The sequence below is a fragment of the Delphinapterus leucas genome, chromosome 17 (genome assembly GCF_059928025.1).
Source record: "Delphinapterus leucas isolate spDelLeu-1000000601 "Yukka" chromosome 17, BTC_Dleu_Yukka2, whole genome shotgun sequence".
Lineage (NCBI taxonomy): Eukaryota > Metazoa > Chordata > Mammalia > Artiodactyla > Monodontidae > Delphinapterus > Delphinapterus leucas.
Genome location: NC_143145.1, coordinates 78,508,376 through 79,030,214, shown reverse-complemented (window position 1 = coordinate 79,030,214; position 521,839 = coordinate 78,508,376). Strand labels below are relative to the sequence as shown.

General features: G+C 40.9%; 2 protein-coding genes and 1 pseudogene across 7 annotated transcripts; 2 read left to right on the top strand and 1 right to left on the bottom strand.

Annotated features, from left to right (window-relative positions):
* Nucleotides 1-140,208: 140,208 nt before the first annotated feature.
* On the bottom strand, nucleotides 140,209-406,968 carry CA8 (carbonic anhydrase 8 (inactive)). Its single transcript, XM_089899127.1, has 15 exons — nucleotides 406,579-406,968; nucleotides 405,516-405,605; nucleotides 370,746-370,819; nucleotides 358,309-358,396; nucleotides 309,516-309,595; nucleotides 282,601-305,975; nucleotides 281,217-281,408; nucleotides 269,074-269,198; nucleotides 232,804-232,899; nucleotides 226,837-226,899; nucleotides 224,783-224,831; nucleotides 223,052-223,164; nucleotides 214,110-214,279; nucleotides 145,753-196,591; nucleotides 140,209-145,595 (listed from the first exon to the last, which is right to left on the bottom strand). Exons 6-13 carry the CDS (start codon nucleotides 282,785-282,787, stop codon nucleotides 214,145-214,147), a joined length of 960 nt encoding a protein of 319 aa, XP_089755253.1. The 5' UTR covers nucleotides 282,788-305,975; nucleotides 309,516-309,595; nucleotides 358,309-358,396; nucleotides 370,746-370,819; nucleotides 405,516-405,605; nucleotides 406,579-406,968; the 3' UTR covers nucleotides 140,209-145,595; nucleotides 145,753-196,591; nucleotides 214,110-214,144.
* On the top strand, nucleotides 257,275-264,921 carry LOC111185622 (ubiquitin-conjugating enzyme E2 variant 2 pseudogene; annotated as a pseudogene).
* RAB2A (RAB2A, member RAS oncogene family) lies at nucleotides 406,427-482,568 on the top strand. Of its 6 annotated transcripts, XM_089899125.1 has the most exons (9): nucleotides 407,108-407,276; nucleotides 435,271-435,342; nucleotides 442,057-442,124; nucleotides 450,993-451,075; nucleotides 451,511-451,603; nucleotides 455,937-456,048; nucleotides 463,174-463,242; nucleotides 477,786-477,854; nucleotides 479,956-482,568. In XM_089899125.1, the coding sequence occupies exons 1-9, from the start codon at nucleotides 407,231-407,233 to the stop codon at nucleotides 480,049-480,051; spliced, it is 708 nt and encodes a 235-aa protein (XP_089755251.1). In that variant the 5' UTR covers nucleotides 407,108-407,230; the 3' UTR covers nucleotides 480,052-482,568. The 6 variants fall into 6 exon arrangements, 4 of the variants coding, with proteins under 4 accessions (XP_089755250.1, XP_089755252.1, XP_089755251.1 ...); XM_089899126.1 differs by lacking the exon at nucleotides 435,271-435,342 and having other exon boundaries at nucleotides 407,107-407,276; XM_022595345.3 differs by lacking the exon at nucleotides 463,174-463,242 and having other exon boundaries at nucleotides 407,113-407,276.
* The last annotated feature ends 39,271 nt before the right edge of the window (nucleotides 482,569-521,839 follow it).

Sequence of the window (521,839 nt, the reverse complement as noted above, 5' to 3'; positions counted from 1 at the left end):
CCCTACCAGCTCCTTGGGTCAGTGACTCCCCCATTTCTTCCCTTTGGTCTAAGGAAGACAGAAGCTGACATTAGGCTTGGATTTCATTCTACTTATACCCCATGTGTTTGTGATCTTTATGCAAAAGCCACTCATTTAGAGAAAAAGGAACCTTCTCCTAGTTCCATTTCTAGAACTAGAAACGCAGTAGTTAACCTGCACAGCCCGAGAGATAAGGCATACAAAACGACTTGCACAGTAACCCAAAGTTATTATGTTTCTATTTTTACATATTGTTTGTTCCATTATTTATTACTAATTACTATGTTTTTGCACTATTACCAATAAGTTAACCTCTTCACAGCTCCCATAACTTGCTTATTTGGTAAGTTTTATCTGCAATTTCATTTACATCACTCCAAGATCTACCAGAAATCTCTTGAAGCTTCAGAAATATATGATAGCCTAAGGGTGTGTGAAGATGGGCCTTTTTATAAGGGACAGATGCCCCAGCTCTTTTGAAGGATCCTATTCATTTTGAGTGCTGCATCGGGCTCCAGTAGCAGAAAAAAAAAAAAAAAAAAAAAGGGTTAAAGTCAATTTTTTTTTCCTACTAAGCCAATTTTTCTTCATATGTTCAGCAGTGCAGCAAAAGTTAATTCATTCTAAAGCACATGGTTTTCCAGAAACATTGTCAATATTATAATGTTCCTTTGCAGCTCTGGCCCAGCCAGTTTATTAGATGAAGGGAAAATACAGATGGGCTGACAAGCAGGGCTGTACTTTGTTGTAGTGGAAAAAACTATCAAAGAGCTCCTCTGAATCATTTTCTTTATTCCAACGTATAGGCTTCTGCTAAAGTTCACAAGTTAGTGCTTTTATTATTTTATTTTACTTTTCTTGCCCACCCACTTTCTATTAGCTGAGCTGTTTATAGATCTTTTAAATGGGATAGAGCATTTTTTTTCCCCTTAAGACAGGCAAAAAGAAAACCTACCAATTACTCCTCTTATGACTTCGGTAAAATCTCTTTAAAAGAAAGAAAACGAGTTCAATATGATTTCTTTAGAGAATGCCCTCCCACTAATATAGTTACATGCAAGGCAGAGAAAGTGTCTGCTGTTTCCTACAGTAGGAAATGAAAGAGCCTGATCGTTCTCAAATGATTGATGGGAAAATACTACAAGGGCATATATTGTAGTCTATGATGTCTGCATTCAAACCAGCTCAGCCAGTTATCTCCATAGGTAAAGGACAGCTTACCTACTTACTGGGTGTTGGGAACAGTGGTTGGATGGCCACCATCTTTGTTCCCTCCAGCTGGAGCGGGGCGGGGCAGGGGGAGATATCCCACAGGAACTTTGGCAGAGGAGGGGACTCAAAATCAGCATACCCACAGAAACTTCCAGAAACTTCCAGGTGATCAGGATAATTATTCTTTAGTAACGATACCTTCAGCAATGAAGGTCCCTGCCTTTACTCTGTAAGCATTAAATAATATAACAGTGACTCCAACTTTAAATACTTTATTTACCTATTTTATTTTGTATTGCATTTTGAGCTGTAGCCAAGCCCTTTTCTAGCTGAGATCCCAGAGGAGTAGCAACTTGGTGCCCTTCCTATCTCAAAATTAGGTCAGATATCAGAGCCTTTCATGGGAAACTCCTCCTTTTCTTTCTTCTTTAAGGGCCAAGCAGACTAGAAGTCATGAGATATCCTTTTATCCCTCTATAAAAATGTTTACATTCTTCAATTTGCTGTAAAAAGAAAGAAGATAAGGTAGTTGGTTTGTATAAAGTGGCTGAATATATTGGATAGAATAAAATAATTATGTAATTCTCAATAACCTATTCAATGTTGATAGATATTTATTACAGGCTGCAAGGAGTTGGATTATAGAATCTGTGTGCTTGATCCTTTCCACACTCATGGCACAGTGGAAAACCATGAGCCATTCAGTGCCTGCTGTGTTGAGTGCCACAGAGGATACAGAGGTACTTCATCCATGTGCCTTGCTTTCAGTGTGCTTATGATCTAGAATAGACAAAGAGAAAAAAATCTAAACAGCTCTCATTAACTAGAATCAACTATGTGCTATTTATTACGTCTCATGTTTTTGCAGGTGAGAAAATGACTTTATAATTTGCCTGAACTTGAATCCTTGCTTCAAGATTCAAAGTTGGTTCTAGTTCTGAAGAGAATTTGCTGAACAAATGAATGATATAAGGTAGAATTAAATATGTACCAGAACACACATGCAAAGGAAATGTGTTGGCCCATTATCAATATGATGTATATTTAGAATTATTTTCCCCAGACAATCTTATAATAATGGCAATGGATGTGTGCGGGACATCTGGAAAATCTCCCTGGGCCCCGGTTTGTACTTATAATAAGTGCAAGAGAAGATTGTTGGCTGGGTGAGAGGCACAGTTCTGGGCTATGGAACAGTGATTCTCAGAGTGAATTCATCATGTACATAGATTGAATCTTGATTTTGTCTTTACTCGCATGAAACGATCACAGTGCAGATGGCATGCTTTGTTTGTTCTTGTTGTTACCAATTACCATGCTTTCTTAATACCAAGAGTAGAAGCCAAGAAGCAATAAGAGTGTTTCTGGTTGATTCAAGAAATGGGGCTACCTCACGAAAAAGGAAAAGCCAAGTGGCCCCAGATAAATAAAATATATATAATTTTTGCTTTCTTTACAGCAAATTAAAAAACAGATGTGCTATTTGTTGTTGTTTGCTTTGTTTTATTTTGTTTCTTTTTTTTTTTTTTTTTTAAAGAAATGCTTTGGTTTTGACTTAGTCAAGTACTGGTGAGAGGCATGATGTAGTACCACGTGCACAGGCTTTGGAGTAGGAGAGGCCCTGGTTGAAATTCCAGCTCTGCCACTGACTATTTATGTGGCCTTGTTAAGATACTAAATCTCTGAGCTTTTCTCCTAATATTTAAATGGATCTTTTAACATTACCTTATAAGATTTAAAAAATATGAACTGATATAGTAAAAATAAATTGCTTCCTATGTAGTAAGAAAGTCTCCTTTCTTCCTACTACATAAAGGCCCAGAACTGCCCCTTTGACTCAAGACAGAGAATACTAGGTTTTTAAACAGAGGAAGACAGTTTTAGATTCTTGACAAAGGCTGAAAGAGATGAAAGAAAAAAACAGCAAGCAAATGTAAAGGAGAAGTGCAGGGAAATATAAGAAGTGAAAACGAAAAAGAGAAGAAAAAAAAGAAGTTACTTCTAAGTTCCAGCGAAACCTGACTCAATTCTGGGATGTTTACAATAATGATGACTAAGCCTTTTAATATATGCCGCTGTGGAGCCAAGTTTCACATACAGCAATGTTTAATTTAGAAAGTGGGGAAATGCTACAATCTGGATAGGCATACACCAAGTTATCTCAGACAAATTTATTTCCACATATGAAATTGGAATAAATCTATTTTAATGAAGGCTTCAATTGTCCTTTTCTAGATTAAACCATATGTAATTTAAAGAAATTAGATGTACTTCATTTTAAAACATCTTAAAAATCTCTGTCAGGCAACTCCCTAAGGTACCACACACTTTCTGAGCACCCCACAAGTAAAGTGTGATCCAAATTAGTCCTCAAGCTGTTCAAATAAGGAGCCGGGGCTGAAAGCAATAGAGTTTGAGGCGGAGATGGATGCATTTTAAAAGTTACTTAAATTTTAGTGATAAACCTGACAAAACGGATTAAAAAGTGAAATGTGAATGAGTAAATTTAGATTAACCAGTGAACTCCTCTAATCCTGAGGTCAGGTCAAGGTGGTCGGGAAGATAAATATTTCTCCTTCAAATCTGGAGGTTGCTATAATCAACCTTCCTGAAAGTGAGCCTCAAGAAAAGGGTATTATTCTTGCACATAATACCATTTGAATCCAGGATGTGCTACTTGATTGAATTAACTTCTAACTGGCCCCATAACCATTGCCATCTCCCTTCTTCCCCCTCTAGGTTCTGCCTTAATTCTGTAATCAGAATATTCAAATGATAGTATTCTCAATTTGCAATTATTTTTCCCAAAGCTCTGACATCTAGGAAATAGTTGCCTCTACCTCCATTTAACTAAATTAAGAGAAATTGTTATGGTGGAGTGATTCTTCTGACTTGGGCGTCAAGACATTTAGCTCTCGCTGTACTGCCAGCCTTCAGAGGTAAGTCACTTAACCTCATTGGCCCTCATCTCAGAGTGAAGGGACTGACAAGCCCACCTCCAAGGTCCTCTCCTGCTCAATCATCCTATGATTCTATAATGTATTTGCTAAGTGCTTCACCTAATCACGCAATTACCCCGTGGTCCTCCTGAACTGGAAGTGGATGATCACTTGTCAGGAGCATTGGAGAGGTTATTTGTGAATTAGTTGGAGGTCGGATCATAACCTCCGAAGTCACTTCTGACTCTCATTCTGTTCTGGCACCTGGTCGGCTGACCCCTAGCCCAATGCACTATCCAGAAGAAGGACATTACCACTTCTTGGAAGCAGCCAATTTCTAGTTCATTAACAGAGAGATTGCAAGCATTAAAAGCAGGCTGTGTGAGTGAATGATAAATATAAACCATTACCAACTTGCCCTCATACTAAAATAATTGCAAACGGAATTCTCTTCATCTCATTGTAAAATAATTCTTGCCATGAGAAATAAAGAAAACAGAGGCATCATTTTGGTGCCCCCAAGTGGGGAACTATGATGGCTGCAGTTAAATTACACCTTTCTAAGGCAGTTAGGGGCATCCTGCAGCCACTTGGATGGATATATTGGCCCTCTTGTACTGTCCATGCCTATATCTGCTCTACAAGGCCTTCTAGAGGTTTTCAGTCTCAGCTTAGACAGCCTATAGCTATCTACAAAGATAGAGGTCATTTCGAATATCCCCAGGTGTCTGTGGTCTTTTCAGCGATTCCAAATGACTTGGAATTCCAAAAGTTACAAGTTGATCTGGGGCGTCCCCCAAACATCTATCTGAGCCAAGTGTATTAAGAGTGCTGGAGCTGTTTAGCCCTCCTTGCGCTCAGGATAATAGGCAAATAGAGTGTTTTCTCTTGGAATAGTTAAGTCTCAATCCATTTCCTGGTTTCCACAGTTTGCATTCTAGAGGTAGAGATTCTCAACTAAAGCTATATAAGAAAACCATGGGTTCATTTTGCTAGAAGATTTATTAGCATCTGAGAATGCTGGCTGTACAGCTCTCAGGTGCAGAGCCTCCAGGGCCATTTTGTCACAATAGCCAATGACCACAGACAGTTAACACTTTGAGATAGCTCCTCTGAGTAACAGGGTTTTCTTTAAGAATAAAGCATGCTTTTCCACTCCTTTTTCCAGTGATATTCTCAGTACTTCTGACCTTCATTTGAACCATGGCTCCAGCAATTACTATCTGTGTAACTTACATTGGATAAGTTTTTTAACTTCAATATTTCCAAATCTCATAGCTTCTGCAAAGCTTGGATATTACAACACAACTCATAAGATTTTTACAAGGACTAAATGAGATGATGCAAATACTGCATACGGCACAAAGTAAAACACACAGTGAACCTAGAAATATCTATTAGCATTTGGAATTTAAACCAACGAGATGTCATGAGCACTTACTACATGAAAGGCAATTTATTAGGTAAACAGTCCCTCTAGCCTTGGAGATTACTACACATAGTAGTAGCATGTGTAAGCAGGCTTCTTATGTGCCAGGTATATAGAAGCCCTTAAAGTTTAATTAAAGATGTAACACAGAAAATGGAAACTGATACTACAAGAGGCACTTAATAGTTCACATAAAAATACAGGCAATATCCCAAGATACTGTGTGCTTAAATGCAGGATGAACAGCTCAGATGATCATTATCATAGAACTTCAGAAGACACTGCTCTGGATTAAAATCTTCTGAGAAAGCTTTACAGAAAATGATGGATTTAAATTGAGAAGAGAGAGAGGAGGTAAGGATATTAAAGGAAGTTCTAAGTTGGGGTAATATATGAGCATTCCGCAGCATGAAAAGCTGGGAGATTTGTTTGAAGAACAATGAGTTTGCTGAAGCAAAATAGTGGGAACTATAAATAAGTAGAGATGTTATTAAAAGCAAGTATGAGCCACCAGCCATGAGCCAAAAATTCAGGCTTTGATTTCTTAGGCTAATAAATATGATCTTTATCTTGTAGGCAAGGGATTAACCTAGTTGGCACATACCACTTACCTCTCTACGTCCCTTCTTCAGAGCTATCTCTCAACAGTCATCATGCTCTTTCCTACCGAGTCTTCATGAGACCTCAAAAATCCTTCTTAATACTTTAGGTAGCAATCACTGTCCTATGGGTGGGCTCAAAAGATAAAATCAGCTTGCCACTCCTGTACTTGTCTAGACAACAAAAATGGGAACATATTTCAAGGCAGGTGAAGAATCAATTGGATAAGATACTGGTTGTGGAGATGATGAATATTTAAAGACTTGCTGTACTGGAGGTGAGATTATAGGATGTTCTCATTTAGTTCAAATATTCATTTTGAGTGTCCGCTTGTGCTAAGTAATATGGTAGGGGCTGGGACCTCATAGGAAGTAAGGTGATTGCAGTAAACAGACTTATTGAAGGTTTGAGTGGAGGCCCATGATGACATAAACAAAAGCAGGAACCCAGGGGAAAACTAAGCTGGAAGAAAGATAAATTTAATCTACGTTAGATGTAAATGAGTTTTTCTTGGGAGACTCTACAAAGCGAAAATCAAATGGAGAAGATTTAATTATGAAGAAATATGCACTTACAGGGCAGTAAAAATGATAGCAATCCCATGAATAGGATAGAAAATTGCTGATCAGAGAGCTAGAAAAGAACAAGATCAGCCTGGAATTCTGGGGTGAAGAATAGGAGAGTTTCAGAAAGAAAGTTGTTGTAAACAGCGAACACAGTTTCTTGAATTGGATTTGACAGTTAGGAAAGTAGTGGGACATGAAGAAAATTTTAACGGAGGAAAAAGTGTATTTAGCTTACAGGGGCGTGAAGAAAGAATAAGCACTAAAGAATTAGAGGGAATGGATATGGCAGCACATCAAAAGATTTGATAATAAAGGACACAAGGAATGAGATGTTAGCCAAAGGGAGCGTCAAAAGATAGAGGATGGGGCTTCCCTGGTGGCTCAGTGGTTGAGGGTCCGCCTGCCGATGCAGGGGACGCGGGTTCGTGCCCCGGTCCGGGAAGATCCCACATGCCGCGGAGCATCTGGGTCCGTGAGCCATGGCCGCTGAGCCTGCACATCCGGAGCCTGTGCTCCGAAACGGGAGAGGCCACAACAGTGAGAGACCCGCGTACCGCAAAAAAACAAAAACAAAGATAGAAGATGCCTAAATATGTTGAAAAGAGAAGAAGCCGGTGTGGAGAAGAAGAGATTGAAGATGCTGGGGAGAGAATAACTGATAGATGGGGCCAAGCCCTGATGAGTGGGGTGAGAAGGCAAGTTCAAGAACCCATGTGGAAGTTTGGCAAGAACAAGAGGAATATTGCTTGGTTCAAGGTGGGTAGCAAGGGTGTGGAGATGGAAACAGTCAAAACAGTAACTAGAAATAGCCAAAGAGAAGGAAATACTGAAAGATTTATACCTAATATTCTTAGTAAAATTTAAAATGTCATCATTTGAAGGGAGAAAAGAATGGAGTAGAATGCAATTGAGCATATTGATTCAGGTGGAGAATGTGTGGGCAAGATGTTATAGAAAGTTCTTCTTATTTATTCCCCAAATACTTTCCGTGTACTTATCATGTATCAGACAGAATATTAGGTGCTGGGAATACAACAATAAATCGAGCTGATATTGTCTCTGCCCTCAAATATCTGATGTTCCAGAGAGGGAGATAGATTTTTAAAAATGAATAAAATTACAAATAAAATAATTGAAAGTTATGATAGGTACTACAGAGAGGAGCATGGACCGGATCATAAAGTTTTTTTGTATGCCATGGCACAAAGTGTAGCTGTTATTCCAAGTGTGCTAGAAAGCCATTTAGGGGTTTAAGCATAAAAAATGATTTTTAAAAAGTCTTTTTTTTTTTCCAGCATGCAGAATGAAATGGAAAGACGCAATAGTGAAAGCAGAGAGAGTTGGTAGGAAGCTGTAGGTAAAAGAAATAGCTCAAGCATGCAGTTCAACATGAAAGGAGAAGTTCAGAGGGTAGGTCTGAAGAGAAGACATGAATTAGGGAGGGATACACATGAAGATGCTTTTTAGAATAAGTGGATATAATTGAGACCACAAAGACAGAGTATGGAGGAAGAAGAGAAGGGCCCAAGACCTCTCAGCATGTGGTTGGAACATTGGTGGTAGAGACCAATGGTCGAGCAGGTGGGGTCTGAATCTAGATGAGATTCTGAGTAGACAGAATCCAAATATCACTGTTCCTGATTTTATGATGAAGACATTCAGTGGTGAAACTACAAAGGAGGTGGAACATTCTTAAAAGTGCTTAAGGAATAACTGAAGTCGGAGTTAGCAGGCTGGCCACGGTAGCAACTGCTACCCTGCAGAACTGGTGAGCCTACAGTGAAACATTTATCCTACCTGGGTCTTATGAAGTATAAATTCTGAGTTGTTCTGGTGCAGAGGAATATCACTGTTTATTTACCACTCATTGAATGAGCATTTACTGTGTGTCGCTACTTGATTAGATCCTAGGAATAGAGAGATTCGGAAAAGTCTCTCCCTTGGGTGAGCTCACTATCTAATGGGGCAGGCAAGGCAGACAGGAGTCCTGGGAGTCTTTTCTTTCAGCTACATGTGAATGAATATCAACACTGTGATGGGACCACCTAATTTGGCTTTGTATAAAATGAATAACAAGAATAATAGAATGAAAGATGACAAAAGGCTAAGCAAAGGTAGAGGCCCTTGAAAATTTACTGTGAAAACAGAGCAGGTCTTTTAACAAAGGACTAATAAAAGCAAAACTCTAACATTTCCGTATCCCATGGTTACAAATTTTTATTTAAGATTTTACTCCTATATAATGGCTTTACTCCAACTATATATAGGCTTCATTCTAGCTATTATATCCAATCCCAATACCCCAAGGTGTTTTTTTCACACTATAAAGCATCTTCCTGCATTATTAGAGTAAATTAGTTAGCAAAAGAATGAGATATTAATCCTGTAGAGATCACAGCATCTTGATTACAAGAAGCCAATAAAATGGAATTCTTGCCTTTAATAGCTGAATGTCACAAGAGGGAAAATAGAGAGCTTTACACTTCCTCTGTAATGGAGAGATTTTGGAGAGGGGGTTCTCAAAATTATATTTCTCAAAGTGTTCCTTGTGTTTATTTCTCAAGACGACTGAAGTGGCGTGGTCACCAGAGGTTGTACTATCTGGGGATGAAAACTGTACAGCCAGCCCTGAAGAAAAGACGAGTCTCTCCCTCAGCATAACATGCTTAACATTTACATGAATTTTTTTTTCAGGCTTTAGATGAAGATAAACTTCCTTTTCTTTCTTTCAGTTTGCAGAGGCAACCAGGGAGAGAGAAGTAAGCCATTTGTCCAATGCCACAAACTAATGAGGATTGGAGAACAGAGATACGGTCATTGCGTTCCCCATCCATTGCTGGAACCTGGGTCTTGCTGCTTCCAGCTCACTTCAAGAGTCCTAATCAAAGACAAATTTGCTATATATTTAGCAAATAAATATGTGGTTGGAACACAGGATTTTCTGCTCTGTCTTCAAGAACATCGTAATTAAAATGGCTACACCTCTGCGCCAGGTTGAGTTCTAGGGGTTTAAATATATTATTTCATTAACCCCTCACAACAATCCTCTGAGGTACATACTAATATTATCTCTACTTTAGGAATCTGGCAATTGAGACAGAGTTTCGCTATAGGTCACACAGCTAGTCAGCAGTGGAGCCAGGATTTGAACCCAAAAAGTCTGGCAAGGAGGGCCAATGTTCTTCCCTACTTCCCCCACTGCCTCCCTGTGGACCATGTACAGTAAATGTGTGCCAGTACACTACATTCATCTCTCTAAGCTCAAACAAAAATAAACAAGCGGCAGGAGATAACATGGTTATGATTATGGCACACGATCATGCCGCATCATAAATGCAAGAGGACCATGAGATGCTTTTCAGAATCAGCAAACACTGGGCCAGATTACACATCTCTGGATGAAGGAGGTCTGGTGATACAGAGAGAGCATTTTTTCTGACTAACAGTGCTGGCTCTGGAGTCAGACCACCGGGGTCCAGATCCAGGCTCCACCACTTCCTGCCTAAACTTGGGCAGGTTATTTACCCTCTCTGTGCTTCGGTTTCTCCACCAATAAAAGAGGAGATTAATGACAACTACAGCACCTACTTTATTGCTGTCTTGTAAGAATTCAATTACATAATTCATTTCAAAAAACTGCAAAGGTGTCAGGCACACACAAAAGCATTAAAGGTATGTTAGCTATTATAACTGCTATTAACAGGAGTAGGAAGAAAAGTAGTAGTAAATATAATAAGTTTTTTAAAAGTTCTGATTAGGGTTGCCTGGTGGCGCAATGGTTGAGAGTCCGCCTGCCGATGCAGGGGACACGGGTTCGTGCCCTGGTCCGGGAGGATCCCACATGCCGCGGAGCGGCTGGGCCTGTGAGCCATGGCCGCTGAGCCTGCGCATCCAGAGCCTGTGCTCTGCAACGGGAGAGGCCACAACAGTGAGAGGCCCACGTACCGCAAAAAAAACCCAAAACAACAAAAAAAAAGAAAAAAAGAAAACAGGTACAAACTGAAACTGCCCTGGCAAACTGAGAGGCAGAGTTATCTACTCTAACACAAGCTAATGACAAGGAAAGAAATCCTTGCTTTACCCATGAGGAAACTAGAGCATTAACATGAAGACTCATTCTGAAGTTGTGGGCAGCATCAGGATGACAGTCAGTTTCCATGAGTGTGAGAACTTCTGAGATGCGTGTCCTAGCATGGTAACCGAGTTCAGTCTGTCAATATCAAGTGTAAGATCTTTGGCAATTTACTTACACCTTCTGGGTAATGTGCTTTCACTGGTATAAGGAATAGGCAGGAATATCCAATCTGCAAAATCAGCCACAGCTCTGATACTGTAAGATTTTTCTTGCCAAGATAATCAGAGACATCAAACCATTTTTTCTACCCTCTACATAGGTTAACTTTTTCCCTCAACTCTCTCCTGTCTTTGTTTAACCAATATTGGCTTTTCCACTCTAATGAAACACATGCATTCCTGAAGGGGAAAAAAACTTAGGTTCTGCAAAATTACACACTAAAAATAATATGTTTTTGAGGGCAGGGGAAATAAGGCCATAGGCAGTTGCGGAAAGCTAGGTAATCTGATAACCAAAGCATTAACTAAAACAAAATAATGCTAATTAAATTCTAATTCAGAAAAAAGACACATTGAATTCCCAATTTAAAATAATAGCAGTAGCTATAAGACTTTACCTTTAATTAAAAGTAATGGTAGACTGATTGAAAGGGGTGTGCAGACTGGTTGAGGCTTTTGGTTTGGACACAAGGGCAAAAAGCTCCCTGGATTCCAGGAACCATGCGCTATGCACTTGCTGAGTTCCCCTGTGCTCTGTACTTGGAAATCAGCTGGTATGATTTGGTGACACAAATCATTAAAATGCTCGGAAAATCTGCTTATGAACCAACACAATTTCTGCATTATAGTAACATGATCCTCCTATTTACTAACCGAGGATGAGCTGATTTGCATTAGAGAAACATGCATCGGAGTAGAAAAATTTATCTATACAGTCCCATTTATCTTTGCATATTACTGTTGAATTCAGTCATTCCTTCATTTGTTCATTCCACGTGTCCTGTCAACCTGCAACGTGCAAGGCACAATGCTAGGACTCCTGGGAAGCAAACACACATAAATCTAAATGATATTAAACGGTTATTTGTTCCAAAGTTCGATCGCCGTTTTTCGTAATGAATTCTCAGGTTGGAATATGTAACAACCCGAAAGACTGTGATCATTTTGAGTTGGACACAAGAGCAGTTATCTGGACCCTTACTGCCACATGTGAGATATTCTGAAGTGGGCTGAGGTACCTTTTCTCCGTTTCTTGTTAAGGTCTTTCCCTCAGAAACTGATTTGTTTTGTGCTGCTTTCCATTCACATCACGATCCAATCAAACCACAGAATATAGGAAAGATCAAAGTAGTGCAGTCTAGCCATCTACAGTAATTCGTAGAATATATGAGGCATTAAAATTTTCATTCTTCATTCTTGTGAGAAGGACTATAAAGGTAACCGAAAATGATGCAGAATATGAATTCATTCCTGAGACAATGATTGTAGCAAGAATAGGAAAATGCATAAACCAACAGACCTTTTTTTGCCTCAGTTTTAAACCCTTTTTGAAAAACAGTTCTTGCCTGTGTCATTCACACTTTTACTTTTATCCTTGATCGCTTCAGCTCTTCTCCTATCTAAGTGGTACATGAAAAAAAAAGCCCAGAAAAGTTTTCAAGTATTGGCTTCCTGCATTTTCATCCAAAGCAATTTTACAAGCACTCCCATAAACACAAGGAAAATTGTCCAAGGTGATGCCTAACAGATACGGAAACAATTGATTGAAAAATGAAAACTTCAGTCAAAGAGCAACGGGTAAGAGTCACCACCTCATGAATTTTACTCTCCTTGGTATTTTTTTCTGTTATTAACCATGTTTTTCTGGAATACGTTTTTTAATTCCTTATTTTTTTGTTTAATAAAGTAAGTCTGAAACTAATGGTTTACAGAATTTTAACCAGAAGACTATGGAAGACAAACGTTACAGAAAGAAACAAATATGCAAAATTGTGTATCTGAGCCAGTGATCCAAGTGATGAGATCAAGAAATTCAGATACAAAGTGTTTAAATTTCTTTTTTTCTTTCTGGTAACATACTCTCTTTCCACAGAGCAGGAAACTCAGGGAGGAAAATGTTTTTGGCCAATTCATACCATTAATCAAATGTGTAATAAAAGTAAATGATGTTCTAAAAAAAAGACAGTTTGTGAGTTTTTATTTTTAATCAAAAAGGTTTAAAATGAAGGGATGGCTAATATTCTACATGAGATTCTCTAGGCCACCTGTAGTGTCATGAGCCTCCCCCCAAGGTTGTCTGTCCCACACAGGGGAGACGTTGACGGTCAAAGGAGAGGGACGGATGCAGGGACCTTGGACCTTGGACAACAGCAGTACCAGGGTGCCCCGAGACCCCTGTGGGCCCCAAATTACTATCAGAAAGTTGAGGAACTTAGTTTTGGGGCTGCCCCTCCTTCTTTTAGTGGTTTCTCGCTGTGATGGCAACTTCCCGTGTGATTTCAAAGCATCCCAGGGCTCTCTGTAGATGTCACAGAACTTGACAGTGAGAATGATGGCGTGAGAAGGGCATGGATTCATGTCACATGGATCTGTGTTCATATTCCAACCTCACCACTGACCTACTGTGTGAATTTAGACACATTACTTTGTCTCTCCAAGCCACAGTTTCTTCATCCATAAAATGAGAATAATAAATCTTACTGCACGGAGCTTCTTGAGAATGGCATCGGATAAGATATGTAGAGCACAGGCACAGATATGTTCCTGGCTCAGACTCTGAAATGACTTGGGGTTCAAACCCTGGCTCCAACATTTAACTACTGTGAGACCTGGCCAGTGGTCACTCTGCTTCTCAGGGCCCCATCTGGCAAGATAATAAAACAACTTTTCTCATGGGGTTTAGTTATGAGTGTTCATTATTTGCGTGTTTGTTGGTTTGCAAAGGGCTTAGAAGAGTGCCTGGCATATGATGAAAATTTGGTCTATTTTGTCCAATATCCTATAGATCTGACACTCAGTTGCTGTGCACAATGGCAGATTCTAAGGTAAAACAGTCCTCACCAATAAACAGGCTTCACATTAGTAACAAAAGAAAAAAAGTTTCCCCCAGGGCAGAGGTTTGGGATAGATATGGGGGGAAAGCATGGACACCAAGTTTTGAAGCACCGGTGTGTCAACTGTTGGAGAAGTTGACAGAAGCAAAGTAGGAGGGGCAAAATCAAGTGTGGTCCCTGGAGATGAACTTTGGGTTGGTGAAATTCAATGGAGGAGCTGAAAGAAAAGAGGGAAATTTCGGAGAAATTGGATACAAAAAAGAAAGGAAATCAAATAAGTCACCCAAGATCAGGCACTCAGTGAGACTTCAATATAGTTCACAATTTCCAGAAAAATCCCTCTGGCACTCAATAACAAGAGTACTGTGCTAAGAGACAGGAATTCAAAACAGGGGCATTCTAAGGGGCTGGGGCCACAGAGAGGTGTGCCCCAGCAAGGAAAAGCACATTATTACTGACGTTGTACATGACATACATGGTGGTAATAAAAATCTGACCAGCTTTCAGTCACTATTATTATTGCTTGCAGTGTCTCTCCAGACAATTCCCCTAGTATCCAGCACAGGCTGCATTCACCCTTCCCTGGGTCCTCCGCTGACATAGGTGAGATACACGGGTCTGCAAGGAACATGCAGTGTAACAAGAAACCATTCAGGTGAAATATTCATAAATATTAAATGAGAGCCACACCTATTAATTATTAAAATAAATTCCAGTTGTTATAGACATTTAAATGTACAAAATAAAATTACTTTAAAATCAAAAACTCCTGGAAACTGTCATATAGAGTGAAGTCAGAAAGAGAAAGACAAATATCGTATGATATCCCTTATATGTGGAATCTAGAAAAATGGTACAGATTATTTACAAAGCAGAAATAGAGTCACAGATGTAGAAAACAAACTTATGGTTACCAAGGGGGCAGGGGGGCAGGGGATGAATTGGGAGATTGGGAATGACCTATATACACTACTATATATAAAATAGATAACTACTAAGAACCTACTGTATAGCACAGGGAACTCTACTCAGTACTTTGTAATGACCTAAATAGGAAAAGAATTTTAAAAAGAGTGGATATAGGTATATGTATAACTGATTCACTTTGCTGTACAGCAGAAACTAACACAACATTGCAAAGCAACTATACTCCAATAAAAATTAATTTAAAAATAAAAATAAATAATAAATAAAATCAAAAACCAAAACCAAAAATCAAGGCTACAGGTAAATTTTTATCTTACTTGAATGTTAGGCAGCTCTCTCCAAGAACAAATAGTAAGATTGCCAGATTTAGAATATATAAATACATAACACCAGTTAAATCTGAACTGCCAATAAAGAAGGGGGAATTTTTTAAGTATAATTTTATCCCAAAAGTTGCATGGATATACTTAAATTAAAAATTATTTTGGCTAACGGCCACTTTCCACCAGACCACTCCTGCCAAATATGCAAGTGGTACCTGCAAGTGAAAAGAGCAAATGAAAACAAAATGTAACTTTTCTAAATTATCAAAAACATAAAACAAATTTCAAGTGACCATGCTGGAGGTTTTCATTTTTTTGTTATGCTGTATTGAAATTATGTTACAAAACAGTTATTTAATATTGATTTCAAAACATGCATCAAAAAATTGGGGGCAATTAATTTAAAAAACAGTCATTTATTTTTGTGGTGTTTGCATTTCTAAGCTTTTTGAAAAGTGTAACTTGATTGTAATTTTTCTCATTTTCAATAATCACCAATTTTCATATTTCATGGTTTCACGATTTTATGTTTCTAAGAGATAACCCCAAATTGTATGAACTCTAAGCCTCAGAAAACCTAGATCTAACTCTGGAAACAGTAATACACAAAATAGACTTAAAAAAAAACTTACTGCATGAAGCTTAAATTGCAGTATGGGAAACAGCCAACAAATAAATCTCATAAGTAAAGTAAGTAGTATATCAGATGGTGATAAGTGCTGTAGAAGAAAGACAATGAGAAAGAGGAATGAGCAGTGCTGGAGCGGGGTCAAGGTTCAATTCTCAACAGAGGAGTCTCAGTGAAGCCCTCAGAAGAAGAGAAAACTTGAGCAAAGACCTGAAGAAGGTGAGGGAGTGAGCCCAGTGGGTATCTGGGGGAAAAGTGCTGGCCTTGTAAGGCCAGCCTTGTGGGCTATTGTTTGTTTGTTTTTTTACATCTTTTTGGAGTATAATTGCTTTACAATGGTGTGTTAGTTTCTGCTTTATAACAAAGTGAATCAGTTATACATATACATATGTTCCCATACCTCTTCCCTCGAAAGTGACATAGGAGATAATTGGAGGATTTTCAACAAAGAAGCCTGAGGAGCTGACATGGATTTGAAAGGACTACTCTAGCTGCCAGGTTATGCAGAGGCAAAGGCAGGAAGTCTAGCTCGTGAGGCAACTGACTCATTCAATAGATTCCAATGGTTTGCCAGAGTGGTGAGAAGAGGTCAGATCTGGGATCTATTTTTAAGGCAATGGCAGTAGATATGACAGGTGAGATAATATATATAACAGGAGAAGAAAAAGAGAATCAAGGATGATAGTGTGGTTCTTGATGTGAACAATGCGAAAGATGGAGTTGCCATTTACTATGATCAGAAAGACTTCAGGAGAAGCAAGTTTTGAGGAAAGATCAAAACCGCTCATTTCAAGATGTCAGCTGGACATCGAACTAAAGATAGCAAGTAAGAAAAAGCGATTAAAGCAAGCTTGGAATTCAGGGGGAAGGTCTAAGTTGGAGACATAAATCTGTAAGTCTTTGATACAGAAAGCTATGAAACTAGAAGAGCTCTCCAGGGGAGTAAATGTAGAGAGAAAGAAATGACCCAAGGACTGAGCATAAGCCCTGGAAGAGTCTGGGGAGAGGATGAGGGATCCGCAGAGAAGATAGAGAAGGAACTCCTGGTGAGACAGGAGAAACACCCGGAGGATATCGTCCTGGAAGCAAGGTAAAGAGAATGTTTCATGAAGGGAGGAGACATTAACTTAGGTAGATGATGCTGAGAATCAAATGAGATAAGGGTTGACTACTGAGCTTAGTTTGGAAAAATAGAAGCCATTGGTGGCCTTCACAGAAAGTAGTTTTGATGCAGTTGAGAGGGAGAAAACCTGATTTCATTGGTTTCAAAGGAGGGGGAGGGGAGGGATTGAACAGAACGAGTACAGACAACTTACGGGATTTTGCTGTAAAGAGGAGGAGAAATGGGGCTCTAAGTGGATGGAGAAGTGGGGTAAGTAAGATTCTTTCTAAATAAATGAAACAGCAAAATGTATTTTAGTGCAAATGATCCATTAGGGAGAGAGAAACTGGTGTTTAAAGAGAAGGAAGAAATTGTTTTTCATTAGATTAAAAACATAATTATTACTATGCTGCTGTCATTTATTGAGTCCTTACTCTAAGTGCTATGTCCTTTGGTCACAAAGAAATTATTTATTTCTGACATTAACTCTAGGAGTTACTTTATCACCACTGGATAAAGAAGTGTTTAGGACACTTTCGTAGGGTTACACAGATAATAAACAGAGTAAATATTTTAATTCAAGTTTACCTGATTCAAACACGGTGACTTCAAGTCTTCCTCTGCTTTGTACTCTTAGCAATTAAACAACAGCACATAGTAAATATGTAGTCAATTTAGTGAATGTATGACTGCATGAATGAATAAATGGAGAATATGTATATACAAACACATGTACTTACAGACATATATTTATACATACATTCACACATACACATGGGATTGCAGTGGACCTTTTGGGGGATAAGTGAGAAGCAGGGAGGTTGAGGAACTCTTTTACTAGATCAGAAATTCCTGTTATCTCCTTCTGAGGGTGCTGGCAGAAGGAAATTACCTGAAAGGAGAAGTGGAAGCCAGGCACCCACCTCTTCACAACTTCCTAAGTAAGCAATGTTTCTATCAGTTAAGACATAAGCCTCATGGCAAAGCCCTTGAGCTAGTGATACTATTTCTGAAAATCACAAGCAAGTAGACAGGGGCGATTCCTTGGTTGGGGGCACATTTGCTCCCCCTTCAGACCTGTAGGATAGGCAGTGGTTAACATAGCCTGTGTTACAAACAGGAAAAGTATTAACTACCACTTTAGTAACCAAAAAACTCAGCGAAATCTCCGTTGATTAGAATCTCATTTCTTCCTTCTGCACTCTATTTTTTTGAATAGTGTAATTTCTCTGGTATTTCATTTAAACTAATAAACAGAGATATATTATAATTTTCAAGATTCCCAGCAGGATATAAGATGGATTTAAATCTTAGTGAAAGCCTGATCTTCAGTTAGCTGCTCACGATATTCTGTAAACACAAATACTTGTAAGCCATCGGAATGTGTATAACATTCCAACACGTGTGAAATTCACCCTCAAAATAAACTAGCCCTTTGTGAAGAAACGCCATCTACTGTCTCTCTTCTTGCTTCAGAGAAGCATCATCTTTCATCAGTAATGAATCTTTTCTGGTAATCCACTCACATTTTACTGCTATGGAATGATGAACATATCAGTTTCTATACATTTTTAGATTATATATTTAGCTCTGAGCTGAACGAATTACACAGGCTTGGAGAGTCATTCCATTTTCTTTCCTCATTAAAATTTAGCTTCATTTATGCCATCTCTGATGTTAGCAATCGTATTTTCAATAGAATTTTGAATAGCATTATTTCAATTTCAGTGCACAAATAAGTGATAGAACCGTTCTTGGCTGCATTATAATCTCCTTAGCTTTAATTATTGTTCCTTAGAATACTATGTCTTCCTACTTTATGGGTTTTAAAATGTATTCCTATTTTCTATTCTAAAACAGTTCCTTCTAGTTGAAAAAGAAAAGAACACGTACATATATGCCACATTCTTTAGAAACTGTGCTTTATCATTTCAATGGTCATTGTACCTAACGCGTTAGGTTTTGGAGTACGATATTGTGCAATCATAAAAGAAAGAGAATTTCAGAAAACCACAGGGCTTAACATAAATCAGCAAGCAGGATGTATCGGGGATCAAACATTAGAAAGTGGAGGGATTCTAAAATAGAGATCTCATTTTGCTAAGCTTCGGGTAGTATAGAAATACTCAGTTCTATTTGGGACTGCTACATATAAAAGAGATACAAATCTCTTTTAGTGATGTTAGTGTCCTTTGAAAAAAGCATTTTGAGTTACTAAATGATGATTGTGATTTTGTAATGATTTTCTGCCAAGTCAGAGATGATAAATAGATTTAAAGTTTCATGCCAACTCTCATCATTTGGTAGAATCTGACTGGGAATTTATTGCACACATACAACACACACACACACACACACACACACACAAAATCCACATTATACAATCAAAGAAACTGAGAGTTAGTGGTCAAATAACTCACCCAAGATATCTGTTATTAAGTTGTAGAACCAGCATTTGAACCCATGTCTGTCTGTCTCCAAGGCACAAGTGCATGTTTATCCATTTGTCAATCGACAGACACTCAGATTGTTGACTATAGTGAATAATGGTGCAATGAACATGGGAGTACAGATATCTCTTCAAGACAGTGATTTTTTTTCCTTTGGATATATACTCAGAAATGAGATTGTTGGATCATATGGCCGTTCTATTTTCAATTTCTTGAAGAACCCCCACACTGTTCTCCATAGTGACTGTATCAGTTTACATTCCCACCAACAGTGCAAAAGGGTTGCCTTTTCTCCACATCCTCTCCAGCACTTACCTCTCTTTTATACATATGTGACATCTTAACAGAGATGGAGTGATAAATCCTGGTTTCCATTACCATTTCCCCTATAATTAATGATGTTGAGTGCATTTTCACGTACCCGTTAGCCATCTGTATGTCTTCTTTGGAAAAAATTTTCCATTCAGTTCTTCTGCCTTTTTTAAAAATTGTGTTATTTGGGGTTTTTTGTTTTGGTTTGTTTTTTTGCTATTGAGTCATATGAGTTCCTTATATATTTTGGATTTTAACCTCTTATCAGTTACATGCTTTGCAAATATTTTCTCCCATTCCATGGACTACCTTTTTATTTTGTTGACGGTTTCCTTTTGCTGTGCGGGTGTGGAAGCTTTTTAATTTGATGTAGCCCCACTTGTTTATTTTTGCTTTTGTTGTCTTTGCAACAAAAATCATTTCCAAGACCAATGTCAAACAGCTCACCCCCCTGTGTTTTCTTCTGGGAGTGTTACAGTTTCAGGTCTCATGTTGAAGTCTTTAATATGTTTTGAGTTAATCTCTGTGTATAGTGTAAGATAGGGGCCCAGTTTCATTCTTTTTTATGTGGCTGTCCAGTTTTCCCAGCACTATTTATTAAAGAGACTATCCTTTCCCCAATGTATATTCATGCTCCTTTGTCATAAATTAACTGGACATATATGCATATGTTTATTCCTGGGTTCTCTATTATGTTCCATTAATCTATGTGTCTGTTTTATGCCAGTACGACACTGTTTTGATTCTATATCTTTGTAATATAGTTTGAAATTAGAAGTTTGATGCCTTCAGCTTTGTTCTTCTTTCTCAAGGTTGCTTTGACTATTCAGGGTCTTTCATGATTCCATACAAATTTTAGGATTTTTTTTCTATTTCTGTGAAGGAAGTCATTGAAATTTTGATAGGAATTTCACTGAATTGATAGATTACTTTCGGTGGTATGGATATGCTAACAATATTAATTCTTCTGATCCATGAACACAAAATTTGTTTCCATTTATTTGTGGCTTCTTTGATTTCTTTCATCAGTGTCTTCTATTTTTCAGAGTACAGGTCTTTCACCTCCTTGTTTAAATTTATCTCTAGGTATTTTGTTCTCTCTCATGTAATTGTAAGTGGGATTTTTTTTTTTTAATTTTTTTTTTTTCGGTACGCGGGCCTCTCACTGCTGAGGCCTCTCCCGTTGCGGAGCACAGGCTCCAGACGCGCAGGCTCAGCGGCCATGTCTCACGGGCCCAGCCGCTCTGTGGCATGTGGGATCTTCCCGGGCCGGGGCACGAACCCACGTCCCCTGCATCGGAAGGCAGACTCTCAACCACTGCGCCACCAGGGAAGCCAGGAATTTTTTTTTAAACTTCTCTTTCTGATAGTTTGTTATTAGTGTATAGAGACGCTAATTTTTTGTTTATTGATTTGTACCCTGCAACTTGACTGAATTTATTAGTTCTAACAACTTTTGGTGGAGTCTTTAGAATTTTCTATATGTAATATCATGTCACCTGCAAATAGAGACAATTTTACTTCTTTCTTTCCAAATTGGATGCCATTTATTTCTTATTATTGTCTAACTGCTCTGGCTAGGACTTACAGGACTATGTTGAATAAAAGTGATGCGAGTGGACATACCTGTCTTGTTTCTGATTGCAGGGGAAAACCTTTCAGATTTTTCCCACTGAGTATTATGTTTACTGTGGGATAGTCATACATGGTCTTTATTATGTTATAAATATAACACTTTATGTTATATTTATGTTATGTTATAAATATAACTCTCTCCTTAGTAGATATTTTTTCATTCAAAATGACTGTGAGCTGTGTCAATGTGCACACACTAGTCTCTGCCATTGGCTTTGAAAAGTCATGTTCAGCTCATAGCAAAATTTGCTTTATTTTTGAATAAGCTTCATGTTGTTGTCGTTCTCTTCTGTTTACAAATCTTTAAATGAAGTGTAGCCAGAGACAGCATTTGGCAGCTAGACATATGTGTGGTATCTCAGTGTGGGTTTCCCCAGAAGCCCCTAAGACAAGAATTCAAAGAGAAGTGCTGTGTATGATTGGGGAAAAAACCCACTAAATCCTATCCTGTCCCAGAAATACAGGAGTTTCCCTCCCCTGCATAAAACAATCATTCTCTGTGTATGGTGCTCCTGGTTTTTCCTATATTAAACTGCATCAAAGATACATTTTCCTTGATCAATCATTTTCTATTCTCAAATTAAAATAACTTATATGTTTGAGGGTTCACATATGTGCCATGCAGAGTTAAATAGTTGACATAGATTGTTTAATTAATTTTCACAATAACTCTCTGAGGAAGTTCCTATTACCATCTCCATTTTCTCAATGGGGAAACTGAGACTTAGAGATTAAATAAACTGTGCAAGTGCCATTGACCAAATAATCTGCTCTTGAGCCCATACTTTTAACGAATGATCCAAACTGATTTGCTGAGTTGAGGTGGTATCCACTCTGACCCTCACCTCCTCATTCTCTGACACTCTGAAATGATGGCATTCAATAGCACTTTTGATCTCCTATATACCTAGGAGAGGGCTCTTGCTACCTCCCTCCCACTTCTATGCCTTTTTCCCTCACTGTTATCCAGCCACCAGCAAACAGAATCACTGCCAACATCTTCCTTCCCTGTTGTTCTGTGGGAATTGTGAGATCCAAACTGACAAACAAAAAGAGGCACCTTTTTTATATGGAGGTGGTATCAAAAGGAGGTGATGTGCAAACAATTGCATATGCATGGCAGAGACCCAAGTAAGGATTGGTGAGCCAGTGGACAGATGTTGAAAAGCAATTGTGGGAGAGCCCTAGTTTTGGAAGGTGTGTGGTACATCCCTACTTTGGGAGGAGGTGTGGTAGATCCCTATTTGGGAAAGAGGTATGGTACATCCCTACTTTGGGAAGAGGTGTGGTAAATCCCTACTTTCTTTCCAGTGAGCAAGATGCTCTGTTGTAAGTGTGGTTTTATACTTTATCTATTGCAATTCCACTTTATCCTATGGCATAAAGTTGACCTTATATTTAACATTGTGAATTGTCATGTCTTTATCCCATGTCTTCATTTCTTCATAAGCATGTTTATTGAGAAGCTGAGAGGGTTTATAACATGGAGGTAAAGCAAGTACCACTTGCAATGACCAGACCCGAACTTCAAGAAAACCTCTCACCTTTTCACATCTCCCTTCCTCTGTTTCACCTACACATCAGCCCCAACTGCAAGGTCCCTTCTCCCCTGAACCTTGAGAGAATTCCCTTTTCATTATCCTCATTCTGGAATTCAAAATATCTATTTATATCTAAAAGCAATTATTTTCAATCATCACTACAACAATTTTTCAATACTTAAAATCCAGGGCTTCCCTGGTGGCGCAGTGGTTGAGAGTCCGCCTGCCGATGCAGGGGACGCGGGTTCGTGCCCCGGTCCGGGAAGATCCCACATGCCGCGGAGCGGCTGGGCCCGTGAGCCATGGCCGCTGAGCCTGCGCATCCGGAGCCTGTGCTCCGCAACGGGAGAGGCCACAGCAGTGAGAGGCCCGCGTACCGAAGAAGAAAAAAAAAAAAAACACCTTAAAATCCAGTTTACTCATTTGGTAATGGAACTGGTTCAATCATCATTTTGAGGGATGGGAGTTATTTTTTTAATTTTTGATGAATTAATCATTTGTTTTTGTTTTCAAGTGAATAGTCTTAATTGAATATAAGCCACCCCAAAATCTCTGTGGTGGTGTAAATAAATAAGCTAATAATGTCAGGTTATTTGACCCAGTCTTAACTTCTAAATCTACTTGCAAAGCACTATAAGGTTTCAATGTTCCATTTGGTGCTTTGGCTAATATGACATTCAAAACAAAATATTTCAAACACTTATGTCATTTTCTGGTTCTGTGGTTTATTTTTTTCAATTAAGTTCTAAAAAGTCATTGTCAGTTGATTCTTACATATTCTTAAAGTCATACTCATGTATTATAAAATAGGTTACCAAAAATACATGGACTCTTATTTGACCATTTTGTAATTAGATATATTTTTAACAAATTTTTAAAATTTTATGAATGGCATTGCTATCTATTGGTATTTAATTCACACCCAACATCCTTTCTAACTTAAATTAAATCCTTATTGGAGACATTTATTTCAACTGTAACTGTTTTCTCTAATGAACTACCAATTCATTTCCCCACACAGCATGTTCTAATTTGGGCTCGTGGTAGTTTCTAGAAACATATGGGGACCAACTGTGGTTATGTTTGGGGATCTTCTGTACAAAAACATGATAATTGCTTTTATTTTGCTGATTACTCTCTAAGACAGTCTCAAAACTCTTCAACTTTTTCTTTATCCGCAAGGTTTTTAATTGCAAATTCCCTTCTGTTTTATCAGATGAACTTCCCATAATGAGCATATTGGATGGGCTGCTTCATCTGTCCAGAGGTTCTATGATCTTTAGAATAGATCCACCCCTTGCATAGAATTTACAAACTGTTTCCAGATATCAGACATCATCAGGCTTGTTATTTCCATGGTGCCATAAACACAAAAGCAGAAGAGACATAAAAGGTAAGAGGCCTTTTACAACATAAAAGAGAAAGCAAGATTGGCGTATCCTTTGCTTGTGGTTCTTTGGGTTGGGGTTGGGGGGTTTGGTAGCAGCAAAAGATACAATAATACAAGCATCTTCCTGATTGATTAAAGTAGTGAAGTGCATTCTTCGGTTCATAAATAATGCTCTATTACTTTTCTTCAAAGACAAGTAAACCTTGACAGAATGACCTTTTCCAAGGCAGGAGTTGTTTGGGTGCCATAAATTATACTGTAAAACGGGTGGAAGTGCTACTGAGAAGTGTGTGACAAAATGAGATTAAAGATTACTATACACAAAAGATTGTTGTTTTATTAATGGCTTCCTGTCAACGGGATGAAAAATCCTCAGCTTTCTACTGGATGTTGAGATCACGTCAAGCTGCAAATTAGGAGGGCACTTTCTAAAAAGTAACTAAAAGTGTCAAAATAACAATATTCTGATTAGGGTTTTTTCCTCCTGTATTATGCTTCCTCTTCAAACAAATTTAGTTATTGTCAAATACGCTTGTACTTTCCACAATCAATGGCTCACAAAGAGAAGGATGAAGCTGTCCGCTGGCTTTGGTGTCAGGTCTGCAGCTGAGGGGGGGTTGGCGGAAGACTGCTGAAGAGAAGCCCGGCCAGAGGTATCTCCATCAGTGTGCTGTGCATCGCCCAGAGGAGAAAGCATATGGTAATTCTCCAGCCATTCATTTATCTGGTGAACACTCAATCTGACAGAGCCATCCATGCCACTTGGAAGGAAAGAAAAATCATCGCCAAGTGACTTAAGCTGTAAGTGGCTCTGAATTTTTGTTGTTGTTGTTAACAATACACTTGTTTCCGATTTTACCAACTAGTAAAAAACAACCTGAAATGATAGAAACTAGACTAAGACCACTTAAAGTACAAGGAAGGATTTAAGTCTACATAAACTGAAAGAGATCATGGGAGTTCAAGGGCTTTTTATAAGCATCCACACATCCTGTACAAACACCATATAGAATTCCTTCTAATGTTATTACTGCACGTTTGCTGTTATTGTAATTATCCCTGCTCAGTTTCTCCTTAAAATCAAGACTCTGTGTTTAAAACATTTCTCCGTAGGCTCTTTGGAAATGTGACTGTAATCTTAAATAAATAAATAAATAAACCAATCAAAATGTAGAGACCATGGTGGCAAAAAGGAATGAAAAAGGGAAAAAGAAAAAAAAAATCACAAAGCAGCAGATAAATATTTTGAATGATACATTTCAATAGTAAAATTCATTCAGATCTTAGGGCCCTTTATTGTGTGGCACTAGCAGACATACAATTGAGTAGTAGAGAAACAGAAACAGAAGTCATCCTACAGAATTAAAGTTTGCAAAACTTTCCTTGGAGCTTGATCTAGCAATGGGTCACTCAAATAATAACTAGCCTTGTTAGATAGAGCATATGCTCTGCACGGGCATGTTGCTATAAATCACTCCTTGTCACAAAGAAGAATAGATACACTGGCTCCTACTGCTTTGTTATTCTTTATAACTAGACACAGGGTATCAGTGTTACCTTCATTATTGGAAGAAATGGATGCTTTAATACACCCACACCATCTTAAAGATAGGTGTCAGGAAGCCAAAAGACAAAACAATGAGATTAGTGTTACACGGAGCATCTACTTCTCAGACAAACGTAAAATTCTAGTTAGTGTACATGGAGCGGACGTGATGTTTGGGTAGATATTCTGCATATGCTTTCATTGCGTAAAGCAGAAAGCCATCTCCTAATCTTGCAGAGCACTTATCCACTCTTTCTCCAAAATGTACTCTGTTTACTTAGTTTAGCAACTATCTGAGAAGAGATGCAATTGACCTTAGCACAAATTAAACAATATATTAAGTCATACTAGTTTTGAGAATATACCTTAATATCCCCTTTTTCGGCAAAAAAATTAACTAAAGGATTCCTTGTGATAGGGAGCTTAGAAGTCCCAGTATGATCTTTTGCTGCACCTGTACCCTCCACATTCTCCTTGAGTTGCAGCAAGGCTGTGCTCAGCCTGGTCTCAGACAAGGCAGAAGTGAACAGCATATGTGAAGGATCTTCCGGAGCCAATACAGTCTTTAACAAGGCCTGTAATCTACGAGCCAGAGCAACAGCAGTGATTCCAAATGTAGACATCAAGCTTTTGGGCATCCCTAATCTTGGAAGCTAAAGACATATGTTGGATGTCAAAAATTGTTTTCTTTAGTAGTTAGTCAATTAACCTACCCATTTGTTTTTTTCCCATGGTCTCTTCCCCACCAGAATGTGGAGAAGCTATTTATTCATCGATATTTAATAAGCAGTTGCTGGGTGCCTTCTATCATGGGCCTCAGAGCCCCCATGATTCTTCTGGACCACAAGATTCAGTCCCCAAAGTCATCCTTCTGCTTCTGATAGAGGGAAGCTAATCCCTCCTGCAGCTCTAACCTTTTTCATAAGCAGAAAAATTTTTGTGCTTCCAAATTCTCAGCTTTTAAATCCTAAATTTGGAAAACTGGGACTAGGTTCCTAATCTCACAAAGAGGGTATGATCTAAAAGCACGAAAACTATGTTTTCAATATGATTCCGTATAGATGTTAATTCATATCTAACTCTTAGTATCTGCAATTGTGAGGCTGAATTCATTTGAGTTTCATGGAATAACATTCTAACAGCAATGCTACAGAATGCTTCTGATCTCTCTTGGAAAATGTAACAAGTTCCACAGAAACAGTTTATATCTGCTTAAACATTTATACACATCTATAAGCTTATACTCAGAACTACCTCAATTTTTGTCTTAGGGGGAAATCTCATAGAGTGCTAGTATAAATATTGAACACGTCTGAGCTAAATTCCGATTAAGAATGGCCCTTTCATCGTAATGTTCTCCAACATTCTTAGAACAACTAGGAGAGCAGAACAGCCATATTTTTTCACTTCTTGGTAAAGACTGAGTTTCCTCAAACAAAAGGCGCTCAAATGAGACATGCCATGTCTCTTTTCCAAGTTAGTGTTACTGCACTTGTTTCTAATACATACTTCTGATTTGACTGTATATCATACCGTAGTCACTGATAAAGCAAAGACATAGCCAATAAATAGCAACATAACCCCAACACGTGAGTGTCTCAAACACTGGAATAAGATTTCAGCCTTACATCATGACATGCAAAAAACAAAACCAAGTTCCAGATCAAGTAAAAGAAAACAACATGTGTTACAATTCTTAGATATAGTAGTAGAAAATATAGGATAATAGTTTTATTAGGGATATAAAAGTCTTTCTGAGTAAGACGTACAATTCAGTGGTCGTAGAGAATTATAATGGCAAATTTGACCACGTTGAAATTTTCAACTTTATAAAGCCAAACCACCATCAAGAAAGTTAAAAAAGGAGTCACAGACTGTAAGGACACATTTTAATGTACATAACATAAAAAAGTAATATTCTTTACATGTTAAAAAGCCACCTCAAATTAATGAAACCAGTTACCCAGTAGAAAAATAGTGAAAGGATATACACACCCAGTAAAACAGCTATACCACAGAATAAAATAGGGAATGAATATAGAAATGATGATCAACTCATCGATAAGCAAGAAAATGTAAATTAAAGGACACATTTCTACCCATCAAATTTGCAAATATGTAGAAGAATACTAACTAATTTGACTGGGGTTTAGGGAGACCATTTGGCAAACTGACTTACAGTTAATGGGAGGAAGTTGGCTTACGTCACTGGATGAATGGTGAACATATTCGCCAAGCCTTACAAAACCTCACAGGAGGCAGGCCAGGAAACCCTAGCTCAAAAAAACTCAGTGACTAAGCCAGAGTCATGTAAATCTTATTGGTGTAGCCTAGGCTTGTACTTGGTTCTCTGACTTCTGTTTTTCTAAACCTCTAAGCTCCTTCTTAAAATTTCCAGACCTCTAAGCATCTTCTTAGAATTTAATAAGCACTTATTTTTTTTCCTTTATTTGTACTAGCTGCTAAACATTGGGGATCATTTTTTAAGTAAAATATTGCCATTACACACGTTGCTTCAATTTTCTGAAAATTCTAGTAGTAATAGTGTGATGTTAAATATTAGTTTTTTTGTCTGGAAATAAAGGGGTTAGACTAAATGCTCTTATTAAATCACTTACATCTCTCAAATTCTATGATTCTATTATTTTATGGATATTTTCAAAGCACTTGTTCTGTGTGTCTTTCCCTGTGCTCCCTTTCTTGTTCGAGCCCAGTGGGCATCTCAGTTCCAACTTGTGAACTTTAGAGATGCCATTTCTAGAGTTTTCATTCTATTTTATTCTGTGTAGTGAAAATTCAGTTTACATCTTATATTCATAAAAGTCTTTATCTCTAGGACTGATTACTGAAATATATTTTTGTGGGGATCCAATTCATTACTATATAATACTATACTTTTATTATGTAGTGTTAAGTATATATTATACATTTAAAAAACAAAGAACCTGCTAAGGTAAGGAATTACTAATCCAAGGATGATGTGTTCACAATAAGATGCAAACGTTGTATAAGAGAAAAAATCCTCACTTGAAAATATTTGCACAAGATTATACATAAAAAGAACTGATGCTAGCTGTTGTGATTTAGAACATTGCACTGGGAGAGTCTTTGAACATTTACATTTTTTTATTTGATAATGAATTGGACAACTCTTTCATTCTTTTTAAACACTGGCCCTTTGGAGTTTATAATAAGCAAATCAGGCAAGTGCTGATAGACTTGTTAGGAAGCATCAGTGGTTGTTTTCTTTGCTATACAAATGGCCTCTTACACTCATCTTGCTGCCAGTCCAAACTGAAGACGTCCTTTCTGGCATATCCTACGATTGATTATGCAATAAACATTAATTTTTTATGATGCTTATCTCTTTCCGCACCTAATACTAGCTTACTAATACAAAAAAATGACAAGGTAAGTAAGTAGCCATGGTCCTTAAACATATACAGTCCATTATTTAAAGGAGCAGGAACAGCTTTGCCAAGACGAATATGTATGTGTTGATTAAGCAAAGTCTCTCTGAAAGGCCAAAGAAATGTAATTCAAGCTTGTAGCATTCCTCAAAAAATTAAAAATAGAACTACCATATGACCTAGCAATTTCACTTTGGATAAAATTTCTTATGTCTGAGGAAAACAAAAACACCAATTCAAGAAGATATGTACTCTGATGTTCACTGAAGCATTGTTTACAATAGCTAAGATATGGAAGCAACTTACGTGTCCATTGATAGATGAATGGATGAAGAAAATGTTGTATGTATACAATGCAATATTACTCAACCATAAAAAAAGAGTGAAATCTTGCCATTTGTAACAACATGGATGGACCTACAGGGTCTCAGGGGTACTGAGAACAACCCGGTGGTTGCCAGAGGGACAGGGATTGGAAGGTTGGGCAAAGTAGGTGAAGGGTATTGAGAGGTACAAAGTTCTAGTTATAAAATAAATAAGTCACAGGGATATAATGTGCAGCGTAAAGAAAATAGTCAATACATACAGATGGGAAAAAAGCACGTGAAAAGATGCTCAACATCACTAATTATCAAAGAAATGCAAATCAAAACTGCAATGAGGTATCACCTCACACTAGTCAGAATCAAAAAGTCTACAAACAATAAACAGTGGAGAGGGTGTGGAGAAAAGGGAACCCTCCTACACTGTTGGTGGAAATGTAAATTGGTACAACCATCATGGACAATAATACAGAGGTTCCTTAAAAAACTAAAAACAGAGGTACCATATGATGCAGCAATCCCACTCCCGGGCATATATCCAGAGAAAAACATGGTTCAAAAGTATATACGCACCCCAATGTTCATAGCAGCACTATTTACAATAGCCAAGACGTAAGCAACCTAAATGTCCATCGACAGATGAATGGATAAAGAAGATGTGGTACCTATATACAACGGAGTATTACTCAGCCATAAAAAAGAATTAAATAATGCCATTTTCAGCAACATGGATGGACCTAGAGATTGTCATACTAAGTAAAGTAAGTCAGACAGAGAAAGACAAATATCATATGATCTCACTTATACGTGGAATCTAAAAAAATGGTACAAATGAACTTATTTACAAAACAGAATTAGAGTCACAGATGTAGAAAATAAACTTATGGTTACCAAGCGGGAAGGTGGGGGAGGGATAAATTGGGAGATTGAGATTGACATATACACACTACTATATATAAACTAGATAACTAATAAGGACCTACTGTGTAGCACAGGGAACTCTACTCAATACTCTGTAATGACCTATATGGGAAAAGAACCTAAAAAAGAGTGGATATGTGCACATGTATAACTGATTCACTTTGCTGTACAGCAGAAACTAACACAACATTGTAAATCAACTATACTCCAGTAAAAAATTTTTTAAAAGAATGTGGTCAATAATATTGTAATAACTTTGTATGGTGACCGATGGCAACTAGACTCATCATAGTGATAATTTTGTAATGTATAAAAATATCAAATCACCATGTGGTACACCTTAAAACGTAATACTGTAAGTCAAATATACTTCAATTTTTTTAATTAATTTTTTAAAAACAAAGAAAATAAATTAAAAAATAAGCTGTCTCCTTCAGGTGATGCTAAATAAATTTGGTTGATTCAAACTACTGGTTAATTCACTAGGTGGAAGCCTATTAAGGCTATTCGTCAATTGTGGTGACTTTTACCCCTTTTAACTCTACTGATATGATTACATATAAATGGAACTGCACTTCTCTTTCTCAAAATGTTTCCTGGTCCTTAGATCTTTATTCCATTGGTTCTAACTTAACCCCCCTATAAATTCATTTTCATATCTGGAGCTTCTCTGACTTCCCCACATTTGTCTTGTCTTCTGCACTTCTTAATGTGACCTGCTACTGAAATGAGGTGTGGAGATGCATATATATATATACTATAGCTAGGATTTTATACATTTTATAAATGATTTTTATTTTTATTTTTCAGTGTCATTCTTGTATAAACATTCTTCCTATTCTTAGTAATAGGGGTTTGGGTCCATAAACTCTGTTATGTTTAGTGGTTAGGAAGTTTTGCCTTACATGATGGACCTCATCTTGGGCCAAATCAGTAGAAGTATTTTTTCCTAAGGAAGAAGAAAACATTTATTCTGATTATATTTGAAAGAGGATATATTATGCTTATATATTTCCCCTATAATTATACCTTTGATTATGTTGTCTAAAATTGACAACTTTGTTTTACAATTGGGACAACTGGGTTAATTAAAGTTAATTAAGATGAACTTTAAGAAGAATAAAAGCTAAAAAAGATAGTGGATATTTCATCTGATTCCAACTGGTAAAAATGTCTCTTTAATTAGCCTGTAGTAAAACATTTTTTACAAACAAGGAAGCCAAACTTTACATGGCAAGGGAGATTTTCATTCATTTTTATTGATGTCATCTCGTGGTAACATGGCCTAATTTCCAAGTTGCTTTAGCTAACTTTGGTATGCCAAATAGGAGGAGAAATTATAAATCAAATAGTCAGGAGACTCACAGGAAACCCAATTTCTGACTTCCACTGGGAAGGTCTAAGTTTAAGAATTAGAAGTGGAAGTTGAATGTGTAGTTCCCATGAGTCACCCTTTGAAGTTCCCAACATCCACAGTTCTATAAGGCCATTAAAAAAAAAAAAAAAAAAGACTAAAAGGAGGTCAAAGTATAGTCCTAGACATACCCAATTCTAAAGGAATCCTCCTTTAGAAAATTTTTGAAACATATTTTTCATTCCCTTGAACAATCAAATCATTCTTAGAGCTCTAAGGGGAAGAAAAAAAAAGTCTTTCAGCATTAGTAAGTAAACCTAATTACCTAGTTTTTTGTAACTAAGAACAAATTAAATGCATTGTCTAGTTTCTGACATGAAGCTATTTATGAACTATTTCTGAAAACTTATTTAAGGAGATAATTTGGTGTCTATACATTTTCCTCTAATGCATAATTATAAATATTTAATATTTGTCATAAAAATGATGATCCAACATGATGCTATAAAATGATTCACAGACCTTTCCTCTACAAGGAACTTCAAGAATGTGACCGTGAAAAGCCTACCACTGAGGGAAAGCAGATGGGAAGGTGGGCAGTCATGGTCAATAGTAAGAAATCACCACTGTTACCAAAAACCATTCACGTGGCTATATGCTCATAACACGTCTGCCTATATATTCCCTGATTCAATGAAATGTATGGAGCTCTTATTCACAGCTCTACCCAGGATGTGAAATAGAGATGTAAATAGATTAATGTGATGTACTAGGTGCAATCACAGAAGTTTACTTAACATGATAAGAAATAATAACAATTTCACCTGAAGACTTGAGTGAAGCATGTGAGAGAAGGTGATCTTTCGGCTGGAGATTGATGAACGCATGTATTTCCCCTGCACTTTTTATTGTAGAGGGTAAAGAGGCATTAGAGACTGGACTCTGCTTCAGAAAAACTCAAGAAGTTTTTAAAATCCCAGCCCTTTCCCAGGAAATCCAGATTCAACAGATCTCGAGTGAGATCCAAGAATCTGTATTTTTTTCAAAGATCCCCAGGGGATATGTGAAGTTCATGGGCTGCTAGTATAATAACCTGGGTAGAAGGTAGAAATAGTTGGGGGGAAAACGCTGTGAAATGTGTCAGGTGTGGTTTGTGAAGACCTTTTCTCTAAAAGATAATCTAAAGTAGTTTTTCTCAATCTTTAATGTACACGTAAATCACCAGGGGACGCTGGTAAAGGCAAACTCTGATTCAGTAAGAGACGAGACATGACAGTCTGCATTTCTAACAAGTTTCCAGACTATACTGATCCTGCTGGTCTGTGAGTCATACTTTGCTGCTCTAGTTTGATGAATTGAAAAGTAAAAAGGCACATATAAAAATTAAGGGTTTAACGGTAAAAAAGGTAGAGGGACCTCTCTTATGATTTCCAAGCTGATAGGTTGATGATACTGAGTGTTTAGAACTCTTAATAGTCTGTTCTTGGGATATCTTAGATAGTCAGGAGGGAAATAAGTTGCTTTTATTTACTCCACAAATTAAATGCCTATTAAATAGAGAGACAATATAGTGCAATGGTAAAAAAAAAACATAGATTCTGAAGCCAGGTTGGCTGAGTTCACATTTTGTCTCCATATTTTGCTAGCTATAATAGTGCAGGCAAAAAAATTAAAACTCTTGGTGCCACATTTTCCTTCTTTGTAAAATGAAGGTAAGAGAGAGTACCTCCCTCTCTGGAGTATGAACAAAATACTGAGTTAACATATGGAAGGCACACAGAACAGGTGCCGGCATGAGTCAAGTGATACAGCAATAGCTGCCCCTTTATTATTATTGTTTGTTTTTACAGATATCAATATGAGGTCATATTGAAAAACGAAAACCAAAATTTTCATCTTGCTGTTTCTCTCAAAACTCTTCCAGCTTTCTGGTAAACCTAACTTCCAAACTTTTTCCTTTTCCTTGCTGCATAACAAGCATCCCTTCCACTTATTCCTCATCTATCTGTCTAGACCCACCATATTGAAAAATATTATACCTTTACCAAGGTTACTTTCTTTCCTCCTACTTTTAGATCACCTGGTCCTCTGTAAACCTGTGCAAAATTCTCCCACTCCCAACATTGGGTTGTTCAGAACTGTTTTTATCAAGGTCAATGAACATTTCCTCTGAGCAAATTTTTTTTTTTTAATCACATCCTCCTCAAAATTCTGCAGCCATTTCAAAGCAGCAGAAAAGAGAACTTCAAATACAGATTATAGGATATTTACAAGTGCTATTAAAATCCTAAATAAAGTCAAAGTCTCTGTAATCTGGTGTTCAATGAAGAATCTAAATCAGGGAGTAAGTTTGCAGATTGGCAAAGAGAAGGTAGATAAGTATTTCAGATATATGAGATGGCGTTAACAAAGCCCAAAGGTAGAATGAGTCAGAGGACTATGAAATGAAGTAAGGAAACTAGTTTGAGAGAAGAAGAAAAGCACTTGAGACTGGGAAATCAGAAGAGATAAGACTGATAGTGGGACTTCCATGGTGGCGCAGTGGTTAAGAATCCACCTGCCAATGCAGGGGACACGGGTTAGAGCCCTGGTCCGGGAAGGTCCCACACGCTGCAGAGCAACTAAGCCCGTGCACCACAGCTACTGAGCCTGTGCTCTAGAGCCCACGAGCCACTACTACTGAGCCCACGTGCCACAACTACTGAAGCCCACGCGCTTAGACCCTGTGCTCCGCATCAAGAGAAGCCACCGCGATGAGAGGCCCACGCACCGCAACCAAGAGTAACCCCAGCTCGCCACAATTAGAGAAAGTCCCTGCGCAGCAACGAAGACCCAACGCAGCCAAAAATAAATAAATAAATTTATTTTTAAAAAGCTGATAGTATTACATAAATTTGGTGAGGCTGGAACTATGCTTCACAGAATCACCGTCTTCCATAGTTTCAAGTTAGAGTTGACCAAAAGAGAATTTGCATGATGTTAGGAAGGTGGATATGAGCCAGCAGCCACTACCCTCATTAAGGTCATTAAGGTCAGAGATAGTAAGAGTCAGAGAAGTGCGGCGACACCTTACTTTCCTCCACTCTGCATCCAGCTCTTCTCCCTACCTGTCAGCTCTGCTCACCAACTGCAGCTTCAGACCCACCACCTGACGCAGAGGCACAGCCTTCCATAACATCCTCCAGCAGGTCCCCTCACGGCTCCACTCCAGCAGCGATGCATCTCACTTCAGGAGGGCTGCTGAGGGACTTCTCTCATGCTCCAACTCACCTTTCAGACTTTCACTTCCCCAGCTTCTTGCACAATTGTTTAGGTCTTATTCTTAAAATGACTACCTCATCTAAAATATACACAATGGTCCTGCTTCCCTGATTGACACAGATTTTTAGGATTAAGTCTTGTTCTCATTGAAAGTAACTGAACATTAAAGATTCTCAAGCAGGAAGTGACATTGGAAATGGGGTCTTCAGGCAGGTGAATCTAACAGTGGTTTTCATCCTAATTTCATCCTGGATTGTGAGAGTTGGCAACTGAAAGCACGGGTAGGACCAGATGAGTACTGTGGTAATTCAAGGTAATTCAAGTGGGAAATAAGTTAAATCCCCAGAATGGAGACAGTAATAAAGAAATAGTCATCAACTCTTCAAAGTCACTGGCATTTGTGTTCCTCTTTTAAGAGACTTCATGGTGCAATACAGATCCTGGGCAAACAGCAGAAATCTATCGAAAGTTTACAGCATTGGAAAATGAATAATATCTATAAAAAATGAGTTGTACTCTTCATTTATTAATATATATTAAAATAAAGGAAATACTTTCTGATTTCCATTGAAATGTAAGTTCCATAAGGCCGTGGAAGTTGAGGATTTGCCTTTCCACTACTATATTTTCAGTGCCTAGAACAGGGTTCGGTACATATCAAGGTCTGAATGTATATTTATTGAATGCATAAATTAATGATTGATGCCGGTAGACATCATAAACCCTTATTTAAGTAGGTAAAATAGCATTTTCAGTAAGTTGGTTTCTTCATTTCCAAAATCAGAGTTTACAAAGAGCTACACAACCACATAAACATCTCCAAATACTTAATCTACCAATTAAACTTAACTTAGAATTTCAGAGTTCAGGATCCTATAGAAAACCACTGGATGGAAAGTTTATTTTTTCGTCTAAAGAAAATATATATGTTTAATATACTTCTGTCACAGGGTTCTTCATTGTTGTTCCTTTTTTTTCTAGGCAAAAATTGATATTGAGGGTTTTTTCCACCATTCAGGAAAATCATTTTTTGTCTATAAATATTAATAGGTTTAGTAATAAATTACACACTTGAATGGCATTTTATTACTTAAAACTAAAATATTAAAAACCTTATTTGAAATGCACAGAGAAATCATGTAATTTAAATCACCTTAGACTTGGAAATGGACTGCAAACCACTGCTTAGAAAGAAGTATAATTCTTAAAATATGTATTTTGGTAATGAGCCAATGTATTCCACAGACTCATCTAAAAAGAAAGTGGATAGGTCCTCTGGTCCATTATGTTTTTCCTCAGATAAGCAAACTCTTTTTATTTTCTTCCCCAGGCCATTCTTTAAAATTAATAACATAAGCACTGAAGTTAGAATTGATAAAGACCAATTTTTCTGACTATAGAAATAAGATTTTCTACTTTCTGAAAATGAATTTACCAACAATGTTATAAGCCAAGAGCATAATCTTCTCAAAAAAAAAAATCCTACAGATTGGCGACATGAAATATATACTCAAAAGTGTCTCCAAATCATGTATTTTCACTTGGAATATTTGGAATTAGTCATTTAAGCATTGACATTAATTTATTTCTTGACTGTATAGTAGATGAATTTCAAAGATTAATTCTATCGGATCATTTTAGAGACAGAAATAATAATTTTATTCAGGATTCAATCATTATCACTAGACCCTCAATCAACATTTATCAGAACCAGAGCATAAGATACTCTTCTTGCCCTAAGTTTTGTCTAGAATTCCTTAATTCTAATTAGTCACAAAAATACTAAACATGTGGTTTGTTTCAAGATGCTTACCGTAGTAGTAAGTTAGCCTACTTTTAGGTAAGATAAAATAGGTGTTAAATTTAGCTTTTAAATCTTGCTCAGTTCACTAATCAGAGTTATTTTCATGTCACTTCCTCATGAAGAACTTTCAGTGACTCCACACCGCACACAAAATAAAACCTGTTTTCCTTCACTTGATAGTTAAGCATGTCTCTAATCTCCTCGTCTTCTTTTTCAGCCTAATTCTCATTGTTCTTGAACTGTCCACTATAAACCAGTCATATCAGACCTTCTACTCTTTCTGAAGATGTCTGAAATCTACACCTCCAAGGTGCTGGTGCAACACAAAGGAAAATTCTCCTTTTCCACCAATAACTCCTCCCATTCTTGAAGGCTACACCAAACACTTGCCCTTAGTTTTATAAAATGTTCCCATCCTTCCCTTACTTGTCCACTCACTTCACAGTTTGAAGTTCTTTGCCACTTTATGTTAGAATTTCTTGTATATCCATCTGCCTTGCCTGCTAAGCTGTGTGGCTGTGATGAGGAAGGATCTTGTCTTATTCATATTTGCATTTATCGTATAAATAGATAAGTTTCCCGTTAAGAGTTGTGAGCTGAATTGAACAAAATTGAATTGAATTGAACTGAACTGAATTGATGAACTGAATAGAATGAAATCAAGCTGAATTGAAACTGGGAGCCAGGGTAGTGGTGGGGATGGGAATATGACATCAGACCAATTCATTCACAGATCAATTAGCAATTACATTTCTGGGCCCAACTGAGATCTGAGATCTCTATTAGTCACTACTGGAAATACATAAAAAGGAAAACACCTTCAAGAATCCTCTTAATAATGCCTCAAATTATCTCATTGGAGGAAGAAGAGAGCTAAATTTGACCATGCAATTTGGCCATTTAATCTTTAAAACAACCATTTAAAGGGAGCATTACTTAAAAATGAAAAAACTGAAGCCCAAAGTCACACAGCAGTTGTGTGCAAGATCACATCTCTCAAGCCCCACAGTGTGTGCTCTCACAACCACATGAAATTGTTATCCACACCTTTTAAAATGTCATTCCTATTTTTATAAATAAAAAGTACTTACTAGCTGCAGAATTGACCCATATTCTCAGAGGTAACTAACATTTTTCGTTTTCAACTTTTGTCTATGAGAATAAACAAACAACATATACATTTTTTCTAATGTTAGACCGCTCTGTATATGTCACATGGTACAATAATGTTTCACTTTATACACTCAACATTTTCCATATTATTCCAACACTCACCTATAAGTTTTTATGCTCTTACGTTCCAATTATATATTAAACATGATTAATACTATAAATTTTGTATTGTTAGACTTTTAGGTTGTTTTCTACCTTTTACCATTATGTGTAAAATTCTGGTAAACATCCTTGGGCCTAGATACTTTTGCGTATCTCTGATTGTTTATCTGGTGTTTAAATTTCAGCTTTAGTGGAAAAGGGAAAGAAAGGCACAGAGAAATTAAGCTGTATCTGATTTCACACTTCTGAAAAGTGGATTCCAGCTTTCAGTGCAAATCATCTAAAACAGGGTTTCTCAACCTCAAGCACTGTTAACATTTTGGACCAGATAATTCTCTGTTGCAGAGGACTTCCCTGTGTATTGTAAGATGCTTAGCAGTATCCCTGGCCTTTATCCCTAGATGTCAGTAGTAACCTCCATCCATGTACTCATGACGATCAAAAATGTCTTCAGATGTCAACAACTGTCCTGGAGGTGGATCATAAGACCTCTCCTCTACTGAAAATCACTGAGCTTATGTAAGAGTCAGTTCCATTATAGCCATCAACATTATACACACCTGACTTTGGAAGAGGAAGAAAAAAATCAACATATAAATATACCTCATTTTCAAAAACTGGTAGAGGTCCAGAAGAGTGCAACAAATATTTTGCATTATACAAAACTATCAAAATCCTCAACTTCAAGGAAATACAACAAGCATTCCTGAACAACCAAACGATATCCAAAAATGTACAGAAAACCAGTACCAGTTTTGTGCCAAGAATGACAAAGCTGAATGTATAAAAAACAGTCTTTTAATAGCCTGCAATATAAGACACTTCTCAGTAGCTTGTTGAAAAATGAAGATAAAACCTTGAATGGAGACAGATTGATATGTAAAGAAAAAGGAGTAGAGGTTAATGAATTATTTCTAAATCAATATAATGTAATAAAATTCTCTCTTCTGTGAAAATGTGAAATTTGCATTTATGCCCAGTGAAATATAGATGAACAGTGATGGTGCTTATTACTCCTGTCACAGAGAAAAAAATCAGGGCACATTATCTACTAGTTACGTTTCTTCAAAACGGATTGACCTTAATACATTTTTCCCTTCACTGATCTTACAGAGTTTACTGAATATAGCATGTCTTGATTAAAATTGCCCACATCTTAATTCAAGTCACCCCTTTCTGTAACTCATATATCTTCGATCATTTCTTTAAATTAACTGTTTAAGTAATGGGACTAATGCAATCCCTTAGTCATGAGATATTTAAAAACTCAAATAGGGAGTTTCCAAAATGAAATTTTCAAGAAAACTAAACAGAAGATATTAAAATAACATGTTTGTCCATCTGTAGGTTTAGCATATAAATTCTCTGAGGATAAGATAGAACTCTACAAAGACTCAGAGGTAAATTTTGCTGATGTTCAAAAGAGCTATGTGTTCGCAGTTTGAGACTATTCTGTCCTGCTTTCTCTAACTCAAACATTTTTAAGCTTCCATTATTTGATACACAGTCCTTAAATGGATATTTTTGTGGTTGTTAACCCAGTGTGGCTCTATGTTTTTGTTATTTGCCTACTTAGCAACTGACTGGCCTTAACGGTTGATCTGATTTGGGCATTAAGAAAAGTAAAAACACCTAATTATCCATTTGGCAGTCCACAGCTTATGAAGAAAACTGAGAGCTCTTATATTTTCATTTGGGTCAGATCTATTACTATTGTGGCCGAAACTGCACAACAGAAGTACGTGGGAATTTTTTTCATTACAAACCTACAAGGTCATATGAAGAGAAGAAACATGGGACCCAAGGAGGTGTCGAGTGCCACATGATGAGACCAGAGAGGCTCTCAACAAGATTAGTTCACTAGGACAGTGGGTTCTAAACACATCCTTTCTTTGCAAATGAAGACTTTTTGATTATTAAAAGTGAAACACATGTCTCAATTAAAATTTTTTGAGAAACACTCCATCAGAGCTATTCTTTGCAGCTTCATAATAATCTTGAGCTATAAAACCAGTATTTATGCTTTTAATTAATAATCTCTTGAGCCTGTGCTTCAAAATATTTTTTACAGGGTAAATTTATGTCCTGTGTATGTACACATAAAGTGGAATAGAAAAATAAAACTGTCTCCCTGTCATTGTCAGGGGTAATGGTGGACTCATTACTTGACTTGTATCCTCTCTAGGGCATCTTGAACAGCACATACAATCATATGACTTTCACCCCGTACTCACACTTATCCCCGACTCTCATCCCACGGTTAGACTACTTTCTGCTGTGGCTCTCTGAAGGGAAAGCGCGTGGTATACTGTTCAGAGAAAGAAAAAACAAATGTATTGAGACAGGGCTGAAATTGGAAATATTCTGCCTGGACGAACAAATAACTTGCTCTTGTTAGGTCTGTCTAATGTAATACAGCTAATTAAACATAATACACATACGCTTTTCTAGTAAATTACTTTTACCAAGTTTCTTTCAATACGTAGTAAAAAGAATGCTCACTAAGTTCACACACACACACACACACACACACACACTGCACACACAACTAACAGGACTTAAAACAGTATGCCAAATAGTCCCATCTTTAAAGCACACTGAGGTAGTCAGAACTGAGTTTGTAGAATATTTTTACAAATTTCTTTAATTCATTTTAAACATGGAGACTGTATGGGGAAATGCAAATTATAAAGTGATAAATGCTTATGTCAGTTATAAGAGAAATTCTGAAAGGAATAAGTAAGAATAAGCACAAATGTAGTTGTTTTTAGAACCTGCTGAGATTCAGCTCTTCAGCAACAGATCCAAGAAAAGTGTGAGACAGAATAAATGTCCTATTTTCTTTCTTGTGCCTGGAGATTACTTTAAGTTGAATAGGTGACTTCATCATTTTCTTGCACTTTTTGTAATTCTAGGACAATTGCCAATGACACGTCTTTCTCACTATTCTAAAGCATCAATTCAAAACTTGTTTACACAAAAATTTCCAGGAAAAATATTCAGCTGAAATATAGTTCCTCTCTCTCTCTCTCTCTCTGGTCAGTGCTACCCATCCCAAGGTATTAAGACTTTTTTTTCCTGCGGCAGTTAATACGAAATTGCCCACATCCATCATTTTTAATGCAAGTAATATTCATACCCATCAGAGAAATATATGAAAGACAAATACCCAGATTGCTTAAGATGGTCTCAAGGTCAATCTCAACGATCCACCAGAAACATTTACAGGCACTGGAAATTGCTTATAATTTGTCAGTAATCTTTTAGAGCACTCTTCGGTAAATAAGTGGCACCTCTCTATTTTGAAATGGCCAATACAAGTTTTGACAAAGAGATCAGGCTTGGGCTAGGCTGAATGAAAGAGAACATATTTGTGGCTGGGGAAGATCAGTGGTAGACAGCTCCCCCAGTGCTCTTTTCCAGTAGAGGGGTTGATACACCTCTTTGACTTCATACAAGACTACCTAGCATTAACCTTGCACTTACTTTTTTTTATGGAAGATTTTTTTTTATGGAAGACATAAACAGTGTGAGGTTTGTAAAATATTTCACCTCTGAATTTTTTAATGGGAGATTTATCAATTGGACAAAACTAGAAGGTGAATTGAAGAACCTTAGCAAATTTCTAAATTGGATATTAATTTTACAACAGATTTTGAAGATGTCAATATTTTTCTTACATGAGATGATGATCCCTAAGTACAGAAGTCTTGAGTAAAAACTAAAACGAAATTTGAAACCAGGACAAAATGTCATCCTCCTATGAGAAAGTAGTGAAAAACACTGACATAGCAGCATAGACACTGGAGGAAAAATAAGTACCGGGGTGGGAGGTCGTTAAAACAAAGAGGGAAGCTTTGTGGATTAAATCTCCAAAGAAGTCAATTAAAAGGAAAGAGCAAATATTAATGCTGTCATACAATTTTAAAATAGCATCAGATTAAAAAGAACCACTGGCTGCTTTCATGCTTATTTTTTCCATGAAGAAAAGTTATATCAGCTCTGGTGGGGCAGATCAGATGATTTTAGAAACCACATCCTCATTACTCAGAACCAGATTCCACCTTTCGGTATTTCAGTATTATGAGTTCTGTCCCCAATTTCTCCCTTTGAAACCACTGCATGTGTTCTCAGTGGTCCAGTGACTACTACTGATGCTAATCATGTCCCTCATTTTCATAATCATAGCGATGTTGAACACGAAGTAGGTCAGGCAAGAGAGGGGAAGGTTATAACTGGGGAGTGGGTCAATGTGTGCTAGAAATATGAAACACACACACAATGACCTTTCTATTTTAAAAAATGGCTACTAAATAAGAGTTAAAAATAATTGTCTGCTTCCCCTTTTCTGATTTTTTGATGATGCATGTTCACTATTGGTGAACACTGATCCCATTTTGATACCATGCCTAGAGTGCTTCTGCACTCACTCCTCTCCATGGTAGAATAATCAGGGCAAAGTCACTCCAGAGAAACAAGGATACTTCCCCTCTCCCTCCCCTGTTCCCTTCAAACAAAGTATAATCTCCAATTCCTTTTATATTCATAAGGAAGACCAAGTGAGTTGCAGCCCTTCTGTAGCTTCTTCACCTTGAGCTCAGAGGGTAACTTGTTAATTGAGGGTGTAATAAAGAGGCTCTCCTTTGTCTAATCTTCTTTCACCAATGTATTGGTTATCTGTTGCCACATAACAAACACCCCCCACCAATCGTCATTTGTAATTTTTCACACTTTCTGTAAGTCTGAGAGTCCAATGGGGCACAGTGAGACCAGCTCATCTCTGCTCCACGGTGTCTGGGATCTCAGCTAGAACTTGAAAACGTGGCTCCAATCAAGAGAACACTCATTCACTTGTGTGTCATACAGTTGATGCAGGAGGAGATTTTAGCCGGGCTGTTGACTGCAGCATCCACACATGGCTCTCCATGTGACCTGGGCTTTCTTGTAACATGATGGATGACTCCCAAAGGCATGTGTTCTGAGACAGAAAGAGAGACAGAGAGATACACAGAGAGAGAGACAGAGAGATAGAAAGACAAAAAGAGAGAGAGAGAGATGGGGAAGTGGGACGATGCTATATCCTTTTATTACCTATGCTCAGAAGACACACGGCATCACTTCCACTATCCTCTGTTGGACAGGACAGTCACGGGGGAGGGAACACAGACCCATCATCCATGTGGGAGGAGTGTCAGCCACTTTATAAGAAGAGCATATGGGACAGGATTGGAAGCACTTTGAAAAACACAAGCTATCACCACCAGTATTAGAATGCTGTTGTGTGTTTAACTTCAGTTGACTTCTGGAGGAAGGATGAATTATTAGGTTCTCTTAACCTACAAGTATTCTCAGCAGTTATTTTAGTTTCACAGTCGTGTATTTCCTCCATATACAAGGCAATATGCTAGGAAGTATTATAAGAATATTTTATACTAGGATTCAGACTCTGCCTTCACAGACTTAATAATTTAATGTCTTACATTTCCATAGTGCTCTATATTTTCAAGACTTATGCATATCGACTATCTTACTTTATCCCTTAAATATTCTTATAATTGGCTGTATCTATTTTGCATATGAGTAAACTGAAATTCAGAAGCATTCAGGGACTTACCCAGGGTCACACGCTTTCGTCGTGTAACGAATAATGGAAACAAGACTCACATTACAGAGGAAACTTCCTATTATTTCTTTACTGTGCAGTGAAGTCGTTTCTATTTTTCTTCTCTCCCACTAGACTGCAGAGATAGTCATCCAAAAAAAGTAACTTTATAACGTAAAAATACTAGTTCAAATACAACTATTATAATCTTGTGTTCAGTACTTCTTAATACACCCTCTACTCCCCACATTAAAAAAAAGAAAGAAAACTAACTGGGGTGACGAAGGGTAGAAACTGCCAAAGCAGAGGTGGCCGATAAGGAAAGACCATTCAGATGGCTGCTAGGGATTCCTCTGTCCTGGGTTATAAACTGTTATGAATCAGTCAAAGGTAGTGGATAGTTCACTCTGCTTAGTGCTTTGTAGATGCGCCCCAAAGGATATTCTACTGATGTAGATTTTAAGAATGCCTGAACCATGTAGCTAAAAGATAAAGACTCAACATGGCAATATAAATGAGAAGACATCTAATCTTTGTCTGGAGTTTGTATTACATTTCTGAGGTTGCCGCAATAAAACACAGCATACTGGGAGGCTTAAACAACAGAGATTTATTGTCCCACAGCTCTAGAGGCTAGACATCCAAGATCAAAGTGTCGGCAGGGTTGGTTCCATCCGAGGTCTCTCTCCCTGGCTTACGGATGGCCGGCCACCTTCTCACTATGTCTTCACTTTGTCTTCCCTCTGTGCATGTCTCTTTCTCATCACATAGTGTTCTTTTTATAAGGATACAAGTCATATCACATGAGAGCCCACCTTAATTGACCTCATTTTAACTAATTACATCTGCAGTGACCCTGCTGCCAAATAAATTCACATTTTGAGGCATTAGGTAAGGACTTCAATATCTGAATGTGTTGGATACATAATCCAACTCATAACAAAATTCCATCAACTCTACTGCATAAAAACAAATAGAAAAGCCTTACTAATAACATTTAAGACAGGTAGTCATTCTGTTGTACACTGATCAAGGTGAAGTAACATTCCACCACAGAGATCAGATGAAAACAAAATGAAAGTGGGGCCGTGGTAATCCATCCATGTACCTGGTTGGGTTGCATTATCGCAAAGACAAATAATATCTGCATTTTCATAGCCAGGCAGGAGCCAACACAGAAGCATTTTTCTATTACTTTTTAGCTCATCTACCACCACAATCTATTTACTCAGGTTGCCTCTATAACACCCTTTATGTCTGGGTCTTTCTGAATGTTTCCGATATATGGAAGGACAGGGTCTACTCAGAAACTAGTTTCATAATGGTCTTGCTGCCAAATATGCAGGCAGAACCCAGGGATTTATGAATAAATCAAGGCAAACTTTCAGATACCTTGCCAAATGAATTCAAAAAAATATTCTGAAAGCACTGAGAGAAAGGGAAATAAATTTTGATTCAAGACTAATGCCAAGACCGTGGACTTAATAACAATTCAGATTTGACTTTTAAAGTGCTTTTAGAGGAATGTAACTTTAAAATTGATCTAGAAGGTATCTATTTTAAGCACACTTATCATTTCATTGTTAAGTCTCTTCTTATTAAAAATATAGAACGATAAGCACCCTACTACATTATTCTTTTAGTTTTTGCAAAGGCATTCAAGGTGGAGAAGTAAGTGCCTAAACACATTAAATTTTAACAGCAACTTGGTAAATCTCATTTTAAAATGTTTCATTGTGAAAATTTAAAAACATATGAAAAGTAGAATAAGATAATGAATTATCATATATACTTATCACAAGATTCAATTATTATCAAGAATTTGCCACATTTACTTTGTCTAGTGTCTCTCTCTTTCCCCTCCCTCGCTTCCTTTTTTCCTTCCTCCTTTTCTCCTTCTTTCTCTCTGAATTATTAATTAGAGCCGAGCCATTATTTTACCCCTACGTACTCTGGAACAGATCTCTAAAAATTATAAACATTTTCTTACAATGTTCACTGCTGTTATCAAACCTAACAGAATTACCATAATTCCTTAATGCCATCTAATACCTGGTACCTGTTCAGATTTCCCACATTGTCTCCAAACATGTTTGTAGTTGTTTTGTTTGAACTGCAGTCTGAATAAGGTCCTCACATCATAATCCCCTGTTACTTTAAGAAGCTAAATTTGTGGTAATTTGATACACAGCAATAAAAAGTTAATACATTCTATGCCTATTTTTATATTATCTCTGAATATATTTACACGTACGAAAAAAGGATTACAGCAAGTTTAGGGTCAAGAGGTAATTATAATTGTGACAAGTAATATTAGACACAACTACTTGAAAAATGAAAGGGAGAAAAGTGAAATACACTGTGAAGCCCTTGGCACTTCTTCCTTGCTAACAAAGTCCTGATTTTATTCAACATGTATCTGTGTCCTTCAGGGAAGGAGGCAGAAGCCTCAGAGGGTGGATCCAACTTGGTCTGAGCCAGTCATGGTGATCTCATCGCCTTGGCAGTAATCGGTTTAAGTGAACATGGGGTGACGTTCTGAACAGCGAGACTTGAGAAGAAGTTACTGTGTAAAGTTCTCCTCACTGTTAAAAAGTCGCACACAGGAGGAAACATTCCTTCATGTTCCTCTAGATTACCTGGGCATCATGGCTGCAACTGACCAGTTATCCTGGGTTAATAAAGGAGCCAGCATAAGGAAACAATCCAAAATGCTGAACATGGCAGAAGCGAAAGATAGAAACTATGAAACTATGACCTTGATGATGTCACGGACCCCTTAATTAAAACAACATGAAGTCATTCTACCACAAGATCTTTTGTTTTGAGTGAATAAATAATAAATTAAGCCACTGAGCTGTATTTTTTGTTGTTTGCTGCCAAAGGCATTTTAATTTATACTTTTCTGCAGTATTATACACAGTGTATTGTGTGTAGAAAGAGCACATATTTAATTAGTGCTTATTATCAAGAAGTCCAAATAAATTGCCCAAACTCTCCTCACTGGACACATTTTGAGACCCATCCTAAACAGTATTTTACTAGAGTGAAGATACTCTAACATTGAACCATAATGTAGGCCAGACACTATACTTGGTCCTGTCACATACATTTTCTTATTTATTCCTAACAATAGCTTTTCAGTGTAGTCATAGGTAAGCCTGCAGCGTCTCCTGCAATTTATGGTTCACCACAAAAGGACTGCATGTCCTCAAACTCTCCTCTGAAGAGTCCCTCCTTCTCATGCATTCTGATTCTCCCCTGTAGACATTCTCCCCTTCAGCCTTCTCAAGTGATGCATGTACTGATAAAAGTAGACATGGAGCAGCTGTCCAGCCTGACTTCATTGATGCTCCCAGACCATTCTCCCTGCTTAAAGCCCCACAAGATTGTATCACCCACTATTTGTTGTTCCTGTTATGTACCAACACCCAGGTTCCTTCTCATTTCTCTTTTCATTTCTTCTTCACATTTCCATGACCCACTGACACTCCAAAATTACTCCTGTCTTAATTCTTGACCATCTCAATATGCACATAGATAATCCTTCCAATATTCTGGCTCTCAGTCTTTGAACTCTTCTCCTTCAATTTGACCTCCACCTTATCTCAGCGACTTCCTCGTAAGGACCTACCTCAGACCTTGCATCATCAATGCCTGCAACCTCTCCACAGCCTCAATTCCAAGAATCCCTTTCTCCGAGCTCCACCTCTTTCCAGCTCACTTCTTTTCGTACTCACATGCCAACAGTTTTTCTATCCCATTGGGACTTTCAACGCACTGTTCCCGTCACTATTCATTGTCTCTCAGCTCCATGATCTCCTTTGTTCCCTTTATACCTGGGTTAAATTCCATAGTCAATCATTTTCATCACCCCCTAACATAGACACCCAATTCCCTTGCCCATCAGAGTCTTTGTTGGACTTGTTTGACAAAACCACCAGCCTGGATAAAATAACCTATACCCCTAGCCACTGTATAATTAAAGAACATAACAAAAGGAAAGCACAACTGACTTCTTGGTACCATTCTGAATTAATAACCACAACCCCCAATCCTGCTTTTAATAATACCCAGCAACCAGGCTATAATTCCTTAGTACATTGACTCTCTCACTGTGGTAATTGACTCCTTCACACCTTTTTCTTGATCCTCAAACCTCCAGCATTTCCCGTCCCATCCTTGTGTAAAATGGATGACTTTTCTTCCTACCTGACTAAAAGAATTCAAGTAATAAGTAATTTCATTTCAAGTGAAAGGGAACTAGACAATTCCCCCATTAAGAACAAGCCATGAGATCTAGAAAAAAATACGCCTGAAAGTTTCTTGAAAGCAAGATAGAACTAATAGGGTAATGAAGTACTGTGGCATATGATCCAGGAGAAGAAGAAAACAGATAACTGAGCCTGCCACTTATCCCAAGGACATCTGCCGATTCAGGATGAGACATGTGAGGGGCTGAGAAACTCGATAGCACATTCAATATCTTTTCTAGTCTAAGGGGATGGTTCACCACAAAAAGACTGCATGTCCTCAAGCTCTTCTCTGAAGAGTTCCCAAATGTTGGGAAATGGGTCTAACCAAGAAGGAAGGACCCTGGTAAACGACACAAACTTTGGGTTGGGTCAATAAAAACCAGCTATGCCATAAGAACAAAGCAAACTCTGAAATACGTAAGGTTTAAATTGTCTCAATCCCTTAAAATTAGATTAGATAATTCAGATTGCTAGTGCTCCTAGATATCTACCAGAAGCAAGAATACACCCTTCCTGAAGGAAGATATTATCCTCAATAACTTTTAAAAAATATTTTTACATACAATGTCCAGAACTTAACCAAAACAGTGTTCATGAAAGAGACAATATCACACAAATGAAAAAGAAACACGAAAGAAAATAGATACGCAGAATACTCACAAAATAGTGTTATCAGGCTTGAGGCATTAAGTAACTATGCTTAATATACTTAATAAGAAAAAAGATAAGATTAAGAATTTCAAAAGAATACTGAAACTATAAAATAAAACAAGATAATTTTAGACCTGAAAAATATAATGATCAAAATTAAGAATCCAAAAGATAACTTTAGCGGCAGATTAAACAGACCCCAAAAGAACGGTATTGAACTACAAGTCAGGAAGAAGAAAATATCCTGAACAAAACAGGTAGGAAATATATGCATGGAAAATAGAAAAGAGACAGAGGGGGGAAAAAAAGAAAGAAGCTAATATATATGTAACTAAAGTCCCAGAAGGAAAGCAAAATAGGGCAGAAGTAATATTTGAAAAAATAATGGTTGAAAATTTTCCAAAATGGATGAACGTTATGAAGCACAGATTCAAGAAGCACTGTGAGCCACAAGCAGTATGATTTTTTTTTAAGTGTATCATTTTAAAATGTTGAAAACCAAAACAATAAAGCCTTACAACTACAGCAGGGGCAAAAAGAGATTAATCTGACAGGACCAGAATAGACTGAAGGAGATTTTTGAGCAGAAACAACAGAAGACATAAGAAAATAACTGCCAACACAGAACGCTGCTCGCAAAGAACACGTTCTTCAAGAGTGAAGGTGCAACAAAGATATTTTCTGACAAAGGAAAACTGAGAAAAGTTAGCTCCAGCACACTTCAGTAATGGAAATCCTAAAAAGTTTTTCAGACAGAGGGGAAATGAAATCAGGTGGGAGCTCAGAAATTCATGAAGGAATGACAAGCAATAAAAATGATGAACATGTGTAAAGATTTGAATGGATATTGCTTCTCAAACATAATAAAAGTATAGTGATATTTAACAAATATATGTGTGCTAAGAAAATGTATGTGCGTGTGTACAACATTAATCAGACAATATGGTACTGATGAAAAAGGAAACACATAGACTACTAAAATGGAATAAAGATCAAGAAACCTACGCAATCATATATAGATATTCATTTTAAGACTAATGTGGCACTTCAGAGATATGGACAAGGAATGGTCTTTTTAGTAAGTAGTGCTGAGAAAATTAGATTTTCTTATGAAAAAAAAAATTAATTTTGACCTGATCTCACAGCATACTTAATTCCAGGTCAATTATGAATCTAAATGTGAGAAACCATCAATACAACTTTTAGAAATAATATCTTTTTAATGAGGCATAGGAAATGTTTTCTTATAGTATGTAGAAAGCACAAAGCATAAGGGCAAAAATTAATAAATAGGACTATATTAAAATTAAGAACCTCAGCTCCTCAAAAGTACCATTAATAGAGTTAAGAGGCAAACACAGAATGTGAAAATACAGTTGCAATATATATAACCAGCTAAGGGGTCACATCCAAAATATATGAAGATCCCTTATTGATGGGGAATAGTCAGAAAAGTGGGCAAGAAACCTGAATGGATACTTTACCGAAAAAAATGTATCAAAGTGGACAATACACAGATGAACATGTGCACCACCTGAGTAGTTTCTAGGGAAATGTGAAATAAAAGCCACACTCACTAGGAACATCAAAATTTAACAGATAATAATTGCAAATGTTGGAAAGAATTTGGGACAAAGGGAGCATTCATACACTGCCAGTGGAAGTACAAATGATACAGCCAAATGAGCATGATTGGCATTATCTCCTAAAATTGAACATGTGTACCCATAGGTGTGTATTCAACAAAAAAGCCCCCCCACCACCACATGTATCATAGAGTTTATAGCAGGCTAAAAGCTCAAAACTAGAAACAGTCCAAATGCTCATCAAGGGTGGAATGGAAAATCAAATTATGTAATCTTACAATGAAATATTCTATGGAAGTAAAAATAATTGTACTACAATAATGTACGGCAAAGTAGATGAATTCGACAAACACAATGTTGACGCAAATGCAAAATATTGTATATTTGCTTTTAAAGTTCAAAACTAAACTGTAGCGTGATAATTCAGGATAACTGTTGCTTTGTTGGAGGGGAAGTGCATAAGGATTATGAAGGAACATGTGTGGGTGCGGGCACTGGGCTGCCTACGTTTTTTTTTTATTATTTGACCAAGATGATGGCCACATAGTCTTCAGTATGGTGATAACTCACTAAACTGTATATTGATACTTAGTATACTCTTCTGTGGTTGTTCTTAACAAAAAAAGTTTTTTAAGTGTAAAACAATTAGAAGGAGTTATCTGACATCCCACCACCACAGCAATCCACTTACCAGAAACTACACTTATATACTGTCTGCCCACCTAATGCTATTGATAAGGCCAGCCCCCAGCCTGTGCACTAGACTTCATCCCTGCTTCCTCAAAAACATCACTCTGAGTTTTCTCTCCTGTCTCTCCCACATCATTAATGTCTTCCTTTTTAATGCACCATTTCATCAACCGCATTCAAATAGAAGTTATTTATTCTATGATTAAAAGTACCTAGAGGGGCTTCCCTGGTGGTGCAGTGGTTGAGAATCTGCCTGCTAATGCAGGGGACATGGGTTCGCGTCCTGGTCTGGGAGGATCCCACATGCCGTGGAGCAACTAGGCCCGTGAGCCACACCTACTGAGCCTGTGCGTCTGGAGCCTGTGCTCCGCAACAAGAGAAGCCACCACAATAAGCCCACGCATCGCAACGAAGAGTAGCCCCCGCTCACCACAACTAGAGGAAGCCCGTGTGCAGCAACAAAGACCCAGCGCAGCCACACACACACAAAAAAAAGCCTAGAGATTGTGTTACTGAGTCAAGTAAGTCACATAAAGACAAGTATCATATGATATCACTTATATATGGAATCTAAAAAAATGGTACAAAAGAACCTATTTACAAAACAGAAATAGAGTCACAGATGTAGAAAACAGACTTATGATTTACCTAGGGGGAAAGAGGAGGTAAGGGATAAACTGGGAGATTGGGATTGACATATACACACTACTGTATATAAAATAGATAACTAATAAGGACCTACTGTATAGCACAGGGAACTCTACTGAATACTCTGTAATGACCTATATGGGAATAGAATCTAAAAAAAAGTGGATATATGTAAATGTATAACTAATTCACTTTGCTGTGCAGCAGAAACTAACACAACATTGTAAATCAACTATAGTCCAATAAAAATTAATTTTAAAATAAATTTTAAAAAATACAGTCAACACTATTTCCCCCACCAGCTAATACCCTATTTTTTCAACTACCCTTTGCAGTACAATTCCTGAGACAAGTTGTCTATACTTGTTGCCTCTAATTCCTCTCCCTCCATGCTCTTAAAATACTCTTTCAACCAGACTTTTCCCTCACCAGTCCACGAAAGCTATTCTCTTGTCAAGGTCAATAAAGACCTGCTTATTGACCTTCTAATGACCTTCCTCCTCATCTTGTTTGACCCATCTGCAGGACTGGATAGAACTGATTCCTCTCTCTTTGACATTCTTTCTTCTGTTGGCTTCCAGGGAGCCCCACTCTGGCTTTCTTTCCACATCACACTGGGCTTCCCTTTTTAGTTTCTTTTTCTGTGTCTTCCTCTTTTTCTAGGTCACTTATCGTTCAAACTGGGTCATAGTTCTCTAGTCTACGTACCCACACTCTCTTTATGACCTCCTCCAGTCTCATGGCTTCAAATACATTTATATGTTGACAGAAACTCTAAAATTTATATCTCCAGCCCAAATCTATCTTCTGAACTCCAGAGTCATCAATCCAACTACGTACTTATCATCTTCACTGGGATTTTGACATCTTCAATTCAATCTTTCCAAAGCTGAACTTCTGATTTTTCTCCCATATCCTGCTCCACTGAATCTTCCCTATCGCAGCGGCAATTCCATCCTTCTAGTTCCTCAGAACAAAAATCTTAAGAGTCATCCTTGGTTCCTCTCTTTCTCTGAAACTCCACATTTAATCCATCAGGAAATGCTATCAGGCTCACTTTTTAAAAAACTGTCTAGATCCTGATAAATTCTCCCTCTCTCCACATGTGTCATTTTATTCCAAGTAGCCATCACTTCCCACCTGGAGTACTGCAGTGGCCTCTTAGTTCTCCCTACCCCTACTGTATCTTCTTCAAACTACTCAAAAATGGCATCCAGAGTGATATTTTTAGGTTATTTGTCAGATGATGCCACGGATCTCTTCAAACACTTCCAATGGCTTATCATCTCGCTCAGAATAAAAGCCAAATTCCTAGGTCTTCATGATCTGCTTCCTGTTACTTCCGTCTTCAGCACCAAGATGCCCCCTTTTCCCCAACTCCTCCTCACCTGCAGTGGCTTCCTGCTGTCTTTCACACCTGCCACACACAGCAACATCCTGGGGCCACTGAACTTGCTCTTCTCTCCATCAGGAATGCACATTAACTGATCTGGGATTATTTCCCTCACCTGCTTCAGTCTTTGCCCATATTTAATCTTCTCAACAACACTTACTCTAAGCCTTCTATTTCAAATTGTAAACTGCTTCTTTTCCCCTCACACTTCTGATTCCCTTAACCTTATTTTATTCTTTATATAGCTTATTATCTTTACCATACCACATACTCCACATATTTATCATGTTTGCTAGATATTATATGCCTCCCTTACTGAAATGTAAAGTCACAGAGCAGCAATTCGTGTTTGTATTTTTTATCAGTGCATTCCAAGTGGCTGATACACGGTAGGTCGTCAATAAATACTTGTTAAGTAAATGAATAAATATGGAATCTTGAAGTTCCTTTTCACGCTTTGTGACTAAATCCAAGGTTGAGAAAAACCACTGGAAGATTATGAGCAACTGAATAGTTTTTCAAAGCAAAAAATGAGAAAAATAAAACATATTGATTTTTAAGAGATTGGAATGAATGAGGTATGAATATGTGCAGAGAAATAAAAAGATTCGTTAGTTGAGCATGGAGAAGAGACCTTTCTTATTTTCCCTAGAAAATATTGCTCCAGACTGTCAAGGGGATGAGGTAGAGAATATTAAGTTGAAAACTGGAGGGAAGAATATGGTAGAATACCACGTAATCATGGAGTATTAAATAAGTGAGAATAAAGAAATTAGAGAACTGGGACAGAGAAATTTCAATCATTCTTCACGTATGAAGAAAGGAAAGCCTCTGATCCAAGTGTAGTGTGCCAGCTTCATCCGTGACGTTCTCAGTGATTACGCCAACATGATGCATGGTTAGCACATTTGAAACATCATTTCTCTTAACGACAGAATGTTAGATTTTATCTAAAACTCTACATCTTAACTATTTCCCTACATGATCACTAACATTCACACATAGAGACAAGTCTATTTTTAAAAACTGGTTTCTCCCTTACACTAGATATTTGGAAATAAATGACAGGAAACAAACAAGCATCCTACAACCTCAGAAGTCTCAGATCTCAGGCAGGCTGAGGGCATCTCATAAACTGGACTTGCTTTAGGACAATCTTTAATCTACCGTATAATGAGAATTCCCCTGTGTCTGATTTTCTCAAAATCTTTATCTAAGCTCTCTGTCACCAAGGGTCTACTTTGATCAGAAAGAGAGTCGTATAGGTAATACTATTACTGGGAAAATCAAAGAGAGATCAGTGCCCTCTATGAAAACAATATAAGGTATAGGAAATGTTCTAATTCCTCCATGATATTTTTTGGAAAGAGAAGTGCCTTCTGCTATTACATTTAGAGAAAACCTAAGATGATTCCACTGGGGCGTTAAAGAACAGATTCAGATGGATTCATTCATTTATTTGATAACACTATGTATGTTAAATATACCCCTACTGTGTGCCAGGGACGAAGATAAAAACTCCTCAACAAATTAACACTCTATTTCTGAAAGAAATAAGTTTACCACTACTTTGAATGAAGTGTTGTAAGTATCAGGTTAAAGATTTTAAAAAAGAATAATCCATAGTCTGTGGGATAAAAACAGAGAGAAATCATCTAGCTCAGATTAGAGGAGCAATCAGATCCACCTGTCACAAATCCAAAGGAAATTGTAAAAGATGGAGAAAAGGGAGAACAGTCTCAAGGGGCGAAAGAACAAAAGTGCATTGCTGAGAGGATCACATACCAAGGACCTTTAATGGTAAATAGTCTGCACTTCAGCTTTTCTGGGGGTGTAGCTGGCATGTTGGAGTGGATGATAAATAAAGCTAGAAAGAAAGACATGGACCTAGTGATGAATGCCTTGTTTGCCAAGCTCAGCAGTTCAGACTTTCCTGAATGCTATGGAAACCCATGACCAGAATTTATTACTGGGAATGCCATGCTTTGGTTTGCATTTAACACCCCTCTGTAAGTTCTGTGAAAGATGACTTACAGAGAAAAAAGACTGAAGGAAGGAAGAACATTCATGAGGTCTTTACAGTAATTAAGGCAAGAAGAGATGTAAACTAAAACAGTAACAAGGAGGGATGGAGAAAAATGTCTTCCAAATAAAATACAGAAAGTAGACTCAAGAGGATCAAGTGAGTGACCAAGCGAAGGTAGGAAAGGATTGAAGGATGGAGGGGCTTAGACTGATTCCAGTTATCTGGTTTAGGTGACTAGATGTCATCACTGATAAAAATAAGGAAAAGGACAATTTTATAGAGGAAAGTATGAAGTCAGTTTTTAATGTTGATTTTGAGATGTATGTAGAACAACCAAATGGGAAAGATCAGTGGTTGTGCTTATGATTTTAACGTTAGAAAAGGAAATCTGGGAGGTGGATATAAATGTGGGAATCATCAGATTTAAGCAAGTTTACCAATGATGACTATATAGATAAGAAAAGCAAAAGGCCAAAGACTGGACTCTGGGAAAGACTAGTATCAATATCTCAGTGTTGGATCAAGAAGACAAGTCTTCAAAGGAGACTGAGAACAAGATGCTAGAGGATAAGAGAAACATGGAGGTCAAGGGAGGGGAAACCCAAAGAAGAGAATGGTCCACAGGGTCAGATATCACAGAGCAATCATGTAAGATAGACATAGGAGAAGATGTGCATTATTTCGCAATTGGAAAGTTAACGATGACTTTGCTTAGAACAGTTTCCGTTGAGTAGTGGGAAAAGAATGAGGTACATTGGTTGAGGGGTGAATATGTGATGGGTTAGAGATGAATGAGCATTATTGTAAGAAGTTTTCCCTCAAATGGAAGGAGAGAGATGGAGTAGGTAGGGGGACAAATGTAATTTTAAAAAGCAGTTTTGTAATGGCTTAAGAGATTTTAACATGGTGGGGGAAAACAGACAGAAAAGGTTCTGATGCCACATGTAGACAAAATAAGTGATGAGGCAAAACTCCAAAAAGGTACAGAGATGGATCTGGAGTACAGGAGGAGGTGGTAGCTTTGGAGATGAACAAACTGAACACTCAAACATATGCCTCTTATAGAATGGAGACTACTTAATAGTCATTGAAAGAGTAGATGGAATGAATAAATTCATGAAATACAATAGGCTTGATCATTTAGAGTCTCTATTTTCTCCCTTAAAATATAGGGATACAACTACTTACCTCATTAGGACAATGCAATAATTATTAAGTAAGATTTCAGATACAAATCAGTTAGCAGAGTATCTGGCTCCATGACAGGTTCTGATAATTGGTAGAACTTATTATTGTTATTGATGCCACCTATTAGCTTTCCATCCACTGGTGATAATTGTTGCCAAGAGCACCCTATTGCATTTTGCACCAAGCCCAAGACTATAACTCATGTACTTGAACAAAAGCAATAGCAGAAAGGGAATGGAGTAGTCAGGGTTTGCCCTAGTAAAAAGTAAAGAGTAGGTCAAATTGTGTTTTGGTTTTATCTTTCTTGCTCTGAAATTATCCCTCTTATTACTCTGGGGGCACAAAGAGAGTGAAAGACTCAGATCCTTATTGAAAACTTTCAGCCATTTCCATTTCACCTCCAACAGGGCTCTCCCTTGGCAGCCTTAAAAGTTCATTAATAGCTGGATAAGGGGTAGCCAAGAGCAAGGATGGCTTCCTTCCGGCGCCTTCACCCCACTGACCGAGGGCCCCCCGAGTCCTTCCAACCTGACAGCACAGATTCCAGCATCTCAGATTTACTCTTCTCTACTCTACCCTTTATGGACATGAAATTGTTCACTTTGAAAGAGACACATATGTTTCTCCATTTTGATGTAGACTTTCCCTCCTTCGGATTAAAGAAAAAACGTTCTCGCCTCCGTGTTCTTGCCAAATTTTGTGTATATTCTACATGTCAAATCTTATGTATATTCTACATATTTCATATATTACAATTAATTTCTCAGCTACGTAATACATGTTATAAGATGAAGAAATATTTAATGAAAAAAATGTATCCTTTTTAAAACACCAATTAAGTGGTGCTGTTATGATTAATCACTGAAATATAAAATTGTCTATTTGTAGCTTGTGTGTTTAATTTTCTGACTCACTGTTGTCACTGGTTTTGCAGTTTTAATTCTGATAAGATTTGGATATATGATAAAACTATTCAAGTCTCTTACTTTTGTAGTACCAATATAATGAGCTTATTTCTGACTCAAAAACCCCTTTTCCCACTCTTCCAACAATTCATCTGGCTATTGACATCAAGAGTCTCAGAAAATATAGCACTGTGATTCAGCTAAAAACAAAAGCTTATTATCTTAAGACTATCTTCTTCTTTCCTTCCTCCCTTCCTTACTTTGTTTCTTCTTTCCTTCCTACAAATAACACTTATCTGACTATTGACCAAGCCCTGACTATACTGGGCACCAAGGCAGATATGAAAAATGGTGAGATGCTGCCCATGCCTTTGGGAAGTTCACAGTTGAACAAGGGGACAGAAATGTTAAAAACCCAGGGAAAGTGCTAATGAGAAAGTGCATAATGGAAAGGAAAGTAGGGGAAAGGTGAGTGACTTCGTGAAAGACCAGGGAAGATTTCACAGAGGAGCTGTCATTTGAGTTTGGCCTTGAAAGATGGCTAGGATATAACCAGATAAAAAGGCAAGAGATTACATGAATATCCATAAAAGCATTATTCAAACTAGCCAAAATTTGGAAACAACCCAAATGTTCACTAGATAACAAATGTATAAATAAAATTGTACTATATACATAAAATGGAATGTTATTCAGACACAAAAAGGAATGAACTACATGATACAACACGGATGAACCACAGCAATCATATGCTAAGTTGAAGAAGCCAGTCACAAAAGACCACATATTATATGATTCCATTTATATGAAATGTCCAGAACAGGCAGATCTATAGAGACAAGAATAGATTAGTGGTCTTCTAGGACTGGTGACTGTTAGTGGGTATGAATTTCTTGACAGGGGGATGAAAATGTTCTCAAATTAGATCGTCGTGGTATTTGCACTTTATACTTTAAACAGGTAAATTATATGGTATATAAATTATATTTTAATAAAGCTGTTATTTTTTTAAAAAAAGAGATAAGAAACTGTATTTTAAACAAACGGAGAAGTCTATGCTCAAACCTGGTGGCATAAAAGTTCCAGGCAAAAAATTCCTCCTGGCTGAAAAATAAGATACATGGTGACAGGCTAGAAAAGGGTCAGTGGTACACTACTGGCCTCACCCTTGAGTTGATGAAATTTGTGGGCAAAATGGAGACACCACACATCATTAAGAAGAGTGTGTTATGAGTGTCTGTTTGGGAATAAAAATTCAGCAGCAACTTTAAGGAGGACCCAAGAGAGAAATGGGAGAGTTTGATTGTGTGCCTGATCGACTGTGACTGGAATAAAAGTGGGGATTAGCACAAAACACAAAACTCAGGCATCCGTACTAATAAGAACCTACTGTATAGCCCAGGGAACTCTATTCAATATTCTGTAATGGCATATATGGGAAAAGAATCTTTAAAAGAGTGGAGATATGTATATGTAAAACTGATTCACTTTGCTGTACACCTGAATCTAACACATCATTGTAAATCAAGTATACTCCCATAAAAAAAATTTTAATAAATAAAAATTTAAAAACTAAAACATACTTTTCCCAAGCCTCAAAAAAAAAAAAAAAAAAAGACCTCAGGCAGCTTTAAATTTGCACTTCTAGAAAAAGGTGCACATAAATCACAAGCCACATGTAGTATTACTATTTACATTTATTAGTAATACACAAATCTTCCCTTACGTATACATGACAAATGTTTGCAAATATAAACAGTGATATTTTTAACAAAGAAGTATAATCATAACCAAATGTACACATATTTATATAAGCTATAAATAAATGTGCACAAGTCATGTTACTCACATGATTGATGACAACAAACTGTAGCTGAAAATATTCTGATTAAAATTTTTCATTTCTATAAATAAAGTCGGATTGTTCTTAAGAACACCATATACTCGCAATCACTCAAGTTCTGGGGCCTGAAGGGTTCTCTGGCATTTCTACTGGTGTGGCAGGATATTAACAATGACCATACAGTAAAGAAATTATGGAAGACGCAACAAACGAACTTTCCTCATATAACAGAACTTCCCAAAATGTGGTTTGTGGACATCTTCATCCTTATCTGTGCATTTTTAAAATCCAGGTTTCTCGACTCCTACTGAGATACAGTGATTTAGGGATTCTGGATGTGAGGGCTAAGAATCTGCCCTTCAATAGGTAGCTCAGGTGGTTCTGATGCACTGTAAAATTTCAGCAACCCATGGAAGATAAAAGAGAGATACTCAAGATGGCAATTATTTAGAGAAGTTCATTTTTTTCTCATCCAAACTCATCTTGGGCCTATATCTACCCACCACTGGAATGTGAAATGCACCAGTGCGCAGATTTCAGCCTTCTGTGTTAACTGCTATATCCCCTGCACCTAGAATGTTATTTTGCAGCCAGTAGATACTTAATAAGTACTTATTGAACGAATAGCTTGATGAGGCTCTGTGTTTGTGTGCGTATATATATTGTGATATATATACATATACACTTATATGAAATATACACTTCTTATATGAAAAATAGACACATAAGAAATACACTTATATGAAAAATCATAGAAATTACTTTTATATACGTACAGGCTTTCTTTCCATTTACAGAAAATTTACACAAGGTTCTCATTTAATGTATTTTCTTATTTTGTTTGAAAGTGGGTACATTGCCTATAAACTAAATAGAATGAGGGAGCAAGTCCCTCTTTACTCTGCTGACATCAGTGTGCAGCTGTCATTCTGCAGCTTGACTGCATCTGTCCTTTCAGAATAATAAAAGCAAAGCCTGCTCACAAAGGAAGGGCAGCCCATTAGGGAAGAAACACTGTTTTCATAACCAAGAACAGCATTTCCTTTTGGAAGTGCAAGTGCAAATAAATGAGGTTGTAGTCGATTTGAGTTTGTAGCAATTACAATTTGAAGTCTCTAGAACCTTCTGAGTAGTTGGATGAAATTTCTGATGTTTAAAACCACAGGTCAAAGCTTCCATTGTGACCTCCAGCTGTCCCTCTGCTGTAATCTATTTTTCAGCGCAATTTTCTCCAGGTAGTTCAAACCCAACTCTAACATGCTTGAGAGACTGTTTATGCTCTTCAGATTCTATAAGGTCATTTCCGCAGTTGCTTCTTGCTTATATGGGCAAAGATTGACAAAAGTACCAATTATTGTCAGTTAATGAGGGCCTCATGCACGTGTTTAACGCAAAATATCTAATTTTGAATAAATCTATTTCCATAAAAAATAAAAAGTAAATGACTAAGAATATATTCCATAATTTCACATGGAAATGTGTATCTTACTTCAAAAGAGGATTTTCTTACTTATTTAACAGTGCTGCAAACACTAAATACTCTACACCTATGTATGCAATAGAGGTAGACTCTTAAAAAACAAAGCAACAAAAAAAAGAGTAAATAGCAGCATGTCTCAGTACATAAAATTCACACAATGTCACAAACCATTAGATGCTAAATTAATTATTTAAACTACACTAACTAAAAGGAGCTCTTTATTTCTTTCTACTCCAACCTGCGCCACCTCCTGTATTCTCTATCTCAAGTAACTGAATTCCCATTTCTTCTTTCTCCCCTATCCCACACATATGAACAGTCATTAGATCCAGTCTATTATATTATAGTCTCTGACTATTTCTTAAATCTGTCAATCTTTTTCCAACTCTTCAATATTTCTAGTTTAGACACTACTCCATCTTAGTTAAATTACCGTAAAAGCCTGGTCCCTGACAACCCTGCCTCTAATCTTGCCATGTTCCCATCCATTCTCTGTTCTGCAGTCCACTTTTTACCCTTCTCTTAGAAGACTCTGCATATCAGGACTGTCCATCCCATCCTTTCTGTCATCCTACTCTCTTTCGCAAACCTTGGCTCATCATTCCAGACCCAACAGAAAGGATATACCTAAATCACAAGTGTGAAAATGTCCCCACCCCATGACTGCTTAAAAACCTTCAAGAATTCCCTCCACCTTTAAGACAAGGTCTGAGGTTTTTTCCAAAGGTTGAAAGATCTTTTATGGTCAAGGTCACAGTTGCTTATACAAGGCTGAGTTCTCTTGACTGCTCTAGTTCAACTCTGTGTTCAGATCTGCTGGATGCAAAGTGTTCTCTTTCCTTCCTGAAGATCTTTGCGTATGCTGTCTCCTCTGCCTACACACTTAAAAACAATTTTCCCCACAAAGCCTTATCCTGAAATTTGGTTGGGTGTCTATGGCAGATTTCATTTTCCAAGGATGGCCACAATATCTTCCCTGCCATATGCTTTTCTACAATGCAGTCTTGACAATTTTCTCTATAAGAGTTGGAGTCTGTGTCCCCTGCCCTAGAATCCAGGTGGGCTTAGGACTCTCTTTTAACCAATAAAATGTGGCAGTGTGATGATGCACAACTTTTAAGGCCCGCCAGAAAAGGCAACACTACCTTGTTCATTGAAAGACTTGTGCTTGAAGCTTTGAGCCTCCAGGTAAGAAGTCCAGCCCCTCTGAGGTTTCCCTGCACTGAGCAAGTCAACCCACATAGAGCGGACACCCACATGTAACCTTTGAGTCCTCCCAGCCAGGAGCCCAGACATGTGAATGAATGAGCCTTCATATAATTCCAGCCCATAGCAATGGGTCATCTTCTTCCACATCTTCACATTTTCCCAGATGAGGCTCCTCATATCACATGTTGCCTTTCTGAATTCCTGATTCAGAGAATCCAGGAGCATAGTAAAACTGTTGCTGTTTCACACCACTACTTCTGCGGTGGTTTGTTAGGCAGCGATAGTAACTGAAGTGTCCCTGGTACTCTTTATGAAACTCTAATGTAGCGCATTTCACACTATACTGTCATTTCCTGGGTGAACAAACACTTGGCCCAGGACTGGAAACTCTAATATGCCCCTATATCTACCTGGCTTAGAAAAAATCCTCAATAATTTTTTTTTAATAAATAAACTTTCACCCTAGAAATATTGAAATCATCTTCAACTCTTTCCGTTCTTACATTTCCACATTCTATGTATTCCGCTTCCTACATGTCTTTCTAATCCATCCACTCTTCCCATCAGTCCTCAGTGGAGCTCATCATTTCTTGATAGGAATCTCGAAAGTCTTCTATCTGGTCTCAGTGCCATAATTCCTCTCAACAAAGTCCAAGAGAAAATAAAGCAGGACTCTGTCACGTTCCACTACCAATGAGACGAGAAAAAGGTCAATTTTCTTCCCTGACACAACAGACTCATCCCAGTCTTGCCCTGTTCTGCACCCCTGAGCTCATCTCCTGCCCTCCACCCCACACATACACTAAATGTATCACCACTACTCCCAATACCTACATCTCTGACTTTGTTCCTCCTACACAGAAGGTCCTCTTTCCTCTGCCTCAGGAATCCTTGAATCTGTCAATTCAAATAACTTCTCAACCTTCCCAGGCAGCTTTGGCCACTCACCATTTATATCCCCAATAGACCTCTGCTGAGCCCTTGAATTTTGTGATTTTTGTAATGTGTCTTAATTTATCAATTTTTGTATCTGAATCACTATATAATAGTAATTCTTCAAGTGAGGGAAATATAGCTTACTCATTCAACATCTACCAGTGTATGGGACATAATAAGTTCTCAGTTAATGTTTGCTAAATAAAATTTTGAATGTAGAAATTTTGTGGCTTAAGTATATAAACTGAAAGCTGATCGATATTTGGGGAGAAAAAGTGAGTGAGGAGACACATGGGAAATTCACTAGTGAGCATCTTATAAATACTGTATTCTCCAGAGTGGTGATTTCTTTATTTTCATTAAGATGATCAAATTTAGCTAACCATCTGCACTCATTAAAATGGTGTTTTGAAAATTCTACAGATATGTTGAGTTTTACATATTTCACATTTCTCTTTTCAGGAAAAATAAGAGATCTTATTCCTAAGCTTGAGCGCTTCTCATCATTAAGGAAGACAAAGCAAGCTATGGAGGAGTAAATGATGGGATGCCTTTCCCTGGCCCATCAAGTCTTTCTTCATAAACCATCAAGTCAGATTGTGGATTTTTCTAGTTTTAAAGGAGGAGTCTTGAAGGAATCAGGTTCAAATGGGAGCAGCAGGAAAGAGGAAGGTGAAAGGTGAGGGGCAGAGAAAAGGAGTGCTAGGTTTGGAGTAGTTTTGAGCTGTATTGATCAAGGCTCCCGTCTTAAAGAATCAGTCCAGAGTCAGTCTGTGGCCCTAAAAGACTGTTACTGGGGAGACAGGGGCACTTGCTGGACTCAAGCACCAACGCGATGACCTTCCTGGGATTCAAGGTCTCTCCTGCCAAATCTTTTGGGTCCCACATGAGTAGATTGCCCCACAGCATCCCAGGATACTAATTAGCTGCAGAGAACCACTAGGCCAGAGGTTTCCAGCTGTGCCACAAAGGACTTACGAGTGTACCTAATCCCCCCTCCTTGGCGGGGGGCTGGAGGAGGCTCAGGTCTGCTTTGCTGGCTGGCCTTCTTCAGTCCTGATGGGACTGATCACAGCCAGAGTGAGCAGCACAGGAGTCAGCGGCACGGCCCCCAACCTGCTCAGCCCAGCCAAGAGCTGGCCAGTCGAGGCCACTCACACATCAGCTTGAACAGTCTGCAGAGCACACTGATGCCCATGCTGGACTTAAAAGTCTTAAGGGCTCATGTATGATCATGTCATGGAGTTTCTCAGGATTATAACCTTCACAGTTACTAAGGGGAAATTACAACTTTGCTTTTCCCAAACTCCATAAGCCTTATAAAGCCATGCAGTCCCAACAACCAGCTCAACAGCCAGGCTCACCCCAGGTCTCTGGTAGGAGGCAAATACCAGAAATCACAAGGAAATAACAATAACAACACAACTAGTGTTTATTGCTATGTGTCAGGTGATGTATTAAGTTCTTAGCATTGTATTAACTCATCCAACTCCTAACAGTGCTTTCTGAGACAGGTAGTATTAATAACAGCATTTTTACAGATCAGAAACCTGAGGCACAGAGTCATTAAGTTCCTTGCCCAAGGTTACCCAATCAGTAAGAATTATGATTTACATCAAGGCAAACTTATGCTCTTAATGACATGCTCTATCGTATTGGAGTCCTTTAGTTAAATTTAAAATATGGCTCAGTGGAAAGAGCTTCATCTTTAGGTCTCAAAGCAGGTTTTACATCCACTGGGAGGACCATCATTATTACCCCATTTAAAATAGCCCGATCTATCTCCACGCCAGTCCCTCCCTGTCACATCTACCAGTGGGGCTCCATCATTGTAGACATCACTGTGTGAAAACATCTTATTTATTAGATGCCTCCCCCTCTCACTAAGGAACCACCTTTGCTTGGTTTAGCTCTGTAGCCAACAAGCTTAGAACAGAGAGAAGAACATATTTTGTTGAAAGGGAGATGGAAGGATGGGTGGATGAATGGATTGATGGCATTAGAAGACAACAACTTGAGCTTTTTGATCTTTCGTTGAGTACTTGATCTTTCTTCCATTACTTACTACTTTCACTTTGGAAAGAAATTTAAGCTCTGTGAGTACTTCACTGGGTGGTTTTGAGGCATAAAGGAGATACATAATTTAAAAAAAAAACCAACATGTCTCAAACTCTGTTTTTCTCAAGACCACTTAAGACAACAGAAGATGTAATGGGTAATTAAGAAAAATGAAATTCTCTATGGCTCTTCATTGCGCTATTTCCCTGAGACTCTGCCATTGACTGAATGTTTGTGTCTGCACCACTACCCACCCCTCAAATTCATATGTTGAAACCCAACTCAGACAGAAAGCCACTGCAGGGCTGTCCTGCCAAACCATAGGGGTGACACTGCCACCCCTGTGGGCCTAGAAGGCAAAACATTGAGCCAAAGAAGGTCATTCTCCAGCTTAAGATCTAATGGAATTTACCCCATTAGGTTTTGGACTTCTTAAAATCTGTTACACCTTTCTTTTTTCTATTTCTTCCTTTTGGAACGAGAATGCTGCCCTATGCCTGTCCCGCTATATTTTGGAAGCACAGGACATACTTGTTTTCACAGGTTCACAGCTAGAGATGAATTTGCCTCACATGAATTGTACTTCGAGTCCCATGTATATCTGATTTAGATGATATTTCAATGAGATTCTCGACATTAAGTTGATGCTGGACTGAGTTAAGAGTTCAGGGGATACTGAAATGGGATGAATGATTTTGCATAAGACAAGGACATGAATTGGAGGGACCGGGAGTGAAATGCTTTAGACTGAATATCTGTGCCCCCCACCAAGATTCGTACGTTGAAGCCTAATTCCCAATGTGGTGGTATTACGAAGTAGGGCTTTTGAGAAAGTGATTAAGTCATGAAGGTGGAGTCCTCATGAATGGGATTAGTGCCCTTATAAAAAAGACCCCAGAGAGCTCCCTCACCGCTTTGCCATCTGGGAATACAGCGAGAAAACTGCCATCCATGAACTAGAAAATAAGTTCTGCCCAGACACTGAACCTGCCAGTGCCTTCATCTTGGACTTCCCAGCCTCCAGAACCGTGAGAAATAAATGTGTGTTGCTGATAAGCCATCCAGTCTATGGTGTTCTGTGACAGAGCCCGAACTAATTAAGACAGACTTTCATTTGCTAAATGGGCACGATGAAACTGCAACACTGTAAAATGTTCCCCAAACTTTTTTGACATAAATTTTTCCCCTCAGATCACCCTGTGATATATTAGGTTTCCAGGAGAAATGTTTCGGAACACCCTGAATCTTAAAATTGTTAGGCATTTTTATTATTATTCTACAATTACATAAACGGATCATTAAGTTGGCATTACCTGAAGCAGAACCAATGAAGCAAAATTAGATCCCAAATCATATTAAACATTACAGCTGGCTTAGATTAATGAGTAAAGCTTTTCTCTAACCTGGATAAATTTTTTTTAATACCCTATTGTAGAATTCCATGATCACCAAGAAATTCACTGCAACCTTTTGATAACTAAACGATTCATCATGGTTAAGAAATGCTTGTGAGGAAGCTCCCACTTTTTTGTCACTTATATAGGAAAATAAATTAGCACTGTACACTATAATAATGTGTCCAATAAAGTTCTAACTCATAAAGAAATTCAGGGTTTAAGGAAGCTTAACTCGTTGCTATATCCTTATGGTGTTTCAAATGGGAAATAAAATTGACTGTTGAAGGGAGTGAATATCTTCTAAATTTTAAATATTTTGGAGCATCTGCTATGCACAAGGCTCTCTGCTAAATGCAGTAGCTTACTCCAGTGAATACCTGTTTGGCCCAGAGGCTGGTCCCTTTCTGTGCCTCCCTTCTAACTTGATGTTAGGGCAGTTACATAGTTCAATGGCGGCACCTGTTTCAATGGGTCCATTACTGCCACCAAATACACATGACCCAAGATCACAAAGCTTTGTGTGCTTTAACCTGTTCCCACACAGAACCCCTCTACTTAAGGAGAAAAATCAGGCTGCAGAGGAATACCAGAAAAAGATTGTAACATTCACATATTGATAATTTTGTAACAAGATACATATTTTACTGAGGAAATTCAATATGAGGCCAAGAGTCTTTGGATATTTGTTCACATCTAAATGAACATCTGGATTGTTTTTTCTCTTCACCCAAATATTGTGCCATTGTGTGGCCAAAGACTGTAGAAAAATCCTTGGGAATCTGGACTCTGAATATTTTGACTCAGATCCAGTAGACAATTAAATGAATGACAACTGCAAGAAATAAGGATGCAGTTCTTCATTGAAAGCTAGTTTTAATCAACAACTGACTAAAGATGATATTTCATGGGATCATGTGTTCTAATCTTCTGAGAGCTTAGTATCTATTTATACTCTTATATTTGTGATAATTGTCTCTAACTCTCAATAGGTTTCCTAATTAATATTTATATTCTCTCCTATGCCTTAGTACAGATTCAATTTTTCAGTCACCTTTACTGAGGTATAATTAACTTGTAATAAAATACTCATATTTTAAATGTACAGTTCAGTGAGTTTTGACAAGTGTACTCTTCCATACAGCCACCAACTCCATCAACATATAGGTTTCCATCACTCCAGAAAATTCATTTATGCTCCTTTCCAATTAATCTCCCCCTACCTCTTACCCCAGGCAACCACAGATCTGATTTTAATAACTATAGGTTAGTTTTGCCTATTTTAGTACTTCATATAAATGGAATCATCCTATAAATTTATTTTGCCCCATATGCCACCTCTGTGATTAGAATGAGAATTTTTCATGACATGGAAGCTGTTGAATATGGGCAAATTTGATCATTCTTTCCTTTGGATTTGTTTCTAAGAATCTAGTCCATTTGCTGCAAATGCCTTACTAAGAGAACATCAGAGCATCGTCCAACAAATTTGGCATGTTGCCAAAAGTTATATATAGGTTATAAATCACCTAGAGATTTTTCTCTCTCCCTTCCTCTCCAAAATTTGATCAAAATTTCCACTTCTCAACCAGAAGAGATACTTAACAGTAAGCATTTGCAATCTGTCTAAATATGTAAAGTGCTGTGTTTTTTATTATAATTTTAATAGGTTGTTTAGTCTGACTTACCCCGAAAAGCCCATGAAAACCCTCATACCATTCCCCTGTCTTTATAATAGTCCTTTATTTAAACTTGAAACTTTTCCCCTTTGACTCATCTTATCAGCCTATTTTTCTCACTTGTTTTTTTACCTTTTTCAGTTATACCAGTGGAAACTTAGTAAAGTGTTTCCCTTAAGACAGAGGATTCTTCTAAAACACACTCACCATCAATTCTGATACACATCTCGGCAATTTGCCTACACATACAAATAAGGAGCAAGTTGTGTTTGAAGAAGAAAAGGGAGGTGGGGCGACAGAAAGAAAAAGATGCTTATTGCAATGTGGATAGAATCTCCCAGGCCTGAACTGTTTTAGAACTAGGGGGAAAAAGACACAAACAGCAATGTAAACACGGCTGTCAACAGTACCATCCAAAATCGTTTCCATATGGCCAATGTGTGTCAACAAAGCAATCCCTGTTGAAGCAACACAACATAAAATTACAGAAGGATGCTGCCAACATCTCGCAGAATGCAATTGGCCTCCACAATTCAGGAAACAAAGAGACTCCCTGAGCACATGAAAGAAGGGATAAGAGCTCTGCCCCTTATGATCTGCCTGGGAGCTGGAAGAGGCAGGAACATGAAACTACTGGGTGGCAGTCTGAATTTCAGAGACTAGAAGAATGTCAGGAAAGGCAAATGACAATAGTCATTGTGGTAAAAATTGCCATATATTAGAATATATTAATCATATTCTAAGCATCAGATAGGCAGCAGTCCAGACACAGAAATATTCGTATAAAATTAGTGGTTCCACAAAGTCAGGCTCAGAAGAATGAATTAACTTTCCCATGATCGCCTGGCTGATAGATGGCTAAATTGCGATTCAACTTGCATCATCCCTTCTTTCAAACCAGTTACCACTTGTGAATGTTTATCATCCACCAAGCTCAGTACCAGGCACTTTATATACAAAACCATTTGCTGCTCACAATAGCAGCTTTATTATCATTATTTCACATGGGAGGAAATGGAAGCTTGAAGAGGTGAAGTAATGTTTGTGAAACTACTGACAAATGGCAGAATAAGGGTCCAAAACCAGGTCTATACGGCTACAATGCCTGAGTTCTTTCAGAAAAGTATGATGTCAGAAACAGAGTCACAGATGTAGAAAACAAACTTATGGTTACCAGTGGGTAAGGGGCGGGGGGGGGGAGGGATAAACTGGAAGATTGGGACTGACATATACACACTACTATATATAAAATAGATAACTAATAAAGACCTACTGTATAACACAGGGAACTCTACTCAATACTCTGTAATGGCCTATATGGGAAAAGAATCTAATTAAAAAATCTAAAAGAGTTAATATATGTATATGCATAACTGATTCACTTGGCGATACACGTGAAACTAACACAACATTGTAAATCAACTATACTCCAATAAAAAAAAAAATTTTTTTAACTATTATGTCTCCCACATGGCTTATAGCCAGCCCTCTTTTCCTGAAGAACTTGGGAATTTGTTAACACATAGAAAGGGGGTCCACTCTTAAAATGGAGGGTAAATGATTATTTTCCAATCTTCACTTGCATCATACTATGAATCTAGAGATGAATTTACTCTGCAAGTTTGTGACTACATGATTTATGCTCTACAAAGAAGGGAAAACGTTAGAGAGCCGTTGAGAAAGTTCTCTAACCTAGATGACAAATATCTGTTGCTATGTATAAAAAAGAGGGAAGTAGATAGATATAATAACAATATTTTTCTCAGGTTTTGTTCTTACACAACAGAAGATACTCTCCAATCATAAACATAGTTAAGAAGATAAAATTCTTCTTTTTCAAAATATAGGTGTTTGAATTCAGAGTCATCAACTGTGACATTCAAAGGAGAAATAGTGAACATGATTATCTATTTTTAAATACTGGAGTACAGATTATTTTGCTAATGTAAAATATTTATAAAAACAATCAGCAACAAGTACTTTATGAAATGCTGAACTGGATTCAGAAAATACTGTAATTACATGTAGAATTTCAAAGGCCCTTAACTAATACGAAAAGTAACTCGAGAAGTAAAATTTGAGCCTAATACTCTAAATCTAAGCCCCTTGATGACATTGCTTTCACCAAAATAAAATGTTAAACATACATACGCTTTCCTCAACAATATCCACTCTGAAGTGAGCTATGGAAAGACAGCAACTGAACGAGCTGAGAATTTGCAGTCGTGCTGCACTTCTCTGCACATGTTCAGAATCGCGGTCCTTAGCAGAGTCCATGTTCCCGTGTGATTTTCAGTAAGCCACCTTAGCTCAAGTTATCAGAAACAGATGACAAATGGCTAAAAATATTTCTAAATAATGCTAAACCAGCAACAGCCCAGCTGAAGACCAGCTGACTCATCAAGTTTGGTAAATCCTGCCGAGAAATGCTAAAATAGTCTAACCTTTGGATCAACCGTGTCGTAATGCTGCTTCATCAGAACTAAGGCTCTTGCTCCACATAGGAGGACAGAAGGACAACTCTCAGTCCTGGAGAAGCTGAAGGACGTAACATTCATGTGGAACAGACTGGCCTCCAGGCACTGGGGAGGATAGAATGGGATGGTTACTTTTCAGTTTCGAATCTTAATTTTTTTTTTTTTTTTAACTCAGAATCTCATGCACGTCTTCTGAAATTTTTGGCCCTGTTGTAAAAGCATGATCCCTGGAATGAGCTCATCCCGGTCACTCCACAAATTAGAGCTCGAAGAGAAGACTGGAACAGGGCCTTCTTTTATCATTTTATCATCACGTACTGAGAGATGGGAAGACAGAGCTGATCACAGACAGACAACAAAAAAGGACTGGAAGCTCTCAGACCAGACTCATTTTTGGACCAACTGAACAGGCAGAACAGGAGAACTGTGTCCAAAGAAGCAAAGTGAAGGGACAACTCCAGTGAAAATGGGGGAGGGAGGGAGGGAAAGGGAGAGAGGCAACTCCACCCCATAATAATTTTCCCCAGTTGACAAGCCAGATTCCACATGATACGCTAGCATTTTGCAGAACAAGGTCTCCACTTGCTGCTACTAATAATGATACCTGCAGTACAGAAGCACAGAATCCTCTACCTTATCAAACCACAAATCTGAAGCAGTCATAAAAAATGCTGAGCTAATAATATTTATTCTGGGTATTTCCAGAAGTACTCTCTTGTGAAGGCAGACACAACTTTACAAGAAACACTGCTTATACAAAAAGTTAAACCAGCCACAAAGACTTCATTTTTAAATACGTCTTTAATCTTATCTAAACCGATCTCTGGCCATTCTGAGATTTGCACATTATTAATTTAGTTTGGGTCAGGTCTAATGCTCTCTGAAAGATTTTCTTTCGGACCTTATGCAAAGAATATTATCAATACTCTTAATTAAGTCTTAATATTTTCTATATTATCAATACTAAATATTATCATCTTACATTCTCCCAATTTTTAAATGATTAAATAATTCCAGTTTTATGCATTGATTTTACTGTGGATACTGTTATTTTCTCTTTCAACAGTCAGACTTTACTTTGTCCCACATAGCTGTTGCCAAACTTAACTGTTTTTCCTATTCTGCAACTAAAATGTTCAATTTTTTGAAATAAGTACGATATTAGGTCCTGCGGATTCTCTCCATGTAAGACTAAATCTCCTTTTGAACAAAGTGTTCTCCTATAAAATAAAATAAAATCTCACCTAAAAGATTTGTTTTACATCCAGATCACTCTTGGGTTGTATTGAGGCTTGGGCAATGCTCTTCCTTTAGATGACAATCTCAGACTCATGTGAAACTAAAGATTCTTAAATTCAGAAATAGCAATTACTCTTGATTCTGTCTTATGTTGTAATGTACAATAAAGACCTCAAAGGCAGGAACTTTTAACATATTAGTCAATAGAAATATTCTTCTGTCTAGAACGAGAAATTGGGAAACAAAATTTCCCATTTATCCATTTGGACACCTCAAATTCAGCAGATACTGGAAAATAAACAGAAATTTACAAAACCATACGCTAGTATGCCTCAATATGCCATAATCAATAGCAGTATCTAAGAAATTGAAGAAACAAAATGCTTTCTTGTTTGATCTGCATGACACAGGGGTGGCAGCACGGCAAAGTGGACTATGCGGATGGGTCACGGTCTCTATGCTAAGAGGTCATGTCTGAAGCTTGGCTCTGCTGTTTGTTTGCTGTGTGACCTCAGGGAAGTTACTTAACCTCTCTGAGGATCAACTTCTTCATCTATAAACTGAGGGGTAGTTAGTCCCACTTTATGGGTTCATGGCGAGGGACACGGTAGGTATCAGGTAAATGTGCTTTCTCTTTCCTTCCACGAGAGCCTAATGTATTTACCGTGAGCTCAAATGCACTGAAAAGAACGATGGACTGAAAACCTCATGTGTTACCACCCTTCCTCCTCCTCCCCTCAGCTCCTGCCACCTTGCTGTTCTTTCCCGCAGCTTTAGGCTGGTTCTTCCTCTTCCATTTCCCCCAGACATCCCCAGACACAGCACCTCTTACAGGCCTTGGCTAAAATGGCACCATCTCAGACAGATCCACCCTCTGCGAAACTTAAGCCCCACCCTGATCCCCCCCACCACACACCCTTGATCACTATCTCTAACTCTGTGGTTTTTTCCATACCACTGACCACATTCTAAGTTACTTCTCTTTTCTTTCTTTCTCTCTTTCTTTTTTTCTTCCTACTCTTTATTGTCAGAACACAATAAGTTACACTAATATAAGTGCTGTAAGGGCAGAGGTACTTGTCTCTTTTGTTTGTTGATGAATCCCAGGGGCCTCGGATAGCACATTATAGGGGTTCAATAAACACTTTCTCTTATTTTGCATTTTATAAGATTGTATAAAGCGGTAAAAGACAAAGATAAAACTAGATCTCTCACATTAACTGCCCTATCTGTGAATATTTTTAAAGTTCACTTAAACTTTTTAAAGTTTCTGCAATACATTTAGATTCACCGAGAAGTTACAAAAAGAGTACAGAAAGCTCGCGCACACTCTTCACCCAGCTTCCCCTGATGATAACATCTTCCAAAACCATGGTAAATTTGTCAAAACTAAGAAAGTCACGTTCAATCCATGCTTTTTTAAACAAATGAATTGTTATAAAGCACCAACACATCTACGAAGTTTATGGTCATATATTCACATCATTAACTCAGAATAGACAGTGACAAGAACAGAATGTGCTATTTTTATTTCACTTCCTCTCTGTTTTCTTTCATATTTTGTCATCTTGGAAATCCTTTCCATGTGATTAACATGTGTATTTAAGGGCTTAGGTTGGTAGATCTGCAAACGACTTTCCCACCAGGAATATCTAGAAGACCTGTGAAAATCTCTGATAGGAAAGCCTTCAAAACTCTTGTAAAAATATCCTGTGATTGTCTACTAAATCACCAGCTGAAAAGAAAAGCTCTTTCATTTCTAAAATAGGATAAAGCCCACAGAGAAAAGTATAACATTATTCTTAGTGAGGAGCTTGTTTCGTCTCTAACATGTAAATATTTACGCAGTGCCCTAGGAAATGACTCTAGAATGCCAAGGTGTTGACAAATTGCTAAGGACTGTGCTAAACATCCTCATTAGCTTAGGCTTAGATAAAGTAACTCACAAAGCACCCCCCATGCTTAACAGTTTGTCGGCAGGGGATCTGTGTACACCAGCTATTACTTTTCCCAGTCCGTAGCAAAAGCAGCTGGGAAGAGGCAAATGCATGATGGCACTCGATCTATGACGACATTAAGCTTGATGGGGTAGCTGGGACTTCTGTAACTGCAAGACATTCGGCATTTGCCGGAGCTGAGACTTCTCTTCTGTGAACCTTTAAGAACGTTGCTAACCATGCTTGGTTCTGGTCCACCCTACCACTGTCCCTCTACTCAATTCTCCACCTTGTCTTGTTGTTCAGTTCACCTCTTTTCATTTGTTAATTCAACAAACATTTAGGCACCATCTGCCAAAGAGATTTATACATGTTACTTCATTTCCACCACGACCCTAGGACACATTACTATTTCATTTAATAAATGAAAACAGGGAAGTTCAAAGATCTTAAGGAACTTGCCCACATAAGTATCTGCCAGCTAGAGGCACAGTCAGTATTTAAACGCAGACCCGTGTGACTCCGAGCTCGCTATCCTTTCCTTCTACTATGTTCCGCTACATTCCAAGAAAAATAAAAATTGAAAGGAGTTTGTTTCTTTTCAAATTATTTCATGAAATCAAGTAAACTTAATAAATTGATGTTAATTGGACAAGAGTATCTTATAATTGAAATTAAGCCTGATTAATGGATTCTTGACATCGTGACTTTGTCATGACGCCACAAGATGTCAGGGCAGCAGGGGGAGAGCTAAAGAGAGACATTTGCCTTTTCCTCAGTGGAAGATGGAGAAAGGGGGACCTGAATTTGAATTTCTACCTTACAAAGAAGTTCTGTGTACCCGAGCTGAATAGGAAACCTCATTCCCATCCCCACCCTGGCTCTCCCATCTCAGAGCCTTTGCTCATGAGCTGCCTCTGTCCTTACATCCTCCCCATACCCTGGGCTTTGATTTGTGCTCCTCTGATCTCTCAGACTGTGTTCTTCCATGATGGCATCTACCATGATGCCTGCGTGCTCAGTAAATGTTTCATTGAAAGACCAAGCTTCCCAAGGTGGATGTCCTAAGAACTGGTCGCATAAACCACACATGGTCCACATTTGATAGAGCAGGGATGGTCAAGGCGAGGCTGGGGAGGAAGTGTTGGGACAGAAGGTAGCACCGATTGAAAAGAAAGAAGCATTTTCCTACTTTCTGGAATTATTTTTAAACGTAGGAATTATTTATCCTGAATTACAAATATCATAAAAGGAGGTCATGAAATGTATACTTGCTTTATCGAACTAGGGCATGGAAATTATTTCACTCCTCTGTGCCTGTTTTTTCATCTGTAAAATGAATAACAGGAAAAATAATCCTACCTGTAAGGACTGAATAAGATCATCCATTAACACATGTAGGACACTATCTGGTACACAGTAATCACTCAAAGGAAGTAGTTCTTATCATTGTTATTATTGCTATTTTCTAAATTTTTGCTACCTCTGGGCCTGTTTCTCACCTGTATGTAATGAGCACAACCGTTAATATTCTTTTTAGATATTAACTTCTAAGATTTTAAGCCTCTCAATATTCATATATTTCAAGTTAATCCAATATTATATAAAAATTTTAGGCCCCTAATGTTTTCTTTCACTATAGCGTATACATTTACGTGATAATTTCATGCGTATATTTGTATGTATGTGTGTGTGGTGTGTAATGGAAAAGCTTGAGCCAACTTAAAACTTATTTTTTGCAGCATTCTAAAGCAACAATTCCAACCTTTGGAATATAAAAATATTTTTGTTTGGTTTTAAACTTATCATGCAATAAGTTTGAGAGAAACTGAGGTAGTTTCAGAGAAATTTAAATGAGATGTGTTCTCGACGATCTTTATTGCCTTCCTGAGATATTTTGAAGTTCTAACTTATGATTCTTTAAATAACACTAAATGTAACCCAAAACCCAATAAGATAGGAAAAAGTAATTTTTGATATACCATCACTTTTCTCTTGCTCTTAAAATATTTTCAGCTTATCTATTTCCAAATAGTTCCTAAATAATAGTTTGCTTTGGATGACTGAATATAGGAATTTTGCTCACACAATACCTCCAAAGCATGACATTTTAAATCACATACTCCTTTACCTCATAATGTTTAAAGTGAACTTCATATCGTTACACAATTTAACATTTGGAGATGGAACAAGATATTTACATGGATTCCATCTATACCTCCACAACCAAAAAAATATGGCCAAGGTTTATTAAAACCATACACGCTTGGTTATCATGGCTGAATAGCAGTGGGGAGGAAAGGTCTTGAATATACATATTCAAGGTCATTTGCATGAAAATCAAGGCCCAGGGACTGAGCTTCCTTCCATATAGCTTTCAGAGATCTCTGTAAGGACACACTCTATAGGTTCCCTGCTGCAGTCAGTACCACTGTCTCCTGCTTCCACCCCCCTGACTACCTACCTTCTCAATCACCTCTACTGGCCCCTCCTCCTGCAGCTTTCCCAGAAACCTGTCAGTGACCCCTGGGGTCCAATCCTTATGCCTTGTCTAATTCGAAATATTCTCTGAGCCTTCAAAGCCATAGTCCAGGCTTCTACTGCCAGTTCTACAGTGGTGGACTCCAAAACGTCTCTTATCTACACATCTGTCATGAACTTCAGATCTGTACAGCCAAAGACCTACTAGACATCTCAGTTTAGGTAACCTACAGGTGAGCCAAGCTCCGCTGGTCTAAAACAAGCAGTGCCTTTCTTTTGAAGTTCCATATTGGTACTATGTGCCCCATCTTGCTAATGACACTGAATTCCTTGGTACTCAGTTTCCTTGTGTATAAAAATTAAAAAGCTGAATTTAGTATTCTGCAGTCCTATTAATCTGTGAGGTAGGAATCAAACAATGAAGCATCACAAGGAAACTCAGCAGATGGATGAGCTGACAAATGAAGTAGAAGGTGTCTTTTAAAAAGCAGCCAAATCTATGTCAGTTAAACAGTACTTACATGAATGACATAGATAAGCAGAAGGACTCTTGGAGGATAGAGAGGCAGAGATGGGTGAGGCCCACATTGAGGAGGACGCGGCAAGCAGGCTTCAGGGAGTTGAGACTCAGTGGAGCGGAGCCCGCACGTTGGGGACATTTACGAAATGAATATCAATTATGTGGAACGGGACTGGGTAGGGCCTTGAAAGCTCGACCTGGATAGAGTTAGGAGCTTGGATTTAATGTGACAGGCAACATTACAATGTGTCATGAGGATCAGTATGAGAATGGGTAAGAAAAGAGATGACACACTGGTGAGAGTACTGGCCTGGAAGCGGACCATGCAGGCTTGGATCCCAGGCCAGCCATTTACTGCAGGGAGGCCCTGTGTGCTGCAATGTTTTCTCGGTGAAATGGAGAGGACTGTGGAGGAGCGAAGCCCGGGGCGGTAATCACCAACTTCCGTTGTGGTTTCAGGAGTCTGTGGTGTGGCCTGAGCAAGTGGGCGATGTGACTGAGCAGCAGTCACATCTAAGAGGTGCTCTGAGGGAGACAATACCAAGCCGGAATGAAGGAAGAAGAAATGGGAAATGTAAATTCCATGTTAATAGCTGAGAAAGTTGAAGAATTACTGAACCTCAGAGAGAAACGGGGATAACTGGGAAGAGGGCTTTGCCTGATGATGACATGGTCCCCCAGTTCGTCACCCTGCTTTGCTAGGTCATTATATCATGGGTCATTTTATCATGCTTTGCCGAGTTATTTGGGAAAATGGAAGTCATTTGTCTAACCCTAAAATGAGGAACAATAATGATAGTTCCAACCAGAAAATGAGGGGAAAATGAATTATGTGCAAGTTTATTCACAATTTGGCATTTAGTATTTCGGTGACTCTGCATATGACATTAGACACATCATGTCAAAAACTCTGCACTTGATAAGTTCCAAACTCATACTTAAAGTTTTTTAGCTTTTAAAGTAAAAGGTAACACAATTTAAGGGCAAACTTCATCTGGCATCAAACTATACCTGGATAAAGGAGACCTAATTAGCACACAGGGATAGGGTGGGGTAGCTATTTAGCTTATATAATGCCTAGGTATTCAAGGGGGCATCCGAATTCACTTCATTGGAATATCTGATGTTCGGAGTTAAACACAACCATACAGATTTTTCTAGAACTGTGATTTGTCCATACGTACCCAAGCACAGAGTTCAGTACAAACAGAACTCATATAGAATCAGTGTTTAATGATACCAAAAATTTAACTTTCAGTCAGAAATTACTTTCTACACAGGCGGGGGCTGGGAGACGAGGCTCGGGCTTCGGAGGTCGGATCCCAGGGAGAGGACTGGGGTTGGCGGCGTGAACACAGCCTGCAGGGGGTTAGTGCACCACGGCCAGCCGGGAGGGAGTCCGGGGAAAAGTCTGGACCTGTCGAAGAGGCAAGAGACTTTTTCTTACCTCTTTGTTTCCTGGGGCGCGAGGAGAGGGGATTGAGAGCGCTGCTTAAAGGAGCTCCACAGACGGACACGAGCCGCGGCTAACATGGCGGCATGAGACGCTAAGGCTGCTGCTGCCGCCACCAAGAAGCCTGTGTGCGAGCACAGGTCACTACCCACACCCCGCTTCCGGGGAGCCTGTGCAGCCCGCCACTGCCAGGGTCCCGGGACCCAGGGACAACTTCCCCAGGAGAACGCACGGCGCGCCTCAGGCTGGTGCGACGTCACGCCCTCCGGGCCCCTCCCTCTTCCCGGCCTGAGTGAGCCAGAGCCGCCGAATCAGCGGCTCCTTTAACCCCGTCCTGTCTGAGCGAAGAACAGACGCCCTCAGGCAACCTACACGCAGAGACGGGGCCAAATCCAAAGCTGAGCCCCGGGAGCTGTGAGAAGAAAGAAGAGAAAGGGAAATCTCTTCCTGCAGTTTCAGAAGCAGCGGATTAAAGCTCCACAATCAACTTGATGTGCCCTGCATCTGTGGAATACATGAACAGACAAGGAATGATCCCAAATTGAGGAGGTGGACTTTGGGAGCAAGATAATTTTTTTCCCCTTTTCCTCTTTTTGTGAGTGTGTATGTGTATGCTTCTGTGTGAGATTTTGTCTGTATAGCTTTTCTTCCACCATTTGTCCTAGGGTTCTGTCTGTCCGGTACTTTTTGTTTGTTTGTTTTTACTTAAAAAATTTTTTTGTTCTTAATAATTATTTATTATTTTAATTATTTTATTTTACTTTCTTCTTTCTTTCTTTCTTTCCTTCTATTTTGTCTTCCTTTTATTCTGAGCCGTGTGAATGAAAGGCTCTTGGTGCCCCAGCCAGGCATCAGGGCTGTGCCTCTGAGGTGGGAGAGCCAAGCTCAGGATACTGGTACACCAGAGACCTCCCAGCTCCATGTAATATCAAATGGCAAAAGTCTCCCAGAGACCTCCATCTCAACACCAGCACCCAGCTTCACTCAACGACCAGCAAGCTACAGTGCTGGACATCCTATGCCAAACAACTAGCAAGACAGGAACACAACCCCACCCATTAGCAGAGAGGCTGCCTAAAATCATAATAAGGCCACAGACACCCCAAAACACACCACCAGACTTGGCCCTGCCCACCAGAAATACAAGATCCAGCCTCATCCACCAGAACACAGGCACTAGTCCCCTCCACCAGGAAGCCTACACAACCCACTGAACCAACTTGAGCCACTGGGGGACAGACACCAAAAGCAAGGGGAACTATGAACCTGCAGCCTGCAAAAAGGAGACCCCAAACACAGTAAGATAAGCAAAATGAGAAGACAGAAAAACACATAGCAGATGAAGGAGCAAGAAAAAAACCCACCAGACCTAACAAATGAAGAGGAACAAGGCAGTCTACCTGAAAAAGAATCCAGAATAATGATAGTAACGATGATCCAAAATCTTGGAAATAGAATGCAGAAAATACAAGAAATGTTTAACAAGGACCTAGAAGAACTAAAGAGCAAACAAACAATGATAAACAACACAATAAATGAAATTAAAAATTTCTCTAGAAGGGATCAATAGCAGAATAACTGAGGCAGAAGAACGGATAAGTGACCTGGAAGATAAAATAGTGGAAATAACTACTGCAGAGCAGAATAAAGAAAAAAGCATGAAAAGAACTGAGGACAGTCTCAGAGACCTCTGGAACATTAAATGCACCAACACTCGAATTATAGGGGTCCCAGAAGAAGAGAAAAAGAAAGGGAAAATATTTGAAGAGATTATAGTTGAAAACTTCCCTAATATGGGAAAGGGAATAGTTAATCAAGTCCAGGAAGCACAGAGAGTCCCATAGAGGATAAATCCAAGGAGAAACACACCAGGACACATATTAATCAAACTATCAAAAATTAAATACAAAGAGGGCTTCCCTGGTGGCGCAGTGGTTGAGAGTCCGCCTGCCGATGCAGGGGACACGGGTTCGTACCCCAGTCCAGGAAGATCCCACATGCCGTGGAGCAGCTGGGCCCGTGAGCCATGGCCGCTGAGCCTGCGCGTCCGGAGCCTGTGCTCCGCAACGGGAGAGGCCACAGCAGTGACAGGCCCGCATACCGCAATAAATAAATAAATAAATAAATACAAAGAAAAAATATTAAAAGCAGCAAGGGAAAAACAACAAATAACACACAAGGGAATCCCCATAAGGTTAACAGCTGACCTTTCAGCAGAAACTCTGCAAGCCAGAAGGGAGTGACAGGACATATTTAAAGTGATGAAGGAGAAAAACCTACAACCAAGATTACTCTACCCAGCAAGGATCTCATTCAGATTTGATAGAGAAATTAAAACCTTTACAAAAAAGCAAAAGCTAAGAGAATTCAGCACCACCAAACCAGCTTTACAACAAATGCTAAAGGAACTTCTCTAGGCAGGAAACACAAGAGAAGGGAAAGACCTACAATAACAAACCCAAAACAATTAAGAAAATGGGAATAGGAACATACATATCAATAATTACCTTAAATATAAATGGATTAAATGCTCCAACCAAAAGACACAGACTGGCTGAATGGATACAAAAACAAGACCTGTATATATGCTGTCTACAAGAGACCCACTTCACACCTAGGGACACATCCAGACTGAAAATGAAGGGATGGAAAAAGATATTCCATGCAAATGGAAATCAAAAGAAGGCTGGAGTAGCAATTCTCATTTCAGACGGAGTAGACTTTAAAATAAAGACTATTACAAGAGACAAAGAAGGACACTACATAATGATCAAGGGATCAATCCAAGAAGATATAACAATTGTAAATATTTATGCACCCAACGTAGGAGCACCTCAATACGTAAGGCAAATACTAACAGCCATAAAAGGGGAAATCAACAGTAACACAATCATAGTAGGGGACTTTAACACCCCACTTTCACCAATGGACATCATCCAAAGTGAAAATAAGTAAGGAAACACAAGCTTTAAATGATGCATTAAACAAGATGGACTTAACTGATATTTATAGGACATTCCATCCAAAAATAACAGAATACACATTGTTCTCAAGTGCTCATGGAACATTCTCCAGGACAGATCATATTTTGGGTCACAAACCAAGCCTTGGTAAATTTAAGAAAATTGAAATTGTTTCAAGTATCTTTTCCGACCACAACGCTATGAGACTAGATATCAATTACAGGAAAAAAATCTGTAAAAAATACAAACATCTGGAGGCTAAACAATACACTACTTAATAACCAAGAGATCACTGAAGAAATCAAAGAGGAAATCAAAAAATACCTAGAAACAATGACAGTGAAAACACGACAACCCAAAACCTATGGGATGCAGCAAAAGCAGTTCTTAGAGGGAAGTTTATAGCAATACAATCCTACCTTAAGAAACAAGAAACACCTCAAATAAACAACCTAACCTTACACCTAAAGCAATTAGAGAAAGAAGAGCAAAAAAACACCAAAGTTAGCACAAGGAAAGAAATCATAAAGATCAGATCAGAAATAAATGAAAAAGACATGAAAGAAATGATAGCAAAGATCAATAAAACTAAAAGCTGGTTCTTTGAGAAGATAAAGAAAATGGATAAGCCATTAGCCAAACTCATCAAGAAAAAAAGGGAGAAGAGTCAAATCAATAGAATTAGAAATGAAAAAGGAGAAGTAACAACTGACACTGCAGAAATACAAAAGATCATGAGAGATTACTACAAGCAACTCTATGCCAAAAAAATGGACAACCTGGAAGAAATGGAAAAATTCTTAGAAATGCACAACCTTCTGAGACTGAACCAGGAAGAAATAGAAAATATGAACAGACCAATCACAAGCACTGAAATTGAAACTGTGATTTAAAATATTCCAACAAACAAAAGCCCAGGACCAGATGGCTTCACAGGCAAATTCTATCAAACATTTAGAGAAGAGCTAATACCTATCCTTCTCAAGCTCTTCCAATATATAGCAGAGGGAGGAACACTCCCAAACTCATTCTATGAGGCCACCATCACCCTGATACCAAAACTAGACAAAGAAGTCACAAAGAAAGAAAACTACAGGCCAATATTACTGATGAACATAGATGCAAAAATCCTCAATAAAATACTCGCAAACAGAATCCAACAGCACATTAAAAGGATCATACACCATGATCAAGTGGGGTTTATCCCAGGAATGCAAGGATTCTTCATTATACACAAATCAATCAATGTGATACACCATATTAACAAACTGAAGGAGAAAAACCATATGATCATCTCAATTGATGCAGATAAAGGTTCTGACAAAATTCAACACCCATTTATTTTAAAAACCCTGCAGAAAGTAGGCATAGAGGGAACTTTCCTCAACATAATAAAGGCCATATATGACAAACCCACAGCCAACGTCACCCTCAATGGTGAAAAACTGAAACCATTTCCACTAAGATCAGGAACAAGACAAGGTTGCCCACTCTCACCACTCTTATTCAACATAGTTTTGGAAGTTTTAGCCACAGCAATCCGAGAAGAAAAGGAAATAAAAGGAATCGATATCAGAAAAGAAGTAAAGCTGTCACTGTTTGCAGATGACATGATACTATACATAGAGAATCCTGAAGATGCCACTAGAAAACTACTAGAGCTAATCAATGAATTTGGTAAAGTAGCAGGATACGAAATTAATGCACAGAAATCTCTAGCACTCCTATACACTAATGATGAAAAATCTGAAAGTGAAATTAAGAAAACACTCCCATTTACCACTGCAACAAAAAGAATAAAATATCTAGGAATAAACCTACCGAAGGAGACAAAAGACCTGTATGCAGAAAATTATAAGACACTGATGAAAGAAATTAAAGATGATACAAATAGATGGAGAGATATACCATGTTCTTGGATTGGAAGAATCAACATTGTGAAAATGAATCTACTACCCAAAGCAATCTACAGATTCAATGCAATCCCTATCAAACTACCACTGGCATTTTTCACAGAACTACAACAAAAAATTGCGCAATTTGTATGGAAACACAAAAGACCCCGCATAGCCAAAGCAATCTTGAGAACGAAAAACAGAGCTGGAGGAATCAGGCTCCCTGACTTCCGACTATACTACAAAGCTACAATAATCAAGACAGTATGGTACTATCACAAAAACAGAAATATAGATCAATGGAACAGGATAGAAAGCCCAGAGATAAACCCACGCACATATGGTCACCTTATCTTTGATAAAGCAGGCAAGAATATACAGTGGAGAAAAGACAGCCTCTTCAATAAGTGGTGCTGGGAAAACTGGACAGGTACATGTAAAAGTATGAGATTAGAACACTCCCTAACACCACACACAAAGAAAACCTCAAAATGGATTAAAGACCTAAATGTAAGGCCAGACACTATCAAACTCTTAGAGGAAGACATAGGCAGAACACTCTATGACATAAATCACAGCAAGATCCTTTTTGACCCACATCCTAGAGAAATGGAAATAAAAACAAAAATAAACAAATGGGACCTAATGAAACTTCAAAGCTTTTGCACAGCAAAGGAAACCATAAACAAGACCAAAAGACAACCCTCAGAATAGGAGAAAATGTTTGCAAATGAAGCAACTGACAAAGAATTAATCTCCAAAATTTACAAGCAGCTCATGCAGCTCAATATCAAAAAAACAAAAAACCCAATCCAAAAATGGGCAGAAGACCTAAATAGACATTTCTCCAAAGAAGATATACAGATTGCCAACAAACACATGAAAGGATGCTCAACATCACTAATCATTAGAGAAATGCAAATCAAAACTACAATGAGGTATCACCTCACACCAGTCAGAATGGCCATCATAAAAAAATCTAGAAACAATAAATGCTGGAGAGGGTGTGGAGAAAAGGGAACCCTCTTGCACTGCTGGTGGGAATGTAAATTGATACAGCCACTATGGAGAACAGTATGGAGGTTCCTTAAAAAACTACAAATAGAACTACCATATGACCCAGCAATCCCACTACTGGGCATATACCCTGAGAAAACCATAATTCAAAAAGAGTTGTGTACCAAAATGTTCATTGCAGCTGTATTTAAAATAGCCCGGAGATGGAAGCAACCTAAGTGTCCATCAACAGACGAATGGATAAAGAAGATGTGGCACACATATACAATGGAATATTACTCAGCCATAAAAAGAAATGAAATTGAGTTATTTGTAGTGAGGTGGATGGACCTAGAGTCTGTCATACACAGTGAAGTAAGTCAGAAAGAGAAAAACAAATACCATATGCTAACACATATATATGGAATCTAAGACAAAAAAGTGGTTATGAAGAGCCTAGGGGCAAGATGGGAATAAAGACACAGACCTTCTAGAGAATGGACTTGAGGATATGGGTAGGAGGAAGGGTAATCTGTGACAAAGTGAGAGAGTGGCATGGACATATATACACTACCAAACGTAAAATAGATAGCTAGTGGGAAGCAGCCGCATAGCACAGGGAGATCAGCTCGGTGCTTTGTGACCACCTAGAGGGGTGGGATAGGGAGGATGGGAGGGAGGGAGGGAGACGCAAGAGGGAAGAGATATGGGAACATATGTATATGTACAACTGATTCACTTTGTTATAAAGCAGAAAATAACACACCATTGTAAAGCAATTATACTCCAATAACGATGTTAAAAAAAAAGAAATTATACATAACAGAGATAAAGAAAGATAATTGAAAAATAATTCAGATATTTACTATTATTGTCAATACTGATGTAATAAAACCTATCTCTGTATTTTTCCATGCAACATCTTTTAGATGTTAAGTTGTATGCAATTTTAGCATTGTCAACCTCTCATTCGGTATCTTATTCTCTGTAGAGCACTGCCTTGGGATGAGAACCCATCAGTGAGCAAGGCAGATGTGGGCCTTCCCTCCAAGAGCTTACATACACTATCACCTGATGCTCAGACAACTTGAGGAGCGTCAAGGTATTTCTTAGTAAGATAGAAGTATACCCAACACTAGAATCCAAATCTCTCAATCCCATCTAATGTCCTGTCAAAGATACCATTGCCATTTACCAGCTAGTAGTCCATCAACCCCTGGCCAATGCCATCTGTACCCCGGTCCTCTCCATTCTAACTCCAAGCCCAGATACCCATTCTTTTCACATTTCCACCACCTAGTACATCTCACCGTGAAATGTGTCTCCACCACTGTAATAGCCTCTTAACTGTTTATCATCTAAACTACCCTCACTCATAGATAAATTTTCCTATATTGCAGCCTGAGGAATCTTTCCAAAAAGCATAGTCTTATTGTGTCACATACCCATCACTCATTTCCATGACTTAAACAATGCAGAGCCTACACATTGCTCCTAAAATAGAGACCAAACTTTTTCATGCACTCGACAAGGTCCTCTCTCTCTCCCAGGTTGCCTCACAGGATGGTTCCTCCCCCATCCACACTCCAGCCACGCTGGCCTTCCAGCAGTTTCTCCTCAGAGATGGGACACAGGCTTTAATCTCTTCCATTCCTTCCTTCAACTTTGTAACTAATTCTCCTTTGTTAGGTGACATCCAATCATTACTTCCTTAGGGAAGCCTTCCCTGATCTCCTAGACAAAGTCAAATTTCACAACATTCATTTATCACAGTTTTAATTTTATATATGTATGTGTGATTATTAATATCTGTGGCCCTTACAAGCTATAGTGTGTTTGAATGTGGATATGTCCCGGGTAGCCAGAATGTTGCCTGGCGTATAACAGGAATTCAATGATTTTAATCAAATTGAAAAGACAGTCTCAAGTTATCCTCACTATTATGTCCCATTGCCCAATACTTAGTACAAAATAGATAAATAGTTGTTAAGTAAGTAACTAAATTTGACAAATATTTGTTAAGTACATGTTGTGTGACACCCTTATAGGAACAAAAACAAAAACAAAAAACCATGTCTCCTGCCCATATACATTTATAGATACAGAAAATAACTCTAAAACATTTTATATGAAAATAAAAACATTGTAAAAAAATCTGTGTGGCATGAACCCATTATGTTTTAGAGGTCCCAATATCTCTGAGGTATGCCTGTACAAATTCTGTTTATTAGAGTTCTACAAAAATAAAGTGACACAGAAAAATAAAGGCAAATAATTATCTAAATAAACTCCAGGTCAAAAAAATAAAATTCAAGCAAAAAGCAATAAAAGGGAACAAGAAGAATATTTTATGTTGAGAAAAAGTCCACTGAGTCATGGACTTTGCTCTTCTGAGCAATCATGAATTTGACTACAATTTACAACATACCTCAAAAAAAATGAAACAAAAATTAAGAGAATCACAAGGGGAAATTGACACCATAGTAGTGAGAAATTTTTAGCTTAACTTTCAAACTGATACATCAAGGGGACAAAAATGACAGAGAAGATTTGAATAACAACTTCAACAAACAAACATACGCAGAAATAGATCAATGCCAAAGAACTGATATCACATACGCCATCATCTCTAACCATAAAGCAGTAAAACTGGGAATTAAATTCTAAAATACAGCTTCTCCTGCCCCCCAAATTGTATGAATACAAGAAAAAACCACTTCTAAATAATTTACTAGCTACAAAAAAAGTATAAATTTTAGAACACTAAAATAGTACATAGCGAAAATTGTGTAATATGGATGAAGAAATATTTAGAAGGAAGTTTATACTTTTAAATTCCAATATTAGAACATATTGATAATTGAAAATAAGTGAGCTAAGCATTCAACTCAAGAAGGGAGAAAATAATGAAGTAAATGCAACAGAAAAGAAAGAAGAAAGGAAAAGTAAAGGAAAAATTTTATTAAATGGAAAATACACGAACATACACAAATATGTACCCAAAACATTAGATAAGAGCAACATAACAGAAATCTAGATATGTGGAAAAAATAGAAGAGACAAACAGCTGGGAAGACTAATCATGACAAACAATAATATCAGGAATGGAATAAAGGATATAACCACAGACAGATTTAATATTTTCATTCAAAGTGGAATACAATGAATAAAGCATGTCAATAAATATGAAGACAGCTAAAATTGATAATTGTCTTGGAAATTTTAAAAATTCAAAAATTAGATCAAGAAAAAATTAAAACCTCAAATAGCTGGAAAAGGATTAAAGAAAAATGTGCCTCCAAGAAAGTCACCATTGGTTATTCTCACTTCCTCAAGGACTTCCTTCTACAGAAGAGTTAATCCTACTGTGTGGTTTGCTGTACTGGGGGCAGGAATGGTTGCTCTGTCCCTGATAGGAGGGTAACATACTGACTTCTTCAACATGCACCACGTGTCCACAATAAATCTGCAGGACCACAACCAGATTTTTGTTGCTGCTTCATTTTCACTGAAGAATGGAGAGAAGTCATGTTTGTTTTTTTTTTATAACTTACATGATGAAAATTATTTTTTAAATGATCCCCTGCTGAATAATAAAGGCAGAATCATTCTGGAAAGTATACTAGTTTCAAACTGATCTGTAAATATTGCGAACATAAACACATCTACTTGTAGGTATTAACTTTCTTACCTGTGGGCCAGATGCTACAAATAAAACAGTATGGACGGGCACCATGTCCATTCTGTCCCAACAAAGCACAGATCATTCTTCAATCAACAAGTCACTGTGCTTTCAAAATAGCTTTCTCCTTTCTCTTCTGAAAGAGAAAACTGGTAGCATTTCTTCCAGTTAATTCCCTCTTCTCCTCTTTTTAATTGGAAAGAGGATTTCAGGTAATTCATAACAAAAATGTGACCTCCGTAAAAGCAGAAACCTTGGGCAATTGTTAAACAGTGTGGGTTTTTTGAACAGTTAATACTATTTTCATCCTCATAAAATTCCAACTCTGTCAAACAAGGAAGGTGGCATAAGCCAAGAAATACATATCCTACCACTTCTACTTTTATGATTTTGGAAACCATTAAATAACTGAAAAAAAATGGAAATGCAGCCAAGTAGGAGAGAAAATGGGACTCTGTGTCTTTAATAAGCTAGGGAGAAAAATAAAACCCAATCATTCCAAATGTATTGCTTTCATCATCTGGTTTCATTCTATTAATGACCTTTAACATCTGCAAAAATATTGTGAAAAGCTAATTTTGTTTGTACTGAGGTGGTGCAGAACGGTTTCTGGCTGTCACTCTAGGATGTGCTATAAAATAAAATTGTCTTTCTGGGAATCTGACAAAAACCTACTGTACAGATCCAGTTTATTTACAACATCTAGGAATGAAAAGAAAACAGAATTTTACAACATGCCAACATGCAAAAAATGAATAGTACTTATACATTTTTGTGCGTGTGTTAGCAATACCACATACAGATATCTCCCAAGATTAAAGACTTTTTAATATTTTATGGCATTCAACAAAAATTCTACGCATCAAAACTATTTCTCAATAAATGTTAGTGCTGTGAAAATATGAGAAAGCGTTATTCAACATAGTATGTTTTGATTTACTGCTGGAGCTCTTTAGAAAGGTGGAATGGCCTCATTTCCTCATTTTGACAAGCCTTATGTTTCTATTAATTAAACAGAAATCTTGGAAAAGAGGTAGTGTCATCAGGGTTAATGTATTGAGTTTACATCCTTAGAGGCCAAGGTTAAATATATACCAAGTAGCCATCAAAAAGAATAAATCTACTCACGTTGGCCTTGTCCTTAAATTCACTCATTCTCAACTGCACAATCCAATTTTGTGAATGATTTGTGCACTCTGCATAAAGTGTCTAGGCCTGAGGAATGCAGGACTTTCATGGTTCAGGAGTTTGAGGAGCATCACAGGGCCAGCTCAGGGATCATAGAACATATCTCAAAGCTGGAAGAGGCCTTGCAGCCATCCAACCAAGGTTCCCCATCTGATAATTAAGTCCTCCTGACAATACACATGCCATGAGGCCAAATACTGACGCTTGAAAACTTCCAATAAAAGGGAATTCACTACCTTCTAAGTCAGCATGCTATTTTGAGAAAGGTTGGCTCTCAGAAAGTTTTCAAAATATTGAACTGAGACATTTCTTCTTGAAAGTCCCCCTTGGGACCACAGAGAATTCTCTTCTACATCATCATCCTTCATATATTTGAAAACAGGCAAAATTTGTCTAGTTGCATAACACGTGGCTTATGGTTTGACTTAAGCTTCACTCATTATCAGAGTTTCCAGTTGTTTATCCATAGATAGCAAGGATGAGGTTGGGCAGACAGATAGATGATAGACGGATAGACAGGTATACTTCTGCAGACATCTTGAAAAATGATCAACAAATTACAAAAGACTATCACACTTTCCTTGTCTGGACATCAAGATTTTGGTAACAAACAGTGTCACTCAGCAGACACATCACACTGTTTACCCATCCTGAGTTTACCAGCTTAGCCAAAATTGCTAAGCCTTTCACAACAGTTCCTCCTAAGCATCTCTCCCGAATTTGCAAAGATTTTTTTCAGGACCTAGCCCAAAACTTCACATCATGTGTTTGAAGTTTGATATTATTCCATTTGACCTATAATTTGATATGTTTCATCTTGGACAGACCTACAAGGAAAGATACTCAGCCCTTCTAGACAGTCATTCATCTAAATCATCCAGCACACTGTCAAAACCACCCAAAGGCTGGGTAAGGGAACCACACTTTCCCATTTGTACTTAAATAAGAGTTTTACCCCCTTGTCTTTAGCCAGTTGTACTTTGGCCTCCTAACTGTAGTCATAATGCAGGAAGTTTCAAACTTCCATTGAATGGTGCCAAATAAATGCCAAATGATGGGATAGAATTCTCTAAATGGGTGGGGAGAGGCAGTGATCTACAAGCGATCTTCGAGTCAGTTGACATGGTTTCAAGATGGATAAAGTTATATTTTAACCCTTCCTTTCTGGTTGACTATTCTCACCCCACTCATGTTATCAAATCCCAACTCTTTTGCAAGAGCAAAATGAATGGACTTCAGAGTGATGTATTTTCTTTTCATCTCCAAATATGTACAGTTTCATAATGGGCCATCTGTCATTTTGTGATTCCATGCAGGCAACAATGCCCTAAAGTTTTGTTGTCATGGCAACCACACCAAAGTCTCCAAAGCAAACTCTGAAGTCATTCCTCGTCTCAGACTATATGCAACATGGTGTGGGAGTACGGGCTAAAATTTCAGAAAATTTAAGTTCCTAGTATTTGTTACCTGTCTACAATTAATGTTTAATCTAGTATACCTCAAATTTTAATGAAATAGATTTATTTGAAAGAAGGAGAAGCAAAACTGTCTTCTGTAGCTGTGATCTATTTTGTTTTAGGTTACTTTTGTTGGAGAGAAGTTGTCTTGCTTTGAATTCTGGAGAGATATTCACATGTAGCAATCAAATCCTCCTTTTCACTTTGCTGAAGGCCAATTTTAGAGGAGGCAAGAAAAAAAATTCATCTCATTGTTCATATTCTTGTCTCCTATCTCATAGTATTCCAGTGCATCTGTGCCGTGTTATAGCAGGATAAAGGAACCAAGAGTGTATTCTGTGAAGAAGGAGAAAAAAAGCAGTTTTTAATCTTGACTTACTTTCTTTCTTTTCCTCAGCGACTATCTCTTACTTATCTTTAACTTCTTTCCTGACCCACAGGCATGGAAATGATTCATTTTCTTTCCCTTTTATTTGCAATCTTTAACAGCTTCCACAGAAGGCATGTCCACATGGCACTGAGTGATATTGTTTCGTAGGGAAGTAAGACACATCTTTTCACTCTCCTACTGCTTAATGTCTTTCAAGCACTATACAATTTTTCATTCTTTTATTTTTTTTAAATTAAGAAAGTGAGATTTAATCAGTTTCAGTTTCTTAATCAGGAAACGCCAGTCACCAGAGTAGGAGGAGGAAAGGAAACACATTGTGAGGACATTAGTCAGGGCCATTGCAAAAATCTGGACAAGGGGTAGAAGAAGAGGCAGTAGGAATGAAGAGGAAGATCTGACCCACAGAAAATATCTTAGGGTGTCCACTCGTTCAGTCAACAATATGGTAGGCACTGTCCAGTTTGCTATACGAGAAGGAAGGCAAAAATGGGTAGATATGATCCCCAATCTGTGGGTGTAGGAAATAGGCAGGAATAAAACTGATACAACTATTTGATAGGGTAATTTAGCAATATATATTTTTTGAAGTATAAATATTTTAATTTCATTTTTATTATACATATAATACACACTCATTATGCACAATATTGAAAAAGAAAGAAAACATATTTTTTTAATTCTCATTGTCTCACTACCCAAAGATAATCATTCTTAAATTTTCGCATACATTCTTCTAGCTTTTCCCAGCTATGTAACATGGCTGTTTACATATTTAAATATATATACACTTGTATATATACTATATATATTTATACATGAACAGCTATGAAAAAGTATGGAAGTGCCAATTAAAATCCTTTGTTCAAAAAAAAAGTATGTATTTACTTATAAGTTTACATATAAATATATATTATATATATTTATATAAATATTTTATATATGTAACCAAAAATATGGGATATATATATTTAAATATGGATTGTCTCCCTTAATATGATGGCATAAGCATTTTTTACATTAGCACAAGTAATGTATGATCGTCATTTTAAAGATTGTGTAATCATTCATAATGTGGTTATACTCTAATTTCAATAAAACAGATGCTAAACATTAAAGAAATGGTATCTACTAGCTTTTCCACTTTTGAATAATTTCTTTAAAATATATTCACCAAGTAGAATTAATATTTCTAGCATATAAAAAATTGTATCAGAAGCAATGGGTAACAATTTACATTTCACATCAGCTATTTATGAGACTTTCTGGCATTTTTTGTTTTGTGGTCCTGTGGCTGATGTGTGATTTACTGAGTATTAGAACCACAAACCCAACTAAATCCTTCTGGGGTCTTCTGGGGTCTGCACTTCCTCATACTCTTTGTCATCAGTCACGTATACCTTAATTTTGTTCCCTCCTAACACTTTTTTCAGTCAGCTCACTTAAAGAATAGAATAATCCTGGGCTTCTCTGGTGGCGCAGTGGTTGAGAGTCCACCTGCCAATGCAGGGGTAAGGGGTTCGTGCCCCAGTCCGGGAAGATCCCACATGCCGCGGAGCGGCTGGGCCCGTGAGCCATGGCCACTGAGCCTGCGCGTCTGGAGCCTGTGCTCCGCAACGGGAGAGGCCACAACAGTGAGAGGCCCGCATACCGCAAAAAAAAAAAAAAAAAAGAATAGAATAATCCTAGTATTTCATCTTCGAGGAGCTTCATAAACATCTTGTGAAAGTTCCTTCAACTGTGGTTGAATAGGGGTGGCTTTTCTGGTGAGAACTGATGGAGTTCTAATATGCTAGGTCCTGTATTATTTTAGACCACTTTAATCTTCATACTTTCAGTGTTCAGCACCCCATCCATTTCCCCTGATGGTCTGATATCACAATACAGGCTTCTTAATAAAGATGTACCCCAGCAGTGAACCTGTGCTTAATAAAATAGAAATGATGTTATGAGCTGAATGTGTTCCCTCCAAATCCATATGTTGAAACCCTAACTCCAGTGTGGCAGTTATCTGGATATAGGGTCTATAAGGAGGTAATTAAGGTTAACTAAGGTCATTAGGATGGGGCCCTAATCCAATAGGATTGGTGTCCTTATAAGAAGAGGAGGAGGCACCAAGAGTCCATGCACATGGAATAAAGGCGAGGTAAGGACACAGTAAGAAGACAGCCATCTGAAAACCAAGGAGAAATTCCTCACCAGATACCAGCCCTGCCAGGACCTTGATCTTGGATTTCCAGACTGAGAAAGTAAATTTCTATTTTTAGGCCATTGAATCTGTGGCATTCTGTTTGTTTGTCAGGTTGAGCAGACGAATACAGATGGGTAAGCCTCTGCCCTCAAGGAATTTACAGCCTAGGTGCGAGGAATTTTCTTCTGCAGGGCCTGGCAATCCCATCCTACCTTAAACTCATGCAACTAATTAAGGAAATCTTCAGATTCTGCTATGGTATAAAACATGTGCTGGAAAATCTAGTTTTTCTGAATACCATGTAGTATGCTTCCCGCCCCTGCCCAGCCGCAGCCATGTGAGTTCCATTCAATTCTCTAACATTTGCTGATATCGCAGTGTAGGAAGTGAGGTTCAGCACCAAGTTCCCTGGGTCTCAGAGACAATAGTAGCCCTCTCCTCTTTTTATGGCTGACTATATGCTTCACTTGTGCCATGAATGCTTCAACAGTCACTTCACTAAAATAGACCGAAAAATATTCTCAGCCCTGTAACATCACAGTCTGCAGCCTAAGACACAAAAACATCTGACATTTGCCTTCAGTATATTTTAGAGATTTTCTTGACACACCCATATTACTTTTATCAGCTGTTTTCCCAGGTCTTAGGCAAAAACCTTGGGGCTCTGGACTAAAGTTTCCTTTGAGAAAAGCCATACTTAAAATTACCTCTTCGACCAAGCTTTCCTCCTTGATTTCCACCACACGTAGGTATATTCCTTCCCTTGAACCTCCTAGAACACTCACGAAAAAAGATGCTTGAGGTACGGGCCTCACGTTCTTCTAAATAAGCCTGGTCATATTTGACCCTATAGCAGGCACATATGGGGTCCTGCTCCAGGACACCCACAGTATGAAGCATACACACACATAAGGAAATCTGTGCAGTACAGAAGTGCAATGCATACGTGGTAGTAATGATAGGAAATTTTTACAAAACATTTATCATGTATCCTGGCTCCAATGATCCACCTGCATTTGATCATGTAATACTCACAACTATCCTACACAAACAATGTAATTGCTCTGATCTACAAAAGGAAGAAAGGAAGCTAAGACATGTTACACAGCTTGTCCAAAGAGCAAAATCAGGATCCAAACTCACGTCTGCTGATCAGAAGCTATGCTCTTAAAGCTGCACACTGTGCTTGGCATGCATTAATGAGGATGTATTATGAGAAGAATGAGAAATCGGTATTTCTTAGGGTAATGGTCTGTTGAGGAGGTACAACTTAAAATGGCCCTTAAAGGAGGAGTCGAGTACTAAGGTATGGAGACTTAAGATTGGTATGTAGACTTAGAAAAGATTCAGATTAAAATCTTGAAGAAGAAGGGATTCCAAAGGATTTTCTAAGGGCTATTAAAGGAACTGAGAACTTCACGTTTTGTGAACAGGAAGCTGAGGCAATCATGTTATAATGGTATTCTTTCCTGAAGGGTGCTTCCCCAGAGGGTGAGAAACAACAGAGTTTGTAAGCTTACGCATTAGAAATTTCAAACTTTCATAATGACAAAATAGAGTGATGAAGTAACAAATTGTTTTCCCAAGAAAGATGACCGTGTTGTTTTCAAGGGTTTAAGGGTAATAAACATTCTCTAATCCTCCTGGACAGCTGGAAAAGCTCCTCATTGTGGGGTTATCCAAGCCCATGTTATAGCTCAGCAAGTGGCATCAAGTCTCCTTCTGCCATATAGACATGCTGTCTCTTCAAAGGTAGAGATGTAAAACGGGAAAGTCTGTTCTAAAAGGGTCTGTTTAAAGAATCATGCACCTGAACTCTTCAAATGATGTAAATGGTGTCTTTTGTGTGTATATATATAAGCATGTCTCTATGTTTCATGTTTGTATATATGTATTTACGTATATGTGTGTGCAATTGAAAAAATCATAAATTACTCTTTTTACTTTCTTTTACATTGACAGCATAGTTTAACAATGACAGAAGCCATGTAGGCGTTAGTCACTGGAAAAAGTATCTCTCTCCTTGGAAATCTATGACTGAGGTATGGAATGATGAGCAATACAAGACACCAGTTAACCCTTATACCTAGCTCTGCCTTCTAAAGGAGAAAAATAAAGGCTGCTGAACACATTCATCTTGCTGCCTCAATTACTTGAAGTGGATAATCAGCTTAACACTGTAAGGATGATGTTGAATATGTGTTGATTTTTCTTTGGTATTGATTGCTGTGCTTTGACATACTCTTCTCATTATTATGCACCAAGGCACCACCTGGTGCCATTGTCTATCTCAGCTACTCACACATCAAGTGATCATTCTTTTTGCGGGTTTTTTTCTTCATTGTATATAGTCACCAATATATATGCCTAGAACTTAAGACATGGCTTCTTGGCTTAAGTAACATAGTTCATATTTTAAAGTATCGTTTGATGAAAACTATACGGTTTGAGAGAGAAATCTTCTCTGAAATCCAATGGCAGATTTTTCTAGGGTGTATTTTTTTCACATTTCTCTCAAGAAAAGTGCTGTTTCACCATTTCAGTGACACTTCAGTCCCTTCACAGGTAAAAGTACAAATGTAAGTTGTAGGTGCATCATGGCTCACATTATTTGCATAAATCTATGTAAATAACCAAAATGTGTGTATATGTTTATCAAATAACAATTATAATATGAAGTATTATTGTCACAAAGAAGCATATGCTTAAATAAGGCCCTGTGTCTACGTATCCACCTGTCTACCTGTATCAGGCAGGCAATATGTGGCCCTAGGTAACTAGTAAAGCTTGTTCCCAGCACTTGGGGCACCTGAGGTCCAGGCATCCCTTTTGCAGCTCTAGCACCTGAATTTCTCATGGAGAGAGCTTCTACAGGCCTTGTAATTGTCCTGGTGAGCAGTGCCCATCAAGTCAAAATCCTGCCACAGCTCTGTCCCAATCAGTTCCCTACCTTCAATGTGTAAGTGCAGGAGCACATCAGCCTTCTGTGTTTCTATAGTTCACATTTTACAAAAGGATCAACTGTGTTGACTGCCCGTAGTCTATCAGTCTGAGAAAGTCCACAGTCCAACTTAGTATTTTTCGGACCATGAGCCAATAAGAGACAAGCCCCTAAGTGTCCTGAAAGCCCCTGAGTATCCTCAGCCCTTACTAAACACGAGGGTCCAAAGTTAATCTGTACCTCCTCACTTGCTGTCTAACGTGCTTGGGACTGAGCTTCTAAAGACCACCACGTGCTCAGACCTTCCATCTCTTCCCCAAGGTATACACGCTAATGTGAAGTACACAGGTCCATATCTCTCCTGACGCTTTGTAATTTGCTGTGTTGGCTTCCACCAGCAGCATCGCTTCAGTGCCCTGGCTTAGTACCCAGATGCCACCAGGCTTCCCTTCGGCAGCAACGCCCTTATTCAGCTGACTCATGGTGAGTCCCCGATGCCTCCAGCTCCTCAGCTTACGGCAGATACTGTCACGTGGAAATTAGTCTTTAGCAGTTCCTCGACTTGCTAAAGAATGTGGCAACTGCTTCTTCACAGAGAAACCAGAGCCTGCCCTCCCTGGAGATAGCAAACTTTACTTCAAGATTGAAAGAATGTCCAATTTAAAAACAGAAGCTGCAAGGATGAGTTACAGCTCAGAAATATCACTGTGCCTTCTGAACTAGAAGAAATACACTAGCTGTTAATGTGTTTATTCTAAATTGAAGCTATTTAGGAAGGAACTCTCACTGTTGGTGTATACTGAGTACAGCAATGGGCATTACCATGTGCTTTCTTCCAACGTGCAGTGGCCTGATGACTGCTCTAAAAGAATACGTTTTCCCTGCAAAGGAAGAAGCTAGTTTTAAAGAAAAATATTCACACTACACATCCCTTCCCCCAAAACACACATACACACTGTTGTTTCAATTCTCTTAGGAACTGGCCAGGACAATAAGGTTTTGAATTTTAAGTAGGCTAATGCTATTACTTCATTGCTTTATGTTTAAGACCAGTATAACCAATGAATTGACTAATTTTTATTTTCATATAAAAAAATTTGGGATGCCTTGGGTGTTTGTAGACATTTATCATTTTTCTTCTCTCAGATAACACAGAAATGGACGTTTTATTTTTTTAATTTTTATTTTATATTGGAGTATAGTTGAAGAAATGGGTTTTTTAGTATTCAGGCCTCTTATTTTCCTCTACATAACTTGTAGGCTTCCAGCCAGCCTATAGCTACTAGACCAGCAATACGGCAGGGTGAATTTTCATAAAAGGCCCCCATCTTGATCACCAGGACCATGAGACTTTCTGAACTGTTGGTGTTCATTTGGTTCTTGCAGTGGGGCAAGAGCTAGAAATTTGGGTTGCAAGGTGCATTGCAAGAAAAAACATGGGGGCTTCCCTGGCGGCACAGTGGTTGAGAGTCCACCCGCCGATGCAGGGGACGCGAGTTGGTGCACCGGTCCGGGAAGATCCCACATGCCTTGGTGCGGCTGGGCCCGTGAGCCATGGCCGCTAAGCCTGCGTGTCCGGAGGCTGTGCTCCGCAACGGGAGAGGCCACAACAGTGAGAGGCCCGCGTACCGCAAAAAAAAAAAAAAAAAGAAAAAGAAAAAACATGGAATAGAAGGTAGTGGAAAGGATGTTGCAATGGGCTTTCTCTCCTTTGCCTTCTCTCCATAAAGCATATCATCCTTCTCTTTTGCAGAAGTAGGTCTTTGGGTTTCCCTGTAGCTCTGACCTGGTTTCTGCCTGCCCCTTTTCCATCAAATTACCAAGGCACCAAGGCAGAGATTCACTGGGGTTTTGCCCATGGTGTGTGGTGTGTGTTATCACATCAGTGCAGTTAGCTGCAGAGCAGATGCCCAGGATACAAGGAGCCAGAGATTGAGATTTTGTTCTGCTAGAACCTACCATATATCAAGTCACCTATTATCTGGTTAATTTATACTATTCATGTTACTGAAACAAAACCGTCTTCAGGGTTTATCACTGACATCTCTCTAACCACTCTTGCTTCCGCCTTCAAATCAATGTCAACCTACAGAGTAAAAACGCACCCAACCCAAAGAAAAGGCTTCTTTCACTTGGCCTTGTAGCATTGATTTACTTCCCCTTTTTGCTCCCCGCCTCCACTTTTCCGCAGCTTCGTTTCCTGGTTATGTCTCTTATTCGTTGTGCGAACTTGGGCAAATCACTTAATCTCTCTGAGTTTCAGTTTTCAGCTGAGAAAAATGAAGGAAACAGTGCTGGCTTCACAGAGCTGTCATGGGAATCAAATAAGCTTTTTCTATGTGAAAGTACTTTAATGAAGGATATGGAATGTGTAAACACCCCGCACCTCTGGGGCTACTCCCTCAAATGTGTAGGCACCCTTTCTCCTGTTCTACATCAAGATAACCCCTAATGAGCCACATCTTTAGTAGAATTCATGGAACCTATATTTGTTCCCCAATAAATGAGCTGTCTGTCAGTTTGTACAATAGGGACCAAGTAGCTATTTTTCCTATGCTCATAATTTTTAAAACTTACTACTTATTTTTATAAAGCAAGCCTCTCTCTCAGAACCAAAATGAACATAACTCAAAAGCAGTTATTATGCTTTACATTTTGGTCCTGCAGTAAACAGAGATCTGGGCTCCATCTTAACTAGCATAAACCTTCACTTGGATTAGTAACAATGCAGTCAGAAGATGTAAAAAAAACAAAAATTAGAGACCAGGAATTGGATGAGGAATATTGTTATTGTGCTTTATAAAATGAAAGAATGCATTTTGGAGAGTAAAGAGTCAAATCCCTCCCCTGCCTGCGTTATCATGCCAGCCCATCGCTCCCTCTTGCTGCTATTAGCTTCTCATAATGTAAAACATTTCTTCATTTCCAGCAGGTAATACTTTCAGTGAAAAGGTAATTTTTGAAATCTATTACTTGCATTCTTAGAGAAGAGCACAATGTAGCATTTTGTTCTAATATGCCATAGAAATTGTTTGAGTAGGTACACCATGGAATCAAATACAAAATGTCAAAATGGTTTCCATTAACTATGCCCATTTGCACTGCTTCCGTTAATGGCTATGTTTTTGTTCTTTTCCTTCATCTTTGCATCTATAAGATGAAATGATTCAATTGATGTAACTGAAAAGTACACTGAAAAGGTAGAGAGCAAATTACAAAAGCATCAAACCACTATTCCACCCACATACTTTATTTTATAATGAAGTTTAATAATGATAGAAACTGTCACCAGATTTAAACATCAGTCATTTCAGCAATTGTAGTTAATGTGAATATCTTATACCGAGTAATGTTTTATAAAAACATGGCAAGGATTTTGTATTATATTGAACTGAAATGTCATAATGAAATCTTAACTAGATGCTATTATTGTAATATATATTATGTTAAGAGAAATTTACTTCAACTTGAAAAGATAAGTACTGTTTCCTTCAACATCCTAAGCTCAGATAAAATCATTTTACTTGAAAAAAGTAGTTTTTTCCTTTCTAGATTTAGCATGAGCACAAATAAACACCCACTATTTATTACAATAGATGTTGTGTCGATGTATCTTGGTGGTAAACACACAACGAAAATATAATGATTTATTTTTCTTTGATGAAGTATTAACACTAGGAAGAAATTTGTAGTTCTTATGCAGTATGTGTTTTCGAGCCCCCAAAGTATTTAAGTTGTGCCTATCATCTGTCTTGGCAAAGAAAAGGTCTTCCCAATGGCAAAACCCTAGACCCAAGTCTAAACAACCTCATTTACATGGGAGTAGAGCCCAGGGCAGTGAGAAGCCGGGGCCAGGTGGCCATGCCTGCCAAGTCATTAGCAGCAGCCTTACTGCGTTGCTTCCTGAAAGTATGGGTTCCTGCTGATGACGGCAAAACAAGCAAGGTAACATCAAATGAAATCAGCACCTGAAAACGCTCTCATTTTCCACTGCCCGCCCACTCTTCACCCCGCTCACAGCAGCCTCTGCCCACATTAAAAGGGTTTGGCAAATCTCTGAGAGGACTGAGGAACATTTCACAACCTCATACCCACAAGATGAGGGAAGAAGCATGAGTTAAATTTTCACCCGTGAGTATCACGTCCGCTCTTCCCTGGTCTAGTAGAAAGGATGAGATGAGAGGTAGCCGGCTTCCCATAACACGGTATCTTCCCAGAGTCCACGGCAGCTCAAGACTGACTAGGAGATAAGAGTCACCGGCCACGGGATCCTCGTACTCTGCACACACTTGGGTCAGTGTCACTGCTGTCACCTCACGAAACATTTTTCCTTATTAGTTTTGGTTCCCTGGAGTTCTCTGCGCTTACGTGTGCACTTTCATATTTTAACAGTTTCACAGGTGCTACTGGATGAGCTCATCAGATTCCATGAAACATCCAGAACAATTAGTCTTTACCACCAGATGTCAGTGCAGTACCATTCATGTATGGAAAGAGGAGGGGAAAAAAAAAAAAATGGGCTTAAGGGACTTTGGATCAGTACTACTCACTAAGACATCCCCTGAAATTAGATAGCATTTCCTTCAAATATTCAATACTGGTACACATACAATAAAGGGATCTATAGCTATGGCAAAAGAACCCTAGTTTGTTTATCTACTGCTGTGCAATAAACCAACTCAACAAAACTTACTGGCTTAAAAGGATAATGATTTATTTATCACAAGTCTGTGCATAAACTACACTCAAGATAAATTTGCGGGTTTATCTTCTGCTTCAAGGGATGGAACTGAGGTGTCTCACATAGTACTCTCAGCTGGGACCATGGCTGGGGCTGGAATTTTCAAGATGGCCTCTCGCCCTCCAGGGCCTCTTACCATTTGGCTTATCACTGTTTGAATCTAGCACAAGCTTCCCTACAGCATGGCTACTGGCTTCCAAAAGACAGATTTCCAAGTGGGCAAGACCCATTGTTCAAGTGTTTATCAGGGCTCTGCTTGTATCTCACTTGCTAATGTTCTATTGGCCAAAACAAGTCAAAGGGCCAAGCCACCCGTCAGCGTGAGCTGGATACATGCAAGCGTAACTACCAGGGGGCGGGTTCAGCAACGGGATGGTCTCACCATAGATCCGTAAAACATAACTACCAGGGGGCGGGTTCAGCAACGGGATGGTCTCACCACAGATCCCTAAAGGGATCCTCAGCTCAGCCAGCACAAAGAATCGGAAAACCCCCCAATTCTGAGTTGCATTAGAAATGTCATAAATCCATCTCTTTTTTTTTCGGTAAATCACAGATAAGACAAACGGTGTCGACAAGCTTTAAAAATGTCAGGAAGATAGACCATCTGGCTGCCCCCCACGGTGTTTTACTCCTTGATAGAAAGGCACAATTCCTGGCTCTGCCTTTAGGATTGCAGAGCCCCAAACTCAACTTTTAAGGACATCCATTATTGATCAAGCTAAAAGGGAACACTAGGGCTAAGTAAACATACAAAAGACAACATTGTCAACCAGATGTAATTTCAATAGTTTACAAAGTTTACCTGGCTTACGAATGGAGGCTATTTGCAAACCCAATCCCGGTAGATAAATTTCCCCCAGGAAAACAAATTATATAAAAGCAGAGACTGTTTTATGAACACAAATTTTGAACAAGGGAAGCTGGAAAGTCTCACAGGACATTTCCATTAAGGCTGATAAATTGTCTTTCTCTGCTCTAAAACATCTCTATTTTAAGAACTGACTCAGTTCCGCTGAATTACAGCAACATTGCCTCTTAATAAGACTAGAAAAACACTGATGTAACATTATTTTCACTAGCAAGGATTATGAACAGGATGAAAGTCAAAACTTTTTCTCAACATTCCATGTTACATGAAGCCAATAATTTTTTCATCCAAGATAATATTCATATTTATTATGCATGACCCAGAAAGCACTGTTGACACATAATTGATTTAGTAATGAGTGTACTTCCATTTTTAATCTGATAATCCCCCTAGCTAACAGGTTGCCATAGCCAAATGGTGCTTGTATAGTTTAGTTAACATCTGCCAATGATTGAACCTAAGGACGATATCCATCAACAGCTCCAAATTTGCTTCCCAGCATCAAGATTAAACTAAACCAGTAACACTGCACCCTCTAAGACAGTCTATTAAATTCATTTACATATAAAGTTTATACACTCTACAAGTGTAACTGATAAACACTGCCATTATTCCTGACCTTCCAGTGAATTAAAAACAAAATTGCAGAAGAGACATTTACTGAAACTCTTCTGTAAGAGTTCGTGTTTTCGTTTGGGCATTAATATGACATATACATAGTCTGAGAAGTGGAATATGTGAATTTTATAGATAGCATTTCTTTATATGAATCCAGTAGGTCAAACTCTCAAAATCCACTTTCATTAGAGGAATGCAATTTTTCTGTGATAATTGTTCTTCCTCCCATGGCAAAGTATTCTTCAATATATTAAGCCTGGGATTAATTAGAGAGGATGAGGATGGAGAAATATTCAGCCATATGTATTCAAATATATATATATAGGGCTTCTCTGGTGGCGCAGCGGTTGAGAGTCCGCCTGCCGATGCAGGGGACGTGGGTTCGTGCCCCGGTCCGGGAGGATCCCACGTGCCGCAGAGCGGCTGGGCCCGTGAGCCATGGCCGCTGAGCCTGAGCGTCCGGAGCCTGTGCTCCACAATGGGAGGGCCACAACAGTGAGAGGCCCGCGTACCGCAAAAAAAAAAAAAAATAAATATATATATATATATACATATATGTATGAATATAGAAATATTCAACCATATCATATGTAAAAGAGCTTTGTCTCTTTAAATATTAAATCTCTCATGTGTCAATATTAAAATGCCATTTCTCAAAGCATTGCTATACAAGGCTCTCACAAGAAATGTATTTATATGAGCATTTACCGAATATTTATGTTGACAGCAGTAAGTGGCTCTCCATTTGGACTCACACTGACTATTTTAGGCACCCAATTCTTGATCTCACAACTCACAACGAAACATCTCACAGTTGAATAGTCTGCCATCACCTCAAGCTCAACATGGGGGGTTGGAATTAATCAGCAATGTTCCTGATGTGCTCTGAGAAATGCCAGGGGCTTCTCAGAGCCAGCTAAGAAGCCGCAGAGTTAAGAAGGAACCAAGTAGAACTCAAGGCTCTGCCAACTCCTTTCAAGCAGAGAAATTCGGTTTATATAACGGTTTCTCCTTAAAACCTTATCAATTTTGACAGAGGGGAATAAATGTTGAGCACGTTGTAAGTGCTCGATTAACATTTATCCTTTCTTCCCTTTCCTCCTCACCCCATCCCAGGATCTGGTATAACTTGCCAAACTCTCCTATTTCTATCAACATTAATATTTTTTCCCTAGTCTTACAGTCTTGAGACCCTGAATTCCTGCTCGGCTCTTCTTCCTTTACTCCCAATAGCCAATCTTTACTATTTCCCATTGGTGATCTTTCATATGTCTCAAATACACCACTATTTCACCATTTCCTTTAATACCACGTTCTAATCTTCTTGCGCTGGGAGGCCTGCAACAGCCTGAGATCTGAACTGCCTGCCCTTCATCTCTTATTTCCATCTGGACAACGCTGCCAACTTCTGTGGCTCTCCTCCGGGATACTTTCAGACTAGTCTACCGCAAAGACTTGAAAGGCTGCCTATGTGCACTTTTTAATGTAAAGTAACTTTTTCAAAACTCTAAAGCCATGCTTACTTCAATGCTGTTGGGAAACTAACTTTTGTAGGGGACCTACTGGGAGCTAAAGAACCAGGGAAGTGACCAGAAGTTATGGCTGCTCTGTGTTCAAATGTTCAATGCATAGTTTAGTAGGGATTCCTTAAAGAATTTTCTAAGATATTTCCCTCAGGAGATCTTCCTTTAAAAAAGAAAGGAAAAGAGACAGAAGCCTTCATTTGTCAAATAAATTTGATAAGCCCACATAATATATTATGCTCTGAGTGTAAAAACAGGTATGAACATATTAAAGTCTCTCATAAGCACTCCAGTTAAGAAACCCACTTAGCTTTTTTTAACCTACTATTCCACAAAGTTATATGAAGACTAAATCTCTCCTTTTTTGTTTGTTTTTATCTTATTTTGAGCAACGTTATTAAAATCCTGCAGAATTTGTGTTCTAAGAAAGCTCAGTAAACACTGCCTCAGTAAGCATTATGGTGAATACAAATATTCAGTATGTTAAAGAGTAATTACTGTATTACTACCACTCATAACTGGTAGGTTAAGTCCAAAGTTCTTATCCCATAATTCAAGATCCTTGACTACTTACTGCTACCTTATGCCCTTTTTATACCGATGCCAGTGAAAGCCACCGGTTAAGTTCTGAAGTTCAAATCCTAGCTCTGCCACAAGAATGAGCCCCTGATCAAATTGCTCACTGTCTCTGCCTCAGTTTCCTCATTTGTAGAACATGAATAATAACAGTACCTACATTTCCTGGGTGAGTAGAATTCTGGACTCAAACACAGACCTACTGAATCTAATACTCTGGGGAAACTACCTGCATTTTAATCTCCCCCAATGAATCTCACGTAAGTGAAGTTAGAAACACTGATCTAGAAGGAATAAAGGATATTTAGTATATAAAAGAGGAACATCACTGCTACTTTCAAGTATTAGTTGGGGTAGTCTGCAAAGTAAGAGGATACCTGTTTTGTCTATGCCCAAAAGACAGAACTAAGATCTTGGTAAATGTAAGAAGAGGTAAATTTTAGTATAAAGAGGGACTTTCCAACAGTAATGGTCGTGCAAAATTGTGTAGGCTTCTCTGAGAAACAGACATCTGCTCCTTGCGCCTGGGGTTATTTAGTTGGAGACTTTGCCAGGATATTTTAGAAGGCATTCAAGTATCTCTTGGGGTTCTTAGACTATATGAATTCTAAGTTTACCCTCCAACCTTAGCTGCTCTTAATACATTTGTTCAAAGAAGAGCTTTCTTCAAAGATTTTGGTATTGGGAGTGTTCTCTGGAAGATAGCTTCAAATATTCTCAGCTCAGGACATTAAATCACGTGGGCTAAAAATGCTCTAGAAGCATATATAGATTCACAGATTCACGTCTTAAAAACACACACACACACACACACACACACACACACACACACACGGGAAGCTCCCTCCCAGGGGACAGAACCTATTAGGACACCGTGGGATATAATTTAGGAGCTTCTATGGGTGCCCATGTCCACCAGCAACCATTCCTTGAAGAGCTAAACCAAGCCCACAGAACTCTTGTAACTAATCCTTGAATCTTGAAGGAACCATTCTGCTTTTACTCACAGCTACTGCTGTGAGTCCCATAAAACATCACCTTGGTTATGAGACCAGAATCTAAATATAAAGACTGAAAACACAGCCTAAACAGGCGTAAAATCCAAATCGTTTCCATGCCACTGTAGCAAGTATCAAAAAAAAAAAAATAGCCGCACCCTTTTATAATATAGATTTGTGGAATGAAGAAAACTCTGCTATTATTAATGGTATCCTTTCAGAAAGGACACATTTATAAATGAATGGTTCTGTAATAATCCAATGGCACCTTCATTAATCTTCCCAATGTACTCTGTAACACATCTGATGAGAAATGTGTTTACTCCTTCAGGATTAAAAATAGAAAAATACAATAGGACAAGTTCATTGGCAGGTTCAGGTGGCCACTTAGTTTATAATAGAATCAGGAAATGAAAGTGCCCTGTGGTTCAGTAAAAAACTCCACTAGAACCCATTTTTAGCTAACACAAGCAAAGCATGTTAGTGAGTTTCCTCAGTTGTCAGCATTAAAAAAAAAAATTAACTGTATACCTCCTTTCAGTCGGCTAAATATTTATTCAAATCTTCAGCTTGTTATTTCTTCATTAACAAGGTTTCCCCTGCTGCTCAGCAGAATATGTGAGGAACTTTGCAAATGTCAGAAGCACTCAAGTTGAATCAACCAGGGGAAGTGATAAAAAGGTTCATAATCAAGTGGAACTACAATAGTGGCACATTTCAAGCTGGGAAATAATAGATCAATACACAAGGCTCTTTCCTATGGGATAATACTGCTATTTGTTCTCATTTTGTGATTTGTTTTTTCTCATCAAATCACAAGTACAATGCATTTCTCTGTTAACCTTCAATTTGTAAATGATCACTTGCCTTCTAATCCTCAGAACACCGCAACAGAGAAAAGAGGGTGTAATTTTGAAAGGAAAGCTGAGTCTTAGGAACAAAGGAGAGCAAAATAACATAAGCAAAGCATTTGAGGGAAAAAATAGTGCTTTAGGAGCTCCTGGTTAGTGTGTGACTATCTCCTTCGAACAGGTAAATCAAGCCTAACGATGCAGAGTTTGTGAAACATGGACAAATACAACAAAGGTCCTCAGAGAAAAAATAATTTTTGAGCTTCAGTTTAATCTGGCATTAGGAAAGTCTAACATGTTCCTTTGCTTGTCTTGAAAAAAATGTTTATTACCTTGAAGTTGCAGATGTTTTACATTTAATTTTGTGGTTTGGTAAGGATCTTGGTTTGTGAGAGCTCTCCTATTCTTGGTCTAATACAAAGTCTTATCAACTAATCTTTTTTACATAATTGCATGTTAGTTTCAGCACCATTGTCCAATAGTCTTGAAACTAGTTTCCTTACATTATTTCATATATATATTACAATCTAACAGCTCCCAATTATAAAATAACCTGGTTCATAAACATAAACCATAGATAATTCTATGAAGATTGCTATTTCTTCACAAAAGATATTGATGCGATATCAAAACATGTTTCCAAAATCACAAAGAAGAAAAAGTTTCAATGTGTAGGTAAATAAATGAACCCACAAAAATTTTACAGTGACGGTGCACATCTTCCTAGATTCCAAAAACTCTGAACATTTTCCTCTTTCCAAATATAAACAGACTTTTCTATACTAGAAAGCTGTCATTTGAAAAATAAGTATGGGACCTACCATGGAAAGGAATAAGAGGCTGGTCACCCAAGTGTTCTCCACTGCCAACTGATGATACTGATCATTACGTGAGAATTTCAACTTTTTATATGAAAGCTGAAACATGGAAATGCTCAGTGGTGAAGGGCCTGGAAAACCCAAAACTCACCACATCACTGTTTCAGCAGGACTTTCAAGTCTTTAAATCCAGGAAGAAGAAGAGAGAGGCAGCAGCAGGGCACAGGTGAAGGTTACCTTTTCATCCACAGCCCCTGTGGGTGTTACCTGCACCCAGACCTCGGGTGCTTGCCCTGCTCCTCTGGGAGAGGTTAGCTCTATCCCAAAGGGCAAACTTGGTAGAAGGTGGATATAAAATGAGGGCAAGTTTTGTTTGTTTTTGTTTGGAATTGAAGTATAGTTGACTTCCTCTATTATATTAGTTTCACATGTAAACATAGTAATTCAGTATTTTTGTAGTTTATATTCCATATAAAGTTCAAACGCTGCCATCCGAAGACCGTGTCTGCAGGGTAGGACACGCCAGCTCAAACGTCCCAGGCTAAGGTGACTGTTGAGAGGTTGTAATACAGATTGGTGAGGGGGGCGCCGGGAGGGGTGAAGGGGGAGGCTGGGTAAGGAGGGCGGGAATGGCTTATTTAATGAGAAGAAAAGGAAAAGGGTAATTCAAGCAGCAGAGTTTAGTTACTCCTCTATATCATAGGGATTGATTTTGCATATTAAATAAAATATTAACATCACTTATGAACAAAACAATTGCAAAGTCATCTTAGGACAAGGTCTGTGTATGAGGTTTTCAGGGTCTGTAGGTAAAATGAGACAATGCTTGGTTTAACCTCATTCTTTCCTTTACATTCAAACTCTCCTCAATTCCACAGGAAAGATCACCAGGTGTGCAGTTTTTGCCCAATGTTTCCTGAGGAGAGCAATGATGCTTTCCTGGACTCCAGCATCCAGAGAGATCTCCCTTCATGCGATGCTGTGAGAGGCTTTATAGAATAAGCTGGTTTGGGGATTCCCTGGTGGCGCAGTGGTTGAGATTCCACCTGCCGATGCAGGGGATATGGGTTTGTTCCCGGTCTGGGAAAATCCCCCATGCCGCGGAGCGGCTGGGCCTGTGAGCCATGGCCGCTGGGCCTGCACATCCGGAGCCTGTGCTCCGCAACAGGAGAGGCCACAGCAGTGAGAGGCCCGCGTACCGCAAAAAAAAAAAAAAAGAATATGCTGGTTTCCTTTGTCAAAGGAGCTCTCTTTCAAGCTGGCTGAGAGTTTATTTTTTACTTTATATGAAAATTCTACAGAGAGCCTGATGGAGTCCAGAAATCATTTGTAATACTCAACCGCAACATGGATTTTATTTTATGCCTCTTTCTAAATAAATCTTTTCTAAATATATTTTTGAGGACTGATGGCACATAAAAGAGAGCTATGAAGGAGAACCATGGGGTGTCCGTGATGGGAACGGCTGATCATCCCTGACAGCCTCCAACTCTGGAATGCGTGGAAAGGCAAACCACAAATGTTTCAGTGAGACTAGCATGAAGATAAATTTTATGCCACACTGCCCTTCTCCCTTTTTTCTCATCATTCCTCACCCCAAACTGGTACGTCTGCTAGAGAGGTGTTCTTGGAAGCTTGCTTATGTCATCTGAAGGCGTGTAAAGCTTTCTAATTGGAACGGGCTGTATTTATTTATAGCCTCCTTTGCATTGCGTTATGAAGTATTATTCTGTAGTAGGATGCTCTGGGGGGGAAGCGCCATGCCTTCCAGACACTGAATTTCAGGGAGGTCCTCAGCAAAACCCCGAAGCAAATGTGAATCTTATCCTTCCTTCAGATTTCTGTCTGTGACCTTGCACCCAGATTCCATGAATAGAACATTGTCCTCCCAGGGCAGAGGCTCAATAACTGGGCATTTTCTGGGTCCCTGAATTTGTACAATGAGATATCAACTCCAATCTGTGAGCACAATGCTCCAGTGACTGCCAGGAATGGCTGCAATATTGATGCCTTTCAATGACAATCACATCATTCACCCAGCAGTGCTCAATAAAATGATACTGTAGTTAACAAGTTTTATAACACAAAGTTACTTTAAAACATGGTACTAATCAGAGGGAAGCCTGTTTATGCATGTCACCACCACATTTAATTGTCAATAAATAAACAAAGATTTGCTTCACCTACCGTCATGTATATCAAGTAAGTCATTAATCTAAACTAATGAAGCTTAAGATATATGACAGACAGTTTTTATGGAGCGCCTTCCTAATGATATGTTTGCTTTTCATTTCAATGCCAAGAGCCCATTATCAAGAAAGCCGCACATTATGGTCCAAACGCACTGAAATCTGAAGCACGATTCTTTGTTCAGGGCTCGCAACAAGCAGCGCCTGCACATATGTAGTCATGTACTCTGCGGTGAAAAGCATTACTTAGAAACAAATAGAGGGAGCTGGGGAATCATCTGATGTTCCTACTCTCTTGTGGGTCCCCCACTCCCACCGCCCCCCCTTGGAGTTTCAAGCTCACCTGGAAAGAAAAAGGAAACTCAATCCAGCCTAATTCAAGCACACATCCATTTTGAAAAACGTGCGTGAATAGCTATCACAAACATAATGAGTCCTAATCAGTAAAGAACGCCCTGAATCTCCAAAGAGCACAAACCCAGGATGGCAGGCTGCAAACAGATAGCTACCAGATAATAGGAACACGCATCCTACAATTATTTCAGTGTTCACGATCATCCTAGAGCTTTGATGGTTTCCAAAGATGAAGTAATTATTTCTTATTCCACTTCTAGTTTAGAGGAGAATCTCGTGGATGAATTAACACCTATCAAACCATGACACATTCAAGATAGTTGACTCTTTGGGCTGGTGCCATCAAGAGACTGTTGCAGGTTCCAAGGACCCAATGAAAGTCTCTGTCATGTCACACTTTGCTTTACCTAAATCTGGAGAAATATGCTTTAAATGGGACCAGATTATACGAGGACACAATATATCTGTGTGCAGGACAGGACAAAGGACTATCATGCATGGCCGGGGGTCTTGACTGTCATATTCCTCAATGTACTTATAGCACCTTCCACAGTCCCTGGCCCATGGTGGGTACTTGGTGAATATTTATTTGCTAAGACTCTGAAAGCAATGGTGATATAAAGAACGAAAGGATTTTTTTTTAAAAACTTTCCTGGAAACACTTTTTTCTCCTCTCCCATCCCATTCTCTCTTCCTTTAATAAAAACAAAAAGGCCTCCACTGTCAAGAGCTTTCTCTTCTCTGTCTTCAGGGTCAGGCCTGAAGGGCCTTTATGAAGTCGTATGTCCCAGCCATCTTCAATTTTCTACTTGCTCAAACCAAAGCAAAATTCAATTCATTCCTTCAAGAGAAGCTCCCAGAGCACCATGAGCCCAATGGGCATGTGGGCCCTCGCGGAACTCAGAGACACACACGTGGAGAATGACGAGGCTTTGTCAGCAGCTTTTTAGAGCTGTGCAAACACAGATGCACAGAGGAGGGTGCTCCTGAGTGGAGGGTTCAGGGGAGGCTTCCCAGGACACAGGCCCCAAGAGCTGGGCTCTGGAGCCTTAGGCTTACTACTCTGAGCCTTGAGTTTTCTCAAGTAAGTGCATCTTCGCCTCTTTCTTTTTCAGGGGGGCAGGATGGGAATAAAGCACAGCCTCTGTACTGTGGCTCATGCTACTTTCAGGTTCCAAGGAGATCAGTACATGGACCTGGTGGGCACCTGCCGAGACCTTCTAAATACCGCTTTCACCACGAAGACTGCTTAGTCCCAGGACCAGACACGATCTCTCTCCTGAGAGTTCCCAACACACTGTGCGTTTTCCTAAGTCATGGCCCCAAGTTAGCTCCTGTCGAGCTTTTTGACTTCTTTGGCTGATCGCTAAATGTGTGTTTCCAGGGGACAGACTGTACATCTCACTATGCTCTGGAACAAAAACAGTAGCTGATGTTTATGAAGAGGTCCCAAGGTGACAGACCTTCTGCTCAGTGCTTGAGATGGTTTATATTACTTGATCGTCTTCATAAATCTACGAAGAGGCTTTCATCACTCTCTCATTTTTCAAATGGATCACTGAAGTTTTGCAGGGCTGAGAACTTGGCCCATGTTTGCTTGGCTGGTGGCAGCAGATTCTGAGCACAGAGCCATCCTCCTACCCACGGCTCAATTCCAGCGCTTTGTGGTGCCTGTTACATGTAGACACGACTGTCTTCATAGCAGCGTTCAAGTTCCTTGAAGTTACAAAATGCGTGATATTAATTCTAGCACTTAGCAGAGCAGTTCTAAAGCTGACCCCCAGATTTGTTCCACCTCTTTCTGAGTAACTCTAGGTGGGTCTCGGAATCTCTCTTATGCCTCAAGGATTTCCTTATCTGTTAAATAATAATAACTATTACTATTATTATTATTATACTAGTATTATATAATAGCATCTATCTAACATAGTGCGAGGATTAAATGAGTTGGTGCATGCAAAGTGCTTAGAACGTAAACTAATATGGCATAACAAAGATTAACTAGTTTTTGTCAACACTTATTCAATTCCCCAATTATTACTCAAGTTGCCTACATTTCCATGTGTCATATATGTATGTGTATGAAACTAGATAAATAAAGTGCTTTTTTTTTTTTTTTTTTTTTGCGGTATGCGGGCCTCTCACTGTTGTGGCCTCTCCCGTTGCGGAGCACAGGCTCCGGACGCGCAGGCTCAGCGGCCACGGCTCACGGGCCCAGCCGCTCCGCGGCATGTGGGATCTTCCCGGACCGGGGCACGAACCCGTGTCCCCTGCATCGGCACGCGGACTCTCAACCACTGCGCCACCAGGGAAGCCCTACAGATTTTTTTAAATGATGGAAGTGGTCCAGAAAAGAGGGAAAAATTGATGATGCAGAAGAGACAGGGGAGAATTACTGGAGCAAAATCCCTGAGTAGAGAAAAGGGCTAGGATCTTTTATACTAATGGGAGGATTGGCTTAAAATAAAACATGGCTATGTCATCCCTAGCATCAGTCAAGAAGTCTATTAGCTGGGTAAATGTGCTGCTGGGTTATCCATAAACAATATGTAATAAACTTGTGTTTAAAATTTTTTCATAAATGATATAAAATGAATCCTTTTGTCACTTTTTTTTGATCCTAACCTGAAGTTTGGGGAATTCGTGCACATTGACTCACTACAGACCAGGTTTGTTCAATTTATACTCACTGTACTGTACTACCGTGTGCTGTACCCGATGTGCAAATCTATGCACTGGTCCATGGCATAAACAGACGCCAATGTATTATATAACACCCTACTGACAGAACAATGCGCTATTATAATCAATGCAGCAATGTACATTTCCCCTTCTATAACACATAGGCAATAGTTCTCTCAAGTATATAAGTAAAATTACATTGCAAGGCTATACCATATATATGCACGGCTCAAACTCTATTAGATATTGACAAACTGCTACTAAAATGTAAACTGGAGCACCATTTTATACATCAAATAATTATAAATTATGTAAGTGTCCCGAAACAACAAAATTAAAGTTTTACACATTCATAGGATATAATATCATGTAACCATTATAAATGTTTTTAGATAACAGTTAATTAGGAGAAATGCTTATTTCATAACTTCCCATTTAAAAGGCAAAAAAAGGAAGGAACACCCTAATTTATACTATGAAAAGACTGATTTTTTAATGTGCCTCTGCATAGAAAAATGACTGAAAGGAAATACTGTCCATATTTTAACAGTGATTTTTTTCTGGATGATGAGATAATGTGTAGAAATTTTTTTTCTTATATTTACTTTTCTGGGTATTCTAAATTTTCTTCACAAACTTGTATTCCTTTGAGTAAAAACTAAAATATTTGCATTGTAACTAAAATAACTTGACCATAAACGTTGAATTATTTTTTTAAAAAATACAAACTAAGGTCTATGATAAGGAAAGCTTCTATAAAAGTTATTTTTGAAAAGTTTCATTCGTTTCATCACCCGCTTGCTTCCACTGCCTTAGAGCACCGACCACCGTACTAAGTGACTAGAACACAGCCTGTCAGCCTCACAATTTTAGAGTATTAGTATCATCCACATTTTACCTAAGAATAAAAAATGCAGTTTTCTCTTCCAGGATATAAACACCATCTACCTCAGGCCACACTTGTTCGACTGCTAAGTCTTTCTGTAGCAACTGATTGCCTACCACGTCCAAACATTCAGGTAACAAAAATCATGTCACCCTGGTAAACACTCCAGTGCTTCACTAGAAAATGGAAGCTGGTCAAAATACAGTTGATTCAAGTGGACTTTGTGAAATCCCTGGATGCTAATGCTGCCCCATCTGACCTTGTCAGGGCTCTTTTCTTCAGAATCGAAGTAATGGGATTTTTATTCTGTCCTCGAGAACAAAATAACACCTAAATATGAAATGATACCAGGGAATAGGTATATTTCAGCTGTTTGAATATCTCTATTCAGAAGTATTCTACCCTTCAGTTTCTTATGGAAATGTTGTATCAATTCTCCATCTACAAAAACAGAAAAAAATAGTACTACTGGTATCTCAATTCTATCTTTGATACATAGAATTTAAACTATTTTTAAAATCATCTTTACTTTGGCAATTTTCTCCCTTCACCTTTATTTCCCAACTTCCATGAGATAATCAAAAGAAACCTCCCTATTTGTATGGAAACATTTACATACAATCTTGAAGTAAACAAGAAGGTCACAAAATCTATTTCCATTAGTGCAAGAAACAAAGCAGGTCTTTCAACCTAGAAATGTCAGGCACCATTACTTTCTGTATGGTATGAAAATGCTACATCTATTGATGTCAAACATAGCAATATGTCTATCTACATATGAACACTGATGATCGTGGGATGCTTCAACAGACTCCTGGCAAGCCACAGATAGAAACTGTTTTCATAAATGGGCAGCATAAAAACCAGTGCAAGATGGACTTTTTGCAACAAAAGTCATCTAAACTGACTTTTAAAAATTTACCAGTAAGCTTGCATTTATCATTAGAATATTTTGCAAAGAACCTGTGGTAAGTGGATGATTACTTAGTTTCAGTAACGGCAAATTGCATCATTATGGGTTTCATTGCAGGTGTGTGTGTGTGCGTGTGTGTGTGTGTGTGTGTGTGCATGTGTGTGTGTGTTATAATATATATTTTATGTTTCTACATGACAACAGATATATGTAGCACAATAAAAGTGCCCAGATACAAGACTAAATCCTTGTTGGTTACCATAGCAGGAATTCTCTTTATAAAGGTAAAACTATATAGAATGAGTACTAGCAATATAAAAATATACACCGAAAAATTTAAAGGTCATATTTTCAGTTGTCTTCCATACAGCCTGTTGGTAATTTCAGCTTCCGCCTGAAACATCCATTACATATGCAGCATATTAGCTGCAGCTGAATGAAAGACAAACATAAATAAGGTATTTTAAAGCATCACTAATAAACACAAATAAACAATTTAAGTACTGAACTCAACCTGAGAGGTAAACTTATCTTTGGGTTTTCCAAGATTTCTAAATGAGTATGAACAATACTGTCCAGCATCTGTGCGATCAGAGATACAATGCAATCTTTTTTCAACCATCCAGATCCCAGGCCTTGGTCTTTCCGAATCTCAGCCAAAACAATAGTGCCAGCTCCAACTCCAAAGTTGGGTGTCTAGGAGAGCTAGATCAAGTTCAGGACTCTCACTCTGCTTTTTGTCTCTCCTGGCAATTCGGTATCTCCTATGGAGGCCTACCTCTTCCACACAGGACTTCCTACACTGCTCTTCCACGTGGCTTCCTAGAATTCCCGGCCTCCAAGAAGGATTACCACTCTTTTATTAGCTCTAATTTTTTTGAAAAATAGGGGATGACTGATTTGGGTCATATATGCCTGTTCCCAAACCAATGCCTATAGCTGTGGGATTAGGTACCACAGTTGTCCAAACCTGCCTACTCCTCACCCAGTCACTGTGGCTGGGAAGAAGAGGTTCTGTAAAAAGCTGGCAGCATCCACTAAATCTCATTGTAAAGAATTTGAGGAGGTGACTTTCCTAACGAGAGGGTGAGTGCTCTTATCAGGGGCTGGGAAGGGTGCTGGCACCTAACAACATATTTCACTAGACAAATACATCCCTGCCAACTTCAACTCGTTCAAAGACATGTTCTTACCCTATGCCGAATTACATTTCCTTCCGATTAGTCAGGCTTTTAAGAAGGTAAAAAGATTGGAAAATATCTAAAATTCACTGAACACAAATTAGCCTTGCCTAGGCAACTTTTATAGGACCAGTTTTCATGGAGTCCAATTTAAACTGAGTCAGATCATAATTATTTGGTCTAGAAAAATATAAATCTCATATCTGCCCTGACCCTCAATCTTATTTACTTCAATTTTCTTCTTTTTCAATCTATTTCAACAAATCTCGTTCTCACAGTTACTTTGAAAATGTAAAAATTATAGATGCATTAGATACTCTATATGATGTTTCAGAGACATTACTAATAAATGTGTCTATTTTGAAAAAAGTAAACTGTCTGTGATTTCAGGGATGTTTACTCCCATTTGTTGCAAACACATTCGATGAATATAATTGCCACCATGACCATAAGTCTTAATCATAAAATGATTGTTTATAGCTGTGAAATTCATCCTCTCAAACTGAATTGTAGTTTTTTCATTTTAAATATACTCTGCACTGAAAAATTTTGCAACACGGTCGTGACCAAAAAGTCAATAGGTCTTATTGTTTTTCAGGTGAGGAAGATGGTGAGATAAAAATAAGTGGAATCTAAAAAAAAAAAAAAAAGGGGGCTCTGATGACCCTAGGGTCAGGACAGGAATAAAGACGTAGAGAATGGACTTGAGGACACGGGGAGGGGGAAGGGTAAGCTGGGACGAAGTGAGAGAGTGGCATGGACATATATACAATACCAAATGTAAAATAGATAGCTAGTGGGAAGCAGCCGCATAGCACAGGGAGATCAGCTCAGTGCTTTGTGTCCACCTAGAGGGGTGGGATAGGGAGGGTGGGAGGGAGACACAAGAGGGAGGGGATATGGGGATATATGCATACACATAGCTGATTCACTGTGTAATACAGCAGAAACTAACACACCACTGTAAAGCAATTATACTCCAATAAAGATGTTAAAAAAAAAGGGAGAGAGAAAGAAATATAGTATTGATGGACACCTTGCTAAGTAAAAGACTAAATTTGGTTCCTGTTTAGAAGCTTAAACAGTCGTCAACCAGCAAGACTCAGAACTAGCAAGTATTGGTTAAACACCTTCCTAAAACAAATAAAAGGAAAAATAAGAAAGTCACATTTTATTTTGCAGCTGGTTTTCTTGTTTGCTCACTGCATCAAGGGAGTTTTTTAAATTATGGTTTTGAATAGCAAGTGCTCATTTGCACACAGCTCTAACCTTAATCTTCTGATTTTCTGATTTTCTCAGAGACGAGTCGAGCTAGCTGGGAACATCTGTGAACACAGGAGTGGAAACCTCACTTTCAACATCACAGGCCAGCTTTCCTCCCATTACAACCATATCTCGGGATCAAGGTCATGTGGGAAACCCAGCAGGTGTGACTCTTCCTCTCTGATCAACTCTTTGTTTTTCTATTTTTATGCTCTCTGAAACACTGTGTAACTAACTTTCCTAATGGTTCTAAAGCTACTAAGTAAATATATTTAATGAACTCCTATCCATGTTAATAGAGAGGAAATATGATGACTATCAGATTTGTTCCTAAGATGCGTACCAACGCTAACAGGTTATTGGCAAGAGTATCAGTCTGCAGCATTACAGATGCTAAGCCCGTTTTGACCACCCCTCCAGCCTCTTAAAGGAATGACAGCGACGGAGGAGCAGCAAGCTGCTGCCGGCATCCCTGAGAAGTCCAGAGTCATCTCTTACACTGTGTAAAGGCCATGAAACAGTGGGACCATGGTCCCAACCCTACATGCTCCTGCTGAAAGTGCAAGCAGATAAGATCAAACCAAATCTTGGGTCAACCAGCAAACATTTCTTGAATACCTGCCATGTGCCAGAACTGATCTAGGCATTTTCAAGGAAATTGTTGCAAAACCCTCCTACAGCCTTCCATCTCATTCAAAGTGAATGCCAAACTCCTCACAGGGACCTAGAAGGGCCCCCGGGATCTTTCCTCCACTTCACCCCACTCCAGCTACAATGATGTCCTTCCTGTTTGTCCCACATGCCTTGAGTGATTCCACCTTAGAACCCTGGCACACATGGTTCCCTCCCCTTGGAAAGCTCTTACCCCAGATATGTACATGGCTTGGCCCTGCCTTTCTTCCTTCTGGTCTTTGCCCAGCTATAACTTCAGTGACATCTTCCCTACCATATTTCTAAATTTGTAGCACCCTATGTATGTGCTATAAATTTAGAAATTCCTAATCCTTTTCTCCACTATATTTTCTTCCTTAGTTCTTGTCAATCTCTTACATTATATTGATATATATTCTACCCATTATTGTCTGTCTCTATCATTAGACAATAAGCTTTAGGCAACTAGAGAATTGGGGGGGTTTTGTTCACTGCCAAGCTCCCAAAAGAGTGCCTTGCAGATAACAGTCACTCAATAATTTTTTTTTTTTCTTCGATACGCGGGCCTCTCACCGCTGTGGCCTCTCCTGTTGGCGGAGCACAAGCTCCAGACGCACAGGCTCAGCGGCCATGGCTCACGGGCCCAGCTGCTCCACGGCATGTGGAATCTTCCCGGACCGGGGCACGAACCCGCGTCCCCTGCATCGGCAGGCAGACTCTCAACCACTGCACCACCAGGGAAGCCCAATAAATACTTTTGAATTAACCAAAAGGTTCCAGAATCTGTAAATGGAAGAGCCTCTTGTTATCTCCAGATTTCTAGTCTAGGACTCATTCCTCTCTGGCACGGCTACCCGGGAGGTATATACAACCCAAAGTCAAGGTGGGGTGGGGTGAAGACAAACGTTGGAAATGGACATAGGGAGGGGTATCCACATCCTAAGGAGTAGGTGGGCCCTGGGGGATACACATCATGTGACAAGATGGATGCATGCGGCTCCCGCACTTAGACTCAGCTCCTGTGCTTATTGGCAAGTGGCTGAAAAATGTTTAGGGTTGCTATCTTATAAATTAAAAATAATTTTAGGGCTCCCCTGGTGGCGCAGTGGTTGAGAGTCCGCCTGCCGATGCAGGGCACACGGGTTCGTGCCCCGGTCCGGGAAGATCCCACATGCCGTGGAGCGGCTGGGCCCGTGAGCCATGGCCGCTGAGCCTGCGTGTCTGGAGTCTGTGCTCCGCAAACGGAGAGGCCACAACGTGAGTGGCCCGTGTACCACAAAAAAAAAATAATAATAATTTTAAACTATAAATATGCCCTTCTCTGATTAGTAAATAACAACTTACAATCTAGGATTGCTCCCATGGAAAAGAAACTGCTTGCTTCTCATCTACCTTGTGTAGTAGGAACTCCACTATGGTATGAAATGAACGCTTGTTTGAGTGACATACTGGTTGCATTAGAATTCTTGTGTTTTCCTGGCACATTACTCTTCTTTGAGTTTCATACCAACCGAATAATTCCATTGGCAGGATGGGGGAGAGAGAACGCTGAAATGAATAAAATATTAATCTCACATAGGTGTCAGGTTTCTAAATTTAATATTGTTTTCTAGATCCTACACAACAGATTCACACAGACGCTACTCAGGTTTTTATCACACTCTTACTGTGTAGTTAATTTTCACAGAGAAGCGCTCCACCCGAACAGGTGGGCCAGACTTTTTTAGTAAAGCAAGGTTATTTGGTTTAACAGAACCAACTTGCTTTTTTCTGGCCCCTAAATAGTACTTCCCCCTGGTTTATATTTTTCAGGATTAATATGTCAAGACTCTTTTGCTTGAAAGTGGCAGAAACCCAATCAAACCAGCTTGAGCAAAAGAGGAATTTATTGGCAGACATGTAGCAATGAAAAGATCAAAGTATAGGGAGGGCTTAGGAACAACAGAAAGAGAAATGTATACCCTCCAAGGCTCTCCATCTCCTGTCTGTGCTGCTCTCCACCTGGATACACTGTTCTCTCTGGCCTGCTTCTTCCATGTATAGAAAATATAGCCCCCAGCTGCTTCTAGTCCCTGACATCTCACAGCCTTGTCACCATCTGGGTACTCTGTCTTTCCCCTGTTTATGTTTGCAAAACTTCCAGGGGAGGATCCTGATTGGTCTGGTTTGAAAGCCCACTCCTGGGTTTCCATCATCTGTGGCCATATTAGAGTCAGTAATGAAATGGCCTCACCATTCAGACTCCGCGACTGGGGCGTGTAAAGGAGTATTTCCTACAGGAAGGGGTAGTGCCGTTGCCTCAGACCTCAGAGGAAAGAGGAGGGGCAGGGAAGCTGGCTGGGTGACAAAACAATTCACGTCACCGCCACAGGCCTACCTTTCCAAGTCCCATCATGCACCATGTACTCTCTCTTGTTGAACCTTCCCTGCAAATTTCCTACAATACACTAAACTACGTTTCCATTAAAGTACCAGAAAAAGGTTTCATCAGAAGCTAGGGTACAGCCCAAAGCCATCCATAAATTGAGTTCCCTTGAAGATCCTCAACAGTGGTATTTAAATATGTCAATTTTACTTTGAGCTCTTTTAGTCCATTTTTGCCAACCCTTAGCACAAGTTAACTAGAATGTGGTATCAATACATATGACTGAGTCTAAACTTCTTACTGAAACAAGCTTTTACGTAACTATTCCACTGGAATGTTTATATCCATGTATTCACTCATGCTCTGTGCTTCTCCGTATACACTAAAACAGACGCAGCAGGTCTCCTGATGCCTCACCTTGCAAGATGCCAGTATCTTTGGGTCATGTATCCATTCCTCTGGTGTACCTGCGAGAGGCCGATAGTCACCACTGTTGAGGTTGATAATCATGACATCTTTGGAACATCCCAGGCTTCTAGAGATTGGCCACTGCCTTAGCATCATTTTCCTTTATGACTTAAGTGGACAATATTTGATCCAGGAAAATTGAGGAGACATGCGAAGTTGTATTTATCTTTCGCCAGAAAAAAGTCACAAAGTAAATTACATTCACATATACTTACTTACACACACACACACACACACACACCTACCTCTCTCTGTGCTTCACAGTAACTACATTAAGGAATTTCAGATCAGCTTAGAAGAAAATTACTCTTTCTAAACAGAAGCGTTAAGAACTTTATTTTCAGATTTTAAAAAAAAGTCTCTGAGCATGCCCAGCTTCTGATAAAGCATTCTATGCAATGACATGGTTCACCTTACCCCAGTATATATGAGAAAAATCAGACTCCAACAATAGCTACAGATTTATAGAAGGTGGTATAACTCACCAACTGAAAAACTGCACTTGCTGTGCTACAAATGACTACTCTTCAGAATACAGTAACTTTCCAAACAATAGCTACAGAACAAAGCAAGGAAAATTCCATCTGTTAATCAATACCCGAGGAATGCATTCCGTTTCCATCTTAACCACAGAAATTCCTCTCTTCAGAGGAGACAGCCACAGCCACAGTCATCGGTGAACCCAACATTATTCACCAGTATTCATTGTTTGTCTCTCATTAACCTCCAGATGTGACACATTTGATAGGAACAGTACAAAAGAAAAGTCTTACACAGTTCCCACACCATGGGCTTACAATAAAAAAGAAACAGTGAAGAGATACTCAGTGAGACACACACACACACACACACACACACACACACACACAAAGAGGTAAAAAATGGAAAAGGGAGACGAGAACTTCAAAAAGGAAATTTAAACCATGGAGGAAAGGGTCATTAAAATTTGAATTCCTATTTGGGGTTAAATTACCATCAAATATTAGAAAGCAGCTCAAATATTCAGGAAATATAATATTCCAGCGAATCAAAAAAAGGGAGGAAAAATAAAAGGAACTGTAAATCCCTTCAGGTCAGAGGCAATGGTTTACCCCTCTTTTTATTCTCCACAGTCCCTAACAGAGGGTAGGAACACAAAATACATACATCAGCACCTCCAAACTCCAATCAGAAATCTGTTTGACACTGAATGATTAGCATCACTAGATAGAATAAGTAAAATACCACTGAAAAGATGAGTCTGCTTTACATAGCACTATACTGCACAGTTTCAAAGATACCTCTTTTAAGTCCCACCACAACCCTGTAACTCACAATATATCTCCCAGAGAAGAAAACTGAAGAGAAGGAACTTTACTGAGATCACAATGAATAAGAAAACTTAGGAACGGAACCAAGGAGACCGTTCACTGTCTCTTTCAGAATTAATCAACAGATATCCATTTAGCATTTATAGCATAGAAATCAAAGAAATGTAATAAGTACTAACCACCTTCTAATGCTGAATCCTTGACAATACCATCAAACTGACCTGAGGATAAGGTAAGCAGAGATGTTTGCTCACCATAGTACAACAGGACACTACCGGGGCAAAGTGCAACCAGCATGTTGGAGGGGACAGGAAAATCAGGACATGTATGAGGTTTGGGGATCTAGTTTAAGACCGATATTTCAGTGTGAGGGCTTGGCGGGAATTATGTAAAGATCACAATATAATAGTTTAGTTTCGCTGGACAAAGCTAGGAGAGCACGTTGGTGCACACGCAGAAGAGTCTCGGGGGGTCAACAGTCATTTGATGCTATTTATTCAATAATTGAACAACGGGATGTTCACTTAAATGAAGTTTTCAGGAATAGATTCACAGACATAGAAAACAAACTTATGGTTACCAGAAGGAAAGGGGGTAGGGGATATATTAGGAGTTTGGGATTAACAGATACACACGACTATACATAAAATAGGTAACCAACAAGGACCTACTGTATAGCACAGGTAACTAAATTCAATATCTTTCAATAATCTATGATGGAAAAGAGTCTGAAAAAGAATAGAATACATATGTAAATATATGTATAACTGAATCACTTTGTCATACACCTGATATTAACACAACATTGTAAATCAACTATACTTCAATGAAATAAAAATAAATGGAGTTTTCCACAAAGTTCCTGATGTGAACAATGAAATTATTTTATCTCCCTGGACAAGAGTTTTCTAGAATAGTAAAGTCATGTTGACAAAAACAATAGAATAATAAAGTTAAGTTAGTGAGACAGGCAAATAGTACTATCATGTTAATATAGGTAGCAAGCTGTGTGAGTATGGATGGTTTTGATTCTTACCACCAAAGTAGTATTATACATATAGTGGAAAGAATTCTTTGGAGTCATCCAGGCTTAGGTTTGGAAAAAACTTTCCCCATACTGGCTTCCACTTAGCTGTGGACTAAGCCAAGTTATGTAACCTCTTTGAATACCACCACACCATGTAATCTTATTTTAAGATGCTTTGTAGAAAAATGCAATTCATCACAGCCTAGGAAAGGAAGAAAACAACAAAAACCAGGAGTATTTTGAGACAAAGATGGAATACAAAAGTAGATCTAATTGCATACTTTGGTGAAAAGCATGATAAAGGAAAACATCTTTATCAATAGCTAAAAATCTCCATAATACCCATACCTTTAATTTTTGTTCCCATTATCATTTTTAATGAAATGGGATGAAAAATAATCCTTTACCTATGATCAAAATGAAGGAGAGGGTAAGGCAATCCCTCACAATTTGTTGATAAACAATTTCTGCCCTGCTTAGCAAGATTAACATTTTAAATCAAACATTGGAATTAATTACAATCATAATAAGTACCACTTAAGTTCTATTAGTGTACTGATCTTCTAAACTGTTGAAATGTCAGCTAGCCCCAGGCATTAAAAAATATTCACTCACTCCATCCTTTAAAATGGTGATTGAGCTAATACAAAATTCCCTTATCCGTAAGTACGGATTTTCTTATTGCTCTAAATGTAGAAAATACACAGCAGATCAAATACAAATGCCATGATTACCAACTGAAACATGAGACACTTAGAAATATAAAATGACCAAGTGAATGAAAAGTGTGCAAGGAAATAAAGACATTTATTTTTTTATGTTAAAACATTTATGTTTTGAGTGACAAAAACAATGTAAAGGAAAATATAAGGAAGCTAGTTATTTGATCATTGAAATGGTATAACTTCACACACACACACACAAATTGAACACAAAAAAAATCCTGCCTTACTTTGGCAAAGGGAGAAAAAGCAATAAATAAAACAGTTTTGCACCGTGCGGCAGCTATCACCAAATCTGAATCAGAAAGCAATTGGGAATAGGAACTTTAGAAAATTAAGCTCTGTTACCTCTGAGAAAACTAAAAGGTTAGACACAGAGACTCACTGGATTGACTTTGGCAAAACTCACATACTTTGTCATGACAATAAAGTTATTAAAACTGAAGCTGAAATTGGAATTGAAATAGTGCAGACACCAAGAACCAGGAAAACATTACAGAAACTAAGGAGCCAAAATTTTCCCTAGAGGAGGTAGAATTGAAAGTCATTGCTGTAATGAAACATGAAGAGACTATATTTGGGGATATGTCAAAGAAATTTTTATTTAAAAAAAAAAGTCTTAAAGACTGTTTAGAAGAATAAAAATATCAATTTACTGGAAAGAGATATTCCCTGGATAACCAGAACATGTTTTTCAGGGCAATCAAGTGTTGATTAGGCTTAAAGCGTAAGAGGTGAACATGTAATTACCAATCTGAGTAAAGTGTTTTAAAAATTAAGTCAAACCAAATTTCAAGGGAACTGAGGGTGTTAATTCACTTCACATACTGTGTAAAAGAAAATACAATCATTTTCTCCCCCTGGAATTAGTTTCGTTCAGGGCCAGCTCTATGGTAGCACTGCTGCTGCCCATCCGTGTGATCTGGGCCAAAGAAAAACCGAAATCCACCTGGCAAACTATAGCCCTACTATCCGCCATCACTTTACTCTCTCCTTCTCTTTGGCTCACAATTATTCTCCTGAGGTTTACTGAATAAACTCAATCACTTTATGGTTTGGGGAGGACATCTGAGATCATCTTAGGCATGTAACTCCAGCCAAAGAGTTGACTGTGGAAACTGAGGAACGTTGAAAGTAAGACCAGTTATCTCAGTGTGTGCTTGTTCTCAGCTGCAGTGATTAAAAAGCTGAGCATTTTATGCCTTGGGACATGATGCTAACCCCCAATACTCTAGCAATCGCTCCTCTTGAAGATGACTGTCACGCTCTTTGCTCTCTTCTCAAATCCCCGACACAGAACATGCTTCAGAGCATTTCCAGATGTTTTAATTGGCTGTGGTCAAGTTCTCTCTAATGCAATGAAAAGTACTTTTCTACCCAGACTTTTCTATCCAGGCCAATTTATGGAAGGCAATTTGACTACCATCATTGTGTCATCAGACAATGGCAATGTGTTACCGTCCCTCTGGAGAAAGCAATTTGCAAAAACTCTGTCACTGTTACTTAGAAAGTAGAGTCTTCACAGTGGTTTTTACAAAGGTACCACTCTACTAGGCTTACCTAGAAATGGTGTGAAGGTCTAACTCATCACTGGCTAACAGCCGGAAACACAGTGGTAGTCAAATAGAGATCTCAGACATCGCTATAAACACACCCTGAAAACTCTGGTCACGTCTTAGGATATCATCATAATACATTTACTTCAGCATAAGAATCATGAGCATTGGTTGTAGTAAATTAAATCTGTAGCATCAAATTGTAAGGACTCCTATATCAGATAAATCTCTACATCCTTAAGAGCAAAGTAAGGATTATTTAAAATTGCCGTTTCTTTGGCAGATTTTCTAAATTAAACACAGGTGCAAGGATATAATATATATGTATACATTTATACAGATATATACATATATATACATATGAAATCAAAAATATGTCAAGAGAAACTCTTTTCTTGGCAATTGAACATTAAAAATTTATTCTGAAAATTATATCCGTAGAAAGTAAAATTGTGTCCGATGCAGACAGCATAAGTGAAATCTTGTGAACTGCTTTCTAAATTGTACACATAGAAAAATGAAGCAGACAGGCATGAGATTATTTCCTAGCAAGCTAAATGTACAAGCATCAGGAATAAATGAGGATAGGAATAGAAATATAGCACATAAATATATACAATAAAGCCGTACAAAAAAGTAGCTTTAGGTAAACCAAATTACATGGTAATAAAATTGAATTCTACTGTTAAGAAAAAGTTCTCTCCTAAATTGGCAGCAATAAATTCAAGGAGAAGCAGAAGAAACTCCAAGCGGAGTTACCTAATGTCAGATCTTTGACAAATGTAAGTGATTCAGTTAAAAATATTTAATATTCATTGACTAGCCCCAATTTTAGGTATTTGGGAAGACAAAATAGATACCATTTTAAAATGCAGGCTCCCAACCCTCAAGGCTTTATCCACATGGAAATACTTAAAAATCTCTGTATCAGGAGAGGGAATTGGCATTACTTTTTTTTGCAATACGCGGGCCTCTCACTGTTGTGGCCTCTCCCGTTGCAGAGCACAGGCTCCGGACGCGCAGGCTCAGCGGCTATGGCTCACGGGCCCAGCCTCTCTGCGGCATGTGGGATCTTCCCGGACCGGGGCACGAACCCGCATCCCCTGCATTGGCAGGCGGACTCTCAACCACTGCGCCACCAGGGAAGCCCGGCTTTACTTACTTTCACCTTTATTTCTAACTTATTCTCAAGCTATTCTTTTCTCCCATATTGAAAAGAAATTTCTAGGAAAAAACCTACTGATGATGTTAGCAGGTCAGCATTCCAAAGATATACCTCATCTTTAACACTTTTTATAATGCACAGTATACTGGAATATACTCAATACTCAAACCAGTATTTCTGACGATACCATTTGAGAAATTGTAGTACTAAGTCTCCAGGAGTTGGCCTGGTGTCATAGACATCACCATGTGAGTGTTATGACAGTAGTGTCAAATTTTTCAATGCACTTAACACTCCACAAAGCCGATCACATATCTTTTCCTTAGAAATGTAAGCAACTAATATGCACTAAGTTGCTTCTTTACCCTGAGATTAAGGAACCTTCTCTTTTTTAATTGCAAGTTTGGGGATTCTACTTATTCTTTGGTATTCTCTCCATCAGGTTGCAAGTCAGCGAAAAGTATAAAACTTAAAAGCAAGAACGGCCAAGTTGGCACTGTGAAAGCGAGAGCCACTCACTCTGCTGCTTGATAGAAGCAGGATGGATATTAATACAGAGCTGTCTACACAACTATTGCTGTGGAAGCAACCAATCCGAAGAAAAAAATAAACTCAGAGAAAACTTCCAATTGCTGTTCTCATTCATATCCACTAGGGTGAAGATCCATTAGGTAAATGGACCATTGTTTTTCTCTGTCTCCGGAAATAGCCTCCTGGGAGCCAGAAGAGAAAGAGAGACCCATGGAGCAGCTGATGAGCTGTACGGCTCACAGCAAGCACCACCTCAGCCCAGACGGTGAATTCTCAGGCTTCCTGGATGGGTTTCGCAGAGCGGGGAACCGAGAGCAACAAATGAGAGCAACTTTAGAGACTGAGAAGGACCCAGAGGCTGGAATACTGAGCCTCAGCCCATCACTAAAGGGATGCTGGACCAACAGCCAATTCAGATGGGAGGCAATTCATCCGACCAAGATGCAAACCAATGAGTAAACAACACGTTCCAGTCATTCTGCAATAGACTGATAAGCACCCATGAGAGAATTTACACCTTTATGAGAAGCAATGAAGGAACTCTTTCTGTAAGCAAACAGGAGATGCTGCAAGCCATACTACGACAGCAATAGCAAGAGAAAAACGACGTGTAACCAGATCAAATGCAATAATGTATGAAAGCATTTATTACAGAGTCACCTAGAACCTAGTATATAATTAGCAAATGTGGTTATCTGTTTCCACAGCAAGATGAAAAATAAAATTGAGAGTTGACATGAGCGGAAGGACAGTATTTCAACCCCTAGTCTTCTGCCATTACTGTTCTATCCATTTAAGTCTTGCTTTTAAAACAAAATCCTAGAAGAAATATATGATTTCCTCATGACTCTTTCACAGCTCCTTTGCATCAAATAAAAAACCCATTGCCAAGCATGATGAAGTCCTAGAAAATAAGCCAGTCCCAGACAGATCCTACCGAAGTTGACACAAACCAGGTGAGACTCTGGATTATGGTGGATGTAACATGATGATCATTCATTTGCTCACTCATTCATTTATTCAACGGCACACCTTTACTGCATACTCATGGCTGGCTAGTGGAATCTGAAAAGTAGGAACATGAGGCACATAATGAGATAATATATGTTAAAATCCTCTGAAACGTATAAAATGCCATAGAAATGACACAGTTGATGATGACGATGCAATCATAGCCTACGGGGAAAAGGCAACATAGTCTCTTTAAATAAAGGACAATCAGGTCTGTATTAAGTATAGAAAAGGGATCATTTATTCTCATAACTTATTTAGATTTTGAATAGCTAGTGAAGAGATTCTGTAGAAAGTCAACTTTTCAGATTCAAATCAGTCAACATAAGATGAGGAGAAATGCTTTGTTTGAGTGAGAAACAGGTAAAAAAAAAAACCACAGTTCTTGGTATAGAGAAGCATTAATTAGAATAATCTTATTTAGCAATTTTATAAATCACTCAGAAGATTTCAGAGTGAAGTCTTTCTGTTTGCAGACAACTCTCAACTTCCAGACAACTAAATAACAAGTCTGGCATGAATTAGATCTTGTGAGGCTGTAGCATGAAAATAGGCAAATAAGTTCAATTATTAGAAAGGAAAGGGGGTGTATAAGGAGAAAATCATGGAACAATAGTTTTGAGAGGATGAGTTCCAGTGAAAAAACAGAAAAGAACCTATAGTGACGTTATTGTCTTTGCCCATTTGTGCATGAACTTGGTCTTGGGTGTTCAGACTGTTCTTCCTTCAGTTGAGTTATGTACATCGTTGTTTTGACAGGTGTTGTCAAGATGTTTTAAAATGTTTCCAGTTAGCCATCAAAATGAAAGGTTATTGTGAACACAGAAAGATGTGAAAACAAAGGAAGACTTCTGGGTTGGATATTAGTGGAGCAAATACGTCCAGTCGGAGGATTGACTACAAATGCATGTTTTCTGTGAAAGCAACAAGAAGCATTTTGCAACACAAGAAAGGAAGATGCTCACAAATGGCTGATGCTGGGATAAGTTTTGTTACTGAGGAAGTGCAAAAAGCTGGCTGATCACTGTGACTAAGGGCAGCAAACATTACCCAATCCCTTCAAATACAAGAAAGAAGTTTTAATGTAAATATAGGCTGAGGAGGCCTAATTTTTGCATTCTCCAGAGTTATTAATAAGACACCCAGTCTTCTTTTAATTGCCAGCTCTTTTCCTCTTGGGAAAAAAATGATGTTTCTTATAATCAATAGAATATTAGATCTAGTAAAATGCAGTCGGTGAATATTTGGGGGACAGCATGTGAAAAGTGTTACAAATGTGCAGGGAGAAGGCCAAGGCAGGTGGGCAGAGGCTGCAGGGGGTGAACCAGCAGAGGTCGAAACACATATCCAGCCAGGCAGGGCCACGTGGGAGTTTGGTTGCTGTTCTAATCGCGATGGGAAGCCCTGAAATGTTTCCAGTGGAAATGGGGGTTAGGGTGGAGGTAGAGGGAACAGGCTTAACTTGTCCAAGCTCACTCTGGCTGCAGTGTGGAGAAATGGGCCCAGTGGGCCCAAGTAAATGGAGGACCGAAGTCAGTCACAGTGCCCCGAGCCAACGATGGGAGAGCTATGACTTGGGAGGTGAGCCAAGAAGTAGATCCTGTCAGGAGATACGTAAAAGTATTTTAATAAGTATGTGTAATCGAGTTTTCTAAACCTCTGTCTTGACCCAGTTGTGAGGTCCTGACCAGAGGCTGGTCGGTTCTCCTTCTTGAGCATCTGGGTACGTCCACATCTTCAACCTCCTCCCTTATCCGGCCCTCATACTCCAGGCCATGAGTACCCTGCCCTGATTACCCTCAGGCAGGTACAGAAGACCACAGGCAGCCCCCATGCTCCTGAGTCCGCTGAAATCATTCAAACTAGCCAGTCCCAAGCCTGCTGACCCAGCCTCGCCTATTTCTTGCTGTGGAAGCCACAGTAAAGACTCTTCCCCCAATTTTCCCCTCGCTCCCTGTGCTCCGTTCCCCCAGGGAACGCTGAGCATAACAAACTGTAACACTTTCTGGTGTCCTTTCTCTCCAGGTGCACCTGGACCTCACCATACCTCACTCACGGTAACATGGTTAAAACAGGACAGCCCTGTTAAATCCAAAAGGTAAACTGGAATTTAAGCAAGTCTCAGTTGGTCAAAATATTAGGTGATAGGGGAAAAGGAGAGTAGAAATCCAAACGTGGCTCAAGCACTTAGTGACTCAGAGACCAAACTCATGGAAAACTCATAAGGAGAGAACCAAAAACACAGTTACAGTGTCCTTTCCTACCAAATTTGCAGACAAGTAACGGAATTACATGATCTGATTCTTGCTTCATTTTATTTCTCCTGTCCATCAACTGGCAGAGATGCTAAAGAACAATGAACAATTACATGTTCAAAGAGCAAGCAGAGAGGCAAAGAGGAGGAATAAAAGGCCTGTTTAATCTTAACATTAGATAAGTAATATTTGAATAACTGTGCTTTCACTAGAATAATAGCATAGCTCCTGTCCATAACAGGCCCTTGATAAAAGTTTGCTTGAGTGAATAAAAGAACAGACAGGATTTTTAATTGCAAACAGTCATTAAATTAATATTAATTATAGGATGGAAAGTTCATATAAAATATATTACATTCAAGAAAGTAAGACACGTCCCTCTGACATGTGTTCGTTAAGATTCCTAGAGTTGTGTTCACAGTTTAACCCAACTGTCTTTATAGATCTGCATATCTACATATTCATATTTGAATAATTTTGCACATATTCAGTTTAGGATGTATTTATTCAGCCTGATCACACTGCAAAGTCTGAGGTATTCGATGAGTATAATAAACCCAACGACGGCCCATAGAGGATAAAGCCCGTATTTCTAAATCTGATTGCAATTCTGAGATATTCTGGTTAGTTCAAAAGAGTTACTTCTGTTGAAAGGGATCCAACTGAGGATTAAGATATAATGACATATGCACTCTTAACAGATAAAAGCAAGAAGAAAGACACGGGCACTAAATAAGAATGTCAGGATGAATTGCACACCATTCTTTAGGATAGAATTTGGTCTTACCTGTGGGGAATCAGCTCTAATGTACAAGGCAAAAGAGGTATAATTTAAGATTCTAAACTAGCGTTTCCGAACCTAAAAGAAAATAAAAGTCAAAAATGAAGATCCTCTTGCACTGAAAGGAACTCAAAAATGGCAAAATTACTCACATTTCTTTTCATAACTGGTACCTATAGGGTTTGGGCAGGAGGCACTCATGACCTAGCCACGTCTAATTATATTGTCTACTTTTAACTTCATCATGAAAGTTAAGATTACACGCTCCTGTTGGCTGATATTACAGGTGCCCATCTTTGGTTAGTTCAGTTGAATAGAACGTGCTGCTAATAAGGGCCATGTGGTGAAATCTATTCTTATTCTTTTTTTTTTTTTTTTGGCTTTTCTGCCCATTTTTTTTTAATTTTTATTTTATATTGGAGTCTAGTTAATTTACAATGTTGTGCTAGTTTCAGGTGTACAGCAAAGTGATTCAGTTATACACATACATATATCTATTCTTTTTCAGATTCTTTTCCCATGTAGGTTATTACAGTATATTGAGTAGAGTTCCCTGTGCTATACAAGTAGGTCCTTGTGGATTATCTATTTTATATATAGTACTGTGTATATGTTAATCCCAAACCCCAGAATCTATTCTTCTTAAGCCATTTAGCTTTGCTTTGTCCTTGTCACAGGCTATAGCCATCCCATGAAGTCATGTCTCTGGCCATAAGCTAGACTGGCTAAACAGTGTGGATAACAATTATCCCAACTAAATTATAAAGCAGCTTAGAGATTATTCCTACTGATAACAGTGGCATCGTCTAACATGTGAAAGACAGCGTAACATTGCCATCCATCCCCCAGCCCCCAAGGACACTTTTCAGAAGGTAAATCTGATCAGTCTCTGCTTTATCCCTCTGAGAGATTTCCCACTGCTCTTCAGATGATGAAGATGAGGCAACCACAGTCCTCAACCCACACATGCTTGCACATTCTGCTCCTTGGACTCATGTTCTGCAATTTCTTCCTGAGTCCATTTGAGCCGCATATGCTCCTTCCCTTCCCACCCCTAATGGTCCACCTCAGCCACACTGGTCTCTCCATGCTCTGTAAACACACAAAACCCCACTCCATCTTCCGACGCACCTACTTACAGGTCAAAGCATCGTGTGGCTAGAGGTTTAACGTTAGTTTCCTGGAGTAGCCTGTAACCCCATGAGAATAGGGACAAGGTCAATATCTGTCTCTGCTGCACGTCCAGGACTAAATATAATGGAACTCCAGTGATTTAATAGATATTTAATAAATATTTGTTGAATGACAGAACAACAACAGTTTCTTATGAATAAGCATCATTACTGAAGTCTTGTTCCTCTGTGAGGCATGTCTTCGTGGGTGGCCTTTCAGGGTACCACTTTCAACATGCAGCAAAGCCAGAAAGACTCTCCTATCAGAATGCTGTCCCGCTTTCTCCAGCCCAGCGTCTCAACACTCTCCTCTTACTGGTCTATATATTCATCATTCACTCCCCCGAAACACAAACTTTTTCTCACCATCTACCTGTAATTCCCTTCCCTCAGCTTCACTACCACTCCACTTTCTTCACCTGGATATTTTTTACTTATTCTTCAGGCTTCATATGAAATGTCCCCTCCTTCAGGGAAGCCTTCTTAAACAACTCATGGCCACGTTTAGCTGCTTCTGTACCTTGCTGTATGTACACTTGTTTTTATCACTCATCAAATATTGTGTACTTGAGTTTATTACCAAGCATAATTTTAGCTACTTGAGAGCTGGGAACATACCTTTTTTTTCCCCATAGCAGTGCGTGGTAACCTTTCAATAATATGTAAATAGCTCTTAATAAAATTTTTTTTAAACATATTGCAAGTTTGTTCTCATAGCCTATTAATACTAAAATATTAAATACTAAAATATTCCTGTAACACAGCATAAAATTTAAATCACTGAATAAAACTGGGTCTATTTTCTAGTGGTGTTTGGTTCTATGTGTGAAGAAATAACATAAAGACACTATATAGACATTAACACAAGCAATCACACCCAGTCAGGCTCACTGAGACCCAGCAGGTGTCAAGCTCGTCGGTCAGTGGCTGTCAATAATCAAAATTGTATTTCAGTTGGTAAAGATCTAAATGGTTTCTTTCATGTCTGCAAAAATCATAGCAGAAATCCAAGCATGCCACACAAACTGACACACGCCAATAGATAAAATACCCAAGTCAATTCTCAAATGATATCTTTTCGTTTTCCTTATTAAATATACATAGGAACGATCTGAAGAAACATTTGTCATAGTTTTACAATAAAACCTAAAGAGCAAAGCTCGTATTTCTGATTATTAGGCCAATTAAAAATGTCTGTGTACAACAAAAGTTAAGGTTATCGGCAAAAACGTTAGTCCACTCCAGAGAATGTTATTTATTTTTCCAAAATGCATGGATTTTAGATGGGTCTATGAGAAAGTTTTGCTACAACAGCTCAAGCGCATTACTAATAAAAACTGAATTATAGTTATCCTGGGAGATGTGTGGTGAGTGGCGTTTTCATCCTGAAGATCTCCTGGGTCATTCGGGTTAAAGCCTTTAGCATAAGAGGTTTCAACATTGACAGGACAAGGGAGTATGTTGTAGGGAGTACAAATGGCAGCTCAGGCCCCGCTAATGGAAAAGTCATCCTATTTCCCTTGCTTAAAATTGTTCCTGTCGGGCTTCCCTAGTGGCGCAGTGGTTGAGAGTCCGCCTGCCGATGCAGGGGACACGGGTTCGTGCCCCGGTCCGGGAGGATCCCACATGCCGCGGAGCGGCTGGGCCCGTGAGCCATGGCCGCTGAGCCTGCGCGTACGGGGCCTGTGCTCCGCAACGGGAAAGGCCACAACAGTCAGAGGCCCGCGTACCGCAAAAAAAAAAAATTGTTCCTGTCTTAGATGTTCCCATTATTTCTGTCCTTCCTGACACTTATTAAACTAGGAAGTAAGAAACTTCATTACAAGTCAACAAAATTATGAGCAATAATGTCTAAATAGTGTCTTGAATGTGATGGATGTTAACTAAATTTACTTCACATTATATAGATATATCAAATCATTATGTTGTACACCTCAAATTTACACAATATTATGTCAATTATCTCTCAATAAAATTAGAAAAAATAGAGGGCTCCCGGGAAGATGGCGGAAGAGTAAGACGCGGAGATCACCTTCCTCCCCACAGATACACCAGAAATACATCTACACGTGGAACAACTCCTACAGAACACCTACTGAACGCTGGCAGAAGACCTCAGACCTCCCAAAAGGCAAGAAACCCCCCACATACCTGGGTAGGGCAAAAGAAAAAATAAACAGAGACAAAAGGATAGGTACGGGACCTGCACCAGTGGCAGGGAGCTATGAAGGAGGAAAGGGTTCCACACACTAGAAGCTCCTGCGCGGGCGGAGACTGTGGGTGGCGGAGTGGGGGAGCTTCGGAGCCGCGGAGGAGAGCACAGTAACAGGGGTGCGGCGGGCAAAGCGGGGAGAGTCCCGCACAGAGGATCAGGGCCGACCGGCACTCACCAGGCCGAGAGGCTTGTCTGCTCACTTACCGGGGCGGACGGGGCTGGGAGCTGAGGCTCGGGCTTCAGTCGGAGCGCCGGGAGAGGACTGGCGTTGGCGGCGTGAACACAGCCTGCAGGGGGTTAGTGCACCACGGCTGGCCGGGAGGGAGTCCGGGGGAAAGTCTGGACCTGCCTAAGAGGCAAGAGACTTTTTCTTCCCTCTTTGTTTCCTGGTGCGCGAGGAGAGGGGATTAAGACCGCTGCTTAAAGGAGCTCCAGAGACGGGCGCGAGCCGCGGCTAAAAGCGCGGACCCCAGAGACGGGCGGGAGCCGCTAAGGCTGCTGCTGCCGCCACCAAGAAGCCTGTGTGAGAGCACAGGCCACTCTCCACACCCCTCTTCCGGGGAGCCTGTGCAGCCCGCCACTGCCAGAGTCCCGGTATCCAGGGACAACTCTCCCGGAAGAACGCACTGCGCGCCTCACGCTGGTGCAACGTCACGCCGGCCTCTGCCGCCGCAGGCCCGCCCCGCACTCCGGGCCCCGCCCACCCACCCCCACCCCCACCCCCACCCCCACCCCCGGCCTGAGTGAGCCACAGCCTCCGAATAAGCGCCTCCTTTAACCCCGTCCTGTATGAGCGAAGAACAGACGCCCTCAGGCAACCTACACGCAGAGGCGGGGCCAGATCCAAAGCTGAACGCCTGGGAGCTGTGAGAACAAAGAGAAAGGGAAATCTCTCCTATTAGCCTCAGAAGCAGCGGATTGAAGCTCCACAATCAACGTGATGTACCTTCATCTGTGGAATACATGAATAGACAACGAGTCATCCCAAATTAAGAAGGTGGGGGCTTCCCTGGTGGCGCAGTGGTTGAGAGTCCGCCTGCCGATGCAGGGGACACGGGTTCCTGCCCCGGTCCGGGAAGATCCCACATGCCGCGGAGCGGCTGGGCCCGTGAGCCATGGCCGCTGAGCCTGCACGTCCGGAACCTGTGCTCCGCAACGGGAGAGGCCACAGCAGTGAGAGGCCCGCATACTGCAAAAAAAAAAACAAAACAAAACAAGGTGGACTTTGAGAGCAAGATTTATGATTTTTTCCCTTTTTCCTCTTTTTGTGAGTGTGTATGTGTATGCTTCTGTGTGAGATTTTGTCTGTATAGCTTTTCTTCCACCATTTGTCCTAGGGTTCTATCCGTCCGTTTTTTTTTAATTTTTTTTCTTTTTCTCTTAATAATTATTTTTTATTTTAATAACTTTATTATAGTTTATCTTATTTTATTTTACTTTATCTTCTTTCTTTTTTTCCTTCCTTCCCTCCTTCCTTCCTTCCTTCCTGCCTCCCTCCCTCCCTCCTTTCTTTCTTTCTTTCTTCTACTTCTACTAATTCTTTCTTTCTACTTTTTCCCCCTTTTATTCTGAGCCGCGTGGATGAAAGGCTCTTGGTGTTGCAGCCAGGAGTCAGTGCTGTGCCTCTGAGGTGGGAGAGCCAACTTCAGGACAGTGGTCCACAAGAGACCTCCCAGCTCCACATAATATCAAACGGCGAAAATCTCCCAGAGATCTCCATCTTAACACCAGCACCCAGCTTCACTCAACGACCAGCAAGCTACAGTGCTAGACATCCTATGCCAAACAACTAGCAAGACAGGAACACAACCCCACCCATTAGCAGAGAGGCTGCCTAAAATCATAATAAGTCCACAGACACCCCAAAACACACCACCAGACTTGGCCCTGCCCACCAGAAATACAAGATCCAGCCTCATCCACCAGAACACAGGCACTAGTCCCCTCCACCAGGAAGCCTACACAACCCACTGAACCAACCTTAACCACTGGGGACAGACACCAAAAACAACAGGAACTACGAACCTGCAGCCTGCAAAAAGGAGACCCCAAACACAGTAAGGTAAGCAAAATGAGAAGACAGAAAAACACACAGCAGATGAAGGAGCAAGATAAAAACCCACCAGACCTAACAAATGAAGAGGAAATAGGCAGTCTACCTGAAAAAGAATTCAGAATAATGATAGTAAAGATGATCCAAAATCTTGGAAATAGAATAGACAAAGTGCAAGAAACATTTAACAAGGACCTAGAAGAACTAAAGAGGAAACAATGATGAACAACACAATAAATGAAATTAAAAATACTCTAGATGGGATCAATAGCAAAATAACTGAGACAGAAGAACGGATAAATGACCTGGAAGATAAAATAGTGGAAATAACTACTGCAGAGCAGAATAAAGAAAAAAGAATGAAAAGAACTGAGGACAGTCTCAGAGACCTCTGGGACAACATTAAATGACCAATTCGAATTATAGGGGTTCCAGAAGAAGAAGAGAAAAAGAAAGGGACTGAGAAAATATTTGAAGAGATTATAGTTGAAAACTTCCCTAATATGGGAAAGGAAATAGTTACTCAAGTCCAGGAAGCACAGAGAGTCCCATACATGATAAATCCAAGGAGAAATACGCCAAGACACATATTAATCAAACTGTCAAAAATTAAATACAAAGAAAACATATTAAAAGCAGCAAGGGAAAAACAACAAATAATACACAAGGGAATCCCCATAAGGTTAACAGCTGTTCTTTCAGCAGAAACTTTGAAAGCCAGAAGGGACTGGCAGGACATATTTAAAGTGATGAAGGAGGAAAACCTGCAACCAAGATTACTCTACCCAGCAAGGATCTCATTCAGATTTGATGGAGAAATTAAAACCTTTACAGACAAGCAAAAGCTGAGAGAGTTCAGCACCACCAAACCAGCTTTACAACAACTGCTAAAGGAACTTCTCTAGACAAGAAACACAAGAGAAGGAAAAGACCTACAATAACGAACCCAAAACAAGAAAATGGGAATAGGAACATACATATCGATAATTACCTTAAATGTAAATGGACTAAATGCTCCCACCAAAAGACACAGATTGGCTGAATGGATACAAAAACAAGTCCCATATATTTGCTGTCTACAAGAGACCCACTTCAGACCTAGAGACACATACAGACTGAAAGTAAGGGGATGGAAAAAGATATTTCATGCAAATGGAAACCAAAAGAAAGCTGGAGTAGCAATTCTCATATCAGACAAAATAGACTTTAAAAGAAAGACTATTAGAAGAGACAAAGAAGGACACTACATAATGATCAAGGGATCGCTCCAAGAAGATATAACAATTGTAAATATTTATGCACCCGACGTAGGAGCACCTCAATACATAAGGCAAATACTAACAGCCATAAAAGGGGAAATCAACAGTAACACATTCATAGTAGGGGGCTTTAACACCCCACTTTCACCAATGGACAGATCATCCAAAATGAAAATAAATAAGGAAACACAAGTTTTAAATGATACATTAAAAAAGATGGACTTAATTGATATTTATAGGACATTCCATCCAAAAACAACAGAATACACATTTTTCGCAAGTGCTCATGGAACATTCTCCAGGATAGATCATATCTTGGGTCACAAATCAAGCCTTGGTAAATTTAAGAAAATTGAACTTGTTTCAAGTGTCTTTTCCGACCACAACGCTATAAGACTAGATATCAATTACAGGAAAGTATCTGTAAAAAATACAAACACATGGAGGCTAAACAATACACTACTTAATAACGAAGTGATCACTGAAGAAATCAAAGAGGAAATAAAAAAACAACTAGAAACAAATGACAATGGAGACACGACGACCCAAAATCTATGGGATGCAGCAAAAGCAGTTCTAAGAGGGAAGTTTATAGCAATACAATCCTACCTTAAGAAACAAGAAACACCTCAAATAAACAACCTAATCTTGCACCTATAGCAATTAGAGAAAGAAAAACAAAAAAACCCATAAGTTAGCAGAAGAAAAGAAATCATAAAAATCAGATCAGAAATAAATGAAAAAGAAATGAAGGAAACGATAGCAAAGATCAATAAAACTAAAAGCTGGTTCTTTGAGAAGATAAACAAAATTGATAAACCATTAGCCAGACTCATCAAGAAAAAAAGGGAGAAGACTCAAATCAATAGAATTAGAAATGAAAAAGGAGAAGTAACAACTGACACTGCAGAAATACAAAAGATCATGAGAGATTACTACAAGCAACTCTATGCCAATAAAATGGACAACCTGGAAGAAATGGAAAAATTCTTAGAAATGCACAACCTGCCAAGACTGAATCAGGAAGAAATAGAAAAAATGAACAGACCAATCACAAGCACTGAAATTGAAATGGTGATTAAAAATCTTCCAAAAAACAAAAGCCCAGGACCAGATGGCTTCACAGGCAAATTCTATCAAACATTTAGAGAAGAGCTAATACCTATCCTTCTCAAGCTCTTCCAATATATAGCAGAGGGAGGAACACTCCCAAACTCATTCTATGAGGCCACCATCACCCTGATACCAAAACCAGACAAAGATGTCACAAAGAAAGAAAACTACAGGCCAATATTACTGATGAACATAGATGCAAAAATCCTCAATAAAATACTCGCAAACAGAATCCAACAGCACATTAAAAGGATCATACACCATGATCAAGTGGGGTTTATCCCAGGAATGCAAGGATTCTTCATTATACACAAATCAATCAATGTGATACACCATATTAACAAATTGAAGGAGAAAAACCATATGATCATCTCAATTGATGCAGAGAAAGCTTTTGACAAAATTCAACACCCATTTATGATAAAAAAAAAAAACCCTGCAGAAAGTAGGCATAGAGGGAGCTTTCCTCAACATAATAAAGGCCATATATGACAAACCCACAGCCAACATCGTCCTCAATGGTGTAAAACTGAAACCATTTCCACTAAGATCAGGAACAAGACAAGGTTGCCCACTCTCACCACTCTTATTCAACATAGTTTTGGAAGTTTTAGCCACAGCAATCAGAGAAGAAAAGGAAATAAAAGGAATCCAAATCGGAAAAGAAGAAGTAAAGCTGTCACTGTTTGCAGATGACATGATACTATACATAGAGAATCCTAAAGATGCTACCAGAAAACTAGTAGAGCTTATCAATGAATTTGGTAAAGTAGCAGAATACAAAATTAATGCACAGAAATCTCTTGCATTCCTATACACTAATGATGAAAAATCTGAAAGTAAAATCAAGAAAACACTCCCATTTACCACTGCAGCAAAAAGAATAAAATATCCAGGAATAAACCTACCTAAGGAGACAAAAGACCTGTATGCAGAAAATTATAAGACACTGATGAAAGAAATTAAAGATGATACAAATAGATGGAGAGATATACCATGTTCTTGGATTGGAAGAATCAACATTGTGAAAATGAATCTACTACCCAAAGCAATCTACAGATTCAATGCAATCCCTATCAAACTACCACTGGCATTTTTCACAGAACTACAACAAAAAATTGCGCAATTTGTATGGAAACACAAAAGACCCCGAATAGCCAAAGCAATCTTGAGAACGAAAAACAGAGCTGGAGGAATCAGGCTCCCTGACTTCCGACTATACTACAAAGCTATAGTAATCAAGACGATATGGTACTGGCACAAAAAACAGAAACATAGATCAATGGAGCAAGATAAAAAGCCCAGAGATAAATGCACGTGCCTATGGTCACCTTATCTTTGATAAAGGAGGCAGGAATATACAGTGGAGAAAGGACAGCCTCTTCAATAAGTGGTGCTGGGAAAACTGGACAGGTACATATAAAAGTATGAGATTAGATCACTCCCTAACACCATACACAAAAATAAGCTCAAAATGGATTAAAGACCTAAATGTAAGGCCAGAAACTATCAAACTCTTAGAGGAAAACATAGGCAGAACACTCTATGACATAAATCACAGCAAGATCCTTTTTGACCCACCTCCTAGAGAAATGGAAATAAAAGCAAAAATAAACAAATAGGACCTAGTGAAACTTCAAAGCTTTTGCACAGCAAAGGAAACCATAAACAAGACCAAAAGACAACCCTCAGAATGGGAGAAAATATTTGCAAATGAAGCAACTGACAAAGGATTAATCTCCAAAATTTATAAGCAGCTCATGCAGCTCAATAACAAAAAAACAAATAACCCAATCCAAAATTGGGCAGAAGACCTAAATAGACATTTCTCCAAAGAAGATATACAGACTGCCAACAAACACATGAAAGAATGCTCAACATCATTAATCATTAGAGAAATGCAAATCAAAACTACAATGAGATACCATCTCACACCAGTCAGAATGGCCATCATAAAAATATCTAGAAACAATAAATGCTGGAGAGGGTGTGGAGAAAAGGGAACCCTCTTGCACTGTTGGTGGGAATGTAAATTGATACAGCCACTGTGGAGAACAGTATGGAGGTTCCTTAAAAAACTACAAATAGAACTACCATATGACCCAGCAATCCCACTACTGGGCATATACCCTGAGAAAACCATAATTCAAAAAGAGTCATGTACCAAAATGTTCGTTGCAGCTGTATTTAAAATAGCCCGGAGATGGAAACAACCTAAGTGTCCATCATCGGATGAATGGATAAAGAAGATGTGGCACATATATACAATGGAATATTACTCAGCCATAAAAAGAAATGAAATTGAGCTATTTGTAATAAGGTGGATAGACCTAGAGTCTGTCATACAGAGTGAAGTAAGTCAGAAAGAGAAAGACAAATACCGTATGGTAACACATATATATGGAATTTAAGGGGAAAAAAATGTCATGAAGAACCTAGGGTTAAGACAGGTATAAAGACACAGACCTTCTAGAGAATGGACTTGAGGATATGGGGAGGGGGAAGGGTAAGCTGTGACAAAGCACGAGAGAGGCATGGACATATATACACTACCAAACGTAAGGTAGATAGCTAGTGGGAAGCAGCCACATAGCACAGAGAGATCAGCTCGGTGCTTTGTGACCGCCTGGAGGGGTGGGATAGGGAGGGTGGGAAGAAGGGAGACACAAGAGGGAAGAGATATGGGAAAATATGTATATGTATAACTGATTCGCTTTGTTATAAAGCAGAAACTAACACACCATTGTAAAGCAATTATACTCCAATAAAGATGTAAAAAAAAAAATTAGAAGAAATAAAGTACTGCAAATAGGAATAAAGGGGTTAAAAACTAATACATTTAAAGTAGAATATAATAAACGGATAGTTCTTTAAAATAATACAATATTTTTCAAATAGTGAAACCAAATTTAAAGTGCTTAAAGACATAGAAAACAAGCTTATGGTTACTAAAGGAGAAAGTTGGAGGGGGCTTGGGACTAGCGAGAAATTAGGAGTTTGGGACTGGCCGATGCAAGCAAATGAGTATAAAATAGATAAACAGGGCTTCCCTGGTGACGCAGTGGTTGAGAGTCCGCCTGCCGATGCAGGGGACACGGGTTCGTGTCCCGGTCCGGGAAGATCCCACATGCCGCGGAGCGGCTGGGCCGGTGAGCCATGGCCGCTGAGCCTGCGCATCCGGAGCCTGTGCTCCGCAACGGGAGAGGCCACAGCAGTGAGAGGCCCGCGTACCGAAAAAAAAAAAAAAAAGATAAACAACAAGGTCCTACTGTATAGCACAGGGACCTATATTCAATATCTTGTAATAAACTATAATGGAAAAGAATGTGAAAAAGAATATATATATGTATAACTGAATCAGTTTGCTGTATACCTGAAATTAACACAACATTGTAAATCAACTATACTTCAATTAAAATTTTTTAATTAAAAATTTAAAGTACTTATACATGTAAAAAAAAGATTAATAGATTTAAAAATAAGTAGCGTCAAATAAGAAAATAAATGGCAGACACGGTTAGCTGCCAGGACCAGCATCCCTTCTCCTTTTACCACTTAGACACAGAGCCCTAATTTTCACTGGGCACATTGTCCATCCAGAAGGTAAGACTATACTCACCAGTCCACCTGGCAGCCAGGTGCAACCAAGCAGTCATGTTCTGATCAAGATGTGTAAGCACCAGAGCTGGATAGGACTTCCGGAGGGCTGCTTGAAATATTTAAGCTGCTGGGAGAGCCCCTTTTCAATCTTCTCATCTTATTCCTTTTCCAGGCTGGAGCTGCAGCTGCCATCCTGGACCATGAGTTGACCAGGAATGTGGAAAACACACATTAGGACCTGCATCAGAAAGTCTGGACCCTGGTCATTGATAGCAATGGTTACCCTGCCAGCCTTCAAGTGCTGTCTGTGGACATCTTTTATGCAGAGGGAGAAGTTAAGTAAGCATCTATCTTCTTTCAGCCACAGTTATGTGAGATTTCCTGTTTTCTGTCCTTGAACATAAAATCCTAACTAAAACAGATAGAAAGCTCAGAGAAACTGTATGTAATCAGTAAAAATTAAAACTGAAAATGAGCAAAAGTCTAAAACTATTAAAACAATAGTATGTGCTAACATGATAAAGGTTAAAAGCCAGTAAGATGCAGAAAATAATAAAGACAGAGCAAACTATAATGTACGAAAATGGTTGAATGTGAAGTAAAATGCTAAACAAACAAGACAAAATTTAACAAAAGACAATAGTTTAAGACAAATGTGTTGAGTAAACAGGATTGAAGCCAACCTAGATATCCTACAAGTATCACATTTCTCCTGCCAAGATTCCTTTAAAAGGGTCTCTGTTAATTGAAGTTCCCATAATCTCAAAGCAAGGCTTATTACTTGTGACTGGTGACTAGGCATAGTTTTATTTTCCCTTCAGAGCAAAGTCACCCCACCATCTAAGAGGGTGTGATCATAAGTACAATTGCTCCAACCAAGAATATATGAGTATAAAAATCTCACATCTCTAACTACCAGCCACGGTGCAAGGATTAGGGAGGACATCCATGCACATATTGGAAATCAATTTCACATTTTCTTTCATGGATGATGACGTTAGTAGCTGTAATGTTTTAACATAATAAATAATACCTGTTAACTTAAGAAACTCAAAATCCAATTTATCCTTTATTTGGATGCAAAATAATACATTTCATAAAGAATAGCATAGTCTTTTTCTAGACCTAGTTTGTTGTGCAACTTGGGGTTTAAGAAAATTCAGCCTTTGGTGTGACTTTTCTTTCAACTTTGAAGTCTACAGACTCCAAGGTTTTAGACAAAATTGCCTTTTCATGGGGATAAGAAATTGATGGATTCTAAACCGAGCCTGAGCTGGCAGTGCTCAGAAAGGACTGGTGAATACATCTGAGGGTAGAGGGCTCACAGCCCAGACTGTCCAGCTCCCTTCCCCCAGGCCCATGGGATGTGATGGGCAACATTTTCCAAAGATTCAGGCTCTATTAAAATATGTGATTTTTCTTCTCTAAGTGCCTCAGAGATGGAATACAAAGAACAAATATACCACTAAATTCAGCTGATAAGCCTATTTCAAATCAAGATGACTATTTGTAGAAAAATACACAATAATTTCTGTATAATGACTCTCTTATTTAAGATTATCATAACGATTTTCCCAACAGTTCATTATTAAATGTGCACACCCATACCAAGAGTTGAAAAATGTAACAGTGTGTGAACGTAAGATTTCTTAACCACCTTCTAACCTCTTAATTCAACCTTTAACTTACACAATGTTAATGAAGCTGAAGGCTAATTATTTCTGAAGAGGGAAAATAAAGCCATAAAATAAATATACCAATGTTGGTTTAAGCTGCTTAAAGCCTTAACCTAGTGTCTTTAGCTCCCACTCTCTCTGGCTTTCTCCTCTGCATCTCTCTGCTGCCAGCTCCTCCCACCCTGCCTTATCCAGGCCCCCTGGCTGGTGACGCCCCCCGGGCTAGGGCCCATCTTTTCCCATAGACTCAAACCATAGTGGCATGAGCTAATGGTGCTTTTCATGTTGCAGAGGACGCAGCCAGGTGGCCTTCAGGTAGGACTGGAATAGGAAAGACAGGGTAAGGGGAATCCCACAGCACAAACAGGGGGCAGCAGGAAGTGACAGAGAATGACTAGAAACTATGTGAATCGGAAGTCAAAGTAGTATCATCCCCAAGATCAATGGGAAGATAAATGGAGCTGATCCAAATGAAATGCTCAATATCCGGCAACTGCATTTCCGCGTTTGAATCTAGATCGATGTGTGCATGTCGGGTGGTGCAGGTGCCCACGCGCGCCTAGCATGTTTAGGGAGTGATCTGTTCTAAATAACTAACTTTCCCAAATAACTCGACTTTTACCTCTTGTAGCAGCAAAATTTTTGTGTGTGAACCACATACAATTAGGCCTTTTTAAAAATGCATTACACTTTGTTGCCTTTTTAAACAAAGCGCCTTGAATACAAGCTCATCTTTTCTGAGGATGTGGGGTAATCGCTATTAATATGCCTGAGCCTGACCCTACCGTATGAATATCACTGTGCAGCCGTCGAGCCTGCAAACGTACAAGCTGCCCGGCTGCCCTGCCTCTTCTGTCTCCCTGGTCTCCCATCTCCTTGGCTCTGCTCTTACTTTGGCCTGACAGCTGCTCCCCTACTCCATAATTACGTACCTGAACCTACATCCCTGGTTCTGAAGGTGATTCTCTGTCTGATACAAAAAAACGAACAAGGTGATTTTGACAGATTTTCTCACTGTTGCTCAGCTTTTTGTCTTACCTCTGGGATCACTGCTGTGTTCAAGAGACTCAGAGCTGATGAAACTCCCACGGGCCCGGGTCAGTCTGTCCATAAACTGTGCTAGCTCTACTGTATGAGCCACCAAGAGTTTGGTGTTCATTTAGGCGAATAAAAGTAGCCTTTTGTCTCAAAATATTTTTTCCTGTGGCCTAAAAATTCCATCCTTATGGACCCTCATTTGGGTTAACACGTGATCTTGTATCAGGTTCTTAGTTCCAAGGACTGCCCACCATCTGAACATGACGTTCTATAAAGGAAAGAAGACAGGACAGTTGAATTCCGGTGGAAGGGCGAACTGGAAGAAAGGACAGACTAAGAGGGAGGATCTGATTGCAAGCCTTTAGGATCAAGGGTGAGGCTGGCAAGCACTGAGCCTCTGGGAGAAAGGTCAACAAGAGGGTAACAGGCAAGGAAGAATCCGTGAGGTTACCTCTCCCAGTCTCCACCCACGGGATGGGGTTAGTCCTGGTTGGGCGGGGCACACACAGGGAGGGGCTGGCAGAGGAAGCCAACCACACCTCACACAGAGGCTCTGAAATATACACAGAGAGACTCTGTCGTGAAAAACAGGTAAATGTGTCCAAAATGGGTTAAAAAAAAATGATGGGGCTGCTTAAGCCTATGCCTGTGTTACCCCAGATGCACCAGCGACAGGCACAATAAGAACTTAATCGCTGAAAACATCACTAGTAGTTCTCTTTAGAACAAATGATTGCTTCATTTCAACCATGGTTTCTTATTTTAAAAATCCAATTCACTCACGATATATAAACTCATATTTTTGGCCTTGTAAACAGTTCTCCTGGTACGTGTTGGGGGAGTTATCAGCAGCAAGAACCTACCTTCAATATTTTGATTAGTTCCGCTTGGCTTGTGCAAAATTGCAGACATTAAATACAGCAACGCCTTGACAGTGACTTAGCAATTATTCTGCCATCATGTTGGCCCCCCAGACCCGCAGATTTTACCAAGTAACTGTTTTAAAGAGATCATCATTGGATCTTACCAATTTTATTCCCAATAAATATTGTGAAGGCACTGCTATGAATATACCTCTTAAAACATTGCATGACTAGAATCCACAAGCAATGTAATTGTTCTTAGGCTCTCCGAGTAGAAATTTTCCCCCAAAGATCACACTAACTCAGGCAGACATGAAACAAAATCACTCTAGACTGAAAATTGGGGATTTATCAAAAATAAGCACAGATATGGGAATAAGCCTGTTAGAAGCAGAATAAAATCTGACATGCAAGTGGAATGAAGATAACATTAGAGATAGGAGAGAAAGCCTGTCCTCATAAAATTCTACATTGTTTCTTACCATTTCATAGTCTCTTAATGAAGAACATGCAGACTAATTGAGTGTTTCAGTTATCAATTGCTGAGTAACAAACCTCCCCAAAACTTAGCATCTTAAAACGATTAATGGTGACTGATCTAGATTCTGCAGGTGGCCTGTGTTTCTTCTGTTCCGTGTGATGCAGCCTGGCATTGGACATGGACCGGAAGGTCCAAGAAGTCTGGGGCCTCCTCCACACGGTGTCTGTCCCTCCACGGCCTCTTCAAGTGGCCTCTCTCTCCAGCAGGATAGCCTGAGCTTCCTTACAGCATGGCAGCTGGGGTCCCGAAGCACAGAAGCAGGAGTTTCTAGACCTTCAAAGGGCTGCGTCCAGAACGGCACAGCACCACTCCTGCCACAATATGGAACATCCAGGTTAGAATGCAGACTAATTCACAAGTCCCCCCAACATGCCTTACACAACTTCCTTGTAGCATCCTAGAAAGCAGACACATAGGAAGGAAGGATGTACAATAACACCGAAAGCCAAAGGCAAGCAATGAGCTTACCTCAGAGTGAGGAGAGGACTGCAGATGGTCAGTGGGGAGACGAAACATGCCATCAATGGTTGATGCACATTCTACCTCCTGAGTCAAAATAATGAGACGGGGAAATGAGAGATGACAATTCCCATCTCTGATACAGGGGCATGAAAGCTGCGTTAACCTAGAAACAATAAGTACAGGAACAAAAGAGAGAGAGAAATCTAGTGAAGTGGCATATTAAAATAAGAATTAAAGACTTCTCCTTTGTTTTCGACTTTCTCTGTGCCAAAGTTTTATGATGCACCAAGCACATGATATGTGGAAACAGATTATGGATAGTGGGATGAATACATATTACTCTGGATGGCACTCAAGGTCAGCAGGCTGGGTGAGGGGAGGCTGCTCTGGCCCATGGAAGACACTCCCCCTGAATGTGCAGGCACCGCAAAGCATCCCGGGAAGGCCTTCCAACCTGACGTGAGAGGAGCGGGGCTTGAGGCCGATCGTCTCGTTTTGAAGGACACATGAACTGAGGCTGAGGACTTGAGCTGCAGTAGAAGGGAGTAACATTAGAGACCCTAGTAAGGCAGAATCCACAGGACTCAGGGTGCCTGTAGGAGCAGGTGGGTTGCTGTAAGGGTTAATGATTATCACCCTCATCGTAACAACAAAGGCAGCTAACACTAAGTATTGTCTCTGTAGCCCCATTTCACAGATGAGGAAATAGAGGCACAGAGAGATTAAATAACAAAATGATGGTTAAAGGAGACTTCCCTGGCCGTCCAGTGGTTAAGACTCTACCCTTCCAATGCAGGGGGTGCGGGTTGGGGAACTAAAATCCCACATGCTGCAGGGCGCAGCCAAAAAAATTAAACAAAAAATTTTTAAACAAATAAAAATTGTTTAATAAAAAAAATGATGGTTACATAGTGTAAAAGGCAGAGCCAGATTTTGAACCCAGGTAGTCCAGAATCCGCTTTCTTAAGTACCTCATGACCTTGTACGTATGGTTTTGACCTGTGGCGTATGCTCCAGCCCCAGGAATTATGATGCCGGCTTCCATTCACGTCAGGTGTTGTCATGCCCCTGGTACTTTGGATGTGCTTTTCTTCTCCTAGAATGATCTCACCGCCAGCTCAGCCTCACCCATCCTTCAGGGCAGCTGCATGTTTTCCCCTCTCTTCTGCAACCTTCTGAGCTTTAAACAAAGGCTTCCTCCTCCCTCTACACACCTCTGTTGTGGCAGTTACCAAACTGTTTTGCAACTATGTAGGAGAATGGGGTTTTTGTTGTTCAGTGATAAAATATCTTAGCTTTTTGAAAAGTAAACAAGGGCTTCCCTGGTGGCGCAATGGTTAAGAATCTGACTGTCGAGTTTCCCTGGTGGCGCAGTGGTTGGGAGTCCACCTGCCGGTGCCGGGAACACGGGTTCGTGCCCCGGTCTGGGAAGATCCCACATGCCGCGGAGCTGCTGGGCCCGTGAGCCATGGCCGCTGAGGCTGCGCATCCGGAGCCTGTGCTCTGCAACGGGAGAGGCCACAGCAGTGAGAGGCCACAGCAGTGAGAGGCCCGCGTACGGCAAAAAAAAGAAAAGAATCTGCCTGCCAATGTAGGGGACACGGGTTCGAGCCCTCGTCCGGGAAGATCCCACATGCCGCGGAGCAACTAAGCCCACACACCACAACTACTGAGCCCAAAAGCCATAAGTACTGAGTCCATGTGTCACAACTACTGAAGCCCTTGCGCCTAGAGCCCATGCTCAGCAACAAGAGAAGCCACCGCAATGAGAAGCCCGCGCACCGCAACGAAGAGTAGCCCCCACTCGCCACAGCGAGAGAAAGCCTGCACATAGCAATGAAGACCCAACACAGCCAAACATAAAAATAAATTTTAAAAAATAATTTTTTTAAAAAAGTAAACTGAATAATATAAGTAACAACCCCCCATGAATCTACCACTTACAAATACAATTGCAGCATCCTGAGTACATCTCACGGGTCCCATTTCCTACCTTCCCCCACCAGCCCTTGAACCAATCACTACCCTGAATTTAACGTCTACCTTTATCACCAGCATCCTTATATTTTAGCTGCAAATGCATGTATAAAATAATCGGGCAATTTTACATGTTAGTAATGTCACATAACTGATGCACTGTAACTACACTTTTGCATCTTGCTCTTTTTTTACTCAACATTCCATTTCCACGTCAATCCGTTATCATCCATGGAGTTCCGCTTCATTCATTTTGTTTCATCGTCTCCCATTGCGTCACTGTGCACAATAAAATGCCTACCCTGCAATCTGCGTATTTGTCTGAGACATCACACAGATCTTTTTTAAGGTACACAATTCTAAATAAACGCGTTGGTCAAAAATATTTGATCAGATTCCCTTTTTAAAATTTTACTATTTTTTGGCATGGTCACTGAATTGAAGAGGATTCCACAAAGGATCAAGAGGCCCAGGAAAACTGGCATCTAAAAGCTGGTCGGAGTAAAAGCCCCTGTTTCTCTAACAGAGCCACGCTGCGCAAGGGTAAAGGCTACTTAGTGTCCCAGAGAACCTAATTCTCCCAACATGGTCCATCCATCAGCCTAATTCATATTCAGGATGCTGAAAAACGGCAGTTTTCAGTTTCTCAGGAATCTAAGCGTCTGCAAAGTGCTTTGTGCAATGAAATAAAACATATGTTTAATATCTGGCCGAGACTTAAACCGTCAAGAGCCAAGATTCAGAGCAAATATTTCCACATTAATTGAAAATTTTATTGTCAAATAATATTTCATGGTTTATTCATGCACAGAAGTGCTACTTATCTTCTACCATTCACTCCAGTGATTTCACGGAGAAGCCAGAGGCTATTCTCAAAATTGGGGTGACATTTAAAATCAGGGTGACACTGTTTTTCTCACATGCAAAAATAATGATTTTTTCCTTTATGCTGAGTATCTTCTCCACTGGGTGATTTTGCTGATAATAATATCTTTCCTGCCTAGCTCAGAGGATAGTTATAAGGATCCAAAAAGAGATAACACATGAGAATCTGCTACATAAACCGTAGAGGGCTTTATAAACATTGTAGCTTATTATCATTATCATTATTATTCATTCAAAGTAAGACTCAAGCACCAAGGACTCAAGGGGATGTGGAACCCAATTGAGGAAATTAATTCTGAAATGTACACATAGAGGAGAAAGAGACAGACAGCCCTCTGATGAAGGCGTTGTCCTGGGATAAGATTGCCTGCGCTCCATTCTGTCTCCACCCATTAATCTCGTGCAAGTTACTCAACTGATCTAAGACCCAGTATTTTTGATTTGTAGAATAGGGATAATGAGAGTATTTTATCAGATTTCTACATTAGTAAAATAGATAATTTATGTAAAGTGTCTACTCTATAGTAAATGCTCACTTGTTAGCTATTACTATTTCACTAGAACATAAGCAACACAGAGGCAGGGCTTTATCCCTTTCGTGCATTCATTCATTCATTGTTTAAACAGATGTTTATTACCAGACTCTGTTCTAGGCACTGTATACCGCAGTGAAGGAGACAAGGTCCTTGCTCACAAACAATAAACAAGTAATTGAGGTCATTTCAGGGAGTGGCAAGTACCACAAAGAAGTTGATACAGATGAATTATAAATACATAGAGCTACAGGAGTGCAAAAGGCTGGAAGCAGGGGCCATAGACAGGTGTCCAGAAGGTCATCCAGGAGGATCATGTTTGACTTAACCCCTTGTCAGCATTCAGGTGTTAGGTCACATGTGCCAGCCGTGCAAAGATCTGAGGGAAGAGAACCTCACACTGAGGAAATAACATTTGCAACATGTCTGGAACAAAAACTGGCTTGGCGTGTTCAGAAGACAGACGGTGCCCCAGTCTGTCTTCAGCCTGATGGATGAGAGGAGGAGTTGATGAGGAAAGGTGGAGAAAGAGAGCAACCCCATCACGTGGAGCTCGAAGGGCCAAGTGAGAAAACTGAATTGTGTCCCAGTTGCATTAGCCTTGATACCCCATAGCCCCTTGCCTGCATTTTTTGAATACTGTAAATAATATATTCACAAAGAATTTTTTAATAATTATACTAAAAGGCATTCTGGATACTTTAAAGACTTAAAGACTCTCAAGAGATGCCTCCTCTCAGGAAAAATCAGAAATTAGTTATGCGTTCCATTTTTAAAGTGGGATCTATCTAATTTAGCAGTGACTTTTTTTAACATATTTATTGGAGTATAATTGCTTTACAATGGTGTGTTAGTTTCTGCTTTACAACAAAGTGAATCAGCTATACATACACATATCTCCATATCTCCTCCCTCTTGTGTCTCCTTCCCTCCCACCCTCCCTATCCCACCCCTCTAGGTGGACACAAAGCACAGAGCTGATCTCCCTGTGCTATGCGCCTGCTTCCCACTAGCTAGCTATTTTACATTTGGTAGTGTATATATGTCAAGGCCACTCTCTCACTTCGTCCCAGCTTACCCTTCCCCCTCCCCGTGTCCTCAAGTCCATTCTCTACATCTGCGTCTTTATTCCGGTCTGCCCCTAGGTTCTTCAGAACGATTTTTTTTTTTTAAATCCCACATATATGTGTTAGCATACGGTATTTATTTCTCTTTCTGACTTACTTCACTCTGTATGACAGTCTCTAGGTCCATCCACCTCACTACAAATAACTCAATTTCGTTTCTTTTTATGGATGAGTAATATTCCATTGTATGTATGTGCCACATCTTCTTTATCTATTCATCTGTCGATGGACACTTAGGTTGCTTCCATGTCCTGGCTACTGTAAATAGACCTGCAGTGAACACTGTGGTACATGACTCCTTTTGAATTAGCAGTGACTTAATGCAATGTCTCTCCTTTGTTTTCTCATTCAATAAAGATGGCTGTTCTGACCATATGTAATTGGGCAAAGGTGAGACTTTGCTTTTTTTTTTAATAACCATTTCTTAATTGAAGTATAGTTAATTTACAATGTCGTGTTAGCTTCAGGTGTACAGCAAAGTGATTCAGTTATACATATATAGTTTTTCAGATTCCTTTCCATTATAGATTATTACAAGGCACTGAATATGGTTCCCTGTGCTATACAGTAGGTCCTTGTTGTTTATCTGTTTTATACGCAGTAGTGTGTATATGTTAATCCCAAACTCCTAATTTATCTCCCCCCACCCCCTCTATCCCCTCTGGTAACCATAAGTTTGTTTTCCATGAGACTCTGCTTTCAACCTGGAGCGAAGATGGTCATATTTGGGATTATGACACAGACGGTTTACGTCTACAATGTTGTAAACTTTTCGTGTTTTGCACTCACCAAAATGTGGTTGTTGAACCCTTAATATGTGGCTCGTGTGACTGAGGAAATAAATCTTTATCTTTGCTTCATGTTAATGAATTCTAATTTAAAGAGCCCTTGGCAGCAGTAGCCCTTAGCTGGCTACTATATTGAGTAGGGCAGGTTGTACTTTTCTCTGCCTTGGCCATTTGCCTTCTTGAAGTGGCTCATCAGCCCCCCACGCCTCGTGCCCACTGGTATGTCCTCCCTTCTCCCTCCTGCATGTGCTGTGGCCCATTGGCTGAGGTGCTCCAAACCTAGTCGCGTAGAGGCTTCCTGCGGGACCGCTGACCCTCATCATGCTCCCTGGTCCTGACTCTGCCCCAGCCCACAGCCCTCGCTCCGTCGTGGGGAGATGACGAGAAGGACCTCGTGTGACCACATGGACGCAGAAAGCATGCGCATCTCTGCTGTTCAACAGGTAATGCAAAATTGATGCTTCAAACAACTTAGTGAATCACCCATGCAGTACTTTTGTCAGGGGTAGAAGGCACATCTGTTTCAGATCAAAACAAGATGAGAGATGTTCCAGAATTAGCCACTATTTAGAATTAGTTACTCCAAAAGTCAAGGAATCCTTGCACTCTTTTCTATTAGTTAAATCTTCCAAATCTGTTATCTTCTCAATATTGATGATAGTGAAACTACTGGATAATCATTTTTTAAAGAAAGGAAACAGCTGTTTGAATTTAATTGCAAATAAAACATTTCACTTTTGAATACAGCACTCCATTGTATCTTCGGGGAGAGGCAGGAAGAGAATGCAGATTTTTTTTTTTTTTTTTTCGGTACGTGGGCCTCTCACTGTTGCGGCCTCTCCCGTTGCGGAGCACAGGCTCCGGACGCGCAGGCTCAGCGGCCATGGCTCACGGGCCCAGCCGCTCCGCGGCATGTGGGATCTTCGCGGACCGGGGCACGAACCCGTGTCCCCTGCATCGGCAGGCGGACCCTCAACCACTGCGCCACCAGGGAAGCCCAAGAATGCAGATTTTTTGATTTTCTACTCAAATTTGCCTCTATCCAGGGAGTGAGTCAGTCACAAAGATGATTACAAGGAACCTCATAGCAGATTATCAGAGCAGTACTTATGGCAATTCAAACTGGCTCGTTCATGTTTTATTTTGTGTTGCCAACATGATTTCCAGACTTAAACATCTTTTACAAATCTTATTTAGGTTCCTTAGACTTCAAAGAACACTTTAAAAAAAAACAGATTTTGATGAGTCAGGCGTAAATAAATCAGAAGCATGGAGATTAAATGTCTATGAGGAAAAAAACATCTAGAAGAAATGTGCTTGAGGAAAAATTCATTTGCGATCATCTTGAAACAAAACTATTTTTTTTAATGTCTGCTTTTCCAGAAATATAGATGAATGGAACAGGACAGAAAGCCCAGAGATAAACCCACACACCTATGGACAACTAATCTATGATAAAAGAGGCAAGGATATACAATGGAGAAAAGACAGTCTCTTCAATAAGTGGTGCTGGGAAAACTGGACAACTACATGTAAAAGAATGAAATTAGAACCCTCCCTAACACCATACACAAAAATAAACTCAAAATGGATTAGAGACCTAAATGTAAGACCGGACACTATAAAACTCTTAGAGGAAGACATAGGAAGAACACTCTTTGACATAAATCACAGCAAGATCTTTTTTGATCCACCTCCTAGAGTAATGGAAATAAAAACAAAAATAAACAAATGGGACCTAACGAAACTTAAAAGCTTTTGCACAGCAAAGAAAACTATAAACAAGATGAAAAGACAGCCCTCAGAATGGGAGAAAATATTTGTAAACGAATCAACGGACAAAGGATTAATCTGCAAAATATATAAACAGCTCATGCAGCTCTGTATTAAAAATCAAACAACCCAATCCAAAAATGGGCAGAAGATCTAAATAGACGTTTCTCCAAAGAAGACATACAGATGGGCAAGAGGCACATGAAAAAATTCTCAACATCACTAATTATTAGAGAAATGCAAATCAAAACTACAATCACCTCACACCAGTTAGAATGGGCATCATCAGAAAATCTACAAACAACAAATGCTGGAGAGGGTGTGGAGAAAAGGGAACCCTCCTGCACTGTTGGTGGGAATGTAAATTGATACAGCCACTATGGAGAACAGTATGGAGGGTCCTTAAAAAACTCAAAATAGAACTACCATATGACCCAGCAATCCCAGTGCTGGGCATATACCCAGAGAAAACCATAATTCAAAAAGACACATGCACCCCAATGTTCATTGCAGCTCTATTTACAATAGCAAGGTCATGGAAGCAACCTAGATGCCCATTGACAGATGAATGGATAAAGAAGATGTGGCACATATATACAATGGAATATTACTCAGCCATAAAAAGAAACGAAATTGAGTTATTTGTAGTGAGGTGGATGGACCTAAAGTCTGTCATACCTAGTGAAGTAAGTCAGAAAGAGAAAAACAAATACCATATGCTAACACATATATATGGAATCTAAAAAAAAATGGTTCTGAAGAACCTAGGGGCAGGACAGGAATAAAGACAGACGTAGAGAATGGACTTGAGGACACGGGGAGGGGGAAGGGTAAGCTGGGATGAAGTGAGAGAGTGGCATGGACATATATACACTACCAAATGTAAAATAGATAGCTAGTGGGAAGCAGCCGCATAGCACAGGGAGGTCAGCTCTGTGCTTTGTGTCCACCTAGAGGGGTGGGATAGGGAGGGTGGGAGGGAGACACAAGAGGGAGGAGATATGGGGATGTATGTATGTGCATAACTGATTCACTTCGTTGTAATGCAGAAACTAACACACCATTGTGAAGCAATTATACGCCAATAAAGATGTTTAAAAAAAAAGTTAAAAAAAAAAAAAAAAGCTTCTTTTGGGGACTTCCCTGGTGGTACAGTGGTTAGGACTCCACTTTCACTGCTGGGGCCTGGGTTCAATCCCTGATTGGGAAACTAAGATCCCACAGGCTGCATGGTGTGGCCAAATGATAAAATAATATAGAATAAAAGCTTCTTTTGGTACTCAAATAACAGATTCCATTGTTCCCCTATATCATACATAGTAACTTCAAGTCACCCTGTCATGGCAAAGTTCTTTTTGACATGTATAGAATCCCTAGTGACTGAGCCAATAACACAGGCTCCCAGGATTTCTGTGGCAGGTGGGATTACTTCATTCAACAACACTTAGCAGCCATTCTCATCCAGCTAATCCCAATACTGTAGCAGCATCTCACAAGATCTATGGTATTAACAGTTGAAGCTTCTTTTAATTAATCCTTTCCCTACCAGAGTAAGAGTGGATAGGGTTTCTCTGATGTAAGAGGATTGTGGAATCCTCTTCTCTATTCTAGAGTAAGATTTTTTTCAAATTCAGATATGTGGGGCCTAGGAGTATATGGCTTTGGATCCCCAGAGGGGCAAGGCTATCAGTGTGAAAATATTGATGTTGTCTCAAAAGCAAAGGTAATCACAGACACTGAAAGTACATGGCCATGCTCGATCGTGAAGTGGTCACCTACAAGATCCAGCGGATCCATACATTACTTTTGTGTTCTATTTTAAGTATCTTCATATTATAAACACAAAATAAGAAATGTTCTTAGAGGTGTATTGGACCTGAAAAAAAAAAAAAAACAACCCAGCAACTCTAGTTCACGAAATACCACCCTAGAAACTACACATTTAGTCAATTACAATTTAGAGAAACTCTGCCTTACTTTAGGTGTATTTCTAGAATGCAGACTCATCGCTGCTGTATCCTACTTAGTTATCATAGAGGATGTTAAATAAATAGCATCAAATATGCCCATGCACACTAATACATTAAGGAGGGAGTTAATGTCTAACTAGAGTCAGGAATAAACCCATTGTAGGTCTGTCCATTATTCACCAGCTTGCAACGCTACAGTAGTCGACACATCACTTTCTTTTTAGCACTGAAGATGGATGTGCTCACTATGATTTCTAACTTATGGATATGTCCATGATGTCCCTCTGTTAACCAGAGAACAGAAGACAATGTTAGTCTACTAGAAAATGCTTTGACCAAGAGCAGAGTTTGTTGGAAGTTCCAGGTCTGTGTGGTCCAATCTGATTCTCCACAATTGTCATCACTGAGATGAATGGATTGATGCCGAGGTCAACTAGAAAGCTGTTGAGGGAATAAATAGGCTCAGATGTTTGTGGAATCTTGCTTTTTTAAGCCAGTTCTTCAAGGGAGGTCAATGAGTCCATCCAATAAATATTTGCTGAGTATTATTTATTACATTTATATCCATAAAAGCTTACTAAGGGGCTTCCCTGGTGGCGCAGTGGTTGAGAGTCCGCCTGCCGATGCAGGGGACACGGGTTCGTGCCCCGGTCCAGGAAGATCCCACATGCCGCAGAGCGGCTGGGCCCGTGAGCCATGGCCGCTGAGCATGCGCGTCCGGAGCCTGTGCTCCGCAACGGGAGAGGCCACAACAATGACAGGCCTGCATACCGCAAAAAAAAAAAAAAAAAAAGCTTACTAAATAGTCATGAATGGATAGAATTTTTGGCTAATAGATGGACAAAATACCTTCAAAACACATTCTGCATGCATTCTCTTGGTAAATGTGTGATCTTTGGAACAGATAATTATGTAATTATAAAATTAATGGTTGATTAGATTTTTCCAGAGAAAAAAAATTAATTGTATCAAACACAATCTCCAGAAAGTTGTTCTTCAACAGGCATAATTTTCTTTTTGCTCAGTCCTGTGGTATAAACCTCATATTAAAATAGTTTAAAAGCAGGTAGCACCGTACTTTCTTTGGGGTAATTAATTCAGTAGCTTTATGCTATTGAATCATGTTGTTCCATAGTGACACAGATACTGTAAAACTATTAATATCCTACACTGTAGTGCTGTAGAAGCTACTTTATCTGGAAATATCTATTAACCAAGACTTGTGTACATGTACAGTACAATGGAAATTGATGTTTATAGTCATATCCTGAAGGCACCTGGAGATCTCAAAATGCCTTCTAAAAAACGTCACCTAAAGCATAAAGCAATTAAGCTTGATCAAGCAGCAAACATGTCTCTATTACTTTAGGCAGAGACAATAAAAAATGTGTTAAGGTACGGTTTCTGCTCACAAGGACCTTACAGCTGTAGAGAGAAGTATAACCCACCCAACAAATCTTTAATAAAGACAGTGTAGAATGTTAAAAAGGGAACTTTTGTCCTCATCCCAATGTCCTTATCTAGGCTTCTTGCCCTCAGATGAAGAGAAGTTGTTACTGGCCAAAATATGAGACCTTTCTTGGGCTTTGCTTCCCGGGGGGAGAAGCCAGCACCCATGATCTGATGCCACCTTTCATTCCTGCTTCCCAGAGGTCAGCAGATTTCCCAGATCCAATTATCCTAGATTCAGAAGAGAAGTTTCAAGCCTGAACCACGTTGTCCTGCACAGATACTACACAAGAGGACAATGTTGGAACAGATGGGGTGATTACCAGCTACTAACACATTAGTATTTTATTAAAAATTGCTATATAGGGACTTCCCTGGTGGAGCAGTGGTTAAGAATCCGCCTGCCAATGCAGGGGACACAGGTTTGACCCCTGGTCGAGAAGGTCCCACATGCCGAGGAGCAACTAAGCCTGGGCACCACAACTACTGAGCCCGCGTGCCTAGAGCCTGTGCTCCGCAACAAGAGAAGCCACTGCAATGAGAAGCCCACGCACCGCACACCTCAGTGAAGAGTAGCCCCGCTCGCCTCAACTAGAGAAAGCCCATGCGTAGCAATGAAGACCCAACGCAGCCAAAAAAATAAATTAAAAAAAAAAATTTGCTATATATTAATCTCTTTGCATGAAGCCACGAGGAAAGAGGGATGAGTAATTAGTTTTCCAAAATCCCCCTTTGAACTGTCAACATGATATTTGACCAGAAAGTAAAACTAAGTTTATATTTATTTGAGTTGTCATAAAGTTACTGCATGCATTTAACTTTTTCCCCAGCTTTCTTGAGATATAATTGACATATAAACTTGTGTGTTATATGTCAACACAACGTACAACGTGTTGATTTCATAGACTTACCTACTGCAGTACAATGACCACTGTAGCCTTAGCCAACATCTCCATTACATGACAAAAGTACCATTTCTTTTTATGGTTGGGACATTTAAGATCTATTCTCTTAGCAACAGTCAAGTACATATACAGTATTGTTAACTACGTTCACAGTGCTGTGCATTAGATACCCAGAATTTATTCATTTTCTAACTGGAAATTTGTACCCTTCAACCAACATCTCCCCCATGTGCATTGAAAGTTAACTTTAACTGTAGTTGGATATGTGATTTCCATACACTACTTTTGTAAAAGAAAATATTTATATTATGCGTATAAGAGGAACTTATGCATCTTAAGAGGAACCGCTAGAAAATGAAAAGAAGATGGCAAGACACAACAAGAATGAATTCATATAGGACTAAGGTTCTCAACTAATACTACCTCCCTCATTCTCTCTTGACTATAAGCACTAGAAGGGCAAACTGTGTCATTTCAGTACTTAACTCAGTGGCTGACAGTTGGCAGTGCTTAAAAATGTTTGTTGAGGGCTTCCCTGGTGGCGCAGTGGCTGAGAGTCCGCCTGCCGATACAGGGGACACGAGTTTGTGCCCCGGTCCGGGAAGATCCCACATGCCGCGGAGCAGCTGGGCCCATGAGCCATGGCCGCTGAGCCTGCGCGTCCAGAGCCTGCGCTCCGCAACGGGAGACGCCACAACAGTGAGAGGCCCGTGTACCGCAAAAAAAAAAAATGCTTGTTGAATGAATGAATGAATTTCTAACCAGGGTCTGGAGAAAATTAGGCAAGCTGCGACCCAAAATCCACTGTCTAAGTAATCTAAGAATCTTTCAGGACCTATTGATGACCTAAGAAGTAATCGCTGAGGTGTCTGGTCTGTGAAAGCATCTGTGTTGTCTCTTTTCATCAATAATTGGAAGATAACATTACTGGATTACAGGATGTTTCTGACTTAGAGTAGCTTTACTGGTATAAAGATGACCTTAATGCACATCCCTGACACCACCTCACTTTCAATATTTTTGAAGTGGACGTGTACAGGCATCTATTTTGGAGCATGTCCCTAAATTGGGGAAATATACACATCACCAAAACACACTAATTGAATTTTAGTCCATGCTTAGTATCGGCCTCTAATTCCACCTGCTATGCAAACCCAAAGTCCACATCTGCTCTTCTATAAAAGATGGAGAGTGGGTCTGTTTTGACAACTTCTAAATTGGGAGTTTATTCCACAATTATTTTGACAAATTTGCTTCAAGGAAAATTTGGAGCATTGGAAATGGGCCCAAAATGTAGGGTCACATGCTTGAGCACCCGGCCAAGTTTTGCCAACAGCAAAAATTTAATTGGCAGGCAATATTCAAATACAAGTATGTGACTATTGATGTTATTGTTGATGACTGAGGAGGAGAAAATGATACTCATCTCTTTTTCATTATACTTTCTCATTTTGACCTAAATTTAAACTTATCGAGGGACCTCCCTGGTGGTCCAGTGGGTCCACTCTGTGCTCCCAATGCAGGGGGCCTGGGTTCGATCCCTGGTCAGGGAACTAGATCCCACAGGCCGCAACTAAGACCCGGTGCAGCCAAATAAATTAAGTAATTAATTAAAATATTTTTTTAAGATACATATATATTAAAAAAGAATAATAAATAAACTTACAGAAAAGTTGCTGGTGTTTATTCTACACTTTACCACCTTAACTCTCCAACTGTTTACATTTGTTTTATCCATTTGCTTTATCATTTCCTCTCTCTCTCTCTCTCTCTCTCTCCCTCTCTCCCAGTAGTATTCATGGGTGTTGTATACATATATACGTGTGCATATTTTTTCTGAACCATTTGAATATGTTGTACACATCATGATGCTTTAAACTTAAATCTTCATTGTTTTTTCTAAGAACAAAGATATTTTCTTATATAACCACAACACAGTTATCAAGATCAAGATTATTAGAACTGATGTATCTAAAGGACAGTCCATGCTCAAACTTTAGCAACAGTTCCAATAATGGCCCCTACAGCTCTTTTTCCCTTGTCCATGACCATACATTGCATTTAATTGTCTCATTTCCTTTCATCTGAAATAGTTCCTGAGCCTTGCTCTTTATTGCCCTTGATATATTTGAAGTATACACGCAGTTGTTCTGTAAGATATCTCTCAGATTGGGTTTGCTATTTTTGAGATAGTGTTACAGGACCCCAGTTGCCTGCATAGACCTGTCCTGTCAAATACCCGTGTATCTGGGATACCCAACATTGGGACAATTGCTTTAAATTGAGACACTCTTTCCTGAACATTCCTAAGTCATTTATATTATCATAAGTCAATGTTTTAAAACCCGTTAGAACACCTCATGATTATATCAGTTACAAAACAGGCTACCTAGCTATAGCAGAGAGCCAAACATAGCTTAAACGGAACTTCATTTCCCTCTCATGTAATAGGCCAGGGAAGAGTGGTCCAGGACGGGTTGGGTGCCCCTGCCATGGTCAGCACACAGCTTCCATTTCTGGTGCAGAATAGCTGCTCCAGGCCTCCAACCAGTGGGAAAGGCCAGAGATGTGTGCACACACCCCTTTTTAGAGAGATGAACTGCATATATGGCAGCATCACTTCTGCTTATACCCCACTGTGCAGAAAGAACCTAGTCCCAAAGAACACACCAACCTGCAGGAGAGGCTGGGATACGGGTCTCTTTATGCCCTTTATGCAGTGAGAGGCCTGCGTACTGCAAAAAAAAAAAAAAAGAATCCACCTGCCAATGCAGAGGACATGGATTCAATCCCTGGTCCAGGAAGATCCCACATGCCGAGGAGCAACTAAACCTGTGCACCACAACTACGGAGCCTGCGCTCTGCAGCCCGCGAGCCACAACTACTGAGCCCGTGAAACCACAAGTACTGAAGCCCGCTCGCCTAGGGACGGTGCTCCGCAACAAGAGAAGCCACCGCAATGAGAAGCCCGTGCACCACAATGAAGAGTAGCCCCACTAGCCACAACTAGAGAAAGCCCACGCGCAGCAATGAAGACCCAACGCAGCCAAAAATTATTAATTAATTTTTAAAAATTGTGACTTCCTACCAAAATACACTTACAGTAATGTCTGTCCTTAATTCGAGACCCAAATCCTTTTTACCATAGCATTTTTATTGGAAACTTGACCTTCACGTAGAGTTCTAGTAAAATCCAGCAACTCATGTTTACAGTGAATTTTATGTAACTAGCATAATTTTAGAAAATAAATTGAAGAGGCATGTGAAGTGAAAGTCTTGATAAACATATTTGTTTCTGATAAGTAGTGACAAAGTACAGATACTTTCCCTTGATGGCTTTTAAAATATGTTTTTAGAGAACTGAGTTGTATAATAATAGTAAATATCAACATCATAGTCTAGATCATTACCAGACTCACACTGGGCAGAGGGGAAGTTTTTTTTGTTTTTTGGGTTTTTTTTTTATCTCTCTCTTCCATTTGACCCCTCCCTGCACTCCCGTCAAGCACTCTGTTGTTTGGCACTTGTTTTTCTGAAACCAGCACCTCCTAGGTGATCCCAGGCAAGCCTGTTTTATTGCCTTGGTTGCTCTCACTAGCCCCAATAAACCAAGGTTTACTGCTGTTAATATCACCTTTGATGAAGAGGTGTTAATACTCCTTTGATAAAAATCAGCCAATCCAGGATCATCATGGTGGTAACAATTAAATGATACAATCAGTGATTCTGGTGAGATGTGCTCTAGGAAGGAAACCAGAAGGGCCTCTCATGGGACTTTCTTTCCAATTAACTCAGGTAATTCTTCAAAGTTTCTGAAGATGAGAGTTTCTGCTTTCCTTCCAAACTCAATGGAGTTGGGCTCTGAATGTGGTCTTTTTCAGGTACAGCTATGGCTAACAAGAGACAGAAATAATGAAATAATAATAATTGGTATTTATTCAATGCCTAGTATGGGCCAGGCATTGGCTACTCACATTACATTTGTTAGTTTCTTTCATTTTCACAGTAATCCTGTGAGCTACTAGAGTCCCCCGTTGTCTGGACGACCCATGTTCACGTAATAAACAGATGGGCAGGAGGTAACTAGTGTGGCAGTGGAACCCCAGACACTAGATTGTTACACTGACCCCCAGCGTTTCCAGGAGGAAGGCATTTGTGAGTCCCTTGAAGTCCCAGGGGACTGCAGCCATGACCTCAACTTGTACACAAAGTCACCTGCCTGCTAGATTCCATGCCTAGGGTCCAGGTGCCAATTGTTTTTTCTATAAGAACTGTAGCTGTCACTAAGATTTATATCAATTATTTCATTATTTTACTATGAGAATCTTTAAAAAATAAATCAAACCTTATAATAATGAATATATTGCAGCTCTGTTCACTACAGCCAAGATGTGGGAATAACCTAAAGGTTCATCGATGGATGAATAGATAAAGAAAATGTGGTCTATAAATACAATGGAATACTCTTCAGCCTTAAAAAAGAAGGAAATCCTGCCATATGTGACAACATGGATGAACACTGAGGACATCACACTAAGAGAAATAAGCACAGAAGGACAAACACTGAATGATTCCAGGTATGTACGGTATCCAAAGTAGTTAAAATCATAGAAGCAGAGAGTAGGCTGGTGGGGAGCAGTGTCGGGGGGGTGGGATATGGGGAGTTGCTAATGAATGGGCATAAACTTTCAGTCTTTCAAGATGAATAAGTTCTAAAGATCTGTTGTGCAATACTGTGCCTACAGGTAACACTGTATAGTACGCTTAAAAATCTGTTAAGAGGGTAGATATCATGTTAAGTGTTCTTACATAAATAAATAAATGAATAAATAAAAAAACACCTTTTCTATTAAAAGCAGTGAATGGCCTTTAAAATATGTATTATATTAAAACCCATGCCCTGGGCTCCCCTGGTGGCGCAGTGGTTGAGAATCTGCCTGCCATTGCAGGGGACATGGGTTCACATCCTGGTCCAGGAAGATCCCACCTGCTGCGGAGCAACTAAGCCCGTGTGCCACAACTACTGAGCCTGTGCTCTAGAGCCCGCAAGCCACAACTACTGAGCCCGTGTGCTGCAACTATGAAGCCCGCGTGCCTAGAGCCCGTGCTCCGCAACAAGAGAAGCCACCACAATGAGAAGCCCGCACACTGCAACAAAGACTAGACCCTGTTCGCCACAACTAGAGAAAGCCCGTGCGCAGCAACGAAGACCCAACACAGCCAAAAATTAATTAATTAATTAATTAAAAAAAAAAAAACCCATGCCCTTAAATTTGAAAAACATTTGTTGTGATTTTCAGCGTGTGTACACATACACACACACACACACACGCACATACACAAATGCACACAATGATTTACCTCTAATAACATATTACACTTATCCATTTTAATATATATCACATATCCTCAAGTGTTCTTGCAGCGTGCAAAAAGGATATAATTTACATAATGAAGTAAACTGATGGAAAACAGGTTGCTTTTCAGCTTACTGTGTCTCCTTCTGAGCTGACATGAGATTCAACCTCCAAGTCATTTTTGACATTTGACATTTGATAGCAGACTTTGCTATGAGATACCAGTTTTTAAAGCTCTTATCCACAACAGGTGCTCTTGCTACTCTTTTTAGCATTTTGTAGCTTATTTTGGGGGTGACTGTAAAGGCATATTTCCCTGTCCTTCCCCTTACTTACCTAAAGAACACTACACTAAAATTCCCCTAAAAATATCTCCTTTATTCTCTTCCCTGTGTCTCTTCCTACCCTAATCTCACCACAAGAATTTGTTTTAAAAAATCTAATAACCAAAATGGCTGCTTGCCCAAAACTCAAAAAAGAATTGTAATGTAGGTAGCCTGGCTCTTTTCTCTATTAACCGTATGCAGTCAAGGACTAAATCTGACAGGTTTCTCAGGAGCTTCTTTGCTTGTCAGTATCATGGTAATGATTCAAGAACAGTTGGGCTAAACACCTCAGACTTTTCTAAACACAAAGCTGATACCATGTTCTTTTCCATTTATGAGCTGCTGTTGACACTGAGATTTTGCACATCCTCAGAGCCGTTATGCTGTCTCTGCTGGAAGGATGGGCTGTTTGAGTCAAGTTGCTCTGACAAAAAGTGTGCCTAGAACATCCTCTGGTGGTGATAGCAGGAATCGTCAGTTTCAACACAACTAAAGGTTCACTGTCCAGCCCCATTCCACATGATCTACTCACCCCTGGACACATACTTAATGATAGAGAAATCTGCTGCTTTCAGGATATTTCAACTACCCGGCTACTTATTTTAGTCTCTCTGCTGTCAAAGCTCTTAACACATGGTGGCCTCATCTCATCACTGGACTTGTTTTCCGCTTTTTTCTATCACAGGTATAAATCTGAAAGTGAAAAGCAAAGAGACTTTACAAGCCTGTTTTTAGAAAGGCAAAGTCTCATGTGCAAAGTTCCACAAAGATAAACAAAATATTACTCCACAAAGATGAACATTAAATATTATTCCACACTAAGAAAAAGTCAAACTCACAGAAACAGAGAGTAGAAGGGGGATTGCCAGGGCCTGAGTGGGGGAAATGGGGAGATATTGGTCAAAGGGTACAAACTTTCAGTTATAAGTTCTGTGACTCTAACGTACAGCAGGGTGACTATAGTTAATAATACTGTATTGTCTACTTGAAATTTGCTAAAAGAGTAGATCTTAAGGGTTCTCACCACACAGACACACACAGAAATGGTAACTATGATTAACTTCATGGTGGTAATCATTTCACAGTGTATACATATATCAAATCATCAGGTACATTTTAAATACAAACCATTTTGTTTGTCAGTTATACCTCTATGAAGCTGGGAAAAATAAATTAGTATAAATAAAAATGAAAAATTATTCCAGGACTTCCCTGGTGGTGCAGTGGTTAAGAATCCGCCTGCCAATGCAGGGGACACGGGTTCAGTCGCTGGCGGGCAAGAAGGCAATTCTTCACTGTTAGCAGCTAAAAAGTACGAAATTTACAAAGTAACAATTCCCTGTGTGATGACATCTCCAAAGGCAGGTGACCTATAAAAGGCTGCTACCATCTTGCCATTCACTAGTGAGTTGTATGGCTTGGATTGATGAAATCAGAAAAAACACAACTCCAGTATCTTTTCAGTCTTCTCCCCCCACCAGCCCCCATCCCCAAACCCAAAGAACAGGAAAAACATTTTGAGTTCATTGAGGGGATATAGGGTAGGAGATCTCATGATTTTCTAGCACATAAGAGATGAGAAATAGAAATCAACACCTACTCACCTGTTAGTACAAGGTTAGAATGAATTAAGCATCTTTAATATGTTTTCTGATCCTTTATCATTATTATTACCTAAATAATCATAAATACATATATAAGAGTCAGTATATATTTAATCCAACTTCCCTTATGCCCAAAGAACATTACCATGCGTGCCTGGAAATGTCCCTTAAGTCTGGAGGGAAACTGTTATATAAATGCAAAGCAAAGTGATGGAAAAGGTTTGCCTTGGAATTAAGCTAGGAGGAAAATGTTAGGAAATAATCAAGAGAACTGATTGTGTTACTTTCTGGTGGGCAGAAACTATGCCTGTTGTTTTCAGTGTCATTTATCATAATTTATCACTGGACCTAATAGTAATACAAATGTTCAGCAACTGTAATACTTTATCTCATCTGATTAGCTAATTGTTTTCCCAATTCAGATCGTCAAATATTCTTGGGCCCTCAATCAAATAGGTGCTATAAGGACGTAGAGATGACATCACGACTCCTGCCCTCAAGGAGGTTACACCCTAGTACTGCAGAGATACTGGGTAACTGCAAGGTGGAGTGTGACACAGTCTATCACCACAAAGGGTTAAAGGAGACAAGCTACATGGAATACGATATCCTCAGAAATGCAAAACATCTTGTCACAGATATTTTATTTGGTAGGAAGATCTTTCTACTTGAGAACTTCATGTATTCATTTTTATTCTCCCACACGTTATAAATAAAACAGTACCCTTCATGGCAGTGGACCTTGAACTTCAGTTTGCATAAGGATACCTAAAGAGATGGGAAACTTGCAGATGCCTCCCCAGTTCCTAAGTATCTGATTCAGCAGGTTTGCATTTTAATGTGTACTCAAGGTGATCTTGATATGCGTCCTTGGCCCCCACTTTGAGAAATATCATTTAGACGTTGATACTTTGGTCAGTGTCCTTCAGAGATTTTACTCTTTTAACGTTGCTGAAGTGAAATGACAAGGGTTCGGTCACGTTTTGTAAGACACTTTATAAAGACCCTGCCCTTCCCTCCAGGTGACACCCATGAACACTTTGGCACAACCGTGCTAACTTTGCCTACTCTGTACTTGAGGTTAATATGTGGCTGCATTTTATCAGGGCTAACGAAGAATTCTCAGATGGGTTAAACGATAGGGGAGCAAAATTCATACACCGTAAGGTCTAGATATCTTTTGCCCACAAACCAATATTTGGAAAGAAGTCGACATATTTCACATAATAAGATTTAGAAGAGACAGACATAGACATTTTCACTCCTTTGCAGAGCAAATTGTGTGTGCTACCTTATCATTATATCCCAAAAATGTTATCAGGTTTATATGACATTGATTTGTTCTTTAAAAACCCATGCTGCCTGTGTCTCAATTCATTTGATTGTAGAATTCTGAATAGACTATAAAAACAAATTTCTAGAGTTAATGACCTAAAAAATTGCCATTAATTGAAGTACAAGCACTTATTTCAATTAAAGAATGTCACAATATTTAGTTTACATCTCATAGCTACCACCGTAAATCTAATCAATGGCATAATTTATACTGAAGAGCAATTTGAATAATTTAATACACTGTATTTAACGTTGGTCATTAGATGTAATTGTAAATTTATACTATTATAAATGCAATATGTGCTGTACTAGTCTTTATTCTGTTTATTTCCTGTCATATTGTTTACTATTAAAAAACAAGTCAGAGGAAACCATCCCTTTTTTTTAACACCTTTATTGCAGTATAATTGCTTTACAATGGTGTGTTAGTTTCTGCTTTATAACAAAGTGAATCAGCTATACATATATGTGTATCCCCATATCTCCTCCCTCTTGTGTCTCCCTCCCACCCTCCCTATCCCACCCCTCTAGGTGGTCACAAAGCACCGAGATGATCTCCCTGTGCTATGCGGCTGCTTCCCACTAGCTATCTATTTTACATTTGGTAGTGTATATATGTCCATGCCACTCTCTCACTTCATCCCAGCTTACCCTTCCCCCTCCCCATGTCCTCAAGTCCTTTCTCTACATCTGCATCTTTATTCCTGTCCTGCCCCTAGGTTCTTCAGAACCTTTTATTTTTTTTTTTAGATTCCATATATATGTGTTAGCATACAGTATTTGTTTTTCTCTTTCTGACTTACTTCACTCTGTATGACAGACTTTAGGTCCATCCACCTCACTACAAATAACTCAATTTCATTTCTTTTTATGAAACCATCACTTTTAACCAAATAGCCTTAGAGAAAGTTTAACCAGTGCACTTTCACGGGCAAAATCCATCTGTCATAAATAAACTCATAAAAACAACAGACTTTATAAATATTTAACATGCAGTTACTCAGAATTATTCAATAAACTCAATTACCTATATTCTGGTTTCTCTTTTTGTGCCAATTAGTTCTTATTAAGGCAATATTCAATTTCTATAGAAAAAACAGTAAAAAGCAGAGGTCTGAATGCAATTCTATGATTTACCTAGTACTTCCTACTGCAAACATTCCCTTCTCCAGGAAATGAAGGTTGATATCAACAGGGATAAATCAGAAGAGCATGGACACTTGCATGACGTGGTGAGATGACACTTACCCTCTGTGATCTTCTTCCCCCAACCACAATCCCCGTCAAGCCAGGAAAACACATCAGACTGGGCTTCCCTGGTGGCGCAGTGGTTGGGAATCTGCCTGCTAATGCAGGGGACACGGGCTCAAGCCCTGGTCTGGGAGGATCCCACATGCCGCGGAGCAACTGGGCCCATGAGCCACAACTACTGAGTCTGCACATCTGGAGCCTGTGCTCCGCAACAAGAGAGGCCGCGATAGTGAGAGGCCCGCGCCCCGTGATGAAGAGTGGCCCCGGCTTGCCGCAACTAGAGAAAGCCCTCGCACAGAAACGAAGACGCAACACAGCAAAAATAAATAAATTAATTTAAAAAAGAAAGTAACCACTTTTCTAACTTCTGACATCATAAATTAATTTTTAAAAAAAAACACACACATCAGACAAACAAAATTCTATTTTGTAAAACTGAGGGACATTCTACAAAATACATGGCCAGTACGTCACAAAACTGTCAAGGTCATTAAAAAAAGGAAGTCTGAAAACATGTCACAATCCAGAGGAGGCTAAGGAGACTTGGCAACTAATGTAGCGTGGTATCCTGATTGGAATCGTGGAGCAGAGAAAGGGCCTTGGGGAAAATTAATAAAAAATTAAGTATGGACTTTAGTTAATAATAATGCATCAGTATTGGTTCATCAGTTGTGACAAATGTACTATAGTAACTTGAAGTGTTAACAATAGGGGAAACTGGGTGAGGGGTATACAGGAACACTTTGTACAGTCTTTGTAACTCTTCTGTCAGTTGCACACTAATTGAAAATAAAAAGATTAGTTAAAGTTGAAAAAACAATACCGTTAAAGGAAATGGGAGAAAATACTCGTACCATAGTAATAGAAAAACGATTAGTACCCAGAATGTGGTCTGCAAATTGATTAGAAAAAGGACCAAAAAACAGAAAAGTAAGGAAAGCAACAGAAGGTATTTCCCTAAAAACAAATAGCAAATACCCAATGAACATGAAATTATGCTAAGTGTAAGTAGTGATCAAGGAAACACAAATTAAAATGATCACTTTTCATCCATTATGTTGGGAAATGTACATTGACTAAATCTAGGTTAAAATCAGAGAAACTTCATGGCCATGTACCGCTGGCAGAGCTGTGAATTATTACAGCCCCTTTGGAAAAAAATTTGACAGTTTATGTTCAAATTATAAATGCTTAGACCCTTAAACCCAGAAATTCCAAAAGTCATTATTTATCCTAGACACACAGTGACCAGAAAATGAGTACAAGGATCATATTCGTAAATAGAGCAGTTGTTAAATAAGTTACACAATATGATAGTATGCTACATATATGATACATGATAGAGGCTAAAAAAATGAGGGAGACCAAGATTTTCTTGAGAGGGAAAAAAGCAAGCTACAGAAAAGTAAATTGATCATGACACTTGTAAAAACAAATAGGAAAGATGCTAACAAAACTATACGTTTTATGCATGAACCCCAAAGTATATAAATACATAGAAGGTAACGTGGAAGATGCATACTAAACTGATGGTAGTGGGCACATCTTGGGAGTAGGGAGATACAACATGTGTTGAGGATGCTTGTCCAAGAGAACTCTAGCCAGTGCTGTGCTGCTACAGATTTAGCAGTCACCTCTCCCATTGCAGTGTCTGCTTATTTCTGAGGAGTAAATACATCCACCATGGATAATTTCATGGCTTAAGAAACTAATATTTTAACAACCGTAACTTCCAAGCCTGTACAAGGCAGCTCCAACAAATGACTGACTCTAGCCCTACTCCTTTTTTTGACTTCCATAGTTAGAAATTATTTTTAAATAAAAATACTTAAATTAAAATACTCTATCTGTATTGTTCGGGGACAATCCAGAATCAGAAAGGTCCTGAATTGCATTAAAAAAAAAAACCTTGAAACGCCACCACACGCGCTTGACGTCATTTAAAATTTCTATGTCAGCAACAGCAGCTCTACAATTTTGGGGTGGTGTAGACACTTTCTCTGACGACAGTGAAAGTGAACTTGAGATAATTTTAAACAAATGGTTTATCTGCTTTGTCATCAATAGGGTTCATGATCCAGCTGAATGAATGGTGAGATAAAGACATCGTATTAGTTTTCTATTCCTGCTATGACAAATTAGCACAAATTCAGTGGCTTAATACAAGACAACTGTGTTATCTTACAGGTCTGTAATTCAAAAGTCTGAAATGGGTCTCACTGGGCTAAAATCAGGGTATCAGCAGGGCTGCACTCCTTTCTGGAGGCTCTAGGGGAGAATCCACTATCTTGCCCTTTCTTGCTTCTAGAAGCCACCCACCTTCCTTAGCTTGTAGCCCCCTTCATTCTCTTCAAAGCCAGCAAGAGGTTTTGAGTCCTTCACATATTGCATTCCGCTGACATCCTCTCCTACCTCTTCTTCCCGCACTGAAAGATCGTGGGATTACATTGGGTCCACCTGGATAATTCAGGATGCTCGCCCCATCTCAAGCACAGCTGATTAGCAACTGTAATTCCATCTGCCACCTTCATTCCCCTTTGCCATGTAACCTAACATATTCACTCACTCTGGGGTTTAGGACGTGGACATGTTTTGGGGAGGGGCGTTACTCTGCCTACCACAGAGTTAGGAAAAGAACCATCAGAAGAGAATGCCTCCAATGACCAGCAGGACCTGCTGCCTCCCGTCCCAGCCATCCTGTTAGTCCACAGACTTGCTGCTCCCTGCCAATTTGGGATGAAGGGTTACAGAGAAGATTGTGGGCTGATTGCTGACCATTTGTAAAGAGTGTGTTAGATTTTCTGGGAACGATGAAGCTGGTCCGAACTGCATGACACAAGGTTTCGACCAGTTGATTAAGAGTGATATCACCAGCTGCCAAGACTTTTCTTTCTGATGAATGCAAGTATAGCAACAGAACAAAACTCTCAGACTTCTCCCTGGAGCCATTTGGTGCTGACGCTTTTTGGCTACTTCTCTTGATAATGCAGAAAAGTCAATGGAAGCAATGACGTTGCTCTGGCTCCCACGAATGTTGGATTGAGTTAGCTGGCACTTCTGTTCTCACCTATAGCACACAATTCAACAGCAGTGTTCCCTTGTTAGCTCCAAGATCAAGTTGGCAAAGAGAAAAGGGTGGTAAACATGCTAGGGAAGTGAATGGATCATGGATGAATTTCTGCACCTATGCTATGGTGACTTAGACCAGGTTGGTCAGTGGAGTTCCTAAGCCAGTGAAGAGCTGAAGCCTGTATATCCCCTGTCTGCTAATCATTAACACGAGAGAGAAGGGATATTTTGTCCAGATGTAAGTACCAAAGGCATTATAACGATAGTAACAATGGACTTTACAAAGGCAAAAATTAAACAACAGAAGGTTTAACAGCACTACATGTGAAATCAATGTTGTATTTATGAAAGAACTCAGGGGAACAGGATGGAGTTGAAAGTTTCAAGATGCATTCAGTACCAGTATGATGAATGCACACTGGCTTGTACAGACGATAGATAGGATGCAGGGAAGTTGATCACGTAAGAAGAGAAAAGACTAATGTTATTCCTTCCAAGGAGAGAAGTAATTTGCTTCTTTAAAAATACTATTTTGTATTTTCAGCTAATTGATACAGACACCATAATATAATCCAGGCCTTTCGATGAGTATTTTGTAATGTCGAATTTAGTACCATAATTGTTTGGTTAAAGCACTCAAAGTGTTTAAGGTTGTTATTTGTTAAATCTGTCATGAGGCTCAGATCACAAAACCCAGGAGTTGGGTCTCATATGGTGCTGAGGCTTAGATGCCCAACCTGGCATCTGGTCTCCCGACCCAGGGCTGCAGGTCCAGCTCCATCTCAAACATTCAGTGAAACTTATGTAGTTAAAGAACTTAAGAAGTCTAATGAAATATAATCTTAGTCTAAGGTGGTTTAGATCGCTACCTTGTTCATTTCTTCTCCCCTCCTTTTTGTACCGCTCAGAACTTTGGTCGAGAGATCCTTGTTTTGAAATAACAAAAGTATTAAAATGATCTTAAGAGCAAACTTCACTGAAGATGAAAAAGTATTTGAATTTTTGAGAAAGATAATGAAAAATGATATCGTTATCCTGCTTCCCCACCCCCCATCAAAAAAGGCTAAAAAAACATTGAAGTGAGAAATTACCATTCTATTCAACAAATAAGAAACTACAAATCAAAGAAAAGCTAAATTAGTTTCTTCCCAGCATAGACCAAAATGCAGAGGTTTCTTATATGTGAACGAAGGAAAAATCCATTTCTGCATCTTGTCTCACTTTTGTTTCATTTTGTTTTGTCTCAATATGGAGTCTCCACGAGGAGTGGGTAATATGATGAAGAAAAGAGGTATGGGCAGAAAGGAAGGTAATAGATTCAAATAATGTTAGTTCCCTCATGTATACATAGTCTGCTCTTATATCTAAAGTCTGGGTATGATTTTGTCCCCTGTGGAAAAAGGAAAATATATCTGGTGGTCCAATTATAAATAGACCAATATTTTATTCTTGTGTTACAAAAGAAATAAATTTTAAGTAAACCAATATGTGTACTACCTATTTGAGTAATGTTGTATTTCTAATCCTAGAAGCATTTGTAAAAATAGTGTAATGCAAAGCCTCATTTTCCCCAAAGGAAAAATGTTATAATCAGAGGGATAGCTGTAAGATACTTATGGTTAGAAGTAATAAAGCTGAAGAAAGAGTTAAAATAAAATAAGGTAATAGTATGACAAGAAATGAGGGTGAGAAGGGAAAAGGAATTTTTATGACTCGCTGCAATTTGGTTTTATCTTTTTGTTGGAATGAATACTGATTTCAAGGAGATACAATTACTGGCAGCTCCTAGAAAAGAATGAATTCCATGCTTAATAATTAATAAACTTAAATTATATCAAGGTAACTTTTAAAACTAATTTCTTTTATCTACCGCATTCTGTAATATCAGGCAGGTAGCTATTGGATATAGTCTCCAGGGGACCATATCACTGTGATCAAAATCTCATAGATTCTGTAAGAAGCCATCAATATAATCAGGACAAATTACAGTGTAATACTGGTATGGCTGTTCTTGTGCAAAAGTAATGTGACCATTATTTGTATCTCATATTTTAAGGTAGTAGGAACAAAAAGATATCATGTATACAAATTTATTTTTAAAAAAACATTTTTTTTTTTTTTTTTTTTTGCCGTACGCGGGCCTCTCACTGTTGTGGCCTCTCCCGTTGCGGAGCACAGGCTCTGGACGTGCAGGCTCAGCGGCCATGGCTCATGGGCCCTGCCGCTCCGCGGCATGTGGGATCTTCCCGAACCGGGGCACGAACCCATGTCCCCTGCTTCGGCAGGTGGACTCTCAACCACTGCGCCACCAGGGAAGCCCAAAAACATGATTTTTAAATTTAGACAATATAAATACATTTATTAATCAATTAAAAGTCTAAAAGTCATGTGACTCAGACTGTTATATCTGGAATAATTTTTTTAATGTTCACAGTATACAACAAAAAGTTTAAAAGAGAAACAAGGACATCAATCAAATCAGTTCTAATGAAATAAGCAAAAATCAGGAATACAAATGCCTGGTCCAGAGTTAGCTATTAGATCAAGTTAGATTCCTCAAATTAAAGCATTTAATGACATGAATAGATAGATTACGGTAGAGATACACATACATTTTTAACAACACAATGGAATCTCATTCATTTGAAGCTCACAAATTTTGTAGATAGATACCACAAAATTTTACAATTTATAGATACCCTAAAGATATTCAAAAGAAGTTTATATCATCTGGGACCTCAGATTATTCTTAAAATTTCAGGTGTCCAAAAAGGTCAGAGATGACTAAACATCTAGAAAAAATAAGACCCTAGGAATAAGAATCAGCAGAAATAACAGAAAACTGAAATAGACCCGCAGGAACTCTAGAGAGTGGAATTACCAGACAACAGACTACAAAACAACTATATTGTTATAAGCCAAGCTTAAAATTATCAGCAGTAAAATGGAAACTATTACACAGTGACATAGATGATTTGGAGAAAAACCAAGTACAAAGTTCAAAACTAAAAAATACAGTAACTGAATGGAAGAGTTTATCAGATTACCCAGCTGAAGAGTTAATGAAACAGAAGATAGGTTAGAAGAAATTAGCTGAATGAAACCTGAAGTAACAAAAAGATTTAAAACATTTTTTTAAGTGTAGAAGATATAGCAGATACAGTAAGAAGAAGGTCTACCACAGTCCTAATTGGAGACCCAGACAGAAGAAACAAAAAGAATGAAGTAGAAGCAATATTTGAAGAGTGACTAAATATTCTCCAGAAATGATGAAGAAATGATAAATTTCCAGAAATGAAACAATCCACATATTTGTGAAACCTGACGAATACAAAGAGGCAAATGAAGAAGAAAAACACACAGGTACTTGTCATAGTGAAACTGCAAAAAATCTAAAACAATATACAATTTTAAAAGAAACCAGTGAATAAAGCGTGGGTGTCTTTAAATGACACATACAAAGAAACAAAGAATTACTCTCAGCTTTTGTTGGTCTGAAAACGTCTTTATTTTGCCTCCATTTTTGAAAAATATTTTGCTGGGTATAGAATTCTGGCAACGATTCTCAAGGGGAAGATGATCCCATCAGGGACACAACAGTGGTGTCACTAAAACGTCTACCTGCCATTTGGGGCTCCTTACACCATTGAACCAATAGCTTAGAAAGGTCTTAGTCTCCTGACTGGAGTAACTGTTCCCAATCACCAAAGGGAAATTGGATTGCTACTGTACAGAAGAGACAAGGAGGACTGCATACAGAGCCCAGGGCACCCTCAGGGATGCTTCTTGCCACTTCCATGCCCAATAGTAGAAGTAATTTAAAAACTACAACAAGCAGAATGATTGAGGACTCAGATCATTCAAGAAAGAATGTTTGGGTTGTTCCACCCAAAGAACCTAGAGCAGCTGAGACTGTGCCTAGCTCTGGTTTGGCAGTATCCTGCAGCACATGTGGCCAGGAGCACGTCATGGCTAGCAACTCCCCTTAGGACCCCCTCAGGTAGTTGCGTAGCAGTATCTTCAGTGAAACACCTCCCCCAAAACAGCTTTCCCCAGCACGCTAGGGTGTGGAATTTTAGCAAGTACCAGAGGGTATATTTACAGCAAGGTCCAGGCATGACACCATGGTGACTTCTCTGCCATCAGTGTGCCCTCGTCAATGGGCTCTGGATCTCAGCCCTGGAGGGTGTCATCCTTGAGGGCTCTTCCTCAGCCCTAGGGGTACTGACTGTGCATTATAGCTGCCACTCCTGTGTTCTTTAGAGTTCTCTTTACTTCTTACTAGCCAGCCTCTTATTATTCCAACCCCCTGCTACAGTTAATAAACCTTCATATTAAACTTTCCCTGTCCAAATGACTGTGTCATTTTTCTCTTCTAATTGGAACTTGACACACTGTGGTTTTGTTTTGGGTGTTTGTTTGTTTGTTTTTGTTTTCAGGGGTTGTGGATTTTCTTAGATCCTAAAATATTCTTTCTGTACCACCCATTCTTTCTCCTCTTATCTGAGAGTCTAATTAAATACATTAGACTGCTTGATATTGTAGCATAGGTCACAGAGATTGTGTTCATTTTTTTCAGTCTTTTTCTCTCTCTCACTTTGTTTTAGATCGTTTCTGTTGCTTTGTCAAGTTCACTGATCTTCTGCCATGTCTAATCTGATGTTCATCTCATTCAGTCTATTTCTGTGTGTATATATATTGTATTTTTCACCCCTCAAATTTTCTTTTGGTTCTTTATCATGTCTACCATTTCTTTCCTGATCTTTTTCATGTTTTCTTTACATCCTTGAGCAAATTTAAGATTTATAAATGTTGTCTTAAGATTCTTGTCTCCTAATTTCTTTAGCTCTATCATTTTTGGTTTTCATACTGTTGATTTTCCCTTGGGTATTTGTCGTCATTACCTGCTTATTTGCAAGCAGAGTGATTTCTTTATCATTTACTGATGACTGTGAGTTTTATGTCATTGAGTGTTGGATTTTGTTGCTTTTTTTCATGAGTATTTGGTTTCTCTGGCACTTTTACTTGCATATCATTTTGACCCCTTCAAGGCTTGCTGCTAAGCTTTATCAGGGTAATCCCAGAGCAGATGACTCCAGGGCTAATTTAGCCCCAAGACGATGGTGTGACTCCTTGGAGAATTTTGCCCATACGCCACGTCGTACCAGATTCCTTCATGCAGACTGGGGAGAATGTAAACTCTTAGTCCTGTGTGAGCTCTGGAAATCCCTTGGTGTACATACTGCTTTCTGGTGGCTCTTTTCTTGGCTTATGAAGATTCACGCACTGTACGTGCAGATCAGCATTTAGCCAAAGACTCAGAAGGAAATCTCTGCAGGTCTCCAGAGCTCTCTCTCTCTCCCTGGTGCTCTGCCCATGAAATGTGACCGCTTCAGCCTCCCCAGACTAGAATTTCTGTCTCCTCAAGTCAGCAAGCTGCCTGCTCCATGTGTGTCTTCTGTCCTATGCCATAGTGTGGAAACTGCCTCTAAGCAGTAAACTGGCCAACTGTAGGGCTCAGTCCATTGTTTTCCTTGTCTTGGGATCACAATCCAGTTTTCTAGGTTTTATGGGAGAAGAGCAGGTTCCAAAGTACTTAATTCTTCCCGGGCAGAAATGGAAGTCCTGCAGTAGCTAGTATTTTATACTTTCTTAGTAATGAATAGTGCTAATGCAGCCTACATCTAAACCTAGTTAAACAGTATACACCAACAGGTATTTATTTCCAGGATTATCATAATAATCACAAATTAATTTTCCATCTAGCAAAGCATCTCTAAAAGAGACATTAGAAGTACCCTGTTATTTGTATGAATGTATACTTTGTAATGATGACATCTGAATTTCTTTTGAACTATCCTATAAGGCTTTTCATTCATTCACCCAACCACTGTTTTTCTAAGTAGCACTAATTTTTACGTCTGAAACTCCCGTGAGCACATTTGCTACCTGTTGGAGGTCCGAAGGGAAAAAAGCCAGAAGAAAGGAAACTGATATTTGACAATGGTGAGATCTGAGGATTTCATACATGCATAATATACTAGCTCCCTTCACTGACACGGATAGAGGGACACTTCCCACAGTCACAAAGCTAATGAGAGGCCACTGTGATTCTGACTGCAAGTTCAAACTCCTTCCAAACCATTACACTGTCTACACTGAGTACCCCTGTTCACTGCAACGTTTGCAATGACATTGAGCGCTTACCCAGAAGTGAAGCATTAATTTTCTGGGACCACTGCTTCATTGTCTGAGCTATGATACCCACAATCAGACAACGGGGAAGCACTGAACTCAGCTGCCATGCATTCAAATACCATCTTGCCACTGGTAAGATCTATGTGGACTTCACCCAAGCCTGTTTCCTCTTCACAAAGCACATATAAACAGAGCAGTGAAATTTAAATATTCTTCATATGTAAAAACTACAATATCTTGTCTATTTGCATCTGAGAGTTTTGGTTTTTTTTTTGTACGCAGGCCTCTCACTGTTGTAGCCTCTCCCGTTGTGGAGCACAGGCTCCGGACGCGCAGGCTCAGCGGCCATGGCTTACGGGCCCAGCTGCTCCGCGGCATGTGGTATCCTCCCAGACCGGGGCACGAACCCGTGTCCCCTGCATCGGCAGGCGGACTCCATCTGAGAGTTTTTAATCCAATCAAATTCTAGGACAAAAACTGTTGGCACCTAAGGATTTCTTCCTCCTCCCTACCCTGTCACTTGACACTATTATCCCCTTTTGCTCCTTCAAATATTTGCTTAAAGACCTGGCTCCCATTATAAAATATTCTGTAATGAGAGCTGGCATATAAAGGAATGGATATGCATTGTATTGGGTAGGCTGCCTGTTGCCCTCACGTAGGGAGTACCAAGAAAATCTTATCTGCGATGATCTGGCTGGTCAAGGGTTCAAGATTAGCAATTTCTGTTTCAAATATGACAACACATTACTCGTCACTTCCTGAATCTGAGTCATTCATATCAGCCTGATAGCTGGCATTATAAAGAATAGGTCTTTCTCTGTGATTTTCTTCCAACAGATTTATTTGTGCTATTTCTGAAGCGAGTGTCACAGAAAAGCAATACATATGTACATCCTCTGAGCAACTACACTGGGTAAAACATTAATAGGATGGGAGGCTGGCTTATGAGTACATCTACGAGGAGAGGCAGGGGACATGTGGAAGGGTGGGGGTAATCAAGGGGAAAGATGGAGAAAGGAATTTTGAACACTTGGCAAAACAAAACACTACTACAGATGCTGAAAACTTGAAGAGAATTTTAGCATCACGACTCTACCATCAGAAGAATTCTAAGGTCTTAACACAGTATCATAGTCTTCCTACAGTACCAAATGTTTAAATGTTATATGTTAGGACAGTTCCCCCACTGATACAAAGATGGGCATTGATGACATCTTTGGATGGTAGCAATGACCACCGAATCGGGAACAAATAAACAAAATAAAGCCATAAAGTAAGATACTCTACATTGAGAGACGGTAAAAACAAAACGTTGGGTGAGAAAAAGCAAGATAAAAAAGATATTTATATAATAATAAATGAATGAATAAAAACATGCAAAAGCAATACTATGTAGTCAATATATATGCATTTAGATGAACTGGGAAGCTACTCACTAATTAATTATACTGATTGCCTCTGAAAAATGGGTAGCGGGGTAGGAAAAGTGATGGTGCTTAAAGGGGGTTTCTGCTTCGTGTTATGTTTTGCATTTTTGACAAACAGGCTGAGCTAATATGACAAATTTTCTTTATAGTTAATTCTTGGTGGTGAGAAAATACACTCAATTTTATTACCATTATTTTAACTTTCTCTAAATTTTAAACTTACAAATTTATTGTTAAAAATTGAAGAAAAGTAAAAAGATACTCAAAGTCTGAGAATTTAGCAATGATTTCGGTAGTTTAGCTTGGTGATGGAGAGAAGATACTGCGGTCATGAGTGGATGAGAGCTGAGGAAGTGTGACTTTATGTGATCTCTTTCTCAAGCTGTGGCCAGAGGGACTTCAGTGTGTTGTGTGCCCTGGAATCCATGGAGGTGAAGCTGGTGTACACCTAGATGTATACATAACAAAACTGGTATACTGAGACATGCACTGTGAACCCCTAAGGAGAGCCTTGGTTGACAGGATAAGAAGCCATTAAAAAATGTATTTTGGTAGCATGGGATGAAAAACGCTTGTACAATTTGTATACTTCGGCAAGGCTCTTTGAAAGCAACTCCAAGAGAAAAAGCAACAGGCAACTGTGGGGAGAGGGGGCTAGTTTTAAAGTGTTAACCCACGGTGGGTTTGAACACAGAGATTAGAGAACCTTAGCTGGAGAGAAAAAAGGGCGGGGAAGAAGGGGGATGAAGGATGGAACTGGATGGAGGTCAAAATACAACAAAACAAACAGGGACAAATATTTTTTAAATATTGATAACTTTTGAGAGATCTCCTTTTGAAGTTAAAAATAATCCAATATGTCATATCTGATATTATTTATGCAGTTATAATCCACTGATTGAAAAAACAAATAATTGCAAAAAGTCATTTTGAATTAGGTAACATTTCTAAATAAGGTTTATTTAGTAACTAATTCAAGATTATCTTTACATACTTGGAAAATAGGTAAGTGCAAATGCTAAGTGGCAGAGCCAGGGCTCACATTAATCCATTTGATTCCAAAGCTTGCACTCCTTTCGCTGGACACCCCACATTGCTTTTTGCACACTGCAATTTGTTCACAAGGCTAGAATGACTAAAACACAGTGAAAGCCTAGCTCAACACAAGCCCCAATGTGAAAATTTAAACTTTAAATGCATTTAAAACAGTTGATGCCTTATACGGGTCAAGCGTTATTTTTAATTATTCTAAGCAAGATCCCTCCTCATTGTATGGAAGCTGAGCAAATACTCCTAGTACTTGTGATAAGGCAGTGGGGTGAGCACCGCCAAATGAGCAAACTTCAGAGCTGTCTTACTGCCTCTGCATCACTGGTGCCTCGTTCATGGACCCTGAGACCATCTGCAATTCTGTCTTCCCATTTTGCCAATTTTCATGAAAAGAAAATTAGGGCAGATCTGGATCAGAAATACATGTAAGTAACTGAAGAAAGGAAAGGAATCAAATAACCTGGGGCTTAACCTCCTCATGCCCCAAGAGGAGGTTAGCAACATGAGAGCTGAGCGATAGAACTGGAATTCTTAGTCATATTTCCAGCACCCAAGTGCTGACCCGAATCCCATTTGGAGTACATTTCTGTGCACAGTCCTGCATCTATATTGAAATGAGGCATCGCAGGAGCAGAAGCTGATTCACCTCATCCCTACCGCTTTAACTCCAGCACCCAGAACAGTGCCTGACACACAGAGGCACTCACAGATATTTGCTGAACGAATGGATACTAGCGGTTGTGGAGGTTTTATTCCTTTCCCGTTAGTCAAAACATAATTTGCTTGGAATAATGATACCGTAGGGCAGAAGACAAAGAATCACTTATTTGTGGAATCTAAAAAAATGATATGAATGAACTTATTTGCAAAATAGAATAGACTCACAGACATAGAAAACAAACTTACGGTTACCAAAGGGAATAGCCGGGGCAGGGGGAAGGGATAAACTAGGAGATCGGGATTAATATATGCACACTACTATATATAAAATAGATAATCAACAAGCTGTATAGCACAGAGAACTCTGCTCAATATTCTATAATAATCTATATGGGAAAAGAATCTGAAAAAGAATGGAGATATATATATATGTATAGCTGAATCACTTTGCTGTACACCTGAAACTAACACAACATTGTAAATCAACTATATTTCCACCAAAAAATATTTTTTTAAAAAAAGGTTACTGGGGTCCTAACCTTCCAAGTCCTTCCCCGTGGTGAGTGCATCCTGCAGGTAATCTGTGTGTTTCCCTTTCACTCACATTATCTCATTCAGACATCACAACAAACCTTTTAGGAAAAAGCATTATTATTCCAGTTTTACCAATGAAGAACTAAAATCAGGACGTGTCAGGACTCGAACTGGTCTAAACAAAATGCAACAAAAAAAGGTAAAAGGAAAAAAAATATTGAAAAATTTTCCTCTACCCTTCCAGGTTCTTTTGGCTGATCTAATAATTAAATTGAACTGAAACAGATTAACAGGAGAAAACTAAATGTAATTTCCTATGTATGGGAGGCTCACATAGACACGAAAGGGTCAAAGGCAGTCAGGCTATTGAGGCTTATCTGCCATCCTGAGCTAAGGAGGAGGGGATGGGGGTCTGGAACTTCAAAGGGGAGGGAGACAATTCACAGGACAGTGGAAAGAGCACATGTTTGGTAAACAAATGTCTGCCGAGCCAGGCAGAGACAATGGGACACAGAGACACAGAATGGGACACACATGCCACATACACGCAATGGGACGCACATGCCACATACACGCAATGGGACGCACATGCCACATACACGCAATGGGACGCACATGCCATATACACGCAATGGGACGCAGGCCTGCCGGCCCCTCCCAGCTCACCACACCTCGCCCACACTCTTTGTAGTTATCTCTGGTGATAATTCTCTTAGACCAGGCCCTCTATCTAAATTCTTTTAGGCAGTTAAGGGGGAGTTAAAAGCTCTTTCTGAGTCTTTTGGGCCTTGATTGTCTTCAGCTCAGAATAATCCACATGTCAGAGTGGCACACCGTGGGGAGGCTCATTTGGAACCCCTTTAATTCCATGCAACTGAAATGTCCAGAACTGGATCCAGGTGAGTTTAGATGCAGTGGCTCAAAACACATTATCAGAGCTCTCCTGTGCGGACTCTTTACAGCTCCGTAGGCCTCCTCCTCTGTGGGTTAAAATCCATTCACAGATAAGCACTTATCTGGAAACAAAGTTAACACCATCCTTATAACTTGTGATCCTGGAGAGCAGCTCACTCACTCCCCTGTCCAGGAAGCTCTAGGAAAATTCTCAGATTGGCTCAGTTCGGGCCATGGGTCCACCCCAAGTTAATCACGGTGGCCATTAGGGTTGAGTGTTTCAGACTGTCCCATCTGAGTCACTTTACAGAGGAGGTAAGATCTTGGCAACCTCGTCAGGTAGAAAAGTAGTTCCTGAAAGAAAACTGCTGAGCAGACAAGATGCGACAGATTTCTACAAGCTCAGAAAAACTAAGTCCCGTACACAGAATTCCATAGCCCTACAAGGACAAGCAATGGAGTGCACAGCACGTACGTATTTACTAAGTAAACGTGAGTCTGTGTTCTAAGCGCCAAACCCATGCCCTTTCCACTAAATGGGCAGCCTCTTATTTTTTGAGCAAAATACTGAACTACTCCTAAATTCTCAAAGTGGATAGGATTCGCCATGTGGATTGACACAGAAAACTGAAACATAAAATGGTAATTCCTAGAACAGTGCTACACGATACTGCTCTATTGCTGAATGCTTTTTACTCCTCTTGGTTGTGAGGATTTGCTAATTGATCTTGCTAATACTTTGAAAATGAGGCATATTCAGTGCCTTCAGCCCTCCAATATCAGAGGTAGTTTAGCTTAAGAAGAATGATAGTATATGCTCCCTTAAGAGCTGAAAAACAGGACCCTTATGCTGCCACTATTTTTATCAGTGTCTTTCATCTATTGTGTTTTATCTCTTTTTCTCAGATTCTATCAATAAGAAGGCTTGATTTGCATTAATGGGGAAATGAGTAGCTGGTGTCTGTTAAATGTTTTTAAAAATCTGTTTGATCTTTTAAAAACCAAAATGATTTTTCTTTTCCCTTCAAAGTGAAAAAGAGAGTGAGAAACCTGAGAAGTATCAAACACAGAGGGAGACATTTGCATTTATGCTCCAACACTGAGGTATTTTTCTAGTGTCAACAAACGGAGAGCTTGATTTTAAATGTTGCCAGCTTCTGCCTAAGCTCTATTATTCCATTCTACTCCACGACAAAAAAAAAAAAAAGCAGTTACGGATACTCTTCTTTTACAATCTAGGATTCCTGGGGAAAGACTGAGGCATCCTTTCTGTCTTTGAGAGAAAATGTGTGACTTTCATTAATATTAACGAGAGTGCTTTGCACTGGAAGAACAGACTCCGTGTTTTAAATGCTTGAGCGATGATTCACACAAAGCTGGAAAAAGCCTTTTTGTCTTAGGCAGCTATGCCTACTGTTGCAGTACCAGGATTACGAATCACAGTAGGCTGTCCTTTTAAGACAGGTTATCTATCCATCCACAGTGATTTCAGAACGCTTGTGCAGAAAAAGATGTCATTGCAAGCAATGCCATGTGCCAGCCATGCTTCATCACTCCAGCACTATGGGAGAAGGCTTCCGGGCCCGGGCAACGCACTTGTTACCAGTGGAGAAAGAAAGACTAAATTAATTGAAAAACTACTTAGAGCTGACAGCTCTCCTCTTCTCTGGTAGGTTTCAAGTAAAGTAACTGTATTGCTTTTGTAGTTGCGAAGGCTGAAGAAAACCCACTGAAATATGTGGACACAACAAACAAATCCTGGTATTTTTTATCCTGTACTTACTACGTAAACAGAAAGACACTTTTTTTGTTACGTTCATGTCAGAATAAAGCAACTATACTCCAATAAAAAATAAATAAATATATATAGAGAGAGGAAATAATAAGAAAAAAGTATAACTTTATAAACCTTTAAGTAAAATAATTATGGAATAAAAGAGATAGTAATGGTTTTCTAAAGATCCAATAAATCATATAAACTGGTCTTTCCAAGAAATGTTTGTGAGTTGATAGAGATACGAAGAGAAGAAGAAATGACTGAAATTAATTTTGAAGACAAATCCCCATCGAAAGGAGGAAGAGTACCAGCTTACACCAAATGAAAAAGCACTCGTGTGGCATAAAGCAGATAGAATAAATCAGCTTCTAAAGGGATACCGATATTCAAAAGGAGGGCTATTTGAAGACAAACAAAAAAGAGGTTAGAAGATGGTGACATTGACAAGGTGAAGAATGGACCGGGCCAGAGCCCTGGGTGGGTTTACCAGTTCTCCCAGAGCTGCTCTGAATCTACTGAGCTGGAATCCTGCTCAGCCTGGGGACCTGCCCAATCAACCAGCTGGTACCCCCAACTCTCTATGCACTGGCAGAGGACCATCCGGCTCCTCAACTTTGCCTTGTAGATGCCCAGCTCCAAAGTCCTTGTAGATCTGTCTTATGCCTCATGGACCTGGAGAAAATGGAGACTGGCAGGGGTCCAGGATGCTGAGAAAGAGCTGAAAGCCCTGGGTGTGTCAGAGCTGACCCAGGCATCCTCTTAGAGAACACACAGAAAATAGAAACAAGGTCAGAAGCTGCTAGGACAACCACGTGTCCATTATTTTTTATCAAGAATCACCCATCCTGAGTGTCTGACCCCCAACAACTGTGTTGTCAGCAAGTTGGAAAGAAAAAGATGCTCTGCCTCTAGGAGAATATTAAAAACCAAGAAGGTTCTAGTTGTTTTCCAGGTTACAGCTATTTTTACCATGAAATCATGGATTTAGCAATGACAGCTGAGAAAAGATGGTGGAAAATACACACACACACACACACACACACACAGAGGTATATTTTACATCTTCGAAAAGATAAGAAAATTTGTATGTAGTTGTTACTGATGTTTGTTTGTGTCTGGTAATAAGTTCAGAATCTTTTGTCTCACTGGGAAATCTGTCAGGCGACAAGGGTGTAGGGGAGAAAGATAAGCTGTGGGAACCTGTCAAAGTCCTTACCTTCAAGGTGCTTCAATGCTACCTGCAAGGATCAGACATGAGCACAGTAGTTTTTTTAGGGACAATTTACAAGCAAGACATTTAAAAAGAGAGAGAGAGCTAGTTTATACTTCTTGGAGCTAGGGAGTCATGTAAAAAACTTGCAAATGACTCTCCCCAAATAGTAAACTGAGGGGCTGCAGCTCACTCACATCTGGACTCGTCTATTCGTTGGATGAAGAGGAGAAGAGCTTGTGATGTGGGAAAGGATGCAGCCTCAGACAGCAGCTCTCACGCCAGCAGGTAGAGCAGGTACCTGTCCTGCCTCATCTGCTTCTCCATGTTGCTTCTTGGCCCCGATCTCCCCCCCACCTGCCTACACCTCTGGGTGACAGGCTTGCCAACCCCCCATTTTACCTCACGTGGAGCTCATCTCCAGAAGACATCAATCTCGTGTTCAGAACTCTTCTGGGCCTCGTTGCTGCCTCTAGTTGAGGGATGTGGCTATGCATCACTGACCCTCCAACCTTCCCGGGATCTATTCCAGTGCCTGCTACGCAAGTGCTCCATAATTAACTTGCACGATGGACCCGTTATATCCTATAAATAAAGGTTTGATTTCATCATCTAGCTCTCAAAGTCCTCAGTCTGGTTCCTTCATCCTGCCTTTTATCATAACATCTCTCCACTCTCTTGTATATATTTTAATTCAGCTAAAATGCTTCATGCACCAACTCTGTCTAAGGCCTCCTCCTTCACTCTCCTCACACCCTTTCTCCTGCTAGTCTGCATACGTGGACCCCTTCTTCTCACCTGCTTCTCCAACTTTTAAGTCCTATGACACCTTCTCCATGAATACGCCCTGTTCACCTCAGGATATTCTTTTTTTCTTTTTTGAACATGTAATTTATGCCACTCACATGGCTTTTAGAAGATGCTCCGAATTATAATTAGGTGTGTTCTGGGCAAGGACTGAGTTTTCTTTGCACCAGCACAGTAACTGACACACATGGCTTTTAGAAGATGCTCTGAATTATAATTAGGTGTGTTCTGGGCAAGGACTGAGTTTTCTTTGCACCAGCACAGTAACTGACACACATGGCTTTTAGAAGATGCTCTGAATTATAATTAGGTGTGTTCTGGGCAAGGACTGAGTTTTCTTTGCACCAGCACAGTAACTGACACACAGGAAGAAATCAATAAGCACCTGCTGAATAAACAAACGACAGACTTGTATCGTGTCCCCCTCGCTGTCAAGGGAGAAATGTCAGACGTTAGCAACCATGTTTAATTTACAGCAATAGAAGAGGAAGAAAAGAAGCAGGTCAGAGGGAGGAGCTTAATTACTGCCCTTGACTTTGCCCAGTTTCCCGCACCATCCACAGCCATCCTCTGGCTGTACCCTTCCTACTGTCCAGCAGCCCCTGCATTTGTGGATGTGGATACCCACTCCCCAAAACAAAACACCTGCATCAGGACAGGCATTGTATTACAGACAACTACAGACTAGATGACAAGCATTAAGCAAAATCATCGTAATGGGCTTTTCTGACCCCAATAGCACATAAACCTCATTTTATTCTATTTTCTGCTTCAAAGTGAGCCAGGCCATCATCCCAGGAGGCATCTCAGTGAGTAACAACACTCCCCCCATCACTTAGAGACCTGTCAGTGGACTGCTTTCTAGAAGTTTGTACATCTCCAAAAAAAGACAATGCGTCAATTAGATGCATCTCTGAAAGCACTTTGCTTCAGGAATAGTTTTATAGTAATGGGTGGGGACATTTGTTAAATATTTCTGATGGACGGAAGTTGGAAGGCAATTAATAATATGTTGCTACATAAATTTCACTGGTCCTAAGTGGGCGTGAAAATAAATGGACTGTGTATATTGAAAAAACTTATCAATGGTGATACCATAAATCGAGGTTTTGTGATATAAATTTATAAAGGAACAAAATAAAGCAGTGATCCAATAGGGTGAGATTAATGAGGAATGTGGGGAATAGAATTAAAGGGACTACTATTAACTCACACTTATACACGGATCACCTCCCGCAAACCGACATCCCGTCTAAGAAGGGACTTGTCCAATGTGTAAGGAATGAGGGTTTTAGTCCCAGGGGTCCTCAAGCCTCCTGGTCACTTAATTTCCGTAGTCAGTGTGCTGCTGAGAAAAGCCCTGCCCATTGCCTACCTTTGCGATTCAATAATTCAGTAATTGCTGACTGTTTTAGAGTCTCGACTAAAAGCCAGTGAAGACAAAACTATTACGATTTTGATGTTCTAGAACTAGATCAAATTCCGCAGCTTATGACTCATATGAATCAAATGACCATCTATTTCATCTGCTTCAGTTTCTCTTGCTAGAGTGTTTTCAGGCAGAAACTTTGGAAAGTTCTGCTAGTGTCATCCGTTTGGTTGGTGGCTTAGGGGCAATTGAAAATCGACCTCTGTGCGGGTTTAAGAGGTCTTTGCACACAACCAGGATGAAGCGAAGTGTCCACGCATTGCATTTGTTTGCTTTGGGTGCTCTGTCATTATGACAAAGTCGGATTTATCAGTGGAGATGGGGAATTGAGGAGCTTACTTTCACTCACCCATCTGGCCCTCAGAGACGCCTCTTTAATGTGCGCAATAAACAGACCACAGGCAAGGTCCAAATGCCGACTCTCCATAGGAAGCAGAAGCAATGAGTGTCGGTAGTGAACACAGGAAGTCCTCCAGTCTCCAGCAATTCTACTTACCTTCACGGTGTTTTCAACTTTTTCTTATCTAAGTGGCTCTTGGAAACTAAATATTCCCTTTCTACTCAAGATAAGAAAAACTGGGAATTCTTAAACTAATCATAATCTAGCACACACAAAACTGGGAGTTAACTGATTAAAAAATAACGCCCCATGAAACTCAGATTTCACATTAGTGCATAAGAAGTCTGGTGTGTTATGAGGGAATGTGGAAGATTATTCCACTCAGATTCCAAGCAGAAAGTGACTTTTTCCAACCAGATTGGGGATAAGTGTGTTAGCAAACTGAGCTTGGGTCTGCTCACCCACCGCACAGCAACGCCAATCCACTGACACAAGGTCGCAGTGTAGGAAACTACAGCATTTATTGCAGGGCCCCAAGCAAGGAGAACAGGCAGCTCAGAACTCCCTGATGTCTTTCGGGGAAAGGTTTTTAAACGCAACATTTGGGATGAGGGTTGCAGCTCATGGACTTTCTTCTGATTGGTTGGTGGTGAGGTAACAGGGTGATGTTTCAGGAAACGTAATCCTTTACCTTCTGGTTCCAACTAGTCTGGGGTCTAAGTGCTTGTGGCCAGCATGTAGTCACGGCCCTCCAAGGGGGTGGGGTGGGGGGGAGAATCTTAGTTTCTGCAGGACAGCTCAAAGATATGCATCAGATTATCATGTATGCCCCTTGAGGAGGAACTAGGTCTCTGTTTTATCACTGAACTGTAATCTAAGCTATTATTACTTTTCTTGCTTAACTGCTTTTCCTTTGTTTCTGCATCCCCTCACTTTCCTAATTAGTAACTGCTTGAGCCTGCTCTTTGGAACTCGGAAGGCCTAGGAGACTAAAGCTTTTTTTCCTACAAACAAGAAACAGGGGTCACAGAGGGGCTTCTGTACATGGGAAGGCCCCCCCAGGGTCCTGCTCAGTTTCAAGCGTGACATCTACCATTACACAGTGGAGGACGCTGTTATCACCAGAGAGAAGGAAGCTGCTCTAGAGGACACGGACTCACCTGATGGGACAAAGGCCGAGTTGTGGCCTCAGGTGAGCCATCACCTCACAGAACATCACAGAGGAAAGGAAAGCTTCTGAAGGAATCTACCGAAGAAAACTCAGGACTTCAAGAGTGCACTTGGAGCAAGTACATAAGCAAAAAACTAAGAATTATCAGTGCTGAGGAAAAATAATAATAATGAGGAAGAAGGTATTTGGCTTGGAAGAGAACAATCTCAACACGAGGAAAAGATCCAGAGAGAAGCACACTCGCTCCCCTTTGCTTAAGGGCTGATAACGCTTCTTAGTTAGGAGGAGCTACAGATTTGTATCAAATCCACCAGATGTTCTTTATAGTGTGTGGTGCATAAATAATGGATATGACTTCCCTTACCAGCTTGGGTATCAGAAATGGCCATACAGCTCTTATTTTTTTCAATGGGGCTTGTTTCTCCACACGTCCTTATCAGTAGGAAGTCTAAGCCCCGTCCTGGGGGGTCCTCTCTCTCTGGAGCTGTCCAAGCAACCAGTGTTGTCTTTCAAAGGAAGCCAGTCCAGTGGTTCCGGCGTTATTGCTCCCATGGCCCCGAGGGGCACTCACGTTCAGCAGTGTTATCCAAAGCTGTGAGGGTCAACTGTGAGGCTGACAAGATTCCACAATGCTGGAACCAGTACGAACCCACAACCCTTAGGCTCAGCACTGGTCAGACAGCACCAGGTCAGCCTGCCCGTCCCCCTGTGGCGCATCGCTTTGCTGCCCTTCCCAAGCAGTGAACTCCCATGGGTCTCCCTCATTTTAAAACTCACTTAAGACCCTCAGCTCCCTCACTCCCAGAAGGACTCTAACTCCTTATGGAAATAGCTTCACCTCCACCCCAGAGCTCTCCTTTTCCAGAGGACCTTTGTCGAGGTCAAAATGTCCCTCTGTGCCCTTCCCCCAAGCAATGGGTGTCTAGTGGCCTACCTTCGCATCTCTCAGAGGGGGTCCCTCAGCCACTCTGAAGCCCTAGGAAGTTGCACCCTTGGGAGACTGTCTCTACCTAACTATTGAAGAGGCAGGCAGAGTTAACTTCTTCAATTATTCGTCTGCATCAACAGACAGAGCCTGCAAAGTTACACCTGGCAATCGCATATTTGCTGCTCGTTTCAGCGTATGGCTTCACTCACCCTTCACAAATTATTTCATCATTTCCTTCAAGTATTTTGACATTCAGGCGCCTATTTGAGGTTGATCCTTCCTAAGGAATACAGCTACTCTGGGGGCCTAGTATGGGGAAAGAAAGAATGGCTGGGAAGCATCTCGGGAGATTCTGCCTCAGAAAGTGACGTTTCTCTCTTGGTACCTGAGCACATACTAATACAGGCATATGCTGCAGAGAGAAGCCCATGGCTGTACAGAGGGCCCTTGGTGGAGCCAATGGGCACAGGAGTGACTGTCCTTGAAAAAGGGGGAAAGTGAGTGAGAAAAAAGAGAAGCAGGATGACCGTATTGGGCAGCCCTGCTCCAACAGCCCGGGCCTCTTGGCCACTGTGGTGCAAAGAGCCTATAAGTGATAGAGGAATAATAGCAAACCCTCATCCAGATAATCCGATGAGTGCTAAAATAATATAAACAGACATCTCAAGATTTAAGTAGTAAATCTTAAATAAAGACAAAGAAACTGAGGCCCGGTGAGATTAAGTACACCAAGATTTAGGTAGTAAGAATAAAGACAAAGAAACTGAGGCCAGTAAGGTTAAGTATACGGACCAAGGTCACACATCTCCAGCAGGACTCAGATCCAACATTTAAGTCAAGGAATTTGGTTTCTGTCTGTGTCTTGAACCGCTATTACCCCCGCCCATCTGATCACATGACAGGATGTGACCACATAACCTGCAGTCGGTCACAGAACTTTGCCCAGAGAACAGCGTTACAAACACCACTTTGAATCATCCAAGGTGTTGACCTGTATCAGCTACAGCTATTGCTCTACAGCGGGTCTGGCTTCATGGAAATTCTCTGCTCCTTTTGGGAAGTCTTCACAGCTTCTTTCATGTCTGCACCCACCCCAGGTACATTCTCTCCTCACATACCGCATTCTGCTGGGAAGCACCGTTTGTCTCCACTGGCTGAGTTGTTCTCTGGCCACAGTTCACCTGGAGGAGCTACTGCTACTCATCTTCCTGCTTCCCAGGGTGGTGGTAGAAATGAATACTGTTGGGGAAAGTTGGAGATATTCTAAAATAGTTCAAAATAAAAATAATTCTTCAGAAGATGCATAGGTTTGACCACACATATACTTGACACATTTTTCTTTCTGGTCAAAAAAAGGAAGTTTACCCTCAGCTAAATCAGAGGACAGAATTAAGAAACCCCAGAAATCAATTACATCATCTTATTGACCAGTTTTTAAAAGGTGATTGATTGAGAAAGAAAGAAAGAAAAAAGCTTCTTCTGGCTTAAATGTTGTCTGCCTCCTTTGAGCCAATTCCCACAACACAGTGATTATGATGATTCAAATATATTTAACACAAATGCATGAGATGATAAAAAACAATGCAGACCAACTGTCAGTAATCCAGAAATAAGAAAAGGCCTCCAAGAATCGTAGTGAAAATATGTGTTCTCTTGCCAAAGATGTAGAAGTCAGCAACAATGGACCCTCTAGTCTTTGCGGGGGAGGGGGTGGGGTGTTGAGAACAGAGAGACACAAGGCTGGAGCCCAAGGGTCGGAACTTCATTGAGAAATAATAGGTGCAATCAATGTCCATAACATGTTTTCAAATACATAGTTTCGTGCAAGGACTAGCAGTAATAATGGCCCTGGCCTCTGTGAGATGCACAGTCCCTTGGAGTTAACTGCTCACCTGTACTTGTCTCGCGTAAGAGAGTACCACTTAGGACATTTCTCACACTTACATAAATGAGAAAATCACCTCCTTGGTGCTCTAGAAGCATCAATTCCTCTTCCTGGGAAAACCAATTTCCCCACCAGAAGAACTGCATTCACATTTCTTTTCTGTGGACTTAGAAAATAAAGATCTGTGGAATTGTAGGTTTTTCTTAGCTGGTCCCAGTTCTTCCTAAACTGCTTCAAGTTTCTGGTTAGGTATGAAGGCTGAGCTCGACCACTGTAACTACTGAGCCTAAGAGCAAAGGCAAAATCCTCATAAACGACTCCATCAGATGTGCATCTGAATTTTTTAATAGGGCCCCAAACATATTTCTTGAATATTTGGAACTATGTCATTTGAAGATAATTTCTGAGCAGAAAAAAAAGGGGGAAAGAAATCATGTTAATTATAAAGATTTTTTTTGTTTTAAGGTTAATTTATTCAAATGAGATTTGCTGAAAGCAGCATTTGTTAGGAAATTTATTTAATATGACTGAAATTTCAAGGAGTTAATTTTCATCCCAGTCTTTTGCTGTAAGAACACTGTAGATTTCTTTCATGCCATAAAGAAGCATCTTTATGTTATAAAAGATAAAATGTTTTTCATGCAATGTATAGACTTTATTATGCTTCTTCTTCTTTTTTTTTAATCCCTTTGGGCCAGATTCTAATATAATTTCACAGGAAAATTCCTATTGAGGTTGACTAAATTCCAATGTAATTTGAAAGCAATTAAAGTTTATCAAAAGAAGTGTGCAGTAGAGTTATTCTGGAAATGAATCAGGCCCAAAAGGGAGTAAAACAAGCATATCTAGGTCTCTGGAGCAGCTCTAAGAAATTTCTTAAATTTTATTGACTCACTAAACTACAGTGTCCCACTGGGTGGTGGAGGTGTAGAAGTGTTACAGATCAGTCGTTTATGCAGATTCACTGAAGTTTCAGAAATTGAAAAGTTTCTCAAAACTCAATAGTGTCATTTCCAAGCGGGGATTCCTGTACAATCTGAAGTGTAAAACTTCCAGTATACTTTATTAAAATGTAATCTAAGTCTGACACAACACAAAGTTTCCAATAAAAGCCTTTCTTCTATGTTGTTTTTATCTTTCTTAAAAAAACAACAACACTCGTCTGAAGGGTCACGTGTCACCACCTCACTACCTGACTGAGTGTCAGTTAAGAGCTTCACACAGAAGCAGCACAGGAAATACCTCTAAACAAAGGAAGGGAACACGGAAAAAAACGAACAAAGGTTTCTGTGAGCCTATCTTTAGGAGCTGCATTACATCATCGGTGTATAAAGCCTCATCTTTTACATAATACTCTATACTATGACCCAAATAATATTCTGTATTAAATAAAATATAGGTTGCTTTTCATCATATCAATATTTGCTATATTAATATATTCTAATAGAAGTGAATAGATTCTAAGGAAAATGAGGTTTATTGGGTGTCTATTCACACACATGCCATCTTGAGTCTCAGTTTGTAGAGGTCAGACTTGAAAATCATTAATCAGCATATACTAATTGTTTTTAATTAATTAAATAGAAAAATAAAATGGAGAAGTTTCAGAGTGATTAACTCAATAAGTTAACTACTACCATTGTTATGTCAACTTCATTTTAAGAAACTTTAAGTTATCCAAAAGCATGAGTCTACCCTTAATCACAATGATGATATCTGACACACAATTTTGAAAAATATGCTTACTCGAGTGAAAATTCCAGAAGGAATCTGACAGCCTGACATTTTGAGTAATGTGCCATCTTAGATGACAGCATTACACCCAGAATGGACATGTGAGAAGCTCCACAGACCTGCTTCCCAGTGCAACTACCATACCTGGTAGAATAAAAAGAAGAAGAAATTTAAAGTGTCTGGAAATTTTCCCAAGGACATACAGCAAATGGAGAAAAAATGTATTCAAGAAAAATCTCCTAAATCTCAATAAGATTATTTAGAATTTGAGCCATAAACACACTCACCCCAGTTTAGCATGATTAACTATCCATTCTAAGTGGGCAAGGCCAGGAAGATGGGGCTCCCTCTTCCCTCAAATCCCAACCAAGGGATACATAAAAGGTTCACAGAGACTAAATTCCAAGAGCTCATAAGCCCCCTTCTTCCACCCAGCCCCCACTCACAAAGCAGAGGTTCTACACCAGGTGCAGCAGGCTGAGAATACTGGGACCTTGGTCACCTTCACCCTGGCTTATTCATAGGGTGGAAGTTTCAGTCTGGGAGAGGCAAGCCACAAAAACCAGAGGCTTCTGCCCCTACCCAGGACCCTGTCTGCAAAGCAGGAGTGTCACTCCACAAAGAGCAAACCACTGTCCCTACCCATAGCTCCTGAGCTGTGACTCAAAGATTTTGCCTAGGGCAAGAGGCAGTTGACAAGAACAAAGAACACCAACTGTAATCACGTTAACATAAATCTGAAGTAGATTCTAATAAATTAACATGTATCAATATATGGTAAGCCCTAGAGCAACCACTAAGAAAATAAACTCCAAAGAAAGTATTAAAAAGAATCATTAAAGCAATTGAAATAGTAAACTGGAGAATAATAAAAGAAAAAAAAAAAGAAACAGTACACTGGGAAATAGTCACTTAATGCAAAAGAGAGCAATGAAGGAGGGACAGAGAAACAAACAAAAAAAGACACGAGACAGGTAGAAAACAAAAAGTAGAATGGCAGACATAAACCTAAATATATCAACAACATTAAATATAAATGGGTTAAACAGTCCAACCAAAAGGCAGAGATTGGCTAGATGGAAAAACAAGATCCAACTTTAAGCTGTCTACAGGAGACACACTTTAGATTTAAAGATCAAATAGGTTGAAAGTAAAATGATGGAAAAACACATATCATGCAAACAGCAGCCATAAAAAAGCTGGAGTCCTATACTAATGTCTTAGAAAGTCTATTATAAAACAAAAATGTTGCTGGAGATAAAGAGAGACATTTTATAATGATAAAAGGATAACTCCATCAGAAAGATATAAAAATGATAAATGTATATATACCTAACAACAGAGTCCCAAGGTACATGAAAAAAAAAACTGACAGAACTGAAGCAAGAAATAGGTAATTCAACAATAATCGCTGGAGAATTCAATATCCTGTTTTCAGTGACAGACAGAAATATGCAGAAGATCAACTAGACCTAACAGACATAGAACATAACACCAACAACAGCAGAATACACATTCTTCTTAAATACACATGGAACATTCTCCAGAATAAACCATATCTAGGCCATAAAACATGCCTCAATCAGTTTAAAGGAATTCAAATCACACAAAGTGTGTTACAATGAAAATTATAACTCAATAACAGAAATTTGGGGATTCATAAATATGTAGAAATTAAGCAACACACTCCTAAAAAGCCATTGGGTCAAAGAAGAAATCACAAGGCAAATTAGAAAATACTTTGAGATGAAAGAAAACAAAAATATAACAAACACAACTTATAGGATGCAGCTAAAGCAATGCTTAGAGGAAATTTTATAACTACAAATGCCTTTATTAAAAAGATCTCAAACCAATACCCTAAACTTCCACCTTAAGATAATGGAAAAAGCACAAAATAAACCCAAAGCAAGTAGAAGGAAGGAAATAATAAAGATTAGATAAAAACACAGTAGAGAAAACCAACAGAATCAAATGTTGGTTCTTTGAAAGGATCAAGAACCAACAAAATCAGCAAGTCTTTCAGCTAGACTGACCAACAAAATGACTCAAATTACCTTAACTGACCAAACTTTCTGAGATCAATATTACATTACATACCATCAGCTACATTAATTACCTTGAATAAGAGGTGCTTATATATGTGTAAACCATATGAGAAGAAAACCCTCAGTTTGCCATTTTTTCAGGTAAACAAAATCCACCCTAAATTAAATGTCAAGATCCGTCCCTTATCCCTAGTTAACTACCCCATACACACACTTCTGCTTTGGGAAGCTTCTTCCCCAATTTCCAGGTCCATCCCATACTTTTCTTTCCCATGCCACCATCAAAACTAGATAGATTTCTGACCAGTCATTTACACTTTTGTTATTGACAAATTACTCTTTCAACTTCATTCCCACAAAAGCATCACTACAAGCAGCATTCCTAATCTGGGTCTGAGGTACCTAATGGTGGAATGAAGGGGTTTCCCACATTAAAGAGTATAAGCTTCCACACAGTCTCACCAATGAACACCACAAGCTGAACCAAGTAGTTCATTTCAGTCTTTTGAATCAGAAAATATCCAGTAAATAAATTTGATTCCTTCAATTAAAAAAGATATTTTGGAGGGGAAATATGGGCAACAAGATATTACCCTGAGAGTCATTTGAATTAGTTTTTGTTGTTATGCTTATTTTGTATTTTTCAGGGACAAGTGACTGGAGACTGCAGGAAGCATCAGAAGTTAAGTCCAAGAACGGTCCCCAGCTGCTCAGTGCCAACCACATCAGGATCAGTGACACTGGGTGCCCATGTACTGTTTAGCCCCAGGGCCTGAACACAGGGTCTAGCAGAGGAGTGCCAGCAGCCCTGTTGGCCTCTCACTCATGAGAGGGTTTTGATTTTGTCTTTTGATGTTAACTGCAAATGAGGCCACACCTGCAGCCAATGTCTGGCAAGTACGTGGTATCAGTTTTAGTCTATAAGATACATATTCAAATATGCCAAGTTTTTGTAGCCATGCTTTGCCATTTCTTCATTTTTGTATACAAGAAACTAAAGAAGGGAAAATCCTGGGACTGCCTTTACCTCTCAGAGGCTCTGCCTGATGCTGCCCTCATGTGGTCCAGGGCTTTGTTAGATGCTGACCCTTCATCCGCCTCCGCTTCCTCTCTCTGGGGCAGCTCTGGTCCTTTCTCTCCCTGCCCAAGGCTCCACCGTGAACCTTCTTAGCTTCTGTTTTCAGGGATACTTAGTAAGATTTTTTTTATTTGCATTTAATGCTTTTCATTATTACAACCTTTACCCAACACATTTAAAATCTCTCAACACATAATTATTCCATCTGTATTATTTTCTATTTCTAACTTAGATATTCTGCATCACAAAATCCCTCAAAATTGAGTGCAACATGTTATTGAAGTCATTAGTTTTACAACAATAATTATAACAACAACTAATAACATTTATTAAGTACTTGCTTTGTGCCAGGCACTCTACTGCTTTACATAAATTATCTCATTCTATCACATCTAACTGCATCTAAGCATACGCGTAAATTTGCCAGTAGCACTTAAAATTAATTAAAATAAGGATATGATTCATCTTCAAAACAAAGATCTCAATATGCCAAAGTGAAACCTATAAAATAAAATATTTTAAAGTCTTACAAAATGTACAACACTAAATTATTATAGGATACTATTAAATTTATGTTTCTATCATGGAAAATAAAGCTATAAAATAAAGTATCCACTTTCTCTTTAGCCTATTTATTTCTTATACCTTTCTCAAATTCCTAGAAACCTCAGCTTCTAATATGTCAAATAAGTATGATTAGATTCGTATAATTAAATCCTTTAACTAAGAAAGTAATATATAAAGTGAGTATTATGTTCTTACATTAACTCCCAAATCGTGTTTTATAACAAATCACCCTGACATTAACCGTGGTATGAGGGTTGCAAAGTAACATGAGATGTGTTTTTTACTAATCCTTCACATTCCATTTTGGAGCTGTATATGCTGTTCTTGATCAAAACTCTCATTTTATTATCAAGAATTACATTATTTTCTGAATGAGTGAATTTTCTGTTGGAGACAGGAAATGAAGGACTGCGAACGCTGGAAATGTATTTTTCCTCAGTATTAATACATGATATATATTCATATTAATAATAACTCTGAAAACTAGTTTCATTTCTTCTACACATAAGCAATAAACAGTATGTGCAAAAATATGAATACTAGCAGCAGTGATGCGGATACATAATATGGGGTTTCTTTTGAATTTACAGCCATTTCTAGTATTTCATTAGAGCATGTGTACAGGCAACTGTCACAGATGTCCACTAAAGCTCGATTAGATGAAGACAAACAATGCAGGCTTTGAGGATAAACCGAAGCTGCAGCTCAAAGTTTCCGTTTCTCACCCATGGGCACTATAGGACCACTGTCTTCCTCCTTTAAGGCAAAGAGAAGGAACCGATTATGTTACTGACATTCCTCCAAGGCAGACTGGAAAGTCTTTCTACAGTTCAACAAGACAGCAAAAACGAGAAGTTTCATAAGAAAATGTGGAAATTTCAAAAATATCTTCGTGCTCAAGCTTGTCATCTCTGCAGTTTTTCCACAAAGTCTACCATAATTTTATTTCTCTGGCAGAATCTATTAATGCAAAATTTCATAGAGACATGTATTTTCAACCAAAATAAATAAACGAACGCTTGAACTGTTTTCTAAACAAAAAATTTACACGTCATGCATAATAATAAATAAAAACAAAGCTTTTAGTTATTGTCATTAATTTCCTGTGTAATAACTGCAGATGGTAACTGTTTGAGCACAAAGACCACTGCTTCCTAGTCCCCAAATAATGTGACATTTCTATTAAATAAATCAGGAAATAATAAATATAGAACACATGAAACGTACGTTTTGAGAGAACTAATAGTCTTCCCATTTAGAAAACAACATCAGCTAAGATTTCAGTTCAATACATCTACTCGTGTTGCCAGAGATGGGACTGGGGAAACACACTTTAATACAGTTGCTAAAAATAAACAAGCCCAATCTTTTGGACAACAAATATCTATTAAAATTTAGAGCGCATATACTTTTCACCCAGAATTCTACTTCTTGAAACTTATCATAGAGATATAACCACCTAATCATACAAAGATTTTATGTATAAGGATATTCACTGAAGCAAAAAAAACTAGAAAAAGCTAAATAATTTCCTTCCTTAATAAATTATGATACATAGCACAGGGAGATCAGCTCGGTGCTTTGTGACGGCCTAGAGGGATGGGATAGGGAGGGTGGGAGGGAGACGCAAGAGGGAGGGGATGCAGGGATATATGTGTACATATAGCTGATTCTGTTGTACAGTAGAAATGAACACAACACTGTAAAGCATTTATACTCCAATAAAGATGTGAAAAAAAATAAAAAATAAATTATGATACAATGGAATACTTTAAAATTGTTCATACATGGTATGTGGGTGGATATGCTTGTACATATGTACATATACATGTCCACACATGTATGCATATGTTCACATAAATACATATAATTTCTGGAACAATTTATTAGAAAACATTAATAATGCTGGGGTACATATTTCCAAACTAAAATTTCAAATAAGATAGTGAATCATGACCAAATCTTTAAGATTATGCTCACAGAAGTGATTTCAAAGGTAAAGTAGGACATTGTTTGTGTACGCATTTGACAACTATAACCCAACACATTTACAAATCAAAGTGACTGACATAAATCAGACTGATGATCCAAACTGTAAAGCCTCAGCATTTTAGAGCTTTTAAAAGGAGCCTAAAGGTCAGCACGGATGAATTTTTTGTAAAAGGAAAATACCTGGAGTCCCCCATTTCCTAAGACGTGTTCCACATAACTCTAGAAGTTGGGTGGAAAAAATGAATCTGTATTCAAAAAACACTGTGGAAACTCTGATTACATAGAGTAAAATATGATTCTTTCAAACAAAACCATGTCAGTCTCTAATATGCTAATGTGCACTGTCAATCTGCAGAAGAAAAATATTATATTCAGGATTCTCCAAACGTATGGGACAGTCACGTCTTGATTTAACAAACATCTTGATGGACCAATGCTCTGCAGAACACATTTGGGAAAGGTTGGTCTAGAGGCAGAGATTCCAAGTTTATGAAAGTAATTCAATTACGCTTTACCCAACTACTCTAAAAATTAAGCTACCATGGTCTAAAACATCAATTAGACAAAAGATAGGTAAGTAAATATTCAGTCACTCTAATGGCATGAGGTCAGGTCTTACCCAAAGCATTTTAACATTGAACATACAACCAGAGTGCAACAGGTGCACAAGCTCTCAGGTGTCTTGTTCATTTTAAAGCTCTAATGGTTTGATTTACAGGATTCTCAATAAATGTAGAATGAATTCTAATTCACCTGAGTGTGGACTCTGCTGGGGAATTTAGGTTGCTCACTGTTAAAATCTCCCTCACAGGAAAACTAAAGTTAATGCCCTATGCTTCTTGAATTTTTCTCCTTTACATTGTTCAAACAAAGAAAATGTCACCTCCCAAAGCCAAGGCACTCTGAGGATGATCTATTAGCTCCCCCCCACACACAAGAGATGGATGCTTGATCTCATTCACTGCATGATACCAGATTAGCTGGAAAAATTACAAAAAAAATTTATGTCCCTGAGTTCAATTGATCACACTCTGGGGGTGTGGATGTGGAATCGGAAAGACTCAAGTTCAAATCCCAGCTCTGCCACCAACTGGCTGGAAGATTTTAGGCAATCTATTTGCCCCTTCTGAGCCCCAGATAGCAATACCTACTTTGTAGGGTTTGTGTGAGAATGGAATACGACAACAGATATAATGTGACAACAGTGCCTCCTGGGCACATAACTGAGTGACTGGTGACTATTTCGTTGATTTTACAGACATCTCACTAAATGAAAACTGAACTACGGTATGGCCTATTATTTTCTACAGCATGTGTTTGACATTTACTTTTCAGCACTTCAGAGAAATTTTTCGTGGGATGGAATCATACTTGATCTCATCTGCACTGTGTTCCCAAGGCCCAACACAACATTTGGCTCAAAGCAAACACTCCAAGAAAATGCACATATGTATGTCTGTGTACGTGCGTGTGTGCCCACGCATGCGTGCGTACATACATTAAAAAGTATAATAAAATGACAGTAGCAATTGCTCCTGTCATTTATTTAACGTTTTTATTTAACGTTTTTACTTGTATAAAAAGTTAAATTTTGGGGCTTCCCTAGTGGCGCAGTGGTTGAGAGTCTGCCTGTTAATGCAGGGCACGCGGGTTCGAGCCCTGGTCTGGGAGGATTCCACATGCCGCGGAGTGGCTAGGCCCGTGAGCCACAACTACTGAGGCTGCGCGTCTGGAGCCTGTTGTCTGCAACAAGAGAGGCTGCGATAGTGAGAGGTCCACGCACCACGATGAAGAGTGGCCCCCGCTTGCCACAACTAGAGAGAGCCCTCGCACAGAAACAAAGACCCAACATAGCAAAAATAAATTAATTAGTTAATAAACTCCTACCCGCAACATCTTAAAAAAAAAAAAAAAAGCTGACTACAGAAAGAGCTTTAAAAAAAAAAAGTTACATTTTTAACATTTTTATTAACGTTTTTATTTGTATCAATATTATACATGCACATAGTTGAAAAAGTTAAGTAGTTCTAAAGGGTGTATTATGAAAACTGTCAGTTTCCCGTCCCATATGCCACCACTTTGGTCCTCCTCAACTCTTTGAGCTGATTATTTTATTAATACTGTAGAGCTAATCAGTATGATTGCATTACTCCTTTTCAGTTTTAGCATTGTCTGTCAACTTTCCCTATGGAGAATGTCATTTGACCTTCTTTCCTCCTATGAGCCCCTACCTCTCTACACACACACACACACACACACACCACTCACACACTGTAAACCCTTCCCTTCACTCCACCCTCCCAATACAGTTATATAATAATTGGGGTTGGATCAGTATTTGATTTCTATCATTGTGATGATGTAGATATTATTCAGAACAGAACTACATGTATTAATATATCATTAATTTTCCTTTCTTGCACAACTTGTTTACTCTGGAGTGAATCATTATCTTGAGTTTTTTCCACCTACATCCTCAATCCAAAACTACCTACAGTTGTCTGACTCTCCTCTCAAGAAGTTAAGACACATCATGCAGTCTATCAACTTCGTCTTCCTGGAGGAAGCTCTTCTAGAACCTTCTCAACTGCTCACATCTGGACTCACATCCTCTATGCTGGCTACCTCACTTCACCATCATTCTGGGAATCTCCTTTGCCTTTCTCCTTTGTCAGCTCTCCTGTTTCCTGGATCCCACGTCTGTTTTCTTGGTTTATGCCATTTTGGTGAAGCACATCTTCCAGTAGCTTCCTGGGAAATAAATTTTTAATGACCTTGATATCTGAACATGACTATTGAAAGTTTGGGTGAGGAATTGTAGGTGGGCTCCAACTTTCTCTCAGAATTCTGAAGGTCATTCTTCCCTGGCTTTTAGCTTCCAGTATTGCTGTTGAGAAGACTGATATTTAAACTCCAGGTTCTCTGAGTCTGACTTGTTTTTTCCTCCCTGTAACTTCTCCCTCCACGTTCAGAAATTTCACGATGGTAGTGCCTTGGTGTGGGTGCATTTTGATCTACTGCCCTGGAAATTCAGTGCGTCTTTCCAATTTGTAAATTTATGTCCCTGAGTTCTGAAAAAGTGTTTTGAATGATTTTGTTGCTGGTCCTCTCCTAAAATTTCTCTGCTCTCTCTCCAGATTTCCTATTATTTGGATAAAGAAATGACACTCGGAATACACAAAGGTAATCAGGCTGACTTTCTCCCCTTTGGGACTTCCTCCCAAATACCCATTTATCTATATATAAATAATAAGAAAGCTTAACTATAAAAGGAAATGTTCTATTATCCAGTGATCATTGTTCATAATGAGACCTTGAAGTAAGGCCATAATCCTAAGAAGTCTTCTAAATCAAAAGCTATTTCAATATAATTATAACAGATGCCATCTTTCATGTGACTATTTCTGAACCTTAAATGATCTTCTGTGAAGAGACCCCTGGGGATGAGCGCAAATCAAATCACCATTGGAGAATTTCCTACAAAGCTATCAAAAATAAAAAAAGCACATGTGCCCACGTGTCCTTCACAAAGGCTGCTGCAGGTCACAGGGCTGACCTCAGTTCCAGTGACTTTGGCTCAGCTAATTGATAACCCAGTGCCACGTCCCTCTTTAAGTAAGATAATCCAGTGTAAAATCTCCAAAAGAAGAGTCTTTTAAGAAATAGCGAGATGCTAGACGTGAGAACTCTTTCCGAATGCTCTCGGGGCAGTTTTTTCTCATGCTGCTTGGATGTGGAGTTAGCTGGGTTACCTGATTCGCTCCCAACACCAGGCTATAAGCTCCTCAGGGGAGTCTATGCTGATAATGTGTATATTTGCACACAGTCCCTAGAATACTACCATACACTGAACAGAAGGTTAAAAATAAATGTCCTTCCTTTACAAGCAAGGGCAAGATAGGAACCTTCTCTTTCAACACACCCACTAATACCAGTATCAGGTCAGGAGGAAGGAAAATAAACAGAAAAAGGAGAAAGAGAAAGGAGAAGGCCAAGAGTGTCAACTGCTTTTGAAGATTTAAAGGACACAGGGTGGGAAACATAACACAGGATTTGGAAATAGAAATCCAGGCATATCCGAAATAAGAAAGGGAAACCAGATATCACTGCTAATTATTTAACATTATTCTGGGAGTTCTAGAGGGTGCAATAAAATAAGAGCTAGTAAAATTAGAAAGGAGAAGATGAAATTGTCATTATTCACAGATGTGACCAGGGTCTATTTAGAAAATACAAACAATCAACTAAAATGTCACTGGAAACTATATGAAAGGTCAAATAAGAAAACCAAGGACAAAGCCAAGCAATTATTTTTTCATTGAATAAATATTAACCAATATAAAAATGTAGTGAAAAATGACACTAATCAAAATTGATGAGTACAAAACAACAATAATAATAGTAATAGCTCACATTTATTGTATGCTAGCCCCCTGCTAAGCACCATGCTATGCATTTTACCATATTTTGTTTAATCCTCACAACACCTCTAGGAGGTATGACTCTTAGTATCCGTATTTCACAGACAAGGAAACTGAGGCTGAAAGAATATCAATAATTTGCCCAAACCATGGAGCAGGAGGTGAAAGTGCTATATTCCCAATCAAGCCACACCCCAGGCTGACTCCAAAGTCCAAATGCACATCCTGTAGCAAATTCAGTCAGAGGAGAGAACTATACAACATCTAAAGAACATTAAAAAAAACTTTAATAAGCATAGACCTATGCATTGATCCTTGATAGAAAGATTCAACATTGTAAAGATATCAATTCTCCTTAAATTACTCTAAGTACTCAAGGCAATCCAAATCAAAAATTCTAGCAAGATTCTTTTTCTTCCTTTTTCTCTTTCTTTCATTCCCTTTTTCTCACCCTCTCTTTTATTCTTTACTTCAATCCTTCTGGTAAAATGATCCTATCGCTTATCTGGAAGAATTAAACACATGGAAAGAAGAAAATTCTGCAGAAGAGATTAATAAGGGATCTTGTCCTACCAAACACTGAAATATACACCAATGTCACAAACACAATGGGTGGTGCTCATGAACAGACAGATTAATGGAACAGAACAGGAAAGTCAAGGATAAAACCAAGTATTCAAAATGTAACAGAATCATTTCTAATCAGATTGGCAACGATAAGAAATTTGAAAATACTCAATGTCAGTGAAGGTGAAGAAAAATGTGTATTTGGACACATGGTCAGTGGAAACATAAAGGGATACAACTCTTAGAGCAATTTGCACATATACAGTATTACAATTAAAACTCTCTGACCCAGTAATCTCGCTACTAAGAAGTTTTTAAGGAAATAAATGCATACGTTAACCACAGTACTGTTGATTATAGCAAAGTCTGAAAATGACCTAAAATGTACAATAATAGAGGAACATTCGATAAACTTTGGTACATAATTAAAGTCAACTTATGTACAATCATTAAAATGTACACATGTATCTATTGAATGACGTGAAAAGATACATAAACAAGCAGATAGAAAAATATCCTGCATAATATAATCCCATGAGGAACATTATATGTGTGTCTAGTTGTGCTTATGAGAGATATGCAAAAAGAGAGATCAAAAGAACAAAAATAATGATAAAGGTAACATTTATTAAATACTTAACACTGTGGACCAAAAACATGGTAAGCACTTTAATTGCATTACTTCACTGTATCTTCACAACCACCCTATGAGGTAGGTACTACTATGGCCTTCTTTTAAGTGATGAAAAAATAGACTTAGAGATATTAGGAACTTTGTCAAGGTCACACAACTAACTACCAGTGGAGTCAGAATGGAACCTAAGCCATCCCCCACTGAGCTGTGGGGGGACCTCCACGTTCACCCCAGTGTTCATGGTGACTGTCACCGAGAGGAGTGTCTGAGAGATCCTTGTTGCTTCATTTTGTTCTGTACTGTTTGAATTTTCTGCCATGAGTATGTATCATATTCAGAGAAATCAAAGGGGTTACCCTTGTCGCAGAAATTTCAATAGGTAAACGGAGATGAACAAATTTCGAGAAAGTGAGGAGTAAAAAGGAGATGACAAAGAGGTGGAAAGTTTACAGAGTGATTGATTTTAAAAAGGGCAAAAATACCTTCAATCCATGGTGCAAGCATAGATTAGCATTAACCCTTAGGGAGACTATTAGCAATGTGATACCAAAAATGAAAACACCGGTGTCCTTTTTCCCTAGAAATCTCATTCCCAGGAACTTATCTAAAGAGATAAGGAGGCAAAGATATACAAGGACTTCATAATTATCTGCCCTTTGTTATTTGAAAGGCGTAGTGAAAAGAGCTCAGGGTTTGCAGTGAAACCTACCTGGGTGTGAACCCTGGCTTTGCCCTGTACTGGCTGTGACCCTGAACTAGTTACTCAACCCCTCTCAGCCTCAGGGTCTCCATCTCTAAAATGGAAGTAAAAGCACATGCCTCACAAGATCGTTGTGAGGATTAAATGAGATAAAATATAGCAGAGGGTCGGAAACATAAAAAAGCAGCTGTTCTTTCCCCTTCATCACTCACTAGTATGTGTCACTTAGAATGGATGTGTAAACTTTAACTGAAACTCAAGGACACATCAGATTGTTTGGTATATTCTATACAACTCTGCATCAAAGTATCATAAAACACTAAACTTAGCTTTTAAAGCTCTTCACAAGCAAACCTATGTTATACTATTCTGACACTTTCTCAACCTCAATTAGCACTACACTAATTAACAAAACTGTGTTATACACTACAGCGCGTCACATTTTTCTTCCTCCTTCCCTAATCCCTAGTGTGCTGTAAGGGTGATTGAATATCTAATTACTTCTTAATTGAATGCACATATTATACATTTTTCACTAGGTTCAAGCTTAATGCTTTCAGTCCAGAAATCAAAGTCAATGAAATTAAGTTGAAGTGGGATTTGGGCAACTATTATAATGAGAGAAGCTTTGTATTATGTCTAATTATAAGTAAATGTGGATTTTAGCATTATATCCTATGGAAATATTTCAGGTCCAGGAATGTGCCATAAGTGACTAATTTAGATGATTAATAACATTGTTATTCTTATTTACAATCTTTTATTTCTCATTATAGTGATTTAATTGCTGGGACCCACTAAATATAATCATTCTTGAAAGAAATGGTACCATTAGAGAACCACTGGCTGTGCCCATACTAAAATCAGAATGAACACTCATATTTGTGAATAATTACGTGAGTTTCTCTGCACTGTAAAGGTTACAGGACCTCTCACATGCTGCAAACACAAGAAAAACATAAATCTTGGAATACTTGGAATACAACTGGTTACATTCATCAAAAATATTCATTTATGGCAAACCATAAAAAATATTACTATCAAAATGGTGTTCCAATTCAGTTCTTACTTTACCGGGAGAGTGTTTCATGAGGTTCTTTTTTTTTTTTTTTTTTTCCCTTTTGCATTATGCAGGAGTAGGAGAACCTCTGAAGTAGGTATCTCATACAATGAAGGTTTGTTTGCTTGTTTGTTTCTAGATGTGGGGACCAATCATCTATAATAATTTAGCTGAAGACCTTTTCAGGCAGAAGACTAGATTAAATAACTTTCTGAGATCCAGTTCGACTCCATGCTTCTAAGATGCGTCTGAAAATGTTTTCTGCAGACAAGCCTTAAAGACCTTTATGTATAAAGTATAAGAATTCAGAAATTTTGCAGGCATTTAAAGAAGTACTGTGACAGAAAACAGACCCATCCAAAACCAACGTGGTTTTATTGTTTGAACAATTAATTTACTTTGAGAATGGTGTTACATAGTGGCAAATTTCTTGATTAGAGAAACCTCCATATTATCCACCAAATATTTCAGACTCTGTCCAAGATATTGGGCATTGTCTAGACTATTTCAGCTTTGTATGCTACCAAAACAAGTTTTCACTGGCATGTTTGTTTAATTAAAACTGAAGTATCATACCAGTCAGAATGGTCATCATCAAAAAGTCTACAAAAAACAAATGCTGGAGAGGGTGTGGAGAAAAAGGAACCCTCCTACACTGTTGGTGGGAATGTAAATTGGTGCAGCCACTACGGACCACAGTATGGAGGTGCCTTAAAAAACTACAAATAGAACTACCATATGACCCAGCAATCCCACTCCTGGGCATATATCCAGAGAAAACTATAATTCGAAAAGATACATGCACCCCAATGTTCATTGCAGCACTCTTTACAATAGCCAAGACATGGAAGCAACCTAAATGTCCATCAACAGAGGAATGCATAAAGAAGATGTGGTCTATGTATACAGCGGAATATTACTCAGCCATAAAAAGGACGGAAATAAGGCCATTTGCACCAATATGGATGGACCTAGAGATTATCATACTAAGTGAAGTAAGTCAGACAGAGAAAGACAAATATCATATGATATCACTTATATGTAGAATCTAAAAAAATGATACAAATGAACTTATTTACAAAACAGAAGTAGATCCACAGACATAGAAAACAAATTTATGGTTACCAAAGGGGAAAGGGGGGGGAATAAATTAGAAGTTTGGGATTAAGATATAAACACTATTATATATAAAATACTTAACCAACAGGACCTACTGTATAGCACAGGGAACTATACTCAAAGTTTTGTAATAACCTATAAGTGAAAATAATCTGAAAAAGAACAGATATACGTATAACTGAATCACTTTGCTGTACACCTGAAACTAACACAACACTGTAAATCAACTATACTTCAATTTTTAAAAAATGAAGTAGTTGAAAGAATATGGCAAATCTATTTGTACTAACATATAAATATCTCTAAGACCTATATAGTTAAATTGACAATTTTTTGGTATGGCTTTTTTTTAATACTTTAAAATACATTGTTTCTCACCCTTGTGGGTGGCATGTCAGTATCTACTTTTCCCTTACCTGGTTTCTTCTTTAACAAACCCTTTTCCCTTCTTCAGGAGATGGCTTCCATCCCTAACAAAGGGCCTGGAGCAGGTAAGTTCCTCCACTCTCAGGCCATGATCCTTCCATCACCCTCATGCCATTTCATTTCTATGCTGAGATTTCAGATCTCCTAGGTTTTATAAGTAAGCTATTTGCTATGTTTAGTTATGGTTAGTAACTAATACAAAAGAAAATGAAAATATTAAAAAGAAGGTTGATCAGGGGACTTCAGTCTTTTCATCATGTTTCTGTATTTCCTCGATAACTGCTAACATCCAGCTACGTATCAGTAGATGTAACGCAGGTCAATTTTCCAAAACCCATTCAAGACTCTGCAACTTCACAACTGAGACATTTAAGTCAGATGCCAATCACCCAACCTTCCACTGTGGATGGGAATAACGAACTACAATACCGCCACCAGCCCCCAGCGACAGATGTCACCAGTGAGTCCTGTCACCCTTTCGCACTGCACTTAGCCATGGATGCAGAATCCTTCTCAACACTCTAGACAGCTCATATCAGTCAATCAGAGTTGACGCGCAAGTTTGAGGGCTCTCTGTCACCCATGTCTTTTATTTTTACAAATCTTTCTTCAACAATCCTATGTAGAAGAGAGGGGGGTGTTCCTGCAACAGCGCAGGTGAGAGCTGATGCTAACTTTATGGGTTGTGATGGATTTGGGAGCTATCCAAAGGCGAATCTGTGAACTGGACGATAAATTGGAAATGTGAGGTGAGGTGAGGTGAGAAGTGTCAAGTATGACTTGAATTCCTAAGAAAACTGGAAGAAAGCCAAGTCTGCGAAGGACGATCATATATTCAATCTTTTATATATTGAGTGTGAGATGCCTCTGATGCATCCAAAAGAAAAGTGAGGCAAACGGTTGGGCATCCGATTCTAGAACTTAACAGAGAGACCTGGTGTCGGCAGATAAATGAGAGGGTCATCTGCCTTTGGTGGTAACAGAGGCTGTGGGTGTAGATGATCCACCTACAAAGAGAGGAGGCGCCACAGGCTGAGCCATGCGGACTCCAACAGCAAGTGGCCTCCAGGAAGGTCCCTTTGTGTGCTGGGCTTTCACAGTTCCCCGGGTCTATGATGAATCCGCTTTCCTAAGTCTCTATGAACTTCATCATGGAAAAGAGGAACTGGAAAGGACAGACAGTAAATGAGGAAGAAACTGAAATGAACGCTTCTTTGTGAACAATGGTTTCTTAATAAGTCTCAAACTGGAAAAATAAAATTTAAAAATTGGCTTGAGGAAATTACCAAAAATGAGCCTCCATAAGGAAAAAGACATAATACTACATGTTTAGAGGAGATAACCTGGTCTCGGTGATTTTCTTATGGAAAATATATGAAGTTTAAAATCATGAAATCTACTATATTTAGGGTATCATAATATATTAATGTTCAACATAAAAGCTGACCCATGACTGCAAGATGTTCTCTTTCCATCCTCCCAAACACAATTTTGTTTAAATTCATGGGTGGGGAGGGGAATAAATCATTCAGGAATTTTTACCCACAATAAATTAACCTTTCTAATAGTGAAAAAAGAAACAAAGGGCAGATATGGAAGCAGGGATTATTTTCCTTCTTTACTAATCTTGAAGAAATGTCTATACAGCTTTGATACTTTTCATTCTTGGGTTAAGAACAATTTTTGTATCACAGAATCAAAACATAATAGATGGGTTGACCACCCTTGGTATTTTGGCCTTTTCCTGAAATCATACTGAGAACCTTTAGGAAATCCATTCATTTTTGGGCAATTCTATAGGATACAGTAGATAGAAAATAGCTCTACCATCAAGCTTTCATTTCTCACCCTAACGCTGTGCATCATATTAAATTATTGGAGTGAAGTCAGTCCAAGTTCTATTGACTGAAAATATGGCTCTGAGCTTTCCATTTATCCTGAAAGGATAATAGCTTTTACCTACTTGGTCATTCAGAGTTGACATTATCCCTTTTCCACAAATCCCCTCCTTTTCCATAATGGCTTAGTCTTTTTTAACCTCCAACTCTGTTAGGTTATAAAAGGAAGCTGCTATGAAATTGATGTTAGCTATAGCATTTATTAAAGCTAAGAAGAGAACATTATTAATTGCAAAAGTATACATGGGGAAGAGTTCAGTACAGTCTGAATGTGACCAAAGACCCAAAACGGGTCTTTGCCCAAATACAAGTGTAAGTTTGACACACGGATCAGATACTTGTTTAATAACCCTCTTTTTTCTTCTTCCTTTTTTCTGTTTTTTTTTTTTTCTCCTCATCTATTTGGAGCACACATATTTTCCCCTTTTAAGGAGGGTAAGGGAGGTTACATTTTTTTTCTGGAGAAAACATTTTTTATTCATAATTATATTAATTCTATGGCTAAAATATATGTTGTTTAATCATATTGTTTTGTTCTAAACCTAAATCAACTCAAGAAACATGGTTTTATGTAAATAACAGATCTCACAGATAGATAAATTGTTAATGTAATTGGAAATAATGTTGCCAAGAAATGTAGGCTATTTATTTACCTGTTTACAGGGAGGTATTTAAAGAGCTCTGTGGCATTGGTTTTTACAGAAAATAATTATAATTAACTACAGTTACTGTAAACATGTGTGCACTTTAACAATATTTGAGTCACAGGGGAAGCAGGCAAATCTTTGAACAGTCAGCATAGCTTTCTAAAAATTGGTTAATAGTTAATGAAACAAACAGGCAAATAATCATTTCACTAGAAGGGTAGTACCAATATTATCATGCCAAGGGCAGCAAGGAAACTGGACATAAAGCTTGGTTTTATTTTGGTTTGTCATTAAGATTTGGTTCTCCTGCATCGTAAAGAAAGTTCACTGGGTAAACTGGCTCCTAGAAATCTGAACTAGCCCTGCACCTGGGTGACTTATGTGCTAACCATAGTTCATACTTCCTAAATGGTAATACAAAAAGTCACAGATAATTCATGGGAGTAATAAGTCTTGGTTATCAAAACCCTCCAGATGTCTAGACATGTCATGCAAAAATAAATGCCATTTTAAGTCCAAAAACTAAAGTTATTTTAGTAAAGCGTAGCTAAAATAAATCTGAATTATTTTGAACATTTTTTAGAGAACTATCAGAAAAAAAGGTTTTTTTTCCTTTTCAGTTCCAAGAGCTTAAATGAAACATTCATGCATTAAATTCAAAGTCTGACTGTCAAGTCATTTCACTTTAATAAAAATTTGAATTACCTGCCTTAGGGCATTATTAAATATCAAATAAAAAGCACACATCCATAAGTCTGATTTCCCGATATAATTTTTATGTAGCAGTACGACTAGATTTGTATTACACATTTCAAGATAAAAGGATCAAAAATGTATTCATAAAAGGATACAGTCAGAAGTGAAGTCGCCTTTGAAAGAATTTCTGCACCATTCTTAGGAATTTGGGGGAAAATGACCTCCTTTTAGTAATCTCAGCCACCAAGACAAGGACATAAATCCATCTTCTCTTAAAATATCTAAACTGCAATTAATCGAAGACTGAAAATTACACACTGTCCTCCTATCATACCATGAATACGAAGTACCTGAAATATACGTAATCTTCTCATAAACATTTAAGAGTGTGTGTGTGTGTGTGCGCGCGTGCAAGAGAGAGATAAAGTAGTGATGGTTACTTAGATATTTAGAGACAGGCAATTCTGGTGTAGGACCAGATATGGATCAAAAATTAAAGCCAATAATCTTATTTCATAAAAAGCGTCATTTATAGTTACCTACATTCAAACAGAGTATACCAAACCTACACTGGGGAAATTCATAAATTCATGTTCACCAACCTCACCGCCCCTCTCTGCCTGGCCCTCCAACCGGGTCGTGCCCGTAAGCCCTCCGGACCCTCACTCTGCACCCATCTCCCAGCTGTCTGGCAGCGCTCACCTCTTCTAGCTTCTACCCAACCCTCCTTAAACAGTAAAGCAAGTCATGAAACGCTGTCTATAAACCGCCACCTCCTTCCTTCCTGTGATAGCACAAAGTGTCCGTTCCCATAACAGCAGTCAGTCTCCACGTGTGCCGAGGGCCCCATCCCCTGGCAACTTTTCAGGGACTTCACTGCTAGGACTAGCCCCTCGAGAAACAGCACCTTCAGCCCTGCCCATCCACTGGCTCATTCCCCCTCCCCCCGCCACACACATACAGAAAAGTTTTACTACTTCTTTTGTTTAAAAAAAAAAGTCTCATTCCCACCACAAAAAAGGAAATGATATATATGGGACATGACAGAGATGTTAGCCAACGCTAAGGTGGGAATCATATTGTAATATAAAAATGGATCAAATCAAAACACACATCGGACACCTTAAACTTACACACGCTTGTCTGAAGCTGCCACCACAAGGTATCTCCACCCCCTCCCTTCATGCCCAACTTCTGCCCACAGCAACCGCCTCCCTCGTCCTCCTGCCACCCTGAGTGCCAGCGTGGCAACGCTCCCTAACCTCTGTCCTGCAGTGCTTACAACAAGGGGCCCCCAGGCAGGTTGCTTGGGTCCAACTTCCAGTTCCGCTGCCCAATGGCTTTGAGCAGATGACCTAACTTCTCTGTGCTTTGGTTAACTGGTCATAAAGCATCCCGTAAGATTTTATGAACATCCGAGGTCATCCCCATGTAGCATGACAACATTATACGTACACACTTGTATGTATAAAATCTCTATGCCCACGACCCCCGCATTCTGTTCAAACCCCTTTTCTGATCTCCGCTCTCGAAATTCCAGCTTCCTTCACGCCAGGCCCACTGTTGTGACTGACAAGCCTCTCTCAGTCCCCTCCCGCTCTCCATCTCAGACAGAGTCTCTTCCGGCTTCCCTCTTGTCACGCAATGGCACTCTAGCCACAGTTTCTAAAGCCCCAAACCCCGGGTGTTATCTTTGATATTTCCATCTCCCCCCACCCTCATCCAATTTATCCCTAGATATCACTTTCCAAGACCCTTTCACATATGTCAGCTTCTCTCCATCTGCACTGCTCCTAGGCTGGTATCCATGCCTGCATGCCTTTCACCTTGGCTACCCAGTGGACCTCTAAAATATCCTTCCACCGCCACAGCCTGGCCCACAATAATCTGATCCATTTGTTCTCCAGCCACTGTGATCTCCTGAGAAGGCCACTCCCCTGAGAACGCTTGGATCTCAGCACACTGACGATGAAATAAAGATGTCTTAACACGGCTGCCGAGGCCCTCTAAGTCATGGGGTCCTGCCTGACCTTCCCTTTTCATTTCCATACCCCAGACTCCCAAGGCTTCTTTCGGGTGCATCAATGCATCAAATTTTTATCACCTCCACAGAGACTGGGCCCTCGGGGTCTCTGCAAAAGATATTCCCTCTATCTGAAATCTCCTTCACTCCATTTCTTGGTTCTTTTCATTCATGGAATTTATTAACTGTGTATTTTTTAACATCTTTATTGGAGCATAATTGCTTTACAGGGTTGTGTTAGTTTCTGCTGTATTACAAACTGAATCAGCTATATGCATACATATATCCCCATATCCCCTCCCTCTTGCGTCTCCCTCCCACCCTCCTTATCCCACCCCTCTAGGTGGTCACAAAGCACGGAGCTGATCTCCCTGTGCCAGAAGTGTTTGTTTCTCCATTGTCAGGTTCCCCATCTTAGACTCTAGCTTTTATGAGGGCAGAGACCACATCTGTTCTTCTCATCTCTGTATACACAGAACCAATCACGTAGTAGGTGCTCAATAATGATTTCTGACTGAATATTATTTTAATTCTTTAGCTCATCTGTTATAAGGCTCAGCTTAAAGCGCTCTGGGATGTTCTCCATGGTTAACATATATGAATTACTGAAAGTCCCTTCTCATTCCTGCCACAGGTGACTTTGCCTGCCCGCATCATCATCCCCATCACCTCGTCATCTGCCGGCTGACACAGAAACGGAGAAGGAACGAAGGGCTGGAACACAGCTGGCTGATACAGGACACACGTAAGTTCTAAGGAATTTCTTGTTACGTGCCATGATGGATTCAAAGTAAACTCAACACGTTTCAACCCTTAAGAAGCTTGAAATCTGACACAGGAAATAAGAAATATACGAATAGCTAATTGGAAGAAAAAATGTGAAACAAGAGGTACGATATAAGGGACAAGGAGAGAATTCCTGCTGAGGACCGTATGAATTCCTGCTGAGGACCGTATGCAAGTTGGGCCCCTAGTCGGCTAGGGTTTCAACGAGCAAAAGGAAAGGGGGGAAGGGCTGGGTGAGCAAAGCACATTCACAGAAGAGAAAAGACAGATTGGCTGGAGTACTGGGTACATCAGTAGAGTAATAATAGAGGGGCAAGAAAACTGGAGAGGGAAACACATGGACAATGTGATCACCCTTTAAAATTCCTATATCAGCTGTCTGGCTCATGAGACTGTGAGCTCCCTGAGGCCAGAGATTTCTGTTCCTCTGTGACTCCCCGGTCCATTGTACCCTTCACACGGGATGACAGTACATACTCTTAACGGTCCATTAAACAGTCAGAGCTCTGACCTGACTCCTAGGAAACTGTTCCAACAGATGCTTCCCTCTTACGAGAAGCAGTGGTTTCCCAGCAACACACACTGACCTAGGTACACGCCCTTGGGCAACCTACAAGGTGAAGAAGTAACCCAGTACAGAGGCATTTATGTATATTTTATCTTTTCCATGTTTGTGATGTTTTACTTTGTTAGTCCTTAAGGGTAAGGAATACAAACACTGAATTCGATATATTAAAATGTACAGATTAGGTTTTAATCAGTACAGAAACATCCTACACTCAGATAATTAGCAAGGGCTTCTTGATCTATCGAATAAAAGCACTTCCATAGGACAAGTGTTTTCATTCATGCCAGATCTGCCCTCACCTACCCACCCCGATAAACAAGACGACCAAATCTGCACTGAACAACAAGGGCCACTTTGAGGCTCAACAGGTCCCCCAGTCCCTTCCCTTACGCTCCCCCATCAATAGGAGGTGACAGCTGCGGTTTCAAGGGTGCGACAACATAGTAAAGTACCGAAGAGGTACTTGCATGTCACTGTTCCCCTGCCTCAGGCACCTTCCCTTATGAAAGCCGATATTAGAGCAAAACTCAGAATGAAAGGCTGCTCTGCTCGAAAACATAAGGACTGTAGATTTCTGTCCAACACGGCATGAAATTTTTACGAACCACCTGACTTGTGATTAATGGGGCTTGAGAATGTGTCCTAGATTTAAATGAAGTGCGTTGACAATGAGAGTCGCTTTGGTGTGACAGGCTCAGCTGTGTGTGCCTCATTTTCCTTGCTTAATCCGAACATACCCAGATGAAGACGCACCGGCTTCTGCTCTCTTCAGCTACTGAAACGCGGCTCTAATGACTCTGTCACTGAGTGGCTGAGTGGGTCTAAAATTGTCTCCCAAAATCCCATCACAGCCTTCCACAAGCTCTGCCCCTTTGGCATGTGTCCTCAGCCTTCGAAATTCTTCAATCTGAAAATAAAAGCAGAACAAAACAGATTAGCCACTTACCGGCCATGAACAAGACTGCAGTTTCATCAATGGCTTAAAATATGCATAAATTATAAGAATTTAGAAAGAGAATTAAAATTAAACTTCAAAGAGAGAAAAAGAACTTCATCCTTCCAGACCTAAGACATTAGACGCAACCCCTGCAAGAAGAATGAAGACTGCAGAAGCAGGGATGAAGGTCTGCAGACAACCCAAACTGCCATGGAAACCTGCTGGATCTGTTTGTACAAAAATGATACACACTTCTCTCAAGAAGCTCTTATGGCCGCCTGTGACATGATGAGAGAAAGTGAACAAATGAAGCAGTGTTCTGAAATGCTTCCCAAGTATCTCTTTAAGTAATGAATTCTGGTGTTACTGTATGCTAACACTGACCAGATGTTAAATGTATCAGATGGAGGTTTTTTCATCAAAAGACTCCCTTTGATGTTTGTCTAGCCCTCTGGAGAGCACAGGTCCAAAGAGTGCCTCTGATTTTCCAAAAGTTTAAGCCCATCATCCTCCCTTGGCAAGAGCGATTTTCAAGTTCATCTCCCTTTTCAGGAGGCCTCCCCAGATACCGCGGTTTCCTGTTACACACGAAGAGGTTGCCACAGTCCCACGGGACCGTTCCCATCAAGGGCACTGCAGTTTCCCTGGCTTGCCGGGTCTGCACCTCCTAAGAACCCATAGTCTGCCAGACACAACCCTCTGGGAAGTGTCTGAACAACCAGTAAACATGTGATAAGCATTCGCCAGGCTCACTGCCATCTAGCAGTTGACTTACCTCTGTTAAGTCGTGGTCTGTTATTTCATTTAAATGCCCCATAAAATCACATGCCACAGATATTCTTCCTTCCTTATACAAAAGGAGAAACTGAGGCCACATGGGTTAAGGAAGTTTCCAGATTAGCCGGGTCTGACAATGCCAAGTCCAGCTGCTCCTTTCCCAGCTTCACAGCCACCTCTTCAGAAATTCTAGTCATCAGTAGACCCTACATCTGGCACTTATCCCAGGATGTTGAGCAAGTGTGATCTGAACAGCATCGATCCACCAAAAGTTCACCATCTGTGAATCAGAGGCTTCTGCCTACAAAGGTTCAAACAGCACACCCACAGACTTCTCCCAATCATGCGAGAGATTAACTAATTCAGGGTTCGAATAAAAGTCTAGAGACCCCTAGACTTTAGGGGACCCATGAAACTCCTGAATGACTTGTAAAAATTTCCCTGTGTAGTAGTTTCTTAAGAAGAGGTTCCTGACTCCAAAAGAGTTGAACCTCACAAGATTCAAACCATTCATATATGCGTCGGAAAACAAGAGTTGGGGAAAATTAAGTGGCTTGTTAGATCAGAACCCAGGTTAGAAATCTGACTTCTGATGTTCTATTTTTCCATGTCTTCAAATACTGTTTGATTTCACTCAATGGGATAAGCCTGATCCAACTAGAACTGTCCTGTTTTTTAAAATAACGGCCACGTGCTGTATTTATATAGAAGTGCCGGTCAGCTAAGACATCAGCTGTTTGATCTACATAATGGTCTTCCACTAGACCGTCACAGGGTCTTAGAGGGGGGAATATGGCAGCACCCATATTGCTTGCTGCATCTGAAAAATGTCTAGAGCCACGGCGGCAGGAGAGTCCCCCGTAAAACACATCTCTCTGAAATGCCAATTTTTCTGAAGTAACCACCGCTCGGAACCCTTTAGTCACTTCAAATGGTTTCAAGTACGCACTGCGTTATCTCATGCTGAAATGAGACAGAGTGAGAAAGGAACAGAATAATAGTCCAGGATAAAAGTCTTCAGCAAAACTCAAATGTCATGGCTGTACAGAGACTATCGTATCACATATATCAGGATGTACGATTTCATCGATTTTTAATGCTACTCTACTTAAACATGGTATTTGTTTTTAGCCAATTTGAAAGAGACGGATGGAAAGGACAGAGCTCCAACACTTCAGAGACAAGTCCTCACCTTCTGAAGGTAGCAGAGCTGAGCAGCCACTCTCCTCTGAACCCGGGTGGCACGCCAGTGGGTCTCAGACATTTACTGCGACCTCCTTATTGCAGGACCCCGATGATTCACTCAAAGTTCTGCTTTCTTCATGTGTGCATTTAAAGGGCTAATTTCTAGGGTCTGAGGTTTGGCACTCATTAATTTCAGTAGTTCCCGAGGTCCTGCGCACATCCTATAATAGACTTATTTTGACTTACAGTTCATGTCATCATGTTAGAAGAGAAAAATAACACATAAAAGTCGGCGTTCTCATCTTATTCTCTTTCATCACCAGGCGATGAGCCATGAATTAGAGGAACTGAATTCCTTGTGGTAGTAGTTAAATAGAGGGAACAAAGCAAATTGTGCTTAAATAGTCCATATATGTGTATATATAATGAGATTTCATATATATATATACACACACACACACACACACACACATATCTCTCCACCTTTCATGTACTGAACCTTGTTGTTCTGGTTTCATTTTCTTCAACCCCATTATCTAACTTTCTTTCTAAAATCACTGCTCTCTCTTCCTGACCTTTCATCCCTAAAACAACCCTCATTCTGTCACTGATCAGTCCTTAATCTGATCTTTTTTTTTTTTTGAGGAAGAGCTTAGAGAAAAGAACTTTCTTTCCCCAGGAACACTGATGTAAACTTGCCTATCATCCCAAATCCCCAGCTCTGGGCTCGGCCAGTCGTCCCATCATTAGGATAAGTTACTAAGGAGCCACACAGATCGAAACTTACTCGAGACGTAGAGATTACAGAGCTCGTGACTCCACGGGAAGTGCTCTGTATCATGGAAGATGCTGAAGAAATACAAACTTTCTCACAAATCCCTAAAAATAGCGCGTTTTAAGAAAGGAAAGAGGGAGTCTCCCAGGAGCAAGAGAAAGTCCTAGAGTTACACTGCTTAAGGACAGCAGCCGCCAGCCAGCCCCGTGTGGCCGCCAAGCATTCGAAATGTTGTTAGTCTGAACTGAGATGTACTGGAAACGTAGGATTCATACACACAAAGTCAGACTTCGTATGAAAATAAGGATGTGAAAAATCTCATCAATGGTCTGTTACACTGATTACACGTTAAAATGATATTTTTGATTCACTGGGTTGAAACAGACTACCTGAATTAACTTCACCTGTTTATTTTGACTTTTTTTACTGTGGCTACTAGACAATTTTCTCTCACATATGCGGCTCACGTGGTGTTTCCATTGGACAGGACTGGTCTAGTGCCGCCCAGCACACCAGCCTTCAGGCACTCAGCGTTCTGGGGTTAAGACTGCTGACCTCAATTAGCTGGGGACATAAATGCAGGTAGATGAGAAACAGTGGTTCTCAAAGTGTGCTTCCTGGAATAAGTGCCCCAGACCCACCAAATCAGCAACTCTGGGGTGCGGCCCAGCAGTCTGTGTCTTTTTGTTTGTTTTGTTTTGTTTTGTTTTGCGGTACGCGGGCCTCTCACTGTTGTGGCCTCTCCCGCTGCGGAGCACAGGCTCCGGACGCGCAGGCCCAGCGGCCATGGCTCACGGGCCCTGCCGCTCCGCGGCATGTGGGATCTTCCCGGACCGGGGCACGAACCCGCGCCCCCTGCATCGGCAGGCGGACCCCCAACCACTGCGCCACCAGGGAAGCCCCAGCAGTATGTGTTTTAATATGCCCTCCCGGGGGGGATTCTGTTGCACACTCAAATTAGAGAAACACGGACACAGAAGAAAACGCACAACAAATGTTCCACATCGCTTGGACTCATCTTCAAACGTAACCGTGCTGGGGTCCCACAGCATCCTGGTCTGCAGGGTTAATGGCCACTCAAATCCCACATGGAGCATAAAAAACGCGTGCTCCTCAGAGGTCCAAGGCCAGACGGGCTCCCAGACCCCACAGGCCACAAGCATCTGTGCTAGAAATCGGGCTAGGAAGAGTCCCACTTTTCAATCCACAGGAAGTCAGAAATGGGGAAGGATGAAGAAGAGGCAGGATTGGGAGGAAACAAAATTTAAGATGGTTTTCCGAGTTCTAACGGGCATATATCCACACGGTGAAAACCAATAACGACATCCATATTCCTCTGTTTCACTGGCGTTACTTGAAGTTGAAAGAGAAAGGACTAAACAAAGACAGACACATCTAATTTGGGAAAAGTAGGTAAGTTAAGAAATAGAAACAGATGAGTAAGAGGAACGTGCAGAAAAAGTGGGGAGAAAAAAGACAGGAAAATGAGAGTAAAACTGAAGAATCATTTGTGTGTGTGTGTGTGCACATGCTCACATATTTGTACATGTGCCATTATATCAGAATACCACGTGTGATCAATTCTGAATAGTGTTCACATTTTAAGGTCACTGTGAAATCAGAATGTGTCTTACAATTTCCATTGTCAGATTTGATTAAATTTGGTATTTTTATTCCGCTCTTAGAATCCCATTTCCAAACATAACAATCCAGCTGAGGGAATTCCCTGGTAGTCCAGTGGTTAGGACTCTGTGCTTTCACTGCTGTGGCCTGGGTTCAATCCCTGGTCAGGGAACTATGCCTCACAGTGCAGCCATAAAAAACCAAAAACAAACAAAAACAAAAAACAATCCAGCTGAAAAAAAAAAATTTTTTTTTTCACTTCGGCTTCCTAAATGCTTTAGACCACTGTTTATCTTACAGTAATTTAACGGCTACAGATCATTTTTAAATGTTTTAAATGACACTCATCCAAATCCATCCAATTGTGTGGGTTTTTTCCCCTAGCATAGGGTGTGCTAACCAGGAATAACATGAAAAAGTCAACCAATCAGGAGCTTCCAGTCCCAGATGCTAGAATTCTTAGTGCCCAGGAAGATGCAAATGGTCCACGACAGGATTAGCTGTCAACACCACACTTCAGCCGCTGACTCCTTCTCCCCCGCCCCACCTCCAGCAGCTGTGCATTTCCTAGGAAAGCATTATGATCTAGAGCTTTTTCCTTAATTACATTGCAAGTGCAGACACTATTATACTGTGACAGATGACGCATTTCAAGATACAATTGTTTCTACAATAATATCCAGCTGCTTTATTACATGTTACGCCTATAAGAGGACACATGATTTTTTCAATACAAAGTTTTCTATTTCTCAATATAATCAACTTAGTAGCCACTCCACCTGCCATTTGCTATTTTCTGTATCAATCCTCTGTCCCTCTCTTTCTGCGTCCTTCTCTATATCTCTCTGCTCCTCTTTAAGTACAACAGGATGAGGCTTCTCAATTTTTCTTGGTTTTGATTCTAGAATCACATCCTCTCTCTTGGGTTCCTTTTGTTTGTACTGCCCTCTCTGGACCTTCTCTATTTTGGGCTCTGCCTTCTATGAAATTATATGAGCAGCAACAGTGAAACATTCAAGTCAAGGACAGACTGATTTATATTCTCTTAAAATTATAATTTTTTCCTAAATCACTCTAAATTCCATTTTAATTTACGTGTGTGTGCGTGTGTGTCCATTTCAACATTCCTGCCCTCTGAACAGATGCTATAATGGAGCTCTGTGCTAACAGAACCTACATCTTTTTTCTTGAAAAGCCACAGCGAACTGGAAAGTCGTCTATTTCCAAGAGCAGTTGGGATTATTCCTTCCAATGGACATTCCTTTGCCTCTGGCTCCCTTTGAGGAAGATACAGCTTATTTCCCAATAATTGAGGAGCATCACTTAGTGGGTTAGGGCTAGACTTTGTCACTGGCCTTACTCAAAGGGACAATACAAAGCAAGGCTCCCTTTGAAGACAGCGAGACTGAAAGGCATGATGATTTGTCTCTGGGTTTTCGCATAGCATACTGGTCGACGTGGAAGTAAAACATCCTAGTTCACATTTACAGACTGTCAGTTAACATTCCCCATACCGTGCTAGCAAGGGAATCCTTAATGGAATTCTAAGTGGAACTGAGAATTTTCTTTTCTGTGGCTCAGCAAGGTTAATTCGAACTGACTTGCAATAAATAGACATTTATTGTGGTTATAGAGAAAAATTTTATTTTTCACTAAAAGATTTGACCTATTTTTAGAAAATTACCTTTAAACTGCTGAACAAATGTGACTGTAGACCCCGAGCTCCTTCTACTACTTCTGCCAGTCTCCTCTCCTTGTGACTAATGTCAGTTAAAACTTTTACCCTTGGTCCCCTTCTCCTTTCAGCTCAACACTCCAGGGAAACATCTCACTTCAGTTAACAATTCAGTTAATTGGCAATGATGGTCCTTGTTCGTGAATCTTGTTTGCATGATGGCAACTCTGAAAAGAAATGAAGGCTTTCTCCATGGTAGAGCCTCAAGGCAAACTGGTTGGATGGGCTGGGGTGTTGACCTGGAACACCGAGTGCAGCATAACGGAAGGGATGGTGGAGGAATACTACTGGAGAAGAGAAGCCAAAGCTCAGCAACAGAGAAGTGTCAATACCAGGATCCACCAGTGAACACACAAGACCAAGAAACAGGAGTCAAGGGTGAGAACCCAGCAGCGGCATCTGGGCACGTGTTTATACAGCGTAGTTATTTTCTACCTGGGTGGGCAGCATGCATCCTATTTAAATTCTCTGTAGCATTTGTCACTATTAACCTTTCTTCTCCACATCTTGGAGATACTCTCTCCTGTCCTGGACTCACTCCCTCCTGGCTGTTCCCAAGGCCCTTGGGCAAGTCCCTAGTTCCCTATGTGGTGCCACCTCCTCTACCTACACTGGGGTTTTGCACTCAGCTGGGCTATCTTGCCTCTTCCTCAACTTGAGCTAATCTGATCATCAAATCCATTTCTTCTTCTTGGACGTGAAGCTAGAATTCACTTCTCAGCCTCCCCTGCAATCAGGTATGGCCATGTGATTGAGTTCCAGCCAACAGAATGTAAGCATTAATGGTGTTCGCCATTTCTAGGTCTGGCCCTTTAAAAGCAATCCCCCTTTGAGAGCCTCCACACTCTTTCCCTTCCTGCTGGCTACATGACCACACCTAAGGACCCAGAAGTGAGGTATTAAAGATGGCAGAGTGTCTTTCAACCCAGTTCCCTGAATGCACAAAGAAAAGCCTTGGGCTTCCCTGGTGGCGTAGTGGTTGGGAGTCCGCCTGCCTATGCGGGGGACGCGGGTTCGTGCCCCGGTCCGGGAAGATCCCACATGCCACGGAGCGGCTGGGCCCGTGAGCCGTGGCCGCTGATCCTGCGTGTCCGGAGCCTGTGCTCCGCAACGGGAGAGGCCACAACGGTGAGAGGCCCACATACCGCAAAAAAGAAAAGGCTTCACTGTGAATCAAAAACACATTTGTTGGATTTGTAAAAAATAAATTCTTACTGTGATAAGTCACTGAAGTTTTGAGGTATATCTGTTACAGCAGTTACCACCTTGGCTATTAAATTCCAAATCTATATGCCATTAGTCCAAACCTCTACTCTTAACATTAGACTCAAACTTCTAATTTCTTCCCTCTCCTTTACTAGACTAACTCCTAATATTTTTCAGGAGTTATTCCCTGGACCTCCCAGTCCGGATTGGGTTTCTGTCCTTTGTGTTTCCAGAGCACCTTACTTATGACACAACATAGCTGTCTAACAGTCATCTGCCTCCACCACTCCATGGTGAACTTTTTAAGAGTAAACACTGTGTCTGAATCTCTGCATCCTCTGTGTCTAGTTGGCAGTCAGGAACAGTTTCTTGTAAGAAAAAAACAGATGAATGAATAAATAAAGGAATTGGGGTTTGTCATATTAAAAATACGAAGGCCCAAAGGTGGTGTGATCAAAGTTTCTAAAATAATGAAACAATGAAGATGCTGAATGGGGCACCTTTAAAATTAATCCTTAGAAAAAAGAGAAATAAGAAATTGTTAAAGGTTGAAAGAAGGATTTTAAAGATTTAAGGACAAACAAAAGAAGGCTTTCCTGAGTAGTGAGTAAACTCGAACTTCTTATAAAATGATAGGGGATATAATAAAAGTTTGTAAAAAGTTTCTAAAGGAAACTTGGTTTATTGAGAGGACTGCCCAAGTCTTTTGAGACTGATCATGAAGAACAAGTATAGCCTTCCAGAACACATCCTTAGACAGACCTCTGGGGGATAGGAGACATTTAAAGCTTTTTTTGTAATAATATCAAAACCATTGTTTAAACACCTTGTAGTGATGTTGCCTCCTGCTCTGCCAGCTAACACCCTAGTGACAGCTCACCTTGGAGGCACACACGCTGTGCATTAGCATTTAGAGCACCTATGCTGTACCCAAGGTGGGTGGTAGGTGAACAAAAATGGGGCTAGAGAACAATCCAGAACTTTCCGGGGCATTCTTTTTAGCGCCCTCACCCTCTGCATACAGGATTTTCCTGTGCAAGCCAAGAAAGAGCTATTACAAAGCCTGCATGTGACTTACAGAAATAACCGGCATTCTCACTTTACTTCCAAGACCTTTTTTCTCTCTAATGCCTGGGAAAACCCATATGAAGGAATAACAATAATAACCAAACGTTTGGCTATTTCACTGACTTCTATTTACTCTATAAAAACTGACTTTTAAAATACAGATCATAAATGAGAGCTGGGTTTTCTTCATCCTTGACCTTTCCATTGCTTTCACTGGTTCAAGACATTTAACTTTTATCTGAAAAGATGTGACTGATCTAACTGATCCAAAGGGAGCCAAAACATAAAACAGACGTGTTTCCCTTTTGTAGAGACAACATTTAACCTTTAACTCAGAACTTCATTCTGGAAGATTTAAAAGCACTGCACTCACCTGTAGCTGGGATATTGTTAGAGGGTATCGGAATAATATCCAGGTAACACCTTCACTGCAGGGCGGAATAGTGAGAGAGCCTTCGTAGACCCAGTAATCGCGCAGCAGAGGGTCTGTGCCATCACGTGGGCGTGTCACGGAAAGGCAAGTTAATGAAAAATAATTTGGAAGATTCCAACAATAATTTTCAAAATTACAAACTGTCCAAATAACACTTCTCAGACGGATGTCATTTTTGAACTAGAGCCTCACGTTTGTGTTTTTAATCTAATCATCATGGAGAAAACAATCAATAAAAAACATGATGAATCCTCTTTCTATTATTTATAGCAGTTTCTCTCAATGGGTTACTATACATATTTAAATATGGCTGTATAAACTGGATGTATATAAACTTGATATACTATATTATATATACACATACTTGATATATATACTATATACTATATATATACTACATATCAAGTTTACTCACTTGAGGAGAAGTGTATCCATTTTTTTTTTTTTTTTTACTTTATTGGATGATTTACCTGACTGATTATACCCAATATCTATTGAATGTTTACTACACGTGAAGTGCTCTTCTAAGCATTTTACATTAACTTATTTAACTCTTACAAGAAACCAGTGAGATAGGTCCCATTATTACCCGCACATTTCAGATGGGGAAACTGAATCACAGAGGGTATGTAATATGCCCACGGTCACTGGGCTAACATCCTGGCCAGAGCCAGGATGAGAACGAAAGCGGTCTGGCTGCAAAGTCTGTGTGTTTAAATTATCTTTTTAAAAATTCAGTTAAAATAAATTTTTGTAAAATACAAAAAACAAAAAAGGTCAATAATTTGTAACTATTGGGATTTAAAGGGAGAGACTGCTTAAGTTGTTCCCAGGTGTGATTATTTAGAGCTTTTGATTCTTTTAAGCATGTTAAATCATATATCTGATTTTTTTTAATAAAAATGAGAGACAAGAAAACAGTCTGTGCATTTAACCATGCTGTTCTAGCTACCTCTATATCGCTTCTTCAGTAGCAAAATATTGAAATCGTATTATGATAGAATAAAAAAAATTAGAAGAATTTGTGATTAAATATGATGGGTGAGTATTCAACATATGAAAAAAACTGGTTTGTAGCAGTGCAATTAAATGTAGAAAGTAGAAGATACAATGCATTTGGTTTTGTTTGGAACGCCAAAAAATTTCACATAATTTAGGCAGAGAAATGTGAAGACCAAAATTTTGTACAAAACAACCTTTATCTACAAATTATATTTTGAGTATTTTATATACAATTCTTACCTGTTCAGGCATACCTAAATATTTAGAAATAATAGCTAAATAATATCATTGCAAAGAGGTTATCTTTTAAAATTAGATACAAAGTTTATGTCACACCAGAGATTAATAAGAACTGCACTGACCAATCTTCCACGTATACCAAGGTTATGTTATTACAGCCGTGCTTTACACAGAGGAGGCAATTTGTATGAATGAAAATCCAAAAGAAACCTCTTCGTGGATTAATGGAACTAGTGGTAAAGTGTTTATTATTTCAAAAGGTTTACTCCCAGGTTTAGAGCAATCTGAAACTGGTACCAACTACAGGGAATACAAATTGTAAAGAAACTTTATTAACTAATAAGATATAGTTGTGTATGTTCTGAGGAAAACAGTGCAGTCGTATATATCCACAGTTACAAAATTCATCTTACGCAGATGAATGCTTACCTGGTAATAAAGTGTTAGGATTAAAGCAGGGTATTGTTTTGGACTTCCCCTGAAACAGAAAACAATGTACCCCATGTTAACATAAAATTTCTAAATTTTAGAATAAGAACATTTATGAGCACTAAGATTCCAGATTGAAGTCTTTTCTGAATGGCATTATCAGACCCCACAGATTTGTGTCAATCTGTCTTCTCACTGGAGCCAGCCAGGGTTTGATTCCAACAAGATACTCCTACTCTGAGTCTGTAGCTCTTTTCTCTGCTGCTGCAGCTCAATTTTCCCTATAATTCCAGGTGTGAAACTTAAAATCGTCCAGTGTCCATCTGCCCCATGTCAGCTACCTTTCCGGCTCCTGGCGCATCCACACCAGAGACTTAGGCCTTGGCTCAGGGAATTCTTTAGAAATGACTTTCTTCCTGGTACTACGATCTCAATTCCTAACCTTCTTGGCAGGACGGGCTGCCTCCCAAATTCTCGTTTTGCCCCCTTTGGATTTGGTAGCTCAGCTCTAGGACCTATCCTGGATGCTCTCCTCCTCCAGAAAGGGAGAACTGACACTCAGATGAAAATATTAAATTTCAATACATGTTTATCAAAACTAGATTTAAATTTCAATAAACTATCTGTACCATCACCAATTCACATTTCTGATCACTATTTTAAATAGTCCCATTTAAAATGTCGGTCCTTAGACAGACAGACCTGTCACGCCAGTTGGATGTCTCTTATAAGATTACTCCACTAAGGCAGACATAACAGGGAAGGTAAGTGCATGACCTCTTGCTCTCTTCCTTACTTCTGGGGACTGCTGGACACATTAAAGAATCCAGCTTACTTACCTCCCACCATCCTCCTGTATTTCGTAACGACTGATGTCACATTAGCTGAAGCAATAAAGGAAAATTTCTCAACCCATTTCTATTCAACAAATGCCAGTGAAAATGTGTCCTTGTCCCCTTTTCACCAGCTTCTGTGACCAGTCTGTGCTTTCCCTTGGCGGCTGGATTCACTCTGAGCCTGCACTCAGGAGACCGTCTGTAGAGGTTCTTGCCTGGTTCCAGATGCTCTGGGCTTGAGCTAGTGAGTCTAGAGCTAGCGAGACTGTTTCCAGACAGATTTTAGGGTTGGCCTTGGGTCTTTGGACCCCTGTGCGGTATCTCCAGCACCCACATGGGATTGAACTTCTCCCCCACAAGGCCACTCAGATTCTACTGACTCAATGTGAGCATAAAAGGTACTGTTTATAAGAGAACTGGGCTTGCCGGCAATGCTAGGCCGAATCGCTACAGGCTCAAATCAACCTAAATCACCTTCTGTGGGATATATCATCTTATGGCTTGTATGTACTTGTCTCTTTTTTTCTTTTTACTTAAATACTTTGAAGTGTGGTTGCCACAATTTTTATTTGTTTCATTTACACTACCTTCCTATAACCAGCAGGCAGAAAGGGGTAACTCAACTGGCCTGGGTTGCTCGAATCCTACACAATCCAAAAAAAATTTTAAAGGCCTGTCTTCAAGACTGGCCCCTGGCTGGCTCCTGGGAGACAGTCTCTGAGCCCTTGGAATATGCTGCCTGAGAAGAGTGGCTCTGTGTGCCTGAGGCCTTGGGTCAGGCTGCACCAGCTGGACCAGATAAGTATATCCCAACACTGTGATTTATGGTGAAAGCCCGGTTTTGCTCAGGGTGGGGGAGGGCTAGAGTCAGAGTAGCTGAGGTCTGTCCCTCAGGCATTGCCGGCTGGCATACTGATCCCCAATAAAATCCCTGGACACCAAGGCCCAGGAAAGCTTCCCTGGTTGGCAATGCTTCACACGTGTTGTGACATCACTGCCAGGAGAATCAGGTGTGTCCCTATGCGACTCCACGGGGCGGGGCTGTCTGGAAGCTTGTGGCTCGCTTCTCTGGGACTGTAGCCTTCCGCTGGAAGAAACCACAACCAGGAGGCTAAGCACTTGGCTGTGAGTCCTTTTAGGGAATCTCCCAGCCTGAAGGTGGGCTTGGAAGCCTCTGACACAGCCAGTAGTTTTATTTTCTTTTAAAGAATGACTTACCTTATATTGAATATCCTGGAGGATTTCAGTTACAGCCTTCAGGCCTACGTGTTCTTTTCCGATCTGCAAAGTGTAAAGCATAAACCAGAACCATAAAGCTTTTAAATATGTAGCTTCTACTTAAAATAACCAACAGAAGTGAAGTTCAAGTTCACCTGAATGTCCTTCCTAGGGAACAAATGCCCTTTTCAATAACAGCCAGGTCACATCTACTGAAGGCAATTAAAGGTGTAACAGTAACAAGCCAGTACAAGAAAGTATTAGATATGTTCCTAGACATTTCCAAGAATCCATTCCAAATTCACCTTGCTAAGTACAGGTTTACCCACTGTGCTATATATATATAAAGTAATAATACTGCAATATAGAAATTTCAAGGATATTTCTGAATTAAAATTATTCATCACATGCCCAAAGCCTTCCATTTTCACCCTGGGCATTTCTAGGTCATGACTATAAAGATTTTATCCGTGTTGAAAAAATTTTATTAACTCAGAAAAATGAGTACATGGTTTCACACATACTCATTGTCCTGTCACCGAAATCAGGACATTTCTTGATTACCACAGGACATAGTTCTATAATCCCCTTTTTATTCTTAAATAAATAAGGATATGCTGTTCGTAGCTTTCTGTGCTTTTTTTCCGGGCCCTGCTGAGTGGCTTGCGCAGTCTTAGTTCCCTGACCAGGGACTGAACTCAGGCCATGTCAGTGAAAGCTCTGAGTCCTAACCATTGGACCACCATGGAATTCCCAGTAGCTTTCTCTTTTAAAGCATTATGTATCATTACATTTTTTCAGTGTATAAAATGTTCCAAAGAATTTGAGACTTTAAAAAGAATATGACATTAAATATTCTTGACTCTAACTTGAAAAATTGTAAATGCAATCTGATTTCCATTTTTCAGCCAAGTTTCAACAGTCCATGATAATGGAGGGCAGTCACAGCAGAGACAATTTATAACCTCAGACAAACAATCCTTGTTACGGTTGGCTTTTTCTCTTCCACATAAATTTTGGACGTATATACACTACCAAACGTAAAATAGATAGCTAGTGGGAAGCAGCCGCATGGCACAGGGAGATCAGCTCGGTGCTTTGTGACCACCTAGAGGGGTGGGATAGGGAGGGTGGGAGTGAAGGGAGACACAAGAGGGAAGAGATATGGGAACATATGTATATGGTTAACTGATTCACTTTGTTATAAAGCAGAAACTCACACACCATTGTAAAGCAATTATACTCCAATAAAGGTGTTAAAAAAAATTTTTTTTGGAGAATGACCTACAAGGAGCTAGAAGAGCTGTCACCATGTTTATATTCCCTGTTTCTGTCCACGTGATCCAACTGGGAAACAGGCTAGGTGAAAGGGCATCAGAGGAAAGAGGTGAGACAAGAAACTTACATAACCTAAGATAGGCCAATCAGTTCAAAATAATTGAGACATCATTTTCCAAGTGTTTGCAATTCCTGAGATAGGCACTAAAAACAGAAAATGAATTCTCTTAAGTTAAAAAAATGTATATATATATATAATATGTGCATATGTGTATATATATACACACACACACACACACACACGCACATATATATCTTAGGGAAACTTACTCCTGGGTGCAAAAGCCTGGACCTGTAGGCAGACACCTTCACCCCATCTTCAGGGGAAACAGACCCCTCTGTTGCACTGGTTTAACCACAATGTAGCATTTGGGTGATTACACCCACAGGTCGGCTCTGTCTTTACTTCATGCATCTCTTGTCAGAGCTTAACTCTTTGAAGAGTCCACATCTGAACATTGTACGGCCACACAGTGTAGTGGTCCAGGAGCAAAGGTCACTTGCGTTGGATGCTGGGTTCTGACCCTGACTCTCTTTTCAGTCTCGAGCAAGTTTACCTAACCTCTGTGTCCTGCAGCTTCCTCCTCTATACAGTGGGGCAGACAAAAGTGACGGGGTTGAAGATAAGACTCAGTCAAACAAAAACCTTAGAACAGGGACTTCCCTGGTGGTCCAGTGGCTAAGACTCTGCGCTCCCAATGCAGGGGGCCGGGCCCGGGTTCAATCCCTGGTCAGGGAATTAGATCCCACGGGCCGCAACCAAGAGTCCATATGCCGCAACTAAAATTCCCGCATGCCACAACTAAGACCCAACGTAGACAAATCAATCAATCAATCAATAAATATTTTTAAAAAACAAACCTTAGAACAGGGCACGGTGCACTGTAATTCAGACTACTCTCAATCAGAATGCTACACGGCATCGAATACAGTTCTTACATAAAGTAGCACTTAGTAACTCTTACTGGCTCCTTCTGTCTATAAAGGTTCTTTACCTTATGGGCAAAACTTTGTATTTTGCAACCAACTTCAGCTGCTGCTCAGTCTCTTTTCTTCTTTGTCAAAGTTTTGTCTGAAGGGGTTACAGCCACCAAAAAGAAAATATAGATGGATCCTCTGCACACCTCAGCCCCTAAAATCCTACAGCAGTCCAGGTGGCAACGCAACATGTGACCAAGAGTCTGCCGGGAACCCAGTAACTCCTGACCCTCCCCTCGGCCATCTTTCACCGCCTCCCCAAATGCCAGCCCTCTGGTGAGTTTCCTCTCGGACAACCTCAGCCCTGCACGGCCCTGCGCTTTTCCGCTTCTAACGCTAATCCCCCCTCATTTTCCACCGCAGCCTCTGAAACTGGATGACTCCACAGCTTTGACAAGCTCTCCCACCACCTCCCCCAGGGGGTCTCCGTGAACCCCTGGGGTCTGCTCAAGGCCACCACCCTCCCAGGCCTTTGGAGTGGACACTGCACAGTCTCCCTCAAGACAGGAGTGAGAGCTGTGGCCAGCTCCCAGCTGTCACTTTTAGATGGGTCTTCTACCCCACAAGCCCAAAGCCACCCTCCTCCTCTGAGCGGACTGCCCTCCCCCGATGCGATCCTGCTCTACTGGTCACTTACTGACCCACCGGTTGTTCTCAGTGCTCATCCCCTCCTGCCGTCACTCCGGAGGACTTCAGCATCCCTGTGCGCGACCTGTGCCCTCCCTGGCCTGTCTCTTTACCCCTCAGTCCATGCCCGTCAGCTCCCTCCCACTTCAGCAAACCAATCCTGAGAACACACCCTGCATTTGTCTTCACTCTGAAAACTGCAACTCCAAACAAAGACCATTGCCTCTGACCACAAGTGCCCATCCGGCCAGCTCTCTCTTCTTTTCTCTCTCTTCCTGTTCACCGATCACAAGGCGTCACGCCCCTCAGGTCCCTCCTGGCTTCATCCCTTTCCCTTCCTGCCTATGCTGAATGACACCTCTTCAACCATTCTCCATTCTCTAATCCCTTCGTCCTCCTAAACCTTATGCTCTGTAACGGGTCAATACAACAATTAATTTGTTAGAGGGACTTTCCTGGCAGTCCAGTGGTTAAGACTCTGTGCTTCCATTGCAGGGGGCATGGGTTTGATCCCTGCTCGGGGAACTAAGATCCCACATGATGCGGGGCACGGCCAAAAAAAAAAGAAAATTGCTAGAATTCTCTGCTCCTCTCCCTGGATGGAGAACAGCCCACGATCCGCTGTCCTGTACCATCTGTGATGTCCAATCTCAAGTGGGTCTCCCACAAGGACCGTCAAGTCTATTGTCATTCCCCTCCTGCGCTATCTCAAAACCCAATCCCACACCCATATTTCCTTTGCTCTATAAATAATTTTGTTTTGCATGTCTCAGAGATAGTACAGGTCATCAGGCATAAACTCCCCTAAATTCCTGGCTTTCTTCACCTAAAAATGTGTGCCGTTTGTGCCCACCCTTTCCTCCTGGCCCTCTATTTCGGAGAAGGGGTGGGGCCCGTCCTGTCCAGGGTCAGTCCATCCACCTAAGCTCTCATCCCACGCCTTTCCACCTCCTCTGAGGCTTTTCTACATCAATTATCCCCTTTCTTGCTGGTATGTTTAAACAACATCTACGCTAGCCCTTTTTGCTCAGAATAAAAACACAGGCCCATCTTGGATCTCAATATGAAACAATCTAAACCTTGCTGTGCACATCACCACTAGTTATCACCCCATCTGTCTTTGAGTCAAGCTTCCTGAAAGGGAAGTCTATCCTCACTGCCTGGACTTCCTCCCCTCTGCTTCTCCCAGCCTCTGACCTAAGTGCAAGACCCCCGCATGCAGTCCTTTCCTCTCTGCCTCAGCTGACACTCCCGATCAGCCCTTCTTTCCTCCGTGAATGTTTGCTCTATAGTTTCTGCGACTTTGTTCTCTCCCGAGAAAGGCATTTTCACGTAGATAACCTGGATTTTCTCTCCTATGGAAAGTTAGAGCCAGAGTACAAGCCCCCAAGCTTTGCCTGCCTCCAGTAATGAGCTGGTCCAGGGAACGGCGATGTTTGGTCCCAAGAGACTCGGCTTCCAATCTAGTGCACTATTACTGCATGTCAGCTGTTCTACACTGAGAAGCAGTAAGTGAAAACATCAAGTTATCATACTGAATTCCATTCACAAGTATGTATTGAGTACCGCCTCCAAAGATGAAACTAACATGTTCCCTCCCCTCCTACAGATGACTATTTGGTTATTTGTGTTCTTATTTTTATTTTATTCTTATTTTTTTTAATAATGAGACATTGCCTTCTACTTCTACTGCCTCATGCTGTCAAATCTGGATGCTCTGTTCACTTTCTCAGGTTACAAAAGATGGACTTTAACAGTTATTATTTTCAATATACTAAAGATTATCAAAATATATTTGTAGTATAATTTGAAACATTTTTCATCAACATTTTGTGATTCCATTCTCCTTATACAATGCAGATATAAAATAGAAGGAATATAGGGCCCTGCCTGTGAAAAGCACATGAAATGAATTGAGAAGAAGATTTATCTTAAAATGTAAGGATTTGTTTTAAATTCCATGACATGTGTTATACTTTAAAAACATGGATTTCAAAATACTAAAAGCCTAAATAAAACTGGAAGCCTACTTTCAAACATCAATAAAGAAATATCTTAGAGGTATTTATAACAGGAAATTGTTGGAATTAATACTATTGAAATATATGCCACCCCGAAAAAAAAGAGGTTTCAAAAGGCCCCTTCCTCAGCACTCTTTGGAAAATTAAGTTATTAAGGACCACTAGGTTATCCAAAGGCAGCCTGGAACCACACAGAGTGGACAATGGTTTCTGGTCCTGACTGGTGACATCAAATCCCTGTATGACTATAAACAATGACGTGGCCTCTTTGGCCCTTGGTTTCCCTTCTATAAGAGGCGGAAGGGGGAAGCCTACAATTTCCAGGGTCTCCTTCACCTCTCAATCTTTTATTACATCAAGTAATTACATCAAGACAAAGTTTAAAAGATTCACTTTAGGAAGTAAATTAAAATTTTACCTTTGAAAGCATATGGTCTGCTTCTGTATGTTTCACTAAATTTATATAATATTCTTTTTGCCCACCAAAGAGCTCAAATCTAAACTTTGCATTGACTATATCCACCAAGGTCTTTGCCGCTCTCATTTTATCAGTGTTTTCTACAAGGCACTTCAAATCATCTTAGAGTGAAAATTATTAATAACGAATAGCTAAAGGAATCTACTACATGATTATAGTATTGATTTCTCTTAGATTTTGCAGGAAGGCGAGGTCCAAAAATATTTTCTGAAATTCTTTTTCAATAATAAAATGAACTCTGCCTTCAGGAGACGTTTTCTAACTCCTTTCTCCAAAGACCCTGAATGCCACTCCGAAGAAAAGTTCTAATAAGCCAATGAATCATTTTCTACCAGTGAATATGGCTGCTCATCCTTGACCCAGAGAGATCAAGTTTTCCATTTTTAAAGTATCAGTGCTCTCTGTATAGGTGTTTAATGTCACCTCTAAGTAGTAAAAATGAGAGAGAACAAAAAACCTTTTGCAAAATGAATTAGAAATAAGCATCTCTGCACAATATAGCAATCATAGCAGGAGACCATTTACCTGAACAAACAAGGCAATGATGGCGATTCCACGGGGCTTCCCCACAGCCTCATCGATACTGCCAAACAAGGTGGAGTTCCAGTGTATCAGGTGGAGCTGGGTGAGCAAGAACAGACAGGTAACCTCGTTACTAAATGTACTTCCGCTCAGGAAAACAAAGACGTTATCAACTGCTCCTTGACCATATCTGTATGGTGTCATAGGCAACGAGAGTATCACGAACAGACACAGAGGTGACTGGTTTAATATTGGTTCTCTGTATGAATTCCTCCCTTCTCATTTCTGAACAGAAGCAGTGCTGAATGCCACTCAAGTTCTGCTTTTGTCCTAATCAGGAGCACATCTAAGAAGACTCGCAGATTTCACACTGATTTAGCTGCCTTTCCTTACACAGCATCCCCTCTGGCTCTCAATAAAACAGAACTCCGGTCTGGGCACAAACACCAGAACTCATTCGAAGGATTACCACCTACATACTCAAGTACTGTGTCACCCAGTATTTCCATCAAGGATAATAACAAAACTGGTCTCCAATTCTGTAAGTTCTTTCCACTCTCTAAGGATATGTAGACAGATAGCATTCTATAAAAGGCGCTGCATCTTTTTAAAGCATGGTAACATAATGAATGCTGATGGAGAACTCTAAACGAAAGCCATTTCCTGCCCTGGAGATAAAATTTTACCTGTGAAGGAATGACAAACAATACTCCAGAAGATTCTCCCACTACTAGCCCCGTAAAGCTCTGTAGTCTTCAGGTTTATCTAGAATGTGCACTTGCTCCTACAGTGCTCATAAAACGCTTGCAAGAAGCCAGATTCAATTCCCTGGTTAAAATCAAATGGCCGCTGAGGTTCTCAGTGGAACAGTAGCAAGGTAAACCTTCCGCCTAGAATACTAACCTTCATCACTTTAGCTTTTAATCAAGTTACCATTACTTGCTGCCTGAAAACAGTGAGCCATTTAAAAACTAGTTTTAATCCAAAAAGACATACTAAAATTCAATCACCATGTCATTTTAGCATCCATATTAAAATATTAAGGAAAATTATCATGAGGACTGCCATTAACTTTGAAGTTTCTCCTGCTGAATTTGTCCAACTAGAATTCAAGATTATAAATCTGACCACTAGGGGGAAGTAATGAGGTCCTCTGCCTATAATAGAAACGGTCACCCAGGACAGGTCAGGCTATGAAAAGCCCGCATGAACTTGGATTGTCCAGTAAATGTAACTGTCAAGGCACTGCCTTTAAGAAAGCGATGTTCTATAACCTTTCAGTTAGTAATGAAAGACAGACCAATTTAATCTTTCCTTTTCCGGCTGCAACAATAGCTTTGTAGCCCCAGTGGTACAGATAAGTGTACAGTGGTACAGATAAGAACTGATTGCCTTAATTAAATCAACAAAAAAAGCCCAAGGTTGAAATCTATTTTTATTCCACAAATTGCAAAGTTCAAATCAACATTTTTCTTATTTCTCATAGCGACAGTATGGAGCTTTTTTTTTTTTTTTTTTCTGAAACAAAACAAACCAAAAAAAGTATGTTTGGGGGTTTTTTGTTTGTTTTTTTGTCACTCCTCCATAATTCAGCAACATCATCACTCACACCTGTTCCTCAAAAACTACTTCACATGTTTTTGTGTTTAAAAAATTGAGGGTCTCTACTCCTTAAGTGTGTGCTGTACATGGCAATCTCGTTTTAAAGAGTACAGTATGGGGGAATTCCCTGGCAGTCCAGTGGTTAGGACTCGGTGCTTTCACTGCTGGGGCCCGGGTTCAATCCCTGGTCGGGGAACCAAGATCCACAAGCCTCGCAGCACACCGCCACACCCCCCTCCCCCCCCCAATAAAAGAGTACAGTATGGAATACTTGATGGTGGAGAAATATGGCCAACACCACCTGGGCCAGGTGACCAAGGCCAACGTCGGCAGTCATCAGACATGTTGATATAGGCACCCTGGACATGATGTGATGAAAAGGACATTTTTCCTGTGTGCTCTTCCTCCCAATAACCCATAACCCCAGTCTAACCCAGAGGGAAACGTCAGACAAATCTCAAGAGAGGGACATTCTACAAAATACCTGACCAGTATTTCGCAAAACTGTCAAGGTCGTCAAAGAACAAAGAAAGCCTGAGACAATGTCACAGCCAAGAGGAGTCTAGGGAAACATGAGAACTAAATGTAAAGTGGTGTCATAGGTGAGATCTTGGAACAGAAAAAGGACATTAGATGAAAATGAAGGAAACTGAATAAAATACTCAGTGTATTGAGATTGGTCCACTAATTATAACCAATGTACCATACTAATGTAAGATGTTAATAACAGGGGAAACTGGGTGTAGGTCAGGTGGGAATTTTCTGTACTATTCTCATAATTTTCCTGTAAATCTAAAACTGTTCTTAAAATATACAGTCTATTTTAAAAAAAAAAAAAAGAAAGAAAGAAAGAAAAGAAAAATTAAGGGACATCCTGGCACTTCCACTAACTCAAGCTAAAAAGGATAACAGAAGATCGCTATGACCCTTGTGTGACCAGTACAATAACACAGAACGAAAATAGCAAGAGAATCTCTACCACCTGTTGTCTGCTCTACCACCTGGGTCTTACCATCAGCTGATACTCCAGTAAGGAGCAAAAGAGATTCTTCCCTCACACTCCACAAGGAACCCAAACTTCAGAGACAAAGCTCCAGCCTGGTATTTACTGAGAAACGCCCCTCTCTTGGAGGTGCTTTCTCTCATTAAGACCAAACAAAACATCATCAGAAATCCCCTTTCCAAGCCACTAGAGGATGGTTAATTCAAGGACCAGGCAAATTTCCAACACATTCTGGAAACCAGCTGTAACCGGTAGTAGGCACATAGATGAGCAGTCCACACCCATCACACACTCTACATTTTTGCTGCCTCTCGGCTTGTGTTCCCTGAGCCCTGCCTCACTCCACCCATATTAGTTTGCTGCCATAACAAAGTGCCACAGACTAGGTGGCTTAAACCACAGAAGTTTATTTTCTGAAAGTTCTGGAGGCGTGAAGTCCGAGATCAAGGTGTGGGCAGGGTTGGTTTCTCCCGAAGCCTCTCTCCTTGGCTTGCGGACGCCCACCATCTCCCTTGACCTCACATGGTCTTTCCTCTGTGCATGTCTGTGTCCAAATTTCCTTTTCTTATAAGGACACCAGTCATACTGGACAAGGGCCCCCACTAGTGACCTCATTTTCACCTAATAGCCTCTGTAAAGATCCTGTCCCCAAACACAGTCACATTCTGCTGTATTAGGAGCTAAGGCTTCAACATATGAATTGGTTGGTGAGGCGGGAGGGGCGGGGGGGGAAAATTCAGCGCCTAACACCGTCTATCTCCCCCTTTCCTTTCTCCCCAGCTTAATGAAGTTTTTTCAGGTCTGAGAAGCCTGAATTATTCACATCACCTTCCCGTCTCCCTCAGCCCCTTCTTTATTTCTATCATCTTACATTTTGCCTTATATTAGTGTTGGTTCTGTTTCATAGAGCAAAGCCATAGAGACAGGAAAATCATCAGTGCCTGTGAAGAACTGAGTACTTTGGGGGTAACTAGAGGGCACATAAGACCAGCAGTGACAGGAGAGATGGGGCTGGAAAGTTAGAGGGGTTAGGATGGCACAGAGGTTTAAATTTTATCATACCTGTGCTTTGGGGAACACTAAAGCAATATATTATTGCAGTGAATATTATTATTACTTATGCTGCTTAGAATCAATCAAAATCCCCTTTCAAAGGTTCTTCCGACAGAACGGGGATGGAGGGAAGTATTTGGCGTGGGAGGTGGGAAGGTAAGCTAGGTAGCTACCACGAAAGTTCCAACAGAAGATTATGATACAGGTGTGCAATGATTAACTTTGTGTGTCAACATGGCTAGGCTATGGTGCCCAGTTGTTTGGTCAAACATCAGTCTGGATGTTGCTCTGAAGGTATTTTTTAGCTGTGGTAACATTTAAATCAGTTGACTGAGCAAAGCAGAATTACCCTCCATTATGTGGGTGGGCCTCATCCAATCAGTTGAAGGAGAAGGAATTCTACCTCCGGAGTGAAAAAATCCTACCTGCATTTCCAGCCTCTGGCCTGCCCTGCATACTTCAGATTTTCCAGTTCCTTAAAATAAATCTTAACTCTCCTCTCTCTGTCTCAGAATATACATATACTGTTTCTCCTGAGAACTCTAATACAGGTTGTACAAACAAACAAAAAGTGTGTGACGAGAAAAAAAGTGTGGAGATGAATGGAGGTTTAAATCTGAACAAGATTAGAAGCAACAGGAATAAAGACAAAGGGCTCTAACAATTAATGTGACAGTGTTTGCAATTTGTTCTTCTAAGACTAAACATGGCTCCTCTGGCAAAGGGTCAGGGACAAAATGATCTACTGATGCTCAAAAAGAACATATTAGAACATCTGCTTACATTTACTTTTATCCAATGTCTTTTCATTTCAATTTTCCTATGCTACACAAAATAGATTATATATTATATATATAATATACATATCAGTACATCTATAACACATATTAGTGCATGAATTAATTTAGTAATAAATATGCACATATTGAGGACATGTGCTCTGAAATTTGTCTGGGGACAAATGGATTTGAACGGAAAGGCATTTGATACTAAGGATATGGTTTAGATAATGATGACGCAGCCCATGGAGTCCCAGGGAGGCTTAGCAGCGGTCCAAGCAGACAGTTATCTGCTGAGGGCACATGGGAGACTCATTTCCAAGTCTAACAGTGCAGACACGCTCTGGGGCGGGGCAGGTCTACAGCAGAGGGCAGAACGGCAAGGGGCAACACTGCACTTGTGCGACTCTAGTGCTAACTTCTTAGAGGCAACAGCTCTCATAAAAGACTTCTGAGCTGGGAGCCACCAGCCTTAGACGCTTGTTTCAGCTCCTAGCTCTGCGAACTTCGCAAGCCACCACCTCTTGGAGCATGTCTCCCTATACCGTAAGGAGAGCTACGCCTTAAAGCTTGGCTTCTTCACACCTTCTCTGTCCTCCCGTTGGGCTCTCTTTACCCCTTATTCCTATCACATTTCGCCCTCCTTAGCTTTAGTTACACGTGACCCACAAAGGCAGAGAAGCGGGGTGATGCCTTGGAGGGCGGCAAGCAGCTTTCCAGTTTGCAGTGCAGCCCAAGGTCATCAACACTGCTCGTTTCTAAGGAGGACAAGGGTTGGAGGGTGTGCTGACTCCGCCCGCTGCCTCGACTCAGAGGGGCCCCTCTGCTCAGCCAGCTCACTCCTCCGATGACACAGGCAGGACTTGGCCTCACGAAGGTCTCTGGAGCCTAGACCTTCTTTGCCTGCAAACACACGGGACAGCAGGTGGCAGAGGGCTTGCCTCTTGCAGTCTGAACCCAAACTCCTACCAAGCTTGCCAACAAGAACAGCGGAACAACACATGATTCTTCCTCGGCGGAAGCAAGGGGCAGTTCCCCACCCGCCTCAGTGACTCTTCCTCGAGAAGCAAAACAGCTGAACAACAGACGATTCTTCCTCAGCGGGAGCGAGGGGCAGTTCCCCACCCGCCTCAGTGACTCTTCCTCAAGAAGCAAAATGTTCTGTCTTTCTCCCAAACTGGGGTATCAGTTAAAGCTGAGTCTTTCCTCACCTCTTGCCATTCTTCCTCCACCCCACCCACCAAGGCCTCCGTGCACGTGGCCCCGTGTGTTAACAGTGTACGTTATTACAGAGACATAAAAGAGCAAAGACCCAGTATTACTCTGTCAGCATCACGACCCTCATTCCTTCCTATTAAAAAAAATCTGACCCTAGGATAATAACGGTAAAGCAACCTTTTACAGTTTTAGAGAAAATCTTTGCTCTTTTGCTGAAGGGCTCACAAATTCCAATTTCCTGCCATTGATTATGCCGCTACGCCATGAGTACCTGCGAAACGTTCATCTTAATGTACTTAACTCACAGCGATAGATAAATGTGTCCAAAGTTATGAAACTGTGACAAGCCGTAGCCTTATAATCATTTATTTGTCACCGAGAAAAAATAAGTTTGAACAGTTCGTGGCAGCCTAACAGAAAGCTATCGTCAAGATAAATGAGGTTTATTATTAACACAAATAACACAACTGCATTAGAGTACAAAAGAATGAATCATGAGGAATGGAAAAAGCAGTAAAAACTGAAAAGGCAATTATGACTCACACGTTTCTCTCCCCAGCCCTGTACTCACACAGGTTCTGTGTCTTCTATCTTCAAATGCTTAATGGACATTTCCTTTCAAGTGGCTTCGAGCCACTTCAAGCTGAGTATTTCCAGAACTGACATCCATTCCCTTCAAAGGCACCGTCTCACTGTTTTCTTCATGGAGTCCCCAACCCCCCGGGGACCCCCACCCCTTTATCTCCAACTCACCAAGGCTTTGCTGACCCTTAATCATTTGCATTTCAAAGCTCAACCAATCTCTCTCTAACACTGCTCTCTCACCGTATTTCTCTGTTCAAAATCTCTAACTTCCTTCATTGCCTGCCCATACAGGGCTTAAATTTCTCCAACCCCATCCTTCCCCAACTATCCCCAAATACTCAAATCAAGTGGGACTCCTGACTCCTCACAACACCCTCCCCGTCCCGTTTCTGTTACACTCACTTGAAATGCTGTTCCCCCCATCTTGCCGCTTACCCAAATTCTACCCACCCTCCGAGGCCTCGACAGGCATCTGATAGACAGATAGATTGGAGCTGGAGATAGAGGGAACATGAACCAACAGATACGAAGGGAAAGGGATAATGGGTCTCCGTCCTAAACCACTAACCAAAAGTAGGATGAGTCCAGTTTTAGGTGTTGAAAGTTACATCATTACAGTCAAACTGGGTCCCATCAGTAAGAGATGCAGAACCAGAATTGCCTGGAGAAGTAGGGGCTCGAGGTGCAGACTGCAGACATCCCTAGATACCCAGAGAGACGGCCTTATAAGGTCAGCTCACCCAGGGGTCAAGTCCCAGAAGAGATCAACGGAAGGGTAAGGACTGAGCTTTGGGTAAGGGTGAGATGAGGGAAAGGGGACCATCAAATACGCAGGAGGAAACCCAGAAAATTCCAAAGTCCTGTTAGGACCAACGAGAAAAGACTTTCTGGAAGAAAGCATGGTTAGCGGGGTCAAGGCTCTACCACAACAAAGCGACAATAGCTACAAAAAAGAAAAGAAAAAAAGGACAGAAAGAGACGTCGGATTGATGTCTTTAAGATTATTGAGAAGGCGGCTGCAATACAATGAAAGGAGCAGAGGCAGAGTGTAAAGACATCAGGATGAACAAGTGGGGCAGGGCCAGCTCAGCCTAGAAGGTGGGCAGTGAGCATCAGAAAACAAATCGAAAGGTAGCTGTAGGGAGGGCTAAGGGATTTTTTTTTTAAAATAAGAAGAATCAGTTTGCCTGAGTTTAAGAAAAATTCACCTTTCACTTGTAGTATTCCTTTTTTTTAAATTGAAGTATAGTTGATTTACAATGTTAATTTCTACTGTACGGCAAAAATGATTCAGTTATACACATATATATACGTTCTTTCTCATATTCTTTTCCACTGTGGTTTATCACAGGATATTGAATATAGTTCCCTGTGCTCTACAGCAGGACCGTGTTGTTTATCCATCCTATATACAATAGTCTGCATCTGCTAATCCCAAACTCCCACTGCATCCCTCTCCACCTCTCCCTTGGCAACCACAAGTCTGCTCTCTCTGTGAGTCGTTTCTGTTTCGTAAATAAGTTCATTTGTGTCATCTTTTAGATTCCACATGTGTCATCTTTAACTTGTAATATTCTTTTAATCTACTCTTTTAATGGGCAAAAGTAAAACGTGAAAGAATCACAGGCTGCTGTAAGCGTTGAAAAATCAGAAGTATTCAATGCACCTATGACAACAGGTGTAACTGAACCTGAAAACCATTTTTCTGAAAACTACAGTCATCAAGACCCTTCCTCGGAGCTAGGCCACAATTCAACACAGAGTCACAGAAGAAAAGGAGTCACCAAGAGCACGTCCTGGTTTTTGTGCCCTGACTTAACTGCTTTCCTCGGTCCCAAAGAGTCAACCGTGAGAGTTGTAGCAGATCTCCCACTAGATTTTGAGTTTCCGGAGCCGAGTTTCTCACCCGTGCCCTATCACACCCAAACTATCCATTCTCAGCGCACTGGGAAAGAGCTACAAAATTAGAAAAGGAAAAAGAAAGGTTCATGTCTTGACTACACTTATGATACTGAGGGTTGAAAGAAGGAAGATGTTAAGTATTGGAATTTTTAAGAAGACAAGAAGACTGGAAGTAAAATGTCTGAGTAACAAAATGGGAGCTTTGAAAAACTGAAAAACAGCAGAGAAAGCACCCCTCTCTCCGTATCCACTCCTAATGGTGCGGAGCAGCCATCCATCTGCAGATAAACTGAGATTTAGCGTACATTATTTTCAGGTGCTGTGGCACTTAAGATGTCATCGTCGATACATCATGCCACTATTATTCAGAAAAGGACATTCAAGGTGTAGACACAGAATAGTGACAAAGCGCTGTAAAGCAAGGAATGGAAAATAAATTATTTGAAACTCTACCTCTAACTGTCGCCTACTTGTCACATTTGCCTAAACTTAATGATGTACTTTCTGATATCGGAAAAAGAGGAATAGGAGGCTGTGCCGGAGCATTTCAGGGCAACTTCATCTATTAACATATTAATATCAAAAGCTACTTATATGTTCTTAGGGTTCGGAATCCTCAATTTGAAAAGGCACTAGTAAATCAACTACGCTTCAATTTTTTTTTTAATTTTAAAAAAAGAAAAGGCACTAGTTTCATGTAATTTATGAAAACACTTTTTCCAAAGCAGAATGATTTCCTCTTTGCTAATTTCCTTTTGTTTACCTCGATTTTGCTGCCTTCTTAGGAGCAGGGCATCCCAGCATGGTTAGGGTTCTTTTCCCAAAAAACAAAGCTGCCTTTAGGAAATTCACTATGGAAGGTTGGAAAAGGCTCACTGGAGCGAATCGAAGAAAAAATACATCATTTTGAAATATTTTATATTTAGTGTAAGATCAGAAGCAGTTAAAACTGATTCACTGACATTGGTTTCTTGGTTTGCCAAGAAATATCCTCTGTCTTATTTGTGGGTTATGGCTGCAATTAAGTCACTATAACTTAAATCCTCTATATTTCATGTGTCATTCTATAAAATAAAGAAGGTAAAGAGACTGTCAAAGGGTCTTGGTGGTATAGAATGTAAGTCATCTAGAGACTGCATCTGTTATTCAATCCCCCTCTGCCCCCAAATGAGAACCACATTTGACAACAGAGCTCTAAAATAATCAAGGCATTCATCAAAACATTTACTGAGCACCGATAACATCTAGGGTTTTAGTGTGCACTGCTTTCAACACTGGAAATACAAAGACCTCCAATAGTTTTATAAAAGAATCCAGGGCATGAATAAATAAAAACATGAAATTGATAGTTCAACAGAAGAAAAAATGAGTACAAAGGGTCTGCGTGCCCTGTAAATGACAGAGGATGCTCTGAGTGTGTGTATTTATTTAACGAGCACTGGTACTACCTGCTCTGCCAGGCGCTGTTCCTAAAAAACATCACCTCGCTCAGCCCTTACTATCATCTTTACGATGGTAGATGCCATGACTGCCGCCAACCCTGCATCTTTTTTTTTTTAATATATAAATTTATTTTATTTTTATTTATTTTTGGCTGCGTTGGGTCTTTGTTGCTGCGTGCGGGCTTTCTCTAGTTGTGGCGAGCAGGGGCTACTCTTCGTTGTGGTGCACGGGCTTCTCTTGTTGCGGACCACGGGCTCTAGGCACACAGGCTTCAGTAGTTTTGGCACACGGGCTCAGTAGTTGTGGCTCACGGGCTTAGTTGCTCCGCAGCATGTGGGATCTTCCCGGACCAGGGCTCGAACCTCTGTCCCCTGCATTGGCAGGTGGATGCTTAACCACTGCACCACCAGGGAAACCCCAGTCCCGCATCTTAATGAGAAGGGAACGGAGGCACAGAGGGGGAAGTAGCCAGCCCAGGGTTGCACAGCTGACAAGTGACAGAGCCAGACCTGGTCCCGGGCGGCTTGGCTCCGTTGCCTCTAGGCCGCCTCTCTCCTCCAAAGAGGGAGGGTAGAAGACTGAGCAGGTTAGAACTCTCAGCGTGATTGTTCACAGAACACGTGGAGGAACGACAAACAACGTCCTCTGGAGAGACGAGAAAAACCAGGGAAGAGGAATGGAGAATGTACGACCCAAGAAATGGCTAGAATCCAGCCAGGCTGTGCCCAAGGCCAAGAGCACACCCAGTGTGAAAGAATGCTCTTTTCTCACTACAAGCTCCTGGAAAATTATCTGAGCCCCTGGGGTCTCAGCTGTAAAAGAGAGATCAGACCACTTGTAACGTGTAAAGCCGTTACAAGGACAAGGGATCTTATTTGGAAAGTCCCTGGTAAATAGGAAGTAAGTGCTAGCTAGAGCCAATTACGGTCAAGAGAAGCAGGAGGTGCCTTGGAAAGGTGGGCAGGGTTGTATTTAAACAGCTCGATCTTTGAAAACGAAGGTGTGCTCATCTACCTTCTGTCTGGTTATTTTCTCATTATGCTGCCTGAGCTCACTGTTTATTTTCTTTCTTTTTTTTTTTAACATCTTTATTGGAGTATAATTGCTTTACAATGGTGTGTTAGTTTCTGCTGTATAACGAAGTGCATCAGCTATACATATACATATATCCCCACATCCCCTCCCCCTTGCGTCTCCCTCCCTCCCTGCCTATCCCACCCCTCTAGGTTTATTTTCTTAAGGTTTAACGATAACTAATAATGTTTCCATTATAGAAAGCCAGATCACCAAAGTCAGTCAGCCGTTCAAAGGCCTCCAGGAAGTAGGCTGATAGATGGGGGAAAGGTGGGATGGGGCAGGAGGGAGGGGCTGTGAAACAGGGGAATCGGTGCCCTGCCCGCGATGCTTAAACTCCCAAATTTAAAAAGCACAGTGCCGGGCTACCCTGGTGGCTTAGTGGTTGAGAGTCCGCCTGCCGATGCAGGGGACACGGGTTCGTGCCCCGGTCCGGGAAGATCCCACATGGCGCGGAGCGGCTGGGTCCGTGAGCCATGGCCGCTGAGCCTGCGCGTCCGGAGCCTGTGCTCCGCAACGGGAGAGGCCTCAACGGTGAGAGGCCCGCGTACCGCAAAAAAAAAAAAAAAGCACAGTGCCAACGGGATCCAGCCGTAAATCCAGCCCCAAAGGCGACCGGTTTGCAGCCCCTCGGGAACATCGTTAATATTCCAACAACAAGGTCTCCTGCCTGAAAGTGAAAATAAAACCATCGGAAAGGCAACTGTCTCTGCTTCCCGCCAGGACATCCTGCCAATCTCCCCTCCTTCCTCCCAAGGCAACGCTTGAGTCAACACCTGCCTCTGCTCTGTTCTTCCCTGCCCCCACGAGGGGCCTTGCCCCATCAGTTCTGCGGCCAGACGCCTCCCTCTCTAATTAGCTGAATCACCATTTAAATATGTGCATCATTTAAATATGTGCAGATTTTTCTTAAAAAACAAACACTTCCCTGACCTCAAATCCTTCCTACTACTTTCTCTTCACAGCAGACTTTTTCAAACACTTCTCTATGCTCCCCATTGACACTTCCTCCCTGCCCATTTCCTCCACGATCCACTGAAATCCATCTCTCATCCTATCACTGTAGTGAAACTGCTCTTGCCAAGTTCACCAGAACCTTCTTCTAACCCACATCTCTGGCTTGGGCTGACTTGACGGCTCTACAGCATCTGAGACCCGCCTGTTCTCGAACAGCCCCTCCCCGTGCGTGCCTTGCACCACGCTCTGTGGGTTTCCACCTCCTCAATACCAGTTTCATCTCAGGCTTCTCTACTGGTTTGCTTCCCCTGACACCCCCCGAGGGGTGGTGCCATCGGGGCTTCATCCTCTCACCTCTTCTCATTAAGCATATTCTTGCTGGGTGACCCCATGTCTTCAATTGTCACCTAGATGCCCAAGATTCCAAAGTCAACATCTTTAACCAAATCTCTGTCCCGAGTCTAGTTCCCTCTACTAAACTGTCTACTGAAATATTTTATAGTTAGCATTTCAAAATTGAAGTCCCTCCGCCATCCCTCAGACCTCTGTCCCCCTCTTTGTTTCTAGCTCTGTTAATGGACCCAAGCCAAAAACCTCTTCTGTCCTCTTCTTCCCTTACAAACAAACAAGAACTATGTCCTGCAACTTCTACAACTAAGAAATATAGCCACGTGAATGTGATGAAACAATTTTTAAATATTTCTTTATTAGAGAACTTGGAGAGCTTGTTCTAATATCACTGCTCGAAGTGCTTGACCCTCGCTAGAGCATTAATTTAGAGGTGTGTTCAGAACAGAACCAGACCAAGGAGTTGAAAAGGCCTTAGTGAAAGCTAGTGTTCACACTAAAAGATAAGAGCGACAAACAGGCAAAGAACATTCTATTAATTCTCAGAAATCTACAAAACTGAAGAAATGATAGGCAACTTTAACAGAAAAGAAATTCTGTAAGTGTATTTATAGAAATTCATATGTAAAGTTGATTCATACAAAGAGTTTTACAAAATCAAAAAAAAAAAAGAAAGAAAGAAAAAAGAACTATGTGCTGACATTTTCTACCTCCTTTACCATCTCCCAAACGCATCCACTCGGCTTCCTCCCACGAGCAACTCCTTACTTCAGATATCCACGATCTATTGCTAGAATTACGGCCCAGGTCTCTTAACTAGCCTCCATGCCTCCAAGATTGGCTTTTCAAATTCATTGCAGACTCCACCTTGCAGTTATGTCATACTGTCCGCCTGGGAAAGTTCATCAGAGGCTTCTCCCTGTCCATAGGGCACAGTCCTCGCAATGCACTAAAAGAATATGTCTTTCTATAACCTTTGAAAGTGTGGCAAATTTGGCTTATTATGTATTAACTGTTTCAGGTGAGTTGGTGATAAAAATTATAGTAATAAGCTCTTTTTAGTAGTAAGAACACATAGAAAGCAATCTTAATTGTATTTAAAATTCAGAACTATTTCATTTCTCTGTGAAATACCACTGTCAACTTTCACCCTCCAACTTTATTATATACCTAGTACATTGCCTCACAACCTAATTTTCAGAAACAATATTTTTTAATCCAATTACAATATTCAAAAATTACGATTTATAATAAAATGCATTTATCTGAAAATGTTAAAGAAAATCCATTTTAATCCTCACTGTACCTGGAAAGGTACTTGTCTGTGGACACAGCATACTCAGAGGCTTTCACTTTTTGAATGGCAATTATCTAGAGCAAAAATGAGGATCATGTTATTAGAAATATGAGAAGGCACATATTGTAGAGGGAAAACAATGGTAGTTGGTCTGGGTCTCAGCCATTACCAATGTAACCTTGGGCAACTTATTTAATGCCTCTTGACCTGAATTATTCACCTGAAAAACAGACATAACATCTACCTCTAAGGGATGTTTTAATGATTAAATAAGATATGGCACGTGCCTGGCACATGGATGGCCTTCAAAAGTGTTAACACTGTCCCCACAATTCCCTGAGAACTGCAGTAAAATGAATCTTGCATTAATCCCGTGGCTATGAGAAAATGCAAGGGACAGAAAACTTTCCAACAATATAAACATCTTGCATCTTCGAATTATTGTGAGAAGAGTGAACTTTGACAGGCTATACAACTAGATGAGAACACAGGAAGGCGGCCCTAATCTTATGGACAAAAAGCTCTGTAAAGATTGACACCTATGCTTTTTCCCACAAAGTGCTTCCTTATTTATATAAGTTTTGTTATTAACTTTAAAATCATAATGAATTAATCCAACTCACTTGTTGCTCAAGACAGTTGCACAAAGAACCACTCTTTAGCAAACTCACCATAAACCACGTCACTTCTCAGTGCTAATTAAAGGGGACCGTGCTTCCCAGGGCTTTGTGTAAAACTTTCCTGCCAACACAGGAGCAGGGCTCTAGGGAACCAAGTATGAATCAAATTATTTTAAAGGACATTCTAGAAAATTGGATTTTGACTTATTACTGACCTAAAACACAGAGTCCAAGTTTCTTTTCAATGCTGTGATAAGGTAAAGTATCAATCTCCTTGATTGATGTGGAACTTATACCAAAACAGCTCAGGGCAAAAAAGGTCAGCTAGGAACAGGAAAAACATCAGTGGGTGTGCACCAGAAAAGCACAATTCAGATACACACAACTTCACCTACATTTACCTGGCAATACACTGTAATTCTGTACAGCTCATTCTGACATAGGGGGGCAAGCATTTCTAAAACAAGATGATTACGTATTGCACATAATCCAAAATGTATAATCAGCAATGCTGAAGTGCTTTAGATGCTCAGAGGGCAGATATGGGAACACCAATTAGGAAATGTGGACTTCGCTTACACCCAATCTTGCCTACCCTTGGGCCTGCCTCTCCACGACTTGGGGGAGTCTGTTTTACAACACTCCTGATTCCCCTGGTCCATGTAGTCACTGTTGTCTAACCAGTACATACGCTCCACTACTCAAAGCCTTTATCATCTTGGCCATCCAAAACCGTCCTCCAAAACCCTATGCAAATGCAATAATAGAAACAAAATCATCGTTTTCTAGAAGTTTTAATTACTGAGAGCATACGTGTTTTAGAGAACTGAAATATATTAAAGAACAAAATTCTGTTTTCATGTGTATATATACTCATTGAGATGGGTCCCTTAGAAAAGCAAGAGCCTTTCTTGCTCTAAAGCAACATAGCTGGACTTCCCTGGTGGTGCAGTGGTTAAGAATCCGCCTGCCAATGCAGGGGACACGGGTTTGAGCCCTGGTCCAGGAAGACCCCACAGGCCGCGGAGCAACTAAGCCTGTGCGCCACAACTACTGAGCCTGCGCTCTAGAGCCCGCGAGCCACAACTACTGAAGCCCGCGTGCCACAACTACTGAAGCCTGTGCGCCTAGAACCAAGAGAGACCATCGCAGTGAGAAGCCCGTGCACTGCAATGAAGAGTAGCCCCCGCTCACCGCAACTACAGAAAGCCCGCGCACAGCAACGAAGACCCAACACAGCCAAAAATAAATACAATTAAATCTTAAAATAAATACATAAATAAAGCAACATAACTCGGAAGATAATTTTGCATCTAAAATTATTATAGAGGTATACAGTTGTTTTATTATCTTTGCTTTTATATAACACAGTACTAGATATTTTTAATGAATTTGCTATTAAGCCTTTAACAGGAATAAAAGTTCAATAAAAATGTGTTTCTCTGGGAAAATGGGAAAGCTTTATACTTGAGCACTTCATAGCGCATTTCCAATAAGGCATTGTGATGGAGATACACGTAAGGACTAGCTTCATAGCCCATTTCCAATAAGGCATTGTGATGGAGATACACGTAAGGACTAGCTTCATAGCCCATTTCCAATAAGGCATTGTGATGGAGATACACGTAAGGACTAGCAACTCTGTACCAAGGCGGACATTCAGCTCATAATGGCAGCCCTACTGAAAACACACGGGTATAAAAATGTAAATTAAAGCGAGAAAAATATAATCACTATAGAAAACAGTTATTGAGCACTTACTAATTTAGCTACCCTGAAACTAAAAAGCCTGGTACATTTTCAAAATAATTCCAGAAGAGTTATCTTGTAGAGCAAAAAGCCACTTTTTCAGATAGGCATCTAACTGGCTTAACTGGATGATCCTTCTCTCAGGAGACACAGCTGACTTGCCCTCGGCATCCTTTCTTCCAGGCAAACAGAAACCCAACTGCATTTACACAGCAGCAGGTCAAGGGCTAGTGGGAAGGTTGGACCCCTCCTCAGCCCCATGGGGTGAATCTTGACTAAGCCAAGACCATTCCAGCCTCGTCTTTTCCCTTGAAATGACTGTTTCAGGAACCTGTGTGCACAGAAGTTCTGGCCAAAAATACGTGAGGGAATTCCACTTGAGGGTGGAGGTGAGGAAGACTTCTGGGAAAACGTTTGCTGAAAACGTTTGCTAGTTCCTAAAAAGAGATTCAAAAACTGATAAGAGCGTGGATTACTACAGCCACTTTGGTGAACTACTTGACAGAGTCCGCTAGAACTGAACTCTGACCGTCCTGTAACCCCGGATATACTCCTAAGTATATGTGCACCAAAAGGTTAGAATATTCAGAGAAACTCCATTCTAACAGATCAGATCTGAATGCAATCCAAACATCTATCAACATTTGAAAAAATATACTATAGAAAATTCACATAATGAAATACCATACATGAGAACAAGTAAACAAAAAGTACACACTGCAATGCACATGAATCTCTAAACATAATGGTGAATAAAAGAGAGCTGGACACAAAATAACCCATACCGTATGACTCAATTTATGTAAAATCCCAAAACAGGTAAAACTTATCTATGGTATCAGAAGTCAAGACCATGGGTAACCCTGGAGGGGCCATGAAGGGAGAGTGGTTACTTTGTTTATTAATCTGAATGCTGGTTTCATAGGTTTGTTCACTTTGTGAAAATGCAACAAATTGTACACTTGCGATTTGGTTACTTTTCTGTCTATATGTTATTTAGCTATAAAATTTTTACTTTAATTAATAGAGATGGTATGAAAAACACAACTGATAAGAGAAGAAAATTGATAAATTAGCCTTCATCCAAATCAAAAACTTTGGGACATCAAACAACACCATTAAGAAAGTGAAAAGGCAACCCACAGAATGAGAAAAAATATTTGCAAACCGTATGTCTGATAAAGTACTTGTATCAAGAATAGATAAGGAGCTCATACAATTCAATAATAAGACAACCCAATTTTTCAAATGAGCAAAGCATCTGAATAGAAATATATATGAATCATCAGTAAGCACATAAAAAGATGTGCAATATGATTAACATTAGGGAAATGCACATCAAAACCACAATGAGCTACCACTTCAAACTCGCTAGAATCGCTACAGTCAAACAGGCAAACAATAACAAGTGTTGGCCCAGATGTGGAAAACTGGAACCCTTACACACTGCTGGTAAGATTGTAAAATGGTACAGCTACACTGGAAAACAAATTAGCAACTCCCAAAATGTTAAACAAAGGGTTAGCATATGACCCAGCAATTCCTCACCTAGGTATACATAACCCAAGAGAAATGAAATCATATCTCCACACAAAAACTTGTATACAAATGTTCATAGCCACATTATTCATAATAGCCAAAAAGTAGAAACAAACCAAATATCCATAACAGATAAATGAAATGTGGTATATCCATGCAATGGAATACTCTCCAGCAATAAAAAGTAATGATACAGGTTACAACATGGATGAGTGAACCTTAAAAACTATGCCCAGGGAAAGAAGGCAGTCAGAACAGACCCCACATTACAGGATTCCATTTATGCCCAAAGTAGGAAAATCTATAGAAATAGAAAGCAGATTAGTCGCTTGCCCAGGGGAGAGAGGATGGAGACTGAGTATTTCTTTGGGGGGACCAAAGTGTCCTAAAATTAGAATATGGTGATGGTTGCAAAACGCTGTAAATATACTAAAGCCACTGCCTTTTATAATTTATAAAATCCACCCACTTTAAATGAGTGAATTTTATAAATTATAACTCATTATATGCCAGAGAATAAAATTTCTCCTCTTATGGCCTTTAACCATTAATTTGTGAGGATTTGATACCTACAGATGATACAGCCATTTTGCAACTGTGAGTGAAAAAAATCACAGGGAAAAAGCCAAAATGCTAAAATGGCTTAGCAGAAAAACAGAGAGAACCTGGCCTTTGGAAACATGGCTGAGCAGCTGGAACAGTCCTGGAACCCTGGACCTGCCCTTTGGGACTCCTTGTAATGTGGCAGGAAAACTTTCCCTTATTATTACTTCTTAGCTGTGTCTTCCATTACTCGCCTAAAACTAAGGCACTCCTATGAAAGAAATGTAGGTTGCTGAGCACTCCATTCGTTACTTACATCAAATATTTTACACGCATGCGTAGCCTGAATAATTTCATAAATAAAAGAACATTTTCATTACAATCCAAATGTGGGCTTCTGACAAAATCTAATCGTTTCTGAAAATAAAGTTATGTCTAAGAGTGGACAAAAGCAGATTGAGCTTTCTGCTCTGACAAACAGCTTTTCACCGAAATATTTTAAGGGGCATTTTCTCTATATCATCACTTTATAATACCCTGAAAAATAAACACATGAAGAATGTAAACCAATTATCAATGAGCATAAAATATATCATCAGCTAAGGTGATTTCAGAAGTATAAATCTAATCCTAAACCTCTTATACTCACATTAATATTTCTTAATAACAGGCAGGAGATTTTATTAGTTTATTATTAAGGTGATTAGTAAGTTTCAAGAACGGATTAATTGAGGATGTAGATAAGGACAACATATACTATTATTATAGCTACAATCGGAATATGTCAACTAAGGGCGTAAAATAGCCACTCCCTAGGATCAGGAATGTAGTCTCCCCTTGGTGAAGTCTTGCCTGATTAGGCTTACTTGGGAACATAACATATTCCTGTGATACTGACCAATAAGTGATGGTGAGAAGACACCAAATTAAAACTGCCACTGGTATCTCATGACACTGGGTGAAGAAAAGGTACCGTGTGGTCTTATATTAACTCATTTACCTAGAGCCAGATTTAAATGGATACGTAAGTAAATACCATCCGCTGCTGTAATAAATCCTGGCCTGTGACCTCCCTTCTGAGTTACAGAGCTGCATTTCCAGCTCCTTCCTAGGCATTTCCACCTGAATGAATGGCAACTGTCAAATCCAAAACATAGCAAAGTATACACCACAATTTGCTACCAATACAGCCCCTTTCTGGAGTTCCTAAGAGCTCCACCATTCTTCCAGTTACTGAGGCTCACAACTCAGCCCCTGATTCTCCAAACAAAGCTCTGAATGTTCTCTCCCCACATCCTTTCTAACACACGCCCTTCTTTTTCTTGTCAGGGCCGTCATCCCGGTTGACAACGTTTGAACATCATGCCTGGATTTTAAAATGATTTCCTAAAGGGCATCACCTCTTCTGGTCAAGGCAATTGATTACATTTCCCCAGAAGGAAAGTATTAGAAGGGAAGTGATTTTTTGCATATTTTGTCACGGGCGTACCTAAACCTGCCTGGAACATACATAGTAGGTGCTCAATAAATATTGATGAATGAATGAAAAATTCACAGCTGTTAAGTGTAGAACAGCGCTCCCCACTGCTTTTAGTAATAGACCACATATACGTGATACATCCAACAAAGAAAACTTCTCCATGGAAACCTGTCATTCAGGAGCCTCTGCTCTTCGTCCTCAGCCTGCCATTCTAAAGCTACCTCCAGCTAATTAATTTCCAGATCCCCTAAATTCCAGCTAGAATAGATTATATTTATATGTTTACAAATACATGGCGTACGTGTATACATAACCACATATATGTATTAAATTACTGTGAAACGCTACGGAGAAAAACAAATTAGAGGTGGATGTGGACTGCATGCAGGCTAAGGTTAGCTTCACCGATTATGTCACATTTGAATAGAGACCTAAAGGTGCTGAAGAAGCATCCATGTGGCTATGGGGGGGGGGGGAGAACATTCTAGACACAGAGACAGCAAGGCCAAAGTCCCTCAGCGAGGACTTTCTGTCTTACTTACGTCCCCAGCACCTGGTATTATGCCTCGAACTTTCCGATCTCTGCTTTCACCCACTTGTTTATATTTAAGGCCCCCTACATGCCAGGAACTGAAATTCTATTAGAAGTCAAACGACACTTCCAAACATGAAAATTCCTACAATTTATCTTTCAGCTGCCTTATATACAAATCTCAAGCAATCTCCAATTCAGCATGACTAAGCTGACCTTGACATCTTCCCCCCAATTCCCTCTCCCTCTTGGCATCCCCAAGTCCTTTAACAATAGCCAATGCTTCCAAGCCTCCCAATCAAAATCTCCATTCATTTCTGACACGCATAATACAATGTACCAGCTCACTGAACATTATTCCCCCAAAAACTGATAGTAGCTGGTCAGCCCACTTTTGTACCTACTATCTTTCCCAAGGCACCAAAAAAGAAGGTCAGAGAGAGAAAGGCAGAACCACCTCCATTCTCCCCAATCTTTGTCCCCACCGGACTCACTATTTATTCAATAAGACATGCCACCTACGTGGTTCTGACATTAGACTCAAACAACTAAGGATAATTCTCCCTACAAAGAGGGCTCAAATTTAACTAGAATCAAGAAGCAAAAAGTCTAGTTCTCCAGAGGCTTTTCACTCACCCGGATCAGTAATGCCAATAAGACAAATTCTAATCATCTAAAGTAAAATTCCACGAACTTCAAAATCAAGTCTCCATTAAAAGTGAGATGGATGTAAATGTAAATATCCAGGTAATCCGAAGCATTTCAGTTGCTGCTTTCACTGTCAGTGTCTTTTTTTATTTCTGCCACTTTCTTTAATTTTTAAAATACAGAAACTTATGAGAGCCATCAGGTGCACTGACAGGTCATGGACATCTATGCTGGAAAAAAACACCGTGTGAAGGGTGTGACAGAGGAAGAGACAGACTCTGGAACAAGCAACGGACCACGGCAACGTGTAGCAATGCCAAGGAGCACAGACATCAAGAAAAAGCCCCTCGAAAAACACCAAAATGGAGAGGTTCTGCTGGGTGTTGCCCAGGAAATCCAGGCAGAAATACTTATTACCCTGCAAAGATCAATAAATTCAGACCATTAGACTAAAGACAGGGAATGGAAATTACAAAGCTGAAAATGTTTTCCCTTGAGAACACAAATCAACTCCAATTAACAAGTAAAAACTAAAATCTAGTCATCTTTACTTTAACTCACTCTTCTGCTGTGTGGAGAAATATTAGCTCTAATTAAGACTCAAATTATATAAGGCTTAGTATAGCTTCAAACATTTTCCTCTTCACCTACGATGAAGGGCATCTTTTCAATTTTTCAAAGAACTGTGACCCCAACTACTATTATTCTTTACCTAATTTGAAAGTGTGCTGGGATGAAAAGCACTGTAGGTAGTAATAGGATAAAATGGCACCTGTTAAAATAGTATCATTTATTAATCCAAATTAATTAGCTTCTCCCCAGCACCGTCCCTCACCGTCTGACTCCCTCTTTTTCCTATTAATTGTGCCATCACTATTTCAATTACTCGCATTCCACTTCTCAGCATCACATTGGTCTTTTCTAATCACTCATCAAGCCCTATCCCCATGTCCTCTCCTACATCTTTACACCCACCTCTTCTCTTTCCATCCACGTCATTCTTATCCAGCAAACTCCTACCCAGCCATCAAAGCCCAGCTCCAATATCCACCCCTTCCCACAGTTTTTCTCTGAGCCCAGGAGAAATCCATTATTCCATGATGTATGTCCTCCTTTATATTTCATCCCTTAAAGCTATTTTCATATATAACAGCCATTTTTAATAGGGAATGGGAACTTCTTCTAGACCTAGATTATTTCTTATTTACTGCCCTATATCAGCACCAACCACAGCAGCAAACACACAGGAGCTGCTTCCTACGGATGTTGTGAATTGTTTTCCATTGTCATGTCATCTATCGATTGTTATCATTTCATACGTTTCTATCTTAATTCTGCCTCTTCCACCCAGACAACAGAATCATTAAAAACAAATGCTGTCTAGGAAAACATAGGCAGAACACTCTGACATAAGTCGCAGCAATGTCTTTTTTGATCCACCTCCTAGAATAATGAAAATAAAAACAGGGCTTCCCTGGTGGCGCAGCAGTTAAGAATCCGCCTGCCAATGCAGGGGACACAGGTTCAAGCCCTGGTCCAGGAAGATCCCACATGCTGTGGAGCAACTAAAGCCGTGCACCGCAACTACTGAGCCTGCGCTCTAGAGCCCGTGGGTCATAACTACTAAAGCCCGTGCACCTAGAGCCCATGCTCCACAACAAGAGAAGCCACCGCAATGAGAAGCCCCACACACTGTAACGAAGAGTAGCCCTCGCTCGCCGCAACTAGAGAAAGCTCACGCACAGCAACGAAGATCCAACGCAGCCAAAAATAAAAAAGTGTATTTAAAAAAATAAAATAAAATAGACAAGTGGGACCTAATTAAACTTGAAAGCTTCTGCACAGCAAAGGAAACCATAAACAAAACAAAAAGACAACTCACAGAATGGGAGAAAATATTTGCAAGCAAAGCAACCAACAAGGGATTAATCTCCAAAATATACAAACAGCTCATGCAGCTCTGTGTCAAAAAAACAAACAACCCAGTCAAAAAATGGGCAGAAGACTAAATAGACATTTCTCCAAAGCAGACACACAAATGGCCAAAAAGCACATGAAAAAATGCTCAACATCACTAATTAACAGAGAAATGCAAGTCAAAACTGCAATGAGGTTATCACCTCACCCCAGTCAGAATGGCCAGCATCAAAAAAGGAATGAAAGTGGGTCATGTGTAGAGATATGGATGGACCTCGAGTCTGTCACACAGAGTAAAGTAAGTCAGAAAGAGAAAAACAAATATCGCATATTAACGCATGTACGTGGAATATAGAAAAATGGTATGGATGAACCTATCTGCAGGGCAGGAATAGAGACAAAGGGAACAGATGTGTGGACACGGGGGGTGGGGTGGGATGAATTGGGAGATTAGGATTGACGTATGTGCACTGCCATGTGTAAAACAGATAGCTAGTGGGAACCTGCTGTATAGCACAGGGAGCTCAGTTCAGTGCTCTGTGATGACCGAGATGGATGGGATCTGGGGGGGGGGGGGCGCCCAAGAGGGAGGGGATATATGTATACATAAAGCTGATTCACTTTGTTGCACAGCAGAAACTAACACACTGTAAGGCAACTACACCCCAATTTTTTAAAAAAAGTCTATGAACAGTAAATGCTGGAGAGAGTGTGGAGAAAAGGGAACCCTCTTACACTGGTGGGAATGTAAATTGGTACAACCACTATGGAGAACAGTACGGAGGTTCCTTAAAAAACTAAAACTACAATCTAGGGGTAAGACAGGAATAAAGACACAGACCTAATAGAGAATGGACTTGAGGATATGGGGAGGGGGAAGGGTAAGCTGTGACAAAGCGAGAGAGAGGCATGGACATATATACACTACCAAACGTAAGGTAGATAGCTAGTGGGAAGCAGCCGCATAGCACAGGGAGATCAGCTCAGTGCTTTGTGACAGCCTGGAGGGGTGGGACAGGGAGGGTGGGAGGGAGGGAGACGCAAGAGGGAAGAGATATGGGAACATATGTATATATATAACTGATTCATTTTGTTGTAAAGCAGAAACTAATGCACCATTGTAAAGCAATTATACTCCAATAAAGATGTTAAAAAAAAAAAAACAAAACTAAAACTACAGTTACCACATGATCCAGCAATTTCACACCAGGACATATACCTGGAGAAAACCATAATCCAAAAGGATACCTGCACCCCACTGCAGCTCTATTTACAACAGCCAGGACATGGGAGCATCCTAGATGCCCACCGATGGAGGAGTGGATAAGGATGACGTGGTACATATATGTACAATGGAATACTACTAGGCCATAGGAAGAATGAAATAATGCCATTTGCAGCAACATGGATGGACCTAGAGATGATCACACTAAGTGAGGTCAGACAAAGACAAATATCGTACGATATCACTCATATGTGGAATCTAATTTTAAAAAAAGATACAAATGAACTTATTTACAAAGCAGAAACAGACTCACATGTTGAAAACAAACTTATGGTTATCAAAGGGGAAGCCTGGGCAGGAGGGAGAAATCTGGAGCCTGGGATCAACACACATACAGTGCTATATATAAGGTAGGTAACCAACCTGGACCTACTTCATAGCACAGGGAACTCTACTCAGTATTCTGTGATAACCTATATGAGAAAAGAATCTAAAAAACAATGACTACATGTACTGATACATGTATAACTGAATCACTCTGCTGTACACCTGAAACTAACACAACATTGTCAATCAACTATACTCCGGTAAAATTAAAATATAAAACAGCAACAACAACAAAAACAAATGCTGTCTTCTTACCTTTTATTCTTCTCACAGAGTTTGGCCATAAACACAGACACTTAACCAATGTTTGCTAACTGAATGGTATATATCACTCCACCATCTTGCCTTCCTAACAGACTCAAAACTTGTTAATGTCTTTCTACAAAGTAGCCCACTGAGCTCAGCTGAGGAAAAGGCAGCAGGCATCACCACAGCCTTTATCCCACTAGGACCCAAGCCACTGACCACACACAGTCGAGCTCTAGATCAGTTAGATCTAGATCTTGCTGTTCCCAACAGCAAGATTGGGAACACAGTTAAAGAATGTAGGGGCTGATAAACTAATTAGGAACAATGCCCACTGATAAAAATCTGGAATATTTGTTCTCCATCACAAGGTGAGTAAGTGATATTTGTGTTTAAAAATTATTGTAAAATATTTTCAGAGCCGTACAACCCAAATTCGGAACAGGATTAATGATTTCAGCCCTGGACCTGGGTCACAAGTTTTGAAAAGAGAAACATCCATAAACTGCCCTCAGTTATACCTTGGGTTTAAACAACAGCTGAGATGGTGAACTGGGCAAAAACCCACCAAAGTGAATCAGAAAGAAAAAAAAATTAAATCCTACCCATGCTTCAAAATCCTGGCTCACTCCAAGACCCAGCTCCTTCTAGAAAGTGGAAAACTGTGCGACTATGTTAGGTACAATGGAGCTGCAGGCAAAAAGGGATGTGGTCCCAGGTGGTTAAAAGGGACAAACCTGCAGCAAAAGGAAACAGGACTTCCTTCACTGATGCCCAGATGCGGTTGGTCTCGTGCTAGTGTCCAGTGCCATAGAACTTTAAAGGGCGCTTGGGAGAATTCTGAATAGTCTTATTAACAGGAAATACCTCTTCTCTGCTCCTTGTTCCCATAAAGGGGGATTTTCCCGAAAGAAATCTAGCCTTCCTCTCCACTCCTTCAACCAACTCCACCCTCCTCTTTATTCCTCTTTTGAAATTTGAGCTAGGCTTAGAGAGCAGGCTAATAAACCCAACCTGGAACCTCTCACCACCCCCCACCACCTCACCTCCCTTCCTTCCCTCCTATCTCGCCTCCCTCCACCCACTGCCTGTAACTGAGCAGGCTGACTCCCTCACACTAAGCTATGTCTCCAGTGTCCTTCATCCATAATAAAGGTGATGCTTTGTTCTCCATTATCTGATGACTCTAATGATGTCTACTTCCTATTTGCTCAGGGCTCAGGCTGGGGAGAAGCAATCTCTTTATGGGATCTCCCCAGAGAGCTCACCAATTTATAGACCCACCAAGGGATATTCATGGGAACTACATGAACTCTGAAGCCAGATAAATTGGTTTCCACTGAATAAACTCTCTCATACAGAGCGCTAAGTGATCCATTGAGCCAGGTTTAGAGAATGCACTTGCCCTACGGTGCCCAAGTGAAGACATTAATTCAGGGGTCCCCAACCCCCAGGCCACGGACCGCTACTGGCGAAGCTTCATCTGTATTTACAGCCGCTCCCCATCGCTCGCGTTACCGCCTGAGCTCTGCCTCCTGTCAGCATTATGGTGAGCTGTATAATTATTTCATTAAATAGTACAATGTAATAATCATAGAAATAAAGCGCACAATAAATGTAATGCCCTTGAATCATCCTGAAACCATCCCCCCGCCCCGCCACCGTCATCCGTGGAAAAATTGTCTTCCACGAAACCTGTCCCTGGTGCCGAAAAGGCTGGGGACCACTGCATGAATTGATAAAAAAAAAAAAAAAAAGTCCATCTTTCATTTATCAGGTCTAATCATTACAAATGTCTTTCTTTTATACTTAGTGTTTGTAATGTTTATAGTCAACAGTTTAAAATCTGGATTTCTTTCTTTCTACTCATTTCGAGGCTTCTTAGAAAAAAACAAAACAACTACTGTCCCATGTTACATTTGCATCCAACACTAATTAGGCCCTTAAAATGCTTTTAGGAAACACTTTAATACCAGATTTTGTAATTAATAACACTATTTTCCACCACTATATTCAGTGAACGGTGCTTCCAACAGTATACCATTAATTTTTACAGCCTCTCCCTAAGTTTCACAAGGGTGGGAACAATTGTATTAACCTTATGCACCAATGAAAGAATTGAGGTTAAACAACCACACAGAAGTCCAACAGCAAACACCCCGGTGAACTGGAGTCAGAGTGTAGCCCTCCCTGACTGATCATCTATGCCACCAGAGCAGGCTGCCTCCTAGGGGACCATGGCACCAAAAAGTCCAGTTCCGCATAGGCTTCATGCTACTTTGCTCTAGGATTCCATAGTGAGTTTTTGTTGTGTGCAGCCTTCAGAAGCTGAAAGGAAAAATGTATTCAAGCACAGGAAAGCAGTGGCCAGGACAAAATTATCTTACTAATAACTTCACTGTACCATTTTAACCTATCATTCTTAAATCCAAAACGAAAAAGAAAAAAGGAAAACAACCAGAAAGACGTATGCAGTTTTTATACTGGTTAAGATCTTATGAAGTTAAAAACCTCTTAACATCCTTCTATTCAATTAGAAGTTTAATCACACTGTTTACACAGGAAATATTTACTTGATTTTCACTACAAAATAAGCTGATAATATAAATGCTACTGCATACGCAGGCACAGCAATCATAAAGAAAATGACCAGGAAATGACATACTGACTAGACTTGTAGAAGATAACGTATTCAGGGGAGGAGGGGTTTAAAAAAAAAAAAAAAAACTTTCTTCTCCATTCATAGTCTCTGCATTTCTTACCTGTATGAACAAAAAACGCTTTTGGTTTCCCCCTCACGGTATTGTCACTAGATTTTTATCATCACAACCACAATGACATCCCCCATCTCTTCCTAGTAACAGGAAGTACATACTGAAGGGTTTACTCTTTGCCAGCCTCTGAGCTAGTTTCAAGCCCTTTTTACAGAGAGAAACATCGAGGCTGGAAGAGGTTTACTAGCTTGCCCAAGGTTGCAGAGCTTGGATTTCAATCCTGGTTTTCTGACTTCCAAGCCCAAACTCTTTCCAGCTACACCATCCTGACGCCCTCCCACAAGGTTCCACTGTTAATCAAGGCAGCAGTACTAGTGCCATGTTCTCCGGCTGCTTCCCAGAACCTAGACCTTTCCCGACACTTCCCCACCATCAACACTCTCCTATCCTGTCTCTCACCAATCCTAATGTTGTTAGGTTATCCTAGTTACTCTAGCTTACAACTACCTGTAACAGGGTTGTACCTAGCACAGTGCCTTTTGCAAGCTAGTTGATAAATATTTCATCTAGCTGACAATAATTTATATCTCAAATAACATGCTGGCTTTCTAATAAATGTCTTCAGAAGTCTTCCTCTAGATATATCCAGAGAAAACCATAATTCGAAAGGACACATGCACCCCCGTGTTCACTGCAGCTCTATTTACAACAGCCAGGACATGGAAGCATCCCAAATGTCCGTCAACAGAGGAATGGACAAAGAAGACGTGGTGCGTATATACAATGGAATATTACTTCGCCATAAAAAAGAAGGAAACAACGCCATTTGCAGCAACATGGATGGACCTAGAGATTGGCATACTGAGTGAAGTAAGTCAGACAAAGACAAATATCACATGGTATCGCTTATATGTGGAACCTCAAAAAAATGGTACAAATGAACCTATTTACAAAACAGAGTCACAGATGTAGAAAACAAACTTATGGTTACCAAGGGGGAAGAGGAGGGGAGGGGGATAAATTGAGAGATTGGGATTGACATAGACACAGTACTACATATAAAATAGATAACTAATAAGAACCTACCGTATAGCACAGGGAATTTATTCAACACTCTGTAATGACCTATATGGGAATAGAATCTAAAAAAGAGTGGGTATATGTATATGTATAGCTGATTCATTTTGCTGTACAGCAGAAAACTAACATAACATTGTAAATCAACTATACTCCAATAAAAACTAATTTAAAAAAAATCTTCCTCTAATTAGCTTTAAATAGCTGGAATTTGTATACTATATAGACAGGATAGAGGGGATGAGGCCCCTTACATGGCACAGAAACACTCAATTAAGTCTTCTAAACACTCACTGATTTAGAGAAAAGGGGGGAGGAGACAAATTATGAACACTGCATTTGGACTCCCCCAGTGTAACAAAAACGCCATGAGTTGTCTATTGCCCTCAACTCTATATGCCTATCACTCAGCCCACGGCCTGAACAGCTGGTTCCCAAGAAATACCTGTTGATTGACTGAATGAATGGATGGATAAACGGAAGAATGGATGGAGATGAGTTAAAGATGACCACTTGGTTATGGACTACATATTTAAACCAGAGTCTATTTTTATTGGAAGGCCTATTAAGAGAAGATGTATTTTACTGGCGGATTTCGATCTGCAAGAAACCAATTTAAAATATTTTCTACATGCAGCAAGTCTATAACCACCTATAAATTCATTATATGTCATATTCATTTATAGGAACTAATTTTTCATTTTGCACAAATTTACCTTACATAGTAAAGTCAGCTGCCATACTAATGTTTCTTTCAGTTAGTTTGCCAAAAAAATCTCTCATACATCCTCAAACAATGACAATGAATAATCTACTACAAGAAATCCTTACAAAGATAAAATTGAAGGTAGCTTCAAAGCGACTACCTAAAGGTCAAGTTGGTCTTATACAATTCTATTTCTAAGAGGAAATGGCAGACTGCCATATCATGCGGTACCACTAAAAGAACATTTCTGTGTGTTCAAAACTATAACTTATTTTCTACCCGGTAAACTGTGAGGTTTCTGCTCCAAATACATTTTAATAAATGAAAAATAAATAAATATGCTGAATCAAAGCAGGAGCCATGATTTTTATGGAATAAAAAGGCAAGTGTTCATTAGAATTCAGGAAACATAAAATTTGTTTTTATTTTTCTTTACCCAGATGGGAGAGGGAGTTCCCACAATTACGACGACTGAAGGGGCCACAGCACAGGGATCTAATTCCTTTACCTGCTTACCCGTGAGGCTCAGTCTGCTAGTGCTGTGGACAATCCCAGGACCCCCAAATGATAATAACCATTATAGTCAGAGCCTGCTTCTGGTCAAAATGATAACACTTCCCAGAGAAGCTGAACATTCAAATGTGAAATTGTTTCCTTTAGTGTCAGTCTTAACTCCTCTTAATGGCAAGATTCCCTTTTTTTCCCATTAAAGCAATCTCAATCCAAAGTTGTAACTACCGTGGCAAATAAAACCTCAAAGTAGAGCTGCTTTTCCTAGTAAGAATTGGCTTTGGAAGGTGGAAAAAGCATCCCTCAGAGCAGAAGTCAGTTCACAGGTCTCATGTGTCCTCTGTCATTTCCTGAACCAGTCACTTCCCCCCCCAGACCTTGCGGAGCATCTCCGCAGAGTGGGTTTGGGGGGTGGGAGGCAGGGGGAGGGCAGAACTAGATGGTCCGTTAAATCCACCCCAATTCTCAGGGGGCAGCAAGGTTCTACCTTTGAGACCACATACCCCTGTACCTTCATAAAGCCCATCTGAGCTTTGTCTTCATAGCCTGTAAGACCCAGGCACAAGGCCACAGCTTCACTAGAACCCTTCCGAGCAAGGTTAAAACACGCTCACCTCTAAATGGGGCTGCATGCAGACATAAAAGCCCTCCCAGGGGCGGCGGAGAGGGAGACAAAGACTGTGGTGCTGTCTCCTTCCATCTACACCACCAGAGACAAGACCAGCAGTAAAGGATAATTCTTAAATGGAATATTTATTTAAACAAAAGACACTCTTCTTCATCCAGGCCATACATCATGGCTTCCTATAAGATGCTCTGTGACTCTTAACTTTTTGGAGCCCCAGATTTCTCCGAGGTTAAAACAGGAGTTTGGAAAGTTAGTTTGATACACCCTTTCGAGGTGATCTCTAAAGTTCTTTTTACAGACAAATTATCTATATGCCTTATATGTCTAATCCTCATAATGTTTTTGTTTTTGGGGGTTTTTTTGGCCATGCTGCGCGGCCTGCAGGATCCTAGTTCTCTGACCAGGGACCAAACCCGTGCCCCCTGCAATGGAATCGTGGAGTCCTAACCACTGGACCGCCAGGGAAGCCCCCTCTTGATAGTTTAACTCACTGAAGTCACCCTATGACATTTCCTTGGAAAGGCAATGGAAGTCTCTGTTTTGGAAGAGGTTCACAAACTCGAAGCTCAACTTGGGATGCCCGTGGAAACCAAATAACTTGAAAAAGATCATCAATTCACTATTAACCGGGCAAACTCTTCCTGGTATCTCCTCGGAGTAGTAAAACAAATAAATAAAAATAAATATCTTTCTGTCAAGTGAATATGCAAATCACTTGGAGGGGCAGCAGCCCAAAAGCCAGGTCTTTTTCACTAAAAGAACACTTAAATAGCAGACACTACTATCTCCCTGAAAAGAAAAGAAGAAATGCAGGGTTATCTGGAAACCCAGGATATTGGGGGGTAAGGTATAATATTCAGGATTGGCACTTTATTATGAGATACATTCTTCATAATGTTTTGTTGGCCTATTTTGCAATCAAGATCTGGACTCTTCACAATTACAGACTCCTGCTCTGCACAGTGGAACTCTATCATATGCACTCAGCTTTCCATAAACAGCTGGTATGTGGCTCAATTATCACCGAGCCCTTCAGAGTACACAGAGCAAGACCTGCTCTTTAAATACAATGTAAATAAAGATAAGTGTCTGCCCTACAATATGCTGTGCTCTGTCTTGCTAATTCACTCTCAAATCGTAAACTTTTAGGCCAAAAGGGCAAGAAAGTCAAACCTGCCGTACACGATCTCCAGCTGGTCTGTGGGCAGGATCAGTGCCCATCCTAAGAAAACTATCCTTCATCTGGAGTGAAATGAGACAAACAGAAATAATGTAGGGAGTTTGTTAAAAGCTCAATCTATTCAATGCATAGGCCTAGGGACTTCCCTGGTGGCACAGTGGTTAAGAATCCGCCTGCCAGTGCAGGGGACACGGGTTCGAGCCCTGGATGGGGAAGATCCCACATGCCGCAGAGCAACTAAGCCTGTGTGCCACAACTACTGAGCCCGCGAGCCACAACTACTGAAGCCCATGAGCCTAGAACCCGTGCTCTGCAACAAGAGAAACCACCACAGTGAGAAGCCCGTGCACCGCAACCAAGAGTAGCCCCCGCTCACCACAACTAGAGAAAAGCCCACACGCAGCAACGAAGACCCAACGCAGCCAAAAATAAATAAATTAACTAAAAATAAATAAATTTTTAAGAAATGTATAGGCCTGTGTTTATCCTGAGACCATATCCATCCTACATTTACCTATTAAGTTAGAGATCTTCTCTTTACAAACTGATGGGGACAGCAGTGAGTTATAATGTTACTTGAAAAAAATAAAACTTGGCCACTCTGCTGGTCTCCCCAACCCCCAATTTTTTTTTTAAATTTTGCTGCTCCAGCATAAAATCTAAATGCCTGGGATGTACTTTCCCATAGCAGTATGAAAGTAGCAATTCATGTGCAAAGATTAATTTACCAGGAGTTATATATACAGTTAGGCTACGTTGAAGTAGCAAAGAGCATGACGGTCTCCACATACAAAATGACGAAAACACAATACATAGCCTGAAAGTTGAATTTGAACCTAAATACCTGGAAGTTCCTCCATTAGTTAGATTTGTAACAAAATTAACATGAATAGAATAAATAATTCTAGTGATACGCTGGATGCAGAAAGGATACTGCTATTAGCAAAATCACAAAATTCATACAGCATTAAAGTTGTACTTCAAGAGCTAAGACATCTAATGCCGTCCAAAGAAAACATGTAGCTACCACCACCTCCAGGACAAACATACAGGAATTAATTTGACTGGATTCCATCCTTGTTTTAAATCAACAACATTCTACTCACGTTTGCTGTCTTGATTAAATATCTCGATGCAAAATACCCACACATTAAGAATTCCAGCTGGTAGACATCACCCAGACATTTGTAAGAATATAGTTAACAATGCAAACCCATTATGTTTTCAGGTAATGGGTAATGGGAAGAAAAATGCAACACAATTCTCTTTTCTCTTGTTAAGGTGCTGTCATTTAAGCAGAAACCTGGAGTATTCGTAATAGAATTCGGTTACAAGATGAAAGCATGGCAAAAAATGTCAGGTAGCTGTGGAAGCATGTGTGTTTCTGAAAACTACAAACCTCAAGAAGGAAAAGCAGAAAGGACAAGCTTTATCTATTTTGCTGAGTACAAGAGCTGCAGTTTAAATTGTTAGGGACTTCCCTGGTGGTCCAGTGGTAAAGAATCCACCTTACAATGCAGGGGACGCGTGTTTGCTCCCTGGTCAGGGAACTAAGATCCCACAGGCCACGGGGCAACTAAGCCCACACACCACAACTCCTGAGCTCACGTGCCTCAACTAGAGCCTGCGTGCCACAAACTACAGAGCCCACATGCTCTGGACTCCACGTGCCACAACTAGAGAGAGAAAACCCACACGCCACAACCAAAGATTCCACGTGCCTCAGTGAAGATCCCGTGTGCCACAACAAAGACCGACGCAGCCAGAAAAATAGATTAAATAAATAAATCTTTTTTAAAATAAATAAATAAATAAACTGTTTAATGTCACAAACTGTGTTAATATTTGAAGTGATGTGGGTGCTGACTACTCGTAGCATCAAAAATATATTCAGGATTGCGTTTATACCTGTATTTATAATTTTAAAAAGTCAAGAGGGGAGCTTGATGAGCTTCTGTTAAAAGCCATTCCCACGTTATATGTAACAGACAAGGTAATTATTTGTTTACAGATGGCTGCTGAATAAGCCATCCATTTAGGTTTAAGTGAGATCAGCAAAAAGGAAATACGTATTGATGTGTCTTTTGGAGATTAAAGTTAGTCTTAAAATGTAAATAAGATATGGAAACTGTCCTAAAAAATTATTTTTTTAAATCACATACCGGGTAAACAGTGCCCTCACTCCCCACTGTCCTATTGGCTATGTCCTTGGGCTCCAAGTGGCCCTGATGGCAGTACAGAACAGGGGGATGGTGGGAAGTTACCTACTTATCCCCACATTAGGCATCTCATTCCCTCCCAGAGTATTCTACGTGGAGTCCCTCTCTCCTCTCCTTCACCAGCTCAGCCCTCTCCACCTGAAAACCCAGCTCACTCTTCACAGCCTCCATTAAAACAAAACAGAAAGCACCTGACTCACAGCTATGCCCCTCAAACTCTGTGCACCCAAAAGACTGATGCACTCCACAGGATCCAGCACTAAACGAACGTCAGATGACTGACAGAAGTATTTTCTCTAGGACTGGATCAGAGATAATCTGGGATAACAAAGAATTCAAGTATTATTCATCACCTATTTTGGAAAAATTAGTCAGAAATTGCATCATCATAAGTATAAATACTTCTGCAGAAACAAAGCCTCACCACCAGAATTTAACCTCCACTCAACACAAACCATTACCTGTGCGCTTAATGGACCAGGGCAGTTAAAACTTCACCAAGTAGCAGGACCAGTCTGCACGCTGGGTCCAAAATTCTATTCGACTGTGGGGCGAAGAGCACACATCACCAACTAGCCTAATCTCATGGAACTTCCCGAGGCTGTAAATTCTGTGTATCATAGGCAAAGTCACTGAATCCCCTCCGGAAGCTGGCGCCGACCCAAGGACTCCCATCTCTCCCAAAATTTTTGATTATGAGACTGTATCTTTGAAGGCTGACTGAGATGAAAAAGCTTTTCAAACCCAAAGAAGAAGGCAGGGCCGAGGCCCTGACAGCCCAGTGTTTTCCTGCCCCTCCTCAGCCCTCCACTACCCTGCAGGTTTAGTTATTTGGGATTGTCTTGTGTCCTCCCTCCTCTTTGATATGTTCTGGTGTGAACTCTTCCCTTTCACTTTGGGTGAGGACAGGGCAACAGCCAGAGGTGACACAGAGACAGGGCTGAATTGTTTCAAGGCACTAGAAGTGATAGGATGTCTGTGGGAACTGAGAAAAAAGCCCCTAGAAAGGTTAACATTTGAAGACCCAACATCGCCCATCAAGGCCTCAAAGAAGCTGTCTCCTCTTACTGTCCTCGGCATCACATACCACATATATTATTCAACACACTGCAACCGTTTTTCCCTCCATCCTCGAAACATTTAACATTTCACTTTTTTTTTGGCTGCTTTGGGTCCTTGTTGCTATGCGCGGGCTTTCTCTAGCTGTGTCGAGCAGGGGCTACCCTTCGTTGAGGTGCGCAGGCTTTTCATTGCAGTGGCTTCTCTTTGTTGCAGACCATGGGCTCTAGGTGCATGGGCTTCAGCAGTTGTGGCACACAGGCTCAGTAGTTGTGGCTCGCGGGCTCTAGAGCACAGGCTCAGTAGCTGTAGCACAGGGGCTTAGTTGCTCCGCGGCATGTGGGATCTTCCCGGACCAGGGCTTGAACCTGTGTCCCCTGCATTGACAGGTGGATTCTTAACCACTGTGTCACCAGGGAAGTCCTAATATTTCACTTCTAAGACCTGAGTTTTTTTAATGAAAGGGATATTTTGGGCTTTCAAAAGAAAATTTTTTAATGATTGTTAAAGTAACATTGAGAAATACTTTCTCTAACTTCATTCTTTAAGGCACATATATCATTTATATAAGTTAAACAGTAGTGACTTCCAGGCAATGAGGCAGGTATGGACATGGTATCTGGCCAGGAGCAATTCCATACTTAAGTATGTGCAGTTGGGAAAGACAGACAAGGAAGACTGGTGTTTCGGCAGCCCCTGAAATGTACTATTACTTGACACTGATGGGCTATTTCCCAGGAGAGAACTGTGGTCCTTACAGAAATAAATATGAACAACAGAGACATCCTGTCAATTTCACATATGTGGGTTGTCTCTGATGTACCTGGCACTGCACTAAATGTTGGGAGTAACACGGAGAGTGAAAGGGAGACTTTTTCTTCAGGAGCTGTCTTAGCTCGGGCTGCAATAACAAATTATCATAGACTGGAGGCTTAAACAACAGAATTTATTTCTCCCACTTCTGGAGGCTTGCAAGTCCAAGATCAAGGTGCCGACAGATCTGGTGTCTGGTGAGGGCACACTTCCTGGCTTGGAGATGGCAGTCTTCCTGTGTCCTCACCCAGCAAAAAGCAGGGAGAAGCAAACTCTCTCTGGACTCTTATCAGGGCACTAATTCCACTCATGAGGGCCCCACCTTCATGACTTCTTCTAATCCTAATCACCTCCCAAAGGCTCCACCTCCTAATACCATCACATCAGGGGGTAGAGATTCAACATATGAATTTGATTGGGGGGACGGGGATCACAAACACTTCAGTCCATAATAGGAGCCCACACTTAGTGAGAAGGACTCTTTAAACACTAAAGGTTACAATGCATGAGATCAATGTCACAGCTATCAAGGACACTGGGAGCACAGAAGAGGAAGAAATTAGTTCTGCTTAGGGAAGGAACTCAGAAAAAGTCCCATGGAAGAAGTGATACTCTAACTAGATACTGAAGTAAGAGCTGGAGTTGGCTAAGAAGATAAGTAGGGGAGAGAATTCTTCAGACAAAAGAATGACTCACTAAAACTCTCTCTCTCTCTCTCTCTCTCTCTCTCTGTCTCTCTCTCTCTCGCTCTCGCTCTCTCGCTCGCTCTCTCGCTCTCTCGCTCTCTAACTGCTTGAGGCGAATAAAACCAACTTACCAATTTTAACCAGAGTTAAACCAGACTTTTAATTACTGTTAAGGTTTCTCCAAAAGTTATTTGTTTTCAGCTTATCATCTATTCATAGCATCCACAAAAGTGACCTCCTGAATTTGCAGAGGCAGCAGAATTTTTACAACAGTAATAATACTAAGATGAAACTTAATAGCATAGATTGCCTTTATAACCAACAGCCCATGCGCATTCTCCAAGCCCACTAAGGCTGATGGGAAGCCTCATTTGCTGCCCCAAGCTTATATTTCATGGAGCACTTTTTTATTTTAATATAAATTGATTACATTCAAGAGCTACACATCTACTTTTAAACTAAACCATTTTCAGTAAATCGCTGAATACTTTACATGAACAACAAATGTTTTACAAGCCGATTCGTTCTTCTTACCTCCATGGGAAAAGCTTTGAAATTAACTGTGTGCTCAGAACCACGCTGGTTTTCTCTTCCCCAATGAAATCTGACTTCATACAGCTCAAATTCATGCCCTTGAGGCAATGGACCTCCGGATAGAACTGAAAAAAGAAAATAACTTATATTTAATTGCATCTCAAACACATTCATCAGCACATCACTATAAACACTAGGGACTTTTTTTTGCCAAAAAGGTCTCATGAGCTCTACAGAATAAACTCACATAACCAAACTGAAGAGTGAATCACAACTGTGAGATGAATTTATACTGTCATCTTAATACAGTAAAAGTTCAAAAACTCTGAAATACTTGGGAATGATATGTATATGTTAACTTCTTGTGTATTTTAGGCATAGGAGTTGACAGAAAATAAACACAGTAGCTATTTATACTCCCCGACACTTAAACTTATCATTGATCAGGGGACAAGAATATGGTCTGAGTCTCAGGCTGACCAATAATTCGCTATAGACCTATCAATAAATTGAAACTTGTTTACAGATAATCCATTTACACGAGCAGGCTTTCAACTGAGACAACAAATGTCAGCCAACAAAATTATCCATGCAGTGAATTATTATTAAGCCAATCTGATTTTTCAACAATTAAATCACATTTTTAAAAAAGCAATCTATCATCCAGTGCCACATAAATGTGAACAAAATTGTAATAAAATATTAACAATACTTAAAATATTAAATTTAGTTCTATGGGGCCCTGTCTCTATGTCTCATTTCCGGAGACAACCCAGAACTTTGTCCCAAATAAGAGCACTCTAAAGGATGATAAAAAAAATACATCTTGTCTTGAAGCAACAAAATACTTTGATTAGTTAACACTCCCTGATATCATATGGAAAAACCTGACATAAAGTTTATTACAAAGGGCCAATTTTGACACAAATAAAGGTTGTTTGCATTATTCCTGTTAACAAAACTGTTCATTCTAAATGGTATCAGCTAAGAATTATTGGTTACTTTCAGCTAAGGAGCTGTCAAAATTCACCCTCTCCCCCAGATGTGGTCTCTTTGAAAGAGGTTAGTGTTCACACGTGGTTTGTCATTGTGCAGGAAGCGATGGTGGCCAGACTGAGTGCCCCACTGCGGATCAGCTTTGTTCTCCATCCTTTCTCTAACCTCAAAGGAGAAGAAGGGGAGTTGGTGCAGCCATATTTGTTTGGTTGGTTCTTCATCTAATAACTTTTCCCCAAAAGAATTTAAAGCTGCTTCCATCAAAGTTCCTATCCTGCAGCCAGATGGCATAAATCAGAAGGAAGAGCAAAGGGCAAACAAAGACAGAGGCAGAAAAGAGACGGAGCAATGAGGCCATGGCACAAATGAACATTTTGCAGACCTCGCTGAAAGTGCCCTACAGATTTGGTGCTAAGCCTCCCTCCAGCTCCAACAAAGAAGAAAACCAGCAGCAGCAAAAAGGGACTTTAATTTTGCAAGGGTTTAACCCTCACATCTGGAGGAAAGGGAAGTGCAGTGATGGCCTTTAGGATGACACGATGTCGCAAGATTGTAATGCGTTCCTCACGCTTGGTCTTTTTTTTAAGTTTCGACGCAACTCTGAGGGGTCGGTGTTATCATCCCATCGACGTGGCTGAAACGGGCTGAGCGTGAACAGCCCCGGTCATCCAGTGAGCCAGCTCCAGGAGCCTGGGACTCAAGCTTGTGACCCACAGCCCGCAGTGAGACGGGGAGACCGTGCTTTCGGTGCCCGTGAGCATGACCCAGAAAACAGTGGTCTTTAAGCCTAGATTTCTAAACTGCAGCCCCTCCTTTGAGTATTACACCTCATCCTATTTCCTGAACAATCCAAGAAAAATGTAAATACATGGCTAAAAAGGGATTACTGAATCCAGAACCACAATGCAGGCTCACTGCATCTTCTTCAATAACCATCATGCTGTGGATTGAAGGTCTAAAGTGTTTTGATCTCAACCAGAGTGCCACAGCTTCTGAATACTCACTCCCTTACCATGGCTGTCCGAACTGGGTCTTAAGAAAAACTGCCAAAGAGGCCTGGAGTCCACCCACTGCGTACCCCACCTCCCAACCAAAAAGAATAAATGGGAAAGGCTTCTTGGGAGTCCTGAGGTAGCAGGTAGATGGGCCCCCGGACTGGACAGCTGGAGTTTGCCAAGTGGAATAAACTGGAGCTTTGTTTTCCCAGACACTCCAAGGACCAAGTTAATGGCGGGAGCTGAGCTCTGCTGGAGTAAAGAGATAAGATGACCCCTCCTGAGGTCAAGGAGAACTCCCCAACTGCAAATGCACACAAAGGCTCCTCGGGAGTCAAAAAGGGAGGGGGCGTTACCCCATTCCATGCTGGAATCGATCTTGGCAAAAAGATGCACACACGTATCAGGGAAGGGCCCTAGGACAGGTCAGGTGTGGGAAAAGAAAAAAGATAATCGGCCAAAGGTAGACAAAGAGCCGGAAGAACTGCCCTATATAAATGACTCAACCACCTCTTTACTGTGCTTCTCCTCATTAGGGAGGACACCCACACCCTTTCTCTCCGGGTGTGTATTTCTGCCTTGCTTCTGTCTTAAATAAATAGTTTCTCTGTGTGCTCTCCCACATGTTGTGCTGTGTCTCTGATAATAAACTCTGTACCTGCTTTTGCAGTTTTTGCCTCCTTGAGAAATTCATTTTTTAAACAGGGCAAGAGCCAGGGCAACTTTGCCTCTAGCCTCTAGCCCCTGGTAGACTAGCAGCTAGGATTCCTGGTTTTCACTCAGGCTACCTAGGTTCAATTCCTGGGCAGGGAACTAAGATCTCACTTCAAGCCACTGCTCACTGCTATCTCCCCGAGATCAGTCTCATGCTTGCTGCACCCCAGCCTGCACCATTTGAAATGGAAACACCCTTCACCTTGCGGGTCTATGACCCGACTTGAGGCTCTTGTCTTGGACGAGGCTTAGCTCCACACGGCCAAGGGAAAAGAAACGGGAGTACTGCGGAATGAAGCATATGTGAGATCGGAAATATATTTTCCCAAAACATTTTCATCAGGTACACACACACACATACACACAGAGTTTCTGAAACTGTTACAAAGCAGTCCTCCAGTTAGCAATGGATGAAGCTGATTCTGTCCATGATTTCAGGGGCCAAAAAGAGATCTGTGCTTCACACGTATACCCCTCACCTGACCAATGGCCAATATTTCTTTAGATTAAACCTTGGGAATAGAACTGATGTTTTAAATGCCCTGGAAATTCAAACTGCACAGATGTATGTCTTACTGGGGAGAAGTTCCAGGCCCACAGGGGTTCCACTGAAAAATATTTCAACAAATATTTTTTGATCATCTACACTGTAACAGGCAGCATATTCAATGTTTAACATACATTGATGTTGGGCTTCCCTAGAGGCACAGTGGTTAAGAATCCGCCTGCCAATGCAGGGGTCACGGGTTTGAGCCCTGGTCCGGGAAGATCCCACATGCCTAAGAGCAACTAAGCCCGTGCGCCACAACTACTGAGCCTGTGCTCTAGGAGCCACAACTACTGAGCCTGCATGCTACAACTACTGAAGCCCACGTGCCTAGAGCTCATGCTCTGCAACAAGAGAAGCCAAGACACTGAGAAGCCCGCGCACTGCAACGAAGAGTAGTCCCCGCTCGCCGCAACTAGAGAAAGCCCAGGCGCAGCAACGAAGACCCAGCACAGCCAAAAATAAATAAATAAAAATTTTTTTAAAGATACACTGATGTTGACAAAACAGACAAAATTCACCGGCTTCATGGATCTTACATCCTATTGGGATGAAATGCAAATTTATATATTTATGAAGATCAGACTTTTACTGTGATGTTTGGTCATTACACGGTCATTATTTCAAGAAAATTATAATGAAACCAGATCCTCAGGGTCTTACATTCTATTGGGTTGAAATTGAACACAAAGAAGGGAAGCGTTTTTCCCCAGCCTGGTCCCCAGGGAGAGGTGACAAAGGGGCAGCTTTCAGCCAGGAATTGGCTCTGGTACCTTTCACTTTTGCTACAGAAGAATAATCCAAAGTTAAACCACACTAAAATCGCAAGGTGCTGCAAAGCCATAAAAAATGACAAAATCATGAATTCAGAATTTTATGAGGTGCCAGGTAAAAGCATTACCTGTTCATCCCCCAAGAATGATTGTGTTTACAGACTACAAATAAATAGCAGGTCTCTTTTATCCATTTGGAAACATCCTCTCAAGGCATTATTCTTCCTTTTGACCATTTCCTTGTTTTATAAGAAAACTAGTCATACCACAAGAAGAGCACTTTTCCTACATTTATGAAGATCAAATTTTGCTTAGTCATATTCTGTCACTATATGGCAGGTTTATTAGTTGTGGTGCCATTATGTCCAATAAAATTACAAGGAAACATGAAACTCACACTGATGACATGCTACATTTCCTGAGAATAACAAACTTGTGAAAAGAATACAGCATACACTGATGCCATTGCTACCACCTCCATTGTCTTTAATGCTTTTTCTTTGATAGGCACAGCCATTACACTTATAGACATAAAAGAGTTCCTTTCAGAAGCTTCTGCAAAATATGGGAATCCCATAGAGACATGACATATATACATTTTCCTAAATCCATTTAAGCTTCTATAATCCTTTGCTGAAAACAGATTTGCCAGATAGTTAAAAAGCTGTTTGCCCCTCATTTCATTTGAGTTCAACACACACGTTTTGAGATGGTCTCCATGCCCGGCCCTGTGCTGACCACTCAGTGTATAAAAGGAAGGATATAGTCTCAGCACTGGCAAGGCATTCTCTGTGCTTAAGGCACTAAAGGTGATTGCATCGGGGCAGTAAGGGAAAATGCACAAGGCACTCAGACGGCGCCCAGCAGGGTCCAAGCCAAAACCAAGGGCAGTGGGGGGTGGTCAGAAAGTCAGGGAAGACTTTCTGGAAGAGATGACAGCTAAGCAGAGTCTTGAAGGGTAAGCTAACAGCAGAAGTGAGAAAGTACATTCCGAGCAGAGAGAAGAGGCTCAGAGATGGGAAACGGCCTGAGGGTACTCCAAGACAATAAAGTCAGAGGTACCCAGTGGCCAAAGGCAGGCCTCAAGGTGTGAACGTCAGGACGGGATGGCAGCTCACGTGGAGGGGCTGGAGTTTATCGTGGAGGGAATCATCGTTAGCTTTTAAGCAGGAGGCTAATATTTTTGCATTTTAAAATATTACTCCCAGGTCCCAGATCTGGGACTTCCCTGGCGGTCCAGTGGTTAAGACTCCACACTTCCACTGCAGGGGGCATGGGTTCGATCCCTGGTTGGGGAACTAAGATCCTGCACGCTGCGTGGCGTGGCCAAAAAAAAAAAAAAAGGATTAAAATATTACTCCCAAGGGGACTGCTCTGGTGGCGCTATCAGATTGCTATCATCTGTACCAATTTGAGGAACCTGGGATTAGAAGAATTCTAGAGGTTTCCTTCCAATCATGTCCCTCTCTCAATCCAGGAATGCTGTGTTTCGCCACTATTTATTTTCAGAATGTGAAGCTTTTACTCTTGAGTTCGTTTCTCCCACACAGTTGTAAGGCTAAGCCTGTAGATGCTATTACCTAAGACTTTGTAACTTGTTGAAACCAGTATCATCTGTAGACCCTCCAAGTTTCCAGAATTTGGAGTTCTCTGGCCTTCAGAGCTACTTGTTCATATGTGTATAGCTATGTATAAGAGCTTCATTTTAAAGAAAAAAAAAGAAGAATCCGCGTGCCCATGCAAGGGACACAGGTTCGAGCCCTGGTCCGGGAAGATCCCACATGCTGCGTAGCAACTAAGCCTGTGAGCCACAACTACTGAGCCCGCGTGCCACAACTACTGACCCTGCACCCTAGAGTCCGTGCTCCGCAACAAGAGAAGCCACCGCAGTGAGAAGCCCGCGCACCGCAACGAAGACCCATCGCAGCCAAAAATAAATAAATTTATTTAAAAAAAAAAATATATATATATATATATATATATATATATTACTCCCAGGTCTGCATGGACAGTGTACCAGCCAAGAGCAAGCACAGCTGTTGAAAAGGCTGCTGTCACAGCCGGCCAAAGATGGTGAGGCCAGGAGACAGAGGCTGCTGAAGCCGCAACTCCAACGTGCAGGGACACCAACGCCAATGGTCCCTCATGTGTCCCCCGAAGGATCAGAGGCCCCCAAAGTTCATTCTCAATAGGTTTAAAGATTTTATAGCCTCAGTTTAACTTTTAAGGAATCCCAAATGTATTCAGAAAGCATTCCAAAAATAGTATTAATTAGTTCTTTTTTAACATTTGAAGTCTTAAAACAATCCATATTTTTTAAACAGTCCTTAGCTTTTAACCTACAGCTTTATTTCATATTAAAGAATAAATAGCATCAGCTCATAAGTGTAGCACTAACATAACAGTAGGGAGAGACCAGTTAAGCTGGGTCTGTACAAGCAAAGTGAAGGGGTGAAGGCAACTTTCAAGTCCCCCAAAGTCAGCTAATAACACACATAATCATAAATGAATTCAAGTTTTGCTCTCCTGGTTGCCCTCATTTATAGGAACTTCTCTGAGAAGAGACAAGTGAATCTCTAATTCTGGTAGTAAGCGATCAATAAGTATACGTATTAATGAATGGAGGGCTATCATATGAGGACCAGTGGAAGGAACTAATTATGTCCGGAAGGAAAAATGGCAACTCCACGGTATGATGATGGCAGTCAATCTTTTACAGAATGTCATGTGGAAGTACAATTTTATGTGTTCCATGTCAGTCCAGCATCCCAAAATAGAAACAAGGAGGGCAATCCCAGAAACTTTTCGATCTGGGGAATTACTCAAAAGCAAAATGGATCTCCTCAGTGAGGAATGATGAAGCCACCCAGCCACTTGCCAGAAGGTCTGAGATATGGGGGCTGGATTGGGGGCCTCCAGGGGCCCATCCCACTCATTGAATATGATTCAGCCCCTTTCCTAAACTCATGGGCTGCCTTAGTGGAAATCAGAACACTGAAGAAAGTAGCATACAGTCTGTGTGAGTGAGCTGCTGAAAGGTGATTGTATCACAAGAGAAAAGGGTGGAGGAAGAAACTTTGAGAAATCCTATCATTTAAGGTTAATGGGGCATGAAGAACTGGCAAAGGAAAGGCAGTCAAAATTAAGAAGAAACATCTATGACGTCATAGAGACCAACAGGAGAAAGAGTTTCCAAAAATTCCATTGCAAATGCAGCAGAATTAAAGTATTTTGAGAATTTTAAAGTGGCCACTCGAGGGCTTCCCTGGTGGCGCAGTGGTTGAGAGTCCGCCTGCCGATGCAGGGGACACAGGTTCGTGCCCCGGTCCGGGAAGATCCCATATGCCGCGAAGCGGCTGGGCCCGTGAGCCATGGCCGCTGAGCCTGCGCGTCCGGAGCCTGTGCTCCGCAACGGGAGAGGCCACAACAGTGAGAGGCCCGCGTACCGCAAAAAAATAATAATAATAAAAATAAATAAAGTGGCCATTCGATCGTAGAATGAGATTATCAGTGACGTTCGTTTGGGAACTTTCAGCAGGGGATTGGGGGTGAAAGGCTCCTGTTCGTGACATGCCTCAAATTTAAAACCCCAGGTAGGGTTACTATATATGGGAACTATACCATTAGGATTATTTTAAAAGCTTTAATTTAGTAAATGGAAGCATTTAAATTATGCTACAATTGTTGTAATTCTTTTTGGTAATTCTGTATCCTTTTTTAATATAAACAAAGCAGAACAATTTTTTTAATTGTGCTTATTCTACAGATATTTTTATTTAAAAAAAAGCAGCATCCAAGGAAACTTCAATGCATTATTACCAAGTGAAAGAAGCCAAGCGGAAGGCTATAAAATGTATGATTCCAACTATATGACACTGTGAAAAATGCAAAGCTATGGAGACAGTATAAAGATTAGTGATCGCCAAGGCCTGGGGAGAGGAAAGGAGGAACAGAAAGTGCAGAGGATTTTTAGGGCACTGAAACCATTCTATACGATGCTACAATGGTGGATACGTGTCATTAAACATTTGTTCAAGCTCATGGAATGTAAAACACCAAGAGCGAACCCTAGTGTAAACTATGGACTTGGGCGCTGAGGGTTCAGCTGTCAATGCAGGTTCATTAACTGTAACAGATGTACCCTCTGGTTACACTGTTTTCCTGCGGTCAACAACCAGATGCTGCCAGCCAAGTGTGAGCCATCACACCCCTTCCCTCAGAGAAATCCATAAACCTACAAAGGCTGCTCCAACAACACAGCCTGGTCCTATGTAACCGTGTTACTGTGACATCCCCCAGACCTCAATCCCTGCCCATGTGCAGAGCCTCTGATTCAATTTTTAGACCCATTCCTAAATATGAACAGAGAGCCAAAGATTGCTGGATATCTGAGGAGAATCTCCAACATAAAACAGAGACACTAAAACAAACAGAAGAAGGATCCCAGAATAAAACAGAGACATACGGGAAACAGAAAAGAAAGCAATACAGAAGAGAAAGAAGAAAGATCCTATAATCATGAAATAAATACAGGTAGCCATATTTTCTTTAATTCATAGAACACAATTTTTTAGAAGTTAAAAATATAAGAGCAGAGATTAGAAGTTTAATAGAAAGATAGAAGTTGAGGAAATCTACCAGAAAGTAGAAGAAAAAGACTTAAAAAAAAAAACGTATCAATGAAATAATATAGGAAAATTTCTAAGAAATAAAAGACAATTATCTTGACTGAAAGGGCCCACCAAGGGCCCAGCAGAGAGACACACAAGGTATGCAAACAATTACTCTCACGAGCCCTTCTTCTCAGCAAGTTATTGGGAGATGAACTGTAGGAGGGAGTAAACCAACAAATCCCCGAAATGAGGGAACAACCTCAAAAAGAGGATGTCTCATCATCCAGGAAACATGGAATTGGACACAGAGACAAGCCAAGGGACTTCCTAGGCCTGAGGTCCAGGGAGCTGTGGGCGATGGCAGTCCAGATGGGCTGAAGAGGGGAAGGATGGATGAGAGGACTGGAAGGACTTTTTGAATGTCCTGGGAGAAGATGTGCCTGCTAGACATCAGAGAGTTTGGAAATGAAATCATGATGGATAAACAAAAAACCAAAGAAACAAAAATATACCAACTCCGGGCAGGGGCGTGGGGGGGAACCCCACATTATTCAATAAAGGAAACAGAATATAGTCTCAGCTGGAAATGACAGTTACACAGTCATAATAATAAAAACACTGAGCTAATTTAAATAACAACTGTAATTTAAGTACACAGGGACGATGGGGGGGCAAACCCACGATGGGGGAGGGTAATAAGAGAGCTAGACTCATCGTCCATCATAGGGAGTTCACAGATATCTTAAATATCAAAGCACGACAGTATAAATATGCTATTAAGAAATGTGGAAGTGGGGCTTCCCTGGTGGCCCAGTGGTTGAGAGTCCGCCTGCCGATGCAGGGGGACACGGGTTCGTGCCCCGGTCCGGGAGGATCCCACATGCCGCGGAGCGGCTAGGCCCGTAAGCCATGGCCGCTGAGCCTGCGCGTCCGGAGCCTGTGCTCCGCAACAGGAGGGGCCACAACAGTGAGAGGCCCGCATACGGCAAAAGAAAAAAAGAAATGTGGAAGTGACAGCAGGAAAAACAGCTAAGAGATGAAAGTGGTCGTAATCAAGGCAAACAATTTTAAGTGGGGAGGGGTGGGTTATAACCAGAAGCAGAGACAAATATAGTACTAGCCAACTATTTAAATTATGTTTACATTCTATCTTGATAAAGATAAAGCTTGAATTAAATAAATGAAATACAGGGTGTTCAGGGCTTGCAGACCATTCCTTTGAAAAACTTATATATGCTAAGAAGCAAATAAATAAGCTGGTCCAGACATGGGATTTTTTTTTTTTTTTTTCAGACATGGGATTTTTTTGGTTACTTTTTTTTAAAGCTTGGAGAAACACTGAAAGGGAAGAAACAATGAAGAAGTGATTATACTGGCAGAAAGGAGACAGGCATCTGAAGGAGCAAGGTCTCCAAGGAGTCAGAAGTAAGGGGTCTGGAGTGTGCACGTCAAATCAGACCCAGACAAAAATACAGACAGCTCTTCCTCGGCGGTCAGGGTGGACCCAGTGGGCGGAGAGTCGAAACGCTGCTTGATCGGCTCTGTTTTGGGAGGCGATAGGGGGCCAAGGAAAAGGTTGAGAAGGCTTGAGAAGTTACCAGAAGAAAATGGTCAACTCAATGTGATGGAGTAAATTTGATCTTCGAGCAGGAATGGACACAGAGTCTTAACTGACAGCGTTTGGACTCAGTCATTCCTCTATGCTCCCATGATACTTTATAACACCATGTCGTATTTACACTGATGCTCTAAACGACTGTGTTTTCATCAGTATGAATCCTCAAGAACCTTCCTATCCATTTGTATACAAACCAACATTGAATCACCATGATGCTTGATGTGAAATGGAAGTTAGTTGTATAGATATATAAACGTTTATTTCCAGAAGTGAAAAAGCATGTCAACATACCAATAAACCTTAAAACGTAATACCAACATTACCTTAAAATGTTTTTTATGCCAGGACAGTCAGCATACAATAACTTTACTATATATTTTATAAATAATACATAAGGTCCCATCATAGATAACCCCCCCAAAAATATCTGATTTAAGTTCAAATTTACATCTGAAGCTGTCTTCTTTGACTACATCCACACAACACCTAGATGCTGTTTTGGGTGACGCCCATACCTTGACTAGACTCAGAGCAGCTGGGAAGACTCTAAATTAAAGTTCAGGAATATTCACAATGAATAAAATATCCATAGTTGGTAATCAATACCTGCCCTGCCTAATAATAAACCCAAAGATTTTATGGCTTGAAATATCAAATTTATCGATTCAGAATTAATTTGAGTACAGTTGATCTCTGTTTATCAAATGCTTCCTAGTATTTCAACGTACTCCTAATTTTACATTCTCTCCAAGAGGGAAATAGAGTTACTATTCACTATGAAAAGCAAGATATTAATGCTAATTTTTAAATATTCCACTCTCCTCTCTCCTACATTTGAGCCAAAAGCCAATTTCCTTGGTAATTACCCAACAGCTTTTCTAAAAAACATTTCAGATCCATCTCAAATAGGTTCAGAGGGGAGGAAGAGAGTTAAAAAATAAATGAGTAAAAGAGCTTTGTTTGCCATTTAAATCTTTTGCTGAGTTAACAGGCTGTTTTTGATTGCTATTAATTAAAATTCTTCTTGTCATATTAATTTAGCAGAGAAAATTAATTTGGAAAGTCTATCTTGAATGTCAGATTATGTCAATAAATCCGAATCTTTAGTTTTACAAGTTAGTAAAACAGAGAATTATAATCATCTACATGATTTATTTTTTTGTTTGTTTAAAATGGAAAGTTTATTTGCTCAGCACACCAAATAGACTGCAAGCACTGTCATGACAAATATACAGAAATATGCAGATCAACATAAAATAGTAATTTAGTTTAGATGAAGGGAAATCTCTTTAAATGTTATGACAACGTACTCCCAAGAATCTTTTTTTCAGTTAATTATACATTTCAATAAAACAAACGGTAATGAATTAAGTGGAAGTTAGCTTGTGAATTTTTCTTAAAAATAAAAATCCAACCCTATTAATTCATGCCAGTTAAACACTCTAACTAAAATCTCCAAGTAAGTGTAAAAGGAGATGAAGGTAGTTACCTTTTTTGCTTGAACAGTCCCAAGGAAAATGGTTACTACAAATACAGCAAACTGTTAAGACCGACCAATCTAGAACATACTGTTAAGCTAATCAACACTTTAGGACAAAATGCAGCTTGGTACACTTGTGTATGCTTTTGCTCAAATTCCACAGGGCTGGAATTTGACCAACTAAGGTTGTTCCAGTAACATCACACAACATGGAACAACCAACTGACACCTTCATCATTTCATCCTTTCATCCTTCCAAAAATGTTTCAGAAAATTATTCCCCTAAAAAATGCATTTTATAGTCTATAAAGGTAGCCTGACAACAGAGCTACGTTAGTTCTACCTTTAAGGTTACACAAGCTCTATAAACTTCTAGTTTAAGAAGCACGCAGAAACACCTAAAATACCTGATTTTGACTTCAGGATAACCTGAATGGCGTGCCCATCGTTGGCGACCTCACAGTCCCGGCAGACCACGTAATTCGGGGAGAGGCGGACATCCAGCAGTGAGGGGTCATATCGAGCTTCTCTTGAGTTCAAGTTAATGGGAGACTGGTACTCCCCATTAGCATCCGGAAACACCAAGCCCCACTCAACACCTGAGGACAAAAGGAAGCAAACTTAGAACAGACTGAAAAAATAAGTTACAGCAAAATGTAACATGGGGAAAACTAGTTTAAACACTGCTTATGATCCTTGCCATTATTAAGAAGGTTATGACTACTGTCCCTTTACAGATAAAATATGGTAATAATAATGTGTGTGAATTTTTGCATTCATATTTTGAATGATCTAATGTTATCAAATAACACATTCAAAGTCCTAGACTAATAAGATATTCTATTTGCCTACACAGAGGTACTAATTTATGGCTCTAGAAAATTTAGATCTTTAAGTGATTAGAAAAAAAATGATACCACAAAAATTTCCTCTGTTCATTAGTTTAATTATGTGCAGTACTTGGGAAATTCCTATAACACTCAGCATTCTTGGTGAGAGCCAAAAACCATAAATCTGTTGCTAGTGAATAAACACTCCTTACCAGAAATGCGAACACAGTATTCTGAAGTGTGCATAAGTGTATATACGCATACCTGTATGTACGTATTATATACATAATACTCTTTTCGTATTTTTATAATTCAAGTTGTAAACTCTACGTTTGTTTCAATATATGTAGCCAACATCAGCACCAGTAGTCAGCTCTGTTAGGAGTCCTACATCTTCAGGGATACATTTAGGAAACTAAACGTTTTATTAAAAGGGCAGCCCCCGTCTTGCCAGGTCCACTGATTCAGCTCAAAACTGAGGAAGACTTGATCGGTGTCAGCATCCTCAGAGAAAAGATCAGTGGCTCAAATACTTTCTCCCCGCAGGCAAGCAAGAAACTAATAGTTTCACTAACGCTATATGAGAAAAGAATCTGAAAAAGAATGACTGTATGTAGATAGATGCATAACTGAATCACCTGGCTGTACAGCTGAAACTAACACAACGCTCTAAATCAGCTATACGCCAATAAAACATTTTTTAAAAGAAACTAATAGTTTCACTAACGCTGTATTCTCAAGGTGTTGAGTACAGCACAGCGCGGCTCTTCTCGCTACTCGCAAGAAATGTCACCGCCGCAGCCTTCAGGCTCGCCCTCCGGACCGCGGCAGATGCCAACCGCTGCCCGGCAGCAAGGCCGGGCTCCCCGACGCGAACGCCGGCGGCTGGCACCCCCGCTCTCCCCGGAGCGCCTGGTGCCCCGAAACGGGCCGGGGGCGTGCGCAAGTGTCGGGGACGCACGTGGGAAAGAGCGGACGCGGGGCGCGGCGAGCGCGCCAGAGCAGCGGGACACCAGCGGCGCCAACCTCCCGACGCGCGGCCGGTTACCTTCCTCGTAGCCCCACTCCACACCCTCCTCCTCTTCCTCCTCATCCTCCTCCTTCTCCGGGAAGGCCACGGAATCTTCGATGAAGCTCAGGTCAGCCATGGGGAGGCCGTGGGTCCCCTCGGCGCTCTCGCCTGCGGTGCCTGCGCCTCTGCGAGGCTAGCGCTCCGGAGCGCGAGGCGGCGCACAGGGCGGTGGGAGCGCGCGTGCAAGTGGGAGCGCTCCCGCGTGTGGGAGCGCGCCTGTGTGCGTGAGGCAAGCGCGCGAGAATGAGTGTGAGCGCGTGCGGTGAAGGGCAACGTGGGTGTGAGCGCGCGAGCGAGCGCGAGCGGCGCGAGGCGGGAGTCGTCGGGCGGCCAGCCCTGGGGGCGCGCCCGAGTCCGGCCGGAGCGGGAACGAAGCCGCGGCTCCGGGAGCGCGATCAGGCGAGTTATAAACCCGGCCGGGGCGTGGCTGGCACGGGAGGGACCGCCTCCTGCGCTCAGGCGGGGGCCCGGGATGGACCGCACGAAGAGGCCCCAGGGCTACGGGCCGAACGCACGGAAGCAGGAGAACCCACCCCTAGACACACACACGCACGCACGCACGCTCGGCCTCCCGCGCCCAACCCCGGTGCGCAGGGGCTAGGCCAGGGTCTTCCTACCCTAATTTACTGTCATCTTATTCCAGGAAATACCACAAAGAAAGAAAGGGGTCGGGGAGAAGAGACACGAATTGCCCCGCATAAGAGTAAAGAGAGGGCTGGAGAACCCTGTACCAAAACAAAAAAAAGTTTCCCGCTCCGAATCTTAGTCGTTGAATATTTACTTTTTAATTCATCCTTAGAGACCAGCGGAAACGATTATAGAAAATTTTCCAGGAAACGTATAGTTCCTAAAAACACTCAAGGAAAAAAATATTATTTTAATCTAGAGAAGAAATTTTAGGGAAATTTTTCCATTAAAAAAAAAAAGGCAAGAGGAGTGAAAGACAGTAAAGGAAGGCTGTTTAGTTTTAGTTTTAAGCCTGGCTTAAAACTTCGGGCGCAGCTGACTGTGTACACAGCTCCCAATCACCTGGTGAAATCGTGTAAATAATGAAATGCACACATAACATAACAAACAGGAACTTTGCTGATCCAAAGAGTCACCTCTTGAATATGCTTCTCAATCCAGGGCGAATGACTTCAACCCCCTGTTCCAAGAGCTTTTAACTCAGAGCAGGTTAACCCCGCATTTTTAGAAGGTCTGTGTGCATAGTAAGCTCAGATTTGGACCTTAGGTAAGATTTTTATTAATGTGCACCAAAATGTAAGCAGGTTGAGTAGCGGGTTTCTAAATGATACCATCCTTATGAATGCTTAACTCCTCGTGTAAGGATGGAGATGCTCACGTTGGAGATGTTTAGTTTCTGTGTTCCCAGCCCTCACTGCCTACTCAGCCCTCTACTTTTGTAAAAAACGACTTTATAGGCTATTAGAAATTTCTCCGGAAAATGGATTGGGACTAAAGGGGGTGGGGGGGAGGGGCGGACTCAACCAATTCTGCCACTTTCTGGAATGTTTAGCAAAATAGATAAAAGCTATTGGTCAACTTTAGCTTTGAGGATTTCAAGCATTCTTGTAATTTCTCTTTTCCCTTAACACAGAGACCAGAAAGTCCACCATTCAGAGGACTGATACACAGTTTGAGAGAGACTAAACTCATTCTTCACTCACTGCCTTTTGGTGTTCTTTAGTGGAGACCCTCCCTCCTCTGCACCCCAGTAAGCCTGGGATTGACAGAAGCAGAGGTCTACCCTAAAGATATAGCCTTTAAAAATGATAAGCACTAAAATAATAATAATAATAATAAGCACTGCCCAAAATATTAACCACTTTCCACTGAAGTTCTTCTAAAAGGAACATTTTATTTCTTTTTCCATTTTTGAAAACTTTTTCACAGTCTTGAAAATTTCAATCGACTTTCTTTTTAGAAGTAGGTTCACACGTTCATCAAATGCTGCAACTCATGGAACCCAGGCAGGATCCTGAGAACAAGATAGATCACTTTGTGACCTTGAGCTCGTCAGCAGTGTCCATTCCCCTTTGCCCCCAAACCTGCATGGATGCTAGATTGCAACCCCTGTGTGACCACCAATTTCATTTAAAGGATCACATGAATTATAGAGATGTTTACCAAACCAGAGGACAGCAAAATCTTGTGGGAAAAGCTCAGTTTTCCATGAGTAAATGGTGCGCCGTATCTACAACAGATAGGCTGAGAGATTGAATTGTTAATCCTGAATTTTGCAACTCATAGACAATTTTGCATATAGCCCACGATGTATTCATAAATACAGTTAGCTACTAGACAAACGTATGTTTACCCATATTTGTTCTTTGTGAATTTTTCAACATCATGTGTGTAATGTAACTCCTCTCTGCAAGCCTAGGATACCTGCCCAGCAAGCAACATATGAGCTATTCCACCATGCGTCCAGATATTCAATTAACAGGCTTAATTGCTTTGAGACTGTGTGCTTCAGAATTCTGCTAATTAATAGCACCTTAAGACCTTCTCTTCTCAGATCGCTGTACTATATTATCACTAAAGGTGGAGTTTCTATTTCTAGTTATTATAAGATATCTGTCGCCATAAAACCTGAACACACAGATCAAAGATATAGGCCATTGCTTTGATTTACAAGATAGAACAAGCACACCTAAATCCAGTATCAGAGAGTCTAAAAATATTCATGCTCTATATTATGAATATTAGTACTACACATATCCCTCTGTATAATTTTAATGCATTTCAACCTAGTATCATTTTTATTGATAATTCCTTAAATCAACTGTATATTGCTCACTTTTAGTGTTTGCATAACTGAGGTCAAACCACATCCTAAAACAATTTATTAAAACTAAGATATATGTAACTAATTACTATCCGATACTAAGAAAAGAGAAATAGAAATACCTAAAAGGAGCAAACGAATCTAGATATCACAGCACCGCACACTTACACAGCCCTCTGCTCCCAATCTTTTCTCACCCTTTATCTACCTTCCCAAGGCTTTCTTACTGTACTGATGAGTTTGGGCCCTAGAGTTGTCATAAATGATCATTACCTTCTTGTGCACACCTTGTGCTCTAGGAACACCTCAAGGATGGAGCTAATATTTGCATGTCAAGTAGCTTTGAACCAGATCAATTTCTGAACTTCACCAACAATGAATTGTGTTCCTTTGTGTGCACCGCTCTGTTGTGGGAGACCCCAGAATGAATAAAATCCTGTTTGTGCCCTTAAAGAATTTACAGTTGTCTTGGGAGTGAGGAGGTGAGAAGAGATAATTAAGTGTAATAAAGGCAGTATGTTAAATAGAGAGGCAAGTACCATCACCATCTAAGGAAGGCGCGATTCACACACAAGGGAATGATCCAGGAAGGTTTCTGGGAAAAGATAGCATTTTAGGCCCACCATAAAAGATGAGTAGGATTTTTTGGTGGGCAGTGAGGGAGGGAGTACGATTACTGGCATGACCAATGATGCTGAATCATGAAAGTGCTTGTCATCGATCCATTTTCTTCTCTGAGAGCCTTCTATGACCTGCCAAGACCCATCCGCGATACTCAAAAAATGTGTGCTTCAGTGGGCTCATGTCTGAAGTAAGATGCTTCTCTGGTTGTTACATTCGCTAATCTGATTTTTGTTTTGTCAGTATAGATGTCAAAATTTTCCTCACTATATACATTTTGATTTCTGAAGGTTTCAAGCTTTGTTTAGTAGGCAAGTTCTGATTCTTTCATATTTCTTTCTGCAACAGATTAATCTCATATTTTGCCTGCTTCGAGTAGCATTTATCAACCTAATTTGTTTGACCTCTTCTTGGTCTCTTGTCTTCAGAATCATCAACTTTTAGTCTTTGGGTTCAGTGTAGCTGTGGAAGATTGTACAGTAAGTCCCCTACATATGAATGAGTTCCGTTCTGAGAGTGCGTTCCTAAGTCCAGTTTGTTCGTTGGTCCAACCAAGTTAGCCTAGGTAGCCAACTAACACAGTCGGCTATATAGTACTATACTGTAATAGGTTTATAATACTTTTCACACAAATAATACATTAAAAAAAACACAAAAAAGAAAGAAAACCTTTTTAATCTTACAGTACAGTACCTTGGAAAGTACAGTAGCACGGTATAACAGCTGACATCCAGGGGCTGGCATCGAGTGAACAGGCAGGAAGAGTTACGGGCTGGAGGAGGGAGAGGAGGTGGGAGATGGTAGAGCTGAAGGACCGTCAGCGATAGGAGACAGTGGGCAAGCTGCAATTTCACTCACGCCTGATATTGATGGAACGTACATTTGCATTTTTGAAAGTTCACAACTTGAAGGTTCGTATGTATCTTTTCTGTCATTCTCTGGCCCTTTCTGTGAGATTGTACCTCACAGCTTTGACCAAGTAAATATCAGTAGAAGTGCATGCACCACTTCCCAATAGAAGCTTTAGGAGTTATTATGTGGTTCCACCACTATATTTGTCTCTCTGCCCCAAAATGACCCAGTCCAAGAAAGGCACTGCTCCTTCAGTCAGTCTGGATCCTGGAGTAAAAAGCATGCAGAGAGCAGAACCACAGACACCCCAAAGTCAACCTATTATGTCAGTGAGAAATAAACCTTTGAAAAGGCACTGAGGTTTCAGGGCTGTTTGTTACAGCAGCATAACCTAGCAAAAGCTGATTGTTACAGTAGCCACTCAGGTAAAGATGAGTTCAAGGGTAATCTTCATTGGCTCAAATGCTTTTTGGCACCTGTCTTTTTTTCAAAGTAAAAGTACCTCTCTGACCTGTAAGGAAACTAAACAGCCTAAAGCAGTGCACTTATCTCTGCCTTGCAAACTTCTTAGAAGGCCTGGTCCTAACTGGGATCCTGACAGCCTCACCACACCATGAGAAAGCCCTCATCCATGGAAAACCCCCCATCTCCTCCAGTAGACATGGGCCATAGCTCTCTTCACTTCTCTGAGATCACACCAATTATGTCTGGGGCCCAGTGCCCCCTTCAGCACCAAAATGACAGAGGCTGAATCTGGGATGTCTGAGATCATTATATTGATGGCTCCACAATCTGTCTTTATAACAAGCAAAACCTTATGCAGGGAGCCTTCCTAGTGTTTGCCAAAGGAAATCGCCCACTCAAGTGGTTAAAGTGCATTCATAATAAATCTGTGTAGATCTCTAGCCCTGAAATGAAGATTGTGTTTGAAGTACGTGTTGTATAACCTCCTCCAATAGACAATGAGCTCCTCTAGGGCAAGAGGTTCATCTTATTTCTCTTTGTATCCTCTCATGGTAGGACTTAAGACTTAGCTTCCACGTGCCACCTGATCAGCCTTTACCAATATATTAGTGCAATAAAAATTACGATTGCTGGGCTTCCCTGGTGGCACAGTGGTTGAGAGTCCGCCTGCCGATGCAGGGGACACGGGTTCGTGCCCCAGTCCGGGAAGATACCACATGCCACGGAGCAGCTAGGTCCGTGAGCCATGGCCGCTGAGCCTGCGCGTCCGGAGCCTGTGTTCCGCAACGGGAGAGGCCACAACAGTGAGAGGCCCGCGTACCGCCAAAAAAAAAAGTTACGATTGCTAAGGTGGACGCTTTCAGGGTACAGTGGGACCATGGAAAAGGGAGTGATCAAGTTCACTTGGTGGCAGGTGTGTCAATAGGGGCTTCGTAAAGGAAGTGACATGTGAGCTGGGTCTTAAAAGATAAATAAGTGTTCTTTTGCCCACAGAAGAGAGAAGGAAGTGAGGTAAGAAAGACATTCCAGTGAAAAGGAAAACCAAACAGCAAAAACTGGAATATAGAAGCCAGCCTGGGTTCACTTTTTGATCAAGTTTTTCTTTTTCTGTGGTGTTAATAGAAGGCTTTCTGTGGTGTTAGTAAAAGGGCAAAGGGACACCTTTAAATAGTGTGTCTCTGTTTTAGTGATTTTTTTTTAAGTCTCAAAATAATCTCATGACGTGAAATAAAGTACAAAGTAAATGATAGGCAGGTACATACTGTTGACAGAACAACAATGCTAAAAATGTATTGAGGGAATTCCCTGGCAGTCCAGTGGTTAGGACGCTGTGCTTTCACTGACGAGGGCTGGGGTTCAATCCCTGGTCAGGGAACTAAGATCCCACAAGCCAAGCGGTATGGCCAAAAAAATAAAAAATTATCCTCAAGGATACAGAGACTTTTACGCCAAAAAAAAATAGGTTTAAAAAACAAATGTTTTGAGCCCTCTTGATGTGAAGAAACGATGCAATGGCCAAGTTAGAGTAGGCTGTTGGCCTGACTCATACTTCAGTTCCCACAGCAACTGGGATGCCTCACTCTGCCCTACAACATGCTGTTGGCAGTAGGAGATGCGCTATGCCTGTTGTGCAAAATGGCAAAGCCAATTCATAGGAAAATAATATTCGGGCACTACAGTTGTCTCCAAAGATGGCTGCTGTAATTCCTGTCCTGTAGGCACATGAGAGGGGAGGCTGGTTCCCCTTCCCTTGAATCAGGGCTGGCTTTGTGACTTGCTTTGTCCAGTAGACAGTGGTAGAGTGACCCTGGGCCAGTTTGGGGCTTTGCCTCTAAGAGGGCTGGCCGATTCCTCTTTTGCTCTTAGGAACCAGTCATCATGGAAGAAACTCTACCACCCCAAGCCCGCCATGCTGTGAGGAAGCCCAAGCCAGCCACGTGACAACACCTGCAGCAGCCCAGGGCACAGGTGACTGAGACCTTCCAGCCCAGCTTAGCCAGCAGCCGAATGCAGCCAGGTGAGTGGCTCCACCTGACAGTGTGTGGGGCAGAAAAATTGCCCGTCTGAGACCTGCCTGAATTCCTGGCCCACAGAATTGTGAGAAATCATAAATCATTGTTTTAAGCCACTAAGCTTTGGGGTGGTTAATTATGCAGCATAAAGAACTGAAACAGCACTAACTGTGTCCCAGGCACTATGTCAAGCATCCCCCATAGACTGTCTCCTTTAAGTCTCATAAGAGCTTTAGAAATATCATTGCATGTTCAGATGAGATTGTCGGTGGCCATAGACAGAGGTGTGGGTGACCTGAGATCTGCCTCTCTTAGAACCTGTGCTCGGAACTGCCAAACTGACTGCCTGCAGAGTTGGTGAACTCAGCTAATGTGCTCTGTCTCCACAACCAGGAGAATGTGGGTTGTAAAACAGTTAAGAACCAGACAGGAATTTAAATGCATACTCCAGCTCTAATGCACCCTGCCTCTGGGCAAACAGGGAGGTATGCTGGACCAGTCTTGGCAGCTGGAGTCAAGAGGGTCAAAAATGGAAGGGTCAAGGAAGCTAAGAAAGGAAGCTTGGAAAAAGAGCCATACAAAACTGAAACATTTTTTTAATTAATAGACTTTTTTTTGAGCAGTTTTTTTTCCAAAACAATTAAGCAGAAAGTACAGACAGTTGCCACCTACCCCCTCATGTCAGCCCAGTTTCCCCTATTACTAGCATCTTGCATTCGTGTGGTACATTTGTTACAATTGATGAGGCAATATTAATGATATATTATTATTAACTAGAAGTCCATAGATTACAGTAGGGTTCACTCTTTATGTTGTACATTCTGTGTATAACTTTAAGACTCTGCTTTGGGGATTTGATGAAATTTGGTATTTTTATTCTGCTCTTGGAATCCCATTTCCAAACATAACAATCCAGCTGTGGGAATTCCCTGGCGGTCCAGTGGTTAGCACTCCATGCTTTTACTGCCATGGCCCTGGTTCAGTCCCTGGTTGGGGAACTAAGATCCCACCAGCCATGTGGAGTGGCAAAAAAAAAGAAAGACTTTGCTTAGGTATAGAAAAGGGAATCTGTGGCTGGAATCCCGTGTTGAAGAGATTTGCTCCCAAATTAACCCTACTCTGCAACCATGCATTAGTCCATCTCTGTTGCTCCTCTGACCTCTCCCCTCTCTGTCCTTCTGTTTGTCTTAGCCTCTGCTTCAACCTCAGGCTTGCCCTGCTCAGACTAACAACTCAGGATTTGATCTCTCTCTCTCTCTCTTTTTTTTTTTTTTAATATTGGCTGCGCCAGTTCTTAGTTGTGGCATGCAGGATCTTTTTTTTAGTTGTGGCATGTGGACTTGTAGTTGCAGCATGCATGCAGGATCTAGTTCCCCGACCAGGGATTGAACCCGGGCCCCCTGCATTGGGAGTGCAGAGTTTTACCCACTGGACCACTAGGGAAGTCCCAGGATTTGATGTCACTTGACGGACTACAGGGTCCCTCTCACTGGTTGATTTGCTAATCAAAACTTGCTATTATGTATTATGTGTGTAATGTGATTTCACTCATTAATTCATAATAATATGATAAAAGGTATCTTTTTATAGATGAGGAAACTGAAACTCAGAGAATTAAGTGCTTTGCCCATGTTCACAGAGCTAACAAGTACGGGAGTTAACCAGGTCTACCCAGCTCTACAGCCAACACTTATTCCAGACCCCTTTCCCACCTCTCACCTTAGAGTCAGGTTTTAGCCACTGTTGTAACAAACTCCCATTCAAAGTGTCATTAGTTATTCATCCATTCACATTTGCAACCAGCACTCAATGGGCTATAAATTAAGTACCTCCTTAGCCATCTAACACGCTACTCGTCAAAAAACAGAAAGCCTTCAGGGTGTTTTATATTAAATATTTCTATTTCATAAAGAGTTTGTGTAATGAGGAGGAACCAGGGACACTAATGAAATACACAAAGCAATAAACATTCCTAATGCTATTGGAGCACACATGTTGACATTATGGTAGGAACCCCATTGACTGGGCTTCACTAACCATCACTTTTAGCATAATTTTTAATGATGGAAGAAAGAGGTTAGCATGGTGCTAAGTACCCACAAGGTACTAAACCAGACTGACTGCACTAGTTTCGACTGGGCTTTAATTATTTAAAGGGCAGCAACACACAACATTATAGCTTGATAGTCCCCAACTTGAAAGGAGATAACAGAAATAGACTAAAACTACAACATGAGAGATTTAGGTGAGACACAATAATTATCAGATATAAAGAATTATCAAACGTCTGATGGAAATACGTATCTTATTAAATGGATTATTATCTTTAGCATAATACACTATGTTGGAAGGTGGTATAGTATAATGGCTTTGTTGCTTAATAAGTTTGATCTTGATGAAGTCATTTAGGCTCTCTTTGCCTCGATTTCCTCATCAATAAAATGAGGACAATAATGGTACCAGACCAAAAGCGGTGTTGAGGAGATTACCTAAATTCATACAGATGATGCATCTGAACGAGAAGAGCCAGTTCTACCAGGATGCTTGTGAAAATGCAGATTTGTTCCAGTGCAATTGATATATCAGGGAACAATCTGAGCACACCAAGACTTCCCTGTTCGCTCAGGCCACTTTCTTTTCTGTGAGAAACATGAGATGGAAGCAGAAAAAACTGCACGCAGTTGACCCGAGTCATGACGGGACTACACATGTGCGCACATGCACACACTCAGACGTCGGCCAGCTACGTCTGACATGACAATTCTCCGTCAGACTTCAGGTGACCCTCCTTCCACCCCTTCACAGTAAGTCACAAGCTGCAAACCCTTCTACAAGCAAACATCAGGTCTTTTCCAAGTTAAAATGCTGCACTTATTTTAGCATTTATGCATTTCTTAACCTTTGAAGTGTGTAAAAGCGGCTACCATTTTATTCCATTCCTTTGGGTTTTTTTTAAATGTGTCACTGATGAAGGGTTTGAGTGTTGTGCCCCAATCCCATTTTCCCCAGAAGCCCTGTGGCTGTTTTTGCCAATTTTTCATAGCACAGTGTTTTTTAGGAACACATGTATCACATTATAGCAAAACAGACTGTATCTGCCACTAATAAGCACTCAAATAGTGTGATTATTATTGTTGTAATATAAGAAACTGACACTTGGTGTATATGACCTGGCTGTTTTCTTAGATCATTTTATCTTTGAGTTAATTTGGTTATTGTCATCATTTAGTTTGAATACTGTCCATCTCACTGTTATTCATGTTATTGTTGTATTCGTATTTAGGAATGTCTTTATGATTTGCATATTTGTGAAATTGCTCCAAGTATGTGAACCAGAGATGCCAAAAATTCTAAATGTTATTTAAATAAACCCAATCAGTGTTAATCCTGTAAGCAGACACGGGAAAACCACACTTCACACCAAAGCAGGGGAAGGAGTTAGGGCTGGAAATGAGCACAGTTTGGGCAACAAGTATGAATCAAATACTACTGGACTTATTTACTCATTTAATCCTTGTGACAACTCTGTGATGTAAGTTTTATTACCACTATTTGACAGACGAGGAAACTGAGGCCCAGAGAGTTTATGTAACTTCCCCAAAATGAAAGAAACAATGAGCGATGAAATTAGGATATGCACACAATCTGCTCGCTTGGTATGGCTTCCATTACTCCAGTAATAGGATGTTGTGACTCAAGAAGCATGTTGGACAACCAGTAAATACCTGCTGACAAGATCACTGACAAGCTAAAATCTGTCTTTCAGAAAGGCATTTGACATTCAAAAGGTTTTAGATCCCTACCGATGTACACAGTATAGTACCAAGATGTTAGCTAATTAGACCTTACCGTTTCTCACCGACTGTTGCCAATTCCCTATTAGCTGTGACCCCTCCTAGATTCTCTCAATCTTGACTCTTCTATGCTCTCAAAATTCCCATGCATGCGCTGCACACAGAATTGATCTCAGCTGGGTTGAATCAACCTCTTCTATACCCACAACACCAGATACTTTCTGGTCCCCAGATACACCGTGTATTTCACGTTGCGGGTGGTGTTTTCTCCGCACAAATGAAGAACTCCTGTTCATTTTCCTGTTCCCCTCCTCAGCCCTTCTTAGCCCCTGACTATCTACAAAACTCTGCTCAAGTTCTTCCTCCCTACGTAGGCTTCCCCGCCTCCCACAGTTTGCCAAAGTAGGTGCTATTCTATTCTGGAAGCATTTGCACCATAATCATTGCTTCCATATCTTTCTCCAGCGCTTGAGTATAAGCTCTCAAGAAACAGTGACTACATATCATTCGTCGTGGAATACCCAAGACCTAGTAAGAGGCAGGTCTTGCCTCAAAATAATGCTTGTTGACTAATGCACATGACCAGATTTTAATCATTTTTAAAATAACCTAGAACAAATGCTTTGGAAAGTCCATAATCTGACTCTAAAATGAACATTCTGGGTCTGCAAAAAGTGATTCAGAACACTTCCAGGCAAAAATAACTGAACTGTATTGTTTCATATACTGCACACTTTGAAGGTCAAAGTCCTATTCTTACACAGAGTTTCTAAGCCACAATACATCTGAATCAGTTCTTTTTTATGGAACACTTCATAAAATTTTATTACATTTTGAAAGTCTCTACATTTTATCTTTTAAAACCGTTGATTTTTGTCCTCCTTGGGAATTGCCCCAGCTTGGATAAGCTTCCCTCTGTAACAGAAGCCTGATGAGAACCTGCTGTTCCTGACCGGTGAGCACATCCAAGCCCATTTGTATTTGGAGTTGATGGAAACCATGTGCATTTGTGACGACTGTGAGAAAGTGGTCCCTGCTGTATTCCAGAACTTCCTAAGGAGAAGGAACTTTTGTTTCTCTGTAAGGATATGTGTTTCTTTGTATCTACTAAGAAGAAACTTTTGTCTTCTTGGCTACCAAGACTACCCAGACCTGTCTCCTTTTCCAGTACATGGAAATATAACTCCTCCTCCCTTTTTTTTCCTTTTCATAACTGCCTTGGCACTAACTGATGATCTTTGAGGGGCCGAACCAAAAAACTTGTGCAAGAAATATGAGTTTTGATAGCATAAGTTGAAAAAGGAATACCTGATGGATACTGAGGGATAAAACCATTGGATAAGCACCAATGGGCAAACTGAAGTTCCCAAGGATAACTAGATACATTCTAGTTGGGAAATGATGTGGCATCAGTAAATTAGTTATAGATGTATTTGCCAATTTCTGCAATTATAAAATTAAGAAAGTTCCTTTTGGAGATTGGAAGATGTAAATTTGAGGAAAAATTAAAAGAAAGCCTATCTTGTACAATTAATAACTTTTGAAAAATTATGCTATAGTTTTAAAAATCTATAGTTTTCTGAAAGATTTAGATAAATTCATGGATTCAATAGCCAATGGGTATGTTACCCAAAGAAAAACAGGGCTATTGATGCCTCTGGGGTCTAACACATTGGAAAATCATGTCCCAGCACTGAATACCCTTTATAAGAACACAACAATCTGAAACTCCACTTTTGACTTATTCTTATGTTAATGTTTACATATTCTCAAAAGCTGTAACCTTCTGTTGGAAGTCAAAAGCAAATAAAACATTAGGTGCTCAAGAATGAGATAAAGATATAATAGAGGAGGGCTTCCCTGGTGGCACAGTGGTTGAGAGTCCGCCTGCCGATGCAGGGGACACGGGTTTATGCCCCGGTCCGGGAGGATCCCACATGCTGCAGAGCGGCTGGGCCCGTGAGCCATGACCACTGAGCCTGCACGTCCGGGGCCTGGTACTCCACAACAGGAGAGGCCACAACAGTGAGAGGCCCGCGTACCACAAAAAAAAAAAAAGATATAATAGAGGAAACTTTAACAAAGACTGAGAAAGGCAGAATCCTTTGGAGTCCACCCTGAAAGTCTTAATTTCCCTGAACAAACACCATCATCTCACAAAAACACAAAACAAATATCTAACACGCGTACCCATTATCAAGAGAAGCATTTTTCACCTTATGGGTAAAGATCTTAGGTTTGTCTAAACCAGTGGTTTTTATTTTTTTTTTCAGAATAAACTGGACTTAATCAATTTTATCAGATTCTTTCATGAGTCTCAGATATTCTTGTATCCTGTATTATTTTTTCTTTCAATTTCCATATATATATTTTTAACACCTTTATTGGAGTATAATTGCTTTACAATCGTGTGTTAGTTTTTGCTTTATAACAAAGGAAATCAGCTATACATATATCCCCATATCTCCTCCCTCTTGCGTCTCCCTCCCTCTCTCCCTATCCCACCCCTCTAGGTGGTCACAAAGCACCGAGCTGATCTCCCTGTGCTATGTGGCTGCTTCCCACTAGCTACCTATTTTACATTTGGTAGTGTATATATGTCCATGCCACTCTCTCACTTTGTCCCAGCTTACCCTTCCCCCTCCCCGTGTCCTCAAATCCATTCTCTATGTCTGCGTCTTTATTCCTGTCCTGCCCCTAGGTTCTTCAGAACCTTTTTTTTTTTTAGATTCCATATATATGTGTTAGCATACAGTATTTGTTTTTCTTTCTGACTTACTTCACTCTGTATGACAGACTCTAGGTCCATCCACCTCACTACAAATAACTCCGTTTCGTTTCTTTTTATGGCTGAGTAATATTCCATTGTATATATGTGCCACATCTTCTTTATCCATTCATCTGTCAATGGACACTTAGGTTGCTTCCATGTCCTGGCTACTGTAAATAGAGCTGCAGTGAACATTGTGTAAACCAGCGGTTTTTAAAGTATGGTCCTGGACCAGCAGTATCACATCACCTGAGAAATAGTTAGGAATGCAAATTTCTGGGCTCCACTCCAGACTCACCAAATCAGAACCTCTGAGGCTAGAGCTAGCGATTGTTTTTTAACAAGTCCTCCAGGCTAAAGTTTGAGAACCAGTGGTCTTAGACCTGTGCTGTCCAGTAAGGTAATTACAAGTTGCTATCAAGCATTTGAAACATGGCTAGTCCAAATTGAGATGTGTAGGTAAGTGTAAAATTCACAATGAATTTCAGAAACATAGTACAAAAAAAAAATTAAAAGATTTCACTCATGTTTTTATATTGATTACATGGTGAAATAATAATGAATCGGAATATCAGGTTAAACAAAGTGTACTGTTAAAATCAATTTAATCGGTTTTTAAAAAATTTTTAATCCACCTATAAGACAATTTACAATTACATATGAGCTGCATTATATTTCTATAGGACAAGACTGCTCTAGACCAAACTTCTTAAAAATGTAAAAATTCACTCTGCGGAATTCCTATAGAAAATTATATAACCTCTGCTTAAATATTTTCAATGGCGAGGAATCCACCTATGAGCACCTTCTGAACAGGTCTTTCATATATACTGAATTAAGACCTGCCTTGCTGTAACTTCCTGTTTTTTTTTTTGGTTGTTTTGTTTGTTTGTTTGTTGTTTTGTTTTTTTCCTTTACGTAGTTCTGACCTCCAGAACTGCACAGAATAAGGATAACCTTTTGCTTCATGACAATTCTTCAGTATTTTATAACTTGAATCACTGTCAACAATGTGTCTTTGTGTTTGCTAGGCTGAAAATATCCCCTGTACCATCATTTGTCCACATAATGCATGATTTCAAGAGCTTCTGCTTTCACAGTTACTGTCTGTTAAGCATCCTCTTCTTTGGAAATATCCCTCGTATAGGAAAAATGGTCCACGTATTGGAAAAGGGCCAAAGTGATTTCTGGAGCTCAGGGCATTGTTACCAAACCCTCTGGGCTTATCTAATTCCAAAGGGGTGAGCACTTTCACTTGATTGACAAGGCTATTTTCCAAATCTGCAGGGATAGAGTTGAAGTTATAGAAAACGGATTACAACACAAATGTTGTATGCCCATAGCAGTGCAGTGATTCCTGTTCATGGCAATGCAAATGAAGTTTGTCTGGCAGAGAATATAAATCTCTATAAGTCAAAAACACATTTAAGTGGATTTTAATTAATGAGTTAAATAAAGTATTTGACACATATTCATTTTATTTTTGTGATTTTACCTTTCTGAAAATTACGCTTTACCACTCCTGAAATAGGATTCCCGGCACATAGGATAATGCAGTGGATGTGCGCTGAGTACCGTGGGCTCCTCTCTGCTTGACGGGCTACTCCACATCTCCTAACTCCAGAATTTTCTAACGAGCTCATTAGCACTACAGAAACAAAACATTCATTCTTTTCTTCACAGATGATACTCTAGCTAAGTTTCCCCTACCGAATACCTTTTATTTTATAACTCAGATGCTGGATTTTTTTCTTACACTTATGCCTTTTAAGTTTAATTTTGAGAATTTGAGTACATTATTCCAACCTGAGGAAATGACTATTGTATCATTTCTGTCTTTATCAAAATGCAAACTGGATGCCAAAAATCACTCAGAACTCAGGGAGGCGTTTGGTAAGCAAACTCTGCTTCCACAGGAGGGATGAGAGAGAGGAAGAGGGAGAAGACCCTCTATAGAAGCAAGGGCAAGCAGAGGCTGACCCGGGTGTGGTAGGACTGAGACTTATACAGTCTGAGGGCGGGGCCTGCTCTTCTGCAAGAATAATTCACAGTTGTCCACTCTTCCTTATGTTATGTTATACATCAATAAAATGACTCTCCTAGGGCTTCCCTGGTGGCGCAGTGGTTGGGAGTCCGCCTGCCGATGCAGGGGACACGGGTTTGTGCCCCGGTCCGGGAAGAATCCACATGCCGCAGAGCGGCTGGGCCCGTGAGCCATGGCCGCTGAGCCCGCGCGTCCGGAGCCTGTGCTCCGCAATGGGAGAGGCCACAACAGTGAGAGGCCCGCGTACCGCAAAAAAAATAAAAATAAAAATGACTCTCCTAAATCTTTCTACTGAATTTTAAAAATCCATCTTAGAAGTCAGAGTACACTTTTTTCATGGAATAAGGTGGTCAGAGGGAACAGCTTTACTCCTTTTGGTGAAGTTTGCAATTTGCCTTTCACAAATGTTAGTGACTCGACGGTTAGCCATGATTCCTCCTTTGGATTGTCAACTGGAAGCAGTTTGCATCTTGTTGGTTACTTGTGAGAAGAGAAGGGAAAGGAAACAGCATCAAAATACAACCTTGAAGTGAGTACGCTTTATAAGTGAGGCTGTTGCTAAATACGACGACTGTCCTTCGCGAAATACAAAATTATACCTGATTGATCGTAACGGTTGAAATTTTCCTCATTTTCTACAATAATCATTAGCCAAAAACAACTCTCTAATCTTGTAATGCCAACACTGTACAGATTTAGGAGCTTTTTAGTACTAAGCATATAATAAATTGTCCAGAAATATTTTTGATTGTCTTTGGATGTTAACTATAACATGTCCTGTGAGTATAAATTCCTGAACATTATTTTTAAATAAACACTCATCTGTAGCCAAAAAAAAGAATAAAAATTTTACATTCATAAAAAAATAATAAGAATATAAAATTAAGAATATAAAGTCGCCAGAGCACCTTCAAGGGTCTTGCAAGTGACTCCATGAAAGTAAGGGACCCTGACCTGAGCTTCTTTGGCTTCCCCGTGAATCTGTTCTGCATCAGCTAACTGGCTGGCACAGAGCAGGTCCTCAGTACCTGGGCTGATTTATTTATTTATCACAATTTTTATGTCATTGTTTCTGTGACTCCTTACCTCTTATGAAAGATATGTACAACGGACTTCCCTTGTGGCACAGTGGTTAAGAATCCGCCTGCCAGTGCAGGGGACACAGGTTCAAGCCCTGGTCCAGGAAGATCCCACATTCCACGGAGTAACTAAACCTGTGCACCACAACTACAGAGCCTGCTCTCTAGAGCCTGCGAGCCACAGCTACTGAGCCCGCGTGCCACAACTACTGAAGCCCACGCGCCTAGAGCCCGTGCTCCACAACAAGAGGTGCCACCGCAATGAGAAGCCCATGCACACTGCAACGAAGACTCAACGCAGCCAAAAATAAATAAATTCATTTTAAAAAAAAGATACATACAAGCCTCCATGCACCTATTTTTTATTAGGTTTATTTAAAAGATGTCCTGAGCTTATTCTGTTTTCTCTTTTAGATGTCTCATAAATAGCTATTTTCAAGTGCCTGAAGTTAACTTGGGTTTTTCCCAGAGTGAAACAATGGGGAGACGGCTCTGAAAGCAACAGGTAAGTGAAATTGAGGATCAAATTTATAAAAACAAGCTGTCTTACTTTTGTAATTATAGTACACTAATAGGAACTTTCAAAAGAAACTGATTCAGGGCCCTTGGGGGCCAGTAGTAAGTCCTAGCTCCCTCGGCAGCCATGTTCCCATGTATCATTGTGGGTGGTGATGAGCCCAGCACACTCAGGTTTCTCACCCTGTCCTATGTATTTTCACCTTCTAATTCAATATTTTTAAACACATTAAAAGAAATGCCCAAGAGCCCTGAAAGCCAACACAAATCACAAAAGAGAAGCCAGAGAGAGTACACGAGGGTCAAAGAGTTCCCCTTTGCCTCTGTGGAAGAAGAGAACAGAAGAACCATGCGCTTTAGCGCACACCGAGTGTCCCGTCTTTTTAGTAACATGAGGGAAAACCTCCTTCCGTGGTCCCTTCCACCTGCTAGCGCTCCATCCCTTCTTCTGGAATGCTCACTCTCCACGGGCTAGGCTGCCTTGTAAGAGGTAGAAGGCCATGCTGCCCACCCACCTCTGTGCTGTCTCCCCAGGAGCTGAAGGAAGAGAAAGATCCTACTGCACTGCATGCGTGTGTTGCCGATAATTTGGGTGGGATTTTGTTCTCATTGCTGTAGGGTGAATGAAAGGGTGTGTGATCCCCCATGTGTGAATTTGAGTTTCAGCTGAGCCCACTTCTGGAATGGTTTATGACTCACATGAGCCCCCTTTTGCGAGTCCAGGCCCCCATTTCATACCAAGGGAAGTGGTCTGTGTAAGTCCACAGAATTGTAATGGCATAAATATTTAATGACCAGAGCATGTGTTCAATAACAGTAGAGTTTGGAAGATTCTTCCCTTTTAATCTCACTGTACAGTGTAGCCTAGTAGTATTTAGGACCAAATTCCAGCTCCCCCGATTGCCAGCTGTGTAACCTCGGCAGATCACTTAAAACTTTCTAAGCCTCACCTTCCCTATCTGTAAAACGCAGTAAGATGTAATAGCAACATTTACTTCTTATGTGATTATGGAGATAATGTATTGAAATAGTTGCCTGCACTGCCCAGGACACCTTCAGTGCTTAGGAAAAGGGTAGCTGCTGTTACAACTTTTGTCATTTGTCATTATGTATTGTAATGACTTTTTTTTTTTTTTTTTTTTTTTTTGCGATACGGGGGTCTCTCACTGTTGGGGCCTCTCCCGTTGCGGAGCACAGGCTCCGGACGCGCAGGCTCAGCGGCCATAGCTCACGGGCCCAGCCGCTCCGCGGCATGTGGGATCTTCCCGGACCGGGGCACGAACCCGTGTGCCCTGCATCGGCAGGCGGACTCTCAACCACTGCGCCACCAGGGAAGCCCCCTGTAATGACTTTTTAACCCTTATATTCAAGTATACATAACGTAAAGTTTACCTGTTGAAAGTGTACAGTTCAATGGTTTTTACTGTATTTACAGAGATGTACAGCCATCTCCATAATCTGAGTTGAGAACATTTTTATCATCTCAGAAAGAAACCTTAGGGACTTCCCTGGCGGTCCAGTGGTTAGGACTCTGCGCTTCCACTGCAGGGAGCACGGGTTTGTTCGCTCCCTGGTCGGGGAACTAAGATCCCGCATGCCGCACGGCGCAGCCGAAAAGAAACCTTACGCCCGTTAGCATCACTTGCATTCCCCCCATCTCCACAACCCTCCGCTGTGCACTTGAATAGAAGTGGTGACAGCGCACATCCTTGCCTTAGTCCCAGCCTTAAGGGTAAAGCGTTCAGTCTTTCATCATTTAGTATGATGCTTGTTGACGGTTTTTGGCACATGTATCAGTTTAAGGAGTTTCCCTCCTGTTCCTAACGTGGTAAGGAGCAGCAGATTTTGTCAAATAGTTTCCTGTGTCTGTTGAGGTGATCACGTCGTTTTTGTCTTTTATTCTATTAATATGGTGTATTTCATTAATTGATTTTCTGATGTTAAACCAAGCTTGCACTCCTGGAATAAATCCCAAGTTCTCATGGTGTCTAATCCTTGTTATATATTGCTGTATTTGGTTTGCTAGTATTTTAAGTATTCAAAGATAGGATTGTATGCCTTAATTAGGCCTAAATAACTAGGTGCGTGATACAGGCTATACTATGCGTCCAAAGGGGCTAAGGCTGGATGAAGTCACATCCTGCTGTTTGCGAAGGATACAGGGGCCAAACTGAGAGCAGAAAATCTTCCCTGCTCTAATCATCTTATAGAAATCATGTTATAGAAATCTGCTGGGTTTTGCATCATTAGGACAACCAGGCACCACTTTCAAATATAAATAATGCAAAAATGTATTTAGTAAACCAAGAAATATATACACCTACATATAATGGGTTCTCCACAAATATCAACTGATGGTGTTAAAATGATATGAAGAGAAAAATGCATGAGAAAAACAAATATCTGGGCCTTGAGAAAGATGACAAAAAAGTGACCAAACATCTGTTCATTCACTTTAAAAACGTTTGTTGATGCTTGTGCCAGACTCTGTGGGGCGGATACCAAAAAGACTAAGATACCGTCCTTGTTCCCAAGGGCTCCTAGTTAGTGTAGAGGGCAGAGCGATAAACAGATAGCTACATTTCAGAGCACTAAGCACAGAGTAGAAATATGTGTGAGGCTCAGAGGAAGCCCAAAAGGGGGAGTAAGGAAGTAAGTCAACCCTCCGTTGACTCACAGATGCAGAACTTGAGGGTACGGAGGGCTGACTGGATATTTATATAAGGGACCTGAGCATCCTCAGATTTTGGTGTCTGCAAGGGGTCCTGGAACAAATCCCCTGCAGACTGAGGGACCACTGTAATGGCGAGAATGTGGAGAAATTGGTAGGCCTTGGTAATCAGTCCATAAATTTACTGTGTAAAGAAGTTCTAGAACTTTTTGATTGTTACATAGGTTTAGAAAAATGTATTTAAACAACGCTTCTATAGCACTATATGCCAGTCTAAGCATTCTACAATTGTTAATTCAATTAACAATCCAATAGGGTAGTGCTGTTATCATTCCCATTTTACAGATGAGAAAACTGAGTCTCTGAGAGGTTAAGAAAGTTGTCTGACTCAGACTGTAGGTGGTGGAAGCAGGATTTAAACCTAGGCATGCTAGCTTCAGTTTCCATGCTTTTACCACTATGCCAGGCCAATGTAAGAACTTGACTTTTAACCTGATATATGTCTCAGGAAATGCTTCTAAAACTTTAATGGACATACAGATCTTTGGGGATCTTGTTAAAAAGCAGATTCAGATTTAGTAGGTCTGATCTGGGGTCTGATATTCTGCATTTCTGACAAGCTCCCAGGGGATGCCAGTGCTGGCAGTCCAAGGACCACACTTTGAGTTTCAAGGGTCTAGGATCTGCTGTCATTTTGTAAAAATATAATATACTCAGGAGTTCCCTGGTGGCCTACTGGTTAGGATTCCAGGCTTTCACTGCCGTGGCCCAGGTTCAATCCCTGGTCAGGGAACTGAGATCCTGCAAGGTACGCAGCACGGCCAAAATATATATATATAATATATTATCATATTATCATAAAATATTATCATATCATATATATCATATATTATCATATAATATATATTATATATATTATATATTAGATACATAATATATATATTATAATTATATAATATATATATATTATCAAAACAGATAATCCATTTCCAGGCCTTATAAACCAAGCATTCTATACATACATGTCCTTAGTCCACTGAAAACTACTGCTATGAATAGCATGTATGACATGAGGTTATTGTGGATATCCGTGCATCATCACTGGGTCCAGATTCATCTCCTCGATAAAAAATAGTGAAACTTAGGGGCCTTCCCTGGTGGTGCAGTGGTTAAGAATCTGCCTGCCAATGCAAGGGACGTGGGTTCGAGCCCTGGCCCGGGAAGATCCCACATGCTGCAGAGCAAGTAAGCCCGTGTGCCACAACTACTGAGGCCTGCGCTCCTAGAGCCTGTGCTCTGCAACAAGAGAGGCCACGACAATGAGAAGCTCGTGCACCACAACAAAGAGTAGCCCCCGCTTGCCGCAACTAGAGAAAACCCACACACAGCAATGAAGACCCAACACAGCCAAAAATAAAAAATAAATTAATTTAAAAAAATAGTGAAACTTAAATCACACTCTCCTTTGACTAACAGAACTGACTTTTCTACAATGCCTCATTTATTTTACATATTTCAGTTCCTCAAAAGTTCCATAAACGATTCTGTAGTGTTCTCTTTTCACCCATTAAATAGGCAATTTCTCTTCTCTTGAAAGAATTCAGGACTTATCCCCACTCTTTGAATACAAATGACTTCCAAAGGCTTTGCAGAGGGAGGGCTTATTTCTTTTGAGGAAACTGAGTCATGAACCACTCTCTAAGAATCCACTCTATGTCCATGGGTTATTTCACAATGCACGGCAACTTCCAAAAATTTAAGTTGGAGAAAGTAGTCAGAGCTCAAGAAAGTTTTTTGATTTTTAAATGATTGCTTTATATTTGTGCCAAATTATATTGTGATAATAATAGCTGAGGTTCACAGAGCATTCTCTGAAAGCCAGGCAGTCCTGTAAGCACAGGCTAACTTCCTCACGCTCACGCTGCGAGACTGTTCTCATGTATTCCTGATTTTCAGCATTGTAAAACAGCTAACCATTTCTTGGGACTTCCCTGGTGGTCCAGTAGATAAGACTCTGCGCTCCCAACGCAGGGGGCCCGGGTTCAGTCCCTGATCAGGGAACTAGATCCCACATGCTGCAACTAAGACCTGGCACAGCCTAATAAATAAATAAAAAGTCAAACTCAGTTTCTAGTTCTTTCCCAAAAAAAAAACAAAACAAAAAAATAGCTAACCATTTCTAGTGTTTATAAATAAGAGACACATGGGACTTCCCTGGTGGCCCAGTGGTTAAGAATCTACCTGCCAATTCAGGGGACACGGGTTCCATCCCTGGTCCAGGAAGATCCCATATGCCGCAGAGCAACTAAGCCCGTGCGCCACAACTACTGAGCCTGCGCTCTAGAGCCCACGAGCCAAAATTATTGAGCCCACGCTCTGCAACTACTGAAGCCCACGTGCCTAGAGCCCGTGCTCCACAGCAAGAGAAGCCACTGCAATGAGAAGCCCGCGCACCGCAACGAAGAGTAGCCCCCGCTCGCCACAACTAGAGAAAGCCCACACGCAGGAATGAAGACCCAATGCAGCCAAAAATAAATAAACTTTTAAAAAAAAAAATAAATAAGAGATACATGGTCATCAGTGCTCAGTAACAGTTATTATTACCCAGTGTTTGGTTGAGTACACGGGTACACAGAGAGGTGAAGCAGATTGCCCAAGGTCACACAGCTGGTAAACATGAGAGCAAAACCAGAAACCAGGAAGTCGAGATCCAGAGCCAAGCTCTGAACCACCAGGTTTTGTTGCTTCTCAAGAGTGAATGAAACCGGATAAGAGCCCTTATCAGAGAGAAACGGGGGCCTCATTTATCCATGACTTCAGCTGTGCTTTCAAACCTACAGAGTAAAATGTGGAACGAGTCAACCGAAAGTTTCGCTAGTCAGCAGCAGGAAGTGGAAACAACACTCTCCAAACAAAGTAAGAGCGAGAGCTCCACGTGCCTGGCCTCGGCCTCCGCCCCAAATGAAATGGACTAGAAGGGTCGGGGTCTCGGGTGGAGAACCTGTATGAGGACCCCATCGCTGAAGAGCAGCTCATAAGAAGGGGAAGTGGCTGCACGTGAGGAGTCTAGATGGAGTCTTCCCATAGACGATACGAACTGTCAGAGACTTTGGACGGGCGTAAGGCCAGGTCTGCCCTGGGCACATTCTCCAGGATGACACCTCCCCTGCATATACACCCTCTCACTGGGGCCGTTTCCCTCAGAAACTCTTGACTCCCTGCCCTCCTACTAAACAGCAGACATTCGATTAACCTTGTTCAGTGATAGCCCAGTTACAGGATTTGCTTTAATCGGGTGTGGTCGGTGGGAAGCTAATCTACGAACCTTGAAAGGGGACAAAAATGATGTTCATCTAAGTTATCGATTGCTGCATAATAAATTATTCCAAAATACGAGTTTAAAAAACATCATCTCACGGTTTCTGTGGGTCAGGACTCTGGGCTTGGCTTGGGTGCCAGCCTCTGTCCCTCACGAGTCTGTAGTCAAGGTGTCACCTGGGGCTGCTGTCATCTTGGGGCTCTGCTGGGGCAGGGTCTGCTTCCACGCTCACTCACGTGGCCATGGGCAGCCTCCGTCCCTGGAAGCCGGTGGCCGGAGACATCAGTTCCTTTCCACATGGGTCTCTCCACAGGGCAGCTCAGGACATGGCTGCCAGTTTGAGAGAGAGGGAGGGAGAGAATCAGAATGAATCCAGAGTCTTTTTATAACTTAACCTGGAAGAGGCATCCCATCCCCCGTGCCCCATTCTATCTGCTAGAAGCAAGTCCCAAAATCCCAGCCTACGTTCGAGGGGAAGGGATAACACGAGGGTATGAGCACCACTGGGTCTGTCTTAGCAGCAAAAGGCAGACAGAGACAGTGGGAGAGATTTGACGAGGGGAAAGTCTTATTGAACCTTAAGATTGTAATATTGATACAAAAACACCTCCACACAGCCAAGCTGCTAAGCTGCCAGCAGCCTATCAATCAAATCATAGAAATACGCAGGAAGAATGCAGTGACACTTTCTCCCTTTTTGTCTGAGTCATCAGCGAACCCTCAGCAATTTTCCTTCCCTGGCTGTGTCGGTTGACCCTTTAGAGCCCCAGGACTGGTGACCTGTCATCAGTTATGTTACCGGCATTTGGGGCATGTATCTGGGGTAACAATTTGTCATCCATATTTGACACTTTTAGAGTGAAGGAACACTATTTCTAATTATATGAGGACAACAGGCAACCCCGGATGCCTGGTCACCCTTCTCTGAGGCCACATCCATGCTTCATGGACAGACGTTCTCCCCTCCCTCAGTTTCTCTCCCTCACCCTCCGTCTCACTGTCCTCTTCTCCCATCACTCACTTTCCACACTCTCTCCGTATCACTGCTGTTACAAGTGAGCTGGAGACAGAGGCATCATCCTTAAGCAGCGGCTGGGGATGCTCCCCAGTTCACACCCCGTGTTGCCCTCCCCCTCTCCTGGGTACCTTGTTCTGCAGCTGCCTTTGGAGATAAGGGAACAGTACACACGGTGCTCCTGCGGTGCTCCTGCCGTGACTCGGGTTCCCAGCCCCACTCAGCACTGCCACTGCTGCCACTGAAGGGTGTGTCCTCCTTCCCCGCCATCAACAACTCAAGAGGTGTGTGTGTGTGTGCACGTGTGCATGCGCGCATGTGTGCCATGTTTCCAGAAAGGATATCAGAGATTGGAAAGTATTAAAGAAGTACTATCAGTATAGATGGGTTGGTTTATTGTTTTTAAAAAGCATCCCTTAAGTATCTCTGTGTGCAGAATGTCTACTGGGTAATGTACCATCACTTTGTGGGTTTTGGGGTGTTTTTTTTTTGCGGTACGCAGGCCTCTCACTGCTGTGGCCCCTCCCGTTGCGGAGCACAGGCTCCGGACGCGCAGGCTCAGCGGCCACGGCTCACGGGCCCAGCCACTCCGCGGCATGTGGGATCTTCCCGGACCGGGGCACGAACCCGTGTCTCCTGCATCGGCAGGCGGACTCTCAACCACTGCGCCACCAGGGAAGCCCTTTGTTGTATTTTTTTACTTATGCATTTAGAAGTTAACACATCATTAAAATTATGTACTCTGGTGTTTGCCCCTAATCCGGAATAGGAGCTTTGTTACTAAAAGTGAATATAAAGACGAGGAGCCATTGACCTCGCTTACCCAATATCTCCCAGCCTTGTTCCTCTCTAAGGAAACCGATTTTTACTATCTCTTTTAGCTATCACCAATGGTTAGACATGAGCCAGGTTGCTGTTAGATAGATGAAATTTAGGAAACTACATCCATGAACTGAGTTATTAAAATAATGCTGCTTTCCATTTTTCAGTTACTCTCCTGTCTTTCTTAGTAAACATCCTTTAATTCATCCTAAGAAAGCATGTATGTGAACAGAAGAATATTATCTTAAAACTGAAAAAGAAATTTCTTATTATCTTAATAGAAATCATTTCTGGATCATCAACACAAGAGCAATCCACGTTGAAATTAACAGCTATACTTTCTAACGATCTGGAGAAACCATATGTCTTTTTAACTGTTCAGTCATTCAGGACAGATGAACATAAAAGTGAATTTTCTTCTTTTTCTCAACTCAAGCAAACTCAATTGGCAACAAATATGAAATCATTTTTCAGAGCTATTACAGCGTGCATGTACCGTATTATCAAATATAGTCTAGACTGCTGTTAGTTTTGCAGCAAAGAAAGGTTTCTATCATCTGGTCCTTATCAAGAGAATTAACTAGAAGGACTGATAAACGCAGGGTAATATTCTCATGAGCTAGCTTTTAAATGTGTCACATTGTTCTCCATTTCAAAGGAAACTGAAGATAGATGCTATATCAGTAATGTTTGTGAAAAACAGCCCATTGTCTGGGATTGACTGGGATACAGGAGTGTATATTTTTTTATAAATTAAGCCTCTGGAAGAACCATAAAGTTTTTAAATCTGACAGGGTCTTTATAGCTCATCTATTCCAAGCCCCTCATTTTTTTGTCTGAGGAAGCAGACATCCAGAAATATTAAGGGACCAAAGTAAAACAACTATTTAGTATCAGAATTATGATTTGAACTGTAAAAATCTGTTTCAACTTAAGCACATTGCATGTAAATTTTTTTCTGAATAAAGACAGAGTGGAGAAAAAGAAAAATAATCCTTAGATTACTTTCTGTTATAAATATCCTTTCAGATTCTATAGATTTTTACCCCTTGATGAGTCTTAACTAGAATAAAAGTCAACAAGTTGCAACAGAGCAAAACAAGGCAGAGCAACAATTTCCACCCCATATAAACTGGAAGTAGCCTTTTTCTTTCCACTCTCAGCAAACAGGCCCTGGACCCTGCAGGTCTGAGCACTGATAGAGCTGAGTGTCATGTTCCCACACCGCAATTGTCCCTTCTGTGCGGGGAGCCAATGGACCTGTGGCCTCAGCTACGGCCACTTCAGTCTGCCTAAAGTCAGACGTTAAGAGAAAGGAATCTGGAAAGGCTTTTCTGTCCCTGCTCCAGAGGGGCCACCGTTAACTTCCCTGTCCCTGCTTCCCAAGTCAGGAACCAAGTCAAGCACACCCATCTTTTTTTTTTTTTTTTTTAATTTATTTTACTTATATTTATTTTTTGCTGCATTGGATCTTCGTTGCTACGCACGGGCTTCTCATTGCGGTGGCTTCTCTTGTTGCGGGGCATGGGCTCTAGGCGCTCGGGCTTCAGTAGCTGTGGCGCACGGGCTCAGTAGTTGTGGCGTGCAGGCTGTAGAGCGCAGGCTCAGTAGTTGTGGAGCACGGGCTCAGTTGCTCCGCGGCATGTGGGATCTTCCCGGACCAGGGCTCGAACCCGTTTCCCATGCATTGGCAGGCGGAGTCTTAACCACTGCGCCAGCAGGGAAGCCCAAGCACATCCGTCTTAAGCCAGCCTGAAGGAGCCACTTCTCAACAGGATCGGATTTCCCCTAATGCCTGATTCCCTTTGACGTCTAGGCCACTCACAGTGCACTGAATACACTGCAGGCTGTAGTTCGTGTATTTCAGGCTTGACGGGGCTGAAAGTGAAGATTTTGTGTCCAGAACACATTAAATCAAGTTCCAACTTAAAACAACCTTCCCCTTGTGTCCTGCTTGCTGCTAAGAGCCGCTTTGAAAAACAAGAAGGTGAACAGCTGGCAGGCTAAGCAGTTCATATCTGTTCCTTACTTACATACTTGATCTTCTGCATCTCAGCTCAAGGACACACAGGGAGACTCTGGGCTCTGCTAAATTAGTAGCTGATGGAAGTCCCTTGATAAATTAAAAAGAAATGAATTAGTATCAGTGCTCGGTAAGGTGAGGCCTGAAGCACCTCTCTGGCAGAGATAGCTTAGGATGACCCAGTTATGATTCTAATGAAGGGCCAAATAAGATGATATTCCCAATAGAATTTGAAAAATGAGAAGATCTCACAGTAATGGTAACCCACATATAAACAATAGCTACCATTTTCTGAGCACTCACTGTCTAGCAGACACTGCTAAGCTATATACAAACATTATCTCATTTATTCTCATAACAACCCTGAGACAGAGGTTCAGCCGTCGTCTCCATTTTAGAGATGGTGCCCGGAAGCTTGGAGAGGCTCAGCAACTAGCCGGGAAACAATGGGCTCAGGTTTTAGGTCTATGAAGTTGGACTCCAGAACCCACACTTAACTGCTATTCTACAACTATCATAAGGAAGACATTTATCAAGTTATGATGTATTTGAGCATTTTTAATAGACACAGAATTATTTAAAGATCAGAGCCAAAATAGTTATCATGGCTCCAAAGTTGAAAAGGGGGAAGGTTTGCAAAAACGGACCCAGACATAGATATGAAAGTAGAAAAGCCTGTGCAGGCCGGTGAGGAGGGTGTTTTCTCATCCTCAGTGATAGCGCAGAGTAAATTTTCCCCAAGTGGCCCTAATTCCAAGTAAGTAAAACCAAATAAATTCACACAATCAGCTTTCACCGCATTTCAACTTCATTGTTCTTCTCTTGGAAAATGTCAGAAGTGATTATGAAAGAATTGGAAGTAGAGTCTGTGGGACGCCCCCTGCAGAATTCAAAATACGGGCTTGGGCATAAAATCTCCACTCTGCATTTGTATTTTCTTTTCACTAGAGTGAAGGAGTCTGGATCTTTGGTTTCTAAGAACATTCCAAAGATGTTATGCAGCTGGGAGAATGGTGAACAAATAGCAGCCCTAAATGAAAATGAACCAAATTTTAACTCAGAAAAAAATATATATCACCTATTTTATTTCCATGAAAAGACCTATTTTAGAGAAGGGTAACAGCCTTTTCCCTGGTTTGCGTCATTCGTGTTATTTAATCTTGGGTTTGCATATCTGAGAAGTTCTAAGATTCAGTGTTACTTTATGTAAACGGTTTCTAAACTTGGGTAATAGGGTTTCACTGCGGTCAAGGAGTTGGAACTCCGCACATTCACGCCATTCAGCTGAAGTTTTCCTAAGTCACATTTTCCCCTGCAGAACAGCCAGTTAGTTAATGTAACAGTGTTTAGACGAAAACATTTTGCCAACTCCTGTACCAAATCCTCACAGTTGTATTACACATTACAAAATTAGAAAACCACAGGTATAAGTCGTACGTATTTCTAATGTACTTAGTTTAGCACATGATAGTTTCCAGTTTGCTACAATTCCTTAGTGTTACCTGTTGAGAAGTCACAGGGATACACATAGGGTTACAGGTTGCTTCCAGAGATCCTTTTGTTAAAGGAAAAGTTACAACACTGGAAATGTACCCTGTGTTCATTTGTGTACCTTCCTTTTGATCCAACGTTGTGGCTTTTGCTGATTTAAGAGAGGCCAAGTGCCTGCAGAAGTTCACTCTCGACTATATAAACAATCTGGTAATCTTCCAAAGCATTCAAGTCATTAATAATGGTGCCTGGCCTCTGCTTTAGAGGAGCCGAGCTGGGCTTAGACAACGATAATATTATTTCATTTCCAAAAGCACTTGACAGATTGGGAAGGCTTATTAATTAATGCAGTTCGACCCAAATGAAAAAATAATTATTAATTTTATCACACTATGAAAGGAAGTGCAGAGGGATAAAGCAGCGACAAATATATATTAAATGCCTTCTGTGGGTCATGCGCTCTTCACGTGATTTGAACACTGGGTACAATGACTCCCAAGATACTTCCAGAACAACCACCCTTCCTGAAGCTTACAATCTTGCTGAAGGGTAGGGTGGGTGGGAGGCAGACAGTTCAGACCTCAGTGGCAGGAGTCTGTGTTAAGTGTTGACATCCAGGAAGTAGAGGCCTGCACAGGCTGTGTGCAAAGCAGGGGAGGGGAGGGGAGGAAAAGGGAGGCAAGTCCCCGTCTCAGCTTGTGTTTCGGAGAAGGAGATACACTTGTACTAAATAGGTTTTGCATTAGCCAAAACCCTATGCCGAAATCTCGGCCTCTGTGCGCCGGTGCTGAATCGACTCTCGGAGACAGAGTTCTGGGTGAAGTAGAAAAGAATAGCTTTATTGCTTTGCCAGGCAAAGGGAGACACAGTGGACTTGTGCCCTCCAGAAACTATGTGTCCCAACCTGAGAGGATTTGGTGAGGAGTTTTATAGCGATGGTTCAAGGGCGGGGTTGCTGATAAGGTGCAGGGTGTGTGCAGGGCCCCACGTTCCTTTAATCTGGCCCCGGGTGGTCTCCTGATCTCTGAAGAACGCTTCATCAAGTAGTTAGCATCTTGCATTGGTTCCGGGGTTTTAGTTCTGCAGAAGAGCTTAAAGACATTGTTATGTGTTTCCCTTATGGGGGGGGGGGGGCTGGGATCCTGCCCCAAGGTGGCGCTATTGTTTCTTTACTGCTCCTCTCTCATCTCTGCATCCCCTCCCTTCCCTGATTAGCAACTGTTTGAAAGGCTTCCACGCCCAGGAGCCCCACAGGGTCCTGCTCAGTTTCATTAACACAACTGAATGTGATGAATTCTGTGAGTGATCTTACCACGGAGAGACATCCCTGTTGTACGGATCAGAGAAGGTTTCTTCAAGGAACAGATATTTGAACTAGATCTTCAAGAATGGATAGGATACCAGGAGGCAGGGGTGGCAGGGGAGGATTTCCAACAGAGCAGAGACTTGGGGGCATTAGGACTGGAGAGAATTCAGGGCACAGCACACAGCACAGTGAGAGAGCCAAGCGCTTGCTGAGAAGTAGAACTGGCGAGGCAGGTGTACAAGATTTTCAGAAGGGTGTTGGAACCCCAGGAAGTGCAAAGCTAAGTCTTCCCTAAAACAAAGGTGTAAGTTCCTAATATGACTTCATTCAATTTTAAGCTATTAATTCAATACAAGAAACACTGATTATTTTGCTACCAAAATCTCTAAAAGCAGAGGCCTCCCAAAGGCACAGTCTTTGGAAAGATGCCTGAGGCAATTCCTGTTCTCTTTCAAGTTCCATGTGCCATTGGATTATTTATCAGGCATTCAGAGAGTTCGGCTCTTCTGCCTAGTTGCCTGCGGTGAAGGAATGTAGACGCCTCTTCTGCCATCAGCTTAGTGATCATTTCTATCACTGAAAACCAGAGAAGCTTTTGTCCTGTGCTGTAGTGACACCACACCTCCAGAGATCATTGTAAGATGCTGTCCCTCTAGGGCAAAATCCTATAGAGACTTTCTTTTTTGCCAGTCACTTTGATAAAGTTCAAAATACAGGGCGGGGCAAAGCTTTACAAATTTGGAGCCACAAAGCAGGTTTATCCCAAATAAGCAGGCTTTATCTGGATGTTGAAATTCCAGATAATTCATTAACTGATTCAAGGATTACTTCTGCCAGTGGAAATTGCTCTCCTGCCAAGAATAGATTTCTCAAAAGCTAGACTTCTGTATATTCACATCTTGACGGATTACGAACATTACAAATGAATGTTCTTATGTTTTCCAAGCTATGGAATTGGTCTTTTATATGACCAGTGGCTTCTGTGAATGATCACTTTGGTTTTTTTCTCTCAAACACAATTGGTGTTTTAAAGTACATTCTATGAGATTTTCACCCATTATTATGAGATACTGTGAACTGATGAAAGGTAATATTAATGCTTTTGAGTTTTCCTACAGAAATTGAGACACATTTGATTTAAAAGATGGGGGAAGTGGAGTTTTAAAGAAAATCAACTTCTCACCCATGGCCTTTGCATGAGGCCTCCACCTTTCCCAACATGAGAGTTCTGTGATGCTGTTTTAGTGCTATTAAAACTGACTTCTTCAATAAATGTCAGTTTATTAACTGTCTAAAGACAACGTGAAGAATTTTAAGTCAAATCTTATTTCTACTAGGACTAAAACTAGATCTTACAGAAACAGACTCACAGACATAGAGAACAGACTTGTGGTTGCCAAGGGGGGAGGGGGGAGGTGGGGGAGGGATCGATTGGGAGTTTGGGATTAGCAGATGCAAACTATTGTATATAGAATGGATAAACAACACGGTCCTATTGTATAGCACAGGGGACTGTATTCAATATCCTGTAATGAACCACAAAGGAAAAGAAAAACTAAAAATAAGAAAACTGGATCTGTCCAGTTTAGCAGCTCAGCAGGTGAAAAGTTTTAAGAATTCTAAGTATGATGGTAGTGTTTCCAAAGTGAACGACCTCTCGGATTTCTCAAGAAGCTATTCTGAGGGTGAATCCGAAGCCCCGTTGGGATAGGACGGAAGTGATCCAGGGCAGGGCTCTGGAGGAGACAGAAGCTCTCATACTTCTTCTCCGAGCTAGCACTTTAGACTTTCTATGGCAGCCACAGCCAGACGGCTCTTGGTGGGTGTAGGTCCATGCTGTTGGGCCCTTGCATAGTCACCACGGCCCCTGCATTCTGGGGCTCCGCACGCCAACACTAGGGTGGTTACCAATGAGGCTGGGGCGTTCTGTCTGCTCCGTTGTTTAGCGTCTCTTCTGAGGCTACCCTGTCTCGTGTTAACGTGTGACACAAAGGTCGTCAGGTCCCCTCCATGTGTCCATCCACACACAGCCGTGGTCTTCCAATCTTTTTCCTTCTAAACCCCTGCCCAGTTGGCCAGGCCATTCACTATTTCCCAGGATTCTCTTGATTTCTAACTCTGGGCCACTTCTCTTTCATTTTAAAGTGGGTGACCAGGTGCACTGCCCACTGGAAGAATTTTCTCTCACCACACTCTAGCAAGGCCACCTCGCAGGGAGCCTGCAACGTGGTGGTCGTCCGTTTGCAGTTTGCACCCACCTAACGAGCTCACCCTCTACAAGCAAGCATGGGTTTTTTCTCCCTCCAGTGGGAAGCTCTGTACGGCTATGGGGCTAAGCCACTGGGGGACGGAACAACAGACATGGCGCATTGGGGTCTGCACTGCTGTTCACGCCGTCTGCTTTGCCCACTAGAGCTGCTGGACCTCAGTCCTGGACTCTCCGTTTCATCTCACGTTGGATTGTTGCTGGGCCAGCCTGACTATGATTTACTAGGTCTGCCCTGCTCATGATGGACAGATCTAGCTGCATGGCCACGGGGTGCTCCAAAGCCCAGTAACACAGCAGGAGATGCTTTTCAAAAGTGTGTAATTCCATGCTGCTCTGAAATGGCTTGAGCACAGTGGAGGCTGGGGGCCTGCTTAGTGATTCTCCCACTGGGGCCTTCCACGTGCTCCACACACCTTCTGCCCCGCTGCTGATACATCCCACATCTGCTGCAGGGACCTTTCCTACTCGGTCCCATTCAGAGCTCGTAAGTAGCCTTTTGGTCCACTTAGCATGGGAGCTGGAGCAGTATTTCCAGCCGTGGAACCCGCTGCTTCTACAGTCCAAAGAGGCCACACAGGCATTGTGCTCCCTTCTTCGTGAAAGACAGGGTAAGATGCAGTGCTTTGGAGGAGATGTCCTGGCACAGCCCGGATCACCTGACCCCTAAAAATTCTACCAATATGGCAACCACTCAGTCTACCGTATTCCCCGAAGGGCCTGCTGAATCTCTACATTCCATTGTAAGACTGACTTTTTTCAGGGACAATCTAGAAATTCTTTTTTTTTTTTTTTAAGTAACAGAAATTTATTCTCTCACAGTTCTGGAGGCTAAAAGTCTGAAATCAAGTTGTTGGCAGGGCCGTGCTCCCTCTGACTTCTCTGAAGGCGGATCCTTTTTTGCTTCTTCTGTCTACTGGGAGCTCCAGGCGCACCTTGACTCGTGGCAGCGTAACTCCCCCCTTTGCCTCTGGCATCACACAGAATTCCCCTGTGTGTGCTTCTCTCTGCATCTCTCCTTTCTCATAAGGACATCATATTGGATTAGGACCCACTCTTAGGACCTCATCTTAATTGATTTCATCTGCCAAGATCCTTTTTCTAAATAAAGTCACCTTTGCAAGTACTGCAGGTTATATAGTACATATCTTTTGGGGGACACAACTCAACCAGTGATGGTCCTCCAGATATGAAAATTTAAAAAGCACAGAGTAAAGCAAGGACAACAGTTGCCTAGGACATTGACTTTATCTGACATCAAACTGCCAGACTATGATAATAATTGTAATATGTACTACCTATGACACCTTCATTATTAATAATATTAGGAAATCTAGAAGTTCTTGTCTCTCCCCACACCAGTGGTTCTCACACTGTGGCATGTAATATGTACTACCTATGATACCTTCATTATTAATAATATTAGGAAATCCAGAAGTTCTTGTCTCCCCCCACACCAGTGGTTCTCACACTGTGGCATGTAATATGTACTACCTATGACACCTTCATTATTAATAATATTAGGAAATCTAGAAGTTCATGTCTCCCCCCACACCAGTGGTTCTCACACTGTGGCATACATAAGAATACATTTGAACGCTTGCCAAAATGTAAATTATCAGGCCCCGCCCACAGAGATTCTGATTCCAAATATAGCTGCGTGAGCCCAGGAATCTGCATTTTGAGAGAGTACCCCCCCCCCCCCCGCCCCTGTGCTTCGGAAGGACTCTGAGAAGCTCTGCTTTGTGTCTTTGAACATGCTGTTCACTTTGCCTCTGACGCCTTCCTTTCTTCTCCATCTTCAACTCCTACTCTTTCTTCAGGACTCAGCTCCAATCAGTGTCACCTCTTTGGTGAAGCTTTTCCTAACTCTCGCCAGGCTGGAGTTAGTCCATCAGAATGTCACAGCAATTTTCATGCCTCTTTTAATTTCCATAGTTATTTCTGTGAAGTCTTGTCTTCTCAGAAGGCTATAAACTTCCGAAAAACAGAGATTTTCATTCACCTTTTATCTCCAACAGTTATCCCAGTGCCAACACGTGGCAGCCACTCACCGTACACTTCTTAGACTGATAAGTGCATGAATCCTGGGGATCTAGGTGTGAAAACTGTGACTGTGAATTGGTTGAGTTCCACATGATAAAAAGTTGATATATCAACATTTAGTCCTTTCATTTTCTCACTAAGTGAATAGCCTATGCTTTCTCCAGAAATCTCATCATATACTTTTCTTAATCGCTTTATGGATAAGACCCTAAACCCTCAAGGACTGACATTTGATCAGCACATAAAGACTTCTTCTAAACAGAGAATAACGTTTTACCTATGGTAAATAAATACCTAAATAAATAAATAAAGGAAAATTTTCCAGGAACAATTTTCTGTGAGTTTCCCATCCATTTCAATGGTGAACTTCTTTTGCTAATTAAATATTAATTTGCTTGACCTGACCCATTTCTGCAGTGCAACTTTAGTCTTCTGTGGATCCATGTGTTTAATGAAGCACAGCATGACTGGGAGACACCTCTTTACTCCACCTTTGCGCTGTGAAATCCCACAAAGATGAATTTACTTCAACCCAAGCCAGAATCAAGTTGTTGATGTTGGTGACAGTGATGGTGGTAGTGGTGGCAGTTTGAATGCCCTTTCTATATGCTATGATCCATTTTAGAAAAGAGCAGAATGTCAACATGCTAATGGAATTTCATACAGTAAATGCTATTGGTATTTAGAGAGAGTGAATCAAAGAAATTAAAACATCAGAGCAACATTTGATGCAACTTGAGAAATTAAATGACTTCTTCAGAAACGGCCTAAGAAACGAAGAATCTCTGACCAGAGTCTTGGTCTTCTTGTGAGATATTTATTACCTTTACCTGAATTTTAGCTACTGATTTGTGCTGAGTCAACTCAACAGACCTACAAGGCACATTCTCTTTTGCAGCACTGAACTATTTTCTCACAGTGATGAAGAATCCTCGTAGCTTGATCCACCCAAAGAGGAGCTCCTGATACATTGAAATAAAGTCATTAAAAGTTGGGTAACAAATAAAATGAAAATATGTATGGAGCTTTTTCTGTACAATACGTAGTAATAACTATCCTAAAAGACTAAAGAAATTATTTTTCTTTTTAGGGTTTATTCCTCCAAACAAAATTAAAGGCAAAAATACATAATGCTTCCCATAGATTCTAATGTATACTACCTATTACCAAAAGGATAAAGTAAAATTTTCTTCTTAATAGAAGGACATAAAATAATTTAAAAGATATGTACCATGAAATCACACTAGAAAAGCGCCTGTTTATTTGAATACAGTCTCTTCAATCTTTCTTTGCCTTTTATGAGTAGGTATTTGTACCTAAAAAGAAATTTGAATTCCAAAAGAACAGGAAGAGTTGGAGTATAAATACAGGACCAGATGCATTTATCTTGTTTACGTTTTTAAAGCCCTACATGTTCCACTAGTGGCTAGGAATTGTAGCAAATGTTTTCCATATTTCAAAAAGAATACAATGAGCTATGCAAACATTTCCAGGATAATCAGGAAGAAATTTGCTGCAGTGAACTATGAAGAATTTTTTTAACAATGCAAGAAAATAGTCAGTGATTTTCATAGTAATCAAATCACTAACAGCTTCTAAATTCTGCTCCCATTAATAGTAGGAGAACTACTACTAATAGTAGAAGGAATGAATCTTCCACCAACCAAATGGCTGTTTACACTGACAAACTGTCACATCAATCAACAATCCTTGGACCAAATAAAAACAACTGCATTACAAAGCTATATTCTTCTACGCTTTATTCTGACATTTCTCGCCCTCTTACCACCAAAGTAAATATATGTCTCCATAAAGACGTACATACACATGGAAATGGCAGTGAAGCACACATTGGGAATTAATTACTCTTTTGTTAAAGAATGTCCTCCTTCTTGGGAACCTACTTTAAATTTTAAATATTTCTAGGAGGAGTAACATGCATTGTTATCAACTTACTGAAAATTTGTTTATCAGAGCTTTCTTCTCTGTGACCCAGGCTGCAAGACAGGAAGTAGGAAGAACAGAAAGTGAAGAAGGTGTACAAGGAGGGGAGGTAGGAACCTCAGAGACAAACAGCCTACCACAGGTTTGCCGGCCCTGACAGCCAGCACTTGGATTGCTTGTAAGCACACAAGCGAGTTTAGTGCAAGCAGAGTTCCCAGCGTAAATACCATTCGTTGCCACCACCAGCTACTTGGAAGACCAGGGGAGCACCAAATTCTTGTCTCTGTGACAGATTTGGGCATGCATAAACAGAAACCGGGCACAATAAAAGTTTCCTTGGTCAAAAGGAAGAATGCTGTTGCTCTCTGCCATCTGATGCGTTCAGACCCCAAAAAGAAATTTTGATCTGACATGTAAACAATGGGCAATGCTCTACTGGATCTAATTCATTTCACATTCACATTGTGGGAATTCGCGATTATTTCTTTATTGCTAAATGTAAGCAATACATATCCTGTACTAAGAACTGATCATCAGTTACTCTCTAAGCAGAAAGACTGAAGTAATGGTGATGGTGGTGGTGGTTTTCTCTAGACATAATGGCCACCAGTTAGCCAATGACATAGTACACAGATGACAGAATGGCTGTCTTTCCAAGATGTAAAAATAGATTCACGCAGCTGCATATACCTTCTGTCCTAAATGATTCTATTTCATCACTATGAAGCACTTACCCAACGGAGCTCTACCCTACAGCAACTACACCTGCAGAAGTTACTTTATTTTCAAGTGTTCCAAGCTTTAGATGAGTATTATTTGAGAATTTGGCCAGTTAAAGGAGAGGTGGCAGGTTCTGAGTGTAAGGTGTTCAAAAGTCAGGATCCCATTGCAGCAGCTATTCCAGGCAAGTTCAAGTATACATCCTAAGTCAGGATGGTCTGGAACTTATTGTGGGAAAAAGTGGACCCCTGATGACAGCTACCAAACAGAGATGCCCACACACACATTCAATCTGGTTCTAGCTTACCCTTATCTTGCTGCCATCAATACTTGGAAGATTTAAAAGGTAGCCATTTTTATTCCAAAACGTTGTCCTTAAAGTTTATTTCTCTAAGCCTCACCCTGCCTGTCCACCATACCAGTAATATGTTTGCTGGAATGCAGGAAACCCAGCTAAAGAGTAAAAGATGTTTGGATGCTAACCAATATTTACACTGCAGCTGGGTGTGAGTCTTTCAAAGCCCTCAAAAATGTGCATATTGTTGACCTACCAATTTCTTTTCTAATAATTTTTCCAAAGAAAATAACTAGAGGTTTGTGCAAGGACTGAGCTACAAGGACTCTTATTGTAGAGTTGTTTTATAATACTAAAAAAATAAACAAACCACCTGAATATACAGCTATATGAAATCTTTAAATAATTCATGGTGTATGTGTTTCACTAGAATATTTTGCTATCATTTAATAGTAATAACAATCTCTAAATGAATAGAAAAATATTGATAGAATAGCATTCAGGGAAAAAGCTTGAATGTAACATTTTGTACTGTATAAACTATAAGAAAAAACTGAAGGGACACACACCCCAACTCTAAGAGGAATTATAAGTGAGTGATGGGATTAGCAACTACCTTCTATAGTCTTCTCTCTGCTTTTCTATATTTTGGCGTTCCAAAGGAGAGACGAGATTTATTTAAAGAAATAAGTTTATTTAAAGAAATAATGGCTGAGAACTTCCAAAATCTGGGGAGAGATGGATATCCAAGTTCATGAAGCTCATAGGTCACCAAACAAAATCAACTTAAAGCAATCCTCTCCAAGACACATTGTGATAAAACTTTCAAAAACCAAAGACATAGAATCTTAAAAGCAGCAAGAGAAGAAAAGCTTATACCTTGCAAGGGAACCCCCATAAAGCTATCAGATTTCTCAGCAGAAATCTTACAGGCCAGGAGAGAGTGAGATGATATAGTTATTCAAAGTGCTGAAAGAAAAAGAAATCCAGCCAGTTTTTACCCAGCAAAACTGTCCTTCAGAAATGAAGGTGAGATAATGGCTTTCCCAGGCAAATAAAAGCTGAGGGAATTCATCACCACTAGACCTGCCTTATGAAAAATGCTGAGAGGAGTTCTTCAAGTGAAATGAAAGGATGCTAATCAGTAACATGAAAATATACCAGACACTGGTAAAGGTAAGTATATAGTCAAATTCAGAATACTTTAATACTGTAATATGGTGAAGTGTTAACCACTGAATGCTAATTAAAAGGTGAAGGGCAAGAGTATTAAAAATAGCTATAGCTACAATAATTTGTTAATGTATACACAATATAAAAAGAGGTGAATTGTGACATCAGAAACATAAAAGGATGGCAATAAAAGGGTAGAGTTTTTGTATGCAAAATTAAGTTTCTGTTAGCATAAAATATAGCTATATCTATAAGATGTTTCAAATAAACCTCATAGTAAAAATAAAGCAAAAACCTATAGCAGATTCACAAAAGAAAAAGAGGGAATCAAAGCATACCCCTATGGAAAATCATCAATTTGCAAAGGAAGGCAGCAAGATAGAGAGAAAAGAATTACAAAACAGTCAGAAAATAATCAATAAGATAGCATTATTAAGTCCCTACCTACCAATAATTACTCTAAATGTTAATGGGTTAAATTCTCCAATCAGAAGACTTAATATGGCTGAATGGATTAAAAAACACACAACCCAACTATATGCTGCCTACAAGAGACTCATGTCAGCTTTAAGGACTTACACAATCTCAATGTCAAGGGATGGAAAAAGATATTCCATGCAAATGGAAACCAAAATTAAAAAAAGCATAAATAGCTATACTTATAGCAAACAGAATAGACTTTAAGCCAAAAACAATAACAAGACACAAAGAAGGTCATTATGTAATGATAAAGGGGCCAGTTCATCAAGAAGAGATAATGATCATAAATATACATGCACCCAACACTGGAGCACCTAAATATATTAAGCAAAGACTAACAGACCTGAGGGAGTAATAAGCAACAACACAAAAATAGTAGGGGACTTCAATACCCCACTTTTAGTAATGGAGAGATAATCCAAACAGAAAATCAACAAGGAAATATTAGACTTGTACCATATTTTAAAACAGTTGGACCTAACAGACATATACAGACCATTCCATCCAATGGCAGAGAGTACACATTCTCAGGTGCACAAGCGACATTCTTCAGGATAGATCATTTTATAGGTTACAAAACAAGTCTTAGCAAATTTAAGATTGAAATCATGCCAAGTATCTTTTCTGACAACAATGGTATGAAACTAGAGTTCAACAATAGGAGGAAAGTTGGAAAATTCACAAATATGTGGAAATTAAACAACACACTTGTACAACAAATGGGTCAAAGAAAAAAATCAAAAGGGAAGTCAAAAAATATTTGGAAACAAATGAAAATGAATGCACAACGATGGAATGCTGCAAAAGCACATCTAAGAGAGAAGTTTATAGAGGTTAATGCCTACTTTAAGAAAAAAAAGAAAGATCTCAAACAAAAAACCTAATTTTACACTTCAAGGAACTAGAAAAAGACAAAACTAAGCCCAAAATTAGCATGTGGAAAGAAATAAAGATCAGAGCAGAAAGAAATTAAATAGACCAGAAAAACAATAGAAAATATCAATGAAACTGAGCTAGTTTTTTTTAAAGATAAACAAAATTGACAAACTTTTAGCTAAACTAAGAAAAAAAGAGACTCAGATAAATAACATCATAAATGAAAAAGGACACATTACAAGAGATACCACAGCAATATAAAGGATCATAAAGACTACTAGGAACAATTATACACCAACAAATTGGATAATCTAGAAGAAAATAAATAAATTTCTAGAAATAAACAACCTACCAAGACTGAATCATGAATAAATAGAAAATCTGAACAGACCAATAACAAGTAAATAGATTGAATCAATAACCCATAAAGCCCTCCCCTCCAAAAACAAAACAAAACAAAACAAAAATCAAATGGGTCCACAGGTGAATCCTACCAAACATTTAAAGAATTTACACCAATGCTTCTCAAACACTTTCAAAAACTTGAAGAGGAGGGGACACTCCCAAACTCACTTTCTGAGGCCAGCATTACCCTGATACCAAAGCTAGATGAGGAAACTAGAAGAAAAGAAAACTATAGACCAGTATCCTGATGAATATAGATGAACCAATTCTCAACAAAATATTAGCAAATTCAACCAAATTTGAATTCAACAGCACATTGAAAAGATCATACACCATGATGAAGTGGGATTTACTGGGGATGCAAGTATTGTGCAACTTTGGCAAATCAATCAATGTGATGACATTAATAAAATTAAGGATAAAAATCATATGATCATCTTAATAGATGCATAAAAAGCATTTGACAAAATTCAACATCCATTCATGATTAAAAAAAACTTTCAACAAGTAGGTATAGAGGGAAATTACCTCATCATAATAAGGGCCATGAATGACAAGCCCACAGCTAACATCATACTCAACAACGAAAAGCTGAAAGTTTTTCCTCTAAGATCAGGAGCCGGAAAGGACACCCACTCTTACCACTTTTATTCAATGTGGTATTGGAAGTCCTATCCAGAGCAATTAGGCAAGAAAAAGAAATCATCCAAAGATTCATTCACACATGTCTGGTGTTGATGCTGGCCATTGGTCACAGACTGAGAAGCATCCTAGGCTTCCTTACAAAAGCAGCTCTGGGTTCTGAGGGTAAGATCATGGGAGAGTGGGAAGAAGGAGCTGTCTCCTTTCTATGACGTAGCCTCAGAAGTCACACAGGACCCTTTCAGCCATACTCCATTGGGGCAGCTGGGACAATTTGTGAGTGTCCCCACCCTCCCCTGACTCAAGAAGATGGAATATAACCTCCAATAGCCCCACGTCTTGGTGGGAGGAGTGTCAGTCATATTGTAAGAAGAGCAGTGGGATGGGATCGAATACATAAGAGGAGCCACCAACAGGAAATACCCATTCCCCACAACCTTACATTCTGGTAAAGATTTTAGGATGAGCTCTGAATTTGGTCAACACCAGGAAACACATCTCCTCTTAGGACTCCATAGGCCATCAGAGAAGGGAAGGATCAGAGATCGTTTCTGACTAGGGATCAAGACAGGCTTCAAAGAGGAAGCAGTATTTGAGTTTTATCCTGATTGGGCAGAATTTCAATTCATTTATTCACTGTGCCTACTTGGTGTATGGAGAGTAGCATCCTAAGTGGAGAATGCAATAGAAAATTCTACTTCCAAAAGCACGTAGCTGACAGTGATCTCTAGAAAGGGGGTCAGGACTTCTTCAGTGGTGCACTGCCTATTAGCACTCTTGCTTCTCTCCTTTCACTGTCCTGTTCCATCTCGTGTTGCTGGAGGCTTACAGTGCTGCAGAAATTGTGAATCATACTTTCCCGGCTGCCCTTCAGTCTCTACTCCAACAGAGAGCAGGACCCTGGAACACATATCACTAGGGAATTTGGGGACCAAGCTAGAAACTGTTTTATATTACTAAGGAGAAAAAATTATAGAAAACACACTGAATGAAATGAAACAGTCCATTTGTAGACCATTGAGTTGCCATTCTTTTAATCTTCAAAGAAACCAAATTTCTTTGTGAATTCAAGTATTCGAAATATATAGAAGCAAATATTTTTATAATTTCTATTTTGTTTTATTTCACTCTTTCCCATTCTTTATCTCTCCATCTCCATGTGATTCCAAAGGAAATAGAGATCACACACTTTTACTTGTTGATAAGGAAATGCAAGGAAAATTTAAATGAGATTTGTAGTAATTAATAATTGGACCAAAGAAACTAGAAATGTCAAAGTCATGATCATGATTTTTTTTTTTTTTTTTTGCGGTACACGGGCCTCTCACTGTTGTGGCCTCTCCCGTTGCGGAGCACAGGCTCCGGACGCGCAGACTCAGCGGCCATGGCTCACAGGCCCAGCCGCTCCACGGCATGTGGGATCTTCCCGGACCAGGGCACGAACCCATGTCCCCTGCATCGGCAGGCGGACTCTCAACCACTGCGCCACCAGGGAAGCCCCATGATTATGATTTTTTAAATCCCATCAATTATTCTGTCTCTGAGCAAGTGAAACGTTCAACGCACTAGGGCATTGCTTTTCTTTTAAATAGCTCCAGCTCTTGCATTTTATTACAGAACTTAGTAAAGTAGGATATGCCCCAGATTTATACATCAGCAGTTCAGCAAAGAAATGTTCACTGCTTACAACCCCATACACATGTAAAATAACTGACTCTGGGGACTCATTGAAAATTCCAAGCCTCATCTCTGATAATGAAAAATTGACCATAATTCAACTGTGATTTCTTTTTAGCATATATATGATTAGCTTATAACTTTAGGCTTGCCTTGAAAGTAGATCATCAAATACCTTGGCAGTTAAGGACTTTGTATATTTTAGTTCTAATTGAGGATAAAGGCCTGGTTATTTTAAAACCTAGTGATTTCAAGAGACGAAGAATTTCATAGGGTGAAGACATTAATTTTCTAGGTTGGAGAATATTTTTTAACACAGAAATAGAATGGCCTTAAACTGCCACTTCTCCCTTCTGAAGCTCTTTAGAACTGGATCAGAGACAAAGTTCAGATACAATGAAATTTAGATACACCAGCTCATCAGGTTTAAGCAGACTCAGAGACCTCACCACTGTGAGAAAAACCCTAGATAGTCGTTCTGTCATCTCCCCTCCGCTTAGAAGCAGTATTCTGTGATTCACATAAAGATTTAAAAGTATAGAATTATTACTAGGTGTGATCTAAGAAGTTGAAGGAAACCACATATGTATTCGTATGGTGATATCTAGGGTAACACCACACTATCAAAGGAATATAAGCATCTACAATAAAACTAGTTGATAAGAATTTCAAAGTATTACAAGTGTGGGTTGAACCGCCAATAGTGACAAGACCTACTTGATATCTCTATTCATGTGGAAAAAGGAAACTGGGGCATCTGAGTGCCCTGAGAACAAGAGAATTCAAAATCAACAAGAGCAACTCCCTAAGCCCAGCAGCACAACAGTCAGGGGCTCTGCAAATTCTGATTCACAGGTGAGAGCAAGTGCACATGGGACATTTTCCAGGACAGACCATATATTGAGCCATAAACAAACCTCAACATGTTTTGAAGGATTGAAATCATGCAGTGTTATTTCCTCTGATCACAAAGGAGTGAAATAGGAAATTTAAAATGAAAAAAAATTTTGCAAACTCACAAATATTTGGAAAGTAAACAACACACTACTAAATAATCAATGGATCAACGGAAAAATCAAAAGGGAAATTAGAAAATACTTTGAGAAGAATGAAAATGAAGACATACGTAGTACTACAACTTATGGAATGTAGCTAAAGTAATGCTTAGAGGGAAATTCATATCTGCAAATGCCTAGCTTAAAAGAAAAAGAAAGATTTTTAAATCCACAAACTAGCCTTTCACCTTAAGTCACTAGAGAAAGAAGAGAAAATTGAGCACAAAGCAAGCAGAAGATAGGAAATAATAAAAATTAGTGCTAAAATTAATAAATAGAGATTAGAAAAACAATTAAGAAAAATCAACAAACCAAATGTTGGGTTTTTTTTTAAAAGATCAAAAAATTGCCAAAACTTTAGTTAGATTAATTAAGAAAAAAAGAAAGAAAACTCAAAGTATTAAAATCATAAAATGAAAGAGGGAACATTACTACAAATATTACATAAATAAAAAGAATTACTGTGAAAAGGAATACTATGAACAACTGTGTGCCAACAAAGTAGGTAACTTCGATGAAATGGATACATTCCAAGAAAAATGCAAACTATCAAAACTGACTCAAAAAAACCAGAAAATCTGAATAGACCTGTAATAAGTAAAGAGATTGAATTAATCAAAAAGTAATCAAAAAAAAAAAACTTCCCACAATAAAAAGCTCAGGACTAGAAGGCTTCACTGATGACTTCTACCAAATATTTGAAGAAGAGTTAATACCAATTCTTTACTGTAACTTCCAAAACATAAAAGAGGGGAAAAGAAACACTTCCCAACTCATTTTTGCCTATCACACAACTGATAAGGGACTTGTTTCGAGAATACATAAGAACTCTTAGTGTAACTGAAGGTGGGGTCCGGCTGCTTACCACTCAAAAGGTAATAAAGAGGCCAAGGTTGGTGGAAAGGAGAGTTTGCTTTCTTTTGGATGCTGGCAACTAGGGTGGGGGAGAGGAGGACTCCTGTCCAAAGGCCAACACCTTCCCGGCAACAACCAGGGGGCAAGAGCTTTTACAGGTGCAGGGAGGGGCTACACGCAGAAACAGCACAGTCAGCTCTGATAGTCATCTTGAAATTGGTCATCAGTGGTCTGATCGGAGTCATCTTGATTGTTTTAACTACAGTTAATTTTCAGTTCCAGGGTCGGTTTTTTCCCATTTCCTTGAGGCCAATTCTTGGAATTGTGGCAGCTTATGTCATGGCTACAGTCTGCTCATCATGTAGTTAACTTCTTCCACCTGGTGAGGGTTTCAGTATCTACAAGACAGCTCACAGGATATGGCTCATAATATTACCTATAGCCCTTGAGGAGCAACTAAAGGTCCTTGACTTTGCTTAATGACTAAACTGTTATTACTTGGTCTCCTTTGACTGTTTTCTTTTGTTTCTGCATTTTCTCACTTCTCTGATTAAATTTTATAGTAATGGCTCAAAGAGGGCGTGGTCAGCTCAAGGACGTTCTTAGGATTGGTCGGTGGTAAGGTAAGTGGGAGTCGGCATCATCAACCTTCTGGTTCCAACCCATCTGGGGTCTCTGTGCTTGTGGGCAGCACACAGCTAACTTCTCCCACCTGGTGGGGTTCTCAGTACCTGCAAAACAGCTCAGGGATATTGTTGTGTATTTCTTGAAGGAGGACAGAGACCCTGCCCCAAGACTGCACTATTGTTTCTTTTGATTGTTCCTCCTTTGTCTGGCATCCCCTCCCTTCCCTAATTAGCAAATGTTTGAATCTGCTTGTTAGAACTCAGGGAAGGTCATGGAGGCTGAATGAAGCCTATTTCCTGTAATCAAGAAACAGGGGACACAGAAAGGCTTTTGTGCCCAGGAGCCCCCAGGGTCCTGCTCAGTATCAGTCAGAATTGAGGACCACCTTCCTTGGTGTAGGACTTCTAGCCTCCTCAGTTCTAGAATGGTTCTTAAACCACAGCGATACAGATTTCAGTTCTATTCTCAAGGCATTTCTTCTCCCTCCCAGGGCTAGACCACCTCCCTGTCCTCTGGGTCTTATGTCCCAAACCAGGCAGAATTCATACTTTCCTCTGTGACACATTTGCTTTCATATCCCCTCCCAGACATAAACGATCTGATAGGCTAGTCCCCGTGTATTGGTAGTGACACAGCCAAATCTCACTGTGTTGCCTTCAGACTTATGGATCTTTAACAGAAGACTCCTGAAAACGCAAAACTTTCATTCTTAGGGATACGTTCAAATCATGGCAGTGCAGTCTTTACAGCAGGTTATGGAGCTTCCCCTCAGAATTCATCCTGAAGAATTGCTTACCTCATTTGTATGTAACTTTTGTCTCGTTAGACCAACCCAATTTTCTGTTTAAAATCAAGCTGTCCCAACAGCAATGACAATGTAAACCACTGATTTATCCATCCATCTGTGATCCCAGCACCTCCCATTAGAAAGTCCCCGGCTCCAGTTATTTCTGGAAGGTATTTTTATTGAGGAGGGAGGATGGTTGCTATCCTGTCTGCTATCACCCTGAACCTGTCATTTTATTGTCGCTCTGCTCCCATCCCCTTTTGGTGAGAACCACAGTCTGCTGCCCACCCAGCTGTTGAAGTCCTACCCACTGCCATAGGTGCTGGAGCCACTTCCTGCCACTGCAATTGCACTCTGTGGACATTTTAATTGGTTCTAACCCCCCCCCAAAAGTAATTAGTCCTGTACTATTTCTTTATTTGTACTATATCTAGTTCCAAAGGATTTAAAATCCAGAAATTTGTAAAATGAAACATGATAACAAGTAGGAACTGAGTTTATAGAAACTTAATAGTTGAAAGATAAAAATAAAGCCATAGATGAAATAGTGCATTACAGCATGTACACTTGCCTGAGCTGGCCTGAAATTTTGACTCTGAGCTCTCTAGCAATCAGTACAAAAACGAAATCATAAGCAAAATCTATTTAACTTTCAGTATCTGAAATCTGAGCGTAATGTCTCCTGTGGTAGGTCTTTATAAAGAAGTTTCTCTTGAATTTAGTACCCTGTATCTTCACGAATATTCTTATAGTAAACACAAGAATATTCATAAAGCATTTATAATATTCCTTCAAGGTATATCCATGGCATGTCATATAAACTGAATTCAGCAAAGTAATTTCATTGTAGGAGAGCAAAAACAATGTGGTTTAGGTTTCATGCAGAACTAAAAGTGAGAGTGAGACTCCCCTGCTGGCGCAGTGGTTAAGAATCCGCCTGCCAATGCAGGGGACACGGGTTCGAGCCCTGGTCCGGGAAGATCCCACATGCCATGGAGCAACTAAGCCCGTGCGCCACAACTACTGAGCCCACATGCCACGACTACTGAAGCCCACACACCTAGAGCCCATGCTCCACAAGGAAGAATAGCCTCCTCTCGCCGCAACTAAAAGAAAGCCCGGGCGCAGCAACGAAGACCCAACACATACAGGAATAAATAAAATAAAATAAAGTAGAAGTAAAAGTGAGACTATCTAGAAAATGGGCTACACGACTTTCAGGCACATGACCCTAAAGACTGCATCAGAGCACCCTGGGATCAAAGGAACCCTCCTGCCAGTGCCTAAAAGTGCAGGAGTTCCCTGTTGCCATTTAGAAGCCAACACGTGTATTTCTGTAGTAGGCTGAGAGAGGGGTAAGGTTATAAAAGCTGAGACGCCTAAAAAAAGTCATATGCAGAGTAGGAAGGCACCAGTCCTGCAGCGAGGGCGCTAAGAGTACGGGGGGACACAGGCAAGATTTTCTACTCCAATACACAGAAAAATGAGCAGCTGAGTCTCGAAGCTCTGTTATTTAGAACGTGGAAACAAGCGTCTCTGTATGGAAAATTATTTACCAGAATCTCAGGAAAAAGAAAAACAAACCTCATTGAAGCCCCTTTTGAGACCCAGCTTGAAGTGGTGTAGCCACTCACCGAACCTCCCAGGACAGCTGGCTGGACCGGCCCTAACGCGGCCGACCGGGCTGGCCTGCTTTACCGGGCTGTCCACTACTGGCCAGCTGTAGGTTAGCGGAGTCCGTTCAAACTTACGAGATTTTAGTTTCTCGAGTCCTTCTTTCTGGAAATACTTGTAAAGGAAGGCTTTCCAGGTGTCAATTAAGGTCACTCTTTGTCCACTGAACTCAAAACATACGATCCACTTATAATAAAATGTTTGTATTTATTTTCAGGGACTCAGGATGTGAATTTTACTGAGTCCTTTTCAATTTAGGTATGTTCAACTGAAAAGTAAGCATTTTACTTCTATCTAAACTTTAAAAAAAATGTAGACCCCTTCCAAACACCCTCCCCCACAAAAATCAGTACTTTTTTTAAAGAAGAATATTAACAATCAAATGTAAATTTTTCACCTTAGACGTACTCATGGTAAATCCCACTAGACGGTGCTGGTCAGATATTGTGGTTTGACTCTAAGTTTAGGAAAACGAAAGAACAGACTAGCTCCACAGGAGTAAGGGTTTCATTTATTCATTTACTTACAACAGCTTCAGCTGACAGGAATATGTTTCCCAGAAAAATCAAGAAAAAAGTCACCAAAAAATGGTCCAAAAACTACTGGAGACACAGTGACAAAATAGAAAATAGTATTGTTCCTAAGAAAAGGTGAATCACAGAGCTGTAAACATCAAATTAACAGTTTAATATTGCTGCTATAACATGTGTTTACAAGATGAAGCTATGCTGAAAATATGCATAAAATCGGGACAAGTCATCAACACTTGATATGTTATAAAGTCATTTTTGATCAAGACATTCAAACGCATAACTTCCCATTCATATACCGTAGTTAAGAATCCACAGTGCAGGAGACATCAGCCATTACTGCCAGAGTTCAGACTGATGTTTAAAACCCAAGACTCTAATACTTCCTTCTTTGATTCATCCCATGTTGAAGAAATAAATGTCGAGAGCCGAAGACCTTTCAACTAGATAGAACACTGTGTTAAAATGAGAATTAAGGGAATTTGATTTTGACATGACCCCATCAAATCCCAAACCTCAATTTGCTGATAGAGATCGGAGGATAAGCAAAAAGGTTGAATCTACACTTGTGTGCCAGTAAAAATTCCATTGCAAGTTTTACAGAGAGAACAACTGACCTTTGGGAATGTATAGGGAACATGGTTGAAATACCAAATAGAAGTCTGCAAGATGAAACTTATATTTCCAGCAACCAAAAAGCAGAGTAAAAACTCACTGTTAGGAAAACTTTGCTCCTGTCAGCAGCATATCCCAACCTGAGCTCTCATATTTGTTAAATGGGAATATACAATAAAAAATACCTGGAGCAGGCGAGGTCCTGACAGCCAAGGCCCATTGTTTACATGTAGATCTTAGTCTTGGTGATTGTGCAAAGACAATCGTCAAACTTGGGTAACATGAATTTAAAAAGGATCATGAACTTTATGAATCACTCTGCAAACCAAACCATATTCCTGTTAATGGGTTCTCAGGTCTTGGTTTTTTGTTGTTGTTTTTTAATAAATTTATTTACTTATTTATTTTTGGCTGTGCTGGGTCTTCATTGCTATGTGCAGGCTTTCTCTAGCTGCGGCGAGTGGGGGCTACTCTTCGTTGCGGTGCACGGGCTTCTCATTGCGGTGGCTTCTCATTGCGGTGGCTTCTCTTGTTGTGGAGCACGGGCTCTAGGGGCGTGGGCTTCAGTAGTTGTGGCACTCGGGCTCAATAGTTGTGGCTCGCAGGCTCTAGAGTGCAGAGTCAGTAGTTGTGGCGCACGGGCTTAGTTGCTCCACAGCATGTGGGATCTTCCCGGACCAGGGATGGAACCTGTGTCCCCTGCATTGGCAGGCGGATTCTTAACCACTGCACCACCAGGGAAGTCCCAGGTCTTGTTTTTAAAATGTTTCAAGAGTGTTCTAAAAACTCTCCATTTCAGGGGCTTCCCTGGTGGCGCAGTGGTTGAGAGTCCGCCTGCCGATGCAGTGGACACAGGTTCGTGCCCTGGTCCGGGAAGATCCCACATGACGCGGAGCAGCTAGGTCCGTGAGCCATGGCCGCTGAGCCTGCGCGTCCGGAGTCTGTGCTCCGCAATGGGAGAGGCCACAACAGTGAGAGAGGCCCGCGTACCACAAAAAAAACCCCGAAAACTCTCCATTTCATAATACTGGTAACTTACGAGAAATAGCAAGTTCACCTATATAGAGATTGCTTTTGTGACTCTGTTGGGTCCTAAAATCCATGTCAGAGTTGAACAGATTTACAGGTGAAACCTTCCAGGATCTTGCATAGTAGCCTGATTCCAAGTAATTCACCAAAAGAAAGAAACAGTTGATGGGGTCTGTTGTGGAAATATTCACTTAACATCCAGCAAACTTTACAGCACAGCTATTATGTGTTAGGCCCTGGAGGTCTAACCTGCCCTCAGATGACTCAGGAGCTAGTTTGGAGACAGACACTGATCACATTCAGTGACAATTACAAGACAGTGTTACCTGCTTCTTGTAATCAACCCAATCATGTCTCTTATGACCAAGTTTAGAGAACAAATGCAGTTAAATAGGAATGTCCTAGAAATGAAATACAGAAATAGACTTAACACAGTTTCCATAAATAAAACTGAGGACGTTAAGAGCAAAATGCTGAATCTGGAGTTTCCTAGGAAAAGGGTGAAAAACTATGCTTCAGCCCTTTGAACAACCCAATTACCAACCAAAATCATACAAGACTCAGAGACTGTGTTAAGGGCTTAGACCTGCGCTGTCCAATGTCACTTGTGTCCAAAGTGCACTTGAAATGCCACGAATTGAACAAATTGAGGTGTAATTTAAATGTAAAATATATACTGATTTTAGAGACAATATGGGAGGAGGAATGTAAATTGTCTCATCAGTAATTACTTTATGTTGATTACATGGTGAAATGATAATATTTTGGATAATATTTTGGTTAAATAAAATGTATCATTCAAAATAATCTCACATGCTTTTTATTTTTTAATGTGGCCACTAAAAAATGTATTAATTACATATATGGTTCACGTTATATTTTTATTAGACAGCACTGTCTTAGACTCTTAACCTTAAGGCATTTTCCTTACTCTTCCTTACTCATAAATTTAAGGCATGGCTTAGACTCTTGAACTAGAGAAAACTGAGTTCAAATCCGCATATTAGCTGTGTGACCTTTGGTGAGTTACCTAACCTCCCTAACCACTTGCTATATACCCAGGTACTGTTTTAGTTAGTAAGGATCCATCAAAGACTTGTTTTTAGGATGAAGTTCACCAAGGTGACTTGTTCAACACAAGTCCTCAAAATATTTTAGCAAATATTTTCAAAACCATCTCAGCTAGACAATGATCCTTTCTTTTACTTCGCTGTTAGCCATCACTTCAAAGTGATGATCTAAATCAGCCCAAGGTCTTTATATAAGAAGCAATGTTTTCCACTCCCACTTGGATTATTGTTTTCATCCTTCTCTATCTGATGAATTTCTGCACAGCCTTCAAGACCTAGCTCAGATACATCTCCTGGAACAACTTTCTTGACTTTCCCGTCCAATTAACTTTCTCAACACAGCTCATCTGACGTTCATTTAGCAAGTTTTTATTCGGCACCAACTATGTGCCAGAGAGGCAGAGAGGAAGGAAGGAAGGAAGAAATAGAGAGAGAGAGAGAAGAAAGGAAAGATGGGACACTGGAGACAAAACCACAGCCCCAAACAGAACTTGACATCATGACACAATGATGTTGCCTCTGCTACAAAGGGCCAAAACTTTTAGTGAGAAGGCCTTGGATTCTTTTATTCACGGCAACATGGACTTGTTAGAAATCATGAGCTTTCCACCATTGCTAATCATCAGGGAAATGAAAATTAAAACCACAATGAGGGCTTCCCTGGTAGGGCAGTGGTTAAGAATCCTCCTGCCAATGCAGGGGACACAGGTTCGAGCCCTGGTCCAGGAAGATCCCACATGCCGCGGAGCAACTAAGCCCATGCGCCACAACTACTGAGCCTGCACTCTAGAGCCCATGTGCCACAACTACTGAAGCCCGCGCGCCTAGAGCCCATGCTCCGCAACAAGAGAAGCCACCGCAATGAGAAGCCTGTGCACCACAACGAAGACCCAACCCAGCCAAAAATAAATAAATAAATTTATATTAAAAAAACCACAATGAGATAATACCTCACACCTGTCAGAATGGCTATCATCAAAAAGAACACAAATTACAGATGTTGACAAGGATGTGGAGAAAAGAGAACCCTTGTACACTGTTGGTGGGAATGTAAATTGGTGGAGCCAATTACATTCCATAGTTTTCTGAGATACCTCCGAACTGTGGAAAACAGTTTGGGGGTATCTCAGAAAACTAAAATTTGAACTACCGCATGACCCAGCAGTTCTACTCCTGGATATATATCCCCCAAAAAAGCCAAAAACACTAACTCAGAAAGATACATACACCCCCAACGTTCATAGCAGCATTATTTACAATTGCCAAGACATGGGAAACAACCTAAGTGTCCATCAACAGATGAATGGATAAAGAAGATGTGGTACATATATACAATGGAATACTACTCAGCCATAAAAAAGAATGAAAACTTTGCCATTTGCAGCAACATGGATAGACTTGGAGGGTATTATGCTAAGGAAATAAGTCAGACAGAGAAAGATAAATACTGTATGAGATCTCTTATATGTAGACTCTAAAAACTACAACAAACTAGTGAGTGTAACATAAAAGAAGCAGACTCACAGATGTAGAGAACAAACTAGTGGTTACGGGGGTGGGGGAGGGGCACTCTAGGGGTTGGGTAGTGGGAGGTACAAACTATTGGGCGTAAGACAGGCTCAAGGATGTATCGTACAACATGGGGAACAGAGCCAATATTTTGTAATAACTTTAAGTGGAAAGCAAACTTTAAAAGTTGTATAAAAATTTTAAAAAGAAAGAAAGAAAGGAGCTTTCCAGCTGGGCACAGAGCATCTGGTGCGTCCCATAGCCACCCAGCCACATGCTGGAGTCCGTGTGGGTTAATAAAAACTACGAGTTAGCACGGTTCATACCAGTGTCTTTCCTATGTTCTTTATCTTTCTGACCAAAAAAGATAAAGGATATATAATATTTAATTTAATTTAATATTTAAGTCTGATCTGCATTCTTATTCCCATTATAATTATTAAATCCGAGAAGACGAGGAAAAAAAGACAGAGTCATGGAAATCTCAGAGGTTAAAGGATGACTCATAGTTTGCTTCATCCCCGAGTAGAAAGAGGACTGTAGTGTTTAACTGTTGTGTGGTTTGCAGAGTGAAGAAGTTTACATTTTTACCGATTTCTTTTTGTATTGAATTCCAGCCTAGTTTGTAATCTTCCGCAGTGGAATAAAACGGCTTCCATTTGCTTCCATTCCATTAACTGAAGCTATTTTTCTACTGTTATCTTATTCGAGTAATTAACACACTGATTTATTTTGTCTTGACAGCCTGGGGCAGTGCTACTAGGATACAAATTTTTAAGTCAAACAAATACATGGACCTTCTGAAAATGCATCACACTAGATTTCCTTCTTTTCAGATTCTCCAGAAGTCAGATAATAGTAACTCTGCGGACCTTACACCCTTGGCCAAAAAAAAAAAAAGAAAAGATTTTTTTTCCTTGCCTATTAAAAGGAGAGTTTATTTGTATATTTTTTTAACTTTTTATTTTTATTTATTTATTTTTTTTGCGGTATGCGGGCCTCTCACTGTTGTGCCTCTCTCGTTGCAGAGCACAGGCTCCGGACGCGCAGGCTCAGCGGCCATGGCTCACGGGCCCAGCGGCTCCGCGGCATGTGGGATCTTCCCGGACCGGGGCACGAACCCGTGTCCCCTGCATCGGCAGGCGGACTCTCAACCACTGCGCCACCAGGGAAGCCCAAGTTGACCTTTTTGATTCCTCTATTTTCTCATCTTTAAAATGAGGGACATATGCTGATGATCTCAATATCCTTTCTGGCTTCCACATTCTAATTGTACATCTCTAAATCATGTAAAGTAACACATTGTCTCTACATAAACTAATCTCGCTAAACTGGTTCCAACAGAGCTTCAGTTGAGCTGTTTAAGTAGGTTAAACATCCCCACGTTAGAGCTCGGAATCATGTTCTCCCTATTAATTTTCTCATAAATAGCACAGAAGTAAGCTCCAACCCAGTTTTGCCTGCAGTGTCATAAAATCTAAATTAGTTGAACTTAAATTGGTAAGATGTGAGTATGCGTTAGATTAAAACCTAATGTCAATTAACGGTGCATGTTCTGTCCTGGGTCATTGTCTCTTTCTCCACACGATCTGCCTGGGAAATTATAAATTGCCCACAGCTTCCACAGATGCTCACGACTCCTCAAAGTCTAACTCCAGACGATTTCTCCCGAGCTCCAAACTGGTGTTTGCTAATAACAGTCATCACTCAATGAGAACCTCTTACAAGTCTGGTGGTGAGCTGTCATTTTAACAGCGTGAGCTCCACCTGGACCACACCCCTGCAGGGTGGATATGGTTATCTCCACTGTATAAATGAGGAGATTGAGTCTCAGAGAGTTTGTGTAGCTGCTCAAAGTGACACAGGTGATCATTTTCAAAGCCATGAGTGTAATCCAGGTCTTGCCGATTTAGAAATCCATGCCCTTTGGATTATTCCATGAGAGTGAATGATATAGTTGGACATGGAGACTAGTCAATCATGGTTACTGTTGTGGATGAAAGTTTTCTTCTTGGCATAGACAGGGGCAGGTTAGGGGGAAAGGGACTTACACAGTAAGGAAAAGGTCTGGGATCTGAGGTCAAGAGCAGAGGAAGGGGAAGCTAAAAAGGCAGGTCGGGGCCGCACTGAGAACAGCTTCGTGGGCCAGGACAGAGAATGTAGGCTTCCGTAAGACAACGCAGGTCATCCAAGGGTTTCAAGAGGGAGCGGGAAGTGACATCTATCATCAGCTTTATATTTTAGGAGACACATTCTGGAAAAAACTGTCAGGACAGTTTAGAAGGAAATACAGAGAGATTAGAAGTAGGAAGATCATTGGGGAAACTATTCCAATAGCCCAGGTGAGAGGAAATTCAGGCCTGAAATAGGACAGTGACAGAGGAAGGGACAAAAGGGGCTCAGAATTTGGCACACAATTTAATTGGAGAAGTAGGTTAGGATGAGGTTATGTCAACCCCAAAGCAACTCTGGCTTGTCTTTGCCTGGTTGCCTGGCAGAGCAGGTTCCTACAGCACAGCTGCTGCAAAGCCCACCACTCGATGAAGACAGTCAAGGGACTGGATTGTACCGGGCCCAAATGATGCAAAAGTAGAATGTCTGGATCATATTGGGTTACTTACCTCTGTGTGTCTTTTCTCTGTTGTTCAGAAGAGAGGGTCCACAGTACATGATTCCCTATCACTGAATGTCCATGCTTCAGAACTAGACATTCTGAAGCCTTTAAGGAGCCTTTAAGGAGCTAAGCCATTTCCATAGAAAACAGAAGGACACCCTTGGAGTGTCCTGTTGCATATATACAATAAGTCCCTGACCTCATAAAAGAGAGGCTTATCTCTGTGAAAGTGATGAGATGGCCTAGGCTAGTGTGAACTCCAGAGCCTGGCCTCAGCTTCCATCCCCATCTCCACCTGTGTGTGCCAAATGTAGCTCAAAGTCAATTCATCTAAAGTGCTCACCACCTCCACTCGCCATCGGGTCCCAGAAACCTCCACCTCTCATCTGGACTCTTACAGTCATCTCCTAACCCACCTTCCCACATCTACCCGGGCCCCTGCTTCCAGACTATTCTCAACACAGCAACCCCCAAACCTTTTCTATTTTTGGCCGCACCACGCGGCTTGCAGAATCTTAGTTCCCTGACGACCAAGGATTAAACCCGGGTCCCAGCAGTGGAAGTGCCGAGCCCTAACCACTGGACAACCAGGGAATTCCCCCAAAACCTTTTACAACTTATGTCAGATCATCTTACTCTTCTGCTCAGAACTGACCAATAGATGAGCAGATGCAAACTAGTATATATAGGATGGATAAAGAACAAGGTCCTACTGTAGAGCACAGGGAACTATGTTCAATATCCTGTGATAAACCACAATGGAAAAGACTGTAAAAAAGAGTGTATGTATGTGTATAACTGGGTCACTTTACTGTACAGCAGAAATTAACACAACATTTAAATCAACTATACTTCAATAAAATAAATTTTAAAAAAACAGAACTGCCCAGTAGCCCATGGATGAAGTCCTCCCAGCAGCAATAAGACCCTGCATGTCTCACGATCACTGACCTCATCTCCTTCTATCGTCTTCTCCTCGCTCTGTTCCAGCCTCACTGGTCACACTCTACCTCAGTGCCTTTGCACTGGTTTTTCCTCTGCCCAGAACCCTACCCCCAACATCTGTGAGTCTAACTCCCTCATCTCCTTCGAGGTTATGTTCAAATGTCTCCTCTGCAGTGAGTCATACCCTGAACCACCTTACTGAAAATTGCAAACCTCCCCGTACCTTGCCTCCTACACAGACGACCCCCTCAACACACTTTATGATGCTTTCTTTGGCTCCAGAGGATTATTACACCCTAACATACTAATATGGGTTGTGTTATGTCCCCCCCAGAAATGTTAAAGCCCGAATCCCCAGTACCTGAGAATGTAACTTTTCTAGAAGAAAGGTCTTTGCAGATGATCCAGTTGAGATGAGGTCATTAGGGTGGGCCCTCATCCAATACGGCTGGTATCCTTATTAAGAGGGGAAGTTTGGACACAGACACACACACACAGGAAGATGCCATGTGATAAAGGAGGCAGAGTTCAGGATGGAGCTTTTGCAAACGCCAACAAACACCGGAAGCTAGGGGAGCGGCCGGCACAGATTCTCCCTCACAGGCTTAGAAGGAACCAACCCTGCAGACACCTGGATCTTGGACTTCCAGCCTCCAGACTGTAACACGATAAAGGCTATTGTCCAAATCACCCACTTTGTGGTACCTTGTTATGGCAGCTTTAGCAAACTAATAATCACACCAAATAATCGGCCTGTGTTTTATATCTATTATCCGTCCTCACCTCCAAAGGTAAGCTTCACAAGGAGGGGGAGAGGAGACTTGTTTATCTTTGCTTTTCTGTCTTCAGCAGTAGCAACTGTGCCCAGCCTACACTTCTAGCCTTTTCTCCCACCTCTCTCTGAGACAACATCCTTTCAACTTTCACCCCAAACACCATGGACTAGGATTCCTTCTTAACTTTGCTTTTACGCCGTTTCCTCGGCCCAGGCTGTCCACCTGCCCCTTCTCTACCATCTCCTCCTCAGTGAAGACACATGCATGTCATCCCTTTAGTGATGAACTCCCCCTGCCCCGCTCTTCTGTTTTATTATTCATGCAGCTGTGCCTCTCCACCTGCAAGCCGTGATGGCTTTGAGTTCTCGAATCAGATCTTATTAATCTTTCTAGCCCCAGAACCCGGCCCGGTGTCTGGCACACAGGAGGCGCTCAGTAAATGTTTGCTAGATTGAATTAAATCTGTATCCTGCAGCTTTTGCTCTAGCTGCCCTTCCCTAGACTGCTCTCCACAACAGGTACAAGAGGATTAGAAAGGTCTGTGGGAGAACTCAGATTAGAGCGTCAGGCACTACTGGCTGCAGCTCTCCGCAGCCTCTTTGTCTTCATGCAATCTCGGGAGAGTTTCCAAAATTGGAACAGTCAGCGATGTCGTACTTAAACCACTCAGCTAAGCCCTAGGAGACATTTGCCAGAATTCACAGCAACACAAACAGCTCAATCAGAGGAGAAGGTGTCTGAATCCTCCTCCTTTTTATAAACTAGGCCAAGTATCCTGTTGGGAAAGAAAGGACAGTCCTTTTTTTTTTTTTTTTTTTTTTGCGGTACGCGGGCCTCTCACTGTTGTGGCCTCTCCCGTTGCGGAGCACAGGCTCCAGACGCGCAGGCTCAGCGGCCATGGCTCACGGGCCCAGCTGCTCCACGGCACGTGGGATCTTCCCGGACCGGGGCACGAACCCGCATCCCCTGCATCGGCAGGCGGACTCTCAACCACTGCGCCACCAGGGAAGCCCCAAGGACAGTCCTCTGAGACAGCGCTTCCCAGGTTGCTGAGCAAGAATATACTGGCTTTGATTCCAGGCAATGGTCTCGTCTCTGTTTTCCTTTCTGCCCCTGCTTCTTTCCAGTGAATGGGAGTGGTAATGACCACATGTCTGCACCCGGCTTTGCAGAAAGGATGAACTGGAGCCAGCTCCAGAAAGGAAGGATGTGTTTGGTGTGACCAACACCCGTTTAGTCTTTCTGAATACTCACAGGGGTAGGATCTGAAAAGGTTAGAAGACTGGGCCTTCCAGAAATTGTAATTGAACAGAACTAAATTATGGAATTTGCCTTCTAAGGAATCACTGGTTGGTTCTCAGAAGGTTCTCTGTCCCTGTCTGTTTTCTAAAAGACATTAATTCCTCAGAGTCTTGCAGTCACTACGTAAACTGCAAAGTGGGCCCTACAAAATGAAGGAAATGCCAAAAAACACTATTTATGGCCTCACTCCTTGTAGGTGCCATCCTGGTTAGGTTAGCTCCAAATTCATAAGGATAAATGATTGCATCACCCTAATTATGTGCCTTTGACGGTTCAAATGTCCAGTGAATTGTGTTCATGTGGGGCATTCAGTCATGGGCCCAAATTAAACACCTATTCAGTGCCAAGCACCGTGCTTTTCTCAAGTGCATCAAAGAAGGAGGCTCCGGTTTTTCACATTATGTCATAAAGTTGATCAAACTATAACTTACTAAGCACCTACACTATTCCCAGCAAAATATAATAAGCTTTGTGATTATGACTAAAGAGTTGCTTGCAAATTTTTAATAATTCAATTCAGCCCTACACTTGGTCCCTTTAAATTCAGATGGGTAATATTTTGATCATTCTTTGTACCTTGGCCCCATAATGATTTGAGCTTTCATCATCATCATCGTTATTATTATTAAAGGCAGTGGATAGGCCCCATCCAGTGACACTGGTGGTTCTTAACATTTTGGTGCTCACATGCACCTTTCAGATGAAGCAAAGCCAGGAACCCTCTCTCCAGAAGAAAATTCACATGCTTCAGACACTATTTTACATAAAATGTTGGACATACCCTCCACAGCAGGAGTCAGTAAACTTTTTCTGTAAAAGCTAGATAATAAATACTAGAGGCTTTGCAGGTCAAGAGGCAAAATATGGGTATTATCTAGGTGCTTACATTCCAAAGAGAAAACAAATTCCCACAAATGTTACCTGATAAAATCCAAAATATCATAAGTGAGCATGATTTTTTGTAGTACAGGTCTATTAATGAGAAGAATGGAATTTGGCAGGAGGGAAGAGAAGAAAAATATTTCACACCATCGTGGCTCAAAGTGAGTATTTCCTATCATCAAATGGACTGAGAGTGTCCAACTGTAAAAACCACTCTGAGTTCAAGGGCTGCGAAACCCTTGCTGTCCAGGGCTCTTAACACTGGTGACAGGACTAGAAACCCATGCAGAAGCGTCATGGGGAAGCAACAAGGATTCCTGGGGCAGTGCTCCCGGGACAGGGATGGCTGGCAGCTGAATCAGGAACGCATCCCTACCATTCCGAGCTACAACCAAGAACGCACAGTATACTCAATTCTATTAACCTACATTCTGTGACCTCAATAAAACTTTCTCAATAATCAGCAAGAATAACAATGTATATGAAAAGAAGTTCCTTTGCCCAGTGTTTGAACATTGAAATGTAAAAAGCACATCAATGGATGAAGCTTTTTAATGAATAAAATTATTTCCTTAATCTGCAGTTATCATTCAATCAATACACACTTCCAGAGATTCAAAAAAACCCAACAAACAAACAATCAAAATCTTGCAAAGCTAAAAGAGCTTAGAGTAAATCATAACAAACTTATCAAGAGTCAGCATTCAACAAAAATGATTATGCAAAAATTTTAGCTTATCCTCACCTAGTTAATCATTTTCTCCTAAAAACGTCCCGTACTAACAGTCAATCACAAGAGTAATGTAATTCTGTATGATGTTTTCGGGCCGATAATATTTGAAAAGCTTAGGCCACTAAGAAGAGCCTTAAATGCACCTCGTCGGTTAGCACCCATCAGTTCATCTCAATAACGGTTAAATAAATAAATAAATGAGTCCATAAATGCAGCTCCCTCAACTGCATTTATGGACTGTTTGAGTGGCAAACTTGATGCAAGTTCTCCACCTAGTGGATGTTTTGAAAAACGTGCTCTAAGATAAAAGTTGCATGTACTTGTGTGGGCTACAGACAGAGACAAAGAGATACAGGCAGGAGGAAGCATTCTCTGTTGTCAGTCAATGACATCATGTCGGATGTTCATTTCTCTTTTTCTGTTTTCCACTTTCTTCCGTGTCCCTCCCTGTCTTAGCCCAGGCTCCCCGGAAAAACTCAAAGATAGTTATTTGCCTGCAGAGTGTTCCTTAGGGCGTGCTCTCGGGAAACACACCGTGAGGGAGCAAAGACAGCAGCCCTGGGCAGATGGGGCGGGTAGACTGTGACGCAGGTGCACCCCTGTCCTGGCTGGACCCTTGCAGCCAGCAGTCTCGGTGACCGGGGGCCTGCTGATGGGCCACATGTCGCCTCCAATCCTGCCAGCCGGGCTGCTCCATCGTCAGGCCAGCCCTGGGGAGCCCGATGGGGAGGCTGGTTGGCTTTGGTGAGTGGTGGAGGCTGTCTGTTGGTCTCACCTGAGGAACAAAGCCCTTCACACTGGGTGCTCGTCCACCTGCTTCTTCACCAGACCTGCTCTGCCCTGAGGGTCCAGCCTTTCTCCTTGCGGGCCTCTGACCATCCCGCCAGGCCATCGGCCACTGCTCGGGAATCCACGTGCCTTGGCCGTTCCCCTTACACACTAAGAGGGTGATTAGTTGGACCATCCAACTCCCCGCCCCTCGGATGTCCCCTGCCCTCTGTCCTTTAGGGCCCCCCTGCATGGGGCCGGAGTACAGCCGTGGTCCAGTCTTAGCCTGCATCACATTCCAGGCTGACCCAGCGTGAACTAAGCTTGGCCTTTCTTCTCTCCATCAGCTGGTCAAAGGGCCCCCTGCCCCACCGTACAGCCACGGGTATGAGCCAGGGAGAGACCAGTACACCTGTGACAGATGGAATGGGCTCTGAAATCCCACTTTTTGTGCCTCAAACTGGTGCTGGGACTGTCACCGCAATGCGAGGTGATGAAATGAGGAAGACGAGGCAAATGGGAAGAACAGGGCGTAATAAGAAATGACGGAAGGGGAGAAATAACCACATTGAAGGATGCAGCTGAGCAAGTGGAAACATCCTCTCCTGGACTTGCAGCCTCATGCTGCCTGACCCCCCACCCACCCACCTCTTCTCCTTCTCAGACGCCTTCGGTTCCTCGTTTCCTGGACCTCTAAGCATTGGAGTGACCCAGGCCCAGCCCCTGGACCACTTCTCTTTCCTTCCCACGCTGGCAGGTTTCCCCCAGTCTCCTCTCTATGCTCTAGGTCCCAGATTCGAATCTCCAGCGCAGACCCCGCCTGTCCCAGACTGTGTGCCCCGCTGTGTAAGCACCACCTGAATCCAGATGACCAGAAGCCGACTCCAGCCCCAAAACCCTAGCTCACAGCCGAGCACCCAGAACTAGGTCTCTGACACCCCAGGTCTTTTGCATCTCATAAACATCAACTGTATTTTTTCCAGTAACTCAGGCCCAAACTGTGGAGTCACCCTTGACTCCGCTTCCTCTCACCCCCAATCTGGTCCACAAGCAAATCCTGTTGGCAGCATCGTTAAAACACGGCCAGAGCCCAGCCACCTCTCACCACATCTGCAGCAGCCACGGGGGCTTGGGCCGCCGCCCGCTCCTGGCTTCCTGTCGAGCCCGACCCGCTCTCCTTGTCTCTGCCTTCGCCCCTTCTGTCTGCTCTCTGGCCTTTACAACGCAGGCCAGGCCGTCACAACCCCTCCCGCTTCCTGGGCTCTCAGCTCCAGAGTCCGCGTGCTTCCCTCCCCTGCCTCTTAACAGGTCTTTATTCAAAGCCACCTTAACAGAAAGGCCCTCCAGTTGAAAACTGAAAAAAACAGCTCTTCTTGTTCTCCCCTGTAGAGAGTTGAACGCTGGCCCCCAAAAAGATATATGTACGTCCTAATCTCGGGAATCTGTGATTGTGCCCTTGTTTGGGAAAAGGGTCTTTGCAGATGGAATTAAATCGTGGATCTTGAGATGAGGTCATCTTGGATAACCTGGGCGGACCCTAAATTCAATGCCAAGTGTCCTTATAAGAGACAGAAGAGACACCCAGACACCCAGAAGCAGAGCCGGCCACGCAAAGATATATCACTACCCAATTTAAAATTTATTTATCATAGTTATTGACTTTCTAAACTACCAGTCTATAAGCTACAAGAAGGCAGAGACTTTTTATCGGTTTTTTTCGCTGTTGTAGTCTGAGTCTAGAACCCGGGAAGACAGGTGCCAGAGTGTAACGTTTAGTGTTAATAAATACTTGCTGGTCAGGAAAACAAAGAGATGAATAAATGATGGGTCCCCAAACGTTCTGCTTGAGCGAGTAGAACAGTGACTCGATAAAAACAAGGGGCGGGCTTCCCTGGTGGCGCAGTGGTTGAGAGCCCGCCTGCCGATGCAGGGGACACGGGTTTGAGCCCTGGTCTCGGAGGATCCCACATGCCGCAGAGCAGCTAGGTCCGTGAGCCACAACTACTGAGCCTGCGCGTCTGGAGCCTGTGCTCCGCAACAAGAGAGGCCGCGATAGTGAGAGGCCTGCGTACCGCGATGAAGAGTGGCCCCCGCTCGCCACAACTAGAGAAAGCCCTCGCACAGAAACGAAGACCCAACACAGCAAAAATAAATAAATTAATAAACTCCTACCCACAACATCTTAAAAAAAAAAAAAAAGGGATGAAGGAAAGAAGTAATTAGAGTTGAGATGGGGAGTAATTTAGGGCTTCTTCAGTTGGATGTGACCTAACTTCAAAGAGAAATGTATATTCTTTCACTAATTTAGGATTTACTTATCTTACTTATCCAGCCAGCTCCAAAAGAATTTTGGAAGACTTACACTATTATTTTAACAAGATAATTAATGAGATGTAATAAGACAAAAACATTGTGACGTTGGAGATTTACAACCAATGTTTGTGTGAAATGTCAGTGTTGAAAATACATAGATTCGTGATTAAATTTCCATTATTATCCCTTCGAAATCCTATTTTAGCCAGACTCTCTTGCACCAGATGTTTCATTACATCACATCAAAATTTATTGCTTGATTGACTGATGGATTGACTTCACCAATATTTTCCCCTTTCAGTATATTGAGGCAATACTACTGATCAGAACAGCAGCCAGGGGTCAAATTATATAAAGGAGAAGGGAAGAGCAACAGTTCCAGAAAAACTCAGAGATGCAGAGTAGCCTTCCACCTGCAGTAGCCTTGGAGCACACGTACCCCTTAAGGAGCCGAGTGCCACCGAGCCCTGCTGAAGGATGCTGCCTTCAGAACACACAGCACCAGGCAGGGGAGTGTGCCGTGCAGCCCTGGCAGCCCCACTCGCCACACCCTTCCTTCCTGCATCCCCATCTAACGAGGTACTTCCACTGCTCATAGTTTCCAAAGTAGTTTTGCTATGCTCCCTTTTCTTGTTGGAAAAAAAAAAGAGAAAGAACTACTCGTAGGTATTAAAAGTAGAATAGATCTTGCCTCTCTACGTATCCATCTGAAATTTTCATGACATCTTTCAAATGTTAAAATGTCAGCGAGAAAGATCTATATCAGATTCGGGGGTTTTTGTTCACTTTACAGGATTTGCAGAGCCTCAGTGACACCCTTGCCGACGGGTGTCCTGGGGCCGCACGGGACGCACTGTCAGCAGGCCCCTGACCCAGCTCGGACCAACCTCGTCTTCCTGGCGGCCAGCAGGAGGCAGGCTGACATCTTCCTCACTCAGCATCATCAGGCAACTTCCAGCTGAGCCTGCAGTGGATTTCGGAAAACATCAAAGTTGGAAAAATCCTCGTAAAAGCTGAAAAAAATATTAGCTTCATGGACGAAATCTGAGCTTGGTGTTGATTTTTTAATGGGCATTGAGTGATGAGGTGAACCTATATTCTTGCAGGTTCTGCTTGTATACTTTGTGTCTCAACACCCTGACGTCTAATAAAGCCATTTTCCTTTTTCTTTTTTAACTTTTGAGTTCATTTTCATTCCAAAGTTAAAACAAACTGCAAAGCTTGAATTATTCTAAAATATTGTCTTTTTCACCATGAGTGTTAGATTGTACTTGCATATTTCACACGGCTTAAGGCCACTTGGCTATTATCATCTCCTTTATGACAAAGAAGTTTTAACTATTTGCATAAAACCTCTAGAGCTAATTGTGGAAGAGAAGTGACTTTTGATGTCACAAAACATTTACAGCTAAAAGTAGTCCGGATAGACTGCTACTGAACCTGTACCCCACTCGGAAGACAGGAAGCATTACTTTGTAATAGTTAGTCACAGACTGGATGAGAAATAATATTCCCTTGGGATCAGACGGTAGGGATAACTTTTTCACAAAAAGCAAATATATACAGAGAGAGAAAGAGACAGCTATAGATGTCTATATGTAATATAGATAAAGATATATAGATATAGATATCTCCTTTTGTGGAAAAAATATATTTACATGTATAATAAATCTGACTTCCCAGACCATATTTTTAAAATAAATTGTAGTTTATTATACGTGCTCTCCATACACACAGGTCAGAATTTTAAGCATTCCTTCTAAAAAATATTATGCTTTCGACCCACTGGAAAGCAAAACTTTCCAGTCAACAAAAAGTCAACAAATCTTTAAAGTCAACAAATCTTTATTGAACAGACGTCTCAGAGTTCCCCAGTGCTGGTGCCCATGTCGGAATTAATCTGGACCTACGGACCTTGAGTTTCTTCCTTCCGAGCATTTGCTAAATTACACTAATTTACACAATAGTGTTAATGGATGACAATTAATGCGTTATCTCTTCAAGGGCATTTGTATTTACAGTTAGAGAATCTCCGACTGCCAGGAGGATGGGAAGCTGAGAGTTTTCGTGCACCAGGACCTCCGCAGCCTTTGTCTGGGGTTTTCCTCTCTGATTTCAACACTGAGTCTGACAAGAGACTAGCAACAGCTACCCTGAGAGCTGGAGATCTGAGCTCATCTGACAAGAGGGAACCACAAGGCGACTAAAGTTCGTCCTAGTTAAGTTGTGGGTTTAGAGCACGGAATTAGCCTGGTCTGGTCTCAACTTCCAGGGAACCGTCACTTACGAAATCTTAAACCAGTGTTATCAGACAGGTTTTTAATTTCTCTAAACCTCAGTTTCTTCATCTGTGAACTGGGGGTGATATTCACAACAATTTTGTTAGAATTCAGAGTAACACGTTAAGATCTCAGCACAGGGCTGGAACACAGAAAGTACTCGGTAATTGGTAGTTATTCCCGTTTCATGTTGGGAGTTGAGACGCATTCGTTCTGAAGTCATAACATCTCAGACTGGAAGGGACCCTCGAGGTCCCCCGATCCAACCGCGACTGCCAGCCCCCAGCCACGCAGTCTGTGCGGGGCACCTTCTAAGACACGTTGGACTTAAAACCCTTCCAATCGGGACTGTTGCCAACAAAGGGGAAGAGACGGGAAGGTGGTGTGAAGGCACACTTGCTAAAATGGGTTGGAAGAAAATAGAACCTGATATTTCTTGCGGGCTTGGTTTTCTGAGCAGAGAACTGGTGCCAGTCGTCCTCCTGGATCAGAAGGGAAACTCCCCTCTAAGGTGATACTTTCTGAAAGGCACTTTGAAAACAACCCTCTCCCCAATCCCTTATAAACCACAGCTGTTAAAATCCAGAGGTACCTGGTTAGCTGCGAAGGATTTCTTTCCAACACAGCTAATAAATGAGACGCTGCTAGGAGAACCTCGGCACGCACCGCTTAAGCCCGGGTCTTGCACTGTGACACTCAGCTGGGGCCTGGCGCCAGCCAACATGCTCATTGATGCATTGAAGTTTACGCCAGGAATCACAACAGTGCCACCTGCATTCCGGCTGCGAAGAGCGAGCCTGCCAGGAAAAGTCAGCCCCAGCTTTGCATGTCCTTCCCCAGCGCCTGGGGCTGGAGGACACAATTAGCTATCAGCTCCACCCCCCACCTGCCACTCGACCTTGGTCATGAGTCATCATCCTCCCTGGGTCTCAGTGTTTTGCCAGCCAAGTGGTGACAATCGTGATCACCTGCCTCCCTCACCTGATCATTAGGGCTTTAATGGATTTCATTTTCAGAGAGTGTTTTCACATCCTTGACAGGACATGGCTACCCGGTGTCAGGAAAAAGCCATTATCATTACTGACCTCAGAGCCAAAAGTGGGACGCTTTTTCAGGCTTCCGTGCTAATTAAGATGGTAATATCTAACCTTTATACAATGCTTTCCAACACATGCACACACACAAATATCTAAAAGTTCACGATTTTGAAATATGAGTTTATTGTGCACAATTTTGAAATATGAATTTACTGTTGCAATTGCTTTCTTGGAAAGGCAACGTGCTTCAGTGTAGCCATTTACAATGAAGAGTTGCTCCAAAGATGCTCAGTCCAGATGGCCAGAGCTGGCCTCTGATTCTCAGTTCATTAAACAGTCTCCCTTTCACCAACAGGCCTCTCATTGTAAGGCAGCCCGGGCCTCAGCTGATGTCAAAAGCCCCATTCTCTGGCGGGTGGATTGTTCTCATAAAGCGTGCCCACACGCGTTCTGTGGCAGATAGGGACGGGGCTGGCACTGCAGATGTCGCTGCCACCGCCACTGTCACTTTCCCCATCACACGCTCTTGGGTGTCTTTCCAGAGACTGGCACAAAGCTCAATTCAGAGTTTGCCTTTGACCGATGCGCACTTGGCCTGCAGATGGACGGGGGAGAAGAAAAAGACGTCCCAGTGTGTCTCCGCGCTGGCCTGGGAAAGTTTGGGAATTCCTGGCTTAGTTACCAGCCTCTACTCGGGCTGAAAAAACACATCAGAAGGTTGCCAGTGGTTTCATTCAGCCTACAAAACCAAGCTAATGCAACTCTGTGAGTAAGGCCATCAATGGACAAAAGTCAGGAGATCCAAGTCTGCCCTTCCCACAGCCCGTGGAGCCTTCCACACATGGGGGACTGTGCCGCTGCCTGGACCGCGAGGTACATCCTGGCCAAAGCACAGAGCCGCCCGGGGCCGTCCTGGGAATATGCCCACCGCGAGGGGTTTGGCCAAGGGGAACACGGGCTCTGCATTCATTACGACTTCAGCTCTAAAATGATTCACTTATTGAAAGAATGCCATTTACAGCAATATGGATGGACCTAGAGATTGTTATACTAAGTGAAGTAAGTCAGACAGAGAGAGACAGATATTATATGATCTCACTTATATGTGGAATCAAAAAAAATGATACAAATGAACTTATTTACAAAACAGAAATGGACTCACAGAGAATGAACTTACAGTTACCAAAGGGCAAGGGGAGGGATAAGTTAGGAACTTGGGATTAACAGATACACACTACTATATATAAAATAGACAACAAGGACCTACTGTACAGCACAGGGAACTATATTCAGTATCTTGTAATAACCCATGATGGAAAAGAATCTGAAATATACATATATATAAAGCTGAATATATATATATTATATATATATATATATATAACTGAATCACTTTGCTGTACACCTGAAACTAACACAACTTTGTTAATCACCTATTCTTCAATTAATAAAAAAGAAACTGGAAAAATATCACACATTGACTGAAAAGTACACACATGGTAAGTGGGCAGCGCGCTGAGTTTTTACAGCGTGAACACCCCATGGAATCAGCACTCGGTCACGAAACGGAGCAGAGCCAGCACTCACAAGCCCTGGATGTGCCTCTTCTCAGCCTCCAACTTGATGATAAAACCAGATTATAAAAATTAACAGAAAGTATGATGTAAATGGAGTCTGAGACCCTAGAGGAGATTAGAAAATCTTACTTGAAAGTATTTCCTGGAATTGAGCTGCACTTGGTGGGAAGCGGGTGGCGGTCCTATCGCTAGAGTTTACACCCAGCACAGGGGAGACAGAACGTGTTCCCTCCGAGAGGTTCCTTAGGGCCCATCTTCCGAGAGGGACGTAGGGCACCCGATATCCCTTCCCCCCGCAGGCAGATACTCCTGGTAAAGGAAACACATATAGCAGATGGTCTCTACCAAGGACGCACCTCAGAAGCTCTGTCAAGCGGGTCAGCGCTGGGCCCACCCAGGCCTCTGAGTCGGAGCTTCTGGACAATGGTCTGACCACGTAAATCTCAAAAACTTCCCAAGGAGATTCCGGAGTGCAGCCCTGGGTGAGAACAACTCTCTTAAACTGTTATTCATTTTTCTCTTTCACTAAACAAATACCTTCAGAGCCCCTTCCCTCCAACAGATCAAAGGAAGATGGTTCAGGAAGGCCCAGGAGGGCACGGCGAGGGGGCTTAAGTTAGCGTCTCCCCCTCCTGGCTTTAGCTGGGCTGATTCTCCCTAATCCCTAATGCTGCTTGGCTGTAAGCACCACAGAGCCAGTCAAAGCCAAGGGCTCCGCCTCCCCTGACCCCACAAGATCACTTCCTTTTCGCTTGTAACTCCAGGCTTTGCATGTACCTGAAATGCAATCCTTCCTCTCATCTACACAACAAACTCCTACACATACTGCAAGATCCTAATGAAATGTTCCTACTCCATATACATTTCCTGACTTAGTCCTTCTTCTATGCCCCCAACATCCCAGCAATGGCCCCTGTATGGCTCCTACCACACCACACTGTAATTACCCTTTGCGATGCCTGCCCCACTGAATGGACTGAGGTTTTCCTTTTTCTACATCTGCATCCTTGGGGCCTAGGATGGAAGCGGGGAAGTGCTGAATAAATAGATAACAAAGGGATGGGTGCATGGGTGCATGGAGGCATGGGTGCTGAAAGTGCTTTGTAATGTGCAAACTTCAATTTCTATTTGTTCCATAACTAGCAAGCAGATGGCTCTCTGGAACTCACACTTTCCTTTTTATGTAGACTCCCAACCTTCCTTCCCATCTTTTAAGTAAACAGCCAATTCTTTCCCATTTCAACAATAACTCTACACCTTCACCGTGTCATTGTTAGCAAAATGTCATCTTTCTCTTTAGCATCATTATGCTCTCACTCATTTCCAAAGTCTAAGCTTCCAATGGGCCTTTTGCCTCTTTCTTTTACCCCAAAAGGAGCAAACAGAGCCCTTGGAATTAACATCTAGAAAGTGTGCCTGAGAACCGCCAGCCAGGAAACAATGGCATTGCGGCCACCCCTTGTCTACACTGTCATTTAGCAGGTGGTTCAGTTCCTGCCAGGTGTGTATACACAGCAAGTGATTTCTTGGGAAGAATAAACCACCAGCAGCCTGTGCAGTGGTGGTAAAGCTGAGAGCCCTGGGGCAGGGCTCTTCCATAGGAGCCAGTCGTTTCCTCGATGGAAGAAATGTCTGGGAATCACAGTCCTAGCATCCGAGGCATTTCTACATTCCAAGAGCAGCCACGTAGCAGAAGCATGGTCAAAATAAGGCATTTGAGGGCTTCCCTGGTGGCACAGTGGTTGAGAGTCCGCCTGCCGATGCAGGGGACGCGGGTTCGTGCCCCAGTCCGGGAGGACCCCACATGCCACGGAGCAGCTGGGCCGGTGAGCCATGGCCGCTGAGCCTGCGCGTCCAGGGCCTGTGCTCCGCGACGGGCGAGGCCACAGCAGTGAGAGGCCCACGTACCAAAAAAAATAAAATAAAATAAAATAAAATAAGGCATTTGAGGATGTGAAGAAAATGGAATAAAAATTGTAATGGTTAGAAGAAGAGAGAATTGAACGGTTGGAGATAAGCAATGTTAACTAGGGTACTCCTCTCTGAGGGGAAGCCAGCGTGGGAACACGTAAAGAAAGCACGTATTAAGATCACCCTCGGGCTTCCCTGGTGGCGCAGTGGTTGCGAGTCCGCCTGCCGATGCAGGGGACGCGGGTTCGTGCCCTGGTCCGGGAAGATCCCACATGCCGCGGAGCGGCTGGGCCCGTGAGCCATGGCCGCTGAGCCTGCGCGTCCGGAGCCTGTGCTCCGCAACGGGAGAGGACACAACAGTGAGAGGCCCGCGTACTGCAAAAAAAAATCACCCTCATGTGTGTCTCAGAAAGAATAAGGTCACAAGTACCTGCAAAGGACAGTATCACCAAATGGGAGGTGCTGGAGAGCCTGAGCGCTGTGCCGGCCTAGACTCCCCTCCACAGTGGTACATGAGGTACTGAGCAAAGTGCCTCACATCTCTACTGCCCTTTGTTTCCTCATCTGAGGACATTAAGAAAAACACCAGGACGTCCCTAGTGGTGCAGTGGTTAAGAATCCACCTGCCAATGCAGGGGACATGGGTTCGATCCCTGGTCCAGGAAGATCCCACATGTCATGGAGCAACTAAGCCCATGCACCACAACTACTGAGCCTGCGCTCTAGAGCCCGCGAGCCACAACTGCTGAAGCCCATGTGCCACAACTACTGAAGCCCACACGCCTAGAGCCCGTGCTCCGCAACAAGAGAAGCTACCGCGATGAGAAGCCCACACACCTCAATGTAGAGTAGCCCTCGCTCGCTGCAACTAGAGAAGGCCCACACGCAGCAATGAAGGCCCAACACAGCCAAAAATGAAATAAAAAAAAAAAAAGGAAGAAAGAAAAACACCGGCAGCCTACACTCACTGAAACCTTACCCTGTGCCAGGGGCTACTGCAAGCACTTCGTGCATTAACAACGAACTTTTGAAATGAGAAGACTGAGTCACAGAGAGTAAAGTACTTTGCTCAAGATCCCAAGGCTGAGAAGTAGCGGGGACCAAGACTGAACAGCTACCTTACACCACGTCTTATCTATCTATCTATCTGTTTCTGTGAAAGCTAAGTCACCTATTTCAAGCACTTAATTTAGTGCCTTTGCCATGAGAAACACTCAGTAAAAATTATCTCATCACCAACATCAACCTCGTGGCCACCATTGATGAAACCAAGCAGAATAGCTGCATTTGCTGGGTTCCAAGTCTTGGGTGCTTAGGTTCCTTTTTTTTACTAAATCTTTTGTAGAGCTTCATCAAATAATGTAACCTGTAAGCTAAACACCAGATATCTCAGAGCAGCTTAAAGAAAAATTAAGGGTGACATAGGCAAATATTTTTTTCTTGCAGTAATTGATAGCTTTGTAGCTTGACTCCATAAAACTTGGCTGCATGACTCACTAAGACCTGAAGACATGTTTCATACTATTTGGATTCCTCCCACAGGACACTATCGAGCCAGGGGAAAAAAGATTTATATGCAATCCTTACTGTGGTGTACATATTTGGGGCACGTATTTGGGCTTTTCTCCAGAAATCATGCTAGTATATCTTGTCTAGTATGAGATACTGGATGCCATTCAAACCAGATGTTATTTCACAGGTCACTTTCCTTTTTTTCAAGATGTTTTAGTTCCTTACAGAGTGGCTTGGTGGTTTTCACTTGGTTGGCGTTGATTCTGAGTGGATGGGCCCTTCAGTCATGCTCCCTAAATCCAAAAGGAGACTCTTTTAGTTGCTCGGGCCGCCGTAACAGAGTACCATGGACCGGCTGGCTTAGACAACATTCATTTATTTCCTCACAATTGTGGATGCTGGACGTCTGAAATCAAGGTGTCAGCAGGGTAGGTTTCTGCAGAAGTCTTTCTCCTTGGGCTTGCTTGGCCACCTTCTCCCTGCGTCCTCACATGGTCTTCCCTTCCCTCTGTGCATGTCTGTGTCCTAATTTCCTCTTCTTATAAGGACAGCAGTCATACTGGATGAGGGCTCACCCTAATGACCTCGTTTAAACTTAATTACCTCTTTAAAGGCCCTGTCTCCAAATAAAGTCACATTCTCAGACACCGGGGTTAGGACTTCAGTGTAGGAATTTTGGAGGAACACAACTCAGCCCATAACAGAGACTTAGAGAGATGGGAAGAGAGAATCCCACAGAGAGGTGGCTTTGATTCCAGGAACAAACATTCCTTGGAGCCCACGGTTTGTAAAACACTGTAAGTCTAGCTTCTGATGCTGCCCGTCTCCTCTATATCAGTCTCCAGGAACTAGTCCAAGGGAAGTGCCATCCCAGCAAAGTTTCCAGAACCTTCTTTTGCATCTCCATAAACTTCTTGAACCCTGCTGACCACAACTTGATATCCTGCCCAGCAGACTCTGCACCACCACCTTCAGTGTGATTCTCGGAGCCCAGGAATACAGAATTCTTGTGTGTAATATGTTGGCACCACTGCTGAATTCAACACTCAGCCAATATGGCTAAGCAAGCTGGAAATAATCCATCCTCTCAATAGCTGGTATAATTTTAGTACTTATTTACTACAAACATTGAATTTTGCCTTCAGGCCTCATAGAGAACAGCCCTGACAACTTCCAGAAACATATTTGAAATGCCTAACATAGCGTACACAGCTGACTAGAAACACTCCTAGTGCGAGTGACAGGAATGTGCAGAAGTGGAGGGCGTGAGGCCGTGAATCCAAGAGGAAAGCTCTCCAGGTCTGCCCCTGGTCACCCTGTCCCACTTATGACTTCTGATTTGGGACCCAGAGACCTGTAACCCTGACTCTGCAGAGACTTTAGGCCCCTGTCTCTTTCCGTATCAGTGAAACAGGGATTAAAACTATATCATTCTCTTCCCCCCCAAACTATTGTAAAACCATAAAAATGAGATGGAACTCGAAAACAAACTTGGTAAAAGTCAAAATAGACTAAATTCAAAATAGACTAAATAATATGATTTTAATTATAACCGTCTAAACCAATTTAAATCCATCAAATGCGTCATTTTTATTCTGGCCTTGTTTACTAGTTTATACACCTTACCAGGTAAAGACTAAATGGCTCCTACAGTAAAAGTTCTATATTCAGGCCCATGAGAAGATTTAGATCTATGCTTTCATTGCCCTTAGGCTATCTTGACTGACTCCTGAAGTCTCTGGACTTCCATACTGCAGGATAGAAAAAGAAGAGTTCATTGTAACTTCACAGAGACTCCGAGAGCTGACTGTAGTACAACATACGACCACCAGGGGACAGCATAGACCTGATGCTGCTTTAGGCTTCACTAGGTTTGGGCCACTTGCTTTCTCTAGTGTCAAAGTGCCCTCCCTTCCCCCAGGAAAACCTCTCTGCCCTGCAGGATCTGGAAGTGCCCCAGGCGCAGCGGCCCACAGCCCCCGGGAGCAGGCCCTCGCCCTGAGCTGGAGTCCAGCCCTCCTCCTGCCCTGGAGTCCAGCCCTCCTCCTGCCCTATGCAGGGCAGGGCACTCAGCTGCTGGGCAAGGTGGTGCTGAGAGGTGGTCCCAGAGAACAGGCACACAGTATACAGGCATCAAAAACGACCAGACTTAGGTTAGCGCTGAATTCACAGTTTCGCAGGCCCCAGCGCTTTCTGCAGCGTCAGAGAGCAGGAACCAGCTTTCGGGGGAAGAGGCCGCCTGGAGCACTTGCACCAACAAGACCCCAGACTCCCGGTAAAGGATATTAGTAAACAGCAACCGAGGATGTCATACATAAAGTTATTTTGTATTTTCAAAGTGTTCTGACCTCGCTCTTATTCATTATTAGCTAATAATTCTGAACCATCACCTTCATGTTATAGATGAAGCAATGAAACACGAGAAATCAGGGCTTTAAGGAGAAAGCAGCGGGGCCCAAAGCAGAAGCCAAGTCTCCCTCGTACCATTAGTTGTTAAACACGCCAACCCCCAACTCCATCCCCACCCCCAAGCGCAGAACCGCTAACGGTACGAAGAAAACCCCAACCTGGAAGCCAGACGCATTTGGAAACCAGGTAGAGAGGGCATGAGACAGCAGAAACAGAAACTTCGCCTGCCTCCCCCCATGGGGTATTCTGCACCTCTGAGGCTGTGTGGAAACGAACACGACCTGTCTGTCGAGCACAGATGTGGCCGGAGGGGAACCGAGGCAGCATCGCAGCATCGCAGCATCGCGCGGGCAGATCTGCGGCGACTGGGTCGTAGGGACCACTGCGCGCTCTGCGCCCGGCACCTGCCGCGGTTCCCACGCACCGACCTCCCCTTCATCCCTGTGACTGATGCTCCCGGACCCCGCCCGGAAATTCTGTCTATGAGCTAATTATGGTGAATGACCTAAGTGCGCTGGGCAGGAGTCGGTAGGTGAGGATCGGTAGGTGAGAGCTGACTATTCACGACACGGCAGCCTTTGATGCGAGCGGAGCAGAAAGTTTGGCGGAAACTCAACACCTCTTAGAAGTAGAGATTGGTCAAGAGGAAGAAAGGAGAACCCATTGTGGAAGTTTTCAAGAAGCAGACAAAGATGCCTGTGTTTTGTATCGCTCAGCTGCCTCAAGAAAATGTCCATTTGTTTTCTTTACACTCCTTTTACATTTTAAGTGGAACCTAGTGAATGTGTCTTTTCAGGGTTCCCAATTTCACCGTTTTCTCTACACCTCATGTTGCCATTTTAATGAAGCATCATTTTTCCAGGGAGTGTGGGAACAAAACTTATTTAATGACCTCTCAGGGCAAACACTGAGTTCGTCGAGTATCTCCCTGAATTAAAACCCGTACCCCACAATTCACTTCCTTTTTTAAATGCCAGTTTGCCAACTACTGCAAACCAATAAACAGGGCTTCCCTTTACTCTTAAGCCACAGGGTTCCTGTCGGATTTCGCAGCCTGGGGGATCCATGAGAAACACCAGACCCCCAGCCCTCAGCTGTGCCCTGGGAGGGCTCAGTGGCACAGCAGTGGTCCCCTCGGCAGCACAGGGGACTCAGCAGAGACCTAGGATCACCTTGGAGATTATCTAGTCCAACCTTTCACTTTACAGACAAGGAAACTGAGGCAGGTGGGGAGAGGATGCAGAGGCTACATGGGTGTCACAGGTGGGTGGCGGGAGGCATGGAGGTTGAGGTTGGCCCCATGCCGTTCCCACACCCTCTGCCTCAGCATCACTTAGGGCAGATGTGCAAAGTGCCTGTTCCTGAGCCCCTTCTCAAAACTACTGAACTGGAATTTCTGGGGGTAAGGGACTAGGAATTTATATCTCAACCACACCACAGTGCTGCAGCTGTGATACACACTACCTTTTGGGAAGCGCTTGTAGGAGTTGAAAGAAAACAAGCTTGGAGTCAGAAAAGATCTGGTTTGAATCTCTTCTCTGCTGCTTACCAGCTTTGCACCTTTGGTGAGCTAACGTCTCTGAACTCTGGGTGCTCATCCGTAACCGGGGAGGCTGTGAGGGCCACAAGGGATGGTGCATATAGGCACCCTCAGGTCCCAAGGCCTGACACTGGAATGCACTCAATCAGAGTCACCTGTCCTCTGGGGAGTGCTGGATTGGAGCCCCAGCGCTCCCATTTATGGACTATTTGAGACAGGCCACATCATTTGCATCTTTCGAGCCACAATTTCCTTGTCTGTAAATGGAGATAATAGTATTACCTCCTCCCAGGAAAGCTGTCAAAGTCAGATGTAAATATCATGCTGTAGCTGCATGGACTGGTCATGAAACAAAACCACTCCAGGTCTTTCACACAGACAGGATTCAAGGCAGGGGTTTGATTCCACAGGGGATGGAAGAGCTAAGAGGAACCAAACAGAATAAAGAGCTCATCCTGAGATTGGCTGCCGGCAAGTCAAAGGAAGGTGGTAGTTGTACAGAGTCCAGGCGTCAGGGTCCCTAGCAGGAGCTAGGACCATGGTGGGGCAGGAGAATTAACACCACAGAGAAGAACTAGCTGGATGTAGAGAGCCCACACAAGGCAGATGGGAACGGGGAGAAAGGCCTTCACCACCCTGTAGTCTCCTTGCCTGGAGGAGGGAGAGGTCAGAAGACAGGGTGGCCTGGGAAAGGTAATTCCTGGAGATACAGAGCAGAGAAAAAGGGTGACACTGGGTCTAAGAGCAAATAAGCAATGCCTGGCACACACACATAAAAACACTGACACGGGGGCTTCCCTGGTGGCACAGTGGTTGAGAGTCCGCCTGCTGATGCAGGGGACACAGGTTCGTGCCCTGGTCTGGGGAGATCCCACATGCCGCGGAGCGGCTGGGCCCGTGAGCCATGGCCGCTGAGCCTGCGCGTCCGGAGCCTGTACTCCGCAACGGGAGAGGCCACAGCAGTGAGAGGCCCGCGTACCACAAAAAAAAAAAGGAAAAAAAACACTGACACGGTCTCAGACACAGAGGAGGCGTTCTCTTAGTGCTTGTCACTGTAGTTGTCAACCACGACATGTAACAGCCTGATGAAGAAAGCACTTGGCAAGAAAAGCACATGTTTGTCAGAAGCCTACCTTTCATTAGTCACATACAGGCATCATTTCTCCAGGGCTGGTGACCACGTGGAAGGGAAGTCCGGAAATTAGAATCCTAGATGGGACTCTAATAAAAATAAATTGAGGCTCAATTTCTTCATGTATGAAAACGTAAATAACACACTATTTCATAAAGTATCATGAGGATGTGATGAGCTCATAGATATGAAGTACTTCATACACTCAAAGTCCTATACAGATACAGGATTTGTTTGTATTCTCAAAAGGGGGACATTTTCAAAAAACAGGTTCACCATGACCTACACTCAATCTAATTACTTATTTTTCCAACTTAGTTTTCAAGCTCATCATTTTCTTTTCAGGAATTCAAATAGAACACCATTGGAGCAAATAACTATGAAATATATAATTCAGTACCACCAAAATGATGTTCCAACCAAAAGCTTCCATGAGAACCACCAGGCTAATGTGATAACACGCTGTTCTATGAACAGAGAATTCTTACGCATCCTCACAAGCCTTGACCATCCAGTTTTTCTGTCTCCACTGATTAGGCTGATGACCCAGCGGCTACGTAATGACGTGATACATATATATGTAATAAAAGCTATTATTTCACTCATCTCTTTGTGTACTTCATGTGCATTATTACCACTTTATTATATGGTAATAATTCTCATTATTTGCTTTTATTATTATTTCAGCTTCTCAGCTGGAAAATCATTGATACTCAGAATGCTGAATTAACTTGCCCAAGGTCCCTCAGCTTGGCACCAGCAGAGCCAGGATTGGATCCCAATTCGGGCTGAGTTCTAAGCCAGCTGCTCACCTCTACCTGTCTACACATTTGCCTTTGGGGTGCTGTTCACTGAAGGAAATGATTCTGTGTCATCAATTATAATGGAGAGAGCCTTAAACTCAGAACAAGAAGATGTGAATTCTATACAACCTGGCTCTAGCCAGTGCTGTGTCCTTGCCCACAAAATGATAGAATCAGTTTGAAGGTGAACTTTTACAACTACAACATTTGCTAAGTTTTATAAATTCCTGATTAATCAACAGTTCTGATAACAAAAATGCTATTGTTTTGGCATGGTGTTCATGAACAGTTAACATTTGATATATCTTCATAACGAGAAAACGATTCACTTCTGCTCTTTTGTTTCTTTGTTTTATTAGCCCAAGCCATTGTGCCGGGCATTGGGAAATACTGTGAAATTTACTATTCTTAACATACTTTTAAACATCTTAAAATTTTTCCCCAAAGTAGTGCATTACCTATTCAGGCACATTTTATTCTGTTGGTTTTAACAAAGACTGTCCTGAGACGTGGCCAGACTGCCAGCGTGTCCCTGAGTGTCATCCATCACCAAGCAGCTGGCAGAGCTCGCCTGGGCTTGGTGAGCCAGGCATGAGGCCAGGAACCGGGACCAGGTGAGAGCAGAGGGAGGGGGGCCCGGGAGAGGGCAGCAGCGGAGGGCGGGTGTGAGGACAGTCAGGAAACCCCAGCTGAGATGAAGCAGTTGGAGGCCCGGGCGGCCCTGCAGATCAGTCTGGGCCTTGCGTGTTAGCTCAGGAGGGATCACGAGTGACTTTTGAAGGAAGAAAACCAAGCCCCAAGTTTGCACGGCCTGACATTTACAAAGAAAGGAGAAGACCAACTGTCTGAACGAGGAAAATTCCCTAGAAGGGACAACAAGGAGATGCCAGGGACTGAAGGACAAAGAGACCAAAACTCCTCACTTTCCCTGGACCACAATGTAGAGAGCCAAAGCAGGTAACACAAAGTGACCACCCACCAAGAACATGGAAAAAAGTTGTCCCCAAAGAGCTAAGCTGGTGAGTCTACATTTCATGTAAGAGGTTAGTCATCTGGTTAACCCAAGAGACTGTTGAAAGGTGGTCAGAAACACCCAAAATGCCAGTCCAAAAGGACTCAAGAACTACCATAGGAAGGCCGACTTGCTGTGTGATTGTAATCAGGCAATCAAGAGAATCAGTCAATTATATTGAACCCTATCAGAAGAAAGAGTGAACTTGAAAGCATGGTCAGCCTCACACACAGATTCAGGAAACATGAAGATCCACCAGGGGGTGGTACCCGCACAAGCTCTGATGAAGGGGTCAGGTGGAGCGACCCACAGACCCCAGCCCTACGATCAGTGGACTTGAAACCCAATGTGATTAATTATCTAAATCAGACAACTCCTTCTCTTTGCTCTGATTCTGTATTCACTGGGGAATCTCCTGAGTATAATTTTACTCCCCAAGGAGAGCTGCCAGGAGAGCATATGCTCGTCATACTGGCCTAAATCTCTCCGCCAAAGGGATGCTCAGAGTTGCCACCGCAAAATAATACTGGCACTTTGATGTATACCTCAGTCTTCTGTCACCTGAGTTAATGGGAGTCGGCCCCTGATGGCTGGATTCATACCAAGTGTGCTTAAAATGTTAAATGTTTGAAGCTTTAAAGCTGAGAACCTGGCCTGGGATAGTGTGGAATCTATAGATGGTAAATGCCAATTTAGGAGACACGTGGGCATTGACACAACCAACGTTCCTTAATAATATCCCAACATTGTCACATGCCATTGTATAGACCTAGACAAATAACAGTATTAGATGTGCACCTGCCAGTTCACCTCAAATACTCCTCCAAATAGCTTTGTAGCCTATAAAACTGGAGGAATTGCTGTCTTGGGCCAGATCTGTGTCGCAGGGAAGGATTCCAGGTCTTCGAACTGTAAATAAATTCAGTAGCAGTGGGCATTAAATTGTGAACTGCTACAGCACAGTGTAGATGTGGTGAGGAAGACAGCTATCTGCACAGCTTTCCATGACACTCCAACTATCCTTCAGAGCTCTGCTTAGGTAACTTCTGGGACTTTTACTGATTCTTAGCAATTTTTTTTTTTTTGCGGTACACGGGCCTCTCACTGCTGTGGCCTTTCCCATTGCGGAGCACAGGCTCCGGATGCGCAGGCTCAGCGGCCATGGCTCACAGGCCCAGCCGCTCCATGGCACATGGGATCCTCCCAGACCAGGGCACAAACCCGTGTCCCCTACATCGGCAGGCGGACTCCCAACCACTGCGCCACCAGGGAAGCCCCGATTCTTAGCAATTTAATCCATGTGTACCAAAAATCAAATAGCCCTCTGCCCATAAACAAATAACCCACAATATTTGTATTAGAATGCTGACATTCTAAAACTCAAGAAACAGGAAATATTATAGCTGAAGAGACAAACCATTTTGACCCATAGAAAGGTTTTTAATTTCTTTGAAGGTAACTATTAAAATTAAAATTGTAAATAAACAATAGATTAGAAAGATATTTGCAGCAAATACAGCAGTTAAAAAGGGAAAGAAACATTTTATTAAAAATTATCCAAAATTCCTAATAAATAAGTGAAAATGAAAAAAGAGAAATTCTACTATTACCCATTATTTTTAAATTTTGGGGGTCACACCATGTGGCTTGTGGGATCTCAGTTTCCCATCCAGGGATTGAACCTGGGCCACAGCAGTGAAAGCCCAAATCCTAACCACTAGGCCACCAGGGAACTCCTTACTACATACATATTCAAAAGTAAGCAAGAATACCTAGCAAAATTTAAGTACAGCTGGGAAGAAAACAAGATTCTTATGCTATTAATGGTACATATTTACAAGCTTTTCTTGATTTCATTACACATCAAGAATGATGGAACCATTTACATTCTTTTACAACTAGTCTGATGTTAAGGTTTTTATCCTAAGTAAAAAAAAATTAAAGAAATAAAAGGCTACATGCATTAACACAATCATTCTAGTATTACTTGTAACAGAAAAACTTGAAAACAACCTAAATTTCCAAAGAGAGACAATCAAACTGACTGTGATGCTGAGTTATGTTCAGTAGAATGTGATACAGTCATTTAAAATTGTAACATTTAGATCTGTGTAAAATTTGGGGGAAATGTTTAGAATATGCTAATAAACATAAGTCTGAGTATCTGATTTTAAGTGTATTACAACTACAGCTATGGAAATATGTGAGCGTGTGAACAAAGTCTGGGAGACAACAGGAAACAAGAAACTCTTGTGATATATTTGAATCCACCACTTACCTGCTGGCAAGACCCTGGGCATGTTACTTAACTGCTCTGTGCCTCAGTTGCCCAGTCTGTAAAATGGGGATAATAATAATACCTACCTAGTAAGGTTACTATACAGATTAAATGAGTTATTGTATGTAAAAATGCTTTAAAAACTGTGTATTTTGTATATAACACAAAATAAGTGCTAAACATATTGCTTTATCTATCAATACTTCAGAATGTAACACCAACAAACTAACACATAAGGTCTTTTTAAAACATAAACCACAAAATCATTATCTCAAATAATAAAGTTAATATTAATGTCTCAATATCATTTAATACTCAATATATTTTCAATTTTTCCCTAAATGTCTCAAAACTTTTTTCATACACGTACTTGTTCAAATCAGGATCCAATAAAAGACACACACATTGCATTCAATTGATGCCTTTTATGTCTCTTTATACCATCACGATTTCCCTACTTTTTTTTGGCTGCATTGGATCTTCATTGCTGCATGCGGGCTTTCTCTAGTTGCGGAGAGTGGGGTCTACTCTTTGTTGCAGTGCTCGGGCTTCTCATTGCGGTGGCTTCTCTTGGAGCGTAGCACAGGCTCTAGGTGCACGGGCTTCAGTAGTTGTGGCTCGCGGGCTCTAGAGCGTAGGCTCAGTAGTTGTGGCACATGGGCTTAGTTGCTCCACGGCATGTGGGATCTTCCCAGACCAGGGATCAAACCAGTGTCCCCTGCATTGGCAGGTGGATTCTTAACCACTGCGCCACCAGGTAAGTCCCTCCTTACTCTTTCTGTTGTGCTATTTTTATTGCCACTTATTTGTTGGAGAAACCTACAGAATTTCTCATTTGCTGGATTCTGCTGATTGCATCCATATGGTATCAGTTAACATGTTCCTCTATCTCCTGAATTTCCTGTAAACTATAGCTAGATCTGAAGATTTAATCAGATTTAGATTAAATGTCCTTTTTTCCTTTTACTTTTTTTGCAACAATGCTTCATAGGTGATCCTGTGTACTTCCTACTTTATCTCATCAAAAGCACCTATTTTTTAAAAATCAATTATTTATTTATTTATTTGGCTGCGTTTGGTCTTAGCTGCGGCACGTGGGATCTTCGATGCGGTGCGCAGGCTTCTCTCCAGTTGTGGCACAAGCTCCACAGCGTGTGGGCTCAGTAGTTGCGGCATGTGGCAAATAAGTCCTGTGGCCTGTGGGATCTTAGTTCCCTGACCAGGGATGGAACCTGTGCCCCCTGCAGTGGAAGGCAGATTCTTAACCACCGGACTGCCAGAGAAGTTCCTGATTTCCTATTTTTAAGGAAGTGAAGATGGATCAATTAGGAGCTACTATAAATAGGACATGGTACCCGTGGAATATGAAGAAGACAGACATTGAGGATGCTTCTTGTGCTTCTGGCTTGGGTGATGTGGAGCCAAAGTAAAGGAAGTAAGTGATAGGATGGGGGAAGGAGAGGGATAAAAGGTGGAAAGGAGGGAAAGAGAAGGGAAAGGGGGGAAGGAGGCGCTGGACCCCAGAAGAAGGTGCTTGGAGACTCCAGGAAGAAAATAATTAATTCAATTTTCAAAGGGTCCAAGTTGAAATACTTTGTAATATACCCAGAGGGAGAAGGAAAGGAAATAGTTGGAAAGATAAATTTACCAACTTAGAGTTAGGCAGAAGTGTCATACTTTTCTTTCTACACAAAGAAAGACGGAGTATTTTCATATCGTATGTTTGCTTTTCAATGTTTTAAGAAGATAGTGATCCTGAACAGGCATCTCAGAAAAAAGGAAGAAGCCCCAGACAAGAAAGAAGGCTGCCCGAGGATGAGACTCAGAAGGGGAGGGGCGCAAACACACAACCCCAAGTGTGGACCGAGAGATAACAAATGTGGACTAATGTGAACCGGAAGAGGATTAGTGGGAGGGACCTGCCCTCATCTGCAAGCCCAGAGGAGGAGGGGACTCAGACAAGGACCACAGGGAAGGCTTCGCTGGACACCGTCCAGCGGTGGACGTGGCTGTGTGTTGAAGACGAACTTGGTCATAGAAGAACTAGGAAACAGAAGATTTCGAAACAAAGTTCAGCTGCATGGGCTTCCTTCTCCTAGTAAGAAGTTGTCTGGATGCTCTTTGCCACTGATCCTGCCTGTTAATGGGTCCCTGCATGTCTGGACTTCCCTAGCCTTTGCCTCTTGGTCTGTAAGTAAAGGATAATGTTATTTACCATAGAGGAGTGTCATGGGAATTAAATGTCATTGCAGGTGTGAAGGACTTAACAGGGGGATTTCTGATATGTGGTAATCAGGAAATGCTTATTCTTTCCCCAGACCTCAGTATTTCTTTTCCTTTCTTTAATACAGATACACTATAGTTTTATGAATAATTTTTTTGATTGTGAAACTCGCCAGATGTCTAACCCACCAAAAGTGATGTCATAATAGTCTTTCTTTTTTCTATATACATTTTAAAATTTTGTAATGTAATTTTTATTGAGATATAATTGATATAAAACATTATATTGGTTTCAAGTATACAACATAATGGTTTGATATTTGTATATATTGCTAAATGATCAACACAACCATCACCGCTCAGTTACAAAGGTTTTTTTTCTTGTGATGAGAACTTTTAAGATCTTCTCTCTGAGCAACTTTTAAATGTAAATACAGTATCATTAACTATTATCATCAAGCTGTAAATCACATCTCCTGGACTTATTTATTTTATAACTGGAAGTTTATACCTTTTGATCACCTTCAACGATTTTGCCCACTCCCTACCGTATGCTTCTAGAAACTCGCATATTTCCCTAGACCTCCATTTTTTTTTTAATACGTATTTATTTATTTATCTATTTGGCTGTTCTGGGTCTTAGTTGTGGCATGCAGGATCTAGTTCCCTGACCAGGGATCGAACCCGGGCCCCCTGCATTGGAAGCACGGAGTCTTAACCACTGGACCGCCAGGGAATTCCCTAGACCTCCATATTTTTAAACAACCCGATCCGACAGAAAAGGAATTTGAGGCTGGTAAGTCACCGACCTGGTAGATGTTGAAGCCAAAATGCATACACTAGTTTTCTGATTATAAATCTTACTAAAGCATGAAAATCTTGTATTTCAATTCCATATTTTTAGACACTTAAAAGCAGAGTGCTATGGGAATGTGAGAAGCATTTTGAATCACAGTTCACAGGTAACATTTTGGAAAAGTTTATTGGGAGTGATTCTGAGTTACCCATTTGGAGATAGGAAGGGAGAGAAGTACTAATGCAGAAATTTGTAGCTGTAGTCCTCAAATATATTAGATATTTGTCAAATATATTAGATATTTGTCAGGATTTTGATTGTTTTACTGAGAAGCAAGGAATAAGTAAAAACAGCGATTCATCATGTTCACAGATGAACACTCAAGCAATATGCAGTTAATCACAAGCTTTCTCTTATGCAAATATTTCAGTGTGAAATCATATCCATAAGTGCGACTGTGAAATCCTGTAGGAAACTGAAACAGAACACAGTTCAGCTGTGGCAAGTGTGCCTTACTCTCTCGTTGTATTTGTGTATATTGCTAAGCCATCTCTGAAAAGAGAACTGAATTTTCAAATATATTTTCTCACTGACTTTCATTACAGATGTGAAGATACTTTTCCACTTTATTCAACTAATGTGCATATTTTCAGTCACAGACTGTGTTACAGTATGAATGGCACTGTTAACCACTATGCACAAAGGCACACACCTGACCTATATTATAATGAAAGCCAAGAAACATGGAAAGGGGCTGTGTAACAGCGACCATGCTATTATAATGATTCAATGTATGGCTTCAAGATTGGCTGTCACCACCCTTTGCTGGCTGAGTGACTTTAAGCTACTTAAACTCTTTAAGCCTTAATTTCCTTAACTGTAAAATGGGGATAACACCTAATTAACGGTGTTGTGATGATGAGACGCAATGACAGATGTAAGGAGCTTCATCCAGTAAGTACTCAATAAGGAGCAGCAGAAACAGGAGAAGGAAGGAAGAGCCGTAGTCGTGGTAACTGTACTACTGATATAGCAGTAGCAGCAGCGGTAGCAGCAGTAACAGAAGTGATCTATGTAAGTGGGTAGCTTATATTACAACCATCCCCATGCCTGAGAATATTTATGGAATGATCCTGGGAGAGCAAGAAAACTCATGACTCAATATTTCTCCTCTACAGTCAATCGCTGTGCTTGGATCTCCCACCACCAGCGTCAAGGGGTTGCATTTTCAGGAAACCACTGGTAAAAGGTAAGACCGTGAGCAGATGAACAGTGAGAGGGATTTTGCAGGTTTGTCCTGCGAGGAGGCAGTAAGGACAAGTGAAAGGGGAGGGAAGAGAGGAGAACAAGAGCAGGGTGCAGGATTGGGCCATTCAAGGGTGAAGGAGAAGGGAGGAAGCCCCTGAGGTCATGCAAGCAAAGGACATTTCAAAACAAAGTCTCTGATTTCTTATTCTGCTTAATCTGGCCAAGAAGTGTGACCCCTAAATGCTGAAGAAAGTTAAGTCCACGACTAACTTCTTTGTGTGAGTAGATTTTTGTAGCAATTAAGGAAAGGGCAAAGTTTGCCAGGGATAAGAGACACAAACCCAAAAACCAGTCTCAGAGATACTGAGGCCGACTTTGAACTTCTACAGAATGTGAGATGGGCATTGGAGTCCATCCTAACCAGATCTTAGCAGAAGGGAGACATGGCTGACATCTGTTAGACATTTGCTGCCTAAGTTCTTTTTATTTCCCATTCATCACCATCATCACCAAGTCTAAATTTCCACGGTTAACTATTCACTGTTCAGATCTCAATTGTAAAGTGACTGAAGGGCTTCTCTGACCCTCCCATGTCCAGATTAGGCATCCCTGCTCTGCTCTACGATAGCGCCCTGTACACCTCCCCATCACAGCACTTTTCACAACGATAACACGTGATGCCTTGACTCTCCCCGCACTGGACTGAACAGTGTCTGTCTGTGTACACCATTCTATTCCCGACCCAGAGCACTGCACTCAACACATAATAGGTACGCAGTAAATCTTTAAAAGAGAAAGCAACTTAAAGAGGGAAGTAGGGAGGGATGAGGAAGGAGGGAGACAACCCCAAAGCATGACAATACCCACCTTTTTTCAAAAGAACAGCCCAGTTAGGTTGCCCATGGTAGGGAGGACCCAAGATCCAAGTACTGACCCAAAGCAAAGTTTGTTCATGACGTTCTCATCGTGTGCTCAGGACTGATCTTTCAGAGTCCTGACTGTTGGGAGGAGTAGTTTTAGGGGGCTGTGCACTGCTCCCAAGGAATGTGCTTTTTTCTAACTTTTCCCTCCGGATTATTTAGTTGTTCCAGGAACAAAGACACTAGAAAATGTAGAGACGAAGAAGGCAAAGAAATGTCTCCCCACTGTGTGTTTTCCCTCTGATCCTGGGGATGCTCTGGATTTCTTGGGTTACAGGGCTAGAGTGAGATAAGAGGTCATGAGGAGGGGGCCAAGACTGGAGCAACAGACAGACATGGAAACCAGGTAGTGCCACCCTTCAAACTGCCAAGAAGGGGGCCCAGGGTTCCAGGGGGACAGAGTATGAATTCTGACTCTAGGGCTAAGAGTTCAGCCCAGAAGACCAGAGAGTGAGTGTAAGCAGACTTTTGGGGGAAGGAAAGGAACACATTATTTAAATACTACTAAACAATGTTTAATGGTGGATATTGTTTAGAATACGCCACCACTCCCACCAGTATCATGCGTGGCTTGCTTTTGAAAGCCAGCCCACGTGTGGTGTGTGGCGAGCCCGTCCAGTTTCAAGGGCTAGGGAATGGAGTGAATGAATAATCGCTGCTCTTTGCTCAACTCTTCATTCCCAAGATCTAGATAGACTCTTCCGAATATAGCCTTTGAGAAGGAGGGATTAGACCAAAGTCACTCCTGGCAGACACATGTGATGGTGCTCACAGAGGAGGTCGGAGGAACATTCCAGGGCAGATTAAGGAGAAAACTCGGGCTTCCCTGGTGGCACAGTGGTTAAGAATCCGCCCGCCAATGCGGGGGACACGGGTTCAAGCCCTGGTCCAGGAAGATCCCACATGCCGTGGAGCAACTAAGCCCGCGCCACAACTACTGAGCCTGCGCTCCAGAGCTCACGAGCCACAACTACTGAGCCCGCGTGCCACAACTACTGAAGCCCACATGCCTAGAGCCCGTGCTCCGCAACAAGAGAAGCCACCACAATGAGAGGCCCACACACTGCAACGAAGAGCAGCCCCCACTCGATGCAGCTAGAGAAAACCCGTGCGCAGCAATGAAGACCGAACTCAACCAAAAATAAAATAAATAATTTTTTTTAAAAAGAAGAAAACTCATCTCTCCAGTTGAAAGCCAGGGGCATGGGAGAGCATGACCTGACCCCATGTTGGGAAACAGACACACAGGATTTCTGCCAGTGGTTATGAGCAAATGGAGTCCTGGAATTTAAAATAATGATTTAAGGGAGTTGCATTGCCAGAAATAGGAAAGAAAAACAAAAACCAGAGAAACTCAGATCTAGTGAAGGAGAGCCCACAATTTCTCATTTTCTAAAGCAGTCCCAAGGCCCAAGTATTTGCACCGACAGAAAGTGAACTGCTTTGAGCACACCCCACATCATCCCATGTGCAACTCTCCAATGGCCCTGAAAAGGCACTGGACAAGGGCACCCAGGAGTCAGAACCTGATACTTCCAGATCCGCTAACCAGAGAACTGACTCCACTGCCAGCAATGAGGTGACCCCGAGGCTCTGGGATCCTGTAATTTATCAGCAATAGAAGGCATGAGCTCTGGGCTTATCACCAACAATGGCTCTTCTCCTTTTTCTATGTTCTAGATAGGAGGTGTTTGTTGGGTTTTTTTAAAGATTTTGTTTTTGATGTGTATTTTTTTTAAGTCTTTATTGAATTTGTTATAATATTGCTTCTGTTTTATGTTTTGGTTTTTGGCCATGAGGCATGTGGGATCTTAACTCCCCGACCAGGGATCGAACCTGCAACCCCTGCATTGGAAGGCAAAGTCTTAACCACTTCTCCTCCAGGAAAACCCCTAAGTGGGAAGTATTTACTGAGGTTATTCCATTACTTTCTCACTTGGTCACACTGTAAAAGCGGGTCTCAATTTTCCCCACAACTACCTTCCTTAGTGCTGACATAAGGAAAGGGTGGGATTTTGGTGACCAGGAATAAACAGCATGGGTCCCACACAGCCATGAGCTTAGTTCAGCTCTCCATCGATGTCCTGAGCAAATCTGCCTGCTTCAGAATCGGATTTCAGGGGCTCCACTTCTCACAGGAGGAAGCAGTGTGGGAAATTCATCCTGGGAAGACTGAAGATGTCATCTGTGACGCAGAGTGGAACACAGGGACCCAGAGCGGTTATGAGACGACAGGGGAATAAGGAAAAATCAGATGCCTCCAAAGAAAGGCAGAGAGATGCTCTGATCGGAAGGTGCCATTTACCATTTACCAGGCTCTGAAGCAAAAGGAGATGTTAGAATAGGTAAATTACAGGGAGCCAGGAGGAGAAAGGGTAGGATTGCACAGGATCTGGGAAGCAGCCCAACAAGAACTGGGAATACTCCTGTCTATAGGAAGGATTCAGTCTCTCAGGGTATCCCAAGGAGTATCCAGAGGGGATTCATTCACGTGCATAAGGTGTCATTCTTTTTCCCATCCTTAGAGCTCACAGACCAGTTCAACCAAGAAAAATGTGAGGAATTTCCATGCCCTATCTGATAAGGTCAGCATCTGTTTACTGCCTAACTTGGCAGAAAACCTGCTTGATCTCTATCAAGTGATAGGATAAACATTTTTATAGATGCATATGTTTCCTTTTAAATGATTTAAATTTAGTAATTGTGTACTTAAGGAACTAGTGAAGTTGAATTACTGAAGTAGAGAGGGCCCCCCCCCGATAATCTTCATTAGGTTATCATGCATTTGAGGAATTGATGGAGTATAGATGTTAAAGTGTCAAGTAATAACCTTTCCTTGGTTCAAAGTAAAAATGAATTAAATAGGAGTCACAATTCATCTAGGGAATTAAAATTAGATCCATTTTTAAATATCGCCTATAAATATTATAATACGGAAATTTAAATACAAGTGTGCATGAACCTTCAAACTTATTTCCATCTATTTACCTGATACATACTGACTCAAGAAATTGCTGTGCTGAATTCAATCAATTCTCTTCAGGTCATCCAGTGACAGTTTAATTATCCTTGTGTAGCTTTGGCTTTTAAGTGCAAACCCTCGCCTCATTTTCCCTCACAAAGTATATTACTAGCATATGGTACAGAATGTGACTTACTAGAAAGTTGCTTGCAAAGGAGGGTCCATAGAACGAAGATTTCTCAGACGTCTGTGAGGATTCTTCTGACGCTGCTGTTAAAACATTATTTTGTAAATTTAAAATATATTCATAAACCAAATCTTCTAAGCTTTCATCTTCTATGATTGGTTTTCTCAGGGTGCCAAGTATTTTTTTACGTTGCTCATTTTAGTAAACCTCTGTCACCCCTGTGTTCTCCGAGGAATGACACCTGCCCATCTGTTCTTCTATCTCCGCGGTAAGTCTCCTGCTATGTTGCCAAGGCAACACTACCTGCTACGACATCATAACGGATGGTTATCCCTTCGCTGGACTTCTGATATCAAATGCAACACTTGGCTTTTCATCCTTAGGGTTAAAGTTTCTTCTGTAGGAGGTAAGGAAGCAGGCTTTCTCAGGGGTGATCTCCCCACTGTTTCCTTAGCCAAGAGCTCCTTCCACATTCAGGAAGCCAAGAGCTCTAAGCCCATACCATCCCATCTTCCACCCTACCAGCCTCCATCTCCCACAAAAGCATCTAGAAGTGCTGGGCATAAGATACCTCTGGCAGGAAGACTCACACCAGTGGTTTCCAAACTTCAGAGTGACTCAGAATATACCCCAGGCTGCACGTTAACAATACAGCGTCCAGGGACTTCCCTGGCGGTCGGGCAGTTAAGACTCCGTGCTCCCAACGCAGGGGGCCCGGGTTCGATTCCCGGTCAGGGAACTAGATCCCGCGTGCTGCAACTGAGAGCCTGAATGCTGCAACTAGAGATCCCGCATGCCGCAACTAAGACCCGGCACAACCAAATAAACAGATAAATAAATAAATAAACAAATATTAAAAACTAAACAATACAGCATCTGGACTCGACCCTTCCTTGCTTCTGACTCAGTAGCTGCAGAGTGGAAGCCAGACCTCTTCTCAACAAGCTCCTGGGTAGATGTATGACAGAGTTTGAGGAACAGCGACCTAAATTTTCTAATTCAGGGACCAAGTTAGACAGTGTTTTTGTATGCATGGGACTTGGGTTACCTGCATCAGCTCTGCTGGGTTATTTGACTGAAAAGGCAGGTACCTGGGCCCCATCTCCTAACTCAGAATCTGAGCATGGTATCCTGATGTCTGCAGTTTAACAAGCATGCAGAGGCGGCCATGATGACACTAGAGACCAACCAGACCTGGATCCAAATCCCAGCTCTGCTGCCTAAGCCACCGTAAACACATTTAAAAACAATTTCTCTGTATCTGTCTCATCTGTGAAAATGAGGGTGATGCTATGTGCCTCATGAAGGGATTGTGCACATGAAATCACAGAATCCATGCATTAGGAGCTGTTTCTGGCTTAGTCATGGTGCGTGCAGCTGGAGGGGATAGTCAATAGAGTTAGGCGAAGAATACCACCTAGTCTGGCCATCATTTCTGAGTAATGATGGAGTCTTTTAAGGACAGATAAGCAGAGGGTAACTTCTTGCAACCAAAAGTCCAACACACTTTTGAGAGACAGAGCAGAAAGCCCCAGAAGTGAAGATATGATTTCAATCATTTCAAAAATTGATGGATCCACAAAATATTCCTGTATTGCATTAAAAAATCTGGATACCAGGCAATGGGTTGCATATATATAATTCCAGAAAGAACAAAAGTAAAAATCACTGCCTTGGAGGATGGTGATTGGACACTGGGGTTATTCCACATGCAGGATATTTCCTCGACCTAAGAGGGAGAACACTTCTCTCTACCAGACGCTTGTTTCCTGAGCTTAAAGTTAAAAATCTGTCTCCAGCTGTCACTGACCTTCCAGGCTTCCAAGACACTTCCAAAATGCTGTTCTAGTGATGCACCCGTAATCCAGAGTGAAATTACTCCCTGTAGGTTTGCACTGGCATCTCACAGATTCGGGGTGCAAAGTCAAGGCGACTGTCCAGTGTATCTGGAATTAGCGTGGAAGCAAAGCACAACTGTCTGATTACTCTGTTTCCAATTTCACTGTGGCAGTCAAAGGCTGCTGTTCATTTCTAAATGGCCCTCTGAAAATAAACAACTCACAGAAGAAAAGACTCCTCAAAAGTGGCAGTGGTGACCTTCAACACCCATGACCCTTCACGCTAATCAGCCTTCTCCACTTGAGGCGCATGGAGAGCAGAAAGCCTGATGCTGAGAGAAACACTAGGAAGACAGTTAAATAATTGGAAAATAAAACCTTTGGGGAAGGGCTAAAAGAAAGAAGATATTTAGCCTGGAGAAGAGAAGGCTGAGGAATGACCTAATTATAGGCTTCAAGTACATGAAGAATTAATCTACAGCAGATGGTGACCAGCTGTTTTCAATTCCCATTGAATACAGTACAACAGAAAATTGGCTTAGGGGGTAATATAAAGGATTTGGGATAGATAAAAGAAGGAATTTACTGGTTTTTGAGGGTCACAAAGGTTAAGAGGAGATAGGCTCTATTACTTAGGGAGATGACAGCCACTCTGTCCCTGAGGTTTCCTGGTTTGGATGGGTTTGTTGAAGTGCACTGAGGGGGAAAGAGAGCTTTGTTCTGTTGTGAAGGCCGGCCCGCTCTGCGGCTGTTCATCACACCTGTGCCTTTGACTCATGCAGCGTCTCATGATTGTACTTTTGTTTTCCATAAGTCATCACGATCACACCCAGTGATTTATGAAGTGCCAAGTGTGTGCTGGGCATGGTGAAAGAAAACTACATAGATTCCACCTTTTAACCTTCGAAGCTCTGTCATTTGACAATTATAAGCATTTATTGGGTACCCCTGAGCGCCAGGCACTGTTTCAGGAATAAGGGGCTATCCAGATGGATAAGATATTGTTGTTCTCAAGAACAGCGGAGGGGGGTGTGTAGGGGGAGAACTTCCCTGGTGGCACAGTGGTTAAGAATCCACCTGCCGATGCAGGGGACACAGGTTCGAGACCTGGTCCGGTAAGATCCCACATGCCGTGGAGCAACTAAGCCCATGAGCCACAACTACCGAAACCCACGTGCCTAGAGCCCGTGCTCCGCAACAAGAGAAGCCACCGCAGTGAGAAGACCGTGCACCGCAACGAAGAGTAGCCCCCGCTCGCCACAACTAGAGAAAGCCTGTGCGCAGCAACGAAGACCCAAAGCAGCCAAAGATAGATAGATAAATAAATAAATAAATAAATTTATTTAAAAAAAAAAAAAAAAGAACAGCGGGGTGGGGTGCGGGAGAGAGAGAGAGAGAGTGTGTCTGTGTGTGTGTGTGTGTGTGTGCACGCACGCGCACGCACACTAGGGAAATAGCAGGGCAGGTATGTTTTAATCAGGAACTTTGAAAACACACATACAAAACAACAAGGTCCTACTGTATAGCACAGGGAACTATATTCAGTGTCCTGTGATAATCCATAATGGAAAAGAGTATAAAAAAGAATGTATATATTTGTATAACTGTATCACATAATATTGTAAATCAACTATACTTAATAAAATAAAATAACAAAATCACACATACCGGGACTTCCCTGGTGGGGCAGTGGTTAAGAATCTGCCTGCCAATGCAGAGGACACGGATTCAATCCCTGGTCCAGGAAGATCCCACATGCCGCGGAGCAACTAAGCCTGCGCACCACAACTACTGAGTCTGCACTCTAGAACCCGTGAGCCACAACTACTGAGCCTGCGCTCTAGAGCCCACGTGCCACAACTACTGAAGCCTGCGTGCCTAGAGCCCGTGCTCTGCAACAAGAGAAGCCACCGCAAGGGGAAGCCCGCACACCGCGACCAAGAGTAGCCCCTGCTCGCTGCAACTAGAGAAAGCCCGCGGCAGCAACAAAGACCCAACGCAGCCAAAAATAATAAATAAATAAACGCACATACCTATCCCGCTCCCTCCAGAGACTGATATGCTTTTAGTGGCATATTGTTCTATGTTCTACCAAATCAAAATCATCACCTGCAAGTTGAGAACCCCTTTTTTTTTTACTATAAGATGTAATAATACATTTTGAACTGTGATGCAGGATACACTCACACACACACATATACACATTCATACACACACATGACTGAAAAAAGACTTCATAGAACAGAGCTTCACTACCACTTTTATAGTTTAAATTTTATTCTATTCATTTTTTTAATGCTGGTCAACTGTAAAAAATTGACTTTACAACTCTCGAATTGGTCGTGACCCAGAGTTTAAAAAACACTGCTGTGGGGAAAGGGGGCCACTTTGTTCAGGCCTGAAGGAAAAGAACTCATATTTTTTGTGCCTCAGTTCAAGGGCAAAAAGGAGGGTGTGGGTCTAGACTAAGAAAATTGGCTGAGGGTCTCCCAAGCCTCTCCAAACCTTAAACTCAAAGGGTTTATATATGTTCCTGCCCAAGTCACCAAGGTAAAAGAATATGGGGACAAAAGCCCTAGAGCCCTAGTAACAGAGCACACGGGACTGTCTGTGCTCCAGGCAGCCATTGGGACGCCTGGGGCCAGAGGAGTTGACAATTGAAGGTGATGGAGATTCAGGTCCTATCAGACAAGGCACATTTGAAGTCAAGAAGACACCAAGCACACAGAGAGCCTGGTGAGACCAAGAAGGGAATACTGAATTCCTGTCCCAGCTACATCACTCGTTAGGTCAGTGGAGGTCAGGTCACTTCACATCTCACGAGACAAAGCAGCAGAATCAGCTGCAAGTGACTGCCAGCCGCAGCGGCTGCTCCAACTCCAAGGTCACTCTCAAGGTCACTTAGCACAGGCTGAGGGCACGACTGCAGGTCTATCAGTCTCCCCAACCTAAAATAATGACACTGCTATCAGCACCTTCTCCTCCTACCTGGAGAGCCTTCTCTATAAAATCATGACTTGAGGCTGAGGAAGAGCTTTTTGGAATGGAGGCGAGAGCAAAGGCTGGGTCACAAGGACCGACTGGTTATCAATCAATGAGTGGCAGGTAAAGAAGATGAGCCTCAATTTCTTCATCTGTAAAATGGAGATAATCATACCCGTAGTGACAAGAGCAGATTCGGGCTCACTGCTGGGACAGATGGTCCCACGAGGGCCAGTGTGCGTTATGTCAGAGTCCCTGCTTTGTCTTACTCTATCTGCTGAGTGATGCCTGGTGGTCAGAGAGGGTGGGGAAAAGAACTGAGCTGTGGAGGCCAGGCGGCCCAAAAGGGAAAAGATATAAATACAAATATATGCGCGCACACACACACATACATATACACGTACATATACATTCATGTATTCAAATGGGCTAATACACTCAGACAAACCATGATTCCTGCCCTCAAAGAACTCAGAGGTTAGTAGGCGGGACCGAGGTGGAAATGAATGAGCCAAGATAGAAATATGAACAATGAAAAAACAAGAGCATCTGAGTCTCTGATCACAGCCTCCTGTACTTCCAGTCACTTCCTCTACTACTGGTACTCTGTCAAGGGCTGCCCTGCACCTTCCCTCCAAGGGGAAATCTGGAAACGTGTTGCAATATTTTGGTTGTGGATGTCTTAGTCCGTTCAGGCTGCCATGACAAACACCACAGACCTGGTAGCTTACAAAAAACAAGAATTCATTTCTCACAGTTCTGGAAGCTGGGAGTCCAAGGAAACAGCACGGCCAAGTGCGGGCTCTCTCCTTTTTGCAGACTTTTTGCTGTGTCCTCACGTGGCAAAAGGGGCTGGGGAGCTCTGTGGGGTCTCTTTTGTAAGGGCTCTCATCCTATTCATGAGGGCTCCACCCTCATGACCTAATCACCTCCCAAAGGCCCCAGCTTCTAACACCATCGGAACTCTACTCAATACTCTGGAATGCCCTATATGGGAAAGGAATCTTAAAAAAGAGCGGCTGTGTGTATATGTGTAACCGATTCACTTTGCTGCACACCGGAAACTAACACAACATTGTAGATCAACTCTACTCCAATAAAAATGTTTTTAAAAAATCAGGTGTTTGGCTTCCAACATGTGAATTTGGAGGGGCTGGATAGTCAGACCATAGCATCAGGTGACAAGGGGTGCTGCTGGCATGTCACGGCTAAGGGTGAAGAATGCTGAATGTCCTGCCATCTGTGAAGCAGTACCACTCAAAATACCAACAGCTTCCTTGTTGAGAAAGCCTCTTGAAATTCCATTGCAGCAATTCTGTGAGCCCACTGAGACTCCCAAGCCATTGACCCTACCACGTTTTCATTCAGTGACTATTTTCTTACCTACCATACACCAGGCTAGATACAGATATACTGCATCCTGGCCATCAGGGAGTTTGCATTCTGGTGGGAAAGGTACAAAATAGACCAGTAAACAAATAAGTAAACAGTATAACATCAGATGGTGGGAGGTGCTTTGAAGAAAAATAAAGTCGGGTTAGGGGTCAGAGATGGACTTGGGAAGGGGGTGACTATTTTGCATAGGAGGCGTCATAGAAAGCCTCTCTGTAAACATTTGAATAAAACCGGCATTAAGAGAGTGAACCATGGGGACTTCCCTGGTGGTCCAGTGGGTAAGACTCCACGCTCCCAATGCAGGGGGCCTGGGTTCGATCCCTGGTCAGGGAACTAGATCCCGCATGCATGCCACAACTGAGTTCGCATGCTGCAACTAAAAGATCCCACGTGCACCCGGCACAGCCAAAATAAATAAATACTTTTAAAAAGAGAGAGAGTGAACCATGTAAAAATCAGTGAGAAGGGCCTTTCAGCCTGAGGGACAGCAGATACAAAGTGTGTACTCGGCAAGCTGTAGGAACAGTAAGGATGCTGGAGCAGATGGGCCAGGGGAAGAGCAATAGGACGTGAACACAGAGAATCAGCCACTCATTGATCGTGGAGGACCTTGGGGGTTGAAATAAAGACTTTGAATTTGGTATCACATATGATGGAAAGAATTAGAAGATTTTGAGCAAGGAGTGACATGGTCTGACTTATATTTCTAAATGATTCGTCTACAGAAAAGAAATTGAAGGGCCAAGAGTGGAATGGGAAACCAAATTTAAAATGCCAAAGAAAGCATCCAATTAGCCAACTGCCTGTCATGTGCCTGCACCAGAGCTACCAGGGATGGAAAGAGAGAGAGCCTGGCTTCCAAAGCGGAGGGCAGAGTCCTGGCTTCACCGAATCTCACACGATGCAGAATTCCCCCAAATGGAAACGGAAGTCAGAGCCTGAACCATCAAGAAAATGACAAAGGTAGGGGTAAGGGACTAAGAGGTACAAACTACTATGTATAAAATAAATAAGATGCAAGGATATATTGTAAAGTACTGGGAATGTAGCCACTACTTTATAATAACTTTAAATGGAGCATAACTTTTAAAAACTGTGAATCTCTGTTGTACACCTGAAATTTACATAGTATTGTACATCAAACATGACATATGCAGCAACATGGATGGACCTAGAGATCATCATACTGAGTGAAGTAAGCCAGACAGAGAAAGACAAGCATCATATGATATCCCGTATATGTGGAATCTAAAAAAAAAATGATACAAATGAACTTAAACACCAAACAGAAATAGATCCACAGACATAAAAAACAAACCCATGGTTACCAAAGGGGAAAGGAGGGAGGAGGGATAAATTAGGAGTTTGGGATTAACAGATACACACTATTATATATAAAATAGATAACCAACAAGGACCTACTCTATACTAGAGCACAGGGAACTATACTCAATATTTTATAATAGCCTATAAAGGAAAAGAATCTGAAAAAGAATATATAATTATGTATGTATAACTGAATCACTTTGCTGTACACTTGAAACTAACACAACTTTGTAAATCAACTATACTTCAATAAAATAAATAAATAGGATGATAATATGAAATATGACATAACAGATATGAGATAATAAAGTGTCTAATTCAATGTCTATCAGGTAACAAATGCCCTGTAAGTTGTACTCAGAGTGGGGTTTACTATGCAGCTAATAAAATATATGTTTCTGGTCACTTCATTTGTATGGGATATCCCCTAAGATTCTGGAAGAAGCCCTAGCAAAGTGTAACTTTGTGGTATATGTCAACTTTTAATGTATAAAAACAAAAATTTAAAAATTAAATATATATATTATACATCAATGAAACCTCAATTTTTAAAAAAGAATCAAAGTTTCTTCATATAAAAAAATTTTAAGGGAATTCCCTGGCGGTCCAGTGGTTAGGACTTGGTGCTTTCACTGTGGTGGCCCAGGTTCAATCCCTGGTTGGGGAACTAAGATCCCACAAGCCACGCAGCACAGCCAAAAAAAAAAAAAAAAATTTAATAATTTTTTTTTTCAAATGACAAATGTCCACAACACAGTCACTAAAAAGGACGTGGTGACTGGATGGGGCAGTAAAGAGAGGGGACGCGTAGGTGACTGCCAGGGCTCTGGCATCTGAGCTGGATGGGTGGCTGCATGATTTATTCATCAAGGTAAGAAAGACAGAAGGTAGAGCAGTTTTGAGGGGAGAGGTGTGAGGTTCCAGAGCTTGGAGCTCTGGTCACCCTTCAGAGCAGAGCCCAAGAGGGGTAGGGAACCTGTCTTCACACCCTGCTCTCCTTCGGTCACTAGACGTCTACCATGATGGGCAAGGCAGCTCTCCTCAGTTGAGGTGATTCCTGAAGACAGCATGGACACAAATAAATCCCTTCTTCCTGCAGGGGGACTGAGGCAGCGTCCAGAGACTACCCCAGGGACACAGTAGCACTGGTGGGATGTCAAAGCTTTGTCCCACGCCCCCTAAATGCAGAGGGGATCCCCACCTTAATAATGATTTTATATAAATGTTAGCACCTACTCAGTAAGAATGACTGGTTAGAATTACAAAGTTGATTTGAGGGAAGTTGTCTCCTCTTGGCCCCAAGTGCCACAACTGCGAGCCTGGGGGCAACTTTTACGGTTGTGTCCTGTGGGAATTCCAGATCAGTTGTGGATGGCAGCAGGGTGGAACCTGGCTACTGAATTTCAAAGGGATAAAGATAAGCCAAGAGGGTCTGCAACCTCGAGGTATTGATGCTTCCCAAGCCTGGGGAGTAATAGCTGGCCCTTGGGGCTGACAGGTGTAGCCGGTCCTTCTGGCTGAATCATCTGGATCTGGATTGATGCAGTGTTTAGACAGGGAATGGGCTTAATCTTTCCCTGCAACTCACAGATCTCATGATTTCAACAGCAAACAATCAGGTATCTTCAGAGCACGGGGGTGTAGGTGGGAGGGATGACCCGGAAGGCAGTGTTGGAATAGCCACACTAAGGTAAAAATAAGAATGTCTTTTCTTCACCTTCCAGGCTTGCCCTCACCCATGAGTCACAGCAGTTGGCAGTGAAAGATTATTACTCACAAGAACAATTTTTAAAAGAGGCACTCGGTGGGAGACAGGGCTCAGAAGAAATGAACTTGTATGAGTAGGGAATGAACAACATTATCACTGGAAACAACATATTTGAAGCAGTGATTGATCAGAACCATACGTGGAGAAAATATTCAGCTGATGAGCAAGTAAGACGTATAGTGAATAATTCTTAAGACTTCAGAGCTCATGCATTAATCTCTCACTGATAAAGTGTTTGGAAATGGAGTGCCCTTTAGAGGTGAAAAATGATTCACCAGATGACTCACAAATCCATGAACCTGTGGCTTCACCAGTATTTAGAATGCCATTCTGTTTTAGGACAAAGTTTCTAACATAAGAGGTTTTTATTAGTTGATTGGTTTTGGGGGGTTCTTGGTTGGTTGGTTGGTTGGGCTTTGGCTTTTTGGTTTTTTGAATCAGAAAAATCCAAGGACCTATATTTTCAAGTTGTCATAGTTTTCTTTTTTTAATAATGCATTACTGTCTTTTTTTAAAATTAATTAATTTTTTGTCTTGTGTGTCTTCGTTGCTGCGTGCGGGCTTTCTCTAGTTGCGGCGAGCTGGGGCTACTCTTTGTTGTGGAGCACGGGCTCTGGGTGTGTGGGCTTCAGTAGTTGTGGCTCACTGGCTCTAGAGCGCAGGTTCAGTAGTTGTGGCCCACGGGCTTTGTTGCTCCGCAGCATGTGGGATCTTCCCGGACCAGGGCTCAAACCTGTGTCCCCTGCATTGGCAGGCGGATTCTTATCCACTGCGTCACCAGGGAAGCCCCCTGTCATAGTTTTCTTATAAGTCATGTACATGTCTGTGCATATAACTGCTCGATCAATTCAAAGATTTGAATTCAAGGAATACAGAATCACCAATATCAATTTTTGAGTGTATGCTATAGAATTGGGATAGTTCAGGAGAAGACTCCTCAGTTAGGAGGAATCTGGAGTCAGACAGACCTGGGTTGTTCCTTGGCTCTGCCTCTTAACCAGCTGTGTGGCTTAAGGTAGGTTCCTTAATCTGTCTGAGCCTATTTACTCATCTGTGAAGGAAGATAAAAAGTGTCCTCATCACCTAGGGTTATCACGGGTAGTAAATGAGGCAGCATGTGCCAAATGGTTAGCACAGAGGCTGGAAAACAGTATCTGTCCTCCGAACAGTAGCTGCTACTGCTGTTTTGTTGTTGTTGTTATGGTAACGTCTAAGCCTAAAATGTAAGACCTTCTCCCTCCTCGCTTCTGAAGAAAGGGGGACGTTGCCACCCAAGCTTCAGGAAGAAAGCGTTTTTTAATCTTTCAGGGAGATTGTGCCATCAAGGAAAAGGAATCAAAGCAAGGATTAGTTGAGAGTCCTACTTCTTTTCATTTGCTTTCCCCCAGTGGTTGAGTGAAAGGAAGCTTGAGCACAGGGTTCCTCTCACACAACAGATCTACCCTAAACCTAGGATAGAATCAGAAAAGCCAACTGCCAGCCAGGGTGTCTGATTCATTATCAGTGATGGGGCAGCCTTGTGGTCGTGTGCCCTGCGCGTGAGGCAAGGGAAGCCCCTTCCCAGTCCCACAGCAGATGCGCGTTGTGTGGTACAGAGGCCCCTCCGCTCCCCTGCTGGCTGGACACCCGCCCTGACTTCTGTTTACCCTGGAGTCTCTCCTCTCATACCCTCTGGATTGGCAGGAAGGAGATCTGTATTATTTCTGCACCATGAGTTACGCTTTGCCCCAATTCTTTTAGGATTCCAAACCCTGCGACCTCAGCACAACATGGATTATTGGTACATAAACTGAGCATTGATAAGAAATTTTAGAGGGGCTCATGATAGTCACAGTACGATCTGCATGCCAGTTCTGCCATCGTTTGCTGTTTTTACCACTTCCTTTCCAGCGAATCCCAAAGCTATCTGTACTGCACGAGGGTTAATGACTTGTCCGAGGTAAGTTAATTAGTGGTTGAGCCAGGAGTAGACTCATGTAATTGAACTTCCAGAACAACGTTCTTTCTTTTTTTTCCTCCACTTTTACTGAGATATAGTTGACAAATAAAGTTGTGAGATAAAGTGCACATTGTGATGATTTGATATATGTACACATCGTGAAGATTCCTCCCACCTAGTTAATTAACACATCCATCACCTCATAGACATATTTATATATTTTTTCTCTTTTGGGGGTGGTGAGAACATTTAAAGTCTACCCCCTTAGCAAATTTCAATTATACAATATGGTATTATCAACCATAGTCACGATGTTATATATTAGATCCTCAGACCTTATTTAGAACAATGTTCTTTCCACTATAATTAATTCATTTATTTATTCAATAGGAACAAACATACATTTATACTATATGTCACACTCTGCTGAGTACTTAGGATATAAAAGTGAACAATTAATTCCCAATCTAATAGGAATTATTTGCCATTAATTTACTGTTACACATGTAAATTAAAAAATGCAATAAAGTATTCCAGAGGCTATGATCAAAGTAAGACTGGAAAAATGTGATTTTACCTATAGGAATATCAGAAGAGACTTGGCAGAAAAGATGATTCTTGAGTCTTAAAGGATGAGCAAGCAAAAGGATATTTTGCATGAAGATGGCAGAGGACACATTCTAGGAAGACAGATCAGTTTAACAGTACCATGAATATGCCAAAAACAGCCCCATGTGTCTACGTAGCTACAAACAGCTGGACATAGCACAGGCCTATGTGGGAAGGGAGGCATTCACTAAGTAGAGCAGGGCTAGATATGGAGGAGGGCTTTTACGTCATCCTGGGAATGGAGGCTTTACTCTGTGGGCTGTAAAGCAATTAAAGGGTTTAACCTTGATCAGATTTGATTTTAGAAAATGGACCTGGCAAAGCAGTGGAGATTGGATTGGGAGGGCAGGGGACAAGAGACAGGGGGCAGGGTGGAGTTCATTACTACTGCCCAGGCTCCACAGAGTGGGAGGTTCAGACCGTGGCAGCGGTGTGGAAAGGTAGAGAAGATATGAAAGATGCTGAGGACATGGAGAAGTGGGCGGCAGGGATTCAGCAGGACTCCCAGCTCCCTCCTCTGAAGGAATGGGTACATGTTGGTATCATTCACTGAAATGGGAACTAAAAAAAGATGTTACAGGGGAAAAGGTGAGATTAGCTGCTTAAGGAACAAGTAGTTGAAATGTTTAACAGACAGTTACAAGGATCTGGCACTCAGCAGAATTCTGGCCAAGAGCTATAGATTTGGGAATAATCTCCTTACAGACAAGAGTCAGATCCAGGAGAATTGAGGAGATCGTCAGAAAGAGTACGCAGCCCAGTGTCTCTCGTGTAAATCTCTCACCATGTGCCTGAGAAGCAGCTGAGGAAATTGCAAAATCTCAGGCCCAATTCCAGACTTACTAAAGCCAAACTATGAGAAAAGGACTCACGGCATCTTCTGTATTATGAGTAAGACCAGTGATGCGAATGCAACTGGAGTTTGAGATCCACTGGTATATTTGTTCAGGTTGTCCAGAGGAGATGGAACCAGTAGGGTTTGTGTGTGTGTGTGTGTGTGTGTGTGTGTAGATAGATAGATAATGTACCTACAGATATATAGAGATAGTGATATATAGATACATCAGAAGTGGGGGACTCAGACTCAGAGCTTCTCGCCTGTTCTGATGGGCTTGGCCGTGTAGGGAGAAAGTTATTAGAAAGAGATTCAGTCCAAGGACAGGGTTTTTGGTTTATTTGTTTTGCTTTTTATTTTTAAATGAGTCTTTTCCATCAGGGAAGAGTGAGAATAAGACGCCCATGCAATCAAGGGCTGACATGATACTCCAAGGGAGACAGTCACAGAACGGGGGCTGGGAGTGAGCCCTAGTTATGTTCAAAAGCCTTGATGACTCAACTCTCTCTGAATGATGCTTTCCACAATGTCCCCCCCCCGCCCCATTTTTGTTCAGTCAGTTTCCTTGGTACCCACCTGCATATGCTCTGTACTGCAGCCAAGGCTTTCCTCACCCCAGCCGCAGCCTGAACTCCTGCTCTGTGCCTCTACTGTGCTCCTTCCATCTGGAATCCTTTCCCCATCCCTCTCGCTCCTCAGATGAGAAGCGACAGTTAATTCCCTGCACAGGGCAGCATGCCTGTGTCTGTGTGCCACAGTCGCCTTGCTGCACTGTTGCACAGTTTTCTGTGACTCCCCTCTCCCTCATTCATCTTGACATCCCAGACTCTTTGTATCCTCCATGGGATGGAACACAGTGCCTTACAAATGTTTGTTGGATTTCACTGAAGATGGTGTCAGACTGAGGATGCCGAATCGTGGTACATTCTTAAACTGTGATGCTTATACAACAGACTGAAGAGTCCCAGATTTGGGCCAATTATAGGAAAGAAACCAATTGAGGACCCATATTCCAAAACATAGGTCCTTGCCCCTTAGAGTTAATACGTGGGGTGACACAGAAATGGTCTGCCAACACAGAACTCAAGTATAAATATAACAAAATTAACACAAACTGTTACATACATATAACAAAATTGGAATTTACTTAAACAATGTTCATAGTCTATTTCTTTTTTTGTTAAGCAAGCTGTTCTTTCAAATCTATCTGTTTTTAAGTTTGTTTTCAGGAACCACTACCAGCTTATTTTTACTGTTGAATGCCATGTCCACATGGTCTGTGAGAAAGGATATGGCTAAACACCGTTTCTATAGAAATGAGTGCTGTGGGTCATGCATTGGCTGCTCTGGTGTTCTTTTCTTACCTGTGAAAGTGCAATTATGATGAAGTGCAGTTCATGGAAACATACAAACTGTGTCTACACTTCTTATAGCCGAAGGATCTGGAAAGCACTAAATGTAGGTTCTACAGTGAAAGATTTTACATATTCGTGTAAATCATTCTCATTCATTCAGCCAGTCAGCCTTGCCACATCCTTTGGACACTTGTGGGTTCCATGAGCTGTGTCATCCTAGGCTGTCATTTGTGGAGGTCATTCATGAAGGTTGCCACAAATGTGGTGCAGTTGGAAAAGCAGGAGACTCTCAGGAAAGCTGTACAAGGAAGACCTGGCCGCCTTTTGGACAAAACTTGTGGCTCTGCCCATGGGTGGGTGAGCACAAGCCTTATCCAGATACCTCTCCCAGGAGTCGTAAAGGCTTCTTGGCTATGTGAGTCAGAGGGTTAGAGTAGACGTCCTTAGAGATCTGAGGCATCACCAGCCTAAAGGTGGTGACTGGAGTCACAAGAGTAGATACAATAGTCCAAGGTAAATGAGCAGTGAGAGAGAAAAAGGAAGAGGACGTTCAAATAGTGGGGGCAAGATAGCACTTAAGGAGACTAGAGAAGAAGAGTCAGTGATAAAGGAAAAATCAGGGAACATGATGTCATATCGCTTGTGGAAAACAGTGGGAAATGCCAAAGAGAGGATGAAGCAGATTAAAGATGGCCAGTTATTTGGTACTCATAGAACCCCATCAAGAAGTGGGGTTCTATGTCCCCTCCCCTTAGGTCTAGGTGGGTTTGGTGACTGTTTTGTCCAGTAGAATACAGCAAAAATGATGCTGTGCCCATTTTCAGGCCTGGACTTTAAGAGACTTGCAGCTTCCAATCCTTGTCCCTTGGAAGGTTCCAGCCACCATGTAAAAAGTCTGACTACTTCAAGATCACCACACTGTGAGAAAGACCGAGCTAACGATAAGAGAAATGCTCAGCCATCCCAGCCCAGGCACCATCTGCCTGGGCCTCAGCTGCCGTCTCACTGTACCTGCACGGGAGACCTCAGGTGAGGGAGGACCAATCGATTGAGCCCAGTCAACCTACAGAATTGTGAGAAATCATGATTTTTTCTTTTTTTTTTAAGAAATCATGATTTTTAAAAATTATTTTAAACAGCTAATATTTGGATGGTTAGTTACAGAGTATTTCATGTCAACTCCAACTGACACCAACCGGGTGTACGGCAATTCAATTCTGACACAATTCAATTCTGACACATCCACCCAGAGTTAGCACAGACTCCACAGGTTAAGGGCTAAGTCCTCCACAAGACAACTCTCACTTCAGACACCAGCTGCATATCTAAGGGGGGTCGGGTAGGGGGTGGTCCCTAGGCCACGCTTACTACTGATCAACTGACAACAAACTCAGAGGTTCCCACAGCCCCCTCGGGGTTAATGATTCCCTAGAGTGACTCACAGAACTCAGGAAAGTGGCATACTTAGGATTACAGTTTTATTATAATGGGTGCACATAGGGCAAGATCTAGGAGGGTCCCCAATGTAGAGTTTCCCGGCCCTCTCCCCATGGAATGAGGGCATATCACCCTCCTGGCACATCAATGTATTCACTACCCAGTAAGATCCTCCAAGTCTCAGGTCCAGAGGTTTTATTGGGGTTTCATTCCATGGGTATGATTGATTAAATCTTTGACCACATGATTGAACTCAATCTCCAGCTCCCCTCCTTAGAGGCGCTGAATGGCTCAACCTTCTAATCCTGTGGTTACTCTTTCTGGTAATGAGACCCCATCCTGAAGCTATCTAGGGGGCCCATCATGACTCATTTCATTAGCATAAGAAAGACATTCCTATCATACAGGAAATTCCAAGGATTTGTGAAGCTCTATGCCAGCAATCTGGATAAAAATCAAACAAATTCTTTATTGTACCACACATAGCAATAGATAACTAGAACTGAAGTCAAGTAAATTAAGAACTGAAACATCTCCACCACTGAATTTGCAATGTTTACATTAAACAGAATTATAGGGACTTCCCTGGCAGTCCAGTGGTTAAGACTTCACCTTCCAATGCAGTGGGTGCGGGTTTGATCCCTGGTTGGGGAGCTAAGATCCCACATACCTCGCGGCCAAAAAACCAAAGCGCAGGAAAGAGGCAATATTGTAACAAATTAAATAAAAGATTTTAAGAAACAAACAAACAGACAAAAACAGAATTATAGGTTAAAGGGGTATAGCCAATAGAGAGGCAAGACCTATTTTTCTGTTACTTGCAGCCAACACCATCCTAATACAGTGCAAATGATGAAACGTGTATGTATAACGCAATCATACACATGCATGTATATGTAAACCAAGAATCCTTAGAAGCTACATAATAGGAAAACACAAGGATATAGCAAACAAAATTGCCCAGAGAGTCAAATAATATTTACATTTTGTCTTGAAGAGGGTCAGTAGGATTTCATCAGGCAGAGAAGTCAAGGAAGTGTGATGCAGACAATCTAGGATGTGCAAAACATCAGTAGCTGAAGAAGATGGAATATTTGGGGATCAGTGAAAAGTTGAGTATCGCTGAAGCATTGTCCAGAAGCAGGGGGAGTCAGGGATGGGAGGCTAAAAATGGAGCGGGACTGATCAGTACTAGAAGCTTATAAATATAGTTTAAGATCTGACTCTGATAGGTTTCATGGACCATGATAAGGAAATTAGACTCTCATATAGGTATGTGTAGGAGTCATAGATTTTTTTTATTGTTATAAAATACACATAACATAAAATTTACCATTTTAACTGGCAGTCAGATTTTAAATATAGGTGTCCATGCTCAAATCTGATTAGCTTTTAAATGAATCTCAAGATAACAATATTATTAAAACATGAATAATAATATTTTTTAAGTCAAAAAGTTAAAATACCAAAAGCAAAATTAAAATTAATAGCTGAGAGCTGTGGTAGACATGGGGCTGTGCTGTGAAGAGCAGGAAGGATGTGCTGCCTAGCTGCGGGGTGTGAAGTTAGCACGTAGCCCCCAGCCACTTTGAGACTGGTTCCAGCTGCAGAGAGCACCCTGAGGACAGGTGCTTCCCGGGTATATTAGTCAGAGTTCTCCAGAGAACCAAGAGAGACGGAGGTAGACAGAGACAGAGATAATACAAAGAGAGAGAGATTGACTTATTACAAGATGCTGGCTCACATGATTCTGGAGACTGAGAAGCCCCATGATCTGCCATCTGCAAGGCAGAGGCCCAGGAAAAACAGTGGTGTCGATTCCAGTCCAAATCACAAGGCCTGGGAACCAGAGGAGCTGATGATGTAAGTCCCAGTCCAAGTGCACAAGACCAACATCACAGCTCAACAGTCAGGCACAGAAAGTGAATTCTCCCTTCCCCTGCACTTTTCTTCTATTCAGCCACTCAGCTGATGGGATGATGACCACCCACATGGCAAAGGCAATCTGCTTCACTGACGCTACCAGTTCAAACACTAATGTCATCCAGAAACACCCCCGCAGACACATTCAGAAATAGTGTTTAGCCAAGTATCTGAGCACCCCGTATCCCAGTCAAGTTGACACAAAATTAGCACAGGGGCAATGTGCATCTCTTGCCTGAGTAAGGCAGAAGGTAGAAGGTCCAGTCTTCCACCTGAAGGGTGCCACACAAATGGACACAATGTGTTCCAGAGCTCCTGCAGGGTCGCTGAAGCCTGTATTGCAACTTCTCCATCTGCCCAATGCTGCTTCTACCCCCCTTCCTTTTATAAGGAAGGAATATTTGATATTCCTATCAAATATAGTGCAAACTTGGTCTCCGTGTGTGCCTCTGAAGATGTGTCTCCTCCATGTCTGCCTGAACTATGACAGTGGGGTGCTATGTAAAGACACGAATTTTGAAAACATTCAGACCCAGGTTCGAAACACAGCTCTGCTATTTATTAGCTATGGGACATCGGACAAGTAATTCAACCTCACTTAGTTTTCTCATCTGTAAAATGTGAATGAAACCTACATACCTTGCCGTGTTATCATACAAATTAGAAAAAATGTATGTGACATCCCTGAATATAAGAAGCACTCAAAAAATGTAGCTCATGTTGTTTGGTAGAAGACATCATTGGGTGTCCATCCAGGACATGTTCAGATTACTTCATTCAGAGGGAATGCCTGGCAGGACATTCCTGAGACAATTCCCTTGCAGGGTCTGATGCCCACAAATAACCTTGGTGCCTGCAAACAAAGGGATGTCAGCAGGGATGGTGCATCAAAATTCAAGGATCACATGTTAAGTTCTCCAAATAATTTTTGAAATCCCTCTCCCTTGGCTTGAGATGAGAGGGAGAACAGAATACCTACAATTCTCCTAGAAACAGTGTGATGGTAGGTGATCAACTGACAGTGGGCAGGCCATTTGGGGACCAATCTCTTTTGCAAGACCTGCATGATGGCACCTGGTATTAGTTTCTCAGTCACTTGGGCTTCTTCAAAACCTTTAAATTGCGTTTAAGGTTCTGCTCCACAATAATTAGCAAAGAAACAAAAAGATCCTGTTTTCATGGATCTTTGAGTCTATTGAGAGAGAAAAATAATAACACATATAAATATATAATTGAAAACAATGATGAGTCCTATGAAGGAAAGGTTCACTGGATGTGGTAGACTTTGGCCCCCAGTGAACCAGGCCTCCTGGCAGTTTGCCCTTGTGCAATCCCCTTCCATGTTGACAATGGTTTGGCTACATAATTAATTTTGATTCTTGGGACATGATATACATGGTGCCAGCAGAGGTTTGATGAGCACTTGCCCAATGGGACTAGACCTCTTGGAATGCACTTTCTTAGAATCCAGTTGCCATTCTACGAATAAGTGCACAGTCTACATGGAGGATCACCAAGGGCCTTGAACTCCCAGCTGGTGTCCAGCATGATATGCCGGACTCAGGACCTTCCAGCTATCTCAGCACCTCAGTCAAGTTCACATGAAGAAATGAGAACCACCTGATCAACAAAAATAATCATGGTAATTAATACCCTGTTGGTATTTAAAACCACTGAATTTGGGAGTGGTTTGTAACACATTGATAACAAAAACACAAGGCTATGAGAACAAAAACAAAATGTCCTACCTAGCCTAGAAAATTGGAAGGCGTTTCCAGAGGAATTGATCATTTACATGGACTCTGAAAGAAAAATAAGAGTCATCTTCCAGAGAGGGCAGAAAGCACAACGGCCTGTGTTTGAAGGGAAGAAGATGCATTCAAAACCGGAATGAAGGTCATTTTCTTATGAATCTTCACCTAATTATGAAACATACAGAGGGAATTTCCTGGTGGTCCAGTGGTTAGGACTCAGTGCTTTCACTGCCATGGCCCGGGTTCAATCCCTGGTTGGGGAACTAAGATCCCGCAAGCTGTGCGGTGTGGCCAAATAATAATAATAATAAAATAAGTGAAACATAGAAAGGCAAACATATGTGTACATACTTATTTTATTTATTTTCTACAGCAGTAGTATATTTAAGAAGGAGTTGAGAGACTTCCCTGGTGGTTCAGTGGTTAAGACTCTGCGCTCCCAACGCAGGGGGCACGGGTTTGATCCCTGGTCAGGGAACTAAATCGCACACGCCGCAACTAAGACCCGGCACAGCCAAATAAATAAATAAATAATTTTTATAAAAAAAGATGGAGTTGAAAGCCCAGAGCTAAAACTGGTATTTCTCTCCTTGCTTATTACTACTGACTTGCTATCACGAGCCATCTGCGACGCGAACACATTGTGCTGGGACCATCTGTAATGTTCCTAATCTAATGGTTTAAATGATGGCTCATGTTCTCATTAGAAGATATTAGCACCTCAAAAACATTTGCTGGAAATAGCAAGGTACTGATCCCTTCAGATCCTATCAGATAGCTACCCTGGAAATTAATGCATGTAAGAGCAGGAAGAAAGGAAACCAATGCTCATTGAATCCCTTCTAGGGGCCAGGACATTTGACAGACTCCTTGCATACATTCTCTCATTAATCCTCTCAGAAGTCTCAAAGGTATGTTTTATTATTCTATTTTTACTTATTAAAGAAAGTAAGGCTTTTAAACATTCATTAACCTGCTCAAGATCACACAGCTCCGCAGTGGCAGAGCCAGGATTTAAGCCCCAGGCTCTCTGCTTCTGAGGTCTATGATATCCATAGCAGCTGTTGTTGACCGCCTCCCCTAAATCCATTTCCCCTCCCTTCCACACTTTTGTTCAGGTATCCATATCTTCCTGGGGTGTTTTCCATCATCTCCAAGCAATTCTCCAAAGGTCAGTGGACATCAACTGGGTGTCATACAAATTTATCTCAATTCTGACCCTATCTACTTGGAGATAGCATCACATCCCACAGGTTAAGGGCTCAGGCTCACCAGATTCCCCGGCTTGAGATCCAGTCTCAAGTCCAGGGGCCACCTGCTGAATGACCAGCTATAAACTGGAGTTCCCAGAAACCCGAGGGGTCCTTGGGTCTGATAATTTGCTAGAATGACTCACAAAGCTCAGGGAAACATTTACTTAACATTTAACTGGTTTTCATAAAAGGATACTACTCAGAACAGCTAGATGAAAGAGATGCCCTCTCTAGGTACACCACTCTCCCAGCACCTCCATGTGTTCACCAACCCAGAAGCTCTTCAAATGTCTCATTGTTCAAGAGTTTTTATAGAGCTTAATCTGCAGTACCCCTTCCCTTTCCTAGAGGTTGCTGCGTGGGCCTGAAAGTCTCACCTTCTAATCACTCAGTCTTTCTGGTGACCAGCCCCATCCTGAGGCTATGTAGGGACACAGCCTTGAGTCTCCTCATTAGCATAGACTCCTGTGTGATCAAAACATGGGCTTCTTATGAATAACAAAAGACTTTCTGATCGCTCAGGAAATTCCAAGGGTTTTAGAAGTTCTGTGCTAGGAATGGGGACATACCAAATATATTTCTTATTATACCACACCTCCTCATGAAGCCAGTGAAATTCAAGGGTGGGCTTCTCTGTCTGCAGCAGCATTTCTTAGCAGCAGGCACAATGGGCATTTGGGGCTGGCCAGCTCTTTGCTCTGAACTGTCCCATGCATCTTGGGATGTCTTGCATCCCTAACTTCCTCCTGCAGTCATTCTAATGACCCAAAATGCCCAACACACACCTGAATGCCAAGGCTCTGCTTGAACAGCTGGTCCATAGGGAGCACAGTGTTTCCTGCTAATGACAGTTCAGGAACTTACGCAGTGGTTGGTAAGCCAACCATGGGGTGGAATTTCTCTGCCACAGGTGGTGGTCCAGGAATAAGAATGCAGCTTGGAGGACTTCCCTGGTGGTGCAGTGGTTAAGCATCCACCTGCCAATGCAGGGAACACGGGTTCGAGCCCTGGTCTGCGAAGATCCCACATGCCACGGAGCAACTAAGCCCATGCGCCACAACTACCAAGCCTGCGCTCTAGAGCCCGCCAGCCGCAGCTACCGAGCTCACATGCTACAACTCCTGAAGCCCGCACGCCTAGAGCCCATGCTCCGCAACAAGAGAAGCCACCGCAATGAGAAGCCCACGCACTGCAACAAAGAGTAGCCCCTGCTCACCGCGTCTAGAGAAAGCCCATGCGCATCAACGAAGACCCAACACAGCCAAAAATAAATAAATAAAAATAAATTTATTTTTTAAAAAAGAATGCAGCTTGGGTAAATGATGTGTATGGGGAGGTTTGCTAGGGGGTTCTCTGGAGAGAGTATATCTGGAAGAAACAGATTTTTTTACCCTGGAATTTTTCATGTAAAACTTTCATGTAAAACTTTTCATGTAAAACTTTTCACTCATCTCTGGAGTTTTTTTGTCGAATGAGGCAATAAATCACCTTTATTCCTTAAGTCAATGAAGTTAAATAACAAATCCCAAATGTTGGACTTCCTGTTTTTTACCATGGCAAGTACTCTACCTGATAGAATACCTTTCATAGGCTTTCAGGTCCTGCTGTCTCTACACAAAGAACATGGCCCTTTGGGCTAGCGGCAGTGAAGGGCAGGACAAAGGCATCGATTTCTATTTCAAAACTTTCCCAACTTTCTGTCCTTTACTTCAGATTTCTTCTGCATCTGTCTTTGGTGTAGCTCCCTCCTCTCAGTAGAAGAGAGGTTCCTTTCTCAGTCCAAGGTGAATTCCTTCACTTCCTCTCTTGGTCCAGACTCTTCCTACCTCCTCTCTCCCCATCACGCATTTTCCCTCTGTCTTGACTCTCCCTTTCTATGGTTCTTTACCCAAGATACATACTATGCCCAGACCTTCTCTTATCAACCAAGTCCTCCCTCCTACTAATGCACTTCTTATCTCTGGCACGGCCCCATCACAGCCAAGTTCCTTAAAAGTGCCATCTCCGGGACTTCCCTGGCAGTCCAGTGGTTAAGACTCTGTGCTTCCTCAAACCCAGGGGGCATGGGTTTGATCCCTGGTCGGGGAACTAAGATCCCACAAGCCATGTGGCCTGGCCAAAAAAAAAAAAAAAAGTGCCACCTTCATTGACTTCCCCACTTTCTAGTGTTTGCACTCCCCTTCCCCAACTAATCCTTAAACTACTATTATCTGATTTATGCCCTCAACTTCTCCAATGAAACTTCAATGGCCATGTCCACTGAAGAACTCCTAAATGATAAAGCCAATAAGTATTTTCATCTTTATCATTTCTAATCTTTTTATTAAATGTGTCAATCAGTTTGTCCTTCAAAAATTCTCTCTTCCTTTGGAGTCTGTGTTTACCACCCTCTGATACATAGGTTCTTAATCTGGGGGCTGTGGATTACATAGATATGGATAGGGGGAAATTTGCATCTTTATTTGTATTAACTCTAACTGAAATTTAACATTTTATTCAACTATGATTGTTGTCAGCACCATGGTCTATTAGCAGTATCTACCGATTTGTCACTAATAGAAATACGGATGTTGTCATCTTACAATACAATTGATACAAACATCTTGTCACATCATTTACACTCATCCCAACTGCTAAATTATAGCCATTATTAGACCTCTTGTTAGATCTTGGCTTTTAATATATTAAAAAAGAAGCACATATATTACTCTAACACAAATTTGTTTTGGAAATATTTTAATAACAATTCTAATATAATTTTTTCTGTAATCCTTTGTTTTTTTGTTTTTGTACCTTTGATACCATTATTCTGAGCAGGCATCCATGAGCTTTACACGAATGCTAAAGGGATCTATTGCTGAAAGAAAACACCACGTTTCCTGCCGAATTTTTTAAAAATCTCTCAGATTACTGCTCCTCAGTTCAATTTTGAAGCTCATGTTACAGGGCCTACTGTCCCATTTTTTCTTAGCATCAGAACCACGTGTGACTGAGATTATAGTCATTAGATTTTACAGCAAGGGTTCTCCTAAGAACTTGGAAGTAAGTTTGTGCCCTGAGAGTTCAGGCTAACATTCAACATGTAATGATGACAGTCAGGTAGTGAAAATGACAGATAACACACTGAGAGCTTCACACACCCTCTGCGTTGCACGGTCATGCTATGATTTTGATATTATTTTCCCCATTCTACAGATTAAGAAACTGAATTTCAGATGGAATCAATGTCTTCATTAGGTCACATGGTAGGTAATTAATGAGACAGGGGGCTTAATATACTGCAAAATGAAGTTCACCAGAAGCAACCTAAAGATGCAGGTTGAATCCCAGGGCCAGAACTTGATGGTAATTTGATTGAATTGGGTAAGTCCATCAGAAGGAGGATTGGTCAGTCTTAGAGGCTGGAAAAAGGAAAATTTTGGAGATAAAAATTGGTATTCTCTATTGAAATATTACTCAGGGGAGTTTCTGACTCATCAAAATATTTGGTAGTTGGTTAAGGCTATTGGGCCAGGGTTACAAATGCTTTCGGAGGCCAAAAAGATATGGCTTGCAGGTCAGAGTGAGACGACAGGGTGTGGTCGAAGTGATGAAATGAATGAGGGGACGAAATGCACTAGGAGGCATAGGTTTTACCCCCAGGAAAGACCATCCCAAATGTGAGCTGGATGTTTTGTGTTCCCTCCGCTTAAAGTCATTAAATATTTCCATGCACTTTACTCTTTATAAGGAAAAGAAAAAGCTAGTGGAATGCATTTCACATATTTCTGTCTCTGAGATAGTGATTTCTTATTGCAATTTGACATTCTACTTTTAAAAATCAGACTTGTAAACTAGGTTAATGTGAGTCCATTTCTGAGAGATGGATTCACTTTTGATGTGTAGAGAAATCAGGTTTCTAAGCTTCATTTACTATATATACCAACCTGTTAGTTCCCTTGGGAGACTCAATCTAACCCTTCTTCATGAACATAAAGCATTCATCACTTCCTTGTGGAGGACAAATACATTTTTCTTACATGTTACATGCTGATGACTTCTAAATTTGTATGTGGAGGTCAAAGCTCTCATTGGACCCATATTTCCAGCTTCCAGCACTGCCACTTACTAGCTGTCATGACATGAGAAATTATTTAAACTCTTTAAGCTTCAGTCTCTTTTTCTATCAAATAAAGACTTTTTCTCTGTATATTTATTTTTATTTCCTTTAGCTATATTATCAGAATTTGGAAATTTAGGTGCAAGTGTTTGCATATATTAAAGGATTATGATAATCCTTTCACTACCTTTTTGAAAATTAATTCAATTTGCCCTTTCAAGTTTTACAAAAGAATTTTCACTTCCTCACATTTTTTTCCATTTCTGATTATTATTCTTTTTCTTTAAGTATTTTAAATTAAAAAACTATCAGTGGGATTAACATATACACACTACCATATAAAAAACTGAAAACCAACGAAGACCTACTGTATAGCACAGGGAACTACACTCATATTTTGTAATAAACTATAAGGGGAAAGAACTGAATCACTTTGCTGTACACCTGAAACTAACACAACACTGTAAGTCAATTAAAAAGAAAACCCTCAGGGTAAAATGCAAAAAATAAAAACACAAATTAATTTTAAAACTATCACATTTGTTGTGAAGATTAAATGATTTGGGAGGTTTGTTACACATTTTCAATTGTATTAAACGTATGTGAATTTTAACAATGATTGTCAGAGACTTTAATAGATACACAGGTAGAGCATGCAAACAGATAACACACAATAGAAGAACCACAAGTGTCTATCAGACACTTGAAAAAACATTTGGTCCCAACAACCGTACCAGCTGCATGGTATTTCTATCTGGAGCTCAGACCACTCCCCCAAGCCCCAGACCCAAATGTCCAATTGCTCATTTGATCCCTCCACTTGAATGACTGTTGGCATCTCAGTTCAACGTGTCCAAAACAGAATCTTTGATTCTCTCCCCTCTTTCCCACCTACCTGTTCTTCTCCTGCAATTAATGTGTTACCCTGTTCATTTGGCAAAATATCTAGGAATCATGCTTGTTTGTTCTCTTTCTCAGTCCTTCCATATATACTACATCAGCTAGCTGTGACTGGCTGGACCCTGGAAGCTTGGCTGCTGCCTGGACCCCTCAGGAAGCCAGAGGGGAGGGACACGGTCAAGAGCCTCAGGAAATCAGGGTGGGCATATACCCTCCCTCTTGCCTTGCAAAAAATCCCATCCCTTCTGGAAGTTGACCTCTCAAAACTATACCAGCAGAGCAGAAGAGAGGAAAAAGCAAGCGCCTAGGGACCCTGACACCCACCTGGGTGGTGTGGAGGGACCAGCTTGAAGCAGCTCCTCGGTTGCTGGTCTCCAAGGGCTGGGGTGCTGAGTCCCTCCTGACCCCACATGCTGTCTCCTGCCTCGGTCTCCTCTGGCCTCGGGACCAGGCCTCCTTGCCTGTCCCCCTCTTATAATTTCCAGTCTTCTTCTGGGTGCCAAACTTTCAGAAACCTGTTCCATGAGGTCATAAAGCAAGCTAACTCTCCCTGTTCTTCAGTATTTATGATGAGCAAGGTGCTCTCAAGTGCGGGGATCAGGGAAGGGCCCCCTCCTCTGTCCAGAGTCCAAGACAGTCACTAAGCCTACCTGTTACTTCTTTTCACAATTCATTTCTTTTTTGTAACAAACTATGGCTTTTGCTGTGTCCTGTAAAGACTTTTGTTACAGTTTAGTTCTCTATGACAGGATGATTTTTATTAATTTTATCATTCATCTTTATTGCTTTTATTGCATCTTCTATTATTGTTTTATGAACCCTTCGTTTTCAATAAATAAAAATCTCTAGGTTTTTAATAAATAAATTAGGAGCCTGTAATTTCTTATTAGTTTTACTAGAAACATTGCAGTTAAAATGGTTCTCTAGAGCTGTGTCAAGTTAGAATAAATTTTCATTTATTTATGTTTGAATTTTTCTTCTGAGTCTTTGAAGGTATCTATTCTGAGTTGGAAAGCTTTATAATAGGTATATCTTCTACTAAACTATATATATATGTCCATTGCTTACAGGCAGAAGTCTAAGATGGTCCCCAAGATCTCCACTCCCCCATGTACACACACTTTCTTCCAGTTGTTCAACCAAATACTAACTTAGATGCTGCTGTGAAATGATTCTGCAGATTCAATTAATGTCCCAAAACAATTGACTTCAAGATAGGGAAAAAAAAAAAAAAAAAAGATAGGGAGATGGTCCTGGATGGGCCAGACCTAATCACTTGAGTCTTTAAAAGTGACGGGGCCCTTCTTAACAAAGAGATTCAAAGCAGGAGGGATTAAAAATGAGGGAGAGTCTCTGTTGTTGGCTTTGAAGATGGAGTAAGCCATGTAGCAAGGAATGCAGGAGCCTCTAGTTGCTGATAGCAGCTCCTGGTTAATAGCCAGAAAAGAAATAGGGACCTCAGTCCTACAACTGCAGGAGGCTGAATTCTGCCACATCACATGGGCTTGCAAAAGGACCCCAAGCTCCAGGTGAGAATGCAGCTAAGTGGACACCCTGATTTTAGCCTTCTGAGATCCTGAGAAGAGAACCCATCTACACCAGGCCCAGACTTCTGCCCTACAGAACTGCGAGCTAATAAATGGGTATTGTTTTTCGCCGGTAAGTTTGTGGTATTTTGTTACTCAGCAATAGAAAACGAATCTAGTAGGACATGCTTATATTGAGATATGATCTCTACACCATACGATGAGTCAGCACAGTAGGGATTACAGTATTCCTGGAAGCCTCTTTTTTTTTAAAGAATACCATGTGTTTTTGTTGTTGTTTTGTTTGTTTGCGCCAGGTCTTAGTTGTGGCAGGCGGGCTCCTTAGTTATGGCATGTGAACGCTTAGTTGCAGCATGCGTGTGGGATCTAGTTCCCTGACCAGAGATCGAACCCAGGCCCCCTGCATTGGGAGCGTGGAGTCTTAACCACTGTGCCACCAGGGAAGTCCCCTGGAAGCCTTTTCTATGCTGGACAACTTGGAATGATTCAGCTACACATGAGAGACTGAATAAATATACCCTAGGGAGCTAAATGTCTTCCTCACTCAACTCTCAACCCTTCCTTAACCATTACCAAAAACAAAACAAAAAACCCTGTAGACACTCCAGCACTTCCCAACACAAGGGGGAAGTGTCAGTGGAGAGAAAGAACAGAATTCACAAATTAAAGTTTAAATATCTTACTTTTGCAAATTTTACCAAAAAAAAAAAATTGACCACGTGAACACATTTGCCTTGGAAGGGGTCATGCAAGTGAGCGACCCTGAGCTTAAGGTTCCTTAGCTTCTCTCTCTATATATATATATCCTTAGCAGCTGGCATAGTACCTGACATATGAACAGCATGTCTCAATTCTTTCTTATACAGCTACATTAAATTAATCACCGAGTAGTTGTTTCATGACTTCAAATTTTTCTTAAGTGAATTCATGTTAATGGTGGGAGGCCTGTATACTGAGTCCACCCTCCATTTCCTGTATCCTGGGTCGCTTATAGTCAAACATACTATACAGAGAGTCCCTGACTTACCATGGTTTGACTTAACGATTTTTTGATTTTACAAAAGGGGTACACATTCAGTAGAACATGTACTTTGAATGTTGAATTTTGCTCTTTCCCGGGCTAGTGACATGCTGTACAATACTGTCTCTCGAGATGCTGGGCAGCACAGTGAGCCGCAGTCACCAGGGAGCCACGCGATCATGGGGGTAAACAATGGTACACTCACAACCATTCTGCACTTAGACGACCATTCTGTTTTTCACTTTCAGTAGAGTATTCAAGAAATTACATGATATATTCAACACCATTATAAAATAAGCCTGGTGTTAGAGGATTCTGCCCAACTGTAGGCTAATGTAACTGTTCTGAGCACGTTTAAGGTATACAGGCTAAGCTAGGTTCAGTAGGTGTATTAAATGCGTTTTCAACTTAACAGATAGTTTCAACTTATGATGGGTTTATCTGGATGTAACCCTACAGTAAGTCAAGGGAGATCTGTATACTCACTTCCTCATCTCTGCTTGTTTCCAAGAAAGAGAATGTAAATAATTCAGTTTTTGTTTCAATTAGTGATTCAAAAGCCTCAGTCTGTTCTTTTATAAATAAGCAAAATAGCTTATCTCAGGGTTCAGATGAAGACAATCTCACTTTTGCCATTTGGATTTAGTGTTTTTTGGAGTGAAGTGAAACGAGAACCTTCCAGAAATGCACTCAGTTGATTCAAAGAGAGAAAGTGGGATCTAGTTCTAAAGAGGTATTTGTCTATAATTGATTTTTCTAAAGGAAAAATTAACAAAAATTAGAGCATATCAATGATGAATAATCTGCTCTTTCCAACAGACGCTTTTGTATTATAATTTGTATCAAATACAGTGTGAAGAAAATTATCCATTTACTAAGAATAAAAAATCTTCTCCGTTAAGTCTAGTAAGGAAAACTTCAAGATAAGACCCCAAAGTGACATAAGCCTGCAGTTCTTCTAATAAATATTACAGTACAAGAAAACACTACATTTAAGGAATAAGATGGTAGTCAAACTCTACTTGTTTGTACCTTAAACCTTTTAAAGGCAGTGTTTCCCCTACCTCCATTTAATGTAGATTTTTAAAATTAATTTTTTATTGGAGTATAGTTGATTTGCAATGTTGTTAGTTTCTGCGGTACAGCAAAGTGAATCAGCCATACATATACACATATCCACTCTCTTCTAGACTCCATTCCCATATGTCATTACAGAGCACTGAATAGAATTCCCTGTGCTATACAGTAGGTTCTTATCGGTTCTCTTTTATATATAGTAGTGTGTATATGTCAATCCCAATCTCCCAATTTATCCCCCCACCCCTTTCCCCCTTGGTAACCATAGTTTGTTTTCTACATCTGTGACTCAATTTCTGTTTTGTAAATAGGTTCATTTGTAGCATTTTTTTTAGATTCCACATATAAGCGATGTCGTATGATATGTTTTTCTCTGTCTGACTTACTTCACTCAGTATGACAATCTCTAGGTCCATCCATGTTGTAATATAGATTTTTTTAAACCTGAGACATAAAACGCATGACCAACTGCTATAATATTTGGATATAACACTGCAGGTAGGAAATATGTGCAGGTAGGAGAATATTGATTCCCATAAAATTATTCAAATAAGTTAATGAAAAAGTAGAAATAAATTGTTAACTCTGTTGAACCACATGAATCCTTAAGGACTTGAGATGAAAGCAAACAGCAATTCCTTTTTAAAAATCCTTTTTAGGAGATCGTTGTCATTGTATTCGATCCTCAAAAAATTGCTTTGAAATGTAATTTTTAAAACCTGAAAAATATGTTTTCTCTTCCTTTTGCAACTGTAAAATGATTCTTTTTCAGGTCTTTTTTTTTCAAAAGTACTTTTAGACGTGCACAAAACCAAAACCACAATAAACTTCTTTATAGACTAATCTGTTTATAGTAAAATTTTATTGTAGACAGGTTAAATGAAACTGATTTGACCCAAAATGTATCTGATTTCAGATGGTTAGACATTTATTAGATCCTTGTTTTCACTTGATCTCTGTAGGTTGTGGTAGCCAGCTTCTAGGATGGCAGTGATCCTCACCTCTGGTTATTAATGTCCTTGTGCAGTCCCTTCCTATGTTTTATCACAGTGGGTCCATGGGACCAGAAGGATACAGCAGGAGTGGTGGGATGTGACTTCCAAGGTTAGGTCACAAAAGACACTGAGGTTTTGGCCTTATGCTCACTCTCTCGTATCTCTCACACTGGGAGAAACCAGCTTCCATGTCATGAAGATACTAAGCAGTCCTCTGGGAGGTCCATGTGGTAAAGAACTAAGGCCTCAGCCATAAGCCACCTTGGGAATAAATCATCCAGCCCCAATCCAGCCTTCAGATGACTACAGACTGCAGCCCTGGCTGAAAGATTAACTGCAACGCCATGAAGAGACCTCCAAGCCAGAGCCACCCAGCTAAGCTGCTCCTAGATTTCTGATGCATAAAAATTGTGTGAGAATAAATGTTTACTGCTGTTGTAAGTTATACTGTACTTTTTCGCAATGTTTCATTTGAAGGAATTGCTGGGAATTGATCCCCAGATTACTTACATTGAGAAATTTAAAAGAGCGGTAGAAGTACAGCAATGATTCTTGGACAAATATAAATTAGCCTTGCAGAATTTTAAATGGGAGCCTTTGGATGTAACCTCAATGTCCGAAGAACAGATTTATTTTTTAACTAACTTCTTTAAAATAAAAAAGTTTGGAAAAATAGACTCCTATTTTCTCCGTATTAGAAGTGAAAATGTGATTCTTTGATAGTCATTTTCTTCTCTCTCACTCCATATGTTGAAAATTCTGATAATGAGACTGTTAGAAGCAGAGATAAAGATTATATAGGAGGGAGAGGAGCTGGAAGAAGGTTGAAATGTGATCTCGTAATTCCTGGCACCCATCTCACACAAAAGACATCAGTGACAGAAGGTTTTCAGTGTCCGCACCTCCCACTGGGACAGAGCTAGCTTATCATGTCCTCACAATTGGAGAGAAAATGGATTTCCCTTTATCAAAATTTAAAGACCTTTACGGGTAAAGATTAAAATAAACTGAAACACTCATGGGAGTAGTAAATGGTTTCTTTTCAGCAAAATATGAGGTATACTCCTCAGGTATCCTCATTCTCATTCTGATCCTGACTTTTCCAAAATAAGGACACCTACCAATGAACACGAGACACGGAACACATTCAGGATAAATGGATGAATATGTGTTCAAACCAGAGGGTGTGAAGATTGCATGGTCCAGTCTTTGCTGACAAAAACCCAACAATGCAGATAGTAAAATATTACCGACGTTATACAGTTCTATGGGGGTCAGTCTTCTAATATACCTAGATACATTCAAGAAAATCATTCACCTGCAATTTGGTATATACACTCTCTCCTAGTAATAATGTACTTTTCAGAGTGCTCTCATATCTACCTCCCAGTGATTCTATTAGCAACTGGAATTATCATCTCTATTGAGTATATGACAAAAATTCTCAAGGTCAGCTTGTTGGTGGCAAGAAAGACTGTAATTCAGGCCTCCTGGAATCCAATATTGGGCCATTCCCCAGACCACTCTCTCTGTGGAAAGCACTAGGCAACTGTTAAGGACTGAGAAAAGTAGGTAGTTTAAGAACACTATTTTGGTTTTTAACTCATTTTTAAATTTGTTATTAATCATTATGTAGCTATATTTTTTTAATCCACGATTTTATAAAATGAGCTTATTATTATACCAATATTCACTGTTTCTCTCATTTGTGCACTTATGTAGGCCCCTTTGTTATGAATAGTAAGTCCATCAATAACAAAACTAACCTACATATGAAAGAAAGTTTCTTCACTCACCTACACACACATTGACTCAGGATGTGAATTTGCAATCATTCCATTTTGACCCTTCAGGTAAACTTCTGAAGGATGAGCAGAATGGAATGGAAATATAAAGCAATTATACTCCAATAAAGGTGTTTAAAAAAAGAAAAAAGAATGCAATGGAAGAGAGAAACCAGTCATTTCTGGCTTTGACAAGTGGTCAGAAATCAGTCATGAGTAGAAAAGTAAGAAAGGGAATACTAAGTGTGTTACCCAACAAGAACATAAATGGCAGATGAGGTGGATAAGGTGAACAAAGTACAGTGGAGAGGGCTGCTGAAACATCTGGAATGACTAGTAAAGCAATAACTGAAAGATAAGGCCCTTTAAGGCTCAGCTTAGATGGCTCTCCTTCCGCTTCTGCTGGGGAGCAGCTACATATACAGGTTATCATTAGCAGAGAGGTTTGACTGCACAGAGACCATAGTAAATCAATTGCTTGCAGACATAGCAAAACCCTATTAGTGAGTGGCAAGTGACAATTAAGCTGATTGTTACAGAGTAGAGTGGACACAAGCAACACACTTCGGGTGTCACTGTCTCCCATCACCCCAGATGGGACCATCTAGTTGCAGGAAAAGAAGCTCAGGGCTCCCACTGATTCTGCATTATGGTGAGTTGTATAATTATTTCATTATGTATTACAATGACTACCCATGACTTAACATGAGAGAGACTCTAATCTCCTTTAATGGGGCGTCTTTGTTGGGCTCATTTAACTCCTACAGTTCTTAGTGACAGGTTGGAGGTGGAACACAGGGAGAGGGTGAAGGAAAGGGGGAAATGACTTCAGTGTTTACTTAGTGTCTCCTGAGAGCTTGACACTTTGCTAGACACTTGTGTCATCTCATGAGGAATCTAAGGCTTAGAGAGTTTAGTAATTTATCCAAGATCACTCATCTGACAGGGGGTAAATTCAGGAGTTGAACGGAGTTCTTTCTTCCTCCAGAACTGGTACTGAGCTTATGAGTATATGCAGGAAAATTAATTCTGTCATGGTGTTTAGAAATGGCTTAAAGCAAGCATTTCACAGTGATTCTTAATTATTTCTGGGTCATGGACTCGTGCGAGGATCTCTCCCATAAAATTACATATATGCAAATCCATACAACATTGTGCATATCATTTCTGGAGGATCACAGGGCTCCCAGAGTGCATTCGAGAGCTGGCTAAGGAAACCATGGGAACCAAAGTAAGAACCTATGCATTACAGTATTCCAAGCCACTGTTCTCCCATCCCATTCCCCCACTACCTCTCTTCCCACAGTCTGAGAGTGATCAAAACCTGAGAAAATTTAAACACATGAAAAGTTTGGTTGGGAAGAGTAAATTCAAAAGTCTAATATAATACTCTACTTTAAAATGTCATGGAAAACTTGAATAAGGAGACCTTGGAGAATATAGCCTTAAACAATCCTTAAATTTCACAGTTATGACCTTCAGACCACATATGATGTAAGACTGAGAGATGAGGTTATCAGAATTCGTCCCCAAGGGAATGAAATAGCTGAAAATCGAACAGAATGGAAAATCCCACGAAGTATCCTATAATTTAAGGGAAGAGAGTTTTATTTCTGTCATTTTTGCCTAAGGAGTTTTTCTTGAAAAAATGTCTTTGGATTTTGGGGGCTACGTAAAGTGTTTAAAATGAAGTTTGTGTGGGTTTTATTTACACCTTGTTTCAAAGAGAATTTAAGACAGCATATAGTCTTAGAGAAAATATAACAAAATATTATGAATTACACATAGAAAAAAATAAACGTTGAGACATAAAATAGAGACAGGAAAGGAGCTGACTTTAAAACAGGAATTTGTATAGTGATTAGGCCTTAACTCCTTCGAGGTAATTTTTAGAAATTATGCAGCACTAAGGGTTTCACACATTAAGTATATGTTTTTCATAATTTACAAAATATCTTCACATATATTATCTCATTTGATCCTAAATTGACTTTGAGAGGCAGTTATTCTCTACATTTTCCAGACAAGGAAACCGAGGCTTAGCAAGGGACTTGAAAAGCTAGTCCTTGCTCTTTTCAAAGCCACTGATTGTTATAATTCCTGCGCACCAATAACTAACACCTCTCAGTTCTGTGCAAGAACCATATACACTTGACTCCTGTGGCCCTGACATTTTCATGAGAGAAAGATTACCACCTACTTTACAGGTGCTTTAGATCTGGAGGTGGATAGACATAAAATTAAAGGACTTCAGACTTGGAATAGACCTTTCAGGTAACACTTAACTCCGTTGCTTTATCAATGAGTGTGTCAAAGCTCTAGGAGGCCAAAAGATTTGCAACAATCATCCAACCAGTTTGTGGTAAGACCAAGATCAAAAGCAGGTTTCCTAAGTTCTCTTTACACTGCATTGCCTCTAAAGCTCTATACGTATCCTTTTCTATAATTTTTTACATTCAGTTCTGACCTTTCTCTTCCCAGTTTCCGTGTCCACTGGGTAAAGTGCCGCATGCATCCTGACATGGCAACAAGCCCGTGCATGACCTGGCACCAGTGACTTCTCCCACAGTTCTCCTCTAACAGTATGGGAATGCTTCTGATCGTAAGGATGCTAGGCTTTCGTGGAACATCCCCACAGAGTTGTCCTGTTCGGGCTATGTGTAAAGGGCATACCGCTGAGAGTAGTAAGAAATTGAGTTTCTCCTGGAAGGAGGGAACTTTCTACATGTCTACCACCAGGAAAGACTTGAGTGAAGGCACTCAGATGGGAGGGACAAAATGGCCTTTGGAACATGGCAGGCCTAAGAAGGGACTTCTCCACCCCCAAACTAAAGATGGGTGAACTAGATTATGCAATTCCTGGTAATTTTTCACATCAAATTTTTGTGTGCTGTCTCTGAAAATCCCCTCCAAACAGTAAAAACAAACAAACAAACACAAACCTGTGAGTTGACGTTTGGAAAGGCCATTCAAACCATGTAGCAATGAAGTACTGCCAGCCCAGCATGAAGGTTTCGGTAGAATGACAGATCCTAAAAGGGAGAGGAAAATATTAGGCAACAGGAACCAGAGCCACTAAACCCCAGTCACTTCTGCCCTAGCAATGGCTCTCCTTCCACTGCCAACATTAGAGGCTATGGGTTAGCAAATAAGCTTCCTTATGCAACTTCATATTCCCTGAACAGATCCAGGACCTTTGCACATTGTTTCTTGCGCCTAAACTTCAGTTCCCTTCCCCCACCTTCTGTCCTCTTGACAAACTCTTCCTTCATATTTCTGGGTCAGACATCATCTTCTCTAGATAACCTATCCTGACACTTTTAACTCTGTCTTGCATCTCCTCTTCCAAAATCTGTGTGCTCCTTTAGAACAGTGTCTGCCTTTAGTTCCAGGGCCTAGCAGTGCATGAAATATAGTATGTACTTAAAGTGTTAGTTGAATAAACAAAAAAGTTAATTTTTTTCCTTTAAGTGCATTTTTCAATAGGTTATTCATGAACACTGCAAAATTTCAAACTGCCCTTGAAAAATTCAGTGAAAAGTAGATCTTCCCTCCAATCCCATCCCTTCCTTCCCCTGGTCCCAGGTGTGTCCTTTCAGATTGACTACGTACTATGGGTCTTTAAGTATATTCCTGTCATTTTTCTACACAATGGTAAAATAAAAAAGTTATTTATATAACAATAAAATATAGCTTATAAACATACAAATGTAATTTATCACTTACTATATATAAGATAGTTGTATATATAATATATATAACATAAATGTATATCTATACACTGAGTCCTGTGCCTTGTTTTTGCGTAACGTTAAGTCAGGCTTTTTTTTTTAAGACCGCATAGTATTCCACCGCAGGTGCATATCATGGTTTACCGCATATTCCCTAACTTAGGGTTTCGAATTTACAAACACTTCCATTTTCCCTGTCAAAGCCCCGTCCCGCACCACAGATACAGCCTCGCCCTCCAACCCCGCCCCGAGAGGCTCCATCATTTTCGAACACCTTGTCACGAGCCCAGGGCAGGCCCTGCGCCGAACGCGACCTCCGCCTTCCCACCACGTGTCCCGCGTCCCCACCGCAGGGCGGAAGGACGCGGCTCCGCTCGCGTCGCGGCGACGGAGCCGCAAGGCCCCTCCCCTGCCACAGCGTCTCCCGGCCGCCGGCGCCCGCCGCTCAAAGGTGCCGGCAAGACCAGCGCCCGGCCCCGCCTGGCTCTGGGCCGACGGGGCAGACGGCAGCGGCCGACGCGGCACCACGGAGGTCTCCGGCGAGGCGAGGCGGGGCGGGGCTCTGGCTGGGCGGGGCTCCGGCCGGCGTGGCGCTGCCGGCGTGCGGGGCTCCTCCCCTTTCCCCCGGCGGCGGCGCCGGCGGCCGCAGAACTTCCGGGTCGGCGCGGAGGCGGGGCGGAGGCGCCGCAGCGGCTGTTATTGTTCAGCTGGGCTCCGCTGGGCGCTGTCTCCCTTGGCTCAGAGGGTGTCAATTTGTCCCGCTTCCTCTCGACTCCTCACTCCCGGAGGCTGACGACGACGGCGGCGGCTGCGGCGGGCGGGGCCTGGCGTTTCGAGGCTGAGCGGCGCCGGGGTGAGGGGCGCGGAGAAGGAGGAGCAGAAGCAGGAGGAGGAGCCGCGTGCCCTGGCACCGAGCGGCCGCGGCCATGGCGTACGCCTATCTTTTCAAGTACATTATCATCGGCGACACAGGTGAGCCCCGGAGCGCGGCGGGCGGGGGTCGGCGGCCTCCGGGCCGGGGCTGGGGGGCAAACGGCGTCTGGCCGCGGCGCGGGAGCTGCCGCCGCCGGGCGCCTCCCCCCCGGCCGCGCCGCTCCATTTCCGCAGTGCTGGAGCTGGTGACGTGGGCACTGCGAGCGGCCGCGGCCTTGCCTGGCCGGCCCGGCCCGCCGCCCCGGCCCCGGCCCTGCAGCTGGGGGCCGCGGCCGCCGTTTCGACGCGCGATCTGGGGAGTGTATGAGAGGAGGGCCGGCCCAGCCCGGGGCCGTCAGAGCCTGGCTCTGAGGATCGCACGCCCTGCCCCGGGCCCCTCGCCTTGGGCCTCTTCGCCGCCCCCGAGAGAGGAAAGCGGGGCCGAGGAGAGCAGACGGTGATGGGAGGAGGACCTTGGGCTTCCTGACCCACGCGCACCTGCCGAGGCCCGGGCAGAGCGCTTGCTGGCGTGGGACAGCCAGCTGAGGACAGACAGAAGCCTCTAAAAAATAATAATAGTAGTAACATAGGTATGTAGTTTTATCACTCAACTCCCAAGTCAGAGTAAGTCACATCCCGTTACTTGACGCCTGGGGAATCCCTTTCGAGGTCATTAAAGCATGAAGGAGTTCTGTCGACTTCTGCCACGTGTAAACTTGAGGTTCTTTGATAGTAATGCAAGGCGTTCAGCGCTCTTGGTGTGCGCTGGCGTGTGTGTGTGTTGGGGACACTTTGGTTTTTTCGATACATCAAATCCAGGCTCACAACTGCCAGTTATCAGGTGACCTGATGTCCATTCGAAGCAGAAAGAAATACAGTTATTTGCACTGAAGATAACATTCCATTGTATTTCGCAGATAAAGTAGTCAAACTCGTTGAAAATATTTTTAATATCTGCGATTTCTTGGCATTACTTTGAATCTGATAATAAAACTAAGACTTGTTCAGGTGTTATAACTATTAATATACCGGAGTCTGATTGCAGTGATGACTCTTGCACAACTTTGGACCCTTTGCACAACTTTGGAAATGTAAGCAGCAGCTTGTGGTTGCACTAGTGATATGGCAGATTGAACAAGTAGCACAAGAAGCATGTTGATTGCTGCCTAAAAGAAAAACTTTCTGCTGTAAACAGTCTTTCAGCAAGGCTTTTTGGTGTGCATGTGGAAACGGGATAGTTTTCTGCGTAAAATCCTGGATAAAGCAATGTTTTGCACATGTTCATAGCGTGCCTATATGCTTTTTTAAATGCTGTGGCATACTTGAAGGAAGTGAGGTTCTAAAGCCTACTGGCAAATTTTGATTGAGGCTGTAACACTGAGATTGGAAGAGGGAGTTCACGTTAACAGCTATATGAGTGGGTTTGAGAAGTAGAGAGGAGTGATGATGGACGTGAAGCAGTAGTGACGCTTCAGATTAGCCTTCACAGGTTGCCTTCGTTCAGCTGACTTACCAAGCATCTGCTGTGGGTAAAGTATTGTACTGGGAGTAGGGGGGCTACAAACATTCACAAGGCGGTGCTCCCTTCTTTTGGAATTTGCCCTCATGCAAAAACAGTCCCCTGGCGGTTCAAAGGGACGACATTCTTTCTTGCCATTGCTACCGTTACCACCTAGTTCCAGCACTGAGCAGTTGACCCTGGACTGTCCACAGCATTTACTTTCACCCCACTCCAGCTCAGGTGGTATAGTTGACTGTCAGACTAACCTTCCCCAAACACAGCTGTTCGGAGGCTGTTCCTCTGTTCACGTTCTTTAGTTTGACCTTCAGGAAACTCCATATTTTAGCCCGTGTTTAACTTCTCTAGCCTTCTTTCCCATTATTCGCGAGTCTCCACTTTCCTCCTGCCATTGAGGCCCTGTGCTTTTTCCTGGCCTCTGCTACCCTCTCTGCTTGGAGTGCCTCTCTGTCGAAATTCTGTCATTCCTCAAAGTTTCACTTGAGTCTTTTGTAATCTTTCAGAGTCAATGTTTATTAAGTTCTTTTGATGTGTCAGGCCTTCCTGGTATCCTGGCTGGAAGTGACCACCACTCCTTATCTGGATGTATCCCACTTTGTATCGTTCTTCTGATATTAATTCCTGACTGTTCTGTAGACATTTATAATTGATTATATACCTCTTGAGGGCAGAAAAGGTGTTTTGTATGGTTTTGTATTCCAGGAAGAGCCTGTAGAAGATGGACAGTAGGCTCCATACATTTAATTAAATTGATGAAAGAACAGCCAAACAGGCCATAATGTTCCTACTAATATATATTAATAACTTGACAGAAGAATTTTTTAGTCCAATTCTGACACTTTCTTACTACTATCATTAACTTTGGCCAAAATCCTTTACTATGTTTTCTTAATTCAAAGTATATCCGTAGTTGTAAGGTCCACTTAATGTGGCCCTCCCCACACGCAAAAAAATGATCAGTAATCAGTAGTGGGAAATCCATCCTGATTTTTAAAAAAGTCATAGTGTGAAAAATATACATTTTAGAAAGAAGGAAATCACTGTTTTTCCTGATTCTCCCTTTCCCTAGCCTTCCCTTATAATAATGAAGCAATCATTATTAGCCTTCTCTTCTCTCAGTAGAGAGCTAAAATGAGGACAAATGTGGAAGTACCGCACACATTTTCCTTTCCAGAGTTCCCTCTTTCACAGAAGAGACTTTTAAAATGTTTTACATGATCATGATACTGTTGAAATGTTCATTTTCTTACTGCATGGCCAAATGTAGTTAAAATATAGCTTTACAATTTTTCATTGGTAATGTCTTGTTCCTGAAAAATTGTTTAGGAAAATGTGTCATTTAAACCTAGATATAAAGTGGAAATTAGATTTTAACAAGCCTGGACTAATATTATAAGCAGATAATTATAAAGTATAGAGGGAGAGAAAAATTGTAGTAAACCTATAATTGTTGCTTCTAAAATTCTGGCGTCTGCCTTCCATTTTAATCTCATCACTAACCCTCCCTCCCCTTTCCTGCCTTTCAGCTAGGCACAGAAAAGCACAAACCTGGTTGTGTTCTGTCTGAAATACCCTTTCTTACTGTGCTCCACTCCCCAAAGCCCCACTCCCAGTTAAAGTGAAAAGACAGGTTAGGTCAGAACTTTTTCACCTGAGCAACTCCTATTCGTTCATTCTTTTAAGATGATAACAAACCCCACCCGTCCCTGTCGCCTGGTGCCGGTCACCTCCACTCTTCCTCCTTCTCTGCCCACCTCCACCGTTTGGTTTGGTTGGCTTGTTTTTGTTTTTGCTTAAACTCTTTCAGGGACAAGTGCTATATAAGTAAATAAACAAGACCAGCCTGGTCACACATTATCATATCATCTGAATGCATTTTCTAATTTGAGATATAATTGACATATAGCATTGTATTAGTTTCAGGAGCACAGCCTAATGATTTGATAAACGTATGTATTGTGAAATGATTACCACAATAAGTTTAGTTAACATCCATCACCACACATAGTTCGAAAGGTTTTTTTTCTTCTGATGAGACCTTTAAGATATACTCTCTTAACTTTCAGCTCTTCAATACACTGTTGTTAACTATACTCATCATGCCATACATTACATCCACAGGCGTTGTTTATCTTATACCTAGAAGTTTGTACCTTTTGACCACCTTTACTACGTACATCTTAATTTTTTTGTTTGTTTGGAAAGTTTTTGGCTTTGTCTTAAAAGTAAGGGTAGGCATTCTGTATCAGAAATGTTTAATAGATGAGTGGATGGGCGCTTGGGGGAGGTGCTGCAGGGCTTTACCTGGGAGGTGATATTTGAGCTGAAATTAGAATGCATAAGGATTTGCCAGGTGAGCAAAGGGGAAATGTCTAGTAGGTAATTGGAAGTATATGTTTGCAGCTCAATCAATGATGGTTTTAAAAGAGAGAGTGATATTGGGAAGTTAAAAATAGAGCCATACTGTGGGCCATTTTAGAAAACTTTGAGTGTGAAAGAGAAGGAAAGAGTGAGTTTAGAGTTGGCTGCAGGATCAAGTTGGCTGATGTGTGTGTGTGTGTATTAGGATAGGGGAGACTTGAGGTTGAAAGCTTGAAAATACTAGAGAGAGGGCAGGAGCAAAATCCCAGAGAACTTGGGGAAGGAATGGTATTTGATTCTCCAAAGCTTTAGGGCTGTAACAGAAAGAAGACCTCTTCCTGTGGGAGACTCAAACTTGAGTTTCTTTAGATTCTTGTGAGTCACCTAGGGTGTTGGTTTCATTCTTTTTTTTGAAGGATTCAGTGGCCCAACCCCCAGCGATTTTGATTCACTAGACCTGAGGTGCAGCTTCTTGTTACAAAATCTGAGGCCAGAAACGCTCGCTAATCATTTTATATAATTATATGAGCAAGTTTGTTAGATTATTTTGGAAAACAAGCAGTAGGAAAACAAACTGGGAAATTGGGAGGTAGAAAAATACCACTGAAGTTTTTTTTAATTATGAAATATATCATGCATATAAAAACATATGCATGTTATATGTTTACACGCTTTAAAGAGTAGTATTGAATCAAACACCCATTCCAGAGAAATACAGAGCCTTATCGTATACCTCTCCGACAGGCTTTCACTAGCCTGAATTCTGTATTATTCCTTCCCTAGCTTTTCTTCACAGTTGTATCATTTACACATCCCTAAACTATATTGTTTAGTTTTGCCTGTTTTTAGATGTGTTTAGTTGTTTTATTAAATGAGAGAGCTAAAATGTGCCTGAAACATACATTTTAACATCATCTAGAATTTCCTTGAAGTTTTTGCTTTATGCATGTTGTTTGTAGTCTTTCAGGATTTTTGACTGCCCTTTCTCTTTCTCCTTCTCTCCTAGCCCGTTTATGTCCTGCTTGCTTCCCCTAATATTTATATTGCTCTTGAGACTTTATAGTGAAGCGCGGAGGCTGTGGCCCTATTGTTCTCATTCCTTTTTCCCCTTCTCTCCTGGTGAACCTGCGTCCTCATCTCCAGTCGTGGCCCTCGCTCTTCTAGCTAGTGCTCTCGTCCTTTATGCCCGCGCTCCATTCCTGCGCCAACCTGAAATTAATTTTCTCCTTTATCTCCCCCACTGCTCCCCCTCCCCCATGTCATCTCGACAGCTCTCCTCCTCTTGTGGTAGCCAGTAATTTTGCTGTTTCACTTGAGCAGATCCTGATTTTGCCAGCTTAGCTGTTTTTCCCTCTCACTCTGGCCCAGCTGTGCTTGCTCCATTTTGTTATTCTCTGCTCATCCTCAATCTGGGAGGCTGTGTCCTTTGCCGCAAGAGATGCAACCACATACCGCCCTTGTCCCTCTTTCTGACTTTTTGTTTTCTGTGAAACTTCCCCATTTGATTTCATCAGCCTCGTTTATTTGCTGGTTTGAAAATACTCCACATTCTAGCTGTTATTCTTCACTTGTAAGTAAAGGACACCTGGCAAAAAGATGCTAGATTCCCTCTGCTATATACACCCGTAGACACCCCCTTTCATTCCTGTGGTGTTTCTCAACTCAAACGACTTGGGTCTCGTCCTTGGAGATGCTGTTTTAGTAGATCTGCAGTGAGTCCTGGACATCTGTTTTTTAAAAGCATTGTTTGTAGTGGTATTGTGACATTCCTCTCCTTGTCAGTTATGAGCCTTTTTGCCTGTTTTTCTAAAATTGATTCTTTTCTAAAACTAAGATTTTCTGCTTTCTGGGATTCTGTTGAAGTAATCCCTAAGGCATATCCAGGGTGAATTTATATGGAATTCTCCATTACGTTAGTTCTTGGCACTCTGTCTACCTAGTAGATTCTTATGAGGGATTCTCCACACTTTTTATAGTTCATACACAATATCAAAAGCTTTTTATCTTTTAATCCTTCAACTGGTATGTGTGAGGTTACCATTTCATAGATGAAGAAACTGAGCTATGTCCTTTGGGGCAAACTGTTTCTTCCCTCTCCCCACCTCTTCTGCTTTTCATAGCTATGATGTAACTCTAAGTTTCTCCAGTTCTGTCTTGAAAATGCTGCCATTTTTCAGGGGTAGCTGACAGTTACTTGTGTTTCTGGTCAAATCTGAGGGAGAAAATGAATATTGATGGATGATGCTGAGTGAAGTTCTTGAAGGCAAGACTGTGCCTGGCACAGAGTTAGTGCCTCAGAAAACGATGCATGTGTGCTAGGTAGCCTCTGCTGGTTAGGCTACATGCATTGGCCACTTTATTTGTCCTTGTTTCAGAAAGGATTTAAGGGCACTTACATAAAAATTTTTTGCAGTTTTTTTTAATGCAAGTTAGAGAGCGTATTAGTTTCATGTTGCTAACGTAACAAACCACAATATTCTTAGCAGCTCAAACAATGCAAATTTATTATCTTAGAGTTCTGAAGCTCTACATAAGTTCATGTACATATCAGTAGTCTGATGTGTGTTGCAGTGGGCTAACATCAAGGTTTTGGCAGGGCTGGGTACCCTTCTGGAGGGTCCTTGCTCATTCAGGGTGTTGGTAGGGATAGAGTTCCATGCTGAGATGTCCATTTTCTTGCTGGCTGTCATCTCTTCCCGGCTTCCAGCATCTACCCACATCGTCACATGATTTGGCCCATGACCCCCTTCCTTCATCTTCAAAGCGAGCAACAGTGGATCAAGTCCTTTTATGTCACATCTTTTTTTTTTGGCTGTGTTGGGTCATTGTTGCTGCGCGCAGGCTTCCTGTAGTTGTTGCGAGCCTGGGATACTCTTCATTGCAGTGTGCGGGTTTCTCATTGCGGTGGCTTCTCTTGTTGTGGAGCACGGGCTCTAGGCGCACGGGCTTCAGTATTTGTGACACGAGGGCTCAGTAGTTGTGGCGGGGCTTGAACCCGTGTCCCCTGCGTTGGCAGGCGGATTCTTAACCACCGCACCACCAGGGAAGTCCTATGTCACATCTTTCTGACTCTTCTTGAGTCATCCCATATCTGATTGAAGCTGGGAAAGGTTTTCTGCTTTTAAAGACTCATATACTTAGATTGGGTTTACCTGGATAATCCAGGATAATCTCCCATCTCGAGATCTGTAATCTTAATCTGCAAGCTCCCTCTTGTCATGTAGGGTAGCATATTCACAGATTCCGGGGATTAGGGTGTGTATGTCTTTGGGGGTGGGGGTGGGGCATTTTTCTGCCTACCACGGCAGGCTGAGGAGAAGCAGTGGGTAGAAACAGTAAATACCCGTGTTGTGTATACCTTTTTGAAGTGGGCACTGTACTTAGTACTAAGCTGTGCAGAGAACCCTGTTTTCATTTACCTTAATTATAGTATCCATTTTTAAAAGTACGTGCATTCATATACTTATTCCTTAATTGAGTCTTGAAAGGCATTTTCTTCTGATTCTTCTTAAAAAGAATACAGTGTAAAGTAGTGAAAAATGTAAATATACAAGTAATATATTTATACACGTAGGGCCTTTTCTAGTGGTATAACTCATTGAATCTGAACAGTAATATCCGTGAGGAAGGCTCCATTTTACAGGTGAGGAAAGGGAGACTTATTGTCCTATCACACAGCCATTAAGTGGCCAAGCTGGAATTTGAACCCAGGTCTTTCTGACTCCAGAGTCCATGCTCTCTCTCCCGTATCATATGCATTTCTTGATTCCCACAAATTCCATGTCACGGCTTTTGTGTTGGCTCACCAACTGCTTGGTCTGTTGAGTTGACGTGAGAGTACACAGTCCCTCAATTCCCTTTACTAAAACAGAAGCCACCTCCACTCTTCAAAACAGGGCAGAACTATTCTATGTAAAAAAAGAATAAAGTCTGTTCTCTGCTCCTCACAAGCTCTGTGAGCTTGGGCAACCTCTTCAGTCTCTGAGTCGTGGGGTCCTCATCTATAAAACGGAATGAATAAATGAGATAATATGTGTAACACTGACTCAAGAAATGGTTAATATTTCATTCTCATTTTTTATTCTGCTTCTTTGAATGTTTCAGTAATTTCCCCATATACATTTGAAAAACGAACCCAAACTTGACCAGTGCTGTATAGTGTTTGACTAATGCTGTTCATAACAGAAGTAATTTCTTTCGCCCTGCATGTGTCCTAATGTGGTGATTTTTTTCTTTTTTCTTTTTTCCACTTCCCTGCTTAGCTTGCTCATTTATGGCCAGCTGATACTTTAAAGAGTCTGCCATCCTTGACTCGAATTGTTGCTTTCCTAGCCTACGTTGTTGTTTTTTTGTACTTAACCATATTTGTTTGCCACTAGATGTTTTATGGAAGGTTCCTTACTTTATCAACTTTTTTTTTAACAAGATTCAAAATTGTTTAGCAAGATTCATTTTATTAAGCATCTATTTTTATCGGCTTTGCTTAATGTAGTCTATATGCCCATCCAAGTCCACTAATGATGTAGAAGGACTGATTCTGTTCTAGGAAGGACCCATTTGATTAAGAAGAACAAAAGCCTCCTCCAGCTAGCTGAAGAAGAGAGGTTTTGGTAAGAATTTGAAGAGTGCTGAGGAATCCAAGAAAAACTGTGATCAAGTCTTGGGGAACTGGACACTCTGAAATCTCTGTTTTCCTCTCATGGCTTCTCTTTTGAGCCTTAAGATAATTAGGAATGTGTTTTTTGTTTTAAACATATTTTTTCTTTTTCTCTCTTCTTTTAAAAAAACTATTTTTTCATTATTAGTTTCTGACTTCATTTCACTTAAGTAATATAGACTGTGTATATTGATTCTTCAGTATTTGGGACTAATTTTGTAGCCAGGTACTTGGTCACTGTTTGTATATGTCGCATGTGCGCTGGAAAAGTATATTCTTGGGTGTGTGGTGGGTTCAGGGCTCCATACGTGTCCATCAGAGCAGTCCTGCTAGTTGTGTGTGTCACACCTTCTGTATTCCTCATAGTCTTTTGAATTTGGGGGCGAGATGTAAATATCTCCTATTACGATGGTTGGGTGAGTTTGGGGGATTTTTTGTTTGTTTTGTAGTTTTGTCAAATTGATTCCACCCCCTCCACCCCCAGTGAACTTGAGGGCTAATTTGTAAGGTGTGTATGGGCATTATATCTCACTGAAAAGTTAATTATTCCTTTGTTATTTAAGTTCCCCTATAATTTTACATGTTGTGTATTTGGTAGTATACTTTTTAGTATTCAAGTATTTGATATTAATTTTAAATATTAACTTTTTGTTCATATTTGCCTAGTGTATACTTATTTTATCCTCTCTCCTTTTTCTTTTGGAATGAGGTATTTTGTTTGTTTTGTTTTGTTTAGGAAACATTACAGATACAGTTGAAGCCCATTGTATGCGCTTCACCTCTTTGTCCCTAGAGGTAACCAGTCTCCTGAATTTGGTGTTTATTATTCCTATGAAAGTTTCCAAATGATTACTACATATGTATATATGTATGTACCTATAAACAATGCACAGTATTTTTTGTATTTTTTTCAACTTCATATTAATGGAATTTTACTGTACTTGCTCTGAAACTGTTTTGTTCAAAATTATTTTCAGGGCTTTATCTATATTAATATATTTTGCTCTATTTTGTTGGTATTTATTGCTTGATCAGTTTAGTTTTCTTTATATTCCGTTGCATTCTAAAAGATAGCACTGCATGGGTTATTCTCATGCCTGCTCCTAGAGCACATGTGCTGAGTTCTGGAGATACACCTTCAAGTGGAACTGTGAGTGGAATGGGTGCCCCTCTTCAGCTCTACCAGCTAATCTGAATCACTCTCCAGAGTAGTTATCAGTCAACTCTAATTTTTGTTTCAGCCCTACTATGTCACTTTTTAAAAAAAAATTTTTTAATTTTTTTTTTTTTTTTTTTTTTTGGCTGCGTGGGTCTTCTTTGCTGCGCACGAGCTTTTCTCTGGTTGTGGCGAGCGGAGACTACTCTTTGTCCTGGTGGCCTCTTGTGGAGCATGGGCTCTAGGTGCGCGGGCTTCAATAGTTGTGGCACACGGGCTCAGTAGTTGTGGCTCACAGGCTGTAGAGCGCAGGCTCAGTAGTTGTGGCGCACAGGCTTAGTTGCTCCGTGGCATGTGGGATCTTCCCGGACCAGGGCTTGAACCTGTGTCCCCTGCATTGGCAGGTGGATTCTTAACCACTGTGCCACCAGGGAAGCCCTATGTCACTTTTTTTAAACCTGTTTTTTATATAGCCCAGTGATATATTTTTAAAAAATTCAATCTGAGAGGCTGTCTTTTACTAGGAGAATTTAATCATTGGGGAATTTTAATTTTTATCTACTATTAGGCACCAGCCTGGTTCAGCCATTCGCAGGGATCAGGGCATAGGTCACAGGCATGCCCCTTTGCCATGGGCTTTTGGGAGAGGCAGCACTTGTCCCACACAGGAAGCAGTATGGTGGTCAGATTTCCCAAGCATGTATAGTGTCACCTGCTCCTTATAGGGCAATGTGAAAAGAGGATACCTGCCAATAACTCTCATTTGTGCAGGTGAACAATTAATTTAAATTCCTGAGTTTTCTCTTTGTAAAATGTGTACAGTACCGGCTAGTGCACTCTATAGGGTTGTTCACCAGTGCTCTAGCACTGGTTTTTGGTTTTTTTCCCCTAACTTTGTAGCTGTCTTTGAAACTCCAGTGTCAGTGATTTGTTTCCCTTCGTTTATTTACAGTTGATAAATCAGTGTAAGTGGTGCCTTTATGCTTGCTCTGTGGCCTCCAGCATTATTAACATTGATGGATGGCTCCCCCTTTAGCATTTGTCCACCTTTAGCAATAACTACTATGCATCTAGAAGGCAAACAATATATTATTCTAAGTCCTTTCTGGGTATTTTATCTTAGACAGCACTCTTGAAAATTGTCTAAGAGCCTGGTATTTGTAATTAGAATATTACAGCTCCTCTGCTTACTTGTCCCTTGGTAAAGTTCAGACGTCTTCAACTTCAGTTTTCTCATCTAGAAAAAGTTAGTAGTAATGTCTGGCTTAGCTACTTCACAGGATTTTTTTGTGAGTTTGAAATAAACATTGTGCACAGATGCCTTTAAGCTGCAAAGTGCTTCATTAATAGCAATATTTTAGAGATAATTTTTTCTAATTTGTTGAGTATCCTAAAATTTAGTTAGTTGGGGAGGTCTTGCCTATAGAAAAAGCTGTTCACCATGCTGACCTCAAACTGTAGTTACTTGAGTTGAAGGAAGCAAGAGCACATGTTAACCTGCAAAATGGCAGTTCTTTGATCCTGAAATTCTTTCTGGACTGCATAAAAGAAAACGTCTTTTCCAAGCTCAGATGTCCTCATGAGCCACTTGAGATTGAGAAGAATATCAGGTAGGAGGTGTTCTTTTTCAGTGGTCTTCAGGAAGGAGGTGATAAGGCTGATAGTGGGCTCCTACACTCACTCTTGGTACCTTGATGTACCTCTTGAATGCTTTCTCTCAATTTTGAACCCTTTTGGAAATAGGCAGTTCTGTAGATCTACAGAAGTCTTCAGTATAAATGAATCTGTTGATCAAAGGTTGTCTTCTTATCTCTTTGGACGAAGTATTGTTGTTTCAGTTTAAACCATTTCAAAGGGCAAAGTAAAAGTACATGTGTCCAAAATCACTTACGCTCAAAGCTTTACTTGATACAAAGATTAATAAATAGGGAAATTAGTTACAAGTTAAAGCAGTAGTAGTTGTGTGCCTGGTGAGTTGATTCACCAGTCCTTTAAGGAAGGTATTTGTTACACTTTTTCAGGATAACCTTTGGTATAGGGTGAAGAAATTCTTCTGGTTTTGCAGCTAAAAAGTAGATTTTTAATTGGTTGAATGACTGTATCCATAAAGGACTTCCCCATGTAGGCAAGCTGGAGGGAGCATGCTGCTATATTCAGTCCTGGATTTTTATATTTTGTATTGGCAAGAACTTGGATAAAGTCCACTTTGGTTGAAAGAGCTGATGTGTGGATTACACCAGACAGAATCCAAAATAACCTTGACAGCCAGAATGATTGGCTAAATTTAGCAAAATGGAACTTAATAAAAATGAAGTGAAAGCCCTATATTTACGTTTAAAACAACCATACAAATACAAGATGATGGTCACCTGGTTAAATAGCAGGATATGTCTAAAACCTAAAAAGTTTTACATGACTAGATTCAGTATGATTCAGATGAGTAATAAAGCCAACGAAGGAATAAACGTGGCTCTAGGTTAGTAGAAGTGTGATATACAAACAAGGTAGGTAATGGTTGTACTCTGTCAGGACTCAACTGCAATTCGCTTATGGAAACTTATTTCAGAGGGATATCTGCACGTTGGAGTCTGTGCTCAGAGACCAGTCAGGGTCTCTGTCAACCATGACATTTTAGGAATGGTTGAAATAACCGAAACATTTTAACAACAACAAAAAAAAAGGCAAAGGAGAATATAGTAATGACCTTCAAATACTTAGGTGACTGTCATATAAAAAAGGACTTAAACTTACCCTTTGTGGCTTTTCGTGGACAGAACCAGGACCAGGAAGAGAAGACTGCCTGTGAAATGGAAAGAGTGTGTTAAGTGGTGAGTTGGTCTGTTACCGAGGCTGTGCAAGCAGAGGTTTGACTGACACATTAGGGCTTGGAAGATAATATATATGCAAACAGTAGGGGATTGGATTCGAATTTTTTTTTCTTTTTAAAGAAATGTAAGATACTATGTGAGCATTTCCTGTGCTGGAGTTAGAAAAACGAACAAGACTGCCCCACCCTAGAGGGGAGACCAATTTGCCACAGAGATTACAAGATGGTGTAATAGAGATGTGTATGTACAGAGAGTACTAAAGGAGCATGGAGAAGGTTCATTCTGACTGGAGTGAGTGGCTCATGACAGATTCGGATTTTCAGTAAACATTTATTGAGCACCTACTATATGCTGAATACTGTTCTATGGCTTTCGTATGTTTCTCACAGTAATCCTAGATAGCTCTTGGCCACATTTTACAAATGATAGATCAGATGTGACTTGATCAGGCATGGTCTCATTTGTTTGAGAAATTTTCCACCTAATAATCCCGTAGAATCAGTTTGTACTTTTGCCCCTATTTTTGTATTTGTTATGTGTGGAGAACAGAGAATTGAGCTGAGCTCCTCAGTCTTTTATTTTGCCAAGAAGGGCAGATGACTTTATACCAGGAACGTGATCCAGAGTGTGGTCGTGTAGAGTTTTTGTCAGGGTTTCTGGGGGGTGAAGACTGAAGGAATCTAGGGACCATGTACCGTGAAGAGCGTTGTGTGGTGCAGTTTCAAGAGTCGGTTTTGTGTCCTCTGGACGCTTCACAGAAGAAGCCTTATTCCCCATCTCTAAATGGGATAAATTTCAACCCTTCATGCAGGTTTCTGACAAAGGTTATTGAGGCCTTTCCTCCATTTAACCTTATTTTCTTTCTCGGTCTTTTTTTCCCCTGTCCTCTCTGGCTTAGAGTTTCCTTTCTTGGAGAATTTACCTGAGAAATGGAAAAATTGTATTGGATGTGAGCGTGAATATGTGAATTTTGAGCCTTAGCCATGAGTATGTTTTGTTAAAAGAACTGCTGATTACTTATTCTTTAGTGGCTTTTAGGAGTTAAAAAAAGAAATCAAAATCTTCTATTTCACAACACATTATTTTACTTGCAGGCTTCTAATTTTCTTAGCAGACCAATATTTAATGTAACTATTTCTGGTCACACTAGAAGTTTTGCTAGTTATTTAAATGCCACATGGCTATGGAGGTCACTGGATGAGGCCAGTAAAAGTATTGCTTATATAGTGTTTGATGCTAAAATAGATTCTTTGAAAAACATTTTTTTATTATGGTAAAAATGATGAATGCTTGTGGTAAAAAATGAAAATTTAAATACTCCACCACTTTACATAGTATAGTAATGGTTTGTGTATCCTTCTAGAAATTTTCTGTACATCTTTAAGCCTGCGTGTGTGTGTCCCAATCCCACCAATATGATTATACAAATTGTGCTGTTCTATACCTTTATTTTTTTCACTTCAGGGTAAATCTTGGGTGTCTTAACATATCATCACGTGTAAATCTGTCTCATTCTTTTAAAAAAACCTGCATAGCTGAACCATTATTAACTCAGTCAGTTCCTGATTCTGTTAGTCCTGGTCTGTGGTAGCAAATAGCAGAAACCTACTGTGGTTAACTTCAGCAGAGGAAGATTTTATTGTAAAGATTGGGTGCTCCATGGAGCTAATAGGAAGGCAATATAATCAAGCTTGAAAATGACGAAACCAAGGAAGGCAAAGGCGCAGCCAAACCCCTGCTGAAGCAGATGCTGATGCGTTGCCAGTCGTCTGTCACCTCCTCTGCAGCCACCGTGAATTCTCGCTTGTTGGTCCCTGATATTGAAGTATTCCTTCAGGATTCCAAGTTCTGAACAGGAACATCTGATTGGCTCAGCCTAGGTCACATGTGACCACAATGGAAGGTCACAAATCACCTTCCATTAAAAGTAAGAATTTAGAAAGAATATTTAATTCTGAGCTCGGTATGTATTTCATGTACTTAAATTTAACAGGCTAGTCTCAGCGTTATCTTTGTCGACTGATACCAAGTCTATGTTTGGGGCTTTAGCAGCTTGATTTAGTTACTGTTATCACATACTTCTTATTAGTTTAATCTGGCAGCTGCTTGAAATAGATCTTTCTGCTTACGGCCTCTAATTCTGATACCCATTTATATCGTAACATACTACTTAGAGATCATGTACAATAAACTTACTGTACAGTAATTATTTTGTACATTTACATCCAGACACCTTCCTTCCCACAGCATCATGAAAAAGTATCATCTTCAAACTACTTCATTGAAATCTATTTCTGAGATGCTGTAGTTCTTATTTGGAATCTTTACCTATGAAAGGATTAGGAAAATGGTCAGATTGAAGTATGTTAGTATACCTGATATATTCACTGGAACATTGTTGTTTGGGATAAAGTCAACATCGAGGAAGCTGTATATTCATTTTTTTAAAAACCTCCTTCCTTCATTAAATTTCTGCTCTGTCAGAGTCATTTAGCTTATGGAACATTTCCCTTCTTCCTCTTAGTATTGCTGCTAATAACCTGGTAAGTGAGATATCTTCTTTTTAGTTAGGAGAGGTGTTGGTTGCAAGTAGTAATATGTATCTGAGAACAAACTCAGGAGGTTGGACAGTATAGTGGAAAAATACGGCTTGGAATTAAAAAACCTGATTCTGACTTTCAGTTCTGCCTCTTACTGTGTTAACTTGAGGCATGTCACTTAAGCCTCAGTTTCTTCATCTTCAAAATGAGGTTATCAGGAATTCCCTGGTGGTCCAGTGGTTAGGACTCAGCTCTTTCACTGCCGCGGCCTGGGTTCAATTCCCTGGTCAGGGAACTAGGATCCTGCAAGCCGCATGGCAAAAAAAAAAAATTTTAAAAAAAAGGTTATCATTCCTGCTTTACTGATGCCATAGGCTTACTGTTATGGTCAGATAAGATTGTGTGTGAAGAGGGAGCTTATTTTCACCTTCAGAATGTCAAAAGTCAGGCATATATTTTACATAAGACAAGAGTATGTTAGCATAAACTCAATTGTAGGACTCCATAGCTGCAGTAAAAACTACTTGTGTATAGCGAAGCATGTCCTTTGGGTATTTGGCAGGCATCAGGTAGTCTAGCTGTTCTAAGCTGAGGAATTGCCAAAGACACTAAGTGGAAACCAGGATAACCCTGTTTTGAACTTAACCTGTACCGAGGTGAAACATACTTCACTGTTTTCTGTTATACCAAGCATGTAATGGCGTCACACTAGTTGTGTAGCTGGAAAACTAAAGAGGATGAGACACTGAAACCAGCATTTTAATTGGTTATATCTAGGCCAGTGGTTCTCAAACTTTAGGGCACATGAGAATCACCTGGAGAGCTTGGTAAAACACTGATTTCAGGACTCCAGCCCAAAGTTTCTGACTCACTAAGTTTGGGGCGGGGCTGATGATTTGCATTCTAACAAGTTTCCAGAGATTGCTGATGTTGCTGTTCTGGGGACCACACTTTTGAGAATCAGCGCTTTAGGGAAACCATGTAATTCATCGTCCAGGCTGATCCCTAGTGTTTCAGGGCACCAGGAATAACTAAGCCTGTCCCTGGCAAACCAGGATACAGGGTCATCCTTATTTTACCTATTTGAAAGATCTTTTTGCAAAGAGGTTTATGTAATAGAATTGTCACCTAGTAGATGACTCATGGTATGCAAGGTATATTTATTTATTTATATGTTAAATTGCCAACTGATGATTCAGTCATATTTTTCCCTTGATCCCTGTTCTTGTAAATGTTCATTAAATGAGAATAGAAGTATTCTAGATTCTTTGGCTGATTCGTCTTGCCGTGTTTACTAACGTAAATATTGTGGATGGGTTCTTTCATTGGATATGTGATTGGATGAGATGCTGGAGAATAATTTCCAAGTTTGTTTTTTACAAGCTGCAATAACATATTACATTGCAACCCAGGGTTCAGATATGTGTGTAAGTGCATATATATATATCTAAAACAATCGTTTCCAAACAGCACTCATCCTAACTTTATTTAGTACATACAGTCTAATATTTGCTGGTTTGTTCTAGTTCATTTTTTTACTGCTAGTTGTAATCCAGTAAATTGATTTCATGACCTAACTGGTTACAGCCTACTGTTTAGAAAACACTGCACAGAAAACCTCTTTGGTTCCAGCATACTGAGACATTCTGAGAGGTAGTTTATACTTCAGTTTTCTTCGTTCTGATTCTTCTCACTCTAAGCCATTTTCCACCATTAAAACAAACTAGTTCAGGAAGGTCCCAAGAGTGGGAGGAAAAAAGGAAAGAGATGCTATTTTTAACCACATTCTGCTATCTTCCTTGCTATTAAATTTAATATTCTGTCATTTATTCTCTGTAAATTAGCAAATGCTCCATTTTATTTTTCAATTTTTTGAAAATGTAAATTGCACCTAGCTTTGTTTTTGTGAAAATATTGCACAAACTAGGTCTTTCCTAAGGATATCTAAACTTGGCTTGTGTTAAAAAAAAATCCTTGACTTAACCAAGTTGAATTTGTTTTATTTTAATGAAGCATGTATTTTAACCATATTAGTTCTGTCAGTCAGAGTCCAACTAGGAGACAGAAACCACACAGGAATTCGAACAGGGAATGTCTGGTGTAAGGAACCACTGACTCTAATGTGGGATTAGAGTAATGGGGAGTTGGCTAAGAGAACTCTAAGAATACAGCAACCGCAGGTAGAGGGCACAGCCACTACCCCTAAGACTGAGGCGGAGCAAGGAAAGAAGGAACAAACAAATCTGGCATCCAGACGTCTTTGGAGGCTCGCAGCTGAGGCCCATCTGGTGGCCGAGAATTGCACTTGAGGGGCCATGATGGGTTGGGAAGCTGTGGGAAGCCTTCTGTGGGGCGGGGCTGCGCCTGGGAGCCCCTGAGAAGCAGCCTGAAGGGGCGCTGGGGGCCAGTGGCCACAGAGAGCTGGAGTGCTACTTTCTGCCGGTGGCACTTCTGTCATGCCAGCTGTCAAGGGAGAGACGTCCTCGTGTCTCCAGCAGGCCAGAGAGGGTCTAGAGCAGGAGGCACTTGACTGATACCTGGCGCAGCAGTGCACTTGCTAGACCTGATGTTTCCAAAGGGCAAGTACACTTAAATTAGGGGCAGATATACTATTAGGGACGCAGTTCTAAATTTCATGCAGTCACGTTTTCATTCTCTAGCATCGTTTTTGTACCTGGAAAAGCCACTATGGGGAATAAAATTTTTTTGAGAAATTGACTTTTTAAAATGTAGACTAAGTTTGTCACTAAGTAGAAAAGGCGAGTATGTCATTTTGTGACCTTTTCAGCGAGCATGCGATACACATGCTCTTCACTCACTGAGCATCAGCTTTCTAAGCCAGTCCACAGAGCAAAGTGATTTTCTGCCCCCAAGGGAGGCAGGTAGATGTGTGAACTGATGATAAAAGTTTGTGAGAAGTGCTTAATAACGTACGTGTAGAGTACTGTGCTGTAGCATGGGATGGTGCGTTGGTCTGCCTCTGCGTACTGGGGAAGGAAGAAAAAGCACAGACGTGTTACCTTTTATTCTCTGCATGCTGTTTCTTTTATTCCTCACAGTAGCCTTCTGAATAAGGTGAATGGTATGATTACCATTATACAAATAAGCAAACAAGGCCTAGAGACCTGAAACAACTTTTTCTACCAGCACCACACACAGGATGCAAAAGTAGTCCGGTATTTATCTCTTAAACTGGTGGTGTGTGTTGCAGTGCAGGAGGCTGCCACAGTAAAAGCTTACCAAATGTAAACCACAGTTCTAAGAATTTAAAAAGTGAATCAGGCGTGTCCCTGCCCTTAAGGGGTTTATAGTCTAGCAGTGCTGGTAGAATGTCATAAGGGCTCTGATTGAGGTCCTGGAGAAAGCCTGGAACTTTATAGGGTCCAGAGTGCCTTCCTCCTCGGAAAACTTAGGGTAAGATGGCATTTGAGCTGGTCCTTGGAAAGTGAGTAGGGTTTAGACAAGTAAAAATGTTAAATAATCAAAATGTAAAGCTAGGCAAAAACCAGAAAGATAGTTGTCGTTTATTACACATCTGCTAAGTGCCATACCTTGTAATTTCCTCATTGTAAACCATTCAGCTTAACCGTAGTATAGACCCTGTGTCAGACAGTTAGTGGAAATAAGGAAAGATAAGTTCATTAGACATGTTGGACTTAGGTAAGTACTAGGTTGTGACAGGTTAAGGTAGAGTTTGAACTTTATTCTGTAGACAGTAGAAAATATTGAAGTTTTTTTTTTTTTGAGAATTCAGTATAACCACAGCAATTTTAATATTACATTTGAAAGCAATACAGGCAACATTATCAAACAGCAGAATGATTTAACTAGCACATGGAAAATCCTGAAAGCTCTTAGTATTAGTTCATTTATTTGTACCTCCTTTTAACAACAGCATGCCATGAAAAAACTAAGCATACCATCATAGCTATTTTAAAGGTAAAACTTAAAAAAAAAAAAAAATAAAGGTAAAACTTTACTTTTGCATGGTGTCTGGCTGTGTAAACTACTGAATATATTGAAGTTTTTAAAGGAAAGAGTACAGGACTAGAGTTACGACTAAATTAGAAATTAAATGTGTATATACACACACACATACACATGTATATGTATATGTCTACATATATTCATGTTGTAATACAGCGGCAGAGACATACTAGATGTTAAATGTAGTCCTTCTATCTTTTCTCATCCATCTCTGGTGCACTCATATGTAGGACAGATTAGAAAGATGGGGTGTAGTTGGATGGTTACTACAGTGGTCCAGGTAGGAAGTAACGAAGGCCTTATCTAAGACAATGATAGTGAAAATGAAGAGGAGGATACTGGTGACAGTTGGAATTAACAGGATTTAGGGGAGGATGTTGTAGGGAGTGAAAAAATTAAAACATTTTCAGGCACTTTTCCATCTCAGAGGAGTACATACTCCAAATGTGAGCTCTTTTTCATATATTTTTTAATATGAAAGTAACAAAAACACATGATACTGTTAAAACATTATGGAAGGGCAGAAGACTGGATATCGGGGGAGGTGAAATATGACATCATACAAAGAGAAACCGGGCAGGGGGAATACAGAGGTTAAAACTTTGTTAAGCCTAGAGGATCAGGCTACACAGTGACTTCCTTCCAAAGGATCTAGTATGAAAAGGGAAGGGCAAAAGGATTACTTTACAGTGGAGAAACTTGGCAAACTACCTCAGCCAGGTGACCAAAGTTTACATCAGCAATAATCAGTCATGTTGATAGTATGTACCCTTTTGATGGGAATCATACTCTGTCTCTGTCGTCTTCCTCCCAAACACCCGTATTCTAGTCAGTCGCAGGGGAAAAAAATCAGACAAATCCCAGCTGAGGCACATTCTACAGTATACCTGACCAGTACTCCTCAAGACTTTTGTCCAGGTCATCAAAAGCAAGGAAAGTCTGAGACACTATCACAGCCGAGAGGAGCCTGAGGAGACACGACAACCAAGTGTAATGTGGTGTCCTGGATGGGATCCTGGGACAGAAAACGGAGGTAGAAACTAAGGGGGCAAAAATCCAAACTGCGGAGGAGGTTTCATAAAGATTGCAGGGTAAGAAATAAACTGCCAGGTTAAGGCTTCTCCAGTCCCCATCGTGGCTGAATAAAGAGAGTGGTTGGAGCTCTTCTAAGCCTGTGTTTTACCCTTCAGTGAGGCCTGCCTTCTTCATCTGTTGGTCTGAGCTCAGGTCTGGATGTGATTCCTGGAGCCCGTGCCATACACACGGTGAGGGAGATCACAGAAACCTGGCAGTGTTCCTTCCTCTTGCATTTACAGCAGAGGATATTGTTTTCTTCCCGGAAGCCAGACAATTATATTGATTATTTTATATACACACACAGCCAGGAAGTCTCCATATTTAAGAGTCAGAAGAATACCTAACTCACTTTGTGAAGGTAGGTGTGCACTATGGAAGCTTCCTAGAGGTTACAGCATTTGAGTTGAGTTTTAGAAATAAGTAGCTGTTAGCTAAGTGGACAAAAAGTCACTGAGTGTTGGAGAAAGAGCTCTTAAAGTATGCTAAATAAATATTGCAGAGACCTGATGTATAAGGCATACTAGCCTAAGGAATCAGAGACTTTCAGCTGAGGTTATCTGCTTTACTCATTTTCATGGTTTTGGTCTCATCTCAGAAAAAGTGTTTTAGTACTTGGGGTACTTTAATATTGTAAAACGAAGATAAAGAAAAGCGGTAGATGATTTGCATCAAGGGAAGGAGGACTAGTTCTCCACATCTTCCTATTTCCTTTTCATTTTGTTGATTCTTTAGCAAGTCTTTCAGCCTTGTCTGCGTATTTGTTTCTATACCTTCCAGTTTTGAGGAAAAGATGTCTTACGTTCTTAAAGCTACATCCTCTTGAGAACTTTCTTTAATTTCTTTATTACTAAGCTCAGTGCCTGGAATATAGTGAGTACTTAATAAATATTTTTTGAGTGACTGTCTCTTTCCTACCCTCCTAGCCTTCACTGAGAGATTTTTCAAATAAATGCTCTGTATTCCTTGCTTCCTTTTTCCCTTATTACTCTCTCAATATTTCTGGTGTTTGAGTCTCTTTATTGATTACAGTAGGAATTATTAGAGACGGAGTCAACAAGAGTGGGAGACGAGCAATGTAAAAATCTAAGGTGAAGAAGGAAGGCAGATTATTCTTGATAAGTGCATTGGTTTTCTAGGGCAGCTTAACAAATTATCAGAAAGTTGTTTCAGGGCTTAAAACAATAAAAGGCTGTTTCTCTCACAGTTCTGGAGGCCAGAAGTCTGAACTCCAGGGATAGGCAGGGCCATGCTCCCTCTGAAGGCTCCAGGGAAAATCCTTCCTGCTGCTTCCAGCTTCTGGTGTCTCTAGGTGTTCTTGGCTGTGGTAGCATAACTCCATTCTCTGCCTCTTGTCTTCATACGGCCTTCTCTCCTGCATATCCATCTGTCATTGGAATTAGGCCCAGCCTGAATCCAGGCTGATCTCATCTCAAAATCCTTAATTATATCAGCAATGATCCTTTTTTCAAATAAAGCCACATTCACAGGTTCCAGAGGTTGGGACTTGGACATATCTCTTTGGGAACCATTCCACTCACTCCAGTAAGCCACCAGATTAGTATCTAGTTGCAGTAATTGAGAGGATTGCTATCGTACATGTGAGGGGGATGATGTTTGGAAAACCAGCAGCATGAAAACAACTCTGAAGTCCTTTTATTTAAAAGAAAATTATAGATTGTGACTATTTTCTTCAGTTAATTTTAGAAAATATATATTTAAAAATTTGAACTCAAGGTCAGATGGGTTTGGTTGGAAATTTTGCTCCTCAGCTGTATTCATCCTGAAGAATCCTCTAACACTTTTTATTGAACTTCTGAATTTGCACAATTCAAAATTTTTGCATTTGAGCCTTATGATATTCCTTTGAAGTAGGAATGCCATGTTTTCTTTTTTCCATTTTACAGATGTGGAAATGGAGCTTAGTTTCTATAACTAATTTGTCTGAGGTCACAAGTTATGAAATAATACAGGTGGACTTGAATACTGGTGTTACAACTGTAAAGCTTGTATTCTTTCTAATGTCTATGCTGAGTTTATTAATTTTCTGTTTAAAAAGAGCAGCAGACTTTACTGTTTTTTCATGTTTCACGGTTTTTCGATTTGGAATGTTAGCACAAAGGATATAGTTTTCTGTGTTTGCAAAATAAGCTACTAACATTTAAACCAATTTGCCATATCTCTGTATGATCTGTATTTGAGGTCTGTCAGTTCTTTGGTATGATTTTAAAACATATAACTCTTCAGTGGATTACTTTCAGTTATGTAGATAGGTCATTCATTCGTGGTTTGTTACATTTTGTTTTTTGAGAACCCAGTGTAGTAGATGACAGTATGCAGCCATGATTTCAGGATGACAGTTGGACAAAACTTCGGTAGTTAGGAATTGGTCTTTTATATTTTTGCTTTTTCCACATCCTTTAAGTTAAAGCTGTTTGTCTTACAGTTTTAAAAATGGAGCCATCATCAGTTTTTTTTAATTATCTTGAAGTTGGTGGAAATCGGTTTAGGACTAGGAAAATAAACTTCAGTAGAATACCTAGCACTTATGCCAGTGTTCCTTGTGGAGAAGGACCCGTTGCCTAAAAAAAGTCACTGGCAGGTTTATTAGATTCTTGGGCCTAACCAAAGACTTAACTGAATCAGAATCTGTGGGGTGAGGGTTTTACGAATTGGCATTTTTAATGAGTGTTACTTGTAATCGTTTGGCATTCATGTGGTAGTCAGATAGTCAATTCTCACAACACTGAATCCTGCTGAGGACAGTGTGTTGGACCCTGAGTAAAGGAAGAAGGTAAGGTGACTTCATAGTAGGAACTCTTAACAGCGGCATTATTAGGTGCAGTAATTTGTATTAATTAAAGAGTGGTCAGGTACCTAAAGCAGTCTTGAGAAAGAAGGACAAAGCTGGAGGCACCACACTCTACCTGATTTCAAACTATATTAGAAAGCTATTGTAATCAAAACAGTATGGTATTAGTATAGAAACACACATAGATCAGTGGAACAGAATAGAGAAACCAGAAGTAAGCCCACACATATATGGTCGATTAATTTATGACAGAGGAGCCAAAAATACACAGTGGGGGAAAGGACAGTCTCTTCATTAAATGATGTTGGGAAGACTGGACAGCCACATGCAAAAGAATGCAACTGGACCTCTATCTTATACCAGACACAACTGATTATGGACTTTAATTATGTCTGCCAAATGCCTTCACAGCAACACCCAGATTAGTCTTTGATTGAATAAGTGGAGAGGGCCCTAGTCAAGCTGATGCATCAGAAAGACCGTAATGTTGTTATTTTTATTGCAGTATATCATGCATATAGAAAAAGGCACATGTCCTAAATAAACAGCTCAAAGAATGTTTAGGAACTGGACACAGGTAACTAGCACTGTAGAGGGGCCCTTTTACATTTATTTATTTCATTTGATTCTTACAACAGTTCACCAAAGTGTAGGAGTTTCCCCCATTTTATAGATAGGATTTTTTTTTTTTTTTTTTTTTGCGGTACGTGGGCCTCTCACTGTTGTTGCCTCTCTCGTTGCGGAGCACAGGTTCCGGACGTGCAGGCCCAGCGGCCATGGCTTACGGGCCCAGCCGCTCCGCGGCATGTGGGATCCTCCCAGACCGGGGTGCGAACCCGTGTCCTCTGCATCGGCAGGCGGACTCTCAACCACTGCGCCACCAGGGAAGCCCTGTAGATAGGATTTTGAAGCTCAGAAAGGTCAAGTACTTGCCCCATGTTACAGCTAGTAAAGTGACAGCTGAGATTCTGACCAGGGTTTTGAGGCATAAATGAAATATTATGGAAATCCAATGTACCATTAGTTCTGCCTGAGGATTGGTAGAATCTTTGGAACAGGAATGCTTTAGTGAAGAAGGCATAGGAATCCCTAAGCTGGAATCTCTAAGCATGAGTTTAGAGTTGCCAAGGAGTGAAGTGTTCCTTGGTAAGAGATACGGGGGAAAAACATGGTGTCATTTCAGAGGACAGGAGATGGTGTGTTATGCTTAAATCTAGGGTCTCTAGACTGTGGTATGATAATGTGATCTATTGGAATAACAGTTTTTCAGCCTAAATGCAAAGAACCTTGTTTACTGTTTCGAAGGGCTTGAATTTTATATTTTAAACAATATTCCGTGAGAGCGGGTTAATCATGTGCATTTTAGCAAAAATTTCACAGAGGTTTATACGAGTAGGTCGGAGAAAGGACAAAGGCTAAAGTCAGAAAGATCATGTCTAGGACCAGAACTAGAGCACTGAGGATTAAGAGGAGGGGAGAACGTGGAATTCAAGATGTTTCTGAGAGAATTCATGAGATTGGTGAGCCATTAGCTGTAGATGATAAAGGAGGAAGAGGAATTAAGGATGACTGTGATTTTCTTGTTGGTGTGATGCCCTGGGAACCAACTCCAGAGATAAGGAAATACTGAAGGAGATGCTGAGTTTGTTCTGAATTGTTGGAAGGATGGTAGGCAGGAAAATGAAAAGGAATGGATTCGGTTTTGGAAGTTTGAGTTTCAGCCCTGAAGGAATTAAAGTGGACATGTTCAGTAGGCAATTGGATATAATAAAAGTGAAATTAATTAAGATGGTGGCTGGAGAGATGGATTTGGTAATCACTGACTAATTTATACGTGTAGGTTGGGGCTATAGAACTGGATTAGTTCTCTCAGCTGAAGAGAAAAGATAACCAAATATGAGATGGTGGTGAAACCTCCAGTATTTAAGGCTTGCATGGAAGAAGAGCAGTTGTCACAGAATCAAGGGACCAAGGAGGTGGTTAAAGCTAGAAGTGATCATTTTCAAGGAGGTTGTAGGTAGATAAACTACATGGAAATATTTTATGGACATAAACAGATCCTGTTTCTGGATCAAATAAATTGAGGACTGAGAAAAAGACTAGCTAATTCAATTTGGCAATCTGGAAAAGTGTTGGTGATTGTGAGCCAGAAACCCCAAGTATTTTATCCAGAATTAAATGGTAGAAGTCAACATATATTGAATAAGATGAGCTACCTGTAAATTTAACCGATCCTGACAAATGATCTACAGATAGGTGATTAAGGAGACTTGGGAAACACCACAGTGGCACTTGGATATGTTCTCTGCATTGAAAGATACTTTGATTACCTGAAGAAAGAATATGGTGTCTTGAAAGTGAAGTCAGTATTTGGTCAGAATAAGTGGTATTGTTATTGCTAGAGCAATCCATACTCTGTTGTGAGGTAAGAAAAGGGTTTCAGGCTCTTGTATCGCTTAAATGATTATCAGACTGTGAGATGATTCTTGAGGTCCCTCAGTAATAAATTCTGTGATTTCTAATTATTTTTTTCTATACCATATGGGGAAATTTCAAATGTTAAAAATAGAAATGAAGAAAAGAGACAGAGGAATCTTAATTGCATATTGCTAAGTGGAAGAAGCCAATCTGAAAAAGCTAAAATACCATATGATTCCAGCTATATGACAATCAGAAAAAGGCAGGACTATGGAGACAGTAAAAAGATTAGTGGGCTAGGAGTGAGGGAGGGACTGATAGGCAGAGCATAGGGGATTTTTAGGGCAGTGAAACTATTCTGTATGATACTGTAATGGTGGGTACATTATACATTTGTCAAAATCCATGGAATGGACGGCACCGAAAATGAACCCAGATGTAAACTGAGGGCTTTAAGTGATGATGTGTCAGTGTATGTTCATCAGTTGTAACCAGTGTTACCGCTGTGGTGCAGGACGTTGATAAGGAAGGAGGCTGTGCTCCCCTGGGGCAGGGAGTATATGAGAACTTGCCGTACTTCCTGCTCAATTTTGCTATGAACCTGTAAAAGTGCTTTTAAAAATAAAGCCTCTTTTTTTTTTCTTTTTTGCGGTACGCGGGCCTCTCACTGTTGTGGCCTCTGCCGTTGTGGAGCACAGGCTCCGGACGCGCAGGCTCAGCGGCCATGGCTCACGGGCCCAGCCGCTCCACGGCATATGGGATCTTCCTGGACCGGGCCACGAACCCGTGTCCCCTGCATCGGCAGGCGGACTCTCAACCACTGCGCCACCAGGGAAGCCCTAAAGCCTCTTTTTTTAAAACAGAACTGAAGATTCACATCTCAGTTGTTCACCTATTTTGTACACTTAAAAAATAATTTTCTGTTACAAATGAACTTGTTTACAGAACAGAAACAGACTCACAGACTTAGAGAACAAACTTACGGTTACCAAGGGGGAAGGATGGGGGGAAGGGATAGTTAGGGAGTTTGGGATTGGCATGTACACACTGCTATATTTAAAATGGATAACCAACAAGGACCTACTGTATAGCACAGGGAACACTGCTCAATGTTATGTGGCAGCCTGGATGGGAGGGGAGTTTGGGGGAGAATGGATACGTGTATATGTATGGCTGAGTCCCTTTGCTGTGTACCTGAAACTATCACAACATTGTTAATTGGCTATACTCTAATATAAAAATTTTTAAAACACACAAAGAACTAAAAAAAAATTTCTTTTCTTTCTCTCCTAGATCTGAAAGGTTATTCAAGGGTGTTAGAAATCTAAGGAGTTTGTGCCTTTTGTAATGTAAAAGAGAAATTGTGGATAAAAGAAAGAGAAGAAAACCAAGGTCAAATGTTTTGAAATTCCAATTTATTTTCAGTTAACTAGAATCTTAAAACATTCAAAAAACTTTGAACAAATAAAATAGTTCCTAAAACACACCATACACACACACACACACACACACACACACACACAGTAGACCATGTATTTGATTTGTTACTGGGCATTTTGACAATCATTGTAGCATTTGACACTAGGGCCAGTCATTCAGCAAAATTATTAAGTGACTTATCTCTGCCTTAAGACAGGCAGCAAGTGACAAGGTATTCGTTGTCCTTCTCTCATTGAGCGGATAATCTAGAAGACATTGAACAGTTTAGTTTGCATCACTTAAGAAAGACCTTCTCCGGCCCTTCAGTCTCTTTTGTTACTCTTCCTCATAGAACTTTATTTTCTTCTTTCAAATGGCAGTCATTATAATTATTTCAAATTACAGTTCGTATAGGTTATTTGTGCACTCATTCTGTTAAATTTCTCTCCCTGAGCTAGATTGTAAGGAAGGAAGCATATCAGCCTTCCATGTGCACAGTTAGTATTTGATGAAGACTTTTTGAGTAAGTGAATGAATGAATAAGTGATGACTGCCTTTGTGTTTTGTAAGTGTAGGCTGCTACCAAGTAAGCAGATTCGGTCTAGTGTGAGGTTACAGGCCTGAAAATGAGTAGGAAGTGGTGTGGTATTCAATATTCAGGTCTCCTCAGAGGGCAAGTAGGATGTATATAGAAAATTTGCCTTTAATTTGGGAATTTGGAAGTTACTCAAGACCTCAATAATAGAGTGAAGGAATGCTATTCAGATTATAGAGTCGATCCTGAAATGGATCAGCCAGAAGATAGAGTGAGCAGCTTTTCCCAGAAAAGTAGATCCCGAACACTTACTTGTTTGTTTGTTTGTTTATAGGAGACTAAGATAAAATAAACTATAAAAAGAGGAAAGTACTATGTTTTTAAAATATTTTCACTACTACGGAAAAAACAGAAGTGCATGAACACTTCACTGCATGAGTCCTGTGGTGTAGAGGCTGCTGGGAGGACCTGGTTGGTTGTCTCTGGGAGTTGCCGCCACTCTCATCTTTCTGATTGAAATGCTGAATGAATGCAAAAGGATGAAAAGGGTGTTTTGGATTGGTCAACACCTTTCACCCAAATCATCAGCCCTCTAATTCCCCAAGAAATGAGAGCACTGAAAAATCATGGCAGACTGTGTTCTCAGAGCACCAGAAACCCTAGCTGCCTCTTTTCCAAGTACTCGTATGAAGTATTTCTTAATTTCTGTGAATTTTGTCCCTTAAATTTTTTTTCTTTTAACTTTCAGGTGTTGGTAAATCATGCTTATTGCTACAGTTTACAGACAAGAGGTTTCAGCCAGTACATGATCTTACTATTGGTAAGTTTTATAAAGAGATGAGAAGCATTTAGAAGTTTTGGGTAGTGGGAATGGAATGTGCTAGAGGGCTCATTCCATCAGTGATGAGTCAGAAGTCAGTGAAACTAGATTTGTTGCTGTACAGAGTTTAGTCTCCATCACTTTAAAAAAATATAAGTATGTATAGTAAAAATAATATTCCCCAACTCTGTAAAAGTGGTTGGAATGCAGCAAGACATTAATACTTGATTTTGATTGTATTTAATGATAAAACAGTTGATTGAGAGACAGTATATCATAGGGAGGGGTTAAGAGCAGACTCTGAACCCGTTTGTCAGAGTTCACATCAGGGCTCTGCTGCTAACTAGCTGGGCAAGCCACTTTCCCACTCCATGCCTCAGTTTCTTTATCTGTAAAATGAGAAAAACAGTGGTAACCACCTCACAAAATTATTCTGAACAGTAAATGAGTTAATAAATATGATGCATTGAAACAGTGCCTGGCAGCATGTTAAGTGCTTTAGGCTTACCTATAATTATTAATTGAGAAAAACTACCATCAAGCATTTTTTAGTTTCCTCAATTGTGAAGAATAAATGAGACAGTTACTGGTAAGGAATGGTCAACAAATATTAGCTGTTATTACTATTAGCTACACTAGTTTTTATTATTAGTGATATTCATTAATATGCGAAAGTGTAAAATTAAGTGAAAAACTAAAAACTTTAAGCATAGTGTTTCAGGGTTCTTATCTGTTTTAAAAAAATTATATTTATACCCTGAAAGCTAAAGAATCTAGATTATTCTTCTATGGCTGTAGCCCAGTAACAATTAGAGATTAGTCAACCATGAAGAAACAAGGTAACTGGAAATCTAGTTAAACTTTACAATTGATAGCTTAATGTATCTTTTGAGCCAGTGACTGCTTATGTTCTATAGATATGATTAACTCACTATTCATAACAAGGTGATTCTCATGTCCTGTGTACTTTTAAAATGCCAAATCGAAGATAGAGTTTACGAATCAAATTATTAGATCAGTTAATAGTATTCAACCAAGCCACATGTACTTTGTAGATATATTAAAATCTTTCCTTACTGGCTACTATCAATAAGAACATGTGGTTCTATTTTCATTTTGATAGTTTTAATTATATCCAGTAATGATGGGTAAAACAGGTACTGCTCTTTCATGCTGATCGTCGTGGTGCAGTTTAACTTTGGTGAGCTCATCCTTGTGTAGGATCTGCTCTTTGCTCCGTAGGTCTGAACCTTGAGGCCATCTCTTAGGCATGATTTGGTCCCGAGACAACTAGCCAGTTGTTTTACGTATAGGGTACTAGACAAAAGTGTCTTCCTTTTCGTTGAAGCTTTCGTGTAAATTTCTAGTTGTTAGGGCACACCTGATTGGGCGGATGGGCCTGAGCCTCACTGCTGTTAGAAATCGGCATAGGCTCTACTTGTGGGAGCCTATGTAAGGGGGAGTACACCAGAGGGAGTTTTTAGAAAACTGTAACCCATGTAACTGTACCAGCTGGCTTCCCTCTGTGTTCGCTGATGCGAGGCACTGGGAGTTAGGAGGCTAAAAGCAAAGTGAAGCTGAGGGCCTTCTCCCCTCTCTGCTGAGACTGTGTGCCCTCCGTGGCTTCAGCCACAGCCCCTGCCTGACAGGCCCACTGATGGTCTGGCTCCTGGGCTCTGGGAACCCTGGTTTCTCTCTTTGCCCCCGGCCTAGGGACAGCAGCAGCTTCCGGCTGTTCCTAATCTCTGGGTTGCTTTACCCTCTGCTCCTTGGGCTTCTCAGCCCTTCCTTTAATGTAACCAGTTCCCTACTTTAAATCCCCTCTGTTTTAAATACCTACGTATGGTTTCTGTTTTTCTGGTTGGACCCTGACTACTATACCTTGTGACACCCATCACAAGAATTTATCTTTCTGACATAAAAACAATTTAGAAGGTAATTAGCACGTGTTTTTTAAAGGAATGCTGGAGTGATTGTTAAAATAGGCATAAGGCAGTATTTGATTCTGCTGCATACTTGCCTTTGCTTGATGAGTAGAGGAGGGTATAATATAAAATAATAATGACAGTGGACCCATACCAAATATTTACTGTGTGCCGGGCACTTATTTTGTACGTAGTAACTTTTTTTTTTAATTGAAGTATAGTTAATTTACAGTGTTACGTTAGTTTAAAGTGTACAGCAAAGTTATTCAGTTATACATACATATATATATGTTCTTTTTAAGATTCTTTTCCATTATAGGTTATTACAAGATACTGAGTATAGTTCCATGTGGTATATAGTCGGTCCCTGTTGTTTACCTATTTTATATACTGTAGTGTGTTTACGTTAATCTCAAACTCCTAATTTATGCTCCTCCCCCCTGCTCCCTCACCGCTATCCCCTTTGGTAACCAGAAGTTTGTTTTCCATGTCCTTGAGTCTGTTTCTATTTAAATAAGTTCATTGGTATCATTTTTTAGATTGCACGTATGTAATAACTCTTCTAATCTTGAAAAAAAATTTATGAGATGGATATCATTAATACCATTTACAAATAAGAGAAACTAAAACACAGAAGAGATTTAATAACTTAGCTTGCTCAGGGTCACACAATTAGTAGGTATCGATTATTGAATGTTCAGTAAATGGATACTGTGCAAGGATGCAAGTACTTACTCTACAAGGATGGTAATGATCTAGAGGTAATTTAGAAAGTGTGTATTTACCTTCAGAGTATTTTGTCCTGGAAGGTTGAAAGTGACTAACATCTAAGAAGAAAATAAGCATCACTCCCTGACTGTGTCAGGTAAATGAGGCCCAGCCTTTGGTTCCACAGGTAATTTCTCTGGCAGCCAAATTGGCTGTTAATTGAAAATGTATCTGGGAAGAGAGCCTCAAGGGCATAGGGGATGATGGTTTATCCCATTAAAAAAAAAAGAAAAAAAGAAAAAGATAAGGAAAACTTTCTAAATGAGATTCTCAAGCATATATACATACTTAAGGAAAAAGTTTAATAAAATTTTTCTATCCAGAAGAGAAGTATGAGGTTTTTGGGTTTTTTGTTTGTTTCTTTGAGTTCTAGGACACTTCAGGTTTCAGTATTTTCTTTTGCCACATAGAATACAAAGGTAAAACCTGCATTGAACCCAGTTGTGAGAAGGTAAATGGGAAAGAGTTAATGTTTTTGAGGCTGAAATTGAATTCTTTGTTTCTGTTTCACTTGATAGGAAAACAAATCATAGTTTTTCAGTAATCAACAGTGCTTGTCAATTTTTTCTTTGGAGATGTATACCATTCTTTATCTTCTTATCATCATTCTTTATCTCATTCCTGGATAATATAGTAGCCTTTTAACTAGTTTCTTGACTTCTTGTTTTTTTATTCTCTGTCCTGACCTTATTAATAAGTGAACTTAAAATAGCAATCTTATTATATTTACCTGCTTTAGAACCAATCCTGATTTTCTTGTAACATGTCTTTAAAATTGGATGTGTTTTTAGGGGCAAAATCTTTGTTTAAGGACTTTTTAAGCTTCAGTAATCTCTTGTGTATTTACTTTGATTAAAGTGATAAATATACCAAAACTCAATTACGGCTTAAGTTAAGGAAAGGGAATATATGGAGTTTTATAAAGAACCCACAGGAGGGTGGGGACATGGACTTGGGAACGGGCAGGAATGACGCATCTTAAGAGGCCACGAGGCAGAGACCATAAAAGCCATCCTACAGCAGATGATGGGATGGTTGCCAGTCAATTTTAGTATCTTTATCCCTCAAAGGAGATGTGGCACATATACACAATGGAATATTACTCAGCCATAAAAAGAGACGAAATTGAGTTATCTGTAGTGAGGTGGATGGACCTAGAGTCTGTCATACAGAATGAAGTAGGTCAGAAAGAGAAAGACAAATACCGTATGCTAACACATATATATGGAATTTAGGGGGGAAAAAAAAGGTCATGAAGAACCTAGGGGCAAGACGGGAATAAAGACACAGACCTACTAGAGAATGGACTTGAGGATATGGGGAGGGGGAAGGGTAAGCTGGGACAAAGCAAGAGAGAGGCATGGACATATACACTACCAAACATAAGGTAGATAGCTAGTGGGAGGCAGCCGCATAGCACAGGGAGATCAGCTCGGTGCTTTGTGACCACCTGCAGGGGTGGCATAGGGAGGGTGGGAGGGAGGGAGACGCAAGAGGGAAGAGATATGGGAACATATGTATATGTATAACTGATTCACTTTGTTATAAAGCAGAAACTAACACACCATTGTAAAGCAATTATACTCCAATAAAGATGTTAAAAAAGAAAAGTTTTACTATCTTTATCCCTCTGCCCAGGATGTCATTTCCAGAGAAGGAGCATCTGCTTGCCCTTACCTGCCCACCCTTGGTGTCAGTCAAGGGTCTGTTTCTAATTTGCAGTTGTTTTTCATCAAATTTGACATTATGCATTGGATTTAAGAAATCTTGAATCCCATTGAGCCATGCAGATGTTTTTGGATTGTGGTTAAAAACCCATCCATGACAGTGGAAGGAAAAATAGGATTTCTCTCTGTGGTTATAAACAATAGATTCATGAGGGTTTCCCTGGTGGCACAGTGGTTGAGAGTCCGCCTGCTGATGCAGGGGACACGGGTTCGTGCCCCGGTCCGGGAAGATCCCACATGCCGCGGAACAGCTAGGCCTGTGAGCCATGGCCGCTGAGCCTGCGCGTCCGGAGCCTGTGCTCCGCAACGGGAGAGGCCACAACAGTGAGAGGCCCGTGTACCACAAAACAACAACAGCAACAACAAAAGAACAATAGATTCATGAAAAGGCCTCCATTTTGTCAACTATCTTGCTGACGTGTAGAATTTTCTACTTTAGAACATTCCTTTTAAATACTGGATATTTCAAAGAACATTTGTCCCATACTTAGTCACTGGTTTCTTTCCTCAGCTACTCGTTTTCGTGTCACTAACGGTAAGCTGGTAGATGGTTGTTTTGGGTGCCCCCCACCCTGTGGGACACAGTATGTATGAATAAATGCATGTAGATAGATAAATATGTAAACACTGTAATGGTTGTTTTTTGTTTTTTGGTTTTTGTTTTTGCGGTACGCAGGCCTCTCACTGTTGTGGCCTCTCCCGTTGTGGAGCACAGGCTCCAGACGCGCAGGCTCAGCGGCCATGGCTCACGGGCCCAGCCGCTCCGCGGCATGTGGGATCTTCCCAGACCGGGGCACAAACCCGTGTCCCCTGCATCGGCAGGTGGACTCTCAACCACTGCGCCACCAGGGAAGCCCCACTGTAATGGTTTTATATGACATAGTTTTATAGTTTTGCATTTTTCATTCTAGTACATCATGACTCCTAGGTCCCTTTTCTTTGGCTTTCCTGTATTTCTGAGTCTGAGAAACATACTGTTAGTTTCTTTGTGTTGACTATGCCCCTAGGATGGAATAAGTAATAAAATATAGAGCGGAAACTCCATCAAGTTACATATTCTGGGAGGCTAAGTTACCTTTGTACTCACTCTCCTAGTCACAGTTGGGGGAATTATAGGAGATGCTGAAATGGAATTCTGGCACTGGGCAGTATGCCCTTTCCTGGGCAACTGACTAAAAGCTGTTTTTCTGCCTGGATGACATCTGGTTTCTGGGGACCATATGTGTCTTCCCTTCACCCTGACTCTGATGTAAATACTGATAGAACACACTCCAAGCAGTAATGATGTGGTGTAATGTGAGTGATAGACTTCTTGCAGAGTCGCCTTCACAGTTGTTTGCTATTCTGAAATTACCCCCTCTTTTTCTCCTCCTCCTATTTTGATGATTAAATGAGTACTTTCAAAAGAGCTGATATATGCAGGGAAAAAAGCCAGAGTAGTAAACTGATAAGTGTAAAGTTTGTATTCCCTTTGACCTGCAATCCTATTTCCTGTAATTTGCCAAAAATCATAATCATAAGTTGAAAAATTCATTTCAGCATCAACTACTTAGTGAAAAGTTGAGGACAACCAAAATTTGTAGCAATAGAGTAACCAACTTAATAAAATGCGTGTATATAGAGAGATAACACACACACACAGGAATATTATGCAGCCATCAAAAAATAGCATAGCTTTATGTATTTTTTGATTTGTAAAGATACTTTGTGGTATGGAATAATGTTGATGACACAGTGACTGAGAAGCAAATTGCAGAACAGCATGTATGTGTTCCCATTTATGTAAAATTGTATACTTCTGTGTGTATTTTATTCATGGAGCAATGTCTGAAAATATGTTTAAACAATGGTCATCTCTAGTGGGTGGATTTGGAGATTTCTTTCCTAGTTGATAACCCATGCTGGGAACCAAGACGATGATGTTGAAATTCATCTGTCCGTTTTAGTGAATTTTATACCACACTAATAGTTTTTAAGAAATTTTAATATTTGTGATTAATAATTATGGTTCTTGAATCTCATTTCTAGATTTTTTAAATATTACAGAGCCTGCAAAACATGAAGACCACAGTTGGTTTCTTGACTACACTAGACTCAGATATCTTAGTGTTTTAATTATATCCTTAGCCTCTGCCTTAGCTTATACATTTTCTAAGGATAGGAGCTGTATTTGTTAATCTGTATGTCACTTGGCATAACATGTGCTAGAAATAGACAGCCTTTTTAAAAAAATCCTTAAATGTGAAATATATTCCCACTAGTTTGTATAACAAAACATTTTCTGTCCTATTCAGGTGTAGAGTTCGGTGCTCGAATGATAACCATTGATGGGAAACAGATAAAACTTCAGATTTGGGATACAGTAAGTATAGCAAAAATACAGTGTATGACCTCAGTGAAGTTGTTTTATAAAATTACATTATACATTTGTTCTATTTTAATGTTATTTTATGCCTGTTATGGTTTGTTAGACACCAACGCCCCTGCAGCCATGGTGGAAAATGTGGTACCAGAAAAGATTCGTTTTTATTATGCAGTGTTTTCAAACAGTGGTACCCGAGGTGTCAGGTTTTGGTGAACATATTTGAGCGAATGCTCAGTCTATGGGATCTAAACAGAAATGCTCTAGAAACTATGTTTTTAAGAAAAACAAGCAGTATGTCTAACATACACATAAGAAGTAAAATACATGAATGTCAATACGATAGAGTCACTTGATCTGACAGTTTATTCATTTATTTTAAAAGTATGATTTAGTTCCAACCACTTGAAGCTACCTTGCTCCAGTTCCTGATTCTGTCATTTATATACATTGAGTGCCTATTACATATCTTGTTATGTAGTGTTTTAATGGTTCTCATCTGAACCACAGAAAATGATTTGAGTGACTGTTTTCTTTGTCTTCCTATATTATGCATAAAAGAGAAGTTACTTTATTATATACAATGGATGCTTCAAGGTAGAGGTTGCCAAAGTTTTTTGTCTCAGAATCCCTTTATACTTTAAAAAATTAGTGAAGACCTCAAAGAGGCTTTGCTTATGTGGCTTATAGCTATCAATATTTACCATATTAGAAATTAAAACTGAGAAGCTTATTAAATAGTTAATGATTAATTCATTGTACAATAACCATAATAAACTCATTGTATGTTAGGATAAACGATGCAATTTTTATAGAAATTAACTGTTTTTCCAAAACAAAAAAACTATATTTTTTCCAGTGTGAAGAGTGCCATTCTGTTACCTTTTGAAAAATCTCTTTACTGTCTGCTTCGTAGAAGACAGCTGGATTCTCATATCTGCCCCTGTATTGAGTCTTATGTGTTGTTTTGTTGAAGTATATGAAGAAAATATAACCTCACACAAATAGGTAGTTGGGAAGTGGAGGATCTCATGGACCCTTAAGGACTCAGGGACTCCCCAGGGTCAGGGATCACAATTTGAGTACCACTACCTTAGGGCAGTTAGGACTTTATTCTTCACAGAACCCCAGTTGAGAAAAACCAAAAGGTCTCCTACAAAGAGCATCTCTCTAAACTAGTAAATGAAATATAAAATATGGGGAATTTTATCATCATATACTCCGGTCTTTTTTTTTTTTATTTCCCCTAATCATGCAGTCGTAGTGTCTCACCTGTCACCTTTAATAGCCATTATTGAAGGAAAGACCTTGAAGAATATTCAGTCTCACAGACTGGATTCTCAAGAAGACCAAGCAAGTTTCTGAAGGCTGATCCTTCCCATGCATCACACAATCATCCTTGAAATGGAAAACCCCAAATCTCTATCTTGCTCTGTCCCAGAGTTATACGTTGGACTCTGTTTTTATGCTTTCTTATTTCCTCTTTTTGCAGTAAAGATTTATGCTTTTACCATTTCTTAGTGTTTTCCCCTCCCAGCCAGTAGCATCTCATAACTTTCTGGATTTATATTCTTTGAGGCGACATGACTTCAAAACTGCATTTCCATGCAAGACAAAAAGTAAAATATGCACAGTCCCTTCTTTCCTGAAGATTTAAAATTAATGATCTCTAACCAAAAGGAAGTATTTTCTACTTCTGTATTAAAAGTTTCACTTCTTTTTCAGAAGGATTGTTTTAACATAAACCAACTTGCTTCCTTAGCTAATAAACTTGTGCAGCACACATCCTGCAGTGCAGTGTGAACCAAACTGCTTGCTATTCTTTAATAAATTCTTTAATAAATATGTTTTTCATACCTTGTACTTTGCATAAATACCTGCTTTGCTTGAAGTACTTTTTCCCCCTTTTCTGTTTAAGACTAGCTCAGGTATCAATACTTGTGGAGCCTTTCTGACCCCCATGGGATAGCTGGTTGTCCCCTTAAGATTTTATGCATATTTCTGTTATAGCTCTTACCCCGTTGTTATCAGAGTTTTTTTGTTCCCATATTTACCCTCCTCAGAATAAGCATCATGAGGGAAAGAACCATCTATGTCTTATTCAACTTTGTGCCTTGTTTGTATTCTTAGTTTATACTGGTTGATGCAATGTTTGGTAAATTTTACTGAATGAATGAGTGAAGTATCTATCTCATTCTGTCTAAGCAACTTTAGGATCATTGGAAGTGCTGAAAAGATACCGTCTACTAAAGTACATGGTTTCAAAAGGAAAGATTAATATAGTAATAAAAATTGTATGATATTTTAGGCACAAACCACCTCATTGTAGTTCATTTTGTTTATTCAGTTGTTCTTCTATCCTTAAGGTATTCTGTTAAATAATCCCTCCCCTCTTTTCGAAACTTGAACAAATCATTCATTCCCCAGTTGTTTTCTAGAATAACTAGTCATGCCTTCTTTTGATAAGTACCTTTTTTCCCCTTAGTTTATGAGTTAATTGTTTTACCTGCAGTGATCTTTCAAAAGAAATCTATAATAATTACTTATGCTGGACAGTATGAAAGGGGAATAGAACAAAAACAACCCTCTTGTTCACACTTACTCTGAAGGGCAGGGGGTGGTCTTCTTTCCCCTTTGTCTAACACGAAGAGACTGGCATCTTTGAAGACATTGTGACCCCCCCCCCGAAAGAATTCCAGGGCTTCCAAATGGAGGGTGCTAGGAACCATGGCCAGATTTTAAGGACTGTTCAAAAAACTCTGTTAACTTATGAAAGTTTCTTGAGTCTGTGCCCTACAGACAGGTTTTCCTCTTATCATTGGTTTTCTTCTTTCATAGCTAACTTCTGAAACTCTTTAATAGATGTTATCTGACACACATGAAGGTTGCTCCCACACTTAGTTTATATCTGGTGAAACACAGTTTCCCATATCGTTAACGTTTTGCAGCGTGTCTATACATTTGTATAGCACGCTGTGTTTTTAGTAGCAAGGGTCATGGCTGTTCCTGGCCCAGGATATTTACAAACCCATCCCAGAGTCCTTCAGGGAATAATTTGCCAAATATTATGGTTTGTTTCATCAGCCTTAAGAAACTGAATTTTTGTTCCCAATGACTGAGTCTCAGTATCTTAGGATGTTTGTCATCCGTTGTATATCTGTTTCCATTCACAATAAAAATAAATATAAGGGGTTTTCCTTGCAAAATTTCCACATCCAGCATCTTTGCTTTCTTTCAAAAATAGTAAGTACAGCTGCCAACAGATACTCCTCGAAGGCCTTGCCAGAAGCAGTGATAATAGTTATCAGTGTATCCTTTAAAGCACTTTCCGCTGCCCCTGTTGTAACCTATTTTCTTTTACGGGAAGTCAAATGTTTGATATTCCTGGTATCTGTCAAGGTAAGTCAAAGGAGAAACATGCCTTGTACCCAATTCCATTCTCACTCTCAGACCCTCGTCCAGTTTTTACCCACCTTTTTCTGTTCTTGCTTGTCTTTTGCTTTTTGTTACTTTTTCAGTTGCCTTCCCAGCATATCCAAATTTTATTCTCCCCCCAGAATTTGTAGTATGGATGTTTTAAGTCCATGTGTCTGTTCAGCTTCCCTGAAAATATTTTTACATTAGACTGACAAATATTTTTCCCATCAAATAAAAGTTAGTGAAACTATGTAGAAAATCATGTGCAACCTATATGCTGAAAGTACCTTTTCAGCAAATCACAGGCATTTTTTGGTCCTTTGTAAAATGTGTCAGTTCATATCCACCTTCTTACCCCCAAAATGAGAATTTTTGTTGTCTCAATGGAGCAGTGAGGATGGGTGACCAGAGTTCAGGGGCGCTAGAGAAAGAGCCTGGAGCCAAGCCCCGGGGAGCAGTCCTGCCTCTGCCAGTCCTTGCTCCCAGCCCCCCAGCCCCCCAGCCCCAGGAGTTGAGAGGCCTTTGGAGGTCCAGCTGTTTCACCTCCTTTGGCAGCTGTTTATCAACGTTTTCTTGAACAAGCACAGGGACAGGAAACTATCTTAGACATGTCATTCTACATTAATGTCTACCTCCCACCTGTGGTCTCCAGTTTCTCTTATATGGCAGTGTTAGAAGAATCTGAAGTCAGCAATTGCATCCTGAGTCTTTTTTCAAAGTAACTTTTCTTAAATTTGTTAAAGCATTCAACATCTCTTCTTTCCTAGATAGTCACAACCTTTATTTCTCTTACCAGGATCTACTTTAATTTCTGTATGAAACTCCCTTAAAAGACCTAGAATTAAATAGTCCCAGTTGACTTTTTCTCCGTCCTTGCTGTGGTCACTGAGGCAGCCTAAAAATTACTGTGATTCTTACTAATCTTGCTGTCGTCCCAACCAGAAGTCTTGCTCTTGTGTGTAGATTTCAAAATCTTTTTCCTCGGTGATAGCAGTTCCTTGATCACAGGTCTAGATTTTTAAGTTGAGTCTGTTTAGTAAACTACCTGAGATTCCATGCTTGAGCACTGGACAACTTATTTGGCTACTTAGAAATCCTTTTTTTCTTTTTGGCTCTTGGCTGTGTTCTGTGTAGCTGGAGTTGTTAGATAAATGACTAACAATGAAAGTAAGAGGTATTACTGTAATATTGATTCTCACAAATCTTAATTTTCTAACTTCATTGGCTGTTTGGGATCAATCAAGATAACATATTTGAGTGTCCACTATAAATATACTTCAGTGTTCTGAGTTAGGCTCTCCCTCAAGGAGAACTAAGGAGGAAAAAAAATAAGCATTTGAGCAGTGTGTTCATTTTATCTAATCAATAGTATTAGAACCAAATGATCACATGAAATTGCTTTTGGATTTGTGAGGAGAAAAGGGTAAGTATAGGCTGTGGTAGGCAAGCTTCCTAGCTTTGTGAGAAGATTAGGGGGCTTGAACTGGTCCTCAAAGGGAATAGAAATTGGATAGATAGAGGAGAAAGATTTTCAGGCAAAGACTTAAACAGAGGCACAAAAGCAGGAATATTCAGAATATGGGCAGAATACCAGTAGGAAAAAAAATGGCTGTATGAACAAGACTTTTATTGAATAATAATATAAAATTCTAGAGAAACAAATAGAGATCAGACTCCCAAGAGCTTAGGACTTACATTCAGGGTAGAGATTTTTTTTAACAGTAGCTTGGTGTGTGTGAAGTTTTATATTATGGAGATAACAGAAGAGGAGGAGTTAAGTTGCCAGACTGGTTACTACAAAAATTGTTTCAAAGAAAGACTTAGGCACACGGAGAAGCCAATTTGGGGGAATCTTTATCTGGCAATTGGAGGTCAATTTTAAAGGTATTGGGGCAAAGAATCAAGTTTATTTAATTTAACAATCCTCACATGGAAAATGGAGGGCTACAAGGCTTTTTTTTCACACGTGTTCTGTGGCTCTAATTTTAGTAGTAAGTATCCTCAAAATGAACATGCCTGTTATCTCCCGAGGCGGACTTTTCTGTACTGCTTTTTTGCATATCTGGTATCTTGCTGATTTTTTTTTTTTTTTCCTAGAAATCACAGAGCTGTATTGTGAGTTGGCAGCTCATGGTCTACTCTGGCTGTCCCAACCAGGTTTTTCTGGTGCTGTTCACTTAGTTCCTGTCTCATGAAATGCATTTTCCTTTATACCCTTAGCTGCTGTTAGGAGTCCCTTTTTTTTCTTTTTTTTAAATCCTGGGCACAAATTTTATTTTATTTTATTTTGTTTATTTATTTTTTATAAATTTATTTATTTAGTTTTGGCTGCGTTGGGTCTTTGTTGCTGTGCGCAGGCTTTCTCTAGTTGTGGCGAGCGGGGGCTACCCTTCGTTGTGGTGCACGGACTTCTCATTGCGGTGGCTTCTCTTGTTGGGAGCACGGGCTCTAGGCATGTGGGCTTCAGTAGTTGTGGCACGCGGGCTCAGTAGTTGTGGCTCGTGGGCTCTAGAGCACAGGCTCAGCAGTTGTGGCGCACGGGCTTAGTTGCTCCGCGGCACATGGGATCTTCCCGGACCAGGGCTCGAACCCGTGTACCCTGCATTGGCAGGCGGATTCTTAACCACTGTGCCACCAGGGAAGTCCCAGGCGTCCCTTTCTTTTGATACAAAGAATTCTATATCCTGTTCAGTTCCAAGTTCTAAAATTTCTTTAAGCCAGCATCTTATAGTGAAGAGGATCAAAAACATCTATATGCCCTAAGTTGACGTTCTTTTTCATTTAAAACAATATCAGTCGATCACAGTTTGAATAGGTTTATATTAAAATGCTTCTTAAAAACTAGATTACTTTGCTTTAATGTGATCAACATAACCGTTGGGTTAGCTTTCTGCAGTTAGTTGTTTAACAGTTTGTTTATAGCTGGAGAAGCTGTAATAAAACACGTTATCGGGCAAGACTTATGTTAAGGCTACCAGCACCACTGACAGAGACTAGGCCAGAGTGTGGGGTGTTGTCCCGACAAGCCAGGTCTCCAGATTTTGGAAACTGTTCTGAACACTGATCTTCGCTTATTACACAGTGATCCTAAATTTCAAGGTGCACAGTTACCTTCACAGCCCTCACTTGGAATGTTTCATTTTTTATTTGCTGGAGTTTTTGATTTTGTAATGATGGGCAAAATCCATCCAGATTCAGTGGATTCAGTATAAAGTGATGCATTATATACATTATTTCCATATTGCAACATGTTTGTTCTTTGTAAAACAGTTCAGGAGGAATGGGAATGGTGTATAGATATGTGCTTTTCCTAAACTTTTTCCCTTTTACTATTTCTTATCTAGACTGGAAACACTGAAGTTTTAGATCTTATAATTCTTCTATAAGATCTATAGCAGTGTACAGTTAACCCTTGAACAACATGGGTTAGGGTTGCCAACTCCCACACAGTCGAAAATCTGGGTCTAACTTATAGTTGGTCCTTCCTATCTGTGGTTCTTCCTATCCGCAGTTCTTCTGTGTCCGTGGATTCAACCAGCCTCAGGTTGTATAGTACTGTATTGTTTGCCATGGAAAAAAACTCCACATGTAAGTGGACCCACACAGTTCAAAACGGTGTTGTTCAAGGGTCAACTGTATTCATTTTAACTCCTCCCACAAAAGGTCCCACCAAGATTGATTTAAAGAACTTTTACCATTGCTCATTGTTTAGGCTTGGGAGATACAAGAGCCTAAGCTTGATTTTCATTTTGAACTAATATTTATCTTTTTCTGTATTGTTTACCACATGATCCTTCCTTGGTATATATAATTCACACTGTTCTAGTCCTTAATTTTCCCATGCTAAGCAGTTAAAGAAGACATTCCCATAATGCTTGAGTTTTGAACTTGGATTTGAAAGGATTTTTTGGGAAAGATGTGTCTCAATAAATTATATAAAAATGACTGTAATTAATTTCATGCTTCCAACTAGTATCATCTAGTGTTTTAACCTCAAACTCTGTGAAACGAGTTGGCTATTTTTACAGCCCTTTTATGTGATGGCTTTCTCAGTATCTAATTTATCATAAGACATTATTCTAAGTGCCAGAAATGCTTTCGGGTTACCAAAAGAAGGTCTAATCTTTAGTTTCCACTTGGGAGAAGTTATTTTTACTGAATCTTAGTATGTCAGGACTTACTGATGTCCACTCATTTAGGTGGGATGGAGTAATGACCATTTTGTGCATTTGACTGAGACATTAGAATTCATTCTTTCACTCAGCAGGCTTTCTCTGCATGCCTGATGTGTGCCAGACCCAGTGCTAGGCACCGGGGTTGGGGGACAGGAGTGTAGTGGGACGGCAACAAGAATTACAGCATTGAGTATCAGTGTTAGCACAGGGCAGAACCTGACTGTCCATGTGCATTCTGAGGGTGGGAAGGGCTTAATATTTACACTTGGAGAGCAGAACTCAGAATATGGAAACATGAGTATTTTTCAAGGACTTAGTAGATTTTGAATACAAAAATTGTGAACACTGGCTTTGTTTACTTAATTTACATACTTATTTTTTCTCAAAGGTAGAAATTAAGTGATTAAAAATGAAAAAGTGTTTTTGATAAGAACTGTCTCAATTTTAAACTCAGAGGCAAAAGGCATATCCCACACCAGCCTTTCTTAAAAAGCAGAACATTAGTGCCACTGGTAGAAGGGAAAGTAACCGATTTTGCATAATCTCTGAAGTCTGTTTTCACAAGTGGATATAAAGATGACTTTTTGTCCTGTTGCCTTTTGACAAGCATTTTATATCAAATAACAGAGAAAATTGATTAAGTAGAGAAAAAAATTTCATAAATTCAGAACCATTTTCTGTTTTTCATAATAAAATGATTGCTCAAAGAATTCCATCTGACGACTGTTGAAAGCTCACTGCAGTTTACGATATAACTGATAAAATCTGCATCCTTGGCCTTCCAACAACCTTTACACCAGCAGATGGTGGGCGTAAAGATGTCATTCATCATTTATTTACAATGGACTTTATTTATTCTCGTGTCAACAGCTGCCCCAGGGAGTGGGTTATTGAATTCAAATGTGAGGCTCTGGGTTATTTGCTTCCTTTCAAATTTGTCTTCAGAGCTTAGTTGCTAGGAGTCCATTCTGTGCTCTAATAATGATTCATGTATTGTGAAGCTATTCAGTAAATTGGGTTGTCAGGGATTGCCAAAAAAGGTTTAGAGGCCTTGTTTTGGGGGGTGGGGGGTTGTGGATTGCATGTGCGTCTGGTTGACTTGAGCAGTAGTAGTATAGTATTATGTGACTTTTTCCTAAGACTGGTGAAGTTAGGATTTCTTCTTTTCCTTTATGCACTCATTCCCTACCTGTCCATATTCTACATATGAATAATAAGAAAATGTAGAGGACAGTTTGTTGAAGGAAACTATCAACCCTTTCTTCTCTCCTCACAGGCAGGGCAAGAGTCCTTTCGTTCCATCACAAGGTCATATTACAGAGGTGCAGCAGGGGCTTTACTAGTGTATGATATTACAAGGTGAGAACGTGGAAATTTTTTGGTTCAGTGGTCAGTGCAGAGAATCTTTCTAAATAAATATGATTATCAGTAATAAAAGTATAGCTTTGCCTTTATGTCCTGGCTGTCTGCCTTTAAAACTTATGTATCTTGAATTAACTTTAAATTTACTACAGAAATCTGTAACTAAGTTATTCTCTTTATATGAATAAGCACCCCAAGTTGATCAATTTAGTAATGATATTTATACATTGGAATTTCCTAAAGTGAGGTTACATTTAATTTCTAAACTGAACTATAGTCAGTGAGCTCTTGACTCCAGATACTGTACTTAAAATCTGTTTCCTACTTGGACGTGGCTAAAAATAATTATCTTTAACGGAATGTATACTGTTCATTGTATACCACTAGGGGAAATACTTTGAAAACAGTAATCAAATTATCATTTATGTTTAGAAGAGACACATTCAACCACTTGACAACCTGGTTAGAAGATGCCCGCCAGCATTCCAATTCCAACATGGTCATTATGCTTATTGGAAATAAAAGGTAAAAAGACTCTTTTAAAGCTTTTTTACATAATGATGAAGACTGGATAGCTGTTATATGGTAACTGTTTATGTGGTAACTGTTAAAGTGCCTGTCTTGTACATTGTGCAAAATATAAGTTATTGATTTCTTAAATTATAAAAATTTTAAGATACTAAGATGTTTCTTTTGTTTTTTTAAATGCATATAATAAGCTTTATTGGAAATTATTATTTGAAATAGTTCTTGTTGGAAGCTATACTTTAAAGAATACTCTTAAGTAGTTGTATCTGATTAGTAATTTAAAATAAAACCCACTGATATGTTTGGTGGTTAGGTCACTGTTCAGTATTATCAAAAATACTTGGCAGTGTAAATAAGGATCTGTGCAGAACTCAGAAAAATATTTTTTTCCCTTCTTCATGACTTAATGTGTATTATATGACTTAATATAATACATAGATTAATCAGGTGTATTTCTACTTAAAGGCCTGAAACACCTTTAATATTGTTTAGTAGATATCACGTTAGTACTTTTAAGCTTACCTCTAAGACTTACATATTAGTGTCATGCTCGTGTTGTTTTTTCAATCTTATTTTACTTTATATATCTAGGGATCATTATTTGCAGTGAATGTCCCTGTGCTCTACATTTAAAATGATAGTACATGGGAAAACAGTTTCTTGACCATAGTTTCTATAAACTTTCAAGAGTGTAGGAAAGTTTTCACTAGTTTAGTAGAAAATTACAGTGGTAACAATTAAAACTAGTATTTTTATATTTATTTATTTACTTATTTATGGCTGCATTGGGTCTTCGTTGCTGCATGACGGCTTTCTCTAGTTGCGGCTGGCAGGGGCTACTCTTCATTGCGGTGTGCAGGACTTCTCGTTGCCATGGCTTCTCTTGTTGCAGAGCACGGGCTCTAGGCATGAGGGCTTCAGTAGTTGTGGCACGAGGGCTCAGTAGTTGTGGCTTGTAGGCTCTAGAGTGCAGGCTCAGTAGTTGTGGCTTATGGGCTTAGTTGCTCGGCAGCATGTGGGATCTTCCCGGACCAGGGCTCAAACCCGTGTCCCCTGCATTGGCAGGCAGATTCTTAACCACTGCACCACCAGGAAAGTCCTGTCAATTAATTCTTTTGACAAAGATGCCAAGGTTCAGTGGGGGAAGGGGTAATGTTTTCATCAAATGGTGCTGGAACAATTGAATAGCCATGTGCAGAAAAATTTACCTTAACCCTTACCTCACACCATATACAAAAATTAACTGGAAATGGATTACAGACCTAAATACAAGAGCTAAAAGTATAAAAAATATTCTAGAAGAAAGCGTATAAAATCTAAGGGATTCTGGTTTTGTCAAACATCACTTAAATAGGAAAGATTAACTTACCAAGTATTGGCAAGGATCTAAAGGAACTGAAACTCTCACATTGCTGGTGGAAATGTAAAATGATACAACGATTTTGCAAAACAATTTGGTGGTTTCTTTAGAAAATAAACGTACATTTGCCATACCACCTAGCCACTTCACTTCTAGGTATTTACCCAAGAAAAACATGCTTTACACAAAAAATTATACACAGACTCTCATAGTGGCTTTATTTGCAATAGCACCAAACTGGAAACAACCGAGAATTCAATTGACAGGTGAATGGATAAATTGTGATACAGCCGTACAATGGAATACACTCAGCAATAAAGAGGAATGAGCTATTGATATATGCAGCAAAGTGGATGAATCTCAAAATAATTATGCTGAGTGTGAAAAAAAAAGCAGACAAAAAAGAAAATATACTGTATGATTCCATTAATATAAAACCCCACAAAATGCAGACTATTCTCTAGTAGCAGAAAGCAGATCATTAGTTGACTAGGGTACAGGGGAAGGAAAGGATGGATTACAGTGGGGAATGAGGAAACTTTTGGGAGACTGATGGCTTCACCAGGTATACATACGTGAAACTCATCAAATTTTATATTAAATGTGCAGTTTTTTATGTCAATTATATTGCAGTAAAACTGTAAAAAAAGTAATATAACAAATAAATATTATACTGCATAGATTAGATTTTTTTAAGTGTTATTTTAATTGAGGTTTGCTGTTAAGAGAACATACAGTTGTCCTTCCACGTCCATGGGGGATTGGATTCCCCACAGATATCAAAATCCTTTTAAGCATGAGGCTATTGGAGGGAAGCTTTAGTCTTTGTAATATGGGAGTATTCATACTACCATTCAATGATAATGTGTGAAATAATAAGAGAATATTTGAAGAATAAAGAGAATTTTCATAGTTTTGTCTTGCCGGTGTTTTCCTTGTGTCTGAAACAAGGTGGCCGGCAGCTTACTGGTGGCTTAAATTTGGTTGCTGCCCATAGTTCAGTTGTGAAAAGAAAGAGCAAAGTGTAGTATGTACAGAAGATGTTTCTGATGATTGTAGATGGGTAGCTCTTATCCTTAGGATACAGTAGGTGTGGAAAGACATTTTAGGGAAGAAACTAGGAGAAGGGAAGAAAGAATGTATGACATGCAAAGAGTGAATGGAAACGAGCAGAGATAAATGAGGGGATTATTATTAGATGAGGTGAATTGGGGTAGACATGGAAACTGGGAATAAACAATTTTTGAGTTAGGTGAATTAAGCAGTAGGGAGCCAGTGGAGGGGGTTGAGAAAGACAGTGACCTAGTCAGAATGACAGATATGATATGGATTTTTCTTAACTGTGGCATTTGATATTGGTTATACAAGAAATAGGATGCAGAGTCTGCAGGGATGAAAGTTTTTAATAGTCAAGGGTTTAGAATACCCTAAACAAAAAAGCATAAATTAAGAGAATGGTTTAGGAAAGAAAGATATTTAAGTAGTAAAAGCAATTTAAATGGGATTAATGGAGTGAAAAGTCAAAGACAACAATATGATTTTACACCTGGAAAACTGAGGAAACGAAGAGTGATAAAACAGAAGTACAGAATACTGAAGTGCTGCTTTCTTTTTTTCAAACCATCCCTTAAATGTACACATCCTTAACCCTCTTTGTTAAGATAACATTTGCAAATGCAGGCATCATCAGCGATACTGGTGGGGAAAACTGGGAGTAACTTTAAATATCTCCAAATAAGGGATTGTTTAAATAAACTGTGGCATATGCATAAAATGGGATAAAGGGCAGTTAAGGGAAAGTATTTTCTTGAAGATTTTGTGTACTTCAAAGCTAATTTTCCTTTAAGAATGATTGTCAGATAAGGGGACTGAATTTCAGGAGCACGTTACCATGTCACTGTTGCTAGTGTCCCCCCCCCCCCATTTTTTACAGCTACTAGAATATAAGCTCCACCTGGGGGCAGGGGGTTGGTACTATGTCTGTTTTGTTGAGTGGTCTGTCCCCAGATCCAGGATAGGGCTTGGCACACAGGAAGCCCCCAGAGTATAGTTGGATAATTTATCCTCGTCCAGTCATGCTATGATATTTGCAAACTGAGTTTGCCTGCTTTTTATGTTCTCGTTTTACCACTAGTATTTCATAGCACAGTCAACTTGTAACTATTGATTTTATTTCTCAACAGAAAAGAAATCTGATACAAATCTGTCAAAATAATATGTGTCAAGGCTAGATGGAAGTACACGGATATTATATTTTTCTCCATCCTTTTCTGGGCACATAAATTTGTAATAGTAAAGTTTAAATTTGTTTACAATAAAACACACTTGAAGAGGAGACTTCTACTTTTTACCCCTACCTTAACTAATACAATTTCAGTATGATAAAAATGAATACCATACTTTTGTCCAAAATTTCTAGCTTAGACTTTTGTTTCTCTCTCTCTTCTTCCATTAACAGTTCTATTGGGAATTAACTGGGATTAAAAATTAATTAATGTTTCTATACTGCTTTGAATTTTATTAAGCAATTTCCTATAGTTTCTGAAAATTGTATGACTTATTTTTATCACATTCATAGAAACTCAGTCAGTCTGGCTAAAGGATAAGGGGACTAGTGTAATTTTGCTCTCTCAAATTATTATGTTGAGTAAGATGGTTCCCTTCTTTGGGAACCCACTGTAACTCAAAGGTAGGGTTTGGGCTAGATGTTCCCTTTGGGTTTCTCTAGTTTTAGCATTCTAGGGCTCTAACTTAGAATCTGTCTTTAGTTGGATTGTTAGTCCTTTGAAGCTAAGCAGTGTGCTCTTTTTGACTCTCATAAAACACTGAATAATGAAGTTGATTATTGTGTGTCAAAAATTAATTGAAAGAATGGTCAGCACAACTTTGAATCTTATGGTACAGTTTCCACAGATGTCTCTAATTGTACTATGTTGGTTGATAACTTGGTCCTTTCTTTCCTGTGTTTAGTGATTTAGAATCTAGAAGAGAAGTAAAAAAAGAAGAGGGTGAAGCTTTTGCACGAGAACATGGACTTATCTTCATGGAAACTTCGGCTAAGACTGCTTCTAATGTAGAAGAGGTAAGTAAGAGGCCTTTTTAAAATGTTTTATCTTCTTAATAGAAACTTTTTATATACCTTAATATTCATTTGTTGATTATCCCCTGTAAGCTTTTTAGTCAAAGATAGTCCTTGAAGGTTGTAAAGTAGAAAATTTCTTTCCTTTGAAATGCCTTGTAATGTTCATCTTATATCAGGCTCTTCAGTTATATTCTGAGCCTTCACTTGAAGCCAGAATGCTTTCACAGATCTTTGTATATACTTTCCTTAAAATCATTTTTATGTTTCTTGAGAGGGAAAAAAAGGAACACTAACGAAATTTGGAAATGTTTCAAGACACTAAACATTTGTAGCTATTTGTATCCACTTCTGCTTAAGTAGGGAAAGTATTATATTATTGCAATGTAACATTATACAAAGCATGGGAATTCTGACATAATTAATAAATAAAATTTGTAGTATCAGTTATTTCCATTGATCAACCTGAACTATGGAAGTTTTGTGAACACACCATGTTCTTCTGTGCTTTGCGTATGTGGATATGGTATTTATTTATTATACATACAGGAATAGACAGTTAATCCTCTCTTAGGTAAATGTATTACTATACACTATTTCATAAAAAGCAGAAATGAGAATAAGAAAATATGTAGTTTGCCCAGAGTAATGCTGGAGTTTCCACCTTCTGGGTAAGAATCTTAAGAGCAGCGGCAGAAGGGGATTCTAGAAAACAAATGATTGGAGAAGCACTTGTCCTAAGGATAGCAGAGGATGGGGTCATAGGCCACAACTAGCACTGTGCCTTCAACATAGTGAACAATGAGTAAATACTTATTAGGAATAATACTCGGAGCACGTCTGATTAACCGTTGAACCCAAAAATTGACTACGGTAGCTCAACAGCATTGGTATTTTCACTGAAGAATTCTTAGGTAAGATATTATACTCATCTATACTTGATGAGGTGCTCTGTGATTGTCCTTAATACTCTTCTTACAGTCTCCAACTAATGCTTTACCTGTGTTGCAAATTAATTACATCTTGATAACATCCAAGAATAATGTTTTACTTCACCCAGCAAACCCAGAGAGAAATCCATTCTGTCCTCTTGTTTTGACTTAAAATAGACATATAAAGCTGCCTGTTTCCATGAAGCACTCCTTTATTAGAGGTGTTGGATTTGAAACCGTAAGGGCCAATGTGTTATGGGGCTTTCAAGACATCTGAAACATATCCTTACTGATAATTAACAATGGATTTTCTTGTTGATTTTGCGAACCTTAAAGCCAGAATTGTCTGTATTTTATGAAAGAACCATACTGTGAAGTTAGATGACAAGGCAGCCACTACCGGAAAGTAATTCTAAATTTCTAGTTTTGACTCTAATGCCTTTGTGTTCATTTTTCTTATTTTTAACAAGTAACAGTAGGTGTTTATGTGTAAGTAGCAAATTACTATTGTCAGTTTGGCTGAACATTTAAATAAAATATACTTCATCAATGTTTTGGCAGCAAAAATTCTGTATCCTTGGTTAATAATAAAAATAATTGTTTAAATTTGATCAGGCAGGAATTTCCCATACTCATGAGAGAGCAGTACTTTCCTTAATCATGTAAATTAATTTGCCTCTCAGAAGCCAAGGATATTAAGAAATAATCTTTTTTTTTTTTTAACTTTATTTATTTACTTTTGGCTGCGTTGGGTCTTCATTGCTGCGCACGTGCTTTCTCTAGTTGCGGCGAGCAGGGGCTACTCTTTGTCTTGGTGTGTGGGCTTCTCATTGCGGTGGCTTCTCTTGTGGCAGAGCACGGGCTGTAGGCGCACGGGCTTCAGTAGTTGTGGCACGTGGGCTCAGTAGTTGTGGCTCGCGGGTTCTAGAGCGCAGGCTCAGTAGTTGTGGCGCACGAGCTTAGTTGCTCCGCGGCATATGGGATCTTCCCGGACCAAGGCTCGAACCCATGTCCCCTGCATTAGCGGGCGGATCCTTAACCACTGCGCCACCAGGGAAGTCCAGACAGAAAGCTTTTAGAGAAAATATTCTACTACAGCCAAACATCACAAAGGAAATTATGGTACTACTTCCACCATCAGCTGGCTATAATGAGGTTTTTCCATGCTCCTCGTTTCCCTGTAGGAGTTATGTCAGAGGAAGCCAGCTAAAGCATAGGTTTAAATAAGATCCCAAGTCTCATAACACAGTACCCAAAATGTCCAAGTTCCAGTAGAAACTCACCATACCTATAAGTAGGAAGACCTCAAACTGAATGAAAAAAAAAAATCAATAGATGCCAACAGCAAGATGACAGAGATGTTAGAATTATCTGACAAAGATTTTTTAGGCAGCCATCATAAAAATGCCTCAAGATGCATGCATGTTTGAAACATGTTTGAAATAACATGCATGCATGCTTGAAACAAATGAAAAATAGTCTCAGCAAAATAACTACAAGATAAAAAGAAGAGCAAGATAGAAATTTTAGAACTGAAAAATATAACAACAAATGTAAAACTCAGTGGATGGAATCAACAACAGAATGATGGGGACAGAGGAGAGAAATAGTGAACTGGATGGTAGAACAATAGAAACTACTCAGTTTAAACTACAGAGAGAAATAGAGTAGAAAAAAAATGAACAGTGCCTCAGGAATCTGGGGGGCTATAACAAAAGCTCTTAACATTGTATTATCAGACTCCTAGAAGGAGAGAAGAAAGAAGATGGCTCTGAAAAAGTACTCAAAGGAGTAATGACTGAAAACTTCCCAAATGTGGCAGAAGATATAAACCTACAGATTCAAGAATCTGAGCCAGCTCCAAACAGGATAAACCTTAAAAATCCACACCAAGACAAACTTCTGTCCATAGTCAAATCTCTGAAAGCTAAAGACAAAGAAAAAATCTTGAAAGCAGTGAAAAACAATTCCTTACCAACTGGAATGACAGCAGAATTCTGTCAGAAACCATGGAGGCCGGAAGGAAATAGCACATTTTTCAAGAGCTGAAAAAAAAACTTTCAGTCCACAATACTAGAACCAACAAAAATATCTCAGGAGTGAAGGGAAATCAAGACATTCTCAGATGAAAGAAAAGCAAGAATTTATCAGTAGCAGATCCACCATAAACGAATGGCTAAAGAAATTATCTAACAAATGAAATGATAAAAGAAGGAACCTTTTAAGAGGGAGGGAACACCAGTAACCAGAAGTATGAATAATCACAATAGACTTTTTTCTTAAAACTTTTAAGTCTTGTAAATTACATTTGACAATTGAAGCAAAACTCTAATGTCTGATGTGGTTTTCAGTGTACATATAGGAAATAAAACCACACTGGAGAAAGGGACATCAAGGGATGTATGGTTTTTATACTTCACCTGACTTGGTAAAATGACAACACTAGCAGACTGTGATAAGGTTTTATTTATGTACGTATGTATGTATAATGCAATACTCAGAGCAACTACTAAAAAATATACAAAGAGACACACTAAAAAACAGTAGATAAATCAATGTAGAATGCTAAAAAGTGTTCAGTTAACCCTCAGAAAGGCAGGAAAAAGAAAACAAAAAATAGCAAACAAAAATAAAGTGGCATACTTAAACCCTCACATAGCAATAATTACCTGGAATATAAATGATTTAAATACACCAATCAAAAGACAGAGCTTGGCAGAGAGGATTAAAAAATATGACCCATCTATATGGTGTCTACAGGAAACTGACTTCAAATATAATGATACAGGCGGTTTGAAAATAAAATGATGGGAAAATACATGTGACACAAACACTAATCAAAAGAAAGCATGAGTGGCTCTCTTAATACTAGATAAAGTTGACAGAGTGGGACATTATATGATAATAAAAGAAGAGTCCACCAGGGAGATAATAGCAATCCTAAATTTATGTGCACCAAACTACAGAGCTGCAAGATGTATGAAGCAAAAACCAGTAGAACCAATGGAATTAAACTAGAAATCAATCATCGTCTCCACCTATAATTATGGATTTGTTTCTCCTCTCAGCTCTATTGGTTCTGATTATCAATAACAGGTAACTGGGAAATTCTTCAGAGACTTGCAAGCTAAACAGTACACTGCTACATAATGTGTGTGTCAAAGGGGAAGTCTCAAAGGAAATTTTAAAAATACATTGAACTGAATGAAAAGTAAAATACAACATACCAGAATTTGTGGGAAACACATAATGCAGTGCAGAGAGGGAGATTTATAGCATTAACCACATTCGTTAGAAAAGGGAGAAGTCTCAGATCAAGGATCTTAGCTCCTACCTCAAGAACCCAAAGCAAATAGAAGGAAGAAAATAATAAAGATAAGAGCAGAAATCAGTGAAATCAAAAACAGGAAAACAATAGAGGAAATTTTTAAAGGCTGGTTTTTTTTTTTTTAAGTAGATAATATAGCAAGACTGACGAAGAAGCAAAGAGAGAGAAGGTACAGATTACCAATATCAGGAACAAAACAGAAGTTATAACTATAGATCCTGCAGACATCAAAGGAATAGTACATAAATATGGTAAATTAGATGAAATGGACAAAAAGAACACAAACTCAGCACAAACTACTACAGCTCTCCTAGTATGAAATAGAGTATTTGAACAGCCCTATAACTGTTAAGGAGATTGATTTAGTAATTTTAAAATGTTCCAAAAAGAAATATCTAGGTTCAGATGGTTTCACTGGAGGATTCTACCAAACATTTACAGAAAGAATGAACACCAATTCTACACTATCTTTTCCAGAAAATAGAAGAGGTAGAACATTTCCTTATTTATTTTAAGAAGCTAATATTGCCCTGATACCAAAACCAAAGGAAAAAAAAAAGGGTACAGACTGATAACATTTATTAATATATGAAAAAAATTCTCAACAAAATATCAGCAAGTAGAATTTCAACAACATATGAAATCACATACATGTGCCTATGTATAATACGTACATCATGGCCAGAAGGAACTTATTCCAGGGATACAGAGCTGGTTCAGTATAGTCTGCCATTTTAATAGGATAAAGAAGAAAAATCACATCATAGCAGTCAGTGCAGAAAATGCATGTGACAAAATCCAACACCAGACGTGTTTAAAAACCCTGAAAAAAAAAAGGAATTGAGGAAGACTTCCTCAGCTTGTTAAAGAGCATCTACAAAAAAACCTACAACTAACATTATACTTAGTGGTGAAAGGCTGAATGCTTTACCCCTTAGATCAGGAACAAAGCAAGGATACCTGTTCTCATGATATAAAGGCATGAAATAAAGGCATACAGCTCAAAAAGGAAGACATAAAACTGTTTATTTTGTGGATGACATGATTGTCTCTGTAGGAATCCCAAGGAATTTGCAAAATAAATAAACTAGAGCTAATAAGTGAGTTCAGCAAGTTTACAGGAGTTTTACAAGACATATATAAAAAATCTGTATTTCTATATACTCACAACACCAAAATTTAAAGTACAGTGCCATCTATAATCACACAAAAAGAAAATGAAATACCTAGGTATAAATCTAAAAATGACAGGTATAGGACATGTATGCTGAAAACTACAAAATGCTGATGAAAGGAAGTAAAGATCTAAATAAATGGAGAGACATACACTGTGTTCATTGTTTGGAATTCTCAACCTAGTAAAGATGTCACTTTTTTGTAAATTGATATACAGGTTTAACCCAACTCTTATCAAACAAAATTCCAGTAAGATTTTTTTGTAGATAATCTGACAATATTATTATAAAATACGTACTGAAAGGCAAAGGAACTAGAATAACTAAAACAACTTTGAAAAAGAATAAAGTAGGAAGAATCACTCTATTTGATTTCAAGTCTTAACGTAGCTGTAGTTGTCAAGACTGTGTGATATTGGTGAAGGGAGAGAAACATCAGTGGAACCAAATAGAGAACCCACAAATATGCCCAACTGCTTTTTAACAAAGGTGCAAAAACAATTCACAGGGTAAGATAGCCATTTCAACAAATGGTGCTGTAGCAATTGGACATCCATAAGCAAAAAAAAGAAAGGACCTAAGTCTCACAACCTTATACAAAAACTAACTCAAAACTGATCACAGAATTAAATGTAAAATGTTCTACCTATTTATCTTTTATGGAAAAAAACAGGAGAAAATCTTTTGGTTCTAGCAGTAGGCATGCTTGTCCCTAAAAGCATGATCCATAAAAGGAAAAATTGATAAATTAGTCTTTAAAAACTTTTGTTCTATGAATAAGCCTGGTAAGAGGATGAAAAGACAACCTACAGACTGGGAGAAAGTATTTACAAACCAAATATCCGACAAAGGACCGCTAGTATCTAAAATAAAGAACTCTCGAAACTCAATAGTAAAAAAAACAGATAGTCCAATTAGAAGACGGTCAGAAGACATGACCAGACATTTCATAAAAGAGCATATATAAATGGCAGATAAGCACTTGAAAAGATATTCAGCATCACTAGCCATTAGAGAAATGCAAATTAAGACCTCTATGAGGTATCACTACACACTAAAATGAAACATAGTGACGACACCAAATGCTAGCAAGCATGTGGAGAAACTAGGTCATTCGTACATTGCTGGTGGGAATGTTAAAGTGATACAGCCACTTTAGAAAACAGTTTGGCAGTTTGTTTAAAAGCTGGGTGTGCATCTATCATATGACCTAGCAATTGCACCTCTGGGCATTTATCCGAGAGAAATGAAGACGTATGTTCACACAGAAACCCATACACAGATGTTCATAGCAGCTTTATTCATGATAACCAAACACTGGAAACAACCCAGATGTCCTTCAGCGGATGAATAGTTAGACAAAGTGTACAGTACATCCACACCATGGAATACTACTCAGCATTAAAAAAGAACGAACTGTTGTGACATGCAGCAACCTGGCTGAATCTCCAGAAAAGGATGCTTAATGAGTAAAGTCAGTCCCAAAAGGTTGCACATTGTGTGATTCCATTTATATGACTTGGTTGAAATGACAAAATTCGAGAAATGGAGAACAGATTAGTCACTGCCAGTGTTAAGCCAGGGTGTCAGGGTGGAAGAGGAGGTGGTATGGTTATAAAAAGACAGCGTGAGGGATCCCTGAAAACGGAAATGTTCTGTATCCCTTTTCATTATTTTGGTTGTATGTTTCCAGGACACCACCACTGAGGGAAACGAGGTGAAAGTCACACAGGATCTCTCTGTATTATCTTACACCTGCACGGTCAGTCTGTAATTATCTCAGAAAGTTTGATCAAAACATAATAGTAATAACCACATACAAGCAACTTTAATTAAATTTAACCTGTTCTTTATCACAATGGCAATTTAAAAAATAAAAATTAAGGATTACAAAACCTCACAACTGTAATGAAATACTAATGTGAGAATATGGAATATAATTATAAAGGCTTAAGTGATTTTTTTTTAATTCATGAAGACCCCAGGATTTCTTTTTCAAATTATTGTCATTATTTGTTAAGTATGGCTCTTTCATGAGTCTGTCACATTCTTACACAGAGCAAATTTTTATACTACCAGTTCCCTCCATGCTAAATGTTGTATGTTTGGCATATGCCTAACAAATAATAGAGTTACTGTTGTGATTTTTATTATGCATAGACTTCCTTCATACGATTTCTCAGAAGAAGCAGAACATGAAATTACACTAATATTCATAAAAAAGACAGCTAGGCTATATGGAATAAAAAACACCTGGTTGGAAGATAATGATGAGTTGTACAAAGTAACTAAAGGAAGAACGCCAAAAATGGGCTAAATATTAGATGTTTTGCACTAGTTTTTTTTTTTTTTTGAAAAAGAGTTCATTGATGACCTCTATGCATGTCAGACTTTAAAATAATTAAGTTCATCATTAAGTAAAGAGCATTTATATGACAGTAAACATTTATCCATTATTTTTTTTACATCCCCTGTATTAAAAGCATTTTGGCAGCCTCACAGTAAGATTGATGGAGCTGCTATTTTAAATCAATTTAAATAGTGTCACCATTTTTAAAAGTAAACCTACATATGCATCATCTAGCTTCAGAAGTTACCACCACTTTGACATTTTGATGATACTATTTTATTATGTGCCCTGTTTTTTAAGCAAATTCCAGAAATATTTTACCTACAAATTTCAGTAGCAGTAATTTAAAAAAAAATGTCCATCATACCATTATTATACCTAACAAACTTAGCAGTAATTCCTTAATAATATCAAGTCTGATATCAAGTCTGATATCAAGTCTGATATCGTCTGAATAGCACCCCCCCTTTTTTTTTTCATTCAGCAATTGATGTTGGAAAACAGGTACTTAGTTTCTTTCTTCGAGGTCAGGGAAGACTAACAAAACCTGTTCTTTCTACTTTGAAAAGGGAAGGAAGGAGAACTAAGCCAGCATCTGTCAGACACCCTCCTTGTTACAGCAGTCAGCACCGGCTCCTGCAGCAGGAGAGCTGAGGCCTCAGTGGGAAACTATTCCGCTCATAAAATTACAGTATACGCTCTCTGGGATTTAAGCAAGAGTTAGCCTGCTAGAATTAGATCCAAAGAGGGATCATCCTGAAAACAAGCAATAAATACATTAGTTTTACAGGGTCTTTAGATTCTTGATCAGTTAGTGACTTAGACTTGGGGTTGGAGAATATAATAATTCATTTCAAAGATGTTTGTTCTAAGTGCTATACCTTTTGTTTTTGCTTTCTAAGGACTTGGATTTGCCTAATTATGCCATCCTCCATGGGAGAGGCCGTTTAGCACAGTGGGTAGAAACTTGGGCTGTGGGCTCAGACAGGAGTTTATCCTCAGCTTACTGCCTGAACTTGAGGACCCTCTGGGAGAGCTGATCATGTGAGGAGTTAAAAAAGTAAGGCAGGTATCCTGAGTGCATCCTGGTCAGCTAGTAAGAGCGGTGGTCGGTGTTTGGGCAGTTCACAGGTCAGTGTCCTCTTCTGTATAATCTGTAAAAAGTACTTGATTCCTAGCCAATCCTTGGCTCTCATGTGTAGAGAAGTTAGAGAACTCCGGTATTAAAGAAAAAAACTTTCTTAAAAGCCATTTTTAAATATAAATTATTTAAACATAATTATGTTTAAAGATAGAATGATTTATACAAATGCCAGTGTCCTGATTATGGACCGTCTGACTAAGGGTTCTTTTTAGAAATTTAAAACTATGTGATCATTCATTAAGATTAAGCCTAACTGGTACCTTGATGATTCCTTTCAGTTTAGAACTAGACCTGTTTCCTTTTCCTATTGTGCTGTGGTCTATCTTTATATTTTAACCAAGGTCCAGTTACCTAATGCAAGTCGAGACCATGAAGTTTACTCTTGTATTTCCCTGTAAGCAATTGGACAATTTGCAGCGTAAGATAGCACCATTTTTCCAGCATTTGTTGCGTTGTTGCTGGAAATAGGTTTACTGTTAATCTCTGGATGTACTGATTTACTCAGCATAATGATTTCGTCCACGAAGGATCTGTTGAGGGGAAGGATCAAAGTGGTATTAGAGAAAAATGCACAGGATAGCTGTCCACAAAAAAAGAATTACCGAGTCCAAAATGTCAGTAACACTGAGCTAAAATAACGGATATAATTAAAATCAATGAAGTGAAGCACCAACAACTTAGCATAATACATGAATCCTCTTTATTCATTTAGTAGTAGGTAGGATGGTGTATATTTTGATCTAAAAAAGCTTCATTTCAATGACAGCCTGGGGGAGAGAGTGAAGACTGCAGAGTCCTGTTATGAAGGGTCCCACTTCTGTTTTATGGGCTGGCTCTGACCTGTGAATTCTGCAGTGAGAATCCTCAGCTGTTTCATCGCCTTGCTGCTGATGCTGACAGCTGGATCCAAGCTCATACATTTCTAAACCACGCTGAGGTCCTTCTCTTTTCCAGTTCGGGGCCCCGCTGGCAACATCGTTCAGCACTGCTCTACTTATAATATTGCGGACTCATGTTTTTCTTTTAACTGTAGCCTCTCATGTGCCGACTGTTCTGCTCTTACCTGAATTTATGCTGCTGGTCTTCAACTGGGATGATAAATGGAAAATGGCACCCAAGACTATACTTCCAATTTTTTTTCCAAATTATTTTATAAAGAGCATAAAAATAAAATGATACCCTAGTCTGCCTAAACTAGATACTTACAGAGGTAACAATTTCTCAGATCTACTATTTAATAGATGGGTATCATTTTATATTTATAAAATCATGTATAAGATTAACACCACCAAAAAAAAAAAAAGATTAACACCACACACAGACTATATACACACAAAGAAACACTTTTTTTTTTTTTTTTTTTTTTTTTTTTGCAGTACGCGGGCCTCTCACTGTTGTGGCCCCTTCCGTTGCAGAGCACAGGCTCTGGACGCGCAGGCTCAGCGGCCCTGGCTCATGGGCCCAGCCACTCCGCGCTATGTGGGATCTTCCCGGACCGGGGCACAAACCCGCGTCCCCTGCATCGGCAGGCAGACTCTCAACCACTGCGCCACCAGGGAAGCCCCGAAACACTTTTTTATATACATACAAACATAGAAAGCTCTCTCCACATAAAACCTCTCTGTATTAGCAAACTACTGTGGTACACACGTATTATGTTTATTTGTTTCCAAACTGTAAATTATAATTTCCAAGTTACAAGTTATAATAAGAGAATTCACCCTTCCTATGAAGTGGATTCTAGTCAGTTTTATACAACTTGGGGTTGCTCCAAAAATGCAATTATCATTCATCCTTTTTGCTATTTGCTGAAGAAATGCACGTTTAAATGTGATAGTAGAGGTACACCCCAGAATTCATCTCCTAGATGTCAACGAAATTAAAAAGCCAATTGCAACCAAAATATTCTTGCCTATGTGGTATTCCCATAGAAATAGGAGACCAGAACTCATCCTTTACATTTTCAGTTCCCATTACAGATTTTTAAACTTAATATTTGGATGCTATACACATATATTTGAGTGTATAACATATGGTGGGGGGGGCCCATGTATTTAGTTGTCTACCATTTATTCAAGTGATGTTCATGCTGAATATACAGAGCATGTATAGTGTCATCACATCTTATATTGGGAAAATGAGGTTTAGGCTCTTTTACCTCTGGTGGACAAAAAAGAAAAAAAACCGATTATTTTGACCTCCATTTTGCTGATAAGGAAATAAAAATCGACCATGTGACCAGCAGTAAATATTTTTGAATATTAGTTTGCCTTCAATTTTCAACTGAGACTTAAAGGTTATTGAGGACATCAAGATATCATGCTGCCTGGTAACTGCCCAGGCTTCCCATTGGCTACACGCCTCCTCAGCCGCCACCCTCTGGCAGTTCATTCCAGAACCACAGCTTTGTTTAGTGTCCTAGTCTGCAGGGTTCCAGGAAGATCTGACCTCTGTGGTCTGTCCTGTGACACACTGAGGAGTTGATATGAAGGGACGCTCCTCCAGTCACTGGAATCTGGTGATCTTGCTTGCAGCATTTAGAAGAGTGTCTCATAAGTGGAAGGTTTCTTTCAGAAGTATTTTCAAATGATTAAAATATGTCAGGTCCCTGAAATAATAATGTGGCTGTATATTTGTACGGCATATTCTCAGAGTTCTTTCACATACGTAGTCAGGACTCAAACCCAGGTGTTCCAGGTTCCCCATCCGTTCCCCTTCTGTCTGCCACACAGTGGAGAATAGCAGCACTGAAGGTTAGCCTGCCCTTCTTTGAGGAGCATGAATTAAAATGGTCGCTTCTGCCTAGGGTTCCATGGTCAGGTGAGCTTCGGAGGAGCTGGGGTCTACCCCCCTTTTAGGAAACCAGAATTCACAATAGTAGTGTGTTATTCCTATTCTGAAAACCCACTGTTAAGAAATTTGTTGGCTTTTATTTAACCGAGAGTTTTCCAAGTGTGATTTAGCCATTCCCACCCCCCGCCCCAGTGGAATTGGGGTGGAGGGTGCGTAATAGCCCAAGGATTGATGTCCTTTAGTTTTGCTAATTCTCTTGCTTCGTGGTCACATAGAGGTTGCAGTGGGGGAAGTGGAGACTACTTTCTTCTTAAGCTCAGAATATCTTGTAAAAATATTTTTTTCCAAATCAGTTGTATTTAGAACAGTGCTTCTCACACATTAATGTGCATCCACTTCACCTAGGAATCCTGTTAAAATGCAGCTTATGATTCAGTAGGTCTGGGGTGCGGCCTGAAAGTCTGCACTTGCAGCTTGCTCTCAGGTGATGTCAGTACCGTGACCCGGGCTCCCTCTGGGGAGCGGAGAGGCTGGAAAGTCACCCGGCTGTGAGTGAACGAGACGGTCCAGCCAAGTGCTGTCCTTTCCCTGCTCTGCAGATTCATGATTTCTTCAGACCTTCTCGTCATCTTCATCCTCTCCTTTACTGATTCTTGGCTCTCAGAATATAATTACATAATCAGGTTTCAGCCATCTTAAAAACAAACCCTATCAGTCCCTGTTCTCCTGGATATGTTCTCTTCTAGCTTCTAGTAAGATCTACTGCTGTTTCCTCATTGGATTTCACACCTCGGTTCACGGTCTGACTTCCTCCATCATGGCCAAGGTCACCCTAGACCTCCTAACAAATGCTTTTCTCTTCTTACCTTGAACAGTCCCTGGGGGGTATGTGATACTTTTGACTACTCTTCTGTCTATAAACTTGCTCTTTCCTTAGCTCCATGATGTCATGGTCTAATCTTTATTTGTGCTCTCTAGCCTTCCAGACGCCTTTGCCATCTCCTTCTTCCACGTTGAAATGTCACCTAAATCCATGAATACCCTTCTTAGGCTGTGTGTCTAGCTCTACTTGGACAGCTCTGCATGAGTGGGTCTCAGAGCCTCCGGTTTAACGCATTCAGACTGAACTGATAGCCCTTCTCTGCTCTAGTCTGCAGATGTGCACTCTCGTGTATCATAAAGCAACCCCCTTCCCTACCCTTTTACACTCATTTCTTCAGTTAATATGTATTGCCTTCCATGTGTGTATTATTATTTCTGCCTGTTAAATATCTCTCCAAATTGTCCTCTTCTGTGATTGCTTCCTAATTGGACTCCTTGTGTTCATTTTTCAGTCCTCTACACTGTTGCCTATAAGATCTTTCTAAAAATGAAAATTGAATGTCACTCTCCAGCTTTATTAAAACCCTGAGGTGGTTCCTCATGGCTTCTGCATCAAACTCCTTAGCTTGGAAGACAGGTCCCTTTATTTGCCAGTCCTCCCCTCTGTGTTCTCCTTGTTAAACTAGAGAGCGCGTCCACGGGGCAGTGCCCCTGACCTGCTTCCGCAGAATGCATTCTCCTCGCTTGAAACGCCCTCCTTCCGACCTGATCCTTCAAGGGTATATAGTGAGTCTGATTCCTCCTCTTGGAATGCGTGACACGTGACACACCCTCCCTGCCCCCTTCACCACTCTTATGTGCTCCTTTCTCTGTATTTAGTCATTCCTGTGTCAGGGGTTTATTATCTTCGCACTCTCATGACTCTGTCATGACCCTTGTTTTTCACGTTGTCTCAACATGAGGACAGAGTTCCTTGAAAACATAAGCTGTCTTTTCATCTCGGCATCCCCAACGCCTAGCACAGTTTCTCCCCACACGGTAGATAATTGTTTGGATGGTTATGTATTTATTTAATTACTTTAACCTTACTCCTCTCCCCGCAGTTTTTAATCAGCTTATGCTTTGGTCTCACTTGTTAACTTGTAGGTGGAATTCTGTCCGAAACCTTCTTTGCCCTAAGCATTCTAAAACCTATGAGTTTTGAAAAACACAGGTGAATAGATTGGCTTCTCCTTTGATTGGGAGCTCCCTCCAGTAGCCGCCTGGGGTCTTTGTGGTTTGAAAGAGGTTTTTTAGACCCAGGAATAACTGCAGCAAAGATTATGGCAGGCTAGGGAAAGTACCCCTTCCCAAAGGCTGCAGGTCAACTTTTTAAAGGTGTCCGAATATTCTAGAAGTGATATATTTACTTCTGTGATTCCTTCCTTGTTTTTCTCTGTGTATTCCCTCTAAATTAAAATTTCATTTTCTCAGAGTTGTACATTACCAAAACTTAAACAGTATTATATTTCCTTTAGGACCCAAAGGTGATAGTGGTGTGAAATAAACATATTGTTTGTCAAACAGTTGTCACTTTGTCAAACATTCTCAATCTCTTAGCCATTTGATGGGTGATTTTTCCCTAATATTCATCAATTTTACTTAAAATTAAGATTGGAAATTTATGTGAAACCAGAAAAATATATAAACATCAAAAATTTTTGAGGCAAAAGTTTAGTAATTAAAAATATCTTAAACTGTTGAAAAATCAGGGCTGGAAATTCCTGGCTTAGCTGCTAAAGCACTAAAGATATAGCCAAGATGATAGCTGAAAATACAGCCACCTAACCCGAAGACACTGTAGTAAGCTGCCAAGACATCTAACCTTGACAGGGTCAGTGGGTTTCTGTGTCGGGGTGGGACGGGGAAAACACCTGACAGTAAGACTTTAGTGACTAAGACCAGTTTCAAGGCACCTTGTGAATACTTGCGTCCTGTCCTGCTACTTGAGATCTACAGACAGAATTTGGGTTGAGGGGACATCTTCCTTGCCTTGGGCTGTGTTGTAAGTGGTGGAACAGATGTTTCTGTAGAGCTGGAATGTAGCTGTAAACTGAAAGCTATGTTACCCCTCAACCCTGTTCTCAGTTTCATGGGTACCACGGGGCTTTTCACTGGAAATCTGACCTGAGCTTATCAAGCTTCCAGCATCCCTTGAGGGGAGCTTAGTGTAATAAATATTTACTACTCCCTTCCACAGATTGGAAGGCTTCGCGGACTAGCGTCAGCTTCTCTGCTCCTTGTTTGGCCATCACCCTAGGGAACTTCAGGGATGATCCAAACCAAACTAACGTTGGAAGTTACGTTCAATTTCTCTACTTCTAAACCAGGGTAGCTAAACACTTCTGAAGAAACTCATGCTGTTAGGTGCATGTTATGCACTTACACAACTATATAGATCACCAGCTACCAAGACTTTCCCGTCAGCATTAGCGATCCTTCCACGTGTCGAAAGTAAACTCTTCATTCCCTCCTTGAAACCTGATTTTCTTCCTTTTTTATTTATCTCAATTCACGGCATACCCTTCCACCTCAATCACTTAAGCCAAAAATGGAGTCATCCTTACCCTATTCTTTACCAAGTCCTGTTAATTTCTCCAAAGGAGATATTAAGTTTGATCTTTGCCTTCCATTGTGGTTGCCACTGTTTTGTCAGGCCTTCATTTCTTACCTTGATTATAGTTCTCAACTCCTTACTGGCCTTCCTGTTGCCAACCTTCCTCCTTAGAATTCCTCCTCTAGAGCAGCCTCTGCTTTTGTCCCCAGCCTGCTTCCTACCTTTTCAAGGTTCCTTGAGGTCTGTCAGGCCCCGTCTACCCTCGTCCCACATGGCTCCCTGTCCCCAGCTTCCCCTGTAACTGAGCTTAAAGTCTGCCTCTCCGTCCAGACCAGTCTTTCCTCCCCTTAGTTTTCCTAATAAATGAGTGGGAGCTTACTTTCCTTCAAGCCTTCATTCACGGGGCTTTCTCTCTTGACAGTTTTTTTACCAGCAGAAGCAGTCATGCCACGTTACCCTTCTAGACGGCTGTTGTGGAGGTTTTCGTGCTACGTGCCAATTTTGGATTTGCATCTGTCCTGTAGTACTCCCACATCCTTGAGGTCAAAGACATTCATGTACCCAAGTATGTAACTGAGTGTATGCTCTGTGCCTGGTACAAATCAGACACTCAGTAAATGCTCGTTGAATGGAAGAACTGAATTACTCAGGAATTAAACATATCTGTGTGTTATAAGTAACACAAATATTTTGTACTTCCAAAAATAATCCTAGCAATCCACAATAATTTCTAGCTAGCTAGAAGGTTTTTAAGAGGATATGATAATTGTGTGCTTTTTATTTTCAATTTTAGTGGCAACATAAGCGAAATAAATGAAAATTCCTTTGAATTGTGTTAAAGATAAGTGATCCTAATAAAGAGAGGATAAACGTGGGCAGAATATGAATCCTGCTAACCCTGCTTCTGCTACAGTTGTGCCCGGTCTTGGGCAAGTCACTTCTCCTTGGCAGCCCAGTGCCGTCTGTACAGTGAGAGTTAATGACAGGTCAGTAGATTTAGCAGCAGCCCTCTTTGTTTTAATGAAACACAGGAAACTGGATGAAAGAAAGAAGAGCAGAACTGCTCTACTTTGGAATAGGGGATGCCGCGGAAAGTGAGGGGGAGGGGGAGGAAATGGTGGCCCCCGCGGCATGTCCGTGAACGTGCTTGAAGCCATTGCGTCGGGCGCGGTGTGTGGGAGGCTCTCCTGAAGCTAACGCAGCTCCAACCAGAATATTTTCCGTCACGGAATTCGACGAAGCTTCATGTGTAAACTGCCTGTCTTGCTTCTCGTCTGATGTTCTTTTCGCAGGACTTTCCTATCTGCATAATACTAAAGTCTTATCTCAATACGTTTTCTTCTTTCGGCTCACCGTACACATTATATGTTGATAATTTACCTTTTGATGCTTAGTTCTGTCTAATCAGGATATTTTAATTCGCTGAGGAGGCTGCTCCTGAGTCCCCGCTTCTGCTCTCGATCCCGCGGTGGTATGCTCCGACACCCCGTGGTGCCGAGGGCGGGCGTGCGCCGAGTCCGCCTGCGAGCCAGCAGGTCCCGACTAGGCTCCACGGTTGCCCTCCTGTTACAGAGAGGCAAAGCAGCAGGTCCAAGCGACACGTGTGGTAAGAGGTGGCGCTGGGCTTTGACCCCGACAGCCTGGCTCAGAGCCTCCCCTTCGCCATTCTGCTAGCAAACTTGGAGGTACAGCTTCAGCCCGCACAATTAATTTCCTCGTTTTTGCACATATTTTGAACTTCTTTTCAGAAATAAAGAGAACCTGTGTAAATCACTTAGTATAGTGACTGACCCATAGTAAATATTGGTTAGTGTAAGCTTTGGCAAATGGACACCTGGAATGTCCACAGCCTTGATTAGCAATGGAGAAGAAAACTAAACAGCATCCTAGCTCTCTGTTTCCCAGTTCTCAGAGAGAACCAAAGACTCACATCTATTCAAGATGTTTAAATAAAACGAAGACACTTCAATTTATTTTGCATTCTTACCTAACAGATGCTATAATTTTTATCTTGCCACCAGGTGGCAGCATGTTACACAAGGAAATAATAGAAATGTTATTCTGTTGTGGACTACTTTTCAGTATTTTGCCTTAAAAACTGTTAAACCATAATAAAAACAAAATACTATTCCGTGTTCCCCTTTGTCTGTATTCCCCCTCGTTGGTTGAGAAGGCCCTCATAGCCCAGTGTCCATAGCCCACAACTAGACCTGCCTTGGTCCTGCCCTGCACACGCTGTCCCTATAAGCCAGGGCAGAGTTTACTTTTCCTGCATCTGCAACCGAAATGTAAGCCCTCATACTGAGATTCTCCCAACTAAGTGGGTTTAGTTCAGCAGCAGTAGGGACTACTGCAGTCGTCCTCTTCCCTGGACCTTCCATGGTACCCAGAGAAGCACCAGATCTGTGGCAGCAACTGAATAGGTGCCCTTGGGTAACGGCCAGGTAATAGGTAGGAGATACATTTTTAGTTCTTTGTGGTTATGTTTATTTTAATTTGTGTTATAGAAGTCCCTGAAAACTTACTTAAGTTTAGGTATTATCAGAATCATTCGGATAACTACTGCCAAGGGTTGAAAGATTAGTGTCTGAGGTGGAGGGCAATTAATGGCTAATGAAGGTAAAGGACTGGACATGGCAATTAATCAAAGTAGGGCAGAGCGGGGAGCTAATGGGAAAATGTAGAGAGAGTTAGGCTTCAGATACGGGTGTGCAGTGCTGCATGGGAAGGCCAGAGGCTCGCCAAGTTAAGTTGGCTGCAAGGAAATCTCTTATACTTCTTAATCGTGGATCTGCCTAGGTTGTTTCACAGGGTTAATGAAATCCTTTCACATCAGTTTCTCAGCAAATGTTTTTTCCTGTTCTATAATCTATTAACTAATATTCAGATTTGACTATATTTGAAACATGGAGTACAGATGAATATGTTTGTAATTCTTGTCACAAAACCTGCAGTGATATTTAGATGTCATGTTTTTAGAGTATTATGTTAATTAAGCAGTGCTAAAAATTTTCTGGAGTTATGCCATCATCTTGCTTCATTTTTCTGATAGTAAGGAAATAACTATTCCAGATAAGTTAATTGTTACAAAATCTTTCCCTGGTAAACATCAGAACTTGTAAGAATAATGAAGACGTTTCAAGAACGTGTTTTGTGTTACTTATGTTAAACAGCAAATCCTGAGTCTCTCTCCCCTTGATGACTCGGGCCACCTTGGCCAACACATGCCCTCTTCAGTCAGGAGCTGTGAGCCCATCTTCACACAGGCCCACTGCTCCCGCAGCCGCTGCCGTGCGCGGGCTCCCCCGTGGCCTCTTCCCCAAAACCGCACATGCACATCCCCACTGGCCGCTCACACAGACACAGCCTCACACTCACTCTCTTTCTCTTTCTCCTTCCCTCTCCTTTTCATAATTTGCTTCTGTAGCCTGGGGAATAGAAAAAGTAAAACTAGTTAAAATGATGTCTAAAATTGGAAGGAATTTCAATTTAAGACTGTCCTATTAAAGCATGAGCTTTAGGGAATTCTCTGGTGGTCTAGTGGTTAGGACTCTGCGCTCTCCCTGCCGGGGCCCCGGGTTCAATCTCTGGTCAGGGAACTAAGATCCTGCAAGCCACACAGCACAGCCACAAAAAAAAAAAAAAAAGCATGAGCTTTAGTGTAAAGGCTTTGTAGTATCTATTTAGTTAACTTATTGTTGCTAATTTCTTCCTTTTTTTTTTTTTTTTCCCTGTGTTCTAGAGGTATTTCAGGTTGTTACATCTCTTCCTTGAAAGATATATATGGAGATTGATTTTTAGTGACTGGAGTGAAATGAGCAATGAAAGAAAATTCTAGCCAATTATTGTAACAGATATGTATCTCTTATCTTTCTGAGTTTTTGAAGTGCTTTGCAGCTTTAGTGGACAGTTATTGTCCATGACAACCAAGGCTGCTCTCTTAGAAGTTTTATTTTATCTCTACTAAGGCTTAACAGTATTTGCTTCATGCTCATTATGTTTGGGAACTCAACAATTTCAGTCCACAGCCACATACTTTGAAAAGAGGTGTACTGATGTCTACAGTTGTCACATTGGTTTTAAACTCTTAAGGACTTCTTAAAATTGATCATTAATTAATCACTTAGTAATATATATTAAATATTAATTTTTGCCATGATGTAAATAAAACAATCCATTTATATAGTGTCCTCTGTATAGTGTGCTCAGAGAAGTGGAAAATATTTTATTTCAGTGTCTTTAATATGTAATCAGAGAGTTGGATGACAAGTAAATTGTAGCATTGTCCAAAGAGTATTTCACTGAGATGATGGGAATTAGAAAAGAAAAGATAACCATTTGCTATATTTAATTATAATGGAGTTAATTGCATGTCTTTCTGATATAAAATACCTCTTACGTCCATTGGGTACAGCTATTCCTGAAGGTGCTTAAATAAAGTATTAAGTATACTATTTAAGTAATAAAATTAGTAGTGACTTGGAAATTTTAGCATAAATAAAGACATAGCTTTCATAAGCCAGTTTTTAAAGTGATTCATCAAAAGATTAGCAAAATGCCAATTTATTTACATCCATTGGCACATGTAATAATGACTTTTATAATATAAATGCTTGTTTATATGAAGTTATAACTCATTTATGGGACCTTGTAGTTCTAATGTTCTAGTGAAATGTATACATGTGGGTGCCCCTGGCAGGAATTCCAACTCTGTGAATTTATGAATCTGTTGACTTCAATATTTAGTTAGCCTGGCCATCACTGTAATTGACATGTTATTGGAAATAGAGTTAGTTTTTCCCTTATTTATAAGGATAACCTCCATTTTGAGGAATGTGAATCAATTCATAGTTGGCTGACAGCCAGTTTCTCCTTCACTTGAGCTCCAGCACACACTGGAAAAGCACACTGGCTTCCGAAGTGCCTTGTGAATCTGCAGTGATTAATTCTTCTCATTATTTCACTGCAAGTTCTCGTGACCCTCTCTGATGGTTCGATCAGCCACTTAGAGTTGATGCATATTCATTCCTCTGCACGCCTGCCGCAGTCGCTCACGCGCCCTGCACTGACTGGTGTGTTCTTGGTGCAGTAATTGAGCAGCAGTAGATTGATTGCTCTGGGGAGCTGTAGGACCTTAAAGGTGAAAACATATCAGTCCTGTTAATTAGGAAACAAAAGCTCTGGTGGCAGGTTCAGCAGTCAGATATTTCCAGTGTAGAAAAGACGAAAGATATGATGTGTTCCTCTCCATGGACCTGTTTACTTTTTAAATTTTGAATTAGGTCTGTATCAGTAGTAGTGGAGAACAGCCTTCTTTTATGAATTTTTATAGAATGCTAATTGAATATAATATTAATACTGTTATCTCTCAAATCTGATAGTTTAGAACCTGAGTTTGTATACACCTTCTGTAGCATTGGCAACAATGTGTAAAATATCTTAATGTCTTACATAAATATAGAATGCTTTTGGATTGATTCTGGTATTTAGAGGCTTAATTTGGTTACAGTGTTCTCATGCTAATTTCTTGTCATTTAGTAGTATGGGAAAAGGGTGAAACTTATTCAACATGGCATAGAAGTTGAGCCGCCTTTATCTCTTTATCATAAGCACCCTTTGATTATTCCCCCCCACACACACCCGCCAAACTGTATGTTAAGTAATACATTGTCTGGGAAAAAGGATCCTGTATGGAACGGTGGCCTCCAGAAGTAAGCTAGTTTCAACATGGACATCTATGCAGCTTATCTAATTGACATGTTTTTCTCAGGTGTGCTGTTCTTATGTTATGGTCTCCGCCTTCCCCTTCTCCAGTCATGAATTTTTTCTTTTGAGATATAACTCACATACCATAAAATGCACCTTTTTTTAAAGGTGAATTCTATGGGTTTTAGTATATTCACAAAGTTGTGAGACCATCTCCACTGTGTTCCAGAACATTTTCATCACTCCATTCCTTCCTTCCCCTAACCCCTGGCAACCAATAATTATTTTCCTTCTGTGGATTGACCCCTTCTGGACATTTCATATAAATGGAATTGAACTATACGTGGTCTTTCATGTCTGGCTTATTTTACTTATTAGCAAGGTTCATCCTCATTGTCACATGAACCAGTACTTCATTTTTTATGGCTGAATAATATTCCATTGTATGGTTATACCACATTTTGGGTTTCATTCTTCAGTTGGTGAACATTTGTGTTGTTTCCACTTTTTGGCTGTTGCTGCTACTGGCATCAGTTCCCACACGTCCTTGTCTTGTTCGTGATCTTAGGGGGAAGGCTTTCAGACTTCACCGCTGGGTATGATATAGGCTGTGGGTTTTCTTAGATGCTGTTTATCAGCTTGAGGACGTTCCCTTCTATTTCTAGTTTGTTGAATGCTTTTATTGTGAAAACATGTTGGATTTTGTCAAATGCTTTTTCTGCACCTATTAAAATGCTCGTGTGGTTTTTGTCCTTTATTCTATTAATATGGTGTGTTCCATTGGTTGATTTTCTTATGTTGAGCATTGTAATATTTTATGGAGCTTTTTATATAATGTTCTCTTACTGTGTGGTTTTAAATAATTTGAACCAATTTCTCTACCTTATATTTCAGGCATTTATTAATACAGCAAAAGAAATTTATGAAAAAATCCAAGAAGGAGTCTTTGACATTAATAATGAGGTATATATATATATATATAAATATTATTGGCTAGTTAATTTAGAATTGAATTTTAATTACTTGGATTCAAGATTTCTACTTTTTAAAATTCCTAAAATGGATCTATGATGTCAGTTAACACATAAGTTTATAATCATCTCATTGAAAATTTGTTATATGTTGTATAATAGCTAAATGTTTATGTTCTAGTGAAGCATCACTTTATCTATGAAAACGGATTAAAGTAAGTGACCCTATCCATTTATTGCAAGCAATGCAAAATAATATAAATCCTCCAAAGAGAGAAGAAAATCCACTTTCATCTACACATCCATATGGTGTCATCTGCTTTGGGAATAATTTTCTAGTGTGTAAATGCGTGTGCGACGTCAGCTAATGCAAGGTGCTCTCTCCGTTGTGTCTGGTGCGGAGAAGGGAGGCGTCCAATTGGAAGTTACTCCCAGTTCAGCATAGCGTGTTTTCAGGAGCCTGAGTTAGTATATGTAATTGGCAGTTGGCACTAGTTGTTTTGTTTTTGTGGGTTTCTTTTCTTTTCCTTTTTTTTTTTCCTTTTTTTTTTTTGTAAAATTATTTTGAGCCAGTTTTGATCAACATGATTAGGATAAAATGTAACTTTGAAACAGATAATTCAGAGTGTTTACCAAAGGCCATCATTTTGACCTAAATCACCACTATGCATTTGTCCTTATTTATTTCAGAATTTTTTTGTGGATAAGAGCATATTATTTACTTTTACATAAATGTTTCTGCCATTCTATAGTAAGACTCCTTGCTTCCAAGAGAAAAACCCTTATTCCTCCCCCAGGTGCAGTGAGGAAGCACTGTGTTAGGAAGACATTGTGTGTGCATCTCTTGGCATGTGCAAGAGAGCCTCTTTATTATCTGTCTCAATGTTCTTTGCTGAAACAAACAACAGTTTGCCTAGGGTTTCCAAAAAGTGTTTGATTTTCCAGTTTCTTTTAATTTGTAGTGATAAAGTTTCTAACCCATACTTTCCAGGCTTATATGGCAATAGACCTTGAGTTAATTTAAAGGCGACACCATTCAGAGACTAATGCCATATAAATTGAACAGTAATTGGGCGTCTATGTAAAGGCCATGTTCATTGTCTCTGTCTGGTTTCATATAGTAGCTGAGTGCTTTACTGTGCCTGGCGTGGCTTTGATTGCAATGTGCTGTCAGGAGCCAACAGGCCGTGCGATTTATCTGGCCTGATGCCAAGTCTGACTTCTTGATTCCTCAAGAAGTTGCTACCAGCCCAGAGGGGGCAAAACCAATGAGCCATAGGGCATGCTTTTTATTAAAGAGGAGTCAGAAGGGCGAAAAGAAACCACATCAGCTGCTGTCAATACTGAGCTAGTGCCAGAAACCCCAAGGCTACTACTGTTGCAGAACAACTGCCAAGCACTGTAAATCTGAGATTTACTGTGACGTAAAGTTTCCTTAAGAGCTTAATTTCTGAAGCTACTGTATTACTTTTCTCAGAGTGTTGTATTTTTAGGTAAAATCCACTTGAGGGAGTGAGGGTTGAGACATAAGTGTGAGTTTGATGAATGAAAGAACCACTCTGTGTGTGGGTTCTTGGCAAGCTGCCATGTCTTTGGGGATCATAGAAATTATTGATGACACAGAACACTCATATGCCCTTAGCCTGTACAGCTGATTCAACATGGAACAGAAACGCTGTCTAGAGGAAAGATTGTACGTTGTATTAGAGGAGCATAGGCTTTGCATATTTTTCTCTTTTAAAGATTACGTTTTAAACAATCTCTCCATTGTGAGAATTCCCTTAAAAGCAGCACTCTGGTTTCTGTTAACGCAGTACCTGGTATGATAAGGAATTGTTTGCAGGACTATTTCCACAAGTATTATTTTAAAAGGAAGGAACATCCCCTGAGAGATATTGTTTTAATTGTTGTAAAAATCTGCTTAGTGTGTATATATATATATATGTGTATATATATATATATATATATTTTTTTTTTTTTTTTAGTTGTTTGGTAAGATTGTGCCACTAAGAAACCAAAGGATATCTTAAATTTAAATTACACTGTCTGGTTGGCTCCAGTTACATTTATTATCCTTCTGTCTTTCTTTCCAGGCAAATGGCATTAAAATTGGCCCTCAGCATGCTGCTACTAACGCCACGCACGCAGGCAGTCAGGGAGGACAGCAGGCTGGGGGAGGCTGCTGTTGAGTCTGTTTTTACTGTCTCGCTGCCCAGAAGGGGCTACTCACCTATTCTTTCACCCTCCTGCTCAGCTGAGACATGAAACTCTTCGAAATGGCTTTATGTCACAGAAGAAGACTTTAATCCTTCAAATTCTTGTATAACTTTGAATAAATGGTTAATGTTCACTTAAAAAGACAGATTTTGGAGATTGTATTCATATCTATTTGCATTTGATTTCTAGGTCAATTGACGTGATTATTTTTGTTAAATGTTGTCTTGTGCCCTTACCTACGAACTGAATTGTATTGAACACTACAGAGTCATCTTGAGTATTTTAAATCGGTTTGTGTAGTTAGGTTTCCCCACACCTGTGGTTACCTAATGTTTAATATTATAGAACTGTCCTCAAAAGTTTGTCAGTTTTCAAGGCTGTAAGGAAAACCGAAGGACTCTTTTAATTCTGTATTTATCATTTACTTTCTGTATATATAGTTTATAACCTGCTTGGGTGTAATTTGCCAAGCTTGAATTCTTTAATGCATTTGCATAAATTCTATACTGTTTAGAGCTTAAAGCTACAGAAGCATCGTTAGGAATTGCTTGGACACTGAATTTTAAACTTTTTGACATTGTTAACAAGCATGTTCATCTTTTTCTTGTCACTAGTCCGAGAGAAATATGCTTAATGTACATTCTAAAGGCTATGTATGTGTTAACCTGTTTTAATGCCAAAAGTTTGCTGTTTGTCCACAGTTTCTTTAAGACCTCTTCAGAAAAGGATTTGTTTGCCTTAATGCATACTGTTGGGTAAAAACACAGTATAATGAGTGAGGTGGGCGGAAGAAAGGACTCCCTCTGCCTGAGCGACTCCAGGAGGAATGAGTGTCCACATTTAGACGGCACATTATGAGGACTTTAATCTTTCCTTGAACACAATAATGTTTTCTTTTTCTTTTATTCACATGATTTCTAAATATATTTTTCACGCAGGACAGTTTTTCAACCCTTGATGTACAGTAACTGTGTAAAATTTTTCTTTCCGTGGCAACCTATAATCTTTAAAATATGGTGAGCATCTTGTCTGTTTTGAAGGGGATATGACAATAAACCTACCAGATGGAAAATCCTGTTAAAAGTAGAAAAGCTTTAGTAATTTGCTCAGTGTGGTGGTTTTATCCTTCTTTTTCTTTTTCTCCCTTGGACTATAATGAAATTGTTATAGCAGTGCAAAATAAAATCCTATGTATAAAAGTGTTCTTTTTTTTTTATGACCACATCATTTTTTAAGAATGCAATTTTTCAGTCCATCCACAGCTTTTACATGTATTATAAAGCACATTTTTTTTTTAAGGGTCAGGATGTTTAACACTACCCTTTTTAAAAATTTTGCTAGAATGTGATAAAAATCTTTTTACCGTATTGAAATTCTTTTTGTTATTGATGATGTAAGCAAGTATTTTAAGTATGAAACTAACTACTTTCAATCCGCTCACCGACTTCAGCTTTCTACAGGTCTTTCCTGAAGATTCAGCAGTGCTCTGTCAAAGCTTTGACATTACTCCTGTGGGAAGTCACCCAATGCTCTCTGAGTTTTTTGCTTTAACTAGCTCCTAGAGGACAGAGGGAAAGGTGAGGGGAAATCGAGTTTCTTGAGTATTTTTATTATGAACTTTTTTCTTCTTTAAAGTGGTCTTATCAAATTCACTGATCTTACCACTCACTCTCATTAGTGGTGAGTAGGACAAGTTAAGGCAACTAGAACTTGTTCTGCTCTGTACCAGGAAGAGGATGATTCTTTGGGAACTGTTACTTTTTTTTTTTTTGCGGTACGCGGGCCTCTCACTGCTGTGGCCTCTCCCGTTGCGGAGCACAGGCTCCGGACGCGCAGGCTCAGTGGCCATGGCTCACGGGCCCAGCCACTCCGCGGCATGTGGGAGCTTCCCGGACCGGGGCACGAACCCGCGTCCCCTGCATCGGCAGGCGGACTCTCAACCACTGCGCCACCAGGGAAGCCCTGGGAACTGTTACTTTTAAACTGCTGTTAATTTTTCCAGAAACTTCATGTGTTCCTTTTCCATGCTGTCTCCTCTAATTCTTTTATAAATCAAGTGTAAGAAGAGAAAGTCATGGGAAAAACAAACAACAACAAAGCACATGTATTTTAATAACCTAAGGAGAGCTGGAGCCCTCAAATGCAGCCCCTGCACAGCAGCCTTAACCTGCCTCAGCCTTGGGCCACCGGGGCGGGTCGAGGACTTCTCCGTAGTTGTCACCACTTTCTCTACAAGTTTCATCTGCCATTAAGGAACATATGTGATGAATCCTTTACGTGAGTCGACAAAACAGTGTTACCGTCCGGTTTCTACTCTGCTGTTTTATTATCCTTGTCACAAATAATGTAATAGTGGCACCTGGAACTAAACGCTTTAATACTGTAATTAAGTCTTTAAATGATCTTTGGTCAATTTTGGTAGCACCTATGGACATGTTTTAAGACCTAGAAAATCAGTCACAAAAAATAAAACTTTTAATGTCTCAACATGTAACATTCCAAAGTTGTAATCTTCATAAATATAGTGTTATAATTTGCCTTCTGGGTTTAACAAAACTGGATTAAGACCAAATTTTTGGAAGAGTAGTGTATAATTAGATATACAATTCAAACAGTACATGAGAGTGAAACTATATCTTCCTACACAGTTTATTTTTAATTTTTTATTGAAGTATAGTTGATTTACAGTATTGTGTTATAGTTTCAGGTGTACAGCAAAGTGATTCGGCTATATATGTATACATCTATGTTCTTTTTTAATTCTTTTCCATTATAGGTTATGTTTTTAATTTTGAAATAGCCTGTTAAGAGGAAAATAGTCCCTGTTTCTAATAGTTCTAATAGTGAAGAGAGTAGGAATACATATGATACCAAAATGTGTCTAATCTCTCAAATTACTTGTGTTTGGAACACATTAAACATTTATTCCCTCGTAGGTAGTGAAGCTCCATCTAAGCTCAGTACTAAGGTTAGCAGCACAGGGTTTGACTATGTGAGCTAAAAATTAATACCACAAAAACCCATAATAATGCAAAAAGATAACCCTGTTCCATAATAAATAATTGACTATACAAATGCATGAACATATCTACCTGTGTTTCCTGGAAAGAGTTCACATGTGCTTCAGTGTTCAAATGAGAATAGAGCCTAACCCCATAAGTAGAGTATCTCATGTTGCATTGGTATATACTGGATAACACTACTTACTTGGTTGAAGTCATGATGGGAAACTTTAAGGTGCACATGTATATATTCAGTGTTCATTAGGTTTAGAAAATCATCAGGCCAGCTCTTAAAAATTGAAGGACAAAGGACCAAAAACCTGATAGGAAACATGGAAAAAGACAGTTCACCAAAAAATGAAGTAAAAGTGTCCCTAAAATATGTTTTAAAATTCAGTTAGAAATGCAAATTAAAACTGAGATGCCATTTCTCAACTATGATATTGGAAGAAGTTTAATACAAGTATGACAACACATTCTGTTGGTGAAATGTCTCATATGTTGCTGGTGGAAGTGCAGACTGATATTAGCTTTCTGGAGAGGAACTCAACAATACCTAATAGAACCAGGAGATACCTACCTGTTGACCCAGCCTTCCCACTTCTAGGAAAATACCCTGATGATACCCTCCAACAATGCGAAAGCACATGTGCACAAGGTTGCTCACTGCAGCATTGGCTGTAATTGCAAAATAATTGAAAATGACCTCAATGTCTTTACATAGGAGAGTGATTCAGTAAGCTGGTACGTCACACAATGTAGTCCTACACGGGTGTAAAAAGTCTGTGGAAGAGCTCTGTGTACTGATGTCATGACTTCCAGGATATATTGTTAAGCAAAATGAGAAAAGCAAAATGCAAGCATATCTGCAGTTTACCATCGCTCATTTAATAAGGAAGGCAGGAGACGAAAATATACATGTATCTGCTCACCTGTGCAAAAGAAACACAAGAATAATAAACTAGAAACTAATGAGACTGGTTACCTGCAGGGGGTGAGTACAGAGTGGAAAGTAAGGCGAATCGGGACGAGTAGCACCTTTCAATATTACAGTTTCGTTTAACTCAAAGCTACAGTAATGTTTCACATACTCTGAAAATAATTAAAATCAACCATGATGTACCAGGAACTCAAAATGAAATAAAAACTAATGAGAACCTACCTATAGTATTAAAAAGTGACATTACCACACTGCACAGTTCCATGGAATTCTTGCGCAAAATGTATAACGTCGACCTAGTCATTGGGAAACCTCAGACGAACCCAAATTGAGGAAAATCCTACCAACTAAGTGGCCAGTGCTCTTCAAAAATACCAAGGTTGTGAAAGATAAAGAATAAGGCACACAGATTGGAGGAGACAGACGTGATAGCTGAATGTAATGTGGGGTGCTGGATGGGTCCTGGAGGCAGTTTTGATGAGGGAGGGGCACACGGGGGGCTTCTCTGGTACATGTTCTGTTCCTTGACCTAAATGGGAGTTACACGGATACTTGCTTTATAATACTTTAAACTGGGCCTACGTGTTGTATGTACTTTCTTGTAAATTAAGATTTTTGTCTCCATCGATCAAAAATGCTGCCTTATGAGTTGCCCTCAGAACTTGAATATGTGAAGTCTACCCTATCCCCTTTTCGTGGATTGAACTGTGCTCCCCACCAGCCCCCCAAAAAATATGTATGCTGAAGTTCTAAGCCCTCGTATCTCAGAATTTGTCTTTATTTGGAAACAAGATGGTTGCAGATGTAATGAGTTAAGATGGAGTCATACAGGAGCAGGGCCGGTGTCCTTATCAGAAGACGGTCATGTGAATACACACACACGGAGAAGGCCACGTGGACGAGGCAGCCTCAAACTCGGGAGCCCCCGAGATGGCCAGCAAACCACCAGCCACTAGGATGAGTCCTCCACGGGTTTCAGGGATTACACCCCTGCCGACCTCTTGACTTCCGGTGTCGAGCCTCCAGAACTGTGGAAGAAGTTCTGCTGTTTCAAGTCACCCAGTCAGTGACACTTTGTTACGGCCACCCTAGGAAATTAATACATACCTTACATCCTATGAATGAAGACATTTTTTGATAGGTTGTCGGTGTCCGTTCAGTGAAAGGTCATGTTGAAGCCGTGGGTTTATGGGAGAGTAACAGCTGCTTCACTGCATAGCACATGTAGAAATCATCGTGAGAGAAGCAAAGTTAATCTCTAGGAATATTTTTACATCTTCCTGCTTCAGAGTAATTTAATTTACACATCCAAATGCTATTCAGAATATGAAACATTTTTGTACATAGGGATTTCATGAAAAATCATAGATACAGCACAGGACTTTCCTTATATGACGTTAAAGATAGCATTTTTAATGTTACTTAAGCCCAGAATTCAGTTTAAAATTGCAGCAGACGTCAGTGTGTACAAGTGTGATCTTACGATGCTGACAGTGGAAGTGGAGATGTTAACGCAAGTTCAGCAATGACATCCTGTTGTGAAAGTAAGCAAGTAAAAACAAAAAGTAGGTGCGAGCTGACCAAGAGGGGTTGGGTTTTGAGATTGAGATCCTGAGATCATTTTTTGTTGTTTATTTATTTATTTATTTATTTATTTATTTTTGGCTGCGTTGGGTCTTCGTTGCTGCGCGTGGGATTTCTCTAGTTGTGGCGAGCGGGGGCTACTCTTCATTGCGGTGCGCGGGCTTCTCATTGCGGTGGCTTCTCTTGTTGCAGAGCCCGGGCCCTAGGCACGTGGGCTTCAGTAGTTGTGGCATGCAGGCTCGGTAGCTGTGGCGCACGGGCTCAGTTGCTCCGCGGCATGTGGGATCTGGGAAGGCCTGGGAAGGCCAGGGCTTGAACCCGTGTCCCCTGCATTGGCAGGCGGATTCTCAACCACTGCGCCACCAGGGAAGCCCCTGGAATCATTTTTGATCATTTGAATATTGCTAACAAGGTACAGAGCATCGAGAACAAGAGTGAAGGCAACTAGCTGGTGGGTGAGATAGTCACCAGGGAGAAGGCCCCTGCAGTCTTCTACTCGACAATTAATTTTGCATTAAAATTGCCACATTCCAGTCCCCAGGAGCTGCTGCACAGAATTCACATTTACAAGAACGTGGAAACTGGCTGCAGTCAGCCCTCCGCTGTGTCTTGTCACATGCGCTTCTGCGTGAGTTGGGCGCAGCCGGGACAAGTATCCATACTTCATTTCAGACTTTTCCCTCAAGCAGGTGCTGATTTGTGTTAAAGCACTAAAGTTTAACGTCCTCTTTGCAATCCGAATTATGAAAACATTTGCTAAGGACTGTAATCACAGATGGCTCTGTCAGGGGCTGTGGCCACAAAGCTGTCTGTTCCTGGGACCTGTCCTATGGAAACTTACCATCTCCAAGGACCATGATTTATTCCATGGGACCAGCCATTACATGATGGGTGAAGCATTTATGCAACTAATGTGCCTTTTAAGGGTGAAAAGCAGGGGTTATTATGTAATGCTGTATTAGTCTGCTAGGGCTGCCAGAACAAAGTATCATAAACTGGGGAGCTTAAAAACCAGAAATTTATTTTCTCAGTTCTAGAGGCTAAAAGTCCAAGATCAAGGTGTCGGCAGGGCTGGTCCCTTTTGACGGCTCTGAGGGAAGACTGTTCTAGGCCTCTCTCCTTGGCTTGTAGATGGCCATCTTGTTCCTGTGTCTCTTCACATCATCGTCCCTTTATGTGTGGCTTCGTATCCAAATTTCCTCTTTGTATGAGGACACCAGTCATGTGGGTTAGGGCCCACCCTAATGACCTCATTTTAACTGGATTACTTTAAAGATTCTATCTCCAAATGAGGTCACATTCTTCAATACTGAGGTTTAAGATTTCAACATATGAATTTGGGAGGGGAGGTACACAGTGCAGCCCATAACAAATGTGGTTATGGGTTATGGATTTTGGACAGTATGAAAGGAAGGCACTCAGCTCTATAATCAGCCTAGTCTGTGTTTATGATGCAGCTTTGGGGACCACCACATGACATGAACAAGCTAGGCGTAGAGATTTTAAAGAATGCTCCCTTCAGGTTCCTTATTTTCATTTGTGTCTACTAAATCTAGAGAAAAGCTCAACCATGAAATAAGCCCCTTCCTAATTCCGAACGTCTCACTACTTAATCAAGACCCATTGGAGGGCTTCCCTGGTGGCGCAGTGGTTGAGAGTCCGCCTGCCGATGCAGGGGACACGGGTTCGTGCCCCAGTCTGGGAAGATCCCACATGCCGCGGAGCAGCTGGGCCCGTGAGCCATGGCCGCTGGGCCTGCGCGTCCGGAGCCTGTACTCCGCAACAGGAGAGGCCACAACAGTGGAAGGCCTGCGTACCACAAAAAAAAAACAGAAAAACATTGGAACCTGAGCCGTTTGCCACTTGGGCCTCCACAGCTTCATGGGGCCGGCACGCGTGGGTCTCCATGATGCTACCCGGTCTGAGGGCCATGTGTCATCCTATCAGACAGCATCGCCATCTGCAGAATGAAATTACTGAAAACGGGGCGTGTGCAGTGGTACCAAGCTTCCTAATCCTTCTTGCCTTCCCACTCCTTTCTCAACCAGAATACTTCTTTCTTTCTTTTAGACTGAAGTGACATTCACATAACAAAATTAAGCATCTTTAAGTGAACAAATCAGTAGCCTTGAGTACTTCACCATCTGTGCAACCCACCCCTTCTATCTAGTTTCAAAACACTTTCATCATCGCCCCAAAAGAGACCCCGTACCTATTCATCGTTACTCCCCTTACCCCTCCACCCAGCCCCTGGTGACCACTAATCTGTGTTCTGTCCCTGTGGTTCTACCTATTCTGGACAGTTCATATAAATGGAATCATACGACATGTGGCCATCTGTGTCTGACTTTTTTCATTAAGCATAATGTTTTTGAGGCTCACACGTGTTGAAATGTGCATCAGTGCTTCATTCCTGGTTATGACTGAATAATATTCCATCGCATGGGTAAAACCACAGTTTGTCCATTCAGTCACTGAGGGACATTTGGCTGGTTTCCACCTTTTGGCTATTATGACCACGGCTGCAATGGACACGTGTGTGTGTGTGTGTGTGTGTAAATCAGTCTGATTACCTGATAGTACTTGGCGCCAACCTGGTTTTGATTCTTCTACATTTAAATAACAAAAGCATGACTTCAATGTTTTATTTTTTTAAAGTATTAAAACGATATTTGCCCATAGTTTTTAAAAAGACGAATAGTATTAGAAGGTTTACAATAAAAACAACCATCCCTCGTCCCATCCGGCCCCATCTCACAATCTCCTCCCCAGAGCTCTCAGTCCGGCTCCTTACCTGTCTCTTGGTGCATCCCTGTCACCCTCCCGACCCTGTGCTGGAGGGACAGAGGTGGGCACTCTAGCTCCACAGTGGTGGGCGGTGGCATGGGCCAACCGCACGTCTCCAGCTCCCCTTCCCAGGTGACTGGCTCACTGTTCACAGACCTTCCCTCTGCTAAGTCAGAATATTGTGGGCATTTCTCTTTTTTTTTTAACATTTTTTTTGATGCGGACCAATTTTAAAGTCTTCATTGAATTTGTTACGATATTGCTTCTGTTTTATGTTTTGGTTTCTTGGCACTGAGGCATGTGGGACCCTAGCTCCCCGACAAGTGATCGAACCCATACACCCTTAAGTGGAAGGTAAAGCCTTAACCCCTGGACCACCAGGGAAGTCCCGGGCATTTTATGCACTGCCAATCTCCTCTCCTCTCCTCTTTGCCCTTGTGTATTTGTACATTTTATTCCTGTAGTGCCATTTGTTGAGGTCTTGGGAGGAGATAAATGCGTGTGTTCAATCCACCTTGTTCGACTAGAAGTCCAGTGAATTCCTTTAAATAAAAAACAAAACAAAACAAAAACTTCATCTTCCTTTATAACTTGTTAAAATGCGATCTATTTGCTGTGGAGAACATAAACAAAAGAAGAAAAATGTAAAACTACTCTCCAAGTTTGGATACCCCTCAAAGCCCACTCTGAGACAAGTTCTGGGTGCAAGTGATCTGGGGGGGAGGGGATCCCAGGGGCACAGTGAGGACCTGCAGAAACGGGGAGAGGAGGTGGCGCTGGTGAAGGGCGTTATGGGATGTGTTACTGCCGTAGGTGCCCCGGCCTCGTTCCCACGGCGACCCTCTGAGACCCGGAGCGGGACGCACCGCAGCCAAGGGCCCCTCCTTCGTCGGCGGCCGTTGCTCCTGGGACCTCAGCCCCCCGGCCGCCCTGTACACCGCCGAGCGGGCCTTTAGGCAGGGAATTATTGGCCTGTAATAAAGGACTCGAGCTGGTGACTCGAGGGTGGGGACCAGAGGCACCAACAGCGTCCGCTCAGATGACCCAGCATCTCAGCACCCACAGAAAACGATTTCACCGCTTGCTGTATGTCTTTCCCGTCTCTTGCTGTGATTATGTCCCTGCATATGTTCTTTTACGCTAATGGCATCCCACAGTGCACGTGGCTTTCTTTCACTTATTGCCATGTCGTTACAGAATCTCCTTAGTTGTAGTGAGGAGGAATGCGGGCTCAGGAGCTCCACTGTCACCTTCAAATACAGGCTGGACCGCTGACTGGGGACGGATGGAACCGCCTCGTTCAGGTTCCTCATCTATAACGTGGAAGGAGCGATCGCCCACCTCATATGGTGGCGGGGAGGGGAAAACACGCTGTCACATGGAAAGTTCTTGAAAATTTGCTTGACACATAGTAAGTGCTCAGTAAATATTACCTTGTATTTTCTGCATGCTGTAGGTGGCTGTATAGCATTTCACTGTGTGGAGGTGATATCAGTTATCTTATCATCCCCTCCTGTTTGCCAGGGTTATAAGTATTTAGACACAGTAATCAATACTCAGTGCACATCCTTATCACTAAATCTTTGGGCACATCAACAATTATTTCTTTAAAATACATTCTTAGAAACGGAATTACTGGTTCATAAAGTACAGATATTGTTAAAGATTTTATATATGTAATTTCCCTTGAGAAATGTACCAATTTATATTCCAAATAGACCTTGAGAGTGGCCTGTTAATTACCAAAAATGGGAATTTTTACTTAAAAAAATATAGTTTTGGCAACTTGAAAATCTTTAGGTTCGGTGTCATTAAGCAGTTCATCTTTTCCTCATTACATTTAAATGCTTTAATTTCAGACCAAAAAAATTATGTGCATATTTGGACTTGTTTCTGACATTTTTATTGTGTCACAGACTTCTACATTTCTATGTTAGCACCCACCATCTCTCAAGACCCCCAAAATTCTATTGGGATTTTTAAAAATTGTTTTAAATGTATAGTTTAACTTGGGAGAAAATTGACATTGTTTGATATTAAATGTTCTCATCCAGGAACAAGATACGTCTTTCTGTGCAACAAGGACTTTGAGGATAATGACATTCATTCCAGAAACAGAATTTTGAGGAGCTCAGTTTGTTTTCAAAAATCTAAAATTAATCTTACTTCTGCATTTTCAAATTTGCTTTTTTTTTCTCGGCTGCACCACGCAGCTTGGGGGATCTTGGTTCCCCGACCAGGGATTGAATCCGTGCCCTCGACAGTGAAAGCGCACTGGACCACCAGGGAATTCCCCCATTTTGCTTTTTATTTAACCAGATCTGAGGCATTTTATGATTTCTGCTCATTTTTATTCATTTCTCGTCTATTTTTATTTTTCAACTGCTTGTTTTCTCTTCTATACTTCTCTTAGTTCATTATCCTAAAAAACAGCCTTTCTCTTGTTTTAGTTATAAAATGTCAGCCCAAAATAAACAGCAGATCTTCACTCAGTATGCATTTGATTCAATTCAATATAAATGAACATTCAGCAAATACTGGGTATTTGCCAAGTAACTATAGTAAATCATGGGAATGTGCTACTTGATAATATAATGCATCCAAATCACTGAAAAATAATGACTATCGGAGTCCTCGCTTATGGCCTAATCGAGTTTTCCACATGGCGTCCTGCCCAGCAGGCGGGCTCTTTTAGCCTTGTCCCCAAGACAGATTGCACTGATTGGCTCCATGGCACCCTTTTCCCTGAGAGACACTGTAAAGATGAGTGCTCTCTGCAGACCAGTGCCCATCCAGTGCCCTTGGCCCTCCTTCTCCTACCTGGCTTGGTACTTCCTTCTGACTTTCTCAGCCTTTCTGTTTACTTGTTTGTTTTTTTTGCGGTACGCGGGCCTCTCACTGTTGTGGCCTCTCCCGTTGCGGAGCACAGGCTCCGGACGCGCAGGCTCAGCGGTCATGGCTCACGGGCCCAGCCGCTCCGCGTCAGCCTTTCTGGACTGATTTCCTCCCCCTCCCTTCTTCAGGCATCTTGCCATGTCTCTGGGATATTGATTACAGTTAAAGATTGGAAACAACTTAAACCTATCGATAAGGGAATTTTAGAATAAATTTTAAATCTGTTCTGCAACTGACTAGCACTGTGACCTTGAGCAAGTTACTTCACCTTTTTATACCTGCTTCCTTGATAAAATGAGGATACTAGCCATACCTATTCCATGGGGTTGTTATGATGATGAAATGGGCTAATATTCAGGAAACACTAGACGAGTACTTTATGCCCAGTAAGCAGTATATAAATGTTGACTCAATAGAAAGAGAAAGAAAAAAGAATTCATGTAACACTAAGCAATGGTAAAAAAAAAATCAGGCTCCAATATGTATGACATTATTAAGTAAAACCATTTATATAATATATAAATCTACATATACAAGACATTGTTAAGTTGAAAAGTGCAATGCAGCATAATACATATATTACGGTCATATATATATACATATATACACATGTATGTGTACATATGTATCACACACAGACAGAAAATTATATAGAGGAGTACATCCCAAACTTTGGACTTAATAACTAATTTCTGGATGGAGAATTCTTATTTTAATTCTATACACTTCTACGCTATTTGAATTTCTTAATAATACTACTACATTAATATATTACTTGTATAAATGAACATTTATTTCAAAAGAAAAAAACAGGCAAAAGACATGAACAGACAATTCACAAAAGAAGAAATACAAATTACTTCCAAACATATGAAAAGACGTCAAGATCAGTAAAATATAAGTTGAAACAAAGAGATGCCAATTTTTGCCTACCAAAAAATAAAAATGCTTAGTAACATCCAGGATTAAAGCTTTACTTGGTCATTAAATGTTGATGGAGCTTAAAGAGGGGAAATTTTATTTCTAGCTTTGTGTCGTGATGTCAAATACTGACAAACTCACGTCAAGAAAAATTGCACGCAGCATAATATTTTAAGATAAAAATGTTATGCTGGGGCTTCCCTGGTGACTTAGTGGTTGAGAGTCCGCCTGCCAATGCAGGGGACACGGGTTCGTGCCCTGGTCCGGGAGGATCCCACATGCCGCGGAGCAGCTGGGCCCGTGGGCCATGGCTGCTGAGCCTGCGCATCCGGAGCCTGTGCTCCGCAACGGGAGAGGCCAAAGCACTGAGGGGCCCGCGTACTGCAAAAAAAAAAAAAAAAGTTATGCTGCTTTTTTGTTTGTTTGTTTTGCGTTTGAAATTTTACACAAAGAGAAGAGTTTCTTGAAAGAAAAATATAAAGGTTAACCATACTCTATATGATCCAGCAATAACCCTCCTTAGTATTTACCTGTATAAGTTGAAAACTTATGTTCACACAAAAACCCTGCACACAACTGTTTACAGCAGCTTTATTCATAAATGACAATACTTAGAAGCAACCAAGATGTCCTTTAATAGATTAATGGAAATACAAACTGTGCGGCATCTAGACAATGGAATAGTATTTGATGCTATAAAGAAATGAGCTATTAAGCATGAAGAGACATTGGAAGAACTTTCAATGTGTAATGCTAAGTGAAAGAAGACAATCTGAAGTGCCACATACTGGATGGTTCCAACTCTATGACATTCTGGAAAAGGCAAAATCTGTAGAGGCAGTAAAAAGATCATTGGCTGCCAGGGGTTTCAGAGAGGGAGGGATGAATAGGTGCAGTGCAGGGGATTTCTAGGGCAGGGAAATTATTCCATATGACACTACCATGGTGGACACATGTCATTATACATTTGTCAAAACCCACAGAATGCAACACAAAGAGTGAACCCTGATGTAAACTACTGACTTTAGTTAATAATGATATATCAATATGCATTCATCAGTTGTAACAAATTATCACACCAAAGCAAGATGTTAGTAGGGGGAATGGGGATGGCTGATGAGGTACGTGGAAACTTTTCTATAAACTTAAAACTGCTGAAAAAAAAAGTCTATTAATTTTTTAAAAGTGTAAAGATTGGGCTTCCCTGGTGCCGCAGTGGTTGAGAGTCCGCCTGCCGATGCAGGGGACACGGTTTCGTGCCCCGGTCCGGGAAGATCCCACATGCCATGGAGCGGCTGGGCCCGTGAGCCATGGCCGCTGAGCCTGCGCGTCCAGAGCCTGTGGTCCGCAACGGGAGAGGCCACAGCAGTGAGAGGCCCGCGTACTGCAAAAAAAAAAAAAAAGTGTAAAGATTGAGGTTTATGCTTCCCACCAGATCTCCTGATGGGAGAGCCACAGGCAGAGCCCAGTAATCTGCCACAGCTGAACCGCTCCCTGGGTTAGAGGCACGCCCAGATACTTGAAGAAGGAAGAAGGTAGCATGCAGACTTGGCTGGTTTCTTTGCATGAGCAGAAACCCCATCAAAAAATTAAAAATCACTCTCCTCTCTGCCCCATAATATCCCTCCAACACCCACCTCGACATCCATCTCCTGCATTTTTACTCGCCCCTGAACCAAATTCTATTGTCAGACTCCGTTTCTCGAGTCTGTTCAGAGCCACACATGAAACTGGCCCTCGTGGCCTGACCTCTGACAGGTCCTGGGCAAGGCAGGTGGGCTGCTTCTAATCTCACGCCACCTTTGTGCTTCGTGTGCCTGCAGGATAACGGGTGGCTCTCGGCCATGGTGGCATCCTCTTCCTTCAGCTTCATCCACCTGGATTCCTCTGTCCCAATTTCAGATTCAGTTTTCGCCAAAACGTAACGTCCAAGAGGGCAGGGAACGCTACTTTCATTGTTTTGTTCTCTGATATGTGTGTCTCCTGCACGAAAGACAATGCCTCGTTCATAAAAGGAGTGTAAAAAATACTTGTAAAAAATAAATGGATGAATAAAGGAAAAATATATACATATATATATATATTTTTTTTCCCAAACTCTTCCTTTTTTGGAAAAAGCTCCTTTTTTCCCTCTAAGATTATGTCCTTCCTACTTCTTTGGCGTTAAAATGTCTTTTCTCAAGAAATCGTGGTTGTCCCTGTGGGAGGGACATTTACTTTTCCCTGTCATCCTTCGTACATTTTGATATTACTATTCAAAATAAATACACATTTTAAATAAAAATAAAGTAATTGAAGTCCTTGCTTTTATGATGGCAATTTTTAAAAAATGCCCATAATTGGCAAAATAAAAAAATTTAAATTGCAACCTTGGATTAATTTCCTAGATTTATTTAATTTGATGTTTGTTTGTTTGTTTCTAATAGCCAACCACCCAAATTCCGCAGCGCTGAGAACAGGTTCTTGCGCGTGCTTGGCGCTCGAACATTTGATGAGTGAGTTTACCGCCTCTAGTTTGAAATGCCTGAGGTTGGTGTATGGACCTCACAACAATAAAAATGTTTGTCGTGACACTGTTAAGGGACCTTGTCACTGTCACTGTACTCTAGTGACAAACTCCTAATTGCTTTCCCCAGCAAGAGGCTCTTCCGCTGTCTCCATCTCACACTTCCCGCATCCGTCTACAGCGCCCTTGGGGCCGCGCCGGGCGGGGGCGATGCGGGATGGGAGGATGGGGCCTTCCGCCAGCGTCCTGGAGCCCGTGGCGCTGGGTTGCAAGTGAGGCTGTCGGTTGGGGCTTGTTACAGGGCCACAGACTCGAACTGGGGCTGGGGGGTGTCCTGAAATGAAGTTGGAAAGACACCCTGCGAGGCTTTCACGCTGCTCTGCCCTCTCCCCCTCCAGAAGAGGTCTTCCTCACCTTTGCATCCTGGAGGCTGGCAGAGCGTGACCTTATTTGGAAATAACATCTTTGCAGATGACATCACAGAGGAGTTGGGAAAGAGGGGGCTTAATCCTACACGACTGGTTTTTCCAGAAGAATAAAACACACCCTGTGAAGAGGCAGACACCCAGGAGAGGTCACGTCACCCGCAGCGGAGATGGGAGCGCTGCGGCCGCGAGCCAAGGACCGCGGGGCATCCGCGAGGCTGGCCCAGGCCGCGCGCACGCGCCCAGCGTCGGGGAGGAGCGGCCCCGCCTGCCGGCACTTCTGCTTCCGGAGAGAAGCGAGGCCGCAGGTCGCGCAGGCCGTGGTTCCTTGTTACAGCAGCCCTGAGCAATGGGTGCCCTCTCCCATTTCTTTGATTTGAAAGGTAAGCCTTCTCCACTGGGTGACGAGCGCGCCCACCAGTTTTTTGTTTTGTTTTGTTTTTTTACCTCGCAGGTGATAATATAATTTGAACTCCATGTATTGGTCGAGCTCCGTGAGGTTAAGTACTCCTTTTTTGTTCCCCCCCAAGTTTCCCACTTCCGGGAAACAGATGCTCACATGACACCCACAGTATCCGAGGGGGTTCCCAGTTCACCAGCTCTGGACACTCTTGCTTGGTCTTCAGCTGGGGTGTTGTTGGCGGGAACCCGCGGACCCCGTTCAGATGCAGGTTCGGGGTACAGCCTGAGCTTCTGCATTTCCAGCGCGGTCTATGGTCACGTGGATGCTGCTGGTCACCCCAACATGCTTGGAGCACCAAAGCTTTAGTTCACGCTCCATCGGGGTCCGGTGGAAAACTGCCGGCTCCTTTAGTGGACAGCCGGGGCCGGACTGGGGAAATGTCCAGAACAGGCCTCCCAATCATGGGTTGGATCAGGAGATAGAACCCTGCCAGCTCTGTGTTGCTCGCTCCCGCAGTGACGTCCCTTCTCCAGGGTTATTTATTTTTATTGCCAAGGACTTATCTTTTGGATTCCAGTTTACTGATGAAGAAACGGTTAAAATGCCTTGCACGAGATCGTGGAGATTTTGTTATCACCTCCACAGTTTCCAGCTTGTCAGTGCCTCTGATTCCTCTCTGGGATTTCAAAGCTCTTCCTAAGTCCAGATGCCCTGAACACTTAAAGCTGCTTGAACAATAATAAAACTAGTAACTGTAATATTTAAATTAAGTAATAATTGAAAAAGAAGTCTCCATTTTTTTTTCACTTGTCAAACATCTAATTGTTAAAGCAGAGAAATTGACTTTGGGACGTTTTAGCCCTCTTCTTAGGAGTGATGGTGGGTGGGATAAAATATAAGCTAGTGTTGCTTTTTTATGTTAACATTTGACAATGTGAGAAACGGACTTTCACAGATTAAGAACAGCCTTACCGATACGTCAGAAGCCTGTACCTCAAATAAGCTTTTGTTCCTTCTGAGGACACAGCATTAAATTGAATCGTAACCCGCACTTCATCACTGCTGCGACGTGCAGGACACTGAGAGGGAACCACTGTCCCCGGACGGCCTCTGTGCTGACAGCTCTCTGATTGCATTTCTTTAGGGGGTTTCTATTACTGTGAAGAAAACCTTTTTTACTTCTACCACATGATTTGACACTAAAAATTATTAGAAAGAACTTAACAAAACCAAAGCCACAAGAACAACAACAAAAAACCAGTGTGTTTTGTATGTGTATCATTTTTATGCTCCAGACTGGTTTTATTGTTTTTGGAACTATTACAAGACTTCTGTTAAACATGTTGAATGTTAAGAGGAAACAGACTCTTGGCAAATGTGGAAAACCAATTACAGAAAACGTCTCTGCTAAAGCTGGAAAACACAGGGAGGGACAGAGGAGCTTGTGCACCCCTCCACCTTCTCCAACCGCCGAAAACACACAGGCGGTGCGTGGCCTTGAGGAAAAATACGACTGTTGCATCGTTGTCTTTACTTTTATATTTACGGGCAAAAGACAGAAAAATGACACTTCTCAGTTAAATCTACTTGTAATGTAGTAGGGTACAACATACAATTGCTTTTCTTAAGGTAAATCTGATGTACAGGAAGTAATACTTCCAAAATAAATAACCTAGAGTATGACTATTTGCTCTACAAAAAGGAGGAAAAAAAAAAGCCTCGCCACTAGTAAAGAAATCAAATGACCTTAAATTTAAAAACCTGAATTAGAAATATTAATTTACTCAATTTTTGAGAGCATAACTGTTGTATACAGTGTGGTAAGAACATGCTATCGTGTGAATACTAATTATAAGATATACGTTTATCTACGTACATACTGACAAGATTGAAACGAATGACACTTCAATTTTGAATTGATTAAAATTTGAAAAGCTAGAAAGCTGATCTCAGGAGAAAATCAATAGAGGAGACAAAACCTTTTCAGCTGTGATTTAGCGATGGTTTCATGATGTTATCCGTGTGTTCCGTGCTGTGCTAAGCACCAAGATGCACAGGTGATCAAGATGTGGTCTCTGGCCTCGGGGAACCTCCAGTCTTGGAAAGGCAAGGCAGCGATTCAAAAACGACGTGATCAGCGAACAGTAGACGCAGCCCACACGCAAGGGGCTCAGGGCGTCTTCACAGTGTGTTCGGGACAGAAAGAGCAGCGGACTCGAGGGTCCAGGTGTGTGGGGAGGAGGAGTTTGCTGTGAGAGACAGAGAGGATGCAGAAGGGCCAGGCCGCAGGCTGCGCTGGAGGAGAGGGCCAGGGTCAGATCCTGACGATGAGAGGCAGGCAGGACCAGAAGGGGGAAGGAGATACACACACGTTCAGTCAGGCTTTTTGAAAAGACTTTTAAGAAGTGTGGGCAGGGCTTCTCTGGTGGTGCAGTGGTTGAGAGTCCGCCTGCCGATGCAGGGGACACGGGTTCGTGCCCCGGTCCGGGAAGATCCCACATGCCGCGGAGCGGCTAGGCCCGTGAGCCATGGCCGCGGAGCCTGCGCGTCCGGAGCCTGTGCTCCACAACGGGAAGAAGTGTGGGCAGACTGAAAGCAATCGGCAAAGGAAGGCATCTGGGGACCAGCATCCCCACCGAGGCTCAGGGGTACAGAGAGAGGATGGCATTTCCAGAATCCGGCTGTGTGCTGGAGCCCAGGAAGACAGTGGCCACCTGTTGAGTGCTAAGAATACTAATACAAAGGGAAATGAGAGTGGGTGCTTGATATTCGATTTAACGCATTTTTACACATTTGTAAGGTGTCTTAATACTTGGATTTGAGAAATATCAGACGGTAAGAGCTTAATTATGGACTTTGTTTAAAAAAAAATATCAGTGAAAAGACAGCCACTGAGGAATAAGAGGCCAGATGGCTCTCTCTGTGGTGTCTGCAGAGGTGTCTCCCCTGCCCTTCTGGGCACCTGGGCTGTTGAGACACTGATGCTGGTCGTGCCCGTCACCCCCTGGTGGCAGCGGGCTTGGGCGGGTCGGGTTTACCAGGTGCTGTGCCACCCTCCACGCTGCTCTGTGCGCCTCCCTGCCAGGGTTTCACTGCAGACGGAGGCCTGCTGACCAAGGACAAAGAGCCAGGAGTGCTGCCATGGGTGCGGGGTGGGGAGTGGAGGACAGCTGAACACAATCCTTTCATCCCTCTCAGCCCCCAGAACCTCAAATCTGAACGCTGATCCCTCATCACAGAAGTTAAACAGACTTAGCCAACTCAATTTCCAGTGAGAATGAGCATCAGAAATCACATGGATTAATGAGTCACAAGTGATCCCCTTCAGAATGATTTTATTTCTAATTTCTTAACCTCCTGATACAGGCACTTGGAACGAGCGAACACAGGGACTTGAGACAGACTGCCCTCCCCCCTGTCTTGGGCAGAGCTACAGATGAAGACTATAATGGCCGCTAACTCTGGGACCGGTGCCTAGACAGAGCAAGGTAAATGTGGGGGACAGTGACCCTGTACCCTTGGTTGTCATTAAGGATGTGCCACTTCTCAGCTAAAGATAGACTGAAGAAAAAAAGGCAAAAAAAAAAAAAAATCTTAAAGGCACAGCCTTTTGCCGCAGCTTTATGCTACTGAGCCCCCCAAATTCCTGTCTTGCATTCTTGATTCATCCTCCCTTCTCGGTCTTGTGAAGGACTGGCTGATTTGCAAGCATTCAGACACTAACTGAATGACGCCAGTGCCTGCTCTGGGACTGACACCAATTAGATGCAGCTAACACGGCCAATAGGTATTATGGGGGTCCTGAGAAGCAATACGCCAGAAAGAAGAAAAAGACAAAAGACAGAAAAGCAGAGGGTGAGGGCACTTGCGCATGGGCTACTGTCCATGTACGTGTCTCTTTAAAAGAGAACAGGAGATGCAAATCTGAGGGGGTGTTTCTCTTTAAAAATGATAGGGATGCTTCACTTTCTGTAGCAGAATAAATACAGGTGGCGATCTTGTATCCACATGGTCACCTGAAACATAAATGAATGACAGTGCTAATGCAAAAATATTTAAATCCTAACTGTCAAAAAGAACTGATAAAAAATGAATAATCATATCCATAGAAGTAATTAAGTCGGCCTCGTGAGTGACTGAAAACACAGAGCCAGCTGCTTTGAGCAGATTCAGACATGATTTTAGGCCCAAGTCCCAGCTCTACACCCACCAACTGTCTGACCTTGGGCAAGCTACCTGAGCTCTAGAGCTTCAGTTTCCAAATCTTTAAAATGGGGATGCTTGTACCTGCCCCCAACATTTTTGTGAAGATCAAAGAAGACACTTAGAACAGGGTTTGGCATATACCAAGTGTTCCATAAATACTATCACTCTATACAGACTAACCTATAGTTCTACATCAAATACCAAAGCAAAAATCTTAAGGAAAAAACTTTCTGGAAAAGTCTTAAACTTATTTGGTAAGACATCGCATGCCTTGTAGACTGTATCATATTACCTGCTGCTTGTGTTTATTGTAAACAATTTATTTTTATTTCACTCAGCTTAACCTCTAAATTTTAATAACTTTGAAGTAAAAATCTGTTTAATTAGGAAAATCAACAATTTAAATACTAGAAGCTTAAATAATCAAAACTAAATTTGCTTCACTGACAGACATCCACACAACTATTCATGTTTCATTTCTGGAGACAGCTAGAATCTTTATGCTGGTGATTTCTACTTTTTCATTCCTTTATTACGATGGGTAAGGGTGAGGGAGCCTGGAACAATTGTCATTTGAGGAAGCTGCAACAATGTTTAAATATTTTCCTTGTATTTCTTCCCTTTCCATAACAAATAAAGGTGGGGGGCAATATCAAATTAGTATAATTTTGAGGAAAGTCTGTAAAACAAATTTCTGTAACATCAAATCTGGTTTAGTGGAAATCCCTCTATTAAGGAATGAGGTCATGTCTCTTGCAATGAATCATGTCCATTAAATTTATCTTCTTTTCTGGATACTTTCCTTCCTTCATTTGTTTGTCATTTCCAAGTCTCTAATTCTTGTTGATTGCTCAATTAAATGAAAGCACTGATTTTTCTTTTTTTAATTTTGAAGAGAGCACAAAACTGAACCTACAAAATATTATCTATATCAACGCGTGTGCTTTTAACTCTACGATAGTTTTTCCTATTCAGTTTTTTAAAAAAAGCAAATACCGACTTAATTTTATTCAAAACTCTCCAAACGTTTTCCATTTCTGTATCTCTTATTTCATGTGTGTCTTCTCTCCTTTGCCACCTTCCTACGCCTTTGATACTGGGAACAAAATAGGAAAGATGGTTATTCCTTATTATAATATTCCATTACCTAGAAAACTTCTTTAGAATGAAAGAAAACATTGCTTTTCACATTGACTAATAACTGATTGATCTCCGTACATTTCTCTACTGCTCATTTTCCTTTTTGCCAAAATTACTAAAAGACTACAACTTCACTTAAGTAACTCCCACATATTTTCAAAGACAATCTTAGGAGAACTGTAATCTCCTCAAGGGCTCTTTAAAAGGTCTCATCTATTCCAAGGCCTTGAGATATGATCCAGTGCATAGGATGTATCAGAACTTTACGCCTAGAATCAGACTCAGAGTTATTTTTACAATAGAAGCAAACTTGGAAAGCGACTAGTCCAGCGTAAGGACACTAAGACCTAGAGAAGCTGCACTTCTAGAACAAGGTTGTTTCCTATATACATGTATGTATATATGATATACATATTGCTTAAATTTTTATAAAGGATATTCAGAGGAATTATCACAGATCCTAATTAAAGACATCTTGAAGACAAAACAGCCGTTTTTATAACTGTTGGCGCTTTTCAATTACCTTAGAATTTTTTATCTTAAAGGAAACCTTTATGTCAAACACAAATGATTTTATTTCTTAGTGGAGATGGTTTTGTATTTTGAAACAGCACCTCGGTTCCATTCTCGGATGCCATGATCTCGTGAAAGTTAGGTTTTCCCACTCCGGGTTCCCACCGCTGCAGGGACTAAGGGCCGGAGGAACCGGGCCGCCCCGGGACCTCGCTGCGCACCCATCTTGCTCGGTGGAAGGGCGGCGGGCAGAGACAGAGACGGCCGCGACCAGACAATGTCCTGCATTCACGGGGGCCTCGGCCAATCACAGGCCGGCGCCTTCCGGCCCCGCGCGGCGCCACCGGCCACGCTCGGGCCGCAGGAAAACCTGGCCTCCGGGCGGCTCTCTGCGGCCACCCCGGGGCAGGGCGCCGCGCTCCGACTGCGACCCGCCCGGAACAGGGGGCCCGGGGCGGCAGGCGCCGCGGCGTCCCCCGGGGCAGGGGTCGCGCACGGAGGGCAGGGCGCGCCGCCCCCTCTGGCTCGAACGCGGCGCTGTCCCTTTAAGACGAGCCTCCTCCCGGGCCGAGGAGCGCGTCGGCGGCCCCGCCGCGGGGGGCAGCGACATCCGGGCTACCGGGCTGGCGACAACGACGGCCCCTTGGGCAGCTCCCAGCCCCTGCGGGACGCCCGGCTGGCCGCGGCTGGGGGGACGCCGCCGGGGCCTGCGGGGGCCTTCGGCGCCACGTGAGCACCCCAGCCCCGGAGCGCCCTGCCGCCGCCCGCCCCCACCTCGCTGTCGCCTGGCCCCGGACGCCTGGGCCCGGCACGCGGGTCACGGACGCTTCGCTCTCGGGGCCGCGCCGCGCGCGCGCCCACGTTGGGCCCGCCCCACCTCCTGCGCGTGCACGGGGGGGCGGGGCGCCCAGGAGGCAACCAATCAGCGTCGGCCGGCCCGGGACCGCCTCTGAAGTCCTCGCGGGGGGCGGCGCGGGAGGCAGAACTTCGTGGGGGGTGCGGCGCCGGGAGGCGGGCGGGGGAAGCGGGAGTGTGGAGCGGCTGGGAAGCCGGGCGCGGAGGCCACCGGCTCCGACTCTGAAGCTCCGCGGAAGTGAAAGGGCGGGGGCGGCAGGGAGGGGCGCGAGCCGCGCGTGAGAACCGGCGCGGGCGGGCGGGAGGAGGGGGGCGGCGCCGGGAGCAGGTGGTGAGGCCGGAGGGGGGAGGGGAGGGGGCGAGTGGGCACGTCCTGGAGATTGGAAAACCGGGGATGGACGTGCCGAGTTAGTGAGCATAAAGCCAGGATCTGTCAAGGCTTTTTTATGCACCACAGAGAACTAAAAGAAGTTGTGTACTTGCTGGTGAGATAGGCTCTAAGATTCTCCTCTGTACGAGTTTTTCTAAAGAAATGTGGTTACATATTTTTAATATCTGGTAATATTTATTAAAACCGAAAGTTGATCACAATATTTTATCGTGGGAGTTGGGGGGAGAAAAGGAACAAAAGGCATTTAAAAACTAATTTCATTTCTGTGATCTCTTCTACCGAACATTTGGGGAAGAATATATGTTTCAGCCATCGGATACACTGAGTTAATTTTTAGGGTAGAGTAGGGGGTGTATGTGAACGTGAACAAACCCGTACCCCGAAGCCTCATTTTCCTAACCTGCAAAATGAAAGCCATGAACTCCTCTGACTAATCGCGCAGCGTGTTTTGTGATTCGATGTATATGTGAGGAAAAAGAGAACATAAGCATTGTCCGGTCGCACGGGAGGGATTCCCCGGGCAGCCTTTCTGGGCCACCTTCTCCTCTGGATGGTCTCGTCCACTCGCAGAGCGTCGTCCTGCTTCCGGCCGACCCCATCCTGAGGTCCAGGCATAGTTGACTTGGGTGCCACAGAAATCTCATCATCTGTGTGTCCTAAACGGAGCTCCACACCGCCCCTCCAAACTTCCCGTGTTTCCCATCTCAGCAACTGCATCACGACAGCTTGGTCGTCAGCCCCTCACCCCGGCCTCCAGTCATTAAGCCCCAGGATCCGTCTTACTTCCGTGCTTCTGGTCTCCGTTTGTCGCTACTGCCATGCTCTGGCTTCTTCCGTGCAGCACCGGCGTCTCCCACCTGGATTACCGTTAGTTACCTGCTCACTCGTCTCTCGGTCTCGGGTTTTGCCCTACCCCAGTCTCGATATTGCAACCAGAGAGACACTTTATTGCAAAGTAAATCGGATCGTGTTACCCGCGTTTAAACTCTTGTAGGGGGTGTCTGTCGCCCTGGGGATGAAGTCCTATCTCCTTAAATTCTCTTTATAAGGCCCTCCTAATCCTGTCCCCTGCTGGATCTTTGACCACCGGCCACTCCTCCCACCCATCCCCAGTTCCAGCCTACCTGAACTGCTTCCCGTTCTCTCAACGTGCCCAGTCCTCTCCGGCTTCCGCAGCCCTCCCCGCTCTCCTGCTTTCCTGAGAGGTGGCTTCCTTCCTTTCCCCTCACCTTCCCCAAAGTGAGAATTAGGGGCACCCATCGCACCCCTACCTCTGCAGCAAACCATAGCCATAAAGCGCAGTCACTTGTCCTGCCCTTCAAAGCAGGGGCTGCATCCTGCTCCACATTGTTCCCAGCTCCTAGGCTATACTGGTCAGAGCCCTTTTAGAATACACAATGATGGGCACAGGGAACCGGTAGCCTTAGGTGTCTGCTGATAGATTCATTTTACGTTGCTGTATTTTTCAGTTTTGAATTCCTCTTCTTAGTTACAGGTTTCTCTATGAGTAACATTTTTAAAAACCAATAAATTTTACTTAAACCAATGTGATGTTTTTGTCACAATTAACTACAAATCTCTTGTAGCAGAAATAGTGTGTGTGGTTTGTGAAATGAAACTCTGGACCAGTGGCTGCTGTTGAATGCAAATGGGCAGAAGTGGGTTAAATGGGTTCCTTTTAAGGTCAGACTCTGAATCTTTAAAACTGAGCTGAAAGTAATGCCCCAATAGTGACTAAGGGAAGGCATGGGAGGAAAGAGTATTAAGCTAAGAGTTCTGGTTCCTTGTTTATTATTAATTTTTAGGATAGCATTATCCGTATGTTAAGAAATTGCTCTGAAACTGACTTTAACAAACAACTCCTGATACACTTAATATTTTTCTTTTGCTTACATGAGATGTCTGTGTAACAAATTAAAATTCTCATTTTCCTTGTGTTCACTTGGAGCTCACAATGCTAACGCATGCACATTTAGATCTGTAGTATTTCTAAACACCACCCTGCTACACATTTTCCAATAAAGTTAAACAAGAATTCTTTGTTGAGAGATATAATATTTGGAGGGAGGATGGGGGAATAAATCTTAACCACTACAAATTGTTTCCCTTCAGCCTTACTCTGAAGGGGATCCTTGTTGGTTTTCTCATTACTGTACAACTAGTCTGTTGACTTTTTTACACTTTGGTGGAAGGGAGTGGAATTTAGTAAGAAATAAAAATTTTTTTTAAAAAGGGAGGGTAAGTTTGTTTAGTGAAATAAGCAAAAAAATGAGATTATATAAAAGTAAAAGCAAGTAATGTATTTAAAGTATTTAAAGGAGAAAAATATGCATTATAATTATTTACTATTTCTACAGAGAAGTATTCTCTCAGCATATACCATATCTGTTTACAGGACATGCCAAGTGATTATTATAAACAAATGATAAGGGAAAAAGAAATGCGGGAGAAATGGCTTCTCTCTTGTGTATGTAGGCTTGGATAATTTTGAGTTTAGAAAACATTTTAGATACTGTGATTTGGTAAAAATCCTATAAGTACGTTTTACCTACATTTTAGCTAATTGTGTTTTTTTTAGTTTTTAAACCTTTTAAAAAATCTTATTTCCAAACCATAGAGTGGTAAAGGATTTTTAAAAAACTGTTTATAGTGAAACATTTTTTTAATAGCTACTTTTTAAAAAACTTTTTATTTTATTGTGGAGTATAGCCGATTAACAATATTGTGATAGTTTCAGGTGCACAGCGAAGTGACTCAGCCATACGTATACATGTATCCATTCTCCCCCAGACTCCCCTCCCATCCAGGCTGCCACATAACATTGAGCAGAGTTCCCTGTGCTATACAGTAGGTCCTTGTTGGTTATCCATTTTAAATATAGCCGTGTGTACATGCCAATCCCAAACTCCCCAACTATCCCTTCCCTCCACCCTTCCTCCACTCCACAACCACAAGATCATTCTCCAAGTATGTGAGTCCGTTTCTGCCCCATAAATATGTTCATTTGTGTCATTTCTTTTTAGATTCAAGCAATATCATACGATATCCCTCTCTGTCTGTCTGACTTACTTCGTTCAGTATGACAATCTCTAGGTCCATTCATGTTGCTGCAAATGGCATTATTTCATTCTTTTTTATGGCTGAATAATATTCCACTGTATATATGTAACACATCGTTTTTTTTAACATCTTTATTGGAGTATAGTTTCTTTACAATGGTGTGTTAGTTTCTGCTTTATAACAAAGTGAATTAGCTATACGTACACATATATCCCCATATCCCCTCCCTCTTGTGTCTCCCTCCCACCCTCCCTATCCCACCCCTCTAGGTGGTCACAGAGCACTGAGCTGATCTCCCTGTGCTATGTGGCTGCTTCCCACTAGCTATCTATTTTACATTTGGTAGTGTATATATGTCCATGCCACTCTCTCACTTCGTCCCAGCTTACCCTTCCCCCTCCTCATGTCCTCAAGTCCATTCTCTACATCTGCATCTTTCCTGTCCTGCCCCTAGGTTCTTGAGAACCTATGTACCACATCTTCTTTATCCATTCCTCTGTCGATGGACATTTAGGTTGCTTCCACGTCTTGGCTATTGTAAACAGTGCTGTAATGAACATTGGGGTGCATGTATCCTTTCAGACCATGTTGTTCTCCAGATATATGCCCAGCAGTGGGATTGCAGGGTCATGTGGTAGCTCTATTTTTGTTTAAAAATAGCTACTTTTGGGCTTCCCTGGTGGCGCAGTGTTGAGAGTCCGCCTGCCGATGCAGGGGACACGGGTTCGTGACCAGGTCCGGGAAGATCCCACATGCCGCGGAGCGGCTGGGCCCGTGAGCCATGGCCGCTGAGCCTGCGCGTCCGGAGCCTGTACTCCGCAACGGGAGAGACCACAACAGTAAGAGGCCCGCGTACCGAAAAAAATAAAAAAATAAAAAAATAAAGCTAATTTAAGAGCATATCAGGAATTCCATGGCAGCCCAGTGGTTAGGACTCCGTGCTTTCATTGCAGAGGGCGCAGGTTCGATCCCTGGACAGGGAACTAGGATCCCACAAGCTGCACAGCCTAAAAAAAAGTAAAAAAAAATAAAATAAAAAGAGCATATCTACAATGACATACATTTCTGCCTTATTTAAGCATGTCAAACCTGATTAGGTGACCACTTGAGAGAAACACACGTTGAAGATGAGATCTAAGATTGCCAATTGCTACATCTGTTGGTTTTAGCAGAGATTTCGAGTTAATTGGGTATTGAAAATAAACCATCGGCTAGTCGAAACATGCAGACAGGGATGACCAGCAGAGTGGAAAGAGGGTGAGATTTGGAATTAAAAGACTCAGGTCTAAGTCAGATAGCTTTATACCTTCTGCAAGTTATGTCTGAGACCTACTTTCCACATTTATAAATTGGGCAACTATTTATCATCTTGCCCACTGTGTATGTGAGGATCAAGTGTGGATAATGCATCCTGCCAGCCTTGAAACACTGGATAAGTCGTAGTTACTGGTACTGTCCTACACATTCTGCTTTGGAATTGGAGACATTTAGTTTTCATGGAAATCGCAAAATTGTATTTTATGTATATATATATATATAAATCTAAGAAGGAAATAAATTACTTTTTCATAAACTCTGACTGCCTAAGGAGGGTTCATACATACTTGCATTTGTTCATGGCTAATAGCTGGTATTAGAGACAATTGGGGCACTGTATATAAAAATAATCATTGTAGAAAGGGTACAGTCTACATTTTGTTATGCTCTGTGTAGAATGAAAGAGCAAGGTGATATGTGTGTGAAACTGATAAGAACGGATAAAGAGGGGCTTCCCTGGTGGCGCAGTGGTTGAGAGTCCACCTAACGATGCAGGGGACGCGGGTTCGTGCCCTGGTCCAGGAAGATCCCACATGCCGCGGAGCGGCTGGGCCCGTGAGCCATGGCCGCTGAGCCTGCGCGTCCGGAGCCCGTGCTCCGCAACGGGAGAGGCCACAACAGTGAGAGGCCCGTGTATAGGAAAAAAAAAAAAAGAATGGATAAAGAAAAATAAGGCAAATATTTAATGAAGTATATCTTATTCAGTGCTCACTGTCAAAGGCTAAAAACGGAAGATATTCTTTGATGACAGTATTTGTTTGTTATTATTGACGCATGGTAAATCTGGAGGATAAAGTAGCAAAGTGGCAAAAGAAGCACTTCTACTATCCTTGACTCCTTCACCCAAGTTTGAAATATTTGGCCAGCGGTGAATCATCCTCCCCTGGTTTGACTGAGAACTTACGTGCAGAAAGCTATAGTGTACACAATGTGGATGGTAAAATAAATACAAAATGCATTTTCTCTCAAGGAAGAATTCTGAGAAAGAAAAGAAACAAAGACCTAGACGTTTGTGAGTGAGCCTACACTCTTTGCCCAGGAAGGAGGCTGGATGGGCAACTTCCCACTGCCTCTAACCAACCCCACCAGCAAGCAGAGGCGGTGACTCCTGCCTAAATACAACACTCTCACCCTCTGCCCTTCTACCCTCATTCTCTTGGGTCCTAATATCGTCCATTTTCTAAACTTGCCCGTTAAAATAGAAATCTCCCTGGGAGGGGTGTAGCTGGCACTAGAAGCTAACACCTAACTAATCTGTTACCTGCTCAGCAGAGATGGTTCTTATCCTGCTGAGACCAAGAAAGGGAACAAGATGGGCACATAAGAGCACGTGAACAGCCCAGGTAGAAAGGAAGGATGGATGACCCATAGAGAGGGGACCCAAAAGCACGTTGATAGTTTTGCCCAGGGCTGTCCCTCCAGCTCCATTTCTGTGCAGGTGTGACATGGTGCCTTGGGGTTCCAGCCTCTGTTCTTAGGCTTCCAGATCTCTGCATCTGGTGCTACCCATGGTCCTTGACTGTCGTGGGATTCAGCTAGATTCACACTAGCTTCACGGTAAACGTGACGCTAGAAGAAAAAGCAGCCTGAAGGTCAGAAGACCTGAGTTCTTTGTGACTTTGAGCCATTCAGACCTGCTACAGACTTCAATTTCCACATGTGTAAAAAGGAGAGAGTAGATTACGTTCCTATTCTGCTCTGGGGTTCTCCCTCTCCCTGCTCACTTATCTCCCAACTCTTTTTATTGTAATTAACCTTCTGTCACTGGTGGTAAAAAAAACATGGCAGCTCCCAAAAGGTGTAAACAACCCAAATGTCCATGGGTGAATGGATGAACAAAATGTGGTCTCTGCATACAATGGAATATTATTCAGCCTTAAAACGGAAGGAAATTCTGACCCATGCTACAACTTGAAGACGTTATGCTGAGCGAAATAAGCCAGGCTCTAAAGAACAAATACTGTATGATCCCACTTTCATGAAATACCCAGTCAAATTCCTAGAGGCAGAAAGTAGAACAGAGGTTACCAGGGGTGGAGAGGGAGAGGGTTTGAGGAGTTACTGCTTAATGCGTACGGAGTTTTAGTTCAAGGTGATGAAAAAGTTCTGGAGATGGACAGTGGTGATAGTTGCACAGCACTGTGAATATAATTAATGTCACTCAACTGTGGTTAGAATCATATGTTTTATCTTGTGTATATTTTACCACAAAAAAATTTTAAACAAACAAATCTGGATGTGTGCATTGGGAAAGTGGCTGAGAACCTGTTTGTTTGGTCTGCCTGGTGCCTTGCGCCTGACTTTTCTGTGTGGCTGTTTGAGTTTTGACCCAGCCTCAGTCTTTGCCCGCATGACAAGACCCCCTAGGTATCCCTTTCCAGGGAAAGCTGCTCACTCTTCCTCAATGTACAGGTCTCTCCTGGACCTGACCAGGTATCGGCGTTGCCACAGCTCTTCCCAAGCAGAACCCTGAGCTGTGGCCTCCGCCATCCTGTGGAGCCATCACTCCAGACTTGAGTCTGGCTCTCCCGCGTCCACTGAGGACGTTGCTTGGAGCCACCCTGCTTCTCAAGTGCTTCCATGTGTAGCCTGTATCCACAGCCTCCATCCTTTCCCGTGACCTCATGGAGACCCCACCCGTCAGCCTCTCTCTCCCCAAGCACCCAGTCTGCCTCTTGAGGGGTGTCCACACTTGTGTGCACTGGGACCGGTGCACATCGGCTGATGGTCTGCAACCCCAGTCGAGCCCAAAGTAAACTCCATCAGGACTTCCCTGCAAGTCTGTTGGTGACTTCCTCTTACACTCCGTAAAACTGCCCTCTGTTTAAGTCTCATTCCATTTCACTCGAGGCCTCTGCTAATGCATGTTATGGGGCCCTGTTTGCTCATGTCCCAGCCTAGTTCTGCAGGAACAAACCTCATTTGTAACCGCTCTTTTTGCAGCCCTGCAAAAGTGCTATGCTCCCTCTGCTGCAAGTGTCCGCACCAGCAGAGCCCACTGCCTGGCATGCTGTTCCTTCCCTCTTCTTTGTCTAACAAACTCCTACGCATTCCTCAGGGCTCAGCTGGACCTCATCTCCGAGAAAGCAGGTGCTGGCCCCTCCCTCGTGCTGCAGGAGAAGCGTGTGTTCCCACAGCCCTCTCTGCTTCTTCCTCCCATCATACTTGTGTTACAGCTTCCCCAGATGTGAGATTCATGAGGGCAGGGACCGTGACATCTTCATAATGGCATCCTCCCAGTCTGACACAGGGCCCAACACAATACAATTGTTGAATAAGTCGCTGAATATACTTTTAAGAACACATTGTTATAGGCTTGTTCTAACTGATGATAATTTGGCTTATAATTTTATTTCTATAATTTTATTTTCTTCTTATAAATATTGTCGTTACCTTTTATGTTATCTTTTTTTTTAACCAAAGACTAGTTAATCTTAATACTTGGTATACCAATTAGAATTAGGTTCGGCCAGGGACTTCCCTGGTGGTCCAGTGGTAAAGAATCCACCTTCCAATGCAGGACTTAGTTGCCCCGCTGCATGTGGGATCTTAGTTCCTCAGCCAGGGATCGAACCTGTGTCCCCTGCTTTGGAAGGCGGATTCTTAACCACTGGACCACCAGGGAAGTCCCCAGTCATGACATTTAGACTCAGGGGTTTTCACATTAAGCAAACCCCTAAATTTCCAGGTTTTCTCCTATTACCAGGCAATGAAAGAAACAAGTGCTATCACTGTGTCCTTAGGATGAGGCTCAGAGGTGGGGGGAGAGGGGGTGGAGGTGAGGGGTGTCAGTAGAGAAAGGGCTCAGTAGGAACAAAGGCAGGATGTCATGTTTTGTTTTTGTTTTTGTTTTTTTGTGGTACGCAGGCCTCTCACCCTTGTGGCCTCTCCCGTTGCGGAGCACAGGCTCCGGACGTGCAGGCTCAGCGGCCATGGCTCACGGGCCCAGCCGCTCCGCAGCATGTGGGATCTTCCCGGACCGGGGCACGAACCCGTGTGCCCCGCATCGGCAGGCGGACTCCCAACCACTGCGCCACCAGGGAAGCCCAGGATGTCATGTTTTAACACATCTTGTCTAGCCCCTGAGTCTCATGGGCCAGCTTGGCTTTGTCCTATTTCTCCCTGGCTAGGCTCTCTGGGGCATGTTCCTAGCCCTTCCCATCCTTGAGCACCTGCAGTTCCACCCCGGGAAGCTGGAGGTCTCTGCTCCTCCACGGGCCACTGTAAACGCCCTGCTCCAATCGCCCAAGATGGATCAGTGGCCACGATCTCTGCCACTGGACAGGCTGCAGATATTGCTTGCGGGGGACCCCAGTCTGCACCACAAACCTGCTCTTGCTTGTAACCAGCCTTGTAGCCTCAGACACCAGCCCACATGGCAAGCCCTTCACTCACCTAGTCTCTCTTTCACTCTCATTCCAACCTTCTCCCTTCTCCATCTGATCTTTTTTCCTTCCCTTATTTTTCCTCCCTCCCAGTCCCTTCCAGCGTCCTCGGAAACCCTGATTGCTCTCACGGCTTTGTCCTGTTTTTATCCTCCAAACCTAACTCACTGTAAATCACCTACCCTGAATCTCTAGTCATGGCAGGGCTGGCCCTCCTTCTCTCCTCTGCAGCTGAGGCCACTGCTCCAGGCTCAGCATTCTCCATCCTCCCTCCCCGTAGGCTTCTTCCTCTCCTCCTGCAGACTTGCGAGAGCTCCTATACTTTGAGGAAGGGCGCTTTTGTCTTTGCTGCTCTATCCCTTTCCTTTCTTTCATCGCCGAATAAGGAAATACACAGTATCCACTGCTCCCGGTGTTTCATCACCGCTCCTAACTCGATTCCTTGTCATCGGGTGGCACACACATCTCTGTGGTCATCAGTGACCTCCAAATTACCTCATCCGATGAAGGCACCAGATTCCTGGATTAGAACACGACACTAAGGTCATTGTCCTTCCATCAAAATTTCCTCTTGCCTTCCATCACACTACATACTCTGGTTCTTTTCTTACCTTTTTATGACCACTCTGATAAGCAATAAAACATCAGTGCTAACAGCTAATGTTTCATGAGCACTTATTTTGTGTCAGGCAGAAGGTAAGGTGCCTTATATACATCATTTCCTTTAACCCACAGAGTACTGACTCTGTGAGGGAGATGCAATTATTATCCCCACTTTACAGATAAGGAAACCGAGGCTTGTCGGTGTACAGAGGTCAACAATGTGCTCATGATGACAAAGCTAGTAAGAGTTAGAGCTAAACTCAAACCGTTTGCTGAATTCCAAACCAGGACAGCACACTGCTGCTATTCCACCTGTTGTTCCTCATTTCCTGATTTCACCTTAAATATGAGACTTTCCTAGGACTTTCTGTTCTGGACTACCTGCTCCCTGTCTATAGACATTTACTTTTACAAAGCAGTGTTCTTTCATGGAGTGAACACTCTCTTTTATTCATTTATTCTTAACCTCTTTATTATGGAACGGTTAAACACACAGAGAGATAGAGAGAACTGTGTAGTGACCCCCTCCCCTGCCCCCAGGCACCATCACCCAAGTCCAACAGTCATCCACGTATAGCCATGCTTGTTTCATCTGTACCCCGCCATTCCTCATGCCCCACCACTGGATTATTTTGAAGCAAATCTCAGAATCATATCAGTTCATCTGTAAAGATTCCAGTATATTTTTTTTTAAATATAAGGACCCTTTAAAAAAAGCCTTAACCACAAAAACATAAATATGTCTAAAAATGAAAAAGAATCCCTTAATATCAGTGAATATCCAATCAGGTCATATTTCCTCAGTTGTCTCATAAATGTTTTAAAGAGTTGCTTTGTTCAGATCAGGATCCAAACAAGGTCCACACATTGTACTCTTTAAATCACCCTTAATCATTTGATTCCCTTTTTTTATTCCGCTGCACCACCTCGCCCCCGAAGTTTATTTGTAGAAAACACCAGCTCATTGGTGCTCAAAATCCACATTCTGGATTTTGCTGATCACATCCCCATGGGGTTGTTTATCACGTTCATCCCCTCCACCCACCCAAATTTCCAGTAAACTATAGTCAGATCTAGAGATGTGAGCTGATTCAAGTCCATTTTTTTGGCAAGATGATTTCAAAGGGGAAATGATATAGCTCCATCAAGAATCTCATTTATTTAGATGGCTTCCAAGTCTGTGTCCAGCTTCATCCCTTTATCTTCAGCTAACTGGTATTTGGCCATCATCTCAAAATCAGCACGTCTAAAAACAAATTTATCTTCCGCCGCACAAGCTTTGCCTCTCGACGCGGCCTCTGTTTCGGCCATTTCTATTGTCCTTTTAAATGGCTTGGGCTCCTAGTCTCAGGGCCGCCCTCCACTTTCCCTTGGCTCCCATATTCAGTCACAAAGACCCTCCAGTTCTCTCTCTATAGAGTGTTAGCATACTTGCCCCTTGATTCTCACACCCATTGCCCTCATAAAGGCTTTAAAAATATTACAATACCCTCCCCCCACTGGTCTCTCTTTTCCCCAGTTCCACTTTGTAAACTGCCACTGGACCAAGGTCATACCTGACATCTTCTTTTAGTGTTGAATATTGGAGAGTCAAACAAACACTGACTCAAGCAGTGGAATAAGGCAAAGCTTCTTTCTGAGGATAATCCTGGATTTGTCTCAAGGGACACCTATGGCCCTCGGGGGAAGGCGAAGTTGCCTGTCACCCTGGCAAAACCGCGCTTGCTAGCTTTTTTGGCTTTCCTGGTAGGGTGTTCACACTTGTGTTTGTCTGGTCCCAAAACATGTGTCTGGCTGTCAACCAGTAATACAGATTGCCAGCCACTTAGGCTCTGCCCTCATGTAAACCCGCCCTCTGGCTCTAATTACAAGCCAAGCACACAAATACCCAACAACACAAAGAACTCCCAGCTGAGAGAGGGAACATTCAGGGAAAATTCTCTAGTAGACACGGTATCTATCCACTCTTCCAAGAACTTTGTTGAGGTAAGTCAGTGACCCTCTGCATCCTGGGTGACTTTCAACCAAGACGCTCTTGAACATGACCCTGCTGACACGGCTTCTGCCAGGGGACACAACTTACTACCTTCCATGAGAATTCCCATGTGGCACTTTCTTGTAAAATTCGGCAGAAAGAACTGGTTTTCAAAGAGCTGGTATGACATTCTTCTATCCATAGGAAAAGCTATGGATTTATACTTTCACTTTTTACCCTGGCCATCAGGAGGCTCAGATATTGTACAGTTGCAAAGCTCAATAACCGGTTAATTTTTTTGGTTAGGAATTTTATATTTTCTCCAAGGTCTTGAGTTCAGATTCTATTTCTACTTGAATAATTTTGTGCTGTTAATTATCTTATAAGCTTCTTAAAATGCATTTTGAAATGAGTCCGTGTGTACCTTAAGTAAATAAAATGCTACTACATTCCTCCACCCAGGCAAAGGTCAATTGATTTACCTCATACGACTCCAAGTTCGCTTATTCTGTGCCTTCTGATTGGAATGCTGCCTCATCCTACTGTCCCACCAGCATCCCCCTCTCCCCAAAGCCCACCCACCCCAGATACCTCAGTTCAAATGTCCTCTCCTCCCCCATGAACCGTCCTGACTGCTGCAGCCTAGAGCAAGCTTTCCTTCCTCTGAGAGCCTTTCGTGTTGTTTGTACACTACTCATTTACTACTTCCCATGCACTCTCTTTTATTGTTAGTTTTATAAACATTTTTTTTAAAATTTGAAAGCAACTTGTGCACACAGTGGAAAATTCAAACAGTACAAGACAGTTGCACAGGAAAAAGGTATTTGCCATCCACAGTTGCCTCAGAGACAACGGCTATTGCTAGTCCTTTGTGTATCATTCCAGACACACCTATGAATTTATAAACACACACATGAATGTACATATATGCACACATATAGGTACATATATGTATATATGTGTGTACTTATAAATCCTTCTGTCCTTTTTTCCACAGCTGTGAACATACCATATACATTCTTCTGCATCTAGACTCTTTTTTTCTGGTGGCGCCACATGGCTTGAGGGATCTTAGTTCCCTGACCAGGTATCGAACCCTCGGCCCCTGCAGTGGAAGTGCAGAGTCTTAACCACTGGACAGCCAGGGAGGTCCCTAGACTTTTTTTTTTCATACAACAATATATCTTGGAGATTATAGCACATCAGTACATACATATCTACCTCATTCTTTCTAATACCTGTGCAGCTTCTATAGTAAAGATAAACCCTAATTTATTTGATTAGTTACGCCATCATGGCCCATATCTCTCTGATTAAATGTACTCTTTCGGAGGGCAATGGAAGGGACATAGCCACATTAGTATAGTCCTCCACAGATCCAGAGTATGGTACCTTCCACACAGGAAAAGCTTAATAAATAACTGATTGTCAACTTTTATCAGTAAATAGTCAAGCAGAAAGTAATTCTACTTTATACAAATGTTTTAGGAGTAACTTGGGAAAGCCTTATAGCACTGGCCACTCAACCACGTCCATCTTTCACTGGCACTTGCCATGGTTTAGGCTTGACCTTGAGATATACTAGGTCTCAGCTGATGAAGATGGGGCTGAGGGGGCCTGAGCCTGTGGCGGGGCTTCCAGGGAGGCACTGGATCCTGCCAAGGCCCCACGTGCAGAGTCAGGAGCAGGGAATCTGTAGGACCAAGAGAAGCACCCCAAGGAGAGAGCGTGGCAGTGCACTTGGGAGCCAGTCTCTGTTCTGCTCATGGCGGGTGAGGCCTTCACCAGGCAGTGGGTGAAGGAACTGGCTTGAAGGGCTCTCAGGCAAGGAGGAGTTACAAAGTGCCAGGACCTCTGCTGGAGGGGTCTTCGTCTTAAAAAAAGATGAGGCTACACCCATCTTCATAGATGCGTTATGCATAACAGCTACAAGGTGGAAACAGTCCAAGTTTCCATCGACAGAGGAATGGTTAAAGAAAGTGTGTCTAACATGCGCCCCAATGTTCACTGCAGCACTGTTTACAATAGCCAGGTCATGGAAGCAACCTAGATGCCCATTGACAGATGAATGGTTAAAGAAGATGTGGCACATATATACAATGGAATATTACTCAGCCATAAAAAGGAACGCAGTTGGGTCATTTGTGAGACGTGGATGAATCTAGAGACTGTCATGCAGAGTGAAGCAAGTCAGAAAGAGAAAAACAAATATCGTATATTAACGCATATATGTGGAACCTAGAAAGATGGTACAGATGAACCGGTTTGCAGGGCAGAAATAGAGACACAGATGTAGAGAACAAACGTATGGACACCAAGGGGGAAAGTGGTGGGGTGGGGGGGCGGTGGTGGGATGAACTGGGAGATTGGGATTGACATGTATACACTAATATGTATAAAATAGACAACTAATAAGAACCTGCTGTATAAAAAAATAAATTAAAATTTTAAAAAAGTGTGTCTATATATACAATGGAATATTATTCAGTCTTAAAAAGCAAGGAAATTCTAACACAAGCTACAACATGGATGAACTTTGAAAACATTGTGTTAAGTGAAGTAAGCCAGACGCAAAAGGACAGATATGAGTCCACTTATATGAGGCACCTGGACTTGGCCAATTGATGGGGACAGAGGGTGGAATGGAAGTTACCAGGAAGGGGAGAATGGGGAGTTAATGTTTAGTGGGGACAGAGTTTCTGTTTGGGGTGATGAAAAGGTTCTAGAGATGGATGGAGCTGATACTTGCATAACACTGTGAATGTAATTAATGCCCCTGGCTTGCACACTTAAAACTGGTTCAAATGATATGATATATATTTTAACACTATTTATAAAAGATATGAGGCAAGGGAAATGTATATTATTGTAGAACGTGGTATTGCTTCCCCAACGTAGTCATTTTTGTTCCGCTGCCTCGATCTGTACCCGCTCTGAGCTCACATGGACTATCTGACCCTTGGTGGGAGAGGTCTGCTAATATTACATTTTCTTTTCCTGAGAGAGCCAATAAAGAAGTAGGCTGGGGCTTCCCTGGTGGCGCAGCGGTTGAGAGTCCGCCTGCCGATGCAGGGGACACGGGTTCGTGCCCCGGTCCGGAAGGATCCCGCATGCCGCGGAGCAGCTGGGCCCGTGAGCCATGGCCGCTGAGCCTGCGCGTCCGGAGCCTGTGCTCCGCCACGGAAGAGGCCGCAACAGTGAGAGGCCCGCGTACGGCAAAAAAAAAAAAAAAGAAGTAGGCTGTTGGTGAAACACATGTAGCCATACTTCTGTGACTTTCAACCCAGGTGACTTAGGAGTGACTCAAGGGCAGTGGCTTGTGAGGGCCCTACAACAGCCCTGGGAGGACAGGGACCCGGTGGCTGGTGTGCAGCCTTGGGTCCACTCAGCTCCTGCCATTTCGATCCCAGGAAGCTCTGCCTGGGAACTGAAGTCAGCATGTGGAATGACATCCAGAGAAACTGCTGAGAGGAGCGCTTAGGAGATGGTTAACACAGAGTCTTGCTAGCTTTCTAAATGAAAAGCCCCAGTATAGCAGCTCTGTCACATTAGAAACACATTAGAAACATATTAACAAGTAATTACTTTGGAGGAAGTTAACTCTGTTAAATTAGATAAAATTAAGAATGTTTCTCCTTTCAGATTCAAGTACACAGAATTTTATTTTATTTTTTTAAATGATTCCTGCCTTTCTGTATCTGGCCATCCTAGTACCTTAAGTGCAACACTCATTCCGTAAACATTTGTCACGTGCCTCCTCTATGTCAGGCACTGTACGAGGTGCTGGTCCTGAACCAGCCTCTCACAAATCTGAGGGCTGTACTGGATGGGCGGGTTCGCATGACCACCGTATTTCTCTGTGGAGCAGTGAGCAGAGAGTAGCTTGTGTTTCCACCCAGGAGAAGGCGTTCGTTATAATTGGTTGCATCATTCTCAAGTCCGTCTTATCCAGAGCTGCAGCCTAAAGAAGATCTTGTAAAAATCAGGGTGCAGACCTGTCTGTCAAATGTGACTTTTCTCCCTTTAGAGCAGAGGAGAGTGTGCACAATTGGGTATAAAGGAGTTCAGTTCACAGCAGATCGTGACAAAGGCAAGGCATCTTTTCCCAGTTGTTGGATTTCTCTTTGGGATTGAGAAGACCTAGGTTTGGATCCCACCTTTGTCATTCACAGCAGGGCAACCTCTCAAGCCACAGATTCCTCATCTGTAAGTTATATGTTATAACTTATATGTGCATGATTTGCAAAACCCAAATCTAATATTTTTTCTACTGTGAATATTTCGACCAAGGAGGAAAAGGGCTGGAGTACCACATGCTAGCAATAGTTTTTGGCAAATACCTAAACCAGAGTTAAATGTAGGAGTATCATGAGGTCTGACACATGGGTTATGGAATTAGGTAACCTTAAATTATGACCTGTTCTCATTTTACATATCAAAGCACAACTCTGAGTTTGACATAGTTCAGCCTAGAATTGTCCAAGAACTTGCAATGATAATATTATGTCCCCCTGTATGACGCTGCCACTGCTGAGATCACCATAACAGAAACAGCACCCAAGGCCTTGGCCTGGTTAACACTGGAATCCAACCAAATGAGCCAACCAGCCACCCAGGGACTTAAGGGAATAAAGGGAAGAAGAGACATACTTAGTTATTTCTTTGTTTTTGTTAACATATTTATTTCCCCAAAGAGGATTTGAGATGGCCAGAAATCTCTGCATATCATATTATAATATAATCATATACAGCTCATGTCCCATATTTAAACAAAGGACCCGTGACTGTGGCTACTTCATGACTCCAGGGAATAATGCAAGCTGATCTTACCTGGTCCCTGGGAACCCTGCTCGTTATGTGGCCTGGGTCTGGGTCTCCACAGACAACAACGACTAGTGAACCTCGAAATTCTCCATTCATACTCCTTTTCCCCAGGGTGGAACATCACGTAAGAAAGTTGCATAACAAGTTGGTGCCTCTACAGTCTCAGCTCAGGACTCAAGGACTCTCAGGACTCAGGGAGGGTCCTTTTACTTTCTTTTCACAGCTTCTTTCTTCCCCGTGGAGACTGTTCCAAAAGTTAAACCCTTGCCTCAAATCTCTTGACCATTCATGAGCATTTCAATTTCAGTAGATGATTAACCACTGAATTAAGAAGAAAAACAGAAGCTATTATAAATGCATTTGCTTAACTTTCTGTCATCTCTCTCTACCCCAACCTACAAACTTATTGCCATTTTCACCAGCCTTTCTTTGATTAAAAAAAAACAGGTGTTGCTCTTCCCATCAACCGTCAGCTGGACGCTTGTTCCTCCCCGTAGCCCTTACTGTCCTATCCCAGCTCCTGTCTCTTACTCTAAAGTAATGCATATCACCCTGATCTTTAAAGAAAACAAACAAACAAAAAAACTATTACTCTCTTTAATGTGAGTTCTCCTCTAGATACTACCCCCTCTTTTTTTTTTTTTTTTTTTTTGCGGTACGCAGGCCCCTCACTGTTGTGGCCTCTCCCGCTGCGGAGCACAGGCTCCGGACGTGCAGGCTCAGCGGCCATGGCTCACGGGCCCAGCCGCTCCGCGGCATGTGGGATCTTCCCAGACCGGGGCACGAACCCGTGTGCCCCGCATCGGCAGGCGGACTCCCAACCACTGCGCCACCAGGAAAACCCTACCCCATCTTTTCTTCATTTCATAACCGACCTTCTGAGAAAAGAGTCTGGAATCTACATCTTCTGCCTACACTTCCTCAACGCCCATTCACTTTCTCTCCCCTCTGCGATTCAGTTTTTACCCTCAACGCTTGAAACTGGAAAGGTTAACAAAGACCAAGCCCCATGAACACTTTTTATTCCTTCCCTACCTGTTCTCTCTGTGACACTTGGCACTGTTGCCCCTTCCCTTCTAGAAACTATGCTTCCTTGATGTCTTACTCTTTCTTTCAGACAGATCTTCATACGTTTTCTCCAATGGCTTCTCTTTTGATGTCTCCCTTAAATATTTTTTCTGCCCATCTTGTAATATGTGTTTTACATGGATAAGTAATGGTCCCAGTGAATCACTCCGCTGGGCTCCCCTGGCGTTGAGCCTGGGCTGCACCATGTGACTCGCTTCGGCCAGTGGAACGTCAGCAAACATGAAGTCAGCAGAGGCTCGATAAGGCTTATGTAGTGAGGTTTGCCTTCTTGGGACACTCCTCAGGAACTTCCTTGTTTTCTGGATGACTAAGATGAAAGAAAAAAAAGAAAAAAGATGAAAGACCAAGTGAAGAGAGGGAGAGAGAGATAGAGAGAGAGAGAGAGAGAGAGAGAGAGAGAATGTCAACTACCCCAGGTTTTTCCAGCTGAGCCCAACTCCAGATAACCCATCACATAAATAATACCTTTTTGTTTTAAGCCACTAAGGTCTGGGGTGGTTTGATATACAATGATAAACAACCGAGAAAACCTGGTATTTTAAAGATTCCTGTTGTCATCCTGCTTTCCTCCAATGTTGCATATTTTTTCCAAACATCCCTTCTAGTGGATTTAAGTACCATTCATACCTCATAATTCTTACACCTACATTTCTAAACCAGATCAGTCTTCTAAGTTCCCATCTCTTACTTAATGGACACCACCATTTAAATATTCCACAGAGCACCTCTAATTCGCACACCAAAGCACTGTGTCGTTCTCCCACAAACTACGTTCCACTTATTCCTTACCTTGGATAATGATGCATCTACTTACCAGTCACTCACGGAGGGAACTTAGAAGTGAATCTTCGTCTCCTCCCTTTCATCTACTTATCGACAATCAGTCATTCACCAAATCTTATCAAGTATGTCACCTAAATGTCTCTCACATTTATTGCTTTATCTCCATCACCTTGAATGCTGCCCTGGTCAAGGGCCTCATCACGTTGTACTTTGACTATCACCAACATCTACTCATTGCCTCCCTGCTCTGAGGTTTGGCCGGGACATCCATATTTGTCCTGATCATTTTCCTGCTGACAGTCACCTATGGAATAAGGGAAAGATTTCTTAATATGCTACTAAACCCTTTCTGACCTGGCCCTACTTTTATTTCCATTCTCATTTTCCGCCCTTTCCCTGTGTACGCTGTGCTCCGAGCCAAATTACTTGCAGCGCCGACACTAGCCATCTGCCCCATGGATGTCTCAGACAGTTTTCCTGCCTGGTGTACCTCCCCACCCCTGCCATCTGCAGAGTCCTTGAAGACTCAGATTAAATGTCATATCCTCTGTGAAGCCTCCCCTGCCTCTCTGGGCAGAAGCAAAATGAGGCGCCTCTTCTTCTGAGCAACCAGGTACCCAATAGTACCACAATTGTACACATTTTAATTGTACTGACAGGCTTAAATGTCTGTCACCCCTAATAGATTCAGAGAGCTCCTCCAGGGCAGGGGTGGCTTTATTTTTATTTTCATAGCACCCAGCACAGTGTGTGATGCACAGCAAGTGCTCAGTAACTATTGAATGAATAAAACACTGTATTTCCCCACTTTTAATGTTTTGTAAAAGTATCTTATAATTGTCTCAGTTAGCACCATGAATTCCATTTATCAGTCTAGAAATAGACATGAGAGAGTTTAGGTGTTGCTCGACATGACTTAGGGTAAGTCTGGTGATAAGTCACGGAAGTTGGAGCCAGTAACTGAGGGGAGAAGAAGCAAATGCTTCATTCCAGGTGGGTGGCAGGGTCATGTTGGAACCACTGCCCCCATGGCCCCCAACAGTGCTCCTTCCAGACAGAGCGCCCCCTTCCTCCACCACAGGGCGAAGTGGTCATGCAGCGCTGCTTTGCCTGGAATGTCTTGAGTCTGAACAATAATAAGAATACAAGATGTGGG

Coding starts and splice junctions, on each gene's coding strand:
- CA8 (XM_089899127.1), bottom strand. CDS start 282,787: ATGGCTGACCTGAGCTTCATCGAAGATTCCGTGGCCTTCCCGGAGAAG. Junction 281,409..282,600: donor CCGCGTCCGCTCTTTCCCAC/GTGCGTCCCCGA, acceptor TTTTGTCCTCAG/GTGTTGAGTGGGGCTTGGTG. Junction 224,832..226,836: donor TCCAGGATATTCAATATAAG/GTAAGTCATTCT, acceptor TTTCTGTTTCAG/GGGAAGTCCAAAACAATACC.
- RAB2A (XM_089899124.1), top strand. CDS start 406,440: ATGGTTTACCGCATATTCCCTAACTTAGGGTTTCGAATTTACAAACAC.